At 47.6% G+C, this 576,716-nt stretch overlaps 1 protein-coding gene and 1 pseudogene across 15 annotated transcripts; one reads left to right on the plus strand and one right to left on the minus strand.

Moving 5' to 3' along the window:
• Positions 1-123,303: 123,303 nt before the first annotated feature.
• LOC138557994 (zinc finger protein 84-like) lies at positions 123,304-466,570 on the plus strand. 15 transcript variants are annotated; one of them, XM_069642664.1, is made up of 5 exons: positions 123,304-123,425; positions 124,218-124,279; positions 142,827-142,961; positions 149,082-150,782; positions 463,575-466,570. In XM_069642664.1, exons 4-5 carry the CDS (start codon positions 149,488-149,490, stop codon positions 464,785-464,787), a joined length of 2,508 nt encoding a protein of 835 aa, XP_069498765.1. In that variant the 5' UTR covers positions 123,304-123,425; positions 124,218-124,279; positions 142,827-142,961; positions 149,082-149,487; the 3' UTR covers positions 464,788-466,570. The 15 variants fall into 15 exon arrangements, with proteins under 15 accessions (XP_069498765.1, XP_069498756.1, XP_069498761.1 ...); XM_069642655.1 differs by lacking the exons at positions 123,304-123,425; positions 124,218-124,279; positions 142,827-142,961; positions 149,082-150,782 and adding exons at positions 433,013-433,097; positions 438,416-438,476; positions 444,103-444,230 and having other exon boundaries at positions 463,052-466,570; XM_069642654.1 differs by lacking the exons at positions 123,304-123,425; positions 124,218-124,279; positions 142,827-142,961; positions 149,082-150,782 and adding exons at positions 433,315-433,344; positions 438,416-438,476; positions 444,103-444,230 and having other exon boundaries at positions 463,052-466,570.
• On the minus strand, positions 223,412-369,047 carry LOC138557996 (zinc finger protein 268-like; annotated as a pseudogene).
• Positions 466,571-576,716: the final 110,146 nt, after the last annotated feature.

Here is a 576,716-nt window from a genome sequence, read left to right on the forward strand (position 1 = left end):
CACCATCCCCACCCCCCAGCAGTGCAGGAACAGCCTCCACCAGGCCCCCACTCATGTCTCCCACCACCCCCACCCCCCAGCCACCAGGGGCAGCCTCCACCAGGCCCCCACTCATGTCCCCTATCACCCCCACCCCCCAGCAGTGCAGGGGCACCCTCCACCAGGAGCCCACACATGTCCCCCTGCACCCGCACCCCCCAGTAGTACAGGGGCAGCCTCAACCAGGCCCCCACTCATGTCTCCCACCATCCCCACCCCCCAGCAGTGCAGGGGCAGCCTCCACCAGGCCCCCACTCATGTCTCCCACCACCCCCACCCCCCAGCCACCAGGGGCAGCCTCCACCAGGCCCCCACTCATATCCCCTATCACCCCCACCCCCCAGCAGTGCAGGGACAGCCTCCACCAGGCCCCACTCATGTCTCCCACCATCCCCACCCCCCAGCAGTGCAGGGGCAGCCTCCACCAGGCCCCCACCCATGTCTCCCACCACCCCCACCCCCCAGCCACCAGGGGCAGCCTCCACCAGGCCCCCACTCATGTCCCCTATCACCCCCACCTCCAGCAGTGCAGGGGCAGCCTCCACCAGGCCCACACTCATGTCCAACTCATGTCTCCCTGCACCCCCACCCCCCAGCCACCAGGGGCAGCCTCCACCAGGCCCCCACTCATGTCTCCCTGCACCCCCACCCCCCAGCCACCAGGGGCAGCCTCCACCAGGCCCCCACTCATGTCTCCCATCACCCCCACCCCCCAGCAGTGCAGGGGCACCCTCCACCAGGACCCCACACATGTTCCCCTGCACCCCCACCCCCCCAGCAGTGCAGGGGCAGCCTCCACCAGGCCCCCACTCATGTCTCCCACCACCCCCAGCCACCAGGGGCAGCCTCCACCAGGCCCCCACTCATGTCCCCTATCACCCCCACCCCCCAGCAGTGCAGGGGCAGCCTCCACCAGGCCCCCACTCATGTCTACCATTACCCCCACCCCCCAGCAGTGCGATTTGCCTGGGTACGTGTATTCCTGGGGTGCGCGGGTAGTCTCCCATGCAATACCATCAGGGTACATGTATTATGGGTCCGCGTAAACTTCCACACGCGATACCAGCAGGCTACGTGTTTTACGGGGTTCGCGGGAAGTTCCACTCGCGATTGGCCTGGGTACGTGTGTTTTGGGGTGCGCGGGAAGTTCCACACGCGATTGGCCTGGGTACGTGTACTACGGGGTGCGGGGGAAGTTCCACATGCGATTGCCCTGGGTACGTGTATTTCGGGGTGCGTGGGAAGTTCCACACGCGACTGGGCCTGTGAGAGTGGGCTACGACGCGCCGAAAAATAAATGGTCCAATCCTGAAACACGTACGCCAGCATGAAGCAGGCGTACGTCGACCCGCGCAGCATGAAAGTGCGCGCAAACAACAAACAAGCTCAGATGCCAGGATGAATATACCGTTCCTAGCAGCAGTGGCCGTGGGTTACCAAAGGAGGAGGAGGAGGATAGTAGTGAGGGCCCAAATTTTCAGTCCTAGAACGAGCCTTTTTGGGATGCCTGATGACCAGGTGAATGGGAGGTACAGGTTTCCACCACACATAATACTGGACCTGGTCAGTGAGTGGGAGGATGACCTCACATAACCCACCCTGTGCTCCCAAGCACTCAGCCCCCTGGAGAAGGTCCTCAATGTACTGCACTTCTTGGCCACAGGATCATTTCAGCGGACAAGTGCCATAGTGGGTGGGGTATCACAGACCACGCAGGCACGCTGCCTACACCAGGTTTTGAACATCATCACTGCACGCCCATCAGTCCGTAGGCACATATACCTGCCCAGGACACCTGCAGAAAGGCAGGCTGCCGCCCTCGATTTCTACGGTGTGGCACAATTCCCCAAAGTGCTAGGTGCCATTGACTGCACCCATGTGGCACTACGTCCCCCCAGGGCATCTGAGCACATCTATAGGAACCGCAAGCACTGGCATGCCATCAACGTGCAGGTAGTATGTAATGCCAAGGGAATCATCACCTCAGTATATGCCAACTATCCAGGGTCCACCCACGACAGCTTCATTTACCGAATGTCTACCCTAAACCGGGACCTAGAAGCTGGGCGGCATGGCGATACATGGCTGCTTGGTGAGTATGAATGCCACTGCACATGCATGCATGTCAGATGCAGAGTTATGTCACTACCCCACTAATGATACCCATCACCTCCTGACCAGGGGACAGTGCCTACCCTCTGAGCACCCACATGATGACGCCAGTTCGGAACCCCATCACGCCTCCAGAGGTAAGATACAACACAGCCCATATTGCAACCCGGGGCATAGTGGAGCGCACATTCGGAGTGCTCAAGTCACGCTTTCGCTCCCTTGACCGTTCTGGCGGGCAGCTGTTATATGCGCCCCCAGTAGTGTGCAGGATCATAGTGGCAGCATGTGTCCTGCACAATGTTGCAACACGCCGGGGCCTGGCTGTTGACATGGTGGTGCCCCCACATCCCCAACCACATGCACGCCCGCTGCGCATGGGAGGGGAGAGGGCACGGGGTGAGGGAGCCCATACGCAGCTGGTGGCTAATTACTTCACATAGAAATCACACCCCTGTGGAGTGCACACAGCCCTGGCACATACCATCTGATAAGCAATGATGACTCGACCTGACAATTATGATGAACAAAGGGACAGTCAACTGTCAGAACCATAGCAGCCTGAGATTGTTCATGTGGAAGTGTCACAATGTGTGCATCCCTACCTACACAAACACCACCAATGCAGTGTCATCAAAAGACACACTTCCATGCTGCAGGAATGAATACCCACTTGCAAAATACTACATGAAAACAGTGCCATGTCACCCAACCCCTCCCCGGCACGGCCACACAACACACCATGGAATGTCATGCAATGTGAGAGCAAACAAATTAATCCCCACAACATGCCCTAAGTGTCACCAGCTACAGTGTCCCTAATGGAAACATGGCCACACATGAAATGCTCACAGTAATGCAGGACCTACAACACACATTACCAAATACTTACCAAGTATACCAATCACCTACACAACCTCCAACCTACCTTAAACATGACATTACAGACTTAAAAATTTGCTAACCTCACTAGCTGATGATGCCAGCACTTCAAACACTTCCAAGTATACAGTGTTAGCGCCACGCAAGAGTGTAGGTGCACTGCTTACAACAGGGACTCCAGTTCCAAGGTGGACCGCCTTGTGAAGACATGAGAAATGGACCTGCAAATTAGGAGGATGAGATGGATGCAGAGGCACATATCAATACACCATGCAGTGTACAATACAACAACAATATGCACTATGAATGTATACACAGTATTGACTACAGACTGCCCACACATCGAATGGGAGTCCAATGTCACCATGTACGTCAATGTCACTTGGGCACACCCTTTGCAAGCCCATGGAAACGGGAAGCAGGAGGGGTGTGTGTCACAAAAACCCAAGCATCTGAACCAAATTCATGACAAGCCTGCATGTGCCCAGCCGCAATGCAGCGTATGCCCACGGGAGCCACACAAGGCAACACACTGTCCCAAAAAAATATAAATAAATAAATAAAAATCAAAAATGGCCATTAATGGGCCTGGGGGGTGGGGGAGGCCACGCAGGAGGTCTGAGGACAGGGTGCACACCAAAACCCACCTGTGTGGATCTTGCAAAAAAAAAACACCTCCATGGGCCTACACGGCTACCCTATTGTGGGAGAATCACTGCTGTCTCTCTCCTCACCCTCTGCAGCTGCATCAGGAGGTGGTGGCACTATGGGAGGCAGCCCACGCAAAGCCCTAGTCTGTTCCTCCATGGCTGCAAGCATGCGGGTGTGGTAGGTCTCGTTCTGGAGGATAATTGTGCGGAGGTCCCCATGCAACAACTCACGGGATGCCTGGACCTCCGCCATAGTTGCCTGCATCTCAGCTGAGAGCGTACGTGTGAGATGCTCCAGCTGCTGTTCTATCCTTCTGTTTGTTGAAGCCTCAAACTCAACAAGAGTCGTCCTGAGGTGAAGGAGTTCCACCCCGAGGGCTTCCCTGTGGCCCTGGGACTCTATGGAAATGGCTTCCTGCAGAATCGCCAGTGCCGCCCGCCTGTCCCTGTCGGATGCCAACATGTCCTCCCTGTGTGACTGGCGGATGGAGTCTGTTGCCTGCTGTAGTCGCTCCATCAGCCTTTCGGGGGGGGGGACAATGGAAGTGGCCACCCTATCCATGGCCTGAGCCATCATCTCTGATGATGCTGCCTGTTGGGTTGCCATACCGTATATGGATTTCTCCCATGAGGTATTGCCAGGTTGCTGACGGCCACCACGTCGGCGGGCACCACACCTGTCTGGGGCAAGGTGAACTGCGCCTTGCTGTGCCGGCACTGCCTGAGGCTGCAGGACTGCATTCCCCCTCTGATCTGCTGGCCCAGGAGCAGGAGCAGATGTCGCAGAGTGTGACCCTGCATCCGTAACCACCAAAGGCATACCTGCCAACACTGACATCCCCATTGAGGGTTCTAACCCTGGTGCAGGTGGGTCGGACAGAACAGAATCCCTCCCAGGAACACTCACCTGCGACGGCACATAGGTCTCATCATCCGAATCGACACCTGAATACAGCTCGGGGGAGGTGCAGCCAGAAACACCCCTTGAGAGCACGACCTGCAGCAGTTGTGGGTTCTCACCCACCACCACACCAGGTCCCTCACTGGTGGTCGGTCGGCCCTCAGACCCCTCCTGGGTCTGCACCATCTCCACAACCCCAGCAGTATCAAGTGCGTCATCTCCTGCAAAGACATACAAGAAAACAAATGGAAACAGGCATTAGCACTATGGCACACAATTAGGGCAGAGAGGCTACAGAAACAGTACTTGATTGACACATGTCCCACATGACTAAAACCCTCCCATGCATGCACCATCACTGCGTGTGAATGGTAGGCAGATGGCACACATTGATGACACCAAGATGGAAGATGAACACATTTGCTGCTTGCTGCCTAGCAGTGGAATCACACATTGGCCAGTGATTGGCAGCTCAAATACACATGCCATCACACAGATGGCATGTACCCTAGCCATGAAGTGAAGAGGGAGAGGAGGTCACCAATTGTTCATTCAGTCCAGTTTGCTAATGAAATTGATTTTTTAATTGAAAAGGTTCAAATGATTAACCTGCAGCTGCCAGTCCAAAATGGTCCTATAGCACAGGGACATAGCTAAACAAATCATGTCCAGGAAACAAAGCCAGTCCACTGTACCATAGCCATGTCAGACATGTGACAATAGGACTGAGAAATCCCGAGTAAAAGTGGTGGTATGCAAACAATCTGCCTGAATAAACAGAGGTAAATAAGCAACAATGTTGTGGCAAGATGACACTCCAAGGGCAACTGGCGTGGTGTTGGGCTGGATGTCTAATGTTGTCAGAAGGAATGCTGCTATACCCAAATGCTGGTGCGCAGAATGTATAGGAAGAGGCACATGGGTGACCCAAACCACTCAGGCACACACACCCTCACCTGGCACCCAAACAGAAGCCCTCCCACACACACCATGCACATGCATGACACACACATGCATGTGCACTCACCGGACAATGCCTCGTAATCTGCCAGTTCTCCCACACCGTGGATCTGTTCCTCCGTGACGTAGGTCCCAGCAACCTGCTCATGTGGAGTGAGTTCTATGTCGTCTGCTGGAGACCCACCTCCAGTCACTAGAGTTGTGGCATGACTTGAGGCCAGCTTATTCTTTGCCCTGCGCTTCAGGTCATTCCAGCGCTTGTAGCATTCAGTAGCTGTGCGCCTCACGATTCCAAGGGCACTTATGATGTCCGCAATGGTCTGCCAGTGTGCCTGACGTTGTGCAGGTGTGGTCTTGGATCCTGCAACAATCACCATTTCGCGGTCATGTGCGGACACATACTCTACAAGTGCATTCAGTTCGGCCTCATTGAAGCTGAGCTTCCTTGACGGGCCAGACTGTGTAGCCGTGTCTGGGGCATCAGCCTCTACTGGACGAGCACTCTTCCTCTTCCGCTTGGAAGGTGGTGGGGATCCTGAGTGTCCTATGCCGCTCTGGACACTAGGGGCAGGAGCCCCGGTGGACTCTGTACTAGAAGTGTGGGATTGCACACTCAGCATGGGAGTTGGTGCAGGCATTAGCTCAAGTGTGATGGTGTCAGGGGGAATGTCAGCATGATGGACTTGGACCGACACTGTCCTGGCTGGGTGTGTGAGAGGTGGGATGGATGGAGCTGCAGCTGCCCCTGCAGCCTCCCCAGCCTGCCTACGCGGGGCAGCAGATGACCTAGCTGCCCCTGATCCACGTGGCCTGATGACACCAACGTTCACCGGCGCATGTGGCCTAGACCTGCTGACCTGGAAGTCAGCCATGGAGTCACCCTGTGCCAGGTCTGGTTCCACAGTTGGCTGGTCCAACAAGGGCTGAGCATGGATGGTGTCAGCCACGTTAACCTCAACGAGGGGGGGGGCATGGGTGTCCCTGACTGCTCCTCCACACATGGGGGGCTAGGGGCAACCTGCAAGTCACGGCCACGTCCCCTACTGGATCCACCACGGCCACCACTTGGGGCTCGGCCACCTTTGCCACCCTTACAGCTTGTTCGCCTCCCAGCCATGGCACTGATGTTATTGTGCGTATGGGAGTCGATGTGAACTATTGTCCTGGGCAATTGGGGGTCAAAGGGATTGGGTACCAGATGGTAATCGTGCCCTAGTGCTCTAGCAAGGCTGTATGTCACTCCTGGGGAAAGATGACGGGTCACGCAACGCACAGGCACCCCAAAAAAGGGAAGTAAGGTGCACACAACCCCTCCTAGATCACGTGCGTGGAAAAATAAACCTGCACTACGCTGTGGCACCCAGAAACACAAGAATGAACGTATGCGTGTCACACGCAGCCTAGAATGACCTCTGAAGGGGTATGCGACACACGGGGCAAGCACAGATGTTAAATACGTGCGCGACTCACCGTCTGCCAGGAACAAAAGCGTGAAAAATATGCGCGTGTGTGCGTTGGCAACACCCCCGCCAAAAGAAGAATTGTACGCTGTCTGAGGAGACAGGACAACAGTAGAATGGAATGCTGTTTGAGGAAACAGGCCCAGGAAAAAGAGGAAAAGAGAAAAAGCTGTCAGAGGTAACAGGGAGTACGAACTGGAAACGCAGTGAAGTAAATCGCGTGTGAACCGACAAGAAGTACAGATTTCACCCACTCGCTCTCCACGAAAAGCACGTACAAGGAAATGGTGTTCTACACGTACCTTTTATACACACGTCACAGACGCGCATATTCGATGAAGCCATTTCCACCAATTACACGCTTTGACACTCGGACGTGTATCTCTTTTTTTTTACACGCGCCATTCTCTACGGCCATGCGCCTGATGTCACAGCTGCGCATGGGGACCTTTGGGCCAATGAAATTGCGTATGCGCGCAGATGCGCTTACGCGCTAAGGGCCTTTCCTCGAATTACACGCAGACGTGCAGGACTTTTCACGTGCCAAATCACTCCGTATCAAGCTGGCCACGCGTAAGCACACGGAAGACCACGCTCCTGCCCAGAAAGCCGATTTACTGCCCCCCAGAGCACCGAGCACGCTCCCATCTGCCATCTGCTGCTGCCTAGCTGCCTGCTGCCCACGTGCCCTGCCATTTGCTGCCTGCGCATCAGCCAAGGGTGCTGTTGCTGTGACCACCCCTGCTGGAACCGAAGACTCCCGACTGGGATTCCATCGCTCCACAGTCCAGCCCCAGGACCCAGTTGCCCACCCACTCCTGCCTCTGGGGTTGTCATGTCGGGCACTGCAACATCTGGCACCACTGACAACCCCCGGCCAGAGAGGCAGAGGGGCACCAGCTTCAGTGCCAGGGAAGTTGGTGTCCTGGTGGAGCAAGTCCTGGGGCAGTATGATGCCCTCTACGGAAGTGTGCGCGCCGACAAGGAAGGACAGACTCGGATCTGGACGGACATCGTGACTGCCATCAACGCGGAGGGGGTGGCAGTCCGCGACTTCCAACATATCAAGAAGCGCTGGGAGGACTTCAGGTCCAGGACCCTGAACAAGGCCAGGCGCCTCTTGAAGGCAGCGGATGCTAAGGGGCGCCGGGGCCACTTGTCGGAAGATCAGATGAGGGTCCTGGAAGGCATATCCCTAGCGCTCCACGTCCAGGTCCTTGAGAGGCAGACCCGTCTGGAGTCGAGCGGTAAGTGTACATGCATTATGATTGTAAGCTGGGCGTGTGGTGATGTGCCAGTAGTGTGCCGGTTGCACATCTGTTTGTATGGGGCCGAGTATGGGTGGGGGCGTACAGGACCGTGAGGCTAACACATGCGAGCGCTGTCATGTGTGAGACATGGATGGTGCTTGTGTGTGTAGGCTTGCATGCCAAATGCAGTTGTGTGGGCACACATGTTTGTATGAATGTGTATGTAAGTAGGCATGTTCGTGATGTCACGCACGTATGTTGTTTTCAGCTGCATGTATCAGCACTGTGTACATGTGCATGTGTGTGTATTTGACAAGGGTGCAACAGTGATGCAACATGGATGCATGTGACAGCGGGATGTGGAAGCCTGATTGGCAGATGTGACATGGATGCCCATCGGAACACTGCGACAGTTGGCTGAGGTGTACACATGCATACAAGTGTGGTGGTGTGCGTGCATGTGTAGTGCACTCCCTGTGTTGCATGTGATGTCTGGCTCACCTTTGCCTGCTCATGCTGTTGTATGTGTGTGGATGGTGCTGGCAGTTGCGATTTGGCTGTGGTATGGCTCATGTGTGCATATAGAAATGACATGTGTGTTGCCAATTGTGATGCCATGTCTGAGGTTTGCCAATGCCACTCATGTGCAACTGTCATGTGTGTATGTGTCCATTGTACAGTGCCCTGATGCCTGTGTTTTATTTCTCCCTGTCTGCAGCGTCAACTGATGAGGAGGGCAGAGAAGGTGCTGTGGAGCACAGCGGCGGGGATCGCACCACCAGCAGGAGACGCAAGGCCCGGCTCCCCTCCCAGGTTGTGATCTCGTCGGGGAGTGAGGAGTCCGGTGCCGCGTCCCAGGCCGCAGCTGCCGGGGGGAGGTCCAAGAGGCGGAGGTCGGACTTGGACTCCTCAGCAGCAGAAGGGGCAGCTGGGACCCCACAGGGCCCAACGGGGGAAGATGGCACAGAGTCATCCAGGTTGGTGGGGGGTTTGGTGGAGGAGGAGGCCGTTCAAGCAACAGAGACGGGGTCTGGAGGTGGGGATTACACTGGTGCTAGTGGTGCAGTGCAGGACCAGGGACAGGAGGCAGCACAGGTCACTGCGGAGGTGCCTTTGTGCAATCCTGTCCCTGATCCTGTCACTGCATCATCTTGCACCAGCAGGGATGCCTACGTCCAGACCTGTTTTCAGGCAGGGGATGAGCTCACGACAACTGGCCTTCCTCTGCCTGCAGACGTGGCTATCCGGGTCCGGGTTGAGCCTGTCCTGACTGGTGTGGTGTTGCGTCAATGGGCCATGCGTGGTGACCTGCAGTCTTTTCATGAGGAGACTGCACATCATCTTGAATGGCTTGTTGACCGCGTCGGCCTACTGGGACAGGTCACCCAGGCCGGATTCCTCCGTTTGATGGGGCTTGCTCAGACCCCCTCCTCAACTGAACCCCCTATGCGCCAGTCGTCCTCCGTGCCATCTTCCCACCCATCAGTCACCTGGGTGCCCTGTGGAGCTGCCTCTGACGGTGCGGCCAGGCTGGTGGAGGAGGCATCCCTGCCACAGTCGGGAGTCAGACGTCCAGCAGGGGTGGCCACATCAACGACTGCACCCCAGCCAGCGGAGGATGTGCAGGCAGCAGGAGGCAGTGCATGGGCAGAGGCGCATCAGCAGCAGCAACGTGGTGGGAGCCATGATGGCTCGGGGCCTTCGACATCGGAGGGACAAGCATCGGCCGGAGGGCAGGAGGACCCAGGACGGGAAGTGTCTTCCGTGTGGCAGCGGTTGGGCCACGCCATAGATGCGGAGCGGCAGCGGGCGGAAGAGGCACGGCTCACGATGGTCAGGGCGGAGAACTCCATGCGGAGGGCCCTGAGGCGGGCCGAGTGCCTCGAGGCAATCCGCAGGGAGTTTGGGGGGAACATGTGGACGGCCCTGCGGACCCTCGGGGCCATGGAGGAGGAGCACCTCCTTTTTGGACCTTTTGGACAATGGCCCACATTTTTGTATATATTTTTTTTTAGGTAGTGTTATTAGATAGGTTTCACTTCTGTTGGGATCATGGACCCTGGATTGTTTATCTGTATATAGTTGACTTTTGGATTTTAATTTTTTTTAATGATTTCCCCATGGAGCAATGGTTTTCGATTTTATTTTTCCATTGGATTTACTTTTGTGGACTGACTTTGGACACCTTTCCTTTGGATCATGATTTGTGGTTTTGCATTATTTCACGTACCTGCTTGTTTTTTTAAAAAAATAATTTCCATTATTGTTTGTTTATTTTTGGTTCAATTTATGTTGCGTATAATACATATTTTTCTTCAAACTTCAATGTGTAGTATCATCTCATTGGTTTCATGCATATCATGATACGTGTTTTGACATTCACTGACACCCATTGGGTGTATGTGAGGGACATGTGTTCATTTCCAAACTTGCAATTGTGGTCATATCATGTTTTTGCCATTTCTAAGTGGGTGGATGCAATACTCAGGTGGGTGTTTGGCATTTGGAGGCTGACCATAAGGGCCAGGGATCTAGATTGTGTTGACATGTTGGCTGGGGGACATGAGTGTGGGCCTGGTGGAGGGTGCCCCTGCACTGCTGTGGGGTGGGGGTGATAGGGGACATGAGTGGGGGCCTGGTGGAGGCTGCCCCTGGTGGCTGGGGGGTGGGGGTGATGGGAGACATGAGTGGGGGCCTGGTGGAGGCTGCCCCTGCACTGCTGGGGGGTGGGGGTGATGGGAGACATGAGTGGGGGCCTGGTGGAGGCTGCCCCTGGTGGCTGGGGGGTGGATGTGCAGGGGGACATGTGTGGGGTCCTGGTGGAGGGTGCCCCTGCACTGCTGGGGGGTGGGGGTGGTGGGAGACATGAGTGGGGGCCTGGTGGAGGCTGCCCCTGCACTGCTGGGGGGTGGGGTTGATGGGAGACATGAGTGGGGGCCTGGTGGAGGCTGCCCCTGCACTGCTGGGGGGTGGGGGTGATGGGAGATATGAGTGGGGGCCTGGTGGAGGCTGCCCCTGCACTGCTGGGGGGTGGGGGTGATGGGAGACATGAGTGGGGGCCTGGTGGAGGCTGCCCCTGTACTGCTGGGGATGGGGGTGATAGGGGACATGAGTGGGGGCCTGGTAGAGGCTGCCCCTGCACTGCTGGGGGGGGGGTGATGGGAGACATGAGTGGGGGCCTGGTGGAGGCTGCCCCTGGTGGCTGGGGGGTGGGGGTGCAGGGAGACATGAGTTGGACATGAGTGTGGGCCTGGTGGAGGCTGCCCCTGCACTGCTGGGGGGTGGGGGTGATGGGAGACATGAGTGGGGGCCTGGTGGAGGCTGCCCCTGGTGGCTGTGGGGTGGGGGTGCAGGGAGACATGAGTTGGACATGAGTGTGGGCCTGGTGGAGGCTGCCCCTGCACTGCTGGAGGGTGGGGGTGCAGGGGAACATGGGTGGGGTCCTGGTGGAGGGTGCCCCAGCACTGCTGGGGGTGTGGGTAATGGTAGACATGAGTGGGGGCCCGGTGGAGGCTGCCCCTGCACTGCTGGGGGGTGGGGGTGATAGGGGACATGAGTGGGGGCCTGGTGGAGGCTGCCCCTGGTGGCTGGGAGGTGGGAGTGATAGGGGACATGAGTGGGGGCCTGGTGGAGGCTGCCCCTGCACTGCTGGGGGGTGGGGGTGATAGGGGACATGAGTGGGGGCCTAGTGGAGGCTGCCCCTGCACTGCTGGGGGGTGGGGGTGATAGGGGACATGACTGGGGGCCTGGTGGAGGCTGCCCTGGTGGCTGGGGGGTGGGGGTGGTAGGAGACATGAGTGGGGCCTGGTGGAGGCTGCCCCTGCACTGCTGGGGGGTGGTGGTGATAGGGGACATGAGTGGGGGCCTGGTGGAGGGTGCCCCTGCACTGCTGGGGGGTGGGGGTAATGATAGACATGAGTGGGGGCCTGGTGGAGGCTGCCCCTGCACTGCTGGGGGGTGGGGGTGATAGGGGACATGAGTGGGGGCCTGGTGGAGGCTGCCCCTGGTGGCTGGGGGGTGGGGGTGATAGTGGACATGAGTGGGGGCCTGGTGGAGGCTGCCCCTGCACTGCTGGGGGGTGGGGGTGATAGGGGACATGAGTGGGGGCCTGGTGGAGGCTGCCCCTGGTGGCTGGGGAGTGAAGGTGGTGGGAGACATGAGTGGGGGCCTGGTGAAGGCTGCCCCTGCACTGCTGGGGGGTGGGGGTAATGGTAGATATGAGTGGGGGCCTGGTGGAGGCTGCCCCTGCACTGCTGGGGGGTGGGGGTGATAGGGGACATGAGTGGGGGCCTGGTGGAGGCTGCCCCTGGTGGCTGGGGGGTGGGGGTGACAGGGGACATGAGTGGGGGCCTGGTGGAGGCTGCCCCTGCACTGCTGGGGGGTGGGGGTGATGGGAGACATGAGTGGGGGCCTGGTGGAGGCTGCCCCTGCACTGCTGGGGGGTGGGGGTGATGGGAGACATGCGTGGGGGCCTGGTGGAGGCTGCCACTGGTGGCTGGGGGGTAGGGGTGATAGGGGACATGTGTGGGTGCCTGGTAGAGGCTGCCCCTGCACTGCTGGGGGGTGGGGGTGATGGGAGACATGAGTGGGGGCCTGGTGGAGGCTGCCCCTGTACTGCTGGGGGGTGGGGGTGATGGGAGACATGAGTGGGGGCCTGGTGGAGGCTGCCCCTGGTGGCTGGGGGGTGGGGGTGCAGGGAGACATGAGTTGGACATGAGTGTGGGCCTGGTGGAGGCTGCCCCTGCACTGCTGGAGGGTGGGGGTGCAGGGGAACATGTGTGGGGTCCTGGTGGAGGGTGCCCCTGCACAGCTGGGGGTGTGGGTAATGGTAGAAATGAGTGGGGGCCTGGTGTAGGCTGTCCCTGCACTGCTGGGGGGTGGGGGTGGTGGGAGACATGAGTGGGAGCCTGGTGGAGGCTGCCTCTGGTGGCTGGGGGGTGGGGGTGGTGGGAGACATGAGTTGGACATGAGTGGGGGCCTGGTGGAGGCTGCTCCTGCACTGCTGGGGCGTGGGGGTGATAGGGGACATGAGTGGGGGCCTGGTGGAGGCTCCCCCTGGTGGCTGGGGGGTGGGGGTGGTGGGAGACATGAGTGGGGGCCTGTTGGAGGCTGCCCCAGCACTGCTCTGGGGGGTCGGGGTGATAGGGGACATGAGTGGGGGCCTGGTGGAGGCTGCCCCCTGCACTGCTGGGGGGTGGGGGTGATGGGAGACATGAGTGGGGGCCTGGTGGAGGCTGCCCCTGGTGGCTGGGGGGTGGGGGTGCAGGGGGACATGTGTGGGGTCCTGGTGGAGGGTTCCCCTGCACTGCTGGGGTGTGGGGGTGGTGGGAGACATGAGTGGGGGCCTGGTGGAGGCTGCCCTTGGTGGCTGGGGGGTGGGGGTGATAGGGGACATGAGTGGGGGCCTGGTGGAGGCTGCCCCTGCACTGCTGGGGGTGGGGGTGATGGGAGACATGAGTGGGGGCCTGGTGGAGGCTGCCCCTGGTGGCTGTGGGGTGGGGGTGCAGGGAGACATGAGTTGGACATGAGTGTGGGCCTGGTGGAGGCTGCCACTGCACTGCTGGGGGGTGGGCGTGGTGGGAGACATGAGTGGGGGCCTGGTGGAGGCTGCCCCTGCACTGCTGGTGGGTGGGGGTGCAGGGGGACATATGTGGGGTCCTGGTGGAGGGTCCCCCAGCACTGCTGGGGGGTGGGGGTAATGGTAGACATGAGTGGGGGCCTGGTGGAGGCTGCCCCTGCACTGCTGGGGGGTGGGGGTGATAGGGGACATGAGTGGGGGCCTGGTGGAGGCTGCCCCTGGTGGCTGGGGGTGATAGGGGACATGAGTGGGGGCCTGGTGGAGGCTGCCCCTGCACTGCTGGGGGGTGGGGGTGATGGGAGACATGGATGGGGGCCTGGTGGAGGGTGGGGGTGCAGGGGGACATGCGTTGGTGGGCAGTAGTGCAAGGTGACATGTGGGTTGGCTGGGGGGCATGGCAATGGTGGATGGGGTGCCTGCAGGGCATGTGCAGGGTAGGCCCCTGTGGTGTGGGCCACCTTCCGGGGCCGTGGAGGGTGTAGAGGGAACACCTGGGAGGACCCACACATGCAATTCATGTGTGGTGCTCCCCGCGCACCCCTGTAATACACGTACCCTGATGGAATCACGTGTGATACTTCCTGCGCACCCCTGAAATACACGTACCCTGCTGCTTTTGCGTGTGATACTTCCCGCGCACCCCTGGAATACACGTACCCTGCTGCTTTTGCGTGTGATACTTCCTGCGCACCCCTGGAATATACATACCCTGATGGAATCGCGTGTGATACTTCCCGCTCACCCCTGAAATACACGTACCCTGCTGATTTTGCGTGTGATACTTCCTGCGCACTCCTGAAATACACGTACCCTGCTGCTTTTGCGTGTGATAGTTCCCGTGCACCCCTGGAATACACGTACCCTGCTGCTTTTGCATGTGATACTTCCCGCACACCCCTGGAATACACGTACCCTGCTGTTTTTGTGTGTGTTACTTCCCACGCACCCCTGATGTACACGTACACAGGACAATCGCGTGTGGAACTTCCCGCCAACCACTGAAATACACGTTCCCTGCTTGGCGTTTGCTGTTTGCCAGCCCTGTGAACTGGTCCAGGGTTAGCGCAGCCCTTTGCAATGATTTGGGGATTTTGAAGGCTTTTCCTTACGCGAGGGTGTTCTTGGGGGCGAAACTGGCGCTGCTGCAGGGTCGCTGCGCCACTCTGCGCTACGGCTGGTTTCGGAGGCTAAAATCCATGAATATGCTGTGCGATGAAAAGGATTTTTTCGCATGCGGCTGGCGCAGTGTATCGCACGGGGACACTGTGGGCCAGCCGCGTGCGCCTTTTTTGTGTGAATTTCTATGAATTACCCTGTCAATATTCTCCCATGCATTCCAACACTACCTGTCTTCCGTTGCTCCTTCTGAAATCATACATCGAGGCCAATGCTGACTTTCCATTGTTTCCGTTTATATACATTTCTGCCTGCTCTTGCAATTCACGTTTTCTCTCCTTGCTAATCGCGCTACGAGTCACTCTCGCGCATCCACTTAGTCCGGTCCCGTCTCTTGTTTCAACAAATTCAAGTTCAATTACAGGAGTGGCAGTTGGGACAGAAACAATCTCTAGGGAGGGAGGTGCAGATCGGACAATGGGAACGGGCAGTATCTGTTGCGGTGCAGATTGGCTAACAGGAGGCGCTGAGTGTGCAGTCTGTGGCTGTGCTAGGATTTGAACAGTTGGGAGGGGCTGAGCAACCGGAGGAGGTTGAGTAACAGCTACTGACACGGTCTTTTGAGTTTCTTGCCTTGGGCCTTGCTTTGTGTCAGTCAATATTCTTTCTATCAATTTATCTGATCCATGCAATTCTCTTTGTGGATATATTGTTCTATACTCAACTGATCGCGTCTATTTGACTTTCTCAAACTATCACTCCACTCCTCCTCCTCTTTTTCTTCCGCTCTTTCTGATTTCGATTTATGCCTGCGCGCATGTTTCTCTCTACTTCTATAACGAAGCATAGCTTCCCTTCTCCAGTCCCTAATAATATCCAATGCCCCAGGGCGTTTTCTTTTGTATTAGCACATTTTCCAAATTGTCTATCCTATTCATCTCAAAACTCCCATGATTCAGCCACTGAAGGTCCTCCTGTTTTCTGGTTTGCCTATGCCAAATCTCACAAAACATTATCGCTCCCACACCGTAGTTCACATACATCTTCTACGCCAGTGTTCCCACAGGTGGCGCGACCTGGCCAGTTTCCAAAGATTGTCCGCCGCAGCGGAAAAATCCTGCTAACGTGGACAATACCCAGGCATGTTTTAACCTTTCCCTTGGTTAATTAACCTTACACTGGGTGTTTGATTTTGCAAAATCAACTCTCAACCAATATCAGGACTATTTCGAATCGGGATACAACTCACCTGATTAGTCAACTTGACTTCCAAGACACAATTTGTCCGTATACTGACGCAACCAATGACGTCGTGTCTGCGTATCTTGGCTCACTCTGCCTCGTTTCGGGACCCTCACCTCCTTGTTCTCTGGCTGGGCATGTCGATCAGGGATCAGATGTGTGCAGATCTGCATAGGAGTCTCATCGCTTACGCAGGGGTGCCCCGAACACCTCTTTATCCTTGCTCGATCGTCCCGTCCTCGCCGTTCTCTCTGCCTTCCTTATTTTACAACGTACACGATGGAACAAGTGGGGGAGGGTCCCTATTCGGGCGCCATCTTGAAGGGGCCCCTGGGGGACCCTTGCGTGAGGAAACAAGGCGCAATCGCCACACACAAACTGAAACGCCAGACACAAGGTTGTATTCCCAAAATCTAGAGTTTATTGCAAAGCAAATAGTCTCAGTTGGCCAACTGGGTCCCACGCCCCGCGACGTGTGTGTTACCAGTCCTCGGGGGATGCAAGAGAGAGAAAAACGTACATCAGTTACATATATATAAAACAAACATCTTGCAATCAGTAGTGTCACATCAAATACCGCCCCTTGTACATTTCCTTTGAATTGAGCACGATTATTGACAATGGTGACAAGTATGACACCTTAAACATTTATTTAGCAACTGTTTGCAGTTTTGTGAGACTGCAGACATGAGTCTTTGTTGAAAAGAACATAATGCTTCTGTTCTCGCTAGCAAGCTGCATGTGGGGGGGGAGAGCCACATTCCAGGCCTTCCTATCTCCTAGTTTCTATTTGGATCCTGGGGGTCAACTCGCTCTCCAGGACTCTACAGGGCTTGGGAAAGGGGGGCCGCAAAGAAGAGCACAATTCAAGTCATTTAATGTTAGTTTCTAACATTTCTACTGTGTTTTCGGGACTTGCTGGCACCTGCGGGATGATTAGGATGCCTCGCTGCATTTCTATCTGGGTTACTACGTTATATTTCAACATATCTCCCTTGGCCTTGCATTGTGCACTAGTAAAAGCAGAATATTATTTCAGCGAAGCATTTTAACAGAAAGCAAAAAGCAAATGTTAGAGAAAACAAAATGGCGATTTCAGTCGCTTTAAAATGGCCACACCTTAGTCAAGCTTATGGCTATATATTTCTAATACTAAATGCATGAGACGGTTGGTCTTCAGCCAACATAATGCATAGCCTTACGATCGAGGGGTGTCTGTTTTTCTGGATCGACAAGCCAACCCTGTTCTAGCTCTTATAGAATATGACAGATATAATCTCTCTATATGGTGGAACCCCAAGCTATGCAGGCTTCTGACTGCAAGGATCAATCAGGAACTATGGATTGTAAAAGACCAACAAGGAGCTAACTCTTGCTATGAGGAAGCAGATGCCTGGAACATAGCAGTGATCCAGGATCAGCTGCTTGCCCTGGCAAGGGAAACAAATACATTCAATGAAGGTGTACATCCCAACATATTTGTAAGTGAAATTAAAATGCTTAAACGACAAAAAAATATTGACCTTCGACAATTAAGAAAAGCAGCACATGTCATCAATATGTCTAGCTATAAATCAAGGCTGAAAGCAATTCAATTTGAGAATTATTTAAAGAAAAATCTAAGAATTATTCATGCCCTTGGTAGAAATAAACTAATATTGTAGTCAGCTATTTCAGTGACATGTGGTTCTCTTATTACAAATATCAGCTACCATGTGGTTTTGATTTATATCCTGTGGAGAAGATAACGGATGCAATTTCAGCAGCATGTCCATGGGATTTCATGGATATAATATGGGAATTGAATAAACGTAACTATTCTAAGGCATCGGGGCCGGACGGGATTCCCCCGTGTGTATTAAAGGATGATCCCCATATTTGGGCTAGAATCCTAAAAATGCGCTATGATATTATCTTTCAATCCAAAGTAATCCCGCCCTCATGGTTAACATCATAATTATCCCTTTACATAAGAAGGGATCAATTGAAAGACCTGAGAACTTCCGTCCAATCGCTCTAATCGATATTGCCGCCAAAGTGTTCGCTATATTAGTACTCAAAGATTTAAACACCTTTTTGGCGACACACCAGACTCTATCACGGTATCAAACAGGCTTTAGAAAATTGATGGACACACCCCTAAATGCCACGATTTTGGCGCCCCTACTGGCATCTGTAAAAAAATGATAAAAACAATACCATTTATATGGCTTGTATAGATCTTTCATCAGCGTTTGATAGTGTGGTTAGAGGGTTATTATGGCAAAAAATGCAACGGTACAACATTCCTCTAAACATCATAGCAACTATTGCTCTACTTCATGGCAAAACAAACTATCAAGTACGAATTGATGAATCTGGCCTCCTATCTGACAGAATTCCGGCAGACGTAGGGGTAAAACAGGGCTGCAATCTTTCAGCCGTGCTCTTTAATTTATACCTTGCGGATATTGATGAACTACGGTTACATTTTGACAGTTTTCCGGTCAGATTAGGAGATCTGCAAAAAAACTGGATCGCCTTTGCAGATGATGTGATTTTATTAGATTGCACACCATTTGGTTTGCAAATGAAACTCCAGCTATTCTCTGAATTTTGCAAATTACATAATTTGTCTACGAATACAACTAAATCGAACATCCTTGTATTTTCTAATAGGAAAAAAATGACTGATTTTCAAGGGAGTATAGAGAATAGTCCAATCCACTACACAATGGGAGTGACGTATTTGGGATACAATCTTATAAATACAAACTCGTTAACTATGTGGAAAAATACCATAACCATTAAAACGGCTCAATTTATGGCACAAATGAAGATTATTTGAAACAAATATTGTAAATTCTCCTTAATGCCAATAATTGACTTCTACTTGCTAAAAGTGGAAGCAACCATTTTATATGGTCTGGATCTCTGTCTGGCTGAAATTGTGGCAATTCTTAATAAGATCCAAGGTAATATCTGGAAGACTGTTCTTAGTCTACCTAAATGTTTGCCTAATGTCATCATTCTGCATGAGCTGGGTCTAAACTCACTGGGATCTAAGATGAAATGGAGAAGGCTCAGTAACTTTGGCAACATGTTAAATCCTCCACCAAACTGTCTTTATGAAGATCTAACTTTAATGATAGAAAACATCTTCACCTCCATCTATTTTAGCATTTAAGAATCAAATGCTGGACTTGTTAAAACTCATAGACATGGAACCGGATGATTTAATTTGGCGTCCTAATGTGGTAAAAAAGAAAATCTATCAGAATGGTTGGGCATCAATATCAGATCAGATTGGGACATGCAGTGCTTTCACTGAATACGCAAAATTTAGACATAAACACGGCCTAGATTACCGTATATTATTTGTTTTCCCTGTACCAGGCTAGGAATCTCTACCTGAGATATAGATTGAATTTATATCATACGTATGCCCGAATTAAACTCTGGAAGAATTCCAAGTAGATCATTAATTATGGTTCATGTCGATTTTGCCATAATAATATGGAGTCTGAGACCTTGAAACATCTGATTCTGGTTTGTCCATTTTTCAAAGATCGAAGAAATGTAACCTTGGGAAAGCAATTGGGAGATAGAACATTATGTTCTTCTGAAATGTTATGGTTGAAATGTATGTGGTGAAGGAGTAATAGTTTTGATTATTGGCTCATATCCAGTCCAAACTCAATGAATTAGACTTTTTGAACCGAGTGGAATGGTTATAGTGTGTTACGCTCACCTGGTATCCAAGGGGACGCCACCCAGCCCAGGGTGGATGATTTGCACTCTCGAACTGTCTCCCGGTCACTTGTTAAGGCCTCTGGTTAAAGATGGGTCTGCAATATAGGAGAGCTGGATTCAATACCAGATTGTCTTTATGTTTTCCCACCTCCCTTGGCCTCTACTCCTTCCTCCCCCTTAGGCCCTCTCCTGACCTTAATATTGTAAAAGGTGGATTATCCATCCTGCTCCTCGTGGCAGGGGCGCGTAGATGTGGGGGGCGGGCAGCAACCAAGTTACTTCACTGGTGCAAGCCCCTCTGTGGTAATCCAGGCCTGCTGCGACTCCGTAGATTTGCTTCTTTACAGTCTTTAAATGCAGTTCTTATGTTCCTCTTAGTTTGAATAATAATGTCTTGCTTCTTTCCTTTTAGGTATGGAAAGGTATTTTGGTGTTGTCATGCAGTTTGAAGATGAGCATGGGCTGGTAGGCGAACGCGTGGTGTGCGCGATGCTGTCCGGTGACTAATGTACGATGTGACTAGATGTACGATGATATTCTGCTATCTATAACAAGTCCTTCCAATTTCTTTCCACTTGATGTAACATGCAACGTAAGTATTGTTCGAGGGTTTGGTTTGTTCTATATGTTTGGCCATCTGTTTGAGGATGGTGACTTGTAGATAGTCGAATGTCAATTTGGGCCATTGAACAGAATTTCCTCCAGAAGTCAGATACAAACTGACTACCTTAATCTGAGATCAAGACCGATGGAAAGCCATGTAGCTGTACGATTTCCTCCAGGAATACTTTTGCTAAATTGGATGCATTTGAAAGACCCTTAAAAGGAATAAAGTGTGCCATTTTAGAGAACAAGTCTACAACTACTAAGATGGTGTTGAATCCTTGACTGGGAGGTAGATCTGTAATGAAATCAAGGGACAGTGTGTGCCATGGTGCGGGAGGAATTTCCAATGGTTGGAGAAGACCAGCTGGTTTCTGCTTTTGGGACTTGTTTTGTGCACACACAGTGCAAGATTGGATAAATTGTATGATGTCTTTACGCCATGTGGGCCACCAATAGTTTAGTTTGACTTTAGCTAGAGTTTTGGCAATTCCAGGATGTCCTTCAATCAGGGAGTTGTGATAATCCGAAATAACCTGCTCTTGTAAATCTTTACTTGGCAAGTATAGACGGTTCCTAAAATATGGTAACTGGTCTTTAATGGTGTAATGTTTTCCTTGAGTACACCACTCTTGTGAGAAAGTGGGATCCATTAAGAGTGGATTTTGTTTTGGAGTTCACCCTGTGTCAATGTTGTCGTAAAACCCAGGAGTTTGTCTTTTGGAATGATGGCTACTGGATCTGGAGTTATGTATACCTTCTCATCAACACCCATGCGGGACAAGGCATCAGCCTTTCTGTTTTGGACTCCTGGCCGGTAGGTGATCACATAGTCATATTCAGTGTTAGGGAGAATTCTCTGTTTAGGCTGAATTTCCTAACCTAGTGAGTCCCCCAGCAGCTTTGCTGGATTTTTGGGGTTTATTTTTTCTCCTGCCAAGAGTGAGACTCTTTTACCCTCACTCTTGGACATGACTTGAGAGTGTTTCTGTGACTTGCTATGTGCTTATGGGCTAGGGGGTATTTTTTCCCCATAGGCTATCATTGGTTTTTGAATGTGTGTTACACAGCACCCTCAGTGCAGTAACACTGGGGTGTCATAGAGACCCCCAAACATAGACTCCACACCCCGGGACTGACTACTGTCTCCCTGGGTCTGTAAAGTCACCATTGACTTTACTAGTCTTAACTTAGGAACTTAACCAGTACAAACCATCTTACTGTGGAAGTACTGGTAGGGGCAATTAGATTGCCCCTGGGTCTGTTGTCGAGGGGGTACTGTCCCGTCCCCCCTCGCCGGGTTCTGGCTGGTGGCAGTGGATACCACGGAAATATTCCACCGGAATATTTCCCAATGGGATTTCCCATTGTTTTTAATGCACCACTTTTTGGTGCAATGTTAAAGATACCGCCGGTTTATTTATTTAATATAAATTCACCGGTTGGGATTTTTTGCCAGAACTCGCCGCCAAAATGGCGTCTAGGTTCACTTCAGTAACCCTGAACCCGAGTCGAGCCTTTATTCCACTTTTGGCGGGCTTCTGCACAGAAGCCCTCCACAGTGGTGCCATTCTGTCTGGGTACCACAGGGGGTGTGGGAGGGGGTTTAGGCACCCTGGACTGAGTTGCCTTGCCAACTCATGTCGCACTCTGGTGTGATTGGCCCAAGTGGTGAGCCACCCCGCTCACCACTTAGCATGTTTGAGTGACAGCTAGGCTGTATGAATGGGGGTTTGCTGCATAAAAGCAGGGTTTTTGGGACTGGTTCTTCAGAAGTCGCCACAGGACCTAAGAAGCCGAAGAGGGAGAAGCCGAGCCGACCTGCCAAGACGACACCACCTGTGGAGCCCTGCCGAACCGTCTCACCACTTTTTCCGACGACAGAGGAGATCTTCCGCCGGAGAGTCTCCTTCCCTTAACTGGTGGGGACAACCAGTTGCTGCCTTCTTTTCACCGTCCCGAAGCATCTCGTGGCTGCCTTGCCTGTGCAAAGCACCCCGGCAACCGGGATACCACTTTTTACCTCAACCGCGAAAGAGGGGTAAAATCCTTTGTGACCGGAAAACTCCATGGCTGGTCTCATCCCTGGTAGTGCAACGACCTTCAGCTTTCCTCCACGTCGAGATCACCTCTTCCTCTGGACGACGCCGCAACTTGCACCCACTACCAGGAACAACTACCACCGCTGGAGGATCCTTCCCACTTTTAAAGGTACTGTGTTCCGCCCGATTGTACGGGGTAGATTTAGCCCTTGGCTCTCGCACCTGGGTAAGCCTGGGACACCCTAACTAAACTTTTTCTAAATTCAGTAAAACCTTTTCTACTCACCTGCAAAGACTTGTGACATTGTGTGATCTTGGGCATATTTTCGCCTGGCTCTCTCTAAAGCGGGCCACAAACCAATTCTCCTTGTTCCACAATTGACTGCCTTTTCTAACCTTATGTGAAAAGTGTTTTACCTTGCTGCTTTCATTACTTCTGCTTTTTCCCTCCCTTTTCTAATAACTTGTTAGAGTGCAATCTGACGTTAAGCGCTCACCTCTGTTTGGAAATAAGTGGTGTTAACTTAGACGTGTCCAACAAATGACTAGGGATGTACATATAAGTAATAGTGACTGTGTTTTGACTTACTTACCTTTTTCTGTGCTAGTGTAATTTATGAGTGTGCCTTTAAAATAAATAAGTATATACTTTTACACCTAGCTCTGGTCAGTGTTTGCTTGTACTACTGTGCCTCTGTACCTATCCTGTATCCTCTATATACTGCCTAACTCTTCTTGAGGGAAGTCTGACTGCTCAGCCACAGCTACCACAGTGAATCTGTGTGGTACAGACTGCTACCAAGTGGGTTTACTGCCAACACCTGTAATCTTAAATCTTTTGCAGTGGTCCCAGAGGGAACTGCACAGGTTTCTGCTTAACATTCAGCAAAGAAAAGACCCCACCGCAGTTGACGGGATGATGGAGACTTTGATGTTTTTAGTTATTGCAGGTTTCAATGATCAGTTATGACCGTGACAGTATGTCTAGCACCAAGGAGATAGTGTCGCCATGCCTTGAAAGCTGATTTTATAGCCAAGAGTTCTTTGTCTGTGATAGCATAGTTGAGTTCGGGAGGTGAAACTTTTCATGACCAGAAGGCCACAGGGTGTAACTGGCCAGTTCCTGGGTCCCTTTGTGAGAGAACAGCTCCCATAGCCATGCTAGAGGCATCTGTTCCAACTATTTAAGGGAGATCTGGGTGAGGTTGCCATAGAACTGGAGCAGAAGTGTATTTTTTCTTAAGTTCTTGAAAGGCCTTCTCTGCTTCTTCAGTCCAATGGAACTTTTTATTGTTTTTTTTCTCAATCGTGATGTAATTGGATGCACTATTTGGGGAAAATCTGGGATGAATCGGCGGTAAAAGTTTGCAAAGCCCAACATACTCTGGATTCCTTTAAATGAAGTTGGTGACGGCCAGTTAAGAATGGCATCTACCTTGTGCCTATCCATTCTGATACCTTTTGTTGTGAGGATAAAACTGAGGAACTCCACTTCGGTGACATGAAAAGAGCATTTTTCAAGTTTAGCATACAGTTTATGTTGGCAGAGTTTAGTAAGGACGGAGCGGACATGCCTGACATGGTCTTCTTTTGTAGCAAAATACACTAAGATGTCATCAATGTAAACCAGGGCGCAAACGTCGATTAACTCCCGCAAAACATCATTCATTAACTACTGGAATGCAGCAGGAGCATTGCAAAGTCCAAAAGGCATTACCTGGTATTCATACAAGCTGTATTTGTTACAAAAGGCGGTTTTCCATTTGTCTCCTTTCTTCACTCAAACAAGATGGTACAGCCCCCTAAGGTCCAATTTGGTATAGATTTGGGCGTCTTTGACTTGATCCAATAATTCAGGAATAAGGGGCAGTGGATAACGTTTTTTTACTGTGATCTGGTTTAATGCGCGATAGTCGATGCAAGTCCTCAAATCTCCTTCCTTCTTTGGTAAGAAGAATAAGGGACTGGCTGCCGGTGATTTAGATGGGCGGATAAATTCATTTGCCAGGTACTGATCAAGATAAGATTTCAAATGGAGGTTTTCTGGTTCCGTAAGTGCATAGATTCGACCACAAGGAATTTGCGCACCAGGTATGAGGTTGATCTGACAATCGTAGGGCCTGTGCGGTGGTAGAGTATTGGCTTGTTCTTTCTGGAACACGTCCTGAAAATCTTGGTATTCATTTGGTAGAGTACTAGTCACACCTAGTACAATCGCCACAGTACTGGGAGTAGCAGATGTACATAAGTCTGTTTTCCCCTTTTCTTGGTAATAACAGGTGCGAGCACAATCATCGGAAAAGGCCAACTTCTTGGCAAGCCAATCTATTAGAGTGTTGTGAGCTACCAACCATGGCATCACTAAGATTAGTCGAAACTGAGGAGCTTTGATGAGTTTGAATGCAATAGATTCTCGGTGTCCATCCTGGCACAGTAGGGTTAGTGCTGCTGTGCATTGGGTTACTGGTCCCGAAGCTATTTCTGTCCCATCAACTGTAGTAACTTTGTCAGTAGTCGACTTAGAGCATAAGGGTAGCCCCATCTCTGCTGCCAGATCTTGGTCTACATAATTCGAAACTGCTCCGCTGTCTATGTATGCTTCGACAGCATGCATCTGAGACGGTTGTTGATGATTGATCAAAATTACTGGTAATGCAAAGTGTGAGGTCTGTGGCTCATCCTTCTCGCTCGACAAGCGGACCTCTATGCTGGCCGGGCTTGGTAGTTTTCTGACTCCTTGTTATTATCTTCCTTTACTGTGGCTCCAATAGTTCTCCTTGGTGGTTTCACTGGACATTCTTTGAGGAAGTCGCCTGATGTTCCGCAATATAAGCATAATTGCTGTTGCCTTCTCTTGTCTCTTTCAGTTTTAGTTAAAGGGGGTCATACACCTCCGATTTGCATGGGTTCTACCGTGTTTTCCAATGTACGTGGAACATTATCCTTTGACCAGACATACACAGCTCGAGTGTCTACCCTTATCCGGTCCGCTTTTCGGTCTTGTAATCTGTGATCTAATTGCACTACAAGGTTGATGAATTCTCCACAGTCTTTAGGTGGGTTAACCACTTGAGCAAGTACATCCTTTAGTTCCCCTCGTAGACCCCGATGAAATAGTGTGGTCCTTTTTTCCTCAGGCCACCCAGCTTCAACGACTAGTCTATTAAATGTTGCTATATATGTAAGCAAGTCTTGACTTCCTTGACGGAGTGACAAAAGGTTGTTGTCTAATGCTTGGCCTTGGGTATGACGAGCAAAGAGTTTTTCCATTTCCATCTGGAAACCCAAAAAGTCATGTAATAACAGGTTATCCTGATTTACCAATGGAACCGACCAATCCGCAGCACTGCCACTCAGATATGACAAGACAAAAGCAACCCGCGCTTGGTCGTTAGGAAAAGCCCCAGGTCTGCAAAGGAAATGAAGACGACACTGGTTCAAGAACGTTGCATACTTCTTGGGGTCTCCTGTAAATCGTTCAGGGGGAGCTAAAGGAACTGCCCCAGGAAGGGTTATTTGTACTGGATTGGTGGAAGAAGTTGGTACAGGTGCTGGCGGTATGTTACCAGGCAATGGGGTCTGTCCTGCCTGTGATTGGAGCAATTGTCTACTTATTTCATCGCTACGATCCTTAGTAACAATCAAATCCCTCCTAAGAGCGCTGGTTTCTTGCCTGGCTGAATGCACTTCAGCGCGTAATTGTCCCAACAACTGAACTAACTGGTCAGTCTCTGAAGTCTCCATGACGCCCAGGTGGATAATATTATTGAGGCTTTGCGTTCTGTTACGCTCACCTGGTATCCACGGGGACACCACCCAGCCCTGGTTGGATGATGTGCACTCTCGAACCCTCTCCCGGTCCCTTGGTAAGGCCTCTGGTTAAAGATGGGTCTGCAATATAGGAGAGCTGGATTCAATACCAGATTGTCTTTATGTTTTCCCACCACCCTTGGCCTCTACTCCTTCCTCCCTCTTGGGCCCTCTCCTCACCTTAATATTGTAAAAGGTGGATTCTCCGTCCTGCGCCTCGTGGCAGGGGCGCGTATCTGTGGGGGCGAGCAGCGACCAAGTTACTTCACTGGTGCTAGCCATCCTGTGGGAATCCAGGCCTGCTGCGACTCCGTAGATTTGCTTCTTTACAGTCTTTAAATGCAGTTCTTATGTTCCTCTTAGTTCGAATAATAATGTCTTGCTTCTTTCCTTTTAGGTATGGAAAGGTATTTTGGTGTTGTCATGCAGTTTGAAGATGAGCATTGGCCGGTAGGCGAAAGCACGGTGTGCGCGATGCTGTCCGGTGACTAATGTACGATGCGCAGTGCTGTTTCGCCTTTTATATTGCTAACCTGTGTCTTTTCTCTCCTAGCAGGTTGCAATGTTCCTCGCCGAGTGCCGTAATGTTCCAGCAATGATACTGACCAGGAGATGACTACCCAGGTAATAATTTTGTGGCTTTCTTCATTCGGGAGGAAACATGAGTAAACGCTTACTAATGCTGTCTTTCTTTCTCCTCTTTCCAGGTTATGGTATTCCAGGATGCATGCGGTGCCGGATGATGGAGTTTGTACCTTCAGGTGAGTGGAAATGAAGTCGGCGATGGATTGAAGACAGGATACTGATCCAGGTAAGTTTCGTATTGTTCTTTCTCTCTCTGCACGTCCTTGGTTTCAGGTAAACTGGCATCAAAGAACTGGACAAGGTGAGCGTTACGCTGCCCACAGCAGAATAATGCAAAGCATGTTCTGCTGTTTGGGTGCGGTTTAAATAATCTCAGGTAAAGTAGTCCAGGTAAAATAGTCCCAGGCCTGCCACACCCAAAGTAGTCCAGGTAATGTAGTCCCAGGCCTGCCACACCCAAAAGACTAGACCGCATAGCTCAGTTCCTTGTAACTGAGCTATGTGTGTGCCTCCATGTTGGCTGAACCCCCCCAAGTTAAATAGTCCCAAGTAAATATTCCCATTCTAATGCTGGTCTGAATGATGGTCATGAGCCTGGCGCCAAAAGCGCCAGGACGGACTCCAAGAGAGTCTTGGATGAGGTTTTAAGGCCTTTGACCTGGCCCTAACTGGAAGGCTGACTTGCCAGTGAGGGACAGGGGCAAGGGTCATGACATAGTGCTTTAGAGTGATGAATTTTTTGGAGTGAACTTGAAAAGTGTATGTCATTGCTACCAGTAGGCCAGGACTACCATCTCTATTAGACATTCAGGTAATCCGGATTAGACAAACGTTAAGCAATTCTCATGTTATATAGGCCAACTTTAATAACGAGATCCAATATATGATCGGGGCCTTTGTTGATATGTGAAAAAATAAGTATGCATATCGTTATTTGGCCCTTGTCAATATGTATTGGAAATGTATAACATATGATGAAGATAACATATGATGAAGATACATGATGAAGATACATGAAGCGGAAAGTGATGATCCTTAAGAAATATTGTCAGATTGATGGATATGTTGGACGTATAACCATGAGTTGTGAAATTTGAATGGGGCTTTATCTTGTATATGAAAAAAAACCTCTGTATACTGTCATTTTGTCCTTTGACAATATGAGTTGGAATTGATTACAATATGAAAAGGACACTAACTCTGTTCTATTTTAAGATAGTTGTATGGAGAAAAGAGCTGTATTTTAAGAAACATTGGGCCTCATTATGAGTCTGGCGGTAACAGAGGCGGTAAAACTGCCTGGTTACCGCCAGACTCATATTACCATTCAGCCTCCGTGACTCCCGGAAACACCAGGATATTACGACCCATCGGACTCAATGGGAATGGGGAAGTGGAAACACCGGCACCATCTCGGTCAGACCTGGCGGGAACATCACCTCCCACCTGCAGGAGTCGGAATCGGGCGGTCCGGAATTAACAGTGGCGGCGGGTTTACCGGAGCCATCCTCAAACAAGAATTCAAGAACCACAAAGAACACCCGGTTGCCTTTTTTTCCAAGACCCTCTCAGGGGAGGAGTGCAACTACTCAATATTGGAGAAAGAGCTGATCGCTATTAAATTAGCTTGTGCTGAATAGAGACACCTACTCCTTGGTGCCCGGACACCCACCGAAGTATGGACTGATCATCGGAACCTAATGACATTACAGAACCATGCATGCCAGAATAGCAGGCAGGCACGGTGGGCACATTCCTTCTCACATTATCTCCTGGTGATGACTTACATCCCTGGAACCAGAAATGTAATTGCAGATCTCCTATCCCAGAATGGCTACAACAATACTGAAAGGGTGCCTCATGGGAAGATGTTTCCTACCATATCCTTTGTATGTTTTATTGAGACCTGGTTACAACAATTAAAAAGAGAGACAGTCGGGGAGCCCCTAGCGGCAGAACCCAGGAAGATACTTAACCTCCAAAATGGCTTGTTCGACCACCAATCTGCTGTCTTTGTGCCATCTTGTGCATTTCATCTCAAAATCCTGGAATTAGGTCACAATTCTTTGGTAGCTGGTCATCGAAGCCACAAGGCTACCTTACAACTGATAGGACATTATTTATGGTGGCCTGCTTTCTCCAAAGACGTTAAGGAATATGTCAGAACCTGTGTGACCTGTGCCCAGAACAAGACACCCCACCAGTTGCCCATTGACGACTTTGTTCTCCTTGTCACCAGCTCGTACCTGGCAGAAGATATTGACAGACTTTATTGTGGATCTCCCAGAGTCCCAAGGATGCACTGTGATCATGGTTACGGCGGATACATACACCAAGTTGGCACATTTTTCTGGTTTACAATAGATTCCTATGGCAGAAGGCATGAGTGCTGTTTTTCTCAAAGACATATTTCGTTTGCACTATCTCCCAGAGGTGATACTTTCCGACCGCTGTTTTCAATACACCTCAAAGTTCTGGGCTGACGTGTAAAAAACGAGGTATTTCTAGGGTTATGTCATCAGGTTGTCATCCCTAGATCAACGGCCAAACTGAGCACCTGAACCAAACCCTGGAGCAGTATTTGAGGTGTTTCACCAACCTCTCCCAGGATAACTGGTGTTCGTTGCTGCCCCTTGCAGAATTCTCATACAACGCGGTTCATACTGCTCTTGGCAAATCACCTTTCATTTGCTCCTATGGATACCATCCCACTTGGTTTGCTAGGATCGTTCCAGGGTTCACCCCGTCCCCTCCGTGGAACAGCATTTGGAACACCTCCATGTGGTTCAACAAGGGACCCTTCAGGCCCTACACTATGCCCAAAGCAGCGTGACAAAATTTGCCAACTGTAAAAGAAGAGACATAGGCAGTTACCAAGCAGGGGAACTGGTACAGCTTTCTTCCAATCATCTTCCTAGAAGACTGAAACCCCGAAGTTCTCTCCAAGATATTTCAGTCCCTTCAAGATTCTCAGATGCATTAATCATGTGGCCTACAAACTAAGGTTGTCCTCTACGTGGAGTCGAATACACCCTGTATTCCACATTTCGTTGCTAAAGACATTCCAGGGGAGACTCCACAAGGATATAATTCCTCCTTATGAAGACAAAACCGAGGAATATGAACTGAACAAGATCTGTGACTCCAGGTACTATCATGGAACTTTACAGTATTTGTTTGACTGGAAAGATTATCCCAGTTCTGAACGGTCTTGGGAATCTTCAAAGAATATATATGCCTTGCGATTGGTTCACCGGTTCCATCAGCAAAACCTGTGAAAACCAGGAGAAACCAGGTACAGAAGGGGGCATGATGCCATGAGGCTGATCAGCTGGCGCTTGTGTGACATGGTTTCCTTATCATGGCACTTCCATTTCTTGCCCTGATCCAAGATGGCATCTGGATACCTCAAACACGCTCTTATGTCATCACGTGTGCGTGCAGTGACCGCCCGTTATCCGGAAATAAAACAGTAACAGACACATTGCAGTTGCCCTACATTGCTCTACAATGTGTTGCGCTCTTATCCTCTGTGCTTCTGCCTTTCCTTGAACTCATTTTGTCCTGGTTTCCCGTGCCTCGCGTTTAATCCTGGTTGCGCTTGGCACCTCTTGCGGCCAGGCCCCCACTCTTTCTCCTTTATTCCTGGACTTCATAATGTTTTCCCTTTTTCTTCCCTTCTCCCGCGTACTCTCCTGCCTGCTTTTGTCACACGCCGAAGGAACTGGCGTGTGTGGACCAAGTGGCGCTTGGACGGCCATTATTCTCCCCACCACGTTGTTTCCCACGTTGCATTGTGACGGTCTACAGCCCCGGGCGCGAGACGCCTTTTTCCGTCAGCCGCGACTGGAAGCCTACGCGTTGCAACCCATTCGCGTTAGGCTCCGGGTGAAACGCTGACATTGTTTTCCTCGCTCCGCTGTGTTGTGTCTTCGCTTCAATTTGCTCTCCTTTCCTGGGCATTCTGTGCCTTGCTCTTTTGTGCTCCCTCCTCGCTTTTCTTGGTTATTTTCCTTTTCTCTGTCTATCGCATTTCTGATGCGACTTTTTTTCCTTCCTCTTCCTCTTACTTGTTATTTCTTGTGTTTGTTCAGCTCGGTTCCGCCTCTACTGCAATTTGATTGATCCTTGTATTTCTCCTTACTGTTTCCATTTTTCCTTTCTTTTTTTTATTATTCAGTTTGCTTTTTGGTCCGCAACCTCTGCAGACCTTTTCTTCAGCACGTGTGCTACTTGTATTTGGATTCCTGGCTCCACCTTCAGTTTGAAAAGTAACAGCCTCTGGAACCTTTTCTTGTTTTGCCCAGAGAGGGTTTTTTTGTGCCGTCAGGCTTTTTCCCCCAAATTGTTTGTTCCGGAAGAGGGTCCCCCAGACTTCTCTGTCTTAAGGTCAGAGTGGCTTCCTTTCGGGGCAGACCTTATCTGCTAACCAAAAAAAAGGCTCTGTGGAAAAAAGAAGTTTGTGCGCCCAGTGGACTCCGAGACTTCAGGTGAGGAGGAGGGTGACTGGTGTGACCAGGAATCGGGGACTACTACAGCTGATATGGACTGCTTTTGCTGCTTCCTTCAAGTCCCTGGTAGCTGGTCCTCTTGCTCTGCGCTTCAGAGCCTCGTAGGACCTATTCTGTCACCGCCATTGGAGATTCATTCTTCCCTCCTCATACTTGCGCAGCAGATTCCTTCTGCTAGTTCTGTTACTTGGCCTTCTTTCACATCCTCAAAGACTCTTCCTGGGATTGTGCCACTTGGACTCTCTACTCTGCAACTTGTTTAATTTTTTTCACCCTTCTTTTTTCCCTGGGACCTGGCTCTCGGGGCAGCCACCGTACTTACCTGTATTCTACTAACCAGGTTGCACAGTGGCTACCTGTAAGGACAGGCCTTAGCTCTTCACACCAAAGGATTCCAGAAGCAAAGAGGTGAGGACTGATCAAGGCACCGGGGCATGGATATTTGTTCCAGATGGGCCCACTCACACAGGATCTTGTCCCTAATTTCCGAAATTAAGGGAAGGCCCAGTTTAGGAGAATGTTTGTACTGACGACAGAAGGCCTCTGCAGCCCGTTCCACCACAGATGGCGCCTGAGAACACATGGAGACTTAGATCTGGTCCATTACCAGTTGGACCTCTTCCTGGTCCAAGTATTTCCCAGTGGTCTCCTCGTCCTCAGAGAAAGGGGAGGCAGTAGAGGCAGAAGAACAGGAAGATGAAGCATCCGGGGCAAGCTTAGACACCCCCAGACCTGCATTGGAAACACCAGGGGCATCCACCTTTCTCTTCTTAAAAGGCCTGGACGCAGAAGAAGAAGCCTCCTCAGAATGGTGCCGCTTAGAATTGTGATTCCTCATCTTAGAATGCAGCCGTGGAAAGAAGGAAACACCTCCCGAGGCAAGCAATCCATTTGAAAAAAAGTCTGGGAGGGGTCAGAAGCCCCGCAACTTCCTCCCCGCCCACACTCACTATTGACCCGAGGCAGGGCATGTAACCTCCCCATCCCAGCCCCAGAAGCGATGACACACCGGGAGGCCAACCACAACACCCGGCAGGCGGAGGGCACTGGAGACCTCTGCAGGACCCCACAACCCTGCAGTGGATCCAATGGGCATCCATGCACCCAGTAACACTCCAAGCCCCGCAAAGGAGCAACTGAACTAGGGTTGCCAGCTATTGTGCTCACGAGCCCCACAAGGAGAGGATACACCAGTTCCGGCAGGAACAAAAGAACTGCCTTGGATTGGGTAAGTGGGAGGTTATACCTCCTGGGTGGGAGGGGCCAGAAGAGGCCAGCTTGTAGAAATGAGTTCCAGTGAGCATGGACATACTCAAAGGTAAGTATTGGGACGAGGAAGAGGAACTTGGAGGTAATGCTCTAACAAGAGACACTCATAATACAACTCTTGAGTGGCTTGACCTCAAAGAAAGTATTGCGAACTTGAAGGGAATCATTTCTTTCACATATCTGAAATACATAACAACATTATGAGGCACCTGGCAGGGACATTTTCTCAAAAAAATCAGGAGAATGCTTTTTTCCAATTGGGTATGAATTATTTTAGGAGGGAGAAAGTAAATAATAGCAACATTGTTATTAAAAGAACTGTATGTCTCCCACCTAAATCGGGAGGGTTGGCATGTTTTTTATTTGGTGAAGATATAGTGTAGCTAAGTAACGTACATGCCAACCCTGCTGATGTAGGCACGAGACTACAGATTAAAATATATATATATATATATATATATATATATATATATTTATATTCAGGGAAAAAACTTTGTTAAAGGGACGTTATGGTTAAGTTGCGCTGCTAAAAACCTTTCAAATTCAGTGAAAAAACTTTCTTAAAGGGACGTTATGGTTAAGTTGCGCTGATAAAAACCTATGAAATTCAGTGCAAAAACTTTGTCAAAGGGACGTTATGGTTCCAAGTAAAACCGAAAAACCCTTGAAATTCGCCAGTTATGGTAAGCTAAGCAACCATAACTCACGCCACCACCGTGCACTGCTAAGACTAACACCCAGGACTTCAAAGATGACCTCACAGTGGGGGTGCTGGGAGACGTTAATGACCTCACAGTGGGGAAGGCGTTAATTACGCCACCGTAAATTACGGTGGCGTAATTAACAACAAGGTCCCTTAGCGCCATGGATTTTAACACCTGCTAAAAGCAGGTGTTAAATCCTCCATGGCGCTAAGGGACCTCGGAATCAGGCGGTAAGGATCAGCGCTGTTTACGCCGCCGTAAACCCCTTACCGCCTGGTTCGTAATGAGGCCCAATGTGTTCTATGGGCTATGGGGTCTTTTACTCCATAGGGTCTCATATGTTTTTCTATGTGTGCTACCCCGCACCCTACGTGCCGTAACACTGGGGCGTCCTAGCGGACCTCCATCATAGACTCCATACCCGGGGACTGACTACTGTCTCCCCGGGCATGTAAAGTCACCATTGGCTTTACTAGACCTAAATTTACTAACAGAACTAGTACATACCATCCTATTGTGGACGTACTAGTAGGGGTAATTCCATTACTCCTGGGTCTGTTATTCGAGGGGGCACTGTCCCGTCCCCCCTCGTAGAGTTTTGGCTGGTGGCAGTGGAAACTACTTGTTATATTTGACCCCGAATATAACCCTATGGGATTCTTCCCATTGTTGGAGATTGATACCTTTTTCCTTATCAATCTCTAACATACCACCGGTTTACTTATCTTAAATAAGTCTATCGGATGGTATTTGCTGCCAGAACTTGGTTTTTAAAATGGCGTCTGTGTTCGTCTCTGTGACTCCTAAACCAAAGGTTGAGCCCTTTGTTCCACTTTTGGCGGGCTTCTGTACAGAGACCCTCCAAAGTGGTGCCATTCTGTCTGGGTTACCACAGGGGTGTGGGAGGGGTTTAGGCACCCTAGACCGAGTTGCCTTGCCAACTCCGGTCGCACTCTGGTGTGATTGACCCAAGTGGTGAGCCTCCCCGCTCACCACTTAGCATGTTTTGAGTGACAGCTAGGCTGAATGAATGGAGGTTTTCTGCATAAAAGCAGGGCTTTTGGGACTGGATCTTCAGAAGTCGCCACAGGACCTAAGAATCCGACGAGGGTAAAGCTGAGCCGACCTGCAACGACGACACCTCCGGTGGAGCCCTGCTGAACCGACTCACCACTTCCCGATGACAGAGGAGATCTCCCTGCCGGAGAGTCTCTTCCCCTGACTGGTGGGAACAACCAGTCCCCTTTGCTTTTTCTTCGCTCCAGGCACAGTGGTCGAATTGCCTGGGCAGAGCCCTCGGCGACCGGATAGCCACTACCCCTGTACCGCGACCAAAAGGTGGTGCCTTGTGACGGAGCACTCCGCGGCTGGTCTCTTCCCTGGTGGTGCAACGATCTTCAACTTTCCTTCGACGACGAGATCCTCTCTTCTCTTGGCAAAGACGGACGTGCATCCACCACCAGGAACAACTGCCCCCGCTGGAGCTGTCTCTCCACAAACAAGGTACTGTGTCCGCCTGGCTTCCCTTGTTGCCGGATAGAGTGAGGTGTCTTAATCCTCGCCTCTCCATAGGGTCGCCTCCAAGCTTTCTCTAGCGTGTTGTTCTGAACTGATCCAATCTGCCGATAACATTTTGCTACAAAGATTCGAACGCATTTCCACTAAGATACTTTTTGGGACATATTTCGCCTTGCCTCTCTCCGAGTGGGCCTGGCCTCTGAACTTTTGGAATCTACAGTGGTTCTTGTCTTCTTGCCTTGCACCTTTGTTCTTACAAGTATTGGTATCAAGTTGATTTCTTAACCCGCCTTTTCTCTCCCCTCCTAACGTATACTAGAGTGCCATCTAGGTTAAAGCATACACCTCTGTCTGCAAATAAGTGATGCCGTTGAACCTAGACTTGTCGAACTATTGTTAGGGGGATTGATCTTTTTCTGATAGTAATTGCGATTGAAGTTGTTTGCCATATTAGTGCCAGAGTGTTTTACATAGATGTGTCGTTATAAATAAATACCTTTATATCTTTACACCGAAGGCTTGTTGCGTGTTTGCTTGTCTTACTGTGTAGAATTGCCCTATTTTGTATACTCCACATACTGTCTAACTCTTCTTGAGGGAAGTCTGACAGCTCAGCCACAGCTACCAAGTGAATCTGTGTGGTACGGACTGCTACCAAGTGGGTTTACTGCCAAACACCTGTAGTCCTAAATCTTTTGCAGTGGTCCCAGAGGGAACTGCACAGGTTTCCGCCTAACAACCCCCACCCCCCAGCATCCAGGGGCACCCTCCACCAGGCCCCCACTCCTGTCTCCCAGCACCCCCACCCCCCAGCACTGTGGGGCACCCTCCACCAGGCCCCCACTCATGTCCCCCTGCACCCCCACCCCCCAGCACTGTGGGGCACCTTCCACCAGGCCCCCACTCATGTCTCCCTGCACCCCCACCCCCCTGCATCCAGGAGCACCCTCCACCAGGCCCCCACTCATGTCTCCCAGCACCCCCACCCCCCTGCATCCAGGGGCACCCTCCACCAGGCCCCCACTCATGTCTCCCTGCATCCCCACCCCCCACCAGTCAGGGGCACCCTCCACCAGGCCCCCACTCATGTCTCCCAGCACTCCCACCCCCAGCACTGTAGGGCACCCTCCACCAGGCCCCCACTCATGTCCCCCTGCACCCCCACCCCCCAGCATCCAGGGGCACCCTCCACCAGGCCCCCACTCATGTCTCCCAGCACCCCCACCCCCCAACACTGTGGGTCACCCTCCACCAGGCCCCCACTCATGTCCCCCTGCACCCCCACCCCCCAGCATCCAGGGGCACCCTCCACCAGGCCCCCACTCCTGTCTCCCAGCACCCCCCTGCATCCAGGGGCACCCTCCACCAGGACCCCACTCATGTCTCCCAGCACCCCCACCCCCCAGCCGTGCGATTTGCCTGGGTACGTGTACTCCAGGGGTGCGCGAGTAGTCTCACACGCGATTCCATCAGGGTACGTGTATCATGGGTCTGTGTGAACTTCCACACGCGATACCAGCAGGCTCCGTGTATTTCGGTGTGCGGGGGAAGTTTCATATGCAAATTAGCAGGGTACGTGTATTTCGGTGTGCGCGTGAAGTTCCACACGCAATTTCAGCAGGGTACGTGTACTCCGGGTGCGCGGCAAATTCCACACTCGAATCCAGCAGTCTACATGTATTTTGGGGGTGCCGGGGAGTCCCACACGTGAATTGGCTTTGTGGGTTCTCCCAGCTGTTCCCTCTACACCCTCCACAGCCCCTGCAGGCGGCCCACACCACAGGGGACTACCCTGTACCCCTGCACATGTCCCGCAGGCAGCCCATCCATCATGGCCATGCCCCTCAGCCAACTCACATGTCACCTTGCACTACTGCCCACCAACGCATGTCTCCCAGCACCCCCAAACCCCACCAGTCAGGGGCACCCTCCACCATGCCCCCACTCATGTCTCCCTGCATCCCCACGCCCCAGCACTGTGGGGCACCCTCCACCAGGCCCCCACTCATGTCTCCCTGCACCCCCACCCCCCTGCATCCAGGGGCACCCTCCACCAGGCCCCCACTCGTGTCTCCCTACCTCCCCACCCCCACCAGTCAGGGGCACCCTCCACCAGGCCCCAACTCATGTCTCCCAGCACCCCCCTGCATCCAGGGTCACCCTCCACCAGGCCCCCCCTCATGTTCCCCTGCACCCCCACCCCCCAGCATCCAGGGGCACCCTCCACCAGGCCCCCACTCATGTCCCCCTGCACCCCCACCTCCCACCAGTCAGGGGCACCCTCCACCAGGCCCCCACTCCTGTCTCCCAGCACCCCCACCCCCCAGCACTGTGGGGTACCCTCCACCAGGCACCCACTCATGTCCCCCTGCACCCCCACCCCCCAGCATCCAGGGGCACCCTCCACCAGGCCCCCACTCCTGCCTCCCAGCACCCCCACCCCCAGCACTGTGGGGCACCCTCCACCAGGCCCCCACTCATATCTCTCTGCATCACCAGGCCCCCACCAGTCAGGGGCACCCTCCACCAGGCCCCCACACATGTCTCCCAGCACCCCCACCCCCCTGCATCCAGGGGCACCCTCCACCAGGCCCCCACTCATGTCTCCCAGCACCCCCACCCCCCAGCATCCAGGGGCACCCTCCACCAGGCCCCCACTCATGGACCCTGCACCCCTACCCCCCAGCATCCAGGGGCACCCTCCACCAGGCCCCCACTCATGTCTCCCAGCACCCCCACCCCCAGCACTGTGGGGCACCCTCCAACAGGCCCCCACTGATGTCCCCCTGCACCCCCACCCGTCAGGGGCACCCTCCACCAGGCCCCCACTCATGTTCCCCTGCACCCCCACCCCCCAGCACTGTGGGGCACCCTCCACCAGGCCCCCACTCATGTCTCCCAGCACCCACACCCCCAGCACTGTGGGGCACCCTCCACCAGGCCCCCACTCATGTCCCCCTGCACCCCCACCCCCCAGCATCCAGGGGCACCCTCCACCAGGCCCCCACTCATGTCTCCCAGCACCCCCACCCCCCAGCACTGTGGGGCACCCTCCACCAGGCTCCCACTCATGTCTCCCAGCACCCCCACCCCCCAGCACTGTGGGGCACCCTCCACCAGGCCCCCACTCATGTCCCCCTGCACCCCCACCCCCCACTAGTCAGGGGCACCCTCCACCAGGCCCCCACTCCTGTCTCCCAGCACCCCCACCCCCCAGCACTGTGGGGCACCCTCCACCAAGCCCCCACTCATGTCCCCCTGCACCCCCACCCATCAGCATCCAGGGGCACCCTCCACCAGGCCCCCACGCATGTCTCCCAGCACCCCCACCCCCCAGCACTGTGGGGCACCCTCCACCAGGCCCCCACGCATGTCCCCCTGCACCCCCAGCCCCCAGCATCCAGGGGCACCCTCCACCAGGCCCCCACTCATGTCCCCCTGCACCCCCACCCCCCGCCAGTCAGGGGTACCCTCCACCAGGCCCCCACTCCTGTCTCCCAGCACCCCCACCCCCCAGCACTGTGGGGCACCCTTCACCAGGCCCCCACTCATGTCTCCCTGCATCCCCACACCCACCAGTCAGGGGCACCCTCCACCAGGCCCCCACTCATGTCTCCCAGCACCCCCACCCCCCAGCACTGTGGGCACACTCCACCAGGCCCCCACTCATGTCTCCCAGCACCCCCACCCCCCAGCCGTGCGATTTGCCTGGGTACGTGTACTCCAGGGGTGCGTGGGTAGTCTCACACGCGATTACATCAGGGTATGTGTATCATGGGTCCGCGTGAACTTCCACACGCGATAACAGCAGGGTACGTGTATTTCGGTGTGTGCGCGTGAAGTTCCACACGCGACTGTGCCTGTGAGAGTGGGGTATGTGTATTCCAGGGGTGGGCGGGATTATTTACTCGCGACTGGGCCTGGGAGAGCGTGTTACGTGTATTCCTGGGGTGGGCGGGAAGATTTAACCGCTCGCCTACAACGCGCCAAAAAATAAATGGACCAATCCTGAAACACGTACGCCAACATGAAGCAGGTGCACGTCCCGCGCAGCATAAAAAAGTGCGCAAACAACAAACAAGCTCAGACGCCAGGATGAATATACCGTTCCTAGCAGCAGTGGCTGTGGGATACCGCAAGAGGAGGAGAAGGATAGTCAGGGCCAGAATCTTCACACCCAGAACCAGCCTATTTGGTATGCCAGATGACCAGGTGTATGGGAGGTACAGGTTTCCACCACACATAATACTCGACCTGGTCAGTGAGTGGGAGGATGACCTCACATCACCCACCCTGTGCTCCCAAGCACTCAGCCCCCTGGAGAAGGTCCTCAATGTACTGCACTTCTTGGCTACCGGAACATTTCAGCGGACAAGTGCCATAGTCGGGGGGGGGTGTCACAGGCCATGCAGTCACGGTGCCTACACCAGGTTTTGGCCATCATCACTGCACGCCCATCAGTCCGCAGGCACATATACCTGCCCAGAACACCTGCAGAAAGGCAGGCTGTCAGCCAGGATTTCTACAGGGTGGCACAATTCCCCAAAGTGCTAGGTGCCATTGATTGCACCCATGTGGCTCTACGTCCCCCCAGGGCATCTGAGCACATCTATAGAAACTGCAAGCACTGGCATGTCATCAACGTCCAGGTAGTATGTGATGCCGAGGGAATCATCACCTCAGTATATGCCAACTATCCAGGGTCCACCCACGACAGCTTCATTTACAGAATGTCAACCCTAAACCGGGACATGGAAGCTGGGCGGCATGGCGATGCATGGCTGCTTGGTGAGTAGAAATGCCACAGCACACGCATGCATGACAGATACAGAGTAATGCCAATACCCCACTAATGATCCCCATCACCACCTCCCCAGGGGACAGTGCCTACCCTCTGAGCACACACATGATGACGCCAATTCGGAACCCCATCACGCCTCCCGAGGTAAGATACAACACAGCTCATATTGCAACACGGGGCATAGTGGAGCGCACATTCGGAGTGCTCAAACCACGCTTTCGCTCCCTTGACCGTTCTGGCGGGCAGTTGTTATACGCTCCCCCAGTAGTGTGCAGGATCATAGTGGCAGCATGTGTCCTGCACAATGTTGCAACACGCCGGGGCCTGGCTGTGGACATGGTGGTGCCTCCACATCCCCAACCACATGCAAGCCCGCTGCGCATGGGAGGGGAAAGGGCACGGGGTGAGGCAGCCCGTACGCAGCTGGTGGCTAATTACTTCACATAGAAAGCACACCCCTGTGGAGTGCACACAGCCCTGGCACATACCATCTGACAATCAATGATGACTCAATCTGACAATTACGATGAACAAAGGAACAGTCAACTGTCAGAACCATAGCAGCCTGAGATTGTTTGTCTGGAAGTGTCACAATGTGTGCATCCCTACCTACACAAACACAATCAATGCAGTGTCATCAAAAGACACACTTCCATGCAGCAAAAATGAATACCCACTTGCAAAATACAACATGAGAACAGTGTCATGTCACCCAACCCCTCCCCGGCACGGCCACACAACACACCATGGCATGTCATGCAATGTGAGAGCAAACAAATTAATCCCCACAACATGCCCCAAGTGTCACCAACTACAGTGTCCCTAATGGAAACTGGCCACACATGAAATGCTCACAGTTATGCAGGACCAACAACACACATTACCAAATACTTACCAAGAATACTAATCACCTACACAACCTCCAACCTACCATAAACATGACAGTACGGACTTAAAAAATTGGTAGCCTCACTACCTGATAATGGCAGCACTTCGAACACTTCCAAGTATACAGTGTTAGCGCCACGCAAGAGTGTATGTGCACTGCTTACAACATGGACTCCAGTCCAAAAGTAGACCACCTTGTGAAGACATGAGAAATGGACCTGAAAATTAGGAGGATGAGATGGATGCAGAGGCACATAACAATACACCATGCAGTGTACAATACAACAATATGCACTAGGAATGTATACACAGTATTGACTACAGACTGCCCACACATCAAATGGGAGTCCAACGTCACCGTGTAAGTCAATGTCACTTGGGCACACCCTTTGCAAGCCCATGGAAACGGGAAGCAGGAGGGGTATGTGTCACACAAACCCAAGCATCTGACCCAAATTCAGGACAAGCCTGCATGTGCCCAGCCACAATACAGCGTATGCCCACGGGAGCCACACAAGGCAACACACTGTCCAAAAAATCAAAAATCAAAAATCAAAAAAAAAAAATCAAAAATGGCCATGAATGGGCCCAAGGGGGTGGGGGAGGCCACCCAGGAGGTCCGAGGACAGGGTGCACACCAAAACCCACCTGTGTGGATCTTGCGGGAAAGAAAACACCTCCATGGGCTCATGGCCTGCACGGCTACCCTATTGTGGGAGAATCGCTGCTGTCGCTCTCCTCACCCTCTGCAGCTGCATCAGGAGGTGGTGGCACTATGGGAGGCAGCCCACGCAAAGGCCTAGTCTGGTCCTCCATGGCAGCAAGCATGCGGGTGTGGGAGGTCTGGTTCTGGAGGATAATTGTGCGGAGGTCCCCATGCAACAACTCACGGGATGCCCGGACCTCCGCCCTAGTTGCCTGCATCTCAGCTGAGAGAGTACGTGTGAGCCGCTCCAGCTGCTGTTCTGTCCTCGTGTTAGCTGAAGCCTCAAGCTCAACCAGAGTTGCCCTGAGCTGACGGAGTTCCACCCTCAGGGCTTCCCTATGGCCCTGGGACTCAATGGAAATGGCTTCCCGCAGAGTCTCCAGTGCCGCCTGCCTGTCCCTGTTGGACGCCAACATGTCCTCCCTGTGTGACTGGCTAATGGAGTCTGTTGCCTGCTGTAGTTGTTCAATTAACCTTTCTTGGGGGACAATGGAAGTGGCCACCCTATCCATAGCCTGAGCCATCATCTCAGTTGATGCTGCCTGTTGGTTTGCCATACCGTATATGGATTTCTCCCATGCGGTATTGCCAGGTGGCGTACGGCCACCGCGTCGGCGGGCACCACACCTGTCTGGGGCAAGGCGAACTGCGCCTTGCTGTGCCGGCACTGCCTGAGGCTGCAGGACTGCATTCCCCCTCTGATCTGCTGGCCCAGGAACAGGATCAGATGTAGCAGAGTGTGACCCTGCATCCGTAACCACCAAAGGCTGACCTACCAACACTGACATCCCCATTCAGGGTTTTACCCCTGGTGCAGCTGGGTTGGACAGTACAGAATCCCTCCCAGAGACACTTAACTGCGACGCAACATAGATCTCATCATCCGAATCGACACCTGAATAGAGCTCGGGGGAGGTGCACCCAGAGACACCCCTTGAGATGACAGCCTGCCGCAAGTGTAGGTTCTCACCCACCACCACACCACGTCCCTCACTGGTGCCCGGTCGGGCCTGAGACCCCTCCTGGGTCTGCACCATCTCCACAACCCCAGCAGTATCAAGTGCGTCATCCCCTGCAAAGACATGAAAGAAAAGAAATGGGAACAGGCATTAGCAACATGGAACACAATTAGGGCTGAGAAACAACAGAAACAGTACTTCATTGACACATGTACCACATGACTATAACCCTCCCATGCATGCACTGTCACGGCGTATGAAGGCGAGGAAAATGGCACACATTGATGACACCAAGATGGAAGACCAACAAATTTGCTGCATGCTGCCTAGCAGTGCCATCACACATTGGCCTGTGATTGGCATGTCCAATACACATACATGACACATGTCATCACACAGATGGCATGTACCCTAGCCATGTCACACATGTGACAATAGGACTGAGAAATGCTTGGAAGGTGGAAGGTGGTGATACTGAGTGTCCTACGCCGCTCTGGACACTAGGGGCAGGAGTGTGGGAATGAACACTCACCATGGGACTTGGTGCAGGCATTAGCTGAAGTGTGATGTAGTCAGGGGGAACGTCAGCAGGATGGACTAGGACCAAAACTGTCCTGGCTGGGACACTCAGAGCTGGGGTGGATGGAGCCGCAGCTGCCCCTGCAGCCTCCCCACCCTGCCTACTCGGGGCAGCAGATGACATAGCTGCCCCTGATCCACGTGGGCTGGTGACACCAACGTGCACCGCCACACGTGGCCTAGACCTGCTGACCTGGAAGTTCACCATGGAGTCACCCAGTGCCAGGTCTGGTGTCACAATGGGCTGGTCCAACAAGGGCTGAGCAGGGATGGTGTCAGCCACGTTACCCTCAACCGGGGGGGGCATGGCTGTCCCTGACTGGTCACCCACACATGGGGGCTAGGGTCCCCTACCGTATCCACCACGGCCACCTCTTGTGGCTCACCCACCTTTGCCACCCTTACCACGTGCTCGCCTCCCAACCATGGCACTGATGTAGTTGTGCGTATGGGAGTTGCAGTAAACTATTGTCCTGGGCAATTGGGGGTCAAAGGGGTAGGGTACTAGATGGAATTCATACCCTAGTGCTCTAGCAAGGCTGTATGTGACCCCTGGGGGAAGATGACGGGTCACGCAACGCACAGGCACCCCGAAAAAGGGAGATATTGTGCACGCAACCCCTCCTAGACCACGTGCGTGGAAAAAAAAAACCTGCACTACGCTGTGGCACCCAGAAACACAAAAATGAACGTATGCATGTCACACGCAGCCTAGAGTGACCTCTGAAGGGGTAGGCAACACACGGGGCAAGCACAGATGTCAAATACGTGCGCAACTCACCGTCTGCCAGGAAAAATTGTGCGTAAAATACGCACATGTGCGCGTATGCTACACCCCCCGCCAAAAGAAGAATTGTACGCTGTCTGAGGAGACAGGACAACAGGAGAAGTGAACGCTGTTTGAGGAAACAGGCCCAGGAAAAAGACAAGAAGAGAAAAAGCTGTCAGAGGTAACAGGGAGTACGAACTTGAAACGCCGTGAAGTAAATCGCGTGTGAACCGACAAGAAGTACAGATTTCACCCACTCGCTCTCCACGAAAAGCATGTACAAGGAAATGGAGTTCTACACGTACCTTTTAAACATGCCCACACGTCCAGCGTCACTTCTGCGTGTACGCGCTAAGGCCCCATCCTCCAATTACGCACGCTGACACTCTGACGTGCAGTCATTGGACGTGTAACATGCACCCGTGTACAGGGAAACGCCCGCGCACGCACGTCACAGACGCGCATATGCGCTGTTGGCCTTTGGGCCAATGAATTCGCGTATGTGTGCTGACGCGCTTACGCGCTAAGGCCCTTTCCTCGAATTACACGCAGACGTGCTGGATTTTCACGTGCCAAATCACTCCGTATCAAGCTGGCCACGCGTAAGCACTCGGAAGACCACGCTCCTGCCCAGAAGGCCGAATTACTGCCCCCCAGAGCCCCGAGCACGCTCCCACCTGCCATCTGCTGCTGCCTGATTGCCTGCTGCCCATGTGCCCTGCCATTTGCTGCCTGCACATCAGCCAGGGGTGCTGTTGCTGTGACCACCCCTGCTGGAACTGAAGACTCCCGACTGGGATTCCATCGCTTCACAGCCCAGCCCCAGGACCCAGTTGCCCACCCACTGATGCCTCTGGGGTTGTCATGCCGGGCACTGCAACATATGACACCACTGACAACCCCCGGCCAGAGAGGCAGAGGGGCACCAGCTTCACTGCCACCGAAGTTGATGTCCTGGTGGAGCAAGTCCTGGGGCAGTATGATGCCCTCTTTGGAAGTTTGCGCGCCGACAAGGAAGGATGGACTCGGATCTGGACGGACATCATGACTGCCATCAACGCAGAGGGGGTGGCAGTCCACGACTTCCAACATGTCAAGAAGCGCTGGGAGGACTTCAGGTCCAGGACCCTCAACAAGGCCTGGCGCCTCTTGAAGGCAGCGGATGCTAAGGGGCGCCGGGGCCACTTGTCGGACGATCAGATGAGGGTCCTGGAACCCATATACCCAGCGCTCCACGTCCAGGTCCTTGAGAGGCAGACCCGTCTGGAGTCGAGTGGTAAGTGTACATGCATCATGATTGTAAGCTGTGTGTGTGGTGATGTGCCAGTAGTGTGCAGGTTGCACATCTGTTTGTATGGGGCCGAGTATGGGTGGGGGGGTACAGGGCCGTGAGGCTAATACATGCGAGGGCTGTCATGTGTGAGACATGGATGGTGCTTGTGTGTGTAGGCTTGCATGCCAAATGCAGTTGTGTGGACACACATGTTTGGATGAATGTGTATGTAAGTAGGCATGTTCGTGATGTCACACATGGATGTTGTTTTTAGCTGCATGTATCAGCACTGTGTACATGTGCATGTGTGTGTATTTGACAAGGGTGCAACAGTGATGCAACATGGATGCATGTGACAGCGGGATGTGGAAGCCTGATTGGCAGATGTGACATGGATGCCCATCTGAACACTGCGACAGTTGGAAGAGGTGTACACATGCATGCAAGTGTGGTGGTGTGCGTGCATGTGTAGTGCACTCCCTGTGTTGCATGTGATGTCTGGCTCACCTTTGCCTGCTCATGCTGTTGTATGTGTATGGATGGTGCTGGCAGTTGCGATATGGCTGTGGTATGGCTCATGTGTGCAAGTTGAAATGACATGTGTGTTGGCGATTGTGATGCCGTGTCTGAGGTTTGCCAATGCCACTTATGTCCAACTGTCATGTGTGTATGTGTCCATTGTACAGTGCCCTGATGCCTGTGTTTTATTTTTACCTGTCTGCAGCGTCAACTGATGAAGAGGGCGCAGAAGGTGCTGTGGAGCACAGCGGCGGGGATCGCACCGCCAGCCGGAGACGCAACGCCCGGCTCCCCTCCCAGGTTGTGATCTCGTCGGGGAGTGAGGAGTCCGGTGCTGCATCCCAGCCCACAGCTGCCGGGTTGAGGTCCAAGAGGCGGAGGTCGGAGTTGGACTCCTTGGCAGCAGAAGGGGCAGCTGGGACCCCACAGGGCCCAACGGGGGAAGATGGCACAGAGTCATCCAGGTTGGTGGGGGGTTTGGTGGAGGAGGAGGCCGTTCAAGCAACAGAGACGGGGTCTGGAGGTGGGGATTCCACTGGTGCTAGTGGTGCAGTGCAGGACCAGGGACAGGAGGCAGCATAGGCCGCCGCGGAGGTGCCTGTGTGCAATCCTGTCCCTGATCCTGTCACTGCATCATCTTGCACCAGCAGGGATGCCTACGTCCAGACCCGTTTTCAGGCAGGGGATGAGCTCACAACAACTGGCCTTCCTCTGCCTGCAGACGTGGCTATCCGGGTCCGGGTTGAGCCTGTCCTGACTGGTGTGGCGTTGCGTCAACGGGCCATGCGAGGTGACCTACAGTCTTCTCATGAGGAGACTGCACATCATCTCGAATGGCTCGTTGACCGCGTCGGCCTAGTGTGACAGGTCACCCAGGCCGGATTCCTCCGTTTGATGGGGCTTGCTCAGACCCTCTCCTCAACTGAACCCCCTATGCGCCAGTCGTCCTCCGTGCCATCTTCCCACCCTTTAGTCACCTGGGTGCCCTGTGGAGCTGCCTCTGACGGTGCGGCCAGGCTGGTGGAGGAGGCATCCCTGCCACAGTCGGGAGTCAGACGTCCAGCAGGGGTGGCCACATCAACAACTGCACCCCAGCCAGTGGAGGATGTGCAGGCAGCAGGAGGCAGGGCACAGGCAGAGGCACAGCAGCAGCAGCAACGAGGTGGGAGCCATGATGGCTCGGGGCCATCGACATCGGAGGGGCAGGCATTGGCCGGAGGGCAGGAGGACCCAGGACGGGAAGTGTCTTCCGTGTGGCAGCAGTTGGGCCACGCCATAGATGCGGAGCCGCAGCGGGCGGAAGAGGCACGGCTCATGATGGTCAGGGCAGAGAACTCCATGCGGAGGGCCCTGAGGCGGGCCGAGTGCCTCGAGGCAATCCGCAGGGAATTGGAGGTGAACATGTCGACGGCCCTGCAGACCCTCGGGACCATGGAGGAGGACCGCCTCCGGGACATTGAGCAGGAGTTCGATGATGCCCTGGCCCAGAACATCCCGAAGTGAGCCGTCGGACTAGCCCGCTGCCCATTTTTTTTGGACCTTTTGGACAATGGGCCACATTTTTGTATATAGTTTTTTTTTATTAGGTAGTGTTATTAGATAGGTTTCATTTCTTCTGTTGGGATCATGGACCCTGGATTGTTTATCTGTATATAGTTGACTGTTGGATTTTCATTTTTTTTTTTTATGATTTACCCATGGAGCAATGGTTTTCGATTTTAATTTTCCATTGGATTTACTTTTGTGGACTGTGACTTTGGACAGCTTTCCTTTGGATCATGATTTGTGGTTTTACATTATTTCACGGACATGCTGCTTGTTTTTTTTTAAATTCCCATTTTTGTTTGTTTATTTTTGATTCAATTTATGTTGCTTTTAATACATATTTTTTCTTCAAACTTCAATGTGTAGTATCATCTCATTGGTTCATGCATATCATGATATGGGTTTTGACATTCACTGACACCCATTGTGTGTATGTGAGGGACATGTGTTCATTTACAAACTTGCAATTGGGGTTCTATCATGTAATTGCCATTTCTAAGTGGGTGGATGCAATACTGGGGTGGGTGTTTGGCATTTGGAGGCTGACCATAAGGGCCAGGGATCTAGATTGTGATGACATGTTGGCTGGGGGACATGTGTGGGGGCCTGGTGGAGGGTGCCCCACAGTGCTGGGGGGAGGGGGTGCAGGGAGACATGAGTGGGGGCCTGGTGGAGGGTGCCCCACAGTGCTGAGAGGTGGGGGTGCAGGGGGACATGAGTGGGGGCCTGGTGGAGGATGCCCCTGGATGCTGGGGGGTGGGGGTTCAGGGGGACATGAGTGGGGGCCTGGTGGAGGGTGCCCCACAGTGCTGGGGGGTGGGGGTGCAGAGAGACATGAGTGGGGGCCTGGTGGAGGGTGCCCCTGGATGCAGGGGGGTGGGGGTGCAGGCGGACATGAGTGGGGGCCTGGTGGAGGGTGCCCCACAGTGCTGGGGAGTTGGAGTGCAGGGGGACTTGAGTGGTGGCCTGGTGGAGGGTGCCCCTGGATGCAGAGGGGTGGGGGTGCTGGGAGACATGAGTGGGGGCCTGGTGGAGGGTGCACCTGGATGCAGGGGGGTGGGGGTGCTGGGAGACATGAGTGGGGGCCTGGTGGAGGGTGCCCCTGGATGCAGGGGGGTGGGGGTGCTGGGAGACATGAGTGGGGGCCTGGTGGAGGGTGCCCCTGAATGCAGGGGGGTGGGGGTGCTGGGAGACATGAGTGGGGGCCTGGTGGAGGGAGCCCCTGACTCGTGGGGGGTGGGGGTGCAGGGAGACATGAGTGGGGGCCTGGTAGAGGGTGCCCCTGGATGCTGGGGGGTGGGGTGCAGGGGGACATGAGTGGGGGCCTGGTGGAGGGTGCCCCTGGATGCAGGGGGGCGGGGGTGCTGGGAGACATGAGTGGGGGCCTGGTGGAGGGTGCCCCTGACTGGTGGGGGGTGGGGGTGCAGGGAGACATGAGTGGGGGCCTGGTGGAGGGTGCACCACAGTGCTGGGGGTGGGGGTGCAGGGAGACATGAGTGGGGGTCTGGTGGAGGGTGCCCCTGGATGCAGTGGGGGTGGGGGTGCAGGGGGACATGAGTAGGGGCCTGGTGGAGGGTGCCCCACAGTGCTGGGGGGTGGGGGTGCAGGGAGACATGAGTGGGGGCCTGGTGGAGGGTGCCCCTGGATGCAGGGGGGTGGGGGTGCAGGGGGACATGAGTGGGGGCCTGGTGGAGGGTGCCCCACAGTGCTGGGTGTTGGGGGTGCAGGGAGACATGAGTGGGGGCCTGGTGGAGGGTGCCCCTGGATGCAGGGCGGTAGGGGTGCAGGGGGACATGAGTGGGGGGCTGGTGGAGGGTGCCCCACAGTGCTGGGGGGTGGGGGTGCAGGGAAACATGAGTGGGGGCCTGGAGGAGGGTGCCCCTGGATGCAGGGGGGTGGGGGTGCAGGGGGACATGAGTGGGGGCCTGGTGGAGGGTGCCCCACAGTGCTGCGGGGTGGGGGTGCTGGGAGACATGAGTGGGGGCCTGGTGAAGGGTGCCCCTGGATGCAGGGGGGTGGGGGTGCTGGGAGACATGAGTGGGGGCCTGGTGGAGGGTGCCCCTGGATGCAGAGCGGTGGGGGTGCAGGGGGACATGAGTGGGGGCCTAGTGGAGGGTGCCCCACAGTGCTGGGGCGTGGGGGTGCAGGGAGACATGAGTGGGGGCCTGGTGGAGGGTGCCCCTGGATGCAGGGGGGTGGGGGTGCTGGGAGACATGAGTGGGGGCCTGGTGAAGGGTGCCCCTGGATGCAGGGGGGTGGGGGTGCTGGGAGACATGAGTGGGGGCCTGGTGGAGGGTGCCCCTGGATGCAGGGGGGTGGGGGTGCTGGGAGACATGAGTGGGGGCCTGGTGGAGGGTGCCCCTGGATGCAGGGGGGTGGGGGTGCTGGGAGACATGTGTGGGGTCTGCTGGCAGGTGCCCCACAGTGCTGGGGGGTGGGGGTGCTGGGAGATATGCGTTGGTGGGCAGTAGTGCAAGGTGACATGTGGGTTGGCTGGGGGGCATGGGCATGGTGGATCGGCTGCCTTCGGGACATGTGCAGGGTAGTCCCCTGTGGTGTGGGCCGCCTGCAGGGACCGTGGAGGGTGTCGGTTGAACAGCTGGGAGGACCCACACGGCGGATTCACATGTAGGACGGCTCGGCACCCCCGAATCCACGTAGGCTTCTGGATTCGCGTGTGGAATTTCACTTGCACCTTGGAATACACGTACCCTGCTGAAATCGCGTGTGGAACTTCCCGCGCACCTTGGAATACACATACCCTGCTGAAATCGTGTGTGGAACTTCCCGCGCACCTTGGAATACACGTACCCAGGGCAATCGCGTGTGGAACTTCCCGCGAACCCCGTAATACACGTACCCTGCTGATATCGCGTGTCAGACTACACGTGCAACCCTGATATACAAGTACACAGGCGAATCGCACTGCTGGGGGGTGGGGGGGTGGTAGGGTGCCCCTGACTGGTGGGGGTTGGGGATGCAGGGAGACATGAGTGGGGGCCTGGTGGAGGGTGTCCCTGGATGCTGGGGGGTGGGGGTGCTGGGAGACATGAGTCGGGGCCTGTGGAGGGTGCCACTGGATGCAGGGGGGTGGGGTTGCTGGGAGACATGAGTGGGGGCCTGGTGGAGGGTGCCCCTGGATGCAGGGGGGTGGAGGGGGACATGAGTGGGGGCCTGGGGGAGGGTGCCCCACAGTGCTGGGGGGTGGGGGTGCAGGGAGACATGAGTAGGAGCCTGGTGGACGGTGCCCCTGGATGCAGTGGGGTGGGGGTGCTAGGAGACATGAATGGGGGCTTGGTGGAGGGTGCCCCTGGATGCAGGGGGGTGGGGGTGCAGGGGGACATGAATGGGGGCCTGGTGGAGGGTGCCCCACAGTGCTGGGGGGTAGGGGTGCAGGGAGACATGGTTGGGGGCCTGGTGGAGGGTGCCCCTGGATGCAGGGGGGTGGGGGTGCTGGGAGACATGAGTGGGGGCCTGGTGGAGGGTGCCCCTGGATGCTGGGGGGTGAGGGTGCAGGGAGACATGAATTGAACATGAGTGGGGGCCTGGTGGAGGGTGCACCACAGTTCTGGGGGGTGGAGGTGCAGGGAGACATGAGTTGGACATGAGTGGGGGCCTGGTGGAGGGTGGCCCTGACTGGTGGGGGGTGGGGGTGCAGAGAGACATGAGTGGGGGCCTGGTGGAGGGTGCACCACAGTGCTGGGGGGTGGGGGTGCAGGGAGACATGAGTGGGGGCATGGTGGAGGGTGCCCTGGATGCAGGGGGGTGGGGGTGCTGGGAGACATGAGTGGGGGCCTGGTGGAGGGTGCCCCCGGATGCTGGGGGGTGGGGGTGCAGGGAGACATGAGTTGGACATGAGTGAGGGCCTGGTGGAGGGTGGCCCTGACTGGTGGGGGGTGGGGGTGCGGGGAGACATGAGTGGGGGCCTGGTGGAGGGTGCACCACAGTGCTGGGGGGTGGGGGTGCAGGGAGACATGAGTGGGGGCCTGGTGGAGGGTGCCCCTGGATGCAGGGGGGTGGGGGTGCAAGGGGACATGAGTGGGGGCCTGGTGGAGGGTGCCCCACAGTGCTGGGGGGTGGGGGTGCTGGGAGACATGAGTGGGGGCCTGGTGGAGGGTGCCCCTGGATGCAGGGGGGTGGGGGTGCTGGGAGACATGAGTGGGGGCCTGGTGGAGGGTGCCCCTGGATGCAGGGGGGTGGGGGTGCAGGGGGACATGAGTGGGGGCCTGGTGGAGGGTGCCCCACAGTGCTGGGGCGTGGGGTTGCAGGGAGACATGAGTGGGGGCCTGGTGGAGGGTGCCTCTGGATGCAGGGGGGTGGGGGTGCTGGGAGACATGAATGGGGCCCTGGTGGAGGGTGCCCCTGACTGGTGGGGGGTGGGGGTGCAGGGAGACATGAGTGGCGGCCTGGTGGAGGGTGCCCCTGAATGCTGGAGGGTGGGGATGCTGGGATACATGAGTGTGGGCCTGGTGGAGGGTGCCCCACAGTGCTGGGGGTGGGGGTGCAGGGGGACATGAGTTGGACATGTGTGGGGTCTGCTGGCAGGTACCCCACAGTGCTGGGGGGTGGGGGTGCTGGGAGATAGGCGTTGGTGGGCAGTAGTGCAAGGTGACATGTGGGTTGGCTGGGGGGCATGGGCATGGTGGATCGGCTGCCTTCGGGACATGTGCAGCGTAGTCCCCTGTGGTGTGGGCCGCCTGCAGGGGCCGTGGAGGGTGTCGGTTGAACAGCTGGGAGGACCCACATGGCGGATTCACGTGTAGGACGGCTCGGCACCCTCGAATCCACGTAGGCTGCTGCATTCGCGTGTGGAATTACACTTGCACCTTGGAATACATGTACCCTGCTGAAATCGCGTGTGGAACTTCCCGCGAACCTTGGAATACACGTACCCTGCTGAAATCGTGTGTGGAACTTCCCGCGCACCTTGGAATACACGTACCCTGCTGAAATCACATGTGGAACTTCCCACGCACCCCGAAATACACGTACCCAGGGCAATCACGTGTGGAACTTCCCGCGAACCCCGTAATACACGTACCCTGCTGATATCGCATGTCAGACTACACGCGCAACCCTGATATACACGTACACAGGCGAATCGCACTGCTGGGGGGTGGGGGGTGGTAGGAAGGAGTGGGGGCCTATTGGAGGGTGCCCATGGATGCTGGGGGGTGGGGGTGCTGGGAGACATGAGTGGGGGCCTGGTGGAGGGTGCCACTGGATGCAGGGGGGTGGGGTTGCTGGGAGACATGAGTGGGGGCCTGGTGGAGGGTGCCCCTGGATGCAGGGGGGTGGAGGGGGACATGAGTGGGGGCCTGGGGGAGGGTGCCCCACAGTGCTGGGGGGTGGGGGTGCAGGGAGACATGAGTGGGAGCCTGGTGGACGGTGCCCCTGGATGCAGGGGGGTGGGGGTGCAGGGAGACATGAGTGGGGGCTTGGTGGAGGGTGCCCCTGGATGCAGGGGGGTAGGGGTGCAGGGGGACATGAGTGGGGGCCTGGTGGAGGGGGCCCCACAGTGCTGGGGGCTTGGGGTGCAGGGAGACATGAGTGGGGGCCTGGTGGAGGGTGCCCCTGGATGCAGTGGGGTGGGGGTGCTGGGAGACATGTGTGGGGGCCTGGTGGAGGGTGCCCCTGGATGCTGGGGGGTGAGGGTGCAGGGAGACATGAGTTGGACATGAGTGGGGGCCTGGTGGAGGGTGCACCACAATCCTCGGGGGTGGAGGTGCAGGGAGACATGAGTTGGACATGAGTGGGGGCCTGGTGGAGGGTGGCCCTGACTGGTGGGGGGTGGGGGTGCAGAGAGACATGAGTGGGGGCCTGGTGGAGGGTCCACCACAGTGCTGGGGGGGTGGGGGTGCAGGGAGACATGAGTGGGGGCCTGGTGGAGGGTGCCCCTGGATGATGGGGTGTGGGGGTGCTGGGAGACATGAGTGGGGGCCTGGTGGAGGGTGCCCCTGACTGGTGGGGGGTGGGGGTGCAGGGAGACATGAGTGGGGGCCTGGTGGAAGGTGCCCCTGGATGCTGGGGGGTGGGGGTGCAGGGCGACATGAGTTGGACATGAGTGGGGGCCTGGTGGAGGGTGGCCCTGACTGGTGGGGGGTGGGGGTGCAGGGAGACATGAGTGGGGGCCTGGTGGAGGGTGCACCACATGCTGGGGGCTGGGGGTGCAGGGAGACATGAGTGGGGGCCTGGTGGAGGGTGCCCCTTTATGCAGGGGGGTGGGGGTGCAGGGGGACATGAGTGGGGGCCTGGTGGAGGGTGCCCCACAGTGCTGGGGGGTGGGGGTGCTGGGAAACATGAGTGATGGCCTGGTGGAGGGTGCCCCTGGATGCAGGGGTCTGGGGGTGCAGGGGGACATGAGTGGGGGCCTGGTGGAGGGTGCCCCACAGTGCTGGGGGGTGGGGGTGCAGGGAGACATGAGTGGGGGCCTGGTGGAGGGTGCCCTAGATGCTTGGGGGTGGGGGTGCTGGGAGACATGAGTGGGGGCCTGGTGGAGGGTGCCCCTGGATGCTGGGGGGTGGGGGTGCAGGGAGACATGAGTTGGACATGAGTGGGGGCCTGGTGGAGGGTGGCCCTGACTGGTGGGGGGTGGGGGTGCAGGGAGACATGAGTGGGGGCCTGGTGGAGGGTGCACCACAGTGCTGGGGGGTGGGGGTGCAGGGAGACAGGAGTGGGGGCCTGGTGGAGGGTGCCCCTGGATGCAGGGGGGTGGGGGTGCAGGGGGACATGAGTGGGGGCCTGGTGGAGGGTGTCCCACAGTGCTGGGGGTGGGGGTGCTGGGAGACATGAGTGGGGGCCTGGTGGAGGGTGCCCCTGACTGGTGGGGGGTGGGGGTGCAGGGAGACATGAGTGGGGGCCCGGTGGAGGGTGCCCCTGGATGCTGGGGTGTGGGGGTGCTGGGAGATATGAGTGTGGGCCTGGTGGAGGGTGCCCCACAGTGCTGGGGGGTGGGGGTGCAGGGGGACATGAGTTGGACATGTGTGGGGGCCTGCTGGCAGGTGCCCCACAGTGCTGGGGGGTGAGGGTGCTGGGAGACATGCGTTGTTGATCAGTAGTGCAAGGTGACATGTGGCTTGGCTGGGGGGCATGGCCATGGTGGATGGGCTGCCTGCGGGACATGGGCAGGGGTGCAGGGTGGTCCCCTGTGGTGTGGGCTTGCTGCAGGGTCTGTGGAGGGTGTAGAGGGAACACCTGGGAGGACCCACACGGCCAATTTACGTGTAGTGCTCCCCGCGCACCCCTGAAATACACGTGCCCTGATGGAATCGCGTGTGATACTTCCCGCGCACCCCTGGAATACACGTACCCTGATGGAATCGCGTGTGATACTTCCCGTGCACCCCTGAAATACACGTACCCTGCTGATTTTGCATGTGATCCTTCCCGCGCACCCCTGGAATACACGTGCCCTGATGGAATCGCGTGTGATACTTCCCGCGCACCCCTGGAATACACGTGTCCTGATGGAATCGTGTTTGATACTTCCCGCGCACCCCTGGAATACACGTACCCTGATGGAATTGTGTGTGATACTTCCTGCGCACCCCTGGAATACACGTACCCTGCTGATTTTGTGCGTGATACTTCCCCACGCACCCCTGGAATACATGTGCCCTGATGGAATTGCGTGTGTTACTTCACGCGCACCCCTGATGTACACGTACCCAGGACAATCCCGTGTGATACTTCCCGCGAACCACTGAAATACATGTTCCCCGCTTGGCGTTTGCTGTTTGGCAGCCCTGTGAACTGGTCCAGGGTTAGCGCAGCCCTTTGCGATGATTGGGAATTTTGAAGGCTTTTCCTTGCGCGAGGGCGTTCTTGGGGGTGTAACTGGCACTGCTGCAGGATCGCTGCGCCACTCTGTGCCACGGCTGGTTTTGGAGGCTGGAATCCATGAATACGCTGTGCGATGAAATGGATTTTATCGCACGCGGCTGGCGCAGTGTATCGCACGGGGACACTGTGCGCCAGCCGCGTGCGCCACTTTTGTGCGAAATTCTATGAATTACCCTGTTTGACTTTATATACATATCATATGGAACTGACTGAATCTTTTCCACTGTACTTGATGTCCGCGAACTCATTTAATGTTCGCGGACATGTTCGAAGTACAGTACCACTACCTAAAAACTCTGGGGGGGTATGTTTGATTGTTATATCATAACATAGGAACATTTTTAACAAATTCAAAAAGAAGCACACAAACACATTATCAGGCCGATTCATGGAAATAAATGTGCGCCGAAAATTCCGGCGCAGAGGGGCCTATACGTGCGCTGCGCCGAAAAATAGCGAAAAGCGCAGGGAAACCAGCGCACGTCGATTCATGGAAGTCCGTGCGTAAGAAAAGCATAGGACGTGCGCTGAAAAGTGCGCGGCGCACGCCGGCGCACAGGTCAACCAACGGCGTGCGCCACGGCCACTGCGCTATCACTCCGAGCGCAGCGCACAGCTCTAAAGTAGGCGGAACACAGGGCGGGACACTCGGAATGGGGAATAAAATGGGGCACAACACTCGGAATGGGGAAGAATGTGGCGGCACGGGGAAGTACAGGAGGCAAGTGCGCGGAACGCCCACACGCTCTCCGGCAACACGTATTCATGGATTCGAACAGGGCAAAACAGCGCTCGATCAAACCAGCGCACAGGCCCAAAAACGTACGCCACAAGTAAGCAGGCGGTAGCGTCCCGACGCACTCAACGAAAGTGCGCCAAAACCTGCGCCAACAAATACCACCCACATACAGCAATGGGCCATACCGTGACCCCAAAGGACTAATGATGTGCAAAGGTGTACGCCATTTACACGGACACCCACTGTTCAAAAATTCGCGCGTGTGTGTACAACGGGTTGCGCGAGAAGTCACTCGCGCGATTGCCCTGGGTACGTGTATCCCGGGGTGCGGGGAAGTCCCACACGCGATTGCCCTGGCCACGTCGATACCAGGGGTGCGTGTGAAGTTCCACACGCGAAAAGCCAGGGTACGTCATTTACAGGGGTGCGCAGGAAGTTTCACACGCGAAAAGCTAGGCTACGGGAATTCCAGGGGTGCGCGTGAAATCCTACACGCGAAAAACTAGGGTACGTCATTTACAGGGGGTGCGCGGGAAGTTTCACACGCGAAAAGCTAGGCTACGGGAATTCCAGGGGTGCGCGTGAAATCCTACACGCGAAAAACTAGGGGTACGTCATTTACAGGGGTGCGCGGGAAGTCCCACACGCGATTACAGCAGGGTACGTGTATTTCAGGGGTGCGCGGGAATTTCCACACGCGAATAGCCTGGCCGCGTGTATTCAGGGGTGCGCGGGAAGTTCCACACGCGAATAGCCTGGGCGCGTGTATTTCAGGGGTGCGCGGAATTCCACACGCGAATAGCCTGGCCGCGTGTATTTCAGGGGTGCGCGGGAAGTTCCACACGCGAATAGCCTGGGCGCGTGTATTTCAGGGGTGCGCGGGAATTTCCACACGCGAATAGGCTGGGCGCGTGTATTTCAGGGATGCGCGGGAAGTTCCACACGCGAATAGCCTGGGCGCGTGTATTTCAGGGGTGCGCGGGAAGTTCCACACGCGAATAGCCTGGGCGCGTGTATTTCAGGGGTGCGCGGGAAGTTCCACACGCGAATAGCCTGGGCGCGTGTATTTCAGGGGAGCGCGGGAATTTCCACACGCGAATAGCCTGGGCGCGTGTATTTCAGGGGTGCGCGGGAAGTTCCACACGCGAATAGGCTGGGCGCGTGTATTTCAGGGGTGCGCGGGAATTATCACACGCGATTTGGCTTGGTACGTGTATTACAGGGGTGCGTGCGAAGTTACACACGCGATTAGGCTGGGTGGGTCCTGTCACCCTCGACGGCCCCTGCAGGCAGCCCACAAAACAGGGGACTACCCTGCACACCTGCTCATGTCTCCCACCACCCCCACCCCCCCAATCACCAGGGGTACCCTCCACCAGGCCCCCACCCATGCCTCCCACCACCCCCACCCCCCAGCAGTGCAGGGGCAGCCTCCACCAGGCCCACACTCATGTCTCCCACCACCCCCACCCCCCACCATCCAGGGGCACCCCCACCAGGCCCCCACCCATGCCTCCCACCACCCCCACCCCCCCGCCACCAGGGGCACCCTCCACCAGGCCCCCCACTCATGTCTCCCACCACCCCCACCCCCCAGCAGTGCAGGGGCAGGCTCCACCAGGCCCCCACCCATGCCTCCCACCACCCCCACCCCCCCGCCACCAGGGGCACCCTCCCACCAGGCCCCCACTCATGTCACCCACCACCCCCACCCCCCCGCCACCAGGGGCACCCTCCACCAGGCCCCCACTCATGTCTCCCCACCACCCCCACCCCCCAGCAGTGCAGGGGCAGGCTCCACCAGGCCCCCACCCATGCCTCCCACACCCCCACCCCCCCAGTCACCAGGGGCACCCTCCACCAGGCCCCCACTCATGTCTCCCACCACCCCCACCCCCCAGCAGTGCAGGGGCAGCCTCCACCAGGCCCACACTCATGTCTCCCACCACCCCCACCCCCCCAGTCACCAGGGGCACCCTCCACCAGGCCCCCACCCATGCCTCCCACCACCCCCACCCCCCCGCCACCAGGGGCACCCTCCACCAGGCCCCCACTCATGTCTCCCACCACCCCCACCCCCCACCATCCAGGGGCACCCTCCACCAGGCCCCCACCCATGCCTCACACCACCCCCACCCCCCCGCCACCAGGGGCACCCTCCACCAGGCCCCCACCCATGCCTCCTACCACCCCCACCCCCCCGCCTCCAGGGGCACCCTCCACCAGGCCCACACTCATGTCTCCCACCACCCCCACCCCCCCGCCACCAGGGGCACCCTCCACCAGGCCCCCCACTCATGTCTCCCACCACCCCCACCCCCCAGCAGTGCAGGGGCAGGCTCCACCAGGCCCCCACCCATGCCTCCCACCACCCCCACCCCCCCGCCACCAGGGGCACCCTCCACCAGGCCCCCACTCATGTCACCCACCACCCCCACCCCCCCGCCACCAGGGGCACCCTCCACCAGGCCCCCACTCATGTCTCCCACCACCCCCACCCCCCAGCAGTGCAGGGGCAGGCTCCACCAGGCCCCCACCCATGCCTCCCACCACCCCCACCCCCCCGCCATCAGGGGCACCCTCCACCAGCCCCCACTCATGTCACCCACCACCCCCACCCCCCCGCCACCAGGGGCACCCTCCACCAGGCCCCCACTCATGTCTCCCACCACCCCCACCCCCCAGCAGTGCAGGGGCAGCCTCCACCAGGCCCACACTCATGTCCTCCCACCACCCCCACCCCCCCAGTCACCAGGGGCACCCTCCACCAGGCCCCCACCCATGCCTCCCACCACCCCCACCCCCCCCGCCACCAGGGGCACCCTCCACCAGGCCCCCACTCATGTCTCCCACCACCCCCACCCCCCACCATCCAGGGGCACCCTCCACCAGGCCCCCACTCATGTCTCCCACCACCCCACCCCCCAGCACTGTGGGGAACCTGCCAGCAGGCCCCCACACATGTCCCCCTGGCCCCAGGTCCTGACGATACACAATCATGGCAGTAATGGCCAGCATACCCAGCACAAACACCCAGGCAAGGATTGCATCCACCCACATAGTGAATGCAATCACATGACACAACCCCAATGCCAAGTATGCAAAAGAACACATGTCCGTCACACACACATACACAATGGGTGCAAGTGAATGTCAAAACCCATATCATGACATGTAACAAACCAATGAGAAAATAACACAAGTGTAAGAAAATATAAAAAATGTATTAAATACCAAAAATAAGTGAATTTTCTCAAACATACAACGATGTGGCTAAGTAAATAAATGGTCCATGTCCGAGAACAAAAGTGATAAACAAAAAACAAAGGAAAAAAAAAGAAAATGAATTTGTCCAAAGCAATATCATGTAATAGGAAATTAATGAAAAACCATTACGTCATGGTGAAAACAATAAGAAATTAAAAAAATGTATCTCCCAAAAAAACAAACTATATACAGGAATGTTCCAGGGTCCATGAGCCCAACACCAAAAATGAAACCTACCACTAACTAATGAAAAATATATGTACCAAAAAGTGGCCATTGTCCGAGCGGTCCAAAATAATAAAAATAAATAAAGGAAACCTAGCACTAACTAACTAAATAACTATATACAAAGGCAGCGGGCAAGTCCTGCGGCTCACTTGGTGATGTTGCTGGCCAGGGCATCATCGAACTCCATGTCGATGTCCTGGAGGCGGGACTCTGTCCTGGCCCCGAGGTCTCGCAGGGACAACCCCATGTCCACCTCAAACTCCCTGCGAGCTTCCTCGAGGCACTCAGCCCGCCTCAATGCCCGACGCATGGAGAACTCCGCCCTGACCATGGTGAGCCGCTCCTCTTCCGCCCGCTGCCGCTCCGCACCTATCCGCTGGCCAAACTCCTCCCACACGGAACACACCACCATCCCCAGGGTTGCCCTGCCCTCCGGCCGATGCCTGCCCCTCGGATCTTGATGGCCCCGAGCCATGATGCCTCCCACGTCGAGCCCGCTGCTGCCTCCGACGCCACTGCCTCTGCCAGCACGACGGCATCCAGGCTGATGGAAACCACCGACGCCGTCGTGCACGTGCCCTGCCCGATGATGCCGTCACATCTTCCATCTGCTGGGGTCCACTTGCTGTGTTGTCCACCCCTGCTGGACCTCCGACTCCCAACTGTGGCAGGGATGGGATCCCCACCGAGCTGGCTGCATTGGTCGGGGCAGGTCCACAGGGGGCCCTGGTGGCATCTGGGCCGGAAGACGGCAAGGAGAACGACCGGTGGATAGCCTGCACTGAGGAGGAGAGGGCCGTCAGATTGGCCAACACATGCAGGAAACCCCCGAACATGGCCGATCCCAATTTGGGCCACGTCGGCACGGTGCACTTCGTGATGACGTGCGTGCTCCTCCCGGGAAGCACGCACGTCATCACGAATCACAGCCGTGCGCATCGCGACCCCAATCAGGACCTTCTCCACGCGGCCAGGGGTTACCACGTCCGCAGGTGGAGGGGAGTCAGGTGACATGGACATCCCCTCTACCTGCGGACGGGCCTGGGACGGGGCATCCCTGCTGGTGCATGGTGGTGCACTCACAGGGTCAGGGACAGTGACATGCACAGGCCCCTCCACGGTGACCTGTGCTGCCTCCTGCCCCTGGCCCTGGACTGCACCACTTGCACCAGCAGGGATGCTCCCACCAGGCCCCATGTGTGCACCAGTGTCGGCCTCCTCCTCCTCTGTGCAAACCACCAACCTGGATGGCTCCTCACCGTCTCCCGCCGTAGCAGGCCCCTGTGGGGGCTCACCCACCCCTTCCGCTGCAGCCGTGGGGGGCATCCCCGCCGCCTTGCTCCACAGCGCCGTCTCCGCCCTCTTCTTCACTAGCCGCTGCGTAGAGGGAGACAAAGGACACAAGCATCAGGCTACTGTACAATGGTCCCCTAGACAGGAAGCAATAGCAGATGAGCACCACTGTCAAAGTACACTTCCATCATGTCCCTCCACAACACATGGGTCAGTCCAGGCAAAACACACACAGTAACAGGCATGGTGCATGCCATGGACATTTCCATGCATGTCCAATGGACTCTAGAAACATTCAATGATATGTAACTCACATGCATCATGGCTCATGCATATCACATGCACACACTTCACCTCAGTCACATCCATCTGGCCCCAAACACACCGAACACAGGCGAAACAAGGGTAAGTTGGGTGCGTCACTGAATCTGTGCATTGTCACACACATGTGTCATGCATCCATGGCATGCACAAGTCACAGACACGCAGGTCAGGCACACAGACATGGCTACCATATATGTACCTGGCATCAGCACCCATCCTTCACCCCCATCCATGTCCAGGTACAGAGACTGGCATGCTCTCATGTCCAAAATCTGCATAGGGCTCCCCATGCCGCATTTCAACACATGCAACAACCATGTGGGTCACACATCACTGTTCGCACATGCATTACCATGATGTCCCTGCACACATACATGCATACATGGCCCATGGCACACATACAGGCAAGTATCATAGAACCAGCACACCGCAACATGCCCTGTCTCACACAGTAATGCTTGGACACATACCGCTCAACTCCAGACGGGCCTCCCTCTCAAGGACCTGGGCGTGGAGCGCTGGGCGTACGCGTTCCAGGACCCTCTTCTGGATGGAACTCATGCGGCCCCGGCCACCCTCCACGAGGCGCCGGGCCTTCACAAGGGTCCTGGACCTCAAGTCCTCCCAGCGCTTCTTGATCTTCTGGACGTTGCGGGTTGCCACCCCCTCCGCGTTGATGGCAACCACACAGTCGGCCCAGATCCTCTCCCGTCCTTCCTTGCTGGCGCGGGACGATCCAAAGAGGGCATCATACTGCCCCAGGACATGCTCCACCAGGACACCAACTTCGGTGGCAGTGAAGCTGGTGCCCCTCTGCCCCTCTGGCCTGGGGTTGCCACTGGTGCCAGATGTGGAAGTGCCCGACATGGCAACCCCAGAGGCAGGTGTGGGTGGGCAACTGGGTCCTGGGGCTGGGCTGTGGAGCGATGTAATCCCAGTTGGGAGTCTTCAGTTCCAGCAGGGGTGGACACAGCAACTGGACCCCTGCAGATGGCTGATGTGCAGGCACCAAATGGCAGGGCACGGTGGCAGCAGGCATGCAGGCAGGCAGGCAGCAGCAGATAGCACGTGGGAGGCTGCTCGGGGCACTGGGGGGCAGTAACTCGGCCTTCTGGGCAGGAGCGTGGTGTTCCGTGTGTTTTCGGGTGGCCAGCTTGATACGGAGTGATTTGGCACGTGAAAATCCTGCACGTCAGCGTGAAATCCGAGGAAAGGCCCTTAGCGCGTAAGCGCGTCAGCACGCATACGCGATTCTATTGGACCAGAGTCCCTCAGCGCGTAAGCGCGTCTGACGTGACCCGCACGGGCGTTCCCCACTCAGCACGTGATGACGGAACACACGTGGAAATACTGCACGTCAGAGTGTCATCGCGTGATTGGCCTATGTACGTGTATTTCATTGCGTGTAATTGGACAAAAGTGCGCGTACACGCGATTGGCCTATGTACGTGTATTTAATGGGTGCGCGGCCACTTACACACGCAAGTACGTCAGCGAACCTGTATCCCGTGGTGCGTGTGAATTTCCACACGCTATTGAACTGGGAACTGGATTCCAGGGGTGCGCGGGTCACACGCTGTATCCCGTGGTGCGTGTGAATTTCCACACGCTATTGGACTGGGAACTGGATTCCAGGGGTGCGCGGGTCACACGCTCGCCTAGAACACGCGCAAAGCATAAAATTGCGGACTTTAACAATAACAAGCTCAGACGCCAGGATGAACATACCGTTCCTAGCAGCAGTGGCAGTGGGCTACCAAAGGAGGAGGAGGAGGATAGTCAGGGCCAGAATATTCACACCCAGAACCAGCCTTTTCGGGATGCCTGATGACCAGGTGTATGGGAGGTACAGGTTTCCACCACACATCATACTGGACCTGGTGAGTGAGTGGGAGGATGACCTCACATCACCCACCCTGTGCTCCCAAGCACTCAGCCCCCTGGAGAAGGTCCTCAATGTACTGCACTTCTTAGCCACTGGATCATTTCAGCGGACAAGTGCCATAGTGGGTGGGGTGTCACAGGCCACCCAGTCACGCTGCCTACACCAGGTCTTGAACATCATGACTGCACGCCCATCAGTCCGCAGGCACATATACCTGCCCAGAACACCTGCAGAAAGGCATGCTGCCGCCCTGGATTTTTACGGAGTGGCACGATTCCCCAAAGTGCTAGGTGCCATCGACTGCACCCATGTGGCTCTACGTCCCCCCAGGGCATCAGAGCACATCTATAGGAACCGCAAGCACTGGCATTCCATCAACGTGCAGGTAGTATGTAATGCCAAGGGAATCATCACCTCAGTATATGCCAACTATCCCGGGTCCACCCACGACAGCTTCATTTACCGAATGTCCACCCTATGCCGGGACATAGATGCTGGGCGGCATGGCGATACATGGCTGCTTGGTGAGTATGTATGCCACTGCACATGCATGCATGTTGGATACTGAGCAAGGTCACAACCCCACCAATGATACCAATCACCACCTCCACAGGGGACAGTGCCTACCCTCTCAGCCCCCACATGATGACGCCAATTCGGAACCCCACCACGCCACCCCAGGTAAGATATAACACAGCCCACATTACAACCAGGGGCATAGTGGAGCGCACATTCGGAGTGCTAAAGTCACGCTTTCGCTCCCTTGACCGTTCTGGCGGGCAGCTGTTATACGCTCCCCCAGTAGTGTGCAGGATCATAGTGGCAGCATGTGTCCTGCACAACGTTGCAACACGCCGGGGCCTGGCCGTGGACATGGTGGTGGCCCCACATCCCCAACCACATGCACAGCCGCTGCGTATGGGAGGGGAAAGGGCACGGGGGGAGGCAGCCCGTACACAGCTAGTGGCTAATTACTTCACATAGAAATCACACCCCTGTGGAGTGCACACTGCCCTGGCACATTCCATCTGACAATCAATGATGACTCAACCTGACACTGATCCTGAATGTCTGGAGAATGAACCGGGAATACCATGTCAGCCTGAGATTGTTCACCTGGAAGTGTCACAATGTGTGCATCCCTACCCACACAGACACCACCAATGCAGTTTTGTGAAGTTACACATTGAAGCAGCTAAAATGAATACCCACTTGCAAAATGCAACAAGAGGACAGTGCCATGTCAGCCAACCCAACCCCAGCACCGCCACACGACACACCGTGCCATGTCATGCTAATTGCAGGTAAACAAAGTAATCCCCACAACATGACATCAGTCTCACTATGTACAGTGGCACTATTAGAAACCTGCAACACCTGAAATGCTCACAGCAATGCCGGACCAACAACATACTTGAGCACGTAGTACCATTAACATGACATCACAAATGTTACATATTAGTAGTCTCACCACCTGGAAATGCCTGCACTCCCACCACTACCAACTGTGCAGTGTTGTCGCCATGTAGAGTTGTAGGTGCACTGCTGCCAACATGGTCCCCATCTCCAGACTACAGGTCCTTGTGTGGACATGAGGAAGGGACCTGCAAATTGGGAGGTAGACACAGAAGAAGAGTTACACATCAATGCAACATGCAGTGTACAACACAACAGCAATATGCACTATGAATGTATACACAGTATTGACTACAGACTGGCCACACAGCTCATGGGAGTCCAACGTCACTGTGTAATTCACTGTCACTTGGGCACACCCTTTGCAAGCCCATGGAAACGGGAAGCAGGAGGGGTGTGTGTGACTCAAACCCAAGCATCTGAACCAAATACATTACAAGCCTGCATGTGCCCAGCCACAATGCAGCGTATGCCCACAGGAACCACGGAAGCCAACAGATCGAAGCCAACAGATCGAAGCCAACAGATCGAAGCCAACAGATTGTCCCAAAAAAATTGGGAATAAAAGAAATAAAAATAAAAATAAAAATAAGAAACAATCAAAAATGGCCATTGATGGGCCCGGGGGGTTGGGGAGGCCACCCAGGAGGTCCGAGGACAGGATGCACACCAGAACCCACCTGCGTGGATCCTGGGAAGATAAAACACCTCCATGGGCTCATGGCCCACACGGCTACCCTATTGTGGGAGTATCACTGCTGTCGCTATTATCACCCTGTGCAGCTGCATCCGGAGGTGGTTGCACTATGGGAGGCAGCCCACGCAAGGCCCTAGTCTGCTCCTCCATGGCTGCAAGCATGCGGGTGTGGTAGGTCTGGTTCTGGAGGATGAGTGTGCGGAGGTCCCCATGCAACAACTCACGGGATGGCCGGACCTCCGCCCTCGTTGCCTGCATCTCAGCTGAGAGCGTACGGGTGAGACGCTCCAGCTGCTGTTCTGTCCTTTGGTGTGTTGAAGCCTCAAGCTCAACAAGAGTCGTCCTGAGGTGAAGGAGCTCCTGCCTCAGGGCTTCCCTGTGGCCCTGGGACTCAATGGAGATGGCCTCCTGCAGAGTCGCCAGTGCCGCCCGCCTGTCCCTGTTGGACCCCAACATGTCCTCCCTGTGTGACTGGCAGATGGAGTCAGTTGCCTGCTCTAGTCGCTCCATCAGCCTTTCTGGGGGGACAATGGAAGTGGCCACCCTATCCATGGCCTGAGCCATCATCTCGGATGATGCAGCCTGTTGGGTAGCCATACCGTAAATGGATTGCTCCCATGCGGTATTGCCGGGTGGCGTACGGCCACCACGTCGGCGGGCACCACACCTGTCTGGGGCAAGGCGAACTGCGCCTTGCTGTGCCGGCAATGCCTGAGGCTGCAGGACTGCATTCCCCCTCTGATCTGCTGGCCCAGGAACAGGATCAGATGTCGCGGAGTGTGACCCTGCATCCGTAACCACCGAAGGCGTAGCTGCCAACACTGACATCCCCATGGAGGGTACTGACCCTGGTGCAGGTGGGTGAGACAGAACAGAATCCCTCCCTGGAACACTCACCTGCGACGGCACGTAGGTCTCATCCGAATCAACACCTGAGTACAGCTCGGGGGAGGTGCAGCCAGAGACACCCCTTGAGAGCACGACCTGCAGCACTTGTGGGTTCTCCCCCACCACCACACCACGTCCCTCACTGGTGGTTGGTCGGCCCTGGGACACCTCCTGGGTCTGCACCATCTCCACAACCCCAGCAGTATCAGGTGCGTCTTCCCCTGCAAAGACATGAAAACAAAGAAATGGAAACAGGCATTAGCACCATGGCACACATTGAGGGCTGAGAAGCAAGAGAACCAGTACTTGATTGACACATGTCCCACATGACTAAAACCCTCCCATGCATGCACCCTCACTGCGTATGAAGTGCAGGCAAATGGCACACACTGATGACACCAAGATGGAAGATGAACAAATTTTCTGCATGCTGCCTGGCAGTGGCATCACACATTGGCCTGTGATTGGCAGGTGAAACACACATGCCATCACACAGATGGCATGTACCATTGCTATTGAGTGAAGATGGAGAGGAGGGAAGCACCTATTCATTCAGTCCAGTTCCCGCATGTAATAGCTTTTCTGATTCTAACAGGTCAGATTTTTCACCTGGAGCTGCCAGTCTGAAATGGTCCAATTGCACAGGGACATGTGTGTACAAATGATATCCAGGTAACAAAGTCACTCCACTTTACCATAGCCATGTCAGACATGTGACTAGTGGACAGCGACATGCCTAGTGAAAGTGGTGGAATGCAAACAAACTGACTGAATGAACAGTGAAAAAGAAGCAAATATGTTGTGTCAAGGTGACACTTCAAGGGCAACTGGCGTGCAGTTGTGCTAGATGTCTACTGTTGGCAGAAGGGATACTGCTATGGCCAAATGCAGCTGCGCAGGAAGGATTGCATGAAGCACATGGCTGACCCATACGACTCAGGCGCACACACTCTCACCTGGCACCCGAACAGAAGCCCTCACACACACACCATGCACATGGATGACACACACATGCATGTGCACTCACCGGACAATGCCTCGTAATCAGCCAGATCTCCCACGCCTTGGATCTGTTCCTCCGTGACGTAGGTCCCAGCGACTGACTCATGTGGAGTGAGTTCCATGTCTACTACTGGAGACCCACCTCCAGTCACTGGAGTTGCGGCATGACTTGATTCCAGCTTACTCTTTGCCCTGCGCTTTAGGTCATTCCAGCGCTTATAGCAATCATTGGCTGTGCGCCTCACGATTCCAAGGGCACTTACGATGTCCGCAACGGTCTGCCAGTGTGCCTGGCGTTGTGCAGGTGTGGTCTTGGATCCTGCAACAATGACCATCTCGTTGTCATGTCCGGACACATACTCGACAAGTGCATTCAGTTCGTCATCCGTGAAGCTGGGCTTCCTGGACGGGCCGGACTGTGTAGCCGTGTCTGGGGCATCAGCCTGTGCCGGACGAGCACTCTTCCTCTTCCGCTTGGAAGGTGGTGGTGATCCTGAGTGTCCTGCGCCGCTCTGGACACTAGGGGCAGGAGCCCTGGTGGACTCTGTATCAGGAGTGTGGGATTGCACACTCAGCATGGGAGTTGGTGCAGGCATTGGCTCTAGTGTGATGGTGTCAGGGGGAATGTCAGCAGCATGGACTAGGACCGACACTGTCCTGGCTGGGTTTGTGAGGGCTGGGGTGGATGGAGCCGCAGCTGCCCCTGCAGCCTCTCCGCCCTGCCTCCTTGGTGCAGCAGATGACCTTGCTGCCCCAGATCCACGTGGCATGATGGCATCAACGTGCACCAGCGCACGTGTCGTAGCCCTGCTGACCTGGAAGTCAGCCATGGAGTCAGCCAGGTCTGGTGCCACAATGGGCTGGTCCAACAAGGGCTGAGCATGGATGGTGTCAGCCACTTCAGCCTCAACGGGAGGGGGGGAGGGGGGGAGGGGGGGGGATGATGGGTGCCCTTGACTGGTCCTCCACACATGGGGGGACAGGCTCACCCTGCAAGTTACGACCACGTCCCCTACCGGATCCACCACGGCCACCACTTGTGGCTCTTCCACCTTTGCCACCCTTACGGAATCCTCGCCTCCCAGCCATGGCACTGATATTAATGTGCGTATGGGAGTGGCTGTAGACAATTGTCCTGGCCAATTGGGGGTCAAAGGGGTTGGGTACCAGATGGTAATTGTACCCTAGTGCTCTAGCACGGCTGATTGTAACCCCTGGGGATAGATGACGGGTCACGCAACGCACAGGAGGCCCAAAAAAGGGAGATGACGTGCACGCAACCCCTCCTAGACCACGTGTGCAGAAAGAAAAACCTGCACTACGCTGTGGCACCCAGTAACACAAGAATGAACGTATGCGTGTCACACGCAGCCTAGAATGACCTCTGAAGGGGTAGGCTACACACGGGGCAAGCACAGAAGTTGGATACGTGCGTGACTCACCGTCTGCCAGGTAAAAGAGCGTGAAAAATGAGCGCGTTTGGCTGGCTAAACACCCGCCAAAAGAAGATGTGTACGCTGTCTGAGAAGACAGGACAACAGTAGAAGGGGACACTGTTTGAGGGAACAGGCCCAGGTAAACCAGTAAAAGAGAAAAAAGAGAAAAAGCTGTCAGAGGTAACAGGGAATACGAACTGGAAACGCCGTGAAGTAAATCGCGTGTGAAACGACAAGAAGTACAGAATTCACCCACTCGCTCTCCACGAAAAGCACGTACAAGGAAATGGTGTTCTACATGTACCTTATATACAGGCCCACACGTTCAGCGTCACTTACGCGGCGTGTACGTTCACCAATCACACGCTTTGTCACTCCTGCGTGTAGATCCATTTTCACCAATCACACGCTTTGACACTTCTACGTGTAGATCCATTTTCACCAATCACACGCTTTGACACTGGGACGTGTCACGCAACAATTTCCTGCACGTGCAGGTGACTATAGGCGCGCATATGCTGTTGACAGGTTTACGCGCTAAGGGCCTTTGCTGACGTGTGGGATTTCACTCCCTATCAGGCTGTCCACGCGTTCACACACGAGAGACCACGCTCCTGGCCAGGAGGCCAAATTACTGCCCCCCAGAGCCCTGAGCACGCTCCCACCTGCCATCTGCTGCTGCCTGACTGCCTGCTGGCCACGTGCCCCACAGTGCTGGTGGGTGGGGGTGTTGGGAGACATGGGTGGGGGCCTGGTGGAGGGTGCCCCTGGTGGCGGGGGGGGTGGGGGTGGTGGGAGACATGGGTGGGGGCCTGGTGGAGGCTGCCCCTGCACTGCTGGGGGTTGGGGGTGGTGGGAGGCATGGGTCGGGGCCTGGTGGAGGCTGCCCCTGCACTGCTGGGGGTTGGGGGTGGTGGGAGGCATGGGTGGGGGCCTGGTGGAGGCTGCCCCTGCACTGCTGGGGGTTGGGGGTGGTGGGAGGCATGGGTGGGGGCCTGGTGGAGGCTGCCCCTGGTGGCGGGAGGGTGGGGGTGGTGGGAGACATGGGTGGGGGCCTGGTGGAGGCTGCCCCTGGTGGCGGGGGGTTGGGGGTGGTGGGAGACATGGGTGGGGGCCTGGTGGAGGGTGCCCCTGGTGGCGGGGGGGTGGGGGTGGTGGGAGAAATGGGTGGGGGCCTGGTGGAGGCTGCCCCTGCACTGCTGGGGGTTGGGGGTGGTGGGAGGCATGGGTGGGGGCCTGGTGGAGGCTGCCCCTGCACTGCTGGGGGTTGGGGGTGGTGGGAGGCATGGGTGGGGGCCTGGTGGAGGCTGCCCCTGCACTGCTGGGGGTTGGGGGTGGTGGGAGGCATGGGTGGGGGCCTGGTGGAGGCTGCCCCTGCACTGCTGGGGGTTGGGGGTGGTGGGAGGCATGGGTGGGGGCCTGGTGGAGGCTGCCCCTGCACTGCTGGGGGTTGGGGGTGGTGGGAGGCATGGGTGGGGGCCTGGTGGAGGCTGCCCCTGCACTGCTGGGGGTTGGGGGTGGTGGGAGGCATGGGTGGGGGCCTGGTGGAGGCTGCCCCTGCACTGCTGGGGGATGGGGGTGGTGGGAGGCATGGGTGGGGGCCTGGTGGAGGCTGCCCCTGCACTGCTGGGGGTTGGGGGTGGTGGGAGGCATGGGTGGGGGCCTGGTGGAGGCTGCCCCTGCACTGCTGGGGGTTGGGGGTGGTGGGAGGCATGGGTGGGGGCCTGGTGGAGGCTGCCCCTGCACTGCTGGGGGTTGGGGGTGGTGGGAGGCATGGGTGGGGGCCTGGTGGAGGCTGCCCCTGCACTGCTGGGGGTTGGGGGTGGTGGGAGGCATGGGTGGGGGCCTGGTGGAGGCTGCCCCTGCACTGCTGGGGGTTGGGGGTGGTGGGAGGCATGGGTGGGGGCCTGGTGGAGGCTGCCCCTGGTGGCGGGAGGGTGGGGGTGGTGGGAGACATGGGTGGGGGCCTGGTGGAGGCTGCCCCTGGTGGCGGGGGGGTGGGGGTGGTGGGAGACATGGGTGGGGGCCTGGTGGAGGCTGCCCCTGCACTGCTGGGGGTTGGGGGTGGTGGGAGGCATGGGTGGGGGCCTGGTGGAGGCTGCCCCTGCACTGCTGGGGGTTGGGGGTGGTGGGAGGCATGGGTGGGGGCCTGGTGGAGGCTGCCCCTGCACTGCTGGGGGTTGGGGGGGGTGGGAGGCATGGGTGGGGGCCTGGTGGAGGCTGCCCCTGGTGGCGGGAGGGTGGGGGTGGTGGGAGACATGGGTGGGGGCCTGGTGGAGGCTGCCCCTGGTGGCGGGGGGGGTGGGGGTGGTGGGAGACATGGGTGGGGGCCTGGTGGAGGCTGCCCCTGCACTGCTGGGGGTTGGGGGTGGTGGGAGGCATGGGTGGGGGCCTGGTGGAGGCTGCCCCTGCACTGCTGGGGGTTGGGGGTGGTGGGAGGCATGGGTGGGGGCCTGGTGGAGGCTGCCCCTGCACTGCTGGGGGTTGGGGGTGGTGGGAGGCATGGGTGGGGGCCTGGTGGAGGCTGCCCCTGGTGGCGGGAGGGTGGGGGTGGTGGGAGACATGGGTGGGGGCCTGGTGGAGGCTGCCCCTGGTGGCGGGGGGGGTGGGGGTGGTGGGAGACATGGGTGGGGGCCTGGTGGAGGCTGCCCCTGCACTGCTGGGGGTTGGGGGTGGTGGGAGGCATGGGTGGGGGCCTGGTGGAGGCTGCCCCTGCACTGCTGGGGGTTGGGGGTGGTGGGAGGCATGGGTGGGGGCCTGGTGGAGGCTGCCCCTGCACTGCTGGGGGTTGGGGGTGGTGGGAGGCATGGGTGGGGGCCTGGTGGAGGCTGCCCCTGCACTGCTGGGGGTTGGGGGTGGTGGGAGGCATGGGTGGGGGCCTGGTGGAGGCTGCCCCTGCACTGCTGGGGGTTGGGGGTGGTGGGAGGCATGGGTGGGGGCCTGGTGGAGGCTGCCCCTGCACTGCTGGGGGTTGGGGGTGGTGGGAGGCATGGGTGGGGGCCTGGTGGAGGCTGCCCCTGGTGGCGGGAGGGTGGGGGTGGTGGGAGACATGGGTGGGGGCCTGGTGGAGGCTGCCCCTGGTGGCGGGGGGGGTGGGGGTGGTGGGAGACATGGGTGGGGGCCTGGTGGAGGCTGCCCCTGCACTGCTGGGGGTTGGGGGTGGTGGGAGGCATGGGTGGGGGCCTGGTGGAGGCTGCCCCTGCACTGCTGGGGGTTGGGGGTGGTGGGAGGCATGGGTGGGGGCCTGGTGGAGGCTGCCCCTGCACTGCTGGGGGTTGGGGGTGGTGGGAGGCATGGGTGGGGGGCCTGGTGGAGGCTGCCCCTGGTGGCGGGAGGGTGGGGGTGGTGGGAGACATGGGTGGGGGCCTGGTGGAGGCTGCCCCTGGTGGCGGGGGGGTGGGGGTGGTGGGAGACATGGGTGGGGGCCTGGTGGAGGCTGCCCCTGCACTGCTGGGGGTTGGGGGTGGTGGGAGGCATGGGTGGGGGCCTGGTGGAGGCTGCCCCTGCACTGCTGGGGGTTGGGGGTGGTGGGAGGCATGGGTGGGGGCCTGGTGGAGGCTGCCCCTGCACTGCTGGGGGTTGGGGGTGGTGGGAGGCATGGGTGGGGGCCTGGTGGAGGCTGCCCCTGGTGGCGGGAGGGTGGGGGTGGTGGGAGACATGGGTGGGGGCCTGGTGGAGGCTGCCCGTGCACTGCTGGGGGTTGGGGGTGGTGGGAGACATGGGTGGGGGCCTGGTGGAGGGTGCCCCTGGTGGCGGGGGGGTGGGGGTGGTGGGAGAAATGGGTGGGGGCCTGGTGGAGGCTGCCCCTGAACTGCTGGGGGTTGGGGGTGGTGGGAGGCATGGGTGGGGGCCTGGTGGAGGCTGCCCCTGCACTGCTGGGGGTTGGGGGTGGTGGGAGGCATGGGTGGGGGCCTGGTGGAGGCTGCCCCTGGTGGCGGGGGGGTGGGGGTGGTGGGAGACATGGGTGGGGGCCTGGTGGAGGCTGCCCCTGCACTGCTGGGGGTTGGGGGTGGTGGGAGGCATGGGTGGGGGCCTGGTGGAGGCTGCCCCTGCACTGCTGGGGGTTGGGGGTGGTGGGAGGCATGGGTGGGGGCCTGGTGGAGGCTGCCCCTGCACTGCTGGGGGTTGGGGGTGGTGGGAGGCATGGGTGGGGGCCTGGTGGAGGCTGCCCCTGGTGGCGGGAGGGTGGGGGTGGTGGGAGACATGAGTGGGGGCCTGGTGGAGGGTGCCCCTGGATGGTGGGGGCTGGGGGTGGTGGGAGACATGAGTGGGGGCCTGGTGGAGGCTGCCCCTGGTGGCGGGGGGGGGGTGGGGGTGGTGGGAGACATGGGTGGGGGCCTGGTGGAGGGTGCCCCTGGTGGCGGCGGGGGTGGGGGTGGTGGGAGAAATGGGTGGGGGCCTGGTGGAGGCTGCCCCTGCACTGCTGGGGGTTGGGGGTGGTGGGAGGCATGGGTGGGGGCCTGGTGGAGGCTGCCCCTGCACTGCTGGGGGTTGGGGGTGGTGGGAGGCATGGGTGGGGGCCTGGTGGAGGCTGCCCCTGCACTGCTGGGGGGTGGGGGTGCAGGGGGACATGAGCAGGTGTGCAGGGTAGTCCCCTGTTTTGTAGGCTGCCTGGAGGAGCCGTGGAGGGTGTACAGGGAACACCTGTGAGGACCCACCCAGCCTAATCGCGTGTGACTTCCCACGCACCCCTGTAATACACGTACCCAGCCAAATCGCGTGTGATGATTCCCACGCACCCCTGTAATACACGTACCCAGCCAAATCGCGTGTGATAATTCCTGCGCACCCCTGTAATACACGTACCCTGGCTAATCGCGTGTTAAACTTCCCGCATACCCCTGTAATACACGTACCCTGGCCAATCGCGTGTTAAACTTCCCGCGTACCCCTGTAATACACGTACCCTGGCTAATCGCGTGTTAAACTTCCCGCGTACCCCTGTAATACACGTACCCTGGCTAATCGCATGTTAAACTTCCCGCATACCCCTGTAATACACGTACCCTGGCTAATCGCGTGTTAAACTTCCCGCATACCCCTGTAATACACGTACCCTGGCTAATCGCGTGTTAAACTTCCCGCGTACCCCTGTAATACACGTACCCAGCCAAATCGCGTGTGATGATTCCCACGCACCCCTGTAATACACGTACCCAGCCAAATCGCGTGTGATAATTCCTGCGCACCCCTGTAATACACGTACCCTGGCTAATCGCGTGTTAAACTTCCCGCATACCCCTGTAATACACGTACCCTGGCCAATCGCGTGTTAAACTTCCCGCGTACCCCTGTAATACACGTACCCTGGCTAATCGCGTGTTTAACTTCCCGCGTACCCCTGTAATACACGTACCCTGGCTAATCGCATGTTAAACTTACCGCATACCCCTGTAATACACGTACCCTGGCTAATCGCATGTTAAACTTCCCGCATACCCCTGTAATACACGTACCCTGGCTAATCGCGTGTATAACTTCACGCGTACCCCTGATATGCACGTTACCCGCTTTGCGTTCCTTGTTTGGCAGCCCTGTAAACTGGTCCAGGGTTAGCGCAGCCCTTTGCGATGATTTAGCGATTTTGATGGCTTTTCCTTGCGCGAGGGCGTTCTTGGGGGCGTTACTGGCACTGCTGCAGGGTCGCTGCGATACTCTGCGCCACGGCTGGTTTGGGAGCCTAAAATCCATGAATACGCTGTGCGCCGGATTCGGTTTTGGCGCACGCGGCTGGCGCAGACTATCGCACGCGCACGCTGTGCGCCAGCCGCGTGCGCTACTTGTGCGCTGAATTCTATGAATTACCCTGTATATCTAACTGAAGACATGAGGTTGTTTATTTGACCTGTATTTGTAACTGGTCTAGGGAAACCAAATCGGCATTTGGTGTAGTATTTGCCTTGTTTTTGTATTTGCGACGACAATATTTTCCACATTTGTGTCTTTGAAATTGTAAAATTTGTGCATGAAGATCACTATTTGTGGCTTCTGATGGAATTTCCCAAGTGACATATTTTTCAATAAACTGTAAAACAGTGGCATCACTGTCTTGACCAAATTTAGGAGCATCTTTAATCCATAAAAGCATGTGGATATGTGGTGCTCCTCTGGCTTGGTATTCTTTTCTCCAAAAGAAGTGTTGCACTTCTCCAAGGGGAGGAACAGTTTTATTACAAATAAAATGTAGCATAGCAATGAAGCGATGGTGAAAATATCTTGAAACATTAACAGGATCCAAAGAACAAAGTTCTCTGGGTGTTAGAATATCTATGTTTGTTTTGTTTTTATTTGATATGCGTAGGAAGTCATGTAAATCTTCCCATGCATATTCTGCACAACTTAATGTAAGAAACCAAGTGGGTGGGCCAAGGTTTCTGATCATACAACGTACATCTCCATGACGTCGAAACCAGTACTCTTTAGTACCATGCATATTTGCTAATAGATTTGTAATATTTGATTGTAAAACCTCATCCTTTTGTTGCACTTTCTCTAATAATTGTGTAGCTGTCATATTTTGAAAATGTGATCCTGATTTTAATATGTGTGCAACTCCGTAACATAAAGTTGCTAGTTCACTTTCAAAGAGTAGGTGGAATATGTATTCCACATTTTGTCTAAATCTGGGATCTTCAGAATACATCCGTAATGAGCGGTATTCTGAAGCTGACATTTGAATAGGTCTATCATCATGCCTTCCTCCTTTGCCAGTAGGAAAGAGTAGAGGAAAAGCATGTGCTTCTATACTTTTTTCCCATATACTGATTGGCGATCCTTTTGTTTGACGCATTTGGTAAGTTTCCAGTACATCTTGTACAGTGTCATTACAGTGCAAAGGATGAATTGTATAATGGTCTAAAGTATTTGATATTGTAGCAGGATCTAGTAGCTCAAATTGACCAGCTTCTTGTGTTTCTTGAATTATTTCAGTTGTATCTTTCAGGTTTTCTTCAATATTAATTTCTTTGTAATATTCATTATTCTCTTTAAGATATTGGAAGGATTGTCTAACTTTATATAAATCTACCAGCTGTTGCCATTTTTTTTGTCTTTTGTAGGTACTCCATTTACTAATATAATTAAAGATTGCTGCATTGGACGTTGCACTCCTAGAGTATGCACATTTTCTTTTAGATTTAATAGTAAATAAACAACTTTTCCACGAATGCCTTTTACCAATTCAGAGGGAGGTAATTTTTCTGTTTTTGGTTGAAGGCGTATTATTGCTTGAAATGGGTGTACCGTTTGAATTATGATGCTCTCATATAAATTAAGTTGTTGTAGAGGTTTTCCAAATTATTTGTGATAGAACATGAAGGAGTTTGGTTCCAAATTATTTGTGATAGAACATGAAGGAGTTTGGTTGTTGTCAAGTTTTGTAGTGCAATATCTGCAAAGTATTAAGGGCTCAGTTATTTCATATTTGTTTTCCGCTACAAGGTACAGAGCTAATTCAAACCATTTAGAATCTTCATTGTCTTCTATTTTGTATGATAGGTCCACAGTTTTTGTGTTACTTTTATAAAAAATTCTACGGCAACATACACATACATGGTTTGGTACTTCAGCTGATGTACTTTTAAATTTTAGTATTTCTTTTTTGTATGTGTTTAGCAAAAGGTTGCCATGTGTAGAATTGTTGCTTAATTGGTTTAAAGCTATTTCATTCTGTAAATGGCTTTCACTTCCAAAATATTTTTTCTGGATATAGTGAATTTCTTCAAGTAGGTCTTTTGCTGTACCATGTAGAAGGATGTTATTTAACTTTGCTAGTGCTAAAGCAGGACTTTTAGCATAGTACAGTTTATAGACTAGATTTCTTATAGTTGAATGATGTGTTGATATCCTTTTGATATCATGGAAAGTGGTTTTACAAGTAGGTCCTCTAATGCAGGCCAATGAATGTCCTTGTAGTCCTGTGTACTTGCGCACTGGACAGGTATCTATATTTTGCAGTAATTAAATTTTGATTTTGTCTTTGCTTTTTACATATTTGAGGAATTGGCGTAAACATTTGAAACATTGTTTGGAAATGTTACACATTGACGTGTATGGCCATTTGTACACTAGACGTTCTGATTCAGTTGAATGGAGGGGTAATTCTAAGTTTTCAGGGCATATTTCTGTAAGAAGTACTTCTTGTTCCATTATGGTATTATTCACTTTTTCATAACCTCGACCACTGCTATGTATGGCAGTTGTATTCGTTTGCTTTTGCTTGTACGCTTCTTCATTAAAATATGGTTCTGTGCTCGTAGTGTGATTCCATTCACCTCCGCTGATACTTAAGAAGTTATTTCTGTTGATATTTCGCTTATTGAGAAGTCTTTTTTGTAATATAGTTATTAGTTTTGTTAGTGGTTTCGTTTTGTTTAACAGTAAAATAAATACATTTCTTTTGAGAAGAATTGCACTGTCCATCAATGCTTCTAAGATTAATTTCCTACGATAGGTTTTAAGCTTTGAACCTGATTTCTCTCCTGTTTTTATAAGATTTTGAAGGACTTTGTGACGGTGTATTTTGGCTAAAATACTTTTCTTGGTATGCTTACGTTGCACTTTATTAAAATTTGAAGAAGTAGTTTTATCTGTACTGATAGCTGATTTTCTGTTAATTGTTTTTTGGTTTGTTTTACATTTTGATAGAGGAAGCGAAGTTGTTGTACTTGAAACTTCTTGTGTTTCACTAAATGATTGTATTAGCGGTTTTGTTGCAACTTTTTTTACAAATTCTGCTAGAGATGGATGCTTATGTTGGACACCTTTATTTTCATTTGCTCTACTTTTGCGTTGCTTTCTACGGACTTGACTTTTGGTAGGCATTCTTTAGGGTCTGTTGAAAAAAATAAAGAAGATATGGGTTGGGGTGTTCTGGAATGTACGTGTGCTGTGTGCATGAGTGTGTGAGTAAGATGATAAAGATGTATGTAATGGTGTGTGATTGTGCATTGGGAACTAAAACTAGTAGGGATAGGTATTCTTGAATTTATGTGTTACTAAACTGGGGTTCAGATGACAAAAAAAAGTAAGCTAGTGGTGTGGAAAAGTACAAATAGTAAATCTAATGTATACAATTAAAACAGTTGTTTGTTCTATAATATGAAAATTGTAGTGGTTCAGTTGGGTAATTTGTGTGTCCAAAAATAGAAATTTGTGGGCCATTCTGGCTGTAAATCGCTGTTTAAGACATGGACATTTTTGGACAAAATGGTACAAAATCTCTATTTTTAGAAACCGAAATAGCTTGTATTAAGGTTATAGTATATTTGATTAATAATACAAATATTATGGTGATATTTTACTTACTTTTTTTTTAAATTAACAGGTAACTTCTTAGTTTTTCTTTCTTCTTCGAATTTGGCTGCTTCTTTTCAGGAAACTGTTCTTCACTGCAATTGTAAAAGCTTCAAATTAGTAACTTTGTTTGTATATAGCACTGTTTTTAATTTAGATATTGATCTTTTTAATTGAAATCCTCAGTACCGTCTTTAAAACCATTAAACTAATTTATTTACATAAGATACATTGCATCAGTTCAGTACATATGATATGTTCTTAATGAACAAATTGTATTGAATGACTAACTGTAGCAAAAAAAAAATATCTTTACTATGTCTTGTGAAATTTATAATATATTAGTGAATACCACTATTTCTGTAAGTAAACTGTTCTAGGTAATAGCGCCTCAATGTCATGTCTAATTTAAAGTAATTAAGTAAATAAATAAATAAAAACAAAAATATGAAATTGTATAAGTATTTTTATAAAGGTTTAAACATAGATTGTGTTTGCATGCAATTTTGTTTGAATATATGTAGTCTATATATTTCATATAAAAAATGTTAGTTTAACATGATTTGAGTGTGTGTGTATAAAGAAAGTAAATAGTATAAAGGTTTATAAGTGATAGTTGATTTTAGGAAATTGAAAAAAGTACAGTAAATTCATTTTACAGATTTTACAAGGTAAAAGTCTGTTTGAAAATGTGTTCATCTACTATACAGAAAATATGCATACCTGAAGTTTGTGTTCATGCATATGGATATGCATGGAGCTGCAAGTAGAAATCTTGAAGACTTGTACAGTATTTCTGGTAGATGCTGCTTGCCAATGATATGACACTTGTACTCAGAGAGATTCAGAGTACATTTGCAGTGCTGATCTATGATGATGCAGTTAGATGTAGAGGTCTTGAATGTGATTGGTGCATGGTCATGTGATTCTTGAGGTACATCCAATGAGGAAATGGCAGAGAGAGTGTAGTGGAAATGGTAGAAGGGCTGTTCATGTTACGATATGTCCGCGGACATGGCGGTAGTTCGCGGACATCGGGAGTTACATCCAGGGATTTTTGGGTTCAGAAGTCATGCAAATGAGAATAAGCACTGAAAGGGATTGGTCAGGAAAGTTTGGTGGGTGTGTTGTGCCAGGAGAGATTTTCTCAGATACTCTTTTTGCTGAGAGAACAAAAGATAGCTATGGCTGTGTGTTTCAGAAAACAGATTGTTTGGATTTTAGGAGATTCGTGGATACATTGGTTGAAGGTGCATGCAGAAAGCTGTGGAGTAGCTGTAGATCTTTGATTCCCACATGTGGAAGTACACTGGCATGGAGTACATGGAATGAAGTGGTTGGACTTGCTATCTCTCTGTGCTACTTTGGAGACAGAGCAACATCCAGACATAATTGTAATTCATTGTCATTGTAGAGGGAACAGTTTAGGTCATGTCACTGGAATTTTCTTTGCAATTTGCTATGAAAGAAGGACTTAGGAAGGTTATGGACATGTTTCCTAATTCTCAAGTGATATTTTCACGGATTGCGCAGAGACAAATGTGGCTTTGTTCTTCTTCATTTGGTCCACAAATGGAAAAAGCAAGGCGCAATGTTAATAAGGCTGTTTGTGGCTTTCTAAGAGATTTTGGCATGTCTTCTTTTCACAATGAAAATATTATGTTTTGTAGTACATACATTTTTCGCAGAGATGGAGTCCATCTTATGCTGGCAATCAGATTGGAATTACAACAACGATTTTGAAGTAGATGTTAAGCATTTACAATTTTTGACTTACAAACACCACCCAAAGGCTCTTTTCAGAGCCACCACTTCTTTCCAGAGAAAATTACAATGTTTGTGATGGAGTAGCAACACAATTTTTTTAATGTTCGCGAACTGTCCGCGGACTTCTAAAAAATACAAAGAGCCCTGCTTCATTTATTTTCACTTCTATTTTTTAACTGGGAAAGGCGGCTCTGAAAAGAGCCTTATTTTTTTTTGATTTTTGTAATTTTGTATTTTTTTTGGTTTTTCAGACACGACACACTAGGAGAGGAGGGTAAAGGGGGGGACACCAACCACAGGGATAAGAAAGGGCAAGCTGAGAGAGGAAGATGTAGAGTGGGTTTTATTTGAGTAGTGAGCAGGTCTTCTCGTGCTCCGAGACGATAGTCTCAAAAGCACTCCAAAGTCGCTCCCCCCTGCAGAGTACTGTGTCACAGTACATACATACAACTGTGACCCTCGAAAGGTAAGGGTCATCAGCATTCTGTATGGCCTGTGAGGCAGCTTGAGAAAGACGCTGTCCCACAGAGGTAGTCCTTGTGGTGACAGGATCAGAAACAGAGGATGAAGTAGAGGAAATCAACCTGCTACGTTCTTCGCAAGGTACAACCCTGCGAATAGCCCCAGAGTGAAATGACCTCAGGTGTCGCTTCATAGTAGTGGTCCCAAAGCTGTACTTACCCTGCTTCCCGCGACTGAGTATCATTTTGAAACACCTGTGTATAGGCGCGTTACAAATGCCATATCATATCATATCATATCATTTTGCACTCATTGCAGGTAACACGGTTCGCACGAGCCTTAGGAATATTACCATGAATGGTAAATAACCGCCACACCCAAGACTCACGCCTAGTGCGGGTAGTAGGGTTTTCCTCTACCTCCTTCTCATCATCCTCTTCTTCCTCCTCCGCATCCTCACTCCTGTTCCCCTCTTCAGGCCCTTGGGGAGGTGGTGGTGGGGGTGGTGCTGAAGCAGGTGCAGCACCAAGTGGAAGTTCAGCAGCCAAGGATGCCATCTCGATGATGGTGTAGTCTGCAGGTGGCAGCAAAAATCACTGTGTTCTGAAGAATAGCCAGAAACACAATGGGAATAAGCTCTTGGGCGTGGTCTTTTATAGGGGGGCTTGTGCGCGGTTCGCGGACATGCGCACTCTCCGCGGACAGATCGAACACAAAAAAAGGATCGGAAAGTTTCAAAAGGTATATAGAAACTCAAGATTGCTATGTGGGACTTGTGCCATGGTGAGATTTTATTGAAAAATATTATGGATTAACTGAAAATGTACTTTTGTTCGGGGACACGAACAGTGTCCGCATTTCAGGACACACGATGAGCGTGAGCGCGGTCATATGATCCGTTCGCGAACTAGTCCGCGAAGGAAGCGCCTGTCCGCAGGACACCAAGTGCACAGAGATTGGTTAGCGCATGCGCATTGATGTCCTACGGACACTGTTCGGGTTCTGAAGTAATTAAAAGTGCGTCACACGTGAAACGAACATTTCAGGACACTGCGTGTGTTCTTAGAACAGTTTAAACTTGGTAGCGAACACCCCCACCCTAGCGAAAAACCATAAGACCATGGAAGATTTACAGGACTGAAGTACTCAACCTATGACCCACGATACTTCAGTCGCGTTCCGTGACATCAAGGAGATTTTCAATCAGCTGCAAAACAGCATACAACCTCTTGATGGGAAGATGGAAACTAACATGCAAGGCGGACCACCTGCAGGTCCATCTTGACAAGCATGGAGAGAGAGAGCGAGATTGGACAAAGCTGAAGGGTGAATCTCTACAGTAGAGGATGAATCAGCACTGCCATCTAGAGAAATGACAAGGGTGAGACAGGCAATTAAAGAACTTGCCAAAAAACAGGAGGCTCTTGAATCCAGATCCAGGAGGAACAATCTACGAATAACAGGAGAACCTGAAACGGTGGAGCCAAGATTCATGGAACCACTAGTCGCAAGAGATCCTGAGAGAAGCATTGGGAGGAGATGGATTCTCAGCGGCATTTATAGTGGAAAGAGCCCACCAGATTCCAAGTGGGAAGAAACCAATACCAGGGGACCCTCCACGCCCAATCATAGCCCAGATGGTGCACTACCAGGATAAAGATCTAGCTCCTCGCAAAGCAAGGGAGAAGGGAACCGTGACATACCAAGGGGACACCATCAAAATCTTCCCAGACTTCTCTGATAAGGTGCAAGCATCTTGAAGAATCTACATGGATGTGCAAAATAATAAAAATAAAAATAAAAAATAAAACTGCCGGAGACAGGCATACACTCTGCTATGATGTTTCTGTACAAATTAATAGCCCATGAAGAGCGCACATTATTTTTTCCACACCCGGGAAGAAGCCAACATGTTCCTTGAAAAACTACAATGGAACCCCCAGGCACGGGGGGGTGGGGCGGGATAGGAGAATGGATAACAATGGGTGACACTGCATACAGTATAACCTGTCCTTACTCGTGACCGGTTGGCGCGGGGTAGAGGAGAGAACTCTGATAATAGGTGAAAACGAAAGTTCTAGCTGCCCCTCAAGCGGAAGCACCTGTTGAGGGGCGAAATGGTGATGCTGATTAGTTGGGGTTGTCAGCTGGGGGTGGAGATCAGATTACTGACAGGTTGGGGTTGTCAGTGGGGGCGGGGGAGCAGGAGAGGTGGAGTTCAGCGTTTCTTGCATTTGGTTCACATTCTGGACAGCCTCTGTAAATGACACACGGTCGGGCTACAGCCCAACCAGACGATCCTTGACTCAGAAGAGGGGAAGACTAGGAGAGTCGGAGAGAATAGACTGCTTGGATAAGGGTTCATCCCAAAACTTATGGGGTTAGGGAAACAAAGATGTCAGTTAATATTGTATAGTATAAACTCAAGGAGTATTACATTGTGCAACGCAATGCAAACTGTACAATTCATGGTTGAAATATTGATATGGACATGCAATACCTGGGGCACTTAGAAACATTACATGGATCTTGAGGGTTTTGAACTGCCCATCTAAATGCCGTAGGGTGCTACTTTATATGCAAAGACATCAAGTGGTGGTAGCGTTTCTGCAAGAGACATATTTGACACCAAACAAAGAAGCAGGATTTGGGAACGGCTGGGCATGCCACCACCATTTCTCCCTGTACTCAACTTATTCTCGGGCGGTATGTATCCTAATGCATAATTCTGTTGGGTTCTGTCTGACCACAGTGATCAAGAACCAGGAGGTAAGGGACCCGGTGGTAGAGGTCACCATACAGGGCAGACACTCTCATTTTTATTTATTTTAGTAGTTGTTATAACTTTTCAAATAATGAAACGGATATAAATACAGATCATACTGAACATTGTTAAAAACACATTTCTCGAGTGCATTTTCATTGTTTTCTTGTTATGGAAGAGCATGCTTGCTCATATAGTACAATTTATTACCCCGAGATGTTTAGCCACATTGCATTATGATTTAAAAATTAAAGTTAGGTTTGGCTATATACATAGTGTGACAAAATCATTTGTTCTTTAGTTCATGCTGGACATCTGTACATCATACTGTGCATCAGTGTCACAAGCTTAGTCGTTGAGGGACGTTAATTGTGGCAATGCTTAAAGAGATACGTTGTGCATTCACAGTCATGGACCACATTGCATTAGGGTGCGAAAGTAGCAAAGAAATTCATAGAAAGCTTCTTTCTTTAATATGGATAGCACGTTGCAGTGCACCAGTTTCAGGTTGGGTCTCTAGGTTGCAAAATCTACAAGTAGTTGCACGCTCACGCCCTTTAGAGCTCGTTGCTATTAGCACTCTTGTGGGCCATAGATTAAATCGAAGTCTCATTATTTCCATGCAATATGTTTGGTCAAGAAATATTTGTAGGTATTTAGGGGTTTGATTGAACATTTTTGGGGTGAAGATACCAGATTAAAAATGTTGTATTGATTACATTTTTCCTCTGTGTTAACCAGAACTCGCTTTCCATGCTCAGGGTTCGATATTGTGGTTTTATCAATATCAGCTTTCTCCAAATTTACTACGCAATCTTCCTACCAGGTATGAACAGATTTTTCAGTTTGTTGACAATGGTGTAGGCAATGAAATGTACAACAGTGCAAGCACTTCCTATCAAGTGCTAATGGATTCCATCATACAACCACCCTTAGTGAGATCTGTCCTAACTCATAGTGAACGACAGGGATTGGAAAGCTTTTAGGCAATGGTAGTATGGTTTTCTAGAACAAACCTTCTAGGTAAACCCAGTTCAGCAGATTCTCCAGGAATTTGGATTGGGCGCCATGTGCTTATGCAGGAATTATGTTTTGCTTCTAACAGGTCAGCAGATGGAGACAGGAAAATGTACCATATGTATGATGAAGCATAGGGATTGCAATGTGTATTTCATCTCAGCTTTGTCGGGTGCTCAGATTTATTATCATTGATGTTCAATCCTAAATATTTGTATTCATGTATGATCGCACGTGAGATTGTACTGATAGACCATGTAAAGCTTGAATGTCTATTTTTCACTTTGGTATTCTGGATTTTTAAAGAACACTACAGAAAGAGAGAAGTTACTCTTCCGGCCCCCGCCTTGTACAAGGTCTGTATCAGTCCTTGCTGGCGAATGTGTTCGGAAGCCCCAGGTTGCCATCAGGTCACCACTAACAGGCGTTGGCGTGAGGAGCCATCTAGGAAGCTGGTTTCTGGTCTATTGTTACACACGGAGTTGGGGAAAGTCACGCAGCTGGAAAACTGTTGGAGTTGTTCCTTTGATGCTAGCTGCATTTGAATCCGATGCTGGGGTCGGGACAGAAGCGTATACTTACACAGGATATCTAAACAACCTGGTATAATTTTACCGTTAGGAAGGGGTTTCAATTGTTGCCTCCGTCTGCAACCTTCATTTGTGCTACGTGAACCGAGGACGCCGAGAAGCCTTGGCTACAACTAGGGCAAAAACTGATGTAAGCATTGGGGAAATCCTATCAGCAGAGGGAGCGGACATACATATTACATCATTCGGTGACGGGGAGGCTGATACAAATCAGAAGCTTATAGGCTCGGACTGCACAATTGAGGGAGCACTGTCCTGATACAAATCAGAAGCTTATAGGCTCGGACTGCACAATTGAGGGAACACTGTCGATTGGATGGTCGTTGCACGTAATGGAGGCAGCGATTCCTAATTTACCTATAGTTGTGGAAATATGTTGTTCTACGACCTCTGCCGACAATATAATGCAGTTGGAAAGCAATCTCAACTCGCCCGCAGCTCGACTCCTCTTGAGGAACGAGGAGCCAACTGCCTCTGTAACCCTGAAAAGTGTGCAGGGGCATGTCCAGGTGCGGAGAAGACGTGGAGGGAAGGGGTTTGGGGGCAGAAAACCTTTCAATCATTAGGGGGAGGCACGCAGCCCTCCCACACTAAACCTCACAGTATCTATAGGTTTGGTAAACCACACAATGACTGGTCTACTAAAAAGGCGAATCAACCCCCCCATGAAATCAATCTGGAAGCTCCCATGCCTCACTCAAGCCTCCTTGGTCTCCAAACAAAGGTTGTTTTACTGGAGGCCCGATTATACTATAGAGTCCTTCAGAAGACATGATTGAGAGACGAGAGGCAACTGCTAGGTCAACGGGAAGACCACCGAAAGAGGTTTGGATACCGTTACTAACAACCCCAGTAATTAGATAAAATGGAACTTCTCTCATGTCGGGAGGGCCATGATAATTGTAGACAGAGGATCATATGATAAGAGCCCAAAACAAGAGCAACCAGCGAGCTCGATTTGCCCAAAGAAACGGAAATCTGCGAAATCCAACGATTCCGTCTCTAGTCGATCAGCGAGGAAAAACCCTTAACCGCTGAAGATCTTCTAATGGATATGGCAGCGGCACAAATGGAGGACCAGGCATTGACTAAGGTGCAGGTAGATACTAACTTAACAGCGACTCTTACTCTAACACTTCTGCCATATATGAAATTGCACGTGTCCCTAAACAATCAACCAGGGACCATTCAACGATTCTAGCAATGATCAATTCCAAGATGGTGATTTTAGAAGGCTTTGTAACTGCAATACAATCCAATTTAGATAAAAACACAGAAAACATCACAGAGATTCTTCATAGCATCATAGACCCGATTATCCAAGATGAAGAGACAGGCCGACTTGGAAAAGTTGCGCGATGCGGTAAAGGCGGCAGATGTGGTAACTGGTCGCCTCGCTGATCCCACTATACCGGCAAAGGAGCAATCAAGTACTAAAGAAGCAAGGATCCAAAACGCCCAAGAAAAGAAAGGGCAATTGTCCACAGATGCACAAATAGGGGGAGAAGCTGAACTGCCACTGTACTAGTGTGTAGGTGGGGCACTGCGCACATAAGGATACACCGGTCCTTCCATTATCTGTCTCTAATAACAATTAATTGGTGATGGCTGTGAGTAATAAGGTTATGTGTTCACGTGACCCCTTGAAGAAATATGACATCTTCTCTAAATTAGGCCTGGAGGCAAACAAGGGACATTCACCCCAAACAAGACTTTGACGGAGCACTCTGAGTAACACAAAACAGCTAAACCGCCCTGTAAAAGAGGACAGATTAAAAGTGCAGGTATTCAAAAACGGGCAATTAGAAACATCATGGTTCCAAATACAAGTGGTCTGCTGATGCAAGCTAAAGGTCCAGATAAAGGCCTTCCCGAACAATGCGACACAGAGGAGGTCCTTCAGCCCCAACTCAGACGTGGATAGATCATACCAATGCTGAAGGCGACATACAAGACCTGACTAATCTTTCGAATATAACATTACGGAAAGTGAGGATAGTACTGTGGATGGAACAACTATCATTTCCTGTAAGGTTGAACAAATCGATGTTGCAGGAGAGGAAGAGAACCTAGTGGATGAGGAAGAGCTATCACCAGCCCACGAGGTTGCTCCTAGGAGGGGCACCCCTAATAGGAAAATCATTGAGCTTGATCTCTCTTTGGCAACACAAGGTATTCAATAAAAAAAAAATTAAAAAAGGGGGAGGCACCTCGGCACCTCTCGTCTGCCACGGAAGTAGATGCAGATGAACCACCTTCCCCCTTTATTCCGTTAAAATGCCCTAGATTGACTGAAACATCGTCCCGGTGATTTCAAACAGATTAAAAATGAAATAGCCTAAAAAAGGTATTCATGGAAATCGGGAGACTTGGCCGGCCCAGAAGTGGCCCAGGACAGACGATAGAACAGAAAGACTTAAGGTGGGTGGTGAGTGGGGCCAGAAACTGTATTTTATTTTCAAAAAGGGGGTGGGGAAGGCTCAGTAAGCAAAAGTTTGAAGACCACTGTACTAGAGTGATCGGATTGGGAAAAGGACGCCTAACCTTCCACACTTTTTCTTTCATCACTGGATATTCTTGGAACTTAAGGGCAATGGGTCTACGCACCTTAACATGGAAAGACTAAGATATAGAGGGCTTATTTGTATGATTGGGGGTTTAGGGCTGAGCCACATAAAACGTCTCATAGCCGGCTCCATGCCACTATCAAAAGCCATACGGAGGACTACAAAGATGGCATACACATTAATGATCCTTAAGACGGCGTACTAGTCACATATTATGCACAACCTCAAGCTTTGATCCACAGTGCTTAGGGCAATGCAGAAACCTACCTGACTGACCATAAGATTAGTATCAATAATCCAGGTTCGTCAATACACCTTTATCATATATTAGTCAAACAGATAACGACGGTAGTTCCCTGGTATCAGCACGATCTCTGCCTGCGCTCAAGAGACGGGAACAACATGTGTTTGTACAACTGAGATAAACAGCCTAGTTTATCAAAGCATGGAGTGCCGGTCAGGGGTCCTTGTGTATCCTGGACAAAGGATCTATTCTTGTATAGTTCCATAAAATGATCGACCCACACAGATTCAGGAACACAGCCCTGTTGATTACTACCGGTATTCTCACAGCATAAGCGCATGATTACCCAGAAAACTCAATGTGGCCCCATACGCAGCCTGATCCACCAACTCATTACCTAGGACCCCACAATGACTAAGGGCCCAAGCCAACTCCACCACCGTACCCCCTGCAACACACTCCTCTAATCACTGTCTAATGAGCACAACTATATCCCTCCCATCACAATTCCGCTCCTTAATAGCCAACAACGCACTCATCGAATCCCCAAACACCACCACCATAGCCAACTGTTTCCCCATAATCCGAAGCACTGCCATATTAACAGCCATCAACTGTGCCGTGCAGATGGATACATCATCTGACAACCTAGCCACCCAAAACCCCTCACCCTCATAAAAATAGCAGGCCATACCAAACCCGTTCCTCTCCGGATCCCTGGAACCATCCGTATATACCTGAGCGCCAACTTTCCCCTCCACATACTGCACCGCCAATCTCCGACCACCACCCTTCTTGATCACCGGAATGTACTTGAGATCCAAACTGACACCACTATGTCGCCTGTTAAACAGCATACACACCGTTTTGGAGGATACCTTAAAACCCCCAGCCTGACAACACCGTTCCGTTACCTCCAAAGCCTCCTGCAACCTTCCTTGAATCACTCTACCCACCTTACCCACAACCCAAATCACTCCATCATCTGCACAGAATCCCACCCGATAACCACACTGCCGAACGTTCTCTATAAGGCCATCCACCGCTACAAGAAACAAAATAGAGATGACAACACTACCCTGGGGTGTCACATTTTCCATCAAAAACTCGGGACGACAAATCCCCAACATGCACCCGAAACACCCTATTCATCAGAAAAGCTTTAATCCAAGAAAACATCTTCCCCTTAAAACCTTTCTCGCAGCACAAAAACCATGTCTCCTGCACACACACACACACACACACAGCATCAACATCACCCACCCTCAACAACTCCTTCTTCAACCCCTGCCCATTCGCCAACAAACTCCTCGCATTCCATTGCCACAACCTCAGACCCCTGAACCCTCACAGGGAACGTCACCACCACTCACCAACCTATGAACATCCGTATCTGTGATATTTCCAATCCTTAAATACATCTTTGCTGCCTTCACCACCGCCTGCAACCTGTCCGATTTTGACTGACACTCGGCCATCATATGAATAGTTGCGATAATAAAACACAACAAATCCAGCATTCTGATAGTGACACCCGCGCCAATCACCCCCTCAACCCCCAAAGACTGAACCTCCACCTGCTTCACCACTCCAGCAGGACTATCCAATACAACCAACTGATCCGCCCGCACCTTCTGAACTGCTGCAGAATAACTGATGTTATGGGCCACCTTCATACTCACAAATGTACAGGCCTCTACCTGCACAACACATCCCCCAAAGGAAGCAACATGATCCCCACCACAATTACAAAACTTCGGTATACATACAGAGACACAATCCTTAATATCATGGGGACCACCACACTTACCACACCTTCTCTCCTTCATACAAGATCGCGCCACATGACCAGACTCCTGACACTTATAGCATCGAAGAGGGGCTGGAACATAAGGTTTCAGCCTAAAACGATGAAACCGCAAAAACACGTGCTCTGGCACTTCACTCCGCCTAAACCGAATAGCCATCATTGTAGAAATTAAGCCCCCATCGGGACTTTTCCTACCCAACCGTCACACCTCCAACTCCTGCAAGGATCTCACAATATCCTTGTCATGCACACAGAGGTACCCCACAAATCACCCCCTTAGACACTGCACTGCCCTGTTCCAACACAGACACAGGATGTCTCCCAAGACAACCCAAATCTAATGCCTTGTTCCTGGTCACCTCACCCACACCTTTAACCAACAAACGCCCCCCACTGTTACCTTGAAAGACTGCACAGCACCCGCCCCTTTCCGGACCCACTCGGACACCACAAAAGGGCTAACCCCACTGAGATGCTGATCGGGCTTTGTGAACTTGATAACCACCTGCCAACCCAACTCTGCCTCCATGGGTGCAACCCCAAACTCACACACTGCTGTCCACCACCAGAACCCCCACCGCCATCCACCCTCCGATCCACAGGGGAGGACATGAACACCGGCTCCCACCAAACCCTCCGCCAAATATGATATGATATTGTATTTATATGGCACTCAATACACAAGTGTTTCAGAGCGCGACCAAGCAAAGGGAGGGCAACAGGGGAGAACGAAAATAGCAATCTTACTATGCCCAGTGACATTAAGAGCGCACAAGTCCATGGGAAAGGCAGTGAGGGAAAGTGCGGAACAGAGGCGAGAAATGAATAATAAGTGAAATAAATTTCAGTGAAATAGGTAGTGCAGCCAGCAAGTGCATGATTAGTCAGGGTATATCTGATAATTGCAGAAGAAGAGTGGGGGGCTGTATGGGTACAGACACAGATCCCAGTGCCAGGGGTTGATCAGCGGCAGTTCAGAAGGGAGGCAGGGTGAGCGGTATCTGTGCCCGAAGGACAGAGGGTGGCAAGGTGCACGGTGCCACGAGAGATAAGCAGAACAACAGGGGAGAAGAGGGGCAAAGGCAGAAGCGAAGTAGAAGGTCTTGAGGGGCTCCCGGAACCAGAGATGGTGCACCTCAAGTTTCAAGATGGTCGGGAGGCTGTTCCAAAGGGAGGCCCCAGCCAACAACAGATATGTGCCCCCTGCTCGTTTCTTTGAAAAAGGACCGACCCTGAGGCAGTTAGAAGTAGAGGAGCGAAGGGCTCGAGAGGGGAGGTATTTACAGAGGGATAGTTGAAGGTATTTTGGACCCAGGCCCCAGAGAGCCTTGTGGACAATGCAGAGAGTTTTAAATGTAATACCTGCATCCACTGGGAGGCAACAAAGGGATTTCAAAACTGCAAAGGTGGGTGAGGTGACCAGGGCTTGAGGCCAAGGACAGGCCTTGCAGTTTTGTTCTGGATTAGATGTAGAGGTCGGAGAGTGGAGGCAGGTAGATTTAGGAAGAGGCTGTTACAGTAGCCCACCCTAGAGGGAACCAGATCTTAGGAGAAAGTGAGCTTCTGAGGGAAGGAGAGGAAAGGCAGAGTACCTCTAAGGAGGTGCAGTAGGAAGTTTGACTTTTTAGAGACGTCAGAGATGTGAGCAGAGAAGTAAAGTGTGGAGTCAAAGATGACCCTGAGAGTCTTAGCCTCGCTGGTAGGAGTAGGAGGAGGGCCAAGGGAGGCCAGCCAGAGAGTGAGGGGAAAGGATGGTGAAGGTGTACCAACGAGGAGGATCTCACTCTTATTGGCATTTAGACAAAGATCATTGGCAGCACCACGATTTTGAATGACGATTAGGCAGTCTTAGATAAGGGGTTGGCAGTGGAGGTGCCTGAGGGAAGCCTGAAAATGAGTTGGGTGTCATCAGCATAGCATTGGAAGTTGGAACAGAAAATGGAAATGCAGTAGGCAAGAGTTGCCAAGCATTGGTTGAAAAGCCAGGGCTTGAGGTTAGACCCCTGGGGAACACCAGAGGTAGAGAGAGAGATAGAGGATAGGAAGGACCCAAGTGTTACCTGGGAAGGTCGATCAGAAAGGAAAGAGGTCAGCGAGGCCAGAGCCTGATTGGCGAAACCCAGGTTGTCACAGAGACGATTGCGCAGGATGGTATGGTTGTCAAGAGGAGAGATCAAGTAGGATGAGGATGGAGGGAATGTTAGAGTCAAGATTAGAAAGCAGGTCTTCACAGATGTTCAGGAGAGCGGTTTCTGTGCTTCTGGCAGCTCTGAATCCAGATTGGTGGTCATGGAGAGAGCCAACAGCGTCAGAACGAAGGTTAAGCTGGGAGATGGCCAGCTTTTCCAGGAGCTTCTCCAAAAAGGGAGTAATGGAAATTGGGCGGTAGTTAGCCAGACAGGAGTGATCAGCTGTGGGTTTCTTGAGGAGAGGATGCACAAGGGAGTGCTTCGGAGGGGCCGGTGGGAGATTCAGATGCCGGAGCGAGGGCATCGATGTGGTCCTTAATGGTTTTAGAGGTTTTCATAGATCGGTTTCATTAATCGTTAGGACAGTATCAGAGATGAGTTTCTGGCAGCACTGCTTGAAAACCGAGAAGAAGGCACTGCACATTGCTTTACACTGTGTATGGAAGTTGATGATTTAGTAAGAGAACATAATGACTTATCGTCTTGCTCAGAATTATCCTGAATCAATGGAAAAACAAATGTTATGGTCATAATGATGTTTTATGAGCTCAGGTAGGAGCGATTGTGAATATTGCGGAAAGTTATGCTACATCATTAGTGATGAATTGCTATTTAGTTTCGATGGAAATTACTGTATACATTAGTGATTTGTAGTTTTATGATGAATTGTATTACATATGTTTTGTAACCGTTTTCATATGTGTATGTGTAAAGTGTAATATGAACTGATCACATGAATACATTATTTCATAAGAAGGGTACAATTGTTTACAAACATTCTAAATACAATTGCACAATAAACATGAAGCACAATAAATCTAATGACCAAAGCTGATTAGAGGAAAGAGAAAGAAGAGAAGTTTTTAATTAGGAACGAAAAATATGATAGGTGACCTGAAATGCACGGATAGAATGAGGTACAGGATGCACGGATAGAATGTGGAAGAGCATTCCAATGGTCAGGTGCAAGAAGAAGAAAAGAACAGCATCGAGAAGCACAGGGCGGCCGAGGAACGACAGGACAATGAGATGACAGAAAACCAGCGTCCATTTGAAGCAAAGATCTCAAGATAGCAACATATTTTCCAAAATAAAAAAATGGGTCCTTGGAAGGAGTAGGTTTACCTATATTTGCTGCCCACTTTCATGTAATTTAACACATCATGATTTTACAGTGAGGCGAGTGTGGGTATGAGCAAGAGAGATTATTTCTGAAAACCCCTGCAGGTGGTACCATAACACAAACGTCAGGAGTGATGCGTCCCAGTGTTGTCTGGGAGTCGTTGAAATGTACGATACAGGGCCATTTAATTGGTGTATCGATTGGGCTGAGGAAAAAGAGCGTTGAAAGGGAGGCATTGTTGGAGACTAAACTTACCGAATTGTCAAGGAGGGTGATGGTGGATCCCGTTTGTGGAGAGGCGGTGGGTGAATTTAAAAGGGTAAGGAGAGAATTGAACTCACTCATTGATGAACGTAATGATCGGAGTAACTTCTATTTGAAATGTGCGTATTATAAGTAGGGTGAAAAATGCAACAGGTGGTTGGCTTATAGGCTGAGGAAGCGGGAGGCGGAGCGGTCTATTCCGTCGATTTGTACGCATGACGGCAGTATAATTTATCATCCGGGTGAGATAAACAACATTTTCAGAGACTTTTATGAAGAACTTTACAAGAATGAGCCGGAGGTATCAGGTGAGGGTACAGAATTTCTGGATAAGGTGGGCCTATCTAGGATTAATGTGGATGATTCAGAGTTGTTGGAGGAGGATTTTTTGTTGGATGAGGTTAGGATGGCGATTGGTAAGTTGAATGCTGGGAAGGCCCCAGGACCGGATGGGTTCCCGGCGGAGTTTTATAAGATGCTGCCGGATTCGGCTTTACGATTGTTGCTAGATATGTATGTGGGGTTGATGGATGTTATGGCAGAGTTTCATCATTGTTCTGGATACCAAATTATTTGGATGAAATCAGATATTATGCCTTTGACACATTCTGTTGATAGGAGGTTTGTGGTGGACTTGGGCTTCAGGTGGTGTCCAGATAAATTGCTGTACTTGGGGGTTTGGCTTACTCAGGAGATAGGGGACATGGTTAAGGAAAATGCGCGGGTCATGTGTAGTGGTTTGCGGACGGACCTTGAGAGATGGAGTCTTTTGAATCTTTCTTTGTGGGGTAAGGTGAATGCCTTAAAGATGATATCTACCCCGAGAATTACTTATGTTTTGAGTATGGTCCCTTTGATGTTCCCTGAGACTTTTTGGAGAGAGTTGGACAGGATGCTGCAGGAGTTCCTGTGGGATAGGAAGCCCCCGAGGTTGAAGTTGTGGAAGTTACAATTGCCATTGCATAGGGGTGGTCTTGGGGTGCCGAATTTCAGGGCATACCACCTGGCTTTTTTTTCAGAATTTTTGGTTCCATTTGTGGAGGACTTGCAGGATGTCCAGAGGATGAAACCAGTTTCCATGGGCCTCTTACTCCAAGAGCTGTGTTGACTTCGGTCTCTAGACAGAGTTGTGGACATGATTTGCTGATGGATAACGTGAGGAGCGCCTGGAAGGGCTTGTGTCGTTATTTGAAGGTGGACGCTTTGAGGGAGCCTGATGCCTCGGTGTGGCTAAATCCTGCTATCAAAATAGATGGCAAGGTGGTCTTTTGGGCAGATTGGTTTCTGGGTGGGGTGAGGTGGGTTGCTGATCTGTTTACAAATGGTCGTTGGATGAATGCAAGGCAATTGCAGCAACAAAATACCAAATGTTGTGGGATCGCTATCAAATTGCGTGCGCTATTTTCCACTCTCGAACTTCAAAAAAATATATATAAGAAAGAGGGGGTCGGCAGCAAGTGATATCACTCCCTCAAACTTCCCACAAAGTTTGTACAAAGTAGACAAGAGTATCAGAGTTCGGGAGGATATCTCGCGCTCACACCAACAACTTTTTATGAGACCTATTATCACTGTTGCTAAAATTCCTCAGGATAGGTTCAAAAAATCTTCAAGTTACATAACGCTTGTCAGTTCAATATATTTTAATTTATCTTCCAAAGTAAAGAACAGCCGACACGTGTTTCGACCTTTGGTCGTTATCAAGGCTTCTCTATGTCAATTAGTAATATCTTCCATCCCTGTATTGTAGACCCTGAAAATCTATGTTCTTAGAATACCATATGTTCCAATAGTCTTTACATTCGAAATGTTTTAGGTCCAAAATTGGCTTTCACCTTTACATGGGCTGAATCCCAGAACCTCGTTATGCTAAGCATACATTTCGAATGTAAAGACTATTGGAGTGAGTGTGAGCGCGAGATATCCTCCCGAACTCTGATACTCTTAATTGCAGCAACAATATGGTATTGAAAACTCTAGACCCTCTGATTTTGTGAAGCTTAAACGTGCGATTGGAGTTGTGGATTTGGAGAGGAACATTGCATTGGATCTGTTTGCAAGGAATTTGGTGGGATCGGGTGGGGGACTGGCCAGTCGCCTGTATAAAGCATTTGTGTCGTGTTATCAGGGGAATGATTCTTTAAGAGAGGAATGGGGCAAGAGAATCGGATTGGATATCACAGAGGGCTTATGGCAAAACATGTGTATGAATGTGAAGTTGAGCTCGCTGGGACTCACGGAAAGATCGAGACAGATTAAAATTCTTAATCAAATTTATTGGACGCCTGAGAGAATGTGTAAAAGAGGGTTGTTGGAGAGTGCAGATTGTTGGAGATGTTCATGTGAGATTGGTACGATGGAACATCTGCTATGGGATTGTAGGCTGGTGAGACTGTTTTGGGGTGAGATTGGACGTGTCTGTGATGAAGTGATTGTTGGTCTCCCGGTCTTGGATTTTAGTGTGATCATATTTGGGAGTGATGAGTCTTTGGATGATCTCACTCAAAGTGAGAAGAAGTGGTTGTTCAGAGGGGCAATGACTGGTAAAAGAATTATATTGAGGAACTGGAAAAATGCTTTGACATTGAATGTGGAGACGTGGTTGTCTGAGATGCATGAATTGGCAAATATGGAGAGAGTGATGTATAGGAGACTTGGTAAATTGGCTTTGTTTGAGAAAATATGGGGTAGATTTTTGCAGTTGTTTTAAATTGACATTATAGTTGTTGGTTGGGGGGGTAATTAAGAGATGTATTTGAGATGTTGGGGATTTAGGGTATTGTATATCTCGCTGTGTACATAATACTGTGTAAAATGTTGTGCTTTTTTTCATGTGTTATTTGAAATACGCTGATTGTATTGGGATTTGCTATGGATGTTGTGTAAATAAAGTTTCAAAAAAGAAAATAAAACGTCAGGTTACTTTGGCCTAAAACTACGACTCTTAATGCTATATTTCACATAAAGGCTTTGTCACATCACTGATTGAGGTATTAACGGATGAGCTCCATCCCTCACCCCTCCTGCCAGGATGGTCCAATATCAGGATTTTAGATCCCTCACATAGCACGTCATGCAGAGCTCGGCACGCGTCGTGACTGAATCATGCTGCTGTTTGGAACAGTATCTGCAGGGTGTGAGATGCGAGGACTTGATGAAGACCTAGACCCAGTTGATGGAGCCACATCTTGGAGCTTCCCTCCCAGGTCAATTTGTGGGAAGAGTGCTTCAAAGTGGGTCATCAGGAATGCACACGGGCTGCTAGCGAATAGGGGATCCCAACACCTAACAATGCCAGTTGGTCATTTTATCCCACAACTGGTGACAATAAGTTAATAAATAAGGGATACAGATGATTTCAGGAGCCTGCAATACTTGGGTCACCTGACTTGCTAACAGTTAACAAGCGTGTGCAAGTGGGCATGTCACTGTCCTTTACTCAGCTTCCTTCATTATCATGAGGGCGAAGGTTTCAATCACCTCATGTTGTGACTGCTCTAGCGGGTGGGCAGGCAAGGGGAGTGTGTGTGTGTCTGGGATACTTCCGCACTCCATATAATCCTTTCCATTGACTCTACCGCATGCCCTCAATTCCCCTCCAGAACGCTCACTCATTCATGAATAGCAACATAAAAACACCCACCAAAGTGTAGATCTGGTGTTCCGCTTCATTCAGCCCCTCCCGATAAAGGTTTTACCATCAATCCCTTGCTCCCCAGGTGATCAGCAAAGAGGACAACCAACACTAGGTGTAGCTACCAATGTGCTTATTTAACTCACTTTTACAATTCCACTCCTCCGCCCCCTATAGAAAAGTGCTGAGATACACCATACAGGTCCAAAAGCGAATTACCAATTGAGTTTAATAGAACAGCATAGAGGAAAGGATTAACATGACATGCTATGTGCATTTGTAGAGTGCACCACGCTCCCACCCACACACACACACTGATGTATTTTGGTGTCCTAGGCAAAAGGCAATACATTTTCATTGTTACAAAACTCAGAGGCTCATTCTGTCAATCTTGGATGGATGAAGGGCTGGGTGGACCTGCAGGATTCAAACTAGTGACTATGAGATCACACAACCATGGATCCTACCAGCGAATGCCCTAGTCCACTGAGCCACAGACCTGGATGCTAAACTTGGATCTGGACACCAGTTTTAGGAAGAGGCAGGAATGGATACAAGACAGGAGAGAAGGAGACATGAAGGGTACAGGAACGCAGGGTGGGAGACTGGCTATCTCAGAAGCATAGAACAACCTGTGCAGACAAAATCTACAGAAGTTATTTACCTTTTGGTGCCTGTGCTTCTTACGTTTTGCAGAGTAGGAGGACGCAATATTGTGTTTAGATCTATTAATTGAAGACATTATTACGTTATTAAATATTATAAACACAAGACATCCCATAACGATAAATAATCGAAACATCCAAAGAGGAGCTTTCCGTTCTCTCCCCGCCCAGAAATGCACGCTCGATCACATACACGGAAGACAGGATTAACTGGAGGTTTATGAAGAACAAGCAGGTCAAACGTAAATAACACTTGGCCAAAACAGAAGATCACTTTCTCACTAAAAGAGGAGTGAATAGTCGCTGGTCTCACCCACAGCAAATGATTGCCCAATGATTCCTTAAGACATATTTCACATTTAAAAACATAGCAGTTGAGGTCCCAGGGAGATTAAAAGGAGCCCATCCACCCAAGACAGTTACTAGTCCAGTTGGTGCCCAGGGCGAAACACTACCATGCGCCCCCTGCACTCGGTATGTGCGCCACTCCCAAACTACACCCCACAGATAAGTGACTCCTACCCAATATCAATACATCACTGCTATTCAAATGAAACAGGTTTTATTACATTGCGAGTCAAGAACTTTGCAAAAACTGGAAAATGCTACACATAGATTTGGTGATCAACTGCTTTTGAGGTCAGAGCAGCTTTTGGCTTCTGTCTCATAGCTGTGCTAATAGTGGTTGTTAACTTTAGGAGACCAGCGTCTATAAAAAAAGAGTCGAGTTTGGGAGCCAGAAGAGATGTTGCTGTAGGCTGGCAAGAAAACAGAAGGCTGGAAGAGAAAGCACAGGTCAGGTGGGAGGGGTCAAGGTCCCTCCTAATTCCTGGCTTGATTTTAATGCCACTAAACTGGATTTTTGGCTTTTCTGAGACATTGGAGTCCCCAGAGGACTGTCTATTGACTTTTGAGCAGAACTATTGATTTTGATTGAGCAGTATGGGGAATATGTTGTACTTTTCCACCCAAGGCATGAGAGCTCACACCCTCAATTTTAATTGACTACATGCTGGCACTATGCTCAAACTCAAATTGGCATCAACTCCTTTTGAATCATTTTATCTCTGTTATGCTTTTTTGATGAAGTGGCTAGTGATTTGTATTGATGATTGATATGTTAGGCATATTGCTTGGATTGTGTAAACCATTTCAGGCTTCAAGCTCCTCCAGCTCTCATCTACCTGTTGTGAGGCAGCATGGTATCAAAAGACACAAAGAATCAAGATTAAAAACCTTTAAGCTATGGAATCATCCGAAATTGGGGGTGCTGTGGTCCATTTGGAAAGAGGGGACCCAAACCAACCATTTGACAACATGGCCTTCTCCACTTCACTTTGGGGTCCTCCACTTGGATTGGGCAACAAGGGATTCAAAAATGCTCAGGTTTGGTCGGATATGGGCATGGAATGGGCGGGCCAATTGTTTAAAGAGGGAGTATTTCTAACATAGGAGGAAATGAGGGAGACTCTGAGACAGGGTACAATCTCCATATTTGAAAATATTAGGCTGAAAGGCATTTTGGGCACACAAACCTGGGGGCAAAAGTTCAAGAGATCCCTGACCCCCTTTGAGAAAATGCTGGATTCAGCAGACTTGAGACGAGGGATGGTATCTAAGATATACAAATTATTGAACACCATTAACCTAACGGAAAGGAGAGGGTTTTGTAACTACTGGAATAAATTGGCAGGGGAGGAGCTATCGGAAGAACCATGTAGTAAGATTTTCAAAATAGCCTTCCACAGCAACCTTTTTACATCAGACATGGAGCACAACTTAAAGATCATACAGGGTTGGCATAGGGACCCGCTGAAGTTATCAAAAATGTTCCCGGGGGTCTCTCCCAAATGTCCAAGAGGTTGCGGTTTGGTGGGTACGAGGGCACACCTGTGGTGGCAGTGCCCGCAGGTTCAGACATATTTGGAGAGCATGAGAGGATGGATTACTGAAGTCACCGGGGAACCTCTACCGCAAGACCCACTGACGATCCTCCTGGGCCTTCCCCCAAAAGACTCGGAAGTATACAGATACCCCAGAATATGGGAAAAGATTCTGAGGGTGGGGATGGTTGCCCTGGTGCAAAAGTGGAAGAGCCCGGTACCCCCTTCCAAGGAGGACTGGCAGAGGAAATTAAAGAACATGTTTCTCATGGATAGACTTACTGCTATGGTTAATGATGCCTCCAGCACGTTTCAACTGAACTGGGAGGGAGTGAGGCAAGCGTGGGGATGGGAAGTACACTGAAGCATGAGGGCCGACCAGGTCACGAGAAATGAGGAGGAGAGCCTCAGAGAATGGAATAGAATGGATTGGAATGCAGAGTCTGGGTTGAAAGTACAGCACATGAGGGGTCCACTGTCTGGCATACAGTGATTGATTTACAGACCATGAAACGACCTATTTACGGCCAAGTCCTCATCCGCAGATGAAGAACTTTCTGTGAACATCTTAACACCAGTTCATGTTTGTAGAGCACTCATTCGGGGTTTCAGTTTGAGGAAACTCTAGTGGGGGTCTTGGGTTAGGGTGAGGGGAAGGGGGGTGGGGGAAATGTTGTTGTTTGATAAAAAATGCCAATAGAACCAAAGTTTAAAAAAAAAAAAAACTTTATTAACTTGAGAAGGAGTTTAGACTTTTTAACTGGCCCTATTTCTAAATGTGAGCAGAACTGCCTGCGAGCCGACTCCTAATACAATTGCCATGTCAAATGCCGACCCAATGATTGTAATGTTCCTGCTCCTAATGATTGCAATGCTCCTGCACCAGTTCTCAGTACTGCCTGCGAGCCCACTGCTAATACAACTGCCATGCCAAATGCCTACCCAATGATTGTAATGCTCCTTTGCCTAATGATTCCAAGGCTCCTACGCCAGTTCTCAGTACTGCCTCCGAGCCCACTGCTAGTACAATTGCCATGCCAAAAGCCATACCTAATGATTGTAATGCTCCTGTGCCTAATGATTGCATTGCTCTTGCACCAGTTCTCAGTACTACCTACGAGCCCCCTGCTAGCACAATTGCCATGCCAATTGCCATACCTAATGATTGCAAAGCTCCTGCGCCAGTTCTCAGTACAGCCTGCAAGCCCACTGCTAGTAAACGTGTCATGACAAATGCATACCTAATGATTGTAATGCTCCTGTGCCTAATGATTGAAATGCTACTGCACCAATTCTCAGTAGTGCCTACAAGCCCACTGCTAACACGATTGCCATGCCAAATGCCATACCTAATGATTGCAAAACTCCTGCATCAGTTCTCAATACTGCCTCCGAACTCACTGCTGGTACAACTGCCATGCCAAATGCCATACCTAATGATTATAATGTTCCTGCACCAGTTCTCAGTACTGCCTGCGAGCCCAATGCTAGCACAATTGCCATGCCAAATGGCGTACCTAATTATTTTTTTTTTTTTTTTTTTTTTATTAATAGTTGATTTGGTCGCGATTAATCGAGACCTTTCAACTTTTAAAAGCAAATGATAAAACATGTATGTACAATTTCACAACAGTTTACATAAATACAGTATGTATACAGGAAACAGATAAAAAAAAAAAAAGAGAGATCAGGAATACTACACAATGTGTTTAAACATTGCCATGAGCTCTTGGCTTTGCATACATTGGTATTTTGAGTTGATACAGATAATTTACCACAGCATATCTGACGGCCTTTCTATTGGTGTGGAGTAATAAGACCCATAAGTGCTTGGGGGTCAGGATCTCTTGAGCCAAAAATAGGGGTTTAAAATGAGTACAGCGAATTGATACTAATCTATCACATTCAGTGCATAGATGCTGAAGCGTTTCTGGATGTTGTTCACAAAATCGACAGGGCAAATTGCTGTTAATAATATCCCTGCGATTCAACACTTCATTAGTCAACCATAGATTCAGCCTAAATCTCAAGAAACCATGGCGGTGACTCGGGTTGGGAGACCTCACCAAATAGTCAGCCACTGTATTATAACTTTTGAGTTCAAATGGAAAAACCTCAAAGTTTTTATAGTTAGTACAGGCTAGACGTGTGTGAATCCAGTCGGCCTCCCAAATTTTTGATTTCGCTTTGTCTGGATTCTCTAGTAATAAGGCTGAATCTATCTGTGCTTTTTCTAGAATAGATTGGATTTTTTGCCGCCATGCTTTCGGAAAGGTGTCCATAGATCTTAGTAAGTAGATGGATATGATATTGGTTATCCCTACTGTGGCTTGATTTAGGAGGCATTTGCGGTATAAGGCACATAAATTCCATTTATAAATTGCATATAGTGAGATTAAACCCAACTCATACCTTACAGGTGGCAAAGGTTGTGAGGGTGGTAAATGCAAAATGTGTCTCCAAAACCGACCCTCCCTGATGGCCCAGTAGGTGTATGTCATAATGCAGCGGGTCTCGGCGCCATATAAAATGACTGGAACCACTTTTTGCTTGAAGTACGTGAGGATCGGTAATAGAGAGAATTTACAGTATCTCGCCTTAATGACTTTGGCTTGTGAGATGCACATTTGCAGTTTATGGAGCCCATTTTTATTATACTGATCAGGGGCACACAGATTGGAAATGACCATGCCTAGATACACATAGTCATTAGTAACAATGATCTTACTTTTTTGAAGGGGCCAATATAGCTGAGATGAACTTTGCCTCTTGGTGCCAAATTGAACGACATTTGTTTTAGCAATGTTAATTGTTATGCCATTTGCTTTTGTGTAGACGTCTAGGGAACCTAGTAATTGACGTAAGCCTTTAGGGGTATGTGACATTAGGACCATATCATCAGCATAGAGTAGCCATTGAATCTGAGCTCCCATGAGTCTAGGAGAATCAGATATTACTTTATTGAAACTTTGATGAATGTCAGAGACAAAGAAATTAAACAGGGCTGAAGCTAGTAAACAGCCCTGCTTCAGGCCTCTAGCTGTAACAATTGGTGGTGTTAAGAGGCCATCATTGGTAAGTTTCACTTGAATTGTGGTACTGGTGTATAATTGGATTATCCATTTCAAGATGTACCATGGACAGTTGGCATCAAATAGTTTTTTGTACAAGAGCTCTCTTGGGACTGCATCAAATGCCATTTGAAAGTCGATAAAGGCAAGGTACAGGGGCTGTTTTCTTTGGTAGGCTCGTTGGATAAGACTTGATAGAGTGATGATGTTTATGCCAGTGCCTATCCCTTGTAGAAACCCCGTTTGGAATGGATCTCGTAAATTGCTATTCTCTAGCCATATGGTAAATTGTTTCAAGAGTAATCTGGCAAATAATTTGCCAGGACAGTCTAGTAGAGCAATTGGCCTATATGATTTAGGATTCTCGTGATTACCCTTTTTGTAAATTGGGAGAATGATAGATTTTCTCCAGGTTTCGGGAATGACACCAGAATTCAACACCTGATTGAAGATACGATGAAGGATATCTGCCCATTCATCACTGTGCTTTTTTAACATAGTGTTATGCAGCCCATCAGGGCCTACTGCCCGGGACGAGCTCAGTTTCAAGATGCATGATTTGATGTCGTCAATATCAAAGGTGAGTTCTTTTGTTACCACTGATAAACAGGGATTTAGATGGATGTCAGGAAAGGGAGAAAGATACAGTTTCTGAAAATACGACTGCCATGTCTCGGATGAAATTGAGTTTATTTGGGCTGTATGTAGGGAAATGTCAGATGTACGATTGAGTAGGGCCCAGATGCCAGCTGTAGATTTTGTAATTAATTGTTGCAGCATTGTTTTCCCTTCTAATTCGTACACTTTGGCTCTTTTGATTTGGAGCCATTTTTTATACTTTCGTTTGGCTGTTCTTATTTCTTCAGCCATATTTGTTTTTTGTGAATTCCGCAAATGTCGGATTTCTCGTCTCAAGTCAGATTTGCGATAACGTATTTCCAGGTCATGGGAATGAGTGTGCCGCTGTTCCTGTTGCCCATGGCTTGGAATAATTCGAGTAAATATCTGCATGGCAGCCGTATAATCTTTAACTATCAGATTACTCCGGTACATGGTCTCAAGATGGCAATTAAGAATTCTCAATTTTTTTTTGTCCCAAGACAATCTATTTCTCCCATTATTCACGACAGCCCCACTTACATGTGTGTTAAACCATTGTGTTGCTTGAGCATGGCCAATCTGTAATGACAGTTTGAGTTTATGATGATCACTTAGAAGTGTGTTAAGAACTTCCAGCTTTTGAACTGAGATAAAATTTTTGGCATTAATATAGATGTAATCAATTATAGCATACTGGGCACCTCTTTGCCAGGTTGGCTGGGCGGGGCAGTCACCCCTCACATTTCCATTTAACCTCACAAAGTTGCGTTCGGCCATAATAGATGACCATTTAATTTCATCTTTCGAGAAGGGCACAAGCCCTTTTGAGGTAAGATGTAGATTGAGATCGCCCAGTATAAGAATATGTGTTAAGGCCTTACCAGCTGCCAAGCCATCTAAAATTTCTGTAAGTTGCTGGAAAAATTCATCAGAGGTAAGTGTGTTACTACACCAATAGATATTGACGATTGCTATTCTGTGGCCGGTATTACTTAACTTTACTACCTGGAATGATCCGGAGGGAACCTTGCACATGGTTGCCTCTAGTCCACAGGTTTTTTTTACTGCTAATATGAGCCCTCCTTTGGGTCTGCCATAGGCGCCTTTTTCTGCGGGGGTGAAATGGATAGCATGCGAGTCCCAAATCGGGGACCGGACAAGCCACGTTTCCTGAAGGGCAACAATATCACTATCACATAAGTCCTTGCTTGGTATGGAATTCAAATGGCTAAAACCTCGTGTGTTCCACGAGATTAAAGTTAGAAGCTTCATTTCATGGCATAGTTATGGTTGTCTTGTTTGATTCATCACATCTTGTTGCCAAGAGCCATTAGAGGATGATGTGAATATACGTGACAAGTGGCCCTGTAGTGTGACAGGACTAGGCATTGTTTCTTGAGATAATATAAACCCCAGGTCAAACAATGCCATTCTGGCCTGCCACAAGGTCTCAGCTACCAATCGAGATCGAATATACAGGCGGGCAACAGACAGGTCCGCATGATTTATAAACTCGATCTGTTCAATATCTAGAGATAGGATAGCTGTGAGGGCTGGAATTTCTGCACAGATGTTAAGAATACTCGACCGATTCAGATCATAGGGTTTAAATGGGGCGTCTCGACATTTTATTATGAAATGATGATGAGCTAGGTCTTGTTTCGGTTTGGTCTGCGCCATTCGATCTCTCGACAGCACTGATGGTCTGGCTGGAGAGCGGGATCTTCTGTCTTGGTCGATGGCAGCAATCGCCCTTGGTCCCTGTATAAGGGATTTAAGTGAGGGAAACCCTTTTTCAGCCAGTTCAGATGAATTCATCTCCTTTGATTGATGAATATAAGCTTCAATAGAGGCTTTGATCTCATCTCGTAGCTCCTGTCGAGAGACCGAAGTTTGATTGCAAATAGGGACAGGAGTAGAAAAAGAGGCTTGAGACTGATGTAAAACGTTTATCTGAGGATTAGGATTGGCATTACACTTCAAGTATGCCTCTACTGAGGCTCTAATTTGTCCCTCCGTGTTTATCGGAAAGCTCTCTTCTCTTGGCAGGGCATTATGGGCATCGCGGCTCTGTACCGATTGGCCATTATGGGCGTCTAGGCTCTGTACCAATTGGCCATTAGACTGTGGAGCCCGTCTGATGTCAGATTGTAAGGAGTGGGTCTTGGTCTGATCATCGGGTACGGGTACGGCGTCGCCGGACTCCCGAGTTAAAAACTGGGAGGACTTTGTCTTCGGCAGGGAGTTCAAGTATGAGTCAATGGATTTTTGTACTTGCAGCTGAATCTCCTTCGACATAAGAGCCTTCTGGGGATCAGGTGGTTGGAACACAGACTCCACTGGGGCTGTAACAGCAGCAATTAAGGAAATTGGGAGAATTCTATCAGAACTTCTTAGCTGAGGGTCTTGCTGTTTGCTGTTACATTCGACCATCTGTACCAGATCGTCCAATGGCTTGTGCGAAACAACCGACACCGCTATAAGAGCCGCATCCGGGTTCGAGCAGCCAGGATCAGAGATAGAAATAGTCGACTGATCGATTGGTGACTCTTCCTGATTTTTTCGTTTTTTACTCAGTGTTGATTTTATGGCAGGAGTCTTGGGCTTGACGAATTGAACTTTCCTTCTTTTGATGGACCGTAATGTAGTGGGTTTGGCAACAGATGTACCAAAAACCTCAAACATATTCTTTTGCAGTAGTGGACAGGTGGATTGGTTTGTCTTCGAGCTTTCGGCCGGGGCATGAACGTCCACATGGACTTGTGGCTCTGGTATAGGGGCGAGCACTGGCATGGGAGCATTTGTACAGCCAGTGGATGGTATCATGACAGAAACTGCCGTTGCCTTAGTGGTACTGTCAGAGGAATTGACATTTTCGATCGTAGTAGGAAATAGATCAGTGGTCGGGATCGTAGACAAATTGAGTTGAATTGGCGGCCCTTCTATTTGTGAGGGCAAATTATTATCATGTGTCTGTGTGTAAGCTGCATAGGTGACTTTTGAGCTAAAAAGCTCTCGAGTCTGACTTAATAGATTGAGTTGTGGCACGATTTTTGAGTACTGGGAGAGTAACTGATTAAGACAGGAAGTCTGTTTAGAAACCTTTGCATCCAAGCTTTCGTACAGTTTTGCAATAGCTAATAGAGCTGTGTTCATTGCTGACAACGTATTGTTTAGGGCCGGAGCCTCAGGAAAAGAGTATCTCTCTCTAAGATTCGGGTTGAGAAAGAAATCAGAGACTCGGGGAACTTGATCAAAGCGTGGTTGTCTCGGAGTGGGTGCTATATAGGAATCAACTTCCTCTATTAATTCAGGGGGACGAGACGGGTGTGTGGCAGGCGAGTCCGTTGATTCAACCATTGCCGTGTTATCATGAGGCAACACAGGTGATGGGTTCTCACCATTTGCACCAAAATGGTTATTAATATCTCGTTCTAGCTGAATTAAGTCACCGGTATTTGAACATACATAAAAAACTTCTTCAGAGCGCTCCTCAGTCCGATTGGAGAGATTCATAAAATCAATATCCTCCTCCTCTAGTTCCCCAATCACAGTCATATGAGTGTGTGCTTGTCTCAGTTTGTGTTGGGCCAGAACTGAGCATTGAACAGGTTGGGGCATAGTGTCCCCAGGAAAGAGAGCTGGAGTTATTCGCAAATCGCCTGCAGCACAGGCTGCTATTATTGTGTTATCGGTGGGGGCATTACATGAGCTGGTTTCTCGAGATGGAAAATCAATAGCAGTTATGAGCACGGGGTCAGGAGTACTAGGGCTAGAGGGTTGATCTCGGGTGTTTGGCCCCATAAGACCCAATTGAATTGTTGGAGACGGGGGGCCAGCCTGACCCTCTATCTCAGACATGGGCCCCTCAGTTGGACATAGATGCATGTTATCAGAGACTGAATGTGAGCGTTGAGTTGTAGCACGTCCCACATATGGTAATAGACTTGTGAGTCGTGGTTGCAAAAGAGATTTTTTCGTGGCACTTGCACGCCCCATTTCCATCACTTTTGACCTGGTCTCTGATATAGGCGGCATACTGGTGGTTAACGTATAGGGAATCATGCAATTAGCCACACAGTAAAACAATGACAACAAAAGAATATATGAATCAATAGTAAATAACAAGAAAAGTAATGACGAGAAAGAGAGAAAAAGAAAGAAATATATATATAATGATTATACCCTTAACTAGGACCTCGCGACCCGCGAACAGCAAACAGTACTTATGGTACTTGCCGAGTGCGCGCGCGGGTGCGCTATGACATGGACTGATAAGGGCCAAGCAAAGCAGGCTTGGCGGGGGGCGTGGTCGAGGGCGTAACAGTCCTTGAAGGGAAACCAAAGGAAGAAAAAAGAAAAAACAGAGAACTGTATTAGGGGCCAGCCACGGTGGTTAGAAGTGACACACCAACACAAAGTACACAACGTGGGGGCTAATTAGAGGTGCACAACGTGCACCACGAGCTTCACAGTGGGCTTCACGCACAGTCACCTTTGTTGCTGTTGTTTAGCTCAGGCAGGTCGGGTGTTGCATGAAAAGACGTCCTCCGTCCAAAAGCAAGGCAAGTCCACGAGTGAAACAGCAGCTGCAGAAAAGCGCTCCGACTTCCAGAGTTGAAACGCACAGAGGATCGGCACAGCAAACAGTACTTATGGTACTTGCCGAGTGCGCGCGCGGGTGCGCTATGACATGGACTGATAAGGGCCAAGCAAAGCAGGCTTGGCGGGGGGCGTGGTCGAGGGCGTAACAGTCCTTTGTTGCTGTTGTTTAGCTCAGGCAGGTCGGGTGTTGCATGAAAAGACGTCCTCCGTCCAAAAGCAAGGCAAGTCCACGAGTGAAACAGCAGCTGCAGAAAAGCGCTCCGACTTCCAGATTATTGTAATGTTCCTGCACCAGTTCTCAGTACTGCCTGCGAGCCCACTGCTAGCACAATTGCCATGCCAAATGCCTACCCAATGATTGTAATGCTCCTGTGCCTAATGATTGCAAGGCTTCTGCACCAGTTCTCAGTACTGCCTATGAGCCCACTGCTAGTACAACTCCAATGCCAAATGGCATACCTAATGATTGCAAGGCTTCTGCACCAGTTCTCAGCACTGCCTGCGAGCCCACTGCTAGTACAATTGCCATGCCAAATGCCATACCTAATGATTGGAATGCTTGTGTGCCTAATGATTGCAAGTCTTCTGCACCAGTTCTCAGTACTGCCTGCGAGCCCACTGCTAGTACAAATGCCATGCCAAAAGCCATACCTAATGATTGCAAGGCCCCTGCACCTGGTCAGTACTGCCTCCGAACCCACTGCTAGTACAATTGCCAGGCCAAAGGCCTACCTAATGATTGCAAAGCTCCTGCACCAGTTCTCAGTACTGCCTCTGAGCCCACTGCTTGCACAATTGCCATGCCAAATGCTGTGCCTAATGATTGTAATGCTCCTGCACCAGTTCTCAGTACTGCCTGCAAGCCTACTGCTAGCACAATTGCCATGACAAATGCCTTCCTAATGATTGCAAAGCTCCTGCACCAGTTCCCAGTACTGCCTCTGAGCCCACTGCTTGCACAATTGCCATGCCAAATGCTGTGCCTAATGATTGTAATGCTCCTGCACCAGTTCTCAGTGCTGCCTGCGAGTCCACTGCTAGTACAATTGCCATGCCAAATGCCTTCCTAATGATTGCAAAGCTCCTGCACCAGTTCCCAGTACTGCCTGCGAGCCCACTGCTAGCACAATTGCCATGCCAAATGCCATACCTAACGATTGTAATGCTCCTGTGCCTAATGATTGCAAGGCTCCTGCACCAGTTCTCAGTACTGCCTGCGAGCCCACTGCAAGTACAATTGCCATGCCAAATGCCTACCTAAAGATTGCAAAGCTCCTGCACCAGTTCTCAGTACTGCCTGCGAGCCCACTGCTAGTACAATTGCCATGCCAAATGCCTACCCAATGATTGCCATGCTCCTGTACCAGTTCTCAGTACTGCCTGCGAGCCCACTGCTAGCACAAATGCCATGACAAATGCCTACCTAATGATTGTAATGCTTCTGGTGCCTAATGATTGTAAGGCTCCTGCACCAGTTCTCAGTACTTCCTGCGAGCCCACTGCTAGTACAATTGCCATGCCAAATGCCTACCCAATGACTGCAAGGCTCCTGCACCAGTTCTCAGTACTGCCTCTGAGCCCACTGCTTGCACAATTGCCATGCCAAATGCTGTGCCTAATGATTGTAATGCTCCTGCACCAGTTCTCAGTGCTGCCTGCGAGTCCACTGCTAGTACAATTGCCATGCCAAATGCCTTCCTAATGATTGCAAAGCTCCTGCACCAGTTCCCAGTACTGCCTGCGAGCCTACTGCTAGCACAATTGCCATGCCAAATGCCATACCTAACGATTGTAATGCTCCTGTGCCTAATGATTGCAAGGCTCCTGCACCAGTTCTCAGTACTGCCTGCGAGCCCACTGCAAGTACAATTGCCATGCCAAATGCCTACCTAAAGATTGCAAAGCTCCTGCACCAGTTCTCAGTACTGCCTGCGAGCCCACTGCTAGTACAATTGCCATGCCAAATGCCTACCCAATGATTGCCATGCTCCTGTACCAGTTCTCAGTACTGCCTGCGAGCCCACTGCTAGCACAAATGCCATGACAAATGCCTACCTAATGATTGTAATGCTTCTGGTGCCTAATGATTGTAAGGCTCCTGCACCAGTTCTCAGTACTTCCTGCGAGCCCACTGCTAGTACAATTGCCATGCCAAATGCCTACCCAATGACTGCAAGGCTCCTGCACCAGTTCTCAGTACTGCCTCTGCGCCTACTGCTAGCACAATTGCCATGCCAAATGCCTACCTAATGATTGTAATGCTTCTGGTGCCTAATGATTGCAAGGCTCCTGCACCAGTTCTCAGTACTGCCTCTGAGCCCACTGCTAGCACAATTGCCATGCCAAATGCCATACCTAATGATTGTAATGCTCCTGTGCCTAATGATTGCAATGCTACTGCACCAATTCTCAGTAGTGCCTACAAGCCCACTGCTAACACGATTGCCATGCCAAATGCCATACCTAATGATTGCAAAGCTCCTGCACCAGTTCTCAATACTGCCTCCGAACCCACTGCTAGTACAACTGCCATGCCAAATGCCATACCTAATGATTATAATGTTCCTGCACCAGTTCTCAGTACTGCCTGCGGGCCCACTGCTAGCACAATTGCCATGCCAAATGCCTACCCAATGATTGTAATGCTCCTGTGCCTAATGATTGCAAGGCTCCTGCACCAGTTCCCAGTACTGCCTGCGAGCCCACTGCTAGTACAATTGCCATGCCAAATGCCGAGCTGGTGGAGGATCATTTGCCACGTCCTCCGTTTTAAAGGACCCAAGCTACAGTCAGGGATAAACCTCTCACCTCTCTCATGTCACCACGAGGTCCACAGGCGGGAAAAATTCCAAAACCGAAGAAGAGGTCTCGAGGCAAACAAAAGAGACTGTCAAGTAGGTGAAGAAACACAGTTCGCATGCGCACAGAAACAGTGTTTTAGAAGTGAGCTTGACAAGTAGCCGTGGAAGCACAGTGCGCATGCGCATAAAAGAAGTGTTTTAAAAGTGAGCCTGGCAAGAGCCACAGAAGCACAGTGCGCATGTGGAGAGAATCAGTGTATTAGCATGAGCACAGAAGCAGTAGTTTAGAAATGAGCCTGGCAAGAAGCTATAGAGGCACAGTGCGCACGTGCAGAGAAGCAGTGTTTTAGAAGTGAGCCTGGCGGTAGATTGTTTCGGTCGTGTCTCTGCAGTGAGTGTGTTTATAATCTGTAGGGTTACAGTGCGCATGTGCAAAGAAGCAGTTTGCAGCAGGAAGCCTGGCTGAAGGTACACAATGCACATTACCTTCTCGGAAGATCATGAATGAATGCAGAAAATGAACCTGGATAGTATGATGTGGGTTGCACCGTGCATGTGCAGATAAGTCGTTTCTCTGCATCCGGCCTGGTTAGTTGCTGAAGACACTCTGCGCATGTGCAGAGGATTCTATCTCCACAGAGAGCCTGGCTAGTAATCTGTAGGGTTACAATGCGTATGTCGGTGTGTGCTCAGCCGTGAAGTGCTGCTGTGTATTGTATATACAGGGAGGGGTGCTGTGTTCACGCATGCCCCGGACTGTACACAGGGAGTGAGTGACCCGTGTGTGATGTCGTCACATTCCTCCCCTGTCACGTGTGAGGGAACACGGGGCAACCGGAAGGGGAGGGACGGGATATGACGGGGAGGCAGGCACTCCGGAGATATCGTGTGAATAAACGGTTGTGTTAGAAAAGGCTCCGTGTCCGTGTGATCATTGAAGAGCGTGATAGCTCCTAAGATCTCGACACTGGCGACGAGGAAAAATCCACGCAGCAGTTTTCGTTTCCTGGCGTTTCGGACACGGCGACAGAGTTCGGCGGGTAGGAGTGAATATACTTCCCGCCAACGGTGACAGGAAGACCTGCAGGTGAGAGCGTCGGCTCCCTGCAACTCCACACGTCCGCGTCGTAGGTGAAGCGTGTCGGCTCCCTGCGACTGCGTCACAGATTCCCGGAGGCACACTCGCGTGTGAGTGGAGCACGTCGGCTCCTCACAGCGTTTTGTTTTCCCGCCCACGGCGGGCAGGAAATTCGCGGGTGGAGCGCATCGGCTCCCCGCGACGGCTCCCTACGACAAGGGACTCGCTCGTGAGTAGAGCGCTTCTGCTCCTCAGGCAAAAGTGCGTGAGTGGAGCGCGTCGGCTCCTCACAGCGCTTCCCGCCATAAAGGAAGGCGGCAATATCAGCGGGTGAAGCGCGTCGGCTTCCCGCGACAGACCTCAGGCGAGGGACTTGGTTCTGCGGAAAAAGTGCAGCTGGGGCTCCTCGCAGTGAAGCGCGTGAGTGGAGAGCGTCGGCTCCTCACAGCGTTTCCCGCCGAAAGGACAGGCGGCATCATTCAGTGGGTGGAGCGTGTCGGCTCCCCGCGATCGCAAGGGTGAAGTGCGTGAGTGGAGAGCGTCGGCTCCTCACAGCATTTTCTTTCCAAAAGAAAGTGGCACCAGTGGGTGGAGCGTGTCGGCTCCCCACCACACAGAAGGTACATTAAATTTATATCTTTCACATAACAAAGAGACTCCCCATCACCACCAAGACTAGACACGTGTCTAGTGTCATCCAAGCCTCCACTCCAAATCAGTGCACAGCTGTACATCACCTGTCATGCTTGATGATTCATCTGAGGAATCACTAACTGTACAAATAACCCCTTCCAGATCAACTCGCACAAGCATGACGGACGGCCTAATATCTCAGCTACCCCCCAATTTTGACCTGAGCGACTCCAGCACACTGGGACCAAGGTGGAAAAAGTGGGTGAGGGACTTTGAAGTCTGTCTCAAAGCGGTAGGGCCTTTGGAGGATGAAAGGAAACACAGCTTGCTCACCCATGCTATAGGATCAAATGTGAGAGACATTTTGGATGAAATTCCTGAAGATGACATAGATACCTACAACAAACTGAAAACAACCCTAACCAACTACTTCACGCCGCACACAAATGTGGACTACGAGCGTCACATTTTTCACACCACTAAACAGCTAAAAGGTGAAACAATGGATGCATTTGTAATGAGGCTAAGAATAAAGATGAAGCATTGCGATTTTAACAACTATTCGAATGAAGAAGCCCTTCGCTCGCAGATTATTGTAGGATGTGAAAGCAGTGAGTTCAGAAAAAGGCTTCTACAAAAGGCTCGAAATCTGGAAGAGATTCTACGCCTAGCTCGTTCCGAGGCGGCACTAACAGCACAGGTAGAAGGTCTTGATGACATCACCATCCTCCACGGGAAGCATGAAAGTTTGCACAAACTTGAGAGTAACACCAAAGGAAATACAGACCCATTCTGTTATCGGTGTGGACATGAATATCCTCATGAAGGCATCTGCCCTGCCATGGGTCAAATCTGTTCTGCCTGTGGAGGAGAAAATCATTACAAAGCTGTATGTTTCATTTATCGCAGCAAAACCAGAGGGAGTGGAAGGAATAGACGCCCCTCACCAGAAAAAGAGTTTAGGCGTATGAGTCCCAATCGTGAATCACACTACCAGAATGACACATCACGCCGCCGACAACGAGAAGAACTGTCGGAGAGAAGACAATCAAAACCCACACATGAATGGCGCGACAACAAACCGTCATCTTCCGGGCGGAGAAGACGCCCCCGACGATATGTCAGGTGTCTGGTGGAACAATCACATTCTGACAACATCTCCAGCACATCCTCAGAGGACAAACCCAAGAAGGAATCAAATCCACGTAAAGGAGAACCCAGGACAAAAGGCTACTTGTATGCACTGGGAAACCCCACAGCAAAAGAGAATAGCCCCACTCTCATCATCGATGTCAACCAGGTGGCGGCTGAGTTCCTAGTCGACACAGGAGCCACTGTGAATGTAGTGAGTGAGGAAGTGTACAACAACATGCCAAATGCGCCACGACTTCAACCAGCGAGAGCACTCATCTTCCCATATGGTTCCAAGACGCCACTACCTTGTAAAGGTTTTTTCACGGCATCATGTCGATACAAAGATCACGTAAAAGAAATACCCATGCATGTCCTCGAAGCAGCCACGGAGAGTGGATGCATTCTAAGCTACAAGTCGGCCGTCGACATGGGTCTAATTCATATCTTATACAGACTCATGATGCACAAACACCTGGATCCCACTGCCAACATTGACAAGATTTTCCCTGCACTATTCAAAGGACTGGGAAAATTGAAGGACAGACAAATTGAATTGCACATAGACAACAGTATCCCTCCGGTAGCACAACACTACCGTGGTATTCCCATCAATATACAGAAGCAAGTAGAAAACGAATTAATGAAACTTTTGGAAGCAGACATAATCGAACCTGCTGAAGGCCCCACTCCTTGGGTATCCCCCATTGTACCAGTCCCAAAGAAAGACTCTGCTGACATTCGTATTTGCGTGGACATGAGAAGACCTAATGAAGCAATCTTGAGAGAACGTCATCAATCTCCCAGAATAACAGACATGGTGCACTTGCTTAACGGAGCCACCATATTTTCAAAGTTGGACCTCAATAAAGGGTACCATCAGTTAGAACTCCACAAAAGATCCCGGTACATTACCACTTTTGCCACTCACCTGGGCCTCTACAGATACAAGCGGCTCAGTTTTGGAGTTTCATCAGCAGCCGAGATATTTCAGTCAGAAATTCATAATATAATAAAGCACGTACCGAATTGTCTAAATTACAGTGACGACATCCTTGTGTTTGGACAAACCCAAGAACAGCACGACGACACCCTCATGCGCGTATGCATGGCACTGGAAGAAGCACACCTCACCCTGAATAAGGACAAATGTGAATTTAGAAAACCAACCCTGCGGTTTTTCGGCCACATTTTCTCCAAAAATGGAATGACTCCAGATCCCGAAAAAGTCAACGCACTCACAAACACAACACCACCGACCTCTGTCACCGACTTGCGCTCATTTCTGGGTCTGGCAAGCTATTGCACGAGGTACATTAAAGATTTTGCATCCGTCAGTGCACCCTTGAGAACCCTCACTAAACTGAACGTCGATTTCCGATGGACGGATGAATGCCAACAAGCGTTCCAAATCATCAAGGATCGCATCGCTGATGCCAAAAACATGGCATATTTTGACCCGCAGAAACACACAGAGCTGATAGTGGATGCCAGTCCAGTCGGCCTAGGAGCCATCTTAACTCAACTAGATCACAATGATAACCAAGCCATACACATAGTGTCATACGCCAGTCGCAGCCTCTCAAAAACTGAACGAGCATATTCACAAGCGGAGAAAGAAGGTTTGGCGGTTGTGTGGGCATGCGAACATTTTCATTTGTTCCTATATGGAAAACCTTTCACCATAGTCACTGACCACCAGGCACTACTATTCATTTATGGGAATGCTCAAGCCAAGATGCCTCCCAGAATAGCTCGATGGGCCTTAAGGCTACAGGACTATCAATTCAACATTATTCATCGACCCGGGAAGGAACAGAATCCTGCAGATTTTCTTTCACGTCATCCCAATCAAGACTGCCACTCCGATCCATCCATTGCAGACCAATACATTAAGTATGTGGTCCAAGAATGCACACCACAAGGACTGGACATGGAACACATTGCCAGAGAAACCAACCTAGACCCAGCAATACAGGTCATTTTGAGATGTCTTGAAACAGGACATTGGAAACAAGCAAAACACCTCAAAGAAGGTGCAGAAGAAGAAACCAAGCAAGACATCACCTGTCTACTCACGGTGAAAGAAGAACTTGCAGAAACAGAGGGACTCCTACTGAAAGGGACAAAATTAGTTATTCCTCGCTCATTAAGGAAAAGAGTCCTTGATCTTGCACATGAAGGACACCGGGGAATAATGTCCACAAAAAGGATGTTAAGACAAAGGGTATGGTTTCCTCAGCTAGACACTCAAGTGGAAGAACTACTGAAAACATGTCCCACGTGCGTAGTTCTTAACCCTCAAACCAGACCAGAACCCCTCAGAATGACTGACTTACCCAATGGAACCTGGGAAGAAATTGCCGTAGATCATTTTGGTCCTCTGGAAGGGGGTGAATATGTCTTAGTAGTCATCGATGAATACTCGAGATTCCCTGATGCGCAAGTTGTGTCATCAACAGCAGCACATCACACCATCCCCGCATTGGACAGGATGTTTGCCACATACGGGATCCCAAAGGTAGTAAAATCGGACAATGGACCACCATTCACAGGCCAAGACTTCAAAACCTTTGCCGAGTACATGGGGTTCCACCACAGGAAGGTAACACCGTTGTGGCCTCAAGCGAACGGCACAGTTGAACGGTTCATGGGAAGTATCAAACGAACCACGCAAATAGCTCGCTTGACAGGAGAGCCACTGGAAAAATTATTATGCAAACTAATGAGAGACTATCGAAATACCCCACACAGTACCACTGGCAAGTCACCATCAGAAGTCATGTTTGGCAGGAATGTGCGAACTAGGCTACCGCACATAGAACTCGAGGAAGAACGGTACAAAGGAGATACTGAAATGAGACTACATGACGCGGCCCAGAAAATGAATATGAAAACCATGGCAGATCGGAGAAGGAGAGCCGAGGAGAATAACCTAGAGCCGGGGGACATCGTCGTAGTGCGACAGCCACAACACCGCAAAAACATGGCGTCGTTCAATGCAGAGCCCCTCACCATCACACAGAGGAAAGGCTCTCTCATCACAGCTGAAGGAGCAGCCCACACAATAACAAGAAACAGCTCTCACTTCAAGAAGATGCCTGGAATCATACCACTAGTCGAACCGTGCGTACCAATGGACACTCAGATGCGAGATGCACCCTATGAAGGAGACCAGGATGATTCCGACGCTGATGAGCTCCACTGGACACCTCCAGAGTCGCGTGAGAGAAATAACTGGAGACCCCAGAGATCCCGACGTCGACCACCGCGCCTCATTGAGGAGATGCCCTGATAATGAACTTAATGTTTAGTATCGGGGGGGTGTGATGTCGTCACATTCCTCCCCTGTCACGTGTGAGGGAACACGGGGCAACCGGAAGGGGAGGGACGGGATATGACGGGGAGGCAGGCACTCCGGAGATATCGTGTGAATAAACGGTTGTGTTAGAAAAGGCTCCGTGTCCGTGTGATCATTGAAGAGCGTGATAGCTCCTAAGATCTCGACACCGTGTGCTCACAGATGTGAAGTGCTGCTGTGTACCGTATATACAGGGAGGGGTGCTGTGTTCACGCATGGTCCTCGGACACTACACAGGGAGTGAGTGACCCGTGTGCTCACAGATGCGAAGTGGTGCTGTGTACTGTATTTACAGAGAGGGGTGCTGTGTTCACGCATGGTCCCCGGACTGTACACAGGGAGTGAGTGACCCGTGTGCGCACAGATGCGAAGTGGTGCTGTGTACTGTATTTACAGGGAGGGGTGCTGTGTTCACGCATGGTCCCCGGACTCTACACAGGGAGTGAGTGACCTGTGTGCGCACAGATGTGAAGTGCTGCTCTGTACTGTATATATAGGGAGGGGTGCTGTGTTCACGCATGGCCCTGGACTGTACACAGGGAGTGAGTGACCTGTGTGCACACAGATGCGAAGTGCTGCTGTGTACTGTATTTACAGGGAGGGGTGCTGTGTTCACGCATGGTCCTCGGACTGTACACAGGGAGTGAGTGAAATGTGTGCACACAGATGTGAAGTACTGCTGTGTGCTGTATATACAGGGAGGGGGGCTGTGTTCACGCATGGCCCCGGACTGTAAACAGGGAGTTAGTGACCCGTGTGCGCACAGATGTGAAGTGGTGCTGTGTACTGTATATACAGGGAGGGGTGCTGTGTTCACGCATGGTCCCCGGACTCTACACAGGGAGTGAGTGACCTGTGTGCGCACAGATGTGAAGTGCTGCTCTGTACTGTATATATAGGGAGGGGTGCTGTGTTCACGCATGGCCCTGGACTGTACACAGGGAGTGAGTGACCTGTGTGCACACAGATGCGAAGTGCTGCTGTGTACTGTATATACAGGGAGGGGTGCTGTGTTCACGCATGGCCCCGGACTGTACACAGGGAGTGACTGACCTGTGTGCACACAGATGCGAAGTGGTGCTGTGTACTGTATATACAGGGAGGGGTGCCGTGTTCACGCATGGTCGCCGGACTGTACACAGGGAGTGAGTGACCTGTGTGCACACAGATGCAAAGTGCTGCTGTGTACTGTATATACAGAGAGAGGTGCTGTGTTCACGCATGGTCCCCGGACTCTACACAGGGAGTGAGTGACCTGTGTGCGCACAGATGTGAAGTGCTGCTCTGTACTGTATATACAGGGAGGGGTGCCGTGTTCACGCATGGTCCCCGGACTGTGCACAGTGACCTGTGTGCACACAGATGCAAAGTGGTGCCGTGTACTGTATATACATGGAGGGGTGCTGTGTTCACGCATGGTCCCCGGACTGTACACAGGGAGTGAGTGACCCTTAGTGCACAGATGCGAAGTGGTGCTGTGTACTGTATATACAGGGAGGGGTGACGTGTTCACGCATGGTCCCCGGACTGTACACAGGGAGTGAGTGACCTGTGTGCGCACAGATGCGAAGTGGTGCTGTGTACTGTATATACAGGGAGGGGTGCTGTGTTCACACATGGTCCCCGGACTGTACACAGGGAGTGACTGACCCGTGTGCACACAGATGCGAAGTGGTGCTGTGTACTGTATAGTGCTGTGTTCACGCATGGTTCCCGGACTGAACACAGTGAGTGAGTGACCTATGTGAAGTACTGCTGTGTACTGTATATACAGGGAGGGGTGCTGTGTTCACGCATGGCCGCGGACTGTACCATAGACAACATCGCCAAAGAAAAACCCTTTGCTTCTTCTAATAAACGGTCAATGGCAAAATGGTTCACCCCACTACTTAGCACCATGAAAAGAAAAAAACGAAGACTAGAACTTGATTGGAGAAAACAAAACGACGCGGCGAACAAACTGAAATTCCTACAACACTACCGGGCTTACAAAAAGGAAATACAAAAAGCAAAGCGGAAACACAATGACAACCGAATCTTCGAAGCACCAAACACCCAAAAAGAGCTCTTCAAAATCATAAACGAAATAAAAACCCTCCGGGATGCAACAACACACCAACTCTGTCCACAAAACTCAACGACCTTGCAGACCACTTCAAAAACAAAATCACCAACATCTAACAAACCATACAAAGCAGACCGTCTGATCTGACCACGACCCCAACCTACACCCGGGAGGAGCACCCAAACAAACTACGAAGCTTTCCAGAAATATCATTGGAGACATTTGTCAAACTGGTGAATGAAAGCAATAACTCAGGGTCCCCCAAAGACCCCTGCCCACCAGACATATACAAATTGATCCTCAAACAAGGAAGGCCCATGGAATGCCACAGGAACGTCCGCAACCATTCCATCGCAACGGGCAAAGTGCCACAAGCCTTCAAAACTGCATACATCAGGCCACTACTCAAAGATACAGCGGGAAACGTAGAGGACCTCTCTAACTACAGACCCATCTCCAATATCCCGTATACAGGCAAGCTGCTCGAAACGTACATATACAAAGCAACCCAAGAGCACGGCCTACTAGACCAGGTACAAGTTGGCTTCAGACCATTGAGAAGAACGAAATCAGTTCTACTCTCAATATGGGAAGATCTAAAAATCAATGCAGACTAGGACAACAGCACTGCCTTGATACTCCTAGACCTATCGGCAGCATTTGACACAGTCAACAATGACACTCTCATAACGAGCAGGCCTCCAGATAAGGTGTGTACCAGGCAGTTTTACATATGAAAATCTTGTAAATACGACAGCTTTATTATTTTCTTGTGTACTTTTACACACAAGATTAGAGCAGAGGGCAGTGCAAAGGTCAGGTTACTTGACAGAAACCAGATTGCTTCTTTTGATTTTTATCTGCATGGAGGTAATTGCAAGCCATGTATAAAAGTCTCTGAAACAGAAAGTATTTATCCGAAGCCTTTCAAAAAAAGAAACTGCACACTGTGACAAAAGGAATGGTTTCTTTCCATTCTGCTTCTGCTGTGTTGTTTGTTGCAAATGGAAGCACTGTGCATATTTATTTTCCTAGCATTTTAGTATTGTAAAATTAATCAAATGGAAAACTTGCAATTGAGAGTTAATATTTTTTAACAAATTATGCTTTTTCCAGTGAAAGCAAACCAGTATTGCACACTTGTATTTTTCCGAGTTCCGGTGCTGTGTGCATAATCATGCGGAGGCAGATCATTTTTACTCTTATAATTTAATGAACACTCTAATTATAAAAACAGTGTGTAAAATGATGTCTATGCATGTCTAATTTACATCCATTCAACCTTGCAGTCAATCGGGTACATTACTATAAATGGTCAGTGGCAGCAGAGTCATTGTTCAAGGGTGAGTGATTGTCATTACACCAATCACAGGTGTTCTAACCTTGCAAATCTTCATGACTACAATTAAAACATCCAAAGCCTGACTCTCCAGAAAGTGGAAGCGCTGTTAAAAAAAATAACAAATGAAAATTACATTTCTAATTAAAATAGAAACTCAGCAAACCTGTCCCTGTGATAATCCAGATCGGTATTTAACTTTATACAGCGCTTCATACATGGTTCGTCCAACATCTAGGCACTGTGATTATTATACCTCATTCGATATTCAGTTACCCGACTTCTGAAGGATGTTAGCCAATAAGTTAGCTCAGCTGGTTGAGCACTCGTTGCTGCGATCTGTGCGTGATCTATAGGTTGCAGGTTCGAATCCTGGCTAGGCCAACTCAGCCTTTCATGGTCGATAAAGGAGTACCAACTTAAGTTTGATGATAATTGTGATAAATATGTTCTACGTACAGCGCTTTGCAGAAAGTGCTATATAAATAACCATTTGACCATGAGATTAGATATATGATGTATGTTATTTATAATACACTTAATACCCAGAGGTTTCTAAGCACGGACCCGGGGATCGAACCTGTGTTGGTCCATGTCGTCTTGCTTCCAAGACCCTGCGCTATCCTCCAGGGACAATAAATATAGAATTTAGCATTGAGCCCTTGCCTCTTTGCACTGTTTGTTGTATCATAACATTGGGATACCATTAGGTGGTAATAGCTCCAGGAAACAAGGACTAATTAACCATCAAAAGACAATTCTGTTATCGAACCTCAAAACGCACAATATAATTCATGCTTGCTTTACTATGTAATTGGCCAGGTTTCGGTGTTTTCAACATTTAAATATATACAGGAGAGATCAAATGGCCAGACCTTAGAGAAATAATTAAAGGTCTATTCTTTCACAATGCAGAAAGCTGCTGCATGGTAATGATTTCCATACAGTTTTTGCACACGTCGGCTGTAGGTCACATACATTTTACGCTCTTGCAAGGGAGAAAAGTCATTTTTACTCTCTTGAAATCGCATTTACTCTCAAAGTTTAAAAATAGGGAGTACAATACTCCCACCTAAAAATCTTATCTGGAGCACTGATAACGAGATTAGAAGGACTTGGAATAACAGACACCGCCCTACTATGGATCAAATCTTTCCTAACAAACAGAACGGAAACCATATGGATGAAACCCTTCAAATCCAGCCCGAGAGATTCCACCTGTGGAGTACCACAAGGATCATCCTTCTCCCCGCTACTATTCAACATATACCTTTATCTACTGATCAGAATCATCAAAAGCCACGGCCTCACCTGCTACAACTATGCTGATGATACACAAATAATCTTCAAAATACAAGACAACACGGAAAGAAACTCAACGCTAGAAAACTGCCTCCACAATGTATTCTTCTGGATGAACTCTAACTCCCTCAAAATCAACCCAGGCAAAACTGAAATAATGATTGTCACAAAAAATGGAGGAGAAAACCAATTAATCCCTTGGCCAAGGGAACTCGGGACAACCCCAGCACCCTCACCGATTGTAAAAAACCTGGGGGTTCTGATGGACAGTAATCTCACGCTAGAGCCACAAGTAAACGCTCTCCTCAAGAAATGCTTCTTCCTCCTGCGAGCGGCTAAGAGAATCTTACCGTTTCTATCGTTCACCAACAAAACAACCACCATCATCGCCCTCGTCATGTCCAAAGTAGACTATGCCAATAGCCTATACCTAGGCATGCCTGAACGACTCCTAAAAAAACTACAACGCATTCAAAACGTGGCAGCCAGACTACTTCTGAAACTACCCCGAAGAGAACACACCCCACCAGCACTGAAAACACTACATTGGCTACCAATAAAACAACGAATAAAATTCCAAACAATGTGCATTACACACAGAGCAGTACACAACAAAGGCGCTGAGTTCCTAAGAGACAAATTGCACCTACATCAACCAACAAGAACGCTCAGATCAAGCATGGACATCCGCCTGGAACCGAAGCCCTACAACAAAAGAAAACTAGGAGGATCCTCCTTCTCTCACCTAGCCCCGAAAACATGGAATGACCTTCCAAAGTACATACGTAACACAAGAAACCACCTATTATTCAGGAAATTACTCAAAACATGGTTCTTCATGTCATAACTAGAAAGACTGGCCACAGGGGCACCGAGATAACGAAAAACATCAATGAGTTTAGAGCGACTGCGATACACACCAATCAATCAATGGGAAAAGCCAAGGTAAATATACCAGGACATACCAAAGAACCAAACGGGAGACAGTCGCAATACGACCAAGGATAGCAAACACAGCAAACTAAGACAAAGACTAGAACGAATCATCAAGAGGAACATGACCTTAACTATTACCTACCTCAACAGCCCTAAGGACAAAACATAGAGAGGGAAAGGAAACACTGCATCATGGGCCCCAATGCAATGGGTGAGAAACAGAATGTTTCATCACTACACACGATCCACCAATACAAAGCAGGAAACAATGCCCCACCATGCAAACTACAACTAAAAAACAGTCCTGAGGATGTTCACCCCACGGAAACCAAAGAACCAGTCAGGACAGAAGGATACGAATGTCTGAATACACAAGCTCACCAAGACGGATCCACTAGGACAACACATCAACACAACCCCGACCCTGAACCATTCAAAGCCTCAACCGACCAAGGTCACACTAGATCACCTGAGAATAGATATCACCCACCCGGTCCCACACCTGAAGATCAGGTTCAGACGCACCCACCAATCCAAACTACACTCAATAGGATACAGTTGGATCAGCGCAACTCCACCATAGCGAGTCGGCCCACGAGGAACCAGCAACATCCCAACCAACAGGTATACAACTCTAACGGAACCATAAGTACCTAAATCAGGATACTGATCCCACTAACCCAACCCTCAATCTTCTGCATACTTAAACCCACACAAAACAACACAACCATCTCTCTGCCAGCAATCCGCACGCACTTTACCACACAGCACCAACAACACATAAACTTCACCAACAGCATTCGCCCGACCCGATACTAGCACCAAAGCCCAGCACTCGGTGTATACCGAGCTGATGCTGCCAACAGCACACCACTTATCCCACTCTCCTTCTCCCCTCTTCCTGACTAACCCTACCCACCCTTCCTGTTTACAGATCCGCCAGAGCGCCTGGGAACCAATTCCATTGGTGACGGTGCGCTATACAAGTACCGCTAACATAACATAACATCTCCCCAAGAGTGCTCTCACAACCCTGCTGTGCTCCTAGATCAAGGCAGAGCAAAGAGAGAGAAAAGAAACCCCAGCAAATTTGCAGACTTTGTCATGGAATGACCATCCATCGTTTTCTCATCAAAGGAGGTGTGTGGAGACGTCGCGAGATCTCAGGAGCGTGGTCTTGCGAGATCTTGGGGCCAACGAGATCGCGAGGACCCGCGCTCCGAGTAGAACATTGGCGGAGCACCAGGGAAGCGGTCCGCTCCAGCGCTGCTCCTGATAAGGAGACGTCTAAAAGATCACAAAGGCTATGGAGCCTGGCTTCCAGGAGCGTAAGTCCAATGCCATAGGAGGCCTCATGAGTGCCCTGGAAGCCTACAGCATGCTATCCATGTACACACCCTGCCGCCAGTGAAGTAACTGGGAGGCCCCTGACTGCAACTGTGAGTACTGCTCCTGCCCTATACATGGACAACAATTATCCACCTTTTGTATTCCTTCAATAAATACAGTTACAACCTCTCCAGGCATCCTGTTGTCCTTCAAGGCCACCACACATGTGCTATTGCTGTATAGCTCTCAACCGTTTGTGTCACAAAGGCGGGTGAAAACACACGGTTTTATTTTTGGCGGTTGAGAGGCCAATTGCAACGAATGGGCGTGCTGGTGAACTGGCGGGTGAGTCAGCTGTTACAAGGCGGGTGACACGGCAAAAGCTTGTGATTTGGGAGCTAGGTTCCTTTTCCCGAGCATACAACGCTCTCAGCGCTCAGCACGTGCATGGCTGATCTTTGAGCATGCGCAGTATGTTCCTTTTCCCGAGCATACTTTGGGGATTCTCTCAGCACCCAGCACCTGCTATTGCTATTGCTGTCTCAGCTCGTGGCACGTTTACTCCTCTGCGTGATCCTGATCATGCGCAGTTTGTTCCGCGATGTACGCAGGCACGGCTCTGCGTGCGTTTACTGCGCATGCACAAAAGATCAGTATCTCAGCTCAACGCACGCTCTGAGGATCAGTATCTGACCAGTGCGCATGTCTGTTCTTCGGGTTTGCGGCTCGGCTTGGCCGATGCAGATCTTTATCTCGGCCAATCAGCAGTCACTCCTCGAGGTCCCGAGCGGGGGATGGGCTCCTTTCCGTCTTCCTGGGACATCAAACACTACGTTTTCAAAAGTGAAATATATCCAGCAGTCAAAGCGGGCGGGAACTAAAGGGTACGCCGTTAGCTTTTTTAAAGAATACTTTGTTTATAAATGCATCCCTACTGGAGACTCGAACTTGGGCCTTCCCGGTATCAAGCCAGTGTAGCATTACACTGCTCTATCTCATCTCTCACGTGCTTGAAAGGGATAATTTATTTCGATAGACTGGGATGTAAACCCATTGCCAAACAGCTAAGAAGCCCAGTTTGACAGTGATCTGGATCTGCCTATGAATGATTGTGTGATCCTGTTTGCAGGCAATGGGAAGGGGGGGGGGGGGGTGCTAGGCATGTTCTTAAGAGGTGTGACCGGTGAAGGGGATGCTGCATGAAGGTGCAGGCTGAATGGGATAATGACACACTAATGGTGGTCATTTAAATCCATTTTCTTTCATTTTCCTCACTTTTACTAGAACTGTTGTAAAACACAATGTTGCAGGGTTCAGTGGAGGACAGGAAGGACCCATGAGTATGGAGGAGTTGGCAGAAATGGAGGCAGGGTGAGGGAACATAGTTCCACACACGTTTTAAAAACATTTTGACCACTGAATCCTTCACAATCTTTTAAGGAATAATTGGGGAATAATTTGCTGTAGGTCAGTGACCAGCGACTATTCACTCCGCTTGGTGAGAAAGCAATCATATTTTTTGGCTGCGTGTTAAGTTGTCTCTACTTGTTCTTCATAAACCTCCAGTTAATCCTGTCTTCTGTGTATGTGTTGGAGGATGCATTACTTGTGGGGAGTGGAGATGTCTTGTGTTTGTAGTATTTAATTACTAACGTAAGAATGTCTTCCATTTCTAGATCTAAGCACACTATTGTGTCATCCTACTCTGCACAACGTAAGAATCACAGGCACTGAAAAGGTAAATAACTCCTGTAGTTTGTTTCTCTGCACAGGTTGCTCTATGCTTCTGAGATAGCCTGTCTCCCACCCTGCGTTCCTGGACCCTTCATGTGCCCTTCTCTCCTGTCTTGTCTCTATTTCTCTTTCCTGCCTCATCCTGGAAGTGGTGTCCAGATCCAGGTTTAGGGTCCATATATGTGGCTCAGTGGACTAAGGCATTCTCTAGAAGGATCCATGTGTGTGTCCTCATAGTCACTGGTCCACTCAGCCCTTCATCCATCCAAGATTAACAGAACGAGTACCGCTGAGTTGTGTAACAATGAACATCGGTTAGCATCTGTCTATAACACCAAAATGCACCAGTGGGGGGGGGGCAGGAGGTTGCACTCTACAAATGCACCTATTATTTTATGTTAATACATTCCTATGCTTTCCTGTTAATTAGTAATTCGCTATTGAACCTGTATGGTGGATCACAGCACTTTGCTATAGGGGTGGAGGAGTGGAGCTCTATAAGTGAATTAAATAGGCACATTGGTAGCTACAAGTAGTGTTGGTTGTTCTCCTTCCAGATCACCTGGGGAGCAACGGAACGCCGGATCTGCACTTGGACATCTATTTGGGTGTTGTTTCGTGTCTAGGCATGAATGAGGGAGCATTCTGGAGTGGAATTGAGAGCATGAGGTAGAGTCGATGGAAAGGATGGTATGGAGTGCGGAAGTATGACCAACCCACACTCCCCTTGCCTGTACAGCTTGAGGTGATTGAAAAGGAAGCCGTTTTTCACACTTTCACACTTGTGAAGGGAGGTGTGTCAAGGACAGTGAAATGCACACGTACACGCTATCATATTCAACAATGTCATAATGTTATCATATCCATGTCTGTTGTCCATAAACCCCACTTATGAACCACCAATTAAGTCTCCTGTATATTTTTGTAACCTCTTAGCCATGACTTTTGCTAAAACTTTTACATCTATGTTTAACATAGAAATAGGATGATAATTAGCACATTTTGAAGAATCTTTCCCCTGTTTTGGAATTAATGTAATAATCGCCTCCTGCATCGAGGTACATAACACCCCATCCGAGAGAAACCGATTAAATAAAACACACAACTTGGGCGCTAGAACTGAATCAAAGGACTTATAAAACTCCACGGGCGATCTGTCTGAACCCGGAGACCTACCCAAATTGAGTTGACAAATAGCATCCCCTACTTCCATTTTTGAAATCTGAGCATCAAGTGCCTCCCTACCTTCCTCAGACAAACAAGGAATGTCAATTTTAGCAAAAAACTCTGTCAATGTGTCTTCCTGAACCTGTGACGCATCCGAGTAAAGAGAAACATAGAAAAGTCTGAAGCATTCACAAATATCAACACTTTTAATCTTTAACCCTCCCGTTTCATCCTCAATCTTTTGTATGAACGATTTCTCTGACAAACTCTTCAGCTTTCTAGCCAATAGTCATCCTCCCCTATCCCCCTCCTCCCAAAACATCTGCCGCATAAAATATAACCCTTTCTCAGTTTGTTCATCCAAGGTTTTCTTTAATCTATCCCTAACGCACTCCATCTTTAACCTATCCGCACCTTTACCAGATAAAGCATACAACAGCTGCAATTTCTTTAGGTCAAGTTCCAGATCTTTAACTTTCATCTCACCCTCCCTCCTCGCTCTGGCTGTCCAGTTAATCAATTCTCCACATATAGTTGCTTTAAAGGCATCCCACACCACCAAACAATCAGCATAGTCCACATTATCCTCAAAGAAATGGACAATGGAAGCATTGATTGCATCACGTATTTTCTCCTCTTGTAATATAAACGTTTTAAGCCTCCATTTAATATTAGTAGGTCTGAACATACTCCGATTCATGATCAATTTCACCGATGAATGATCAGAGATGCACCGTTCCCCTATTACCACATCAGTTACCACATCAACCAATCTTTCCGAAATCAATAAGTAATCCAACCTAGAATGGGAGTTATGAACCGAAGATAAAAAGGAGAATCCTTTCTCGGCTGGGTGCAACAATCTCCAACTGTCTACCAAGGCAAAAGTATCAATAAATTCACGAAAAGCACGACTTAACCCATGACCTGTAAACCTGCACAAAGATAGCCTATCTAAAGTGGCATCTAGAATACAATTAAAATCACCTCCAAGACCATTGTGTTCACCACTCATGTTTCTCAGAGAATCCTTCAGCTCCTCAAAAAAACTAATGCCATTAGAGCATGGACTATATATCGACCCCAACGTCAATACTTTCCCTTCATGTTTAACGTCTGATAATAAAAAACGACCATCCGCATCCATAATCACATTCTCAACATCCATACATAGGCCCTCATTACGAGTCGGGCGGTACGGGTCAACCTGTGTGATGATATGACTGTCAAAATACCTGTTAGTGTGCAGAGTGAAGTGCCTGGGAGAGTCCTGGTGGGTAGTGACCTAAAAACTCTTGGAGTTGTGTCAGTACCCCCAGGCCTCCCACTAAAAGGAAACATGAGCTCACTAGGCCTGCTAGGGAGAGGACCTTGAGAGGCTCTCGAGGGGAAGAGATAGAGGAAGCTATCACCCCCACTCCACAGGAGTTGCTCACTGCTATCTCTGGAAAGAAAGAGGAAAAGGGGAAACCAAAGACCTCCAAGAAGAAGACAGATGGCATCCCTGTGCTTCCAACAAGCACATCCCCAAGATTGTCCAAAGTCACACCTGTGACTCCTCCACCTGCTGAGGCAGAGTGTGAGGTACAACCCTGTGTGGTTGATCCAGTTTCTAAAGAGTCAGATCTGGAAGAAGACTTTGGCTTAGTTGGAGATTGTCACAACCCTTACCGCAAACCCACCACTGGCAAGTCCACTTGCCAGGTAGGATCAGGGCTCTGGGCTCCATTAAGGCCTTGAAGGCCTGGCACCCACTCCCAAGACTCTCTTGGAGCCAGTCCTGGCTCCTCAGGGGCCAGGCTCATACTCTTTGAAGAACTTGTGTAAAATGGGACTACTTTTTTCATTTGGGCCTGCAGCTAACATGGAGGGACCCACATAGCTTGGTTCCTAGGAACTAAGCTATGCGGTATATTGTTTTGGGTGTGGCAAACCTGCAGAGGAGACAAAAGGGACATCGTTAGCAGCATCTTACCTGCAATCTCCATCCTGTCAACCCCTCCCAGCTCCAGTGAACAGCTTCTTCTGGACACCGCATAACTTCCGAAAAACCTGAAAGAGAAAAGGAGAAGACAATATTAGAAAAGGCATACTCTGGCATTGCTAAGCTACGAACAGTACAAGAAACTTACCTGGCTGGTCGCCTCCTGGCCGCACCGCTCAGGAGTTCCACACACGCTGAAGAAGCACCGCGACCTGTAGGGAAGAAAGAAAACAGGTTAGCAAAGGCAAGACAAAGCAGTGCCGCGCATTGCACTTACTTACCTCATTACAGCGCTCTTCACACGCCATCATTTATCAGCGAGGCCCAACTTGACCAGTTTGTCACGCTGAAGCTCAGCACACCTAGGGAGAAAGAAAAACATTATTAATCAAAAGAAAGGCATGCAAGTATAACAACGCTATACCGAACTGCTGCAATAAGACCAACCTGAGAGACACTTGAACGGGCACGCGCCAGTGAAGTAACTTGGTCGCCCACGCCCGCTGAAGACAACGCCGGCAGGCGGAAGAGCCGTCCAGCATCAAAGGCCATTCTAAGGCCCTGTTTGCCCCTGTTCGCTGCGTTCGGCGCGTGGCGAGTTGTCTAGGATGCCCACAAACGAACTTTGCATCATCATGGACAAACACCGCTGTGAGTACCATTATGCCATTCTACGATGCATTACAGAGCATCCATATGCGCATTCAAATGTACGCTGCTCCTTAGATTGACATTCGTATCTGCTCTCCCGATTGACTCAGCGCTGGCGTAACTCCTAGCCGCTGCCCAGAAATGTTAGTGATTTGCTGTATTGCATTGCCACTACTGTAAGGTACACCCCTCTGCCCCACACTGCTAGTAAACTGCCGCATTGTGTCTGTGCCCTACACTGCTAGTGAACCGCAGCATTGTGCCCAAACCTCTGTTACCGGATTGCCACACTGTGCCCTAACTGACTGCTCCCACGGATGACTGCTACCCTGTGCTCACCCATCATGGCCAACATCACACCCCCACCATCCGCACTCATCCCCCCTACGCCTTTCCTCCCATCATTTTTCACCAAACCCACAGAACACAAACCCAACCATCTCTCAACACGCCCCAGAACCACGAACTCTAGAAATCTAAAATTAGGCCTCCGCTCCAGACATTCACAGGAAACCCCTCAAAGCAGATTTGAAAACAAAGCTACACCTGAACACAAGAAACTGTCCACTCCCAAGAAAGTAGCCAAAAGGCCCAATACCACTCCCACACCCTGCCCAGACTTACAGTGTGCATTAATTAATGCCAGATCCCTCCCCGCCCACGCCACCGAAATCCATGACCTTCTCACCAACCTTGACCTCGACATTCTCGCCATCACCGAAACCTGGCTACACATCGCCGCCGGCCCAGCAATCTCACTAGCCATCCCACCTGGATACTCCATCCTCAGACAGGACAGAACATCATCCACAGGTGGAGGAGTGGCACTCATAGTGAAAGATCACCTTGAATTAAGACAAAGTCCCTCCAAACTAGGGGACAACATTGAATCGCTATCAGCCAAGATCTCCCAACACCACTATCACTCTTAATCTAGTATATCGCCCACCAGGCCCGTTACTGGACTTCCAGGACAACCTCACACACCTGCTAGGTGAAAACCTTAAAACCACCACCAAAACCATTCTCCTAGGAGACCTTAACCTGGGGCTCCACGACCAGAAAGATAAACCATCCACCAAGCTAGCACAAGCTCTCCAAGAAATGGGCTTTGTACAAAAAGTTCTCCATCCTACCCACAGTAAAGGGCGCACTCTTGACTGGGTAGCTGACCACAACTGCGGCATTGACATCAGCTCCACCACGCCTACCCCATGGTCCGACCACTTTCTCATTCACTTCTTCATCCCCTTACCTAACAACTCGGAAAGAAAACTTACGCCCGCACCCCCAGCCATGGCCAGGAGCGCCAAGAACCTCACCAAAGAAAGCATCTCACCCTATTTAGTCCCTCTCACGAACAACCTCCCTGCTTCATCTGACCCAGCTGCACTGGCAGATATCTACAAAACTACCATTAGCACTGCCATAGACATCATCGCCCCCCTACAAAAGAAAAAATCCAAAAACTCCAAACACTCCAATACCTGGTTCTCAGCAGAACTAAAAGAACTACGAACCAAAAAACGCAAAGCCCTAAACTTATGGCAAAAAGCGCCCAATGCCTCCTCACTATCGTCCTAAAAATCACTGGCCACCCAATACAAAAAAAGCATTATAGCAGCCAAATCTGCATCATATAATGATAGAATCTCCAACGCCACCTCAGAATCCAAAGAGCTCTTCGCTATATTCAAGGAACTCTCCACACCGGCCACCAAGTCCCAAGAGATTATCAAAGAACAAGCCTGGTGTAACACCATACAATCAGCCCTTCTAAAACAAATCAAACTCCTCCAAGCTAAAATCTTAAACCATCACAAAAATCTCACTCAGGAAATCTTAGCTGCATCCCTAAAGGAAACAGTGATTGAGAACAAAAAGATAAGTCACATTACACCCTTCAAATTTATAGAAGTCTCAGATAAAGAGGTAATCGATATCGTCAACAGAATCAAACCCTCCAATTACAAAGGCGACGCCTGCCCCGCCAAACTAGTCAAAGACTGCATTGAAACACTAGCACCATTCCTCAAATCCTTCATCAATGCTTCCTTCAACTCAAACTCAGTCCCTACCAGCCTAAAAGAAGCCTGGGTGCGCCCTCTTCTAAAGAAACCTACTCTAGATCCAGAAAACGCCAACAACTATAGACCCATCACAACAGTTCCCTTCCTGCTCAAGATCCTCGACAAAGTCGCCTACTCACAAATTCAGCACTACCTCAAAAAAAATTGCATCTTAGGCAAAAGGCAATCGGGCTTCCGCCCGGGGCATGGGACCGAATCGGCCCTATTAGACCTTAAAATCCAACTTAACGACATCATGGACAAAGGCAAACCGGCTCTCCTCCTTCTATTAGACCTATCTGCTGCCTTCGACCTGGTCAACCATGACATCCTAGGCACGCAACTCAAAAATGAAGCTCACTTCTCGCCTGAAGCCGTCTCCTGGGTCAAATCCTTCCTCGAGGGTCGACTTATGAAAGTCTTTTCTGATTCGGCAAACGCTACCCCAACCACTATCCATTGTGGCGTCCCACAGGGATCCTGCACTGCACCCACCTTATACAACATTTTCACCCTCCCACTGTTCAATGACCTCGACCATCGCCACATAGCCTACACCAACTATGCTGACGACACACAAGTCCTGCTCCCCCTTACTGGGGTATATGAACAAGACGCCACAGCACTAACAAAAATATACACAGCCATTCAAACCTGGATGGCAGCCAATGGACTTTGCCTTAACGGGGACAAAACAGAGATCCTACTAGTTGGCACCAAAGAAACACTAAACAAACTCCCGCCTCTATACAAATCCTTTAACGTTGATAACTCCACCATCACAGTCTCCACTGCAGTAAAAACACTAGGAGTATGTCTTGACTCCACTCTCTCTATGACACGGCAAGTCAATGCCGTAGCCTCCTCTGCTGCACTCACCACTAAGATAATCAACGCCGTTAAACCCTTCCTATCCTCGAAAAACTGCTTGAATGTAGCCAGAGCCACAGTAGGTACCAAACTGGACTACTGCAACGCCCTCTTCCTGGGCACGTCTGCACAAAACATTAAAAAAATGCAAGTCACACAAAACAATGCCCTAAGAGCAGCCCTAAGCATTCCAAAAAGGGAGCACATCTCCCAAGCCAGAAAAGAAGCACACTGGTTACCTATAAAAGAGCGCATACTATTCAAATCCATGGCCATCACCCACAGATGCCTCTCTGCCAATGCCCCACCCTATCTTTCTGAAAGGATCACCCCCCATACTTCCACTAGACCCACCAGGTCACACATGACCAACCAGACCTATGTACCCACCTTTAAAAGAAGCAAAGCCGGAGGGTCCAGCTTTTAACATCTAGCACCCAAAAACTGGAACGCACTCCCCACCGCCTTAAGGAACGAAAAATCATACCATGCCTTCCGTAGACTACTCAAAACCACGCTGTTCAACTAACCCTGCCTCACCTGTATTCTCACCACTGTATATTTGGAAATAACAGCAAATGTATGAAAATATTCTTCTATGCAAATCTGTCTATTTGTGTGTTCACTATGTATGCCTGTAACAAGTAAGACTTCTTTAGCGCCACGATGCCCCCGGGCAGATGTGCGCTCTACAAATCCAAATAAATAAATAAATAAAATAAATAACGTGCCCCTGCCAAGAAGGCAGGATGGAGAGCATGCCTAATTCCACAACAAAGTGAGGAGAGGGCCCAGAAGGGCTGAAGCCACAAGGGGTGGTGGGAGGATACTTACCTCAGTTGGCCAGTCTTGAACACAGCCCTCCTGTATCTTCAGGCTGAACATCCTCCGTAGACAACATCCAGGGAAACTGGGGAGAAGGTTCCAGCAACCAACCCGGGCTGAGTGGCGTCCCCGTGGATACCAGGTGAGCGTAACAGAACACAAAGCCTGCCATAACTAATCCACCTGGGTGCCATAAAGACATCCGAAATCGACCACTTGGCTCAATTGTTAGGACAACTACGTGCCGAAGTTCATTCTGCCAGGCAAGAGACTAATGCTCTCCGGAGGGACCTAGTAGTAACCAAGGATCGCACTGAAGAGATCGGTAGGCAGTTCTTGCAATCACAGGCAGGGCAGACTCCTCTGCCCGGAAACAACCCATTGGCACAAGATCCCACCTTATCATCCACTCCCACTCCAGTACAAACTACGCTACCCGGAACAGTTCCCCTAGCACCACCAGAACGGTTCTCAGGCGACCCAAGGAAGTATGTGGCATTCATGAATCAGTGTCGCCTTCACTTTCTTTGTAGGCATGGGGCATTTCCAAACGACCAAGCTTGGGTAGCTTTTGTTTTGTCATACCTGAGTGGTAGCGCAGCGGACTGGTCGGTGCCACTGGTAATCCATGATGATCCTTTGTTACATGACTTTGGGGGGTTCCAGAGGGAAATGGAAAAACATTTTGCTCGCCATACCCAAGAACAAGCAGTAGACAACAAACTCTTGTCACTCGAACAGGGGAATCAAGACTTGTTAACGTACATTACCACCTTCAATAGACTGGTTGCTGAAGCTAGGTGGCCTGAAAACAAAAGAACCACGTTATTTCACCGGGGCCTACGAGGTGAATTGAAGGACGTTCTAGCCCAGGTGGTTGACCCACCCAGAGACTGTACCGAATTTATCAATTTGGTTGTGCAACTAGATCACCGATTGCAGGATCGAAAAGCAGATCAGTCTAGGACGGACACTCGGGCCGTGTATGTTCAATGGGCCTAGGGAGTGATGGCAGGTGTGTTTGATCTGTTAAATGGTGTGATATAAAGGGAGGAGAGGGGTTAGGTGTGAGTGTGGTGTGTCCCTGGGGTAGATTGTGTTTAGTAGAGATGTGGTGATGTGAGAGCAGATATTTGTGGCAGAATCTTGAGCCTAATCTGCTATTCCTAAGTGTGAGAGAACATGGTTGGTTAGGTGTTGGCTTGGTGGTGAAGTGTTTCAACCAGAAGGCAGGTGAGTTCAAGTAAGGGCTGGTAAGGGGCAATGTGCAATGCTTTTGAAGAAGTGGGTGCTGTGTGGAGGCAAGTATGGTAAGAACTGGGGTGTGGCTGTAGTTGGCAGTCACATTCGTAGTGTTACGGTGGCGTAACGTGGTATATTGTGTGATGTCTGAGTAAACTAGTGTCACATGCTTATGGCTATTGGATGTGGCCAGTGGGAGAAATATGCTGCAGAATGTCTTAAGTAGCAATACATATTTAGTATTTGGCTAAATGCAGGTTACAGCGAAGGCGCTGGGTATGATAAGGTGAGTGCCAATTCTTTTAGGGTGCAACCGATGCCTACTTTGATCTGAGTAGTGGGTAGAGAATGGCATTAATACACAACGAAGATCACGTTGTGTTTGTTTTGCGAGAGTTGGCTTAGTGTTCTTACAAGGTGCTTGTTAAGCATAGGCTAGGCTAACGTGATGAGCAAAGGCAAAGGGGTGGGTGTTAGATGACGTGCCTATGGTCCGCTAGACAGTGGCAACAGTTAGCAGTAATGTGTGATCAAAGAAGGGCATAGACAATGCAACAATAAATGCAGTTGTCCCGAGATGATAGTTGTAATCACATAGGAAAATCTACACATGAAAGGAAGGAGCACGATACAATGCAGACAGTTGCAATTAATTGACGTAAATATGGGTGTGCCAAGTAATCATGGGCAGATGCGCAGGACTGAGTACTGTGAACGTACGGCACGAGTTACAATGGCAGTGTTAGTGCTCAGCAGTACTAACAAGTATTAGCGGTTTACAAATATAAACTTAAGCTTTCAGTCACTGCAAAAAACTTGGGAGGTGAGCTAGCATGGTCAGTGTAATTACAGCAAATGGAAAGAAGCCAAAGTAAATAACTTCAATGATTGCTCAGTAGGAATCATATTGTGAAAAGCCTGAGGTAGTACATGGCGGTTGGTAGCAAGTAAGTTTGAGAGGCAGTTCGTACCTTAATAGCTGGCTGGTGGCAAAGTCAGTTTTCATGAGCTCATTAGCGAATGTCTTTTGGCGTGCACACCATCGCACAACAGGCGCAAAACAGGGCCTTTTTTCCGTGGACCTTCCCCGGATGGGCCGCAGCCGGCGACTTCCGCCTGCCGGCGTGTAGGCGTGGCAAAGTAGAGATTGGTTGCTAGGCAATGTGGTTGTAAACCATAGGGGCCGCAATTTTGAGATCAGGCCATGCGGGCTGCGTGAAAAGGAAACAAAATGGCAATGATACATGGCTAGCAGGCAGCATCAAAGGCGGATGGCAGGGGTGCTGTGCCACGATCGTGTTGGAGGCACACAGTGGGTGTAGATGTGAGGCAAGTGCTCACCTTCGAAGTGATTGCAGCGGAATGGCAATCAGAGACTGCTGCTGAAGTGGATCAGCTGGTGTGGATGTCTCTGCAGCTGGGGAGTAGGGCTCCTGCCCTCTCCAGGCATCTAGCACGACTGCAGTGGGGGCGCAAAACAGGGCCTTATCCCGAGACCAGAAGTTAGAGCTTTGCTTCTAGCTTCAGCACAAGAGGAGGAGGAGAGTGAACCTCTACCTGACCTTCTCAGAGGCCAACCTTTAGATGAGAACATAGAAGGAGTTAATCTATTTTCTAACTTGACATCTGAACAACAGGATGAGTTCAAGTTTCTGTTAAATCAGTTTGCCTCCCTGTTTTCACTTTCACCAGGCTTGACCCCTTGGGGCCATCATGCTATTCTCACTGGTGACTGTTTACCTGTGAAAAGCAGAGGTTACAGAATTTCAGAACATGTAAGATCCCAAATAAAGGAAGAGGTCAACAAGATGCTTGATCTCGGGGTTATAGAGCCATCTACAAGTCCATGATCTAGTCCAGTTGTTCTAGTACCAAAGGCAGGATCCAAAGAGTTGAGATTCTGTGTGGACTATAGAGCACTAAATGCAGTCACTAAGACGTTCCTTTACCAAGGACAGATGAACTGGTGTTAGGAAGAATTATATGCAGTACTCTTTGGGAACACCACACACAATTAAGACTACAAGTGACAGTACAATTTCACCTTTGGTACAAGCCTGTACTACACAGTTAGAGTGGTAGCAGTAGCAGAGCGGACAGACTTATCTCAAGAGTAAGTGAGCAGTATCAAATAGTTACACAAAGGACAGCAATTACTATGATTCAGGCAAACGCTGACTCAAGGTTTTCAAGCAAAAGAATATACATTTATTTCACTCTTCAGTTGTATAACATTACACTATTATAAGCAGTCTAAAAATCACACTCTTAATACACCACACCACTTCCCTTAAATTCCAGACAAGTTAAGCTCACAAAATGAAGTGGGAGCAAAATGGCACTCCAGCAATTTAAAAGGGAGGGAAAGACAGAAGTTAACAGAAATTGAATCACACCAACAGTAAGTACTCGGGGCAATTGAACAAGAGAGACTGCAATGATAAAATCAGAGAGAAAAGGCTTAGGGCCAAAGTCAATAGGTCAAAAGTCTTTTGCTCAAGATAATACAGTTCAGTGTAGTTCGCGGTAAAGTTCGTGCCACAGATTCCGGACAAGGTTGGTTGGTAGAAAAGTTAGTTCAAAGAGAAGAGAAGGACAAGCCCTCGGATTGGAAAAAGATTTCAAACACTTTCACCGCGGCTGAACAAAACAAACAACCGGATTTGCACAGTACCTTAAAACGGCGAGGGAGCTGTAGCAGAGGCAGACGATCCTGGTAGTTCCTGCAGGCTCACGGTTCCTGAAGCGACTGTCGGACTGATCAGAAGTAGGAAGACTGGAGGGTCCTGCACTACCCAGGGAAGAAACCAGCAGCAGAGCAAAGCAACGAATAAAAGGTGCGCTCTGTAAAACACAAGCAGGGTTCGACCTAACTGGCTATCCGGCCCACTGTAGCTCAGTACAGCGAATTCGACCAGAGGAGGAGTTCTGGCTTGCAGTTTGGGCAAACTGGTTGGTCCCACCAGCTCAAGGGAAGACGTTTCCTGGAGGATCTTCTCTGTCGTAGGATTCTGAAGATTCGGACCTGCAGCAGGGCTTTGTAGGGGTCCTCTTCCATCAGTTCCTCGTAGGTTCTTTCGTTCCAGTGACGACTCTGCCTTTCCAGTCCCAGAGACCTGCTTTTTATGCAGTTTTCCCCCATTCATACAGCCTGGCTGTCAATCACACAGCAGGGTGGCTGTCCTGGCAAGGACAGGCCCCTCACCCAATCAAACAGGAGTGTGACTTGGGTTACCAAGGGAACCCATGGCAGGGGTCCGAAGATCCCTCCCTCACTTCCTGCCTAGACTTTCAGGTGCCTTAAGGAGGGCTTCTGTGCACAAGCCCGCGAAAAGACGGCGAACAAAGGGATCAAACCTGGTTTGGCGTGCAGAGTAAAACACGAGAAAGACATTTACAAAAAGAAATGGCGAAGAAACCCAGCTGGAACCGTAATAAAACATATACGGCTAAGCGGGTTTATGTTTGAGGCTAATATAATAGCCTAAAACAATACCATGGTTATTTAAGATAACCGCGGTATATAAAATAGGGTAGATACGACTGCCATCAGCCAAGTCTTAGTGTAAAGGGAGCGAAACAATGCTCCAAGAGACACTGACAAAAAGGGATAAGAATTAACCCTTTCCAATACTCCATGTAAGCTGGGGTGTACTGGGTCTGTGGTTAAAGTGACTAAATAAAGTTAATGGCAACTTTATCTTTTCTGGGGGACAGTAGTCAGCCCCAGAAAATGGAGTCACGGGGAAGTCTAAAAGAAAAATATGGTGCCATAGAGTAGGTGAGGCTCCAGTGCCCAAGATCACCCATGAAGTAGAAATACGCACAGCAAAATGCATGTAAGAATGGGAAAAAGGCTCACACTCTTACCGGGTGAAACAAATAAACCCTAGAAATCCAGCAAAGCTGCTGAGGGACTCAGTAGGTAAGGGAAATTAGCCAATTTTGAGAATTCTCCCTAACAACTTTTGGATAAGCTTGGTGTAGCCAAGTACCTCAGTACATTTGATCTGACATCAGGCTACTGGCAAATAGCCCTGACAGACCATGCCAAGGAGAAAACTGCAGTTTCAACCCCAGCAAGCCTCTACCAGTTTAAGGTTATGCCTTTTGGATTAAAGAATGCACCTAGTACATTCCAAAGGATGGTCAATCAAGTTCTGAATGGGATGGAGGACTTCTGCATGGCATACTTGGATGACATTGCAGTGTTCAGCCCTACTTGGAAATAACATGTTGATCACTTAGGATATGTTTTGCAGGCTCTTGAGCAGGCCCATCTGACCATAAAGGCAAGCAAATGTCAAATCGATCAGAGTAAAGTGGTCTACCTTGGTCATGAGGTAGGAGGAGGTGAAATAATTGCCTAGCAAAGTACAAGCTGTACAAAGCTGAGCCACCCCTACTACTCAAACCCAAGTGAGAGCCTTCCTAGGCTCACTGGGTACTAAAGGAATTTCATCGAGAACTATGGGACCATAACTTCTCCTTTGAATATAGTCTCCTCTCCAAAATTCCCTAAAAAGGTTAGATGGAAGGAGGAGTGCACTCAAGCCTTTGAAAACCTGAATAAAGCCCTTTGTCAAGCTCCAGTCCTAAGAGCTCCTAATAATCACCAACCCTTCATTGTGCCGACAGATGCATCCAATACAGGTATAGGTGCAGTCCTTAGTCAACTGGATGAGAAAGGTAGGGAGCACCCCATTTGCTTCATCAGCGGGAAACTGAAGGAACCAGAAACAAGGTGGGCAACCATAGAGCGGGAATGTTTTGCCATTGTGTGGTCTCTGAAGAAGTTTAGACCATACTTGCATGGATCTACTTTTGTGATTCAGACTGACCACCAACCCTTGAGATGGTTAATGTAAATGAAAGGGGAGAACCCACAACTCCTAAGATGGTCAATCTGCCTGCAAGGGTTTGATTTCACCATTGAGCACAGGTCATGATGTCACCACCAAAATGCTGATGGTCTCTCTAGGATGTTTATAACCGACTAGAGTGAAGAGATTCATCCAGGAGTGGATTAAATCATCCTGTCCCTTAGTCTGGGGGGGGAGTGTTAGGGAGAATTCTCCAGAATGGCTAATTTCCCTTACCTACTGAGACCCTCAGCAGCTTTGCTGGATTTCTAGGATTTATTTTTTTCACCTCCTAAGAGTGTGAGCCTTTTTTCCCACTCTTACATGTGTTTTTGGCTATGTGTTGTAAATTTGTATGTGTTCATGGACTGTGGAGCATCACCTATTCCATAGGCATCATCATTTTACTGTGTGTCACACAGCACCTTTACTGCAGTGACACATGGTTGTCTTTTTTAGACTTCCGAACTAAGACTCCATTTTCTGGGACTGACTATTATCTCCCAGAACATGTAAAGTTGCCATTGACTTTTTAAATTCACAGACCCAGTACAAACTATCTTACATAGAGTACTGGAAAGGGTTAATAGTTATACCTTTTTGTCTGTCTCTCAAGGAACATTATTTTGTTCCCCTCTCTTTAAGATTTGGCTGGTGGCAGTGGTATCTACCCTATTTTTCCTACTGCTGTCTATTTGAATAGCCTTGGTACTGTTTTAGGCTAAGTTAGTAGCCTCAAACATAAACCCGCTGGACCCCTTTTATTTTATTTTGGTTCCGGCTGGGTTTATTCGCCATTTCTTTTTGTAAAGGTCTTTCCTGTGTTTTACTCTGTGCGCCAAACCAGATTTGGTTCCTTTGTTCACCGTCCTTTGGCAGGCTTCTGCACAGAAGCCCTCCTTAGGCGCCTGAATGTCTGAGGGGGACAGGATGTGAGGGAGGGGTTTGAGACTCCCTGCACATGTTCTCCTTGCAGACCCATGTCGCACTCTGTATGATTGGCTGAGGTGACTGTCCCGCCAGGACAACCACCATGCTGTGTGATTGACAGCCAGGCTATGTGAATGGGGGAAAACTACATAAAAAGCAGGTCTCTGGGGCTTGGAAGGCAGAGTCGCCACTGGATCGTGAGAACCGAAGAGAAGCTGAAAGAAGTGGACCACTGCTACGAATGAACCTCCCGGTGAAGCCCTGCTGCGGTCCGAATCTCCAACCTTCGACCACAGGGAAGATCTGCAAGGAATCTTCTCCCCTTTAGCTGGTGGGACCAACCAGTTCACCAAACTCCAAGCCAGGCCTCCCTCTTCTGGTCGAATTTGCTGTGCACAGCTACAGTGAACCAGATAGCCAGCAGGACTGGAACCTGCTTGCGTTTTAAGGAGCACACATTTTATTTGTCGCTTTGCTCTGCTGCTGGTTTCTTCCCTGGGCAGTGCAGGACTCTCCAGTCTTCCTCCTTCATGTTAGTCAGACAGTCGCTTCAGGAACCATGAGCCTGCAGGATCTGCCAGGAACGTCTGCCTCAGCTACAGCATTCTTCTGCTCTAAAGGTACCTTGATTCAGTGTTTGTTTGAACCATAGTAATTGCTGTCCTTTGTGTAACTACTAGTACTGCTCACTTTACTCTTGAGATAAGTCTGGCTGATCAGCCATCGCTACCACTTTACTGTGTAGTACAGGCTTGTACCAAAGGTGAATTTGTACTGTCACGTAGTAGTCTTAATTGTGTGTGGTGTTCCCAAAGGGCACTGCATATGATTCTGCCTAACACAGAGTGATATTGAAAATGGGTAAAACTATCTCTAATACTCATTACAGTCCACTGATAGTAGGGAGAAGAGAGCTGGAGGCCTGGAGCCTGGGTCCTTGTTGAAGGTGTTGGGATGGTGTTGAATGCACGTACAGAATCCCAGGCAGGCAAAAAGGTTCCGGTTGAGAAAAATATATCAGTGATCCACCTTGTGGGAGCAGAGTGAAGGGTGTGCCATGGACAGAGTATACATTGTCTTAGTTCGGTCCGATACATTTAGATGCCCACATATAGCAACACAGTAAGAGCAACAAATGTATTAATGTTGCAGTTGCAGAGGTTATAGATAGGGCACCTTTATAGGCCGGTGTTTAGTTGTATTATTAGTATGTATTGATGTGCAATATGGGGGAAGAAGCAGACGTAGGTGGAAGATGGAGTCAGTAGGGTAGTGTGGTAGAAACGAGGTCAGTGTGGTAAAAGTGACAGGAGTAACGCCATTTTGGATGTTAATGCCCAGCACACGATGAACAGATGAGAATGCTGGACTTAGTGTGGATCTGCTGCTCGGTAAGTCCAGCTCCAAAAACAAAGCCCTGTTTCCATTCCCCCAGCAGAGAAGCCGAGGTCAGAGGCATTCATTGTACGCAGATAAACACTATTTGTATCCAGCTGCGGAGCCTGGATGTGATGGGAACGGAATGTTAGTTGGTAAAAGAGCAGTCCGGGATGTGCCCTTTGAAGGACAAATTCATGAGACTAGTGCACGTGGCTGTGTAATGCCAACGAGCCAGCCGATGATTCAGAACACTACTGCCCTCACCCTGGGATGGACACCCCATATGAATTGCACCTAGACGCACAACTTAAGCAAACAAATCCTTGAAATTCAGACTGGTGGAGAATGGTGCCCTTGTCATATCATCCATGGGCACCTGGGGTTGTGAGATAAGTGCAGGGAGCTGTGTCTAGAAAGTCTTGTGATTCGGGACAGGGGTCGCAGAGTTGATGCCAATACATTTTGTTCAGATTGGGGCCGCAGCTCACATGCGCCATGGCATCTGGTTTCATGAGGAAGCCTACTGTCTCATCAAAAGCAGAGTTTGGCCTTGCAAAGTTTCTTTGTGCCTGGAACAGGAGAGTGAACATCACGTGATGGACCCAGATTTACGAGCTTATCGATAAGGACACACCAATCACACATTTGGGTTCGTCAGTGACTATGTAGGGGACCAGGTGTCTATGGAAATGGGGGCAGCGTAGATGTGGCCAATCGGTCATGGGACTACAGGGTGGGCGATTAGCATGTTCTATAGATGGTAGCCAATGAGGGTGGTGGGATTATGTTGTACTCATTAAGCATAGTATTGTTAATTTGCGCTTTTTCTTCTATATAAGGTGTAACGTCTTGAGATGAGACCTGTGTCATGTTCGGTTTATAGTCAAAAAATCGAAAACAAAAAGGTTGAAAGTCAAAATATCAAAAAAAAGTGGAAAAAAAGTCACATTTCTTTTTTATTACATTTTTTATTCGAAATGGGGAGGTTCCCCCCAACCTCCCTTTTATTATTATTTTTACGTTTTTTTTTTACATGCGAGAGCCAAAACAAAAAATAAATAAAAAATAAATTATTCAACCTTTTTTTTGTCGTTATGTTTTCGGTTTGTCTTTCGACATTTATTTTCTCGATATTTTGACTGGACACCGTCATGTTCGTTATATGGAACTGTCTGAGACCCTTTTGCATATAATAAACCTTGTTGTTACTTGCAAAGAGGTGTAGTGATTGTATTGGTCATTTGGATTGGTTTTATTCTACGTTTTCTGTCTGCCATCCTTTCAAAGGCATGTGGTTTGTACATACAAACATTCCAAAATATTAAATCCAGTTGGATAAACCGCCTATCCAAACATCATGGTCGCTTTGCAAAATGCATCAAAAAGGTGCCTTAAAAAATGTAGTGTCAATTGGAATAGACCATGATGCAAACATAAGCCAAATATGAATAAAATGGTTCCATGGGTAGTGAGCTGATTACCATAGGTAGGATTACTTCCCTATGCAGCTAAGTCAAATATAGTAGTTCTTGCAAAAAGAAAAGTGTTGAGTCTCTAGAGCCCAAACATCCAGTTCCAAAAGCTTCAACATCCAAGCAGAATAAAGGTGTGCCAATTAATCCCTCCCCTATGGCCATAATGGAGGAAGTTGTCCCTGCTCAATGCTCGTCCTCCAGCTCTGCTCTCCAGTCAAATGGCATTCCTTCAGGATTCACAAACAGCACTGTGTGACTCCTCCTAGAAACGGGCTTTTTATAGCTTTAGCACAGTTGTTTATCAAAAGCCTGAAGATTTTTATCTATAAAAGCCGAAGGTTTTATATGTCTAAAAGCCTGATGCTCTTTTTCTCTCCATGCCCGTCAGTTGTAACACCTTACCTGAGGTCCTGCGGGGTTGTCATGGATTTCCCAGGGAAAGCAGAGGCACAAGTGATGATAGCACACAGACTCCAAAGCGGGACTGGATAGCAGCACTGGAATGAAACAGCCCCTCCACCCAGGTCCCCCAAAAGAAATGGGTTTCTATGTGCTGAACCTTCTTGTGGCGGAATCAACCCGTCATGTAGTCTGTAATCCCTGGTTGTGAATTGCACTGCCTGCATGGTGGAGAGAGAGCGGTAAAAGCAATGAGCGTGTAACCTAGGCTCCAACCCTTGTCTTCCCCTCCTTTCCCTGGTTTCTTTCCCCTCCCATCACTGATCTTTACCTGGTGTTTTTGCAAGGGGCTTACAGCGTGGTTGGATAGGTTATTGATGAAAAGTTCTCTGGTTGCGTACAAACGGGGCTGCCGCGATGTTAGTGCCACTCTTCATTAGCTTTGCTATATCGGCACCCTTCCATAAGCACACTGTTACTTCACACCGAGCATTTTTTAACAGACAAAGTATTAGCGCAATGATCAAATGCACTTCTGGCAGTCAACAGGTCTCCAGCATAGTTTTACAGATAAGAAGGTACTGCCCAAGTGCCCGACATACTACTGCATTCAACAGGTCTTTCAGATATTACAATGGATTCAACTTGCATGCACATGCTGCTCCGTAACACCTAGCTGCTACTTTTCTTCTTTCAGGTCCAGAACCTGTGCAGAGGGCAGGGGTTCATCCTGAAGCCAGATGGTAGCCCAACAAATGAAAAACATCCAGGAAGAAACAAGGAGGCAATGACGTAGGAAGAAAACACGCCACCCCGACCGTGTTGCTAACAGGTAAACATTACTCACTTGAACTGCGAACGCCGAGCATGGATTGCAGAGTGGCATGACCTTTTATAGGCTTTGTTTCCCAAGATGATGGCACGGCTGGACATTCTGGAAAAGGTAGTTTTTTGTCTGCACAGAACGCAGCCTTCCTGGACAAACCAAGCACACAGAGCCCAGGTGTGATATTGCTAAATACATATACAATAGGGCTTCCTTTGTGGGTAAGGAGTGTACTGTGCTTCCCCTTCCTGGTGTTTTTATGTTGGCTTGGGGTCAGTGTTACTGAGAACCTGCCCCTCTTTTGCTGCTCAATCCTGACATCAGTCAACAATCTCCCTCATATCGGGCCTAGCCCAGAAGCCTGGTAGTCCATTGTAGTCTTTCAGGACTTAATTATTGTTATCAGAACATTGGATACTATTAACCAAAACAAAAAGAACTATTGAACTATTGGAACACATCCCAGACCATTGCGTTGCAGCCCAGAAGCTACACTAGCCATAGTGTTCCTGGTTGTTCCAAAACTACTGATTAGCCTGGCACACAACCCAGACTTCCACAGTAAATAATAATGGGTCTCATCACGAGTTGGGCAGTAGCCCTTAAATGGAGTGGTAACGGAATTAGCACAGGCAATACCACTCCGCTGGATCACAAGTCAGAGGTAATTCTTTCAGCCACAAAACAAATTGGTGCTATTGTCACTAGTGCTAATAGCCCTGACAACACAAATCGCAATTACAGCCATATCAAGTCCATGTATGGCGGTATTAGCGCCGGAAACAGCCGAGATTTATTTCCAGCCTCCAGCTGGAGGTAAATGAACACAGGTGCTAGAAATAAAACCACAGGTGCATCCAATGTACTCCAGAGGGCTACATAAGGCACACCCCTACCCCAAACTTTGTTTCCAACACCATGCTTCCATTATTTTCTGCAAGCTGGAACAGCCAGCTGCTTGGTGCTGCGTCTGAATCTTGAGAAGTTTGACAACCAGGCTAGGGCACAGTGAGTGCAGGGTGGCATAGGTGGAGGAGAATTTTTCAAGCTAGGCGAGCACCCATCCCTAGGGGTAAGCCATTACCCTGGGCCCTCACTGACACCCAGTTGGTCACCCTGTACCGCATGAACAGGGAGATCATCACCAAACTGCTGGCCTCAATCCAGGAGGACATTGGGAGCAGTATTAACATCTGCACAGCTGTGCCCCCACTGGTAAAGCTGGTTCCATGGTCCTACACTACAGCACACTGCTGGGATACATGGAGAGGTACAGAGGACAGCAGACTTGGATATTGGGTGAGTCCAATCGGCTCCACATATGCACAGTGAAGCCCCTGACAAAAAACTGGGGGTGGGTTAACTCTGAAACAAAGCATGGCATGGCAAGTGAATGCACTAGCAGCACCCGACAAGCACCCACACCAACAACAGGGGAGAGCAAAGGGTGCATGCACATGTTGGACACACCTGGGCACACAAGCTGACGTACACATACTGCAGCAATTACAACACACATGACCACATGTACCACAACCACACTACAGCACCCAATAGCAGGCTATCCATCCCAGCATGTCCCATGCACGACCCCATCACACAAAGCAGACATTAACCCTCACTGTGCATAGCAGAGTGCATGGAACACAGCAGAACAGGTTAGATGAATTCATAGTAACTCAAAAAAGGAATTGTGTGCACCAAATCCACAACACTGAGATGGGGCCCTTTCTCGTCTTTGTGAAACACCAGACAAGGCACACAGCCACCAGGGACACACCACTGAACAATCGCCACAACGATACAGGGTGCATGTACAGGCAAAGGAATGCATGACACAATTGACAAAGGCTGCACAGACATCACACTTGAACCAGTGTAAGTTGCCTTTATGTGTTGACCACACCCACCTACGGAGGAATGAAACCCATTTCAATTCAGGCCACCTTGCTCTTTTCTTCTGATATTAGTCACATCGTACACCCAGTCATTGATTCTGGTGCCACAGGAAATTACATATACATCTCCCTCACAGCCTCCTTGAACCTGTCCTTACAGAACAAGAGCCGGCCCGAACCAGTTCAGGTAGTTGATGGAACATTGTTAATTTCTGGTCCCATAAAACAACAAACGGCCCCTTTGACACTGTTACTTCAGGACACACACAAAGAGACTATATCCTTCGATTTGATCACAACACCCAATTCGGACTCATCCTTGGTATTCCATGTTTACGGGTTCACAATCCTGTCGTGGACTGGGCCTCCGGTCGCTTGTACTTCGAGTCCACGTATTGACAATCCTCTTGCCTTGCCCAGTCTGCTGTACCTGACTCTCTGTCGCAGTTATTAGGGGCCGTCGCTCAACTCACACCGAATGACACCCTCCCCATGGAGCTTGATCCACCCCGGCACATAGTGGGTTCCATAGCTTCAGGCATTCCTCCGGAATATCAGGACTTCCAGGAAGTGTTTGATAAGGGTTGTGCAGAATCCCTTCGTCCACACAGGCTTTATGATTGTCCCATTGACCTCTTACCTAGTGTTAGCATACCTTCCGGGAGGATGTATTCCTTGTCTCCCTCAGAAGACCTGGCTCTCAAGGAATATATACAGAATGCCTTACGCCTGGGCCATATCCGGCAATCCACGTCATATTTTAGACCATTATACAAATCATCCTTTACACTTTAAAGACAATATAGATGATGCCCTGGAAACGTACTAAATGCGACAAGCCAAAGGATCTCCAATCAGCATATGGGAAAAAAGTATAGAAGCACAGACCTTTCCTCTACTCTTTCCTACTGGAAAAGGAGGACGGTACGATGATAGACCCACACAGATAACAGCATCAGAATATCGCTCTTTACGAATGTATTCAGATGACCCCAGATTCAGACAAAACGTGATATACATATTCCACCTTCTCTCTGAAAGTGAACTAGCAACTCTATGCTACGGAGTTGCACACACATTAAAATCAAGTACCCATTTTCAAAATATGTCAGCTATGCAATTATTACAAAAAGTGCAAGAAAAAGATGAGGTTTTACAGTCAAGTATTACAAATCTTTTAGCAAACATGCGTGGTACAAAAGAATACTGGTTCCGACGTCACAGAGATGTACGCTGTATGATAAGAAACCTTGGCCCACCCACTTGGTTTGTTACATTAAGTTGTGCAGAATATGCATGGGAAGATTTACATGATTTCCTACGCCTAGCAAACAAAAAAAAACATAGATATAAAAACACCAGGAGAACTCTGCTCTCTAGATTCTGTAAATGTATCAAGATATTTCCATCATCGCTTCATTGCTATGCTACACTTTATTTGTAATACGACGGTTCCTCCCCTCGGAGAAGTTCAACACTTCTCCTAAATTTGGTCAGGACAGTGACGCCACTGTTTTGCAGTTCATCCAAAAATATGTCACTTGTGAAATCTCTTCACAAACAACACATAGGGCCTCATTACGACCCAGGCGGTAAGTTACCGCCTGGGCCGTGACTTTACCACCATGGCGTAAACTATGTTTACATACATTTGAGACCAACATTAATAAGATTTGCTTATTGGTTTTTAGTTAACGTTAGTGCTTGCCACTTCTTATATACTATGATAGGTTCCGCATATACACTGTCTCTTAGACTATATGCTTGCCAAAATGGCATCTCGTGTGAGCCTGCGCAGACTCCCACATCTTCGAACACTACCCTGCAGATGAATGTCAGAAAGGGAAGTGGACATGGATCATCTGGACTCGAGAGGAGTATGCCTCGTTCCTCACACATACCCCATGCAGAGGAGGAGGGTGGGTGGAAGGCAACAGCACAATACAACACCTTCAAGGCAGAGGAGAGAACCAAGAAGCAATCCATATCTAGGCTTCCCAGAGTCATCCCACCAACCAGTTGCTTGGGTCTCCTGCAGGTTCAGCCCTACCAATGTTCGATGGTCAGTTGGGCAGACCTCCTGGGAAAGGGAAGCATTGAGGATGATAGCCAGGTACTAGAGTACAGAGAGATGGGCATGGCTGAAGGCAGCAGCAAGGTGTGGTTTAATAGATCAAGCACTGGCAGGCAAAGTCATTCACAGGATCATGGCAGGCTGATGTGATATTAATGATGCAGGGAGGCAGAGGGCCAGGGCCATGCACAGCCTTTAATACTGCTAGAATTACATTGCCAACTTGTGGTAGTGTTCAGCTGTAGGTTCCTGCAAGGATCTGGGAAAACATGTGCATTACATTTTTGGTACATGAAGATGATAAAGATATGTCTCGTGAATGAATCGATGGACTTTGCTATGTCGGGAGGGGTACTGGTCAAGGGCAGGACTCTGGCTCATTCTGTGTCTTAGTAAAGAACCTCAATGATGGAATGTTTTATTCGTTTTGACACAGCGAGTTCAGAAGCACGGATGTAGAGACTAGGATTGTGGGTGTTGAAGTACGGCGGGGCATTCTACTTTTTATTGCAATCGCTTATTGTAGCAAAATAAATGGATAAACTTTCGGGGAGCACGGAAATTGGGTTCAAAGGGGACTCTAGATTGATATGCGCCACACAAGGATATGGTTAGACCAAGATTGTTAAATATTGTGGACCGTGACATCCTAAAAAAGAGTAGTTGCTTCTGGAGGATGGTTAAACTCACACAGCCTAAGGTGGTGGCTGCACAGACGACGCACCTGAGAACAGATGAGGGGGAGGTTGTCTTCTAAGGATTATCCACTGGGAACAAGGAGCACGCCAAAACAAATGTGCTCATTGTGTCACCTAAAACTGGTGTTTGTCCCCCATACTGGACAGCTCAAAGGTTCTCGCATATATTGTTGTGATAGCTACCCACACAATAAATGTAGGACTGACAGACAGGTGGACACTTGCCCATTGTGGGGGGGGGGGCGGAGGGGGAGTATGCATACTATTCACGTGTAAATACATCTTATTCCAGGGTCGCTGCCATATGGGTTGCAAGAGATGCTGGTAATGAAATTCTCACCCTATCATGGATCCGCAGGATTATGCTGAGCGGATTCCCCTGGAGTAGGGCGAGTAGAATCTCCACAGTAGATCAACGGCAATCATGTGTGTAATCACTAAATGGCATCAATTTGTGGATATTGGCAGTGATTGGGCAACATCTCCATTGGTTCCTAGGGATGTGATGGTAACAGCACACAGGTGCGCACTGAGATTCAACCTAAGGTGCATAGATCAGAAACCACAAAAAGGGGTCTTGTTATGGTAGCTTGGTAACAGACCTATTTACACCCACTCCCTAACAGTAAAACCGAGTGTGTACCACCTCATGAAAACGACACTGTGGTATTTTGAACAGGGAAAGAGAAGTGGATCCTTCTGGCCAATTCAATTTAGTACCTGGCAATGGGACATTTATGTGAACAATTAAGAAGGCAAATGGGATGATATTGTGGAGTCTTTCATACACTTTATTCTTTTGGTCTCTGACACAAACTCCAAACCATCCCTCATCTCCAGAAAAACAAGCTTATCTAGGTTTAAAGTCAATGGTTGAATGTAGTGGCAGCCCGGCCTGTGCTGTTCTCACCATGGGAAGAGATTGTTGCTTTCCCTTTAAATCACAATCCCAGTCTCCTCGATGGTGCTGTTGGTTACATTATTCATGTTTTGGCCAATACACAAGTCATCAGTTATTAAACAGTGGACTGGTGAAGCTGGCGTCCGATTGGTGGCAAACTCCTGCCTTTATCATTTGTGTGTAGAAATTGGGAGTTTCCGTGTGATAATGTAGTCATTTCTGAATAAATATATTGTTAGAACATATACATGTTCTTGATAATATGCATTTAAAATGTTTGTTCACCCAGGCTGGTTTTTTCCCCCTAGTGTTTTGGATGCAAAACATTTCTAAATAAAAACACATTATTCCTGCTGCATGTTACATGTTCCACTAAATGTTCCCATTGAAGCACAACTTCTCTGCCACCTGTTGGAGCACCTTTCCCCAATAGATGGCACTTCAAAGTCAAATAAATTACTATGTGAGGAGTTACTACTGAGTAGTTTTATGTGTGCTGCCTGTGATTGTGAACATGTTGAAACTAATAATGTGTGTCTCCTTTTATCTTAATAGGTGAAATGCCCCAGAAATGCACCAGTGATTTTGATTCTCTGGACTATCGCAGGGAAAAGCTTCATTGTTAGAATATGCACTTTCCAAGCATGTTAGAAGAGTGAACGTTTGGGGTCCAGTTGCCTTTTCAGAGTATTCAGGAACTGGGATTGCAAAGTCTGTTGATACACGATGGCTTCAATCCATGCAACCACTTTGTGGTAGCATCCAGTAACCAAGTGTGTTGATTCTGTATATCCTGGGGGAGTGAGGGATATCTAGCACGACCATGACAATGTGTTATGTGCATTAAGAAAAGCATTTCTCATTTGTGCTCTGAATTTGGGAAAAGGTTAATTGAAAAGGCTCCACTTAAGTCAAGGCACCTGAAAAAATAAACTGGCAAGACACTTTACACGTGCACAAAATGTGGGAACAATTGCCATTTCAAGAACATACATATTGCCCACATGAGGACATAGGCGAAAAACCTTATCAGTGCACTGACTATGAGAATAGTGTCCATTTGCATGATACACTTATCAGCCACCACCAAATGAATAAAGGTGACAAACCTTATGAGTGCACTGAGTGTGGGAAAGGGTTTGCTACAAAGCGAGTGCTTACTGTCCACCAGAGAACACATACAGGTGAGAAGCCTTATGAGTGCAGTGAATGTGGGAAAGGGTTTGCTACAAAAGGAGGACTTACTCTCCACCAGAGAAAACATACAGGTGAGAAACCACATGAGTGCACTGAGTGTGGGAATGGGTTTGCTACAACGGGAGAGCTTACTAGCCACCTGAGGACACATACAGGTGAGAAACCGTATGTGTGCACTGAATGTGGGAAAGGGTTTGTTCAGAAGCAACAGCTTATTAGTCACCAGAGAACACATACAGGTGAGAAAGCTTATAGGTGCGCTGAATGTGGGAAAAGGTTTGCCTCAAAGGGAGAGCTTACTGTCCACCAGAGAACACATACAGGTGAGAAACCTTATGAGTGCACTGAATGTGGGAAAGGGTTTGCTACCAAGGGAGAGCTTACTAACCACCAGAGAACACATACAGGTGAGAAACCTTATGAGTGCCCTGAATGTGGGAAAGGGTTTGCTCAGAAGGAACATTTTACTATCCACCAGAGAACACATACAACAGAGAAACCTTATGAGTGCACTGAATGTGGGAATGGGTTTGCTTCAAAGGGACGTCTTACTATCCACAAGAGAACACATACAGGTGAGAAACCTTACAAGTGCATTGAATGTGGAAAAGGGTTTGCTCAGAAGGGACGTCTTACTATCCACAAGAGAACACATACGGGTGTGAAACCTTATGAGTGCACTGAATGTGGGAATTGGTTTGCTCAGAAGGGAGATCTTACTAGCCACCAGAGAACACATACAGGTGAGAAACCTTATGAGTGTATTGAATGTGGGAAAGGGTTTGCTCGGAAGGGACATCTTATTAAACACCATAGAACACATACAGGTGAGAAACCTTATGAGTGCCCTGAATGTGGGAATCGGTTTGCAACAAAGGAAGTTCTTAATACCCACCAGAGTACACATACAGGTGAGAAACCTTATGAGTGCATTGAATGTGGGAAAAAGTTTTCGTATAAGGTAAATCTTGTTGACCACCAGAAAACACATACGGGAGAGAAACCTTATTGGTGCACTGAATGTGGAAAATGCTTCAGTCGGAACAGTCACCTTATTAGGCACCAGACAAAACATGCATGCCTTGGTCCATTTCAGTTTAGTGAATGTGGCGAATACTTCAGTACACAGGATGTTCTTATCTGCCATGAGACAGGACATGGAGGTGGAGACATCTCTTCTGCAACTGAAGCTGCTTCTGATAGAAGGAGATGCTTCTACAATGCTACTGAGTTTGGTATAGCTGTCTAATACTGCGAAGAACCTGCCTCCACAGTGGTTCTCGGTTTCCTTTGGCACACAAATGATGACTGATTATGATTGTTGCATCACTGCTGTTTGAAATGCATCCCTTCTAGAATATTCAGAAGGGAGACTGTACCTTCTGTATTAAGGTAACCATCCTATGGAACACTTTGCCTAAGGACCTCATGCAAATTGATGGGCACCAATGTTTTGGAAAAGCTTAAAGAGTCAGTGGTTGAATCAATAACTATAGACTCTCATAGGATATATGAGGTGCCCCTTGGGACCCCGGCAGCTAGGAAGGGCTCTGATCTTAAGTGGAGGTCTCCCCCTATCTCTTGGCTCAGCTAAGGTCTAGCGCCCTCCACATGCAACAGGGAGGCTCCCATCTACTGAAATGGAACCCAGAGGGCATCTTGTCTTTTTCAGTACTGATAGTATGCTCTTGCTACATAGATTCTAAAAGTGGATTTGGAGGGACTCAGAGTGCATTTCCCTTCCCAACTGCATCGCACAGCTCTATCAACGTACATCTCTTACAACTTACTCCCAGGTTCTGTAACACAACCGCTGCAGTTCCTGTTGCATCTCATGCACATATATAGGGATATAGAAGGTTTTCACAAAACAGAAAGGCTTCCGGGAGAGAGGCATTATATGCATTACATAACAGTGTTCTCAATAAGCAGTTCACTGTACCAACGTCTTAGAGCCAAGAATGTAAAAAGGAAGTATTTATTTACACATATTCAAACCCCCTCATGCTCCCTATTTATGGAATGCCCACCTGCTGTTAGAACCCATTAACCTTTAGGTGAGTAAGTGCCATAGAGAAATATTAAGGCAACTCTTAATGCCAACCCTACAGATAAGCGATGTATTAACCATTTACTCCCCAAGAATTGGCAAACACTCCCTTAAACAAAGTAGCCAAATTCCCTACTGTAACTTTGGAAACAATGGACAAATTGGTGCCAACCTTCCTGCTTTCTCCCACTCGGGTTCATGAATATGTTCATCCCAGTGATGCCAGCCAGGCAGTACCAGTGGATGGTGGTTTACAGGGATTTCTGCTTGATATGTAGAGAAGCTATAAAGTAATGTTTATTTTATTTTACATGAATTGCTAGTCATAAAGAAGTGTGAATTAAAAAGTTGCAATTTCTTTCTACTTAAAAAGAACAAATGACTTGCCTATCTGTAATGTTTTTTCTGATGGATATACCTGCCATAGATTCCTCATCTATGATATCCATGACCTCATGCAGGTGTTTTCCAGAAACTCTTCTGCCGATAGGGGGTGCAGCACAAGCTCTATATCGGTCCAACCCTTTTCACACCTCGCACCAAAATGATGTCTGGGCCAGTATAAGTAGCGTTGCTGTGCCCCAGACCTCAGTTCCACCCTCCTTCCCTAGCACTCTTGATGCTGAGGGACTGTAGAACTGATGGTGTACTAGCTTCCCAGAAGAGGGGCAGGTAGGAAGTGCAATGAGGAATCCGTGGCAGGAACATCCATCAGAAGGAGCATTACTGAAAGGAAAGTCATTTTTTCTACTAATGGATTCCTTCCTGCCATGGATTCCTCATCTATGATGGACTCCCAAAGCAGTACGTAATCTGGAGGAGGGAGAAAAGCAAGCACACCACCTAAACCACAAAACCCGGAATTACTGCCCTATCAAAACGGGCATCCTGACCCGCAAGGGAATCCAAGCAGTAATGCTTAGCGAGCGTGTGCAGAGATGCCCATGTTGCTGCCTGGCAAATGTCCAGGAAAGGCGAACCCCCTCTCTGCAGGGCAGAGGTGGTAGCCCCTCCTGGTAGAATGTGCCCAGATACCCTTACCCCACATCCTTCACACCCAGATCATAGCATTCTGAGATGCAGAGAATGATCCACCTGGACAGGGTCTGTTTGGTCACAGCCCTGCCAGCACGAGCACCAGCGTACCCAACAGAAATCTGGTCATCCTTCCTAGCCTCTCGAGTTTGAGAGACATAGAAATTAAGGACCTGTATTGGGTCCAATCAATGAAATCTTTAATCTGCATTGGAAGGGTGAGGTGGAGGGAAGAACACAGGAAGATGGATCTGAGAGATGGAAATCCGAGATCCTTTTTGGCAGAAAAGAGGGTCTCGCTCCCAGTCACCTTCTCCTTGGGAAATAACAAATGCAGAAGTGAAACGACACATGGAGCTCACTCACTCCTCTCGCAGATGTGATGGCAACCTGAAAAATCACCCATAAGGGTGACCAATCTAATAAGAATTAAAGGTCCTAAATGGAGCTCACATAAGAAAAGTTGAAAATAAATGCAAATCCCACACTGCAACTACAGACTGGCAGGGAGGTAACTGGTTACACCAACCCCACAAAAACTGCATAACAATGTTGATTGTAAAAAACAAGCCCTTTTCTAGGGACCTCTTGAACTCAGAAATAGTGGGAAGGTAACCTTCCAAGTGTCAATCTGCAGGCTTGCTTGGGCCAAGGAAAGTATAAAATCCAACACATGAGGCAGAGGACAGGATAAAGGATCCAGGACCCTCTATGGCATCAAAGTGAAAATGTATGCTGCCTGCAGGCATAAATAGATTTTTAGCCAGTCCAGGGCGATCAGGATCAGTGTGGTTTTGAACAGACTGGATCTCCTGAGGGCCAGCGGGATGACTGGGATCGGTGTGCACTCCATAAAGGGGGTCAAAAGTCCACTCGATGGTCAATGCGCCCCCCCGATAGCTCCCTACTGAGAAAATTCCCTGCAGTGGAACTGCCTTCTGGTTGAAACTGGACGCAAAGAGGTCCACTTCATGAGTCACCCCCGTAAAGAGAGATCTCCACCAGAACTTCTTGACAGAGCTCCCATTTGTGGTAGGCCGAGGTCTGGCTGCTCAATGCATCTGCTGTGATGTTCTCCCGTGTGGCCTGATGACCCGCTGTCGGGGACACCTAGTTCTCCAGAACTACATTCTCCTTGCTTCTCTGCCCTTTGGAGCATTCTCTGCCGCACCGACTACAGCCGACCATAGGCCAAAGGAGAACTTCACCATGGCACAAGGTGCATTCTTGGCTTTCACCACTAGGCTGCCTGACACGAACACTGACTTGCCCCATTAGTCCAGCCTTTTGCTTTACCTGTCCGGTGTAAGGGAGGGAAAAGGTAGAGGTTTTCAGGCTCACTGTAGTGGCCAGTACCACCATGCTTTCAGGTAAGATGTGGGCGGGTCAGAAAGTGCAGGACAGTGCTTCCATCCTAGATCTGTGTCCATTGGGGTCGACGGAGGCAGGTTTCTCCCACGCTTTCAACACTGGTTCCTCTACCACCACGTTGAAGGGCAGCAGTGCCTCTTTGGTGCATCGTCCAGAATTTCGCAGAGTTTGTATTGCACTCTGGACCTGGGCGGCACAGAGGAACCCAGGGTATCGCCCACCTTTGCCATCAGGCACTAAAAAGCAGCTTGAGTTTTACCTGGTGTTGGTGCCGGTAGAATGTCCAACTACAGGGAATTGTCCAGACCGCTTGCCCCTGGCAGATTAACTGCCAGGTCCAGCATGTCGCCACTCTCATAAAACTCCTCGGGAAGTGTCTGCTCTCTAGAATCCATGGGCTCCAAACCCATGGGATCTCGTTGTAAATGTCATACTTTTTCGACATGAAAGTGTCGATGGGAAGTGGGACATATTCCTACAGGGACCATGGTGCAGTGTCATTGAGGCATCAATGCTCTGAAAAAAGGAACTGAGGTCATGGGGCGTGGCACCACTACTTATACTGGCCTCAATGTTGTTACTGGTGCAAAACGCATTGAGGCTTTGGACGGACCCGACACAGAGCTGGGCCGAACCCCCTGACTGCATACATTTTTCTAGAGAACTGCTGTGCTAGGATATGGATATCATAGATTAAGAATCTGTGGAAGGAAGGAATCCATTAGAAATGCCTCTACTGGGAATTATATTTCTACACCCCCATACGGTAATTTTACTTTCAACATCAACTCATAGAGATTCTGGGGCCCTCAGGTATAATAAAAATGGAGAAGTATATATAAACTTGGAACAACAAATGTGCAAAGACTGTTTTGCAACAGTGAAAACATGGAGAGTGGTAGTCATAAAACTGCAATCTACAATATTACTCCAGAAGTCAGTTTCCAAGAAATGCATTCATCACCAGGAGTGCCATCCTCGCTGAATGCTGCAGTGTTTCCACTTTATGTTGCATGTTCTACAGCACTACCGTTTCCTTTTCTCCCCAGGATCCCCTGTACTGTATTACACTATTGCCTTTCTCTATTGGTGCATTTAGGATTAGTAGATGGTTCCCTAGCCTGGGATCGACAGGTGGAGGTGCAATTACACAAGGGTGGGTGCATGCCCACTATTAAAGCACTATATTATGAGAAATTAGTTTGATGTGAAGGGCCCAGAGAAGATGTCAAGTGTTTGTTAAATTATACAGACTTTAGAAAGTGACGTTTTGTGAATAGAGTCGAACGAGCAGGTGGAATAGAAATATCCTCTGTGGTGTGAGACGATAAAAGTCGTGCACATTTGGAAATGAAATGGTGCCTTTCTGTCTGAAATGAGAGTTGTGGGTGTAATGATATCACAGCTGTTCTCTAAATTCCAAGAAGGAATAGTGGACATAAATGTTTACAAAATAAAGCTGGTCTTGCATAAACTGACATGTCTAATGTAAATGTCTTCTAGCGGGATTCATACAATGAATGAAATGCTGATGAAATGAATATTGAGCTTCAGCCATTATGTCACTTTGTTAACATTAAAAATACATTGTTAGTAACTCCATTTGTGTTAAATCTTTTCCCCTGACATTTAGTGTAAACTGTGTCCTGGAACAATTAATTTGTTTTAATTAGTGGGGTGAGCACCTCTATTCCAGTTTTATGCTGGAATTAATGTTATTGTCCACTTTTTAAACTTCCTTGTCCATGGAGGAGGCGTGGCAGGAGGGATGGGAAAGAGGTGAACCTGGAGGGAGCTTGTCATGACCGAGGAGGTTTGGGTAAAGAGAAAGAAGTAGTAATGAGTTCAGTAGATGGGTGAGAAAGGGGTGAACATGGAGGGAGCTTGTCGTGACCGAGGAGGTTTGGGTAAAGAGAAAGAAGTAGTAATGGGTTCAGTAGATGGGTGGGAAAGGGGTGAACATGGTGGGAGGTATTAGTGACGGAGGAGGTGGGGTAAAGAGAAGGAGGTTCTGGGGTTCAAATCTGCAAAGAGTTCCCTCCCATACCTTAACTCTCAGCTAAATGAGATATGGCATTAAAGAAAAAATGGAGGAAATTAAGATGTGTTCACAAATCAATGGATTGATACACAATTGAGGAATCGATCCAGTGAATTAAACCCACCTTCTACATTTCCTGTCTTTGTATAAACATTTGCTAGCATGACCTGTCACTTTTCTTACAACAAATGCGATGGATGAACTTTCTTTTCCATAGGATTGTAATAACTGAGGAGTCAGAAATTATACTGGGACAAAAGTTAGATAGGCTTTGGCTGAAGACTTTTGTTTTAACACCAACTAAGTTGGGAAAAGGCCTCGCTGTCCCTGCACTAGTGGAGTTTTCCCTCCTAAACTCAGAACTAATGATCTGTCTGTGTCAGAAGTCCAAAACCAAACCATCCTGTGTCCAAAGTACTATTCTGACCCTTGCACTCAAAACAAATGAATTCTAAGGTGAAAATGAAAATGTGTTTGGCCTTGAGTGTTTTATAAATGTTCAAAAGAAAGGAAAATGTTTAACTCCCACACAAAAGAAGTATTTCAAGTATGGACATCCTTGCTCCAGAAGGTTCTTCCCTTCCCTGGATTCTTCATCACTTTTTTGGGTTATAGATATAGCTTTTACGCCCTGCCGCTGGTGCGGACATGGCACTTATGGCCCACCAACCCGAGCTTTATAGGCCCAAACAATGGGCCATTAAACCAGGGTACGGATACCATTTTTTTGTTTTTGTTTTTGCCTGACGCGAGATGCACTCTGCGTGAGCGCATCTCCTGAAAGAGAAAATAAAAAATGTCAGCCGGCCTTAAAATCGAAGATAGATTAGGTACATTTTTGGATGACGGCGGCCATTGAAAATATGTTCAAAAATGGCAATGAGGGCAGAATCTCGCCCGGGAAAGGTGGATTCTGATTGGTCAGACAGTCTTTCCCGGGTGCGAAGAACAGTTCTTGGCATTTCCTTGGGTCAACAACAGAGGTTCTCTTCAAACTGGTTGTCTTCCTTTTTATGTGGGATTCGGATACCTGGTGTACTCTCCTGCCAGGGCTTTTCATACGTGAACTCCTGCCCACTCTCCCACCTTTTGATGGTTCCGCTTTTTAGCCTCCTTGGCTAATATCATTGGTTTCTTATTTATGGTCTCCTTGTCTCTGATATGCTTGCAGCATGCATTGACAAACTTGAAAGTCTCTTCTCTTAGAAAACTGCCTCTTCAATCTTTCTCAGGTTTTAGAAACTGTTCCTTTTCTCTCTTTCTTGTTTTTGCTATCAGTAAAGCTTGGAGCGGCTGCCAATACACCCCATTTTTATCTGTCCCTTTATGGACGCACCAGTACTTGATGCCATCTCATTTCTTCTAAGGTCCGCTGTTGATGGTGGTCTGCTGCTTTCTGCTTGCAACCGCAACCGTTTCTCGACTGTTCTCATGCTTCCTGGGGCTTCTGCTGGGCTTGTCTGCTTCGCATGGGATTCTGTAGAGCAAAGCGATGTGCTCCGACGCCAGCAAGTGCCCAGTAGCCCTCCCCTGGCTTTTGGCATTTTTTGCTGTGTTTCATCCACTTCCAGCAGCCTTCTCCCTTCAGGTTCCTCTGAGCAGGTTAGCTTCACCAACTTCCTTCCAGACCTCACTTTGCACGGAGATGAGCAACTCTCTCCTGCCAGCAGCCTGCTTGCATTTCTTGCTTCAGTGATTTAAATGTCCCGGACTAAGAAAATCCTGAAGGTGTCTCACCTGCTAGTCCCTGAGTATCTGTCTTCCACAGCCATTGCTATTGGAACCAGTTCCTGGGGGTGGACCAGTGAGGGAGGATCACCTGTATGGGTGGGGGGTCTTCAGGGAGTGGAAGTGGGTCACTGAGGGTGAGATGCAGTATCCCCTTATTATGACACCTTTTCCCCATCCTACCCCGTAGGATATGTAGAAGCTCTACCCTGCCCCCTCATCCAACACTAACACTTTCAAACCCTGTGAAAGAAAACGGACTAACACCAGAGCCGTTTACCTGACTTGTCCCAACACTAGGGTCAGACAATTGCTAATAACAACACACACCTGACTCCCCTTTCCCTTCCCCACTGGGATAAAAGGCAGAGCATACTTGAGCAAGGTCGAACGCAGCCATTCCGGGACAGCAGTTAGAACTGAGAAGAAAGGCTTACAGATCTGACAAGCAGGAGGGAATTACCCTTGCACTTTTCAACACAGATCGGCGAAGCCTCCGCGAAAGGAAATTTAAGACTGGGAATCACAGCTGGTGAGTGGTGCCTGATGTCAGTCCTAGGTGGAAACCTCCTGCACTGATTGCCACAGCGGGGAGAAGTGGTTGCCATCGTGGTACCGTCCTTGACTCCAGCGGGTAAGGAACTGCCAACGAGTTCAGCACAGCCGGTGAATCAGAAGAAGCTGATAGTAGACAGACTGTGTTCTGAAGATAATAGACATGTCTTTTGTGGGTCCAATTGGTACCAGCAATACGGTGGTCCGGTGCCACGTGGGTGCTCAATCGAAATACTCAAGCTGGTACCCCTCTCCTAAAAGAAAGAGAACGTATTGAACTAAGAACTTTTTGCTTATTGAAACTACAGCGACCAGGTGGCCTAGGGGAGGCCAGCATGAAGTGTCAAAGTGGTCATACGAGGGACACGCCAAATCCCTCGTACAGTCAAAAGTCTTTGACGCGTTTTGAAAACTAAGTGATCTGTTATAATTGGCAAACGTGAACCCGACTTAGGGATGCATGCAAATTGGGGTAAATAGTAATATACCTGTGAACATTGTGATGACAAGCATCAACCCGACTGAGAGATGTGCACAGTGAGTTGATGGTCTGAGCCCTATATAGGGAGGCTAATGTTGAGGACAGGTTTTGAAGCTTGTGTGAGAGGCATCAAAGGGTGAAAAATAATCGTCCCACATGAAGATTAGCAGAAGGAACTTTTGTGTCTATAACTATCAGACCATCTGAAGCAAGAGACTTTGCATGAGCGAGACTTGGGTACAGAAGGCCCTGATATTATGGAAATGAATTGTAAGCTTGTGCCGGAGAAACCCTAAAGGCGGAGAAAAACTGGCATTTCAGTAAGTAGGTACCAATATAGGCTTGGGCACTGCCCTGCAAGCTGTGGTGCAACAGTCAAAAAGGAAGGTGGCAACAGTGCAGAAGGCATCAGAAAGCCGAGGGATGGTGGGAGTGGTGAGGAGCTTTGAAGCATGGCCGAGTGCTGTTTCACTGTGGAATTCAAATGGGATTCGGGTGTTAATGTGTTAAGGTGCTGTAAGTCCATGCATCACAATTTATGACGATGCAGCTGAGCACCTTGTGCTCATGAAATCTGAAATAGTTGAGAAGTGAGACATGACGTGTTGAGCAGAGTTTATGGCATCAGCTGTTATTTACCCTTCCACACACCCCGACCCCCCAAACTAGACCCCCATAAGAAGTATTGACAGAGTAGAACAGCAGGCAACCTATTTTAGGTTAGGAAGATTGCACTGAACTGGAAGATGTTGAACATGTGATAGCAATAGGTGCATGGCAGGGGTGTCGGCACCTTAACCGATCCTGGTTGACAATGGATTGAAGGAAGCATGGGAAGTGTCAGTAGACTAAAGGACGAGTGCTGTTCCTTTAATAGATTAAAGGAAAAATAGATTACTGCTCCAGTTCACTCGTAGGTATTGATAAAACTAGCCAGGATAAACTCTAGGTATGTCAGAATGGAGCTGTCAGAGTAGTGACGGGGCTCAAACGCAGGGACCATCTCACATCGGCCAGATGCTCTCAACACTGGCTACCGATTGAAGCAAGGATCCGTTTCCGAATCCTAACCATTGTTCAGAGGTGTAGATCGGGTAAGATGCATGGATATCTACAACTACTGGTCACAAGATCCTATGACAGCTTTTTAAGATCTAATAATCAGAATCTTCTCACCACTCCCAAATGCTGTACTGTTAACACAGCCTTCTCTGCAATTGCTCCAAAAGTATGGAATAATCTTCCTCCAGAGCTGAGATCCCTGGAATGCACTGAAACGTTTATAAAGAAACTGAAAACTCATCTGTTCACATAGGCAGCCTTTTTCGCCAGCTGAATATAGGATTCCCCAGGGCCTACTTGTTTTTATGTTGTATATGTCTTGTCGCGCCCTCAAGCCCCAGGGTCCATGGAGGCGCATAATAAATCTCTTAAAGTAAAAGTAAAGAAGAAACAGCATGACAAGAGCAAAACACACAAGATGTAGCGCAAGTGTAATGCAATGCCAGAGATGATACTCCCAGAAGACTAACAGCATACTCCTCTCACCCCAGCAGGCACAGCCTCTGACAGCGGTGCGCCTGGCAATCAATGTGCATCTCAGCATGTGCAGGCGGGCCTGGGAAGGCCTCACTGCCAGCACCACTGCCGGATGCCACCAGCATACCACATGTGGTCAGTGGCACCACCGTGCCGCCTGTGCCCTCCACACCACCACGGGTACACTAGCCACCAGGCCATTGTGGAAGATACAGCATGGAGGATGACCACCACACCACCTACCCAATCCAGTCTTTCAGCCTGGCAACACTGCACAGCCCCCTCCTCCACCCATGCCCAGCATCCACGACATGGATGCACGACTATGTGCAATGGAAGACAGGCATGGGGCAATGATTACTCCTGCCCAGCAGCAGCTCACTGAGTTGCGTGAGTGCATCCAGGTCAACAGCCGCAGGAGTGCACAGGCACAAGGCTGTACCACCACTGCCCTAATCATCCTGCCCCAAAGGATCCATGAGGCAAATGAGGGGATTTCAGCTTTGTCTGAGTCCCTCCCTGGAAGTTACTCTTGCACACTTGCAGGCCCACAAGTTTGACCCTCCATTGACAACCACTCACATCGGCTTTCATCGACATCTGGGCCAGCCAAGAACCATGTGCCCAAGTGGCAGCGCAAATGACACTTGGCCGAACACTCAAATTCATATTGTGCCTATGGGGTGTTTGGGGCGGGTGTGTGGGTGAACCTCCGATTTCCTTGCTCAAAATTGACCCACCTCATAAGAAGCAAGTGCACATTTGTCCGTAAAGCAATCTTATTGTATAAATGGCTGGGAGGAGCTAGATGACGCTGTAGTCAAACTAACCCGATTCTCTGTGAACCACACAAAGGTTGCACATTATATACATTTTGCAACATTAACACACGCTCACATATTTTATTACAAAGTCATCCCTCCAAACCTGATTGTTCAAACCTATACAAAGAAATCTAATCCCCCCAAGATCCCATATTCCCATATGATACATTCAACTCTTTTCAATACATATTTGCATGAATTCCTGTTAAAAGCACACCCCTTTTTGGGATCTATCTGTAGTCAGCAGGGACATCATTACATATTTACATATTCACGCACAGCAAATCTAATTTATTACAAGTTTCATCTGGTTGGGGCCCTCTAACTTCGGTCGTAAAGCACACGGCTTGACATGGACACTTCTAAAATATGAGACGGGCAGAGAAAAACCTGTTCCCTTTGAACTGATGGTAGCCATCTTATCTGCCCAGACTTGCTGGCTTCCCTAGGATCTCCTATTTCACACTAATCTATTATGACTACCGTTTCAGTACGCATGGCCTCTGGCCACATCCTAGTAATTTCTGAGAACCTGATTGCCACCTATAAACCATTGACCAACTCTGCCCTTAAGCACCACTTGCACCGGGTTTATTACCTGGCCTCAAGACGACCCTACTAGGTGGCCTGACTTCCAATGTCACTGAACGATAAGATATGATATGGCATTAATAATGCGCCTATACACAAGTGTGTCAAGGCGCGATGAGGCAAGGGAGGGGAACAAAGGGAAGAAAGAGACAACAATCCTACTAGGCCAGGTGACATTGAGATGATGCAAGTGCAGGGGAGGGGAAAAGGGAAAAGTGTGGGTGGGAAGGGCAGGGGGCAGTGCACTGCATAGGATAACAGTAAAAAATAAATACAATAAATAAAAGTGCGGCCAGCTGGTGACAAGTGGAAGTGCAGACATCAGGGGCAAGTGTGGGAGGTGCTGTAAGGATACAGAAACAGTCCCAGAGAGCAAGGGTTGCCTGGGGGGGGGGCAGTGCAGGTGTGCAACTGTCAGGGAGGGGACATGGGCCCGAGTTCAGAGGGTAGCCAGGTAACCAGTGCAATTTCAGAATCAGCCGGGAGATCAACAGGGGAGAGGAGGAGAGAAAGCAGAAGCAAAGAGGAAGGTCTTGAGGTGCTTCCAGATCCGGCGATGGTTCTCCTCAAGTTTCAAAGAGGCTATTCCAGATGGAGGCCCCAACAAAAGAAAGAGATCGACCACCAACTTGCTGCTTCGAGAAGCGACTGACCATGAGGGAGTTGAAGGCGGATGAGCGAAGAGCTCGAGATGGAAGATATTTAGGAAGATCGAGTTGACGGTATTGAGGCCTCAGGCCCCAGAAAGCCTTGTGGACAATCCAGAGGATCTTGAACTTTATCCTCGCCGCCACTGGGAGCCAGTGCAGGGATTTCAGTCCTGAAGAGTATAACAAACTCCAATGTACTCAGGAAGATTACATCTCCTCTCCACAATAGCACCAAGTCATTAACCCTTGCATCGCTGCAAGTGACCATTGTTCTCACAAATGCCTGAATGCAGTTTGCCCCCTCTCCCCAACCTTCGTACTCTATCAACTAGCATCCCAGGTCACACAGAGTTTATCTCGCCACTACAGGTTTCTGTGGCCTACACCAAATCCAATTATGGGGCAGTATACAGATTCATGCATTCCCTATGTGCCCTTTTTCCCCAACGGTCCCAAACTCTTCGCATATGAAGTTCCGTGCTTCTGATCTTTTAGGTTTTGCATTGCACGCCACACAATTACATTATGTTGACATTGTCTCAGTAGACTTGTCATTATGTTGCTATGTGCGGGTGATTCTAAAATGTATCAAGTATACACAAAATAACACTAATAGTAGCACTCCTTTAATTCCCATTTAATACACTAGATATGTGCCGCTAACATCGTGTCTACCCAGTCATCAATATGGCATGCACATCGCAAACCCTTCTTCCCTATTGAAACCTTTATCAACCACCCCAACATTTTCCCCTTTAGTTAATTCATTAACCAACACAACACACCAATCGCTTGCACTTCTAAAACATCTTCTTGGGGGAAACAAGACCCTACAAACATCTCTCATACTAGTCCCCCTATGGACATACTTCTCCACTGACCAAACCCAGCTCATCCCCTCCCCTCTACCAGTTCCATAATCTACACGCTGCTCATGCCAATTTGGTGGAGGACATAAGGCTGCTCCTGGAGTCCCAACCAACCCTGGATCCATCTCTGACTCTGAGTACCCATGTGATATGAATTGGCAGTGGTCCTAGCCTTCCTCCTATCCTTGGACAGTATCACAGTCATCATGGCAGCTGCTGTTGGTATTTTAGCAGAACAGCATTGTAAGAGCATCTAACAGGTATAAAAGATAATCAATAAAATTTCAAAAACTGGCATGAGGATCTTTACAGCTATGCTCATCCATAAAGGCACCCAAGAGAAAAGAGAGTCCAATGAAGGGCAATGTGTGATTTCCCCTTCCTTCTCCATGACCCCCCCTTAGATGCTGTAATGCAGCGATTTTCTATGTCAGTCCTATTTTCTGAATCGTTAGGAGACATGAAGGTGCAGCATGTGCTACCAATATCTGGCACACCCCCCCCCCTCTCCATAGCTGTGAGGAGGTCGTAGGTGTACCTGTTCTACAGAGCCAAGAGCCATGAGCCTCAGGGCACACAGTTCTTCTTTTATTGCACTGAAGCTTATTCCAAAGAATTTACAAACCGTAAAAGCTTGTAGCGGGTCATCTAAAGCCACTTTATATTTGCAATTGCTTGAACACCAAGAAAAGAACAGCTCAGTTCTGCTGAATAGTCGCCTCTTAGATGATACTGCTCGGGAATGTTCATCAGAGCTTCTGTAGATGCTGGGGGATATGTAATTTGATCTCTTGTTTTAGTCAAGCATTTCACTCCTCCACATTCAGGCAAAGTCAACAAAGTGTCCATGTCTGGTGATGCAAGAAGCACAGGGGACAAAACAGGCACAGACGTAGCATTAGTGGTTGGGCGGGCAAGTGACAGATGTTCAGAGGGAACAATAAGGACAGGCACGTGTAATGTAGCGAAACTGCTCATCCCTTACCAGGCTGGAGGTAATTGTTGATATGCAAACTGTACACAAGGCCAAAACACATCAAGGAGTGCTGATGTACCTCGAGCTAGATCAGTGATGCAAAGCGTGTGGCTGCAATTCCCATTTTTAAAACAGATGTTTTTATTGTGCATTAGTCACATGCAAGGACTTTTTACACATTCTTAAAACAAAACCAAGCATAAAACAAAAGATAAAACCTAGACAATTGTCCTGTATAGCAAATGAAATCAAATCCAACTAAATAGGTACACAAAGAAGTTCAAGTTCCAACTTTCAATCACCCAGATATTTTGATCAAATTCTGTTCATTAAGGAATTTGAGTAAAGCAATAGATAATGGAATTTTTTCCCAGATGATATCCTGTACCAAAAAGCTTGGGTAATAAGCCAAGTGGGGTCATGGACAAATAATGCAAAGTATTTTACTCTCAGGGGGTAGGCGGCAGAGCAGGATATTGACAAATGTCCAGAATCCTGTAACAATCCCTCAGAGCAGCGAGTGCATTCTGCAGCAGAAGGATCTATTTTTTGCCAAATACATTGCATTTTGTTATCCGGATTTTCTGACAGTGTCATGGTTACAATCACAGTTGTGAAGAATCATTTTGGCATCATTGCGTAAGGTTGTCCAATAAGAATTCTGATGTGTGAAAAGTTCCCCATGAATATCTGCATACAGAGAGCAGTCTCTGCGAATTAAGATGAGTCTATAAAGAGCGAAAACCTTCCAATGGTAATATGATTGCAGGGAATGAAGACCCAACTCATATCTTAATTTTGCAATTGGTAAAGACATCGGTAGCAATAAAGAGTTCTTCCATATACGGCCTTCTAGCCGATCCCAATTGATTTGATTGGCACAGGGATTACATTCCATGCCGTTTAACATCGTGGGGAGCATCTTGCCATTGTAGAATCTAATAAGAGGCATTAAAGAGAATCTACAGAAAGAATGAAATAATGTCTTCATCTGACAAGTGAATTGGAAAACCTTACTCTCAGGTTCGATAGTGAGGTCCAGCACAGAATGATTAGCTCAAATCTTAAATCCCAAATACTTAATGTGCTTCTCCATCGAGATTGTCTGGTGAATTGATGACCAGGGTAACTTGGGTGTCTTCTTACGAGCTTTGTCAAACACAAGTATGGCAGATTTGTTTGGATTAACACCAAGCTCGTTTTTAGTTGCTTACTCCTCGAGTGCATTAAGAAGATGTTGCAGCCATACAGGAGCATTATCAATGAGGGCAATATCATCAGCATATGCCAAGAAATGGATTTTCCATTTGACTATGATTGGGAACACAAAGGTGAAGTTTTGTAGAAAAGAAGCCAGATCAGATTGGTATAGATTGAAAAGAAGAGCAGCCAAAAGACAGCCTTGCCTTACCCCTATTGCTATGGGGATAGAGGAAGATAAATCGACCCATTTTGATTTAGTCAGATCTTAATTGTGGTGTTCTCATGAAGGGCGCTTATGATTTGCAATAGGTCCTTAGGAATGTCCCAAGATCGTGATTTTTGCCCAAATTTTGACCTATTCACCAGATCAAAGGCTTTCAATAAATCAGTGCGATGTATGTTGGTTGTGCATTTTTCTTTTGGCACTGAGCCTTTAAGGTATTAGTTATTGCACCATTAAGCAGTGTGGAGAGGCCGTTGAGAAAACCGACTTGGTGTTTAGACAATATTCAGGCAATTGGTCGCTAGTTTGCAGGAACTGTTCTAAGGCCTTCTTATAGATAGGGATAATTATAGCTTGTTTCCAAGAAGTCAGGAATTGCTGGGTCTCAACTATCTGTCTAAAAAGATGATTAAGTATGACTGCCCAAATGGTTGGATGGCTCGAAAGATGACATTTGTGAGTCCATTGGGACGCGCAGTGCGGGATTCAGATGAATGAATAATTATGCTCCTTATGTCTTCTTCTACAATCTTTAAGGACCACAGTGTTTTATGCACATGGGTGATTTCAGAGGAGGAATCTGTTTGTGTGATACGTGAAATACGTCTTCCACGTATATGAAGAAATGATTGTTGTTTGGCATGAACGTTGGGGCTCATTTTTAGTATTAATCAGAGCCCAGAAATTTCTTGCATGCATGGGCAAAAGAGAAGTTAACATATGTTGCCCATCTTTGATATTACGTAATATTCTGTGGCCACGTGACCAATGTTTGTAGTAGTTAGAACATTTAGACTGCTCAGAAAAGTACAATAATTTTATCATGCTGTGCAATTTTTAGGTCACACAGATTCTTTTCCAACCTTTTTTCATATGGATCATTTCATCAAATGAAGCCAGAGAATAAAAAATACTATCAGCCTACCAGTCCCATGGTTGGGGCAGTGATAAAGAAGGGGTGTGAGCACTCTGACTCTCAACCTACTCATCCCAGTGGAAAGAACACAATCCAAGAGAGTGGTCAGCATTTCAAACCTCAGGCCACTCATCCTAGTGGAAATATCAGGGTGGTCAACACTCTGGCACTCAGCCTACTCATCCTAGTGGAGAGATCTGGGTGGTCAACACTCTGGGATTCAGCCTACTCGTCCCAATGGAAAGAACAAGTTCCAAGAGAGTGGTCAGCGCTCTGGGACTCAGCCCACATGTCCTAGTGGAAAGATCAGAGTGGTCAATGGGTGGGCAACACTCTGGGACTCAGCCTACTCGTCCCAGTAGAAAGAACAACTTCCAAGAGAGTGGTCAGAGCTCTGGGACTCTGCATACTCGTTCCAGTGAAAGGGTTGAAATTCAGAAAGCCATAAAGACTCTGCGACTCACCCTACTCGTCCCAGTAGAAAGTCTGATAACTGAGAGAGTGATAAATGGTTGGGGAATCAGTCTATTCATCACACTAATAAGAAAGAAAGCCAAGAAAGACATAGGTGTTGGGAATTAAAATAAGAAGAGAAGGAGAGAAAAAGAGAACCCCTTTTATCTACCGTAATAGTCCCAAGCAGAAAAAAAGTGGAGAAAAGAAAATCTAAATGAAATCGGGTCTTCTGTTGTGAACTCAAGAACCAAAAGAATAAAGAGAAGAACGATTCAATATCTGTAAGGACATTGGATACAGAGAGGTTTTCAGAGACACAGTGAAAAGATTGCAAGAAGGATTACAAATACTAAAACCTGGAGGAGAAGAGGTTCATCAACAGACTTAGAAGGGAGCCAACGTTGTGGGGAAATCCCCTAAAGGAACTAAACCGACTGGCTCTAATGATAGCAGAAAATGATCTCAAGATTCTAAACTGAGCCTGGGGAAGCCTGTCCAGAAGAAGCGAGTCATTCTCCAGCACTTTATTTTATTCTATCTTAGTGGTAGGGTCAGGATAGATTAGTTTTCTTGGATGGAGGACAGACTATTTATTTGGTCTTTCACTAGACGACAAGCACACTAGTGAATTTTGGTTAGTTCGGGAAACCCATAGATTTGGTTAGTTAGGGAAACCCATAGATTAGGGATAGGTTTTGAATAAACCCTTGGTATGGATCAAGCATACTAGTCTGCCTCCTTCTTCTGACCTACCACACAAGGCAAGCTCAGCCCTATCAAGGCAACCTTAGCCCTATCAAGACAAGCCCAACCATATTATGGCAGTCTATCCCTATCAAGGCAGTCCCAGCCCAATCAAGGTGAGCCAAGCTCATTCAAGGTGTGTCCACTGCTATTAAGCCAAGCCCAGCATTATCCAGGTGAGCCTAGCATTACTAAGGTAAGCCCAGCCATATCAAGGCAAGCCTAGCCATATAAAGGCGAGCCCAGCCCTGTCAAGGTAGGCCCAGCCATATCAAGGCAAGCCTAGCCATATAAAGGTGAGCCCATCCCTATTAAGGCAAGGTCTGCTCTAGTATGGCATGTCAAGTCATATCAAGGCAAGGCCAACCCTATCAATCTCAGCCAAGCCCTATCAAGGTGAGTCGTCCCCTATTAAGTCAAGCCAATCCGTACATCCCTTCCACAAAAGCACGCCCTATCAAGGGAAGCCCAGCCCTATAAATGGCAGCTCAGACCTATGAAAGCAAGCCCGATCTTATTTATGCAATCCAAGCTCATCCCTTTCAATAGAAGCACAGCCCAATCAGGGCAAGCCCATCCCTCCATCCCTAACAATGCAAGCCCAGCCCCAGTAAGTCGAGCTGAGTCCTATTAAGTCAAGCTTGGTTCTATTAAGTCATGCTCAGCCCTATCAATGAAATCCCAGCCTTATCAAGGCATGTTCAGCCTTACCAAGGCAAGCTTAGCCCTATTAAGGCAAGCTCAGCCCTATAAGGCAAGTCCAGCCCTAACAAGGCACAACCAGTCCTATTAAGTCAAGGGCAGCCCTATTAAGGGAAGTTTAGGCCAGTTAATGCAAGCTAAGACAAATTAAGGCATGCCCAACCCTACCAAGGCAAGCCTTGGCCTACCAATGGCACCTATTTTCCATCCAAAAGTATTTTTTGTGTCCTCCACAAGTGGAAAATGCCGGCCCTTCTTGAAATCTTCAGCACGTCACGTATTCAGCAATTGTGGAAGTTCTTGACGGAGAAGTAAAGTAACTGAAATAATTGATCACATATTGACTGGTCAATTCCTTGGCATTCTCTGTTTCTCTTAAAGATGAAAGGCATTTTCAGGGAAAATAATGAATGTGTTTCCTATCCCAGGAGCGCACAGTATTTAAAAATGCTCTGGGCCAGAGATGGACCCCACTGGAACCATTCCAGTCCACCTGTTCTGGTGAGGGTTCTGGTGAGGCAGAGATGGACCCACTGGAACCATCCCAGTCCACCTGTTCTGGTGAGGCAGAGAAGGACCCACTGGAACCATCCCAGTCCACTTGTTCTGATGAGGCACTGATGGACCCACTGGAACCATCCCAGTCCAACTGTTCTGGTGAGGCAGAGGTGAGGCAGAGATGGACCCACTGGAACCATCCCAGACCACCTGTTCTGGTGAGGCAGAGAAGGACCCACTGGAACCATCCCAGTCCACTTGTTCTGGTGAGGCACTGATGGACCCACTGGAACCATCCCAGTCCACTTGTTCTGGTGAGGCAGAGATGGACCCACTGGACCCATCCCAGTCCGCCTGTTCTGGTGAGGCAGAGATGGACCCACTGGACCCATCCCAGTCCGCCTGTTCTGGTGAGGCAGAGATGGACCCACTGGAACCATCCCAGTCCGCCTGTTCTGGTGAGGCAGAGATGGACCCACTGGAACCAACCCAGTCCGCCTGTTCTGGTGAGGCAGAGATGGACCCACTGGACCCATCCCAGTCCGCCTGTTCTGGTGAGGCAGAGATGGACCCACTGGAACCATCCCAGTCCGCCTGTTCTGGTGAGGCACTGATGGACCCACTGGAACCATCCCAGTCCGCCTGTTCTGGTGAGGCAGAGATGGACCCACTGGAACCATCCCAGTCCGCCTGTTCTGGTGAGGCAGAGATGGACCCACTGGAACCATCCCAGTCCGCCTGTTCTGGTGAGGCACTGATGGACCCACTGGAACCATCCCAGTCCGCCTGTTCTGGTGAGGCAGAGATGGACCCCACTGGAACCATCCCAGTCCACCTGTTCTGCTGAGGCACTGATGGACCCACTGGAACCATCCCAGTCCACCTGTTCTTGTGAAGCACTGATGGACCCACTGGAACCATCCCAGTCCACCTGTTCTGGTGAGGCAGAGATGGACCCACTGGAACCATCCCAGTCCACCTGTCTGGTGAGGCACTGATGGACCCACTGGAGCCATCCCAGTCAGCCTGTTCTGGTGAGGCACTGATGGACCCACTGGAACCATCCTAGTCCGCCTGTTCTGGTGAGGCACTGATGGACCCCACTGGAACCATCCCAGTCCGCCTGTTCTGGTGAGGCAGAGATGGACCCCACTGGAACCATCCCAGTCCACCTGTTCTGGTGAGGCACTGATGGACCCACTGGAACCATCCCAGTCCACCTGTTCTGGTGAGGCACAGATCAACCTGCAAATAACAAGGATCTTAATTCAGGGGATGGGTCACGATCTCAAATAAGGCAACGTACACCAGAGGGGAGTTCTGGTGCCCTTACGGGCTTTCATATAAAACACGCCACTTCCCATCTTTCCTTCCCCATGTGAGTATGTCCGTTTTGTAAGAGGATTCAATTCAACACTACAGCTAAGTCAATGCCTAGTCTGGGATACTGAATGGAAACCCTTATTGATATATCTTTATGTCCAGTTCATGCGTTCTGGATGACTACCCCTATATAACACCCCTCCCTGGGAATCCCCCTGACCCCACTGAGCCAAGAAGTAGTTCTGTTTTGCAAGTTAAAAGGTTTATTTGAGAATTTAAACAATATAGATATATATCACACTTTATAATAAATTAATAATTGGATATCACACTTAATATGAGCAGTAATCAATAATGGATAGTCTGGCACTAGCACACTTGTGAATAGGAACAGAAGAATAAGGTGGTAGGGAATGCTTTATATAAGTTCAGATGGATGTAATGTTGAATGAAAAATGCAATACAGAAAATACTCATTATGATTTCAACAAAACAATGTAATCACTTTTCTCTGGCAATCCCCTTCCCCCTTTATGCAATGCAAGGAAATGGAAGGAAGGCACACAGTTCTCAGAAATGCAATCAAATGTAATCCCGTTCACCCGAGCAAGCTTAGACTACAGAAGTTGGAAACACAGGCCCCAAATGCTTTTATATGTGCTGGCAATGAAGTGAAAAATATGCTAAAATGCTTTTAATTCCCTCTAGAGGTTCAGGGTGAGTGGTATCAAGTTAATATTAGTCCAGGCTCACTTTAGCAAGGATCTAGGAGTAACTAGCAGGTTAAACGAATTTTTGGCAACTGAAAGCAAGAAAACTGCTGTTTTCACACGTTGAGAAATGTTCAAATCGCGGCAAATTCGCGAGTGCGTGTTTCGCGATTACAGAGGAACTACAAGGACTAGCACTATCGTTTTGGGGTCCTAGGACAGCCTAGGATCTCAGCTTCCAGATGAAAGTTACTGCAAGTCTCTAGGACAAACGGTTACAGAGATATGAGCGATTAAATAAAGGTAGTTTTTCGGATTTGGAATGTTAAAATTCAAAGTGACAAGTGCAGCTTGCAACTAGAAAATGACAGGTGACAGCTTTACAAATGACAGGTGACAGTTAGGAGGCAGTTCTACTTAGATTAAAATAGCTTGAATTATATTATTTTAACTAAGAGATTGGTTCTGCACAGTCTGCTAGGTACTCACACTATATTCTTGAATTAAATGGGCCTCGCCACGGATCTGGTCAGGTTTTAGACTGGACTCTGGTCTGGTCTCTGCACTTCACAGTGATCTGGGTCAGCCCTCTGGTTCTGCTAACAGTGGTCTGGGTCAGCTCTGCTCCGCCTCTGGTTCTGGATATTGATAGATTTGAAGTCTGGATCTCTGGATGTGGATAGATTGAAGTCTCTATGTTGGCTCTCTGAAGGTTGATGGAGGTAAAGTATGGATTTTCCCGGCAGAGCGTCCCGCAGCAAATGGATTTGAATGTCCCTATCTGTCCTGTCTGTCTGCTTTTATGTATTTTGAAAGTGGGTGTGTGTGCAGCATCACTAAGCTCTACCCCTCTCCACTTGTCATTGGCCACTTCATCCTCTTCCACTTGATTGGGGAATGAAATGAAGTGTCATCATGATGAGGTCTGTTTATGATACAGAGAACCCACCCCTGTCAACTTACACACAATCTATATTTTGACCCAAAAGACATATTTGCACAGGTACACATTTGTTTAAAATTACATTCACCCATCATGCATTACAGGAGGTATACCATGTCCAAATCTGCTCTTCCTGGGAGCTTGCATTCAGAAATGGCGACATTTGCACTTTTTAACTGGTTTCGCAATATCGGACATTACCCCAAATTTACACACATGTGCGCAAGGAGTATGGACATTAATTGATGAAGTGTCAGATTTTTAACATGCATACATTTTAAGTAATACCCTCTTAACTGCTAGTTTGCCCCCAGATCATGCCACCGGTTCTAAAAACCTCTTAAAATGTGGGCATAAAAATCACAAGAATTCTGGTATCATTTAAATAATTAAGACAAGTCCGTACTATGAGTTATTCATCTTTTTCTAAAACCATATTCTGGCTACAGGGGTGTGGTTTCCCCCCAGCACAAAGTTGCATTTCTGGTTTTTCCAGTTCTGCCAAGCCAGCTTGCTCTCACAGGCAGAGCTCCTCCCCTTTACTTCCAGGAGGAAGCCACTTTTTACGGTCCCCATAATAAAACATTTGCCTGAGTCAGGACAGGGCTTTGTTCAATTTCCTGCAGAGCCCAGGTAATTCAATCAGGGAAGTGTCATATCCCTTTTGGTGGGAGCAGCAAAAGGCAGATAGGCCTGGGAACACAGCTGTTGTGCAAGTCTCAACTCCTGTCGGGGGTAGCTGGTGGGCAGAATTCAGTTCCTTAAGCCAGGCCCCAGCTAATGTCACTTTTGTTCCCCAGTTTAAGTCAAGACCATTTTTTACATATGCAGCTAGGATGCAGATTCTAAGTTTAAAACTATGACATTTAAACAATTGCAACCTATGTGACACTCAAAAGTAGGTCACTCATTCCTTTTAAACATTTAGGTTTTTAGTGTCTTTCAGTCCAAATTTACTTAAACTGCTGAAATCCACAGCTCAGCCAGTCTTGTTATAAACCTTCAAGTCACTTCAGAATATAACTTTAGATTGTATCCACCTCTCAGTAAGTCTTTCTTTGGCTTGCCTTGGGTTCATTTATTCAGTTTTAAACAAAATCTGGTGGTTTTAAAACGCCGGATTTCTGATAGTGGTGAGTACTGGTACTGCACCCCTTTTTGGGATTTAAGAAAATGAATTCCCCACAATTCTAGGTTGCTTTTGGCAATCAGCATTGCCATTCCCAATGGTTTCAGACTACTGTGTGGGTAGTCCAATGGTGGTTTTAGGCAGTGCCCTTCTGTGCCCATAACATCGGCAAAAATGAGTGGCAGCCTATTCTTCATGCATTTCCCTGTGCATTTTCTGGGAAGCTCTGGCCATCATGATGTTTTCCATGTCAGTACTGCACAGTTTTGAGGTAGGGCTTGGATGCATGGATAAAAACATCCCACAGTTTCATTTAACCATTCAACTCGCTAGAAGATAGCATGTGAATCAGCCCTCCAACATATGAATTTTGACCAGGTTCCTATTTATACATACCCTGGTCCTCACACGTCCATGCCAACCCTTCCATTAGCCCCTTGCCAACCTTTCATGCATTTCCCCTCAAACCTGGCAGCGGCAGACTACCATCACTTACATGTAAATCCCAGTCTTTTTCTCAGTCTGTATTAGTCAGTCTCATAACATAACAGCTCAATAGTGCGCAGTACCTTCTTGTGGCAGCATCCGTGCTGCGGTGCCTCTGAGGTTTATCTCCAACCCCCGCTGTGGGACTGTCACGGGGCACTTGTCTGCACTTCCTGGGCTTTGGGACCCCTCTGCCCACATAGCACTTTTGGAGCCCTGAGTCCCAAATAGGCCTCTGGAGCCCTGATTTCCTCCATAGTGGTGGTTGTGTTGCTTCAATGGCTTTGAAAGCCCCTCAGTCTGCTTCCCTCTGTGTTGGTGGCTTTAGACTGTTGCTTCCAGGGCTATGAAAGCCCCTCATTCTGCCTTCCACCGTGGTGGTGGTGTTTGTTCCAGGGCTTTGAAAGCCCCTCATTCTTCTCCCCTCCGTGGTGGTGGTGGTGGTGTTTCTTCTAGGGCTTTGAAAGCCCCTCATTCTACTTTCCTCCATGGTGGTGGTTTCAAACTGTTGTTTCCAGGGGTTTGAAAGCCCCTCATTCTGCATCCCTCTGTGGTGGTGGTTTTAAAACTGAAGGGGCTTGAGGTGCCCCTTCCTTCCTGTGGTGGCACCCTGCCACTTAATGCTGGCAGGGACGTTGCTTTCAGGCTCCTGGCACCCAAGCACGAGCCGTCGGGAGGAAACCATGCTGCCATTTTTTCACTCGGGCCACACAGCACACGTGGCCCAGGGCTTTCCCCTTCTGTGCGCTGGCCTGGCCAGCAGTCCAGCTCTACCCCTTCAGGAGGCCCAGGGGTAGGGGTGCTCAAGGCTTTGATCCCCCAGGGAGTACAGCTCTTTGCTTTCTTTCTGTCCTTTTTACATTCGCCTTTGGTTTCTCTGCCTTTCAACTGTCACCTTCTAACGGTTCTTCCCTCTTCAAGAAATTCTAGTCCATGTCTCTGTCTGTTGGCACGGGAGGCCTGCCCATTGTCCCTCAGCTTCAAGGTTCCATGTGTCTCCCCTGGTGGGGAATGTGGTACAGTCAGGTAAATTCATGTTACGCACATACACGTTTAATAAAAGCTTTAAAACTCCTTCTTGTGGCTTGTCTTTTCTTATATATTTATTTATGTATTTTTCCATAACCCCCTATCTGTAAGGGCCCCATTTGGGCCAGGGGTTACATTTATCTCATTTTTGCATTATTTTTAAATCCTTTTAAAGGAACACAAAATGAAAATGTAATTTGTCAAATTACATACATAGACACTGTTTAATACACTGCAGCACTCGTGCTCCATGTCAGGGGTGGGCCGCTCATCCAGCCCTGGTTTTATTTGCATTCTAATTTTCAGGTTATCTGTACATGTTCTCCTCACTGCTTACTCCATGAGCCACCTGGGAATGTTTACAAGTGGGGTCTGTTTCCCCTCTTGAATGGATCTTCTGATGACGCCCAAAATCCCACCTCAGAGACTTTTCTAATGTTCATACAAGTCACAGCTTGGAGAGGAACTTGTCTTCCATTTCATACGCTATAACAATGTCTGACTAGGAGTGATTGTCTGACAGCGGCATAGAGCAGACCTCTGAGCAGAGTTTTTCTTGCACTTTGTGCTCTGGTTCAGTTGCTCGCCAATGTGGACCATCATTTGATGTTTGTACAGGTCAGAGCCCAGAGTGAAGCTTTGCATGCATGTTGTATGCTGGTTCGCATCAGTATGCAGTATGTTGTGCCTGTACAGATGAGAACAGGGACTGAAGCCTTTCTTGCACTGGTATGGTTTCACCCATGTATACAGCATCTGATGTGATAACAGCCGAGAGCTCGGAGTGCAGCTTCCCTCACCCTTCGTACACTGTGACAGTCAGTCTCCAGTATGCAGCTTTTGAATCCTGGAAAGATTAGAGCTGCAATTGAAGCTTTTCCTGCACTTTGTGTAGTGGTATTGCCTCGCCCCAGTATGGATCCTCTGATGTAATAACAGATTTGAGCTCCGAGTGAAATTGTTCTCACACACTGTGCACTGGTGTGGTTCTCCCTCCCCCTGTGTGCAACATATGAGTCCTGGACAGACAAGAGCTCTGAGTGAAGGTTTATTCGCACTCCTGTTGGGGCAGACCCCTAATTGCCACAGTCAAAACTGGGTTCACCATCTGAGAAACAAGTGCACGTTTTGTGCGTAAAGCAAGGTTTATTGTACAAATATCCAGGGCGCACTTAGATGGTACTGTAGGACCAAACTAACCCAAGTGTGAACAAACTACATCAATTGATGCATTTGTATAGATTTTAGCAACAGTTGAAACACTCCAAGATAATTTATGATCACCCACCCCACAAACATGATTGGACAAGACATTTACAAAGAATTACCATCTTTTGCCCAATTAATTCTTTCTCATCGATCATTGACAATCATTACTTCCATCTTCTGATCGTGTTCAAAGTCTGCCTTTACTGGGGATTAGTCCATGGTAGGTTGTGACATCATGGCACAATGAAACATTCACATACAACATTATTCATTATTTGGTAAGAACAGGCCTAGAGCCCTTTAACCTTAAGTGTGGTTGCACATGGTCCACTCGGATATCTTAGCAATACGAGGAAGGGCTCAACAAATGGGTTCTCTTTGAACTACTGATTGCGATCTCATCTGCCCCATCAACCCTGTTCCTCTTTAGACATTCTAATTTATGCAACTAATACTCCAACATGTACACCCGCTAGTCTCACCCTGAGAAAACAATTGAACACCAGACACCCGGGCCTCAGGCTCTATCTTTATTGCTGGCCCAAACATATGTTCAAACTCCTCTGCATGACTCAATGCAATGGGCAAGATTGCATCTTTTACTTGCGGAACTGTTAAGCCATAAACCATTACGTCCTGCTTGATGGTTGACCTTCTAATGGATTACTTATTCTTCCTCCGTCAACCCCCAAGCAGAAGAAATTCAGCTGTGAGTCTTCATCCGAACTCCCCAGTCCTTCAGGGAACTGGGGACTTCCTTCACACTGACCGCAAGTGTAGTACATTGTAATGCAGTACCAGTTACAGCCGCTGAGAGTTCTAAGAGGAATCACTGCTGCTGCCTAGAAATGCACAAAATGTCTTCATGCAAGACCCGGTCCTGCCCGGGCCTCATAGCAATAATTACCAGCACCTGACACGGCAGGATGGCTCCCTTATGAAACCGAAACCCGGTATGCGCACATGCTGCATGCGCATGTTCTTCTCACAGCATTAAGGGAATTGTAGTTTCTCGCCACCAGAACATTCTGGGCCCCAACTCAAGACACATTCAGGGCTTGTTAGCCTGCGCTTGGTGGCTCTGGCCACAAGAGACCCTAGATGTGGCCCCAAGTGCCCCTATCTGCCTAAAAACTGACCAACATTAGATGTTCCTCAGGGGATATAAGAAAGGGCACATAAAGGGTAGAGGAACTGCGCACACCTCGCCAGGCTGGAGGCAACTGCCTGTATGCGTTTTGTCCACAGGTCTAGAAGTTATTTGGAAGAGCAGCCACATGTCCAGACATATCTGCAATGAACAGCAAGCAGCTGCAGTTCTCATTTGTGCCAACAGGCACTGTGGTATCACCCTTAAAACATGATCCCGTTGGGCTGTGGGTGGTAAATCGAGCACAACCTTTGCTTGATTCCTTTGAGCAAAGTCATTTCTACGAACAAAACATTAAAAAAGTGGGTTCCATTGTTGAATTTGAAGACCTCACAAATTCCCCACTACGGAAACACCTCTCTGACCAGAAATCTCACTGCCGATTTAGCATCAGCATGTACACAGGGACCCACCTCCAGCCTCCAGGAGAATGGACAAGCTACCATGATTAAATATCTGAAATGACTGCACCTCATTATCATGTCCACGATATTGATGTGGAGCTCTTTGAATGGACCGGAGGGCCTGGGCAAGGCCCCCCGTCTTTGACCCCATGGTATTTCTGGGATTGAATTCCTTCCACACTACACAATTCCTTATGAATCTAATTACCAGTTCTTGTAAGTTAGGGATAAACCAGTCCTCCTGGATCGCTACTGTGATTTGTTGTAGAGAAGTATGCAATGGGTAGTGCAGAGCCAAAAGAGGCAGCTCTACAGGCATTACTACCTTCCCTGTCACCTCCTGTTTCCACAGCAAATCTGTGGGTGAGAGAACACATCTTTCCTTTTTCCAGAGCTCCTGTTCTTATATAGGTGCTTTCTCTTACATTTCTATAATCTAAAGCACCAGACTGCAGTATATGGGGCTGATAACCGAATGTGTTGGGACACAGGTTCCATGAACTGGAAAAGGTAAATATGCTGCTTCCTTCGCGGCCTTGTCTGCGGCATCATTCCCAAGAGCTATTGAAGTAGTGTGGTTAGTATGGGCTGTGTATTTAACTAAACCTATCTCTACTGGCAAAGTTATTGCTTCAATTAATCGGGATAGCAGCGCCGCATGCTGGACAGAGAAGGTGTCACGCCTCCTAAATCATCTTCTCTGCAATCTTGATAACCGAGAATGGACAGTGGATGTGACATACTCAGAGTCAGGATAAACTGTGACTGCCTTCCCCTTACTAATTCCTAGTGCTTCTATGATTGCCACTAATTCCGTCGCTTGCATAGAGTATGAGAAGGCAACCAGCTCTTCAATCTGGCCATGTGTTCCCCATCCACAAGACCCATGACAGCTGCACCCGTAAGCCTCTCACCCATCTCCTGATTGATGGGTGAAGACCCAGCAACAAAAATCAACTCAATCCCCTCCAGGGAATCCTCTTTCACATTCACCCTCTCTTCCTCTTCTCCCTCATACATGGCACAACCATGAACAATGTCTTCAGGCTGCAGTGGCTCGGCTACAAATGTTGCAGGATTCAGGATGAATGGCTGCATTTGACAAATGACCTCATATCCTGAAACACGTTAAAGACGTTAACGTGGACTTAGACTTTTCAAAAATCACAAAAACTGCATGTTCCACGTACAATGTCACCAGCAACTATAGTTATGGTTGAAGACATTGAATTGCAAAACCCGCCGCTGCTTCGAGCTTGCTCACAAGCAAACTGTCCCTGCATTACTGGATCTAGGAGCAGTTGTCGAAGTGTACGAAAAGAAGTAGTGGAACTATGTTCCCTACTGGCCTGCATCGCTTCACACAGATCCCATCGCCGTGCCCCCTCCCATGCACAATAAAATAAAGCCAACACCTGTGCCTGCTCTTTAAGGAAACGTCCTGTGCAGTGCACTGAAAGTGCAAGTTTCAACTTCTTCCTACACTTTTATTTTAAAAGGAAACCATTCCGGAATGGTTTCCTTTTAAAATAAAAGTATAGGAACGGTAAAACTTAATTAAAAGAAGTAGAGGAGCACCGCTCCTGACCTCCCGCTCCCGCCCACTTCGACCACTGTCTAGGAGTCCACTGTAGTATGCTAAAGGTTTGTGGCTTAGCAATGTTTGCTGGGCCAGGATCACTGTCATCACCTGCCTGTTCAAATTGAAAAAAAGATGAAATGGCTTCTTGTAATTCAGGGTCACTAAAACCAGAGCATTGCTGATTGCAGCCTTGAGTTCCCACAAAGAAGTCCCTGTTCCTTCAGACCACTCGATCGGACCATTCCTTTTTTTTGTATAATGTATGGTTCATTTCAAACCTTTCATACATTAGCCATACACTTTAAAACTATTTTCATCATCTTCACAACCAAGAATTTCAAAGTTACTATTCTTTAACAGCCACCAAAATAATGATACATCCTTTTTCAAACAAACAATCCATTAAAAAAAAAAGAAGAGGCAAAAACACGGACACAGGGGTGATAACAAAACCAGCCTACGGATATCCTAAAGCAGATGTCGCAGTTCCTTCAGCCAGTCCCTTTCAATGGAGGATCTGCAGCACCTCTTCCACAAATTTCATTACCCAGATTTAGTTGATTTATTCTCCCCTATTAAAAACATAATCCACCATTCCTTAGGTGACAATGGGGGTCATTCCGAGATTGGAGGCAGCCATGGCGCTTTTAGAGCCATGGCTGCCTCCAATACCGGTACTGACTCTGACGTGGTTCGATGCAGACTTACCGGTGTAGTCTGACCTTTGCGGGACCAGTAAGTCCCCATTGAAAAAGCCATTCCCCATTCCCATTTGAGCCCCCATAGGGCTCAATGGGAATGGGGAAGGCGCTAATAACGGTACCGTAAATTACGGTACCGTTATTAGCTCTGAAGTCTCTTTGCGGGACCCGTACTTAATGCCTGGTCAGACCAGGCATTAAGGACGGGACCCGCACAGGGACCTTGGAAAAGGGCACAAAGGGATTACCGGTCTCCTTACCGGTACCGGTAATCCCTTTGCGCCCACCTCGGAATGAGGCCCAATGACTTGCAGCCCTTGGTAATATCGCACACATATTTCATCCTCATCATTTTTAGAGAATTACATTCTATGACCAAATGCTCTAGAGATTTAATCATGGTCACCTGGTCACATAATCTACATTCTGGCCCCAGGTCCCCCGCAACCTTCCAGCGCCAAGAACTTCTCTTGTTGGTAAAATGTTGAATCTAAATTGTAGTGTAGTATTAGGTTCTACTCGTATAGAGAGCGACTTGTCTTGGAAACAAGGTGCTACCAACCTTCTTTCAATTTGGCTTCCATCTTCCATATTTTTATTATTTGGTATTGGCACCAGAGAGAACTTGTTGTTGACCTCACTAAGTCTTCTCTGCACTTCCATTGTGGTTTGGATATCTGAATTATCACGTGAAAGTCTGGCAGCGATAGCAGAGTGTTGCCTCTCCAGGCTACTTCGACTTGCACTTATAGACAACCCTACTCCTTGCGTTAGTGGATTTGCAGGAGAGTACATTCATGCATAATCTGGGGAGGCAGGATGTGTAAACACCTTCTCCAGAAATGTATAATCGTCCTCATAACCAGAAACCTCCTGCCACAGTGGGAAGGCTTGTTCGTTGTCTTCATTGTTTTCTTCATCTTCACGTTCTTTAGAGCCCTCATTGGTGCCCTCGTTATCAGTGCGTTTCTTCGTCTGCTCTGAGGTAGGCGGAAATGACTGAGGATCCCTTGTCATTCCCATGGGAGTTTCTCCAAAAGCCGTTGAGGTATAGCAAACCCTTATCCTCCCACATACCTCAGGTTAATTTGTCTCAAGTTCGAGTCTCCTGTCACTGGGAGAGTTCAAATCAGGATGTAGTGTTGTATCTGTGGCACTCATTGTGTCGGGCGCCTCATGGGGGGGGCATAGGGTTCTGTGGCATTGTTAGTGACCGACTATCGAGTCACTGGGCATATTCCCTGCGCCCTCAAGAACAGTCAAATCAGCCGGCTAGGACGGCTGAGGGCGGGGGATGGGTGAAGTCTGGGGAGTAGGGTTTAAAGCTTTGAGGTAGTAGATGGCGCTTCCTCACGTTTTCTTCCCTGCCTGCGAGTGCACAGACCTTTCGTGACATTTAAGTTTCAAATATTTATGGTAGTGGAATATAGATAAAGGGAGATCGTATCCAGGTCGTACCCAGGGCAACAGAGACACAGATGGAACCAATGAGCTTCCCATTCACACAAATGGGCTTCGGCTCCATTGGGTTTTGCAACCTGGTTAGACAGCTCACCATGGCCCACAGAGAGTACTGGACTTAACACAGATAGTTTTTAGTGTCCTGGGATGTATATCGTCCAAATCCCGCCCTGAATGGAAGATTCTCAAACAGCCACTGCCAGACTGCTCCACTCAGCACCACTCCGCGGCTCACTCCACGAGGGGAATGCTGTTTTGAACACTTGCTCTGCCTCCTGAGGATTAGAAAGAATAGACAGTCTCTCAAACAGCCCCTGCCAGACTGCTCCATTTAGCGCCTTTCACCTTCTGCGCTTCCTTGAGTACTTGCAGTAAGGGCCTCAGAAAACAAGAGTAATTGAAGATCCATGACCGACAATAGTTACAGAGCCACATAAACTGCTGCATCTGTTTCACTGTGACTTGCTGAGGCCTTTTCTGAACTGCAGTGGCCTTCTCTGGCATTGCCTTCCTTCCTGCCGGCGATATTACTTGCCCCAAATATACTACCTTTGTCTATCAGTACTGCAATTTTTCTTTGCCCACTTTGTACCCTTTACCCATGAGCAGGGTGAAGGGCATTATTGAGCGTCCTGGACATTGCTCCTCTGAAGATCTACAGACTAATACATCATCCATGTACTGAATTACGCAACTGCATACATGTAAATTCCCCAAATCCATCTGAACCACCCTGTTAAAGACACTCAGAGATTCGCAGTACCCCTGGAGCAACGTTGTGTGCTCAATTCTCTGACCATGATATGTCATGAATCAGCAATGATTCACCACATAAACCTATCCTGAGACCCGTCTCATGTGGCCAGGGAAGGGCAGACGCTTCCTGATCCCAACCCTGGAGGTGCTGTTCTGCAGGAGGATCACATGGGTGGGGGGAACAGGTCAGGAAGACTGGGAAAAACCCCAGCTTAACTTTCACCGCAACTGCACCCTTTTAAAGGCATATTACCAAGTAGAAGAAATGAGATAACCTCATTTTGTTGTTAGGGACTACATGTCCCATAATCCCTGAGGTACTGGGGTAGCGGGCTCAAGTGCAATGTTGCTGGAGTAGCCAGCTAATTAAGCAAAATGACCCTAACCTGAGGCAAGCAGAGAGGCTTAAAAGGCCCCCTCAGGTGCAGGCCATTAGATGGAGCTGTATCTGGAGTGGTTGCAGAAACAGAGCACAGTGTTGTCAATCCAAGCAGATGTGGGTGAAGACAAGGGATGCCGGGACTTTGACCAAGCTGATTTTAGATTCCTGTTTTTAAGCCCTGAATGAGGCAGGAGGTTAAAACATTTTAGGTATGGGTTCTGTCGGTAGGTGGCGCACCTTCACGAGAAAGCACTGGGATAAGGAACTGCCATATGGAGGTAATGCAGACTCACATGCAAAAAACAGAATTACAATCCTGTGCAAAAAACACCAGAGGAATCACAATCCTGAGCAAAAAACACCAGAGGAATCACAATCCTGTGCAAAAAACACCAGAGGAATTGCAATTCAATGCAAAAAAAACACCAGAGGAAACACAATCCCATGAAAAGAAAAACACCAGAGGACTCACCATCCCACGCACAACAAACACCAGAGGAATCTGGTGACAAAAATCAGCCGGTCATGTGGCACGGCGAGTAGAGTGCTCGCTTTGAATCCGTGCAGAGCTTGCAAATGCAGGTTCGAATCCCGGCAAGGCCAAACTCAGCCTGTCATCCTTCCGGGGTTGATAAATGAGCACCACACACCGTGGATAATAATAAGCAGTGCTCAGATAACTAAGGGTTCATAGCGGTATATAAAATAAAAATGCAAAATGCAAATGCGAATCACAATCCTATGAAAAAAACACCAGAGAACTCATAATCCCATGCAAAAAACACCAGAGGAATCACTATTCCATGCAAACAAAAGACACCAGAGGAATCGCAATCCTGTGCAAAAAACCATCCCATGCAAAAAAACACCAGAGGAATCACCATCCCATGCACAAAAAACACCAGATGAGCAGAGGAATCACAATCCTGTGCAAAAATCAGCAGAGGAATCACAATCCCGTGCAAAAATCAGCAGAGGAATCACAATCCCGTGCAAAAATCAGCAGAGGAATCGCAATCCTGCAGAAAAGTTTATCCATCGCTTTTGTTCAAAGTGTAAGAAAAGAAGCAGGTCATGCTAGCAAATGTTTATACGAAAGACAGGAAATGTAGAATGTGGGTTTAATTCACTGGATTGATTACTCTGTGTGTATCAAATCATTGATTTTTGAGCACTTTTATCTTAATATCCTCCATGTACATTATTTTTTCTTTAATGCCATATCTTTGTTAGCTGAGGGTTAAGGTATGGAAGGGCACACCTTGCAAATTTGACAACCTATTAACATCTGCTTCTCTTTACCCCACCTCCTCTGTCACTACCAGCTCCCTCCAGGTTCACCTCTGTCCCACTTCTCCACTGAACCTATAAACACCTCCATCTCTTTACCCCACCTCCTCTGTCACTACCAGCTCCCTCCAGGCCCACCTCTGTCCCGCTTCTCCACTGAACCCATTACACCTCCTTCTCTTTACCCCACCTCCTCTGTCACTACCAGCTCCCTCCAGGTTCACCTCTGTCCCACTTCTCCACTGAACCCAATACCCTCCTTCTCTTTACCCCACCTCCTCTGTCACTACCAGCTCACTCCAGGTTCACCTCTGTCCCGCTTCTCCACTGAACCCATTACCACCTCCTTCTCTTTACCCCACCTCCTCTGTCACTACCAGCTCTCTCCAGGTTCACCTCTGTCCCACTTCACCACTGAACCTATTAACACCTCCTTCTCTTTACCCCACCTCCTCTGTCACTACCAGCTCCCTCCAGGTTCACCTCTGTCCCACTTCTCCACTGAACCTATTTACACCTCCTTCTCTTTACCCCACCTCCTCTGTCACTACCAGCTCCCTCCAGGTTCACCTCTGTCCCATTTCTCCACTGAACCCATTACCACCTCCTTCTCTTTACTCCACCTCCTCTGTCACTACCATCTCCCTCCAGGTTCACCTCTATCCCACTTCTCCACTGAACATAACACCTCCTTCTCGTTTCCCCACCTCCTCTGTCACTTACTGCTCCCTCCAGGTTCACCTCTGTCCCACTTCTCCACTGAACCTATTAACACCTCCTTCTCATAAACCCACCTCCCCTGTCACTACCAGCTCCCTCCAGGTTCAGCCCTTCCCCACCCATCCACTGATTGGTTTTTGCAGCACAACTGGTTGGGCTCCAAGGTTTGATTGATTCAGTTGACGGCATGAAAGGTGTATTTTGCTATTATTAGGATTAGGCGTGCCACATCCAGCAAGATAGGATTAAGAGGAGGAAATTACCCACTACCACTGTGGCTTGAGCACTTGCTAGATTTAGGTAAGATGGGTTCTGCGATCACTTACACTTTTGTTGATGGCTGTAGATTAGTATTATCCAGTGTGTTACAGTATTATTGCTTAATTTCACATGTTTTCTTTAGTGACTGGAAGTGGGCTTTACTCAGGAGAAATATTTGGCTGCAGTTACTGCTGTACGGATTTGGGTTTTAACCCATACACCGCTGACCCCTCAGTTGATACTACACATTAAGAGAAAGCCTGAATTGCCTCTTCAAGCACCTAGCGAATGAGTGGAGCATGATAATTAAGAGATAAAACAGTTATTCATAATTTTGCTTCTGCACTCTCCTCATATGTCCCTTTCTGCAGAATTTCTATACTCCCCAACCTCGGTGAGTATTCCCTATCTGAGATAGACTAACACTTTTGCATGTCACCCACACAGGGTTTAACTAGGGGTTTCACTAATAAAATCACGTCAAGCCAGTGATCATGTGCTATCACACTTCCGACAGGACAGCTTTAGGGAGCTCACAACAGGCTGAGGATTTCATACATTAGATGGAACTGGCATCACATGCATGGTAGACCACGCATCACTCTTTATGATGCAAGGAATGATGTATGGTCACTATATTATCTGATAGGGGAATCCCTCTGTGGTTATTTATTTATTTATTTATTTGCATAGTAGAGCGCACTTGCAGCCCGGCGGCATCAGGCAATGCTACTGCATGAAGTCCAACATGGGAATATACAACTGTAATTGAGAAGGGACTCATGTATGGGGTCGAAATTCATGAGGAATATGTAATATTCAATCTTGTGTATATATGTTTTCCTCCCTATACCTTCACATCTCTCCTGACCTTGACCAACCTATGGTATGTAATAACCAATGTGGTATTCATATGCGTATTCTTTTGTTCTTGTTATATTATTCAATGTTGATTTGTATGTGGAATATGGCAATATTTGACACACACTGTATTGTGATATTAACAACAGCCTTGAGGACGACCAACTGGTCGAAACACGTGTCGGCTGTGGATTTATTGGGGATTACCAATAAACCCAACTTTGGATAATAACACTTAGATTTTCCATTAAGACTTTGGGCCTCATTACACGGTAGGCGGTAAACCATGGCGCTATTAGCGCCATGGTTCATGCCGGTAATTTACTGGTACCGCCTTGGAGGAAAGGGGAATTACCACCCTATTCCAAGTTCGGGAAGGCGGTAATTCCCTTCCCCATTCCCATAATGGGAATGGGGAAGGTGCTAATTACGGTACCTCAAATAGCGGTACCGTAATTAGCACCAAGGTCCCTTTGCGGGTCCCAACTTTAACGGCTGGTCTGCACCAGCCGTTAATGTCGGGTCCGCAAAGGGACCTCGTAGTAAGGCGGTAAGGGTTTACCGGTACCGCTAAAATACCGGTACCGGTAAACCCTTACCACCTACTGTGTAATGAGGCCCTTTGTGTTGGATTTAGCTTCATCAATATATGGTCCTTGCGCTGACTAACAATTTATTACTCTGTATGTTTCTAATTCCTGACTCTGGGTGACTCCTGCTGTGTGGACCATGCCCAGGGAAGTCCTCGCCAAAATCTTGAATTCCAAGCACTTCTCGCACGTGGGCAGGAAAGCACAAGCTCAATGTTTTGCGGGTAGCGGATATATCTAGCTGTCTGCTCGCTCAAATGTTTCCCCACGAGGCCTTGCACCAATTTACCTGTGCTTTGGTATGCATTACAGTTGTTTGCGTTGTCTTCTGTGCACAGAAAATACTACCAATCACCTGCAGACGTCCCATATAAATGAAGCAACGAGCACTGCTGGTGTCTTCACTGGAACATATGCCACGTGTGACAAGCTCTTACTCCTTTTCCCTGGGGGTTGTGGGGGTGAAAATACTTCCCACACAACCAACAAGCCCTGCCTCCTGAAGCGGGTGGTGGCACCTGACCACACCATGGTCATCCCTCTTGCACCCCAATGTTCAAGCAGGAGACATCTTCACATAAATATACTCCCGCTAGAACAATATGTAAATAGGCAAACACATTGTACAACATCAAGTTCTAAATGGGTGTCAAGGATTACAAGAGTGAACTAGAATGTGTGTGGAATACATTTAGGACAGAAGAAAATTTGGATGAAATAAGTTGCATTAGATGAAAACGATGTGGTGTGATCTTTTCACAAAAAATGGCCCATATGACCAATACCACCTTGCTCCAAATGTTTCTGTTTTGTGATCAATAGATGGGGTCTATATGACCAATGCCACCTGGCTTCAAATGTTTCTGTTTTGTGATCAATAGATGGGGTCTATATGACCAATGCCACCTTGCTTCAAATGTTTCTGTCGTGTGATCAATAGGTGGGTATGCACTACAGTGTGCTCATCACAGGTAACATAAACCAACAACTACAATTAGGATTTGGTCCAATTGAGGCGAGTTGTAACTTGTACAGCACATCTCTGACCATCTTATCTGCTAATCACTGACCTGATACGATCAAGGAAATATTCATTCACTGCCTGCTCTGTTATGTAAAACAGGATAATTTTTTAAAGGTTATGATATGATATGGCATTTATAACGCGCCTTTACACAAGTGTTTCAAGGTGCGACGAGGCACGAAAGGGGGAACAGAGGGAAGACAGAGGCATCAATCCTACTATGCCAGGTGGCATTGAGATTGCGCAAGTGCAGGGGAGATGGGGAGGGGGCAATGCAGTACATGGGATCAACAGTAACAAATAAATAAAACAATAAGTAAAACAATTCGGCCTGCTGGTGGCAAGTGCAAGGGTAAGTGCAGACATCAAGTGTCAAGTGCTGGTAGGGAACTGTAGGGATACAGATACAGCCCCCACAGGGCACGGGTTGCCAGGGAGGCAGTGCAGGTGTGCGACTGTCACGGGAGGAGACCTGGGACCGAGATCGGAGGGTAGCCAGATGACTAGTACAGTTTCAGCTAGGAGTTCAGCCGGGGAGAGGAGGAGAGAAAGCAGAAGCACAGAGGAAGGTCTTGAGGTGCTTCCAGAACAGAAGATGGTTCTCCTCACGTTTCAGGGAAGCAGGGAGGCTATTCCAGAGGGAGGTCCCAGCCGAAGAAAGAGATCTACCACCAACTTATTGCTTGGAGAAGCCACTGACCTTCAGTGAGTTGGAGGCGGGTGAGCGAAGAGCTCGAGAAGGAAGATATTTAGGAAGAGAGAGTTGAAGGTATCGAGGCCCCAGTCCCCAGAAGGACTTGTGGAAAATGCAGTGGGTTTTGAACTTAATGCCTGCAGCCACTGGGAGCCAGTGCAGAGATTTCAGTCCTGGAGAGATAAGATATCTGGGCTAGAGGCCAAGGACAAGTCTCGCATTCCTGTTTTGGATGAGTTGCAGAGGGCAGAGAGTAGAGGCAGGCAGATTTAGAAAGAGGCTGTTGCAGTAGTCCAGCCTAGAGAGAACCAGAGCTCTAGAGACCGTGAGCTTCTGGGGAAGGAGAGGAAAGGAAGAATACCTCTGAGGAGGTGCAGCTGGTAGTGTGACTTCTTAGAGATGTCAGAGATGTGAGTAGAGAAGGAAAGTGTGGAGTCGAAGATGACCATGAGGTTTTTAGCCTTATAGATGGGAGCATGAAGAGGGCGAAGAGAGGCTGGCCAGAGAGCGACAGGCAAGAAGGGAGTGGGTGTGCCGATGAGGAGAATCTCTATCTTACTGGCATTCAGACAGAGACCATTGGTGGCACACCACTCCTGGATAGCAGACAGACAGTCAGAGATGAGAGTAGGAGAAGGGGTGGCCGAAGGGAGCCTGAAAATGAGCTGTCATCTGCATAGCACTGAAAGTTGGGGCAGAGAGTGGCAATGCGGTGGGTGAGAAGTGCCAGGTATTGGTTGAACAGCCAGGGAGAGAGGTTAGACCCCTGGGAACACCACAGGGAGAGATAGAGATAGAGGAAGGACCCAAGTTGGACCTGCGAGGGTCGATCAGAGAGAAAATAGGTCAGCCAAGCCAGGGCCTGACCAGTGATGCCCAGGTTATCACAGAGACGGTTAAGCAGGATGGCATGGTTGACCGTGTCAAAGGCAGAAGAGAGATCAAGTAAGATAAGGACACAGTGGGTGTTGGAATCGTGGTTGGAAAGCAGGTCTTCACGGATGTTCAGGAGAGAAGTTTCCTTGCTTCTGGCAACTCTGAAGCCAGACTGATGGTCATGGAGACAACCAACAGATTCAGCATGAAGATTAAGTTGGGAGATGGTCAGCTTTTCCAGGAGTTTTCCCAGGAAAGGTGTGATGGAGATTGGACGATAGTTAGCTGGCCAAGAGGGGTCAGTTGTGGGTTTCTTAAGAAGAGGGGAGAAGGGAAGACAGCTGTGGCAAAGGGGTGGTTGCAGAAGTCAGCTAGAGCAGGGGGCCAGGCGTCAATGTGGTCCTTGATGGTTTGGGAGGAACAGGGGTGAATCTGTTCTGGCAATACTTTCATGGATCGGACTTGTGTAGAAACCTTGTCTGGGGAGAACAGGGGAAAGGCAGATAAGGAGGTCGGAGAGGTGGAAGAAGAAGGGCCAGAGAAAGAGAGGGGAGTAGATGGAGGAGGAGGAGAGGAAGAGAGCGAGGACAGGATGTTCTGAGTTTTAGAGATGAAATGAGAGGCCAGGGCCATGCAGAGAGCCTGGGAGGAGACAGGAGAGGAAGAGGCTCCAGTAGGATTGGCCATCTCCTTGCAGATTTTAAAGAGTTTGGCCGAGTTGTTGGATGCTGCAGAGATGCAGACTTGGATATGGGCTGTCTTCATGGTGCGGATAGAGCCTTTGGAGCAGGCAGCAGGCCAGTTTGTCAGAGGATGTACCAGAAGCACACCATTTCCTCTTAGCCACCCTGCACTTGCATTTAAGGGTGGTGAGTTCTGAGTCGTAACAGGAGCTGCACTTGGCTTTGGGCTTCAAGTGGATCCTCATGACCGGGGTACAAACATCGAGAGTATCAGATATAGCAGAGTGGAGCATGGAAAGGGCTGTGTTAGGGTGTGAGTCAGCCAAAGGTGGAGGGGGGTGAGAAAGTGGCAGCAAAAGCCTCAACTGACACACGCTTCATGGATCGGATAACCGAGCAGGTATGTGGCAGTGCTGGAGTTGGCTTGGCCTGAGGGGTGGAGAGAGTGAACTGAGAGGAAAGGAGAAAGTGATCACTCCAGGAGAGAGGAGTGGTGAGAGGGATAGAGAGGGGAAGGTTTGCAGAGATAAGAACATCAAGAGTGTGCCCTGCAGAGTGAGTCGGGCCAGAAGGGAGGACAGAGAGAGAGAGAGTCGCAGAGGTTGCGAAAGAGTCCAGAGGAAGGACAGGAAGCATCTAGGTGGATGTGAAAGTCTCCAAGGAGGAGGAGTTGAGTGGTCGATACCAGGAGAGAAGAGGAGAGGTCCGCCCACTCAGAGAGGAAGGAGGAGATCTGACCAGGTGGCCGATAGATGGTAGCCACATTAAGGGAATGGCTAGGAGAGAGATCCTGCATACGAGGCATTCGAAAGAGGAGTAGGCCTGCGTAGGAATGACAGAGGCAGGAATCCACTCTGGGAAGATCAGGGCTACATCCCCTCTGGAACGGTTGGACCCGGGCGCAGAGAGGATCTTGTAGCAATCAGGGAGGAGAGTGTCAAAGCTTGGGACAGAGCTGGCCGTGATCCATGTCTCGTTAAGACCGAGGACATAGAGGTCACGTTCTTTCAGGAGGCGGCAGATGTCAGAGGAGTGTTTGACAGCTGAGCGAGAGTTAATAGTGGCAATATGGAGAAGGTTGCCGTCCTTGAAAGACTTCCAGGGAGTGGTACAAATCAGAGGTATGCCCTGCAGAGGTGTAGAAGAAGAAGCCCGACGGGGGTAGAAGAGGAAGGAGGAGAGGGCAAGGTAGCCAAGGAGGAGGAAGCAGGGGGAGGCAAGGAAGACATGGAGGGAAGAGAGGGGACAGCAGGAGAAGGAAGGAAATTGATGAGGTACGGGAAGCATCTATCAAAGAGGAGAAGATTGGCCTAAGGGCATGGACCAAGACGGTACCATTCATGTAAACATTTATGATGACCTTGGAGGAGTCGAAGGAGGCCAAGAGGGCCTCCCACCAGGTGCCACCATTAATGGGAGAATAAGAGAGAGGAGAAAGCACAGAGACGATATGAAGAGTCCATAGGTCTAGCGAGGGAACGACAAAGAGGATGTCGGTGAGGGTTTGCCTAGAGGAGGTCCTGATATAGGTGTCAATCATAGGGAGGCCTGGTTTGGAGACCAGGATGTCATTTTTAAACGTCTTCCTACCTGATTTAGTGAGAAGAGCAGGATAGCCGATAGAGAAACAGTTAGAAAAGATAGGAGAGACAGATAGCATCATAGTGTGGGTGGTGAGAAGAGAGAAAAGGAAGGGGGGAATGGAGGAGGGGATAGGGGCGGCGCGGACAACACTAAAGAAGGACGCGGGGAGGGGCGCAAGCAGATGAGACAGAGAAAGACAAGACAATAGTAGGCAATTGGACAAGACGACAGGCACTCAGACAATGGAAGAAAGTTTGCTAGGTGAATGCTTTGCTAAGAAGTCAAAACCACAGAATGGCACAACTTTCACAAAGTCGTTTAAATACTGGAGAAAACACACCTAAGTCATAGAGTCACGTATAAGGGGAAAAGGGGCCTAGGTTTCACAATGCAATTTTAAATAAGTACACAATGCAATTTTTAAATACCGGAGAAAACGCACCTATGTCGGAGAGTCCTGTATAAGGGGAAAAAGGACCTAGGTTTCACAAAGCAATTTTAAATAATTACACAATGCAATTTTTAAATACCAGAGAAAACACACCTGTGTCGGAGAGTCCTGTATAAGGGGAAAAGTGCCTAGGTTTCACAATGCAATTTCAAATACTTACACAATGTTTAAATACCGGAGAACAAACATACTTAAGTCTGAGAATCTGCTATGTGGCAGAGTTGTCAGGGTAGAGTGCAGGCTCTATTACTAACCCGGGCCGCTCCTACCTTGCTTAGTCGCTGCTGGTTGATGGCTGGCCACTGGCTTCCCTGCTGACACCGGCAGACACTAACAGGAAGGAACCGCCTCAGTTGAGGCCACCCTTTGCCTTGGGGCCCTTAGCCGCAAGGGCTGCATGGGCAGATGGCTGAAAAGGGAGGGTCAGTGATGACCAGCAGCCACCCAATCAGGGGAGGTGGGCAGGCTGGGAGGAGGGAGGGAAACGGGGACCAGGAAATGGATGCCGAGGAGGGAGGTGGAACAATGGTGCTGAGAGCGCCGCGAGCAGCAGATGGAAAATACAAAATAAGGCCTAAGAAGGTCACTTGGATCGAGGCTCACCTGAAGATCACTGTCAAAGTGGCGAGAAAGGAGCTTAATAGCCCGGTAGGCTCGAAGCACTGCAGGCAATCACACCAATCAGGGGAGGTGGGCAGGCTGGGAGGGAGGAGGGAAACAGGGACCAGGAAATGGATGCCGGGGAGGGAGGGGGAACAACAGCACTGAGAGCGCTGCGGGCAGCAGATGGAAAATACTAAAAAAAAAAGCCCAGGAGGGTCTCTTGGCTCAACTGAAGATCACCGCCATGTCAAGAAACTTGGTTGACCAAGATTGAACAAGGATAACCTTTGGTGAATTAGTCATTCTCTGAAGCACATGATAAATTGAAATACATGTTGGTGTAACTGAGGTCTGCTACTGTGTGTGTTTATACATTTTAAACCTTAATGATTAGCTTCAAAGATATTCAGGAATAAGGCATTATTTAACTATTAAGTTCACTTCTGCTCTGTACAGCCTTAACATGTGATATGATTTGTATTTCTTTCTACCTTACTTGCAGCTGTTGTTTGGTCACTCTTTCCAGCAGTGCTAATGAGAGTCGGGGTGGTTCAGTTTAGTTTGATGTTTACATCAGCAGCTTTCTACTTCCTGTCTGCCAATCAGATTGCAGAGAACAATGGGTGAATCTGCCACAGGTAGCCGCTGAACCCTGCTCTGGTATGTTCCAGCATGTGCCGATGTCTCTCACCAGTCACTTCCACCTCACCTATTACCCTTCCTGTCATTCCTTCAGGAGTGGTGTGATTTTACAGGTGGGCAGAGGGTGCACCGACATCTGGGAGTTATTACAGCATCATCCTCTTCTGTATTTTCAGAGCGCCCACTGTTCATACGTGTCTGAATCATCACAAATCATACTCTAACCATGTTACAGCCTAGCACTTTTTTGAGATTGATATGGACTGATATGTTGTATGAAACATATGTTGACTGAATTCAATAAAATAGGATTCTACGCGTATAGCATTACTCATGTTGTGGTCAGAATTGTGTATCCTCAAGGAAAATACAAAGAAATACAGACATGTTGACAAGAAAGTTTAAAAGAGCACAATAACATTCACTCCAGCATAAAACTGGAATAGAGGTGGTCACCCCACTAATTAAAACAAATGAATCGCCTCTGTTCCAGGACGCAGTTTACACAAAAAGTCAGGGAAAAAGATTTAACACAAATGGAGTTACTAACACTTCATTTTTAATGTTAACACAGTGACATATTGGCTGAAGCTCAATATTCATTTCATCAGCATTTCACTCAGTGTATGAATCCCGGTGGGAGACATTTACATTAGACATGTCAGTTTATCCAAGACCAGCTGTATTTTGTAAACATTTATGTCCACTATTCCTTCTTGGAATTTAGAGAACAGCTGTGATATCATTACACCCACAACTCTCATTTCAGACAGAAAGACACAATTTCATTTCCAGATGTGCACGACTTTTATCGTCTCACACCACAGAGGATATTTCTATTCCACTTGCTCTTTCGACTCTATTCACAAAATGTCACTTTTCTAAAATACATGTCCACATAATTTAACAGAACACTTGACATCTTCTCTGGGCCCCTCACATCAAACCAATTTCTTATAAGATAGTGCTTTAATAGTGGGCCTGCACCCTCCCTTTTGTAATTGCACCTCTACATGTGGATCCCAGTCTAGGGAACCATCTACTGATCCTAAATGCTCCAATAGAGACAGGCAATAGTGTAATACAGTACAGGGGATCCTGGGGAGAAAAGGAAACTGTAGTGCTGTAGAACATGCAACATAAAGAGGAAACACTGCAGCATTCAGCGAGGATGGCACTCCTGGTGAGGCATGCATTTCTTGGAAACTTACTTCTGGAGTAATATTGGAGATTCCAGTTTTATGGATGCCATTCTCCATGCTTTCCCTTTGCAAAACAGTCTTTGCACATGTGTTGCGCCAAGCTTAGTCTAACTGCCATATGAGAATATAGCCTTTTCCATTTCCATTTTTATTATTCAGGAGGGCTCCAAATAATTTAGATTTAGGGTATTTTAATCCCTTTGTGTTGATGTTGAAAGTAAAATTACTTTATGGGGGTGTACAAATGTAATTCCCAGTAGAGGCTTTTCTAATGGATTCCTTCCTGCCACGGATTCTTCATCTATGGTATCCATATCCCAGGGCAGCTGTTCTCCAGAAACATTTCAGCCGTCAGTGTGCTTGGCGCAGCTCTGTGTCGGGTCCGTCCAAGGCCTCTATGCACTTTTCACCAGAAACGACATTGAGGTACATATAAGTAGTGTAGCCACGCCCCATGGCCTCAGTTCCTTTTTTCCACACATTTACGCTTCAACAACGCAGCACCGGGGACTCCGCAGGAATATGTCCCACTTCCCATCAAAACTTTTATATCGAAAAAGTATGACATTTACAACAAGGAAGGCAACAAGATCCGACGGGTTTGGAGCCCATGGGTTCTAGAGAGGAGAGACTTCCCTGAGGAGTTATATGGGAGTGGCAACATGCTGAACCTGGCATCTGACCTGCCAGGACCAAGAGGTCTGGAGTTGGGCATTTTACCAGCACCAACACCAGATAAACCTCATGCTGCTTTTTAGTGCCTGATGGCAAAGGTGGGCGATACCCCGGGTCCCTCTGTGCCGCCCACTTCCAGAGTGCAATACGAACTCTGCAACATTCTGGACGATGCACCAAAGAGGCACTGCTGCCCTGCAACGTGGTGGTAGAGGCACCAGTGTTGGAAGCGTGGGAGAAACCTGTCTTTGATGCCCCCAATGGACAGGGATCTAGCATGGAAGCACTGTCCTGCATATTCTGACCCAGCTTTCCTCTCTGCCCACGCATCCCCTGAAAGCCTGGTGGTATAGACCACTACAGCAAGTCTGAATACCTCTACCATTCCCTCCCTTACCCCGGACAGGGGAAGCAAAAGGCTGGATGTATGGGGCAAGAAAATGTTTGCGTCAGGCAGAAGTGGTACGAGCCATGAATGAATCTTGTGCCATGGTGAAGTTCTCCTTTGGCCTCAGGTCGGCTGTAGTCAGTGCGGCAGACCATGTTCCAGAGGGCAGATAAGCAAGGAGACTGTGGTTCTGGAGATCTGTGTCTCCCAGACGGCGGCTCATCTGGCCACATGGGAGAACATCACATCAGCTGCATTGAGCAGACAGACCTCGGCCAACCACAAATGGGAGCTCCGTCAAGAGGTTCTGGAGGAAATCTCTCTTTAGGGGGTGACTCATCAAGTGGACCCCTTTGCTTCCAGTGTCAACTGGAAGCGTTAGTTCCGCTGCAGGGAATGCTTCATTAGGGAGCTTTGGGGGCCACATTAACCATTGAATGGACTTTTGACCTCCTTTATGAGTGCCCACCAATCCCAGTTATCCCACTGGCACTCAGGAGATTCCGTCTGTTAAAAACCACACTGATCCTGATCGCCCTAGGCTGGGCCAGAGAACGTGGTATCCGGAGTTGTACAGATCCATCTGCCCTTCCTTGCGCCGATGAGTAGACTTGAGAGGGGCGTGTTCGCCACCTGAACCTCAGCATCCTTAACCTTCATGCTGGACTACTGAGGTGCTAAGATACAAGGAGTGGTCCTTTCAGCTATGAGGCCAACTATAAAATCCATGTATGCCCGCAGGTGGCATACATTTTCAATTTGGTGCCTGCAGAGGGCCCTGAATCCTTTATCCTGTCCTCTGCCCCATGCGCTGGATTTTCTGCTTTCCTTGGCCCAAGCGAGCCTGCAGATTGACACTTTGATGGGTTACCTTGCCACTATTTCTGTGTTCAAGAGGTCCCTAGAAAGGGGCTCGTTTTTCACAATCAACACTGTTATACAGTTCTTGTGGGGATTGGTGTAACCAGTTTCCGCCCTGCCAGTTTGTAGTTCAGGTGTGGGATTTGAATTTAGTTTTAAGAATCCAGTTCCATTAGATTGCTCACACTTAAGGTGATTTGACTGGTTGCCATCACATCCGCAAGATGGGTGAGTGAGCTCCAGGATTCGTTTTACCTCTCCATTTGTTTTTTTTCCAAAGAGAAGGTGACTTTGAGAGCGAGACCCTCCTTTCTGCCAAAGGTGGTCTATGATTTCCATCTCTCAGATCCATCCTCCTGTGTTCTTCCCTACACCTCACCCTTCCAATGCAGATTAAAGATTTCATTGATTGGACCCAATACAGGTCCTTAATTTCTATGTCTCTCAAACTCGAGGGGATAGGAAGGATGACCAGATTTCTGTTGGCTGCGCTGGTGCGGGCAGTGCTGGCAGGGCTGTGACCAAACAGACCCTGTCCAGGTGGATCATTCTCTGCATCTAAGAATGCTATGATCTGGGTGTGAAAGATGTGGCTGAGGGTCTCTGGGCTCATTCTACCAGGTGGGTGTGCTGTCCTGGACATTTGCCAGGCAGCAACATGGGCATCTCTGCACACGCTCGCTAAGCATTACTGCTTGGATTCCCTTGCGGGTCCGGATGCCCGTTTTGATAGGGCAGTCCTTCCGAGTTTTGTGGTTTAGGTGGTGTGCTTGCTTTCCTCCCTCCTCCAGATTACGTACTGCTTTGAGAGTCCATCAGATATGAGAAATCTGTGGCAGGAAGGAATCCATTAGTAGAACAAATTACTTTCAACTCAGTATTGTTCCTTCTGATGGATGTTCCTGCCACTGATTCGTCATTGCACTTCCTACCTGCCCCTCTTCTGGGAAGCTTGTACACCATCAGTTCTACAGTCCCTCAGCATCAGGAAAGAAGGGCAGAACTGAGGTCATGGGGCACCGCACCGCTACTAATATTGGGCCAGATATAATTTTGGTGCAAAGAGGAGTTGACCGGCACGGAGCTGTGCAGCACCCCCTAGTGTCAGAAACGTTTCTGGAGAACAGCTGCACGAGGATATGGATATCACAGATGAGGAATCTATGGCAGGTATATCCATCAGGTATATCCATCAGAAAAAAAACATTACAGAGAGGTAAGTCATTTGTTCTTTTTACTTAAGTAGAAAGAAATAGCATTTTTTTTTAATTCACACTTCTTTATGACTAGCAATTAATGTAAAATAAAATATACATTACTTTATAGTTTCTCTACATAGCAAGCAGAAATCCCTGTAAACCGCCATCCACTGGTACTGCCTGGCTGCCATCACTGGGATGAACATATTCATGAACCCGAGTGGGAGAAAGCAGGAAGGTTGGCACCAATTTGTCCATTGCTTCCAAATTTACAATAGTGAATTTGGCTACTTTTTTTAAGGGAGTGTTTGCCAATTCTTGGGGAGTAAATGGTTAATAAACCGCTTATCTGTAGGGTTGGCATTAAGAGTTGCCTTAATATTTCTCTCTGGCACTTATTCACATAAAGGTTAATGGGTTCTAACAGCAGGTGGCCATTCCAGAAATAGGGAGCAAAAGCCACAAAAAAAAAAGAAAAGTACACCAGCACCAGCTCCTCATCTAGAGGGATGGATTTAAAGGTACAGGGAGGACAAGGGTGGAAGGATCCAATGCAGAAAGGGGAGACTTTGCCATAAAAAGGCACAATGAGTTAGACAGAGCACCTTAAACCCAATCTGAGGGGGTCACAGGAAGCCAGTGCAGACTGTAATGAAACAGTGATATGGCCACATGTCTCAATCCCTGAAAGAAGCAGTTTGGCACTTTGTGCTACCTGAAGTTAGTCACACATGCCAAGGAGCACAGGAAATAAAAACAGCACTGCCATAGTCAAATGTGGAAATAATTAGGGTTATAACAACTGACAGAGTATGACGGTTGAGAAGCATCTATGCAAGGGCTGGCTGACTTGCTGAGGCGATGCTACGCTGAGATCTGTCAGAGGGAGCAGGGGGTGCATGCCTTAGGCTGCCCCTCTGAGTCATGATAGGGATAGTATTGCAGTGTGGTTTGCTGAATAATGTACTCCAATTTCTCTATGAATAGAACATTATGATATACATTCAAATGTATTACTTGATATATGGTGATTTGCCATTGCATAGGTTTGACAAGCCTATACAAGCTATTACTTTAGGTTTAAACTTTGTGATTTGCCTTTAGAAATGCAATGACATTTTCTACATATTGATCCAGTGATAGAGTAGGTCTATTGGGACTATGATTTTCCTGAAGCAGAAGGGATGAGGCTGGACAGGACTTTTGTGTCTTTGTCAGTGGAAAGACGATTTAAAACCCAGGTGGAGTTGGACAGGGGTTTATATGCTTGACATGTATTTGAATGTCCTTGACTAAAGAAGTGATATAAATTAATTTGATTACAGAAGATGAGACTTCTTATCAGACAAACAAGTGTGTTTGAATTCTATGTGAACGTGGAAAGTTGGAATATTGTGTTATTCTAGAGGGAAAGTATGAGGGGATTTGTATATGTGGAAATTAATACTTCCTTTTTACATTCTTGGCTCTAAGACGTTGGTTCAGTGAAATGCTGACTGATAACACGGTTATGTAATGCATATTATGCTTCACTCCCGGAAGCCTTTCTGTTTTGTGAAAACCTTCTCTATCCCTATATATGTGCATGAGATGCAACAGGAACTGCTGTGGAGGCGTTTGCCATGCCTGCGCCATGGGCGCATACATTTACGATCAATATGGACCTTATTTCCCATTTGCGAGACTTTGGTGCTTTTCTATTTTTCCCAACAAACTACACTTACCACAATGCACTTGGCTATAACCTTCTTTTCCTGGCCATTCCTATTCGCCATCTTCGGAACTACAATCCCCAGAAGCCCTAGGGATCTCCTCTGCTTCCACCAGCTCAGGAACAGAGAGGGAGGTGGCCGATTGTCTGCAGGTGTGCTTAGCCAGGTGCGACCAATTAGCCTTCCTCTGTGCTGGGCGGTATAAAAGCTGCTGCCTGCAGGACCTCAGTCTCTTGCATTAGGAGTCTTTCCCACACCTTGTTGCTTTGAGCTACGGATCTTGTATGCGGTTCCTCCTTACTCCGGCTTTGGATTCAGTGCCCTGCCGGGCTCTCTACATTGCAGCTGATCACACTCTGCTGCCTTCCAGCCTCCGCTCTTGCCCTGCCGAGCTCTCTACATTGCAGCCGATCTCGCTCTGCTGCCTTCTAGCCTACGCCCTTGCCCTGCCGGGCTCTCTACATTGCAGCTGAACACGCTCTGCTGCTTTCCAGCTCCGCCCTTGCCCTGCCGGGCTCTCTACATTGCAGCCGATCTCGCTCTGCTGCCTTCCAGCCTCCGCCTGTGCCCTTCCGGGTCTCTACATTGCAGCTGATCACGCTCTGCTGCTTTCCAGCCTCAGCCCTGGTCTTCTGGGCTCCCTGCTCTGCGGCCTGCCTCATTCCGGCTGCCTACAGCCCTTGTCCTCTGGGCTCCCTGCGCTGCAGCCTGCCTCACTCCGGCTGCCTACAGCCCTTGTCCTCTGGGCTCCCTGCTCTGCAGCCTGCCTCACTCCGGCTGCCTACAGCCCTTGTCCTCTGGGCTTCCTACCTTGCAGCTGATCACGCTCCGCTGCTTACTACCTACCTTTTTTCCGCTGGGTTCTCAGCCTAGCAGCCCTCTACAGTCCTCTGCAACCTTCTACGGTCAGAGGCCCTGCCCCTCAGGGCTCACATCTTGCTGCCCGGCCCTTCTGGGTTCCTTGCCGTGCAGCCTGCTTTACTCCGCTGCCCTAAGCCCTTTACCTCTAGGCTCTCTACCTTACAGCCTGTTAGGCAGAAACCTGTGCAGTTCCCTTAGGGACCACTGCAAAAGATTTAAGTCTACAGGTGTTGGCAGTAAACCCACTTGGTAGCAGTCGGCACCACCCAGATTTACCTGGTAGCTGTGGCTGAGCAGTCAGACTTCCCTCAAGAAGAGTTAGGCAGTATGCAAAGTATACTCAATAGGCACTCAGATACAATAATACAAGCAAACACTGACCAGAGCTTTGGTATCAAAGTATATAATTATTTATTTAAAAACACACAGTTGAAACACTCCAGCACTCTTATTGTAAAATATTCTAAACACAGTTACTATTATGATATATACACCCCTTTTTCCCTATTAGAAAATCACAGTAAAACACCACTTATTTTCATACAGCGGTGAGCGCTTAACTAGATTGCACTCTAATAAGTTTGTGAAAAAGGGAGGGAAAAAGACAGAATAAGAAGAGGTACACCACTCTACGATTCCAGAACACTATTAGCAAGGCAGAGAGCAAAAAGTCACTGGTGAGCCAAAGTCCAAAGGCTGGGCCCCCTCTTAGAGAGAGCAGAGCACACATGCGCCCAAGATCACACAGTTACGCTAGGCTTAGAAAGTCTTGCAGAGGGTTCAGAAAAGCGTTTAGAGAGGCTTAGAAAAGTTTAGCCAAGGTGTCCCAGGCTAACCCAGGTTCGAAAGACGGGGGCTAAATATACCCCGTACAGTAGTTAGCAAGGGAAGCCAGGCGGGACACGGTACCTTAAGTGGGAAGGATCCTCCAGCGGTGGCAGTTGTTCCTGGTGTTGGGTGCAATTTTGTCGTGTCTTCGTCCAGGGGAAGAGAAGATCTCGACTTGGAGGAAAGATGAAGGTCGTTGCACTACTAGGGCAGAAACCAGCCGCAGAGTTTTCCGGTTAAAGGTGGTACCTTGGTTTCGCGGTTGTGGTAAAACGTGGTATCCCAGTTGCCGGGTTGCTTGGCACGGGCAAGGCGGCCACGAGATACGTCGGGAAAGCAAAAAGACGGTGAAACTGGTTATCCCCACCAGTTAAAGGAAGAAGACTCTCCGGCGGGAGATCTCCTCTGTCGTTGGGAAAAAGTGGTGAGACGGTCCAGCAGGGCTCCACCGGTCGTGGTGTCGTGGCAGGTCGGCTCAGCTTCTCCCTCGTCGGATTCTTAGGTCCTGTGGCGACTTCTGAAGTTCCAGTCCTCAAAGCCCTGCTTTTATGCAGCAAACCCCCAATTCACTCAGCCTAGCTGTCACTCAAACATGCTAAGTGGTGAGCCGGTCGGCTCACCACTTGGGCCAATCAGGATGAAGTGCGACTTGAGTTGCCTAGGCAACTCAGTCCAAGGTGCCTAAATTTCCCTCCACCCCTCCTAAGTACCCCAGACAGAGTGGCACCACTTTGGAGGGCTTCTGTGGAGAAGCCCGCCAAAAAGTGGAACAAAGGGCTCGACTTGGGTTGGAGTCACAGAAGAGAACACAAACGCCATTTTAGAATCAAGTTTTGGCAAAAAATACCAACCGGAGAATTAATATTAATTAAATAAACCAGCGGTATGTTCGAGGCTACCGTAAATAATTAAATAAAGATAGTAGCCTAGAACAATGGGAAATCCCATAGGAAAATATTTGCGGTTGAAAATAAAAAGTAGTATCCACTGCCACCAGCCAAAACTCAATCAGGGGGGACGGAGACGTGTCCCCTCAACTAACAGACCCCGGGGCAATTGAATTGCCCCAGCCAGTACGTCCACAATATGATGGTTTGTACTGGTTCTGTTCAGAATTTAAGACTAGTAAAGTCAATGGTGACTTTACATGCCCTGGGAGACAGTAGTCAGTCCCAGGGTATGGAGTCTATACTGGGGGTCACTATGACACCCCTGTGTCACTGCACTGAGGGTGCTGTGTAACACACATCACAAAAACACATGAAGCCCTATGGAGTAAAAGACCCCATAGCCCATTACACACATCTAGATTCAAAGAAACACACTCAAATCATGCCCAAGAGTGAGGGTAAATGAGTCTCACTCTTGGCAGGAGAAAAAAATAAACCCCAAAAATCCAGCAAAGCTGCTGGGGGACTCACTAGGTTAGGAAATTCAGCCTAAACAGAGAATTCTCCCGAACACAGCCCTGCTCCTGTGGGCTTGTTCATCCTGCTTTACTCCGCTGCCCTAAGCCCTTTCCCTCTGGGCTCTCTACCTTACAGCCCTGCTCCTGTGTGCTTGCTCATTGCTTTCCTGCTCCTCTGAGCGCTCAACATTGTTCCTTACTGTTTTCTGCTATCCAATCCTGTTACACAACTTCCCCTTCATTTCCTTCTGCTAGTTTGCTATCAACTTCCTTTTCCTGGATTTGTCTGTAAGTATCTTCTCTTGTACTGTTCGTAGACCCTTTTGTACAGAGCTTGTCTGTTGGTTTCCTTCAGGCAACCTCTGCCCCTTCCCTTGTCTCATTTCTACGATACAGACACCCATAGCTGTTGTTCCAAGTCATGAGCAAACAGCGTGGGCCTCTGTTATAGCAAACTGTCCAGAAGGCTAGAGTTTTTCCTAAAGTTCGTGGAATACTCTTTTCCTATATCTGCATACACCCCTAGAGGGAATCCATTCTGTTGTACCTTATTCCTTGCTACACTTGACTACTCTTTGTTCTCATTACTTTCAGCTGTGTGTGTACTATTCTGTCCACCTTACTTCGGCACAACCACCCGAAACCCTTCCTGGGTGTCCTGTGCCTCTCCTTTCAGGGTGTCATCTCGTGACAGTGTTAGAGAACCTGGGAGTAAGTTGTAAGGGTTGTACGTTGATAGAGCTGTGCAATGGCGTTGGGAAGGGAAATGCACTCTGAGCTCCTCGAAATCCACTTTTAGAATCTATGTAGCACGAGCATAATATAAGTACTGAAAAAGACAAGATGCCCTCTGGGTTCCATTACAGTAGATGGGTACTTTATGTTGCATGTTGAGGGTGCTAGACCTTAGCTTAGCTGAGAGCTGGGGGTAGACCGCCACTTAAGGACAGAGCCCTTACTAGGTGCTGGGGTCCCAAGGGACACCCCATATATCCTACAAAGGTCTATAGTTATTGATTCAACCACACAGTATATTAAGCTTTTCAAAAATGTTGGTGCCCATTAATTTGCATGAGGTCCTTAGGCAAAGTGTTCCATAGGATGGTTACCTTAATACAGAAGGTACAGTCTCCCTCTGAATATTCCAGAAGGGATGCATTTCAAATGCTAGAGATACAACAATCATAATCAGCCATCATGCATGTGCCAGAGGAAGCCGAGAACAGCTGTGGAGGCAGGTTCTTCACAGTATTAGACAGACATGCCAAACTCAGTAGCATTGTAGAAGCACCTCCTTCTCTCAGTTGCAGAAGAGATTTCACCACCACCATGTCCTGTCTCATGGCAGATAAGAGCATCCTTCATACTGAAGTATTCGCCACATTCACTATGCTGAAATGGACCCAGGCATGCATGTTTTGTCTGGTGCCTAATAAGGTGACTGTTCCGATTGAAGCATTTTCCACATTCAGTGCACCAATAAGGTTTCTCTGCTTTATGTATTCTCCGGTGGCGAATAAGATCACTCCCCCAAAAGAAACTCTTCCTACATTCACTACACGTATGTGGTTTCTCACCTCTAAGGACTGATGGTAAATATGACCTACCTTATGACTAAACGAGCTCCCACACTCAATGCAGTCATGCAGTTTTACACCTGAATGTCTTCTCTGTTGGGTAATAAGACTTCCCTTCCGGGCAAACCCTTTCCCACACTCAGTGCACTCATAAGGCTTCTCTCCTGTATGTGTTCTCTGGGGGATAGTAAGATCTTGCTTTGTAGCAAACCCTTTCCCACATTCAGTGCACTCATAAGGCTTCTCTCCTGTATGTGTTCTCTGGTGGATAGCAAGCTCCCCCTTTGTAGAAAACCCTTTCCCACATTGAATGCACTCATAAGGCTTCTCACCTGTATTCATTTGCTGGTGGCTGATAACTGTATCATGCAAATGGACGTCATTATCAAATTCAGTGCACTGATAAGGTTTTTCACCCATGTCCTCATGTGGGCAATAAGGGTGTTCTTGAGATGGCAATTGTTCCCACATTTTGTGCACGTATGAAGTGTCTTGCCAGTTTATTTTGTCAGGTGCCTTCTCTTAAGAGGAGCCTTTTCAATTAACCTTTTCCAAATTCAGAGCACCAATGAGAAATGCTTTTCTTACTGCACATAACACATTGTCATTTTCATGCTAGATATACCTCTCCCCCAGGATTTACAGAATGAACACGCTTGGTTACTGGATGTTACCACAAAGTGGTTGCATGGAAGGAAGTCATCATGTATCAACAGGCTTTGCAATCCCAGTTCCTGAATACTCTGTGAAGGCAACTGAACCCCAAACTTGCACTCGTCTAAAATGCTTGGAAGTTGCATTCTAACAATGAAGCGTTTCACTGCGTTAGTCCAGAGAATCGAACAATCACTGTTGTTGCATTTCTGGGGCATCAGTCACCTATTAACATAAAAGGAGATGCACATTATTAGTTTCAACACATTCACAATCGCAGGCAGCACATGTAACAAGACTCTACTCAGTAGTAGTGATGTTAACTCCTCACGGAGTAACTTATTTGACTTTGAAGTGCCATCTATTATTGAAAGGCAGCCTAATAGGTGGCAGAGAAGTGGTGCTCCAGTGGGTACATTTAGTGGAACAGAGGTAACATGCAGCAGGAATAATGCAATATATTTTTATTTAGAAATGTTTCTGTTACACTTCAGACTTCCCCGCCGACATCCTTGCAGAATACAACTTCTTTACAGGCTCCTCTATGGTCCAGGTACAAGCTACCATGGCGTCTGTACAAACGTCGACGCACTCCAGGTCACCTGACACGTCTTGTACGTAGAAGACATACAGCAAGCCACGCCCCTCTTACAACTATAAAACCACCATCTTCCAAGGGGCTCGTTGCTGCTAATTAGCGTTACCAGCTACACGCGGTTTCATCCGTTTCCTCTTCGTGTCTCCCTACACGAATCCTGATCTGAACTCCTGGTTTTGATCTTTTGCCTGAATTTTGGATTGCTTCGTCTCCTCCCTTATTCTTGTCGTGATCGTCTGGCTGTTGGACTCGGAACGTTACTGGATACGGCTCTCTTCTGTGTCTTGCGATTCTTCCCTGGTTGCCGCTCTGCACATCAATTTGCTGTCTACATCCGAATCATCTTAACAGCTACTCAACTATACTCATGTACTCAGGTACATATCTATTGTTTTCCATGGACATTGTCTTCTGTTGGATTCTGGGACATTGAGTGACTTTCCTGTGAGATTGCTCTTTAGTGCATATGAACGCTTTCCTGAACTGCACCAACCCGGCACTAGTGCGTCCCTCGTGCCGTTCGGGGTTACTTACCTATACTAACTTCCCTGTTTGTTATTTTCTCCTGTCGTTGTCTTCAGACTCCTGGACTCTTCTTACTCCATTTATCTTTACTCAGGTCAGTTGTTATCAATTCTATAGCTAAAGTGGGAACCAATACTGATTTAGCTCAATTCCACTCATTCGTGATATTCTTTGTAGATTATCCCGGGGAAACGCAATTCCACTCCAATATCCATATAGGTAGTTGTCCAATCATTTTAACGGTTCTAATCACTTGTATAACATCAACACTGTCTAATATCTTGGTATTCTTTTGCAGCATTGGTATTGGCGGTGTGTGTTCTCCCCGCTCTTTTACTCAATTGACACCTCTGTCTGTTCTAACTGAAACAGCAGAGAGGTACATTGTGGAAAAGAGCCCCTCTTTGAGGAAGCCCGAGTCTTGTACTCAGGGGAGCTGGGATGGAAGGCTGAATTCAGAATTCTATACTACCAACACCTCCAAGGTCGTTTTCTCCGCCTCTTCGGCCTATTCGGAGTGGTGAGTAACAGTTTCGCATCGAGAACACTAGGAAAAAACACAGGCTGGGTGAACAATCATCTTAAATGTATATTTTAATCATCAGTAACATGTATATGTTCTACCAATATATTTATTCAGAAATGACTAAATTTGCACATGGAAGCTCCCAATTTCCATACACAAATGATAAAGGCATGCGTTTGCCACTAGTCGGACGCCTGCTTGAACAGTCCATAGTCCAATCACTGATGACTTGTGTATTGGCCCAAACATGAATAATATAACCAATAGCACAATCGAGGAAACAAGGACAGAATTGCGATTTAAAGGGAAAGCGCCAATCTCTTCCCATGGTGAGAATGGCACAGGCTATGCTGCCACTACATTCAAACATTGGGGGTCATTACAAGGTTGGCGGTAGCCGTACCAGTAAATAGTGGCACGGCTGCCACCAGAGTCATGAATTTTCCGGCACCCAGGAATGGGCAATTACCAGGGCATTACAGCCCCGGCAGATCCGGTAAACACCCATTCCCGGGCACCGGAAAAATATTAGTCCCCGTTTCCCATTTGAGTCCCACTGGACACAATGGGAATGGGAAGGAGGGATGCCCCGGCACCATTCATGAATTGCGCCGTTGCATCCGTCAAGGTCTGCGAGCGGGTGCTTTACCATCCGCCTGGTCAGACCTGGCGGCCAAAGGGCACCCGCTCGCAGACTTGTAGTTTGCTGGTCCAGGAACAACGGTGCTGGTAGCTTACTGGCACCGCTGTTACCGGACCGGCAAACTTGTAATGAGGCCCATTGACTTTAAACCTAGATAAGCTTGATTTGTTCTGTCAATCCTGGAGATGAGGGATGGGTTTGGATTTTGTGTCACAAACCAAAACAAAGTGTATGAGAGACTCCACGAACTCCACAATATCACCCCATTGGCCTTCCTAATTGTTTATATAATTGCCCATTGCCAGGTACTACATTTAATTGGCCAGAGGGATCCCACTTCCGTTTCTCTGTTCAAAATACCACAGTGTAGTTTTCAGGAGGTAGTACACACTCTGTTTTACTGTTAAAGAGTGGGTGTAAATTGGTCTGTTACTTACCAGGCTCCCCTAACCAGACCCAGACCCCTTTTTTTGGATTCTGATCCTTGCACCTTAGGTTGAATCTCAGCACGCCCCTGTGCCCTCTGTGCTGTGACCAAGAACTGCTTTCATCCCGTACCTGGTACCCAATGGGGATGGTGCCCATCTCTACAAATATCCACAAATTGATGCCGCCATTTAGTGATTGCACAAATGATTCCCAATGATCTACTGTGGAGATTCTACTCACCCTACTCCAGGGGAATCCGCTCAACATAATCCCACAGATCCATGATCTGAAAGGTGCGAGAATTCCAAAGCCTGCATCTCTTGCAACCCATATGGCAGTGACCCTGGAATAAGATGTATGTACGTGTGAATAGTATGCATAGTCACCCCAACTGTCCACCCATTCGTCTGTCAGCCCTACATTTATTGTGTGTCTAGTGTAGGTAGCGATCACAACAGTATATGCGAGAACCTTTGAGCGCTCCAGTATGGGGGACAAACACCAGTTTGCGGTCACACGATGAAATCATTTTTTGGGAGTGCTCTATGCTCGGAGTGGATAATCCTTAGATGACAAGCTCCCCCTAATCTGCTCTCAGGTGCGTTGTCTGTGCAGCCACCACCTTAGGCTGTGTGAGCTTATCCACATTCCAGAAGCAACGCCTCTTTCTTGTGGGATGTCAAGGCCCACAATATTTAACAATCTTGGCATAACCATATCCCTGTGTGGCACATATCAATCTCGAGTCCCCCTTGAATCCAATTTCCGTGCTCCCAGAATGTTGATCCATTTATCTGACCACAATGTACTATAATAAGAGATTGCAATAAAAAGTAGAATGCCCTGCAGTATCTCAACACGCTCCATCCTAGTCTCTACACGCGTGCTTCCGAACTCGCCGAGTGAAAACTAATTAAAAACTCCATCACTGAGGTTCTTTACCAAGAAGCAGAATGAGCCAGATTCCTGCCCTTGACCCAGTCCCCTCCCGACATAGCAAAGTCCCCTGATCCATTCATGAGACACATATCTTTATCATCTTCCTCTACCACAAACGTAATGCACAGGTTTTCCCAGATCCTTGCATTGTTTCACAAGTTGGTGAACTGCTTTCAGCTGGGCGGTCAGGAACCTACAGCTGAACACTACCACAAGTTGGCAATGTAATTCTAGCAGGAGTAAAGGCTGTGCATGGCCCAGGCCCTTTGCCTCCCTGCATCATTAATATTGCATCAGCCGGCCATGATATTGTGAATGACTTTGCCTGTCAGTGCTTGGTCTATTACACCACGCCTTCCTGCTGCCTTCAGCCATGCCCATCTATCTGTACTCTAGTGCCTGGCTATCATCGTCAATGCTTCCCTTTCCCAGGAGGTCTGACCAATGGACCATCCCACCATGGTAGGGCTGAACCTGCAGGAAGCCTGAGCAACTGGTTGGTGGGAGGACTCTGGGAAGCCTAGATATGGATTGCTCATTCGTTCTCTCCTCGGCCTCACAGGTGTTGTATTGTGCTGTTGCCTTCCACTGCCCTCCTCCTCTGCATTGGGTATGCATGAAGAACGAGGCATACTCCTCCAGACCAGATGATCCATGTCCACTTGCCTTTCTGACATTCCCCTGCTGGGTAGTGTTGGAAGGTTTGGGGTCTAGGTGTGGGAGTCTGTGAGATGCCATTTTGACAAGCATATAGTTTAAGAGACAGTGTATATGAAGAACCTATCGTAGCATACAATAAGTGGAGACCACTAACGTTACTTGAGAAACTAAAAACCAAAGTGGGGTGACATCTGGGAAGCAAATCTCATTAATGTTGGTCTCCAATTAATGTATTTGTATGCACATTATATGGACCCTATTGAATATTCAAAGAGGATCGTTGCACGAGACGTGACGGAGGCGTGCTATAAAAGGGCAAAGTGACATTCTTGGTGTGCCAACCACATAGGGAGAAGTACAGAAAAGCCAACAGCTTTTGCTTTTGGGTAGTACAATTCTTTTTCCCGGTATTGGTTGTCATGGTGCAGGTTCCGGGGCCCCTGAAGCCGTTAGGCCCAACCCAGTCCCCACCACCCAGAAGAGCTTGTCAGGCACCAAGGAAACACCCCAGAGCCTCATGGACTCATTGGCTCATTAAATGGGCTGAACTCAGGGAACTATTTACCTGCCTAGTGAGGCTGAGCCTTGGTAAAATCCAGGGAGGGTCAGAGGGACTATTTTTTTCTTGGGAAGACAGGGTGTGGCAAAGGGACTACTTTACCTGGAACTACTTACAAGGCTATATAAGCCACACCCTGCAAGCAGAACACGCTTTGTGTTATTCTGCACTCCTGCAGCGTAACGCTCACTGTGTCTGCTCTGTCCTCAAGCTTCCACAGCCACGCCCGTCGGTGCTTCCCTCCATCGGAATCTGGAAATAGAAAAAGAGAAGAAACAGGTGTTACTTCAGCGACCAAACACTTACCTGCAACCCGGTCCATCGGTCGCATCTCCAGCTGTTTTCCTGATCGCCGCCTCTGTGAAAGGACGTCCACGCAGGTGCCGATACTCACCCAGTATTCCGCGTTCCTCCTGGTTTCAGTGGAGCGGTTCTTTCATTCTTCATCTTGGGACCGCGCCGCGCCTGCAAAAGGAAACAGAAAAAGAAACAGCAGATTAGCCACCCACAAAACTGAATGAACATTTATTCAGCCGCTCAGCGCCTTTCATCCGTGCTATACTCACCTGTATGCAACCAGTCCATTCTTCATCTTGGGAGCTCGCCACACCTGCAAAAGGGAACAGGAAAAGAACAGCAGGTAAGTCACGCTCAGTACTGAACGAACATTTATTTCAGTCACTCAGCGCCACCCATCCGCGCTATACTCACCTGGAGGCAACCTTTTAGCATCCTGGGAGAGCCGAATCCTTTACTTGATTTCCACACCAAAACTGCATCTGCAAGAGAAAACAAATACATTATAACAGTGGGACAATAAGACTTTGAGCATCTATACCAAGCTGCTATTGAGGTAGATAATCACCCGATAATCCCAGCATTCCGAAAACGAACAGTAACTGCACTCTGGAACAGTGAGGTAACTGCGCCCAGAAAAAGACTGTGCCTGCCACGCCCCTGCTGAAGGTTAAGCAGGACGGAGAGCCAGCCTCAATAAACTCAGAGGTGAGGAAGAGAGGAGTCGGGCATCAGGTGGTGGCGAGTAGTGGGACCAATCCAACCCACTTTTAGCTAACATCTTGTTTCGCCATTGCAGGCTAACGCTTCCTGGGGAGGTTAAAAGGGAAAAGACGCCAACATACCATCGAGGCTGCGCCAGTGCAGATATCGGTCATACGACTACCTGCTACACCCCTGTGGAGACCAGCTGAGCATGAAAGAACGCAAAGCCTTCTACAAATTCTCTCCCTGGGCGTTATGGAGACTTCAGAGACTGACTAACTGACCCAGCTTTTGGGGGAACTCAGGGCCGAGGTGCATTCTGCCCGGCAGGAGACTAATGCTTTAAGGAGGGAATTGATTGTGGCTAAAGATCGTACCGATGAGCTTGCTAAACAATTGCTACAATCCCAGGCGGGACAAACACTGCTACCTGGACTGGGATCAACGGTTCCGCCTGCACCCAGCAATCCAGTTCAAGTGGCCCTATCAGGAGCCGTACGTTTGGCACCTCCAGAACGTTTTGCAGGAGACCCAAAAAGGTATGAGGTTTTCATGAACCAGTGCCGACTTTATTTTCTATGCAGTCCAGGGGCCTTTCCAAACTACCAGTCATGGGTAGCCTTTGTATTTTCTTACCTCAGTGGCAGCACGGCAGACTGGTCACTGCCTTTAGTCAATCGGGATGATCCCATCTTGCGAGACTTCCAGGGGTTTCAAATGAACATGGAAAAGTTGTTTGACCGCCACTCTCAGGGTCAGGCATTGGATAATGAACTCTTTTCCCTGCGCCAAGGTAATCAGGATCTGTTCACGTACATTGCAATCTTTAATAGGCTGATAGTAGAAACTGATTGGCCCGACGATAAGAGAACAACTCTGTTTTACCGGGGCTTAAGAGGGGAGTTGAAAGACGTTTTAGCTAAAGTGGTCAACCTGCCTAGTGATTGTGCGGAATACTTTGATCTGGTGGTCCAGCTTGATCATAGACTATAAAACCGTAAGGCAGATCGAGCTAGGATGGACACTCGGATGTTTGTACGCCCAAAGGAAAATGCATCCAAGACTTCCGACTTGGCCAAACCCATGCAAATTGGGGGGAGTGCGAGGGCCATTAACTAAGGCCGAAAGAGACAGAAGAAAACAACAGCATCTATGCTTGTACTGCGGCTCCGCCGGTCACTTCCTTCCAGACTGCCCTGTTAAGCCTCCTAAAAAGGCAGTTGGAGTTGCCGGCAAGGTGGAAACGGAGCCGGAATCAGAAAACTTCCTCGCCTGACAAGCGTAGAGGTCCACTTGTCGAGTGAAAAGAAGGACTCTCAGACCTCGCACCTCGTCTTGCCAATGATCCTCATAAAATAAAAGCAGCCTTTCCAAATGCATGCAGTCAGGGCATATATCGATAGCGGCGCCATTGGAAATTATATGGATCACGATTTGGCTACAAGGATGAACCTTCCCCTGTGTGAAAAGGCAACTACAGATTTAGTCACTACTGTTGATGGAACTGAAATCGCTTTGGGCCCAGTTTCCAATCAGACCCAGGTTCAGGCATGGGCAATCAGGGCAGTCGCACCGCATCAAAACTCCAACCCAACACGACAGATTGGAGTGGTGTTACAAGGGCACCCCCTTGCTGGTGTGGTGAAGGCATCCAATTGCAATGGAGAGCACCCAGATTCCGTGCTGGAGCGGGGAGTTGATTATTTCAATTGAGCACCTCTGCCATACCAGCATGGGGGTAGGCTTCTGGTACTACAGTGGTGCTCAGTTGAAATCATTAACTTCCCGCTCCAGCACGGGAGCTGGGTGTTTTCCACTGGAATATGGCACTCAAGCTATACCAGCACGAGTCTGCTAGGCTGCCCTATGCCATTGTGGCACAGCAACCATAACACAAATATTTTTCCCGAGGCGGCACCAGGGCTAATGCTGGCACTGTAGCCAGGCATGGGTGGGCAACTGTGCACGTACCAATGCACAGCAGTATGAATGTGCATGGGAGGTCAACTGTGCACGTGCCAATGCACAGCAGTATGAATGTGCATGGGAAGTCAACTGTGCACGCGCCAATGCACAGCAGTATGAATGTGCATGGGTGGGCAACTGTGCACGTGCCAATGCACAGCAGTATGAATGTGCATGGGAGGTCAACTGTGCACGTACCAATGCACAGCAGTATGAATGTGCATGGGAGGTCAACTGTGCACGTACCAATGCACAGCAGTATGAATGTTCATGGGAGGTCAACTGTGCACGTACCAATGCACAGCAGTATGAATGTGCATGGGGGCAACTGTGCACGTACCAATGCACAGCAGTATGACTGTGCATGGGATGTCAACTGTGCACGTATCAATGCACAGCAGTATGAATGTGCATGGGAGGTCAACTGTGCACGTGCCAATGCACAGCAGTATGAATGTGCATGGGGGCAACTGTGCAGGTAACAATGCACAGCATTATCAATGTGCATGGGTGGGCAACTGTGCACGTACCAATCCACAGCAGTATGAATGTGCATGGGGGCAACTGTGCACATACCAATGCACAGCAGTATGAATGTGCATGGGTGGTCAACTGTGCACATACCAATGCACAGCAGTATGAATGTGCATGGGAGGGCAACTGTGCACATACCAATGCACAGCAGTATGAATGTGCATGGGAGGGCAACTGTGCACGTGCCAATGCACAGTAGTATGAATGTGAAACAGACATCCCACTCCTTACACCGCTCATCAAACCCAACATGAAATGCATTATCCTTGGAGATCGTAACCTAGGATTCAATGATCACCAAGACTCTAAAGCTGCATCCCTTCACGCAGCACTCAAGGACATGAACTTTACCCAGCTAGTGAATGCTCCCACACATGTCAAGGGTAGAATCCTGGACTGGATATTGTCACTTAACACCAATCCAACCATAGAGGCCATCACACCTCTCAGGTGGACAGACCATTTCTGTATAGAGTTCACTCTCATGAGTGATGAACCACGCCCTCCCGTGATTAAAACAACAGACACTTTCGAAGCCTGAAATCCCAGCAAGCTCACGGCAGAGGAATTCAGCCCCACCCTCAACAAACTTCTCGAAACCAATGTAGTCATTAGTAACGACCCAAGTATCATTGTTGACTACTGCCACAAATGCCACACACTTACTATTGACAAAGTAGCAACTATCACTACCAAAACACATCGCACAGACAAAAAAAACTATTTCTGGTTTAATGAAGAACTAGTGTCCCTGAGAAGAATTAAACGTTCCCTTGAACATGCCCATAGCAAACATCCCACCCCTGACAATGCTAAAGCTTTCAATGAAGCAAACAAAACCTATAAAACAGCCATCATCTCCCACAAAGCAAATGCTTACAACACACATATCAACAACGTCTCATCTGATTCGAAAGTAGTCTTTGCTGTTCTTAGAGAATTAGAAAATCCCATTCCAATCATGACTCCCGCCAACGCTAGTAAGGAATGGTGCACTACCATTCAAGACGCACTCTCTGCTAAAATTGCTCTGCTACAAAACAACATTTCTACCAAAATACGGTTACTCGCAAATAAAAACACCACTATCCCCAGCCCCCCTCCTACAGACTCTGAAATACCTAACCCCCTATTCCACTTCACTCCCGTCACCCAAGAACTGGTGCTCAACACCATGTCCAAATTAAAAGCCTCCGACTGTAAAGGAGATAGCGTCCCAGCTAAACAAGTGAACGAATGCCCATCCACCCTCGCCCCCACCATTACCAACTTTATCAACTACTCCTTCAACACAGACTCAGTCCCAGCGGGTCACCCCATTGGACCCCACAGTACCTACTAATTATCGAACTATGACAACGGTCCCTTTCTTACTTAAACTCATAGACAAAATAGCATATACACAAATACAATCACATCTTGAGCAGAACCAACTCCTAGGAACTAGACAATCAGGCTTCAGGCCGAATCACAGTACAGAAACGGCCCTCCTGGATTTCAAGATCCACATGGACACTATCAGAGATTCAGGGAAGCTCTGTATTCTCCTGCTGCTAGATCTATCTGCAGCATTCGACCTCGTGGATCATGATAAACTGTGCACATCACTAGCCAATGATTTCAACTTCTCCAATGATGCCACTATGTGGGTGAAATCATTTCTTGCTGAACGTACATCTAGAGTGGCTATAGGTAGGGAAACGGCTGATCCCCTACCAGTACCCACTGGAGTACCTCAGGGCTCATGCCTATCCCCAACACTCTACAATGACTACATTAAGCTCCTCTTCTCTACCCGTGACGATATGGGTGTCATCTACACCAATTTTGCTGATGACACCCAGATCCTCATACCCATCTCAGGGGACTATGACCATCAATAAAATCTACTCCATCATCCAAAACTGGAGAGCGCTAAAAAGCCTCTGTCTCAACGATGAGAAGACTGAAGCACTCATCATGGGATAACCAACTAAAATAGCGCCCTTCACTCAGACTACTGCACTATCAACATTGATGGCACCCTGATCCCTGTGCTCAGGCAAGTTAAAACACTAGGCGTATACCCAGACGCCAACCTCTTGATGACCAAAAATATCAGCACACTTGCAACCTCCATGGCCTACACCGCCAAACTTATAGCGCTAAGCCGTCAATTCCTGACCCCGACCAATTGCCTCACATTGGCCAGCGCCTTGGCATTATCCAAATTGGACTATTGCAATGTGTTACTACTAGGGATCTCCAACACTAACATCAGTAAAGTGCAACGCATGCAAAATAAAGTGCTAAGCGCAGCACTAGGAATAAAAAAACGGGATCACATCTCTAAGATCAGGAAGGCTACCCATTGGCTACCCGTCAAAGCCAGAATTATCTTTAAAACCCTCTGCATCACGCATAAATGTATTGCTAAAAAAGCTCCAGTGAATCTTAACGCCATACAGAAAAAAGAAATTGTCAGATCAGGGAGATCAAATGACAATCAAAATATAGTGGCACCCCGGTACAACAATACCAAAGCAGGGGGTAGCAGCTTCCATGTTTTAGCCCCCAAACATTGGAACTCCCTCCCAACTTACCTCAAAAAAGAGACCTCCTTCCCCGGCTTCAAACGGTAGCTGAAAATCTGGTTGTTCAACCAATACTAGTACACTACTGAATCTATTCTAGTGCAACCTGTTTAAACTTTAAATCACAGTGCATTCCCTTTTGTTTGTTTTGATGATTGTAAAAATCTGTACGCTCTATATGTAAACAACTTCTGTAAATAAGATTTCTTTTTTCTTTCAAATGTATAACCAACTACTAAGATGTCTGTAACCACTCTGTGATACCCCAGGGTCTGGGCATGTAGCAAATGAATAAATAAATAAATAAATGTGTGTGGGAGCACATGCAATTATATGCAGCACCCATGTTCTCTGAGAAAGGACAAGTGCCAAAGTGGACCCCCCCCACCCCAGAACAGCCGTGCATACAGACCATGTTGGCAGCACAAGAGGCAAAGAGCACATTGTTAAGGATTTCAATCGGGTGACACACACCTTGGTCTCAGCCTAGTATGTAGCGCACTACTGTGATGCCTTTGTCTTTATTTTATGTGGATTCAATTTGAGATGGTACACAACTTGTCTCACACCCCCTTTTTTAAAATACCCCGGGTCACAATGGACCATGAACCAGGCTGGTTGGTGAAAATGCAATATTTTATTTACTTTAAGATTAAAAGGAAATCATGTAGGACTCCATGGGAATGGGGAAGTGGAAACACCGGCACCATGCTGTAATGGTGCCAGTGTTGCCACGTCCGCCTGCAGGCGGGTGGTGTTAAACCCGCCAGGTCAGACCTAGCGGGAGTGACACCTCGTGCCTGCAGGCCTCGGAATCAGCCGGTCCGGAAAGAACGGTGGTGGCGGATTTACCACCACTGTTCTTTCCGGACCGGCTGACTCGTAATGAGGCCCTATGTGTTTCTCTGTGATGGGGAGATATTCACATTCCACGCTAAGGTTTGGAATTATGTAACAGCCAACTGGGTCTGTTCACCACACGGTGGGCGCGCCTTACAGCAAAAAGGTGGGCAATTCTGGTCACCGGATGGCAAGGACAGCTGGATGCCAGGGTTGCAGCAGGCATGCAAGTAGTGGGCAGCAAGCTCGTCTGATTTCAGGATGCAAAATGTACCACAGCTTTTCCCTTTTTTAATGGGATTTTAGTGTTTTTTTTTTGGATCAATGGCCTTGCTGGGACAGGATCAGCAATGCTTTGGCCTTGCTGGAGTAGGGTCAGCAATGCTTTGGCCTTGTAGTGAAATCTGGAAACAGCAAGATGAATGGAGCAGATCGGGAACGCCGGCGTAGGAAATTCACGAGAGAGTGTGTCTCTGGAGCTCTGTCAACCACTCTTATTTATAGGGCATGGTGACATCGCAGAATTATTGGTGGGCAGAACTGAGCTAGACCTACCTCCAAGAAGCGGATGGTTGCCTCCTCGAGGAGGAGTCCCAGTTTTTGAGGTTGCATTTTATGAGGTAAAAAGTCATCCCACAGTCCTTTTTACTAAAAATCAGTCATAACATAATTTACACATTTATACATTTGTGGCACTTCAACAAATCACATGGGCAGATTACATATTGTATGTAGAGCATAGCAGTCCACTCCTCACTGTTGTGGGACCTTGTTTCGTCCTTCTACCAGTTTTTTGTGCTTTTCAGTGAGAATTATATTACTTAAAATTCTATAACTTTACACATGTGTATAGATTATTATTAGGTGTATCAGTGTCAAATTTGACAGTGGCATCCTATACACTTTCCGTGGAATACCCAATTCTCTGCCATTTCTATTCCCCATGTATCAGTGAAGTCGATGACATTTTAAATCAAAGCCCATAAAATCACATTAAACTTTTCACATTGTTGCGAAGTCCTGCTGCAGTGATAAAAGTCTTTAACATTTTTATTAATGCTGCAGTGATAAAAGTCTTTAACATTTTTATTAATAAATAATCCTTGGGGGAAAACATCAGTATGCATTCCCATATATGGCCATGCCTTTCCAACACTACCCCCTCAATCCCTCAAGTCGCATCTGGGCGCATATCTTAGGTTACATAGACATTGTGCATTAACAGTTGCATTGGATACAGGTACAGAACAGGTGCATATCTTAGGTTACATAAACATTGCGCATTAACAGTTGCATAGGAGGCAGGTACAGAACAGGTGCATATCTAAGGTTACATAAACATTGCGCATTAACAGTTGCATAGGAGGCAGGTACAGAACAGGTGCATATCTAAGGTTACATAGACATTGTGCATTAACAGTTGCAAAGGAGGCAGGTACAGAAACAGGTGGTTACAGGCAGAATTTACAGATCATATTTACATTTAGACTCAACGCCTGACCACGAGTCACTGGTGCATAGCATACATAAACAGCATCAGTATACAGTTACAATTGCAGAACAGGGTATACAATGGCAGGTGCAAAGGCGACTCAATGGGAGTGGCAGTGGATGAGGGTAGCTCAGAGAAGAATTAAGGTTGATGTGAAGGGCAGTGTGTATCTTGAGCCATGAGTCACAGTTTGGCTTTGCTCTTGAAGGCCTGGAAGGAGGGTTATGATCGAAGTGCAGTGGGCAGTGAGTTCCAGAGTTTGGAGGCAAGGACCGGGAAGCTGATACCCCCAGATTTCTGTAGGTTGAATCTGGGTATGAATAGGCAGTGAACTTGGGCTGCTCTCTTTGGTCGGCTGGAGGTATGTGGAATGAACCGGCTGGCCAGGTATTGAGGTGCCTTGTTAGACAAACTCTTTGTGCTATAGAGAGCCAGCGCAGATTGCGCCGAGAGTCCGATATGTGTTGATTTCTCGGGATGTTCAAAGCAGCCCTATTGGCATTATTTTGGGTGACCTGAAGTTTACATAGGTTACGTTGCCTAGTCCCTAAATATAGGGCATTGCAGTAGTCTAATTTAGCCATAATTAGGGTTCTGGCCAAGATAATGCAGTTCGCTGTGGTGAGGAAAGGGTGGCAAGCTGTGATAAGTTTGCACGAATAGGCAGATGCAGAGATCGCAGCATTAGTTTGTCTTGTGAGGGATAAGGTAGAGTCAAGGTAGATACCTAGAGTTTGGGTGTCATTGGAAACCTTTATAAGATTACCATCAATGATAAAAGGATTTGAAGGTGTGGTGTAGTCGACTAAGTCGGTTGGGTGAGCCCAGGATGAGGAGCTCTGTCTTATCATCGTTAAGACAGAGCTCGTGTTGAGCTATCCATGCCTGGATGACTGGATAAACATTGTTAAAGGCTTTGGAGTCCACTATGTGATCACCCGTGATAGGGATGAGTATCTGGGTGTCATCCGCATAGTTTGTGTAGGTGACACCCAGATAGTCAAGAATATCAAATAAGGGTTTTGTGGACACATTGTAGAGTGTGGGTGGCACGCAAGAACCTTGGGGGACCCCGCATAATACTGGTGATGGTACAGCGGAGGCCGCAGAAGAGAAGACCCTCATTGATCTGTTTGCCAATAATGATCTGATCCAAATAGTGGCTTTATCTGAGAAGTGGGCAAACGCTTTGAGGTGTTGACACAAGATTTGGTGGTTCACCAAATCGAACGCGGCCGAAGAAGTAAGAGGAGGGCTATCTTGACTCTGTCTTTAAGATCCTCAAATTTGTGTTTTGAGGTCAATGAGGGCAGTTTTGGTTCCGTGCTTGGGACGGAAGCCTGATTGCCTGAGGCCAAGGAGATTGTTACATTCCAAGTAGTCCTGGATCTGTAGGTATGCTGCTCGTTCAAGGATATTCAAGAGGAATGGCATGGTTGTGATGGGTCTATAGTTGGTAGGTATATTAGGGTCCAGTGTCCGTTTTTTCAGGAGTGGGATAACCCATGCGTCCTTAAGGTTATCTGGTAAGGTGCCTGTGCTGAAGGATGTGTATTAGAGCTGTAATGAAGGTTGCTAGTTCATGGACCGACTCCTTTATTATGGGAGCTGGGCATGTATCACCCTGGCAATTAGATGGTTTGAGTTTATTTATGATGTTTTCAACCTCGGGACCGTTAGCGGTGAAAAGCTAAACGGTTTAAAGGTGTGTAAGGCGTGATTAGTTTCGGTAGAGTGGGAGTTAAATTGGAGGTTGGACTGGAGACTACTTTTTTTGGCATTGATTTTGGACCGTAATGTAGTGATTTTGTCAAGGAGCGCTTTCTGTATGTTCGAGCACCATGTGTTGTCTTTACTGCATGTATCAGGAGTTGGGGTAGGAGTTTCAAGTACTTTGAGGACATTGAAGAACTCTTTGGTATTGGATTCAGCTCGCAAGATACGTGTGTTATAAGTGTCTTTTTTGCAAGAAAGATTGCTTCTTTATAGTTAAGGGAGGCTATGATGAGGCTATCCTTGTTGGTAGGGGTAGAGTGCCTTTTCCAGCGGGCTTCGCTAGTTTTTCTTTGCGTAGTAATTTCAACTGTGGTGCGAACCATGAATTGAGGTGTAAGATGGATCAGCCCAGACCAAAGTCTGATGAGTATGTGAAGTGTCTTTGTCTTGGTCAGTCAAAGTTTTCCAACCTAGTGATTATCAGCCAGGTGTCCTGGAAGTTTATGGTGGTTCCCTTTTGGGGGAAGCCTTAGCTTTGACCACCTGGAATAACCTGTTTTGGGAGCTTACAAAATCCAGCCAATGCAGTTTAACAAGTTTTATTTTCTTTTATTTTGTCCTGAATCAAAACAAGCCTGTTGAATAAAACAGCCCATATATGTTTCCCCAGCAACAAACCCCTTTACATTGCTAGGCACGGACAAGCTTTCATTCAACATTGTACTTTTTCAAACAGGCATGTTTTGTTCTCTGCTTTGTAAAAGCCATTTTGGCACGTGGTGACTGCTGCTGGGATTTATCATCCATCTACTTCCCAATATTGTTCTGTAGCTGTAGTCAGCTTGTTTTACACAATAGTCTGTACAAGGCCGCAAACGTCTTCATGAAATTGACATGTGCACAGAAAGCTAGGATTCTCTTTTCAAGCAGTGATTTTTTTACATTTTGTAGCAACATTTAAGCATTTCCCGTGTAGCTGAAGAAAAGCTTTTGCGGATTTTCTCAGATTTGGCTGGTACAGCCTGTTATTCAGGAATAAGGCTCTTTTCTGATGGAGCACAATGTGAATATGCCTGGGCATGACAGTGTAGTTTTGATAAAGGTACTGTGATGGAGAACATGGACAAATAGCATCAGAGCGGCATCATTTTAAAGGTGAAATATTCCCTTTTTCAATAGCAATTTTGGGCTTGCAGCAAAACAACGCTGCTTTTTCACTCCATTTGTTTAAGACAAACAAGAACACACCCTAGTGGCCTTTCTCGGGGTGCTCCCTGTTCCATCTTGCCCAATGGCACTTCGCAAAACAGTGCAGCCATACTTTTGTTGCTGTTTGAGTGCAATGGTACTCACAGGAGCCAGCACAGCCATTTTGCTGGTCCTGCTGAAGTGCAGCTTGGTGATGTGGGGAAGTACTGCTGTTAAGACTGATTTCCTATACTCTGGCCTGGTGGACAGATGTATAGAAGGCCATCCTATATTGTGCCAGGGACAACTCTGGGAAGCTGTAGCCAAACCAGTTTAAGGTAGCAGTGACAGGCGGTCTAGTCTAAGATCTTCAGAGGGGTGAGAGTGTAAAGGGTCCACAATGAGGTCACATAATGGGAGTCACAAATTACCCTTAGACAGGATGTATAAAAATACAGTTATTTAATTATGACCAAATACACTATAAGAAAAATTAAAACAAGCAAGTAGACTTATCAACCAATACCATCAAACTATAATACATATATACAATCACAGGTTTAAGTGCATAATACAACTCAAGATACTCCTGCAAGGGAATGAACAGGTGAGTATTACACACAAAAAGGTCCACAGAAAGTTAACCCCTAACTAATATTGTCCAACCCTAAGTTGCCTGGGGCCTTGTGCCCTGTTGTTCAGGATACAAAGATACAGCACTCAGGAGGCAGGGGCAAATGTAGGTAGGGTCGCTGGGGTCCAGTGATTGATTCTTAGAGCCAGGGTTCAAGATAGACAGTGTCCAAAATTCCCCCCAACAGTTAGAAGTCTTGCCAAGGCAAGTATTAGCAAAGCCAATAGGTTTAAGATAAAGAATATTATAAGTCCATTGACTTACAATGGGAGTGTAGGGGTATGGTAAAAGCTCAGTAACTTACCCCCCTCACTCCAAATCTTCCCAAGACTTTCCAGAACAAAGGAAGTGTGTACTGGCTTGCTTTTCCGGCCAAATTCCACGGTCCTCGATTTTCACGGGTTGCAGGTTCGGGTGATTCACCGGTTAGGATCTTTTGTTGGCGCAAGGACCCTTGATGAAGAAATGCAGACACAAAACGATGCAGCACCCTTCTCGGGACTGGAGGCGGGTCAGAAAAGCAGGTTTCGGACTGTGCACGCCACGCACAGCGATGCAGCAGGACTCAGTAGCCGCGGTCATACTTTCCGGTCTTGCTCGGGTTCCCTTAGAGCTAGGGCGATGAAATGTCACAGAGTGCGTCGTTGCAGTGGCAGCTGAGGGTGTGCCAAGTTTCAGGCGGAAACTTGGAACGGCAACAAAGATAACCCTGTAGCCCAAAAACAAAGCTGGTCAGCCACAGGACGATTCCCAGGCACTTCCGAAGGCGGTTTTTGCGCTGGGCACCGAGTAGGTTTCGGGAATGGATGGTCCCTCCACTCCTGGGGTCGTAGCACCTTCGCAGGCCTACTGGAGATCAAGAGACAGACAGGGCTCCACCGGGACTGCAGCAGAAGTTGGTTGCCAGGCCTCCTTCAGACAGGTTACAGGTTTCTTTGCGGGTCTTCTCACCAGGACGGATTCTTGGCTCCTTCAGGTTCTTCCAGGATCTCTGAGAATTGCATGCAGGGGCCCTCTTCTTATCCTAAAAGCCAGGTAGGAGTCGAAACTCCCACTAGCCAATGGCAGAACTAGCCCACACCCACACCCCACAGTGGTCCAATCAGGACCACTGGCAGGAACACTCATCCATACCACTCAGACACACAGAAACTAGGATGTGTATTAGGGGCAGAATGACCCAGCCCACATCCTGCCTGAAAAAACACGAAAGCCCTCCAGTAGCCCGCCAAAAGCTCCTGCTTTCCTGGGCACTGGAAGTCCTTATAAGGATCTTTCTGGCCTCTGAGGCCAGGAAGAAGGCTAAACAACAAGATGCAAAAAGAAGGGGCGAAAAACCTTGTGGCAAAGCCATGTTTGACTAGTAGCCACAGTAAGTAGCCAAATGCGGTAAACGCGGTTAAGCTAAAACGAAATTCCCCAAAAAGTGGGGAAAAGTCACTGCTGTCACCAGACCATCTTTTATGCACCTCCGAATAACCAAAAAATCCTTTGAGTGTTAGTCTAGGGCAAAACACACAAGTAGCAACATAGGCACAAGACTAAGGGAAACACTGTTCCCCAGTACTGATAGCCTTAAGGACATATCAGTTTCCACAAAACATGTGAGCAAAGGCCAGTAGAGTGAAGCTTAAGGCTTCACTGTGCAGGAAAAAGTACAGGTCAGATTGAAAAATCAAAGCAAAAAGTTTGGGGGTTCCATAAAGATGGAAGGAAAGGTGCAGTAAAGAGAATCTTTCCTAACACGCCCTCCCAGAATAAGGGATAGGGGGAACTAATGCACCCCTGGATGGGTCTTCTGTTCCTAGTTGGTTAACCCTGTTGGGCAACCCATCAACATTGCTATATTTGGGATCTGGTGCTATGCCCAATAGTTCAAGGCTTGAAGACTGTTAAGAAGGATTTCTGAACTCTGACCTGGAGGGGCAGAGGTTCAGAAGGCCAACCTAGTTTCTTGGAACAGGGTAACCTCTGGACAAGCCAGACCAATCAGGGTAGCTATGGCAGGCGGTCAAGACTAATGGCCTCATTACATGGTAGGCGGTGGAGCAAGGTGCTATTAGCACCTTGCTCCATGCCGGTAAAATACCGGCACCGCCTTGGTGAAAAGGGGAATTACCGCCCTATTCCAAGGTTGGCGGGGCGGGAATTCCCCCTTCCACCATTGCCCTTCCAGATTCCCATTTTTGCCCCATAGGGCATAATGGGAATGGGGAAGGTGCTAATTACGGTACCGCAAATTGCAGTACCGTAATTAGCACCCTGGTCCCTTTGCGGGTTGGGTTTTAACGCCTGCTAAAGAGCAGGCGTTAAAGTACCACCCCGAAAAGGGACCTCGTAGTAAGGCGGTAAGGGTTAACGGTCACCGGTACCATTACCGGTGAACATTAACCCTTACCGCCTACCGTGTAATGAGGCCCTAAGTCTCAAGAGGGGTGAGGGTGACTGAAAGACCTCAATGAGCACACAAAAAAAGGACACTTACAAATTACTCCAGACAGGTGTTATATTAAAAATATAGACACATTTATTACAAGGCCTTTGTAACATAGACCATAGCAAAGAATCACAGTAACACTAGATTAAACCAATACATCACAACCAGTACAATGTATATACAAGACCAAAGGCGTATAAGGGGTTAAGAGCACAAAATATGTAGACCACCTAGATGGGGAGGAAAACAGGCAGTGCAAGTAATCTTTAGACCCAGTTTGACATCAAGAATACACCTAACTAAGAGGCAGTCCAAGCCCTACGAAGAGAGGAGCCTTATGCTCAATAGTACATGCACACGCTTGTGCCAATGGACAAAATAGGGTCTCTTCGAGGGTCTCTAGCAGCTCAGGAAGGTGGATTAGGCGATGAAGAACAAGTTTCCACTATTCCAGCAGGGCCTCCACTTGAGGCCAGAGGCAGTTGGAGATTGCGGGATGGAGTCGCTATTTCGCAATAGCTGTGGAAAGGAAAGGGGCCCTCAGGGGCCACTTTGTGCGTAAAAGTGGGCTCCTGTGCCACCGGTTGGTGTAAGGACTACTCACTGGTCCCTGACGCAGGCAGACCCAAACTTCGCCAGTACAGTCCACTTCACTGGCAGGTTCGAATGGATGTCTCGACACTGTGTAGTTCCCGAGATGCAGCGAGGATTCCCAAACGGACAGTGGCGATCTCTCCGCTCCGGGTGGAGGAATCAGACCAATTCCACTGCGGCAGGCTTCGGGGGTGAGGGGTTCACAAATGCAGCGAACCTGCACAGGTCGTTGCCACAGCAGGGCAACACGGTAACCGCGTTTACTCCGGTCCGGGCGCACTCGTCTCCCTTCAGACCTGGGAATGCCAAGTGTACGAAATTCGGTGTGAGGGTGCCGTGGACACAGAGCAAGCAGTATACCAAGTTTTGTGGGCCTCCTCGAAACAGCGGTGGTAACAGAGCAAATGTTCCGTGTAAGCTGGTCAGCCCACTGGTTGGCCCAGGGACACTTCCGAAGAGGCTTACTGGCAGGGTTTGTTGAAGGTGCCGAGAATAGTTGATCCCACTATTCCAATGGGTCGAAGCGTCTTCGCAGACCTTCTAGGACGATCAGATGCAGATGGGATAAGGCTGGACAGGACTTGTGTCTGTCAGTGGAAAGGAGATTTAAACCCCAGGTGGAGTTGGACAGGGCTTTATATGCTTGACATGTTTTGGAATGTCCTTGACTAAAGACATCAAGTAGATTGAATTGATTTTAGAAGAGAGTTGATGCTTAACAGCCAAGCAAATGTGCTTGAATTCTATGTGAACTTGGAGAGTTGGAATATCGTGTTATTCTAGAAAGAATGTATGAGGGATTTTTATGTGTGTAAATAAATACATGCTTTTTTAAAATGGTAGTCATTCTTGGCTCTAAGACGTTGGTACAGTGAAATGATAATTGATAACTCCATGTTATGTAATGCATATTATGCCCCTCTCCTGTGAAAACCTTCTCTATCCCTATACATTTGCATTAGTTGTGATAGTAACTGTCGTGATGTGTTGCAGAACCTCTGAGTATAGTATGTTGTAAGGGTTGTACATTGATAGAGCTGTGCAATGGAGTGGAGAAGGGAAATGCACTCTGTGCCTAAATCCTTTTTTAAGAATCTATGTAGCAAGAGCATAATATGAGTACAGAAAAAGACAAGATGCCCTCTGGGTTCCATTTTAGTAGTTGGGAGCATACCTGTAAAATAGGAGGGGCGGGGACACCCCATATATCCAATGAGGGTCTATAGTTATTAATTCAACCACTGGGTCTTTTTCCAAAATGTTGGTGCCCATTAATTTGCATGAGGTCCTTAGGCAATGCGTTCCATAGGCTGGTTACCTTAATACAGAAGGTACAGTCTCCCTTCTGAACATTCCAGAAGGGATGCATTTCAAACAGCAGTGATTCAACAATCATAATCAGCCATCATTTGTGTGCCAAAGGAAACCGAGAACCACTGTGGAGGCAGGTTCGTCACAGTATTAGACAGCCATGCCAAACTCAGTAGCATTGTAGAAGCACCTCCTTCTCTCTGAAGCATCTTCAATTGCAGAAGAGATTTCACCACCTACATGTCCTCTCTCTCATGGTAGATGAGAACATCCTGTTCACTAAAGTATTTCCCACATTCACTAAACTGAAACCCTGGCTGCATGTTTTGTCTGGTGCCTAATAAGGGAACTGTTTTGACTGAAACATTTCCCAAATTCAGTGCATTTATGAGGTTTCACACCTGTATGTGTTCTCTGGTGGCGAATAAAATGTCTCTTCTGAGCAAACCCTTTCCCACATTCACTGCACTCATGTGGTTTCTCACCTGTATGTGTTCTCTGGTGGCTAGTAAGCTCACCCTTTGTAACAAACCCTTTCCCACATTCAGTGCACTCATAAGGTTTCTCACCTGTATGTGTTCTTCTCTGATGGGAAGTAAGATCTTTTTTTCTAGCAAACCCTTTTCCACATTCAATGCACGCATAAGGTTTCTCGCCTGTATGTGTTCTCTGGTGGCTAATCAGATGTCCCTTCTGAGCAAACCCTTTCCCACATTCACTACACTCATGTGGTTTCTCACCTGTATGTGTTCTCTGGTGGAGTGCAAGATGTTCCTTCCGAGCAAACCCTTTACCACATTCAGTACACTCATAATGCTTCACTCCTGTATGTGTTCTCTGGTGGATAGTAAGCGTGCCCTTTGTAGCAAACCCTTTCCCACATTCAGTGCACTCATAAGGTTTCTCACCGGTATGTGTTCTTCTCTGGTGGAAAGTAAGCTCTAACTTTCTAGCAAACCCTTTTCCACATTCAATGCACTCATAAGGTTTCTCGCCTGTATGTGTTCTCTGGTGGCTAATCAGATAATCCTTCTGAGCAAACCCTTTCCCACATTCACTGCACCCATAAGGTTTCACACCTGTATGTGATCTCTGGTGGTTAATAAGCAATTGCTTTGACGCAAAACCTTTCCCACATTCACTGCACTCATGAGGTTTCTCACCTGTATGTGTTCTCTGGTGGCTAATCAGATGTCCCTTCTGAGCAAACCCTTTCCCACATGCAATGCACCCATAAGGTTTCGCACCTGTATGTGTTCTCTGATGGCGAATAAGAGATCCCTTCTGAGCAAACCCTTTCCCACATGCAATGCACCCATAAGGTTTCTCACCTGTATGTGTTCTCTGGTGGTTAATAAGCCATTGCTTCCACGCAAAACCTTCCCACATTCACTGTACTCATGAGGTTTCTCACCTCCATGTGTTCGCTGGTGGATAGTACGGTTTCTCTTTGTAACAAACCCTTTCCCACATTCAGTGCACTCATAAGGTTTCTCACCTGTATGTGTTCTTCTCTGATGGAAAGAAAGATCTTTTTTTCTAGCAAACCCTTTTCCACATTCAATGCACGCATAAGGTTTCTCGCCTGTATGTGTTCTCTAGTGGCTAATCAGATGTCCCTTCTGAGCAAACCCTTTCCCACATTCACTGCAGACATGTTGTTTCTCACTGTTATGCATTTGATGGTGGCAGATAAGTGTATCATGCAAATGGAGGCTAGTCTCAAATTCAGTGCACTGATAAGGTTTTTCACCTATGTCTTCATGAGGGCAAAAAGTATGTTCTTGAGATGGCAATTGCTCCGACATTCTGTGCATCTGTAAAGTTTATTTGCAATTTGTTTTGTCAGGTGTGGACCTTTTTCACTGACCCGTTTCCCTAATTCAGAGCACAAATGAGAAGTGATTTTCTTATTGCACATATCACATTGTCATTTTCTTGCTAGATATCCCTCTCCCCAAGGATTTACAGACTGAACAAGCTTCGTTACTGGATGTTACCAGGAAGGGGTTGCATGGACGGAAGCCATCATGTTCATGTATCCAACAGGATTCTCAATCTGAGTTCCTGAATACTCTGAAAAGACAACTGGACCCCAAACTTGCACTGTTCTAAGATGTTTGGAAATTGCATATTCTAACAATGAAACTTTTCACTGCGTTAGTCCAGAGAATCTAACAATCACTGTTGTTGCATTTTTGGGGCATCAGTCACCTATTAATATAAAAGGAGATGCACATTATTAGTTTCAACACGTTCACAATCGCAGGCAGCACATGTAATAAGACGACTCTACTCGGTAGCAGTGATATGATCTCACAGAGTAACTTATACGACTTTGAAGTGCTGAATTGCTATTGGGGAAAGGCACCCTGCTGGGTGGCAGAATAGTGGTGCTCCATTGAAAACATTTAATGGGACAGAGGTAACATGCAACAGGAATAGTGCGATATATTTTTCTTTAGAAAGTTTTAGCATCCAAAACATTAGGAAACAAAATACAGCTCGATGTACAAACCTTTTAAATGGATAGTTTAATCATCAGGAACATGTATATATGTTCTATCATTTTATTTGTTCAGCAATTATTACATGGAATCTCCCAATTTCCATATACAAATGATAAAGGCAGGCGTTTGACACTAAGTCAGTAGCAGCTTGTCACCAATCGGCCATGTGTCCGACCAGTCTATTATGTAATCACTGATGACTCCATTACATTTGGGCAAATGTGTATTGGCCCAAATATGAATAATACAACCAACAGCACCATTGAGGAAATAAAGAATGCATTGTGAATTAAAGGAAAATGGCCAATCTCTTCCCACAGTGAGAATGGCACAGGCCACGCTGGCACTACATTCAAACATGGACTTTAAACCTAGATAACCTCCGAACCCATCCCTCTAACCCAGGAGTGACAGAAAGAACAAGCTTGTGTCAGAGACCAATAGAATGACATTTCTGGCAATGAGGTAAAGTTTATGAGAGACTCCCCGAACTCCCCAAAACACCCCAGTTGCCTTCCTAATTATTTATACAAATGCCTCATTGCTAGGTACTGAATGAATTAAAAACTCCATCAATGAGGTTCCTCACTAGGAAGCAGAATGAGCCAGATTCCGGTCCTTGACCCAGTACCCCTCCCAACAGAGCCAAGTCCATTGGTTCATTCAAGAGGCACTTATATCTTTGCCATTATCTTCCTCTAGCAAAAATGTAATGCACATGTTTCCCCAGATCCTTGCATTGTTCCACAAGTTGGTGAACTGCTTTCAGCTGGACTGTCAGGAACCTACGGCTGAATATTCTCCCACAAGTTGGCAATGTAATTCTAGCCCGAGTAATAGCTGTGGATGGGCCAGGCCCTTTGCCTCCCTGCATCATTAATATTGCATCAGCCTGGTGTGATACTGTGAATGACTTTGCCTGCCAGTGCTTGGTCTATTAAACCACACCTTGCTGACTTTATCCATGCCCACCTCTCTGTACTCTAGATCCTGGCTACCATTGTCAATACTGCCCTTTCCCAGGAGGGATGTCTAGCGGATGATCCCACCATGGTAGGCCTGAACCTCCAGGAGGCCTGAGCAACGGGTTGGTGGGAGGAGGACTTTGGGAAGCCTAGATATGGATTGCTCCTCCTCAGCCTCGCAGGTGTTGTATTGTGCAGTTGCCTTCCACACACCCTCTTCCTCTGCATGGGGTATGCGTGAGGAATGAGGCATACTCCTCTCCAGTGCAGATGATCCACATCCACTTACCCTTCCGCCATTCAAGGGTATGGGGTGCAATCAGCAGAGACCCGACCTGGGGCAGCACCTCTAAGGACAAGGGTGAAAGCTACAGAGTGCCACACTGTGGGTCTGGGTATGAGCGGGTCCCCTGCAAAGCTGATGACTACAGCTCCCAGAGGTCCTTGCAGCAGGATCCTCACTGAATGGCAACACCGGCACTGGCTGTGAGCTGCAAGCAAAGACCTCCTCCTACCAATCTCAGTGCTCGGGGAGGCAAACACCAGTGGCTGAGTAGGGGTGAATATTGGTCGGATCTGGCTCAGTCAGCGACATAGCTGCAAGCATTAGCACTTTATTGTTCATAATTGTTTGCTATGCATTCTTGCATTTCATCTCTGATTGCTGCTATCTGCGTATGCACTATAGACCCTGCTGTTTACAGACTCAGTGACATCCCTGGCTCGATCAGGCAGCACTGTGAACCTTGGATGCATTTTATATTTTACTGCCTGTTTTACTTTGGTATAGACAGGCAGATTCTTGGACATGTCAGGTGCTTTTTATCCCGGAATGCAAGGGGCTACAACTCTGGAAAAACAAATAAGGGTAAGGGTCCTATGGGAAGGCAGATCGCTTTAAATAAGTAGTGTGACAAGGAAGAGTTGGACTATGAGTAATGATGACTGACACTAAGTAATCAGAGTATAAGTGCAAGAATTGCAATAAAAGACCCGGGGGCTAGACCTTACAAATGACTTCTGGCCAAACCACTGTGTATGTTGGCATTTGAACATTGCTAAAAGTGAAATATACCCAATTTCTGCCATAAATGGTTTCAAGAGCTACTCCTTTGCCCCCTCCTTTGTAGCTTCCACAAAAGATGGAAACATATCAGTTTATCTATTATTTATGACCCCTTATGCTTTAAATAGCATATACATGTCATAATGTTTATTTATAGATTGTCCCAAATTCACATAGGTGTGCTTGTGTGGCACTTCTTGGTCTGGGTGTCAAATGTAGCTCCTGGCGACTGTTGGGTGTCAAGCTAGCCAGACTCGTCTATGCTACAAGCAGGAACTAAACAGATCCCAGCTCCCCTGAATTTCCCGCCCTGTATTATATGTTTCATCATATTTTGGCCCAATTTTCTGATGCTTATTTATTTAAATATAACATTAGGTTTATTAACACCACTTACACTTGGCTTTTGTTAAAAATGTAGGTTTTGTTAGGCCTCTACACATTTAAAACAGTTATTGCATTTACCTACTGAGTACAGTATTATCACTTTATTTATTTGCTCGTCTTCACCTACAGACATGTTGTTTGTTTTAAGAACTATTAAATTATTCCTAATATTCCTAAAGAAGTACAAGTTTTGTGATCTAATAAATTGTTAACCAGGTTTTATGCAGTTCTAAAAATCCAAAGTGAATGGTGATTTACATTGTCGTTATTGGTATGTTTGAAGAGGAAAATGTATGTTGGTGAGGAAGAAACAGGTCACATTATGCACACTTTACTCATTTCCTACATTTCGTCATCATTATGCATCAGAGGATATGGGGTAGAACACACCAGGCAGTCCGCTCCTGTGATCTCTTCATGGCCATATGGCAACTGAGGTCATTTCCTGTGATGTCATAAGGTCAAAGTTCATGTGACTTAATGTCCTGTGATGTCATTGCCTGTCATTTCATCGGGTCAAGTTGATGTGACATAATTTTCCATGATGTGATCATTATGCTAATTACTATTTTTGAAACGTTAAGATTCCTATAGATTGTTGGTCAAAGAATGTTGGCATGTATGCTTTGGGACGACTGTCTGCTGGACACGTTTTGGGCTGACTGTGTTGTGCGCATGGGTATACTATGCACACTGTTGCCAAATTTCTACAGACTACTAGTGCGCCACACGTGCACCGAATATTTTGGGAGACGCTGCCTATTTATAGGGTACAGCAGGTGGGATGTTTATCTGCATAGCTATCTGCAGGACGTGAGTGGACGCCACAAGCAAATTAACGTTCCTTCGCATATGCTGCGCAGTGGTGATGTCACCAGGACACAGAGGAACAGATACACATGAGTGTACTTGCAGTACGCACAAACATCCGCTACCACATGCATTGATAGGTGGTGGACAACATGCAGACATGCGGAGCCTGCTGGCATTGTACGGTTCCCTCCCTGTCATTGTGGATAGTTCATAGGACACCTACCTTTTTCTTAATTGTGAGCATTGCAACGAGGACTGTGTGCCGCTGAGTGAGAACGCCATTTCAGGAAAAAAAACACACCTCCCAAACACTTAGCAACATTTTCCTTATTAACGTTCACTTGTGCACATTCCTACAAGCCATTAGGCAAGGGAAGGGGTAGCACAAGTGGATACTTACTGTGGGGAAATGCAGATTTGCAGAACTCGGTTGTTAGGGAAGCAAGAGATTACTGTGTCACCGTAACGTCTCCCATGACACGATCTTTGAGGGGATGGCGACCTCCGACATGGGAAAGGACTACACGTGCAAGTGTGCCATTTTGTCCAAAACATATCCTTGTACGCAACCTTTAAGGCGGCACAATTGTTCCCCAATTTCTGCACTTTGACTTCCAGCCTGTCCATTTTGGTATCTACAGTGTTTCTTTCCTTTGCTATGCATACATGCTGTTGTGGAAGGGTTGCGGCTTGCAATGCCATGCTTTCCTTTCCAATATGTTTTCTTACAGATAAACAGAATGTGTTTGCGGTACATGCAGGAATATATTGTACATCATTTACGGTACACACTACTGTGCGTACCAATGGGGTTACTATACAAAGTCATTCCATCATGAGGGACATTTCTTTCCTGCCACGCTAAGGTGCTTGGCATTGCTGCGCTACAAAATGACACGTTATACTTATGTACTATTGCATACTGCAGCACCTGTGCAATCATTACAGAAAGTTGCTTCCTTAGTACATTGTAGTGATGTTTTGCTTTTATTATTTTGTCATTATTTTCATCCATGTAGAAATGTTATGTAATTACGCTCCTATTTTATTTCGCAATGTGTACTCAGCCATTATTACTACGAGCTCACGTAGAGTGTACACCTCAGACATGTAATACTCGGGATACACACAAGCAGCCTTTCCAACATGGCCGCCGGCCTTTCTCAGTACTTGCGGCTCCATGTGTTGCTTGGCAACGTGACACAAACACAACATTTAGCACTATGGCTACCGCGAACACGTCTTAGTGGCGTCTTCGCATGGCTCGCCTTCTTTCTACTGTCAGGTAAGAAGCAAGATTGAGCGTTATGGTGCTCGTAGGCATCTGAACCCTTCTAATGGAATGGAACTCTGACACGGCGCGTCTCGCGCTACATGTCAACTTTAGAGCCTTTGTTATAAGATGAAATAATGACACGCCGGGTGCCGCGCTGCATGGCTCTCTTATGAGCGACTATGCTCGTAGGCGTCCGTGCCTCTTTAGTTAAATGGTAACTCTGACACACTGCTAATCGCGTTGCATGTCTCTTCCAGGCAAGAGTCTGCACGCAAAGTAAAACGCCGGCACACGCATAGAAACGCCAGTCAAGCACGTTTTCTTTGGAAGTGTTGGTGTGAAATTCAAGTCCATGCTGTATCTTGACAAGGTCAGTGTTGAAATAGTCACGTCATTACTTGGTGCCTATTAGATAAAACGATATATTTGGTGGTCATTTTTCTACCTTTTTCTTTTCTTCCTTCTTTGCTGTAATTCCACGGTTTATCATCACGCACATAAAATGGGATTTCACGTATGTATTTTTTACATTATTTTTACTTTTTTACTATTGGTATCCGTTTGTAATCTTATGGTTCATGACATGTATGGACTCTTTATTACATGTAACCTTTCTCCTGGTATGTGTTGAAATCGTGTTGTTCATTGCGGTTATTGTCATTGAACATGTGCATCCATATGGCCACTTTGGGCATAATGTATCCACACCCGGCATGCTTGAAAAACTCCTAAATCATGATGATGATGATGTATACATTGATGACTTTATTTTCTTGCCATGTTATGATCCCTGTGGATTTGCTTTATAATTACTGTATGTTCAATTAATTAATGTTGCTGACATATTGTGGGTTATCCAACAGATTTGTTTGCTCAATTTTTAGCACTCAAATCTGATTAGTTTGTGAATGAGCTGGCCCTGACGAAGGAACAGTGTTCCGAAATGCATTGGCCAATTGTTTGAGCTCGCCCTGCACATCTGCTTTTTCTAAGATGTACAATTACTTAAATTGATGACGAAAATCAAGTATTAAACTATCATTTTTTGCAGTAAACTGACAGAAGTTAATTATTTTGTGCTTTGAACCACATTGAATCTATACACCACAAGTGGTGTTTGGGAGTGCAGCCCGTACCGCTGGCTTAACGGCCTTGGTCCTTACCCCTTGCTTTTAGCACTTGTCAGTCATTACTCTGGCCGTTAGTTCTTTGTTCCCATGTACAGTAGTAGTGCAGTATGATTGGTGAAGGTAGACGTTACTTCTGTTGTTCATGCATTCCCTTATGGTGTCCTCCCTATGACTTTCTTCTGTTTGCTTTTTATTTTCCCTTGCCATTCTTCGACATGGTGCTCTTTGTATATATTTTTTGTGTTTAGTGATAGGTACCACCATGTAACAAAGCAGCTGCCTTCCTCAGCAGGATGGATGCCACCCGGTGTACGCAAAGAGACGCATAGTCGGTGACTGCTTTGTGCATTAACATGCTTCCAGCAGTTTCACTATGGTGCACAGTTCTTCTTTACAAACTAAGGGTATCCTGCTAAAAACCAATGAAATTCACTGGCAAAAAACGTTGCTAAAGGAACGTTATGGTTACGTTGCACTAGTAAAAACCTATGCAATTCAACCGACAAGCGTTGTTACATGGACGTTATGGTTACAGGGACGTTATGGTTACAGGTAAAACCGAAAACCCCCTAAAATTCGCCAGTTATGGTAAGCTAAGCAACCCTAACTCGCGCCACGACTGTGCACTGCTATGACTCACACTCATGGCATACTCGACTGGATAGCACAGCACAACTGCCCACTCATCATCACAGGAAACAATCCCACCCCATGGTCTAACCACCACATCATCACCTTTAGCATCCTCACCAGTAGCTCCCCTGCTGCCCCCTCACCTCAACTGCTCCCACCCTGCCTCGCCAGAAGCTCCCGCCAGCTCACGAAGGAAAGGCTACTGCCCTTCCTCCAAGGCCCAGCCTTCAGACCACCTTTTTCATCAGACCCAGAAACACTCGCAACAACCTATGATGTTGCCATTAAAGCAGCTATCAACTCCATTGCCCCTCTCAAACCTCGCAAATCCAAACCCACTACCCACTCCAACTCTTGGTTCACCCCTGACCTCCTCACACTCCGAAATGAGAAAAAAGCCGCACTCACACAGTGGCAAACGTCCCACTCTGAAAAAGACAAGATGATCTTTAAAGCCCTATCCACCAAACACAAAAAGGCAATCACCCAAGCAAAGGCCAAATCCTTTGAATACAGAATCTCGGAAGCCCAATCTAGCACAAAAGACATCTTCGCCATTTTCAGGGAGCTCGAGACACCCACTCCCGCCCCCCAGAATTTCATCAAAGACAAAGACTGGTGTGATGAAATACAAACGGCCATGCTAACCAAATTAAGCCTCCTCAAAAACAAAATACTAGCCACTAAACAAGCCTTACCCAATAAGCATATCCCCATCCCACCACCTGCCCCGGATCCCCCCCTACCCTTCTCCTTCAAACCCATTCAGGAAAAAGACATCATCAACATAATGAGGAACATCAAACCCTCTAACTGCAAAGGTGATGCTTGCCCAGCCTCCATTATCAAAGACTGCACGGAAGCGCTAGCTCTCTTCCTAACAGCCTTTGTGAATGCCTCCTTTACCACAGGGAAAGTCCCCGCCTCCCTCAAGGAAGCTTGGGTACACCCTCTTTTGAAAAAGCCAACTCTCGATCCAACCTCCCCCAACAACTACAGACCCATCACCACTGTCCCATTCCTCCTCAAAATATTGGACAAAGCAGCCTACCTGCAGGTCCAGCACTTCATTGAAGAGAACAAACTCCTTGGACTCCACCAATCTGGCTTCCGCCCCAGACACAGGACCGAAACCGCCCTACTTGACCTGAAAAAACAGATGGACGATGCTAGAGACTTGGGTAAACCAGCACTTCTCCTACTCCTTGACCTATCCGCGTCCTTCGACCTCGTGGATCATAGTGTCTTATGCCACCACCTTTCCTCCACTGCCAAATTCTCACCAGAGGCCACAGCCTGGATCACCTCTTTCTTACAAGACAGAACCATGCAAGTATTCTCTGACCTAGCCGCCGCATCACCAACCATTATACTTTGTGGTGTACCCCAAGGCTCCTGTCTCTCCCCCACCCTGTACAACATCTTCACACAACCCCTCTTCCTCATCCTCGACGCTAAGGGCATCTCATACACCAACTACGCCGACGACACCCAGATCCTCCTCACTCTCACAGGGAACTATGACACTGACTCCCTGACCCTCAACAACCTCTACAACACCATCCAAGCCTGGATGGCAGACAACGGTCTATGCCTCAACTCTGACAAGACAGAACTCCTCCTGGTAGGTTCTAAAAAATCTAGATGCCCAATTCAGCCACTTCACCATTGACTCCATTAAAATTCTGGTCTCCGACTCTGTCAAAACTCTGGGAGTCTACCTGGACTCCAGCCTATCCATGGATAGACAAGTCAGCGCAATAGCCTCAGCAGCTGCATATCATGCCAAACTTATCAACGCAGTCAGACCCTTTCTCTCCAAAGAGAACTGCACCAACATAGCCAGAGCCATCACCGGCTCTAGACTAGACTACTGCAACATACTCTTTCTAGGAACCTCCAACAAAAACTTAGAGAGACTACAAGTAATACAGAACAATGCTCTCCGGGCAGCCCAAGGCATTGCTAAAAGAGAACACATCTCTGAAGCCAGAAAATTAGCCCACTGGCTCCCAATAAAGGAAAGGATCGTATTCAAAGCCCTGACACTGACCCACAAGTGCATTCACCTCACTGCTCCAGCATACCTCTCTCAAAGGATCCACCCCGTCTCCACTACCAGGCCAACCAGATTACCGTACACCAACATGCTCTCGGTGCCACTAGTAAAAAGAGTAAAAGCAGGCGGATCCAGCTTCCCCTATCTAGCGCCCACTCACTGGAATGCCCTACCTCCCACTATCCGAGGGAGGCCTCCCTCACCACCTTCCGCAAAACTCTGAAAACTACCCTCTTCACATAAGACCCGACACACCAGCACGAATACTTATCATATATGTTGTAATATACGTTCCAATGCAATATCTGTAACAACAGTATGATATCTTGTAGTATTCATAATGTGTTATCAATCGCTTTCATGCCTGTACCATGTAACTAAGTTATTGCAAGTAACAGCGCCTCAAGGCCCCTGGGCTTCTTGCGCGCTATATAAATATAAATAAAAATAAAAGATGACATCACAAATGCCATTGATGACATCAGTGATGACATACTCTCAATATCAAAGGAATCCCGGTTAACACTATACGAACATACGTTTGGCATGTATACTCTATCTAGGTCCGGGATGGATAAGCAATAATTATAAATAAGAGAGATATAGGTAACAAGTTGTACTTACGGAAGTGGCAATTAGTAGCAAACTTTCATAAAAATCAACAGTATTTTATTAAATGTAAACAATGGCAAAAAAATGATGAAATCGCTAAACATTCAATTGTACAAGTGCTAATGACAAAAAACATATCTAAAAACAATTCTCATAGGAGTATGTCAAAATCAATAAATGATTCTTGTTACAGAAGAAAATATGTGTATCAAAGCATTATGTCATTGCATACACATATCAAATCATTGACATTTGTGATAGTTACTATCTCTGTTACAATCCAGAGAATTAGGGTCTCAATTAGGGCGATGACATCACATGTGTGGCTACCTCTTTTGTGTGCACTGACATATGCAGGCCAGGTGGTTTTCCGCACTGACAGTCAGCAACTACACAGTGAGAAGGTACTGTATTTGTAAAGGCTACTCTTCTCATATGGCCTTGCACTACTTTCCTGACGGTTCAGTGACATCATTTCATATGTATAATAATAATAATTTGGCATTTATATAGCGCTATGAACCCTCAGGTATCTGAGCGCTGCTCATTATTACCCACAGTGTGTGGTACTCAGGGGAAGGAGCAAGGCTGAAACACAGCAATTATTTGTGTGCATGAAGATAATCAGTTAGGTTATGACCACTTCCTAGTAATAGTGCTGCTTTTTTCCTGCCTTCACTTTCCCTGTGTTCTCATATTCGTGTGCATTGTGGTCTGTTTATGGTATGTATGCAGTAGTACAAATATGTATATGTACAACATAAGTGTTTGCAGGGCATAAGCCTAACACTGGGCGGATAGATCTTTTTTTGGAACAAGGAAGTAGGTTGAATAAATACCCTTGTTTACCTCGTTGGACGACACAATCTCTACTGCGTCCTTGACTCCTTCGAGAAGGATGAGCTGCTCTTCCATTGTTGTCTTCCTTTGGTGCAGGGGATGGTTTGATGGTTTTTGAAGAAGCTCCACACAACCTCTCGCTACTGTAGATATCACCAGCTTGTCTGTGGTTATTCCCTCCCATGCATGGGGGAAGAGTGAAATCCGCCCACCTACTGGGGAGGCATGGGAGGGGACCTGTAGCGGGCTGTCATTGCTTAGGTGGTGTTCCTCCTTCTCTAGTTGTGGAGGATCTCCTGGCCGCGGGATCTGCACAGCCTCTCTGGTAACCCTGTAACGCCTGTTCTTGGTTGTAATTCCAGGAAGAATTTTGATTTTGTCCGTACCTGGAGCCTTTATTGGAACTTTGGCCACGAAAGTGGTGAAGATTGTTCCTGCCGCTTTGGCCAGAAGGTTTATCAGTTAGTTACCCGAGTAACTTGAGGGGATCGTATTCTTCCTTTGTGGACTTTAGGGCGTCCTCTACCGCTTTGCCAAATAAGACTGTTGGTTCCACTGACATGTTAAGTAACGGCGCCTGGGTCTCTAGCTTAAAGCCAGACTGGCAAAGCCTTGAGTGGCGCTTGATTATGGTCCCTACTTCGATTATTCGGCCTGCATTATCTGCAGCGCCAAGGTTATTCTTGAGGACGAGACTGGCAGTAGCTTTGCTAATGGTTCAGGAGCTGGAAGTACATTGGAAGTAGTCTCTCTCGTCAAAGTATCCCCATCCACGCTACTGGCATTAAAGGATTGAAGAGTACATTGGGAGTAGTCTCCCTCGTCAAAGTATCCCCATCCACGCTACTGGCATTAAAGGATTGAAGAGTACATTGGGCGTAGTCTCCCTCATCACAGTAGCTCCATCAAAGCTGCCGACTGTGAGAAGTAGAGCAGGAGTCATCTCCCTCAGAACGATTGTGAAAAACAACAAAAGCCCAAGGCTAAACCCCCCCCCCGACCCCCTGAGATGGGGTGGAAAAGATCAAGTCAGGAGTGGCCTTCCTGATTTCAGTGGATTAACTAAAAGTTGCTGCTGTTGTTGTTTGAAAGATAGTGAACTGTCAAACGAGAAAGTGATTCAATCTTCTAAAAGGGTTACAAGAAGGGAAGAGAAGTTCAAGTTCACCCTGAGAGATGTTTGGAAAGAGCCACAGGTGCTCCTAAGAAGTGTTGTGTGATCTCGGAGTAAAACTACTTGGACCAGGAGAAGGGAGACATTCTCCTGGTTAGTGAATCAAACTCTAAAGTAACAGAACAAAGTTCTGAAATAAGAAGGACTAAAAGAAGAAAAATCTGGTTGAATTCAAGTTTGTCAAAAGTGAAATGAATACCGTTATCCTTAGTGGAAATGGTGGTACCAGAAAAAGTGAGTCATTCTCATGGCCCCTCCCTCTTTATGAACTTGAACTGTTAATTTATTCAGCATTTGTATGGCACCTATAAAGCAAATGTTTTCCAGGTGCTATACAACACAAACAGGGTGAGAGGGGGACACAGGAGAAAAACAACAACGGTCCTACTAGGACTTGTGATGTTTGGATCATCCAAGTGCAGTAACAGGAATTGCAAGGGGAGGAGGCAAGTCAGGGAGGCAGGATGGGATAAGGGAAGGGGGAGAGGGTGGAAAGCCCAAAGGACTGGCAAAGTGCTAAAGGGAGCCAAAGATGGCAAGTGCCAGGGAATGAGGGGTGAGAGGCAACTAGCGCGAGATGGGGGTGGATAGGCTAGTCCAGCAAGGGTGCCCGAGGGCAAGTGCTGATTTTAGAGGGCCTGGTGGAGACTGGTCATGGGGGGACAAGGCCCCTGTAAGACTCATAAGGGAGATCAGGAACCAGTCACAGGCACCTGGGGGGAATTAGCAAGGAAGTGGGAGAGGGCAGGAGATGGAGAAAAGGAAAGTAATGAGAAGCTTCCGAAACTTAAGAGGATCCGGCTTTAGTCTGAGAGGGGCAGGGAGGCCATTCCAGAGGGAGACTCCAGCTGAAGAAAGATCTATCTCCCACTCTCTGCTTGGAGAAACGTCTGGTCTGCAGCGAGTTGGAGCTAGATGACCAAAGGACTCTAGAAGGGAGGTGTTTAGGGAAAGAGTTGGTTGTAGTGAGGTCCCATGCCCCAGAAAGCCTTGTGGATGATGCAGAGGGTCTTGAATTCGATTGGTGCAGCCAATGAAGAGAGAGGTGTGGTCCCTGGGCTTGAGGCCAAGGATAAGTCTCACAGTCCTATACTGGATTAGTTGAAGAGAGCAAAGGGAGGAAGAAGGTAGATTGAGGAAGAGGCTGTTGCAGTGGTCCAGTCTGGAGAGAACCAGAGCTCTGGAGACATTGAGTTTCTGGGGCAAGGGAGAAAGCCTCCCAGGACGTGAAGCTGAAAGTGGGCTTTCTTGGCAAAGTCAGCAATATGAGGTGAGAAGGAGAGAGAGGAGTTGAAGATGAAACCCAGGTTTTTCGCCTCACACAAGGGCAACATGAGCCCCTCCCCCACCCCTAGGAGGGTAGCCAGAGAGGAGGAGGAGGGAAGGAAGGGGCAGGAGTCCCAATGAGGAGGATCTCAGTCTTACTAGCATTAAGGCAGAGATCATTAGCAACACACCATGCCTGAAAAGAAGTCAGACAGTCGGGAATGAGAGAGGAAGGAGAGGAGAGAAGCTAAAAAGGAGAGCCCGGGTTCATCAGTATAACACTGGAAACAAGGAGAGAAGGTGGAGATCAAGTGGGCGAGAGGGGCAAGGTAAATATTGAAGCCATGGTGACTGGATAGAGACTAGAAGCACGCCGCAAATGGAGAGTGAGGTGGAGGAGTCAAAAGGACCAAGTTGAACCTGGGAGGGCTGGTCAGAAAGGAAATAGGTCAACCAGCCCAATGTCTGGTCAGTGATGCCGAGGGTATGACAAATCAGATTTATGAGAGTGGCATGATCGACAGTGTCAAAGGCAGAGGACAGAATAAGGAGGATGAGAACAGAAGGAGAGTTGGAGTCGAGGTTTGAGAGCAAATCTTCACGGGTGTTCAGAAGAGCAGTTTGTGCCTCTACCTGCTCTGAAGCCAGACTGGTGGTCGTGGAGACAGCCAACAGATTCAGTGTGATTGATTAGTTGGGAGATGACCAACTTCTCCAGGAGTGTGCCCAAGAAGGGGGTAGTGGAGATAGGGCAGCAGTTTGCCAGGCAGGAAGGGTCCGCAGAAAGGTTTTTAGTAGGGGGTGCACAAGGGAGTGCTTGAGAGGTAGTGGGACGGAGCCAGTTGCAAAGAAGAGGTTGCAGAACTCAGACAAGGAGGGAGCGAAGGAGGCAATGTTGTCCTTGATAGTTCTGGAGGAGCAGGGAAACACCTGTTTGGAGGAGACTTTCATAGAGCAGACTGTCGTCGAGAACTTTTCCGGTGCTATGGGTAAGGAAGAGAGTAGGATGGAAAGAGAGCGGGGACCCAAGGGAGGCCTGAGAGCAGGTGGGGGGAGGGAGGGAAGGAGGAAGGGAGGACAGGATGTCCTGAGGCTAATTGTGAAATGGGAGGCTAAAGCCATGCAGAGGGCCTGGGAAGGAGAAGCAGAAGTGGAGACTGCAGTAGGATTGGCGAGTTCCTTACAGATTGAAAAGTTCTGCTGTGTTGTTGGGGGCACCAGAGACACACGCTTGGATATGGGCCCACTTCTTGGAGCAGATGCAGAAACTGTATTCCCTTTGGATCAGGCAACAGGCCAGTTCGCCAGAGGACGTACAAGAAGCCAACCACTTCCGCAACTCTGCACTTGCTTTTCAACAAGGCAAGGTCAGAATCATACCAACTATTGCACTTGGAAGCAGGCTTCATGCAGATTCTAATGGCAGGGGCAAGGGTGTCAAGAGTGTTGGCAATGGAAAGGTGAGAGGTGAAGGTTAGCAAGGGCAGAGTCAGTGGGAGAGTTAATAGCAGCTACTGAAACTTGCGTCATCTGGTGATTGACGGTAAAGGAGACTGGCAGAGGCTTAGCCAGGGAGTCCAGGGGCTCAAGATGAGAGGAGAGCATGATCAGACCAAGAGAGGTGTAGCGAGAGGGTTAGCGAAAGGGACGTCTATAAAGATGAGCATATCCAGGGTGTGCCTGGCTGAGAGCGACTGACTGGATGGAGGAATGGTGAGGGAAAGTCAGAGGTCACGGAAGAGTTACGTGGTTGCATCATGAGAATCAAGAAGAATATTGAAGTCTGAGTAAGAGGTCGTCCCACTTTGAGAGGAAGAGCAAGACCAGCCCTGGGGTCCTGTAAATGGTGGTGTAAGAGAGAGTAGAAGAGTCACAAAGCTTGCAGACAAGGCATTCAAAGGAAGAGTAGGATTGAGTGGGTATGACAGAAGCAGGGCCCAATCAGGGAAAACTCTGCCGTCTGACCAGTTAAGCCTGGGCTTGGAGAGGATCTTGTAGCCCTCAGGAAGGAGAGTGTCAAAAGCAGTGACAGAGCTGGCATTGAAGCACGTCTCATTGAGAGCGAGGACATCAAGGTCAAAGTCTTCAAGGAGTTGACAGAGGTCAGAGGAGTGTTTAATAGCAGAGCAAGAGTTTAGGGTAGCTAAGTGAAGCTGGTTCCCACCTTTGAAAGTCATCCGATGAGGGTAACAGGGAGGTGTTTTAATAAGGCCCCTCTAAAATGCTTGGTTTTACTTGGAACAAGGCTTGATTTTTCTTTGTTGATGGGAAAGCCCAGTTGCTTTCCTGCATTTGTGGCATATTGATGGATTCTCTCCTGTTATTAGCCAGTTGTCCAGATATGGGTATAATGTTATGGTTGGGGCACAGATGAGCACCCACCACTGAGATTTACTTGGTGAAGACAAGGCGCCGATGGAATCCCAAAAGGAAGCCCATTGGACTGAAAATGATGGTTTGCTACATTGAGCTGTAGATATTTGCAGTGACCTGGAAACATTAAAACAGGAAAGTCTGCATCATGTTACCATGACAAGGGGGGGTCATTACGACCCAGGCGGTAAGTACGCCAACTTTACCACCATGGTGTAAACTATGTTTACACCATGGTGGATGGCGGATTTACCGCCCCATTCCAAGGTGAGTGGGGCGGTAAATCCCCATTTCCCATTTTACCCTTCCCCAATCCCATTTTTGCCCCATAGGGCATAATGGGAGTGGGGAAGGCGCTAATTACGCCACCGTAAATTACGGTGGCGTAATTAGCACCAAAGCGGTTTAGCGCCATGGATTTTAACGGCTGCTAAAAGCAGCCGTTAAAATCGGAATTAGGCGTTAAGGGTTAACGACGGCGTTAACCCTTAACGCCTGAGTTGTAATGAGGCCCAATGTCCTTCTTTTGCAGAGGGATATATTTGAGGGTAACCATCCTGAATTTCTGGGATTTTACACGTTTTCTTGCTGGCTGTTGGTTCAATACTGGCCTTTTGGTTTGTCTATATTGGGTAAAAGGAAACCGTAAGAAAAATAACGCCTATTCACCAAGTGGTTGGCACTGGCTCTATTGCTTGTTTTTGTAACAGCGCCTGGACCTCTTATTGGAGCCGTGAGAAAGGATTGTGTGGAGGCAGGTCCAACTTATTCACTGTACGCACTTAACACCCACTTGTCTGACATAATCCCCTCCCAAGCATTGCTGATAATCAGTCCTAGGAACTGCCACTTAGCCGGACCCAATCCAGAGACTGAAAGTGACAACAGCATCTGCGGCCCTGGGGCCCTCTGCAAACGAATTAAGCAATCCCAGTGAATTTAGGAACCCTAGTGGTGGTGCTTAGCTTAATTGGAACAAGCGGGACAAGCTTGCATACAAATTTTACTGCACACACCCCACAACATGGCTTAAGGGGTGGATGGTAATCACTCTACCACTTCCTTGACTGATCATGCTTGGTGTAGTTCTGGCCAAGGCTACTTCACTGGGCTTTAGAGCAGTGGTCTTCAATCTGGTGGGGGGGGGACTTCCCCCCGGGGGATGGGAGGGGCAAGGATGTCCAAGGGGGGTGCCACACTCTTTTAAAAAGGGATTAAGATGACTGCTTATAATTGAAACTTTAAACAGTAGAACATCTGTTTATATTTTTCAAGAGCCTGCTGCCCCCTAGACATCCTTTGCCCCGCTCGCTGGGGGTGGGGGGGGGGTCAACCTCTATGTGGGGAACAATATTTTGACTCAAAGGGGTTGGGGGATTCAGTATGAAAACATTTGAAGACCACTGTACTAGAGTGATGGGATTGGGAAAGGACGCCTAATCTTTCACACTTAACTTGTTCTTTCATCACTGGAACAGTTTACTCATCTGTTGGCTTTTCAACTACTTTAAAGACTCTTGACTCACTACAAAACATATTCTTGGAACTTAAGGGCACTGGGTCTACTTATGCTAGAGGGCTTATTTCTTAAGTAGGGTAAAATTGTTGATATTTTTTTTAAAGGCATATGTATTTAATTTATTGAGCACTTTCGCCAAAGTTCTTTACAAAAACTCGAAATACAATGGTACAATAAAAATTAAGCATGATAACCAAATCAATGATCATAGCTGATTAGAGGAAAGAGAACCAATACGAGTTGTTAAATGGGAACAAAAGATATGATAGGTAGAGGATGCAGAGGTAGAAGGTGGAAGAGCATTCCAATGCTTAGGTGCAAGAAGAGGAAAAGAACTGAATCGAGAAACACAGGGTGGCCAAGAGGGACAATGAGAGGACAGAAATCTGGCAGGTCATTGTAAGCAAAGCACACAAGATAGGAACACATTTTCCAAAATAAAAATCTGGATTTCCCCTCCTTGGAACAAGTAGGTTTACCTATCTTTGCTGCTTACTTTCACATGTAATTGACTACATTATAATTTACAGTGAGGAGAGTGTCGGTATGTGTAAGAGAGATTATTCCTAAAAACAAAATATATTGGTTCTAAAATATCCACATTCCTCCCCGGCAGGTGGTACCATAACACCAAGGTCTGGTTACTCTGGCATAAAACCAAGACTCCTAATGCTATACTTTCACATAAAGGCTTTATCACATCAGTGATTGAGACTTTAATGGAAAAGGCCCATCCCTCACCCCTCCTGCCAGGGTGGTCCAATATCAGGATTTTAGAGATGATATATGGCATTTATAACATGCCTGTACGGGTAAGTGATTCCTCCCGAACTGCTTGAGCGATGCTCCAAGAAAAGGTCAGCCCTTGCAACATGGATGGCTAAACCAAGTGACACCACCAAGCTTGCCTTCAAAAACATTGCTAAAGAATATAAAGCCCCCCCATTATCTCAGCCAAAACCAATTCCTTCAACACCAGGATAGTCAACGCTAAATCAAGATCCAGAGAAATGTTCGCTATCTTCAGGGACCTGGAATCTCCCGCGCCCATCCCGCCCTCCCTAACCAAAGACAAGGACTGGTGTAACAAGATTCAGGATGCCATGCTCGACAAACTGAACACCCTACAAGACAAAATCACCAGTCACCAAAACAACAACTATCCAACCTACACCTGGATCCCGCTTGCGAAATCCCAGCCTTCTCATTCGAAAAGATGAAGAACAGGACGTACTGGCAATCCTCAACTCTATCAAGCCATCAAACTGTAAGGGTGAATCCTGAGCAGCACAGCTCATTAAAGACAGTGCACCCACCCTGGCACCCTTTATCACAGCGTTTATTAACACCTCCTTCAAAACCAACTGTGTCCCATCATGCCTCAAAGAAGCCTGGGTGTGTCCACTGCCGAAAAAACCTACACTGGACCCTAAACTCCCGGGAAACTACAGACCTATTACAACGGTCCCTTTCCTGCTGAAGATTCTGGATAAGGCAGCCTACCTACAGGTCCACAAATACTTGGAGACTCACCACCTACTAGGCTTCCGTCCGAAACACGGAAAGGAAACGGCATTATTGGACTTAAAAAAAAAAAAAAAGAACAGATTGAAGACCTCAGAGATAAAGGCAAACCCGCCCTCCTGCTACTCCTCGGCTTATCCGCAGCCTTTGACCTTGTCAACCATGTTACTCTTTGCCACCAACTCTCCACAGCCGCCAACTTTTCGCCAAATGCCACTGCCTGGATTTCATCCTTCCTCAAGGAAAGAGCAATGAAGGTCTTCTCAGACCAAGCCAGTGCAAGGCCCAAACTAATCAAATGCGGAGTACCACAAGGATCTTGTATCTCGTCCACTCTTTACAACCTTCATGAGATCGCTATTTAATTATCTGGACTCCCTAGGCATCACATATACTAATTATGCAGATGATACTCAGGTCCTCATACCCCTGACAGGAGACTATGAGGCTGACCAGAAATCCCTTGACTCTATCCACGTCACTATCCAAACCTGGATGGCCATAAAATTGGCTGTGCCTCAACAGTGAAAAAACAGAACTCTTACTCATTCGCTCAATGGAAACACTGAAGAAACTGGATGCAAAATACAACTCCTTCCAGATCAACAACACCCCCACATCCTTGTATCGCAGGCAGTAAAAACTCTGGAAGTCTACTTAGATTCGAACCTCACGATGGTCAGGCAGGTTAACGCCAACTCTTCAGCATCGGCCTATCTCACAAAACTAATCACAGCAGCCAGACCATTCCTGATGCAACAAAACTGCCTCACCATCTCCAGAGCAATAATTGGGTCCCAACTGGACTATTGTAACGTACTGCTGCTAGGTACCTCTGCGAAAAACATCAGGAAACTCCAAACGGTACAAAACAATGCCCTCAGAGCAGCCACTGGCATCTCAAGAAGAGACCACATCTCGGCCACTAGAAAATCTGTTCACTGGCTCCCCGTCAAGGAGCGTATTATTTTTAGGACTCTGGCACTCACCCACAAATGTCTGCATAACGCAGCACCCCTCTACCTCGCCCAGAGATTCACCCCTCCACACACCCAGAAGAACAGCCTACACTAACTGTTTGGCCATCCCCAAAAGCATCAGGGCACGGGCAGGGGGGGTTCAAGTTTTCCAGTCATTGTGGCCACCAACTGAAACCTTCTACCCCCCCCCTCACTCAGGAACATCGAGTTTCACACAGCGTTCAGGAAAGCAATCAAAACACTCTTGTTTGTGTAGGCTCCTAAACACCTGCGGTCTTATATGTATAATATATGTAGAACTGTACTCCTTAAGACAGCGGCTCTTCACACAACTAAGACATTCCTTGTATGTATCATATGAATATGACTGTATTCTCCAATGCACTTGCTCCCTGTAACCTTTGCAATGCCACTTGTTCACGCAACTAAGACATCTTCTTGAAACAGCGCCTTAATGCCACTGGGCTGCAGGCGCTTTACAAATACAAAAAATAAATTAATAAATAGGCGCGATAAGACAAAGAGGGGGAACAAGGGAGGACAAAATAACAATCTTACTAGGCCTTGTGTCATTCAACTTGCGCAAGTGCGGGTAAGGGGAGAAGTGCCTGGGAAGGGGGAAGTGCAGTTAACTTAGAAGTGCAGCCAGTGGGTGGCTCATAAGTGTAGACAGAAGGGACTGTAGAGTTGCAGATACAGACCCTTAAGTGCTGTGGAGCCCTGAGGCAGTGCAAGGGCAACTGGACATGGAGGAGCCTGGGCCAGAGTTCAGGGGGTGACCAGGTGACCAGTGCACGGAACAGTCAGGTGCACCAGCAGGGGAGAGGAAGAGAAAGCGGAAGTGAAAAGGAATGTCTGGAGTTGGTTCCGGAACCGGATGTGGTTCCGCTCAAGTTTGAGAGAGGCAGGGAGGCTGTTCCAGAGGGAGGCCACAGCGGAGGAGATAGATCTACCCCCAACTCTCTGCTTGAAGAAGTGTCTGCCCCTCAGAGAGTTGGAGGTGGATGAGCGGTGAGCTTGAGAAGGAAGTTATTTTGGAAGAAATATTTGCAGGTAGAGGGGTCCCAGGCCCCAGAAAGCCTTGTGGACAATGCAGAGGGTCTTGAAGTTGATCCTTGCAGCCACAGTGAGCAAGCGAAGAGATTCTAAAGCTGGAGAGATACAATCCCTGGGCTTGAGGCCAAGGACAAGTCTCACAGTCCTGTTCTGGATCCTTTGTAAAGGTCGAATAGTAGAGGCAGGAAGATTTAGAAAGAGAGGACCAGAGCTCTGGAGACAGTGAGCATCTGGGGAAAAGTGAGAAAAGGAAGAATACCTCTGAGGAGGTACAATTGATAGTTTGACTTCTTAGAGACGTCAGAGATGTGAGGAGAGAAGCAGAGAGTGGAGTCGAAGATGACACCAAGGTTCTTAACCTCACAGGAAGAAGCAGGTAGAAGGCCCAGAGTGGGCGGTCAGAGAGAGGGGAAAGGAGGGAGCAGGTGTCCCAGTGAAGAGGATCTCAGTCTTACTGGCATTAAGGCAGAGATCATTGGCAGCACACCATTCCTGAACTGCGGCCAGACAGTCTGGTATGAGAGAAGAAATAGAGGTGGCTGAGGGGAGCCTGAAAGAAAGCGTAGTGTCATCCATATAACATTGAAAATTGGAGCAGAAAGTAGCGATGCAGTGGGTAAGAGGTACCAGGTAGTGGTTGAAGAGCCAGGGAGAGAGGTTAGACCCCTGGGGAATACGAGAGAGAGAGATAGAGAGAGAGAGAGAAAAGACCCCAGTTGGACCACCCGAGAGGGTTGTGAGATAGGAGGTCAACCAGGCCAGGGCCTGATCAGTAATATCAAGGTTGTCCCAGAGACAATTGAGCAGGATGGCACTGTTTACTGTGTCAAAATCAAAGGACAGATCAAGGAGAATGAGGACAGAAGGGAGATTAGTGTCAAGATTGGAGAACAGTTTCTGTGCTTCTGGCAGCTCTGAAGCCAGACTGGTGGTCATGGAGGCAACCAACAGATTCAGCATGCAGGTTAAGCTGGGAGATAGCCAGCTTTTCCAAGAGTTTGCCCAGAGTGATGGAGATCGGGCGATGGTTAGCCGGAGAGGAAGGATCAGCCGAGGGTTTCTTTAAAGGGGGGGGGCCTAAGAGAGTGCTTAAGGGGGCAGGGGAAAGTGCCATTGGCAAAGGAGTGATTGCAGAAATCGGCCAAGGCTGGAGCAAGGGTGTCGATGTGGTCCTTGATAGTCCTGGATGAGCAGGGGAGAACCTGCTTCGATTAGACTTTCATAGGTCGGACATGTCTAGAATCATCATCAGGGGTGAACAGGTGACAGGAGGAGGAGAGACTGCCTCAGAAAGGCCAGGAGTGGTAGAGGAGGAGGAAAAGGAGGAAGAGAGAGTGGGCAGATCCCTCACATAGCACATCTTGCAGAGTTCGAGAGGTGTTATGACCGAATCATGCTGCTGTTAGCAACAGTATCTGCAGGGTGCGAGCTGCGAGGACTTGATGGAAGACCTAGGCCAAGTTGATGGAGCCACATCTTGGAGATTCCCTCCCAAGGCAATGTATGAGAGAGTGCTTCAAAGTGGTTCTTCATCAGGAATGTGCATGGGGGGCTAGCCAATAGGGGGCCTTACCACCTAACAATGGCAATTGGTCTTTATTTCCCATAACTGGAGACAAGAAGTTAATAAATAAGGGATACAGATGATTTCCGGAGCCTGTAATACTCTGATCAACTGAATTGCTAACCGTTCACGAACGGGTGCAAGCGGGCACGTCACTGTCCTTCACAAGCATGAGAAAGGGGCTTCCTTTTAAATCACCTCATGTTGTGCCCCTCTAGCGGGTGGGCAGGCAAGGGGAGTGTGGGTCTGTCATACTTATGCACTCCACATCCGATAGTTAGGGGAAAGTATGTTTTTAAAGATTTGATTACAATTTACTGGAGTAGTTTTAATAATAATGGAATGCAAGGTAGATTAAACGTATTTTTACCCTTTTCTTTTATTATTTCAAAGCAATGTAAGCTATTGATATAATGTTTTAAGAAATTAGCGTTTCTTGTTTAACTCAGTGCATTTAGGAATCATGTTTATTCATAGTAATGTAATGTAATGAAATGCTTCCTCTTTTTCCCCACTTTATGTATTGTTGTTGGTGCAATTGGGTGAATCTTTTTTTAACCAATAATAAACCTAAATAATTGTTTTAAACGTCAACACCCCATACCATCCTTTCCATCTCATGCTCTCAATTCCCCTCCAGACCACTCACGCGTTCATGTCTACATACATAACACCAAGATGGATAAGATGCTGTAATCACCCGCCAAAGTGCAGATATGGTGCTCTGTTTCATTCAGCCCCTCCTCAATCCCTTGCGCCCCAGGTGATCTGGAAGGAGAACAACCAATACTACTTGTAGCTACCAATGTGCCCATTTAATTCACTTGTAGAACTCCAGTCCTCCACCCCCTATAGCAGAGTACTGTGATCCACCATAGAGGTCCAATAGCGAATTACCAATTGTGTTTAATAGGACGGCACAGAGGAAGATAGTCACATAACATAACAGGTGTATTTTGGTTTTATAGACAGAATGTACCAGATGTTCATTGTTACACAACTCAGTGGTACTCATTCAGTTAATCTTGGGTGGATGAAGTGCTGTGTGGTCCTGCAGGGATTCAAACCAGTGACTATGAGGTCACACGCATGGATCCTTCCAGAGAATGCACTAGTCCACTGGGGCACAGACCTAGACCTGGACACCATTTCCAGGAAGAGGCAGGAATGGAGACAGGAGAGAAGGAGACATGAAGGGTACAGGAACCCAGGGAGCGAGACCAGCTATCTCAGAAGCATAGAACAACCTGTGCAGACAAAAACTACAGCAGTTATTTACCTTTTGGTGCCTGTGCTTCTTATGTTTTGCAGAGTAGGGTGACGCAATATTGTGTTTGGATCTAGAAATGGAAGACATTATGTTATTAAATACTACAAATGCAAGACATCCTATACCGATATATAATCGAAACATCCAAAGAGGAGCTGCCGTTCCCCTATCCCCGCCCAGGAATGCACCCTCCATCACATACACAGAAGACAGGAATAACTGGAGGTTTATGAAGAACTTTACACTTGGCCAAAACAGATGTTCACTTTCTCGCCAGTCAGTCACTTACAGCAAATGATTCCCCAATGATTCCTTAGAATATTGTGATGTATTCCACATTTTAAATGGCAGCATTTGAGGTCCCAGACAATGAAAACACAGCGCATCCCTCGCTCGGGACCTCGGTGAGTGACTGCAGATTGGCCGGACTGAACATCTGCATCAGCAAAGCCGAAGAACGGACATGCGCAGTGCTGAGACACTAATAAACAGAGCATGCGCAGTAAAAGGATGCCGAGTCAGGCACGAGTATTCACAAACACACACAGCGCATGCTCAGTGATTCGCGTCTGCGCAGCGTGATGAACAGTCGGGGCACTGAGACATGGATCACATGGATCACCCGAGCATGCGCAGGATCAGAATGAGGAGCGGCGTACATTTTGGAACTTAGTGCGCATGCTCAGCGATCCTGCGAGAACACAACGGGGCAGGCATAGAAATTACGAACCCGAAGGGCAGGACATGCTAGAAGGAAAGGCAAGCCCGGATTATTTACCGGTAATCTTCATTGCTCCTAGCTGTACTCTTCCTCGTCTTGGTACTTACCTTTAGGTATGTCCATGCTCACTGGAACTCTTTTTTACAAGCTGGCTCATTCTGGCCCCTCCTAACCCAGGAGGTATAACCTCCTGTTAAATTCATACGTGCAGGAACCAGTGATCAAAACAATCATGTTGATGTCTAAATAATGCGCAGCGCTAAAGATGTAGCTTCTTTATTCATTGGCTTGTAACTGCCAACTTGGCAGTAACTCCGCCCACACCACGTGATCGGCTGACACCCGATCTAGATAGTAAAATGGGGCAAGCTAAACGCTTGTCCCCATAGACATAAACATAGGACATTACACCTCCCACTTAATCCAAGACAGTAAATCCAAAGCAATAAATGGGCAACTTCCTCCAAGGGGCGGGCGGGAAGAGTAGTGCGTACTGGGATGAGTAAGAGTAGGACTAGGAGTAATAAAGAAAGTAATCCGGCTTTACCTCTGTGTCCCTCTTCCTTGGTCAGTACTTACCTTTGAGTCGCACCAAAGCAAAACAGGAAGGATGCCCATGCACACCAGTAAAGACACAAACACCAAGGGTAATGAAAAAGCAACCCAACACCTATTTATTCAAGGAAGAAAAAACAGCAGGAAGACAAAGTCCCCTGCCCCCTCCTAAACCAGACACAGCTCCAAGAACCCCCACGCCAAAGGAAGTGCACCGGTGCCCCCTCAACGTTGAGCTGGCAATAAATGTCCAGTAAGGGCACCCCCGCAAATTAGCCCAGGAGGCCCACCCCCCTTGTGCACTGGCCCTGGCCCGCCGGGCAGATTCCAGAAAAATCATAGGCAAGGAGAATCAAGGACTTAATCCACCGGCTGATAGTAGGATTGGAGGCCCTGCGGCCACATTCCCCCGCCCCAAAGGTAACCAAGAGATGGTCAGAGAGATGAAAGGACTTGGTCCAGGAAAGACAGTGCAGAATGACCATCTTGACATCCAGGCAATGCCAAGCCTCCTCAGGAGAGGACGGATCAGGGAAAAAGGCAGGAAGGACAACCTCCTGACACCGATGGAACCAAGAGGAGACCTTAGATACAAAAGAAGCTTCACATTGCAGTAACAAGGTCTCCTCCCGGACCACCAAAAACCGAGGACGACATATGAGAGCCCTGATCTCCCCCAGACGGTGAGCCGAAGTGACAGCCACCAAAAGGTAGTCTTGAGAGTCAACCACTTCAGCTCGACATCCTCCAGCAGTTCAAAGGGAGGCTTCTGTAAATAGCCAGGACCTTAAGGACAGGTCCCAAGGAGGATCCCTAACCGGGCCCAAAGAACGAGAGTTCGCCCACCCCCTTCAAGAGCCTCGAGACCAGAGCCTCACCTCCAGTTGGAGGAGACCAGGAAACGCAAAAGGCCCGAATGGCCACCCACTGAGAATGGAGAGTAGAAACAGCCAACCCTTTTTCAGCACCCTCCTGGAGAAACGGCAAAATGTCAGGAAGCCCACAGACCAGAGCCTGAACACACCTCGGGGAACACCAGGGCAGAAAATTGGTCCAATAACGGATGTAAGAATTAAGGGTAGAGGACCGATGCGCCCTCTGGACCATCCCAGCAACATCCGCAGAAAGGCCTAACGCTGGCAGACCCCTCCTCTCAGTTTCCAGACGCCCAACGGATGAGAGAAAAGAGGGAACCGCCCACCCTCATGAGAGATGGCCAACTGCACAAGATCCACGGAGTAGCCAATTGCCACTCCAGAAGACAACATAACCACCCCCACCAAGCCCGGTAAGGGACCACCAGGATAAATATTCCCTGACACATCTTGATCCTGCTGATGACCCTCGGAACCAGAGAGATAGGAGGAAAGGCACAAAGAAGGCCCGGATGCTAGGCCAAGGAAAGAGCATCCACCCCTCAGGCCCCATGTGAACGGAGTACGGGAACAAAACCGGAGAAGCTTTTTTTCCCTGGGACCTGGCTCTCAGGGCAGGCACAGTGCTTACCTGTTTAAAAATTGGTAAGGCAGGCGCTCTGTTACCAGTCATTGGCTTCTCCTCCAAACGCACGTTTTCATGACTCCATCAATCTTCAGGGAGGCTGAGTTTCTTTCCTGTTTCAGGCGTGTCTTCATTTCTTTTTCAGGTGTGGCAAGTTAATTGACTCTGAGGATTCTGGTACTTGTATTTTTCGCACTTGATTTTACTGGCAGGTGACTGGAAACAACTCCCTCCATAGCACACATTTCCACTTGATGGAGGAGGGGGAAAGCCATGGTTTTGGCTCTCCACTGTAAGGCATGATGGCCCTGCTGCTGCTGCTGCCTTTGATCCCGGTACTCCTGGAACAATGTTTAAAAATTGGTAAGGCAGGCGCTCTGTTACCAGTCATTAGCTTCTCCTCCAAATGCACGTTTTCATGACTCCATCAATCTTCAGGGCGGCTGAGTTTCTTTGCTGTTTCAGGCGTGTCTTCATTTCTTTTTCAGGTGTGGCAAGTTAATTGACTCTGAGGATTCTGCTACTTGTATTTATCGCACTTGATTTTACTGGCAGGTGACTGGAAACAACTCTCTCCATAGCACAAATTTCCACTTGATGGGGGGAGGGGGAAAGCCATGGTTGTGGCTCTCCACTGTAAGGCATGATGGCCCTGCTGCTGCTGCCTTTGAGCCCGATCCAATGAAGAAAGACAAATGAGGAGAGAAAAACACTGATGCATGTATTGCGCCTCGGATGAACTTTTGGTCAGAGTATGCCCATTGGCTCCTCCTCTCAGGTCTAGAAACGACAGCTCGCACTCGTAGTTGGGACCTACGTTCGGGAGGCTTTACCGAGTCCTAGGAGTGTAACCTCTGAACAGACACCTGAAGCAGAACTTTTGATCCTGCGAATCAGCTTGTCCTTACTCAGGCAAGGCATAATGTCCACCTTGGTCATGGTGGACTCGGGAGCCAAAGGTCTTTTTATGGAGCAGGTTTGGGCTAATTGGATGAAGATCCCTGTGGAGATCAAAGACTCTGCTGTACCTGTCGGAGTTGATGGCTTCCCCTTGTCCAGCGGACCTATTTTGCACCACACTGTTCCCCTCCCCATGGCCATACAACAACATAAGGAAGTGCTCCGTTGTGATTTGTTCCATACTGCTCATTAACCAGTAATCCTGGGCATACTGTGGTTGTCGAAGCACAATCGGTACACAAATTGGACAGCTAAATCCCTCTTTCTAGGGTCGGAACAATGTATGCGATCCTGTGTGTCCTCAGCATTATTTTAGGCGGGAGAATGTTAAAAATAGCAATATTTTGCAATATGTTTTATTTCAAAATCGCGAGTCTCCTGTCTAAATCGGGAGGGATGGCATGTCTGATACACCCGTGTCTTCCATTTCCACGGTATTACCTGCCAAATACAAGCAGTACCAGGAGTTGTTCAGTCAAGAGGAACAGAAGGTCTTGCCACCACATAGGGAAGATGATTGCGCCATAGATCTCATCCCTGGCTCCAGTGTACCTTTTAGTAGGATGTTTCTTCTCTCGCTGGTGGAAAAAGAAGCCTGCCGGAGGACCTTTAATCTTTTGTTTTGGAAGTGCCCAGAAAGGGCCTGTTGGAGCCTGTTAGAGGTCTGTTGGCTCGTGGCTTTAAATTAATTTAAGGTGCACATTATACTTCCAGAGAAGGTAGGCTGCCTGCTAATAATGAATAGCAGCCAACTCCTGTGAAGTGCGTCTTTGCTTTCCATGTGCGTATTTTGATGTCTGTGTTAGCTAGCGGGTATACATTTGATACGTATGTATGCTACTGCTGTTTAAGCGACAATTGATTTGCCTTTACATTTTTCCCGGCTGCTGCTGCTTTAAGGCAATATAAGACAGCGGATAGTTCTGCTGTCTTTAATACCTTGAATGTGTTCCTCTGAACCATCTGGCGCATTACGTTATTGCAGGGAAATACCGTTGTTATTATTCTGAGAGTGCTCCTCTGAAATTTTGGGGGAGTGTGATAGTACAGGGAATTATCGCACTTAATATTCTGACAGGGATTCTCTGAAAGCTATGGTTCAGTGTGTTATTGAAAGGAACCATTGCCTTTAGTTTTGGGAGTATCACTTTGAAATGTACGGCGCATTGTGATTTTGCAGGGAACTATCACAGTTACTATTCTAAGAGTGTTCCTTTGAAATTTAGGGTGCAGTGTGTCATTGGAAGGAATTATTGCCTTTAATTCTGAGAGTCTTACTTTGAAATATACGGCACATTGTAAAATTGCAGGGAACTCACGTTCTTAATATTCTGAGAGTGTTCTTCTGTGATATACTGCACAGTGTGATATTTTAGGAAACTACTGTCTCTAATACTCAGGGATTGGTTATCTGCAACACACGGCGCATACTGCAGGAACTAGTACACAGTCAAAAGTTGCATAGTAGACAAAGCCCCACGCTGCTTAAACTGAGCCGCGAAGATCCCGAAATGGAAATGAATTTAAGAAGCGGGAAACGCTTGTACGATAAGTCACAAAAAATGTTGCAACCAATACCAGCTCCTAGCAATGTTCCGCCTAAGGCGCCTGATAAAGTGGAAAATACTCTGTTGATTATGGATTAATTGTGTGAAGGGAACACACAACTAGAAATATGAATGAGTGGCAGCCCTTGTGTTGGCGATATTAAGGCATACTCTAGTAAAAAATGTTATTGTCCCTATGGGTTGGCCATGTTTTTTTAAGGCTAAGTGGGTCGATTTTAGAAAACTTTCCTATGGACCTTACCCGAGTTTTCGTCCATTAAACGCACGCGAAAACAAGCACCTGGGAGCCGCCATTTTCTGATAATCCTATCATTTCCCCCCATCGCCCTGGCTCACCTGCTTTTGCGGCACTAAATCATATCCCCCGCCCCTGAGCCTGACATCAGCAGACTCGTACCGCCCATTTCCCAACGCCAAAGCACGTCTCGTGTCAACATTCGCTGCGCTTCAGCTAATGACATGTCGCCATGGAAATGGCAGGACACCTCTTTCCTCAATAAGTATAAACAGACCGTTTCACAACACACAGCAGCCGATTTTCTATTCCATTCCTCTCTCTGTGTTACTTTGAGTATTCTGTGACTCGTTTCAGTGCTCTGGTCAGCTACCTTCGCCGCTTGTAGCCCGTGTGAACACCTGTACCATCTCGGTAAATTATTTTACTCTGTTTACCACACAATGGCTACAATAATGCCCTACATGTACGAGCCCGAGTATACCGAGGAGGAACTACTGGAAAGGGAAGCATGCGAAAACGATGGGTATTCGGACGGCAGTTGGGAGGACGATTCAACAGATGAAGAGCCTGGGCCTAGTCGCATGGACGGCGTCTCCACCTGGTGCACATGCAATCGGTGCGAGCTAATGCCAACCGAGGACGAGAACTGCTGCTGCCGAGAAAACTCGGGATGCCTGGCCTACATTTCGGAAGGCGAGCCACGACCGCAATGCATCACCGAGCTGTCAGACTTCAGGGCAGCCTGCCTCACACGGGCCGTGTTGAGAATCTTGATGGTGCTTATGCACGAACTTCGAGCAACTGTTCGTCCTCGTAATCCGAGTAACGAATAAGTATACTCTGCTTGTCATGCCACTCCTATTTCATGTTCTTCTACTATATCCAAAATTACATCTACATATCATTGTAACGCATGTAAGGCGTTGAATAGTGTGCATTGTCTAGATAGCATTTGTCCGTGTAAAATGCCATTAGTTACAAGAATTGTCATTGACAACAAACGTTTATTAAACTTATCTGGGTCATTTAAAAACAGTTTGTTTCATTCCTTTTCACAGGTGGTGCAGGATGGTGGCCTATCGTTCCTATACATGGTGGCTTCACGGGAGGCTTGGACACCGCGTTCGAAGAGTGATACCCGCCTGTGCCGTTCGTGCCATTAGAGACACGTTCCCGAGCTACAGCGGTCAGTACAGGGGATTTTCTCTCGCTGTGCTGCAACCTGACCTGTATAACCTTTAAAGTCTTCTAATTTTTTTTTTTTTCATGAAAATAAGATACAAAATAAAACACCACATTTATTTTAACAACATTTGTCTCGATTTTTTAAATGAATCACATATATCTATACTATCAATTACCATTGGATTATACAGGCCTTCGGGTCTTGGCCACTATAATACACTGGTTGAAGTGTGGGTCTGTGCTCACAAGAATCTGCGGTATGTGGCATTTGTTATTGATAAGCAACGATATACTATCATTCATATAAAGGCGATATACTGTATATTGATATAAAGGCGGTTTGCGCCGGTGTATGCTCGCTGGCATGGGGGGGCTGTCCGGGGCGCGAAAGGCCAAGGTGCCAAAGTACATGTCCACTTCAAAAGGTGTCCCACACCAAGGGGCCATCGGTCACATGGTCTCCTCAGACCCCGTGTCTCCAGGCAGGCCTCCCCTTGAAGCAGGCCGCCCCCCTGCAATCCACATAAGTGTGTCTCCATTCAACAGTCTTCCTGTGCCTTATCTGCACTCCCCAGGCCCATCCATCCCACCCCCCTGTATCAAAGGTGGTTCGCGCCGCTGGATGCTCGCTGGCATGGGGCGCTGTCCGGGGCGCAAACGGCCAAGGTGCCAAACTACATGTACACTTCAAAAGGTGTCCCACGCCAAGGGGCCATTGTTCACATGGTCTCCTCAGACCCCGTGTCTCCAGGCAGGCCTCCCCTTGAAGCAGGCCGCCCCCCCTGCAATTCACATAAGTGTGTCTCCATTCAGCAGTCTTCCTGTGCCTTATCTGCACGCCCCAGACCCATCCATCCCACCCCCCTGTATCAAAGGCGGTTCGCGCCGGTGGATGCTCGCTGGCATGGGGGGCTGTCCAGGGCGCAAACGGCCAAGGTGCCAAACTACATGTACACTTCAAAAGGTGTCCCACGCCAAGGGGCCATTGTTCACATGGTCTCCTCAGACCCTGTGTCTCCAGGCAGGCCTCCCCTTGAAGCAGGCCGCCCCCCTGCAATCCACATAAGTGTGTCTCCATTCAACAGTCTTCCTGTGCCTTATCTGCACTCCCCAGGCCCATCCATCCCACCCCCCTGTATCAAAGGCGGTTCGTGCCGGTGGATGCTCGCTGGCATGGGGGGCTGTCCGGGGCGCGAAAGGCCAAGGTGCCAAAGTACATGTCCACTTCAAAAGGTGTCCCACGCCAAGGGGCCATCGTTCACATGGTCTCCTCAGACCACGTGTCTCCAGGCAGGCCTCCCCTTGAAGCAGGCCGCCCCCCTAAGACCACGACATACATACGTCATTCATTCACAAACACACCCCTGTTCCAAATACTTTATAAACCACTTGATATGTCTCATGAGAACATCTTTGTGCTTTGCAAGTCAACTCCTGAACGTGTTACCTGGCAACCACAGAGATCTACGCTAATCTGGTCGTCGTCGTGCTATCCGTGAACTTCTGTGACCGCTTAGAGCAAACCCATCAGTGTGCTACCTGTGGCCACCCACCTATTCTCCTGCAACATACTGCTCTGCTTGCTGAATCCGACTGTTTGTTGGTCAAGGTAAGGCCATGTATCCTAGTCATATTTTGCAGATTTTAAAATTTCTATCTATTTGCGAGTAGAGTACACAATAGTGCTATGTTCATTGGTCTCATTGCTATTGACTAGAGTTTCCATTGCTATGCTATCAATAGATATATTTATTTTCATCTGTGTCTATTGTCATCGAATTGCATCCTTCGGGGGTCCAGTCTATAATGTAAGCATGTTTCCTTCTCGTGCAATACAGAACATCCAAGGGATGAGTCCCATGTTCAGATTTTAGTCAGATTTTAGATTTTAGATTTTGTATCAAATCTTTATTCTTGAAGATTGTATAATAATGTCGATATTTACTTTTCAGATTTATCAACAATGCCTGCCTGTTCGATTAGCGGTTGCCCTTCGAAGACCCATGCAAAATCTGAAGGAACTACAATGCATGTATTCCCGAAAACGGTTGATCGAATAAGAGAATGGGTCAGACATTGCAGATATCCACTGGATGAGCTGGAAAGTAGAGTCCAACACGTCTTAGAGGACAAGAGGGGCGATCGATACCGCATCTGCAGCCGGCACTTTTCCTTGGACATGTACACAACTGTAACGCTCACCTGATTCCCGTAGAGGCGCCGGTCTTGACTGGGCGTATACCGTATCTTCAAAGGTGATGTGTAACACACGGCTGGCTCTTTGGGCTGGACCTCTGTGCACTGTATGTCTGACTCGAAGGGTAAGATGTCTTAGGTAAGTGAACGCCGTGCTCTCCATCTGCCTCGGGGCAGGGTGCTGTAACCAGTTTCTTCACTGGATAAGGGGAGCAGGCCTCTTGACTTCAGAGGACTGCTGTCCGTCGTTTACTGCACGCACGGTAAGTTTCGAGTAATTCTAATGTCTTTAAAGTCTTTAGTAATGATGTCTCTTGTTTTGCAGGGTTCCGGCGATGGCGGATGACGGGCTGAAGTGAGTTGAAGATGGAGCCCGTGTGATGAATAGAAGCGCCTGGAAGCACGTAAGTAAGCGCTTGTTGCCTGCTTCACGATGCGCTCTAACTGTCTTTTTATTTTGCAGGTACAAGTTCGGAGTGGCTGCAGGGTGCCGGAATACCCACTGGGTTAGATGTGGAAAGGAGTAATGGCACGTGAGTATTAAAGTTCCCCAATGTCTTTAAACGCACCTTGTTTTGTCTTTCAGATGCGGGATGCAGCGCCGAAGGCCTCCGGAGCGTGCGAAGAGTTGGTAAGCTTTTGTCTTTCAGATGCCGGAATGCAGTGCGAAGACCTCCGGGGCGCACGAAGAGTAGGTAAGCCTTTGTCTTTCAGATGCCGGAATGCAGCGCGAGGCGTTGGTGACAGCCGATGGACCAGGTAAGTGAAGCGCTGTCACTGAAGACCGTAATGCTAACCTGTTCTTTCTTGTCTTTATAGGTGTTGCTGAAGACTGGATTCCGGATGGTAAGCCTTTTTACTTAGGCCCAGGATCAGATGCAGAAGACACGATGAGCGTTCTGCTGCAGAGGATGCAGAATAACGCAAAGCAAGATTCATCCATCGGGTGTGGTTTAAATAGCCTCCTGTAGTGCTTAGATGTCTCCTTCCACAGCCACGCCTAGGTAAGAAAAGAGTTCCTGCTTTCCAGAAGAGTTCCAGTGTTCTGAACCTAGGAAGTGGCTCCTGCCCCACCCAACAGGAAAAGTATTTCCAAACAGAAGAGGATCAGAGGCTCAACTGGCAGGCAAGTAAGCAGCATGGTCTGCTGCAGGTAAGTCCACCCAAGCATTATGAGCCCGGCGCTTCCAGCGCTGGGACTGGGCATATTTATGAGCCTGGTGCCACTGGCGCCAGGACTGGGTCCAAAAGGTCCCAATTGGGACTGGTTGGCACTCGGAACCTGGGTTATGGATCTGCTTCCAAGGGAGTTGGGAAAACCCTGACCTTTTGGAAGCAGAGATCATGACAACAACTTCTTGGGTAACAAAGAAGAATAAACGGCGAACTACACGGAAATTGCTCGAAAACGCTATTCCCACTCTATTCGTCGACATTCCGCCACCGGTGAGTCAAGTGTCCGGATTTAGCTTTAGGCCTTGCGGTAGTGTGTAGTCGAATTAACTTATATATATTGCAGGTGTTCTATCCCTTGTAATAATTTCGATATTGATATGAGTGTATAGTTTTTTGAATAATGACATTTATCAATATATTCTTTTTCGATTTCATAACCCACAAACGCAATGTATATATATGGGAACAGGGAACTGTGCTGTATTGAGCATTTTTCAAGTATTCTGTCGGCTTACGTGGCTATTTTTTATATTGGCATTTCACTATCAATCATTAATTGACCTTTACAACTTCTTGACTATCCCTTGAATCTGAAGCAAGAACATTCTACATCCTTGACGTGGTCACAGTTATCAACCACTTCTAGCGTGTATCAGGTAATCTTACTAGGCTAATCCGCTACATACTTGTTTTATGCATGTCAAGTAATAGTTTTATTCTATCGTGTAATTATTTTACCGAATGTTTGGTTACTGCTTTCCAATTAATATACACCTTAGTTATCGTCCACTGGTGTTTGTTTTCAGTTATAATTAGTGTTATCCATACTAATGCAAGTACTGTCTTTCAGAGAGATGCTGAAGCGTCCGCCACATCTACAACGTTTCTAGATTTTCCTCACCAGCAGGAGGTATGGATACTGACAGCTCCATCGAGCGTCATCATCAGAGCCGGAATTCCTGTCGTTTGATTGTTCTACACAATGTTTCATTCATGGTTAGCCGTTGATATGTACCTGTGCTGCCGACCCCAGGTGTATGTTATGTTTTCACAATTGTAATCCTCACTAATGCAAGTACTATGTTTCAGGCAGTCGATGGAGCGTCAACCCCTACACTTGATGCAGAGCCTGACATTCAAGTATACGAATCGGCGCAACAGCTTTCGGAAGTGCGCACTACATTTGCAACATCCATAGATATTCTTCAGCGTCAGGAGGTATGGATACTGACAGCTCCATCGAGCGTCATCATCAGAGCCGGAATTCCTGTCGTTTGATTGTTCTACACAATGTTTCATTCGTGGTTAGCCGTTGATATGTACCTGTGCTGTCGACCCCAGGTGTATGTTATGTTTTCACAATTGTAATCCTCACTAATGCAAGTACTATGTTTCAGGCAGTCGATGGAGCGTCAACCCCTACACTTGATGCAGAGCCTGACATTCAAGTATACAAATCGGCGCAACAGCTTTCGGAAGTGCGCACTACATTTGCAACATCCATAGATATTCTTCAGCGTCAGGAGGTATGGATACTGACAGCTCCATCGAGCGTCATCATCAGAGCCGGAATTCCTGTCGTTTGATTGTTCTACACAATGTTTCATTCGTGGTTAGCCGTTGATATGTACCTGTGCTGTCGACCCCAGGTGTATGTTATGTTTTCACAATTGTAATCCTCACTAATGCAAGTACTATGTTTCAGGCAGTCGATGGAGCGTCAACCCCTACACTTGATGGAGAGCCTGACATTCAAGTATACGAATCGGCGCAACAGCTTTCGGAAGTGCGCACTACATTTGCAACATCCATAGATATTCTTCAGCAGCAGGAGGTATGGATACTGACAGCTCCATCGAGCGTCATCATCAGAGCCGGAATTCCTGTCGTTTGATTGTTCTACACAATGTTTCATTCGTGGTTAGCCGTTGATATGTACCTGTGCTGTCGACCCCAGGTGTATGTTATGTTTTCACAATTGTAATCCTCACTAATGCAAGTACTATGTTTCAGGCAGTCGATGGAGCGTCAACCCCTACACTTGATGCAGAGCCTGACATTCAAGTATACGAATCGGCGCAACATCTTCGGAAGTGCGCACTACATTTGCAACATCCATAGATATTCTTCAGCAGCAGGAGGTATGGATACTGACAGCTCCATCGAGCGTCATCATCAGAGCCGGAATTCCTGTCGTTTGATTGTTCTACACAATGTTTCATTCGTGGTTAGCCGTTGATATGTACCTGTGCTGTCGACCCCAGGTGTATGTTATGTTTTCACAATTGTAATCCTCACTAATGCAAGTACTATGTTTCAGGCAGTCGATGGAGCATCAACCCCTACACTTGATGCAGAGCCTGACATTCAAGTATACGAATCGGCGCAACAGCTTTCGGAAGTGCGCACTAAATTTGCAACATCCATAGATATTCTTCAGCAGCAGGAGGTATGGATACTGACAGCTCCATCGAGCGTCATCATCAGAGCCGGAATTCCTGTCGTTTGATTGTTCTACACAATGTTTCATTCGTGGTTAGCCGTTGATATGTACCTGTGCTGTCGACCCCAGGTGTATGTTATGTTTTCACAATTGTAATCCTCACTAATGCAAGTACTATGTTTCAGGCAGTCGATGGAGCGTCAACCCCTACACTTGATGCAGAGCCCGACATTCAAGTATACGAATCGGCGCAACAGCTTTCGGAAGTGCGCACTACATTTGCAACATCCATAGATATTCTTCAGCAGCACGAGGTATGGATACTGACAGCTCCATCATGCGTGATCATATAACGTGATTCCATTTGCTATACTTTCTTCCCTATTAACGCAAGTGCTGTGTTTCAGGGAGACGACGGAGCTTCCACCCCAATCACAACATCTCATTTAGATGATGCAGATGTAAAGGAATCGTTGAAATAAGTCGATGAAATGTGATCATATTTGGATTTTCCTTGATTCTTTTGGACAATGCATCTTTCGCGGTTATCTCTTTATATGTACCTGTGCGTTCGATCCCAAGTGTGTGTTATGTTTCCAATATTGAAAAGCATACTAATGCAAGTATTGTGTTTCAGGGAGATGCGGATGCCTCCTCTCCAATACAACCATTCATGGCAGTCCATGCAGAGCCAGAGGTATGGATACTGACAGTTCCATCGAAATAGATCATCACTGGTCGAATACTGGTCGTTTGATTGTTGCACACAATGTTTAAATCGTATTTGGCTATTGAGATGTACCTGTGTGTTCGTCCTCACGTGTTTTATGCTAACAATATGTTGATACATAGTAATGAAAGTACTATGTTTCAGGGAGACGATGGAGCCTCATTCCTTGCTGTCTATGCGGATACAGAAAATATAGTCCTTGCAGCGCAAGAGGAAGGGAGGACAAGCGGAAACGAATCGGAGCTACAGCGTGCAGATGTTGAAGGTCGAGTCAAAAAAGTTGCAAAGAAAAAAAAACAAAAAAAGGTTAGTTACAAACAGTTAATAACTTTAAAACAATTTTTGTGGTGGGGACTATTTTATGTTTTTTTCTAGTCAATTCTACTACACTCCATCTTGTGTTTAAACTGAACATCCCTTTTCCAATCTCTCCTCCAGTTACCCGTGGGCGTCAGAACTATACACACACAGACAGTGAAGCGAATGAGAGATGTGGCTTGCCAGACCATGTACACTATGGAGGAACTATTAATTGAGGCGAGGCGTGTTCAGGCTTGAGATGCTCATGTCCAATGGCCAGAACATGAATTTGCTCTGTTTGGAGACTACATCAAAGTTGCATTGGACCATAGCTACTGTGCGACCGGACCACCACAAGAAGATGTTATTGAATGTATTGGAGATAGCTCTGAAGTAGTTGCAGATCAATTTACACAATCTACACCAGCCAAAAAATTGCCACCAAAAAACATGTCAACATTGTTGTGTTCTCCCATCAATGTTGAATTAGCAGATGTTGAAATGAGAGAGAATGAACCAGCCGCAGCATCCATAGACGCAACAATACTTGATAGCAGCGATATTACTTTCCAATGTGTTGACATCTCCACAACGTCAAAGGCCGAAACAACGTTGACGCAGGATGACAGTCTAATGAAAGAGAGCAAATACATTGTATTCGACAGTTGCTTGATGGAAATTATAAGTATGCTGAAATGTGTGCATTCCGTTAGAGGGAAAGTATGTGGGAAGCCATTGATTAATGTGACTCGTAAAATGAAAGGCAGTAACGTCAAAATAAATGCGGCCTGTAGATTAAATCATAGGTTCTCATGGTCTGCTCAACCGATGCTGGGGAAACTGCCAGCAGGCAATCTACTGTGTGCAGCTGCATCACTTTTTAGTGGCTCCAGTTTTAGAAAGTTAGAGGCTTTCTTTCAGTTTGTGGGACTCCATTTCATTTCTAGTGCGCTGTACTACACATACCAACGTGATTATCTGTTTCCGGCCATTAGTGATGCTTGGAGAATTGAACAATTGTCTCTAGCAAGTACATTCGAAGGCAAACGATTCAGGCTAGCCGGCGATGGACAGTGCGATAGCCCTGGATTTTCTGCCAAGTACTGCACCTACCACTTTCAGGACATGGATAGTAAGAAAATTGTGAGTTCGGAGGTCGTGCAGGTAACACAATGTACATCCTCAGTGGCCATGGAGAAACTAGGATTTATAAAATCAGTGGAAGATCTACAATCGAGGGGGATGGACATCAACCTCATAGCCACGGATAGACACGTTTCAATTGCCAAGACAATGAGAGAGCAGTTCCCACATATTAAACATCAATTTGACGTATGGCATCTTGCTAAATCAATCAATAAGAAAATCTCGGCTGCAGGAAAAAAAAAGGTTTTGAAAGTATTTTGCAGTGGTCACATTCTATCACCAACCATTTTTGGTGGAGCTCAAAAACTTGCGAGGGGTCAGTGGAAATACTACTTGAAAAATGGCGGTCACTGATGCACCACTGTACCAACGTTCACCGCTGGACAGCAAATGAACATTTCCACCAATGTGAACATGGCCCTTTGTCCCCAGAGGAGGCACGGAAGAAGAAGTGGTTGATTCCATCATCACCGACACACAAAGCCATTGAGAAGATTGTTTTCGACAAAACTCTATGAAGAGATTTGAGAGGACTGACAGAATTCTGTCACACAGGAGATTTGGAGGTGTTCCACAATATGTGCCTAAAGTACAGGCCAAAGCGCTTGCATTTTAGCTTTCGGGGCATGAAACATCGCACTCTACTAGCGGTCTTGGCCCATAACAGCAATGTCGGACGTGAACAATCTAGGACTAGGGGTAAAGTAAGGATGCCTCGCTACACAAGGTGTTTTCAAAACGAAGTAAGCAATGGGTGATCAAACCAGACTATGATGAAATGCAGTTCGACTTTGTGAAAGGCCTTATTGTTGCTGTGTTAGAGAAGCACAGATATGGAATTTTGGACGTTTCTGTACAGAGCAGTGATCCATTGCCACCAAACATTGCGACTGTGCCATGCCCACCCGATGCACATGCTGATTGTAAAGTACAAATCGCGGTTTAAATAATTGCAATAGGATTGTATTTTTGTAAATAAATGTTATTGTACAGTGTACCAGTAAACCTAACCCCCAACTTCACCATCATGGGTGGCGAAGAAGCTGGGTGTCATCTTTGAATTCTATATATTCACCTCACATATGTGTATGTATATATTTTTCTCATGTCTCATCTCATGTAAATGTAAATGCTGCGCACTGTTAACGGAGGGGAGGCTTGCGTATTGCAAAAAATAAAACAAACAAACAAACAATAAATCTCACTTTTAACTCAACTCCTGTGGTACTTTATACTTTCCCGGACCTTACGCAAAAAATTAAATGTCTCAATTTGGGCTGCAAAGCTCACAGACAACGGGGACAAAATTGGGGCACTTAGAACGCGCCAGCCTAGCAGGCCGTGGCATTTGGGAGAGAAGCCAGTTCGCATTTGCACATTGAGGCGCACTACATAGATGGGTTCTAAACTTCAAGTTCTCATGGATGCCTATACTACGTGATGTTGCAAATAAAGAATGCGAAGGACAGTGCACAGATGAGGCCCACAAGTCACACTGGAAGTATAAGGGTCTATTGTTTTTTGACCTTGAGACAGGGACCATGCAGAAAGAACTACATTTGAAGGGAGTGCGCAATAACGTAAGAGATGATAAGGCAGAATATTCAGAAACTAGACCGAGTTTCAGTTTTAGGTCAGTATACGAAAAATCATTGTCAAGAGCACGGTCCGTTTTACAGACTGCATTACGAAGAGACACAATGGAAATTTCAAATATAATGTAAGTTAATCTTTACACGCTTTTATACCGGAATGAAGATTTAATGAATGGATGCATGAATAAATGAATGAATGAAGACTGTAAAAGATGTTAAAACTGTTCATAGTGGACACATGGGCATGCAGGTTCACTGGTGTCACCGATCTCGCTCCTTGGCCCAGCCACTTTTCCCTGCACCACGGGACTGTCTCTGTATCCTCCAGCCCCTTGTCCCGGCATTTACCTTGCACTTGCCACCAGCTGGCCCAATTATTTAATTTGTATTCAACTATCCTTGTGCAGCCCATCCCCATGCGTGATCAGAAAGACACCTGGCCTAGTAGGATCGTTGTCTGTCTGCCCTTGTTCCCCACCTGCCTCGTCACGCCTAGAAACACTTGAGTATGCGCGCGTTACAAATGCCATATCATATATCATATCATTGCTCATGCATGTAGAGTGTCGTTTATCATTGTGTGTTGCCCTCGATTTATCTCGTTACTTTTCGCATTTATGTTAGAGAAGAACATACTCCATTGAACTACCCTTGCAAGCAAATAGTTTCTGATCGGCCATAATGAATGAAATGAGTAATATTAATGAAGTTTGCTAGCGAGACTTATTATCATTTATTTGTTTTCTTAACAGGTATTTGATCCCGTTCTGCAACTGCCACCTGTTTGAGACACCGGCGGACGGATTCTTCAGCAGACACCTGCAGCTTCGTGTCAACAACTGGAGCACGATCACCATATTATGGGACGATCGCCAAGGGCCCACATGCCCTTAGGCTGGACTAGTGCCTAGTTGATGGAACAGCCTTGCGGTTCACCGTGCTTCCAAAGTGATTCTTTTTACGAAAATGAACACCCTGTGTGCCATAATGGAACAGCGCGTCACTCAAGATGAAACGGAACAGTTATTGCGGATACAGATAAAAGAAAATAAATGGCTTCCGGAGTTCATATGAATATTCTCTAAACATTTGATGCCAAATAAATGTACTTTACCAAATGTACCGTGTTGCTGTTTCATTGTAAAGTACAGTTTCATATTCCGAATTGTGGCGCGCTGTGTTGTGAGTTGATCTGTGTTGGTTTCCGGGTTCTGTGTGGAGTCGCGCAGAAGACGACTGGGCGCGTTTGCCTACGCAGCACAGTAACGTCACGGGGAGAGGCGGGGAATATGAATGTTTTGATAATGTCAGGCTCAGGGGCGGGGGAATTGATTTAGTGCCGCAAAAGCAGGTCAGCCAGGGCGATCGGGGAAAAGATAGGATTATCAGAAAATGGCGGCTCCCAGGTGCTTGTTTTCGCGTGCGTTTAATGGATGAAAACTCGGGTAAGGTCCATAGGAAAGTTTTCTAAAATCGACCCACTTAGCCTTAAAAAACATGGCCGACCCATAGGGACAATAACATTTTTTACTAGAGTATGCCTTTAGGATGAATAGCTCATGAAGATCCTCCTCTCACACACGTAAAGGGGCTTACATATGCTCACCATCAAAGAGCAATATCATATCATTGTGTTAACCCATTACCAACATACCGTTTTAAGATAACTCAATACTGGGTACTTCTAATGAAGAGGTATTTATTCCAGTTTCTGATATATCATTGGTAGCACCAGTGGTAATGAATGAGCTCCACAAAACAGTCTGGCTCTCACTGGGGCCTTCAACCCCAGTATCAAATACATTTGGTGCTACAGATCAAGTTCATTTCTTCAGCACTCAAACTAATCAACAAGAAAGACTATCTTTTGCGGGGATGCTGAGGCATTGAATTTGCACAAAGAGATAAAATTACAGGTCCGTTCGGCACTGGCAGAGGAGGCATCCTTAAATGGGAGATCTTCCCCATTCGCAATCTTCGCTACTTGCCCTGAGTAACAATTCATCAGCTCGACAATGAATCAATCTGCTTTCTCACTGTTCCCCCTGGAAGAATCCCTCATTGATCTCAATGAGCAAGAGTTGCAAAATTTTCCAGTGCTTTCAAGAATATTAAATTTGCTGGACAAGGGTCACGAGCACACACATTTTGCAATAAATGAGATAAAAACCTCAACAAAGGATGATAGACCATACTTTAATACTCTCAAAACTTTATGCGCAAGTGGTCCAGCATCAGCCTGCTGAGAGAACAGGTTTTGATACAGCCACATACATTGACATTATTGATATGGCCAAACTGCAACATGAAAGAATTCTGGCAATTGAGGATATCCTGTTTAAAGCAAATTTGGTTCCTCAAGATTTAATGGGACCCTACCTACTCTGAATGATACCACGGAGTATAACCAAACTAGCTATGCCACACCTGATAGCCCAGCGGCATTGACTGATATTATTGACCAAAATGGTAAATTGATGGCTCAAGAAATTGGTAATGTTGATGAGGGCACAGAACAGGCCGAAACTCAACAAACAATGCATTTCTCTTCACGCAAAGCAAAAAGACTTCACATAAGGGCCCAAAAAAGAAGACAAAAGTCCAAGAATTCAGTAATTACTACAAACCTACCAACTTGTCAACAAACAAAATCTAAGAATTTACCCAATAAAAAAATTTGTAAAATTGCTGAGGACGATATTCTTTTAGATTTAAACCATCTAAGTACCGAAAGTAAAATTTTGCTCCAGCTGAAAGATGCAGATCTCGTCATGGCTGAAAACTCCATGTCTAATGTAGATTTTGAGAATGGGTATACCCATCCTGAGTTACATAGCAATCAGATCACTCCTGATATTGACACAGACCAACTAGTCAATTTGGTACAAACACAGATGTCAAATTTATTTAATAAGATTCAAAATAAAAAGACATCTGGCTTGATACCTTCAATTAATGCAAATAGAGACATCAACTTACAAACAACGGTAAGCACATTGATGCCTAGTGGATCTGCTCAAACACATGGAGCCTCATTACGACTGAGGCGGAACGGGTTAACGGGCTCCTCTAAAGGAGGCGGACCCGTTAAACCCATCCTTCTGTCACAACTGAACTTAAGGGAGGAGGATTTCAATCCTCTCTCCCGAACCACAGAAGCCGAATGGATCGACCCCTCCCACCGTGGTTGGCACCTTCGCCTGAATGTTCGAATTACAGGTAGCCACGTGACAGCCAATGGGGCGAAGAAGGAGTTAGGGAAAGGGGATGGACAAATAAAGGGAAGGAAGGGAAGACAACAAGACATAAACAGCAAAAGACCCCTACAATTCCAGACTAGATAGCGTAATACTCCTGCAACCTGACCTGACTCTATCTTCAGTAATTAGTAGAACATAACATAACCTTCATACCATACATAACTCATTATACATGACCTCCTGTATGTTAGCAATCATGACGTAAAGCCACAATACACAGATCGTAAGCAAACATGGATTAACATAACATACTGCACATAGAAAGCCGCTTTTCTCCATGTGGAAAAGCCAAATAACTGGAAATGCGGATTAGTAGGGATGTTAGCTCTCATGACCTAAAGCCACAATACACAGATTGTGAGCAGAGAACATTGAGACATACACATGCCTCACAAACATGGATTAACATAACACACTGCACATAGAAAGGCGCTTTTGTAGAAAAGCCAAATAACTGGAAATGCAGATTAGTAGGGTTGTTTTTTCCCTGGTATTTAGAACGTGAAGAAAACAATGTGCCTGCAACCAGACTGGCGTTTATCTTGCCTAAAACCTCGTTATCACATTAGACCAATGATTTATGAGAGTTCACTTAACTCATGGTCCGGACGTTTTCCTTGTTACGTCTGGACATAAATGCTTGAAGCAACTGTTTCACTCCATATCACCGCCGCAACCCGGCAAAACAAACAAACACAGAAACACTTAACTGATGGTCCGGGCGCCTCCTGCGGCTGACCCGGACCTGTAGCACTGGAGCAGGTTAAGGAGTGTGCACCGCCGCAACCCGGGGAATAAAGATGCCTGAAGGCATAGCCGGCGTGACTCATTCACGCCGCCCGCTTACACCTCTAGCGTTGCTGCTTCACTCCTGCCGCCTCCGCTGCCGCCGCCCGTGCTCTCCAACATTAATCAACAGCAACTGAGCACGGGCGGCCGTTAAGAGCCCAATCCCTAATTGCAAAGTGCCGGCAGCTGAGTACCGGCAGGCCCAAGGAACTACACATTCCCCATGCCTGCCGGGAATTGTAGTTTTTAGATATGCCGTACCAGCTTCCTCCTGCACCACAGGCCCTTATTCCTGACATTACCTCCCCTTCCAGGGCTCTTCCCAGGACCTGCTTTTTCTGGATATTTTGCATGAAACATTCTTACCAGACGAGGTGCATGAACTGCACTAGCAGGTTCCCAGGAGCAGTCTTCCAGTCCATATCCAGCCCACCGGATCAGATACCACAACACTTGTCTCCTCCTTTTTGAGTCCAAAATCTATTTTACTTCATATTCCACATGACCCTCTTTGTGGATAGCTGGAGGTCTCTGCACGCGTGTTCCAGGCGCTGCGGGTTTAAGCAGACGCACATGGAATACCGGGTGGATTCTCAGGGACTTAGGCAAACACAATTTCACAGCAAATTCTGACACGATTTTTACTATTTCATAGGGTCCAATACATTTAGGAGCACATTTTAGAGATCCTATTAGAGGCAAATTGCGTGTGGATAGCCACACCTTATCACCCACCTTGTACTGAGGAGCCTCCCATCTTTTTTTGTCTGCATACATCTTATATTGAGTTTTTGCATATTCAAGATTATCTTGCGCCTTCTGTCTGATGGTTAGAAGCAATTGTTTTCTGTTTTGGAGTATTGGAACGTTTTCAACATTTGGTAGCTGCTCCGGCAACATTTCCTGTACCTGCCCATACAAGCACTCATTGGGAGCCATTCCCAGGGAAGCATGTTCAGCATTATTATAGGTGAATTCAGCTAACCATAATGCTTGAACCCACGACTCCATTCCTTCATGTAAATAACAGCGCAAGTATTGCTCCAGCGTCTGGTTAACTCTTTCAGTTTGTCTATCGGTCTGGGGATGATAACTAGTGGACAGGGCACAATTGATTCCTAACATCTGACAGAAAGCACACCAAAACCTTGATGTAAACTGCGGTCCCCTATCAGACACAATAGTACGTGGTAGTCCATGAAGGCGAACCACATGCTGCAAAAACAATTCTGCCAATTCCCCTGTTCCTGGAATGCCTCTACAAGGCACAAAGTGGGCCTGTTTAGATAAGTAATCCACTATCACCCATATCGTATCATACTGATCATCCGGTGGTAAGTCTGTGATAAAGTCCATTGATATGTGTGTCCATATTTTGGTGGGAGTGGGCAATGGTTTTAGTAAACCTGACTTCTTGGTGTGATCAGCTTTACTTCGTACGCATGTTTCACATTCCTGCACGTACCTGGTTACTTCTTGTCTCGAATTGGGCCACCAAAAGTATCTTTCCACTAGAGTCTGTGTCTTTTTACTCCCTGAATGTCCAGCCAAAGGGGAATTATGGCACCAATGCATAGCCTTCGTTTGGAGTTCCAAAGTAGGCAAATATAGTCTTCCATCATAATAAGGGAGATTCTCTTTAAATGTTTCCAAAGGGTTATTCACTCCCCGACTCTGATTCTTTTGATTCCTCATTGCCTGTTTCACCTGCTTTATCAACTTAGAGACTACGGCCCCTACAACCCTCTCTTCCGGATTATAGATTTTGTTTCAGATACCATGTTGTCCATGTTTTGTTGGCATGATAAGGCATCTGCCTTTCCATTTCTTTTTCCCGGGCGGAAGGTCATCACAAAATCAAACTCGTTGAAGAACTGAGACCACCGTAGTTGTCTAGGACTCAATGTGTGAGCCGTCTTAAAGTACTGTAGGTTTTTATGGTCTGTCACTACCAACACCTGATGTTTAGCCCCCAGTAAATAATGTCTCCATTCCAAGAAGGCTGCCCTGATAGCTAACAATTCTTTATCAGTGATGGAATAATTTTGTTCACATGGAGTGAGCTTTCGTGAATAGTAGGCTACTGGATGCCAACTTCCTTCTGGATCCTTCTGAGATAACACCGCCCCTATGGCCACATTGGACGCATCAGTTTCTACTTGAAACATCCTATCCAAATCTGGATGTCGTAATACTGGAGCTGAGGTAAATGCCATTTTTAATTCTTGAAAAGCTTTTTCCGCCCCCACATCCCAACAAAAACTTGTTGCCTTTCTTAATAATCTTGTTATAGGTGCCACAATCTGAGAAAAATTAGTAATGAATCGTCTATAGAAATTGGCGAAACCCAAAAAAGATTGAATATCTTTAACACACTGGGGTTTGGGCCAATCCAGGACTGCTTGCACCTTGCTTTTGTCCATAATTATCCCTTCCGGGGTCAATATGAAGCCCAAAAACTCCACTCTTTTCACATGAAAGGCACATTTTTCCAATTTCACATATAGCTGATGTTCTTGTAATTTCTTTAACACTGCCCTTACATGGCTCACATGCTGTTCTTGTGAATTGGAATAAATTAGAATGTCATCAATATACACAATAACAAAGATGTCCAAAAACTCACTCAAAACCTCCTGCATAAAAAATTGAAATGCCGCAGGAGCATTACATAAACCAAAAGGCATAACCAAATATTCAAATAATACAAACTTAGTTCTAAATGCAGTTTTCCACTCATCAACTTCCTTGACACGAATCAAATGATAAGCTCCCCGTAAATCAAGTTTTGTGTACACCACTGCGGTTTTCACTTGATGCAGCAGTCCAGAAATTAAAGGGAGTGGATATCTGTTTTTTACTGTCACCTTGTTCAATGCACGATAATCAATACATGTCCTCAACGTACCTTCTTTTTTAGGCACAAAAAACAATGGGGATGAGACTGGTGATGTGGAATGTCGAATTAATCCTTTTGTTAACATATCATCCAAATACTCTCTCAGATGTTGGTTTTCAGTTTCCGTTAATGCATAGATTCTGCTACATGGCAGTTTAGCCCCGGGTTCTAACTCTATAACACAGTCATATGGTCTATGGGGAGGCAATTGTTCCACTCCTCCTTTGTCAAACACATTTACAAACTCTTGATATTGAGCCGGAACCTGTAACCCCACAACCCCACCACTTGCACTGCCTGTGGCTGATCTGCCAAAAGCAATGCAGGGCTCACCTCCTCCTCAATGTGACCAATGCATTCTGGATTCTCAAAAAAAATCTCTCTAGCTACCCAATCAATTCTTGGATTATGCTGAGTCAACCAAGGAATTCCTAAAATAAGACCAATATGGGGAGCTGCGATTAGATCCAGTACAATGTCCTCCACATGTCCAGACTGACACCTCATTTCTATAGGTTGAGTTTGCTGACAAATGGGTCCTGAAATTAAAGGCAACCCATCCACCGACTGCACCCCTTCCACCTGAGTCTTTTCTCTCAATGGCAACCCCAGTCCTTTGGCCAAATCAATGTAAAAAAAGTTTCCAGTTGCCCCTGAATCAATCATGGCTGACACCATCTGTTTTGTACAAGCAAAAAATAAAGTTACCAGAATATACAAATGAGAATTACCTTTTCGTGAAGTATTTGCTACCCAAGTGGGGAACTTTTCAACCACTGAGCCTGACACCTGTGTTCCCCCTAAGGCCGGCCCAATCCTTTTCCCGACTCGCCTTTGCTCTTATCTCCACCACCTATCTTCTTGGGAGTATTTGGACAAGTACGAATATAATGTCCAGGTTGACCACAGTACAAGCACAAATTGTTAACCTTCCTCTGCTCCTTTTCTGTAGCCGATAAAGGTCCCCTCACCCCTCCAATCTGCATAGGTTCACCTTCACCGTTTCTCTTCACCCTTCCTCTATCCGATCGTACAAAAGGTACCACCTCTGGTTTTTTCCTATCTCCCTTTCGTTCATTCATCCGATGATCCAACCTTAATGCCAAATCAATCATAGCTGTACACGTGTTGGGCTGAGGCTCCACCTGTGCCATAGCGTCTTTTAATTCCTCTTTCAATCCCTGATAGAATAAAACTGTCTGTTTATTCTCTGGCCAATCTGTTTCAATTACCAGTCTATTGAAGTGTGTCACATAAGAAACCAAATCTCTGGTACCCTGTTTTAGTGCCAATAACTCCTTGTCTTGTGCCAATGACACTTCCCTTCGGTCAAACAATCAACCAAATTCTGCCAGAAAATTATCCCAATTATACAATAATGGATCATCTTTCTGTACCAATGGCATCGCCTAAGCGGCCGCATCTCCTGTTAGGTATGAAATTACAAAGGCAGTTCTTGCTTGATTAGTCTCAAAGGCTGATGGTTTACACAGAAAATGTAACCTACACTGGTTCAAGAACGTCATGTATTTTTTTGGGTCCCCAGAAAACCTTTAGGGCGCGGCCAAGGGCACACTACTGGTAGCTTGAACCACAACAGTGGGCGTTCTTGTTCCTGTTCTACCGGTAGAAGGCCCTGCTTCCTCCAAGGGAGTCCCTTGTGCTACCAATCCTTGCACTTGATTCTTCAAAGTGCTAGATTCCTGTCTGACATGTATCAATTCCACCTGAATATCCTGTAGTGCCTTTAGCACTTCCGCTAATGAGGGAGGGTTATCCATTTGGCCTGGGTGGTTCAGTAATCCCGAAATTGGGGGCTGTTGATTCTGTCACAACTGAATTTAAGGGAGGAGGATTTCAATCCCCTCTCCCGAACCACAGAAGCCGAATGGATCGACACCTCCCACCGTGGTTGGCACGGGCGCCTGGATGTTCGAATTACAGGTAGCCACATGGCAGCCAATGGGGGGAAGAAGGAGTTAGGGAAAGGGGATGGACAAATAAAGGGAAGGAAGGGAAGACAACAAGACATAAACAGCAAAAGACCCCAACAATTCCTGACTAGATACCGTAATACTCCTGCAACCTGACCTGACTCTATCTTCAGTAATTAGTAGAACATAACATAACCTTCATACCATACATAACTCATTATACATGACCTCCTGTATGTTAGCAATCATGAGGTAAAGCCACAATACACAGATTGTGAGCAAACATGGATTAACATAACATACTGCACATAGAAAGGCGCTTTTCTCCATGTGGAAAAGCCAAATAACTGGAAATGCGGATTAGTAGGGATGTTAGCACTCATGACTTAAAGCCACAATACACAGATCGTGAGCAGAGAACATTGAGACATACACATGCATGGATTAACATAACACACTGCACATAGAAAGGCGCTTTTCTCCATGTGGAAAAGCCAAATAACTGGAAATGCGGATTAGTAGGGATGTTAGCACTCATGACTTAAAGCCACAATACACAGATCGTGAGCAGAGAACATTGAGACATACACATGCATGGATTAACATAACACACTGCACATAGAAAGGCGCTTTTGTAGAAAAGCCAAATAACTGGAAATGCAGATTAGTAGGGTTGTTTTTTCCCTGGTATTTAGAACGTGAAGAAAACAATGTGCCTGCAACCAGACCGGCGTTTATCTTGCCCAAAACCTTGTTATCACATTAGACCAATGATTTATGAGAGTTCACTTAACTCATGGTCCGGACGTTTTCCTTGTTACGTCCGGACATAAATGCTTGAAGCATCTGTTTCACTCCATATCACCGCCGCAACCCGCCAAAACAAACAAACACAGAAACACTTAACTGATGGTCCGGGAGCCTCCTGCAGCTGACCCGGACCTGTAGCACTGGAGCAGGTTAAGGAGTGTGCACCGCCGCAACCCGGGGAATAAAGATGCCTGGAGGCATAGCCAGCGTGACTCCTTCACGCCGCCCGCTTACACCTCTAGCGTTGCTGCTTCGCTCCTGCCGCCGCCGCCGCCCGTGCTCTCCAACATTAATCAACAGCAACTGAGCACGGGCGGGCGGCCGTTAAGAGCCCAATCCCTAATTACAAAGTGCCGGCAGCTGAGTACCGGCAGGCCCGAGGAACTACACATTCCCCATGCCTGCTGGGAATTGTAGTTTTTAGATATGCCGTACCTGCTTCCTCCTGCACCACAGGCCCTTATTCCTGACACCCACGAGGGGAAGAGGGAACAAAGAACGGGCCGCTCACAATCGGCCCGTTGTTTGCTCCCTCTCCCATTCCCATTCAGCCCTATGGGGGATGAATGGGAATGGGGAAGGTCCGGGCTCGGGTTCCTGGAGGGAGGAATTACCGGGCCTCTGAACTCGGAATGGCCCGGTAATTCCCCATTCTGGGAACCCGGACCCGATTTTGGCCAAAGTCGTAATCAGGCCCATAATGTCTCCTCTGATTCTGCAGTGATGCGTAAATTGACAAACCCTTTATCCTCAGCTCCAGGCCCAAATATTCTAAAAAAAAATGCGGGACAAATATTAAAGACCACAGAATTGCACATAGGCCCTAATGCTGCTGTATTGTGTACAGATCTTTCAAAAGTGATACCTTCAGAACAGAAAGACGGTAACTTAGGAACTCAGATTAACCAGAATTTAGAAAATGCTTTTAAAAATGATATCAACGACGATCACCAAATACCTTCCTTTTCTGGGGTTACCCCTGAAATGAAACTCTTTTTAGGGTGGGAGAGTGTCTCATTGCGAAATGAAAATCTTTCAATTCATTCCGGCATTACGAAATTTGGTATCTGATGATGTCGAATGGATTAAACTATCTAGATATAATAACCACAGGATGATTTGTAAACTTCAGTCCCAGATAATAGCAAAGCTGTTATGGGAACATCAAGCAGATTTTGCTGCCCTCGGTTTTATGCTATTTGCCTTCTGGACGAAGGAAGATACTAACGCTTTCATTGAATTCAACCCTTCTATGGTACCTGTGAATAATGAATTAGATATATTGGTTACTCAATCTACATCTCTGAATGATACTATGGTGGGTCAACTGGAATCTTTTTCAAACATACTAAAAGGACTTGCATGTTTGGAACCACTCATTAAATCCCTCACACTGGTTCCCACTCCAGTACAAAATTCAAAAAACACTACAATCTCCATATTTTCCTGGAATTGTGGTTTTTTGAGTTTCTTTTCATGGCTGAAGCAAGTAAAGATACAGCAGATACCCATGATAATAATGTTGCAAGGGACAATGGCTGTGCTGGATATCCACTTAGATGGATACACATCGTACTGTTATCGTGCAAAAAAAGGAGACATTGGACGCCCCTCAGGCTGTCTTGCTGTCCTAATTTCAAACTAATTGAGATTCACTTCAAAACTGATACATTCATCCAATGAATTTATTATGGTGGAAGTGATTTACGAAGAAGCAAGCACCACTAAGTTTTCAATGGTATCCATTTATTGGAATACTTATACGTCTCAGATTGAGACTGTGCTTCAGAATCTCAATCTAGCATTATGTGAAGCTGGTATGCTTGAACCCGCATATGAAATTATCATCAGTGGAGATTTTAATTCAGTTTTGAGGTATCAGATGGGTGGATCACCTGAAAAAGAGAGTTGTCTGGGAGATGTGGCCCGACCATTTAGATTGACTCTAAACTAAGTGACCACATGATTCTGAGGTGTAATGTATCGATCGCGGTCAAACTCTATCAAGCCTGAAGGGGCCCCTGGGGGACCCTCACATGAGGAAACAAGGCACAATCACCACACACAAACTGATATGCCGGACACGAGGTTGTATTCCCAAAATCTAGGGTTTATTGCAGAGCAAATAGTCTCAGTTGGCCAACTGGGGTTCCACGCACGCGACGTGTGTGTTACCAGACCTCGGGGGACGCAAGGGAGATAAAAACGGACATCAGTTACATATATATAAAACAAGCATATTGCAATCAGTAGTGTCACATCAAATACCGCCACTTGTACATTTCCTTTGAATTGAGCACAATGATTGACAATGGTGACGAGTATGACACCGTAAACATTTATTTAGCAACTGTTTGCAGTTTTGTGAGACTGCAGACATGAGTCTTTGTTGAAAAGAACATAATGCTTCTGTTCTCGCTAGCAAGCTGCGTGTGGGGGGGAGAGACACATTCCAGGCCTTCCTATCTCCTAGTTTCTATTTGGATCCTGGGGGTCAACTCGCTCTCCAGGACTCTACAGGGCTCGGGAAAGGGGGGCCGCAAAGAAGAGCATAATTCAAGTCATTTAATCTTCGTTTCTAACATTTCTACTGTGTTTTCGAGACTTGCTGGCACCTGCGGGCTGATTAGGATGCCTCGTTGCTCTCTTTCAAGGATAGCGCGCTGGAGGAGACCGGGCATTTCTATCTGGGTTGCTACGTTATGTTTCAACATATCTCCCTTGTCCTTGCATTGTGCAGTAGTAAAGCAGAATATTATTTCAGCGAAGCATTTTAACAGAAAGCAAAAAGCAAACGTTAGAGAAAACAAAATGGCGATTTCAGTCGCTTTAAAATGGCCGCACCTTAATCCAGCTTATGGCTATATATTTCTAATACTAAATGCATGAGACGGTTGGTCTTCGGCCAACATAATACATAGCCTTACGATCGAGGGGTGTCTGTATTTCTGGCTCGACAAACCCTCATTTCGGCCGTATGCCAAACGTCTCATCCGTATATTGCATCCTCTTCTGACCAAGTATCTGATTCTGATTCTGAATCTGATTCCGAATCTTGTGCATTATTAATTTTCTCTTTATTGTCATCTATATTGATTGACATGAATTGCGTAACTGTTTTTGTTTCCTCATCACCATGGGTACTTGTTTTAATAGTGCTCTTTTTTTCTATCATCTGTACGCACCCTTCACTCATTTTGGTGCATATTAGAGGTAGGCAATGTATGCAGCAACAGCATGTCATGAATATTCCTAGTACTGCTACTAAGACAGCAAATAGTTTCCATCCCCATGAATATAATAACTCCCAGAACCAGGAACTTATATCCCAGCCCCCTTCTTGGGTATGGAGTTCAGAGCTCAAAACATGTCATTTTCTTATCGCTTTGAAAATCATAGGAGAGGAGTCGTTTACGAAAACACAGCACGCTGATCCCACGATTTTGCAAACACTTCCACGATCAACCAGGATTACATCAAGAGCCATTCTGTTTTGAAGTGTCATTAATCTAATCCCTTTCTCCTCTAATGTCATGTTGTATAGTATATCTATTGTTCCATTTATTGTTTTTCTAAGATTCTGGATAGTCGTCGTATATTGTAGGAGTTTAATGCTTGGGCCAAAAATGGTATAAATGATTTTGCTACATCTACTGCCATTAATCCTCCTTCATTACTTCTTCGTGGCATAGCTCTAGATAGTTTGGCTATGTCTGCTGTTTCTAAGAAAAACACTTCTGGAAACAGAAGTCCTAAATAGCATGTACCTCCTCAGTTTCTAGGTAACCAGGGATACGCTTTATCTCCACATATAAAGTACACAGGGTCACCTACATACATTGGTTCTACTTCCCTATTAAGAATCGCTGTATTCATGCATCTAGTGAATGTCCCTACTAAATAGGAGCCCTTCTTTTTTAAGCAAAAAGGAACATAACGTGGGCTGTAGTTTACTGTGTAAGAGGGAGGCACTGCATCTTTATTTCCTTCTGATCTCATGCGAAATACGATCACAGATTATTTTTCTGGCACGGACAATCTATCTTGTGGCATTGGTTTAGGCGTAGCTTTTAGTGTTATCATTCGTGCTTTATGAAATATAGAGCAACCTATGGGTCTCATGATCATTTCCTCAAATTCATTCATGTTCGTGCTATCTAACTGACCCGTTTCACTCTTATTCCATTTTCCATAATATAATGTACAGAGATGCACTGCATGCGGAACTTAATGTTAGTGGCTGCACGTACCAACCTATTCCTTTGCCACCATGCTGTGGCAAATGAGCACACACCGAACAGTTATTCAAAAAAAAAAAAATGGAATGGGCCATATTCATTATTTGCAATAATGTGTTATTTCCATAACCTTCTCTATGGGCCTCATTACACGGACGGCGGTAAGGGTTAACGGTCACCGTTAATGGTAACGGACACCGTTACCCCTTACCATCATACTACGAGGTCCCTTTGCAGATTGGGGAATTTAACGCCTGCTTTTTGCAGGTGTTAAAACCCAACCCGCAAAGGGACTTTGGTGCTAATTACGGCACCGCAAATTTGCGGTAACGTAATTAGCACCTTCCCCATTCCCATTATGCCCTATGGGGCAAAAATGGGAATGGGGAAGGGCAATGGTGGAAGGGGGAATTACCGCCCCACCAACCTTGGAGTAGGGCGGTAATTCCCCGTCCGCCAAGGCGGTGCCGGTAATTTACCGGCATGGACCAAGGTGCTAATAGCACCTTGTTCCACCGCCTACCGTGTAATGAGGCCCTACGTCTTTCTGTCATTGGGGACAGAGTGTAAGTAATTACATGAACAGGGCTTTCAGTGATGGAGATGTTTCTTACAGGAAAGAGAATTTTTAAGCAGTGCTTTTCTTCCAGGTACCATAATATCAGTGCTGTCGTTACTGGAGCTATTATACTCATTACGCACATAATTATTGTTAAAATCAGCATACAATTTTTTCGATAACCCTTTTTGTGCAATTTTTCAGTTTCTCTGTTTAATTCATTATTAACATTATCAGCAGTGGTACAGGAGGGGGCAAAAGCTGGTTCTGGCATCTTCTCCCACGAGTCTTCCTCTTCAGCGATGTTCGTAGTGAATATCTCTCCTTGTGGCACTCGTCTGAATGTCAATGAGTTCGATAAATGTCAACAGTCTATTCTGCCAGTTCTCAGCTGTGTGGATTGCTTATACGTTGGGCAAGATCTCTATGCATTTGCACATTGCTCAAAGAACTCCAGAGCAGTTATCAATTGCCTTTGTACCATGTGCGCCCCGCTTGTTCACTCGGGTTCCGGACACATGGATTTTATGTTAGCACCGAGGAGTCTCGCTGTTGGGCTGTCCGATTTGCACAACCCTCACACCGCTCTCCTCTAGGCCTCCAGTTCCTACTTCATCCGAGAATAGGAACCAGAGGCAACAAAAGATCAACAAAATGAAGATTTGATCACTCCTTCTTTCGATGTCGTAGATTGTACCGCCTTGCTCCTGGTACCGTGTGATCAATGAACAGTGCTGGTGCACTTCCAGAGTCAAACTCGGAGTCAGCTGTGGCGCAGTGGCAGATGATGGTGGTTGCCACAGTGATTATGCAAATTTCGTTTCAGGCTGCGGCACAATGGCAGATGCTGGTGGTCGCCAAAGTGGTACACGTTTTGTGTCGGCCAACAGTGAAGCAGATTCTGCTGGATAACGTTGGGGCACTCTTTGCCCTTCCTCTTTTACAGCAATCTTTTCAGGCTTTCTTTCAGGATCAGGCAGATTGTGAGGCAAAGAACTGGCAACCGTGTCTTTTGTTTCTGGAACTGCTGTTTCTTTCTGGTCGCCTCGGTCAGGCAATTTTTCAGATGGTGATGGCACCTTCTCGGCATGGGTTGCGTGAATCCACGCTTTTTGTCCATCCACACGAATGGCCGTCTGCGTTGTCAGGAGTATCAAATAGGGACCACGCCACCTGGGTGCTAACAATGTCTTTCACTCAAAGTTTTTAATTAGCACCAGTCTCCTGGTGTCATGCCTGTGCCACAGGCGCACTCATTTGCAACCATCATGGACTAATTGTTATTCATTCATCTTCATAATACTCTTTGAACAACCCCTATTCACACTTTAGTTCTTAATTCCCATTGGCGCAACATTGGTACTTTCCTATTTAATTCAACTAACTACATGTACCATAATGCACCTTGCTACAGCTATCAATTCCTGGCCATTCCCATTCATCAGTATTGGAACCACAATCCCCAGAAGCCCTAGCGATCAGTGCTGCTTCCACCATCTCCGGACCAGAGAGGGAGGAGGCAGATTATCTTCAGGAGTGCTGCTCCAGGTGCTGCCAATTAGCCTGCCTCAGTCCAGGGCAGGGCTGTATTTAAGCAGCTGCCTGCAGGAGCTCAGTCTCTTGCATCAAGAGTCTCCCAGCCCCTTTTTGCCTTTTGCCACGATTTTGTATGCTGTTCCTGCTTTATCCTGCTTTTGATCCAGTGTCCTTTCCGCTGCCTTCTACCTACAGCCCTTGTCCTCTGGGCTTCCTGCCTTGCAGCCTGCTTCCCTCCGCTGCCGACATCCCTTGTCCTCTGGGCTCCCTGCCTTGCAGCCTGCTTCCCTCCGCTGCCTACAGCCCTTGTCCTCTGGGCTCCCTGCCTTGCAGTCTGCTTCACTCCGCTGCCAACAGCCCTTGTCCTCTGGGCTCCCTGCTTCGCAGCCCTGCTCCTCCGGGTTCGCTCCTTGCTGCCCTGCTCCTCTGGGCTCCCTGCCTTGCAGCCTGCTTCACTCCGCTGCATACAGCCCTTGTCCTCTGGGCCCCCTGCCTTGCAGCTTGCTACATTCCTCTGCCTTCAGCCCTTGTCCTCTGGGCTCCTTGCCTACAGCCCTTGTCCTCTGGGCTCCCTGCCTTGCAGCCCTGCTCCTTTGGGCTCGCTCCTTGCTGCCCTGCTCCTCTGGGCTCCCTGTCTGCCATCTACTACAGCTCTATGCCCTGCTCCTCTGGGCTCTCTGCCTTGCAGCCTACTACAGTCCTCTGCAGTCCACAACAGTTTATCTGCACCTTGTGCCATCCGTTACTGCAGCCCTGCTTCCCTGTTTGCAGCCCCTCTGTTTCCTGGCTGCTGCTCCCTTGCTCTCTTCCTTGTTTGCAACCCCCTGTTCTTGATCCCTGTCCTTCTCTTCCTTGAGTCCTCTGTCCTTCCCTTAGGTTACCCATTTCAGTTATACTGCTTTCCCTTTATTTCCTTCTGCTAGATTGCTCATTGACTTCCTTTTCCCTGGATATTTCTGTTCTTGTCTTCTCTTGTATCGTATGTAGATCCCTTTGTACAGAGCTTGACTGTTGGTTTCTGGCAGGCAACCTCGGCCCCTTCCCTTGTCACGTTTTAGTGTTAGAGAAACCCACTCTTGTTGTTCCCAGCCATGAGCATACAGCGTGGGCCCCTGTAATAGCAATCTGTGCAGAAGGCTGGAGTTTCATAAGGTCCGTGGAACACTCTTTCCCATTTCTACATACACCCCAAGAGGGAATCCAGTTAGTTTGTACCTTTGTATTTCCTGCTACAATTGCCTACTCTTCGTTCTTGTCGAGCTTCCTGCTGTGTGTGTGCTTATCGGTCACCTTACATCAGCACAGCCACCCAAACCTTACCTGGGTGCCCTGTGGCACTCTTGACAGAATGCCATCCTTGACACCTGGCTCCAGTGCGTGTCCCGGGCCAGCGTATCTGATCAGTAATGCCTCCTGCACCTGCTGATGAATCAAACGCAATTTTTGAATCAGGAGATTATAATAAATGCTGAGCACAGGGTATTCAATTTCCCTCAGCTTCTTCAGCTGAGGTGTACACCAAACATTCGCCTGTCTCCCCATGACTATTTCATATGGGGAGAGCCCAGTTATTGCCTGTACAGATGTTCGCATGCACAGTAGCACTATTGGTAATGCATCTACCCAGCTTAACTTGCTTCCTGCGCATATCTTGCTAATCTTAGATTTCAAGATATCATTGTGGCGTTCAATAAGACCGGCCGACATCGGATGTCTCGAACAATGGAATCGCTTATCGATATGGAGACCTGTGCAAATCTGTAATATTACTGCACCCACAAAATGCGGACCATTGTCCGACCATATGACAAGGGGCAGGCCAAAACGGGAGAAATACTCCTTCAACATTACTTTTGCTGTGCTCCTGGCAGTGCAGTCTTTTAATGGATATGCTTCCACCCATTTGCTAAATGCACATATGACCACTAGGACATACTTCACGTTTTGGTATCTCTCCTTCTCTATGAAATCAAAATGGATTACCTCAAAAGGCATAGAGGGAGGGCCGAAACCAGCTGTAGGAGTCACTGTTCCCTTCCCAACATTGTGTTGTAGACACGTGATACAATTTTGGGCCAACCACTCGGCATTTTTCTTTATGTGTGCATTCTCCCATACTGTGGCTAGATGCTGAACTATCTTTCTGGCACAAATATGAGTAGGACTGTGGACCATCGTGACCATTGCAGTTACATAGGAATTGGGCAGCATCAGTTTCTATTCTCCTTGTCCACCCAGCAACCCTCCAGATCTAATTCAGCAGAGCCCTCAGCCCACCCTTGTATTTCATCTGCAGTGGCTTCCGCCTGCATTTCTTTGACAGTGGCAATTCCATTCCCTATCATGCAGGGCACTTCCTCTGACTGTACTGTTAACATTTTGACATTCAAGTCAGTGGCAGTTTGCTTCGCAATCCTGTCTGTAAATGCGTTTCCCTCTCCCACTTTGTAGGTTACCTTTTAATGCGCCTCGCATTTCACTACTGCTAGGTGCTTTGGGAACGTAAGTGCAGACAGCAATCGTACAATCAAAGGGCCTTGTTGGATCCTGGCCCCATGTGATGTTAGGAAACCCCTCTCAGCCCAGAGTCGCCCAAAGTTATGAACCATGCCAAAGGGGTACTGACTGTCAGTATATATGTTTACACTCAGATTCTCAGAAGTCTCACAAGCTCTGGTTAATGCTATTATCTCTGCTGCTTGTGCAGAGTTGTAAGGGATTCTTTTACTCTCCACAATACTTTTTAATGTGGTAATGGCATAGGCAACAGTTGATGTGCCATCGGGTAGTTTAAAACAGGAGCCGTCACAAAATAACTCTCCATCTGGCTCTTTGTGTGGGGTATCTGTTAATTCAATTCTTTCCTTCGTCTCTTCCTCAGTAATCATTAAACAATCATGGGTAAGTGATTCGTTGTCACCAAGTTCTTCCGTGGGTAGTGGGATTAATTCTGCAGGATTCAAAGCGCTACACCTCATAATTTGGATGTGTGGCGCGAATAGGACAATTTCGTATCTAGTTTATCTGGCAGATGTGAGTTGTTGCGTCTGTGTTCTATAAAATAGAACATCTATGGCATGTGGCACCATCAAAATTGAGGTGTGCCCCAATACCATCCCTTCCATTTGTTTCACTGATGCAGCAGCCGCTGCAACAGCTCGCAAATATTGCGGTAATGCGCATGCTACAGGGTCCAGCACAGAAGAAAAATAGCTGCACGGCCTATTTCTTCCACCTGGCTCATGTGTTAAAACTGCCAACTCGCAGCCGTCATTCTCATGCATGAACAATCTGAAAATGTTTTCATAATTTGGTGTCCCCAAAACTGGAGCAGAACACAATGCAGTTTTGAGCAAGTCAAATGCTTTCTGACATTCTTCATTCCACTGCAAAGGCATCACAGCATCCTTCTTTGTCAACTCCACCATTGGCTTCACAATTAGGGCAAAATTCACAATCCATTGCCGACAATAAGAAGCCATGCCTATTATGGCTCTGACTCCCTTTTGTGTTTTTGGAATAGGCATACCAGAAATGCTTTCTATTCTTTCTGGCGTTAGTCTTCTCCCTTCTTTCGAAAGTAAGTAACCCAAATAAGCCACTTCCTTTCGGCAATACTGTAACTTCTTTAAACTGGCTTTGTGGCCATGTGCTGCTAAGTGTGTTAATAGTAAAATGGTACTCTCTTTACAAGTCTCCTCTGTATCTGCGGCAATCAACAAATCAGCTATATATTGTAACAATACACAACCTGTTGGTAACTCTAGCATATCTAGTTGTTCTTTCAATGCTCTGCTGTAGATGCTTGGACTTTCTGTGTAGCCTTGAGGAATGCGTGTGAAGGTGAACGATCGCCCTCCTAATGTGAAGGCAAACAGATATCTACTTTCTTGGTGTACTGGAATACTGAAGAAAGCATTCTTCAAATCAATAATACTAAAGTATTCTGCCGAAGCTGGAATCATTGTCAAAATTGTGGTAACATCTGGGACCAATGGAAATTGAGGATCTACTACCTTGTTTAGTGCACGCAGATCAATTATGAAACGATATGGTACCTCATTACATCCTTTCTTATACACCAGAAGAATGGGACTGTTACACATGCTGCCTGTAATCTCTTCAATCACCCCCAATTTTACCAAATCAGGCACAATACTTTTCAATCCTTTTTCTCCTTCTGCTGAGATTTTGTACTGTGGAATACGGGGCAATGTTACTCCCTCTTTTAGTGTCATTTTCACTGGCTCTGTCTTCAAGCAACCCACATCGTCATCATTTACCGCCCATATACAAGTTGGTACTTCACTTAATTCCCCTGGCAAAGGTTTGGACAAAAACTCAGACACTGGTACATTCTGTGGTGAAATAGTCAAAAATACTCCATCTGGTGTACAGTGAATAACTGCACTCAGTTTTTACAACAGGTTTAAACCTAACAAATTTTCCCTGCAGTTTTCTGTTAAGAGAAATGGACAGTACTCAGTGAATGGTACTGGTTGGGACACTGGATTTATTACTGGGGTACCTGCGAACCCTACTGAAATATTTTTATGCCCTGACAGTTTTATTTCTGGAACCAAGTGATGGTCTATTGAACACTTCTGTGCCCCCGTATCCACAAGGAAGCTGTGCTCACTATTCCCGACTTTCATTTCTACATAGGGTCCGTTCTGATTCACGGGAATAGACACTGGTTCCAACCCCTGTCTTGGGCTGTCCTATTGGGTAAACAACACATCATCCGATGTATAGTCGCTGCTGTTATTATAATACGCATTCGAATGAGTATCAAAAATGTTGCCGCTCCTTCCTCTATTCCCATTTTGCATGTTCTGCTGGCTCTGATTCTGAGTAGTGGTATGATTCTGGACTTGGTTCTGATTTTGGGCACCATTCCCTTGACTATTTTGGTGCTGCTGCATATTATTTCTATTATGCCCATTCGCTCCTGGATGCCCCCTATGATGCCTTCTCTGGCCATTCCCATTTCTATTTTGTAAGTGCGGACATTGCGCTCGCCAGTGACCTTCCTCTCTGCAATACGCACATTGATTTATTCCCAGAGGCCCTCCATGCATATTCGAATTACCTCTGCCTTGTGCATTCCCTCTCCCTCTATTGTGTCCCGCTACTTGCTGGAGTGGCACCCTTGTTTTCAAATCCACCCTATCGTTCACGTCTTTCTCTTTCTCCGTATTTACTCTATTCTCATAGTATTGGGCCATATGTAATACTTCGCCCAACGTTTTTGCTTGCCATGCGCTTTCTGATGTCATTATTACATTTTGAATTGGAAGTATTAACCCTTTCACATACTTGTCAACAAATAATCTTTTCCCTGCTTCCGTGCTTACATCCTGTCCACTAAAGTCTGTGAATACTTCCTCAAATGTATTAAAATAATCTGTAGCTAACTCGTCCTTGCCCTGCACACATGCAGTCAACTTGTCCCTTTGAATGCTCTTCTCCGGAACAATTTCTTTCAATTTCTGTATTATTCGTGCTGGTAATGCTACCATATTTGTCTCCGGCTTTCCCCCTACCTCTTTATTCCTATTCTCCAGTATTAAATCCGCCCACGTGCCACCATAAGCCGTTATATCATCTACCTTTCTTATCTGTTTCCATATGTCTGTTGGCAGGATTACTGGGAATATTAAATCTATGTCACCCATAGTAAGCACGGATGATTGCAGGCAGGACTCTACTTCTTTATAAAATCCCGCGGGATTCTTTCTTATATCGGGAATCGTCTGTTTTATGTTATTCACTTCCTGTCTGGAAAAGGGGACATGTACATATTGGGCGGTATAATGGGATGGTGTTACCTGCACTGCGCCCCCATTAACACCAGCAACACCAGCAATCTCTACTTTTGGCACAAAGGTAGGTGGGACTTCTCTCATTGGAAATACTGCACTCACTGTTCCTCCCCCTTCTCTCATATGTAAGAGTATCCCCAAGTCAAGTGATAAGGCTGTTTCCCCCGTCCCACTTTCTAGTGCTCTCTTATATACTGCCATTATTTGGGGGGGGGGCTGGCTTTCTTGTCATTTATATCTTTATCTATTAAATGTTCAGGCATCACCTGCAATGCTTTTCTTTTCATGGGTACGGGGTATTCATCAAATATTTCATGTATTTCCATTGTGTGAATACTAGGAATGCCATCCATTTTAGCGCTTCTCGTATACGAAACTTTAGTTTATCGCCTGTCTGTGTTGAGGGCGGTAAATATCGCCACTGTATATATGGCTCTACCGCTTCCTTCCTGTCTCCTCTAATATCTCTACTCCTATACCCAGGCGTGGCAAACATTTCAGCATATTCATTATCTAGGTCATTCTTCAGCTCAAATAATCTGTTCACATGTTCCCTTATTTCTTCATCTCCATCTCTACAACGTGCTAATGCATTCAAGTCTAACAATCTTTGGGGCGGTAACTTCCCAATTAACTGTTTCCATCTAGACACTAAATATTCTCCCATGCATTCCAACACTACCTGTCTTTCGTTGCTCCTTTTGAAATCATACATCGAGGCCAATGCTGACGTTCCATCGTTTCCGTTTATATACATTTCTGCCTGCTCTTGCAATTCCTGTTTTCTCTCCTTGCTAATCGCGCTACGAGTCACTCTCGCGCATCCACTTTTTTCCAGTCCCTTCTCTTGTTTCAACAAATTCAAGTTCAATTACAGGAGTGGCAGTTGGGACAGAAACAATCTCTAGGGAGGGAGGTGCAGATGGGGCAATGGGAACGGGCAGTATCTGTTGCGGTGCGGATTGGCTAACAGGAGGTGCTGAGTGTGCAGTCTGTGCCTGTGCTAGGATTTGAACAGTTGGGAGGGGCTGAGCAACCGCAGGAGGTTGAGTAACAGCTACTGACGCGGTCTTTTGAGTTTCTTGCCTTGGGCCTTGCTTTGTGTCAGTCAATATTCTTTCTATCAATTCATCTGATCCATGCAATTCTCTTTGTGGATATATTTTTTCTATACTCAACTGATCGCGTCTATTTGACTTTCTCAAACTATCACTCCACTCCTCCTCCTCTTTTTCTTCCGCTCTTTCTGATTTCGATTTATGCCTGCGCGCATGTTTCTCTCTGCTTCTATAATGAAGCATAGCTTCCCTTCTCCAGTCCCTAATAATATTCAATGCCCCAGGGCGTTTTCTTTTGTATTAACACATTTTCCAAATTGTCTATCCTATTCATCTAAAAAATCCCATGATTCGGCCACTGAAGGTCCTCCTGTTTTCTGGTTTGCTTATGCCAAATCTCACAAAATATTATCGCTCCCACACCATATTTCACATACATCTTCTACGCCAGTGTTCCTACCGCTGGCGCGATGTGGCCAGTTTACAATGATTGTCTGCCGCAGCGGAAAAATCCTGCTAACGTGGACAATACCCCAGGCATGTTTTAACCTTTCCCTTGGCTAATTAACCTTACACTGCGTGTTTGATTTTGCAAAATCAACTCTCAACCAATATCAGGACTATTTTGAATCGGGGTACGACTCACCTGATTAGTCAAGTTGACTTCCAAGACACAATTTGTCTGTATACTGACGCAACCAATGAGGTCGTGTCTGCGTATCTTGGCTCACTCTGCCTCGTTTCGGGACCCTCGCCTCCTTGTTCTCTGGCTGGGCACGTCGATCAGGGATCAGATGTGTGGAGATCTGCATAGGAGTCTCATCGCTTACGCAGGGGCGCCCCAAACACCTCTTTATCCTGGCTCGATCGTCCCGTCCTCGCCGTTCTCTCTGCCTTCCTTATTTTACAACATACACGATGGAACAAGTGGGGGAGGGTCCCTATTCGGGCACCATCTTGAAGGGGCCCCTGGGGGACTCTCGCGTAAGGAAACAAGGCACAATCACCACACGAACTGATACGCCAGACACAAGGTTGTATTCCCAAAATCTAGGGTTTATTGCAAAGCAAATAGTCTCAGTTGGCCAACTGAGTCCCACGCCCCGCGACGTGTGTGTTACCAGACCTCGGGGGATGCAAGAGAGAGGAAAACGTACATCAGCTACATATATATAAAACAAGCATCTTGCAATCAGTAGTGTCACATCAAATACCGTCCCTTGTACATTTCCTTTGAATTGAGCACGATGATTGACAATGATGACAAGTATGACACCTTAAACATTTATTTAGCAACTGTTTGCAGTTTTGTGAGACTGCAGACATGAGTCTTTGTTGAAAAGAACATCATGCTTCTGTTCTCGCTAGCAAGCTGCGTGTGGGGGGGGAGAGCCACATTCCAGGCCTTCCTATCTCCTAGTTTCTATTTGGATCCTGGGGGTCAACTCGCTCTGCAGGACTCTACAGGGCTTGGGAAAGGGGGGGCTGCAAAGAAGAGCATAATTCAAGTCATTTAATGTTAGTGTCTAACATTTCTACTGTGTGTTCGAGACTTGCTGGCACCTGCGGACTGATTAGGATGACTCGCTGCATTTCTATCTGGGTTGCTACGTTATGTTTCAGCAAATCTCCCTTGGCCTTGCTTTGTGCACTAGTAAAGCAGAATATTATTTCAGCGAAGCATTTTAACAGAAAGCAAAAAGCAAACGTTAGAGAAAACAAAATGGTGATTTCAGTCGCTTTAAAATGGCCACACCTTATTCAAGCTTATGGCTATATATTTCTAATACTAAATGCATGAGACGGTTGGTCTTCGGCCAACATAATGCATAGCCTTACGATCGAGGGGTGTCTGTTTTTCTGGATCGACAAGCCAACCCTGTTCTAGCTCTTATAGAATATGACAGATATAATCTCTCTATATGGTGGAACCCCAAGCTATGCAGGCTTCTAACAGCAAGGATCAATCGGGAACTATGGATTGTAAAAGACCAACAAGGAGCTAACTCTTGCTATGAGGAAGCAGATGCCTGGAACATAGCAGTGATCCAGGATCAGCCGCTTGCCCTGGCAAGGGAAACAAATACATTCAATGAAGGGTTTACATCCAAACATATTTGTAAGTGAAATTAAAATGCTTAAACGACAAAAAACTAATGACCTTCGACAATTAAGAAACGCACATGTCACCAATATGAATTACTTTCTTGTAAAAAAAGATTATTGGCCTCATTACGAGTCCGGCGGTAACCGCGGCGGTAAAACCGCCTGGTTACCACCGGACTCGTATTACCATTCCGCCTCCGTGATTCCCGGAATTACCGGGGCATTACAACCCCGGTTTTCCGGGAATCACGGAGGCGGAATGGTGTAAATCCCCATTCCCATTGAGTCCTATGGGACTCAATGGGAATCGGGATCATGGAAACACCGGCAGCATCTTGTAATGCTGCCGGTGTTTCCTCGTCCGCCTGCATGCGGGAGGTGTTAAACCCGCCAGGTCAGACCTGGCGGGAACATCACCTCCCGCCTCCAGGGGTCGGGATCAGGCGGTCCGGAAACAACGGTGGCGGCGGGTTTACCGCCACCATTATTTCCGGACCGCCAGGGTCGTCATGAGGCCCTATGTCTAGCTATAAATCAAGGCTGAAAGCAATTCAATTTGAGAATTATTTAAAGAAAAATCTAAGAATTATTAATTTACTCTGTAAAAAAAATCAAAGGGAAGTTTGGAACATCCTTAGAAATCTCCCTTGGTAGAGATAAACTAATATTGTACTCAGCTATTTCAGGTGACATGTGGTTCTCTTATTACAAAAAAAAAATATCAGCTACCATGTGGTTTTGATTTATATCCTGTGGAGAAGATAACAGATGCAATTTCAGCGGCATGTCCATGGGATTTCATGGATATAATATGGGAACTGAATAAACGTAACTATTCTAAGGCATCGGGGCTGGACGGGATTCCCCTGTGTGTAATAAAGGATGATCCCCATATTTGGGCTAGAATCCTAAATATGCGCTATGATATTATCTTTCAATCCAAAGTAATCCCGCCGTCATGGTTAACATCCATAATTATCCCTCTACATAAGAAGGGATCAATTGAAAGATCTGAGAACTTCCGTCCAATCGCTCTGATCGATATTGCCGCCAAAGTGTTCGCTATATTAGTACTCAAAGATTTAAACACCTTTTTGGCGACACACCATACTCTATCACGGTATCAAACAGGCTTTAGAAAATTGATGGGCACACCCCTAAATGCCACTATTTTGGCGCCCCTACTGGCATCTGTAAAAAAAAAATAAAAACAATACCATTTATATGGCTTGTATAGATCTTTCATCAGTGTTTGATAGTGTGATTAGAGGGTTATTATGGCAAAAAATGCAACGGTACAACATTCCTCTAAACATCATAGCAACTATTGCTCTACTTCATGGCAAAACAAATTATCAAGTACGAATTGATGAATCTGGCCTCCTATCTGACAGAATTCCGACAGACGTAGGGGTAAAACAGGGCTGCAATATTGCAGCCATGCTCTTTAATTTATACCTTGCGGATATTGATGAACTACGGTTGCATTTTGACAGTTTTCTGGTCAGATTAGGTGATCTGCAAAAAAACTGGATCGCCTTTGCAGATGATGTGATTTTATTAGATTGCACACCATTTGGTTTTCAAATGAAACTTTCAAATTACATAATTTGTCTCCGAATACAACTAAATCGAACATCCTTGTATTTTCTAATAGGAAAAAAATGACTTATTTTCAATGGAGTATAGAGAATAGTCCAATCCACTACACAATGGGAGTGACGTATTTGGGATACAATCCTATAAATACAAACTCGTTAACTATGTGGAAAAATACCATAACCATTAAAACGGCTCCATTTATGGCACAAATGAAGATTATTTATCCGGTCAAGTGGCACAGCGAGTAGAGCGCTCGCTTTGACATCAGTGCAGAGCCTGCGAACGCAGGTTCGAATCCCGGCAGCGCCAAACTCAGCGTTTCATCCTTCCGAGGTCGATAAATGAGCACCACACACCGTGGGTAATAATAAGCAGCGCTCAGATACCTGAGGGTTCGTAGCGCTATATAAATGCCAAATTATTATTATTATTATTATTATTTAAAACAAATATTGTAAATTCTCCTTAATGCCAATAATTGACTTCTAAAATCTGACTTGCTAAAAGTGGGAATAACCATTTTATATGGTCTGGATCTCTGTCTGGCTGAAATTGTGGCAATTCTTAATAAGATCCAAGGTAATGGGCCTCATTACATGGATGGCGGAGGACCATGGCGCTATTAGCGCCATGGTTCATGCCGGTAAAATACCGGCACCGCCTTGGCGGAAAGGGGAATTACTGCCCCATTCCAAGGTTGGCGGGGCGGTAATTCCCCCTTCCACCATTACCCTTCCCCATTCCTATTTTTGCTCCATAGGGCTCAATGGGAATGGGGAAGGCGCTAATTACGGTACCGCAAATTGCGGTACCGTAATTAGCTCCCTGGGTCCCTTTGTGGGTTGGTTTTTAACGCCTGCAAAAAGCAGGCGTTAAATCCCCCAACCCGCAAAGGGACCTCGTAGTAAGGTGGTAAGGATTTACCGGTACCGGTATTTTACCGGTACCGGTAAATCCTTACCGCCATCCGTGTAATGAGGCCCAATATCTGGAAGACTGTTCTTAGTCTACTTAAACGTTTGCCTAATGTCATCATTCTGCATGAGCTGGGTATGAACTCACTGGGATCTAAGATGCAATGGAGAAGGCTCAGTAACTTTGGCAACATGTTAAATCCTCCACCAAACTGTCTTTATGAAGATCTAATTTTAATGATAGAAAAATCTTCACCTCCATCTATTTTAGCATTTAAGAATCAAATGCTGGACTTGTTAAAACTCATAGCCATGGAACCGGATGATTTAATTTGGCGTCCTAATGTGGTAAAAAAGAAAATGTATCAGTATTATTGGGCATCGATATCAGATCAGATTGGGACATGCAGTGCTTTCAGTGAATACGCAAAATTTAGACACAAACACGGCCTAGATTACCGTATATTATTTGTTTTCCCTGTACCAGGCTAGGAATCTCTACCTGAGATATAGATTGAATTTATATCATACGTATGCCCGAATTAATCTCTGGAAGAATTCCAAATAGAACATTAATTATGGTTCATGTCGATTTTGCCATAATAATATTGAGTCTGAGACCTTGAAACATCTGATTCTGGTTTGTCCATTTTTCAAAGATCGAAGAAATGTAACCTTGGGAAAGCAATTGGGAGATGGAACATTATGTTCTTCTGAAATGTTGTGGTTGAAATGTATGTGGTGAAGGAGTAATAGTTTCACGCTTGCCCTAACTCAAATAATTGGCTCATATCCAGTCCAAACTCAATGAATTTGACATTTTGAACCAAGCGGAATGGTTATAGTGCTTTAGAGTGATTAATTATTTGGAGTGACCTTGAAAATTGTACGTCATTGCTACCAGTAGGCCAGGACTACCATCTCTATTAGACATTCAGGTAATCCGGATTAGACAAATGTTAAGCAATTCTCATGTTTTATAGGGCAAATTTAATTACGAGATCCGATATATGAACTGGACCTTTGTTGATATGTGAAAAATTAAGTATGCATATCGTTATTTGGCCCTTGTCAATATGAATTGGAAATGTAAAATATATGATGAAGATATATACTTTGATCCAATTGGGATAGATGTGAAGCGGAAAGTGATGATCCTTAAGAAATATTGTCAGATTGATGGATATGTTGGACGTATAACCATGAGTTGTGAAATTTGAATGGGGCTTTATCTTGTATATGAAGAACAACCTCTGTATATTGTCATTTGTTCCTTTGACAATATGAGTTGGAATTGATTACAATATGAAAAGGACACTAACTCTGTTCTATTTTAAGATAGTCGTATGGAGAAAAGAGCTGTATTTTAAGAAACATTGTTAGAATTATGTATACAATGGATTTATTAGAGACGCACTTTTAGTTGATCACAGGATATTAGAAATGTTTATTTAGTTATGATGATTTTTATACTTTATATTTTCATGTAAATATGGCAAGGCTTGTACACATTTGTAAAGTTTTCTTTTATTGTTTGTAAAGGTGAAATAAGCGCCAAACAAAAAAAGAAGCCTTGTGGCAGTATCTCGATGAGCATTTACAGAACGGACTCATTACACCTTCCAAATCCCCATGAGGGGCATCTTTGTTTTTTGTGCCTAAAAAGGAGTCAGCTGAACTAAGACTGTGGCCCTCATTACGACCCAGGCGGAATCCGCGGTGCTAAATGCACCGCGGAGCATGGCGGAAAGCCGCCGATAGCGCCATGGGGGTTGGCGGATTTACCACCCCATGCCGACCTTGGCGGAGCGGTAAATCCCCAATCCCCATTTTACCCTTCCCCATTCCCATTCTTGCCCCATAGGGTATAATGGGAGTGGGGAAGGAGTTAATTACGCCGCCGAAAAGTACGGCGGCGTAATTAACAACGAGGTCCCTTAGCGCCATGGTTTTCTCCGCCCGGTAAAACCAGGCGGAGAAAACCTCCATGGCGCTAAGGGAACTCGTAGTACGGCGGACGGGTCCGCCGCGATTAGCGCTGGCGGAAACCCACTCCGCCAGGGTCCTAATGAGGGCCTGTGTCTTGACTACTGTGGTTTGAATAAAATCACAAAGAAAGACAAGTACCTCCTGCCACTCATCCCAGACATCCTGGAGGCCGTCTGTGGTGCCAAGATATTCACCAAGCTGGACCTTTGTGGCACCTATCATCCAATCTGGAATAAGAGCGGGGAGGAGTGGAAGACCACTTTCTGAACACCTTTTGGCCATTTCCAGTATCACGTGGTGCCAATCGGCCTGGCCATTGCTCGGGCAGTCTTCCAGAGATACATGGACCACATCTTGGCCGATTTACTGATGCATTCAGTCGTGGTTTAGTTAGATGATATCCTTGTGTTTTCTAAATCCCCAGAAGAATACGAAAATCATGTCCGTCAGGTCCTGGAGAGACTACAGGCCAAGCGACTGAAGGTGAAACTTGAGAAATGCCAATTTGACGTACCTTTTGTACTTTACTTGGGGTACATCCTTTCCAGGGATGGTGTTTCCATGGATCAACGGAAAGTACTGGCAATCTTGCAGATGCCTTCCCCTAGTTCAATCAAGGAGCTTCCGAGATTTCTTGGCATGGGAAATTTCTATAGGAAGTTTATTCAGAACTTCTCAAGTTCTGTGCTCCCCTTGACATCTCTACTCAAGAAGAATGTCAGATTAATTTGGCCGTCTTCAGCCCAAAAGGCCTTTGAGGAACTTAAGCATTTATTCACATCAGTGCCCTTGTTGAAACAGCCTGATTACCAGCACTCTTTCATACTCAAGTCTGATGCTTCTGACTTGGCTGTTGGAGCCGCCCTCAAACATGAATTCAAGAACCACAAAGAACACCCAGTTACCTTTTTTTCCAAGACCTTCTCAGGGGCTGAGTGCAACTACTCAGTATTGGAGAAAGAGCTGCTCGCTATTAAATTAGCTTGTTCTGAATGGAGACACCTCCTAGTTGGTGCCCGGACACCCACCGAAGTATGGACTGATCATCGGAACCTAATGACATTACAGAACTATGCATGCCAGAACAGCAGGCAGGCACGGTGGGCGCATTCCTTCTCACATTATCTCCTGGTGATGACTTACATCCCTGGAACCAGAAATGTCATTGCAGATCTCCTATCCCAGAATGGCTACAACAATACTGAAAGGGACCCTCATGGGAAGATGTTTCCAATTAGAACCTTTGTATGTTCAATTGAGACTTGGTTACAACAATTAAAAAGAGAGACAGTCGGGGAGCCTCCAGCGGCAGAACTCAGGAAGATACTTAACCTCCAAAATGGCTTGTTCTACCACCAATCTGCTGTCTTTGTGCCATCTTGTGCATTTCATCTCAAAATCCTGGAATTAGGTCACAATTCTTTGGTAGCCGGTCATCGAAGCCACAAGGCCACCTTACAACTGATAGGACATTATTTATGGTGGCCTGCTTTGCCCAAAGACGTTAAGGAATATGTCAGAACCTGTGTGACCTGTGCCCAGAACAAGACACCCCACCAGTTGCCCATTGACGACTTTGTTCTCCTTGTCACCAGCTCGTACCTGGCAGAAGATATTGACAGACTTTATTGTGGATCTCCCAGAGTCCCAAGGATGCACTGTGATCATGGTTACGGCGGATACATACACCAAGTTGGCACACTTTTCTGGTTTACAATAGATTCCTACGGCAGAAGGCATGAGTGCTGTTTTTCTAAAAGACATATTTCATTTGCACTGTCTCCCACCAGAGGTGATAATTTCCGACCGCTGTTTTCAATACACCTCAAAGTTCTGGGCTGACGTGTAAAAAAGAGGTATTTCTAGAGTTATGTCATCAGGTTGTCATCCCTAGACCAACGGCCAAACTGAGCACCTGAACCAAACCCTGGAGCAGTATTTGAGGTGTTTCACCAATCTCTCCCAGGGTAACTGGTGTTCGTTGCTGCCCCTTGCAGAATTCTCATACAACGCAGTTCATACTGCTCTTGGCAAATCACCTTTCTTTTGCTACTATGGATACCATCCCACTTGGTTTGCTAGGATCGTTCCAGGTTTCACTCCGTCCCCTCCGTGGAACAGCATTTGGAACACCTCCATGTGGTTCAACAAGGGACCCTTCAGGCCCTACACTATGCCCAAAGCAGCGTGACAAAATTTGCCAACTGTAAAAGAAGAGACATAGGCAGTTATCAAGCAGGGGAACTGGAACAGCTTTCTTCCAATCATCTTCCCAGAAGACTGAAACCCGGAAGTTCTCTCCAAGATATTTCAGTCCCTTCAAGATTCTTAGATGCATTAATCACATGGCCTACAAACTAAGGTTGTCCCCTACGTGGAGTCGAATACACCCTGTATTCCACATTTCGTTTCTAAAGAAATTCCAGGGGAGACTCCACAAGGACATAATTCCTCCTTATGAAGACAAAACCGAGGAATTTGAAGTGAACAAGATCTGTGACTCCAGGTGCTATCATGGAACTTTACATTATGTTTTTCACTGGAAAGATTATCCCAGATCTGAACGGTCTTGGGAATCTTCAAAGAATGTACATGCCTTGCGATTGGGTCACCAGTTCCATCAGCAAAACTTCTGAGAACCAGGAGAAACCAGGTACAGAAGGGGGCATGATGTCATGCAGCCGATCAGCTGGCGCTTGTGTGACATGGGTTCCTTATCATGGTGCTTCCATTTCTTGCCCTGCTCCAAGATGGCGTCTGGATGCCTCAGACACTCTCTTATGTCATCACGTGTGCGTGCTGTGACTGCACGTCATCTGGAAATAAAACAGTAACGGACGGTAAGAGCCGCGCGTTACAGTTGCCCTACATTGCTCTATGCTGTGTTGTGCTCTTATCTTCTGTGCTTCTGCCTTTCCTTGTACTCATTTTGTCCTGGTTTCCTGGTGCCTCGCATTTAATCCTGTTTGCGCTTGGCTCCTCTTGCGGCCAGGCCGCCACTCTTTCTCCTTTATTCCCGGACTCCCTACTGTTTTCCCTTTCACTTCCCTCCTCCCGCGGCCTCTACCGCTTGCTTTTGCTGCTTCCTTCCAGTTCCTGGTAGCTGGTCCTCTTGCTCTGCGCTTCAGAGCCTCGTAGGACCTATTCTGTCACCGCTATTGGAGATTCATTCTTCCCTCCTCATACTTGCGCAGCAGATTCCTTCTGCTAGTTCTGTTACTTGGCCTTCTTTCACTTCCCTCCTCCCGCGGCCTCTACCGCTTGCTTTTGCTGCTTCCTTCCAGTTCCTGGTAGCTGGTCCTCTTGCTCTGTGCTTCAGAGCCTCGTAGGACCTATTCTGTCACCGCTATTGGAGATTCATTCTTCCCTCCTCATACTTGCGCAGCAGATTCCTTCTGCTAGTTCTGTTACTTGGCCTTCTTTCACATCCTCGAAGACTCTTCCTGGGATTGTGCCACTTGGATTCTCCACTTTGCAACTTGTTTAATTTTTCTCCCCCTTCTGATTTTTTTTCTCCCTGGGACCTGGCTCTCGGGGCAGCCGCCGTACTTACCTGTATTCTACTAACCGGGTTGCACAGTGGCTACCTGTAAGGACAGGCCTTAGCTCTTCACACCGAAGGATTCCAGAAGCAAAGAGGTGAGGACTGATCCTGACACCAGGGCATGGATATTTGATCCAGGCGGGCCCACTCACACAGGATCTTGTCCCTAATTTCCGAAATTAAGGGAAGGCCCAGTTTAGGAGAATGTTTGTACTGACGACAGAAGGCCTCTGCAGCCCGTTCCACCACAGATGGCGCCTGAGAACCCATGGAGACTTAGATCTGGTCCATTACCAGTTGGACCTCTTCCTGGTCCAAATATTTCCCAGTGGTCTCCTCGTCCTCAGAGGAAGGGGAGGCAGTAGAGACAAAAGAACAGGAAGATGAAGCATCCAGGGCAAGCTTAGACCCCTCCAGACCTGCATTGGAAACACCAGGGGCATCCACCTTTCTCCTCTTAAAAGGCCTGGACGCAGAAGAAGAAGCCTCCTCAGAATGGTGCTGCTTAGAAGTGTGCTTCCCCATCTTAGAATGCAGCCGTGGAAAGAAGGAAACACCTCCCGAGGCAAGCAATCCATTTGAAGAAAAAAGCCTGGGAAATGAGAGCACCCAGAGAGACGCGTTGCCTGGGTGGCACAGGAGACCTATCTTAGTGAGGCCCAGCCACATCTGGGAGCCGACGCGGCAACAGGAAGAGGCAGGCCCACAAAGCCGAGCCTACACCCCTAGGAGCAGCCAGGAGGAAGAGCCGCCCCTGGCAGCTGGAGGCACTGGGCACAACCATGGCTGAGCCGCCGCACCGAATCCCTGGGGGTGGCATGGCCAGATGTTGCACAATGACCCAGGCATCAAACTAGAGAGGGGCCAGAAGCCCCACAACTGCCCCTCCACCCACACTCACTATTGACCCGAGGCGGGGTATGTAACCCCCCGTCCCAGGCCCAGAAGCGACAACACACTGGGAGGCCAACCACCACACCCCGGCAGGCGTAGGCCACTGGAGACCTCTGCAGGACCCCGCAGCCCTGCAGTGGATGCAATGGGCATCCATGCACCCAGTAACACTCCAAGGGCCTAATTCCGAGTTTGGAGGTAACCACACCGCTATTTGCAGCATGGTTGCCTCCAAACTCCTCCAAACTCCGGCCTGGTGAATGGAGTAATTACCGGTCCATTCCGAGGTCGGCGGGACCGGTAATTCCCCATTCATCAGGGCCATTCCCCATTCCCATTTGAGCCCCGATAGGGCTCAATGGGAAGGGGGAAGGCGCCAATAACGGTACCGTAAATTACGGTACCGTTATTGACCCCGGAGTCCCTTTGCGTGTTCCGTCCTTAACGCAAGCTAAAAGCAGGCGTTAAGGAAGGACCCACAAAGGGAACTCGTAGTAGGGCGGTAAGGGTTTAACGGTACCGTCTCATTACCGGTGACCGTTAACCCTTACCGCCCTACTCGGAATGACCCCCCAAGCCCTGCAAAAGAGCAACTGAACTAGAGTCGCGAGCTATTGCGCCCACGAACCCCACAAGGAGAGGATACACCAGTTCCGGCAGGAATAAAAGAACTGCCTTGGATTGGGTAAGTGGGAGGTTATACCTCCTGGGGTGGGAGGGGCCAGAAGAGGCCAGCTTGTAAAAATGAGTTCCAGTGAGCATGGACATACTCAAAGGTAAGTACTGAGACGAGGAAGAGGGACGTGGAGGTAATGCTCTAACAAGAGACACTCATAATGCAACTCTTGAGTGGCATGAATGGAAAGAAAGTATTGCAAACCTGAAGGGAATCATTTCTTTCACATATCTGAAATACATACCAACATTTTGAGGCACCTGGCAGGGACATTTTCTCCAAAAAATCAGCAGAATTAATTGTTCCAATTGTTTTGTATTGGGGTATGAATTATTTTAGGAGGGAGTCAGTAAATAATAGGAACATTGTTATTAAAGGAATTGTATGTCTCCCACCTAAATCGGGAGGGTTGGCTTGTTTTTTATTTGGTGAAGATATAGTTTAGCTAAGTGACGTACGTGCCAACCCTCCTGATATAGGGTCTCTTATAATGAGACTACAGAGTAAAATATATCTATATATATATTGCTCTACTTCCCTTTCTCCTGCCTAATATCATTCTTAACCCTAATGCAAGTCTATGGGGAAACGCATTTCTGCAACTCTCCATGGCAACATCGTCCCTCCCATGCTTCAGAATGTTGGCGTGTATGGAGTAAGGATCGGGTCTGATTCAGTCTGTGGGCATAGAGTCTTACCATCTGCATACTCCACCATTTCAGAGCCCTGGTGGGTGAAATCCGATTTGGAGGAAGACGGCCCATTGAAATCTATGGACAGGTACGAGACTTGCGTAGGATTGACCACCGTCTGGTATTTTGTGAGACTGTCCTGATGTGTTGGGGTGTGTCCCGCTTCCTGCACTCCATCTGTGTGGGACAGTAAAAAGTCTCAACCTTGCGTCTCTGCGCCTTATCAGCAGTGCAAAGCCTTCCTGGCTCAGAGTTCACATGTTTCGTGTGATTGTTTGAAGCACAGCGCTTCCTCTGCGGCCTTGCTTCATGCATGCATGCCAACCCACCCGGTTTAGGCTGGTATAAAGTGCTATTTTTTACTTTCTCCCGCCTATAATTACACTCTCCCGATTTATGTGGTGACATCTCTGTTTCAGTGGCTCCAGAATGTTGACATGTCTGGCTCTGTGTTGGCAGAACATTACAATAAGATCAACTACAGATTGATGAGGAAGGGTTAACGCATTGCTCTCAACATTGTGTGGCCCCCAGGCGGGTGAAAACAAACAATTTTATTTTGGGCGCGTGAAAACCCACTGACTCATAAAGGTGAGAGAGGGCTTGGTGGAGAGCTGCTTACGAAGCACGTGACAACCGCCAAAAGCGCGTGAGGTGAGATGTCTGGTTAACAGATGTGAATGGTTGTTGAATGAATGGAAGGAGAGCATAAGACTGCATAGTGTGTGAAATAATCACTCTAGCGATTGACCCATATTGTGTTGCATTTGCTTTCACTTAGGTGAGATGTGTTCAGGTTTATGTATGTATTCAGGCTGTGACCATCATTTCCCTTTCAGGATAGGGGCAGGTCATCTAGAAACATATTCATTGGGCTCGACATGTGCATGTGTTTGCAGGATGTTACCATACATTCTCTTTCAGGATAGGTCCAGTACATTGTAAGAATCTCTGGAGAAAAGGGCAATGTCCAAACATTCAATGAATGGAGAAGAGCCAATCACAATTCATGTCTCCTGTTGGATGGCCCATCTAACTAGATGCCTTGATGAAAAGGCATGCCCCTGTAAGATGCAAGGTGCAAGTAACGAAGTGAATTTCAAAAGACTGCACCATTCCTAAGGCCTGTTAATTGAATTTAGAGACTAGCTTAAAAATGCTGAGAATTGCAATTACATAGAGCTGGGCGAGACCGCCAGGGCTCGGGCCGGCTAGGTTCAAAGCTTGGACTCTGGCCTGACCCTCCTCTAGCATCAGTGCCAGTCGGCTGCACCCCCCTCCAGAAGAAACATGTTTCCTTTTAAATAAACATGCTCCTTGTCGCGGGTGCCTAACTACCTGTCCTGCCCCAGCCACTCATTGATTGGCTAGGACAGGGCAGGAGTGCTTCACGGCACGACGGTTCAGCAGCTGGTGGTGAATTTAAAGGTAAGTGGGCACAAAGAGTTGGGAGGCGGTGCTTACCAACTCTTCATGTTCCTCCGGCACTCTGCCCCACTGCCATTTCCCATGTTCTACCCTCCCCCCAATGTTCCAAAAACACTGGCTCTGCCCCCTCAAACCGTCACCATCTTTTTTACCCAGTCCCAGCTCCCATCCCAAAAACGCAAGCGCTTTCCACCCAGCAAAATGCCACTATTCCCTTTTTCCTGCCCCAGACCCGATGCCCTCCATAAAACACCAGTATTGCCCCCTTCACACCATTTCCCACAATTGTTTCCTGCCCCAGCACCTTTTAGCACCCTTTCTTGCTTCCCCAGCCGGGTTTTACTCCCTTTCTTGCGTCCAGTCCTGTTAAATCCCTTTATTGCTCCAGTCCCTTTTGTTGCCCCTTTTCTTACACTAGCCCCTTTTAGCCCCTTTATCCCCACCTAGTCCCTTTTAGCCTCTTTTCATGATCCTTTTAGACCTTTTTGTTGTCGCAGTCCCTTTTCATCCCCTCAGCCCCTGACACAGGTCCCTCTCCCATTTTGAGTGGCCTTTTCCCGGCTCAGCTTGTGCTTGGCCCTAAGAGCCAGGCCAGATGCCCAGGCTCAGCCTTGCCTCAGCGCTACCCCTGAATTCCCTGGCTCTTCCAGGTCTATAATTACTTGGGAATTCTCCACCTGACACTGCAAAAGGCCTTATTTCATACTTTAAAGACTTGCATGTAAATCAAGTATTCCCTCAACTATTGCCTCATCGATGCTAAGGACATGCACAGAAATGCACGGAAGTGGGAACTCTGCCCCGTGGAAAAGGCACTGCCTTGACCACTGGAGTGTTTTCCACCAAATGAACCCAGCAGGTTTCAGAACATTGATTGGAGAACATATCAAAAATGGAGTCTGGGATTTCTTTACAGTTTTGTCACAGGGTCCCAAGCACTTAGCAAGATGCACTTGTGTATGATGGAATAGGGTATTCATTTTTAATGACTGTACTTGCTATTTATTTTGTTTAATGTTATGTTATCTTATGTTATAGTGCATTTGTATAGTGCTTTATGTATCATTTGTATGATCTCAAAGCACTGTTGGTTGAACGCCCTCAGAGATCGCAGTCCATTTCAGTTGAAAGAGTATTGTAGCATATAGTGCTTGGGTGCACTTGGTATGTGAGCAACCAGAGTGGTTTTCGCAGGATGGCTGCATTCTAATGCTAAGTGTGGTGCAGTGGATGTGAGAGATCAGTGTATGTGTGCAGCAAGGAGCATTGTTTCCGAGTCTGCATTCTCACTGCCGTGAGGCATGTGTGGGAGAATATGAGTGCCGCTAAGACAATTTTCTCATGCGGTGTAGCTGTGTTTTACCAGGCTGTTGAGGTGTTTTATGAGCGATGTAGGTTATGTGTGCAGCTAGGCTGAATTGATCAAGGGGTATAGCTGCATTCTATTATTTGTTGATGTAAAGAGGAGAGTGAGCATAATGGTATGAATGACTGTCTGTGTTTATCAGTGGATGGTTCCTGGCCGGTGAGGGTATGATCATTAATTTTGGATGGGCAGTCCTTTCTGAGATGCTCTGTGGTTGGAATTGGAGGCCCATTTTCAGGGTCCTTGCATGGATTTTGGGGTGGGTTGTTGGCTGCTTCTTGGGATCTTCTGCAGTGATGGTTTGTTTCAGGTTAACCAAAATAATGTGAAATGTAAGGTACAACAAAGTTTCCAGTGTCTTTTTCCATGTTTTCACTTCACTTTGAATAAGGCTGTGAATTAACTCATTTGAAATAAAACATCCCCAAACCAATTTGGATGTGTCTTGTTGATTTGAACTGTCTGAAAATTCACCTTCATAAAAGCCCAATCCCCACTTCAGGAATTCACATTACAAGATGGTCCTGGACCTGTGAACTTCAAAGTGGCCTGCCACATTTAACATTCCAGTCTCCTCATAAAATGCATTAGCGAAAAGTCACAGGACGGTTATCTGATATTCTGTGCCCAGTCTTTAGTCGGCATTTCTTAATGTACAAACTTAATAAGAAAGCTAATGGATTTTGTTTTTAAATTAGAAATGTAATAGTATGAAATGTCATTTTTTTTTAAAGGAATCTTCTATCAATTCAAAATAAACCACTGTGCATAGCTGCACATTTTAGCACCCAACCCATATGACATTCACCTGCTATTGTGAGGAGCCAGGAATGAGACACGGACACAGAGGACACATGTTTCTGGATATAGACTTGGGGTTGGACAATGCCTCACTATCCCTAATCTAAGAGGCATTTCCCGACCTCAACCAAAACTAAGGGTCAATCCTATGTCAAGATGCCCAAAGTAAATATTTCCTGTGTCCGAAATCCATCCTAGACCTCACATCCTAAAATTAACTCTAAGGTGTAAAGGATATGGGCCTCATTACGAGTTTGGTGGTAGCTGTGCCGGTAAAACCGTGAAAATACTGGCACCCGGCAATGGGCAATTACTGGGGTATTCCAGCCCTGCCGGACCCGTTAATTACCCATTGCTGGGTGCCGGTACTCATTACTCCCCATTCCCATTTGAGCCCCACAGGGCTCAAATGGGAATGAGGAGGTCGGATGCACCGGCACAATTCATGAATGGTGCTGGTGCATCGGACGAGTTGTGCTCGCGGGTTCCGTTCTGCCTGCCAGGTTAGACCTGCTGGACAGAAAGGCGCCCCATGAGCACAACTCGTAGTTTGCCGGTCCGGTAGCAATGGTGCCGGTAGCTTACCAGCACTATTACTACCAGACCGGCAAACTTATAATGAGGCCCATTGTCTTTGGCTTTGAAATTGCACAAAATGTTTAAATCCTACAAAAAGGTATAAATCCAACAAAACTCTCAATTGGTTAATATTCACAGTTCCAGTGAATAAATCCCTTCCCCAGGTTTGGCTCCACCAAAACAACAGTTAACAAAATCATCAAGTTCTTTGTAGGCCAAAAGGTGTCACAATCCACTCCCAGGGAAACCACTCACTTCCCCAGGATTCCTCCCACCTTAAATGTAATTCACAATCCTAAAGGCATGTATCTTCCTTGTGATTTTATCTTCACTTTACAACAACTTGGGTGCAGGTCCCAGCCTTGCAGAACACATGGTATACTCCACTGCCAGGTTCTCTTCCACATTCAATGTATTTTAAAATCCTCAGGTTAGGACTCTTCCTTGGGATTTCCTTATGCAATTAACTTCACACACTTGGGTTTGCCTGGTATACTCTCCTGCCAGGACTTTCTTATGCAGTTCACTTTGCACACTTGGCTTTGCCTGGTATTCTGGTCTGCAAGAATTTTCTCAATGCACAATGTCCCTCTGTGTTTCCCTTCTTGGCCTACCCTGAGTTTGTACCGTGGGTCTCAGACCCCAGTCTCATTGTCTAGGGCTTCTGATACCTTGCCCGACAGTGCTTCAGTGTCCCAACCCTTTCCTTGGGCCCACTCGTTCCTTTCCTGCAGTTTGTTTGTGTTCTGACTCCGAATCAGATGCTTCTCCACCTCTCGCAGCTCTCCCTGATCCTGCAGGCACCTCCAGCAGGTGTTTGGTCCTCAGTCGGCATCCCAGCTCCCTCGGCTGTCAGGAAGCATAGCATGCTTCCTCCTGCTTTGTGATAGCCTCCGTGGAGCTTCCCTGAGCACGTCACTCACTGTGCTGCCTTCTTGCTCTGTCTTGCCGCCCCATCTTCTGTACCGCCACCGGTTGTCGCACTCCCGGTTTCCCTGCTCGCCTGTCAACATGACAGCTTAGGTTTCCCAGCAGCACCTAGCCAGTTGGATCTCCCGTTCTCGCAATGTCCTCAATCTGCACTAGGATGAAGAAGAAGACGAATTCCATACTTCTCTTCTCGGTGTGGTTTTAAACTGTGTCGGGCCAATCATATTCTTCCAGCTACTAGACTGCTGGTGTTGGTTCTCATTGGGAGTAATCATCATTGCTCCTTGCCTCTTCATCATCTCAGTTTTTGTCACCTTGTTTGTTATCTGATATTGAAGAGTACTGTCAGTAGACTTGACAAGTTGTCAAAGGGGTTTATGGTAGTATGCCATCCAGGCATGAGGAATGGAGGGAATATCCCTATAAGGGAAAAGGGGGATACCATGTCTCACCAGATGATGTCATGTCACCCTCCCGAGGGTCGCCTCTCCCCATGTGGTCCTCCTTCAAAAAGATGCTTGCAGTATCAGGATCAGGTAGCGGCTGCCGTCCCCTGGCCACATGAGGAAAGGGTATCTCATGGAAAGGAGTGATTCCATCATCAGATTCATCACACTATGTAATGGAAACATCTGGAGTTAAATAGACAAATTAATGGCAATTTGCATTGCATAGGGAAAGGCAGCACATGCTATTGTACACACTGTCCCACAGAATCTGATTTGATTAATATTGCACGTGCACATCCAGAGTTATGTGGCTTAAACCTAATTGCCATTTTACATTAATAATGAGTTTACCCCTCCTCACAGTCATGAAACTGGTGTTAGCCGCATCCCAGTCAGAAGCTCAAGAGACGAGTCAAAGATATTTAATAACATTCATACAGAATAGAAGGATGATGAACTAATATGGGGAGATAAACATTCAAGACTTTCTGGATACAACTGGAGAGAGGTGGCCAGGGAGAGCAGAACTGAGCCCATCTGGATGTCTGATCCTCATGCAGGCTGTAGACAGAAGCCATTGATAGAGGGATAAGCCAAGGTTAGGAATTGGTTTCCAGGCAGCCAGTTGAAAAGAAAGCTTGCTGATGGAGTAATTCTAGACTGACTAAGTGCTTGTTGATTTTTCAAAAATAAAAAACTGCATTTCAAAAGTCAGTAGAGCTGTGATATAACAAAATGTCCCTGTATTATCCAGAGACGATTCCCAGGAATAAAAAGGGCAGGGAATTAAAGGGAAATCCTGATTTGACAAAGATGCAGGTGTAGTGTTTAATATAATGCTCTGTGTCTCACATTAATACTGAGCATAAAGTGAAATGTAATTTTCTTAACATCCAATGAATTTGTTTTCGTATTGAGATGCAAAGTTCACAACTGACAGTATTGTGTGCATTGGAATTCAGACTGTTTTTGTAGAACTAAGCACCATTAAATAGAATCCTTTGCGCCGGTCAGTGTAGAATCACACATGTCCATAGTGTAAGTCATGACACACTATTGTATAATGTGATATCATGTGAAAAGAAGCCATTGTGAGTCTTAAATTAGATATTTGCGCAACCAAAATTATCACAGAGAGGTCATTCTGTTCATAGATAATCGTGCACTGTGTTAAACCACCTCAGTCCCTTGTGTTGAAATTCACAAGCAGATCTATGTGAAATGTGACAGGGCAAGATTGTGGTAAAATTGTACTTTTACTGGAGAATATTACATGCCTAAACCAACATTTATAGCGCTGTAGGCAAATGAATAGGAGTAGATTAAAGCAGCACACACACATGTAGATTAAAGCTGCACATACACATGTAGATTAAAGCTGCACATACACATGTAGATTAAAGCTGCACATACACATGTAGATTAAAGCAGCACATACACGTGTAGATTGAAGCAGCACATACACATGTAGATTAAAGCTGCACATACACATGTAGATTAAAGCAGCACATACACATGTAGATTAAAGCTGCACATACACATGTAGATTAAAGCAGCACATACACATGTAGATTAAAGCAGCACATACACATGTAGATTAAAGCAGCACACACACATGTAGATTAAAGCTGCACATACACATGTAGATTAAAGCAGCACACACACATTTAGATTGAAGCAGCACATACACATGTAGATTAAAGCAGCACATACACATGTAGATTAAAGCAGCACATACACATGTAGATTGAAGCAGCACATACACATGTAGATTAAAGCTGCACATACACATGTAGATTAAAGCTGCACATACATGTAGATTAAAGCAGCACATACACATGTAGATTAAAGCTGCACATACACATGCAGATTAAAGCTGCACATACACATGTAGATTAAAGCAGCACACACACATGTAGATTAAAGCTGCACATACACATGTAGATTAAAGCAGCACACACACATTTAGATTGAAGCAGCACATACACATGTAGATTAAAGCAGCACATACACATGTAGATTAAAGCAGCACATACACATGTAGATTGAAGCAGCACATACACATGTAGATTAAAGCTGCACATACACATGTAGATTAAAGCTGCACATACATGTAGATTAAAGCAGCACATACACATGTAGATTAAAGCAGCACATACACATGTAGATTAAAGCTGCACATACACATGTAGATTAAAGCAGCACATACACGTGTAGATTGAAGCAGCACATACACATGTAGATTAAAGCTGCACATACACATGTAGATTAAAGCAGCACATACACATGTAGATTAAAGCTGCACATACACATGTAGATTAAAGCTGCACATACACATGTAGATTAAAGCAGCACATACACATGTAGATTAAAGCAGCACACACATATGTAGATTAAAGCTGCACATACACATGTAGATTAAAGCAGCACATACACATGTAGATTAAAGCTGCACATACACATGTAGATTAAAGCAGCACATACACATGTAGATTAAAGCTGCACATACACATGTAGATTAAAGCAGCACATACACATGTAGATTAAAGCAGCACACACACGTGTAGATTAAAGCTGCACATACACATGTAGATTAAAGCAGCACACACACATTTAGATTGAAGCAGCACATACACATGTAGATTAAAGCAGCACATACACATGTAGATTAAAGCAGCACATACACATGTAGATTGAAGCAGCACATACACATGTAGATTAAAGCTGCACATACACATGTAGATTAAAGATGCACATACATGTAGATTAAAGCAGCACATACACATGTAGATTAAAGCTGCACATACACATGTAGATTAAAGCAGCACATACACATGTAGATTAAAGCAGCACACACACATGTAGATTAAAGCAGCACATACACATGTAGATTAAAGCTGCACACACACATGTAGATAAAGCAGCACACACACATTAATTTAACGTTATCTATACATGTCCAGTGAAAGCTGTGCACATGTTCAGAGAAGAGAGTACTATTCTGAGAACATTATTCTCTGAATCAAAACTTGTAGGAGTCCTATGCAAGCTGGACATTGCCTGTATTTCAATGACCTGCACATAGCAAACACATCTGCAAGCCCACTCTTATGCAGGGGTGCTAAGCTGAATGAATGTATTATATTTTAAATGGTATTTGTTCAAGTAAACTTTCTCCGATACCATACTTGTCTTGATATTGGAGGAGAACAAGTATTCTGAAGCGTTTCTGAAATTGCTTTATATCAATAAATGCATTTAGCTATAAAGTGACAATGCTATCATTGAAGTAAACTGTGTTGCCTAGAAAGAAGCATTCATAGAAGGAGTCCATTAGAATGCCTGGTACTAGAAAACCTATTGCCAAACCTTACACTATAAAACAAAAGTGTGTGGGTTCATGAAGTACATAAAGAAATAGTGTATAACAACAAAAAGGGTCCAAGGGTTTTGGTATGACAAGGCAGAACAAGACATGAGCTTGGAGTACACTCAGAGGTTTCTGGCACACGGAAGCAGTCTGTTAGGCAGGGGTGAATCTTGCAGAATAGAATTATCTGTAGCACCAACAGTCTCTTGGTTGCAAAGTATCCTGCTATGCCCCTTTTCATACAGTTCAGTTCCATTAAGCTAAACACTTTAGGTGCCCCACAGCAGGGCTGAGACCTTCTGTTTTTCACTCAGGTGGACTCGCCTCCGTCGAGCGCAAGTCCACGTTTATTCCTTTTAACATTTCACAAATACAGGCTTCTCCCAGTCGGACATGGGCCTGCATGCACTATCTCAATGTCTTGGATCACCGAAGACTTTTGACGTGTAATGGTTTTGGCTCTGACCTTTACATGACCACTTAAATCTCGTTTCGTGTTTTTACTTTCACTTCTTCTCAAAAAGGCAGCTGTCAGAGACCTTTGACTGGGCATACTGAGGTGCCGGACCACTCTAACATAGCTCATCTTCCAGACTTTTAGCTTTACTTCAGACAGCAACTCCCTCTCTCTGTTTTCCCTTCACTCACGTCTTTCAATTTTGACGATTCACAAAGTCGTTCAACTTGCAAAAATCTTGCCTTTCATAGCCTTCACTTCAATTGCAAACCGGTATCATACATCTGCCTCTGACTTACCAGTTTGCTGAAGTTTCTTTATCGGCAGCTTTGGTTTTCAAGCCAAGGATGATACTACGGCAGCAGCAGCAGCCCCTCTCTGCCTCGATCAGACGTGCAGGGGGCTCCAGCTATCGTGCACGACCTTCGAAGCTTGATTTAGCCTTCCTTCTTGCCTGTGCTGTTCGCCCACCAACAATAGTTAATTGATCGTCATATAACGGGGTCAAGGGGTTTCCTCGACTCACGGCCCCATTCTGATCTGCCATCTCTCCTTCGGGATTCAGCTGCCACACCGGAAGTCAGACTCCTTCATGCCATTTGCCTTGCTCTCTGTAGACTCTCCTGCTCCGCCTTGTATCCCAGTGGGGAAGGGTACGGGATTCAGGTGTGAGTTGTTACAGGCAAGTGCCTGGTTCTGCCTGACTCTGATTTTGGGACATGGAAAACAGAATGGCTCGGTGTGAGTCTGTCTTCTGTGAGAAAACTGAGGGTATTCTCCCAAGTAGATCCCAGAAATCCCTTAGTCAGGTGGCCAGGGAAGAACTGGCCCTCTTATTCAAACCCTAAAGGCAGACGAGCAGGGAAAGATCACCTGGGTATGGGAGCACAGGGTTGTGCTTGGGGAAATAACCAAGGGGAGACGCAGTATTATCCGAGGAAGAAGGTGAGGAGGGTGAAGTCCATGAAGCTTTTGTAGGCTGCTCCAGATCTACCCCCTTCCTCCCAATGAATCTCCCTTAGCCAAAGCCAACAAACCATCCCTCTATGATAAACCAACTAGGAACACGAACCCTGTTACCCTAAAAAACCACAACTCCCAGAATCCTTGTTTTCCTGTTTTCCACCCGAATACTCACAGCCATTCTTTTTCACGTCTCTCTAATTGTACGCTCCCGAAATCCCAGTATACCACATTGACACCACACTACCATTCCCACAATCCCCCCTGTTCAGATCGTGATACAAATCTGGTCATTTTTATTCATTCCACAACCCCTACCAATCTCACTCTTCCGAACTTACCCAAACCCCTAGCATGAGGAATATACTCCTGTACAACAACTTTTCTCCATCCTACCCTGTAGGATACTCAAAAATCCTACCACCCTCTTTTTCCAATACAAACACTTGCTTTCCCAGTGAACGACAATGGGTTAATGTTAAAACTGTTTACCAAACATGTCCCGATACAAGGGTCAGGCAGAGTCAGGCAACTGACCAGAATCACACACACCTGACAACCATTTCCTTTCCCCTCAGGGATAAAAGGTGGAGCATGAGAGTGCAGTATGAGCAAGGTAGATCGCACGACGAGACAGCTATCCAGGCACAGCAGTTTAAGAGGAGAAGAAAGGTGGCAAATATTGAAAGGCTGACAAGGAGAGAAGCAACCTTACCCTGTCTGACCCAGACCTGCAAGACCTCTGCAGAAGGAATCTTAAGACCACAGACAATAGCTCAAGTGTGTTGCAGCAGATGTCAACGGTACGTGGAGCGTACCTATGCTGATAAGCAGGATGCAGGAAGACACCTGCTACCGTGGTACCGGCCTTGACTCCAGAAACGAAGAAAGCCAAGCGGTTCATCACAGCGAGTGAGTCGAGGAGGGAACTGATAAAGAAACCAAACTTTGTTGAATGAAAGTCGCAAAGTGGCACATTGAGGGAAGTTCAAAGAACTGTACATTGTTAAGGGAAGCTAGCTGCAGATGAGCCAGGCACCACGTGGGTGTTCACTCGAGTAACTCTGGGCGATTACCCAATTATTGAAACTATCAGAACCAGATGAACTTGGGAAAGGCAAAAGAGGCTCAAAGTGGTCATACAGGACCTAGTAAAATCCTCTGTACAGTTGAAAGTCTGTGACCGACAAGTAAAGGAAAGCTAAGGGTAACGAATCCCACATGGTGAAAGAAAAGATTGGCAAATAGTGAACCCGGAAGAGGGATGCCGAAGAAAAGGGGCGAAGTCTAATGCCTCAAGGAACATTTTGTGTTAACAAGAGTGAACCCATGAAAGAGAGGTTCACAGGGATTTTTTAAAACGACATTAAGAACTATGAATGTGAGGAAAGCCATAGTAAACCGACACGTGAAGGGAAACCAAGTTGGATGAAGCAGTCAGTGAACCTGATCGAGGGATGCCGACAAAGGAGGGCGAAGTCTGAGTCCTGAAATACAGTGTGTTGACAAGAGTGAACCTGGCAGAGGGATGACCACAGTGAACTGTAGAAAAAGACATGATGCATGCTGTGGGGGGACAGCAATGAGAGGCACACACAAAGTTGTAATTTTATCAACATTAGCCATATTTATTAAAGGAAAATGGGTTTGGAAAAAGGCCTATCTTGCCCTAACCAAACGAGAATGTCCCTACCTATAAAACCAAAACTAAAGCAAAGTGACCTTGTGTCCCAAAATACATCTAACCCTCACACTAACATACACAATAAGAAGAAAAGGTACAATAGAATTTCTGTTTAAACACCTGGGCACCATGATAAGCACAGATTGGGGGGAGAAACCTTGGATTCTAAATCTGGAACTCAAAATGGAGCAACTAATAGCACAAGCCCTACTACTGAAAAAGAGATTTGGCAAATTCTTGCTGCAACCAGCGGTAGATTTCTATAAACATAAAGTAATCCCAGTGATAACCTACGTAATAACCTATGCTGGTGATACATGTCTGAGAATTCCTTGTGGAATATGGGACAAACTAGAAGCTAGATATTGGAGAAGAATCCTAAATCTAGCCAATTCAGTGCCAATGGGCGTGATTCGTCACAAACTGAGTTTACATTCAATCCATGTACATGTCACTTGGAAAGTTCTAACAACCTATAGAAAAGTGGAACTAATGGAGTGCCCTCTTCAATACAAAATTATGAAGCATGAAAATGACGCCCTTGACTACTGGCCCTTAAAGCTGTGGAGAGAGAAGTGTACTGAAATCCTGGAAAACCTGTGTATCAATGTTGAAACACTTTGTAACCACCCCAAGAGAGTCAAAACATTGCTCCTATCAGTAGATTGGGCTCAAACTGAGGCAACTCGCTCAGGTTCCAAGTCACACACACTGTCAAGAACCTTGGTTAACTTCCCCAATCTCCTGCCTAACTACTTGAGGGTGAACCCTAAACATAAGGACCTGATCTCACGATTCAGGTTAAACGTTCTACGAACGAAACAAAACCTAAAGAACTATGGACTGGAAAGAAATGACACATGCAGACTATGCAAGGAAAAAGAAGAATCCCTACAACACCTGCTAATGTTCTGTGGCGATTTAAACGAAGAAAGAGAAAAACACTTACAGAACACTCTGGCTGTGACGTGTGGACAGGATTCTGATTTATGGTGGGAAGCCATATATGTGAACAGCAAGAGGACTAGGTATTGTTTGGGAAAAAAATGTAACAAAGCTTACATGCTTAGCAGACAAAAGTCTCTGTGGAACTTGGAAACCCTTAGTACCCAGCCGAAGCAATGTCATACAAAAACCTAAGCTAGGTGGACACTGAAGGTGAAAGGACTAATGGACAATACTATTCTCCTTCAAAGGTTCTGCTAGGCGGGAGCGCAAACAAATGCATGAGCAAAGCAAAATGTATTAATTTACACTATATGCTTAATAAATAAAAAAATAAAAATAAAATAGAATTTCTGTTTCTCTTACACCAAATTCTGCAAAACCATATTGTGGTGCCGGAAATGCATTGGAGGGACAGGGCCTCCCTGTCCTTGTCCTGTACTCCCTTATCATTTGTGTTCTGTGTTATTTTCTGCACAGGAGTCCAGTTGGGACCCCTGGCAGTGCAGCTATTCCTCTTTTTGGTTGTGGTGAACAGTGACCCTTGGGATACCCTTATGGCACCCATGGGTGGGGGTACAAAACTGTACCCCTAGTATTGTTTTTCGACACTTGTGTGTTGCCCCCAGAGCAGGTTATGGGCTGGTGGCAGCTTCATGCTGATGTGACAGGAGCTCTGAGTATCTGCCATTTTTGGATACCCAGGCCCTGCCATTGGTATCAGTGGATTCCTGATAGAAGGCAAGATGGCCCCTGTGGCCTCTTGGTTGCTATTGCATGTTAGCTTGTTTTCCCAAAGTCCTGGGAAGCCCTGACTCTGTCCCTTACCCTGACTGGCTGTTGAGTGGAAGACCCATATATGGTATTGTGGCGAAGTCCAGGCCAAGCTGGCTGGAGCCTACCCAGTGATTGTATGTTGTGGGTATACCCTTGGGGTGGGACCTGTGTGAATAGAGTGTGTACCAGTATGCATTATATGTTATGGGTTTCTGGTTTCTATGTGTGTGACACAATGAATGAGACAGCCCTGACTGAAACTGACATGAATGCAGTGAAGTGTGCTGAAAGGCTGGGTGCTTGCCCCAATCCACATTCCTTGTTATGGGTATCTGGGTGGAAGTGAATGGCCTGAATTCCTGTGAGCCTGATTGGCTGCCTACCCGCATGAATGCCCTTCTGTGTGATTGCTGACTGATGCTGGCTCAGCCAGAGTGAATGCGGGACAGATGTGTATATCTGGGGACCTCTCACTTACCAATTTGTTCAGAAGCTGAAGTTGAAACTTGAAGCGCATGCTTCAAGCCCAGCTGGAAGAAAAATCTTGCTGCTGCATTTCCTTTGAAGTAATCTAAAATCTGTTGAGTCTTGCGAGGACTGATCCGAGAGAGAGGACCTGGCTAAGAGACCTCTTCCTGAGCTACGAGAGACCATCATACAAAAGCTGCTGTTCTTCATTGAGGAACCATGGAAGCCAGCTCTGTGAGTGTGAGGTCCAGACAAGGGGTCCGCCGAGAATCTTGAAGAGAGCGTCTGGACATCAAGGCCATTGAAGTCCATTGCCATCGACCGGGTTCGGAAGATTTCTGAGACCGCTAGAAGCCAGTCAAATTGTGTTGCCCATAAGGATGGTGTAAGGCCTAACTGTCCTGGGAGGATAGCTCAGCGTCAACGTGTTCGCCTTGGAAGCAAGACGACATGAAGCAACACAGGTTCGATCCCCGGGTCCGTGCTTAGAAACCTGTGGGTATTTAAGCGTGTTATAAATACGCAACTAAGACAAAAAAAATAAAACAATTAGGCAACTAACAAACAATTCCTGTAACAGCGCCTCGATGCCCGCGGGCTGTGTGAGCGCTTTAAAAATGCAAATTAATAAATGGTAAGGTGGGGGTTTCTCTACCTAAAGAAACTAAGGATAGTCCATGTCAGAAAGTGCAACTTAAAAGTCTGTCTGTGTCCAAAACCTATGCTTTCCCTCATAACTAAAACAAAACAATCTGTAGGGATGTCAACCATAAACTAAACAGTGTTCCAAAAGTAGAGTTCTGAGCCATTTCCAGCTCTGGCCTATTCTTCAGCTCTTTCACCTCAAGTATAAACAAGTTCACCACAATGTTCAAGTTACCTTCTCTTGGATTTAAGGCAATACAGTTACACACCTCTCTCGGAATTCCCTTCCCCAAGATCAATACAGTTTCATTGTAGCAAGTCTCAGGGTTCCTTTCCCCAAGTTCAATATAACAGTTATCACAAAAAAAGGAGTATCTTGTTAACTGCAGTCAGCGTGAGGCTACCTAGCCTCTCCACTCACACAGGGCTTGTTCCTGTGGTGAGTCTATCTTTCATTTCTTTCCCTCACGCACGCATTGGCTGGCAGCTCCCCTCCTTCCCACTTGGCTTGGAAAGCGGATTGGCTCCTGCCAATTAGAATGTGCATTTTTAATCCGCATATTACCCAGAAGTGCAGTGGACGGGCGCCGCAGAAGTGCCTCCGCCTGGCTGAAGTCCGGCCCAAGTCAGCCCCATCTGTGCCCATCCATGCAGCAGACAGGCTGTGGGTGGCTGTTGGAAACAACGTGCACTGCTACACACGCTCTCGGCTGATTAGTCTGGCTCCTTGGAATACTAGGTTTCCCCTGGGGTGCGACACTGCCTCATCCAATGAGGAGATTTACACTATCTCAGCTTGGAGTATGTTGAAGTGCCTTTTTAACGCCGGTCACTTACCGCGCATGTGGCTGACTGTTTTACCTTTCTACAGGATCATTATCCTGATCTTGTTTTTATTACTGAGACCTGGCTCAAAGAATCATCCAATCCTTCCTTGGTTTATGCCTTGCCCTCTGACTACCGGATCTTTATCTGAACAGCCTCTCCCCCAACAGCTGGAGTGGTGATTGCCATGATTTATCACTCCAGAATTCAGTGCCAGATCCTGCCCTTTGATCAGCAGGCCATTATGGAAGCTCAGCTGCTCATCGTCATTATCTCCCCTTCTAGCACTCTCCACTTTTTATTGGTTTACCGGCCACCTGACCCAACCCACTCTTCCTTTCACTGTAGACTCTCCTTCTGTCCTCTGCCGTTTCGTACTGCCCCGCCCTCCCAAGAGGTTCTGGGATAAAGTTAAACATGCTGATGTTGCCTAAGCTATTGCTCTTCTTCATCCAGCTGATGGCTGCTGCAACTTTAAGACTTCGATCTCAATGCTAACTGACGTTGCTGACTCCTTGGCACCTCTTAAGGCCTGTAGACCTTGTACTCGCCCTTCTGAACCCTGGTTCTCTACTACTGCCTGGCCCGTATACAAATGGAGTGCAAATGGCGTGTGTCATACTGTGAAAACAAAAATAAGTTCCTAATAGAGGAACTCCCGTCCCCTGCACACTTTCACTAGCTCAAAAACAGAGCCAAACAGTTTGGAGTATGGTTTACCTTCTCCAATTATTCAATTTTTCAATAATCAATAAAAAAGATTCTGTTATTTCAAATTATACAACAAAAATAGAGATGATTCCTTAAGATTTTTCATTGTGCTTTAATATTCATGGGGCCCAATGCATTTCATTTCTTTTCATATGTTTTACAACCCATATGCCAGGGTTGACTGTTATCTCCCATGCACCTTAAATTCCTACAAAGCATACTTGCCACAGACTACATCGAATTTCCTCTTTAAATATCACCACTAAAGATAGGAGTGCACATTGAGTAACATTGTGTGTCTTACTGTGCTCAATCTCATCTTGCCCTTCGCCAGGCAACTGCTGCTTGCCAGTTGGCGATTGCGCAAGCAAAATGCGTGTTCTTTACCAGCAAGGTCATGCCGCTACAAACTCTTCAAAGGAACTGTTTAGTGTAGTTCGCTCTGTCGCTTCACTCTCTTCTGTGCACGGTTTGGCTCCTTCTCAGAGGCCAGCATTTCTCCATGGACTTAGGGAATTAAATCATAGGACCAATCCCCAAAGAATGCTAGGACTGTGACGATGACATTCCGCCAGAAAGGATCTTCACCCAGCAAGGGGAACATTTCTTGGTATACTCTTCCGGCCCTTATGGGGGGGAAGAGGTGGCCTGTGACATCAGGAAGGATGAGGTGATATTTCAGGTCCACAAGGACTGACTCTCCTACCTGAAACCTCCTGTCCTGGTCAACACCCTCACCAGGGATCTCTCCACGCAGCTGGAGGTTGCCGCTGCGATTGCAAAACCCGAGGTCTTTCTAGGCTTCAGACAGATGGTTGAGGAACGGGTCAACCTCGCTGATGCCTGTGAGACAGAGGAACAAAAGCAAAAGCTGAAGCATGTGTTTTTAGATTTTCAAGAAATATTTGCTGTGGACCCGTACGACTGTGGTGGCACCGAGATATATTCTACCTCAATTCCCACAGATCCTGGAATGACTACAGTACTCTGCTCTCATCTATCGAGTCCCTTACAGAAATCATAAAGAACCTAGAGTCCAATGGGATAATTCCTCCAGTCCACAGTACCTTTAACAAACTGGTACTGGGGATTTTAAAACTTAATGGCCAATGGAGAATCTGCACAGACCTTAGGGAGCTGAACAAATGGGTCCATATGTCCCGATGGCCTCTTCCCTACATTGACCAGGGACTGGCCCAGATCCAGGGGTCAAAGGTGTACACCACCATTGACCTGACCAATGGATACTGGACAGTACCCGTAAGTAAGGAAGACCAGTGCAAGCTGGCCTTCATCTTCAGGGGGGCAGCAGTACACATGGACCCGAACCCCCTTCGGATATATAGACTCTGGCAATTAATTTAACATCTTTCTGCATAAGGCCATGCCCGACTTGGGTGAAAGGGGTAACCTGGGCAATGTGGATGATGTTCTAATTAAAAGCTCAACTCTGGAGGAACACATAGCGGAGAGCCGCTATGTTCTGACCCAGCTAAAGGTTGCCAGAGCAAAACTGTCCTTTCAGAAGGCACATTGGTTTAGGACCCGTATGAATTTCTTAGGGCATGAAATCACCCCTGAGGGTCTCTGTCCCCAGCTGAAAAAAGTGGAAGCGCTACTAAAACTGAAAGACCCCACAACTCTGTGTGAACTAAGGAGCCTTCTTGGACTGACTAATTACAGTAGGAAGTTCATTGAGGATTATGCAGAGGTCACGAGACCCCTGGTCCATTTTTTAAAGGGAAAGGTCAAGTGGGAGTGAGGTCCAGAACAGGCCGAGGCTAAAGAGAAGCCTCTCACAAGCGCCTTGTCTAGCTTACCCCATCAAAAACAAGGAGTTCTTCTTGGAGACGGGGTTCTCGAATACGTGCTTAACAGCAGTATTATACCAAAAGCATGACACAGTCAATAAAGTCAACTCCTATGCGAGTAAGACTTTTTCCTCTGTGGAGGAAAAATTCAACAATTGTGAAAAGGCAGTCCTGGCAACGGTGTAGGCATTGAAAAATTACTGCCCGTTCGTCCAGGGGAGCAAATCATAGTCGAGACTCCTCAAAGCCTTTACAATATCTACAAAGTGACAGAATCCGGACAGCGAATGTAAGTAATTCCAGAATTACTTCCTGTATTCTGTCCATGCAAGGCTTTCCTGTGGAGGTCAGATATGGCCAAAACAAGAACAGTGCCACTGCACAAGGTTTGGCTGACTTGCATGATTGTGCCAGAGAAAACCGTCTCGAGAACGAAAGTCTCAAAACCCAAGACAACATGGAGGCATACCTCAATTCCCCACCCAAAGTCTATGAAGAAGACATGTGCAAGGGGATGCACACAGTTTTTGTGGAGGGGGGCTCCTACCATGTTGATAAAAACGGGGAAAAGGAACTGGTGGCCAGCGTTGGGGATTCCTGGGTGAATGATGCCCCGGAGCCCTCCGCTGGGTACAAGATCGCTCCCCGCAGTAGTCAGGTGGCGGAGTTGATGGCAGTTCACCAGCCCATTCTCACTGCCATGCAACACCGACTCCACAAACTGGTCATAATCACTGATTCAGATTATGGGCCTCATCACAAGTCTGGCGGTAACCCTTAAATCCGGCGGTAGCGCTATTACCGCCGGATTTAAGGGCCCGCCAAATCACAGGTTTGGCAGATTTCCCCCCAGCTATTAGCTGGGGGGAAATCCGCTGAATGTTTGCGATCTTACCGCCGGCGGGAAATCCGCCGGCGGTAAGAGTATGAAAATTCCCCATTGAGCCCAATGGGGAATGGGGAATTCCCGAATGGGCTCAGTGGGGAATGGGCAATACCCGTTAGGCCAAACCCATGATCCGGTGCTATTAGCACCGGGGGGGTTTGGCGGTAGGGCTATTAACGCTTGCGCTAAAAGTGACGGAGAGTGCCGGCGTTACCGCCCAACTCGTGATGAGGCCCTATGTCTGGAACGGGTTTGTGGAGCACCTGATTAATAGGAAAACCAGAGCCATGCTGTGTGCAAACAATAAACCACACAAGCATGGCAAACTAAAACAAAACACTGATAATCTAGTCACCTCTAATGGGATGACCATCTATTGGAGAAAGATTAAGGGTCATTCCAGAATAGAGGGACCAGACAAAACTGGAAATGACTTGGCTGATCAGTTGGCCAAAACCCGAGCCATCCAGGGGGATCGCCTTGAGATTGAGTCCCTATTGGGGGAAATCCAGGTCGCTGCCATCACCTGGTCCCAAACACTTGCCCAAAATGAACTCTCAATTTCACAGTGGAGTAAGGAGACACCAGATGCTGATTTGATCACGGCACAAAAAGGGGATCCGATTATTGGGAAATTTTACCAACACATTGAGGACCCCGTGAACTTTCCTCTGACGGAAACCGATTACATCGGGAAAGAGGATCTCCGGGTGTTGATGAAGTTTCTCAAAATGTTCCAAACTCAAGAAAGTTTGTTGGTAAGGAGATCATCTCTGGATGTGACCAGTGGGTGGTACCTACCTAATTCCAAAGCCTGATGCTAAGTCATGCCCATGCCGCGGCCACAGCCAGTCATCAGGGGTTTCATACTACTTTAGAAATCTTGCAAGAGGTTGCATACTGGCCACACATGGGCCAGTACCTGCACGAATATTTGAAATGGTGTCTTGTGTGTGCACAATTTCAGCCAAGTTCACTCACACACCGAGCTCCCCTCCAAATGAGGGGGATGACACTGCCTTGGTCAGATTTACAAGTAGATTTCATTGGGCCTGTGATTCGCTCCTCTAAGGGGAACAAGTACATGTTAACAGTAACATGCTTGTTTACCAAATGGGTGGAATGTCTCCCGGACCCAAATTGCAAGGCAGAAACAGCAGCTGCCATGATGATCAACCACATCTTCTTGCGTTTCGGCATTGCCCAAAGGATTGAGTCGGACCGAGGAAGTCATTTCACTAGCGAGGTGATGAAAAAGATGTCGGAGATACTTAGGGTAAAGAGAAAACTCCATATTGCATATCGGCAAGCCTCTAGTGGGGGAGTTGAGAGGTACAATAAAAATATTGTGAGCATTCTTAAGAATTTTGTGGCAGATTCTGGGCATAGTTGGGACATCCAACTACCGCCTGTCCTGATGGCCATCAGGTCTACACCATCTTCTGCGACCAAAATGTCTCAATTTCAGCTAATGACTGGATGAAAAAAGGTGCTACCCCAGCATCTGCTCTATAGAATGCAAGGGCAGACACTAAATAATGCATCCACAACACATGAATATATTGAGAATCTGAGAAAACACCTTCAGCATGCTTTTGCGTATGCTCAGCAGAATCCAGAGAAATAGGCAGAGGGGATGAAAACCCACTACGATTTGAAGACAACAAAAGGAGAATATCAAGTAGGAGACAGGGGGCCTCATTACGACCCTGGCGCTAAGTGACAAACGATGGCGGTAAATGCTTACCGCCATCGTTTTCCGCCAGGTCCGATCATGACTCCTGACCGTAAACTACGATGCCAATAGCGGCATCGTAGTTAACGCTGCCGCTAACTGCGCTAAGGGTGCGCGCACGCGACCGCCCACACCGTACTTAGCGCCATGGCGGAAAGGCACGCAAATGCCGACCCAAGCGGACATGCACCTAACGCCATCACCGAGGCCGCAAAGTACCTTACCGCCATGGTGCAAATAACGCCATCGCGAACCAACCGTAAAGGGCCAATTCAAGTGAATGCAGCTGCCACAGGTGCACAGAAACAGCACAGGTGAAGGCAATACAGACTCAGGGGAGTACAAAAAGAGCACACCCCACCCCTACCCACACCCAGTCACACTCCACAATGATGCCAATACGACTAGCAATGTTGGGGCTGGAGGACCTGATAGCAATGCATGTGCTACTACAACAGCAACAACAACAACAACAACAGGCAGCACAGAGGAGACGCAGGAGGAGAAGGAGGGCAAGGCAGGCCCAGCAAGCCCCACCAGCACAGCCAGTGCCACCACGCAGGCAGCCCCCAATCCCACGCATCAGAGCCAATCCAAACAACCTCACTGCTGAGCAGATCCACACCCTGTACCGTTTGGACCGGGACACCATCACCGCCATCGTAGACATGATACACGATGACATCGTCAGCATGATAGAAAGTCCAACCGCCATCCCCCCCCTACTGAAGGTAGTGGCTGTACTCCACTTCCTGGCCACAGGCACCTACCAGCACACAGTGGGGCACCTGCATGGCATTTCACAACCATTATTCTCACGAACACTCATCCAAGTGCTCGATGCCCTCCTCAAGCACACAGACGACCACATCTCATTACCACGGACTGCCCAGGAGATTGCAAACACCAAAGTGGGTTTCCATGCACTAGCCAGCATACCCGGTTGCATTGGTGCCATCGACTGCACCCATGTGGAATTGGTGGTTCCACGTGCCATGGAGGTACCGTACCGCAACCGGAAACAGTTCCACTCTATCAACGTGCAAATGGTCTGTGACTCCAACAAGATCATCACACATTGTTGTGCCCGATTCCCCGGATCAACCCATGATTCCATGATCCTGAGGAACTCCACAATACCACGCTACATGGAGCGACATGCAGGCCCAAGATCCTGGCTACTCGGTGAGTGCTATGTCATGGAAGTGGGCATGGGAATGACGTACCAGTGCATACTCCACCTGGCAGAAGGGGGGGGGGGTGATGCATACTCCACTGGCCTGTGAGTAACACAGAGAACGGATACAGAGGAAGGGCACTCACAATGCACAAAACCCCTCTGCATACATAGGGTGATGGCATGCAAAACAGGCCATGGCAGCAATGAGCATATACTGGTTGCATAGTGTGAATCAATTAGTGCATGTAGAAGTGAGCCAAGGTAACAGTTCCATGCCAGCCATGGTGGAACATCATGTTCCTGATCAGACAACATGACTGACACATACATTCTCGTCTACATACAGGTGATGCAGGCTACCCCCTGAAGAGGTGGCTCCTCACGCCAGTCCGGAACCCGCAGAACCAGCACGAGGAGGACTTCAACCGTGCACATACACGTACTCGTGTGGTCATAGAGCAGACATTCGGCCTCCTGAAGGCACGGTTCCGAAGCCTCAGCAGGTCTGGTGGGGCACTCCTGTATGGCCATGAGAAGGTGTCAAAGATCGTCATGGCATGTGTCATGCTGCACAATATGTGCGTCAGACGGAATGTGCCCCTGCCCCCTGACGCAGAACTGCAACCACCTGACGATGAGGATGAGGATGAGGAGGGTGCAGATGGGGCGCCACCACATGGAGGAGGCGATGTACAGGAGGGGCGTGCCATGCGCCAAAGTATCATCAACCACTGCTTCTAGCACACACGGCTGGTGTTCATCGCATGGAGACTGCACTTGGGGCACTGTGTGTCTCTGGGGCATGCACACTGTGGACTGTACACCAATAAAGCACACATACGCAATGAAAATGTCCACACATCTCCTTTTTTTGAAAGAAAAAAGTGTATTGGAACCATGAACTGTCGTGTCACACCCCCTCCCACCTCCCCCCTCCCCCCTGCACACCCCAACACACCCCCTCCCACCTCCCCCCTCCCCCCTGCACACCCCAACACACCCCCTCCCACCTCCCCCCTCCCCCCTGCACACCCCAACACACCCCAAGTAGCTGTCAACAGATGCCTGTGACAGTGTCCACAGGCCGTCACAAGCCCCCTCTCCCGGCACCCGGGGCACCCCTGGCTGTGGAGCGCAGGTTGCGTCCGGAACGGCGCACGGGGCTGCTCTGCGCAGAACTGGCAGTGGAGGATGTCCCTGGCTGCTCCTGTGCATGCACGTCCTGTCGTGTGTGGGTGAGGCCAATGACCGCACGACGCAAGGCCGCAAGTTCTGCACAGATGTCCCTGGACATGGCCTGCATGGCATCCCTCAGGGTGGCAGTGCTCTGCGCCACTTCCGCCCTTAGTGTCTCCGTGGCCTGTTCAATGCTAAACCTAGCCCCCACACATTCCGCTGCATGCTCATCCAGCATTGCGGACAGTTGATGCTGCCGTTGTGTGATGTCCTCGAGGGACGGCTGGCCGTGCTGGCCCATGGGCAGTGCAGGTGGAGTGATGGAGGGGCTGGTCCCCTCCTGTGGAGTGTGGACAGGGCATGGGGTGGAAGGCCACTCCTCTGCCTCAGTGTGCCCCTGTGTGTCGCCCTCATGGGGGCTGGCGTCTGAGAAACAGGGGGAATGTAGTTGGTCAGTGGGGTTTCTGACCTCCTGCTCCATGTCCGAGTCAGAACATGCAGCTGTTGCAGCTGTCTCCCCGATGTTGCTGCTGGCCGCTGACCCCCTGCCTTCTGTGGCAGGCAATGTCGGTGGAGGTGGAGCAGCAGCTGCTGGCCTGCTGCCAACAGGGGTGCTTGCCGGTGGGACCTCCGGTATGCCTGCAGTGGGACCTGCTTGTCGTGGGGTCTGCCTCACTGCAGCTGAGGTTGAGGGTGCAGGGAGGTTGTTGGTGGACTTCGCCCTCTTCGGCGCAGGGGTCTCCTGGTCCTCTGGGTGTGATTCTGTGCCTGTGGTGGAGCAAAGGTGGGAGGGCGTTATTGATGGGTATACGGACTTTTGAATGACAATGGTTGACATTATTTTGGCCAGTGGATGAGGCAGATTTCAGGCAGTGCCATGCAGGTTGTCTCCTTTTGGTGTGGCATGTGGATGCAGGTATGCGGGTGCCAGCAGTGTATGCAGGGTGGTGCTCGCATGTGGCTATGGGCAGTATTGATTTGTGTTGCATTTACACTCTAGGGCAACCTTGTGCTACACATGATTGGACTGCTGTGTCTATGGCATGTCTTGTATGAGGCACCTACCTTCATCGCCTGATGTCGGGGCTCCCCTTTCCATCCCTCCAACGCCTTCGATGGATTCCATGCCGATGGTGGCAGCACAGATCTCCTCCCACGGTTGGAGTTTCAGGGGGGATTCTGACCCTCCACCGGTTCCCTGGGAAAGGTTGCGGTTTGCCGAGATGACGGCTCTGACCCGTATGCGCAGGTCATCCCAGCGTTTCCGGCACTGCTGTGGGGTGCGGGGTACGGTCCCCACCGCGCTGACGCGCTCAGCCACCAGGGCCCAGATGGCCTTCTTCTTCCCAATTGCTGTCCGGCTCATTTCAGGGGAGAAAACAACACCTGCGTTGTCCTGCAGGGTCTCTGCTAGCATGCAGAGTTCCTCCCGGCTGAATCGCTCCTGGCGCTGGCGGTCACAGGCCTTTTTCACGCATTTCGGCATTTTCGGGAACTTGGGTGGGTGGGTGTTTTGTCGGGACAGGTGTCAGGGTTGGGTCTGGTGTTGTTTGGTAGGATGGCGATGGATTGTGTTTTTAAAGATGGCCGACGGGCTGCTTCCCGTTCCGGCGCGATGACGCTATTTCCGGTTTGGCCTTTTACGGCCACCGTAGATTACGGTGGCCGTAATTTACGCTGGCCGTAAATTACGGTGGCCGTAAATTACGGTGGTCGCTACTTACGCTGGCGGATGGGCACCTTGCTCGCTTAGCGATGGCGGTAGGGGCCTTTTCCGCCATGGCGTTATTAGCATTACCGCCATGGCGTAATGCTCGTGCGCGATGGGTCGTGATGTGGCGCTCTTTACGCCATCGTCCCACGGCGTAAACGCTCATTACGCCATGGCGTTAATGACGGGCGCTTACCGCCAGGGTCGTAATGAGGCCCAGGGTCTCAGAGGAACCAGACCAAGGAGCAGAAATTCCTCCCCTGGCGTGGTCCCTTTGCAATTGTAGAAAACATTTCATCTGTCGCCTATAAGATCTGCATCCCCAAAGGAAAAATGTCAGAAGAAAAATGGGTCCACAGTTGAAAAGATGTCACCCCAGACACGCTTGGCAGCTGATTGATGAGCCAACAGAAAGTCAAGCAGGGGAACCATCTGAAGAATGAGAAAAAGGAGGAAAAAAAAGCAGAGGGATGTATTTAGATGCATAGGTATATCTATATAACAGGGAGTATTTTACTTGGTGTTATGGTAAAAATGAGAATAAAGATGTTATAAATGTCAAGTTGTGTCCTTGTTCTGTTGAGTAATTTACTTGGTGTGATTGTAAAAATGAGAAAAGACCAATATCCTTAAAATTGTAAACTGTAATCATTGTTCCACTGTTGTAAATCTTCCGGGAATAATGTCAGTAAAAAGTACTAAAACGAGTTTTTTCTATCTTCTATTAGACAATAAACATCCTTACCTTCTAGCCTGGCGAAGATCACCGTGGGAACCTGGAAGGGAAGGAAGGAAGGAAGGAAGGAAGGAAGGAAGGAAGGAAGGAAGGAAGGAAGGAAGGAAGGAAGGAAGGAAGGAAGGAAGGAAGGAAGGAAGGAAGGAAGGAAGGAAGGAAGGAAGGAAAGAGGGTGCTGCACCATACCCTCCAATTTAAAGACGGAAGGGGATCCTGGAGTGCTGCTCCCTGATGAAGGAGAATTCCACCGAATGTACCCCACCCTGCTCTACTCTTCCCCAACAAAAAGTCACAGAAGAGTGGGGAAGAGGTGGGAATTTGTGGGGTGCATTTAAGGCCCTAAGCAGAAATCCCCTTCACCTAAAACCGCATTCAAACAGTGCCACCAAAACGGCTGTGCTTTTGGCTTCCTGGCACATGGGTTCTGATATCCTCCAGTCAATTGAAGGGTTTGAAATGACTTGTGCAATTCATGATGTTGATAAGAAAGATTGGGCTACGTGTTTGTTAAGCAGAGTGCCTCAGACTGGGTATGACTGTATTCTGAAACTGACTGTGGAAGAAAGGGGTCAGTATGAGTGTTTGAAGTCTGCTTTGATTGCCAAGTTTGGCAAGACACCCACCCAATACCTTAAAAGGTTCAGGGATTTTAAGAAAAGAGAGAATGTATCTTGGGTTGACTGGGTAACTGCTGCACATATGAACATGATGGGGTGGATTGATGGATACAAATTGAAAATTTGTGTTGAATTGTCCGACCTTTTTAGTTTTTGAGCATTTTTCTGAAGCCCCTTCACCAGAGCTGCGTCAGTATGTTGCTGACCAGAACCTTTTGGATCCCTTTAAGCTGGCCAGGCTAGCTGACAAGTGGGTCTCCCACCCGGTGTCCCTTAAGGACTCCAGTGTGAAGGACAATGGCAAAGAAAAGGGGACCTCTCAGAAAGCTGAGGAGTCCCAAAAGCAATCACAGTCGGGTAAACCAAAACCTTCCTCTCCTAAGACCCAACAATCTAGTGGGGATAAGTCATCTGTGGGTGGTAATAAGAGTAGTGGTCCACCTGCTGCAAAGCAGGCTCCCAGTTGTTCCAGTACCGTAGCCCACACTCCTGGCACTTGTTGGGAATGTGGGGCTCTGGATAACAAGAAGGGTGACTCCAAGTGTAAAGGTAAGGCACTTGTAGTCCAGGCTGTCAGCCTGAGCTACCCTTACCCCATGCCTGAGGTGGAGGCCACAGTCCTCCTATCCTCTTCAGGGATCACATTTGGTGCTCCCGTAGAGATTTTCCTAGTGTCTCTTGGGGCCTGGGACCAGTACGCAGAAGTACTGGTGACAATCCCACAGAACACCCGTAGGTTTTTGAGAAGTGTCCTCTTGATTGGCCAGCCTTCTACTGGTTTGAGAGACACTGGGGCAAGTATGTCAGTGGTGGACAGGACCCTGCTCAAGCCAGAGGGCTATGTAGGTGCTCCTCTGAGAACCACCAGGTTAGCTGGTGGGCCTCCCAAATTATTGCCTGTAGCCTTAGTCACACTCATGATTGGAGACAAGACAGCAAAGCTTCCTGTCCTGGTTCAGGACAATGTCCCTGCTAACATTCTGTTAGGAAATTATCTGGTAGAGTTGGGGTTGATCTCTGATGGTCTACCCATGACTGCTGCTGTAGTCACTAGGTCACAAGTGACACAGGGTCTGGCTGTGAGTCAGGTACCCGCGCCAAAGGCGAGGCCCAAGGCAAGAAGACAGAAGTACATGAAGGCCACCTCTGTGAAGGGGGCTACTTCTCTTCCTGCTGTTCATACAGCACCCATTGGGATCCATGCTCCGGACGGGCTGGATCCAGTGTAAAACCCAAACTCAACTCCTGAGGGAGAAGAGGCAGAAGACCCTCCTGCGGGAGAAGTGCTCAACCCGGAGGACCACCCTGACCTTCAATGCCTGTTGACTGAAGGGGGACCCTCCCGGGCGGACTTCTGTAAGGGACAGAGAGAGTGCCACTCTCTCGAGGATCTGAGAAAACCGGCCCTGTCCCAGGCAAAAGGACAAGTGTCGAGGACATTCCGGATCTATTGGGAGGGTGAGCTCCTTGTTAGTGAGCCCACTAAGCCTCAACCTGGTGCCCTCAAGAGGTTGGTGGTACCCCAGGTTTACAGGACCTTCCTGCTGCAGTTGGCACATGAGGTGCCCTTAGCTGGTCATCTTGGTACCAAGAAGACTAAGCAGAGGCTCTCTGCCCTTTTCTACTGGCCCTGGATGGAAGTAGAAGTGGAGCCCCACTGCAGGACCTGCTCAACTTGTCAGTTGTCTGGCAAGACTGGAGGCAGTGTCATTGCCCCACTGCAGCTGTTGCCAGTGGTTGGCACACCATTTGAGAGGGTGGGCATCAACATTGTCGGTCCCCTTGACCCTCCCACTGCAGGTGGACATTGGTTCATCCTGATCTTGGTTGATCATGCTACCAGGTACTCTGAGGCTATACCCCTTCGGAATGTTACTGCCAAGGTGGTTTCCAGGGCTCTCCTAGGCATTTTCACCCCTGTTGGATTCCCTAAGGAGGTTGTCTCTGACAGAGGATCCAACTTAATGTCGAGTTACATGAAAACCATGTGGAAAGAGTGCGGGGTTACCTACATGCTCTCCACCTCTTACCATCCCCAGACCAATGGTCTGATCAAGAGATTTAATAAAACTATCAAGGGCATGCTGGGTGCTTTGGAAGAGTCCCTAAGGAGGAAATGGGACCTCCTCCTGCCATGCCTGCTGTTTGCTTACAGAGACGTGCCTCAAGAGGGTGTTGGTTTCAGCCCCTTTGAGTTACTCTTTGGACATCCTGTCAGGGGGCCCCTTGCCTTGATCAGAAAAGGTTTGGAAGCCACACCTCCAGGTCCTACCAAGCAAGTGGGGCACTATGTGTTAGGCCTCAGATGGAGGATGACACAGATGATGGATCAGGCGACAGCAAATCTCAAGGCCAGCCAGGAATTGAATAAGTACTGGCATGACCGTAAAGCCTTGCAAGTGGATTGGACTCCAGGCCAGGAGATCCTTGTGATGGAGCCTACTAAGCCTCGAGCTTTGGCAGACAAATGGACTGGACCCTTCAGGATAATCTCCAAGATGAGTGAAGTTTGGTTGACATGGGAGTCTCTGGGGTCGGCCCTCAAGTATTCCACATCAACAGGCTCAAGCCTTTCCACAGGCAAGTGGAGGTCTCATGTTTCTTGCTAGCTTCAGAGCAAGAAGAGGATGAGAGTTAGCCCCTTCCTGATTTGCTGCATAGCAACCCTCAGGATGGCTCAGTGGAGGGAGTACATCTCTCTCCAGATCTGACGACAGAGCAGCAGAGGGCCTGCAGGGCTTTGCTCTGGCAGTATGCCTCTCTGTTCTCACTGACACCAGGCCTTACACCATGGTGTAGGCACAAAATTGACACTGGTGACAGTGTGCCTGTCAAAAGCAGGTGCTACCATATGACAGATACAGTTAAGAACCACATCCAGGCTGAGGTCACCAAGACGTTGGATCTGGGTCTTATAGAACCCTCAACCAGTCCCTAGTTCAGTCCCGTGGTCCTTGGCCCCAAGGCAAGTTCCCAGCCAGGTACCAAGAATTGGAGGTTCTGTGTGGACTACCGAGGAGTCAATGCCGTCACCAAAACTGACGCGCACCCATTGCCCAGGGCTGATGAACTCATGGACACCATAGTTTCTGCCAAGTTTGTGGGCACCTTTGACCTTACCTCAGGCTATTGGCAAATAGCTCTGACGGACTATGCCAAGGAAAAGACGGCATTCTCAACACCTGAGGGACTGTACCAGTTTAGGGTCATGCCTTTTGGGTTGAAGAATGCCCCTTCCACCTTCCAGAGATTGGTCAATCATGCGCTCAGTGGGCTGGAGGCCTTTTGTGTGTCCTACTTAGATGACATTGCTGTCTACAGTTCCACCTGGGAAGAGCATTTGACACATCTGGATAAGGTGTTGCAGGCCTTGAAAGGGGCTAACCTCGCTATCAAGGTCACCAAGTGCCAGATAGCCCAGGGGAAAGTCACGTATCTTGGTCATGAGGTAGGAGGGGGTAAAATCCAACCTCTCCCCAGTAAAGTACAGGATGTACATGACTGGGAGACTCACACTACTCAAACACAGGTCAGAGCCTTTTTGGGCCTCATTGGATATTATTGCAATTTCATGGCGGACTTTGGAACCATAGCGCACCTCTGACAGCTCTGACTTCACCCAAACAACCTAGGGAAGGTTAATTGCACTGAAGACTGTCAGAGGCCTTTGATGGCTTGAAATAAAGTCTGTGTAGGGCACCTGTGTTGTGTGTGCCTGACTACAGCAGACCCTTTATCATGCAGACGGATGCCTGCGACTCCGGAATTGGAGCTGTCTTGTCCCAGTTAGATGACACAGGTAGGGAACATCCGATCATATTCATCAGTAGACAAATCAAGGGTAGAGAACTTAGGTGGGTGTCATGGTGCAGGCTCCCAAACATCTGGAGCTGGTGGGCCTAACCCAGTCACTGGCACCCATAAGGGCTTATAAAGCCCCAAAGGGTTGTCCTAGGACTTCCTGGACTCAGTCCTGGTGCCGTTGGCGCCAGGCTCATAATATTCCATCTGGTGGTAAACTGCATGGGACCACATACAGCCCAGCCTAATGGGCTGAGCCATCCAGCCTACCCTGGGTGTGGCTGGGGGACTACTTTACCTAAGATTGCAGGATGAGGCTGGAGGGACTATTTTAGTTGGAACTACTTACAAGGCTATTTAAACCACACCCTACAGACAGAACACGCTTCGCGTTATTCTGCACTCCTGCAGCATAATGCTCACTGTGACTGCTTAGCTCCAGTACCCGAACTTCAACAGCCACGACTGTCCTGGAATCACGATCCATCGGCAAGAAGAGAAAGAAATGAACAGAAATTAGTACAGCAGTTGAGGCCTTACCTGAAGCATTCCATCCGAGCGGCCGCGCCTTCAGCTGCTCTCCGGCTCGTCTTGCAGAAAAGAAAGCATCTGCAAGAATAGTCGATACTCACCCGGAGACTGCTTCCTTCTGGGATTTCTTTGAAGCGGTCTGCACCTACATTTCAGAAAAAGAAATGAAAACAGCAGGTTAGTTGCGCACGGGAAAGAAACCATTAAAGACATTCAGCGCCACGCACTCACTCTATACTCACCCGCAGGAAATCGCTCAGCGTTGTAGGAAGAGGCAAATCTTCATCTGAAAACCGTGCAAGGCAGCGCCTGAAAGAAAAGAGAAACAAAAGTCAAAACTTGGGCAATAAAGACATCAAGCAACTATACCAAGCATCTATTGGCATAGAGACTTACCTGCTGAGTCAAGCTATTCAAGACTCCGCTACAGCCCCGCACGATAAGTGAATGAACTGGATCCAGGGAAAGACTGAACATATTGCGCTCCTGCTAGAGATCACAGGACAGAGGGTCCACCATTAAAAAACCAAAGGTGAGGCTGAAGCAGAGAGTGGGCATTGGGAGGTTACAGGAGGTGGGAACCAAGCCTGCTCCTCACGGCTGGCTAATGTGCTATTTCGACATTTTAGGCAAACACTTCCTGGGAAGTGACAGTGAAGGAGAAGTCGCGTGCAAGCCTCATCACTCAGCCCGTTTAACGCCAGTGCAGACATCATTCGTGCAGCTTTGTGCGACACCCCCGTTGTGACCAGGTGAACGTGACAGTTGGCTACTGTTGAAAAGGAATGTTTTAGCATAGTTTGGAGCCTTGGGTATTTTATGCCCTACCTTACGGGGTCTATCTTCAAGGTCCAAACCGATCATAAGCCCCTGAAGTGGCTTATGCAGATGAAGGGTGAGAACCCGAAATTGCTCAGGTGGTCCATTAGCCTGCAAGGGCTAGACTTCACCATAGAGCATAGACCAGGGAAGAGTCACGATAATTCAGATGGCCTTTCCAGAAGGTATGTTGACCGTCTGGATGAAGGTGTCTATCTCGTGGGAGATTAGACACCCTAACCTCAGTCTGGGAGGGCGACTGTGATGCTGGAAATGCATCGGAGGGACAGTACTTCCGTATCCTTGTCCGTGACTGTTTTGTATTGTGTGTTCTGTCGTGTTTTCCGCGTAGGAGTTCATGTGGGACTCCTGGCAGTGCAGCTCTCTCTTTTGGTTTGGTGTACAGACCCCTGTGATACCCTTATGGCACCCATGGGTGGGGGTACAACCCTGTGCCCATAGTGTATGTTTTTGGACACCTATGTGTGGCCCACAGAGCAGGGTACGGGCTGGTGGCAGCTTCATGCTGAATTTGACAGGGTGCTCTGAGTATCCTCCATTTTGGGATGCCCAGGCACTGTCATTGGAATCAGTAGATTCCAGGTGGAAACAAGATGGCCCCCGTGGCCTCTTGCCTTCCATTGCCTATTACCTTGGTTTTCCTGAAGTCCTGGGAAGCCCTGACTCTGTCCCTTCCTCCTGACTGGCTGTTTGGTGGAGGTTCCATATATAGTAGTGTGGGGAAGTGCTGACCAGACTGGCTAGAGCCAACCCAACGACTGTATGTTGCAGGTACGTCTGTGGGTGGGACCTAGGTGAATGGAGTGTGTGACGAATACGCATTCTATGTTGTGGATGTCTAGTATCTGGGGTTTGACACAATGACTGAGACAGCCCTTCCCGAAACTGGTATGAATGCAGTGTGTAGTGTTGAATGGCGTGGTACTTGTCTGAATCCACATTCTGTGTTGTGAGTGCCTGGATGGAGAAGAATGGCCTGAATGCACTGTGTGTCAGATTGGCTGACTGACAGCCTGAATGCCCTTCTGAGTGATTGGTTGCCTGAGTATGACCCAGGAGAGTGAATGGGAGATCAACAGTATATCTGGGGGGCCTCTCACTGCTAGAATTCGTTCAGAAGCTGGAGTTTAAACTGACATTGAAACTGAAGCTTAACCTTGAAGTCCTGCTGGAAGAGAAGTGTTGCTGTTGCTCTACTTCGTCGATGTGAAAGCTGCTGTGTCTTCAAGAAGTGATCCAGAGAGGACATGGTTTGGCGGTGTCTTCCCGAGCTACGAGGGACCATCGTGCACCACTAACCTTCCCTGAAGTGCCCTGGAAGTCAGCCTACGAAAGACTGTCAGACGGAGACAGTGACCGGCGAAGGGAAACGAAGAGAAGCACCGGACAGCCGTCCACTGTCGTCGACCAGAGGTCACAGGTTTGCTATAACTTCTGAAGGCCTGGTTGCCCAGAAGCGGGGACTGCTTGACGCTGTGCCGTTGACTACTGGAGCTGCAGCGCTCCTTTGCCTAAGACATTTGATTCACGGACGTGCTCGTCCGCACCGCCGACTGCCTTATCCCGCCGGAGAAGGCCAGGCCGCCGAGATGCCGAGGAGCATTCGCCGGTGGGTTTCCCACCACCTAAAGACTGTAGAGACGCTGGACGACTCAACGCCCTTGCTGGGCCACAGTTCTTCACAAACTATTTGCGGTCCTGAACCTTTGACATCGAGGTGCCCCGCACGCCTCATCGTTGCAGAACGTCTTAGACTTGTCGTCGACGAGCACTGTCAGGATCGAAGCTGCTGCCTCGACACCACCAAACTTTCCATCGACGCAAAGTTCCCTTTCTTCAAGGCCCGCCGACAATCCGTGGCTCATGCTTTAAAGGGAGTCACTCAAGAAGGATCCATCGACGCCTCCTCGAGGAAATCTGCTATTCCAAGTACATTGGGGTGGTAGAAACACTTTATAAGGAAATAATACTAACTGAACAATATATGGACTGGGCTTGTGGTATATCTTTATTTTACAGGTTGCCTAGGAGTGGGAATCTCTACACAGAACTGTGTCTAGCGGTAGGGGCCCAGTATTCTGCCAATTGTTCTAACCAACTGCTTTCCTCCTATATCTATTGTTGGTCACCTTTATTAATTGATTTGTGTGACATTTAACCAGAGTACAGTTGATGCACTTTAATGAAATCTGATAATAATTGTGGTACCACTTAGAACTGTATATATTTGTCATTGTAGATTTACTGAGCACAACATGATTTATTGTGATTGTGTATGTAACCCTGAATCTTAATTATATAAAGACTATGTTTTAACCAATACAGTGTGCCGACATTCTTTTGTGGGTGCTTGGGGACTACACTGTACTTAAGAACCAGCCCACACCACCTCCTGAGAAGCTAGGCCTTGATTGTTCGTCCATTGCTACCAACAATAGAGAATCTTGGCTGGGGTGCTCTGTGCCTCTCCTCTACCATATAGAGAACATAAGTACAGACACCCCTGCAGTCTTTACACTCCTCAATGACATTAAAGGACTTCATAATTTTAAGATATTTTTCCCACCACCCTGAATAAGTAGTAATTTTGTATCATGCTAGTTTTCCATGTGAATTATAGACAAATGTATAGAGACCAAGTGCACGTTTCTAGCACTTGGTGACTGAAATGGCCAGGAAAGATGCATTTCTGGCTGAATTATACATGGGACAAATAGTGAACTTGGGGGAAAGATGCAAAATGTAATTTTGAACATGTGCAATCATTGGCAGAAATGTTATGATTATGCATTTCATGGAAAGGGCCAAAACGTGCCAAAGGGTGATGCTACCTCGCACATAGCCGGCGATCGGATTGTCCAACTCCCTGTGACCCATTGAATCCGCATATCTACTTCTTATGGCGGTGGCTAGTATAAGTTTGAAGTTTTGATCCATAACTCATTGTTGTTAAAAAGTAGACTGGGAGACAAAGAAAGGTCATAAATACAAACAGACAAATGATGCCCTTTTCACCTGAACCAATAGGCCCAGGGGGAGGGGAGACGAGTGGTAGACTGTCCTATCACAGGATAGGGGTAATTTCAGAGTACTTCCCCCCCTACATTGTAAAATAGATTATGTCATTTTGGCTATATAAGGGGGACACAGAGAGACACAAGGGATCGATCAATCCATCCTGCCATCCATCCATCTACAGCAAGATACACAGATTCCAGATACAGGCAGCTAATCCCATCCAAGAGAGTGCAGAGACTAGAACTTGCCTAGGTGACCCCACCAAGCTGTCCAGAAGTGACCAGACCTTAGCCTAGCTGTCCAGAATCCCATCCAGGAGAGTACAGTGACCAGATCCCTTGGCCTAGCTATCCAGAGTGACCAGATCTCTTGGCCTAACTGTCCAGAGTGACCAGAGACCTCACTGGATTTCCAGAATCCAAACTATAGTTTACATTGTAAGTAGCAAATGACCCCAGTCCCAAACTGCATATCCTACTCTTTTGACTATTGTATCCCATTGAAAATCCCATTCAAAGCCCCAAATTACCAGTATAATACATTCACCTTTCTATAGACTAATTTGTATTTGCCTGTGTATGTTAGTGTATTCCTTTTATAAGTCATTCAGTTGTCTGTATAAGTCTGTAGTATCATTTTGAAGTAAATCATTAAATTCCCCTATAAAGAAATTGACAGTGTGAGTTGGTTGAAATTCGAAATTAATCACCTCGTGTTAAGTTCCTTTCATTAATAATTATAACCATTAAAGTATAGCCTCAACAGAATTAGGGGGTCATTCCGAGTTGGGCGGTAAGGGATACCAGGCACCGGTGCTGGTAATCCCTTACCACCCAATTCCGAGGTCCCTTAGCGGGAACCGTAAAGGACGTGTGGTCAGACCACACGTCCTTTATGGGTCCTGCTAAGCGACCAGGGCGCTAATTCACGGGCCTGTTATTAGCACCTTCCCCATTCCCATTGAGCCGTATGGGGGCTCAAATGGGAATGGGGAATGGTTGGTTGAATGGGGACTTATCGGGTCCTCCAGGGTCAGAATGACCCGGTAAATCCCCATTCAACCACACCGGACCCGATATTGGAGGTGCCATGGCTGCCTCCAATATCGGAATGAGGTCCACAGTCTTTATGTAACAAAAAACGAATTTGCCCATGTATTGTGTGCCTTCCCACAAATTCCTAATTTTCATCTGTCCCATAGAAAACCCCAAATCATAGTCCCATTGAGAATATCTTTCTGTCAGATTCCTATGCATTATGTGCCTTTGTCATTCTCTTTGAACCCGATTTCTGATTTTTAACAGCTAAGCCCTTTTCTTGGCTGCCTGTCATCACCCATCTCGTGTGAAAATGAATTTCCATTCTGCGCGTGTGTTTTCCTTTTGCATTGTTTTCTGTCCCGAAATCGATGTTCTTACCTTGTGTTCATGTTGCCTTGGTGCCCTGCTTAGTAGTCTGTAAGCTTTCATATCTCTCAAGTGTAGCAACGCAAGTTTCTTTTCTAGCTGTCCCACCGCAGTTGTACGCTGCTGTGAGAGTAACAAGTGAAATCTGATTATGCCATTTTGCTCATAAATCGGGTTTTCATTTTCCTTTCTGGATTTCTATCTTGGGGTGGTGGGCTGAATTATAAAATATTTCCCTCTTTTTCCTGACTCCTTGCCACTGCCTTCCATGCAACAAGAATTAAGTTAGATGTTTGGGGGTGAGTGTTGCAGAGGGAGTGCTTAACCTTAAGTACCATCACATGCTGTGAAATAATTTTTTCCGGTTTTGCCATTAAAGATTCTTGTACATTGTGGGGATTTTGAACTAACTGTGTTGTAGGAATCTTTGCATCTGTATTGCCACAACATTGGTGGCTGCTGTCCAGTTGTTTGATTTTGCTTTTACTTTCATTGAACCATAACATTAATAAATATCATATTGATACACACCGGTCTGTTGCCTCGTCGACTGTGACACGGGGTGTTTGTGAAGGTTGGGTGTGAGAGGGGTTGGGGGCCTACTCAAATAAAAGAACCTGTGGTTGATTAAAGATAGAAAGAGTTGTATTTTGCCCCACATTCATTGTCAGGGAAAGGAGCCCCTGGCTGGAGTGTGCCATGTTATAAAACCATTACAATTTCCACCCCTAGATATTTGAAAGCTTGAACTACTTCCATTAATTATAGTAAAGTCCCAAGATTTAAGTTCAGATCTTATTAACCTCCCTCTTCTCCTCACCATTTGGGAAGCCCCCCACCTGGACACATCAGAATACCACCTTGGGTCCAGACATTCACTATTGAAGTCGCCTAATACAATTATTTTGGTATCCTCTTTTTTCCAGGGCAGTTGCAACGAGGGCTGAAAGCGCTTCCAAAAACGATTCATTCGATACAGATTTTGGGTTGCAATATACGTTACAAACATAGCAGCGTCGGTTTGACACTTTTAATATTTTTATGTCCCTTCTATGTGTCTCTATATTAACAATTTTTAGACCTATGCCATTTTTCACAGCACACAAGAGGCCCCCTGCTGGGCGACCCTGTGCTCCCTGAGAGCGTCTACTGTTAAAACAACATAGTCATCTATTAAGGGGCATACAGTCGACCATGACTCCTGTAGACATAACAAGGCACATTCTAGTAGTGAGGAAAAATATGGCCTCTACAGTTCCACAAGTCTAAACTGAGGACCACCCATCATCTACAGAAGGGCTGGGGATTTTCACCTCCATGTAACACAGATAAGACCGTGGAACAATCATACTCAGGCGATGGTCTGCCTGGATGTTCCTCAATTGTTCTTCTCTTCTCATGTGTGTGCATGGTTATGACTACTGAGAGTGGATTTAAGGCAGTCAATTCTTGAATGAACATTGAGGGTCAGAGGGTTGAGATAGCACAAGTTCATTGGGGGCTGGTTTTGGGTCCATCAAGGACTGCCCCACATCATATCCCAAGGATAAAAACAATTCTAGTTCTGACAAAACTAGTGCCCTGTCATTTCTGATGACAAGTGGAGTTTAGCCAAATTTAAACTGCCTCTTACTGGAAATTGGACCTGTGCTATGTTGCAGGGGGCGATCCGTCTCAGGCTAGGAATCTCCTGAAACAAGGCCAGGATTTGAGGTCGATTTAATGGCAGCTAAGTCTCCATTAGGGAACACCTCGGAGAGGATTAAGGTGTGCTCTTCCCGCAGATTTTCCCTAGGCACTTAGTCTCTTTTTTTGCCTTTTTCTAAGAGATCTAGTTAAGGTGCCAACCCTGATCGTATCTGTTGGTATTCGTTTTTGCCTTTCTCTTTTGCTCCTTTTTGTTTGGGGTTTACAGAACCCAAACAGCTCAGGAGCTCAAGGGGGCAATGCAGAGAAGCTACAGAAGCCAAATTCCCCTTCGGAGCTGACTCCGGCATAGTCTGCCCCGTATCCAGGGATATAGGACACATTTAGTCCTTGTTATTATGGCACGATTTGAGCCTCGTCTCTTCTAAAGTCAAGAAGGGGCTCTGTTTTTGATTTATTTGAGAGCCCATTCGTTTCCCCAAGTAGGCCGGTGTGCTCATTTGATTTCCAGGGCATCGCGATTCCGCTCTTTGCATATCTGAGTGCCTGGGTTGAGGAGACTGACAGTCGTTTGTAGGCTTGGTTCCAGTGGGAAATGTGTCCGCAGTTGCTGTATTTGGAAAATTGGCACCAGTTGCTGAGCCCTCTTATGTAATCTGTTCTGGCTTTTCACTGGCAGTTCCAATTGCTGCTACTCTGCCTTGGTCCAGACGTTTACCAATGAAGAGGTTGGCGGAAAATCTTCCATATAAGCCAAGCTTAAGTCAGCTGGTTCACTCACACACTCTCCATGTCCGAATACACTTCCACGATGCTGTGATCCGAACTTTTTTCACAGATTTTCAGGTGGGTTTTACAAACTTGTCAATTAGGCCCTTTAGCCCTTCTGCTGAGCCCTGTGTTTGCTTATTTGACTTCTTCTTTGCCTTCTTTGCTGGCTTTTTGCTTGCGTGTTTAGCAGGGGTTAGATTTGGCGGGTTGGTAGTTACGACCTCCTCAATTGTAAGGGACTGGCTTTGGTTTTGTCTGCAAACATCCTCCTCTATTGTATGGGGGAGACTGACTACACCATTGGTTCCTCATGAAACTTTGCGAGCCGTTTCACCCTCGTTTTGGGAGAATCGTCTGATTTTTTAGATGCTTTGATTTTAAACTGACCCATTTTGTTTCCATGCCTGCTGTATTTACTGCCTTGTTCTCTGTTTTCCGCTGCTCGGTTCTGTCGGTTTCCTTCTTTTTTGGGAGAGGGGCTCAAGGCCAGAACTAGTACAGGCTTCTTGATCCTCACTCCTCCTGACTTTGGGACCCCTACTTTGCCAGAATGTTCATCTTGGCATTGAACCCTTACATGGATGAAACCCTCCAGAAATGCCAATTTGGAGGACATTTTAGTTAGGAGGGCACGTTGTTTGTGATATACCTCAGAGATTGAATCTTATGAATTCCCCATCCGGGAAAGGGTAAAGTTCAGAGCATGAAGGACAGAGCCCGACTTGTTGGGTACGTCGTGTATGGTAGTATGCATGTGGATGGATCCCTCTTCATTTTTAGAGGAATCCTACAGTGCAAGGTCCAGAGGTGAAGGCATTTGCTTAGGGTCCAAGGACTCTAAGGTAAACAACATTGGGGATTGGGGACACGTTGGGGACACGTTTTTATCCATCACAAATTGAGGCCCTGGAGAAAAAGAAATATGCTGTGTTTCCAAGATTGGCTCAATTTGTTGTGGCAAAGCATTATTTTCTGGATGATCACTTCTTGCACTGACTCTGCGGGGGTCTCTATCATATTTTTGTTCGTAAAATTACAAGATAGTTCTAGGAACGCAGTGTCTGTCAAAGGGGGAAGCACTAGAAACGCAGGAGGGCTTTGTTTCTGAAAGTCTGCCTCCGGATCAGTTATCCCAATGTGTGTCACCAGGTTTTCTTACTTAGGAGCTGGATGTAAAGAGTAACTTGTAGAGATCAAAGAACAGACACTTGAGGAACTCATCTGATAGAGGGGTTCAAGAGGATGTTGTGGCATGCCAGGAGGAGAAAAACTGACATTTCAGTAAGTAGGTAGCAATACACGCTTGGGCACTGCCCTGCAAGCCGTGGTCCACCAGTCAAAAAGGAAGAAGTTGGCAACAGTGCAGAAGGCATCAGAAATCCGAGAGACTGGTGGGAGTGGTGAGGAGGTTTGAAGCATGGGCGAGTGCTGTTTCACTGTGGAATTCAAATGGGATTTGGGTGTTAATGTGTTAAGGTGAGGGTGCTGCTGAGTCCATGCATCCCAATTTATGATGATGCAGAGGAGCACCATGTGCTTATGAAATCTGAAATAGCTGAGAAGTGGGACATGATGTGTTAAGCAGAGTTTATGGCATCAGCTGTTATGTATTTACCATTATCCCCCCAGCCTCCGCTGTGGGAGATCTTTGCACCACTCCTTAAAGGGTATATACTCATTTGTGACAGGCTGGGCGGATTGAGCAAGTCAGTACGGCGGAAGAAAATACAAATAAACGCTCACTTCTGTTTACAACCTTCATATCGATGCAAGGAGCGCTAGCTACGCTAAGAGTACAAGAACCGTTTAGCAGGCACAGCGTACCCGTGTGACTCACTTTACTCACCAGCAAGTGCTCCCTTCTCTCCCCTGGCTGCCGTACATTGCCTCTTTGACAACACCAGCTCAAGCTGTCCCCGGGGTGATGTAACTTTTGTTTCGTAGAGCAGTGCTGGGAACCAGCAGGAAACACAGTAAACACACTTGCAGCAATCTGCTTTGCTGTGACTCCAGGTTTTAGCATGGTTGCTCTGCCTTCACACAGATGGAAGTTGTAGAAATACTCAGTTTTGGACTGTCAGTGTAGCGCTCCAGTAACAGTAAACACAGTCGAAGCACTCCCTGGTCTAACTGTTTTAAATTGTTGTCTCCATTGATCATTTTGTTACTTAAGTTCCTATTTTCAGAGCCTTGATTGACATTCTTTTATTTTGACACCACTGTACTATTGTCTGCGTTGTATCTTTTTCAGCTCACACCCCTCCTGAAGATAAAGCCCATTCTCAGGCCACATCAGCAAACGAGGTGAAGGTGCAGGACCTATAAGGCTCTACCCGTTTCACCTTTAGGATTTGGATCACTGCTGGTTTAGTAGCAATGTCGGGCCAAGTAGACGGTTTAGCTGGTACTCATACCTGTACTCATGCAGAGCAGGAGTAATTTCTTCATAGCCATGATGAGCCATGGTACAGTCGGTATCATAAATGCAGCTTGTATGTTAGTTACTGCCACATACCATGAAATGATATATATATATAGGTCATTTGTAACACACCTGTACACAAGTGTTTCTATAAATAACTCCCTCAACTCTCAGCCTTTCAAGTTATCAAGGTCCCCCAGTCCATTCTTGCCACCCCAATTTCCAGTCTTCTACTGCTCTACTAAAGATCAGTGGCACTCTCCCCAACACACTTACACACCCACTTCTTATTTTCGTCAATCTCTTTTTGACCCCCAATACCGTAGTAGGAACAGCACTCGTCCTTTGGTCTGCTGACAATTCCCAGGCTTCTTTCGACCCATTGTCACCCAGGATCGCTTAAGGTGCCGACACCCCTGCCTTGCATCTACTGCTCTCACATGTTCAACATCTTCCGGTTCACTGCAATCTTCCTAACCTACAATAGGTTGCCTGCTGTTCTACTCTGTCAATACTTCTGATGTGGGGGGTGGTATAAGGGTAAATACATAACAGCTGATGTATAAACTCTGCTTAACACATCATGTCTCACTTCTCCCTATTTCAGATTTCATGAGCACAAGGTGCTCAGCTTCATCGTCATAAATTGGGATGCATGGACTCAGCAGCACCCTCACCCTAACACATTAACACCCGAATCCCATTTGAATTCCACAGTGAAACAGCACTAGCCCATGCTTCAAACCTCCTCACCACTCCCACAGTGTCTCTCGGATTTCTGATGCCTTCTGCACTGTTGCCAACGTCTTCCTTTTTTACTTTAGCACCTCGGCTTGCAGGGCAGTGCCCAAGAGTGTATTGCTACCTACTTACTGAAATGCCCGTTCTTCTCTTTCCTAGCATGCCACAACATCCCCTTGATCCCCTCTATCAGATGAGCTCCTCAAGTCTCTATTCTTTGAGCTCTACAAGTTCCTCTTTACATCCAGCTCCTAAGCAAGCATATCTCCTGCTGTGGGTTTCCTTACCAGCTCTTCTCCAAATACTTTTCTTGTTCCCTCCTTTACCCAGAACTTCCCACAGCACTGATTACCTGTGTAAAATTCACCATTGCATGACGATTTACCACCTGATACTCAATTTCTCCAAAACTCAGGTCATCCCCGCCAGCGCCTTTGCTCAAATTCTCATCTCTTTCCCTCCACCATGACAGGTTCACATTCCCCATGACGGGGAACCCAGAGTGACCTTTCTGACTCCAATAGGAAAACAGGTGGATTCTGGGTGGGCACAATGTTTTATGCCCTGAATGAGGCAGGAGGTTGAAACATGTTTAGGTACGAGTTCTGTCAGCAGGTGGAGCACCTTGATGAGAAAGCACTGGGACAAGGAACTGCTACTTTATTTTATTTTATTGTTTGCTTGTTAGGCGCTCATACAGCAAATTATGTCTGTTTAAAAGCACCCACAGGGCAACAGAGGGGGTGGGGGGATATGGGATTGAAGTACATTAAAAACACAAATATAAATATAGTGGGGAAGGAACGGTCGAACCTACGATGCCTTGTGAATATTCAGACCGTGCAAGTGCAGGAAGAGGGCAGCGGAGTAGGTGCTGGGGTGTCCGTGCTCATGGGTGTCTATATGGAGGTAATGCAGACTCCCGTGCATAACAGCAGTAGAGGAAACATTACCCTGTGCAAAAAACAACACCAGAGGAATCACTATCCCGTGCAAAAAGCACAAGTTATGTGATTCATCTGATGGTACCATCACTCCTTTACCGGCGGTGACCTCCTCCCATGTGGCCAGGGGACGGCTGTCGCTACCTGAACCTGACCCTGGGGGTGGTTATATGAGGGAGGATCACATGGGGGGAGATAGCCTCCAGGAGAGGGTTATAGTATCATCGGGTGAGACATGGTATCCCCTTTCCATTCTAAAGCTACATCTCCAATTCCCCATAGCCTATTGTAACACCTTCCCTCTTTGCCCCATGGAGAGTAGTACAAATCATGTTACACCCCAAAGGCCAACTCTCACAATCTAAAGGGCCTTGTAAAATTACAAAACACTTTTTCCAACTCCACCTACTCTTCTTCCAAACGTAGTTTGCCTTTAAAGCTCATTGCAAACATTCCTACAGTGCATTCAGGAAGGCACCACTATTCCCACAACACTGGGATGAGGAAGAGGAGCAGAGTAATGCAGAGCACAGGTATCCACGTGCACAGGCAGCGCTCTAGTGGCAGCAAGCGCACACCTGAGTCCTGTAAGGAAGGCATGGCTTCAAAGTAAGACAGACACAAGTGATCACAGTTCAAGTTTGTTTATTAAACTGTACAAAATGTGTGAGATAAATGCTTAATCTAAACCTAAATCAAAGATGGGAGCAAGCTACAACCATCAAACAATAATAATACAGTCCTAGTGGAGTCTAGTCAAATAAAAAGGGCCTATACTAAAATTATAAAAAACTATTGCCAATCATTACCGCTATGCTACAAAATAGTATGGGATAATGTTCACAAGAAAAGTAAGAGTGTTCACAAAATGATAAGTTAGCATGCCAAAGCCGGGTTCTCCCTTCCCCACGTTTTTAGCACAGGACAAGGTGGGACTCTTGAGCACAGCACACTTTAGGGTCTTTCCAGTAGGAGCTTACAATTCCTTTCCACAATATCAGGGCTTTCTGTACCCAAGTCTAGCACAGGCAAAGTCTCTTGCTTCAAAGGGCTTGATAGTTAATCACAAAATAAAAGTTCCTTCTGTTAATCTTCACGTCAGGCGATTATTCTTCACCCTTGGATCTCCCTCAGCCGGGAACTGATCCTTTTCTCAACGTTAGCCTCCCTTGATCAGGCTCAGACCATCAAATCACTGTGGCATCCCTCAATCGGGTTCATGCTTGTCATCACAATGTTCACGGGTATCTTACTACTTACCCCAATTTGCGGGCATCCCACAGTCGGGTTCATGTTTTCCAATTATAACAGTTCACTTCATTTTCACAACGTGTCAAAGACTTTCGACTGTACGAGGGATTTGGCTTGACCCTTGTATCACCACTTTGACACTTCACCCTGGCCTCTTGGTCTCTGTAGTTTCACTAACCAAAAGGTTCTTAGTTCAATACGTTCTCTTTCTTTCAGGAGAGGGGTACCAGCTAGAGTCTTTTGAACGAGCCCCCACGTGGCACCGGATCACTCTATTGCTGGTACCGATTTCACTCACAAAAGACCTCTGTCTATTATCTTCACGTACAATGTTACCAATGCAACCTTGAGTCGAACAGAGTCTGGCCTACGTCTCACTGGCTGTGCTATAACAGTTGGCTTTTCCTTCGGTGCTGGAGTCAAGGACGGTACCACGATGGCAACCACTTCTCCCCACCCTGGCAATTAGTGCGAAAGGTTTCCATGTACCGCTGACATCCGACACTACTTGCCAGCTGTGATTCCCAGTCTCATGTCTCCTTTCACGGAGGCTTTGCAGGTCTGGGTTGAAAAGGGCAAGGATAATTCCCTCCTGGTCATCCTTTCAGATCTCTAAGCCTTTCCCCTCTGTTTTAAATGCCGTCCTGGAATGTCTGCTTCCTCGTGCATTCGGCCTTCCTCAAGTGTGCTCTCATGCTCCGCCATTTATCCCAGTGGGGAAGGGAAAGGGCAGTCAGGTGTGTATATTGCCTGACTCTGCCTGACCCTTGTGTTGGGACAGGTCAGGTAAACAGCTCAGGTGTTAGTCCATTGTCTTTCGCAGTGTGAGAAATTGTTCGGGTTGGAAAAGGGGGCAGGGTAGAGTTTCTACGTATCCTATGGGGTAGGATGGGGAAAAGGTGTCATAAGGAAGGTGATCCCGCATCTCACCCTTCAGTGTCTCACTTTCACACCCCGAAACCCCTCCCCAACCCCATCCAGGTGATCCTCCCGCAATGGTCCACCCCCAGGAACTGGATCCAATAGCGATGGCCGTGTCCTGGCCACATGGAAGACAGATACTTGGGGCCTAGCAGGCGAGACACCTTTAGGTTTCTCACAGTCCTGGACATTTAAATCACTGAAGCAAGAAACACAAGCAGGCTGCAGGCAGGAGGGAGTTGCTTGTCTCAGTGCAAAGTGAGATCTGGAAGGAAGTTGGTGAAGCAAACCTATTCAGGAACCTGATGGCAGAAGGTTTCTGAAAGCAGATGACACAGCTAGAATGCCAAAAGCCAGTGGAGGGCTCCTGGACACTTGGTGGGGTTGGAGCACAGCTCACTGGAATCCCAAGCGAAGCAGACAAGCCCAGCAGAAGCTTCAGGAAGCATGCCACAAGCAGAAAGCAGCAGGAGACCATCAACAACAGACCGTAGAAGAAACGAGATGCCATCAAGAACCGGCGTATCCATAAAGGGACAGAGAAAACCAGGGTGCATTGGCGGCTGCACCAAACTTAAATTACTTATAGCGAAACCAAGAAAGAGAGAAAAGGAACGGTTTCTAAAACCAGAGAAAGACTGAAGGAGCAGTTTTCTAAGAGATACTTTCAAGTTCGTCAATGGATACTGCAAGCATATAAGAGACAAAGAGACCATATATAAGAAACCAATTATGTTAGCCAAGGAGGCTAAAAAGCGGAACCATCAAAAGGTGGAAGAGTGGGCAGGAGTTCACATATGAAATGCCCTGGCAGGAGAATATACCAGGTATCCGAATCACACATAAGAAGGAAGACAACCAGTTTGAAGAGAACTTTTGTTGTTGACCCAAAGGAACGCCAAGAACTGTTCTTCGCACCTGGGAAAGACGGTCTGACCGATCAGAATCCACCTTTCCTGGGCGAGATTCTGCCTTCACCGCCCGCAGATTCGGTCCCATATCATTTAATGGCGCCGTCATCCCACCTAGTCCATCTTCCATTTTCAGGGTGGCCGCCATTTTTTATGTAATTTGTTTTCTTGGTCAGGAGATGCGCTCACACAGAGTGCATCCCCAATCAGGCACAAAAAAACACAAAAAAAGCTATCCGTACGCTGGTTTAGCAGGCTACAGCTCGGGTCTACAAAGCTCAGGCTGGTGGGCTGTTAAACACCACGTCCGCCCCAGCGGCACAGTGTGAAAAATATATGAGTAACCCAAAATAAAGTGATGAAGAATACAGGGGAAGGGAAGAACGCTCTCGAGCAAGGATGCCCATACTTGAAAGACTACTTTTTGAGGGAGTTATACATTTTTCCTTTTTTTGAACATTTATAAACCACTCAATGCCAAAGACATCCTTTTCACCTTAGAATTCATTTGTGAGTATGAGGTAGAGTGTGAGGGTCAGAATAATACTTTGGACAAAGGATGGGTTTTTTTGGAACTTCTGACACTGACAGAGACTTAGTTTTGAGTTTAGGTCGGGAAACTCTGCTAGTGCAGGGACAGCAAGGCCTTTTCCAAACTTAGTTGGTATTATAACAAAAGTCTTCAACCAAACTCCTGTCTAACTTGTGTTCCAGTATCATTCCTGACTCCTCAGTTATCACAATCCTATGGAAAAGAAAGTTCATCCATCTCTTTTGTCATAAGAAAAGCGACAGGTCATGCTATCAAATGTTTATACAAAGACAGGAAATGTAGAATGTGGGCTTAATTCACTGGATTGATTACTCAATATTGTATCAATCTGTTGATTTGTAAACACATTTATCATAATTTCCTCAATTTTTTCTTTAATGCCATATCTCATTTAGCTGAGGGTTTAAGGTATGGAAGGGCACACCCTGCAGACTTTACCACCACCACAACCTTCTCTTTACCCCACCTCCTCTGTCACAACAAGCTCCTTCCATGTTCAGCTCTTTGACACCCCTCCACAGAGCCCATTACCACACCTTCTCTTTACCCCACCTCCTCGGTCTCGACCAGCTCCCTCCATGTTCACCTCTTTCCCACCCCTCTTACTTCACCTCCTCTGTCACTACCCACTCCCGCAATGGTCATGACAAGAACATTTAAAAAGTGGACAATAACATTCATTCCAGCATAAAACTGGAATAGAGGTGTTCACCCCACTAATTAATCACCTCTGTTCCAGGACGCAGTTTACACAAAAAGTCAGGGAAAAAGATTTAACACATTTGGAGTTACTAACAATTTATTTTTACAGTGAACACAGTGACATATTGGCTGAAGCTCAATATTCATTTCATCAGCATTTCACTTAGTGTATGAATCCCGGTGGGAGACCTTTACATTAGACATGTCAGTTTATCAAAGACCAGCTTTATTCTGTAGACATGTATGTCCACTGTTTCTTCTTGGAATTTAGAGAACAGCAGTGATATCATTAAACCCACAACTCTCATTTCAGACAGAAAGGCACCATTTCATTTCCAAATTTGCATGACTTTTATTGTCTCACAACACAGCGGATATTTCTACAATTGCTCTTTCGATTCTATTCACAAAATGTCCGTTTTCTACAATACATGTCCACATAATTTAACAGAACACTTGACATCTTCTCTGGGCCCTTCACATCAAACCAATTTCTTATAAGATAGTGCTTTAATAGTCGGCATGTACCCTCCTTTGTGTAATTGCACCTCCACATGTCGATCCCAGGCTAGGGAACCATCTACTAATCCTAAATGCTCCAATAGAGATTGCCAATAGTGTAATACAGTACAGGGAATCCTGAGGAGAAAAGGAAACTAGTGTTGTAGAATTAGCTACACAAAGTGGAAACACTGCAGCATTCAGCAAGGATGGCACTCCTGGCAAGGCATGCATATCTTGGAAACTGACTTCTGGAGTAATATTGACGATTCCAGTTTTATGGATGCCATTATCCATGTTTTCCCTTTGCAAAACAGTCTTTGCACGAGTTGTGCCAAGCTTAGTCTAATTCCCATGTGAGAATATAGCCTTCTCCATTTTTATTATTCAGGAAGCTCCAGATGATTTAAATTTTGGGTATTTTAATCAGTTGAAGTTAAAAGTAAAACAAATGTATGGGGGTGTACAAATGTAATTCCCAGTAGAGGCATTTCTAATGGATTCCTTCCTGCCACGGATTCCTCATCTATGATATCCATATCCTAGCACAGCTGTTCTCTAGAAACATTTCTGCCGTCAGGGAGCTCGGCACAGCTTTGTCGGGTCTGTCCAAAGCCTCTATGCGCTTTACACCAGAAACAACATTGATATATAATATAAGCAGTGGAGCCACGCCCCAGGACCTCTGTTCCTTTTTTCCTCGCGCTTCAACGGCACCACACCATGGACTCTGCAGGAATATGTTGCACTTCCCATTGACACTTTTATTTTGCAAAAGTATGACATTTACAACGAGGAAGGCAACGAGATCCCATGGGTTCTAGAGAGGAGCGACTTCCCTGAGAAGTTCTATTGGAATGGCGATATGCTGAACCTGGCAGCTGACCTGTCTGGGGGAAGCGGTCTGGAGTTGGACATTCTATTTGGACTTTGATTTTCCTGAAGCAGAAGGGATAAGGCTGGACAGGACTTTTGTGACTTTGTCAATGGAAAGGCGATTTAAAACCCAGGTGGAGTTGGACAGGGGTTTATATGCTTGACATGTATTTGAATGTCCTTGACTAAAGAAGCAATGTAGATTGATTTGATTACAGCCGATGAGACTTGATGCTTATCAGACAAATGTGTTTGAATTCTATGTGAACGTGGAGAGTTGGAATATTGTGTTATTCTAGAGAGAAAGTATGAGGGATTTGTATATGTTTAAATAAATACTTCCTTTTTACAAAGTTAGTCATTCTTGGCTCTAAAACGTTGGTACAGTGAAATGCTAATTGATAACAGTTAAGTAATGCATATTATGCCTCTCTCCCGCAAGCCTTTCTGTTTTGTGAAAACCTTCTATATCCCTATATATGTGCATGAGATGCAACAGGAACTTCCGTGGATGCGTTACAGAACCTGGGAGTAGGTTGAAAGGGTTGTACATTGAGAGAGCTGTGCAATGGAGTTGGGAAGGGAAATGCAGGCCAAGTGTTCCATAGGATGGTTACCGTAATACAGATGGTACAGTCTCCCTTCTGAATATTCCAGAAGGGATACATTCCAAACAGCAGTGATTCAACAATCATATTCAGCCATCATTCGTAACTGAAAACAGCTAGGGAGGCAGGTTCTTCACAGTATTAGTCAACAGCCATGCCAAACTCAGTAGCATTTTAGAAGCACCTCCTTCTCTCAGAAGCACCTTCAGTTGCAGATTTCACCACCTACATGTCCTGTCTCATGGCAGATAAGAACATCCTGTGTACTGAAATAGACCCAGGCATGCGCATTTTGTCTGGTGCCTAATAGGCTGACTGTTCAGACTGAAGCATTTTACACATTCAGTGCACCAATAAGGTTTCTCACCTGTATGTATCCTCCGGTGGCAAAGGCAAATACGATCACTCTCCCAAAACAAGCTCTTCCTACATTCATTACAATTACGAGGTTGCTCACCTGTATGTAAGGACTGAGGGTAAATAATACCTACCTTATTACAAAACCAGTTCCCACACTCAAGGCAGTTATGCGCTTTTTCACCTGTATGTGTTCTCTGGTGGATAATAATATACCCTTTCCGAGAAAACCCTTTCCCACATTCAGTGCACTCCTAAGGCTTCTCACCTGTATGTGTTTTCTGGTGGATTGTAAGGTTTCCCTTCCAAGCAAACCCTTTCCCACATTCAGTGCACTCATAAGGTTTCTCACCTGTATGTGTTCTGTGGTGACTAATAAGATGTTGCTTCCGGGCAAAACCTTTCCCACATTCAATGCACCCATAAGGTTTCACACCTGTATGTGTTCTCTGGTGGAGATTAAGCTCTCCCTTTGTAGCAAACCCTTTCCCACATTCAGTGCACTCATAAGGTTTACCTGTATGTGTTCTTTGGTGTATAGTAAGCTTTCCCCTCCAAGCAAACCCTTTCCCACATTCAGTGCACTCATAAGGTTTCTCACCTGTATGTGTTCTCTGGTGGCTAGTAAGCTCTCCATTTGTAGCAAACCTGTTCCCACATTCAGTGCACTCATAAGGTTTATCACCTGTATGTGTTCTCTGGTGGACAGTAAGCTCTCCCTTTGTAGCAAACCCTTTCCCACATTCAGTGCACTCGTAAGGTTTCTCACCTGTATGTGTTCTCCTGTGGATAGTAAGCACTACCTTTGTAGCAAACCCTTTCCCACATTCAGTGCACTCATAAGGTTTATCACCTGTATGTGTTCTCTGGTGGACAGTAAGCTCTCCCTTTGTAGCAAACCCTTTCCCACATTCAGTGCACTCATAAGGTTTCTCACCTGTATGTGTTCTCTGGTGGTTAATAAGATTTCCTTTCAGAGCAAACCCTTTCCCACATTCAATGCACTCATAAGGTTTCTCTCCTGTATGTGTTCTCTGGTGGTCAATAAGATTTCCTTTCTGAGCAAACCCTTTCCCACATTCAATGCACTTGTATGGTTTCTCACCTGTATGTGTTCTCTGGTGGCGAATAAGAAGACCCTTCTCAGTAAACCCTTTCCCACATTCAGTGCACTCATAAGGTTTCTCTCCCGTATGTGTTCTCTGGTGGTTAATAAGATGTCCTTTCTCAGCAAACCCTTTTCCACATTCAGTACACTCATAAGGTTTCTCTCCCGTATGTGTTCTCTGGTGAATACTAAGAACTCCCTTTGTAGCAAACCCTTTCCCACATTGAATGCACTCATAAGGTTTCTCACCTGTATGCATTTCCTGGAGGCTGATAACTGTATCATTCAAATGGACACCATTATCAAATTCAGTGCACTGATCAGAGTTTTCACCCATGTCCTCATGTGGGCAATAAGTATGTTCTTGAGATGGCAATTGTTCCCACATTTTGTCCACGTGTAAAGCGTCTTGCCAGTTTATTTTGTCAGGTGCCTTGACTTAAGAGGAGCCTTTTCAATTAAAATGTTTGCAAATTCAGAGCACAAATGAGAAATGCTTTTCTTACTGCACATAACACATTGTCATTTTAGTGCTAGATATACCTCTCCCCCAGGATTGTAGTATGATCAAGCTTGGTTACTGGATGTTACCACAAAGGTGGTGCATGGGCGGAAGCCATCATGTATCCAACACTCTTCTCAATCTCAGTTCCTGAATATTCTGAAAAGGCAACTGGACCTCAAACTTGCACTCTTCTAAGATGCTTGGAAATTGCATATTCTAACAATGAAGCTTTTCACTGCGATGGTCCAGAGAATCCAAATCACTGTTGCATTTCTGGGGCATCAGTCACCTATTAAGATAAAAGGAGACGCACATTATTAGTTGCAACACGTTCACAATCACAGGCAGCACACGTAATAAGACTACTCAGTAGTAACTCCTCACATAGTAACTTATTTGACTTTGAAGTGTCATCTATTGGGGAAAGGCACCCTGATAGGTGGCAGAGAAGTGGTGCTCCAATGGGAACAACTAGTGGAACATAGGTAACATGCAGCATGAATAATGCGATTCATTTTTATTTAAAAATATTTTGCATCCAAAAGACTAGGAAAAAACGCAGGCTGGGTGAACATTTTAAATGCATATTTTAATCATCAGGAACATGTATATATGTTCTACCAATATATCTATTCTGAAATGACTAAATTCACACATGGAAGCTCCCAATTTCCACACACAAATGATAAAGGCAGGTGTTTGCCATCAATCGGATGCCTGCTTGTCCAGTCCATGATGTAATAACTGATGACTTGTGTATTGGTCCAAACATGAATAATATAACCAACAGCACCATCGAGGAGACAAGGACAGAGCTGTGATTTAAAGGTAAAGCACCAATCTCTTCCCATGGTGAGAATGTCACAGGCCATGCTGGCACTACATTCAAACATGGACTTTAATTCTAGATAATCTTGTATTTCTGTCAAATCTGGAGATGAGAGATGGGTTTGGAGTTTGTGGCAGAGACCAAAATAAAGTGTATGAGAGACTACATAAACTCCACACTATCACCCCATTTGCCTTCCTAATTCTTTATATAAATGCCCTATTGCCAGGTACTAAATGTAATTGGCCAGAGGGATCCCACTTCCGTTTCCCTGTTCAAAATACCACAGTGCAGTTTTCAGGAGGTGATACAGACTCCGTTTTACTGTTAAGGAGTGGGTGTAAATGGGTCTGTTACCAGGATCCCATAATCCGACCCAGACCCCTTTTTTAGGTTGAATCTCAGCATGCCCCTGTGCCCTCACAACCCTAGTAACCAATGGGGATGTTGCCCCATCACTGCCAATATTCACAAATTGATGCACAAATTCAGTGGTTCAGGCAGCAATTAATGAGTAAACCTCTTTTGGACAGTCTTATACCTCTGGCCTTTTCATGAAGGCATACAAACGTTTGAAAACCAATTCAGATTTTGGGCTACATGTCTGATGGAACGTTGTGTGAAGATTTGATGAATGACACCAAAGTCATAAATCATGCAAAGTTGTTTTCCTATGTCATATCAGACTTGAGCTTAACGAGTGTTATGACTATACTAACGTTACATTTAACTACATAGGGACATATGGTACTAGACATGGGTAAGGCCCCCCGCCCCCGCCACTACCTGCACTGCCAGCCTTCTTCGCCTTTATTTCAAAGCGAGTGTCAGTCGCTGCGCTTGCTGCCACCTTCACTCCCCTCCTACTCCTGCCTCTGACTCTCACCCTGACACAGCCCTCACCTTCATCTCTCCATTTCCAACACTCTGGACATCCTTGTCCATGCCATGAGGATCTGCATGAAGCCAGCCTCTAAGTGCAACTTCACGTACGACTCCTGCCTGGCTGCTCTGAAATGCAAGTGCAGAGCGGTTGAGCAGAAATGGCAGGCTTCTAGCACATCCTCTGACCAACTGGCCTGCCGCCTGCACCAAAGGCAATACCGACTCTCCAGTTGCTCTAAGAAGAGAACCTTTACCCAAGCCTGCATCTCCGCTGCCTCACATCTCGGCAGAGCTTTTCTCTCTTGCGCGCTCTCTCACTCTTTCTCACTCTCTCTCATATCTCGGTTACAGCTCTCCTTCCGTTCTCATCCTTCTTGATCTTTCCTCTCCCTTGAAGATGGTCAATCATGCCACCCTGATAAATAGATTCCATGACACACTTGGCATCACAGACTTGGTTCTGGGCTGTTGACCTCATTCCTCTCTGATCGACCTTCCCAAGGTCACCTGGGCCCCTTTTTCTCCTCCCTCTCAGTCTCCACCTGTGGTGTCCCACGGGGCTCTATCCTCTCTCATGGCTTCTCTAGCCGATTTGATCTGCACCTTCTCTCCTGACATGCAGTGTTCTGCAGATGACACACAGCTCTCCTTCAAACAACCCTCACCTGCCCCCTTCCCTCACTCATTCCTGAATACCTCCCTGCTATTCAGGCTTGGTGCACTACCAATGATCTCTGCCTTAGTGCCAGTAAGACAGAGATCCTGCTCATTGGGAGCCCTAAACCCTCTTTATCCTAGACTCTGGCCACCATCCATGGGCCCCCTCACATCACCCTCCTGTGAAGCTTAAAACCTTGGTGTCATCTTCAACTCCTCCCTTTCCATCTCCATCTCCGACTTTGCCAAGAAGGCTCACTTTCAACAGTGCCTTTTCAGAGGCATTCTCCCTTTCCTCACCTTCCCACAGAAACTCAATGTCTCCAGACCTCTGGTTCTTTCCAGACTTGACTACTGTAACAGCCTCTTTCTCAGTCTGCCTAACTCCGCCCTCCGCCCTATTCAACTAATCCAGAATAGGACTGCACGACTTATCCATGGGTTCAAGTCGATGGACTGCATCTCTCCAGCCCTAAACTTTCTCCACAGGCTCCCGGTTGCTGCAAGGATTAAATTCAAGACCTTCTGCATCAACCACAAGGCTTTCTGGGGCGTGGGACCACGCAAATCTAACATCCTCCCCCGAAATAACTCCCCGCAAGAGCCCTTCGGTCACTGAGCTCCAACTCTCAGCAGATCATATGTTTCTCCAAGCCAAGAGTACAAGGGGTAGAGCTCTCCTCCGCAGGTGCCTTACTCTGGAATGCTCCTTGCCCCTCAGGTGTGAGCCGGATCTCCTTAAGTTCCGGAAGCTTCTCAAGACCCTCCTTTTCTTCTTCCCTCCCGCTCCCAATCCCCTGCCACAGTGACTCAAGACCTTCAATTTACTCCTCTTCCATCCCTCTGCCCAGCCAATTTTACCCCTCTGCCCTGGACTGGCAGCCTGGTTCCTTCAGAGTCATACAGGGCAGCAGTCACCCCTCCCCCCTTGTCTAGTCTACCCCTACACTTGGTTTCCACTGATCCACCCCTCATCTGCACTTGCACTCACGGCCCCCCCCTGCCTGCTCATGACTGGATGGCCTTGAGCCATTCCAGCCCTCTCGATTGCACTTATCCTTGTTGCCCCTTCCCCTTCTCTTCCCCGGCCCTGTCCTCCTGGCCTCCTCAGAGGCCTAGCACTGTTCTAGCACTTCGCCTCCTCCTGCTGCACTTCCGGTTACTGCACTTGCAAGATCTCAATGTCACAAGGCCTAGTAAGATCACTTTTTGTCTCTCCTGTTTCTCCCCGTCTTCCCCCCAGCCTTATTGCACCTTGAAACACTTGTGTATAGGCGCATTACAAATAAACAATATCCAGAACTACTGATTTGCTACCGCTATACTTACAGTTACATGAAACTACACAGGGAAATATGGTTCCCCGACGTCACCAGAACAGCCAGGTCTGTGGCTCAGTGGACTAATGCATCCACTACAGGGGCCTTTGTTTAACCTCATGGTCACAGGTTCAAATCCCTGCAGGTTCACTCAGCACTTCTTCCTTCCGAGGTCAATTAAAGGAGTACTATTAAGTTGGGTAACAATAAACATCTGTTATTAGCGTCAAGATGCCCCTTTGTGGGTGAACGTGCGCTTTATAAATGCACCAGTTACGTTACAAAGTTGCTAGCGCTATACTTAGGGTTACTCGGCACTACATAGTGAAGTACGGTACCCAGCATAACCATAACTACTGAGTTGTGTGGCGGGTAGGAAGAAGGAGTCGGACCTGCTGAGGACATTTTTTATGAAATTATAAATAAAAGGTCTATCTTTCCCTATTGCTAGAGGGAATACTCTACCCATCTAAAGGAACGTGCTAGTCAGTTGTCAGGAAGTCCAAAGTAAATGTGTCCTCCTTCCAAACTAACTATCTGACCCTACCACTATAGCCAAAGAAATTAAATAGTCCAGGAGAGTTTCTTCTATTTGCCTGGTCTTCTCTTCGGATAGTCTCTTTATTTATAACTTTTCTCTGTGGTACAGATATTTCTTTACATGGGGCCACCTTCCGAAGGTAGGAGGTAACCATGCCGCTATTTGCGGCATGGCTACCCCCTTACCGGCTACCGGGTCTGGGTTCCTTGAATGAGGAATTACCGGGCCATTCCGACCTTGGGGCCCCATCCCCATTCCCATTCGAGCCCCCATAGGACAGGGGAGGGTGCTAACAATGGACCCATTAATAACAGGCCCATTATTAGCACTCTGGTCTGCTAGCGGGACCCGCTAAGGGCGCCTGGTTTTACCAGGCACCCTTTGCAGGTCCCACGAGCAGACTCGTAATGTGGCGGTAAGGGGTTGGCAGCTCCGGCACCTTTACCGGCGCCGCTAACCCCTTACTGCCAACCTCGGAATGAGGCCCATAGCCTCCTTGAATAGTCTCTGAGGCCAGTTCTTTTGGTTCTTCAAAGACCCTCTTGGTTTTCGTGCTTTCTGTGGTCCTACATTTAGAATGTTTTCTCTGGCAGTGGTTCCTCACATTCTCGTCGTCCCTTGTAGACACTTACCAGTCTTTAATTTCAGGCTTTCACGAGTTGGGGTATCTTGACTGCTTTTCAGACTTTCCTAGTTATGAATTGACTGTCTAAAACTCCCTCCTCTTTTATACCGTTCATACAGGATCTTCCCTACCTCCAAGGGGACTTGTTTCTACTCTCTGTGTGTTCCCTACCTGGTTTGGGTAATGCCCTTTTATATATTCTTTTCGCTTCTCTTGTTAACTGGCTTCTTTTTAGTATTTTGTCCTCAGAACTGGGACACGTTTCTCTCTTATGATAACAACCCTCTAGTTTTAAAATAATTGATGAGCAGAGCAGGCTTTTCTAATATGATAATTCATTTATGACGCGCCAGTACATAAGTGTTTCTAGGTAGAAAAAAAGACAAGGAAGGGAGGACAAAACAACAATCTTACTAGGCCTTGTGCCATTCAGAATACCCAAGTGCAGGGGGAAGGGAGTGGGAGAAATACCAAGGGGGGTTGGGGGAGCAAGCGGGGGGGGGGGTGCAAGTAACTAGTAAGTGCTGCCTGGAAGTGGCTCATATGTGCAGGAGTCAGGGGAATGTAGGGTTGCAGATAAAGTCCCTTAAGTGGCCAGGAAGCCGGGGGCAGTGCAGGGGCAACTGGTCATGCTGGACCTGTAATTTCAGAGGGTGACCAGGTAGCCAGTATGCGCAGCAGTCAGGGACATCAGCAAGGGAGAGGTAGAGAGAAAGCGTAAGTGAAAAGGAAAGTCTTGACTTGCTGACGGAACCTTAGGTAGTCATGCTTAAGTTTGAGAGAGGCAGGCAGGCTGTACCAGAGGGAGGCCCTGCCGAGGACAGAGATCTACCCCCAACTCTCTGCTTGGAGAAGCGTCTGACCCTCAGAGTTGGAGGTGGATGAGCATAGGGCTCAAGAGGAAGATGTTTAGGAAGAGAACGTTGGATGCAGTGTGGTCCCTGGCCCCAGAAAGCCTTGTGGATGATGTCGAGAGTCTTGAACTTGATGCTTCCCGCCATAGAGAGACAGTGGAGAGATTTCAGGGCTGGAGAGATATGATCCCTGGGCTTGAGGCCAAGGACAAGTCTTGCCGTCTTTTTCTGGATAAGCCCTAGACGCCCTCAAAGGATTTTTGGTGAATATACAAGTATGCCCAGGATAGAACTGGTGGCAGCAGTTACTTTTAAAGCATTTTTGACTCTTTTCTATGGTCCAAACTGCGTTTGGCCCATGACAGTGGCCAAATTGGCCATGCCACAAGGTCCTTTGTTCTGTCCTTTGGCCATCTTGTCCCTTTGCCTTCCCCAGGTCAAGCCGACCGGGGAAATTCCTTATTTGGTCACGCAGACCCCCACGCAAACCGAACCTTTGCGGGCTTCGGTATGACTTGTGTGTGTGTGACCAGGATGTGGGCTGGAGCTGTCTAGTTCCAACACACATCCTGTGTGCCAGGATGTCTGATATGACTGGGACCACCGTGGTCTGTGATTGGTCCATGTCTGGGATGGCTCAATGTGAGCAGATCTCTTATTGGTTTCTCTTCGTTTTGGCATGAAGGAGACTGTGGATAAGACAAGGCACTCTACACCCATTCCAGGTCAATCTTCTGAGTTTACACCAAACTTAGTAAAGGAGCCAAGTATCATGAACCGAAGAAGCAGATCCAGGGAACCGCTGGTGACCCCCCTGGAAGGTTTGGCACCCTGACCCTGCTGTTGTTCCATCAGAGCCCCTGTTTCTCATCAATCATAGCAGGGCTGGAAGGGTGTTTCGACCCTTTGGAGTAGTGGGACTAACTACTCTTGGCACCTCCTGCTTAACCTATAAGTAAGCCTTTTCGGAAGTGTTCATGGACCGGCCAGTGAACTGACCAGCTCGTATGAGACCTTTTCCCTGGAACCGCTGCTGTCTCAATTTTCCACTCGAGTCTTTGGGGACCGTAAAATAATGGTAGAAGGCACTCTCCTGCAGAGTTTCATACACCTAGCATTCCTAGGTCTGGAATTAGGAGAGTCCACCTGAACCCAAGCATACGCAGTTCCCATGTCTCCCCGCTGTGGTAACGATCTTTGTGGGTGCCTTGCTTCTGTGCCCCAAGACGAGCTGCCAGTGGAACTGGCCCGATCCCTTCACCAGAAGCGGAGAAATCACCACTGTAGCCGCCGCAGTCTGAGGTCCCGGAACGCAGCCCCTGAAAGCCACAGAGATGTTCAACTGCAGGTTTCGTGCCTGTGAACGAACATTGATTTGACTTGTGAAGTTTGGCCCAGAGTGCGCCGAGGATCAGTAAGTACTTGCAACCCTTACCGGTGGCCCCTGGTGCATGCATACTGCAAGATGTCCCCCAAGGGCCACTCTCCTTTGTGTAGGTAGCCTGTGCTACTAAACTATTCCTGATTCTTGGAAATCGCTCTGCCCTCTTGTGGAAACCCTCTTCAAATAGTGGGACTTTCTTTTTCATCACCTCACCTATCTTCCTGAGTCACTACAGCCCCTTGAAGAGACCCGTTTTGAACTTAACCGCACGATTGAGTGCTCCAGCACTGAATGTGCTTTTGAGTGAAAGACCCCACTCATCGTAGGGACTTAGACTGCTGTTAGGCAGAATCCTGTGCAGTTCCCTTAGGGAGCACTGCAAAAAGATTAAGACTACAGGTGTTGGCAGTAAACCCAATTGGTAGCAGTCCGCACCACCCAGATTTACCTGTTAGCTGTGGCTGAGCAGTCAGACTTCTCTCAAGATGAGTTAGGCAGTATATAGAGCATACACAATAGGTACAGAGATACAGTAGCACAAGCAAACACTGACCAGAGCTTTGATATAAAAGTATATAATTATTTATTTAAAAACACACTTGTAGAATACACTGGCACTAATATGGCAAGCAAGTTCAAAACACAGTCACTATTAGTGTATATACATCCCTAATTACTTGTTGAACAAGTCTTAGTTAAAACACCACTTATTTTCAGACAGAGGTGAGCGCTTAACTCAAGATGGCACTCCAACAAGTTATTTAAAAAGGGAGGGAAAAAGGCAGAATTATGAAAGCACAGACTATCAACACTTTTAACAGAACCACAGTAAGTCAGGAAAGGCAGAGTCTACTGGAGAGCAAGAAAGTTCATATGCCCGGCCCACTCTTAGAGAGAGCAAGACAAAATGCGCCCAAGATCACACAGTTGAGTGATGCTTTAAAAGACTTTGTAGATAGTTCAGAAATAGTTGGATCAGTTCAGAAAAAGTTAGTTAACAGGCCCCAGGCCAACCCATGTTAGAAAGGCCACGATTTACCGGTCACCTCGAACAGTCTGTTGCAAGGGAAGCCAGGCGGGACACAGTACCTGAAATGGTGAGAAGGCTCCAGCGGGGGCAGTTGTTCCTGGCAGCGGGTGCAAGTCGGTGTTTCGTCCAGAGGAAGAGAAGGTCTCGACGTAGAGGAAAGCTGGAGGTCGTTGCACTGCCAAGGAAGAAACCAGCCGCGGAGTTTCTCGGTTAAAAGGTAAAACCCTTTTATTGGCGGTAGTGGTAAAACGTGGTTATCCGGCTGCCGGGGTGCTTGGCACAGGCGAGTTGACCATGAGATGATCCGGGAAGGCGAAAAGAGGGTAAACTGGTTATCCCCACAAGTTCAAAGGAAGAAGACTCTCCGGAATGAAGATCTCCTCTGTCGTCGGGAAGTGGTGAGGCGGTTCAGCAGGGCTCCACCGGTGGTGTCGTCGTTGCAGGTCGGCTAAGCTTCTCCCTCTTCGGATTCTTTTGATCCTGTGGTGACTTCTGAAGTTCCAGTCCCCAAAGCCCTGCTTTTATGCAGAAAACCCCCATTCATTCAGCCTAGCTGTCAATCAAACATGCTAAGTGGTGAGCCGGGCGGCTCACCACTGGGCCAATCACACAAGAGTGCGACTTGAGTTGCCGAAGCAACACAGTCCAGGGTGCCTAAACCCCCCTCCCACACACCCTGTAGACCCAGACAGAGTGGCACCACTTTGGAGGGCTTCTGTGCAGAAGCCCGCCAAAAAGTGGAACAAAGGGCTCGACTTGGGTTGGAGTCACAGAAGTGAACACAAAGGCCATTATGGAACCAAGTTCTGGCAAAAAATACCGACCGGTGAATTCATATTAAATAAATAAACCGGCGGTATGTTCGAGGCTATACTAAATAGTGGTAGCCTCGAACAATGGGAAAATCCCATAGGAATATATTCGCGGTCGAATATAAAAAGTAGTATCCACTGCCACCAGCCAAAACTCGATCAGGGGGGACTGGACAGTGCCCCCTCGAACGACAGACCCAGGGGCAATCAAATTGCCCCTACCAGTACGTCCACAATATGATGGTTTGTACTGGTTCTGTTCACAATTTAGGACTAGAAAAGCAAATGGTGACTTTACATGCCCTGAGAGACAGTAGTCAGTCCCAGGGTATGGAGTCTATGTTTGGGGGTCACTATGACACCCCTGTGTTACTGTACGGAGGGTGCTGTGTAACACACATTCCAAAAACACATGAAGCCCTATGGAGAAAATACCCCATAGCCTATAAAACACATACAAAGTCATAGGAACACCTCAAATCATGTCTAAGAGTGGGAGTAAAAGAGTCTCATTCTTAGCAGGAGAAAAAAAAAATAAACCCCAAAAATCCAGCAAAGCTGCTGGGGGACTCAATAGGTTTGGGAAATTAGCCTTAACAGAGAATTCTCCCTAACAACTGCCTATTAGTTAGGGTTTGTGTTGTTGAAGGACTGCCTAAAGCATATTTACCCTGTATGACCCCTTTCTGTTGCATGTTGTGGATCTCTACGTGTGTAATATTCATTTAGGCCAATAGTTACTGTGTATTTGTTTCCGAATTTGTGTTTTGTTAATATTGCTGAGTTTTACTTAGGCCAATGGCGTTGAGGAGGGGATAAATGGGCTCCTTAAAAGTAAGATATCCAAACTGTGTACCACGTTGAAGAAAAGCTGGGTGCATGGTTTGCCGCTGGCACTCTTCAGTTCACGCACGCAGCCAAGCAAAGACCACAATTTGTCACCTCATGAAGAGGTTACTGGCCGACGTATGCATACTCCCATATCCCTGTAATAAGGGCTTCAGATGCACGTAGGGCAGCAGCGGTGCTAGGCGATGAGTTCAAGTAGTATTTGACCACACTAGCGCCATTAAATGTCTCCTGACAGATTGCACCCCCCAGGATTGTGACGACAGACACTGGATGTCTAGACTACTACAGTGACAGATCCCGAGCATATGACCACACAACCACTGCTGCCTGGGGACCTCCTATTCGTCCACTATCTTGTGCGCAGGTGGAATAACCCTTGGTTTCCAGGGCCCTTACGAGGTAGTGTTTTGTAATCCCGTTGCTGTGAAAGTCAAGGGATTGTGCTACTAGGTCCGCCTCTCTGACGTTCATAGGGCACCTTTAGAGAGTTCACTGTTACATCAGTTATCTTAAAACGAGGGGCAGCAGCACCTGTACTCAGTCTAACTTACCAGCCTGTCCAGGGGCGATACGTATGACGTTTCTAAGAAGTCTCACTACCAGCTGCACCTCCTCAAAGGTATTCTTCTTTTCCTCTCCTTCCCCCAGAAGCTCACTGTCTCCAGAACTCTGGTACTCTCCAGGCTGGGCTGCTGCAACAGCCTCTTTCTAAATCTGCCTGCCTCTACTCTCCGCCCTCTGCAACTTGTCCAGAACAGGACTGAGAGACTTATCCTTGGCCTCAATCCCAGGGATCGTATCTTTCCAGGACTGAAATCTCTGCACTGGCTCCCATTAGCTGCGAGGATTACGTTCAAAACGCTCTGCATTGTGCACAAGGCCGCCTGGGGCCTCAATACCTTCAACTCTCTCTTCCTAAATATCTTCCTTCTCGAGCTCTTCACTCATCCGCCTCCAACTCCCTCAGGGTCAGTCGCTTCTCCAAGCAACGAGTTGGTGGTAGATATCTTTCTTCGGCTGGGGCCTCCCTCTGGAACAGCCTCCATGCCTCACTGAAACTTGAGGAGAACCATCTCCAGTTTCCGGAAGCACCTCAAAACCTTTTTCTTTGCTTCTGCTTTTTCTCCCCCTCTCCCCTGGTGAATCCCTGGCTTAACTGCACTGGTTACCTGGCCACCCTCTGATCTCGGGCCCAGGTCCCCTCCACCGCCAGTCGCACACCTGCACTGCCTTCCTGGCAACCCCGCACTCGGCACGGTCTCTGTATCCCTACTGTCCCACTACCAGCACTTGACACCAGATGTCTGCACTTACCCTTGCACTTGCCACCAGCTGGCCATACTTACTTATTGTTATTCTATTATCCCCTCTACTGCACTTTTCCCTCCTACTCTCCCCTGCACTTTCCCCCTTTCCCCTTCCCATGCACTTGCGCGATCTGAATGACACTTGGCCTAGTAGGATCGCTGTCTGTCTTCCCTCTGCTCTCCCTCCCTTGCCTCGTCGCGTCTTGAAACAATTGTGTATAGGCGAGACAAGACATGAAAAGGATATATCTTTTGGGTTAGCCTTTTGTACTAGGAAAATATCACTTTTTCCTCAATGCTGTTGACCTAAGTGAACTCTAATGTCATTTCACTGACTAGTGATTAGCGCCATGCAATTATTTTGTACTTTGTGTCTTAGCAGAATACATAGCATATTTTTTGCTCCGAACTTTCTGTTCTTTTCTTATACATGAAAAATTGGATGCTACATCGTTGGACTTTGGCTGGTGAGCACCCCATTTACCATGGTAACATTTTATTTTTGACAAATTGGTATCACCATGTGTTCTCAATATTCAATACCAATATGCATTTTTGTGTGTTTTGTTCTGATGGGTCCTGGCCCCATCCCCCTTTTCCTCTCTTCAAACATGCTTTAAAATACTTCTCTATTTTCTTTTAATTTCTGTTTTATACGCATTTTGTGTTCATTATACTATGTGATTTTGGAATAATATTATCAACAGCTTTGTCTTGAATAGGACCCGTTGTAAAGGGTCGAAACACGTGTCAGCATTTCTGTTTCAGTGTTTCTTTATAAACTTTTGGACAAAGCACTCCGGCTGATGACTCTGTTGTTTAGTTCTAATTTGACCTTTGTCTCTCAGCAACGTCATTAATCAGATATATTTGTGTATCCACTAACTTGTAGTAAGGTTGCTCAACAAACTTAGGGTGACACTCTTCCTTGTGTTAGCATTATAAATGCCATATCATATCATATCAAGGTATGTCAGGAGGGTGTAGAACCTGCATCTTGGAGGAAATCGGCATTCGAGCCGGTCTTCAAAAAACGTACATTTACAGAACCCTCAAAGTACAGGCTGCTATCAATGCTCGACATAACAAGCAAAATGTTTACTTCCTTTTTACTCAACGAAACACAGAAATGGGCAGACTATCTACATAGCTGTTAGATACATTCCAAGCAGGGTTTAGACCTGGTTCTGGGGAGGTCCAGAACATAAGACTCATGGACAAGCTTTCAGTGCAAGCAACAAAGAAAGGCAGTCCTGGTGTGTAGGCAACTCTGGTAGATTTGAGCAGCATTTCACACCATAGACAAACTGTGGAGTAAGACGAGTGCTTAGGTTGCAATACTCGTATCACCTGACTTGCGAACCGTTCACAAACGGGTAAAAGCGGGCATGTGACGGTCCTTGATTCACCTTCCTTCAGAAGGGTGAGGGCTTCCTTTTCAATCACCTCATGTTGTGGCCACTCTAGTGGGTGGGCACGCAAGGGGAGTTTGGGTGTCATACTTCTGCACTCTATTCCATCCTTTCCAGATCTGGTGGTCCGTTCATTCAGCCCCTCCTGATTAAGGCTTTACCATCAATTACCTTGCTCCCCAGGTGATATGGAAAGAGAACAACCAACACTAGGTGTAACTAACAAGGTGTCTATTTAATTCACGTGTAGAACTCCACCCAACCACCCCCCATAGCAAAGGGTTGTGATCCACCATACAGGTCCAATAGTGACTTACCAATTGAGTTTAATAAGAAGGCACAGAGGAAGGGATTGACATCACATAATAGGTGTAGTTGTAGAGTGCACCCACACACTCACATGGATGTATTTTGGTGTTATAGACAGAAGGTAACAGATGTTCATTGTTACACAACTCAGTGGTACTCATTCAATTAATCTTGGGTGGATGAAGTGCTGGGTGGACCTGCAGGGATTCAAACCAGTGACTATGAGGTCACCCGCATGGACCCTTCTAGAGAATGCACTAGTGCACTGGGCCACAGACCTGGTCCCTAAACATGGATCTGGACACCACTTCCAGGAAGAGGCAGGAAGGAGGAATGGAGACAAGACAGGAGAGAAGGAGATATAAAGGGTCCAGGAAGAAAGGGTGGGAGACAGGTTATCTCAGAAGCATAGAACAACCTATGCAGAGAAACAAACTACAGCAGTTATTTACCTTTTGGCGCCTGTGCTTCTTACGCTTTGCAGAGTAGGGTGACACAATAATGTGTTTAGATCTAGAAACAGAAGACATTATGTTATTAAATACTACAAACCCAAGACATAATATAATGATATATAAACTAAACGTCCAAAGAGGAGCTGCTGTTCCACTCTCCCCACCCAGTAATGCATCCTCCACCCCATACACAAGACAGGATTAACTGGAGGTTTATGAAGAACAAGCAGAGACAACGTAACATTTGGCCAAAACAGATGATCACTTTCTCACCAAAAGAAGAGGTCGCCTGTCACTCACCTGCAGCCAATTATTCCCCAAAAGACATATTTCACATTTTAAAACGTAGCATTTGAGGTCCCAGGGAGACAAAAAGGAGCCCATCCACCCATGGCAGTTTCTAGTCCATGTGGTGCCCAGGGCGAAACACTACAATGCGCCCCCACGCTCGGCATACGTGCCACTCCCAAACTACACCCCACAGTTAAGTAACTCGCACCAAATGTCAATAAATCACTGCTATACAAATGAAACAGGTTTTATTACATTGCGAGTCAAGAACTTTGCAAAAACGCTAAATGCTAGTGTGGGGCCGTTTTTTTGCCCAAAGTGGGTCACTTACGTGAGTTACTTCACTATGCAACAGTAGTAGATTTGACCATTGTTGCTGAATAAATATTAAATCACAACGAGTCATTTGCAACTACGGGCCACGTTTTTATTGGTGCCCGAGCCAATTTTATGCCCCAGTCCGACCCTGGCGGCTGTCAAAAGTGAGCCATTGAGGTTGTATTCCCAGGGCAGGTCCGGGTGATGGGGAGCACCGTGTGCAAAAAAGTCATCATAGAAAAAGGATTGGGGGTAGGAGAGGGCGGGGCAGTAGCCTGGCCGGGCCCAGGCACCATTCAGCCGTCCCGGGGACCTCACAGGTGGGTGCTGCAAATGCCCATCTCTCAGCCCCTCGTACAGATGCACACTGCACAGCCCCATGTAGAGCTGCCCACTGCCTAACCCCCATTTACAGACACCCACTGCACAGCAACCGAACAAATGCACACTGCAGAGCCCCCATACAGATGCCCAGTGCACAGCACCCATGGAGATGCACACTGCATATTGCCTCCTTGCAGATGTCCACTTCATAAACCCTTTGCAGACATCCACTGCACAGAACCTGTACAGATGCACACTGCATAGCCCCCCCTTGCAGACGCCCACTGTGCAGACCCCTGTACAGATGCCCACTGCACAGATGCCCACTGCAAATTGCCCCCTCGCAGACACTGCAAATTGCCCCCTCGCAGACACCCACATGTAGAGCTGCCCACTGCATACCCCCCCTTGCAGAGGCCAACACCACAGTCCTCTGCACAGGTGCCCACTACACAGACCCCTGTACAGGCACCCACAGCACAGCCCGCTGTGTGAATGCCCATTTCACAGCACCAGTGGTGGAGAGGCTTACGGGAAACTCTGCGATTTCCCGGTGGGCCTCTGTACCATGGGCGACTTTTGAGTGGGATAAAGTCATAGGTTAACATAGGGCCACTTGGAAACACATTTCCGGGGCCACATTTGGTTCCATTGCACAGCACCCTGCACTGATGCCCACTACACGGTTCTTGTGTAGATGCCCATTACACCCCCACCCGTGCAGATGCCCACTACACGGCCCATGTGTAGAGGCACATTACACCCCCACCCCGTGCAGATGCCCATTGCACCCCCACCCCATGCAGATGCCCACTACATGGCCCTTGTGCAGATACCCATTGCACCCTCACCCTGTGCAGATGCCCACTACACGGCCCTTGTGTAGATGCCCATTACACCCCCACCCCGTGCAGATGCCCTTTACACCCCGCACTGTGCAGATGCCCACTACACGGCCCTTGTGCATATGCCCATTACACCCCGACCCCATGCAGATGCCCATTACAACCCCACCCCGTGCAGATGGCCAGTACACCCCCACCCCTGAAGATGCCCATTACACTTCCACCCAATGCAGATGCCCATTAAACCCCCACCCCGTGCAGATGGCCATTACACCCTCACCCCGTGCAGATGGCCTTTCTCAGTGCTTAAAGTGGGCCGGGGCCTGCTGGGGCCAGGCCCCGGCAGTCTCCAAAAAGTGGGACTGAGCCGGGGACCTGCCGGGGCCCCCCATCCCACACAACATTAGCGGGATGCGCCCGCCAGTTTAATTTCAGGCGAGCTGACAGAAGTGCCAGCCAGGCACAGCGTCGCTGAGGCTGGCTGCCACTTCTGTCAGTCTCTGTAACTTCCCTGATGACCCCTCATCTGAGGGGTCATCAGGGGAGTTACAGTTCCTTTGTTTGCCCTCGCCACGTCACTGACCCTCAGCGAACCTGCGGGCTCCATGATCTAATATGCAGATTAGATCACGTCACGGAGCCCGCGGGTTTGCAGAGGGTGAAAGGCGCCTCGGGCTCAGTGATCTATCTGCTCTGAGCAGAGATCACAGAGCCCGAAGCGCCTTTCTCCGTCGGCAAAGCTTTATAAAAGATGCCTTGAATTGTTTACGTTTCAAGCTGTCTTTTATAAACATAGAAATATTACTACGTTTATAAAAGGTGGCTTGAAAAGTGCACAAACCATAGTAAGGTAAGCACACAAGTGTGCGTAAATTACTATGGTTTGTGCACTTTTCAAGCCACCTTTTTATAAACATAGAAATACGTAACATTGGTATGTTTACAAGGCTTGAAAGGTACACACCCATAGTAGTATGCATACAAATATATAAATGCTCACATACATTTATATATTTGTTTGCGCACCTTACAATGATGTGTGCACGTTTTAGGCCACGCCCACAATGGAAGTCACGCCCCCAAATGAGATCCCCCCCCCCCTCTCAATTTCTTACCCAACTTAAAGCACTGGCCTTTTTAACACCCAGTGAGTGGGATCTGATGCTTGCATCGGGGAGTGGGAGGGGAACCCACAGATCGGTGCGTTGCTAGAGAATGACCCGTTATTAATTATACCTGCATGATGTATAGCGCTGCGACACAGCCGTGGCGCTCAAAGGCGCTGTAGAACCCTATGTAAGGTTACAGGGTCCCGCCCGGGCTGCACGTGTGTAAGAGGCAGCACCTCAGGGCAATATGAGCTCCGGCAAAACGGGGAATGACTGCAGATTGCCCAGAGCCCGGCCCCAAAACCAAAGAACAGATTGAGACACCGCTCACCAGAGCATGCGCAGTAGCGCACGCCTCCACTAGGGAACACACTACGCATGTTCAAAGGCCGAGAGCCAAGACACCCTTAACTCGTGCAGAGCACCGGGACAGATATCACAAAAGTATGCGCAGGGCAAGTGTGATGAACTGCGCATACGCACAACATGGAACACTTTGCGCGTGCTCTGGAACACTTTGCGCATGCTCAGTGATCGCGTGTTGTGGGAGACGCCCGGAAGACTTCACTAGAGCATGCGCAGCCATACCTGCCTAACCTCCAGCCGATTGGCTGCCAAAGACTGTTGCCGCTAGCCAATCGGGTGGAGGTGTGGGCGGGACCGGAAACGGTCCCTCAGGCATAATTTTCAATTGCCCCCTTACTTCTTCAGTCGGCTGTGGCCCCTGGGCGTGATGGAGCCACAGTGGAAAGGGGGGCGGGGGATGCACTAGTCACCCCCTGGGGGGGGGGGCTGCACTAGTCACCCCCTCACCCCACACAGGAAGACACAATGGCTGTGGCCACTGGGCGTGATGGAGCCACAGTGGAAAGGGGGGAGAAGGGGGATGCACTAGTCACCCCCTCCTAGGGTGACCAGACGTCCGGGTTTTCCCGGGACAGTCCGGGGAAATCACCCGACGTCCTGGGGTCCCGGGAGTTTTTTTAGTTTATAAACCCCGTCCGGGGTTTTGATTACGGACCTTTTTTTGCCGTTTTTTCTTGCCGGGACCCGATTTCGAAATCCCGAAATCGGGTCCGGTGCAACTTTTCCTGTGAGAATGGGGACGTGAAATGCTTTTCACGCCCCCATTTCCTCCCCCTTCCCCTCCCCGGCGCTCTCCTCCAATGAGAGGAGTTTGTCTCTTAGCACACCCCCTCCTTGACCCCTGCAACGGGCTGACGAAACAGAAGTAGGACTAAAGTCGAATGTGTATTTTCTTTAGTCCTACGTCTATTTCCATAGCCCGTCCGGGTTTTTTTTAAAGAAAATCTGGTCACCCTACCCTCACCCCACACAGGCAGGCACAATGGCTGTGGCCCCTGGGCGTGATGGAGCCACAGTGGAAATGGGGGCGGGGGATGCACTAGTCACCCCCTCGCCCCACACAGGCAGACACAATGGCTGTGGCCACTGGGCGTGATGGAGCCACAGTGGAAAGGGGGGCGGGGGATGCACTAGTCACCCCCTCACCCCACACAGGCAGGCACAATGACTGTGGCCACTGGGCGTGATGGAGCCACAGTGGAAAGGGGGGGCGGGGGAGTGCACTAGTCACCCCCTCGCCCCACACAGGCAGGCACAATGGCTGTGGCCACTGGGCGTGAGGAAGCCACAGTGGAAAGAGGGGTGGGGGGTGCACTAGTCACCCCCTCACCCCACACAGGCAGGCACAATGGCTGTGGCCCCTGGGCGTGATGGAGCCACAGTGGAAAGGGGGGAGAGGGGGGATGCACTAGTCACCCCCTCGCCCCACACAGGCAGGGCGCAGAAGGTTGTGCACATGATTAACGCCCCACAGAGTGCGACAGCAACTCCTGTTACCAGCTGGATCTGTACTCCGTTCTCCATGAAAACTACAGATGTACTAAGAGAATCCCCGAAAATGTCAGACGCTTCTAAAAACACATCTGCCCCGTTTCATAATTAGATTGTATTGCACAGCAACAGAGACTTCATCGTTTCTAAGGCCGTGCAAGTAATAGTTAATGAACTGTTCAGGATTTAGCTCAATGGCCATTTGAATTTCGTATTTGATGAACGTGCTGATGATTACTGATGATGCTGAGGACCAGAAGGTGTTAAGCTCACTATCGCCTCGCAAGTAGTGTAGCCACTTTTGGCTCCTTCTGAGACCAGAGCCACTGATGTCCATGTATCACGTGGGATCGTGCAGCTAGCAATAGCAAAGGCCACGGAGGGGTTGAGTGGGATATGATATGGCATTTATAACGCGCCTATACACAAGTGTTTCAATGTGCGACGAGGCAGGGAGGGGAAACAGAGGGAAGACAGACAACAATCTTAATAGGCCAAGCAGGGCCGGCCTTAAGGGCAGCAGCGCCCTGGGAGAATTAGCGCCCACCGCGCCCCCCTGGTTAACAGGGGGCGGGGTCAGGATGGGCAACTTTTTTTTTTTAACTTCCTCGCTCGGCGAGGACTTTAAATAGGTGCCGTTAGCACCCCATTGTCATTGAATGAGCCCGCTGCCATGGGTTCATTCAATGACAATGAGGCACCTGCCACACCTTCTACCACCACGCCAGCCCGGGGGAGCCCCTGAAAAACTCCCCCGAGCTGGCGTGGTGTGGGGCTAATGGTGCCTTTTCTTATAAAAAGTGCCCGCGTCGGAGGCGCGCATTTCAATGCACCCACCGCCGCGGGTAAATTTTACAGTAATAGGCCACCTGCCACGCCTTCTCCCACAACGCCCGAGCTGGTGTGGCGGGGGCAAAAGGCGCCCTGGGGGCCGTGGCGCCCCGGGCGGTCGCCCGGCGCGTCCCCCCCAGGGCCGGCTCTAAGGCCAAGTGACAATGAGATAGTGCAGGGGAGGGGGGAAAGTGGAAACTGCGGGGGGAGAGGACAGTGCAGTACATAGCATAGAATAATAAAATATGCAACACGTCTGTACCTCAGAAACCCAGGATTAAGTAACCATTTCAGAAAAAAGAATGCAGTATTAATGTGGTACATCATTAATTGTATTTATTGCATTCCACAGTCAAGGGAAAACTGGAAAAATGTTTCTAATGACAGCTGCAACAACCGAGTTTACATTTTTGACAGGTGGGCGGAGCTGTGTGCAAATGGGCGGAGTCTTGTGTGGCTGTGGGCGGGGCATAAACCTCAGGATTTTAGATTTTCAAATGTAGGCAGGTATGTGCGCAGCATAGGGCGAGAGGCATGCTCCGGGATACCAGCAGAGAGGGCCCAACGAATCAGCGAAGCATGCGCAGTAAAAGTATACTCAATATTCATGTTTTACGCAGATGCAATAAACACGCATTACCTCCACGTCCACTCTTCCTCGGCCCAGTACTTACCTCATGAGGCTCCTGCCTCCGGCACAGGACCTTCTTCTATTTCTTTAAATCCCTATAACTCCTCCCCCACAACCACGTCCCTCAGTTTAATTTCTCCTGCCTCCGGGAGGTTCAACTTTTTCTTACTGGTGCGGGGCACTGGGGAGCACTTATTGCTGGCCCCATGCGGGGCAGTGTGGTGCGGCCTTCAGCTCCCTCGGGTGCGGCGCTGCTCCTGGGTTCCCTGCAGGGCTTTGGGTCCCAGTTGAGCGGGATTGCCTCGCTCAGTTCTTTGCTGGGCTCCGGACCGCAGCGTGGGCATTGTGTCCCGGGTCCTGCTAGGCCCGGGGGAAGGTAAGGAGAGGGGAGAGGGCTCTGTGCTTGCTCTTTTTCCCCCTCTCCTGCTGGTATGGCTATCTTGGCATCCCATTCATGCCGGCTCCTTAGTGTGCCTTACGGAGGCTGGTGCCTCGCCCGGTTGTGTTTTGCAAGGTTGTAGGCTGGCACGAGGACATCACGGCTTGGGTCTTGCAAGGCCTGGGATGCGGTAAGGAGTTGGGGGCTTTGTGAATGTTTGTGCCCTGATTCTCCTGCCGTTGCGGCTGTGCAACGACATGCCTCCTGTTTGATGCAGCGTTGCCTAGGGATTGTTTTTTTTTTTTTCCCTCTTGGTTGGTGCCTTCTGGAGGGGTGCCCATTAGCTCGACAGGCCGTTTCCTCGTGCTCTGTGGACACATCTTTTCTGGGTGCATCTTTGAAGACGCTCTGACTGAGAAGTGGGGACGTTAAGAAATGATGGCAAGCACTTGGCAGTATGGGCTAGCCTTCCCTTTGTTGTGAGGCCTCTCTGCTTCTTGTCATGGGGTGATGGTGGCAGAGAGTCTTTGAAAGTGCGGGGGCTCTGTTCTGTCGCAGGCATGTCACATGCCGCCCACTCCTCAGACACACACATGACAAGGATGCATCGGATGTTAGCTGCATTCTCTGCGTGCAGCCTGTGAAAACGGCACAGATTTTGACACGTCTGCAAGCAAGAACCATTTAGAGCATGGGGCTACCAGCTACTTGATGCAGGGCTCAAGCCACCTCTCAGTCATGTGCTGTGTATACAGGTGGCGAGTTAGTGCTGTAGTTGGGTCTGTGCTAGCCATGGACACAGGCTCCTTGTCCTCTCCTCTGAACTGCGTGAGGGACGGACGAAGGAGATGAATTTCTTTTCCCTTGTCCGGCATGGAGTTATAGAAACTGCTAATGCATCATGGAAGTAACAGCCATGCAGGGGGTTCCCAGTGTCTCTTCTTTTGGGCCTAGGTCCTCCGGTGCTGACGTGTTGCTTTCACGCCTCCTCTCAGTCGCATGGAAGTAATATGGCAGATGGTGGCACATGTCTGTGCTTAAAGGGGTTCTGAGAGCCCCTGGTGCCGGTGGAGGGAGCTGTCCCTTCAGTGAGTTTTCCGGTATAGGCATACCCCAGGAATGGGGTTGTCTTTGGTGTCTGCTATCCGGGATGGATTGCATTGTCCTACTTTGTGACAGTATTCTGCCCATTGATGCCAGCCTGGTGGCTCCTCTGTCGGCTGAGGGGGGCATGGTCTGCTGGACTACTGGGCTGTCCTGTATCTTCCTTTTGATAGATCAGATCTTTTTGTGGGCTGACAAGCATGCTGTTATATTCAACATCCTGTGATTTTCCTCTGGTGCAAGTGCAGTGACTGGCAGTTTTCCCTGGCTCCTCATCTCTATCTGTGTGGCTTCTGGCCTGCCTGTGCCTGCGCACGATCAGGGGCGGTCCACCAGGGGTTTGGCAGCTTCCTGGGCCGATGCAAGGAGGGTTTCTCAGTAAGAGATTTGTATGGCTGCCGCCTGGGCTGGTCTAAGCACTTTCATCAACCGCTATGGGTTGAGTTTCTCCCACTCGGGGTTTGGTTCCTTTGGGGTTGGAGTTTTGTCTATGGGGATGTGAATTAAGAGTTATTGTGGGTGTGTGTTTTGCTGCAGTTTTTGGTTCTGTGTCTCATTGGGACCTTTTCCCCGTTGCGGCTTTGGTATACCTCATGAGGTAAGTACTGGGACGAGGAAGAGTGGACGTGGAGGTAATGCGCTGACTACTTACTGGTAATCTTCATTACTCCTAGTCATACTCTTCCCCGTCACAGTACTGATGACCCTCGTCACCCTCCCTGCGGGGAAGGTCACATGCTCTGGCTTGGTAATATGAAACTGAGTGACGTGGATGTGGGGAAGGAGTTATACGGATTTAAAGAAATAGAAGAAGGTCCTGTGTCGGTGACGCGGAAGAGTAGGATTAGGAGTAATGAAGATTACCCGTAAGTAATCAGAGCAGTGCCAAAACACTAGTCACTATAGCATGCGTAGAAAAGGGTGAGAGGAATGCTCCGGGATAACACTGGCACAGACGGCAGTGCACAAAACTGCATCAAATGTACCTGTGACCTCAAAAAACGCATTTACCATTATTTACAGGGCCCTTTTGCATTTGGAAGCATTACACCAATCGAGATAAAGGCATTTTTGGTAACATGTTTAGACAGGTCTTCTCAGCTGCAGGCAAGAGGACCTCCAAACATCATGCACACCCACACACCATTCCATTCGGAGACCGGCTTCCAGCCTCTTTAAGTTGATTCTGGGAATATACTCCTGGTTTCTCCGTTATAACTACAAGACTACGAGTCCCAGAATGCAGTTCAGTCATTTCACACTGGCATGCATATTGTTATGCGGACGTAAATAAAATGTGCAATGCCTCATATGATATGATGTGGCATTTATAACACACCTGTACACAAGTGTTTCTAGACACGACAAGACAAGGAGGTGGAAAGGGAGAACAAAATAACGATCTTACTAGCCCTTGTGTCATTCAGATCGCGCAAGTGCAGGGAAAAGCGAAGGGGAGAAGTGCCAAAGGAAGGGGCGAAGTGCCAGGGGAAGGGGAGAAGTGCAGATAACTCACAAGTGCAGCCAGCAGGTGGCTCATAATTGCAGAGAGGGTAAAGGGCAAAAACATTGTTGTCAAGTCAACCAAGCAGACATGGCACAGACTAGTATGCATTGTTAGTCTGGTATTTACTTTAGCGTAGATGCAGATTATGGGGCTTTTTAAAAAAAACCTCTTTATTTATAATTTTCAACATAGATTAACAAAAACAATTGAACTATACATAACACCAAAATTAGAACAAAATTCCGAGCAAATAACAACTGTTGCTATACAATCTACAAAATGACCTAGACCTAATTCCAAACATGAACCTGCGCACTAATTTGACATCAACAAACAATGAGGACATGACAAAACAAAGAACATGACAGACACCAGCACCCGCCCACCTTCATTAGTATTTGACAACAAAACAACTCCACTACACAATTCAATCTTTGGTCATCCATAAAGTTCAGTGAAACTTCCCCACAGTTCATCATAAAATGCTTCCTTATGTTGTTTATAATACATTGGGCCTCATTCCGAGGTTGGCGGTGAGGGGTTAACGGTGTCGGTGCCGTTAAACCTTACCATCGCATTACAAGGTCCTTTAGCGGGTCCCGCAAAGGGTGGCTGGTTTTACCAGGCGCCCTTAGTGGGAGCCGCTAAAGGACCAGCATGCTAACAACGGGCCCGTTGTTAGCATGGTCCCCATTCCCATTGAGCCCTATGGGGGCTTGAATGGGAATGGGGATGGGTTCCCTGAATGGGGAAATACTGAATCCCCCAAGGTTGGAATGGCCCGGTAATTCCCCATTCAGGGAACCCGGACCCGGCATGCAGTAAAGGGGTAGCCATGGTGCTAATACCACCATGGCTACTTCCAACCTCGTAATGACCCCATAGTCTTTTCATATCTTGATAAAACTTGTACATCTAAAATCCACTCTTCCACTGTGGGCTTCTTCCTGGTCTTCCAAACCTTTAATATCTGCTTAGTCGCCACCAACAAAGTTTTGCTAAATCCAACAAGATGTTACCCAACCAATATTATGACCACTTCTTGATAGTTGCAGGATGATTGCCAAGGGATTACGCGGATAAGTAATGTTCCAGATGTGGTAAATCCTATCAACAACATCTTTCCAAAAACTCAGCACTCTTTCACAACTCCACAACATATGCAGCAGACTACCCCTCTCCTTCCCACAACCCCAACACATGTCATTATTGATCATCCCCAGAGCACACATACGTGCAGGGCTCCAATATATTTTACCCAATATTCTTCGATGAATATAACGCAGTTGTAGATCCGCCTTAGCATTTATTGAGACTTTCCACACCCTTTCCCACTCTTCTAGTGTAAGATCTCTACCTAACTCTTCCGACCATGACAGCCGCAACTTTTCCCATGAATCCAACCATTTAGCATCATATTGCATAACTTTCAAGATATTTGACACTTTCTGAGATCCACTGGTCAGTACCTTGAAAACATCTGGTTTCTGTAAAAGTGCTGCATCCATCATCTCCCTCCTTCCAGTGATTAAATCAATCAATTGACTATGGGACTCATTACACGGAAGGCGGTAGGGTTTATCGGTACCGGTAAGGTTTTTTACCGGTAAGGTTTTACCAGCTGTTAAAGTAGGGTGCCGCAAAGGGACCTCAGTGCTAATTACGGTACCGCAATTTGCGGTACCGTAATTACCACCTTCCCCATTCCCATTATGCCCTATGGGGGCAAAATTGGGAATGGAGAAGGGCCTTGGTGAATGGGGAATTACCGGCCCCGCTCACCTTGGAGTAGGCCGTTAATTCCGCCATCCACCAAGGCAGACACGTTAAAATACCGGCGGCAGCCATGGCGCTAATAGCGCCATGGTTACCGCACAACGTGTAATGAGGCCCTATATCTTCTTAACTCTCTACGTTTCAACCCAAACCTCTCTACTAGACTCTCAAAGGCTATCTCCCCTTCATCTCTCCAGACATCCCCAATTGTCAAAATGCCTCTCCTTATCCAACTCCTCCAATGTAGTACTTTATTATTCATCAGTAGACCAGGATTATGCCAAAGAGAAGCTTCTTTATAAATGAATAATCCTTCCCCATTTCCTACAATCAACGAAGTCAATGCGTTTCTCGTTGCCAAGACTGTTTTTAAACCATGCACGTTCCCAGGTAACTGCCCAAAAGAAAACAGGCACTTAATGTCATATGGTGAAAATGGCTGCATCTCAATTTGCACCCACCACGGCACCTGATTCCGATCCCCACTGGAGTAGCTAGACAACTTTTTAAACAAGAACCCGTTATTATAATTCTGTAGTATCGGATACCCAAAACCTCAATTTTTGACACTCCTGATCATAATATATCGTGGTATTCTGGCCCTCTTCCCTAATCCACATAAAAAGTCTTGAAATAGCCTATCTATACGCCCAAGTGCACTTTTTGTAAAGAGTAGGGGCAACGATTGAATAATATACAAAATCTTGCAGCAGAAGCATTTTTATTGCATTGATTTTACTCCAAATGGTCAAATTTAGACACCCCCATTTCACAATATCCCTTCAAAGGACCTCAATGACCTTATCCACATTATAAGTCACTATCCTTTTAACATCTCAGACAATGGGGTCATTCCGAGTGTGGCGGTTAACGGTGCCAGTACAGGTGCTGGAGCTGTCAACCTCTTACCGCCACATTACGAGTTCTGCTCGCGGGACCTGCTAAGGCTGCCTGGTAAAGCCAGGCGTCCTTAGCGGGTCCCGCGAGCAGACCAGGGTGCTAACAACGGGCCCCTTATTAACGGGCCTGTTGTTAGCACCCTCCCCATTCCCATTGAGCCCTATGTGGGCTTGAATGGGAATGGGGATGGGTTCCTTGAATGAGGAATTACCGGGCCTCCAAGGTCAGAATGGCCCGGTAATTCCTCATTCAAGGAACCCGGACGAGGTATCCGGTATGGGAGTAGCCATGCTGCTAATAGCGGCATGCTTACCTCCATACTCGGAATGACCCCAATATAAATACCCAAGTACTTGACACACTCATTCTCCCACGTACATCTCCATCCTAACAATTGTTTGCATCCCGGTGAGATCTTCGTCGGGAATACTCTTGTGTTTTCCCTATTGATCATGTAACCCGATAACCTTCCTACCTCTTCAAAAACACTTCTCAAAATACATCCCCGTCTACAGGGTTATTCAAGATAACCACCACATCACCCACATATGCCAATACCTTGACTTCTCCATCTTCTACACTTAAGCCTCAAACACCCCCATGTTGTCATATATATGCTAACAGCGGTTCTAATACCAAATTAACCAACAAGGGTGACAAAGGACAGCCTTGCCGTGTACCTCTATTTAAAGAGAACACAGCTGAAAACCCCTCATTCACCCATACCTTTGCCGTTATGTCTGTTTGTAGTGCTTGAATGGCTTTAATGAAAAAGGGACCAAATCCCAATTTTGACAATGTGTAGTTTAAGAATCTCCAATTGACCCTATAAAAGGCCTTTTCGGCGTCTAAAAAAATCAATAAAATATCCTTAATCTCCGAATCTGGTAAACAAATTATATCTAATAGCGTTATTATATTATCATATCCATATCACCGTTTCATAAATCCTATCTGGGATCGCTCCACCAACCCTCTCATATATTTTTCCAATCTTATAGTAAGAAATTTGGTAAATATCTTTATGTCTACATTGAGCAAGGAAATAGGTCGGTAATTACAGCACTTAGTTGTATCCCTTCCAGGTGTCCGAAATACTGTAATGACTGCCTCCTTCATTGAATTGCATAACCTCCCCTCTTCTAGAATACGATTATATAATCTACACAATACCGGTGCTAACACTTCATCATACTCTTGATAAAACTCTACTGTTAAACCATCTATCCCTGGTGACTTTCCTTTTTTTAGTCCCTCAATTTCCGACATAACCTCCAAAATGGTGATTGGTGCTTCCATGAAATTTCTACCTTCTTCCGAAATTGTGGGGAGGGTAATTTTCTCGAAGAAGCTATCCAGTTCATCCATTTGTGGAGTAAGATCCTCAGCATACAAGTCAGCATAGAATGAACGGAAACATTCACCTATTATATCCTTCTTAACCACCATATTTCCATGTTCATCCTCAACCTTTTGAACATACATTCTTTCTGAATAATTTTTCAGCCTATTTGCCAACAGTTTACCTGCATGGTCCCCTCCTTCCCAATATCTTTGCATCGCGTAATGCATTCCTCTCTCAACACGCAAATTCACCTCCCTTTTCAAGGTTTCCTTAGTACTTACTATCTTAACCTTTACACTCTCATCTTTAGTCAACACATATTCTTTTTGAAGGTCCCCTAGTTCTTTTTCAAGTGGCCCTAATCTAGCCTCTCCTTCTTTCCGTACCCTGGCAGTCCAATTCATAAGTTCCCCTCTAACAGAAGCCTTAAAGGAGTCCCACACTATCACGCTGTCTGCCGTTCTACCATTCACCTTAAAGTAATCAGGTATACATTTTGTTAATGCCTTAGAGGCATCCCTATTTTCCAGCACAAATGATTTCAGCCACCATCTATAAGCTCCTCGCCTCTCTGAGAATAAAGCCAATTTAGTCTGTACCATTGAATGGTCTGAAATGTGCCGTTCCCCTATACTCACAGCCTGTACTTTCTCAATCAGTTTATCTGACATTAATATATAGTCAAGTCTAGAATACGAATTGTGTACTGGTGAGTAGAATGAAAACAACTTTTCTCCCCAGTGAAGATTCCTCCATACATCAACTAAATCATATACTTCCATACATTCTTTGAATTCTCTACTTGCTTTCTGCCCTGTAAAATGACAAGTTGAGCACCTATCCATTTTGGGGTCTATCACACAATTAAAATCACCACCTAAAATGACCAATTCACCTCCCATATCCCATAGCATCGCCTTCAGTGAATTGAAGAAACTCTCCCCTCCCGCACATGGACTGCCTACTGCCTTGTGACATACACTGGATTGGTGGTTAGGTTACCCAAGAGCCTAGGGCTTGGGCACAGCCTTGCTTTAGGGAGGTAAGGTAGACATTGGCAGATAGAAGGAATTTGTATGCAGGTACTCACAGATAGTTAATTGGTGGGCAGTTGTGGAGGCGACTATAATTTTTTGGTGAGTGCAGGCAGACTCCATTGGGGATGGTGGGGTGCATTGGAGAGAATATGAGGATATTTGCAGTCTTAGTGGTATGTTGTATTGTGCTTGCAAAATCTATACTGCCTTGTGTGCATGGGCGGGGCCCTTGGACATAAGAAGGAGGGCAGTGGTTGGAAGTAGGTAACAGAGCGTTGACTTGATTGGGTGCATTACTGAACCAATATGTGCCTATGGACAGAAAGGGTAAGTGCTGACAAGTTTCCATGAATGGGTGTATTGCTTTGAAGTGGGTGTGGCAAAGGAGTTGGCTTTTGCTAAGAAACCTGCAACGCAATGCTGCTATGTATGGGAGTACTGTGATACTGGTATGTGGATTGAAGACATATGTACTTTCACTTTGCCTTAGGTCATTTGCATACGTTATTATACGCTTACCTTGTGCCATACAATACATTTGTAAATATGTAAGTGCCGTAAGATCTGCACCTTTGCAGAATCAATGTGGAGGACATGGTTCAGGCCGTTAAGGGGAATTGGTGAGATAAGACATCATTTGTGTTAGGAGGGGTGTGGACGTGAACAGAGCTTCGGTTTAGGGAGTGCAGTAAGAAAGTGGGAAATGCAAGGATTGTTTTACTGCATAATGTTTGTGACATGTGGCACATGTACGCAGATACTAACACATACACCATTGTGGGGATGGGGAGTGTATTGCAGATGGTATGGGGATTGTTGTAATCAGTGTACCATGTTGTTTTGGCAGTGGCAAGCGCGTACTGCCATGTATGGATGGCTACGGGCGTTTGACGTAACAATGTGGACATTGTTCGGAAGTAGGTTGAAGACTGTTCACTTCTTTGGGTCAGTTATTACAATGATATGTAAGTCCAGTGTACACGGCTGGAAATAAGTATGTATCCTGTGGGTGCTCACTGTCACAGCATGGTTGTGGAGGAAATTTTGCAGGTGCCATACTAGTAGAGGTGGTCTGAAGTGACAGCACGTGAATATGGTGACCGTTATTGGCCTTGTTGCCATTCACATACTGAGATGACACAATTAATGTACAGTATGTTACACCTCTCATAATACCTTGTACGTTCAAAGAGAAGGAAGGCAGTGCGACATGACACGAGTTAATAAGTATTACACATGAAAACTATGGAGAATGTACAGTCCAACACACACACATTTGCAGCCGGCAACATTATGAACGCTGTTAAGTGGAGCTATATACAGGATGGCGGGCCTTCTGACTGTTACCTTTGTTTGGCATATTTGTTCAGATGGCGAAAGGAAGCCGGTGGAGCTTTAAGTGTATGCAGTTGTAATGTGTGCATCGCTTACGTTAGATATTTATGTGTGCCGCCTACACCATTGCAGCAGTCACTGGTTTTGGTGACTTCACTTGTGTATAGTCGTTCCTCACGGCGTGCACTCCAGGTATTTATTTTATGTGCGTGCCAAGCGTAGCACACTCTGTCATGTGAGCACCTAGCTCTGGAAAGGAACAACATAAACAAAAGCAAAAGCGGACATGCGCAGACAGAGTTCACGGTTCCAGATCATTCCATACTTTACTAACAATACAGTGAGTGGTTGGAAGTGCTTTATTTAGTAATACAGTGATTGTACGGGTTCACAGAAGAAAATGTGTTGGAACCGTTGGGACAAGATGATGTTTTAATGTATTGCGTTTTTACAAAAGTTGACAGTGGTAGCAAGTCTAGTTGGACACACGGCACAATATGTCAGTGAGTGTACAAAGAAAGTAATGCAATAAGAAACGTAATGGGGGTCACATCAGATTGCTTGGGAATGGAGGAGCTACTTTGGTAAGAAGCGCGTGAATGAAATGTGAGCTGTACATATCTGTGTGCAGGTTGACCGGTGCATGCACCTGTGTCCGTTGTAACGTATAGTACACTGAGGGTGCGTAGATGTAGTAATTGTGTGAAAGGGCATACAAAGGGGAGAACAGGGAATGTAGCATTGTACAAGTGCGTAGAAGGTGAGGTGCTTTAGTGTACGACTAGCGTTCCATGTTCATCGAGCCTTGTATGTCTGCATTTGGAGGGGGTGGGGAAGAATGGAAGCAAAGGTAAGTACAATGACTGCTGCAATTTACTGGGAATGGTGGAGACATGGCAGTGTATTAGTGTTTTTTTACTGCCATCACAAAGGTCCGTGCAATGTACGGAGAGAAAGTGAGCGGTAGAGCAAGTTTATAAATATGCATACTGAGGAGCACGTAAATAACTGTTAATCGTAATACACTTGTGATGTAAAGGTACATCATTTCGGCAAATTCCATGCTTCTATTGGGAGGGCGTGAAATTGCAGTGTACGGCGTATGAGATCATTGCAGAGTACCTTTGGGCACATGGAGAGAGGAACTGCAGTGCAAGTTATGACATTTCTTTTGCTAGACTTCTATACAATATCTGACCTTGAAGCTAAACATGCTTCCCCCTCCAGGCTGTTTTACAAAGGACATGTGTCCTGTTTAAGGAGAGGTATGATAGGTTTTGATTTCCGGAGATGATGCAGGAAAAAAAAGGAAGATATTAGCCGGGAACGTGTTTCGAGTGCAGCATTTATTTACGAATGTTGGTAGTGTCATTACGGTGAAGGTAGTGCAACGTACAAATAGATGTGATGGTGCTGTACAAATGGTCAAATGAATGCACAGATGGCAAAATACATTAAAGGTGCTTTTACGTTGGGTAAGGACTAGTTAGATGTGCACTGTGTTATGAGGCAACGGTGGGTAATGTGAGACTGTTTGCTGGTTGAGAACACGTGGGTGGGTTGTCAATAGTACACAGTTTGGTGTCGTACTGCATGACCTTTTTTGGGGCTACTGTTTAGGAAAGGAAAGCAGTTAGTGTGAACGTTTGTCTAACATTGTAAGGCTGTTATGGGCTGTAAATGGTGTTTTCTTTACACAAGAAAAAAGGGTAACAGAAGTTTAAAAAGTCAAGAAGGAAGGCAGTGGTTGCAATGTGGCTGGGGAGCTATGATGTATGCGCTGTAGTGAAATACATATCAATGACCTAATGGCCTACATGGTGGCAGTGTAAAGCAAGGAGGCACATGTTGCAGAAGTTAGGAGATTTACGGAAGATGTGTTGATGCATGCATGAAGTGGTATTGTTGTAATTGTGCAGATTGTAGGGTAGGTTACTGAGTGTTGTTATTCAGTGTGTGCACTTATGATAGGGTTAGGTGACCAGTGTACATAGGAAACAGGTTAGTATTTTGTGGAAGAAATAGTAGGCAATGTAAACTGCAGTGGCTAAGGAGTAGGTTGCTGTGTTATGTGTGTGGTTAGTCGTACGTGGATAGATGTTTGCATGTATAGTTCTGCAGTGTAGCAGCAATAGTCGGCAGGGTGTAGGATAACAGTGAAAGTGCAAAAGGATGAAAAGCCAAGTAAGCGGTCAATGTACAGTCAGGGTTACACATTTACAGAGGAATACAAGGTGCAATAACACTGAGGAGTGAAATACTTAGCATGAAATAGACTAGATGAAGCAATGGAGTATGTACAATGAAGGTTGCAGAATTAAAAGCAGGTAACATACAGTAAGGCAGTAACAGTACATTTGTGGCAAAGATAGTATCAGGGTGTTCAGTCTTAGGAAGCATGATTGTCTTGAGCAGCAAGCCACAATTTGACTATGCTCTTGAAGGCTTGAATGGAGGGTTCAGCTCTAAGCAGGTTGGGCAAGGTATTCCACAATTTGGTAGCTAGGACCGGGAAACTCACCCCTCCAGCTTCTTGAAGTTTGTACCTGGGGATGGAGAGGCAATGGGCATGGGCAGCTCTCTGCGGTCGGGTAGTGATGTGGGGTGTGGCAAGGTATATGGGTCCTGGTTGGCTAGACATTTGTGGTTGATGGCAAGGGTTTTCAATGAGATTCTCTGTGCTGCCGAGAGCCAGTGAAGATTACGTCTATGGTCAGAGATATGGTGATTTCTAGGAATGTTAAGTGCGGCCCTGATAGCATTATTCTGTGTGATTTGAAGTTTATTTAGGTTGCGTTGACTAGTCCCTAGGTAGAGGGCGTTACAGTAGTCAATCTTTGACATGATAAGTGTTCTAGCAAGAGTGGTGCAATTAGCAGTAGTCAAGAAGGGTCTACAAGCTGTGATACGTTTGCACGTATAGGCAGAATCTGAACTAACAGCGTTAGTTTGTCTGGACAGCGATAGTGTGGAGTTAAGGTAGATGACCAGAGTTTTGGTGTCATTGGACACCTTCATGATATTGCCGTCAATGGTGAAGGACTTGAAAGAGGGATCTAATTTATTAAGACATTGCTGAGATCCAAGATGAGGAGTTTGTCTTATCATCATTGAGACAGAGTTCGTGTTGTGCCATCCACGCTTGAACGACCAGATATACGTCGTTCAGGGATTTACTGTCAGCAACGTGATCACCTGTGATAGGGATGAGTATCTGGGTGTCATCGGCGTAATTAGTGTAGGTGACACCCAGATAGTCAAGAATAACAAAAAGTGTTTGGTGAACACGTTGTAGAGAGTGGGAGACACACAAGATCCCTGAGGGACAACACAGTGAATGGGTGAAGGCTCAGCTGATGCTGCTGGGGAGAATACCCGCATAGATCTGTTATCAAGGAAAGATCTAATCCATGAGGTGGCAGAATCAGAGAAGTGCGCAGATGATTTAAGATGCCGACAGAGGATTTGGTGGTTAACCAAATCAAACGCTGCGGACAGATCTAGTAGTAGTAACAAAGCCAGTTTCCCGTTATCTTTCAACTTCTCAATCTGATTTTTTAATTCAATGAGGGCAGTTTCGGTGCCGTTCCTTGGCCGGAAGCCAGATTGCCGGAGGCCAAGGAGTTTGTTAGTTTCCAGCTAATCCTGGATCTGCAGATAGGCAGCTCGGTCTAGTACTTTGAGCATGAATGGGACCGTGGTAATGGGCCTGTAATTCGTGGGGATGCTGCAATCTAGGGTAGATTTTTTTAGCAAGGGAATGACCCACGCGTCTTTCAAATTGTCTGGGGCGATGTCGGTTTTGAAGGACGAATTTATGAAGGCAGTGATAAAAGGGGATAGATCATGTGTGGCCTCCTTGATAATGGGAGCTGGGCAGCTATCGCCCTGGCAGTTGGACGGTTTCAGCTTATTCATGATACATTCAACCTCAGCAATGGTAAGAGGGAAGAAGCTGAAGGGTTTATAGGTCGGTACGGTGAGGGTGTTTGTGCTATTGGGGAGGTTGATCTGCTGGTTTGTCTGAAGGCAGTTTTGTTTAGTCTTGATTTTGCATTGAAGAGTGGCAATCTTGTCTAGTAGTGCTTTTTGTATGTTCGCACACCATGTGCTATATTTGGTGCAGGAGTTAGGGGGAGTTGCAGGGGTTTCAAGTTCTTTCAGAATCTTGAACAACTCTTTGGTGTTAGAGTCCGCTTGCATAATACGCTTGTTGTATGTGTCTTTTTTTGCTTGGAAAATAGCCTCTTTGTAGTGCAGGGATGCTATGAAAAGGCTGTCCTTGTTAGCATCAGTCAAATGGCTTTTCCAGCGAGCTTCATCATTTTGTTTTTCTTTTCTTAGAGCTCTCAAGTGTGGCGTCACCCAGGAGTTGAGATGTGCACATGGTTTTGGTTTCCTAAGTTTGATTGGGGCGATGAAGTTCAAAGCTTTGAGCTTAGCATGCTTGTAGGTATCAATTAGTACTGTTGAGTCAGTGCAGGATGAAGAAGCTATGTTTAAAGTAGGAATGATAAGTGGGAGTAGTTTATCAGTTGTAATATCCTTTTTGTTTCTGGAGCACAAAGCAGGGGCAATATCGTGTTTAGGGCCTTGAATATTAGCTTTGATATTGAAGGTAATTATGTGATGGTCTGACCAAGCGCAAGGCGAGTTGGACTGTAAATTGATACTGCAGTTCGAGTCAACTAGCCAGTCAAGAGTTCTCCCCTTGATGTGCTCGATGTCCACAGCATTAGGGTCGTTAGGGTCTTGGAAGCCCAGGTTAAGATCACAGAGTAGGATAATTTGAGATTTAGTCTTAGATTTATCTACTAGTAAGGTCATAATGTCGCCAGCAAAGGTGGTGACAGGTCCTGGCGGCTTGTAGATGAGGTGTAGGGTGGCAGTTTGGGTGGGAGAAATGGGGAGATTGACTGAGAGTAACTCTGCAGATGGAAACTGAGGATTAAGAATAGCTCTGAGGCCGAGTGAACATTTGTGGATAATGGCGACACCCCCGCCTTTTGATTGATTGGTGTTGCGGTCGCATCTAATGATAGAGTAGCCTGTAAGTATGCCGAGGGAAAGTAGTGGTCCAGAGGCTGCATGTAGCCATGTCTCTGATATGGCCAAGATGTACTGTGTAGACCTACTGTTTGCGTGACTGTACTCCTTGGGTTTATTGGGGATACAATTGTCCATCACACACTGTAGTGCATTTCGTCAATGCTTCCAGTATGGTACATTGCTTTAGATCAATAGTGTGGAAGGAAAAATATTTTTTGGCCACTTATGAAGGTAGTGGTTTGTGCTGGGGAATAAGGTATAGTAGGTTTGTACATCAATGAGTAAAGTTTGGCTTTCAGAATATTAAGTAGGCATTTCCAAGATTTGCAGGTAATATGTGCTTTGGACTGAAGAAAGTTTCATTGCATTCCCACTGTGACCACTATTCTGTAAATGTATGCAGTATAGTGGACTCCATTGGTGGAGTCCCTGCTAGTGCAGAATTTAGATGTAGTTACGTACCTGTTGGTGTACTTTAACTGCTGATACTTTGGAAGTGTTTGATGCTATGTTTGTAGCAAAGTAGTTGTTGAAGGTATAGTTGGGTAGTTGTGATGCTGCAAATAACATTGCCGTATTCAGGTTGCAGTTAGATATGAGGTGGCGTATTCTAACTGTTTACAGTGCATTCCTTTGGTTACTTGGACATCGGTGTACATTTGGAAGTGGTACTGTCCATTTGCGGATTTACGTGGTGATACATCGATATGTGTTGGAGTTGTAAGATCATTCTCGAAGAGCTATTGACTGATTTGCATTGGTGGTGATTTTAGAGGTTACAGAGGACAACGTTGAACCCTCACACTTAGCACTTTCCGTTCCACGTATCCAGCGGAAAATATTGGTACTGTGTTTTGTGTACACGTACTGTTTGTGTGACTGTACTCCTTGGAATCATTGGGGATGAAATTGTCAAACACACACTGTAGTGCATTTCACAATGCTTCATGTATGGTACATTGCTTTAGGTCGAAAGTGTGGAAGGAAATTTGTTTTGTGCACTTACAAAGGTACTGGTTGGTGCTGGGGAGTAAGGTATAGTAGGTTTGTACATCAATGAGTAAATATTGGCTTCAAGAATATTAAGAAGGCATTTTCAAGATGTACAGGTAGTCTGTGCTTTGGACTGATGGAAGCATCATTGCATTCCCACCATGACAATTGCTTTCTAATGTCTTCAGTATAGTGGCCTCCATTGGTGGAGTCCCCTGTGTGGTAGATTATGGGTACAGTTGTAAAGGTTTTCCTGCCAAGTGATATCTGTCTGTGTGTGAAGGCAGTACGTTTGCAGTTGTTTTTGGTACCGTCGGCATTGTATCTTAAGAGCATTAATATCACATATTGATTATGTGAGAGTATATGTAGCGTCAAACGATTATCAGAATTGCACGACGTACAGAACCTCCTATGGTTTGCATTTTGCACCAGTTGCTGAAATGGAATGGAGTCACAGATGGGTATTGGTACATAAACAAAGGTTTCATTAGGTACTTGCTCCTGAATGGCATGGTTGCAAAGAGTGCATGTATGTCTCCACATGCAGGAAATGTGAAAGATTTCTAATATAAGTATGTTTTTTCTTTCCAGTATTTGTAGTAAGTATATTAGAAATTCCTGTGGATCTTCTTGTCGGTTTTAGCTGAATTTCACCATTCCAGCACTGCAGTCTAATTCCTGCCTTATTCCAGAGACACTGTAAATGGTGTCAGGATTACTTACTGCATTTCTGTGACGGATGAGCATTTGCAAAAACAACTGGTCTGCGCCATTTAAATAAATATTTTCAACAACTTCTGGTATTTGGAATAGAACATTTAATGTTACATTTGCATAGCAATTAACACCTGTTGTATTGGAAAATTTGAATGGGCCAGGTCCTTCTGTGTCTGAGCCCTTTGATGAAAGGGTATGTGGTTTCTTAGTTGAGGCTTTTTTTTAGTGGGTGGAGTTGGGTTTGGTTTGTCTATTTTACTCCTTTTGTATGTGCTTTTGGTAGTTGCAGTAGTATGACTTTCTTTGAATTTCTTTTACGGTACTGTGGCCCAATCAATTAGTACTTCTAATGGAATGAGCATTATTTTCAAAGCTTTTGGTTTTTGAGGAATAGGGTACATTTTTAGATGGGGTGTGTACAGTGCACCTAGTCTATTGTACTCTATGATGCAAGGAATGTCTACACTGACTGCAGTTGCATCAAAATGAACTAATACAGTCCTTTCAACAGTCCTTCCAGTGTACGTAGCCATGACAGTGCTACGTAACTCATGCCTTCTTTGAAGACTGTGTTGCCAATATCAATCAATGCTTGATCTAAGGTGAGACCTTGCGATTTATGAATAGTTACTGCATAAGCTAGCCACAGAGAAAACTGTTCTCTACGTACATACATGTCTTTGAAAAGAAGGAATTGTGCCATTGTGCGTCCTATATTTTTGACTTCTGAAAGTTTGTCAAACTTGATGTTTGCAAACCGAATGCTGCTGTCCCGTGGGCATGTCTGGAAGGCAAAAACTGTACCAAGGGCTCCATTAAATAAACCTTGCTCTACCTCACTGTTACGCTTTAGCATAACTCTACAGTTGACACATAATGTTAAAATTGTCTCCAAACCAGCTGTGTTGGAGATGGAGTTCTCTAAGGCTTGTAGTCGTGCTATGCCTAACTGACACATAAGTATTGTCATACCGTGTACGTCCAGTTTGTCTGTGCTATGAATTTCTACTAGTGCTTGTTTCTATTTTTGCAGCATTGTTCCATTCAATTGTGCACAGCTTGCTAAAGTTGGCATTAAGGCCATACAGCTGACATTTTTCAGAGCTAATTGTTCCATGACATCAGTAGCACATGTGTTACGCCCGTACAGCTCATGGATGCGTCTACTATTGAGGGTAGACTGCGCCTCCTTTGAAAGTACACCAATACGTATGTGTTTTAAAATGTTGGCATATGTGAGGTCTGCGGACTGACGCATGTTTTGAGTTAGTTCTCTGTATTGGAAATGTTGCCATAGATTTACATTGCTGATGCTTCCTTTTACGGCATTGTTTGTGCCCTAAGGTTTTGAAGATAGGTTCACCTTTGACTGATGTCAATTGAAGGAGATCTCCAAAAACAATGACATGTTTTCCTCCAAAGAGTTCTTCATAGTCTGTTTTGAGGACCTCTTGCAATCTGAGGTGAATCAAAGCCAGCATTAGGTTGGAGACCATGCTGACCTCATCTATTAGGAGCATTTTCATTTCTTTCAAAACTCTGCGTAGCTCAATAGCAGATTGTGCTGAAAGTTTATAGAACTCTAATTTGTTTTAATGTTCCACTGGAAGGAGTAGCAATCAATATAGAGTGACTCCACCTATGTTGTACCCAGCCAAACCTGTAGGGGCAGTTATAACCGCAAAAAGGTTGTTGTTTGTTATTTGTTGGAGATATTTACTGATAATTTTTAATAAGAATGTTTTACCTGATACAGCTTCACCCCTTACATACAGTAGTATAGGTTTGTAGTTCTCACAGTTGCAAGTTGTACTTTCGTGCTGTATACCATGCTCAATGGTTTTACTTACTTCTTCAAAAATGGTACACTGTTCATTGTTTAGTGGGGATTTCAGTATTGCAAACTCTTCTGCTGAGTGCTCATACTGAAGCATAGTGGTGGTTACCTCCGTCATGGCTAAGTCTGCCTCATTTGCTATGAGTGGCTCTCCAAGTAGTTCTTGGCTGTCTGTTTGCGAAGGTTCACTGCTTTCAGAAGTGTCTATATTTAGTTGTACTTGAAGTTCTTCTTCTTGTTGGCGTTCACTGTCCAATATGGTTTTGTACAGTGTAAAGTTTTCATCAGTAATGGTACTTTCAGTGGCTTTGAAAGCATCGTTATAGCACGTGTAGTTGGCTAATAAAGCTTCTTCTTTTCTCCATGGTTTAAAAAGTTGCAGTAGAGCCATGTAGTACACTTCACTGTGTTGAGGAGTTTTTAAGGACAACTTGATATGATTAATTAGGCTGCATTTGGTTAGTCTCACAAGGCTGCCTTCACAACTGTCCACTCTGTATATATCTTTTTCCTGATTTGGTTTAATGTTGTTTTTGTATGAGAGTTTGTGGGCTACCTGCTACAAGCACAATGCTTCTAAAGTACTACTCATGTTTGGGTAGTATCTGTCCAATAAGTTGTTCTTTAAAATGTCCTGGCTGTTGGGATCGCTTTTGGCTATTGTTTGTATTCCTTCGTACGATTTAAGTACTCTATTTCTGAATGCAGCAGGCCCAAGGCTTAGCCCCACTATTTTGTCTGATTTCCCATATAAGGCTGTGCCTGTTAAACGGTCAGCTGCTTCGTAGCTTCCACATTCTCTATGGGAGAGCATTTTTTTCCTAAGCTGTACAATTTATGTGATAGTGTTTTGTCAGAGGATATGTCATCCCAGAGCTCTTTGAGCTCTGCTTTCTCTGCTTTGGTTAAGGAGGCGGTGACATATCAGGCAACAGTAGTGGAATTGTCTACAATGTACTGTACATCAACATTGGCATGCCATACGAGGGCAATAATTGCATGGTAATCATTTATGTACTTGGATGATTCACTCCTTTTTATGTAGTATGTGTTTGTAGGAGATTTTCCTTTGACACTGTGACAAACCAAAGACATGAAGCTGTTTAATTGGCCTGTTGTTGAAACTGGTCTAGGGAAACCAAAGCAGCATTTGGTGTAGTATTTGCCTCTGTTCTTGTATTTGCGTTGACAATACTTGCCACACTTGTGTCTTTGGAATTGCAAACTTTGTGCTCGTAGGTCACTATGTGTACTTTCCGGAGGGATTTCTCAAGTGACATATTTGTGAATGAACTGCAAAACTGTTTCATCACTCTCTTCGCCAAATTTATCAGCATTTTTAATCCACAAAAGCATGTGAATGTGTGGTGCTCCTCTGGCTTGATGTTCTTTTCTCCAAAATAAGTGTTCTACTTCTCCGAGGGGAGGAAGTCTTTTATTGCAAATGAAGTGCTGCATCACAAGGAAGCAATGATAAACGTAGCGTGAAACATTTACTGGATCGAAAGAGCACAGCTCTTCTGGTGTTTTCATGTCTATACCTGTTTTGTTCTTTTGTTTGCTATGCGTAGGAAAGTGTGCAAGTCTTCCCATGCATACTCAGCACAACTTAAATTGGCAAACCATGTGGGTGGGCCAAAGTTGCATAGAATACACCGTACAGCTGCGTGCCGTCGGAACCAGTACTCTTTCGTGCCACGCATGTTTGCCAAGATATTTGTAACACTACTTTGTAATACTTTGTCCTTTTCTTGCACCTTTTGAAGTAGTTGTGTAGTAGACATGTTTTGGAAATGGGGACCTGTTTTAATGTGTGGGCAACTCCATAACATAGGGTTGCTAGTTCACTTTCAAAGAGCAGGTGGAATATGTACTCCACGTTCTGTCTATATCTTGGGTCTTCAGAATACATTGGTAAACAGCAGTATTCGGATGCTGTTAATTGTGTGCTTCTTTCATCATATCTTCCCCCTTTTCCAGTGGGGAAGAGTAGAGGAAAGGCTGGTGCTTCCACACTTTTTTCCCATATACTTATTGGGGCTCCTTTGGCTTGCCGCATTTGATATGTTTCTAGTGCATCGTCTATGGTGTCTCTGGAATGCAGAGGGTGAATTGTATAGTGGTCTAAAATACTGGAGGCTGCACTAGGATCTAGGCGTTCAAATTGGCCACTTGTTGATGAGTCCTGAATTATTTTGGTTGTTTCTCTCAGGTTTTCTTGAATGTTTATTTCCTTGTAATATTCATTATTTTCTTTAAGGAACTGCAACGCCTCTCTAACTGTAGTTATGTCCACTAGGTCTTGCCATATAATTTTGTCTTTTTTAGGCACACCATTTACCAGGATAATCAAAGATTTGTGTATTGGCCTTTGCACTCGTAGAGTGTCTACATTTTCTTTCAGATCTAACGGTAAATAAACTACTTTACCACAAATGCCTTTCAGTAATTTGGTGGGAGGTAATATTGCAGTTTTTGGTTAAAGACGTATTATTGCTTGAAATGGGTGCACTGTTTGTACTATAATGCTCTCATACAAATTAATCTGCTGCAGTGCGTTTGGCAGTGGAAACTGTTCCAAATTATTATTAATTGCCTGTGAAGGCCTTTGGTTATTGTCAAGTTTTGCAGTGCAGTTGTGTACAATGTGGAGGTGTTGGCAATGTCATACTTGTTTTCTGCTAGAAGGTACAGAGCTAATTGAAACCATTGGGATTCTTAATTTCCTTCTATTTTCTGAATTATATCAACAGTTTTGGTGCTCTTTTTATAGAAAGTTCTACGACAACACACACATACTTGGTTTGGCATTTCAGCAGCGGTGCTTTTGAACTTTTGTGTTTCTTTTGTGTATGAGTGATGTAAAAAGTTGATAGCTGCACTGTTGTCAGTATTGTTGGCAGACAATGTTGGAGTGGGTAAGTGCTCTTCAGTTTCACAGTATTTCCTTACAATGTGCTAAATTTCATCGTGCACTTGTTTGGCTGCACCGTGTAGGAGAATATCATTTAAATGTTGGAGTGCTAAAGCTGGAGTTTTTGCATAGTACAGTTTGTACACTAGATTTCTGATTGTTGAATGGTGGGTTGCTAACATTTTAATACGGTGCAAGGTGCTTTTTCAAGCTGCTCCAGAAGTGCAGGCTCAGGAATGTCCTCGTATTGCAGTGTACTTGCGCACTGGACAGGAGTCCATTCTTTGTAGTATTTTCATTTTTCTTATGTTGGTGCCTTTGACATACTGATTGAGGAACTGCTGCACATTTTTGATTAGGCATGGGCGAACGTTGCACATTGATGTGCAAGGCCATTTGTAGGTGAGGCGTGTTGGTTTGGTGGATTGGACAGTGCCATCTAAGTTTGATGGGGATATTTGTGAAAGAAGTGTTTCTTCTTCCATTATGGTATTGGCTATCCTTTCGTATCCTCGTCCACTCTGATGTGAGGCAATGTGAATAGTTAGTTGTTATTTGTAGGATTTTTAATTGAAGTATGGCTCTGTGTTGGTGGTGTGACTCCATTCACCTGTACATATGTGACCAAAGGTATCTATGGTGACATTGCATTTGTTTCGAAGTAGTGCTTGCAATTTACCAATTAATCTTTTAGTGGTTTCATTCTCTTCAAAGTTACTATAAACAATGTCTGCTTCACACTTATAGCACTGTCTAAAAGAGCTTCTAGGAAGACTTTTCTGCGGTAGATTTTGAGGGTTGAGCATGATTTCTGTCCTCTACTTATAAGGTTCTGAAGGACTGTGTGGTGGAACATTTTATGTAAAATTGAGTTTTTTTGAATGCTTGCTTGTGATTACACTACCATTTGTACGTGCTCTTTTAGGAGTAGTCTGCGTTGGACTGTATTTTGTGGTTTCCTGTACATTCTCACATTTTGCCAGATCACCTACACTGTCTTTACTGGTAGATGACTTTGTTTTCCATAATGACTGAATTAACTCTTCTCCTGCACCTTTCTGTTTAGGTTGAAATCGCAGTGGATGGCCACTTTCTGTGTGTGTAGGTTGCGTGGCTCTCTTTCTGCGTTGCTTTCTACTGAATTGCCATTTGGTAGGCATTGCGTAGTAGTTGTTGGCGAAGAAAGGAAAGTGTGGATGTGCACATTTTGCCATGCATATGTGTGCAATGTGCATCAGTGGGTGAATGGGAGGGTAGGCAGCTATTTAAGTGCAAGTCAGTGGCTGTGCAGTGGTGTGTAAGGATAGGTTGGGGACACTATGTTAGTATGTGGGTATTATTGTATTGGTGGCGACATAAGAAACACTTTGCACTTAGCACTTGTAGAGATGTGATAAGTAACAATGAAGTACATACTGCTGGATGGGCACACATGTACAAGCTACAGTACAACATTAGTGCACTGGTTTAGTAAGACATACAAGAGTATGCTGGTATTGGACTTACTTTGTTGATTGCAGAGAGTAGGTGTCTTCTAGGCTGTATTTTGAAGTGTACACTCCTGTAGCTTCCCAGAGAAAGGTGGGTACTGCTCCTGTATAAGAAGACGGTAAGAAAATATGTTGGCTAATGACATAGCGCTTACATTTGTAAATTACATTCTTGAGAACTGTAGGGGAATGTCTTGGCAGGAAGACAAAGTGTGTTTGTATAAATGAAAGGTGTACAATATGAAGGGCGGTTGGGAGTATAAGTATGTTTGTTAAGGGAGTAGGTGGGTTACTTGGGACTTTAGTGTATCACAGGTTATGAAAAACGTGTTAATATTAGTGTAGGCCTAGTTACTTGACAAATGCAGTATTGTGCAGTGTGGGAGGATGAGACAAAGGTGCGGAAAGATGTACAGAGTGGAAAGTACAATGTTTTTGGGCGTCCATTTGCATGCAGTTCTGTGCATATGTATGCTTAGTACCTGAGCTCAGGCATTGCTTAGGGGTTTTCATTTCATTATGCACATTTACGTATGTTACTGTTTTGAACGTGGCAATAACTTTTTTTATTGCTTAACTGCTGTTGTTATGTATGACGTACGGGTGGAAACTGTTGTTATGCTTGAAATGTATGCACTTTGCCTAGTTTGGTCGGAAAGGCTGCCTGATAGTTGTGTTTGCGATTTGTAAAAATTTGCTAGAAGGTGGTGTAATGGGAAAACAATTGTAAAAAAGACGGAACAAAAGAACACAGTATCCTTTCTTGTCTACCAATGCGTGTTGTGGCCAAACGGAACCTTTGCCACCACCTACCACTGTAGGAGTAATTTAATGGTATGTGATGGGAGGCACAACAGTACAAATTTTGAGTATGTTATGGAGATTTACACCTAGGTACTCTGTTGCTATGCATCATGCATAGTTCTCAACCTTTCATGGCCCTTGGGCAGGTGAAAACATCTGATTTAGTAATTGGCGTGTGAAAGCCCATTGACTGTTATGGGCATTTAGGGAGCTTGGCGGGTGAGACAGCTGCATAAGTGGTGGGTGACACCCGCCAAAAGCGTGTGATTTGAGAGGTATGCAGATGTATAACACAGTTGGCACTGTACTGTAGAAAAAATAGTAATACCTACTGGGTGTACCTACTGGTGTGTGCTGATGAGTAGTGATGTTGATGTTTGTGGGTGCAGAACGTGTAGATCGTTGACCCGTACTTTCTCGTGGAGGTGCTTTTGATTTATAAGATATGTCACCTCTGCGTGAGTAACGGCTGTTATGCACTGTTCATTAGATGTGATAGCATTAAATGCACAGTTCTTGGTTGTAATTGGTGTATGCGTATGTAATACTTTACAAGTAGCCAGTCAGGGAGTGCTGCTGAAAGACTACTTGAACGGGAAGAAGGACTGGCCCTGCTCTACTGGGCCGTGGCCCTTGCGGTAGTAGGGGAAATCGCATGTGCTAAATGCTGTTCTTTGTAATGTGCTTAGTATGGACCATGGTTGAGCGATTCACGTGTATGTATGTTTTTGTGTTCCATGGTAGGATGTTGTTTTGTGGCCATGATAATGTTAGTGCTTGTAGTGTGACGTTTGTTATTGGCAGTGAATTTTTGTTTCCTCTATTGCAATTAGAAATCTGTTGCTGTATATACTATGTACGCTGCAGACACACATGTAGTAATATACGGAGCACAAGCCGAGAGCAACCCATAACAAGGAGCACAGAAGAAGGTGTTTCTTGACATGTCCCTTTAGCAAAATTAGAAATAAACACTTTCCATAACTTCTACGAAGACGCTGATCTTTTATTATGCTTAAAATGTGTTTGTGTAGCCGCGTAAACAGGGCAATTTGTTGGGAAAAGCCGCGCCTTTTGGGGGAGCGCACACGCTACATCCGGGTATTGTGAGGGTGGCTGCAATGGAAATGGGACTATGCAGGAGTTGGGATTGGTCAATATGAATTTGTGGGTGTGGTGTGTAGGAACAGATTGTGCCAGAACGTTTGTTTGCCAATAGGAATGGACATGGCTACGGGGACGGGTGCACCGTTAAGTAGGCAGACTATATGGCTGTTGGGCGACTCGTGGATACATTGGGTACAACTTTATACGGAGCGTTGTGCACTAGCAGCACACCTTGGTTTCAATAATGTTGCTGTGCAATGGGCGGGAATACGTGGAATGCAGCGGGTCCATGTGGGTCCTTTTTGTGCTAGATTGGTGACGCTTCCTCATCCAGACATTATTATTGTTCATTGTGGATGGAACAGTTTAGGGCATGCTACCAGCATTTCACTGCAGATTGCAATGACATTTTGGCAACTAATGGGAATGTTTCCAAATTCACATATAATCTTTTCTCACATTGCCCAGAGGCAGATGTGGCTGCATTCTTCCTTCTGTGGCCCACAAATGGAGAAAGCGCGGCGCAATGTGAACAAGGCTGTGTGCGCTTTGCTGCGCGACATTGGCGTGTTCTCCTTCCACAATGAAAACATTACCTTTCACAGTAGGAACATTTTTCGTTCAGATGGAGTTTATCTGACTGATGCTGGCAATGAGATCTTTCTGCGTAATATCCAAAATGCCGTACATCGCTTCTTGCAAGTGTAAGATGCATTTTCCCAGTGCTCGTTCACCAAGTGTAATGTTTAAAATAAAAATAGTACCAAAAAGGCTCTTTTCAGAGACACTACATTTTTTGTGGAAATGCGTACAATGCTTTTGATAGCCTTCCGGTGCTAATTGTTGCCATTTCTGTATGCAGCGCTTGTAGGCAGCGTCACTGCCTGCATGCTTCAATTGACGTTCTATTTTTGAACAGTGCAAGGTAGCTCTGAAAAAAGCCTTTTTGTTCCGCCCACTTTCTGGCTGTGTAGCATGTTTCCTGTTGTTATAAGAGACACCAGAAAAGACAGCAGTGGAAGGGAGATTTGACAAAGCGTACCAACAACAGGGATAAGAAATTGTACGTGGAGAGCAGAAGATGTAAGGTGCACCTTACTTGGGTAGGGGGCAGTGTTTGCCATGGTCCCGGACCGCAGTCTCAAAAGCACTTTGCAAATGTTCTCCCCTAGACAGTACCGCATCGCAGTATATGCACAATACAGTGACCTTTGAAAGGTAGGGGTCTGTTGTATTGCGTATGTCCTCCAAGGTTGCTTGTGGGACGCGTTGGCCCACTAGAGTGTCCATAGTGGTGGTAGGAGCAGATTCAGAGGATGCTGTAGTGGACAATAACCTACTGCCTGCTTTGAAGGGGACAACCCTCCAAATAGCTGCCTGGTGGTTCGTTTTAAGGTGTCGCCGTATGCAAGTGGTGCCATAGCTGTACAAGCCAGGTTTCCCGCGTCAGTGCACTGAACCTAGTTAGCATGAGATTTTGGCACATTTCCAATGGTCTAAATAGTTTCCACACCCAGGATTGCTGCTGGCTGTAGGCAATGGGAATTCCTTCGACTTTACTCTTGTTTCCTTTTTCGATGTCCCTCCCCATTATGATGCCTGTCCACCCGCTCAGGACTTTTAGAAGGAGGTGTTGGTGTTGAGGGTGTGGGTCCTTCTGAGTCAGAGGTAGTAGCAGAAGCTCTGGTGGCCATTACTTGGAGAAGTAGTTTTCAGGCACAGAATTGGTGAGAAAGCAAATTCTGCCGCAAACAATGTGCACTGGTGCTCTTCTATTCTTCTATAGAAAGCCAAACGGAGGAAATGTAGGATGTGCTCTTTTATAGAGCTGGTGTGGAGCTCATGACATCGCAAAGTGGCATTAACTCATTCCCTACAATATTCCCTTGCAACAGCCTCTATCTAAATCTGCCTGCCTCTAGTCTCCACCCTCTGCAACTTATCCAAAACAGGACTGCAAGACTTGTCCTTGGCCTCAAGCCCAGGGATCGTATCTCTCCAGGACTGAAATCTCTGCACTGGCTCCCAGTGGCTGCAAGGATTAAGTTCAAAACCCTCTGCATTATCCACAAGGCCTTCTGGGGCCGCATTACCTTCAACTCTCTCTTCCTAAATACCTTTCTTCTCAGGCTCTTCGCTCATCTGTCTCCAACTCCCTCAGGGTAAGCCGCTTCTCCAAGCAACGAGTTGGTGGTCGATCTCTCTCCTCGGCAGGGGCCTCCCTCTGGAACAGGCTTCCTGCCTCCCTGAAACTTGAGGAGAACCATCTCAGGTTCCGGAAACACCTCAAAACCCTCCTCTTTGCTTCTGCTTTCTCTGCCTCTATCCCCTGCTGAAATTCCCTGCCGAATCTTGAATCTGAAGCAATGGTTCCCTGGCCACCCTTTCTGATCCTGGGGCCAGGTCCCGCCTTTTGCACACCTGCCCAGCCTCCCTGGCAACCCCCTGCACTTAGGGACTGGTTCTGTATCCCTACAGTCCCCTTACCAGCACTTATGTCTGCTCTTACCTTGCACTTGCCACCATCAGGCCGTTTTATTTATTGTATTTATTCTTCTTGCCCATGTACTGCAATTTCCCCTTTACCTTCCCCCTGGCACTCTTCCCTTTCCCCCTACCCTCGCACTTGTGCAATCTGAATGACACCTGGCCTAGTAGGATCATTGCCTGTCTCCCACTGTTCTTCCCCTCCCTTGCCTCATCGCGCCTTGAAACACTTGTGTATAGGCGCGTTATAAATGCCATATCATATCATATCATATATCATATCATATCATATCATGTACATGTGAAAGGAAGAGTGGAGGATCGCTTTAATGGTGCACTATCACTGTAACACTCCATACATTGCAGAGAAATGTCCTCTTCTGATATGTACGGATCTGGCTCGTGTTCGCCAAGTAAGGGACAACGCACACCGTTGATACGTTACCATGGTGATGTCGCCATTGTTATCCGTTTGCAAGCTTGTCAGCCGGACGTATATTGCACGTTACACTTTGTGACACGTGCATAGTTCTACTACCGATACGTTTGCGCCACCCCCGGCCTACTAAAACATATGGTTCACGTACATTGCACATTTCTACCTATGCTTGCTGTGAGCACTATAAAGTAGGTGGAATGTTTACATGGAAAAATACTCGCAGAACGTGGGTGCACGCTTCCAGCTAGCACAACTATACCACACGTTTATTCAGTTATGTCCACCAGGGAAAGTGTTACCAGGTGTCACAGAACTATATACGTATGTGCACAGTTGTGCCACAGATAAACGGACGCTCCTGTCACTATTTCCAGACGGATGTGTGCATTCAAATATGCGGCCCGTAGTGGCGTCCTATGGATGATTGTATTGTGATTGTGCATAGTGCAGCCAGGTGCGGCGGTCATCGCCTCCTCCATTTTTCTCACTTGCAATCATCCCCACTACTGCTGTGCCCTTCTCACTTACAATGGCCTTGTTAAACGAAAAAGAAAAGGGACATACACAATCTGTACAAATTAACATTGCAATCTTTATTAGCGCATATTTATAGCGACTATTCATAAAGGGAAGGTGGACAGGAAACAGATACATATATCGGGGATGTTTCCATTTCAACAAGCTGCTGCTGAGGGGAAGAAGGGATTGAGCTCTCATTGAAGTGTCTTTCATGACACTGATTTTGCGGGGAAGGGGGCTGGGCATTGGGGAAGGCGGACATGTGCAAGTTGGGCAGTGATATCTTATTTGGCCCCTTATATGTTCTTCTGCAAACGTTCTCAAGGCAGCAACTGCTCGATTTTGGCATTCAGGCGGTCAACTTTCATATGCCCAGCATTCAGTTCAGTTTCGGTGGCAGTATGTTCCTGTGGAAAAGGTCCTGCTTCTGGTGTACAGCTTTGCATTCCGGTATGTTCTGTTAAAAGACAACAAATGTGGTTAATTGAAATTAAGTTTTCATTGCGATTGTGTTCTTTTTGCCTCCTCGTTCCCTACCTATGGGGTTACTATGCTCCCTCATTTGGTCATTCGGAGGGTGCTTGCCCTTCCAGTAACTCTTTCCCTTTTCACAGTGCGCCGGGTAACAGCGCCGGGTAACAATGGGCCTTTCGTCATCACTCATTTCTTCATGCAGAAAATTCTCCTCCAGCCATTCCAGGGTGCTTGCCCTTCCAGTAACTCTTTCCCTTTTCACAGTGCACTGGGTAACAGCGCCGGGTAACAATGGGCCTTTCGTCATCACTCATTTCTTCATGCAGAAAATTCTCCTCCAGCCATTCCAGGGTGCTTGCCCTTCCAGTAACTCTTTCCCTTTTCACAGTGCGCCGGGTAACAGCGCCGGATAACAATGGGCCTTTCGTCATCACTCATTTCTTCATGCAGAAAATTCTCTTCCAGCCATTTCAGGGTGCTTGCCCTTCCAGTAACTCTTTCCCTTTTCACAGTGCGCCGGGTAACAGCACCGGGTAACAATGGGCCTTTCGTCATCACTCATTTCTTCATGCATAAAATTCTCCTCCAGCCATTCCAGGGTGCTTGCCTTTCCAGTAACTCTTTCCCTTTTCAAAGAGCGCCGGGTAACAGTGCCGGGTAACAATGGGCCTTTCGTCATCACTCATTTCTTCATGCAGGAAATTCTCCTCCAGCCATTCCAGGGTGCTTGCCCTTCCAGTAACTCTTTCCCTTTTCACAGTGCGCCGGGTAACAGCGCCGGGTAACAATGGGCCTTTCGTCATCACTCATTTCTTCATGCAGAAAATTCTCCTCCAGCCACTCTAGAGTGGAAGCCATTGCTGCGCACATACAGAACACATCATGCTTTCCTACTATTGTACACTAACGGACCTGTGCCATTACAACAAAAACTTTTGTGTACTTACCACGTTGCTCTGACATTCTGTTCTCGATAGTAGCCATTTGCTCATCTGCCTCTTCCTTCCTTGTTTGATTGTGCAGCAGGTGTGCGGTAAGAGTGCTGAAGGCAGACGTCACTTATCTTAGTGGTGCTCTCCTTTATGCTGCATACATTATGCCTTTGTGCACTTTGTTGCGAAAGTACAGATTTTTTATAGGTATGACATTTTCCCTTCTAATTGACACACTTGAAGCTAATTGTATATGTTTTTTGTCTTTGCTGAATGTTACAACTTTTTATGATATCCCCTCCCTTTCTGGGCACGTTGGACTCAAACCAATCTCTGCAAAAAGACGCGGTGTTCCCAACCTTTTTGCCTATTACTATACAGCCTCCGGCTTCAGTATTTTGCACAGTACATCTCTACAAACTAAGCATATCCTGTACACATCTAATGCAATTCAGTAAAAGACACATTATTACAGGGACACTATGGTTCACTTGTGCATCTTAAACCGTATCATCTTTCCTGCAAAAACTATAACATACCAAGATTATGGTTAAAGTGCCCTACTAAAAACCTATGAAATTAACTAACCAAAACATTTTTAAAGGGACGTTATGGTTAAGTTGCGCTACTACAACCATTCCCGCTTTATTGAGAAAATTAGCCTAAAGCATCATTATGGTTACAGTGCACTATTAAAAACCTATGCAATTCACTAACAAAAAACGATGTTAAAGGGACGTTATGGTTAAATTGCACCACTACAAAACCTATGAAATTCAATGGAAAAACGTTGCTACAGGGACGTTATGGTTACAGGTAAAACCTAAAACCCCCAGAAAAGTGCAAGTTATGGTATGATATGGAACCATAACTTGCGCTACCACTGTGCACTGCAAGGACTAACATCCATGACATCAAAGATGACATCACAAATGTCATTGATGACATCACTGATGACATCACAAGTCTGGCTCCCTCTTTTTTAGTTTACTGAGATATGTACACTAGGTGATTTTCTTCACTACCAGTGAGAAATTGCAAAGTGAGAAGGTACTACATTTGTACACCTTACCGTTCTCATATGTTATTACACTGCTTTCCTTAGGGTTCAGTGACATCATATGCATGCCGGTAATTAGCACTTGTAACCCACCAGCATGGTTCTTATGCACACAAGAGTTACTGACAATCTTTCCTGAGCCTTTCACACCATACCTGGTTCCCCACATGCACTTAACTGAGGCCTGGGTGGGTGACGGCACCTCCCCAGGCAATGCTAATCCAGCATTGAGCAGTCACACTGACATCAGTCTGCTTCATTCATCCGTGAGGGATGAGGCTCCCCGGAGAGCCCATCAACTCGCCAGCCATGTCCTGCCACCTCCTCAACACCGGGGCCCGGGTTCCTGATTTCCATCACCCGCTCCCCTCCGGCCTGTGCCCACCAAGCCAACAATCAGCACAGGTCGGGAAGGGGTTTAAGTAGTATGCACGAGCGTGCGCATGCGCCGGTCCATGAAAACCCATGTCCTCATGGGTAATGGAGTCCTCGGGCCATCTTAGCCCGCAAACAACCCCTTTAACTAGCAGGTACATAGTGAATACATAAATCTATATACTGCAGGTCCCTCATAACTGGGTTTGGTGTAGGCTGCAGAAACCTGGAGTGGCAAGGTAAACTCTGTGTGAACCTGGGATGCTGGATGATTGAGTAGAAAGGATGGGGGAAAGCAGAAAACTGCATTCAGGCATCTGCGATAACATTAAATGGTCATTTGCGAACAGGCAAGGGTTTCTGACTTAGTGCTATTGCGGAAAGGAGGTGTAATCTTCCACAGTACATTGGAGTTGGTTATTCAGTGACCATGGATGCGTGGCCACCTGATAGGGTCAACTCGAGGCCAGCTAATAAACCTGGTTCAAGGGGTGCTTAAGGGCAGAGCTGGTCAATGGTTTGTGGGTGGCAATCAGGTTCTCAGAAATGACCAGGATGTGGCCAGAGGACATGCGTGCTGAGATGGTAGTCATAATAGATTAGGATGAGATGGGAGATCCCAGGGAAGCCTGCAAGTCTGGGCTGAAACGATGGCTATCATCAGTTCAAAGGGAATGTGTTCGTCTCTCCCAAGCCATGTGCATCAAGAACGGGGTTAGAGGTCCCAGACCAGATGGAACTTTAATAAATTAGGTTTCCTGTACATGGATATGTAACTATCTAATGATGTCACTGCAGACTACAGAACAATCCTGAAAGGGGTGTGCTGTTAACATGAGTTCATGGAAATATGTGTTGAAAGGAGTTGAATGCATCAAATGGGAGCTTGGGGGATTAGATTTCTTAATTTCTTAGTATAGGTTTGACCAAGCATATTTGGGGGGATGACTTTGTAATAAAATATGTGGGAGTGTGTTAAATGTTGCAAAATGTATATAATGTGCAACCTTTGTGTGGTTCAGAGAGAATAATGTTAGTTTGACTACAGCGTAATCTAGCCCCTCCTAGCAGTTTGTACAATAAACTTGCTTTACGGACAAACATGCACTTGCTTCGTATGAGGCAGGTCTATTTTGAGCAAGGAGATCTGAGGTCCACCCAAACACCCCACAAGCACAATGCGAATTTGAGGGTACGGCTAAGTGTAGTTTGCGCTGCCTCTTCAGCACGTGGCTCTTGGCTGGCCAAGGTGCCAATGAAAGCCATTGGGAGCAGCACCTTGGGCTGCCCTGCTGCGAGCTCCCGGGAGAGTGGTGGTCAATTCCTGGTCAAACCCCTGGGCCCGCAAGTGTAACTTGCAGAGAGTGCATGAGGGACATAGTTGACATCCCCCAATTTCCCTCACACACCCTTTGGGGCAGGATGATTATGGCAGAGGTGGTAAGGCCTTGTGTCTGTGCACTCCTGTGGCTGCTGGCCTGCATAGATTCATGCAGCAGCCTCAACTCAGTTAGCTGCTGCTGGGCAAGAGTGGTCAATTCCCCATGCCCGTCTTCCATTGCACATAGCACATTCATGTCCCAGATGCTGGGCATGGGCAGAGGAGGGTGCTGTGCAGCGTTTCCCGGGCTGAAAGACTGGGTCAGGTAGGGGGTGTGTTCGTCATCATCCTCCTCCATGCTGTACTTGGCACGATAACCTGGTGGCTGGTGTGCCCATGGTGGTGTGGAGGGCACATGAGGTACGGTGGAGTCACTGACCACAGGTGTTCTGCTGGTGGCAGCTGGCTGTGCTGCTGGCACAACAGAAGGTGGTAGTGCAGCCTTTCCAGGCCTGCCTGCACATGCCAAGTCTAACATCGACTGTCAGGTGCACTGCTGTCAGGGGATGTGCCTGTTGGGGTGAGATGAGTATGCTGTTAGTCTTCTGGGAGTCACATCTGTGGGTTTGCATTACACTTATGCTGTTTGTGTCCTGTCCTTGTCGTGCTGTTTCTTCAGTCCTTTTGCTCCGATGTGTGCTTCTACATGTGGGTGGCAGGAGAACACATTGACGGTCTTCCAAAATGGCTTCTTGTTGAGTGCGTAATGTGCCTATGATTCCCATCCTGTTCTTCCTTGGCACACATGGGCGCTTGTCATGTGTCCATGTGTGGGGCTGTACATTTTGGCTATGGTGCTTGTGCATGGCTAAATCTGCCGGCATCCCATGGCATGTGTGTGAGATTGCGCCCTTTGCTGTGACTGACACATGTTGGACCTGTTCCCTTGCCCATTTGGTGTTTCTGTGCCTGGGGATGCATGTATTTGGACTCAACATTTGCATTTACATGGTTGTACTTGCCACCATCACCTTAGGTCCATGATGGAGCTACATGTCTCCTCCCAAGGCATGTGGATCAGGGGTGCCACTTTTCCTCCTCCTGTGCCAGTAGATTTCCTCCTGTGGGTGGCCAGGAGGTTTCTGAACCTCTGCCGCAAGTCGTCCCACCGCTTATGGCAGTCCCATGGTGTGCGTGGGTCAGTCCCCACGGCCGTGACCTTGTCTGCCAGTGCCTGCCAGATGTCCATCTTCCTCCTGTGGCTGATCCTCTGGATGCAAGCCCCACAGAGGGCCTCGGCATGCATCACGGATGTGTCCGTGAGATCAGTCAGCTCCAGCTCAGCATACTTTGGCTTCCTTATCCGGACCTCAGGGACTCACAATTTGCCACTCCCTGGCATGTCTGCACTTCCAGTTCTGGTGGATGGCAGCACGAAGTGGGGGATTTAAAGTGGATTGAGTTTTCAAAATGACCACCGGCGAGGTTCCCGTTCCTGCACTGATGCTATTTCCAGTGCTGGAAATACCAGCACCAGTGATTCTGGCAATTTGGGTGCCAGTATCACTTTTTCTGGCACATTTCTGCTGGAAACACCAGCATGTTGCTGTCGACTGTGGTGTTTCCAGCGTGCAGGTATTAGCTTCCAGCAGGGCTGTGTGTGTGCATGCCCAAGGACCTGGAATGTACTAGAAGGAAAGTTGAAATGAGGACCATAGTTTCCAAATTAATAATAAGAATAGTAAGATCGCTAAAGAGCACATGATCTAAACAGTTGCTTTGTAGATGTGATGGTTAAATTGATAAACTATTAAGCCATTCTAGGGCACATATCTTAGGTTATCTTTCACCAGGGCACACACTTCCGGCACCCCGTCCCCCCACTGTCCATCTACCCATAGACGAAAGCTGGCCTGTCACCATGAATGCTTCTCTACCACAGTGCCAGACCGTCCCACCATGGTAAGCCTGACGGTTTGAGGTTGTTTGTTCACCTAATGGTTTGCGGTGAACTGTCGGCAAGAAAACTGCTCACATGCAAACAATTATCAGAGGAACAAACTGTTACCAAAATGTGCCCACCCCGACCTCCCCTCCCCTACTTACCCATTTGCTTGCCACCGCGTCCTCTTCACCCATGTCGCATCAGATCTGTCCCTCTAACGTGGGTCGGATCCAACGCTGCAGGGTCCGTTTTTCAGTCGCCCGCCTCCCATGTTGAAGATGCGGGGGACACCCCTGCAACTCCTCACAAGGCTTATACATAACGAAAATGAGGAGCGGGGGAAAACCCCACAACCCCTGCTCCACATGTTCAGTATGCATTAGCCTAATTGTGTGTTTTTAATCGATCAAATGGTACTGGCCGAATTCAGTCAAATGTATCATTTGATCAATTAAAAACAAACAATTAGGCTAATACCAGCATGACCAGGCAGGGAACCTGAGCAACTGGTTGGCGGGAGGACTCAGGATGGCCAGTTATTGATTGCTCCAGAGTTCTCCCATCAGCATCACTGGCCTTCCACTGCGCTGGCCTAGTAATAGAGGAGGCACATGTATGCCAATTGCTGAACCCTCAGCCATTCCAGGCTCAGCTGTGAAATAAATGGGGTATAGAGCGTCCAACTGTGTGTCACATGTGCTTATGTGCTTTGTAATAATTGTTTGGAAATGTAAACCAATATCTAAAGGCTCCTTACAACACACACCTGGACACTTCCGGAAAGCACTGAGGTAGGAAGGCAGCACCCGTTAATAAAGCTTCTGCTGTCTTCCGTTTAGTAAAATGTGTAACAAAGATATTGCACCAGTAGTACTCAAAGTGAGATCATCAATTAAGGGAGATCTTAATTAATCTTGAGGGAAGATTGTTTTCTTAAAATAAAATGAAATGAAATTGGCAGCCTACTGCTTTATCTCGGTTGAGAGAACTACCTTAAACCTCTAATAGCATTCATCATGTGCACACCACCAGCAACTTGACATTTTGCACATAGGTCCAATCTGCTAGGAAAAACACTGCTCCATAATCCTTGATGCTGAAAAAGCCTTCCTTAGTCTTTTCTGGAGGTGATGATCAAAAACATGACTTTCTTCCCTCCTTTCCTGCCACTCTCTGGCAGGCCTCTCTTGGCCCTCCTCCTGCTCCTAACTGCAAGGCTAAAAACCTCGGGGTCATCTTCGACTCCACACTCTCCTTCTCTCCACACATCTCAGACGTCTCTAAGAAGTCACACTACCAGTTGCACCTCCTCAGAGGAATTCTACCTTTCCTCTCCTTCCCCCAGAAGGTCACTGTCTCCAGAGCTCTGGTTCTCTCTAGACTGGACTACTGCAACAGCCTCTTTCTAAATCTGCCTGCCTCCACTCTCCGCCATCTGCAACTCATCCAGAACAGGACTGCGAGACTTGTCATTGGCCTCAATCCCAGGGATCGTATCTCTCCAGGACTGAAATCACTGCACTGGCTCCCAGTGGCTGCAAGGATCAAGATAAAAACCATCTACATTGTCCACAAGGCCTTCTGGTGCCTGAGGCCCCTATACCTTCAACTCTCTCTTCCTAAATATCTTCCCTCTCGAGCTCTTCGCTCATCCACCTCCAACTGCCTAAGGGTCAGTCGCTTCTCCAAGCAACACGTTGGTGGTAGATCTCTTTCTTCAGCTGGGGCCTCCCTCTGGAACAGCCTCCCTGCCTCCCTGAAACTTGAGGAGAACCACCTCTGGTTCCGGAAGCATCTCAAAAAACCTTTCTCTTTGCTTCTGCCTTTTCCCTCCCCTGCTGACATGGCTGAAACTGAATCTGTACTGGTTACCTGGCCACCCTGTGTTCTCGGGCCCAGGTCCCTCCACCTCCTGTCACACACACCTGCACTGCCTGCCTGGCAACCCCCACTCTTGGGGACTGTTTCTGTATCCCTACAGTCCCACTACCAGCACTTACCCCTGAATAACGCACTTACCTCTGCACTTGCCACCTGCTGGCTGTTACCTTTACTTTTGTTTTATTCTATACTCATGTTCTACACTGTCCCACCCACCTTCCCCCGCACTTTCTCCCTTCCCCGTTCCCATGCACTTGTGCGATCTGAATGACACCTGGCCTAGTAGGATCGTTGTCCGTCCTCCCTTTGTTCCCCCTCCCTTGCCTCGTCGCGCCTTGAAACACTTGTGTATAGGCGCGTTATAAATGCCATATCATATAATATCATATCCCCAAGAACCTTGTGTTAGAGAGACTTCCCTTGCAGCCCATGGGGCCAGGGTTTCTAGGGGCATCTTTCTGACTTGGGGACTACTGCCGACTCCCTCAAGCTCTCTAAGTGGGAGTGGTGACAGAGAAGCCCAGGATTGGCTCTCAGGAGGTGAGTGGGTGGTTCACAAGCACAGTGCATACTCTTCAAAATGACCACCATGAGAGAGAGTTTCCACACACTATTATTAAAAATATGATCTTTATCTAAAAACACACCACACTTGCAGGTAAGTAAACCATTAAACATAAAGTGTCACAATGTGTCAAGCACATAGATAAATTCAAGAAGAGCGATTCAGTTAGAGAAAAATCTATTTCCTGGAAGGAAAAATGTGGTAATACATAAAACAAAGGCCTACCCAGGTCAGCATTTTTAAGGGAGGACAAAGGGGGGGGGGGGTCACTTGCATGAATAGAGACAGTCTTTGGCAAGACAGGGCTACCTTTAGCAAAATTCTTTCAATAGAGCATTTCCGGAATGCTAGTGAGCAGTGGTGAGGGAGGTGTTTTGACCATGCAAGACATAGGAACCCATTGATTATGAATATGAGGCTAAGATTTAAGAAAGAAAGCACAGTAAGTGTGTGCCAGTAAAGCCAGAGTCAGTAGAGCAATAGACTGGGACTAAAAAGCAGTTCTGTGGATGGTGTTTCCCGGGGGCTGTTGCTGTGCACGTTGTTTGGTGACGTCCTTAGGCTCCAGCGAAGAAACACTGGTCCAGGGTGGATCCCAGGCCCTAAGAAGAGGGATTACTGAATACTGTGATACCCAGGTCCAGGGTCCCGGCCACAGGAGTGGAAATGCAGAACAGCTGTGATCATTCTCTGGCACAGGAGGTGGCTTCTAATGCTGGGGGTTGTGGAGAAGAGACCCCGGGAAGAAAGAATATTGAAAACTTGCTGGTACAGTCACAGGAGAGAAATGCAAGCCACATAAGAAAGACCGAGAGGAGAGCTCACAGAAGACACACAGAGTCAAAGGTAGCACAGGACATTGCAGCTTCCCACAAAGGTCAGATGGAACCAGGGTGCTTACGTCCTGGGATGAAGATTCTCAGGTCAGTTCAGCAAGTCAACAGATACCTGGCACCCCCATCTGGTTCAAGCGATGCATGCATGGTGAAGAGATCGAGGGAGACAATGGCTTTGAGCAGGATGTCACCTGGTTCAGACCAGGAGGATCCAGGGCTCGACTCCCTGCTCAGACAGCAGGTAAGCATGCACCAACATGTGTTACCCCCTCTGTCCCCATAGGCCATCCCCACCCCCTCTGATCCCCCTGTGCTGTTCCCTTGTGCCCCCCCACTTCTCGCAAACAGGTGGTGCATGTTTTGCTTGATTCTTCTACCATGCTCCCACTCAACCTCCTCCAGCCTACTTCTGCAGAAATCTGTCCTGATACATTTTGGTTTCACCATCACCATCTTGTGGCCAATGCTGGATTTGACTTTTATGGACTTTATTCATTCACGGTGCGTCCCACTTTCTCAACTCTCATGCTGGACTTCCTTTGCATCTTGTACTCATGGTGGCCGTGAATCATTCTGTTCCCATCTTCATCTTGTGTCCTGGCTTGCAATATTATGTGTTACTACTGACTTCTGCAATTGTATTCGCTCTCCACTCTTGCTTCTCCACTCTTTTTTACTGCTTACTCTCTGTTCTCTCCTCCTTTCCCTTCTCCCTTTTCCTATCTCCTCCCCTTACTTTCTTCTATGCACTTACTCTAGCATAATTGTCTCTGGAACTAATATGATAGCAACCTCGTCTGTGTCCTCCACCCTCCCATTACTGTTTTTTTCCTCCCTACCGCCCCTCCAGCACTATCTGAAATGTCGTCAGGCCTAGTACGATCGTCGCTTGTTGTGTTCCTCCCCTCCCTTTATGCACCCCTCTCCCTCACCTTTTGTTTTTCTCCATCTCTGCCAGAAATTTCATCAGGCCTAGTATGGTAGTCGCCTGTCTGTTTCCATTTTCTTCCCACTCTCTCCCTTTCTTCCTTATCTATGTCTTAGCTCTTGCAATATCTGAAATGTCGTCAGGCCGAGTACAATAGTTAATTTCACATCCTTACTGTTCATGGCCTGCAAGAATGTCATTGTATTTTCCCTTGTTCTCTCCCTTGCCTTGAAGCGCTTTGAAACACATTGTGTATAGGCGCTAAATAAATAAACTATTATATCCTATCATGCATCACTCGATCTTAAGGAACGGAGCTCTAATGTGGGTTTCTTCTGGTCGTCCGAAGTAGAGCTGCAATAGAATGCAGGTGCAGAGCTTTGGTCCTTCTTCGAGCAGCAGGCCTCCCAGAGTGCAGGTAGAGCTCCGGCTATAGACAAGGTGATAGGTAATGAGGACAGCTTCTATCCTCCCTCGAGAGGCAATGAGAAAGCACAGCACCCCGTCACACACCAAGCATACATTCAAAAACTGCATGTCTTAGGTATTTTTCCACAAAAACAAGGGAGGTTCTGGGAGTCCCTCTGCAGGCCAATAAGTCCAAGTTTTGAGAGTCTTTCCCAGATTCTTTAGGTCACTATCTCTTTCACAGAGGAGAACTATCCTAAACATATCAGTCTTTTTTCCTGCCCTGGGGCAATCCGGCACCAAACTACCAGGAAATTGGCCTCTGAACAAGAGTACTGACAGCAACCCCAGACATGTGTATCGGACTCGTTGGGCCTCGTTAGTAGGGTGGAGCTGTGCCTCTCTAAGTGCAGTGAGCAAAGGGTCCACGTCTGGATTACCCAAGTAATTAGGGCAGGACAAAATCCACACTTTGCCCAGACAGAGTTCTGCAAATAACAACCAGAACTGGTTTCAGGCCAACTACAGCCCCCAATTATGGAATAAAAGGATCCAGTAGCCAAAGGGGCTATTGTTTGTTGTTTTAAAACAAATCAAAAAGGAAAGAGCTATAACCCACATTTTCTGGGTTTGGTGACTTGGAGCAATGTTGTGGCGATATTATGGACATGTCTGTGGGTTTAGGGAAGAGGTCAGATTTTTTTCTTTCCATTCATTTTATTTACTTATTTATATACAGGAGGAGCAATGCTCTTTTGATCACAAAATAACATACAATGGATGAGAAATCAGATTTGACTGGAAGCAGTGAGCTTCTTCCAATGGGGTGAGTTTTAGGGGCATTCCGACTAGGTTGGGGAGGGGAGTAAATGGAGCAGTCACTGGGGACAATGCATGTCTATACTTACATAGATTAAGGTCAACCAACATTGGACATTTATAAGTTATGTTCGATAAACGCCTCACTATCCCTAACCTGACGAGGATTTCCCTGTCAAAAAAAACTAAAGGAAACCCTCTAACAAAACGATTCTGTCCCTCACACTTGAGCGTGCGTAAGTTAACAAGGCAATAAATGGCAGTTCAACAGCAAAAAATAAAACTGTTAAATTCACATCATAACAAATGTTTCTCCCTCTAATCTGGGTGAATTGGTTGGTTCACAACAGAAGGATGCTTTACATTATTGCAGTATTCAAAATTATTCTTCCTATTTAATGCTACTGTGTTTATCTCATTTCTGGGGTTCAAATCCCTGGACTTGGCCAGCAGCCTGTTACAGAGTGCTCTGGGGTCACAATGTAACAGTGAACTCACTGGGTCTGGTGTGCACATCTGTTCTCCTCACTACCTCCAGGTCTTCTGCTTTGGTTTCCCTGCGCGGCCCAGCAATCTCCCCTTTGTGGCTTCCTGCAGCCCGCATCTGCCATCCTCAAAGTTCTCCTGGCTCCCACAGCATACCAGCGCTCGTCTGCCACCGGTGCTCATCTGACAGAGGGAAAAACTGCCAAATGGTGCACTTTCAACTGCACAATCTCTGCAGTTGAAAACTTGAGCATAGGAGACCCTCTCAGGACCAGCATTCAAATTACACACCACGGTGGCCCTGGCATCTCGACTCACATACAACGGCAGCTACATGGAGGTGGGAGAACTATCCCACCTTCTGCTACTGCACTTCTCACCTTCTTCCTTATGGCCTGCACCTGAGGGGGGTTTTTATGCCTCCCAGTCTCTCTCACTCAGGTGTCTGGGCCATTTTCCTAATTGACTGCAACTTGCAATCTTGCTTCTGCAGTCCTCTTCTTCATACCAGTATTTTGTGAATTATGAGACTTGAAGTCGAGAATGTCAAATTCAGCTTTTTCAATGAATTCATGATCAACAGGTTCATTACTCTCCTTATGTATACTCCCCAAAGGAGTACCATGAGGATTGCGTGAAGTATTTGGCTTTACAGAAAAATTGGGTTTCTCAGAGTATGCATTTCTAAAATGTAAAGAGTCCTCTTCCTTATTTCTCTGGGACTCATAGGGCTTTTCATTTCAATGAATGCCAGTAACTTTAAAAGGGTTGTTCTTCCTCATAACACATGATGGATCATAACTGTCTCCATTCCCAATCTGATAGTCCATTTGAGAAAATAAAAGCTCTCCGACAGCAAGCCATCACATATTTTGCCATCAGGGAAATTATCTTCCTTGAGGAAGACTAATCCCGCAAAGTCCTCCTGTTTCCCTGGATCCCTTCTCCTCCCAGTGGTCCGTCGGCTAATACTGCCCCTAGGGTCAGGAAGCATCTGCCTTTCCCTGCCCACCCGGGAGGAGATTTTAGGTGGGGTTTTGTGAGGACTCTGCAGGATTCATCACATGAGGAGGTCGGCTTTTAGTTTGCTTTTGAACAAACCCACGTGGACAGCTTCTCAGATGTCCTGGGGAAGAGAATTTCATGCAATTGGAGGAAGAAAAGAGAGCGGAAGCAAAAGGGTGGGCATGGAGCCACAAGGGTATTGAAGGATGCAGAACAGAAATCATAAGAAGGTTTGTAGAGTTGGATAGATACAGTGTTGTTTTACTGTGGATAGATTTGTGAACCAGGAGAAGAAATGTAAATCTGGTCCTGTTTTGCATCAGCAGCCATACAGCCTGGTGTTGGTATGAGGATGTAGGTGTGAAGTAAAGGAGTTGAAAGAGAGTCCTGGTAGCAACATTAATGATCTTGTCGAGTGGACGGAAAGCTTAGTTGGGGAGACCCAAGAGGATGCTGGCACAGTTGTCCACTTTAGAGACAGCAAGAGTGGTTAAGGGATGCTTGGCAGGGTTGAAAGGTAGGAGGTGACTGATTTTCCAACTTTTTACGAAGTTGAGGCACACTGCTGTTCCAGTTTTAGAGATGAAAGAAGAGAAGTTGTGAGAAGGGTCATATATGACGCAGAGGTTTCTAGCTCAAGAAGTGTAGGGGAGAGTGTCAGGTGGGAAAAAGAGATATGAGAGAGCTTTTAGCAGGGAAGAAGAGTGCCTCTGTTTTGGCAGAGTTTATTATCAAACAGTGCAAAGCCATCCAATATTTTATGGCAGAGAGACATGAAATGTTGGTAGAGAGACCAGAGGAGAGTTCAGGAAAAGAGAAGAAGATTTGGGTGTCGTCTGCAAAGAGTTGGTACGAGAACCCAAAGGAGCATATAAGTGTCCGAAGAGACGAGGTGTAGAGTGTAAAGAGGAGAGGACCCAAGAAAGAGCCTTGTGGAACACCAACAGTTAGAGGAGTGAGTTGAGAGGTGTTGTTGCTCCAGGACACAGAATTGGTGAGGTGCAAGGTAGGGTTCAATCAAAGGCAAGCACTCAATTGCAAATCCCAAGAAAGAGAATCAAGGAGATCCAACTGATCGGCGATGTCAAAGGCAGCAGACAGGTCATGGAGAATTAGGATAGATGATAGGTTGGCATGCCTAGCAGAGACGAAGAAGTTGGACACATACACAAAAGCAGTTTCTGTGGAGAGACAGGAGTGGAAACCTGATTGTAGGGGGTATCAAAGGTTGTATGTCTGAGGAATTGGTAAGACGGTTGATGATAACACTTACAAGCACTTTAGAGTAATGCGGAAGAGTAGACACAGGGAGAAAGTTAGCCAGTAGGTTCAGGTTAGCCCCTTGCTTTTTAGGAGAGGGTTGACCGTGGCCGTTTTGAAAACACAAGGAAAGCAAGCAGAGTCGAAGGCCAGATTTCAGGGAGGTGAGAGGTCACTGGAGGGGCAGTAGGCTTGACTAGCTGAGGAGCAAGAGGGTCTGATGAGACACAAGAAGGGTTAGCCTACATTAGTAGAGAGTACTTTGTCAGTATTAGTGTGCCTACTCTCCCACGATCCTCTGCCTCCATGTATGTGATATGGAAGCAGTGGCAGCTACCCTAGATCACGAGAGAAAGGAGGAGGTGGCGGAAGGGATCAGCCGGGTGCCAATGCTGGCCTTTAAGGGAAAGGAAAACAGGAAAATGAATACAGGGCCCAGGCTGCCCCACGGCATGCCGCATCAGGGAGGAGGCACGCTAATGGGAAAAGAAAGGAAAATAAGGAAAGGGAAAACCGGGTTTCCTTATCATCTAAGACCCACCAGAACAGACACGACGTACAAGGTTAACCCACAGCTGGCGGAGCAGGGAGGAGGTGGGAAATCAGGGAAAGGTGTGACAAAACCGTTGCTGGGAATACCAGGGGCTGATTACGGGGGAGGAGCGGAGCAAGGGTTTAAAGCAACTCCAAAGGACTCAGACAGGGTCTTCTTCTCTTGCAGGAACAGCGCGTAGCAATGGCCGCCACACCCGATTAGAGTGAGACCAGCAGAGAGTACAAGTGGGCTTACTAGGAAGAAGCGGAAAACCCACAGATTGACGCCGTACTTTGTCCGAGGCTCAAGACAGCATTCCAGAGAAGAAAAACGGCCACCGGAGGAAAAGCATTGTGAGGGGTGAATTGTGGACAATTGCTATTCTTTTGTTCTTATTTCGTTTGCCGGCCGGCGAGCAGGTTGAGGGGTGAAAACCTGTACACGCCGGGGTGATGTAAGAGACTAATTGGGACTTGTAAAAGCATAACCGCTGAAGGTGCGAGTAAAACCAGTTGTTACACCCGGATCGGCGAGGTGAAAGGAACCGTCATCAGTTGTTTGAAGTGTTAGTTGTGAATAAACAATTTTGAAAGAAAACCTTGTTTGTCTCTGGCTGACTACTTAACAGTGGTGGCAGCGGTGGGATACAAGAGGAACGCAAACCCCCATCAGCATGGAAGCCATGTTTCATGAATCTTCGCCTACGTCCCTTTTTTGACCTCGTGGTCCCTGACCCATAGAGCACTGAATGCAGTAACCCTCTCAACATGGCCGTCAACTTCGAAATGCAGCTTGCCAGCCTTTACATTCCACGCTCGGAGCACTACTAAACAGACACACCCCTGCGGCTCTGTGCGTCTCAGTGCTACTGTTCGCCGTAGCTGGACGTGTGCTGTCGGAGTTCGCTCTGGGCTATTTTCCTGATCTCTCTATTCCCGGTTCCTTGATTCCTCCTCCTTTCCTTTCATCCCTCAAACTTACCGAATTTTCCTGGATTTTCGCCCGTGCTCGAGCCACGGTTTCCGTGCCTCCGCACGCGGACATTGTTCCTTCCTGGTTCCATCCTGGACAATCTGAACGAAGGACGCTGGAAACCAAAGACCCGCGTGCAGGCTTATATAAATCCCGGACCGTGAGGAAGAAGTCACAAAAGAAGGTCGCAAGCAAACAGGAAAGACAGGTGACAAGGGGAGAGACTTGTGACAGATTGAGATGCCCAAAAATCGATTTGGATACAGGGATGGAAGCTGCGGTTCAAGACCTCATGTGAGGCATGCAGGAACTCACCACAGAAGTTCAAAACCTTAAAGCTGAGAACGCTGCCTTAAAGCAGCTGGTATTTTCTCATGATTCTGCTACCAAGGAAAGTGTGTTATTGGGAGGAGTGGTGGACAAATATGATGGCTCTCCAAAGACCCGTTGTGCCTTCCTAGATTCATGCTTGGTGCATTTCACCTTCAAGCCCTACTACTTTTCCACCCCTAGAGCATAAGTAGGGTTTATGATATCACACCTCACCGGCAAGGCATTAACCTGGGCAACTCCCCTAGTCAATTCGAGTGACGCCCTCCTGGATGATTACAATGGATTTGTGGAAGCCCTGAAGCCCTAAAGGCCATTTTTGATCTTTCTGAGCAGGTTTACAGCGCTCAAGGACGTCTACTTGATTTTCGACAAGCATCCCAGGATATGCTTTTCTACGTCACCCGTTTCAAACAACTTATGAAGGAAGCTGATTGGTCCCTAGAGGCTAGTTTCACTCTCTTTCGCAGAGGGTTGAATGAAAAAATAAAGGACGAGCTAGCCAGGGTAGCTCGCCCTAATTCCTTCCAGACCCTCTTGGATCTTTCCTTGCAAATTGATTTTTGAATCCAGGAAAGAAAGGCGGAGAAAAAGAAGTCAAAATCATCATTCCCACAGGCTGACATAGACCAACCTTCTAGTCCAGAACCCGCAGTTTCTCTGACCTCAGATCCAGAACCCTTGCAACTGGTGGCATTCTGTGAACCCATTACCCCACAAGAAAGGATGCGCCATATTCACACTGGTCTCTGCATGGATTGCGCCTCTGATAAACATCTTGTCAGAGAGTGCCCTATTGCTCCTCCACGGCGTTCCGGAAACGCCAGCTCCCGATCCTAGATGGGCACAGTTTCGGGAGAATGATGTCTGCTCTGCATCAATTCCTTTCTTGAACTCTCCTGGACAAAATAACCTTGTGATTCTACAGGCCTTTCTATCGCCTTCCAAGAAAGAATCCTACCCCATCCTGGCATTAGTGGATTGCGGAGCCATGGGCATAGATCATGATTGGGTCACAACTCATCACATTCCATGCGAAACACGAGAGACTATGCAACCTGTTGAAGCTATCGATGGAAGACCCCTGTCTTCAGCACCCATAACCCTTCAAACCAAGGAGCTTCTTCTCTCCATAAACCACCATCAAGAGAGGATTTGATATTATAAGATCTGCCCACTATCCAATGGTTTTAGGCACGCCCTGGTTACAGAAGCACAATCCTTATATCAATTGGGCAGCAGGCTCTCTATTTCTTGGTTCGGAACATTGTATGTCCCACTGTTTGTCCCTGAACACCTTACCAAGAGCCTCTGAAGACTTCCAAAAAAATCAACAAATACCAGTCACCGTCTCAAACGTCGTCCAGATTCCCCGGACCTATCAGGCGTACACAGATGTGTTCTCAACAGCCATAGTTCAAGCTCTACCACCCCACAGACCTGAAGATTATGCCATTGATACCGAACCTTCAGCAGTAATTCCTTTTGGAAGAATGTTTATCTTGTCAGAACCTGAAAAGAGGGCCCTCCAGGAATACCTGGGTACCAATCTGGAAAACGGAACTATTTGACCATCCAAGTCCCCGGCGGGCGCCTCCCTATTTTTTGTTTCCAAGAAGGATTCCAAGGAGCTTAGGCCATGTCTCAATTACTGTGGTCTTACTCAATGCACTCTTAAGGACCGTTATCTATTGCCTCTCATATCAGACATCCTGGCAGCTGTCAGAGGTGCTGTCATCTTAAAAAAACTAGACCTCAGGGGTGCCTACCATCTTATTCATATAAAGGAAGGTGACGAATGGAAGACAGCCTTTAGAACAGCCTTCGGCCATTTTGAATATCTAGTTATGCCCTTTGGACTTGCTAATGCCCCAGCAGTCTTCCAACGCTTTATGGATCAGGCATTTTCTGATATGCTGTTCCTCTTCGTCATTGTATATCTAGACGACATACTGATCTACTCCAAGGGCCATCAAAAACATGAAGAACACGTAAGGGCAGTCTTACAACGTCTACGGGAACATAAACTCCTGGCCAAACTTGAGAAATGCCTTTTGCACGTATCTACTGTTCACTGTCTCGGATTTGTTCTTAGCCAAAAGGGGATTGGAATGGACTCTTCGAAGGTTTACTCCATTCTATCTTGGCCTGTTCCCACTAGCGTAAAGCAAATTCAATCCTTCCTCGGGCTTGCTAACTTCTACAGAAAGTTTATTACAGCATTTTCGGAAATTGTTCATCCTATTGTTACATTGTTAACAAAGGTCACCCCCTTTCAGTGGACCTCAGTCCAAGATTCAGCGTTTCAACGATTAAAGTCGGAGTTTACACAAGCTCCCATCCTTGCTCAACCTGACACAGACAGACCCTTCATTGTCGCAACTGATGCTTCCAACTACGCCATTGAGACAGCCTTGAAACAGGAACTTGGAGACAAACTGGAACACCCCATCGCCTATCTCTCCCGCACCTTGACTCCCAGTGAAACCCATTATTCCGTCCTGGAGAAGGAATTGTTGCCTATCCGTCAGGCCTTCACGGATTGGCATCATCTCCTTCTGGGAGCTAAACACCCGGTTCAAGTTCGCACAGACCATCGGAATATCCAAGTCCTACAATCCCTAGAATGTAGAAACAGTCGCCAAGCCCGATGGGCTTTCTTTTTTGCCCAATACCAATTCCAAATCCATCACTTCCCTGGAACACATAACGTTATAGTCGATGCTTTATCCAGGCGTCCTGACTTGGAACCCCTTGAGAATCGGACCTTTCCTAAAATGTTTCCCCATACAATATTTGTTGCCCAAGCAATTACTATCCTGGAGGATATTCAAATTCAAACCCAGTCCTCTGAATCTTGGAAGGAGTTTAAGAGAAACAATCGATGGAATCTTAAAACAAAGGATGGATACCTGTTCAAGGACAATCGCTTGGTCATTCCCACTCCTGGACTGAGACAAAAGATCACAAGTCTATGTCATGCTACTTTCCATTCAGGACACCGTGGCATCACCAACACTCTCCATCTAATACAAAGACAGTTTTGGTGGACAAAGATGAAGGATGATATCAAGATTCATATCCAGACATGGGCAGTTTGCAATCAGAACAAACATGATAACAAAAGACCAGCAGGTCTCCTGCTCCAACCGGCGATCCCAACAAGACCCTGGGAAATCATTGCCACAAATTTCATTGTGGAACTATCCTCTTCCAGGGGCTACACAACTATAATGGTTACCATTGATTTGTTAACTCATATGGATTATTTTACGCCTTTATGCAAACTGCCATCCTCATCCGAACTTGCTGGAATTTTCCTGGAAGACATATTTGTCATGATGCCTAGCCCCGGGCATCAGGACCAAGCCCATCAGCTCCGGGAGCAGGCATCCAGATACCTATTAAAACCCCAAGAGCCCCGGCTGGGGGCTGTTTGGGTTCAGTCCTGGCGCCAGGCTCATCATAGAAATCAGTCCTGGCGCCATAGGCGCCAGGCTCATAGACTTTACTCAACTGATGCAGACCTTGCTGCAAACAAGTCCAAGCCAACATGAGGCCTGGATGGGACTATTTTGTTACAGGGACTATTTTTTACTCGGGCGTGGTGCTGGGGAACTTCTTACCTGGAACTACTTTGAAAGCTATTTAAACCACGCCCGAACAGCAGCACATGATTCGCGTTATTCTGCATCCAGCAGCGTAACGCTCACCGTGCCTGCAGTCAGCATCCAGTCTTCTGCCACGCCCGCCTTGAATCCAGAGCTCCTAAAACAAAGAGGAAAGAAAAGGACAATGTTAGAAAACAAACTTTTTTCGAATTCCTCACCTGATTTTGGATCAATCTCGTATCCGGACCTGGAAGGAACATCATGTCTGTATGCATCGCATCTCCAGCTGCAGCACCGCGCCATACTCACCAGTCCTCACAGCATCTTTTGATTCGGCGCTACCTCCATCATTTCTTCGCCGAACTCCGGTACCTGGAGGACAAAAGAAAACAACAAGGTGAGCCGAGAAAACCAACAAATATAACTCTTACCACCATAGACTTACCTGATTTACCACCGGCGGAATTAATCTATAACTTTCCACATCTTCATGTGCCGCACCTGTAAAGAAAGTGAAAACAACACGTTAGACTTGCACAACATTTACCGGACAGCGTCGGGTAATACAGACTCTTACCTGAGCGCCACCAGCTGCCACAAGAGCAGCTTCTCACAAACTCAGCTGCAAGACAAGGAAGGAAGGGGGGACAAGAGTGAACATCGGACATATTGAACTCTATGAACTTGATACTTACCTCGTCAGGAACCTCAGAGTCAATACTCTCCGGAACTCTCCCAAGCCTTCAAACCAGTGAAGTAACTGGCATCAACGCGCCCTTGCAATCCACGCAGGATGGAGAGCTCGTCCTTCAAGATGAGATTGCTGAGAGGGCACTTCGGAGGTGATTAGTGGGGAGGACTGTGGGGGTGCCATCACTTGAATCCACGGGTGGCTAAATACATCTCTCCACTTGCAGGAGAATACTTCTACGAGTCAAGCAGACAAGATTAGGAGGGCCAGTCCAGTCAGTCATCTCTGCACTACGCATCACGTTGGCGTAGACCACAGCCATCCGGGCCCAACCGACGCCCCTGTGGGAGCCAGGTCAGCGTAACAGAACGCGAAGCCTTTATACAAATCCCCATCCAGGCGTTATGGAAACCTCAGAAACCGACCAATTGGCCCAATTGTTGGTAGAATTTAGGGCGGAGGTGCATGCCGCTCGGCAACAGACTAATGCCCTCAGAAGAGAAATGATTGTCTCAAAGGAAAGAACTGATGATCTGGCTAGGCAACTGCTGCAAAACCAAGCTGGGCAAACATCTCTGCCTGGAGTCGGGGGTAATCCAACTCCTGTTTCACCAAGGAATCCTGTGCAAGTGGTTTTACCAGGGGCTTTTCCTTTGGCTCCACCTGAACGCTTTGCTGGGGACCCAAAAAGGTTTGCCGTGTTTATGAACCAATGCCGCTTGCACTTTTTATGCAGACCTGGAGCTTTTCCAAATGATCAAGCCAAAGTAGCCTTTGTATTATCATATTTGAGTGGCAGTGCAGCTGATTGGTCGATTCCACTAGTCAAGTTGATCCTCTTCTTCGGGACTTTCAGGGTTTTCAAATGAGCATGGAAAGACTATTCGCCAGACATTCCCAGTGACAGGCCCTGGATAACAAACTTTTATCCCTACGACAAGGTAACCAGGGCCTGTTAACCTATATCGCAACCTTCAATAGGTTGGGGGTGGAAACCGGATGGCCTGAGGTCAAACGAATTACACTATTTCATCGTGGACTTCGGGGAGAACTTAAAGATGTTTTGGCCCAAGTTGTGAACCCACCTCAGGATTGCGCAGAATATATAGACTTAGTGGTCCAGTTAGACCACCGACTTCAAAATAGAAAGGCTGACCGAGCTAAGTTCGAGAATCGGGTGTTTGTTAAACCCAACGTCACCCCCAAAGGAACAGATGCAGCAGAACCTATGCAGATCGGGGGGTTAAAGGACCTTTAACTCAAAAGGGAAGAGAAAAGAGACAGCAGATGCAATTGTGTTTGTATTGTGGAACCTTGGGACATTTTCTGCGGGATTGCCCTATAAAACCACCCAAGAAGGTGGTCGGAGTCGCTGACAAAAGCCAAAAAGAGTCTGATTCGGGAAACGACCATGCCCGACAAGCGTAGAGGTCCGCTTGCCGAGCTTAAAGAAGGACACTCAAACCTCACATCTAATCATACCAATGGTCCTAATTGATCCAAGGCAGCCATCACATATGCACGCAGTAAGGGCATACATCGATAGCGGGGCCATAAGAAACTATATGGACCACGAATTGGCTTCAAGGATGAATCTACCTCTTTGCAAAAAGTCCACTTCGGATGTCATCACCACAGTCGATGGAACTAAAATTGCCTCTGGGCCTGTAACTCATTCCACTACAGAGATGACACTGTTGGGTCAAGATGGACATCGAGAGACTATTGTGTTTGATTTAATCAATGCCCCGCAGTTCCAAATATTACTGGGGATGCCAAGGTTGGAAACACATAATCCTTGTATTGAATGGCGAGAGAAGAGAATAACCTTCCCGGATTCTGCACACACCTGTTACCCGGAAAAAAACCTTGAACAAAGTCCTGGCCACAATCACTAATTCAATCGGGCTGTTACCTCAGGAATACCAAGAATTTCAGGATGTTTTTCAAAAAGAACAGGCCAACCCATTACCGCCTCACAGATCATCCGATTGTCAGATCGACCTCATACCCGGTGTGCAACCCCCTTTCAGTAGGATCTACGCCCTTACGGAACCCGAAAACCTTCACCTACGACAATACTTTGACCAATACCTTGCTAATGGCTTCATTCGGCCATCTGAGTCTCCTGCATCCTCAGCTTTATTCTTCTTGCCTAAAAAGGAAGGTGACCTTAGAACGTGCATAGATTACCGCGCATTAAATCAGATTACGGTAAATAACCGATACCCATTGTCTCCGAATTACTAGACCAAGTAAAGGATGCTTGCATCTACACTAAGTTAGATCTTCGAGGGGCATATCATCTGGTGCGTGTTAAGAAAGGCGATGAATGGAAGACTGCCTTTCGCACCAAGTACGGATTATTCGAGTATCAAGTGATGCCCTTCGGGTTGTGCAATGCACCAGCAGCCTTCCAGTATTTTATGAACAATGTCCTTCGTGAACTTATTAACGTCTGTGTTGTCATATACATAGACAATATTCTAGTGTACTCTTCCTCAGAATCCAACCATGTTAAGCACGTTCGTGCAGTCCTTGAGAAACTACGCCAGCACCAGTTAAATGCAGAATTGGAAAAAAGTCTTTTCATGCTACAGAAGTTGAATTCCTTGGATTTATCCTGACTCCAAAAGGAGTCCGAATGGACTCTCGAAAAGCACTGGCCGGCTTGCGTGGGCTCCTCAACATGAGCGACAATATTTTAGTGTTTGCGTCGTCGGAAATGGAACAGATGAAGAGGCTAGAACTGACCCTGCAGAGATTGGGCAAACTTGGTCTGACGTTACACCGAAGTAAATGCGAATTCTTCAGAGACCGCATAGAATTTTTCGGATTTGTCTTTCACGCAGGGGGAATATCGCCCGACCCGGAAAAGGTTTGCGGCATTCGCGAGGCCGCAGCACCAGAATCACCAGCAGAAGTCCGCAGCTTCCTTCGAATGGTGAATTATTGCGGCCGATTCATCAAGGGACTAGCGTCGCTCTCAGAACCCCTCCGAGCCCTGACAAAGATTGACGTGCCATGGACATGGGACAAAAGGGAACAAAAAGCGTTCCAGGACATCAAACTGAACTGTCAGACCAAGACACCATGGCATACTTTGATCCAGCGATTGAATCGGAAATTGTGGTGGATGCCAACCCCGTAGGCTTGGGGGCTGTACTGCTGCAGGCAGGCGCACAAGGGAACATGTGTCCAATCGCATACGCGAGCAAGGCGCTATCTGAGACAGAGAAAAGATACTCTCAAATTGAGAGAGAAGCGCTAGCAATTTTATGGGGCTGCCGACACTTTCGCCTCTAGATCCTTGGGAAGCCTGTGGTCGTGGTCACAGACCACAAACTCCTGATCCCCATCATGGCCGGGGCGCCCTCGAAACCTCTCCCACACATTGAACGCTGGATGCTGTCACTCATAGAATATGGGGTGAAACTTCAGTACAGGCCAGGGACAAACAACCCTGCTGACTACCTGTCCCGCCATCCTAACAGCAGACAGGAGCAAGGCCAGGGAGAGGTCGTGGCATGGCAGGAATTAATTTACAATGTCGTGGAGGTGGCCATGCCAGTTGCACTGTCGAGAGAAAGTGGCAATAGAGCGTCAGACGAAGACGAAATATTCAAGGTCATCCAGTCAGCCATCAGGAGCAGGGAGTGGAAGGAGATCCTGAACAACAATGCAAGGCGAGAGGTGAGAGCGCAACGGGATTTGCAAGCGCTGTGGAAGGTGAGGCACGAACTGTCGATTTCAGAGGAAGGCCTGCTCCTGCGCGGCCGACAGATAGTGATCCCATGTGCACTCGTGCCTAAGGTGCTTGAAATTGCGCATACAGGCCACCTGGGGTCCACCAAAACCAAAGCAAGGCTGAGGCCGAAAGTGTGGTTTCCAGACCTAGAAGAGAGAGTGGATGAACATGTGCAGAGAAGCCTGCCATGTCAGGCCGCAAGTCCAGCAGAAAGGGCACCCCCCATAAATTCCATGGACCGGAGCAAACACCCGTGGGGGAAAGTACACACAGATTTTGGCTCAACAGGCAGAGGAATGTACTTCTTGGCTGTCATAGACCAGTGGTCAAGATATCCCGAAGTAAAGCTGGTAGAATCCACTGCGTGTGACAACACAATCTTAGCCCTAGAGAAAATGTTTGCGACCCACAGGTTTCCGACCGTCCTATGCTCAGACAATGGGCCACCATTTATGGGGAGTCAGTTTGCAAAGTATATGGAGGCGAGGGCAATACAACACAGAAAGGTGACACCCTTATGGCCCAGGGTGAATGGAGAATTGGAGAGATTCATGAGGACTTTAAACAAGACATTTCGGATCTCTGCAAATGGAGGGGGGAACTAAGGAGAAACTTGAGTTCTTGCGGGAGTACAGAACAACCCCCCATGAGTCCACTGGGGTTTCCCCAGCGGAGGCCCTGTTCAGGCGATGCCCAAGAGGTCTCCTCCCTGAACTTGAGGGGAGAGCACCAGGAGTGATCGATGACACAAGGGTCAGACAAGAAAGAATGGCCAGGAATGAGGAGAGCGAGAGGAGACACCTACAGGAGAAGGAAGTGTTGGTGGGCGATACCGTGCTGGTGAAGAACTGCCATCCCGAGGAGACACTGTCGTTCACATACGAGCCGCAACCCTGGAGAGTGACACACGTGAGAGGTTCAATGGTAACTGCTGCCAATGGGAGAGGGACGGTAACCAGGAACAAGTCGTTCTTCAAACAGGTGGACTCTCGTCAGGAGGAAAGGCCGCCGGAAGAGGCACCTGAGCCGGGAGCAAGGGAAGAGTCGCCAGAGGCAGAGAGTGCAGAGGAACCTGGACCCAGTGAGGACCACCGCCGCTGCCGACCTTGGGGAGTAGCAGTCGGTAGCCGGCCAGACATGGTCGACAACCTCCAGCTCCATTCAAAGACTACATCATGGACTCAGGGGACTGAGCCGGCCCCAGCCAGAGTTAGGCGACTCACGTTGCGTCTGTATTGTTTGGTTTCTGTTTAAAGAAAAGGAGGGATGTTACGGAGTAATGAGCATGTGCGCATGCGCGAGCCTCGTTTGGGCTCACGCATGCGCATTTATAATAAATGCGTCCGGAACGACAGTTGCTGCCGGGACCTTGCAAACCCCAGACGTGTCTCTGAGTCTCCTTATCGGTAGGCGTGTGTGTGATTGCGAGACAGCCCAAAGTGCTCCTACTGGTTAACAAGCATGTGCCATGCTGCTGATCATTAAGTATGAGCAGTTTGTTGCCTTTCCTGCCTATACTTTAGGGATTCTATCTCAGTCCCAGCATGTGCCATGGAAGATCATTGAGCATGCGCAGTGTGTTCCTTTTCATGAGCATACTTTGGTGCTTCTCTCTCAGCGCTCAGCACGTGGTTTTGCTGTCTCAGAGCCCGGCATGTTGACACCTCTGCGTAAGACTTTGATCCTTGAGAATGCGCAGTTTGATCCACGAGTCACGTGTGCCCGGCTCATCGTGCTTTTACTGCGCTTGCTTTAGGGATCGTATCTCGGCAGTGCGCATGCTCCGGGAATCAGTATCTGAGCAGTGCGCATGTTTGTTCTTCGGCTTTGCCGATGTAGATCTTTATCTCGGCCAATCAGCAGTCGCTCTCCGAGGTGGTCCCGAGCGGGGGATGGGCTTCATTTCGTCTTCCTGGGACATCAAATACTACGTTTTCAATGTGAAATACATCCAGCAGTGGAAGTGGGCTGGAACCAAAGAGTACGACGTTCCTTTTTTTTTTTAAAGAGTAATTTCTTTTCAAATTCATCCCTACTGGCGACTCGAACTTGGGCCTTCCCGATATCAAGCCAGTGTAGCCTTGCACTGCTTTATAATCTCTCACGTGTTTGAAAGGGATAATTTATTTCAATAGACTGCGATGTAAAGCCCGGTTTGACAGGGATCTGGGTCTGCCTATGAATGCTTGTAGGATCCTGTTTGCAGGCAATGGGGGAGTGAGGGGGTGTGCATGCATGTGGCTAGGCATGTTGTTTAAGAGGTGTGACCAGTGAAGGGGAGGCTGCATGAAGGTGCATGCTGAATGGGATAATGACACACTAATGGTGGTCATTTAAATCCATTTTCTTCAATTTTACTAGAACTGTTGTAAAACATGTTGCAGGATGCAGTGGAGGACAGGAAGGACCCATGAGTATTGGAGTATAGGTGGTTTCACTTCATAATGAGATGCAATGTACCGCAGTGCGGGCAGGGGGTTCCAGTTCATAATGATGAGATGAAATGTACCCCAGTGCGGGCAGGGGGTTCCAGTTCATAATGATGAGATGAAATGTACCCCAGTGCGGGCAGGGGGTTCCAGTAATGTACCCCAATGCGGGCAGGGGATTCCAGTTCATAATGAGATGCAATGTACCGCAGTGCGGGCAGGGGGTTCCAGATCATAATGATGAGATGAAATGTACCCCAGTGCGGGCAGGGGGTTCCAGTTCATAATGATGAGATGAAATGTACCCCAGTGCGGGCAGGGGGTTCCAGTAATGTACCCCAATGCGGGCAGGGGGTTCCAGTTCATAATGATGAAATGTACCGCAGTGCGAGCAGGGGGTTCCAGTTCATAATGATGAGATGAAATGTACCCCAGTGTGGGCAGGGGGTTCCAGTTCATAATGATTAAATGAAATATACCGCAGTGCGGGCAGGGGGTTCCAGTAAAGTACCCCAGTGCGGGCGGGGGGTTCCAGTTCATAATGAGATGCAATGTACCGCAGTGTGGGCAGGTGGTTCCAGTTCATAATGATGAGATGAAATGTACCGCAGTGCGGGGTAGGGGTGGGAGTATGGTTTGAGTCGGGGGCGGTGCAGGCGACGTGTGTACGATTCTATCCACTATGGATCACGTGTGGTTTCAGTGGGTTTCAATTGTAATTTACTTTCATGGCGTTGTCGGTTACAGTTAATAATGGTTAGAAAAATAAATAAATAAAAAAACGCGGGGGATGGGCTGCAACTATGGTTTATTTACATATCGTTGGGGTCTTTCAATCATGGTCTTATAAAATAAGCCATAGCAAAGTGTGATGTGCACTCTGGATCTCGGAGTGCTTCAGATCGCACGGGCACGTGCGGTAGAAAGTAGTTTAAAGAGTTTGAAGTTTATAACGATGCTGGCATTAGACCAAAAAGGAAGCACCATTGTTATAGAGGGAACTTACAAATGGACAAAATATTAGTAGAGTATCATTCTGAACAATTCATCAATTTCACAACGTTCACAGGAGTCACCTACTAAAAGCCATAACTACCTAGAGGTCCACCGAGGGGACAGAGCCAATTCACCATGGGCCTTGCACGTTCAAACCTCAGCGCTGCTTACAATGATACCAATGCGTACTGCCCATTTTGTAGCCAACTCCCTGTTAAACCCTTTCCCTCAGTTCTTGTGCGTATCCTGGACCTCGAGCGGTTTGTAGCCCCCCTATGCCACCCCCCGCACTACGATGGACTATAGCCAGGTGCCCTCATTGCATGCCTGCAAAATGGCCTTTAGCATTTTTGCGCAACCAGGACGCCATTTGCACAGATAACACCGTATTAAATTTACTGAGTTGCAGGTGCAAGCCTAGAGGGCAGGTTTCTGGTGCTTTAGTTGGGAAGTGTGGGAGAGGACGTGAATATGTCGCCTGAAGAGGCAGCAATTGGCAGCATTTTAACATTGGTGCCAGATGGGAGGTTAACACACTCACATAACAAACAAGCAAATAAATAAATAAAAAAAACTGCTGGACCATTACAGATGCAGGGGGTGCAACGTTGTAATGGGACGACGGTATGTTTTACATTTTGTATAGGTTGAGACCTGGGGCAGCGCGTGGGGGGGAGGCCCAAGGCTGGAATTAGAATATTGGTGCTTTGAACAGGGGCAACGGCGGGCGGTGCGTTGAGGGGGCTCCAGTTTGAACTAAAACACAGCATGTTTACATTCAGGAAAGGAAAAGTACTGCGGGCCGCGTGTTGGGTGGCATGATGGCTCGTGGTTTGGACCCGCTGGGCAGTGCAGGCAATAGGTTTAATGCATTGCCTGGTTAGAATGGTAGCAAACACGGTGGGGGAGGTGGCAGGTGGGCTCACGGGAGGCGCGCGCCACTTTATTATCAGATCTCATAAAAGTGCATCAACTATACTCTGGTCAAATGTCACACAGATCAAGGAATAAAATTAACCAACAATAGATAGAGGCGGAGAGCATTTGGTTAGAACAACTGGCAGAATATGGTACGCCTACAGATGCCCATGAGAGCGTACAAGAGTCAAATGCCATCAGTTAGGTTCTTGCATGCTTAGCTTTGGCTAAACAGAACATTTCGGGTTTGGGCGCAAGGGCAAACACCCCCGTTCTGGAAGGGGAACGATACGGAGCGTCACAGGTGCTATCTCCGGCCCAGGCTTTAGAAGCGGTATGGGCAATAGCGCGGAGCAAGCTATGGGGAAGGTAGAGTGCGCAGGCCGGATCCCCCTCTCCCTGTTGCGGGGGGAGGGGTGCTCTGGCGAGCATGTAAAGGAGGGGCAAAGGGGGGGACGCTAGGAGGGGCAGATTCCGCGCAAGGAAAGGAGTGGGTTTAAGGTAAGAGCGTACACGGGAGGGGGAGGATGGAAGAATTTGACAGGATCCCCAGCAAGAAGAAAGGATAAGATAAAGGTAAAATATGAAATTAAAATAATAGTCAGTAAGCCATTGCTTAAATAAATTAAAGAAATAATATAAATGCTTACAATTGAGGGCTCTCGTGGAGGGATCACAACGGCCAAGAAAGGCCCAACACGCCCCCCACCACCCCTGGCGGACGGGGGGGCCTCCTACAAAATAACCACACGGTCAAGGGAAGACCTTTTTTCCAATACGCCGCCGTCAGGACAGTTGGCCCTCCTGCAATGGAGTACAAACGAATGGATCGGTAACCGGCAAGGAACGCCGTCACGCAAGGGTGACGGTCAGGGGCGGCGATCCCCAGCACAAATCATCACGCCACCGGTGGAATCCGGAGGGCATGCTTGCTGGTTGGAAATGGAACGAATGAGGGTAGAAGAACATTGTGCTGGGTCTATAGCGGGGGTCTTGGGCAGCACAGGCGCACAAGTGCCTGAGGGGGAATTCACTGCTGCCGGTTGCCCGCAGTGAGTCATGGCAGAGCCACCAGTCGCGTGAATAGGTGTCTGTTGGACACGCCCAGCGGATGTTACATGGTCTTCCCGTTAGAAAGTACTGGCGGATACCATAAGGGGAACTGCACATCCATCAGCTTAGAATGAACGGCACCCAGGAGTATTAGACTCAGGGGAGGCCCCTATAAAAGGGGAGGGATAGGGGGCTTGGAAGACTTTCCAACTCCAAACACCGATCGGAAAAGAAAAAGGAGAGTAACAACAAATGCAAGGGGAGGGGAAGGAATGAAAGAATTTTAGTTCAAACAGGGTCGGAAGGAGGATGAAAAAGTAGGGAGGGGGACTGGGAACGATGGGTCAGCTGGGGGGGGTAGGAGAACTGGGGCAGTTACAAGGGACCGTTTAGGGAGAACTCTGGGTAATGCCTGGGGGGGGGATTTAGCAGCTTGGGGGTAGTGGCCTAAGAGGAGCAGGAGGGGAGAGCTGGCGAGGACATTTCAAGCGTGGATATGGGGAATAGGATGGGGAAGGAATGACTCTGGGCTCTGGGGGGTATGTAGCAATGCTAGGGGGGGCTCTTGGGAACAGGAGGGCATTTAGGGGAAGGAGGGGCCTGCGGGGGGGCAAAAGCGGTCAGAAAGAGAGACCTCCAAGGAAATGGGGAAGAGAGGGAAGCTTGGAAAAGGGAAGCATGAGGAGGGGAAAGGGGAAGTATTGGAAGGATCCTAAGAAAGAAGAACATGAAACAAGGGAAAAGGAAAATGCACTTAAATAGAAAAATGGGAAAGAAATGAAAAATAAAAATAAAAGAAAAATGGCCAAAGGGTAGCGAGGGATGGATAAGGAGGGACGGGGCCCGTAAGGGGCAGGGGGGGGTTAGGCTGCTATTCCTCAGCGCAGAATTCTGAGGGTAGCGGCGAAACGGAACACCTGTCAGTTAACTCCTAACTTCATGTATGTTAATAAAGTTTGCTGCAGCAATTTTACTTCCACTCAGACAACTGGTCATGCCTCTCATTTGGGGGCTGCAAGGGGGGGGGTTCACAGGGAGGAGGGTAGCGGGTAGGTAATGGGGGGACATAAAAGGGGGTGTGTGTGAACTGCTGGTGTAGCCGTGCCCCCACTGAGGGTGTCAGCGCTAAGAAAAACCAAAGCTGTACGCCCCCAAGCGCAGGCAGCAGTGTCAATTGCACAGAAAAGGTGTACAGATTATGCATAAGCAACGCACATTTCCAACTCAAAAACAGAGAAAAACAAATGCGCAGCATGTTCAAACAAATACAGGAAGCGCAGGATTTCATGTAGAAGTGTTAGAACTAGGCTCGGCTTTGTGTGTAATGAGAATGATGAATCAGTGAACAGCGCGACTAAAAGAGAAAACCAGAAACTTTACCTTTCCGTTTTCAGGGTTCCATGTGATATTTTCGCGGCAAAAATATTGCGATGCAAAAATATCGCCGCATTTTTGCCGCAAAAATAACACATGGTCCCTGCGTGGGACACCCCCGCATAATTTTTTTATGTGCAGGGGACACCCCCGCAGGCGATATTTTCGCCACCAAAAATATCGCCTATGGCCGTTCCCGACGACCATATGTACGGCGATATTTTTGGTGGCGAAAATATTACCTGATACCGTTTTCAGTAGGAACGTCACAAAAAAAGGGCTGAGTTTAAGTCCTCGAGCGTGATTGCCCAGACGAACTAGCACTCAAAAAAGAAAAACCTACAGTGTTTATCAGGGCATGGACAAAAAAGGAAATTATCACAAAGCCTGTGCACCCCGTACACCCAAACAGCACAACAGCACACTTAGGTGCACTGTGGCTGTGCGTGCAGAGAGTTGAAGTAGGGTTTCTGTGAGTGGGTGGGCAGAGCAGCAGACAGCACGGAAATTAAAGAAGCAGTGAAGTTAGGGGTTGGAAAAACAACAAAGTTCACGTAAGAGTGAACAAAGTAAGAACAAAGAATCACCTCAGAGCAACAAAGTCCATATGCTGCTGTTTATAGTCCACATTACGGCAGCCTGGGAGTCTTCCTTTTAGGCATGCAGCGTGGAGCCAGGTCCAAAGCAGGCAAGAGAGAGCTAATCCAGCAGCATGTCCAGCACAACAGCACACTTAGGTGCACTTAGGGTGCGCATGCAAGGGTGCGCATGCACAGAGTTGAAGTAGGGTTTCTGGGAGTGGGTGGGCAGAGCAGCAGGCGGCATTGAGTGCAACAAAGTCCATATGCTGCTGTTTATAGTCCACGTTACGGCAGCCTGGGAGTCTTCCTCTTAGGCATGCAGCGTGGAGCCAGGTCCAAAGCAGGCAAGAGAGAGCTAATCCAGGAGCTTGTCCAGCACAACAGCACACTTAGGTACACAAGCATTTAACAATGGGTGAACATGCCCGGGCTTTGTCTAGCAGAAAAGTCAACAATAGAATAGAGAGCCACATGTTGGAAACCATTTAGTGTGCAGACCATTCCTGCACGGATCTGAAATATGTTGGAGCAGCAGAACTATGTTTTGTGGTCTGTGGATATGTTTGTAGTCTGGGAAAAGTGGTGGGTGAGTTGAATGGGTGATTATGGGAGAGCGGTGTTGTGTGTTTATGGGTATAAGAAGATAAGTGAGGTGTGAGTGTTGAAGGGACAACATAGATCTGGAGGTAAGCATTGATAGGTTGAGCTGCGGGGTGCAATAGGGTGAGTGTGATGGATGAGCATGTGGTTGAAGGATGAGCTGGTCATTAGCGTGCGTGCACTGCAATGTGAAGATCCTAAATACAAGACATGATGCACAAACAGCTGCATTTTACAATATCTGCGCATTTGGAGCAATAGAAGCGGTACAAGCAATTATCATAAGGAGAAGAGGCTCTGGGATTAACTATCATGAGGCTTCTGGCATTAAGTAGCAAGAGGCTTCTGGCATTAACTAGCAAGAGGCTTCTGGCATTAAGTAGCGAGAGGCTTCTGGCATTAAGTAGCGAGAGGCTTCTGGCATTAACTAGCAAGTAAAGGTAACACAGCAGTAAAGAGCTGGAGGCTGTAACATGACGTGAGAGGCCCAGCAGGGGCAACGTGGGATGCACAGGAGCAATAGTGCATGATGCATGCACGCCCTGCAACATGAAGGAACTGAGCTGAATAGCTGACACATGAATACCTTGTAAAGTCGGCCTGCAGATGCAGGTATAGGGACTATAATTACATCAAGATGACAAGAGGGAGATAGTGCCCTCCCTCGCCCATGTTATCCTTTTCTCTGCGCATGCGCTAGTGACTCGTGTCTCAACGCTCTGCATGTTTAACATCTGTGCGCAGGAAATATCATTGAATATGTTCTGAAATGTCCGCATGCGTGTCTCATGATGCTTTTCCTGCACATACTTTGGTGATTCTCTCTCATCGCTCAGCATGTGTTATTGCTGTCTCAGCGCTCGGCATGTTTACACCTCAGCAGTAGATTCGTACCCTTGAGCATGCGCAGTGTGTTCCATGGTCTACATATGCCCAGGTCATCATGCGTTTACTACGCATGCGTCGGGGATCAGTATCTCATCAATACGCATGCTCTGAGGATCAGTATCTCAGCTCTGCGCATGTCTGTTCTTCGGGTTTGCAGATCATTAGTCCGTGCAATTTTCTCCGAGGTCCCGAGCGGTGCACAGGGTCCATTTTGTTTTTCTGGCAACTCAAATACTACGCTTTCAAATGTGAAATACATCCAGCGTTGAAAGTGGGCAGGAACTAAAGAGTACGACGTTCCCTTACATTGTGGGCTAACCTGTCATCCTTCCCTTATGGTAGTGGGTAGTTCCCATCCGAGAAACGGACCATAGCAACGGCCCGCTCACTATTCTCCACGTGACTTAATACGGTGGTGGCTGGTTCCCATTAGAGAAACGGACCTTAGCAATGGCCCGCCTGCTCTTCTTCACGTGACCCTTGCGTCGTCGTTGTGCTTTTCCAGGACCAAAGAAGGAAGCGCTTCCGGGGCAGAGGTTGGATCCACTTAGGGACGTGGTGCCGAATTCATGTTGCAGGCGGCGGGGGCGGCGCGCGCGTTCGCACGTCATCATACAGGCGCAGGGAGAGGAGCCGCGTGCAGGCAGCGGGGGCGGCGCGCGCGTTTGCACGTCATCAGGTGCGGGGAGGGGAGCCGCGCGGAGCAGGCGGCGGATGCTGACATGATGCATTGCCGGGGGCGGAACTAGCTACTGAGACTCTCAGCACCCGGAGCGGCTCCTGCGGCGGTGCAGATCTGGAGGAAGTAGGTAGGGGCGCAGGTGCGACGCGTTGAGGGGGCTACGGGAGTGGCGGCCGTTCTTGCACAGGCGCCATGTGTTGTTGCTGGCGGGGGCTGTGTGTCCGTTGCTGGGGCCGATATGAGTGGGCAGGGGTATACTCCGGAGGGGGTAGGGGTGCAAGATGGGGTAAGGCCTGCTCCTGGGAGGGCGGAAGCAAGCGGGCCCTGGGGTCTGCAGGGGTTCCTACTGGTGGGGGTGCAAGATGGCCTAAGGCCTGCTCCTGGAAGGGTGATGCAAGGGGACCCTGGGCTCTGCAGGGGTTGCTGCGCCTAGGAGGGGTGATACATTGGGAGGCCAGGGTACCCTGGGGTCAGCAGGGGTTCCTACTGGTGGGGGTGCAAGATGGCCTAAGGCCTGCTCCTGGGAGGGTGATGCAAGGGGACCCTGGGCTCTGCAGGGGTTGCTGCGCCTAGGAGGGGTGATACATTGGGAGGCCATGGTACCCTGGGGTCTGCAGGGGTTCCTGCTGGTGGGGGTGCAAGATGGCCTAAGGCCTGCACCTGGGAGGGTGATGCATTGGGAGGCCAGGGTACCCTGGGCTCTGCAGGGGTTACTGCTCCTGGGAGGGGGATGCATTGGGAGGCCAGGGTACCCTGGGGTTTGCAGGGGTTCCTGCTGGTGGGGGTGCAAGATGGCCTAAGGCCTGCTCCTGGGAGGGTGATGCAAGGGGACCCTGGGCTCTGCAGGGGTTGCTGCGCCTAGGAGGGGTGATACATTGGGAGGCCAGGGTACCCTGGGGTCAGCAGGGGTTCCTACTGGTGGGGGTGCAAGATGGCCTATGGCCTGCTCCTGGGAGGGTGATGCAAGGGGACCCTGGGCTCTGCAGGGGTTGCTGCGCCTAGGAGGGGTGATACATTGGGAGGCCATGGTACCCTGGGGTCTGCAGGGGTTCCTGCTGGTGGGGGTGCAAGAAGGCCTAAGGCCTGCACCTGGGAGGGTGATGCATTGGGAGGCCAGGGTACCCTGGGCTCTGCAGGGGTTACTGCTCCTGGGAGGGGGATGCATTGGGAGGCCAGGGTACCCTGGGGTTTGCAGGGGTTCCTGCTGGTGGGGGTGCAAGATGGCCTAAGGCCTGCTCCTGGGAGGGTGATGCAAGGGGACCCTGGGCTCTGCAGGGGTTGCTGCGCCTAGGAGGGGTGATACATTGGGAGGGCATGGTACCCTGGGGTCTGCAGGGGTTCCTGCTGGTGGGGGTGCAAGATGGCCTAAGGCCTGCACCTGGGAGGGTGATGCATTTGGAGGCCAGGGTACCCTGGGATCTGCAGGGGTTACTGCTCCTGGGAGGGGGATGCATTGGGAGGCCAGGGTACCCTGGGGTTTGCAGGGGTTCCTGCTGGTGGGGGTGCAAGATGGCCTAAGGCCTGCTCCTGGGAGGGTGATGCAAGGGGACCCTGGGCTCTGCGGGGGTTGCTGTGCCTAGGAGGGGTGATACATTGGGAGGCCAGGGTACCCTGGGCTCTGCAGGGGTTTCTGGCGGTGCAAGATGGTGTAAGGCCTGCGCCTGGGAGGGTGATGCATTGGGTAGTAAGGGTACCCTTGGGTCTGCAGGGGTTCCTGGTGGTGGGGGTGCAAGATGGCCTAAGGCCTGCATCTGGGAGGGTGATGCATTGGGAGGCAAGGGTACCCTGGGGTCTGCAGGGGTTCCTGGTGGTGGGGGTGCAAGATGGCCTAAGGCCTGCATCTGGGAGGGTGATGCATTGGGAGGCCAGGGTACCCTGGGCTCTGCAGGGGTTGCTACGCCTGGGAGGGGTGATGCATTGGGAGGCCAGGGGTAAGCTGGGGTCTGCAGGGTTTCTTGGGGGTGGGGGTGCAAGATGGCCTAAGGCCTGCATCTGGGAGGGTGATGCATTGGGAGGCAAGGGTACCCTTGGGTCTGCAGGGGTTCCTGGTGGTGGGGGTGCAAGATGGCCTAAGGCCTGCATCTGGGAGGGTGATGCATTGGGAGGCCAGGGTACCCTGGGATCTGCAGGGGTTGCTACGCCTGGGAGGGGTGATGCATTTGGAGGCCAGGGTACCCTGGGATCTGCAGGGGTTCCTGGTGGTGGGGGTGCAAGATGGCATAAGGCCTGCGTCTGGAAGGGTGATGCATTGGGCGGCCAGGGTACCCTGGGCTCTGCAGGGGTTGCTGCGCCTGGTAGGGGTGATGCATTGGAAGGCCAGGGTACCCTGGACTCTGCAGGGGTTCCTGGGGTGGGGGTGCAAGATGGTCTAAGGCCTTCTCCTGGGAGAGCGGAGGCAAGGGTACCCTGGGCTCTGCAGGGGTTCCTGGGGGTGCAAGATGGCGTAAGGCCTGCTCCTGGGAGGGTGATGCATTGGGAGGCAAGGGGACCCTGGGGGCGGGGGTGCAAGATGGCGTAAGGCCTGCGCCTGGGAGGGTAATGCAGTGGGAGGCAAGGGTACCCGCGGGTCTGCAGGGGTGATGCATTGGGAGACAAGGGTACCCTGAGGTCTGCAGGGGTGATGCATTGTGAGGCAAGGGTACACTGGGGTCTGCAGGAGCTGCTGTGCCTGGGAGGGTGATGCATTGGGAGGCAAGGGTACCCAGGGGGCTGCTGTGCCTGGGAGGGGTGACACATTGGGTAGTAAGGGTACCCTGGGGTCTGCAGAGGTGATGCATTGTGAGGCAAGGGTACACTGGGGTCTGCAGGAGCTGCTGTGCCTGGGAGGGTGATGCATTGGGAGGCAAGGGTACCCTGGGGGCTGCTGTGCCTGTGAGGGTTGACACATTGGGTAGTAAGGGTGCCCTTGAGTTTTCAGGGGTTGGTGGTGGTGTATCTGACAAGGGGTCCCTTAGGACTGGAGGGGGGAGCCCAAGTGGGAAGAAAAGTGGCAAGGGTGATGGTGGGAAAGGAAAATGTGCTGCGGGTGGTGGTTGCCAGTCTCTAGTGAGGGTTTGGTGGGAGCTGGTGTTGATGGTGGGAGGAGAAAGGGGGGGTTGCATGAGGATGTCAGGGGGGTGCTGCTTTGTAGTAGACCCCCATCCTCCCCTGTGGATCGGAGGGTGGAGGGCAGTGTGTGGGTGGGTGTGAGGCTGCAGTTGAATCCATGGGGGCAGAGTTGGCCCTTTTGTGATGTCAGAGTGGGTCTGGAAAGGGATTGGTGCTGTGCAGTCTGTCCAGGTCATCAGTGGGGGGCGTTTGTTGGTTAAGGGTGTGGGTGAGCTGACCAGGAACAAGGCATTGGATTTGGGAAGTCTTGGGAGACATCCTGTTTCTGTGTTGGAACAGGGTGGTGCAGTGTGTAAGGGAGTGATTTATGGTGTACCTCCTTTGTGTGCATGACAGGGACATGGAGTTTGTTGCAGGAGTTGGGGGTTTTGGAGGTGTGACGGTTGGGCAGGAAAGATCCTGATGTGGGTATCATTTCTACGACTGTGGCTATTCGGTTGAGGGGGAGTGAGGTGCCGGAGCATGTGTTTTTGGGGTTTCAGCGGTTTCGGGTGAAGCCTTCTGTCCCCGCCCCACCTTAGGTGCTATAAGTGTCAGGAGTATGGTCCCGTGGTGCGATCTTGTTGGACGGAGAGGTGTGGTAAGTGTGGTGGTCCCCATGATATTAAGGATTGTGTCTCTGTATGTACACCAAAGTGTTGCAATTGTGGTAGGGATCATGTTGCTTATTATAGGGTGTGTGTTGCACAGGTGGAGGCCTGTAAGGTTGTGAGCACTAAGGTGAGTCATAACATCAGCTGTAGCAGTTCAGAAGATGTGGGCGGAGCAGGTGGTTGTGGTGTGCAGTGGTGAAGCGACTGGAGGTGGGGGAGGTTCAGTCTTTGGCGGTTGAGGGGGTGTCACTATCAGAATGGCGGATTTGTTGTGTTTTATTATCGTAACAATTAATGATGGCTGAGTGTCAGTCGATCGGACGGGTTATAAGCGGTGGTGAAGGCAGCGAAGATACGTTTAAGGATGTACATAGGATGATGAGTGGTGGTGTTTTTGTTCTCCCTTGTCGCGCTCTGGAACACTTGTGTATGTGTAAATAAATATTGTGTAAATAAAATATCAATATAAAAGTGGACCATAGTTGCAAAATGCAAGTAATTCCTTTTGCGGCAGGCTGTTTGAATAGTACGCAATTCGGTGGGGGGGAGGGGTTGTTGATCAAATGTAATGCAAATTGGGTGCAATTTAAGGAATATTTATTCAGCAACAATGTTAAAAACTACCAGTTGCACAGTGAAGCAACTCATCAAAGTGGCGCGCTTGGACTGAAAAAACTCCCACACTAGCATTTTGCGTTTTTGCAAAGTTCTTGACTCGCTATGTTATAAAACCGGTTTCATTTGTATAGCAGTGATATTGGGTAGGAGTTACTTATCTGTGGGGTGTAGTTTGGGAGTGGCGCGCATGCAGAGCGCAGGGGGCGCATAGTAGTGTTTCGCCCTGGGCACCAACTGGACTAGTACATGTCCTGGGTGGATGGGCTCCTTTTAATCTCCCTGGGACCTCAAATGCTACGTTTTTAAATGTGAAATATGTCTTATGGAATCTTTGGGGAATCATTTGCTGTGGGTGAGAGACCAGCGACTATTCACTCCTCTTTTAGTGAGAAAGTGATCATCTGTTTTGGCCAAGTGTTATTTACGTTGTCTCTGCTTGTTCTTCATAAACCTCCAGTTAATCCTGTCTTCTGTGTTTGTGATGGACGGTGCATTCCTGGGCGGGGAGAGAACAGAAACTCCTCATTGGATGTTTCGATTATATATCGTTATAGGATGTCTTTCGTTTGTAGTCTTTAATAACGTAATAATGTCTTCCATTTCTAGATCTAAACACAATATTGCGTTATCCTACTCTGCAAAACGTAAGACGCACAGGCACCAAAAGGTAAATAGCTGCTGTAGTTTTTATCTGCACAGGTTGTCCTATGCTTCTGAGATAGCCGGTCTCCCACCCTGCGTTCCTGTACCCTTCATGTCTCCTTCTCTCCTGTCTTGTCTCCATTCCTGCCTCTTCCTGAAACTGGTGTCCAGATCCAAGTTGAGCATCCAGGTCTGTGGCTCAGTGGACTAGTGCATTCTCTGGTAGGATCTATGGTTGTGTGATCTCATAGTCACTAGTTTGAATCCTGCAGGTCCACCCAGCCCTTCATCCATCCAAGATTGACAGAATGAGCCTCTGAGTTTTGTAACAATGAAAATCTGTTACCTTCTGTCTAGGACACCAAAATACATTAGTGTGTGTGGGGGAGCTGGGTACACTCTACAAATACACATAGTATGTTATGTTAATCCTTTCCTCTGTGCCGTCCTATTAAACTCAATTGGTAATTCGCTATTGGACCTGTATGGTGGATCTCAGCACCTTTCTATAGGGGGTGGAGGAGTGGAATTATAAAAGTGAGTTAAATAAGCACATTGGTAGCTACACCTAGTGTTGGTTGTCCTCTTTGTTGATCACCTGGGGAGCAAAGGATTGATGGTAAAGCCTTAATCGAGAGGGGCTGAATGAAGCAGACCACCAGATCGGCACTTTGGTGGGTGTTTTTTTTGTTTCTAGGAATGAATGAGTGAGCGTTCTGGAGGGGAATTGAGGGCATGCGGTAGAGTCAATGGAAAGGATGGTATGAAGTGCAGAAGTATCACAGACACACACACTCCCCTTGCCTGCCCACCCGCTAGAGCAGTCACAACATGAGGTGATTGAAACGGTCGCCCTCGTGATTGTTAAGGAAGGTGAGTCAAGGACAGTGACATGCCCACTTGCACACGTTCGTGAACGGTTAGCAAGTCGGGTGACCCGAGTATTGCAGGCTCCTCAAATCATCTGCATCCCTTATTTATTCACTTATTGTCGCCAGTTGTGGGATAAAATGACCAACTGGCATTGTTAGGTTTTGGGATCCCCTATTGGCTAGCAGCCCGTGTGCATTCCTGATGACCCACTTTGAAGTACTCTCCCACAAATTAATCTGGGAGGAAAGCTCCAAGATGTGGCTCCATCAACTGGACCTAGGACTTCATCAAGTCCTCGCAGCTCACACCCTGCAGATACTGTTCCAAACAGTAGCACGATTCAGTCATGACACGTGCATAGCTCTGCATGACGTGCTATGTGAGGGATCTAACATCCTGATATTGCACCATCATGGCAGGAGGGGTGCGGGATGGACCTCATCCGTAAGGCCTCAATCACAGATGTGACAAAGCCTTTATGTGAAATATAGCATTAAGAGTCGTGGTTTTAGGCCAGAGTAACCTGACGTATGTGTTATATGGTACCACCTGCGGGGGTTTTCAGAAATAATCTCTCTTGCTCATACCCACACTCGCCTCACTGTAAAATCTTGATGTAGTAAATTACATGAAAGTGGGCAGCGTAAACCGTAATAATGAAAAAAAATCAGGGTGGGAGATCAAAACAGCAAGATTTTGTATTAATTTATTTAATCTCAAAAAAATAGCATACTGATAAATATTTACTTTTTTTCACAAAAAGACAGCGAACAGACAGGTTTTGCACTTTATCAATGGGGGGTACTTCTGAGTACCAACCTCTTCAATATTGAGGTTATTTTCCTCGTATTAGTGCACATTCTCTAGCGAACAAATGGACATTTCAATACAAACATGAGTAGGTGCTGCCCAGGACTACTAGTGGGCCATGGGGTTTGAAAAACATAACACACAACAATATGTACAAACAGAAAAATGAGACAAGGCGTGTCACAGATCGACACTGTAGTGTTTCGGCCAACTGTATCGGTTGATTCAGGATACGGGTGAAGGGTGACTCTGTCCGTATGGTATCTGTCAGAGTATAATAAAGATGTGAAAAGGCTGTTATGATCTCTGTGATGTGTAATTTATACTTTTTAATACTTGTTAGTGGCTGGTTGGTGCCGAACAAATACACTAGATCGTGTATTCATGTAGAGCTCACCGTCAAGCAAAGGTGCAGCGGTAGAGCTTCTACAAATGGTCCCTCAGTGTTTCATGGTGGAGACTGGTGTAGCAGTGTACTGAATACACTGCTTTAGAGAAACAAGAGTGTAAGAATCACTCTGGAAATCCTGGGCACAATAAGTTGGCCAGGATGTGGCAGTGCCTGTGAGTGGCAAGCAGAATCCCCAGGTCTGAGAGAGAAAGGATTGAAAAATAACATGTACTCCGTCAATTTAAAATAAATGAAACATGTCAAAACAAGGGTGATGCTGAGTGTTGGAGCATGCGTGATGACAGGGAAATACAATGTGCCGGGAGGCATGCCTCAAGTAATAAACTGCGTGTAGTTATCACATAGGATTGGGTGACCCATCAGGCGGTGGGATTGGGGCACAGTACCGGGTTATTTGTGCGCAGCGGATATGGGCAGTGCATGCGTTCATGTCTGTGCCCGTGATGTAGTGGGGACGTGGACGTTAAAAACAACTTTTCAAGCATCTGAAACTCACTAGGTGATACCTACGAGATTGAACGTGCATGGCATTTGGAGGACATGCTCAATGGGGTGTATGCAGCAGATGGATCGTGCATAAATCCGTGTCCATACCCGTGGGGTAATAAGGGCGTGAAGAGACCTCTGTGATTAAACTTACTTGTAAGATCCATGAGCGTCTGACTCTCACTGCATATGCGGCAGTGTGTACTGAGAGTTGCCCTGGAGATAAGTCCCGATGCTGTATGGTATGCCCCGCCCCCAGGCCGACGCCGCCAATAGTGGTGGGCCAATGGGGACAGGGGTGTGCGCGTGACGTGGCGCACAGCTCAAGAGAAAGGGAAAGTGAGTCTGATTGGCTAAAAGGTACATGCAGCTTGGCCAATAATCAATGGACTCAAGATGGGGATTGTCCCGACTTAATTATGTTGGAAAAATGTGGTCGCATGGATACGAGCAAGGTGCACAAAAAACGGCGCCTAATGCCTGAAGCATGATGGGAATTGTAGTCTTGCACGAGCGAGCAAGCATCCATGTCAGGATTTGTGCAAAAAGTCTGTTATTAGAGCCGCTGGGAGGCAGCAGATGAATGCCCAGACGTGAGCTCTGTTTCTATGTGAGTCTATGTGTATAACTCTCGGTACTGGAAAAGGTGGCATGATTTGCAAGATACAATAAATGACTGGTAAGAACAGTTCGATGATGTACTGAATGCAACTGCGGAAAATATATCTATTATGTTGCACAACTGAGTTAAAAATGTAACAGCAATGATCATATCCATGTGCATAACATCCAACGGAATTAAACCCAAGCAACATTTGATCCATGAGAAGTAATGACGTAGTCTAAGTCGAATGTGTAAGGCACCAGATGCATTTTACAGAGAGAACTTTTTCAGACATTGTGTTGGATGCTATTGTTTGTGGAATACAATATAGTACTGTTTCATAATTTCATGCAGGTGCAATGGGTGGCTGGTTTTGACAATTCGATTAAGTACTAGATACAAGTTTCATCAAAGGGGTGTGTCTGTACACAACTAAATTAATTGTGTGGTATCAATGATAAAATCCATGTGCAATAAATCCAACAAAATAAGACCCACGCAGCATTTGTTCTGTGAAACGTAATTACGTGGTCTGTCACAGATCTCGAGCACCAGATGCATTTTTACAAACAAAAACAATACTGTCGCATAATTTCATACAGGTATATACATGGCATGGTACTGATTTGTGTACATCAAAGAAAGATGTGTTCCAGGTTTTCAGTAGAATAGACTATGGGTTACAAAGGCGAGATATGTTTGGGCAAGGTCATGACCTATGACTGAAGCTACAAAAGTCTATGCTGCTGTGTACTTGCTAATATAAAATGATGGTGGGGCGTTGGTAAAGGTGAGAAATGCCCGTGTGGTATGGTACCTGGCAAACAATCTCATGTGCCAGGTGTGGTGGGTTAATTCCAAAAGTGCTTCCATTCGACTGTGATATTCAGTCCATTTTTCGCACTGTCTAATCTATGTACCCATTTTTGTTCCAATTTTGTTAGGGATAGATTGATATCTCCACCTCGTTTTTGTGGGGTCAGTTGCTGTACAATTGCCCATGTAAATTGCTCATTGGTGTGTCCTTTCTTGGTGAAGGGTTTCACAAGTGGTTTATCAGCCACCGTATTTTTGATGCATGATCTGTGTTCATTAATCCGTTGTTTGATGGGCCTGATTGTTTTGCCGATGTAGATTAGGTCACACGGACAACTGATGACCTAGATGACGAATTTGCTTTCGCAGTTGGTGTGATTTGTTTAGAGTCCAGTGAAAATCCTTATAGGTGAATGTTTTGCTGGATTTTGTGTATCTACAGGCCACACATCGACCGCAGCTGAAGTGTCCAACCACAGGTGGTTAATCCCATAATGGTTGCATTTCTTTTTCCGGTTTGAAGGTGTGTATCCGTGTGCCTCGTAGGTTTTTGTTCTTTTTGAACGCAAATTTTTTTTTTTTTTTGCCAGGGTCCCCTAATTTTTGATGAGATACCAATGTTTATTGATGGAGGCTTTGGTGAGATTACTGATGGGATTGAAGGTGGTGACACAGACTGTCCTGTCGATGGGATTCTTATCATTGGGGGTAACACAGATGGTGCGGTCTGTGTTTGCTGTTCTCATTTTAGCCATTCTTATCGATTTTTCTTGGGTACCCTCTCTCTGTGAGACGTATTTGTAGCTGTTTGGCATGGTACTCAAATCTCTCTTTTTCGGTGCAGTTTCTGCGTATGCAAAGGAATTGGCCGTACGACAAGTTGTATTTAAGTCCTTCTGGATGGTAGCTTGTAAAATGCAGGAGGCTGTTCCTGTCTGTAGTTTTCCTGAAAAGTTCGGTCTTGAGGTTGTTTCCAGAGCGATATGTGTGTAGGTCCAAGAAATTGATTGTCTGAAAGTCCCATTCCAGGGTACATTTTTATATGTTGGTTCCGTAGATTGAGCCATTGATGGAAGGCTACAAGTTGTTCCTCGCTGCCTTGCCAGATGAGGAGGGCATCATCTATACCATACAGCATCGGGGCTTATCTCCAGGGCAACTCTCAGTACACACTGCCGCATACGCAAAATATATGCTGAAGTAGTATTGAGCCGCCTGGATTAGTGATAACCGTCAGGTTTCTGCAGTACCCTAAGCACTGTGGATCAAAGCTTGAGGTTACGCTTAATATGTGACAAGTATGCTGTATGAAGGAACATCAATGTGTATTCCATCTTTGTAGTCCTTCGTACAGCTTTTCATACTGTGCCAAGGAGCAGCCTGGGGAAGTTTTACGTAGTTTAGACAGCCCATCGCATTTGCTTGCGGCCTTTCAGATACTTTATTCAGGTAACGCGGCTATGGTGTGCTGGGGCACTGATGGGAGCACACCGCAACCCTCTTGCATTGAGAAGGGAGTCCGCCAGGGTTGTGTGCTGGGTCACAAGCTCTTGTGCATTTTCATCAATGGGATTATTGCTTATTTGGTGTCTGCATGTAATGATGCCCCAAAACTGACTGCTGATAACAGTCCTTCTCTCTCTTAAACAGATAGGCGCCAAGAAACAATTTGAGCTATTCAGGGATTTCCGTGGGGGAAATGGCCTAGCCATCAATGCCGCACAAACTAGGAGCATGGTCTTCAGTGTTGGGGAAAAGAAGAAACCGAGACCCCTAAGGTTAGTACTGGGAGAGTGTTGCATAGATCGGGTTGACCACTATGATTATCTCGGCTTGAAGGTGGCGTTGTCCTGCTGTTGGGATCTGCACATGGCCACGGCGAGGGGCTCATTGCCTACATACAGTGGGGTCCTCCAGAGCTTCTCGAGCAACTTTGGCAATGTTGCTGTCCTACAAAGCCAAAGCAAGGCAGGCGCGATCTATGGAGCGGAGCAGTGGTGGCAGACAAACTGTTCACTACTAACTACAATTGAAAATAAATATCTGACGAACATGCTGGGTTTCCATTTGGCTACCCTGAATATACCGGTTTGGTTTGAAACAGGGATCCAAAGTCTACATGCCGACAGCGGCCAATTTATTACTGAGTTTGCTTGTGGTCAAATGAACTGTTAGTTAAGTATAGGGAGGCCGTGAAAGATGTTTTGATGCAGGCTGGGGTTGCGGCTCTGCCGTGGGTCGTACATATTAAGGTAGAAATGAGAGTACCGGGCTTGAGTGAGCTTTGGTGCTTTCCCTCAGCTATGACTGGTGCAGTCCAGAGAGGTGAAATCAGCGATGTGGAGGAATTTTGAATGCAACTTAGTTGCTGAAGCCGAAGGTTCAACTGCTTTGCTGCGCTACTGTAATATGAAGCAGAAAATGGGTTATGCGGGCCTTTCTGTGCTACTGTAATATGAAGCACAATATGGGTTATGCAGGCCTTTCTGCGCTACTGTAATATGAAGCAGAATATGGGTTATGCAGGCCTTGCTGCGCTACTGTAATATGGAGCACAATATGGGTTATGCAGGCCTTGCTGCGCTACTGTAATATGGAGCAGAATATGGGTTATGCAGGCCTTGCTCCGATACTGTAATATGAAGAAGCACAATATGGGTTATGAAGTGTATTTGGGTTTTGTAAACGCCAAATATGAAAGATCATTGTATGCTACATTTCTAATGGGGCCTCAACCAATCCAATCGCTAGCCTCTAATAAGTGGGACCATTCTGTGTGTTTGCATTTGTGATTTCTGCTCTGATTCTAGCGATGTGCCTGTAGTTTTCTCAACATGTAAATATCTTGTGTGGGCGTTGAGACTGAGAAGGAAAAGACCATGTTGATTATATCTGGGGACAATTTACTGTACTAATGATCACCATTGCCAGAGGTGTTTTCCTCTGTGTGTTTTTGATCTGCACTATTGGCGGTTTCATGCCTTGGTATGAATGGGTATGCATACATCTAAAGAGTACTTCTTGAATTTTTGACATGATTCACTACATTTTATATTCACTATATGTCCGCCATCAAACACTCCACTGACATTTGCCTCCTTCTTGAAGACATTGACCTCGACATTCTTGTACTTACTGAAACATGGTTCAATGCCAGCTTGGTCACTGCTTTTGACTCTTCTCCCTGATGGCTACGAGATCATTTCCAAGCCATGACGTACCCGTGCTGGCGGTGGGGTTGCCCCTTTCCCTGAGTGGGTTCCTTCCTCCCTCCTACCCACTCAGCTCTACTCTTCCTTTGAAAGCTTGGTTTGCAAGTCATCTTTCCCCCCTCCTCTCTGACCATTTCCACGGTCTACGGGCCTCCTGGTGCTACCACCCTGTGCCTCCTCTGAATGGGCTGATTTCTGCTCCTCTCTCCTCTAAGCTCCATTCTTCAGCAACTTCAACATCCACTTGTACTCTGCTTTCACAGTGTCCACTCTCTTCCTTGACCTCTTCACCTCGCTCTCCCTCTTTATTTTCCCTTCGGGTCCAAACCACACAGCAGGACACTCATCCACTCTGATCTTTCCCGCACCACTGATCGCACCTCTTTCCTTGTCAGACCACTCTCTCCTCCCTTCTTACCTGGGTCCCCTCGGCCCTTTAACCGCACCTCCTCCAGCCCTGCCAATATCATTCACAAACATCTATCCGTTTAAACAAGTGTCAGGTGCTGTCTTCACATCCAACTTCATCCCCCTCTGCCCCCACCCAGACTCTACCTCTGACTCTGCTCTCAGCATCCTCCATCTGGCCATTACTAACACTCTGGACATTCTTGCCCCAGTCATGAGGATCCGCCTGAAACCTGCTTCCCAAGCGCAATACCTGGTATGACTCCGAACTTGCAGCCCTGAAACGTAAGTGCAGAGCTGCGGAACTGAAGTGGCAAACTTCGGGTTCACCCTCTGACAAACTGTCTTGTCGCCTGCTCCAAAGACGATAAAGACTACCTGTGCCAAGAAAAGGACCCACATCCAGGCATGGGTATCTGGTGCATCCAACAACACGGCTGAACTCTTTAAAATCTGCAGGGAACTAGCCAAGCCTTCTGCAGTCTCCTCCTTCTCTCTTTCGTCCCAAGGACCTCTGCAATGCACTGGTCACACACTTCACCACTAAAACTCTGGACATCCTGAGCACCCTTGCTACCCTCTCCTCCAGCCTCTCTCACTCTTGCTACTGGTAATTTCCCCTCCTCCCTTGTGCACCCCCTCCTGAAAACAAACTTCAGCAGATCCCTACCTGTCCAGCCAACTACCACCCATTTCTGTCACCCCTTGCTTGGGAAACTCCTTGAGAAGCTGGCCTTCCCCTAACTTACCTCACATACACAACTTGTTGGCGGTCTCCACAACCATCAATCTGGATTCCGAGCATCCAGAAACTGCTCTTCTTAACACCTGTGAAGAGCTGCTCCCATCTCTGGACACTCTCTCCTCTGCCTTTGACACAGTCGACCACTCCATCCTCATAAAACTGCTCCATGAAACCCTTCATATCTTGGAGCAGGCACTGGACAGGCTGACCTCCTTCCTAACTGATTGTTCGTCCAAGTTAATCTGGGCACCTTCTCTTCACCTATCTCCACCTGTGGTGTCCCCCAGGGCTCCAGTCTCTCCCCCCCCCCCCCTGGCTTTTTTTTAGCATTTAACTTTCTCAGCTGGCACTCCGCATTGCCTACTTCTCCCCCAGATTCCAGTATTACACCGATGGCGCACAATTCTTTTTCCAACTTCCTGCTGACCCTCTTGCAGACTGCCTATCTGCCACCCAGTCCTGGTGCACTTCCAACAATCTCTGCCTCAATGACAGCAAGACTGGCCATCCTTTATGGGCTCTCCCCCTTCTTCATCTGAAGCCGCAAACCTTGGAGTTCTCTTTCCTTCCTCCCGCACATTCAGGACATTGCGAAGAAGTTCAACTTTCAACTCGTCCTTCTCAAAGGAATTCTCCCATTTCTCACTTTCCCACAAAAGCTCAATGTTACCAAAGCTCTGGTTCTCTCTAGGCTAGACTACTGCAACAGCCTTTTCTTGAATCTACCCTCATCATCTCTATGACCCCTGCAGCTAATCCAGAATAGGGCAGCAAGGTTTATCCTTGGCCTCAAGCCCAGGGGCCGCATCGCTCCTTCCCTAAAAACTTCACTGGCTAGGAGTTGCTGCAAAGATCAAGTCCAAATCCCTCTGTATCATCCAATACGGATGTCTGGGGCCACGCTATCTACAACTTGCTCTTACTAAATACTCACCCTCTAGACCTCTACATTCCTCTGGTACTAACTATCTGCGTGTCACGCGTTTCGCTAAACGGAGGGCCGGAGGCAAATCTCTTTCCTCAGTTGGCTCCCTCTTATTTAATAGCCCCCCCCCTTCTTCTTGAGCCGGATCTCCTCAAATTCCGGAAGCTCCTCAAGACTTTCCTTTTCACCTCGTCCATCCCTTCTTCCCTCCTCTGCTAATCTCAGTCGCTGTGATTGGTGTTCGGGGCCCTGGCCTTCCACACCCATTCGCCTCCGCCAATGCCTGCATGCTGCACTTGCCTTGACACTTACCGGCCTTCGCCACTGTAGGCTTGCACTTTTACACCTGCTGCTCATTCACAAGAACTTCAGCATTTACCCCCCCCCCCCCCCCCCACTCTACCCCTCTCCTCTCTGCACTTGCACGCTCTGAATGCTCACAAGGCTTAGTAGGTTTGTCTTTATCTTCCAGTGTATTGTTTTCTATCCCATGTTACCTCCCTGGTGCCGTGTGGGCGGTTAGAAACACAATTTACTTGTAGTACAAGCACCTAACAAATGCACAATGAATACAAAATAAACCAATGCTGTGCAATAGGGTTTAATATTTATGAATGTTGAAATGCATTGTATTTTTATTATATTCTTTTTACAATGTGTATTGTATGTATGTGCTTTTATGACATTGTATGTCAAAATAAAGCTTTTATGGTGCTGATTTAATCAATCTCCTATACCTGCTTTTATTCAACCTGATCGACTTGATCTCTGTGTACTTTATAGGAGTATTGCGCTTAAGTACTTTATAGGAGTATTGCGCTTAATGCCCCGATTGGCCTTTCCCATCTCCCTCTTTGCGTCTCTGACTTCCTTATGTAAGTAGTACTGAGTAGTGACTTTGGATGATATTATAAAGCTACCCTTTTGTATTGCTGCCACTGTTTCTCTTAACCGATCTTCCGTCACGTCCACCGATAGGCTGCCAAACTGATCCCCAGTCAGTGGTGCTAAGATTGCTGACAAGATTGTGTACTTTCTGCAAGTTTCTGTGCGACCAGCTAATCCTATTTCCACCACTATGTATGTCGAGGCCACTGTTAGGAGTGATTTTCTATACTCTGGCCTGGTTGATGGATGTATAGAATGCCAACCTATATTGTGACAGACAACTCTGGGGATCTGTAGCCAAACCAGTTCAGGTAGCACATGCTAAGTTATTCCAAGGTGGTGAGCTTGTAAACGGTCCACAAGGAGTTCACACAATGGGAATCACAAATACACTTAGGCAGGATGTATAAAAATACAATTATTTATTGGCCAAAACACGCTATAGAAAAATGACTACTAGCAAAATAGATGCATATATACATTGACTTATCAGAGGGCATAATATGCATAACCCCTGCAAAGGAAAGGAAAGGTAAGGTTATATTTATGCACTCAAGGTCCACAGAGAATGTTCCTTAACTAAAAATGTCCAGCCCTAAATTGTCTGGGGTCTTTTGCCCAATAGTTCAGGTCAAGTTCCACAGCATCTTTGAGGCAGGAGAAAATGCAGATAGGGTCTCTGGGGTCCAGTGAAGGTTTCTAATTGTCAGAGTACAAGTTAAACTAGCTAACAGAAGTAGCCCCAACTTTCAGAAGTCTTGCGCAAGCAATGGCAACGCCAATAGTGTTAGAAAAAAGGTTTATTATTAGTTCATAGTCTTATAAAGGGAGTATAGGGGTAGGTAAGAAGCTCTGTAACTTACCCTCGTACTCCCGATTCTTCCCCAGACTTGGCAGGACAAAGGAAGAGGGCCTGAGGTTGCTTTTCCCACCGAAGTCGCAGTCCTCGATTTGCAGGGGTTGCAGGTTCTAGCTGATCTCTGGTTGGTGTCTTTCACTGTTGCAAGGACTCTTGAATGAAGAATGTATTTAAACACAATGTGGGACCCCTCTCAGGACTGGTCTCGAGTCAGGTAAGTGATTTCGGGCGGTGGTCAGCACAGCGACACAAATGGACTCCCCTTGATGCTAGGACGCCAAGATTACGCAAAGGCGGGTCTTGTAGGGCCAGCTGATGAACCCCAAAGTTCCAAGTCGAAACACAGAACAGTGACAGCGGGAGCACAGTAGCCCAAACTCTGAGCTGGTCAGCTACATGATGGTTCAGGGGCACCTCCGGAGACTTTTCTCTGCAGGGCACTAAACAGACATCATGAATGAATGTTCCCTCCACTCCCAGGGTCGCAGCTCCTTCGCAGGACTGCTGAAGATCTTCAGCATGACAGCGCTCCTCCGGGACAGCAGCATAAGTTGGTAGACAGGCCTCCTTCCGACGGGTCTCCGGTTTCTTCGCAGGTCTCAGTTGGATAGAAGTCTTGCCTCCTTCAGGTTTCTCCGGGATCTCTGTAGAGTTGATGCAGGAGTTTCATTCTTATCCTAAAAGCCAGGTAAGAGCAGCTGCCCTCACTAGCCAAAGACGGAAGTAGCCCACACACCCTTCCAGTGGTCCAATCAGGACCACTGGCTGCAACACTCATGCATATGACTCGGACACAGTGAAACCAGTTTGTGGATTGGGGCCATACAGTCATACAGTCCCAGCCCACGTCCTGCCAGCAAACCAGTAGCCCGCCAAAAGCTTCTGCTTCCCGGGCACTGGAAGTGCTTAGGATTTCCCTGGCCTCACAGACCAGGAAGAAGGCTAAAGAACTAGATGGCCAAAGGACAAGCGAAAAACCATGTGGCACGGCCATGTTTGTACACAGCCACAGTTAGTAGCCAAACGTGGTAAGGCTAAAACGAAAAGTCCAACAAAGTGGGGGAAAAGTCACTGCTGCCACCATTCCTTTTAGCACACCTAGAGTAACCAAAAATCCTCTGAGTGTTAGTTTAGGGCAAAACCAAAAAGTGTACCCCATTGCACTGCAGTGTAATCTGAATTGTACAAAAGTTAACCACAAGTGATAAAGTAACCAAAAGTAGTAACACTGTAACACAACTATGGGAAACAATGGGCCTCATTACGAGGAAGGAGGTAACCACGCCGCTTTTTGCGGCATCGTCTACCTCCATTCCGGGTACCGGGTCCAGGTTCCCTGAATGGGGAAGTACTGGGCCATTCCACCCTTGGAGGGCCTGGTATTTCCCCAGTCAGGGAACTCGGACCTGGTACATCCCCCCCCCCATTCCCATTTGAGCCCCCAAAGGGCTCAATGGGAATGGGGATCATGCTAACAACGGGGCCGTTAATGACAGGCCCATTGTTAGCATGCTGAGCGGCGTCCTTAGCGGGTTTCGTGAGCAGTCCTCCTAATAGGGCGGTAAGGGGTTAACGGCTCCGGCACCTACACCAGCGCCGCTAACCCCTTACCGCCCTCCTCCTAATGAGGCACAACGTTTTCCAGTACCAACAGCCTGAAGGGCAAAAAGAATATATAAAAGGGCATTGCCCAAACCAGTTGGGGGAACACACAGAGAATGGAAACGAGTCCCCCTAGGAGGAACAGGATAAAAGAGGAGGGAGTGTTAGACCGTCAATTCATAACTAGGAAAGCCTGATAAGGGGTCAAGATACCCCTCTTAGGCAGAAACCTGTGCAGTTCCCTTGGGGACCACTGCAAAAGATTTAAGACTACAGGTGGTTGGCAGTAAACCCAATTGGTAGCAGTCTGTACTACCCAGATTTACCTGGTAGCTGTGGCTGAGCAGCCAGACTTCTCTCAAGATGAGTTAGGCAGTATACAGAGCATACACAATAGGGCGAATGAACACAATAGTACAAGCAAACACTGACCAGAGCTTGGTGTAAAAGAGAGATAATTATTTATTTAAGTCACATCTAGTAAAACACACTGGCACTAATATCAAGCAGTTCAAAAACAAAGTCACTAAAGAATATACACTCCCTTAAACGGGTATTAGACAAGTCTTAAGAAAAGCACCACTTATTTTCAGACAGCGGTGAGCGCTTAACGCAGATGGCACCCTAATACTTCAGTTTTAAAAGGGAGAGAAAGGCAAAGCATAGAATGAAACAAGTCCCAACACTTTCAGGCGAACACAGTACAAGGAAAAGGCAGGATTAAACCGTGAAGTTAAAGTTCAAAAGCAGGACCCACTTTAGGAGGGTCAGTGCGAAATGTGTCCAAGATCATACGGTTAATAAGTGCACAAAAGTCTCGAGAAAAGTTCAGAAAGGAGTTGGACCAAAGAAAGGGGACCAGTTAGATGGTCAAGCGGCCAGCACAGTCCAGAAGGTTAAGGATTTACTGACACATTGTAGCAATCTATAGAAAGGGCGGCCTGGCGGACACGGTACCTTAAAATGGTGAGAACGCTCCAGCGGCGGAAGTTGTTCCTGGCAGTGGATGCCAGTCGGGGCTTCGTCCGTGGGGAGAGAGGATCTCGACGTGGAGGAGAGCCGGAGTCTGTTGCACTGCCAGTGAAGAAACCAGCCGCGGAGTTCCCAAGCAAAAAGGACCGGTCCTGCAATTCGCGGGTCAGAGGTAAGTGGCTATCCAGTTGCCGGGGTGCAGAGCACAGGCAATTCGACCACTCGACGTCCTGTGTTGCAAAAAAGGAGTGGAAACTGGTTGTGCCCACCAGTCAAGGGAAGAAGACTCTCCAGCAGGGAGATCAGTGGTGAGTCTGTTCAACAGGGTTCCACCGGTGGTGTCGTCGTTGCAGGTCGGCTCAGCTTCTCCCTCTTCGGATTTTCAGGTCCCGTGGCGGCTTCTGAAGTTCCAGTCCCCAAAGCCCTGGTTTTATGCAGCATACCCCCATTCACGCAGCCTAGCTGTCAATCAAACATGCTAAGTGGTGAGCCGGGCGGCTCACCACTTGGGCCAATCACACAAGAGTGCGACTTGAGTTGCCGAGGCTACTCAGTCCAGGGTGCCTAAACCCCTTCCCACACCCCCTGTGGTACCCAGATAGAGTGGCACCACTTTGGAGGGCTTCTGTGGAGAAGCCCGCCAAAAGTGGAACACAGAGCTCAACCTTGGTTTCAGGATTACAGCGGCGAACACTATCGCCATTTTAGAATCGAGTTCTGGCAAAAAATACCAACCGGTGAATTAATATTAATTAAATAAACCAGCGGTATTTTCGAGGCTGTATTAATTATATATTAAAAAGTGGTAGCCTCGAACAATGGGAAAATCCCATAGGAATATATTTGCGGTCGAATATAAAAAGTAGTATCCACTGCCACCAGCCAAAACTCTCTCAGGGGGACGGGACAGTACCCCCTCGAACAACAGATGCAGGGGCAATCAAATTGCCCCTACCAGTACGTCCACTATAAGATGGTTTGTACTGGTTATGTTAATAATTTGGGTCTAGTAAAGCCAATGGTGACTTTACATGCCCTGGGAGACAGTAGTCAGTCCCAGGGTATGGAGTCTGTTTGGGGGTCGCTACGACACCCCTGTGTTACTGCACGGAAGGTGCTGTGTAACACATATCACAAAAACACATGAGACCCTATGGAGTAAAAGACCCCGTAGCCCATAAAACACATACAAAGTCAAAGGAATACCTCAAATCATGTCCAAGAGTGGGAAGAAAAGAGTCTCACTCTTGGCAGGAGAAAAAAAAAAACTCCAGAAATCCAGCAAAGCTGCTGGGGGACTTACTAGGTTAGGAAATTCAGCCTAAACAGAGAATTCTCCCTAACAACCTCAACTCGCAAAAGCCTGATATTAGAGACTGGGAAGTGTCTACAAGGGAGACAAGAATGTGAGGAACCACTGCCAGAGAAAACATTCTAAATATAGGACCACAGAAAGCACAAAAACTAAGAACTGATCTCTGAGACGATTCAAGGAGACTATGTCAAGAAATATCTGTACCACAGAGAAAAGGTATAAATAAAGAGACCATCTGAAGAGAAGACCAGGCAAATATAAGAAACTCTCCTGGCCTATTTAAATTCATTGGATATAGTGGTAGGGTCAGATAGTTTGGTAGGAGGACACGTTTACTTTGGACTTCGGACAACTGACTAGCACGTTCCTTTAGATGGGTAGAGTGTTCCCTCTAGCAATAGGGAAAGATATTTATTAATGTCCTCCGTGTGTCCGACTCCTTCTTCCGAACCACCGCACAACTCAGTAGTTATGGTTATGCTGGGTATCATATTTCACTATGTAGTGCCAATTAACCTTAAGTATAGCGCTAGCAACTCTGTAACATAACCGGTGTATTTATAAAGCTCACGTTCACCCCCGTATGGGCATCTTGGCGCTAATAGCAGTTGCTTGTTTCCCAACTTAATGGTACTCCTATCGACCTCGGAAGGAAGAAGGACAGAGGGAACCTGCCAGGATTCGAACCTGTGACCATGAGGTCAAACAAAGGCCCCTGTAGTGGATGCATTAGTCCACTGAGCCACAGGCCTGGCTGTTCTGGTTATGTCGGGGTATCATATTTCCCTGTGTAGTTTCATGTAACTGTAAGTATAGCGGCAGCAAATCAGTAGCTCTGGATATTGTTTATTTGTAATGCGCCTATACACAAGTGTCTCGAGGTGCAACAAGGCTGGGGGGTGGGGTGGAAACAGGGGAGACGAAAAGTGATCTTACTAGGCCATGTGACATTGAGATCATGCAAGTGCAGTAACCAGAAGTGCAGGAGGAGGGACAAAGTGCTGGAACAGGGCAGTTGGGCCCGTGACGAGGACAGGGGAAGAGGAGGGGAACAAAGCTAAGTGCAATGGAGAGGGAAGGAATGGCCATCCAGTCATGTGCAGATGCAGGCGGACGCGGGGGGGACCAGGGAGGGAAGGTGTGGTGGGTCCGGGGAGAACAAGGGCATGGTTGGACTGGACAAGGGGGAGGGGGGTGCTAGTGCCCTGTAAGACTCTGAAGTAACCAGGGCAGAGGGGTAAAATTGGCAGGGGAGAGGAGAAATGGGAAGGACTTGAGTCACTGTGGTAGGGGAGTAGGAGAGGGAGGGAAGAAAAGGAGGGTCTTGAGAAGCTTCCGGAACTTAAGGAGATCCAGCTCATGAGGCCATTCCAGCGTAAGCCACCTGTGGAGGAGAGATCTTTCCCCTTACTCTCTGCTTGGAGAAACATCTGATCTGCGGATAGTTGGAGCTCAGTGACCGAAGGGCTCTAGCAGGTAGGTATTTCAAGAGAGAGTGTTGGATGTAGTGGGGTCACAGGCCCCAGAAAGCCTTGTGGAACATGCAGGGTTCCATGTGATATTTTCGCGGCAAAAATATCGCAATGCTAAAATATCGCCGCATTTTTGCCGTGAAAATAACACATGGACCCTGCGGGGGGCACCCCCGCAACCCCCGCTGGCGATATTTTCGCCACCAAAAATATCGCCTATGGCCTTTCCCGACGACCATATGTACGGCGATATTTTTGGTGGCGAAAATGTTACCTGATACCACATGCAGAGGGTCTTGAATTTAATCCTTGCAGCAACTGGGAGCCAGTGGAAATGCTTCGGTTCGCGCGAGAAAAAATGGCTTATTCCTGACCCCTCAAGGCCATCCCTTTTCTCGCATCGTCCCCCGCCTCTCAGCAATGGCAACCATGACTAGTTAAGGGTGAGAGGCGTCCAAACGTGGGAAGGAGTGTCAAGGCTCCAGCAAGGAAAACTCGTGCCAAATTGTGCAATACCTGATAATGATTTGAGTGCCTTCCATTTGAATTGACCGCCTGTTGTCTTTAACTTTCCATTGGATACCAATACCTGTAAAAAGAATTGTACTACCCAAAAGCTGTTGGCTTTTCTGTACTTCTCCCGATGCGGTTGGAACACCAAGAAGGTCACCTTGCCCTTTTATAGCACGCCCTCCGTCGCGTCTCGTGCAACGATCATCTTTGACTATTCAATAGTTGTACAACTGAAGAAAACCTTAAAGGTTTAGCACCTCATTAGCAAACTATGCATACCACTTTAATTATTGACTAGTTCTCTCCTCTAAGAAAAATAACTTCTCTTTCTTTACCTATATTGAACAATCATTTTGTGAAAACCGACCATCTTATTTCCCTTTTATTACTAAAGGAGGGTGACAAGATGATTGCATGTTATCTGTACACCCCTTCTTAGTTTTGGGTATTAGCTGGTGCTAGAAGCCAAATGTTTTGCCTTAGAAGATCGATAAGAGGGAGATCAGATAGGAGTGAAGGACACACAGCTTGTCTGTGTTTGGCATTTTAATGACTCAATTGACTGCCTATTGCCAGGCCAATCTCTATGGCCATTCCCACTCACTACCTACCCTTCCCCTCCCAAAACACATCCTTCTGAAACCTTTTTGAATTAGCTCTGTCTAGCAGCAACATCAAACGTTATGCTGTGAATGTAGGGCCTGCCATTGTTATTTTGTATCTGAGAATGGTTCAATTGCAGCTGTAAAGGAACCTTTGGTGTAATAAAGATACCATCACTGCGTGTGCCTTCAGCTGCTCGATTTTATAAGCAATATGTCTCCTCACATCTGTTCCTTGCATTGAAGTTTTATTAAAAAAGCACTGGCAAAGCCAACACTTTTGGCTTGTGTATAGGATAGACATTTGGCGCACACACTGACATTATATGGCCAGGTACTCGCGCCATTTTCTAGCCATTATCATCTTATTCCCAGCTACTGGTAAATGCTGAGCCCTTGTCCATACAAAAGCCATAACGAATGGTTTTGCCAATGCTTGTTTTTGTCCTGATGAAGGTCCATTGATTTGCAGTGAAGTCTATTATTTGTATTTATAAGGTTTATATAGCGCTTTAATCCAAAGTGCTTTACATTATTAAAACAGGATTACAAAAAAGAATGAAATAGAAGCATATTTACAAACGTGAAACAAACCAAGGAAACAATATGTAGAACAATTTACCTGGGTAGTAGAAAGGTGAAGGGAGGGGTGAGGAGTAAGGGAAGAGAAGAGGGAGTCAACATGGGGAATATAGATGAAGTTTGAAGGGGGATAGGAGGAGACATAGGAGGGAAAGGAGAGGGTGGGAAAGGTGGGTAGGAGGGAGAATAGGGATCCAAGAGAGAAGTGAAGGAGGTCAGGGCGGGGGATGGAGAAGAGATTTCGGGCAGGCACGGATTTAATCGTGCCAAGAGATTTCCAACTGTTTATGCTAAACAGTTGGCACGATGATGCACACATGGGTTCCTTTGGTATTTGAATGATATGAAGTGTTGAGATTTTGTTTACATCGTTTTGTTGTAAAATAAAATATGTAATTTTGTAATAGAGGTTTGCTGACATATTGGGCATTATTTGATTAACCTTAAGTTTGTGTGTTTTTGAGAAAGTTAGGGTTGATCCAGCTCATCCTAGAATGATGGATTAAAGGAGGCTTCCGGGCCCTCTCTGTTAAAGAAAGATCATTGAATCATTCAGGATAAATGCAGGTGTCTTGACTTTGTGTTTTACAAGTGGTTGGTGGACCTGTGGCGTCGAGGTACGTCGATCTTTGTTCTGAGTTTACCTTTTGTAGTGCGTATCAATTAAAATGGATGATTTTAACAAAAAACGGAGGTAATGTGGGGTTTTAGGTTATAGGAAATGTGTATTATCTTGCGTATTTCTAACATAAACACACAACAGTAATAGATTGTGTAATAACCAGACAATTTGGGCTTAGCTAACAATTAGCCAACTGAGAAAGATTTGCTTATAACAAATTTATGGAGTCCATTTGCATAGAATACATTAATTTGAGACCAACATTAATGTGATTTGCTTTACAGATGTCACCCCAGTTTGTTTTTTAGTTTTTCAAGTAACGTTGGTGCTCGCCACTTATTGTATACTATGATAGCTTTGCATATACACTGTCTTAGACTATATGCTTGCCAAAATGGCATCTCATGTGAGCCTACACAGACTCCTAAACCTTCCAACACTACCCGGCAGGGGAATGTCAGAAAGGCAAGTGGACATGGATCATCTGGTCTGGAGAGGTGTATGCCTCGTTCCTCATGCATGCAGAGTAGAAGGGCTGTGGAAGGCAACAGCACAATACAACACCTGTGAGGCCGAGGAGAGAACAAATGAGCAATCCATAATCTAGGCTTTCCAGAGATCTCCCACCAACCCGTTGCTCAGGCTTCCTGCAGGATTGCCCCTACCATGGTGGGATGGTCCAATGGGCAGACGTCCTGGGAAAAGGAAGCATTGACGATCAGGCACTAGAGTACAGAGAGATGGGCATCGCTGAAGGCAGCAGCAAGGTGCTGTTTAATAGACCAAGCACTGGCGGGCAAAGTTATCCACGGTATCACAGCAGGCTGGTGCCATATTAATGATGCAGGGAGGCAAATGGCCCGGGCCATGCGCAGCCTTTACTCCTGCTAGAATTACATTGCCAACTTGTGGTAGTGTTCAGCTGTAGATTCCTGACAGTCCAGCTGAGAGCAGTTCACCAACTTGTTAAACAATGCAAGCATCTGGGAAAACCTGTGCTCTACATTTGTGGTAGAGGAAGATGATAAAGATATGTCTCATGAATGGATCAATGGTCTTTGCTATGTTGGGAGGGGACTGGGTCAAGGGCAGGACTCTGGCTCATTCTGCTTCTTAGTAAAGAACCTGAATAATGGAGTTTTTAATTAGTATTCACTAGGCGAGTTCAGCAGCACGCATGTAGAGACTAGGATTGGGGGTGTTGAGGTACAGCAGGGCATTCTACTTTTTATTGCAATCGCTTATTATAGTACATTGTGGCCAGATAAATGGATCAACATTCGGGGAGCCCAGAAATTGGATTTTAAGGGTACTCAAGATTGATATGCGCCACACAAGGATATGGTTAGGCCAAGATTGTTAAATATTGTGGGCCTTGACAGCCTAAAAAAAGGGTGTTGCTTCTGGAGGGTGGGTAAACTCGCACAGCCTAAGGTGGTGGCTACACAGATGACGCACCTGAGAACAGATTAGGGAGAGCTTGTCGTCTAAGGATTATCCACTCAAAACATGGAGCATTCCCAAAAAATGATTTCATCGTGTCATCTCAAACTGGTGTTTGTCTCCCATACTGGAACGCTCAAAGGTTCTCGCATATACTGTGGTGGTAGTGTTAATGACTCCAATCAAGCAGTCCCACTAAGTCAGTGCCTTGTCTGGGATTGCTCAAGGGAAGCCCTTAATTATATATTTTATAGCAAGTTATACCCTGGATGATAAACCCTTGTATAACACCCCTCTCTTAGAACCCCCCTGACCCAAGAAGTAGGTTTGTTTTGCAGTTTAAAAGATTTATTGGAAAATTAAATATCTATATATCGCACTTTTAGAAATTAATATTTGATAGCACACTTGTGAATATGATGTTGATCAACAATGGGTAATGTTACAATTAGACACTCTTTCCAATCAGTGAGGAGTCAGTATAGGAAGGATAAGATGGCGGAAAAATACTTTTATGGTTCCAAGGAAAACAATGAGGGAAAAATGCAGTACATAAATAAACTGATATGGTTTCCCAAGAGATATGTTCACTTTTCCCCTTGTGGCGATTCACTCCCCCCCCCCCCCCCCCAATGCAAAGTAAGGAGATGGAAGTAACACACACAGTCTTCAGGTCTTCAGGAATACAATCACAGTACAATACGAATTCAGCCCCCCCCCCACCCCCCCCTAGCAAGCTTTATAGCACCAGGGATGATTTTGAAACACAGGCAAAATACTTTCAGGTGATTTGCAAGGAAGTGAAATATGCTAAATATTTTAATTCCCTGTAGAGGTTCAGGGTGAGTGAGAGATGCTTTGAAGGAGTTCAGGTCCACACTACAATGATTAATGAGGGATTATCAGGTTGGAAATGGATTTCAGGGAAGGAAGCAAAAAGACGGCTGTTTTGACAGGAGCTAATTTTTCAATTCGCAGCAAAATGTCAAATCGCGGCAAATTTAGTTGCATGCGTCAAGCGTAATTACGGAGAAAGTATAAGGAGTAGAAAGAGGTTCTAGGCTCGTTGGAAAGCTTAGAATCTTAGCTTTACGATGAAAGTTTAATCACGCTCCTACGATGAACGGATCAAAAGTTATAGAGATTTTTGTGGAGGTAGTTTCTCGAAATGAAAGTAAGATTCAAATGACACTTTTGCAGGTTTGAGATCAGAGAAGGGAACACAAGATTTCTATGCAGTTTGGACAGGTTAAAATAGTTTGAATTAGATTATTTTAACTAAGAGATGGGTTCTACACAGTTCTGGCTGAGTACTCGCACTATAATTTAAAATAGGAATGGGCCTCGTCACGGATCTGGTCAACAGGTTTTTTCACTCGCCACGGACGGTCTCTGCCTGGTTTTGCTCACAGCTCTCTGGCTCAGCTCTGCTCTGCACTCTGGTCTGGGTCTCTGGTTCTGATCAGGTCTGTGGGTCCGGATACAGCTCTGCTTCCAGGTTCAGATATGATTCTGGCCAGAATCAAACAGCTCACCCGGCTGCTTGAATAATTTGCAAAAGATTTTGAGGTCTGCTGAAAATGGATTCAACTGATGGTTGAGGCCTCAATGCTACAAGTTCTGAAGTCTGGATTCTAAGTTCTAGATATGGTCCTTTCGGATATTGTCTGGTCCGGCAGAGCGCTTCATAAGGAAGTTGAGAGTGAGTCCCTTGCCTGTCCAAAGCAGTCTCTTTTTATGTGTTTTGAAAATGGGTGTGTGCGTGGCCCTTTGCAACTTATCATTGGCCAGTTCTCCCCTCTCCCTTGATTGGGGGAACTGAGTTGTGAGTCAGAGTGATGAGGTAGGTTTATGGTCAGAGAATCCTCCCCTTGTCAAATTGCACACAAATCTATTTTTGATCCAAATACACATTTATCTATGTACCATTTTTCCAATATTATATGTCCAGTTAACATATTTTCTGTAGCACCAAACCATCCAATCCCTGTCTTTGTAAGATGTTGTGTCCACTTTTGACAGAATTCTGCCCTTTTCATCCAGATAACGACCTCTAAACTTTTCCAGATTTTACACAAATGTGCACAAGGGATATGGGTTTCAGATGCTAAAGTGTCAGATTTTTAACATTCATACATTTGGAGTAACAACCTTATTTCTGCTACTACTCGCTAGAACATACCACAGGGTCCCAACACCTTTTAAAATGTGCACAGAAAAATCACAAGAATAATGGTATTAATTATATAATTTTGACAAGTCCGTAATATGAATTATCCATCTTTTTAAAATTATGCCCTGGCCCAGAGGGGTGTGGTTTGGTTCTCAAAGCACATGGGGAAGCTTCTGTCTGTCCCCGCCTCCAGCTCAGGTGGCTCCCAGAGGCACTGCCCCTCCCATTTCCTTCCAGGAGGAAGCCGTTTACGACCCCCCCTAATATAAAATTTGCCTGAGCCCAGGACAGTGCATTGTTTAGTTTCCTGCAGTCCCCAAGTGCCACTCCCCTAATTCAATCAGAGAGGTGTCATCTCCTTTTGGCAGGGGCAGCAGAATGCAGCCAGGCCTGGGAACACAGCTGCTGATCAAGTTTCAACTCCTGTCGGGGGTAGTTGTCAGGCACAATTCAATCTCTTTGAACTATAAGACTCTTTTTAATCAAGGCACAGTTCTGCAAGACAGCTCTCCTGTCGGAGTTTAGACCACTAGTGCTGGCTTGTGGAAATTGTCGGTACTGCAACTATTTTTTTAGGAGTTGTCTTGAATTTGACAGAATTTTGCTATTGTTTTGATGGGCATCCTTACAGTAGAGTGGTGATGTGGAACACCCCACAAGAGGTTGAATCTTGAGAGTGGTCTTGTGCCCATGATTTTAGCAACTTTTTGACATCAATAAAAACAGATTTTTGAACAAAAGTCTCCCGTATTAGCTATCTTGCAATGTTCGAAATGGACATTTTGAGCTTGCACTTCAGAAAAACAGGTGATTTCAAGGCGCTTTTGATCTAACAGGCCCTGCTAGTCTTTTGATTTAGTTTTGTTTTGGGATAGAATGATGGGCGGCGACAGCTCATCCCCACATCTATCCAGTCCAATAATTCGACATGGGTCAAAACCCTTGACAATAGCTACCTACACATGACACACACTACCTGCACCAGACACACACTACCTGCAGGTCTGACAAACGGGTGGACAGTTGGGGTGACTATGCATACTATTCACACGTACATACATCTTATTCCAGGGTTGCTGCCACATGGGTTGCAAGAGATGCAGGCTTTGGAATTATCATCCCTTTTAGGTCATGGATCTGTGGGATTATGTTGAGCAGATTCCCCTGGAGTAGGTAGAGTAGAATTTCCACAGTAGATCAACGGGAATAATGTGTGTAATCCCTAAATGGTGTCATCAATTTGTGGATATCAATGGTGATGGGGCAACATCCCCATTAGTTACCAGGGATGTGATGGAAGCAGTTTTTGGTCACAGCACAGAGGGTACAAGGGCATGCTGAGATTGGACCTAAGGTGACAAAAAGGGGTCTGGGTCAGGTTAGGGGAGCCTGGTAAGTAACAGACCGATTTACACCCACTCCTTAACAGTAAAACAGAGTGTGTACGACCTCCTGAAAATGGCACTGTTGTATTTTGAACAGGGAAACGGAAGTGGGATCCCTCTGGCCAATTAAATTAAGTACTTGGCAAGGGGGCATTTATATTAAATAAATTAGGAAGGCAAATGGGGTGATATTGTGGAGTTCAGAGTCTTTTTCATACACTTTTTATTCTTTTGGTCTCGGACACAAACTCCAAATCCATCCCTCATCTCCAGTTTATCTAGGTTTCAAGTCAATGTTTTGAATGTAGTTGCAGCATGGCCCGTGCCATTCTCACCATGGGAAGAGATTGGCGCTTTCCCTTTTAAATCACGATTCTGTCCTTGTTTCCTCGATTGTGCTGTTGGGTTATATTATTCATGTTTGGGCCAATACACAAGTCATCAGTGATTACGTAATGGACTGGTCAAGCAGGCGTCCGATTGGTGGCAAACGCCTGCTTTTTATCATTTGTTTATGGAAAATGGGAGCTTCCATGTATTAATTTAGTCATTTCTGAATAAATATATAAAATATGCATTTAAAATGTTTGTTCACCAAGCCTGTTTTTCCCTAGTGTTTTGGATGCAAAACATTTCTAAATAAAAATGAATTTTATTTTCCTGCTGCATGTTACCTCTGTTCCACTAAATGTTCCCATGGGAGCACCACTTCTCTGCCACCTATTAGGGTGCCTTTCCCCAATAGATTGCACTTGAAAGTCCAATAAGTTACTACGTGAGGTGTTCACATCACTACTACTGAGTAGAGTCTTATTAAATATGCTCCCTGCGATTGTGAAAGTATTGAAACTAATAATGTGCTTCTCCTTTTATGTTAATAGGTGACTGCCCCAGAAAAGCAAAAACAGTGATTGTTCGATTCTCTGGACTATCGCGGTGAAAAGCCTCATTCTTGGAATATGCAATTTCCAAGCATCTTAGAAGTGCGCACATTTGTGGTCAAGTTGCCTTTTCAGAGTATTTAGGAACTGGGCTGCGAAGCCTGTTGATACATGATGGCTTCCGTCCATGCAAACCCTTCGTGGTAACATCCAGTGACCAAGCGTGTTCATTCTGTAAATCCTGGGAAGAGGGATATCTAGCATGAAAATGACTGTGTGATGTGCAGTAAGAAAAGTATTTTTCATTTGAGCTCTGAATTTGGAAAAGGTTAATTGAAAAGGCTTCTCTTAAGGAGAAGGCACCTGACAAAATAAACTGGCAAGACACGTTACACGTGCACAAAATGTGGGAACAATTGCCATCTCAAGAGCATACTTACTGCCCACATGAGGACATAGGTATAAAACATTATCAGTGCACTGAATTTGATAACTGTATCATGCAAATGGACGTCATTATCAGCCACCAGCAAATGAATAAAGGTGAGATACCTTATGAGTGCATTCAATGTCAGAAATGGTTTGCTACAAAGGGAAATCTTACTATCCACCAGAGAACACATACAGGTGAGAAGCCTTATGAGTGCACTGAATGTGGAAAAGGGTTTGCTGAGAAAGGAACACTTATTAGGCACCATAGAACACATACAGGTGAGAAACCTTATGAGTGCATTGAATGTCAGAAAGGGTTTGCTACAAAGGGAAATCTTACTATCCACCAGAGAACACATACAGGTGAGAAGCCTTATGAGTGCACTGAATGTGGAAAAGGGTTTGCTGAGAAAGGACAACTTATTAGGCACCATAGAACACATACAGGTGAGAAGCCTTATGAGTGCATTGAATGTGGGAAACGGTTTGCTACAAAGGGATATTTTACTCGCCACCAGAGAACACATACAGGTGAGAATCCTTATGAGTGCACTGAATGTGGACATGGGTTTGCTCAGAAAGTAAATCTTATTAATCACCAGATAACACATACAGGTGAGAATCCTTATGAGTGCACTGAATGTGGAAAAGGCTTTGCTCAGAAAGGAAAACTTATTTGCCACCAGAGAACACATACAGGTGAGAAGCCTTATGAGTGCACTGAATGTGGACATGGGTTTGCTCGGAAAGAAAATCTTATTAATCACCAGATAAAACATACAGGTGAGAAACCTTATGAGTGCACTGAATGTGGAAAAGGGTTTGCTGAGAAACGACATCTTATTTGGCACCAGAGAACACATACAGGTGAGAAGCCTTATGGGTGCACTGAATGTGGGAAAGGGTTTGCTACAAAGGGAGTGCTTACTATCCACCAGAGAACACATACAGGTGAGAAGCCTTATGGGTGCACTGAATGTGGGAAAGGGTTTGCTACAAAGGGATATCTTACTATCCACCAGAGAACACATACAGGTGAGAAGCCTTATGGGTGCACTGAATGTGGGAAAGGGTTTGCTTCAAAGCAAGACCTTACTGTCCACCAGAGAACGCATACAGGTGAGAAGCCTTATGGGTGCACTGAATGTGGGAAAGGGTTTGCTACAAATGGAGTTCTTAGTAAGCACCAGAGAACACATACAGGTGAGAAGCCTTATGAGTGCATTGAATGTGGGAAAGGGTTTGCTTGGAAGGCACATCTTATTAGCCACCAGAGAACACATGCAGGTAAAAAAAATGCATAACTGCGTTGAGTGTGGGAACTGGTTTAGTCCTAAGGTACGTCTTATTTACCAGCACTGAATCAAAAATTGTCAAATTTGTATACTCTCTTTTTGCAGCGATTTCTTAATGGCCCCTCTTCAACTTTTCTCTTTCATGCAAATGCTTGGTAACTCTGCTGTGTAGTAGAATAGGGCCTCATTACGAGGTTGGCGGTAGCCGTGCCTGTATGGCAGGCACGGCTACCGCCAACCTCGCATCCGGCACCGCCACCCGCGAATAGGCAATTACCGGCCCATTACGAGTTGAATGGGCCGGTAATTGCCATTCGCGGGTGGCAGTGTTACCGCACTCCCCATTCCCATTCTGCCCCAAAGGGCAGAATGGAGATGGGGATCATGGATGCACCGGCACCGTTAATAACAGGGCCGGTGCAGCTGCAGGTTTTGCTCGTGGGTGGCGCACAGCCCGCCAGGTCAGACCTGGTGGGGTGTCAGGCACCCGCGAGTAAAACTCATACTTTGGTGGTACGGTGTGAACGGTGCCGGTGCCATACCGGCACTGTTCACACTGTACCGCCAAAGTTATAATGAGGCCCATAGTCTTGGGTGTGTCTCTAATTTATAACATTGTTCATGTGCTTACCAATACATACTAATGACTATGAATGGAGCTGGATATCTGGTCTCTGGTGTGCTCACGTTTAATCATGAATGAGGAAAAAGGAACAGAGGTCATGGGGGTGTGGTGTGGCTCCACTACTTACACTGGCCTCAATGTATTTTCTGGTGCAAAATGCATAGAGGCACAGAGCCGTGCCAAGCTCCCTGATGGCAGAAATGTTTCTAGAGAACAGCTGCACTGGGATATGGATATCATAAATGAGTAAACTGTGGCAGGAAGGAATCCATTAGAAATGCCTCTACTGGGAATTACATTTGTACACCCCCATAAAGTAATTTTACTAGCAACATCAACACATAGGGATTAAAATACTGCAAATTTCAATTATTTGGAGCCCTCCTGACTAATAAAAATGGAGAAGGCTATATTCTCACATGGCAATTAGACTAAGCTTGGCACAACACATGTGCGCAAAGACTGTTTTGCAAAGGGAAAACATGGATAATGGCATTCATAAAACTGGACTCTACAATATTACTCAAACCCATTTCCAAGAAATGCATGCCTCACCAGGAGTGCCATCCTTGCTGAATGCTGCAGTGTTTCCACTGTTTGTAGCATGGTCTACAGTTTTCTATTCTCCTCAGGATCCCCTGTACTGTATTACACTATTGCCTATCTCTGTTGGAGCATTTAGGATTAGTAGATGATTCCCTAGCCTGGGATCACCATGTGGGGGTGTGATTACACAAGGGAGGGTGCATGCCCACTATTAAAGCCCTATCTCATAAGAAATTGGTTTGGTGTAAAGGGCCCGGAGAAGATGTCAAATTATGTGGACATGTATTTTAGAAAAGTGTCATTTTGTGAATAGAGTAGAAAGGGCAAATGTAATAGAAATATGCACTGTGTTGTGAGACAATAAAAGTCATGCAAATTTGGAAATGAAATGGTGCCTTTCTGTCTGAAATGAGAGTTTTGGGTTTAATGATATCACAGCTGTTCTCTAAATTCCAAGCAGAAATAGTGTTTATAAAATAAAGCTGGTCTTGGATAAACTGACATGTCTAATGTAAAAGTCTCCCTCCCAGTCTCACGGAGTGAAATGCTGATGAAATGAATATTGAGATTCAGCCAATATGTCACTGTGTTCATATTAAAAATAAATTGTTAGGAACTCAATTTGTGTTAAATCTTTTTCCCTGACTTTTTGTGTAAACTGCCTTCTGAAACGGAGGCGATTCATTTGTTTTAATTAGTGGGACCACCTCTATTCCAGATTTATGCTGGAATGTATTTTTTTTTGGGGATTTGTAGAGTGCGCTACAGCCCACAGGAATTGAGGCGCTATAAGGACATGTAAGAGAGCTTGCTTGAGGCTTACAGGGGTGCAGCCCGTGGAGAAATGAGTAATACAATTTGCTTTGCTACAGGCTAATACTTTACAGAACAAACTGTAAATGAGCGACAGGAAGAACACAGATTAAAGAATGCATAGCATGATGGGATGGGCCATTCAGACAAATAGCCTGGTTTTGAAGCTGCATGAAAATCAATCATCCTGATTGGGGCTGGGAGGGTGTTCCAAAATGTTGCGGCCATGGTTGGGAAACTGGATCCCCCAGCACATGCTCTACGTGTGGGAGGTGCAGTGATACGATTGGCATAGGCAGAACTAGATGCTCTGGAGGAGGTCTGTTTGGTGATCCTGTGTGCTAAGTACGGGGGCGCCAGGCCATGAAGTCATTTATGTGTGAGGGCCAGTGTTTTGAAGACCATCCTTTCCTTGACAGGTAGCCAGTGTACCTGCCTCCTGACCTCAGAAATGTGATCCCTGCTTGAGATGCCTGTTGCGGCCCTTAAGGCATTGTTCTGAGCTATTTGGAGTTTAGCCAGATTCTTCTGGGATGTCCCAACAAAGAGGGCATTGCAATAGTCCAGCCTTGAACCAATGATGGCCCTTGCGATGGTCATGCAGTTCTGTTGGGAGAGGAAGGGCCAAATTGCATTGATCAGTTTAGAGTGCTAGGCTGCGGAGGATGCAATGGCATTGACCTGCCTATCCATGGGCAGGCTAGGTTCGAGATACATGCCCAGAGTCTTGATTACTTGAGACACTGTGATGGGAATGTTTGTCTTAAACTTTCTTGTCATTACCATGGAGGGAGTGAGTAGTGACAGATGAGGTGGGGTAAGGGGGTGGGAAAGAGGTGATCAAGTAGGGAGCTGCTCGTGACTGAGGGGGTGGGGTAACATGAAGGAGGTGGTAATGGTTTCAGTGGATGGGTGGGAAAGAGGTGAACGTGGTGGGAGGTGGTAGTGATGGAGGATGTGGGGTAGGGAGGAGGTGGTGCTTGTGTTCAAATCTGCAGGGTGTGCCCTTCCACACCTTACCCTTTATCGGCATTAAAGAAAACATGGAGGAAATTAAGATAAGTGTTTACAAATCAATGGATTGATACAAAATTGTGAATTAAACCCACATTCTACATTTCCTGTTCTTGTATAAACATTTGCTAGCATGACCTGCCACTTTTCTTACAACAAATGTGATGGATGAACTTTCTTTTGCATAGAATTGTGATAACTGCGGAGTATACTGCGACACAAGTTAGCATAGCTCTCAACCATTTGTGTTGCAAAGGCGGGTGAACATCACCCGATTTTGTTTTTTGGTGGGTGAGATGCCCATTGGAATTAATGGGCGTACAAGAGGCTTGGCGGGTGAGTCAGCCCTTTTCAAGGCGGGTGACACCTGCCAAAAGTGTGAGAGTTGAGAGCTGAGTTGGACAGGATTTTGGCTGAAGACTTTTTGTGTTGGGGAAAGGCCTCGCTGTCCCTGCACTAGTAGAGTTTCCCTACCTAAACTCAAAAATAAGGATCTGTCGGTGCCAGAAGTCCAAAACAAAACCATCCTGTGTGGAAGTAATATTCTGTCCCTCGCACTCTAAACAAATGAATTCTAAGGTGAAAAGGATGAATTCTGAGGTGAAAAAGATAATGTGCCTCAATATGACTCTGGCGGTAGCCGGCTGGCGCCGGAGCCATTTTTTTTCTGCCCGGAAAAAAAATATTCCCCATTACCATCGGGTCCCATAGGACTCAATGGGAATGGGGAGGACGGTAGCACCAGCACCATTAATAACGGAGGGACAGCCAGGGCTGTAATGCCCCAGTGATTCCCCATTGCCAGGCGCCCGAAAAAAAATATGGCATAGGGGAGGCCAACGTGAAGTTTCAAAGTGGTCATACGAGGGTCAAGCTAAATCCCTTATACAGTCGAAAGTCTTTGACACGTTGTGAAAACTAAGTGAACAGTGATAATTGGCAAACGTGAACCTGACTGAGGGATGCCTGCGAATTGGGGTAAATGGTAATATACCCGTGAACATTGTGATGACAAGTATGATCCCGACTGAGGGATGCCCACAGTGAGTTAATGGTCTGAGCCTGATCGAGGGGGTGGCTAATGTTGATTAAAGGATCAGAGCCCGGCTGAGGGGGATCCAAGGTGAAGAATAGTCGCACGATGTGAAGATTAACAGAAGGAACCTTTGTTTTGTGTCTATAACTATCAGGCCCTCTAAAGCAAGAGACTTTGCATGAACGAGACTTTGGTACAGAAGGCCCTTATATTGTGGAAAGGAATTGTAAGCTTGTGCCGGAGAACCCCTAAAGTGTGCTGTGCTCAAGGGTCCCGCCTTGTCCCATGCTAAAAACGTGGGGAAGGGAGACCCCAGCTTTAGCATCCTGACTTATAATTTTGTGAACACACTTTTTTTTCTTGTGAACATTATCCAACACTATTTTGTAGCATAGCGGTAAGGATGGGCAATATTTTAATTTAGTATAGGACCTTTTTATGTGACTAGGCTCCACTAGGACTGTATTGTTAATGTTTGATGGTTGTAGTTTGCTCCCAACTTAGATTTAGGTTTAGTTTAGGGGTTTATTTCACCCATTTTTGCAGTTTAATAAACACCCTTGAACTGTGATCACTTGTGTCTGTCTTACTTTGAACCCATTCCTTCCTTACAGGACACAGGTGTGCGCTTGCTGCCACTAGAGCGCTGCCTGTGCTCATGGATACCTCTGCTCTGCATTACTCCGCTCCTCTTCGTCATCCCAGTGTTGTGGGAATAGTGCTGCTTTCCTGAATGCACTGTATGAATGTTTGCAATGGATTTTAAAGGAAACTAGGTTTGGAAGAAGAGTAGGTGGAGTTGGAAAAAGTGTTTTGTAATTTTACAAGGCCATTTAGAGTTTGAGAGTTGGCCTTCTGGGTGTAACAAGATTTGTACTATCCATGGCGCAAAGAGGGAAGGTGTTACAATAGGCTATGGGGAATTGGAGATGTATCTTCAGAAAGGAAATGGGGATACCATGTCTCACCCGATGACACCATAACCATCTCCTGGAGGCTATCTCTGCCATGTGATCCTCCCTCATATAACCGCCCCCAGGGTCAGGTTCAGGTAGTGACAGCTGTCCCCTGGCCACATGGGAGGAGGTCACAGCCGGTAGAGGAGCTCATTTTCAGGCTACCCTCGGCCTCCTCTTCCCCTTCCCTCATCTCTGTCTTTCTGCTATCCATGAATGGTGTGCCGCCAACGACATCTGCCTTAATGCCAGTAAGACTGAGATTCTACTCATCAGCACACCCACTCACTCCTTCCCTGCAGCTCTCTGGCCGGCCTCTCTTGGCCCTCTTCCTGCTCCTACCTGCAAGGCAAAAAAAACTCTGGGTCATCTTCGACTCCACACTCTCTTTCTCTCCTCACATATCTGACGTCTCTAAGAAGTCACACTAGCAGCTACACCTCCTCAGAGGTATCCTTCCTTTCCTCTCCTTCCCCCAGAAGCTCACTGTCTCTAGAACCCTGGTTCTCTCGAAGCTGGACTACTGTAACAGCCTCTATCTAAATCTGCCTGCCTCTACTCTCCGCCCTCTGCAACTCATCCAGAACAGGACTGCGAGACTTGTCCTTGGCCTCAAGCCCAGGGACCGTATCTCTCCAGGACTGAAATCACTACACTGGCTCCCAGTGGCTGCGAGGATTAAGTTCAAAACCCTCTGCATTGTCCACAAGGCCTTCTGGGCCTTGGGCCAAAATACCTCCAACTCTCTCGTCCTAAATATCTTCCTTCTCGAGCTCTTCGCTCATCTGCCTCCAACTCCCTCAGGGTCAGCTGCTTCTCCAAGCAACGAGTTGGGGGTAGATCTCTCTGCAGCAGGGGCCTCCCTCTGGAACAGCCTTCCTGCTTCCCTGAAACTTGAGGAGAACCATCTCCGGTTCCGGAAGCACCTCAAAACCTTCCTCTTTGCTTCTGCTTTCTCTCCCCCTCTCCCCTGCTAACATCACTGAATCTGCACCAAATCTGCAACTGGGCCACTCACCGATCTCGGACCTTGGCCCAGCCACTCTTCCCTGCACTGCCTCCCTGGCAACCCCTGCACTGCGGGACTGTCTCTGTATCCCTTCAGCCCCTCCTCCCGGCACTTACCTTGCACTTGCCACCAGCTGACCCTTATTATTTATCTTGTATTCTACTAACCCTGTACTGCACTTTCCCCTCTCCCTTTCCCCTTGCACTTTTTCCCTTCCCCTCTACCCTTGCACGATCTGAATGACACCTGGCCTAGTAGGATTGTTGTCTTGTCTCCCCTTGTTACCCCCACCCCCTTGCCTCGTCGCGCCTTGAAACACTTGTGTATAGGCCCGTTACAAATGCCATATCATATCATGATACCATCCGATAATCACAATCCCATGCTTTTTTGCATGGCATTGTGATTCCTTTGCTTTTTTTGCACGGGATTGTGATTCCTCTGGTGTTTTTTGCACAGGAGTCTGCATTACCTCCATATAGACACCCAAGAGCATGTACACCCCAGCACCTACTCCACTGCCCTCTTCCTTCCTGCACTTGCACGGTCTGAATATTCACAAGGCATCTTAGGTTCGACCGTTCCTTCCCCACTATATTTATATTTATAATGTACTTCAATCCCATGTCCCCTGCCCCTCTTGCTGCGTTTAATACACAGACTTAATTTTCTGTATAAGCACCTAACAAACAAACAATAAATAAAATGAAATAGCAGTTCCTTGTCCCAGTGCTTTCTCATGAAAGGTGCTCCACATGCTGACAGAACTCATACCAAGAAAATGTTTCAACCTCCTGTCTCATTCAGGGCATAAAAACATTGCGCCCAGCCAGAATCCACCTGTTGTCCTATTGGAGTCAGAAAGGTCACTCTGGGTTCCGAGTCATGGGTAATGTGAACCTGTTATGGTGGAAGGAAAGAGGCGAGAATTTGAGGAAAGGTGCTGGTGGTGATGACATGAGTTTTGGAGAAATTGAGTATCGGGTGGTAAATTGTCGCACACTTGGGAATTTTAGACAGATAATCAGTGCTGTGGGAAGAACGCTCTGGTTAAAGGAGGGAAAGAGAAAAGTATTTGGATAAGAGCTGGTAAGGGATCCCACAGCAGGAGATGTGCTTGCTTAGGAGCTGGATGTAAAGAGGAAATTGTAGAGGTCAAAGAACACACACACTTGAGGAACTCCTCTGATAGAGGGGGTTAAGAGGATGTTGTGGCATGCAAGGAGGAGAAAAACGGGCATTTCAGTAAGAAGGTAGCAATACAGGCTTGGGCACTGCCCTGCAAGATGTGGTGCAACAGTCAAAAAGGACGAAGTTGGCAACAGTACAGTACAGATGGCATCAGAGAGACATGGTGGGAGTGGCGAGGAGGTTTGAAGCATGGGCGAGTGCTGTTTCACTGTGAAATTCAAATGGGATTTGGGTGTTAAGGTGAGGGTGCATGCGTCCCAATTTATGACGATGCAGCTGAGCACCATGTGCTCATGAAATCTTAAATAGTTCAGAAGTGAGACATGACGTGTTAAGCAGCGTTGATGGCATCAGCTGTTCTGTATTTACTCTTATACCCTGCCACCCCCCAGCCAACTCCCCATCAGAAGTAGTGACAGAGTAGAACAGCAGGCAACCTATTGTAGGTTAGGAAGATTGCAGTGAACTGGAAGATGTTGAACATGTGAGAGCAGTAGGTGCAAGGCAGGGGTGTCGGCACCTTAACTGTTCCTGGGTGATAATGGATTGAAAGAATCATGGGAAGTGTCAACAGACCAAATGACGTGTGCTGTTCCAGCTAAGGTAGTGGGGTTAAAAAAGAGACTGGCAAAAATTGGAAGGGTGTGTGTAAGTGTGTTGGGGAGAGTGTCACTGATTTTTTAATAGAGTAGTAGAAGTAGTAGATGACAGTCACGAGGAGATGGGAGTAGAGCACAGCCAATTGGGGTGGCAAGAATGGACTGGGGGACCTTGATAAGTTGCAAGTCTGGGAGCAGAGGGCGTAACATTTCATAATATGTGGCAGTACCTAACATACAAGCTGCATTTATCATACCGACCGTACCATGGCTCTTCATAGCTGTGAACAAATTACTCGTGATCTGCATGAGTACAGGGATGAGTACCGGCTAAACTGTCTACCCGGACCGACATTGCTACTAAACCAGCAGTGATCCAAATCCTCAAGTTGAAATGGGCAGAGTCTTATAGGTATATCACCTTCACCTCTTTTGCTAACATGGCCTATAGATGGGCTTTATCTTCAGGAGCGGTGTGAGCTGATAAAGTTGCAACACAAACAATAGTACGATGGTGTCAAAATAAAAGAATGTCAATCAAGGCTCTGAAAATAGGAACTTTAGTAACAATGATCAATGGACACAACCAATTAAACCAGTTAGGCCAGGGAGTGCTGCTAGTGTGTTTACTGTTACTGGAGCTCTACCCTGACAGTCTAAACAGAAGTCTTTCTACAGTCTCCATCTGTGTGAAGGCAGAGCAACCACGCTAAAACCTGCAACTACAGTGAAGCGGATTAGTGCAAGTGTGTTTACTGTGTTTCCTGCTGGTTGCTTGATGTTCCAAGCCCTGCTCTATGGAAAAGTTACATCACCCCAGGGGACATTTGAGCCAGTGTTTTCAAAGAGGCAATGGACGGGAGCCTGGGGAGGGGAGTGCTTGCTGGTGAGTAAAGTGAGTCACCCAGGTATGCTGTGCCTGCTAAACGGTTCTTGTACTCTTAGCATAGCGAGCGCTCCTTGCATTGATATGAAGGTTGTAAACCAGAAGGGGCATTTATTTCTATTTTCTCCCACTATACAGACTTGCTCAATCCGCCCAGCCTGTCACAAATGAGTATATACTCTTTAAGGAGTGGTGCAAAGATCTCCCACACCGAAAACCTGGTGGCACACATTGGGATAACCGATTAGGAGGCAGACTTTCAGAAACCAAGCCCCACTGCGTCTCCAGTGCTTCCCCCTTTGATACACTGCGTTCTTACAACTATCTTGTATTATTACAAACAAAAAATGATCGAGATCCCCGCCGAGCCAGTGCGAGAAGTGATCATCCAAATAAAAAATGCTTTGCCACAACAGATTGAGCCAATCTTGGAAACACAGCGTGTTTCTTTTTCTCCACGCCCTCAATTTGTGACAGATGAAAACTTGTCCCAATACCCAAAGTTTACCTCAGAGTCCTTGGACCCTAAGCAGATGCCTTCAACTCTGGACCTTCCACTGCAGGATTCCTCTCAAAACGAAGAGGGATCCATCCACATGCATACTACCATACACGACGTACCCAACACGCTGGGCTCTGCCCTTCATGCTCTGATCTTTACCCTTTCCCGGATGGGGAATCCATACGACTCAATCTCTGAGGAATTTTGCAAACAGCACGCCCCCCTAACTACAATGTCCTCCCAATTGGTGTTTCTGGAGGGTTTCATACATGGAAGGGTTCAATGCCAAGATGAACGTGCCGGCAAAGTAGGGGTACCACAGTCAGGAGGGAGGGGGGTCAAGAAGCCAGTACTAGTTCTGGCCTTGAGCCGCTCTCTCCAAAAAAGAAAGGGAACCAAGCAGCGAAAACAGAGAACATTAAACACAGTGGGGAAGGAAACAAAATGCGTCAGTTTAAAATAAAAGAAACCCAAAAATCAGACTATTCTTCCAAAACGAGGGTGAAGAGGATCACAGAGTTTCATGAGGAGCCTATGGCGTAGTCAGTCTCCCCCCCTACAATCGAGGAGGTTGCAACTACCAACCACCACCAAATCTAACCCCTGCAAAACACACAAGCAAAAAGCCAGCATGTGCCCCCTAGGAAGGCAAGGAAGAAGTAAAATAAGCAAACAAAGGGCTCCGCGGAAGGGCTAAAGGGCCTAATTGACAGGTTTGTAAAACGCACCGGAAAATCTGTAAAGTTCGGATCACAGCATCCTGGAAGTGTATTCGAACATGGAGAGTCTGGGTGAACCAGCTGACCTAAGCTTGGCTCATATGGATGATTTTTTGGCAACCTCTGCATTGGTAAATGCCTTGACCACGGCGGAGCAGCAGCAATTGGAACACCCAGTGGAAAGCCAGAACAGACTACAGGAGAGGGCTCTGCAACTGGTGCCATTTTCCAAATACAGGCCCTGGGGCCCAAATATCCACTAGAACCAAGCCCTGGTAAGTTGAGAAAGCCTACAAACGACTGTCAGGGCCTCATTACGACCTCGGCGGAGGACCATGGTGCAATTAGCACCATGGTCCTTGGCGGAGTTGTGAAAATTCCGCCATGGGGGTTGGCGGACTTACCGCCCCATTCCGACCTTGGCGGGGCGGTAAGTCCCCAATCCCCATTTTACCCTTCCCCATTCCCATTCTTGCCCCATAGGGCATAATGGGAGTGGGGAAGGCGTTAATTACGCCACCGTAAATTACGGTGGCGTAATTAACACCAAGTTCCCTTACCGCCATGGTTTTTAACGCCTGCAAAAAGCAGGCGTTAAAATCACCATGGCGGAAAGGGAACTCGTAATTGGCGGAAAGGGGTCGGCGCAGCTAACGCTGGCGTAAACCCCTTTCCGCCAGGGTCGTAATGAGGCCCTCAGTCTCCTAAACCCAAGTGCTCTGATGTGCAAAGACCGGAATCGTGATGCCAGGGAAATCAATTGAGCACAGCAGCCTATTTGGGGAAGTGAAGTGAGGGATAGACCACGATCGCTAAGCATCCGCTTTGAACGACGACTAACCCATATCTGGGAGAGACAAGACCATATTCCTACCATATGAGGCACATCCTGGGGCAACAACCCACCCCCCAATCTTTTTTCTTCAATTATTCTTGCCTTGCTAAGGACCCCTTTGGGTCGAAACACGTGTCAACTGACCACCATTTAGACCAAGTGTCTACACCACAATAAAAAAATAATCTCACTGAGAAATACTGCATCCTACCATGAGAATCATTTTATGCATAAGATTCACTAAAACCAAAAACTGCAAGGTAACCAGGACTGTCTATAATTTCCTTACTAGAGGCGTGGGTTTGGTTCTTCCAACCTGTGACCTTGCCTAGATATATCCGGAGCATTAGACTAAATGACTAGCTCAGCACAGGAGTGTTCATATCTAGATCCAGCCTCCTCTCTACCCTAGCATTGTACTACCTGGGACCTTGTCTAGATATATCCGGAACATTAGACTAAATGACTAGCTCAGCACAGGAGTGTTCATATCTAGAGCCAGCCTTCTCTCTACCCTAGCATTGTACTACCTGGGACCTTGCCTAGATATATCCGGAGCATTAGACTAAATGACTAGCTCAGCACAGGACTGTTCATATCTAGAGCCCAGCCTTCTCTCTACCCTAGCATTGTACTACCTGGGACCTTGCATAGATATATCCGGAGCATTAGACTAAATGACTAGCTCAGCACAGGAGTGTTCATATCTAGAACCCAGCCTTCTCTCTACCCTAGCATTGTACTACCTGGGACCTTTCATAGATATATGCGGAGCATTAGACTAAATGACTAGCTCAGCACAGGAGTGTTCATATCTAGAGCCCAGCCTTCTCTCTACCCTAGCATTGTACTACCTGGGACCTTGCATAGATATATCCAGAGCATTAGACTAAATGACTAGCTCAGCACAGGAGTGTTCATATCTAGAGCCCCGCCTTCTCTCTACCCTAGCATTGTACTACCTGGGACCTTGCATAGATCCATCCGGAGCATTAGACTAAATGACTAGCTCAGCACAGGAGTGTTCATATCTAGAGCCCAGCCTTCTCTCTACCCTAGCATTGTACTACCTGGGACCTTGCCTAGATATATCCGGAGCATTAGACTAAATGACTAGCTCAGCACAGGAGTGTTCATATCTAGAGCCAGCCTTCTCTCTACCCTAGCATTGTACTACCTGGGACCTTGCCTAGATATATCCGGAGCATTAGACTAAATGACTAGCTCGGCACAGGACTGTTCATATCTAGAGCCCCGCCTTCTCTCTACCCTAGCATTGTACTACCTGGGACCTTGCCTAGATATATCCGGAGCATTAGACTAAATGACTAGCTCAGCACAGGAGTGTTCATATCTAGAGCCCCGCCTTCTCTCTACCCTAGCATTGTACTACCTGGGACCTTGCCTAGATATATCCGGAGCATTAGACTAAATGACTAGCTCAGCACAGGAGTGTTCATATCTAGAGCCCCGCCTTCTCTCTACCCTAGCATTGTACTACCTGGGACCTTGCATAGATACATCCGGAGCATTAGACTAAATGACTAGCTCAGCACAGGAGTGTTCATATCTAGAGCCCCGCCTTCTCTCTACCCTAGCATTGTACTACCTGGGACCTTGCATAGATATATCCGGAGCATTAGACTAAATGACTAGCTCAGCACAGGAGTGTTCATATCTAGAGCCCCGCCTTCTCTCTACCCTAGCATTGTACTACCTGGGACCTTGCATAGATATATCCGGAGCATTAGACTAAATGACTAGCTCAGCACAGGAGTGTTCATAAGGAGAGCCCAGCCTTCTCTCTACCCTAGCATTGTACTACCTGGGACCTTGCATAGATATATCCGGAGCATTAGACTAAATGACTAGCTCAGCACAGGAGTGTTCATATCTAGAGCCCCGCCTTCTCTCTACCCTAGCATTGTACTACCTGGGACCTTGCATAGATATATCCGGAGCATTAGACTAAATGACTAGCTCAGCACAGGAGTGTTCATATCTAGAGCCCCGCTTTCTGTCTACCCTAGCATTGTACTACCTGGGACCTTGCCTAGATATATCCGGAGCATTAGACTAAATGACTAGCTCAGCACAGGAGTGTTCATATCTAGAACCCAGCCTTCTCTCTACCCTAGCATTATACTACCTGGGACCTTGCATAGATATATCCGGAGCATTAGACTAAATGACTAGCTCAGCACAGGAGTGTTCATATCTACAGCCCAGCCTTCTCTCTACCCTAGCATTGTACTACCTGGGACCTTGCATAGATATATCCGGAGCATTAGACTAAATGACTAGCTCAGCACAGGAGTGTTCATGTCTAGAGCCCCGCCTTCTCTCTACCCTAGCATTGTACTACCTGGGACCTTGCATAGATATATCCGGAGCATTAGACTAAATGACTAGCTCAGCACAGGAGTGTTCATATCTAGAGCCAGCCTTCTCTCTACCCTAGCATTGTACTACCTGGGACCTTGCCTAGATATATCCGGAGCATTAGACTAAATGACTAGCTCAGCACAGGAGTGTTCATATCTAGAGCCCCGCCTTCTCTCTACCCTAGCATTGTACTACCTGGGACCTTGCCTAGATATATCCAGAGCATTAGACTAAATGACTAGCTCAGCACAGGAGTGTTCATATCTAGAGCCCCGCCTTCTCTCTACCCTAGCATTGTACTACCTGGGACCTTGCATAGATATATTACCGGAGCATTAGACTAAATGACTAGCTCAGCACAGGAGTGTTCATATCTAGAGCCCCGCCTTCTCTCTACCCTAGCATTGTACTACCTGGGACCTTGCATAGATATATCCGGAGCATTAGACTAAATGACTAGCTCAGCACAGGAGTGTTCATATCTAGAGCCCCGCCTTCTCTCTACCCTAGCATTGTACTACCTGGGACCTTGCATAGATATATCCGGAGCATTAGACTAAATGACTAGCTCAGCACAGGAGTGTTCATATATAGAGCCCCGCCTTCTCTCTACCCTAGCATTGTACTACCTGGGACCTTGCCTAGATATATCCGGAGCATTAGACTAAATGACTAGCTCAGCACAGGAGTGTTCATATCTAGAGCCCAGCCTTCTCTCTACCCTAGCATTGTACTACCTGGGACCTTGCATAGATATATCCGGAGCATTAGACTAAATGACTAGCTCAGCACAGGAGTGTTCATATCTAGAGCCCCGCCTTCTCTCTACCCTAGCATTGTACTACCTGGGACCTTGCCTAGATATATCCGGAGCATTAGACTAAATGACTAGCTCAGCACAGGAGTGTTCATATCTAGAGCCCAGCCTTCTCTCTACCCTAGCATTCTACTACCTGGGACCTTGCATAGATATATCCGGAGCATTAGACTAAATGACCAGCTGAGCACAGGAGTGTTCATATCTAGAGCCCCGCCTTCTCTCTACGCTAGCATTGTACTACCTGGGACCTTGCCTAGATATATCCGGAGCATTAGACTAAATGACTAGCTCAGCACAGGAGTGTTCATATCTAGAGCCCAGCCTTCTCTCTACCCTAGCATTGTACTACCTGGGACCTTGCATAGATATATCCGGAGCATTAGACTAAATGACTAGCTCAGCACAGGAGTGTTCATATCTAGAGCCCCGCCTTCTCTCTACCCTAGCATTGTACTACCTGGGACTTTGCATAGATATATCCGGAGCATTAGACTAAATGACTAGCTCAGCACAGGAGTGTTCATATCTAGAGCCCAGCCTTCTCTCTACCCTAGCATTGTACTACCTAGGACCTTGCATAGATATATCCGGAGCATTAGACTAAATGACTAGCTCAGCACAGGAGTGTTCATATCTAGAGCCCCGCCTTCTCTCTGCCCTAGCATTGTACTACCTGGGACCTTGCATAGATATATCCGGAGCATTAGACTAAATGCTAAATGACTAGCTCAGCACAGGAGTGTTCATATCTAGAACCCAGCCTTCTCTCTACCCTAGCATTGTACTACCTGGGACCTTGCATAGATATATCCGGAGCATTAGAATAAATGACTAGCTCAGCACAGGAGTGTTCATATCTAGAGCCAGCCTTCTCTCTCCCCTAGCATTGTACTACCTGGGACCTTGCATAGATATATCCGGAGCATTAGACTAAATGACTAGCTCAGCACAGGAGTGTTCATATCTAGAGCCCAGCCTTCTCTCTACCCTAGCATTGTACTACCTGGGACCTTGCCTAGATATATCCGGAGCATTAGACTAAATGACTAGCTCAGCACAGGAGTGTTCATATCTAGAGCCCAGCCTTCTCTCTACCCTAGCATTGTACTACCTGGGACCTTGCATAGATATATCCGGAGCATTAGACTAAATGACCAGCTCAGCACAGGAGTGTTCATATCTAGAGCCCCGCCTTCTCTCTACCCTAGCATTGTACTACCTGGGACCTTGCATAGATATATCCGGAGTATTAGACTAAATGACTAGCTCAGCACAGGAGTGTTCATATCTAGAGCCCCGCCTTCTCTCTACCCTAGCATTGTACTACCTGGGACCTTGCCTAGATATATCCGGAGCATTAGACTAAATGACTAGCTCAGCACAGGAGTGTTCATATCTAGAGCCCCGCCTTCTCTCTACCCTAGCATTGTACTACCTGGGACCTTGCCTAGATATATCCGGAGCATTAGACTAAATGACTAGCTCAGCACAGGAGTGTTCATATCTAGAGCCCCGCCTTCTCTCTACCCTAGCATTGTACTACCTGGGACCTTGCCTAGATATATCCAGAGCATTAGACTAAATGACTAGCTCAGCACAGGAGTGTTCATATCTAGAGCCCCGCCTTCTCTCTACCCTAGCATTGTACTACCTGGGACCTTGCATAGATATATTACCGGAGCATTAGACTAAATGACTAGCTCAGCACAGGGGTGTTCATATCTAGAGCCCCGCCTTCTCTCTACCCTAGCATTGTACTACCTGGGAACTTGCCTAGATATATCCGGAGCATTAGACTAAATGACTAGCTCAGCACAGGAGTGTTCATATCTAGAGCCCCGCCTTCTCTCTACCCTAGCATTGTACTACCTGGGACCTTGCCTAGATATATCCGGAGCATTAGACTAAATGACTAGCTCAGCACAGGAGTGTTCATATCTAGAGCCCTGCCTTCTCTCTACCCTAGCATTGTACTACCTGGGACCTTGCATAGATATATCCGGAGCATTAGACTAAATGACTAGCTCAGAACAGGAGTGTTCATATCTAGAGCCCAGCCTTCTCTCTACCCTAGCATTGTACTACCTGGGACCTTGCATAGATATATCCGGAGCATTAGACTAAATGACTAGCTCAGCACAGGAGTGTTCATATCTAGAGCCCAGCCTTCTCTCTACCCTAGCATTGTACTACCTGGGACCTTGCCTAGATATATCCGGAGCATTAGACTAAATGACTAGCTCAGCACAGGAGTGTTCATATCTAGAGCCCAGCCTTCTCTCTACCCTAGCATTGTACTACCTGGGACCTTGCATAGATATATCCGGAGCATTAGACTAAATGACCAGCTCAGCACAGGAGTGTTCATATCTAGAGCCCCGCCTTCTCTCTACCCTAGCATTGTACTACCTGGGACCTTGCATAGATATATCCGGAGCATTAGACTAAATGACTAGCTCAGCACAGGAGTGTTCATATCTAGAGCCCCGCCTTCTCTCTACCCTAGCATTGTACTACCTGGGACCTTGCCTAGATATATCCGGAGCATTAGACTAAATGACTAGCTCAGCACAGGAGTGTTCATATCTAGAGCCCCGCCTTCTCTCTACCCTAGCATTGTACTACCTGGGACCTTGCCTAGATATATCCGGAGCATTAGACTAAATGACTAGCTCAGCACAGGAGTGTTCATATCTAGAGCCCCGCCTTCTCTCTACCCTAGCATTGTACTACCTGGGACCTTGCCTAGATATATCCAGAGCATTAGACTAAATGACTAGCTCAGCACAGGAGTGTTCATATCTAGAGCCCCGCCTTCTCTCTACCCTAGCATTGTACTACCTGGGACCTTGCATAGATATATTACCGGAGCATTAGACTAAATGACTAGCTCAGCACAGGAGTGTTCATATCTAGAGCCCCGCCTTCTCTCTACCCTAGCATTGTACTACCTGGGACCTTGCATAGATATATCCGGAGCATTAGACTAAATGACTAGCTCAGCACAGGAGTGTTCATATCTAGAGCCCCGCCTTCTCTCTACCCTAGCATTGTACTACCTGGGACCTTGCATAGATATATCCGGAGCATTAGACTAAATGACTAGCTCAGCACAGGAGTGTTCATATATAGAGCCCCGCCTTCTCTCTACCCTAGCATTGTACTACCTGGGACCTTGCCTAGATATATCCGGAGCATTAGACTAAATGACTGGGTCAGCACAGGAGTGTTCATATCTAGAGCCCAGCCTTCTCTCTACCCTAGCATTGTACTACTTGGGACCTTGCATAGATATATCTGGAGCATTAGATTAAATGACTAGCTCAGCACAGGAGTGTTCATATCTAGAGCCCCGCCTTCTCTCTACCCTAGCATTGTACTACCTGGGACCTTGCATAGATATATCCGGAGCATTAGACTAAATGACTAGCTCAGCACAGGAGTGTTCATATCTAGAGCCCCGCCTTCTCTCTACCCTAGCATTGTACTACCTGGGACCTTGCCTAGATATATCCGGAGCATTAGACTAAATGACTAGCTCAGCACAGGAGTGTTCATATCTAGAGCCCAGCCTTCTCTCTACCCTAGCATTCTACTACCTGGGACCTTGCATAGATATATCCGGTGCATTAGACTAAATGACCAGCTGAGCACAGGAGTGTTCATATCTAGAGCCCCGCCTTCTCTCTACGCTAGCATTGTACTACCTGGGACCTTGCCTAGATATATCCGGAGCATTAGACTAAATGACTAGCTCAGCACAGGAGTGTTCATATCTAGAGCCCAGCCTTCTCTCTACCCTAGCATTGTACTACCTGGGACCTTGCATAGATATATCCGGAGCATTAGACTAAATGACTAGCTCAGCACAGGAGTGTTCATATCTAGAGCCCCGCCTTCTCTCTACCCTAGCATTGTACTACCTGGGACTTTGCATAGATATATCCGGAGCATTAGACTAAATGACTAGCTCAGCACAGGAGTGTTCATATCTAGAGCCCAGCCTTCTCTCTACCCTAGCATTGTACTACCTGGGACCTTGCATAGATATATCCGGAGCATTAGACTAAATGACTAGCTCAGCACAGGAGTGTTCATATCTAGAGCCCCGCCTTCTCTCTGCCCTAGCATTGTACTACCTGGGACCTTGCATAGATATATCCGGAGCATTAGACTAAATGCTAAATGACTAGCTCAGCACAGGAGTGTTCATATCTAGAACCCAGCCTTCTCTCTACCCTAGCATTGTACTACCTGGGACCTTGCATAGATATATCCGGAGCATTAGAATAAATGACTAGCTCAGCACAGGAGTGTTCATATCTAGAGCCAGCCTTCTCTCTACCCTAGCATTGTACTACCTGGGACCTTGCATAGATATATCCGGAGCATTAGACTAAATGACTAGCTCAGCACAGGAGTGTTCATATCTAGAGCCCAGCCTTCTCTCTACCCTAGCATTGTACTACCTGGGACCTTGCCTAGATATATCCGGAGCATTAGACTAAATGACTAGCTCAGCACAGGAGTGTTCATATCTAGAGCCCAGCCTTCTCTCTACCCTAGCATTGTACTACCTGGGACCTTGCATAGATATATCCGGAGCATTAGACTAAATGACCAGCTCAGCACAGGAGTGTTCATATCTAGAGCCCCGCCTTCTCTCTACCCTAGCATTGTACTACCTGGGACCTTGCATAGATATATCCGGAGCATTAGACTAAATGACTAGCTCAGCACAGGAGTGTTCATATCTAGAGCCCCGCCTTCTCTCTACCCTAGCATTGTACTACCTGGGACCTTGCCTAGATATATCCGGAGCATTAGACTAAATGACTAGCTCAGCACAGGAGTGTTCATATCTAGAGCCCCGCCTTCTCTCTACCCTAGCATTGTACTACCTGGGACCTTGCCTAGATATATCCGGAGCATTAGACTAAATGACTAGCTCAGCACAGGAGTGTTCATATCTAGAGCCCTGCCTTCTCTCTACCCTAGCATTGTACTACCTGGGACCTTGCATAGATATATCCGGAGCATTAGACTAAATGACTAGCTCAGAACAGGAGTGTTCATATCTAGAGCCCAGCCTTCTCTCTACCCTAGCATTGTACTACCTGGGACCTTGCATAGATATATCCGGAGCATTAGACTAAATGACTAGCTCAGCACAGGAGTGTTCATATCTAGAACCCAGCCTTCTCTCTGCCCTAGCATTGTGCTACCTGGGACCTTGCATAGATATATCCGGAGCATTAGACTAAATGACTAGCTCAGCACAGGAGTGTTCATATCTAGAGCCCAGCCTTCTCTCTACCCTAGCATTGTACTACCTGGGACCTTGCCTAGATATATCCGGAGCATTAAACTAAATGACTAGCTCAGCACAGGAGTGTTCATATCTAGAGCCCAGCCTTCTCTCTACCCTAGCATTGTACTACCTGGGACCTTGCATAGATATATCCGGAGCATTAGACTAAATGACTAGCTCAGCACAGGAGTGTTCATATCTAGAGCCCCGCCTTCTCTCTACCCTAGCATTGTACTACCTGGGACCTTGCATAGATATATCCGGAGCATTAGACTAAATGACTAGCTCAGCACAGGAGTGTTCATATCTAGAGCCCCGCCTTCTCTCTACCCTAGCATTGTACTACCTGGGACCTTGCATAGATATATCCGGAGCATTAGACTAAATGACTAGCTCAGCACAGGAGTGTTCATATCTAGAGCCCCGCCTTCTCTCTACCCTAGCATTGTACTACCTGGGACCTTGCATAGATATATCCGGAGCATTAGACTAAATGACTAGCTCAGCACAGGAGTGTTCATATCTAGAGCCCCGCCTTCTCTCTACTCTAGCATTGTACTACCTGGGACCTTGCATAGATATATCTGGAGCATTAGACTAAATGACTAGCTCAGCACAGGAGTGTTCATATCTAGAGCCCAGCCTTCTCTCTACCCTAGCATTGTACTACCTGGGACCTTGCCTAGATATATCCGGAGCATTAGACTAAATGACTAGCTCAGCACAGGAGTGTTCATATCTAGAGCCCAGCCTTCTCTCTACCCTAGCATTGTACTACCTGGGACCTTGCATAGATATATCCGGAGCATTAGACTAAATGACTAGCTCAGCACAGGCCTGTTCATATCTAGAGCCCCGCCTTCTCTCTACCCTAGCATTGTACTACCTGGGACCTTGCATAGATATATCCGGAGCATTAGACTAAATGACTAGCTCAGCACAGGAGTGTTCATATCTAGAGCCCCGCCTTCTCTCTACCCTAGCATTGTACTACCTGGGACCTTGCCTAGATATATCCGGAGCATTAGACTAAATGACTAGCTCAGCACAGGAGTGTTCATATCTAGAGCCCATCCTTCTCTCTACCCTAGCATTGTACTACCTGGGACCTTGCATAGATATATCCGGAGCATTAGACTAAATGACCAGCTCAGCACAGGAGTATTCATATCTAGAGCCCCGCCTTCTCTCTACGCTAGCATTGTACTACCTGGGACCTTGACTAGATATATCCGGAGCATTAGACTAAATGACTAGCTCAGCACAGGAGTGTTCATATCTAGAGCCCAGCCTTCTCTCTACCCTAGCATTGTACTACCTGGGACCTTGCATAGATATATCCGGAGCATTAGACTAAATGACTAGCTCAGCACAGGAGTGTTCATATCTAGAGCCCCGCCTTCTCTCTACCCTAGCATTGTACTACCTGGGACCTTGCATAGATATATCCGGAGCATTAGACTAAATGACTAGCTCAGCACAGGAGTGTTCATATCTAGAGCCCAGCCTTCTCTCTACCCTAGCATTGTACTACCTGGGACCTTGCATAGATATATCCGGAGCATTAGACTAAATGACTAGCTCAGCACAGGAGTGTTCATATCTAGAGCCCCGCCTTCTCTCTGCCCTAGCATTGTACTACCTGGGACCTTGCATAGATATATCCGGAGCATTAGACTAAATGCTAAATGACTAGCTCAGCACAGGAGTGTTCATATCTAGAACCCAGCCTTCTCTCTGCCCTAGCATTGTACTACTTGGGACCTTGCATAGATATATCCGGAGCATTAGACTAAATGACTAGCTCAGCACAGGAGTGTTCATATCTAGAGCCAGCCTTCTCTCTACCCTAGCATTGTACTACCTGGGACCTTGCATAGATATATACGGAGCATTAGACTAAATGACTAGCTCAGCACAGGAGTGTTCATATCTAGAGCCCAGCCTTCTCTCTACCCTAGCATTGTACTACCTGGGACCTTGCCTAGATATATCCAGAGCATTAGACTAAATGACTAGCTCAGCACAGGAGTGTTCATATCTAGAGCCCAGCCTTCTCTCTACCCTAGCATTGTACTACCTGGGACCTTGCCTAGATATATCCGGAGCATTAGACTAAATGACTAGCTCAGCACAGGAGTGTTCATATCTAGAGCCCAGCCTTCTCTCTACCCTAGCATTGTACTACCTGGGACCTTGCCTAGATATATCCGGAGCATTAGACTAAATGACTAGCTCAGCACAGGAGTGTTCATATCTAGAGCCCCGCCTTCTCTCTGCCCTAGCATTGTACTACCTGGGACCTTGCATAGATATATCCGGAGCATTAGACTAAATGCTAAATGACTAGCTCAGCACAGGAGTGTTCATATCTAGAGCCCAGCCTTCTCTCTACCCTAGCATTGTACTACCTGGGACCTTGCATAGATATATCCGGAGCATTAGATTAAATGACTAGCTCAGCACAGGAGTGTTCATATCTAGAGCCCCGCCTTCTCTCTACCCTAGCATTGTACTACCTGGGAACTTGCCTAGATATATCCTGAGCATTAGACTAAATGACTAGCTCAGCACAGGAGTGTTCATATCTAGAGCCCAGCCTTCTCTCTACCCTAGCATTGTACTACCTGGGACCTTGCATAGATATATCCGGAGCATTAGATTAAATGACCAGCTGAGCACAGGAGTGTTCATATCTAGAGCCCCGCCTTCTCTCTACGCTAGCATTGTACTACCTGGGACCTTGCCTAGATATATCCGGAGCATTAGACTAAATGACTAGCTCAGCACAGGAGTGTTCATATCTAGAGCCCAGCCTTCTCTCTACCCTAGCATTGTACTACCTGGGACCTTGCATAGATATATCCGGAGCATTAGACTAAATGACTAGCTCAGCACAGGAGTGTTCATATCTAGAGCCCAGCCTTCTCTCTACCCTAGCATTGTACTACCTGGGACCTTGCATAGATATATCCGGAGCATTAGACTAAATGACTAGCTCAGCACAGGAGTGTTCATATCTAGAGCCCCGCCTTCTCTCTGCCCTAGCATTGTACTACCTGGGACCTTGCATAGATATATCCGGAGCATTAGACTAAATGCTAAATGACTAGCTCAGCACAGGAGTGTTCATATCTAGAACCCAGCCTTCTCTCTACCCTAGCATTGTACTACCTGGGACCTTGCATAGATATATCCGGAGCATTAGAATAAATGACTAGCTCAGCACAGGAGTGTTCATATCTAGAGCCAGCCTTCTCTCTACCCTAGCATTGTACTACCTGGGACCTTGCATAGATATATCCGGAGCATTAGACTAAATGACTAGCTCAGCACAGGAGTGTTCATATCTAGAGCCCAGCCTTCTCTCTACCCTAGCATTGTACTACCTGGGACCTTGCCTAGATATATCCGGAGCATTAGACTAAATGACTAGCTCAGCACAGGAGTGTTCATATCTAGAGCCCAGCCTTCTCTCTACCCTAGCATTGTACTACCTGGGACCTTGCATAGATATATCCGGAGCATTAGACTAAATGACCAGCTCAGCACAGGAGTGTTCATATCTAGAGCCCCGCCTTCTCTCTACCCTAGCATTGTACTACCTGGGACCTTGCATAGATATATCCGGAGCATTAGACTAAATGACTAGCTCAGCACAGGAGTGTTCATATCTAGAGCCCCGCCTTCTCTCTACCCTAGCATTGTACTACCTGGGACCTTGCCTAGATATATCCGGAGCATTAGACTAAATGACTAGCTCAGCACAGGAGTGTTCATATCTAGAGCCCCGCCTTCTCTCTACCCTAGCATTGTACTACCTGGGACCTTGCCTAGATATATCCGGAGCATTAGACTAAATGACTAGCTCAGCACAGGAGTGTTCATATCTAGAGCCCTGCCTTCTCTCTACCCTAGCATTGTACTACCTGGGACCTTGCATAGATATATCCGGAGCATTAGACTAAATGACTAGCTCAGCACAGGAGTGTTCATATCTAGAGCCCCGCCTTCTCTCTACCCTAGCATTGTACTACCTGGGACCTTGCATAGATATATCCGGAGCATTAGACTAAATGACTAGCTCAGCACAGGAGTGTTCATATCTAGAGCCCCGCCTTCTCTCTACCCTAGCATTGTACAACCTGGGACCTTGCATAGATATATCCGGAGCATTAGACTAAATGACTAGCTCAGCACAGGAGTGTTCATATCTAGAGCCCTGCCTTCTCTCTACTCTAGCATTGTACTACCTGGGACCTTGCACAGATATATCTGGAGCATTAGACTAAATGACTAGCTCAGCACAGGAGTGTTCATATCTAGAGCCCAGCCTTCTCTCTACCCTAGCATTGTACTACCTGGGACCTTGCCTAGATATATCCGGAGCATTAGACTAAATGACTAGCTCAGCACAGGAGTGTTCATATCTAGAGCCCAGCCTTCTCTCTACCCTAGCATTGTACTACCTGGGACCTTGCATAGATATATTCGGAGCATTAGACTAAATGACTAGCTCAGCACAGGAGTGTTCATATCTAGAGCCCCGCCTTCTCTCTACCCTAGCATTGTACTACCTGGGACCTTGCATAGATATATCCGGAGCATTAGACTAAATGACTAGCTCAGCACAGGAGTGTTCATATCTAGAGCCCCGCCTTCTCTCTACCCTAGCATTGTACTACCTGGGACCTTGCCTAGATATATCCGGAGCATTAGACTAAATGACTAGCTCAGCACAGGAGTGTTCATATCTAGAGCCCATCCTTCTCTCTACCCTAGCATTGTACTACCTGGGACCTTGCATAGATATATCCGGAGCATTAGACTAAATGACCAGCTCAGCACAGGAGTGTTCATATCTAGAGCCCCGCCTTCTCTCTACGCTAGCATTGTACTACCTGGGACCTTGACTAGATATATCCGGAGCATTAGACTAAATGACTAGCTCAGCACAGGAGTGTTCATATCTAGAGCCCAGCCTTCTCTCTACCCTAGCATTGTACTACCTGGGACCTTGCATAGATATATCCGGAGCATTAGACTAAATGACTAGCTCAGCACAGGAGTGTTCATATCTAGAGCCCCGCCTTCTCTCTACCCTAGCATTGTACTACCTGGGACCTTGCATAGATATATCCGGAGCATTAGACTAAATGACTAGCTCAGCACAGGAGTGTTCATATCTAGAGCCCAGCCTTCTCTCTACCCTAGCATTGTACTACCTGGGACCTTGCATAGATATATCCGGAGCATTAGACTAAATGACTAGCTCAGCACAGGAGTGTTCATATCTAGAGCCCCGCCTTCTCTCTGCCCTAGCATTGTACTACCTGGGACCTTGCATAGATATATCCGGAGCATTAGACTAAATGCTAAATGACTAGCTCAGCACAGGAGTGTTCATATCTAGAACCCAGCCTTCTCTCTGTCCTAGCATTGTACTACCTGGGACCTTGCATAGATATATCCGGAGCATTAGACTAAATGACTAGCTCAGCACAGGAGTGTTCATATCTAGAGCCAGCCTTCTCTCTACCCTAGCATTGTACTACCTGGGACCTTGCATAGATATATCCGGAGCATTAGACTAAATGACTAGCTCAGCACAGGAGTGTTCATATCTAGAGCCCAGCCTTCTCTCTACCCTAGCATTGTACTACCTGGGACCTTGCCTAGATATATCCAGAGCATTAGACTAAATGACTAGCTCAGCACAGGAGTGTTCATATCTAGAGCCCAGCCTTCTCTCTACCCTAGCATTGTACTACCTGGGACCTTGCCTAGATATATCCGGAGCATTAGACTAAATGACTAGCTCAGCACAGGAGTGTTCATATCTAGAGCCCAGCCTTCTCTCTACCCTAGCATTGTACTACCTGGGACCTTGCCTAGATATATCCGGAGCATTAGACTAAATGACTAGCTCAGCACAGGAGTGTTCATATCTAGAGCCCCGCCTTCTCTCTACCCTAGCATTGTACTACCTGGGACCTTGCATAGATATATCCGGAGCATTAGACTAAATGACTAGCTCAGCACAGGAGTGTTCATATCTAGAGCCCAGCCTTCTCTCTACCCTAGCATTGTGTTACCTGGGACATTGCATAGATATATCCGGAGCATTAGACTAAATGACTAGCTCAGAACAGGAGTGTTCATATCTAGAACCCAGCCTTCTCTCTGCCCTAGCATTGTGCTACCTGGGACCTTGCATAGATATATCCGCAGCATTAGACTAAATGACTAGCTCAGCACAGGAGTGTTCATATCTAGAGCCCAGCCTTCTCTCTACCCTAGCATTGTACTACCTGGGACCTTGCCTAGATATATCCGGAGCATTAGACTAAATGACTAGCTCAGCACAGGAGTGTTCATATCTAGAGCCCAGCCTTCTCTCTACCCTAGCATTGTACTACCTGGGACCTTGCCTAGATATATCCGGAGCATTAGACTAAATGACTAGCACAGCACAGGAGTGTTCATATCTAGAGCCCAGCCTTCTCTCTACCCTAGCATTGTACTACCTGGGACCTTGCATAGATATATCCGGAGCATTAGACTAAATGACTAGCTCAGCACAGGAGTGTTCATATCTAGAGCCCCGCCTTCTCTCTACCCTAGCATTGTACTACCTGGGACCTTGCATAGATATATCCGGAGCATTAGACTAAATGACTAGCTCAGCACAGGAGTGTTCATATCTAGAGCCCCGCCTTCTCTCTACCCTAGCATTGTACTACCTGGGACTTTGCATAGATATATCCGGAGCATTGGACTAAATGACTAGCTCAGCACAGGAGTGTTCATATCTAGAGCCCCACCTTCTCTCTACCCTAGCATTGTACTACCTGGGACCTTGCATAGATATATCCGGAGCATTAGACTAAATGACTAGCTCAGCACAGGAGTGTTCATATCTAGAGCCCCGCCTTCTCTCTACCCTAGCATTGTACTACCTGGGACCTTGCATAGATATATCCGGAGCATTAGACTAAATGACTAGCTCAGCACAGGAGTGTTCATATCTAGAGCCCCGCCTTCTCTCTACCCTAGCATTGTACTACCTGGGACCTTGCCTAGATATATCCGGAGCATTAGACTAAATGACTAGCTCAGCACAGGAGTGTTCATATCTAGAGCCCATCCTTCTCTCTACCCTAGCATTGTACTACCTGGGACCTTGCCTAGATATATCCGGAGCATTAGACTAAATGACTAGCTCAGCACAGGAGTGTTCATATCTAGAGCCCAGCCTTCTCTCTACCCTAGCATTGTACTACCTGGGACCTTGCCTAGATATATCCGGAGCATTAGACTAAATGACTAGCTCAGCACAGGAGTGTTCATATCTAGAGCCCTGCCTTCTCTCTACCCTAGCATTGTACTACCTGGGACCTTGCATAGATATATCCGGAGCATTAGACTAAATGACTAGCTCAGCACAGGAGTGTTCATATCTAGAGCCCAGCCTTCTCTCTACCCTAGCATTGTACTACCTGGGACCTTGCATAGATATATCCGGAGCATTAGACTAAATCAATAGCTCAGCACAGGAGTGTTCATATCTAGAGCCCCGCCTTCTCTCTACCCTAGCATTGTACTACCTGGGACCTTGCCTAGATATATCCGGAGCATTAGACTAAATGACTAGCTCAGAACAGGAGTGTTCATATCTAGAGCCCAGCCTTCTCTCTACCCTAGCATTGTACTACCTGGGACCTTGCATAGATATATCCGGAGCATTAGACTAAATGACTAGCTCAGCACAGGAGTGTTCATATCTAGAACCCAGCCTTCTCTCTGCCCTAGCATTGTGCTACCTGGGACCTTGCATAGATATATCCGGAGCATTAGACTAAATGACTAGCTCAGCACAGGAGTGTTCATATCTAGAGCCCAGCCTTCTCTCTGCCCTACCATTGTGCTACCTGGGACCTTGCATAGATATATCCGGAGCATTAGACTAAATGACTAGCTCAGCACAGGAGTGTTCATATCTAGAGCCCAGCCTTCTCTCTACCCTAGCATTGTACTACCTGGGACCTTGCCTAGATATATCCGGAGCATTAAACTAAATGACTAGCTCAGCACAGGAGTGTTCATATCTAGAGCCCCGTCTTCTCTCTACCCTAGCATTGTACTACCTGGGACCTTGCATAGATATATCCGGAGCATTAGACTAAATGACTAGCTCAGCACAGGAGTGTTCATATCTAGAGCCCCGCCTTCTCTCTACCCTAGCATTGTACTACCTGGGACCTTGCATAGATATATCCGCAGCATTAGACTAAATGACTAGCTCAGCACAGGAGTGTTCATATCTAGAGCCCCGCCTTCTCTCTACCCTAGCATTGTACTACCTGGGACCTTGCCTAGATATATCCGGAGCATTAGACTAAATGACTAGCTCAGCACAGGAGTGTTCATATCTAGAGCCCAGCCTTCTCTCTACCCTAGCATTGTACTACCTGGGACCTTGCATAGATATATCCGGAGCATTAGACTAAATGACTAGCTCATCACATGAGTGTTCATATCTAGAGCCCAGCCTTCTCTCTACCCTAGCATTGTACTACCTGGGACCTTGCCTAGATATATCCGGAGCATTAGACTAAATGACTAGCTCAGCACAGGAGTGTTCATATCTAGAGCCCCGCCTTCTCTCTACCCTAGCATTGTACTACCTGGGACCTTGCATAGATATATCCGGAGCATTAGACTAAATGACTAGCTCAGCACAGGAGTGTTCATATCTAGAGCCCCGCCTTCTCTCTACCCTAGCATTGTACTACCTGGGACCTTGCATAGATATATCCGGAGCATTAGACTGAATGACTAGCTCAGCACAGGAGTGTTCATATCTAGAGCCCCGCCTTCTCTCTACCCTAGCATTGTACTACCTGGGACCTTGCATAGATATATCCGGAGCATTAGACTAAATGACTAGCTCAGCACAGGAGTGTTCATATCTAGAGCCCCGCCTTCTCTCTACCCTAGCATTGTACTACCTGGGACCTTGCCTAGATATATCCGGAGCATTAGACTACATGACTAGCTCAGCACAGGAGTGTTCATATCTAGAGCCCAGCCTTCTCTCTACCCTAGCATTGTACTACCTGGGACCTTGCCTAGATATATCCGGAGCATTAGACTACATGACTAGCTCAGCACAGGAGTGTTCATATCTAGAGCCCAGCCTTCTCTCTACCCTAGCATTGTACTACCTGGGACCTTGCCTAGATATATCCGGAGCATTAGACTAAATGACTAGCTCAGCACAGGAGTGTTCATATCTAGAGCCCAGCCTTCTCTCTACCCTAGCATTGTACTACCTGGGACCTTGCCTAGATATATCCGGAGCATTAGACTAAATGACTAGCTCAGCACAGGAGTGTTCATATCTAGGGACCAGCCTTCTCTCTACCCTAGCATTGTACTACCTGGGACCTTGCCTAGATATATCCGGAACATTAGACTAAATGACTAGCTCAGCACAGGAGTGTTCATATCTAGAGCCCAGCCTTCTCTCTACCCTAGCATTGTACTACCTGGGACCTTGGATAGATATATCCGGAGCATTAGACTAAATGACTAGCTCAGCACAGGAGTGTTCAAATATAGAGCCCCGCCTTCTCTCTACCCTAGCATTGTACTACCTGGGACCTTGCCTAGATATATCCGGAGCATTAGACTAAATGACTAGCTCAGCACAGGAGTGTTCATATCTAGAGCCCAGCCTTCTCTCTACCCTAGCATTGTACTACCTGGGACCTTGCATAGAATTATCCGGAGCATTAGACTAAATGACTAGCTCAGCACAGGAGTGTTCATATCTAGAGCCCCGCCTTCTCTCTACCCTAGCATTGTACTACCTGGGACCTTGCATAGATATATCCGGAGCATTAGACTAAATGACTAGCTCAGCACAGGAGTGTTCATATCTAGAGCCCCGCCTTCTCTCTACCCTAGCATTGTACTACCTGGGACCTTGCCTAGATATATCCGGAGCATTAGACTAAATGACTAGCTCAGCACAGGAGTGTTCATATCTAGAGCCCAGCCTTCTCTCTACCCTAGCATTGTACTACCTGGGACCTTGCATAGATATATCCGGAGCATTAGACTAAATGACCAGCTCAGCACAGGAGTGTTCATATCTAGAGCCCCGCCTTCTCTCTACGCTAGCATTGTACTACCTGGGACCTTGCCTAGATATATCCGGAGCATTAGACTAAATGACCAGCTCAGCACAGGAGTGTTCATATCTAGAGCCCAGCCTTCTCTCTACCCTAGCATTGTACTACCTGGGACCTTGCATAGATATATCCGGAGCATTAGACTAAATGACCAGCTCAGCACAGGAGTGTTCATATCTAGAGCCCCGCCTTCTCTCTACCCTAGCATTGTACTACCTGGGACTTTGCATAGATATATCCGGAGCATTAGACTAAATGCTAAATGACTAGCTCAGCACAGGAGTGTTCATATCTAGAACCCAGCCTTCTCTCTGCCCTAGCATTGTACTACCTGGGACCTTGCATAGATATATCCGGAGCATTAGACTAAATGACTAGCTCAGCACAGGAGTGTTCATATCTAGAGCCCAGCCTGCTCTCTACCCTAGCATTGTACTACCTGGGACCTTGCATAGATATATCCGGAGCATTAGAATAAATGACTAGCTCAGCACAGGAGTGTTCATATCTAGAGCCAGCCTTCTCTCTACCCTAGCATTGTACTACCTGGGACCTTGCATAGATATATCCGGAGCATTAGACTAAATGACTAGCTCAGCACAGGAGTGTTCATATCTAGAGCCCAGCCTTCTCTCTACCCTAGCATTGTACTACCTGGGACCTTGCCTAGATATATCCGGAGCATTAGACTAAATGACTAGCTCAGCACAGGAGTGTTCATATCTAGAGCCCAGCCTTCTCTCTACCCTAGCATTGTACTACCTGGGACCTTGCATAGATATATCCGGAGCATTAGACTAAATGACTAGCTCAGCACAGGAGTGTTCATATCTAGAGCCCAGCCTTCTCTCTACCCTAGCATTGTGCTACCTGGGACCTTGCATAGATATATCCGGAGCATTAGACTAAATGACTAGCTCAGCACAGGAGTGTTCATATCTAGAACCCAGCCTTCTCTCTGCCCTAGCATTGTGCTACCTGGGACCTTGCATAGATATATCCGGAGCATTAGACTAAATGACTAGCTCAGCACAGGAGTGTTCATATCTAGAGCCCAGCCTTCTCTCTACCCTAGCATTGTACTACCTGGGACCTTGCCTAGATATATCCGGAGCATTAGACTAAATGACTAGCTCAGCACAGGAGTGTTCATATCTAGAGCCCAGCCTTCTCTCTACCCTAGCATTGTACTACCTGGGACCTTGCATAGATATATCCGGAGCATTAGACTAAATGACTAGCTCAGCACAGGAGTGTTCATATCTAGAGCCCCGCCTTCTCTCTACCCTAGCATTGTACTACCTGGGACCTTGCCTAGATATATCCGGAGCATTAGACTAAATGACTAGCTCAGCACAGGAGTGTTCATATCTAGAGCCCCGCCTTCTCTCTACCCTAGCATTGTACTACCTGGGACCTTGCATAGATATATCCGGAGCATTATACTAAATGACTAGCTCAGCACAGGAGTGTTCATATCTAGAGCCCTGCCTTCTCTCTACCCTAGCATTGTACTACCTGGGACCTTGCATAGATATATCCGGAGCATTAGACTAAATGACTAGCTCAGCACAGGAGTGTTCATATCTAGAGCCCAGCCTTCTCTCTACCCTAGCATTGTACTACCTGGGACCTTGCCTAGATATATCCGGAGCATTAGACTACATGACTAGCTCAGCACAGGAGTGTTCATATCTAGAGCCCTGCCTTCTCTCTACCCTAGCATTGTACTACCTGGGACCTTGCCTAGATATATCCGGAGCATTAGACTAAATGACTAGCTCAGCACAGGAGTGTTCATATCTAGAGCCCAGCCTTCTCTCTACCCTAGCATTGTACTACCTGGGACCTTGCCTAGATATATCCGGAGCATTAGACTAAATGACTAGCTCAGCACAGGAGTGTTCATATCTAGAGCCCAGCCTTAACTCTACCCTAGCATTGTACTACCTGGGACCTTGGATAGATATATCCGGAGCATTAGACTAAATGACTAGCTCAGCACAGGAGTGTTCATATCTAGAGCCCAGCCTTCTCTCTACCCTAGCATTGTACTACCTGGGACCTTGCATAGATATATCCGGAGCATTAGACTAAATGACTAGCTCAGAACAGGAGTGTTCATATCTAGAGCCCCACCTTCTCTCTAGCCTAGCATTGTACTACCTGGGACCTTGCATAGATATATCCGGAGCATTAGACTAAATGACTAGCTCAGCACAGGAGTGTTCATATCTAGAGCCCGCCCTTCTCTCTACCCTAGCATTGTACTACCTGGGACCTTGCATAGATATATCCGGAGCATTAGACTAAATGACTAGCTCAGCACAGGAGTGTTCATATCTAGAGCCCAGCCTTCTCTCTACCCTAGCATTGTACTACCTGGGACCTTGCCTAGATATATCCGGAGCATTAGACTAAATGACTAGCTCAGCACAGGAGTGTTCATATCTAGAGCCCATCCTTCTCTCTACCCTAGCATTGTACTACCTGGGACCTTGCCTAGATATATCCGGAGCATTAGACTAAATGACTAGCTCAGCACAGGAGTGTTCATATCTAGAGCCCCGCCTTCTCTCTACCCTAGCATTGTACTACCTGGGACCTTGCATAGATATATCCGGAGCGTTAGACTAAATGACTAGCTCAGCACAGGAGTGTTCATATCTAGAGCCCCGCCTTCTCTCTACCCTAGCATTGTACTACCTGGGACCTTGCATAGATATATCCGGAGCATTAGACTAAATGACTAGCTCAGCACAGGAGTGTTCATATCTAGAGCCCGCCCTTCTCTCTACCCTAGCATTGTACTACCTGGGACCTTGCATAGATATATCTGGAGCATTAGACTAAATGACTAGCTCAGCACAGGAGTGTTCATATCTAGAGCCCCGCCTTCTCTCTACCCTAGCATTGTACTACCTGGGACCTTGCATAGATATGTACAGAGCATTAGACTAAATGACTAGCTCAGCACAGGAGTGTTCATATCTAGAGCCCAGCCTTCTCTCTACCCTAGCATTGTACTACCTGGGACCTTGCCTAGATTTATCCGGAGCATTAGACTAAATGACTAGCTCAGCACAGGAGTGTTCATATCTAGAGCCCAGCCTTCTCTCTACCCTAGCATTGTACTACCTGGGACCTTGCATAGATATATCCGGAGCATTAGACTAAATGACTAGCTCATCACAGGAGTGTTCATATCTAGAGCCCCGCCTTCTCTCTACCCTAGCATTGTACTACCTGGGACCTTGCATAGATATGTACAGAGCATTAGACTAAATGACTAGCTCAGCACAGGAGTGTTCATATCTAGAGCCCAGCCTTCTCTCTACCCTAGCATTGTACTACCTGGGACCTTGCCTAGATATATCCGGAGGATTAGACTAAATGACTAGCTCAGCACAGGAGTGTTCATATCTAGAGCCCAGCCTTCTCTCTACCCTAGCATTGTACTACCTGGGACCTTGCATAGATATATCCGGAGCATTAGACTAAATGACTAGCTCAGCACAGGAGTGTTCATATCTAGAGCCCTGCCTTCTCTCTACCCTAGCATTGTACTACCTGGGACCTTGCATAGATATATCCGGAGCATTAGACTAAATGACTAGCTCAGCACAGGAGTGTTCATATCTAGAGCCCAGCCTTCTCTCTACCCTAGCATTGTACTACCTGGGACCTTGCATAGATATATCCGGAGCATTAGACTAAATGAATAGCTCAGCACAGGAGTGTTCATATCTAGAGCCCCGCCTTCTCTCTACCCTAGCATTGTACTACCTGGGACCTTGCCTAGATATATCCGGAGCATTAGACTAAATGACTAGCTCAGAACAGGAGTGTTCATATCTAGAGCCCAGCCTTCTCTCTACCCTAGCATTGTACTACCTGGGACCTTGCATAGATATATCCGGAGCATTAGACTAAATGACTAGCTCAGCACAGGAGTGTTCATATCTAGAACCCAGCCTTCTCTCTGCCCTAGCATTGTGCTACCTGGGACCTTGCATAGATATATCCGGAGCATTAGACTAAATGACTAGCTCAGCACAGGAGTGTTCATATCTAGAGACCAGCCTTCTCTCTGCCCTACCATTGTGCTACTTGGGACCTTGCATAGATATATCCGGAGCATTAGACTAAATGACTAGCTCAGCACAGGAGTGTTCATATCTAGAGCCCAGCCTTCTCTCTACCCTAGCATTGTACTACCTGGGACCTTGCCTAGATATATCCGGAGCATTAAACTAAATGACTAGCTCAGCACAGGAGTGTTCATATCTAGAGCCCCGTCTTCTCTCTACCCTAGCATTGTACTACCTGGGACCTTGCATAGATATATCCGGAGCATTAGACTAAATGACTAGCTCAGCACAGGAGTGTTCATATCTAGAGCCCCGCCTTCTCTCTACCCTAGCATTGTACTACCTGGGACCTTGCATAGATATATCCGCAGCATTAGACTAAATGACTAGCTCAGCACAGGAGTGTTCATATCTAGAGCCCCGCCTTCTCTCTACCCTAGCATTGTACTACCTGGGACCTTGCCTAGATATATCCGGAGCATTAGACTAAATGACTAGCTCAGCACAGGAGTGTTCATATCTAGAGCCCCGCCTTCTCTCTACCCTAGCATTGTAATACCTGGGACCTTGCATAGATATATCCGGAGCATTAGACTAAATGACTAGCTCAGCACAGGAGTGTTCATATCTAGAGCCTCGCCTTCTCTCTACCCTAGCATTGTACTACCTGGGACCTTGCATAGATATATCCGGAGCATTAGACTAAATGACTAGCTCAGCACAGGAGTGTTCATATCTAGAGCCCCGCCTTCTCTCTACCCTAGCATTGTACTACCTGGGACCTTGCCTAGATATATCCGGAGCATTAGACTAAATGACTAGCTCAGCACAGGAGTGTTCATATCTAGAGCCCATCCTTCTCTCTACCCTAGCATTGTACTACCTGGGACCTTGCATAGATATATCCGGAGCATTAGACTAAATGACCAGCTCAGCACAGGAGTGTTCCTATCTAGATCCCCGCCTTCTCTCTACGCTAGCATTGTACTACCTGGGACCTTGACTAGATATATCCGGAGCATTAGACTAAATGACCAGCTCAGCACAGGAGTGTTCATATCTAGAGCCCAGCCTTCTCTCTACCCTAGCATTGTACTACCTGGGACCTTGCATAGATATATCCGGAGCATTAGACTAAATGACCAGCTCAGCACAGGAGTGTTCATATCTAGAGCCCCGCCTTCTCTCTACCCTAGCATTGTACTACCTGGGACCTTGCATAGATATATCCGGAGCATTAGACTAAATGACCAGCTCATCACATGAGTGTTCATATCTAGAGCCCAGCCTTCTCTCTACCCTAGCATTGTACTACCTGGGACCTTGCCTAGATATATCCGGAGCATTAGACTAAATGACTAGCTCAGCACAGGAGTGTTCATATCTAGAGCCCCGCCTTCTCTCTACCCTAGCATTGTACTACCTGGGACCTTGCATAGATATATCCGGAGCATTAGACTAAATGACTAGCTCAGCACAGGAGTGTTCATATCTAGAGCCCCGCCTTCTCTCTACCCTAGCATTGTACTACCTGGGACCTTGCATAGATATATCCGGAGCATTAGACTAAATGACTAGCTCAGCACAGGAGTGTTCATATCTAGAGCCCCGCCTTCTCTCTACCCTAGCATTGTACTACCTGGGACCTTGCATAGATATATCCGGAGCATTAAACTAAATGACTAGCTCAGCACAGGAGTGTTCATATCTAGAGCCCCACCTTCTCTCTACCCTAGCATTGTACTACCTGGGACCTTGCCTAGATATATCCAGAGCATTAGACTACATGACTAGCTCAGCACAGGAGTGTTCATATCTAGAGCCCAGCCTTCTCTCTACCCTAGCATTGTACTACCTGGGACCTTGCCTAGATATATCCGGAGCATTAGACTACATGACTAGCTCAGCACAGGAGTGTTCATATCTAGAGCCCAGCCTTCTCTCTACCCTAGCATTGTACTACCTGGGACCTTGCCTAGATATATCCGGAGCATTAGACTAAATGACTAGCTCAGCACAGGAGTGTTCATATCTAGAGCCCAGCCTTCTCTCTACCCTAGCATTGTACTACCTGGGACCTTGCATAGATATATCCGGAGCATTAGACTAAATGACCAGCTCAGCACAGGAGTGTTCATATCTAGAGCCCCGCCTTCTCTCTACGCTAGCATTGTACTACCTGGAACCTTGCCTAGATATATCCGGAGCATTAGACTAAATGACCAGCTCAGCACAGGAGTGTTCATATCTAGAGCCCAGCCTTCTCTCTACCCTAGCATTGTACTACCTGGGACCTTGCATAGATATATCCGGAGCATTAGACTAAATGACCAGCTCAGCACAGGAGTGTTCATATCTAGAGCCCCGCCTTCTCTCTACCCTAGCATTGTACTACCTGGGACTTTGCATAGATATATCCGGAGCATTAGACTAAATGCTAAATGACTAGCTCAGCACAGGAGTGTTCATATCTAGAACCCAGCCTTCTCTCTGCCCTAGCATTGTACTACCTGGGACCTTGCATAGATATATCCGGAGCATTAGACTAAATGACTAGCTCAGCACAGGAGTGTTCATATCTAGAGCCCAGCCTTCTCTCTACCCTAGCATTGTACTACCTGGGACCTTGCATAGATATATCCGGAGCATTAGAATAAATGACTAGCTCAGCACAGGAGTGTTCATATCTAGAGCCAGCCTTCTCTCTACCCTAGCATTGTACTACCTGGGACCTTGCATAGATATATCCGGAGCATTAGACTAAATGACTAGCTCAGCACAGGAGTGTTCATATCTAGAGCCCAGCCTTCTCTCTACCCTAGCATTGTACTACCTGGGACCTTGCCTAGATATATCCGGAGCATTAGACTAAATGACTAGCTCAGCACAGGAGTGTTCATATCTAGAGCCCAGCCTTCTCTCTACCCTAGCATTGTACTACCTGGGACCTTGCATAGATATATCCGGAGCATTAGACTAAATGACTAGCTCAGCACAGGAGTGTTCATATCTAGAGCCCAGCCTTCTCTCTACCCTAGCATTGTGCTACCTGGGACCTTGCATAGATATATCCGGAGCATTAGACTAAATGACTAGCTCAGCACAGGAGTGTTCATATCTAGAACCCAGCCTTCTCTCTGCCCTAGCATTGTGCTACCTGGGACCTTGCATAGATATATCCGGAGCATTAGACTAAATGACTAGCTCAGCACAGGAGTGTTCATATCTAGAGCCCAGCCTTCTCTCTACCCTAGCATTGTACTACCTGGGACCTTGCCTAGATATATCCGGAGCATTAGACTAAATGACTAGCTCAGCACAGGAGTGTTCATATCTAGAGCCCAGCCTTCTCTCTACCCTAGCATTGTACTACCTGGGACCTTGCATAGATATATCCGGAGCATTAGACTAAATGACTAGCTCAGCACAGGAGTGTTCATATCTAGAGCCCCGCCTTCTCTCTACCCTAGCATTGTACTACCTGGGACCTTGCATAGATATATCCGGAGCATTAGACTAAATGACTAGCTCAGCACAGGAGTGTTCATATCTAGAGCCCCGCCTTCTCTCTACCCTAGCATTGTACTACCTGGGACCTTGCATAGATATATCCGGAGCATTAGACTAAATGACCAGCTCAGCACAGGAGTGTTCCTATCTAGATCCCCGCCTTCTCTCTACGCTAGCATTGTACTACCTGGGACCTTGACTAGATATATCCGGAGCATTAGACTAAATGACCAGCTCAGCACAGGAGTGTTCATATCTAGAGCCCAGCCTTCTCTCTACCCTAGCATTGTACTACCTGGGACCTTGCATAGATATATCCGGAGCATTAGACTAAATGACTAGCTCAGCACAGGAGTGTTCATATCTAGAGCCCCGCCTTCTCTCTACCCTAGCATTGTACTTCCTGGGACCTTGCATAGATATATCCGGAGCATTAGACTAAATGACTAGCTCATCACATGAGTGTTCATATCTAGAGCCCAGCCTTCTCTCTACCCTAGCATTGTACTACCTGGGACCTTGCCTAGATATATCCGGAGCATTAGACTAAATGACTAGCTCAGCACAGGAGTGTTCATATCTAGAGCCCCGCCTTCTCTCTACCCTAGCATTGTACTACCTGGGACCTTGCATAGATATATCCGGAGCATTAGACTAAATGACTAGCTCAGCACAGGAGTGTTCATATCTAGAGCCCCGCCTTCTCTCTACCCTAGCATTGTACTACCTGGGACCTTGCCTAGATATATCCGGAGCATTAGACTACATGACTAGCTCAGAACAGGAGTGTTCATATCTAGAGCCCAGCCTTCTCTCTACCCTAGCATTGTACTACCTGGGACCTTGCCTAGATATATCCGGAGCATTAGACTACATGACTAGCTCAGCACAGGAGTGTTCATATCTAGAGCCCAGCCTTCTCTCTACCCTAGCATTGTACTACCTGGGACCTTGCCTAGATATATCCGGAGCATTAGACTAAATGACTAGCTCAGCACAGGAGTGTTCATATCTAGAGCCCAGCCTTCTCTCTACCCTAGCATTGTACTACCTGGGACCTTGCCTAGATATATCCGGAGCATTAGACTAAATGACTAGCTCAGCACAGGAGTGTTCATATCTAGAGACCAGCCTTCTCTCTACCCTAGCATTGTACTACCTGGGACCTTGCCTAGATATATCCGGAACATTAGACTAAATGACTAGCTCAGCACAGGAGTGTTCATATCTAGAGCCCAGCCTTCTCTCTACCCTAGCATTGTACTACCTGGGACCTTGGATAGATATATCCGGAGCATTAGACTAAATGACTAGCTCAGCACAGGAGTGTTCAAATATAGAGCCCCGCCTTCTCTCTACCCTAGCATTGTACTACCTGGGACCTTGCCTAGATATATCCGGAGCATTAGACTAAATGACTAGCTCAGCACAGGAGTGTTCATATCTAGAGCCCAGCCTTCTCTCTACCCTAGCATTGTACTACCTGGGACCTTGCATAGATATATCCGGAGCATTAGACTAAATGACTAGCTCAGCACAGGAGTGTTCATATCTAGAGCCCCGCCTTCTCTCTACCCTAGCATTGTACTACCTGGGACCTTGCATAGATATATCCGGAGCATTAGACTAAATGACTAGCTCAGCACAGGAGTGTTCATATCTAGAGCCCCGCCTTCTCTCTACCCTAGCATTGTACTACCTGGGACCTTGCCTAGATATATCCGGAGCATTAGACTAAATGACTAGCTCAGCACAGGAGTGTTCATATCTAGAGCCCAGCCTTCTCTCTACCCTAGCATTGTACTACCTGGGACCTTGCATAGATATATCCGGAGCATTAGACTAAATGACCAGCTCAGCACAGGAGTGTTCATATCTAGAGCCCCGCCTTCTCTCTACGCTAGCATTGTACTACCTGGGACCTTGCCTAGATATATCCGGAGCATTAGACTAAATGACCAGCTCAGCACAGGAGTGTTCATATCTAGAGCCCAGCCTTCTCTCTACCCTAGCATTGTACTACCTGGGACCTTGCATAGATATATCCGGAGCATTAGACTAAATGACCAGCTCAGCACAGGAGTGTTCATATCTAGAGCCCCGCCTTCTCTCTACCCTAGCATTGTACTACCTGGGACTTTGCATAGATATATCCGGAGCATTAGACTAAATGCTAAATGACTAGCTCAGCACAGGAGTGTTCATATCTAGAACCCAGCCTTCTCTCTGCCCTAGCATTGTACTACCTGGGACCTTGCATAGATATATCCGGAGCATTAGACTAAATGACTAGCTCAGCACAGGAGTGTTCATATCTAGAGCCCAGCCTTCTCTCTACCCTAGCATTGTACTACCTGGGACCTTGCATAGATATATCCGGAGCATTAGAATAAATGACTAGCTCAGCACAGGAGTGTTCATATCTAGAGCCAGCCTTCTCTCTACCCTAGCATTGTACTACCTGGGACCTTGCATAGATATATCCGGAGCATTAGACTAAATGACTAGCTCAGCACAGGAGTGTTCATATCTAGAGCCCAGCCTTCTCTCTACCCTAGCATTGTACTACCTGGGACCTTGCCTAGATATATCCGGAGCATTAGACTAAATGACTAGCTCAGCACAGGAGTGTTCATATCTAGAGCCCAGCCTTCTCTCTACCCTAGCATTCTACTACCTGGGACCTTGCATAGATATATCCGGAGCATTAGACTAAATGACTAGCTCAGCACAGGAGTGTTCATATCTAGAGCCCAGCCTTCTCTCTACCCTAGCATTGTGCTACCTGGGACCTTGCATAGATATATCCGGAGCATTAGACTAAATGCTAAATGACTAGCTCAGCACAGGAGTGTTCATATCTAGAACCCAGCCTTCTCTCTGCCCTAGCATTGTACTACCTGGGACCTTGCATAGATATATCCGGAGCATTAGACTAAATGACTAGCTCAGCACAGGAGTGTTCATATCTAGAGCCCAGCCTTCTCTCTACCCTAGCATTGTACTACCTGGGACCTTGCATAGATATATCCGGAGCATTAGAATAAATGACTAGCTCAGCACAGGAGTGTTCATATCTAGAGCCAGCCTTCTCTCTACCCTAGCATTGTACTACCTGGGACCTTGCATAGATATATCCGGAGCATTAGACTAAATGACTAGCTCAGCACAGGAGTGTTCATATCTAGAGCCCAGCCTTCTCTCTACCCTAGCATTGTACTACCTGGGACCTTGCCTAGATATATCCGGAGCATTAGACTAAATGACTAGCTCAGCACAGGAGTGTTCATATCTAGATCCCCGCCTTCTCTCTACGCTAGCATTGTACTACCTGGGACCTTGACTAGATATATCCGGAGCATTAGACTAAATGACCAGCTCAGCACAGGAGTGTTCATATCTAGAGCCCAGCCTTCTCTCTACCCTAGCATTGTACTACCTGGGACCTTGCATAGATATATCCGGAGCATTAGACTAAATGACTAGCTCAGCACAGGAGTGTTCATATCTAGAGCCCCGCCTTCTCTCTACCCTAGCATTGTACTTCCTGGGACCTTGCATAGATATATCCGGAGCATTAGACTAAATGACTAGCTCATCACATGAGTGTTCATATCTAGAGCCCAGCCTTCTCTCTACCCTAGCATTGTACTACCTGGGACCTTGCCTAGATATATCCGGAGCATTAGACTAAATGACTAGCTCAGCACAGGAGTGTTCATATCTAGAGCCCCGCCTTCTCTCTACCCTAGCATTGTACTACCTGGGACCTTGCATAGATATATCCGGAGCATTAGACTAAATGACTAGCTCAGCACAGGAGTGTTCATATCTAGAGCCCCGCCTTCTCTCTACCCTAGCATTGTACTACCTGGGACCTTGCCTAGATATATCCGGAGCATTAGACTACATGACTAGCTCAGAACAGGAGTGTTCATATCTAGAGCCCAGCCTTCTCTCTACCCTAGCATTGTACTACCTGGGACCTTGCCTAGATATATCCGGAGCATTAGACTACATGACTAGCTCAGCACAGGAGTGTTCATATCTAGAGCCCAGCCTTCTCTCTACCCTAGCATTGTACTACCTGGGACCTTGCCTAGATATATCCGGAGCATTAGACTAAATGACTAGCTCAGCACAGGAGTGTTCATATCTAGAGCCCAGCCTTCTCTCTACCCTAGCATTGTACTACCTGGGACCTTGCCTAGATATATCCGGAGCATTAGACTAAATGACTAGCTCAGCACAGGAGTGTTCATATCTAGAGACCAGCCTTCTCTCTACCCTAGCATTGTACTACCTGGGACCTTGCCTAGATATATCCGGAACATTAGACTAAATGACTAGCTCAGCACAGGAGTGTTCATATCTAGAGCCCAGCCTTCTCTCTACCCTAGCATTGTACTACCTGGGACCTTGGATAGATATATCCGGAGCATTAGACTAAATGACTAGCTCAGCACAGGAGTGTTCAAATATAGAGCCCCGCCTTCTCTCTACCCTAGCATTGTACTACCTGGGACCTTGCCTAGATATATCCGGAGCATTAGACTAAATGACTAGCTCAGCACAGGAGTGTTCATATCTAGAGCCCAGCCTTCTCTCTACCCTAGCATTGTACTACCTGGGACCTTGCATAGATATATCCGGAGCATTAGACTAAATGACTAGCTCAGCACAGGAGTGTTCATATCTAGAGCCCCGCCTTCTCTCTACCCTAGCATTGTACTACCTGGGACCTTGCATAGATATATCCGGAGCATTAGACTAAATGACTAGCTCAGCACAGGAGTGTTCATATCTAGAGCCCCGCCTTCTCTCTACCCTAGCATTGTACTACCTGGGACCTTGCCTAGATATATCCGGAGCATTAGACTAAATGACTAGCTCAGCACAGGAGTGTTCATATCTAGAGCCCAGCCTTCTCTCTACCCTAGCATTGTACTACCTGGGACCTTGCATAGATATATCCGGAGCATTAGACTAAATGACCAGCTCAGCACAGGAGTGTTCATATCTAGAGCCCCGCCTTCTCTCTACGCTAGCATTGTACTACCTGGGACCTTGCCTAGATATATCCGGAGCATTAGACTAAATGACCAGCTCAGCACAGGAGTGTTCATATCTAGAGCCCAGCCTTCTCTCTACCCTAGCATTGTACTACCTGGGACCTTGCATAGATATATCCGGAGCATTAGACTAAATGACCAGCTCAGCACAGGAGTGTTCATATCTAGAGCCCCGCCTTCTCTCTACCCTAGCATTGTACTACCTGGGACTTTGCATAGATATATCCGGAGCATTAGACTAAATGCTAAATGACTAGCTCAGCACAGGAGTGTTCATATCTAGAACCCAGCCTTCTCTCTGCCCTAGCATTGTACTACCTGGGACCTTGCATAGATATATCCGGAGCATTAGACTAAATGACTAGCTCAGCACAGGAGTGTTCATATCTAGAGCCCAGCCTTCTCTCTACCCTAGCATTGTACTACCTGGGACCTTGCATAGATATATCCGGAGCATTAGAATAAATGACTAGCTCAGCACAGGAGTGTTCATATCTAGAGCCAGCCTTCTCTCTACCCTAGCATTGTACTACCTGGGACCTTGCATAGATATATCCGGAGCATTAGACTAAATGACTAGCTCAGCACAGGAGTGTTCATATCTAGAGCCCAGCCTTCTCTCTACCCTAGCATTGTACTACCTGGGACCTTGCCTAGATATATCCGGAGCATTAGACTAAATGACTAGCTCAGCACAGGAGTGTTCATATCTAGAGCCCAGCCTTCTCTCTACCCTAGCATTCTACTACCTGGGACCTTGCATAGATATATCCGGAGCATTAGACTAAATGACTAGCTCAGCACAGGAGTGTTCATATCTAGAGCCCAGCCTTCTCTCTACCCTAGCATTGTGCTACCTGGGACCTTGCATAGATATATCCGGAGCATTAGACTAAATGCTAAATGACTAGCTCAGCACAGGAGTGTTCATATCTAGAACCCAGCCTTCTCTCTGCCCTAGCATTGTACTACCTGGGACCTTGCATAGATATATCCGGAGCATTAGACTAAATGACTAGCTCAGCACAGGAGTGTTCATATCTAGAGCCCAGCCTTCTCTCTACCCTAGCATTGTACTACCTGGGACCTTGCATAGATATATCCGGAGATTTAGAATAAATGACTAGCTCAGCACAGGAGTGTTCATATCTAGAGCCAGCCTTCTCTCTACCCTAGCATTGTACTACCTGGGACCTTGCATAGATATATCCGGAGCATTAGACTAAATGACTAGCTCAGCACAGGAGTGTTCATATCTAGAGCCCAGCCTTCTCTCTACCCTAGCATTGTACTACCTGGGACCTTGCCTAGATATATCCGGAGCATTAGACTAAATGACTAGCTCAGCACAGGAGTGTTCATATCTAGAGCCCAGCCTTCTCTCTACCCTAGCATTGTACTACCTGGGACCTTGCATAGATATATCCGGAGCATTAGACTAAATGACTAGCTCAGCACAGGAGTGTTCATATCTAGAGCCCAGCCTTCTCTCTACCCTAGCATTGTGCTACCTGGGACCTTGCATAGATATATCCGGAGCATTAGACTAAATGACTAGCTCAGCACAGGAGTGTTCATATCTAGAACCCAGCCTTCTCTCTGCCCTAGCATTGTGCTACCTGGGACCTTGCATAGATATATCCGGAGCATTAGACTAAATGACTAGCTCAGCACAGGAGTGTTCATATCTAGAGCCCAGCCTTCTCTCTACCCTAGCATTGTACTACCTGGGACCTTGCCTAGATATATCCGGAGCATTAGACTAAATGACTAGCTCAGCACAGAAGTGTTCATATCTAGAGCCCCGCCTTCTCTCTACCCTAGCATTGTACTACCTGGGACCTTGCATAGATATATCCGGAGCATTAGACTAAATGACTAGCTCAGCACAGGAGTGTTCATATCTAGAGCCCCGCCTTCTCTCTACCCTAGCATTGTACTACCTGGGACCTTGCATAGATATATCCGGAACATTATACTAAATGACTAGCTCAGCACAGCAGTGTTCATATCTAGAGCCCTGCCTTCTCTCTACCCTAGCATTGTACTACCTGGGACCTTGCATAGATATATCCGGAGCATTAGACTAAATGACTAGCTCAGCACAGGAGTGTTCATATCTAGAGCCCAGCCTTCTCTCTACCCTAGCATTGTACTACCTGGGACCTTGCCTAGATATATCCGGAGCATTAGACTACATGACTAGCTCAGCACAGGAGTGTTCATATCTAGAGCCCTGCCTTCTCTCTACCCTAGCATTGTACTACCTGGGACCTTGCCTAGATATATCCGGAGCATTAGACTAAATGACTAGCTCAGCACAGGAGTGTTCATATCTAGAGCCCAGCCTTCTCTCTACCCTAGCATTGTACTACCTGGGACCTTGCCTAGATATATCCGGAGCATTAGACTAAATGACTAGCTCAGCACAGGAGTGTTCATATCTAGAGCCCAGCCTTAACTCTACCCTAGCATTGTACTACCTGGGACCTTGGATAGATATATCCGGAGCATTAGACTAAATGACTAGCTCAGCACAGGAGTGTTCATATCTAGAGCCCAGCCTTCTCTCTACCCTAGCATTGTACTACCTGGGACCTTGCATAGATATATCCGGAGCATTAGACTAAATGACTAGCTCAGAACAGGAGTGTTCATATCTAGAGCCCCACCTTCTCTCTAGCCTAGCATTGTACTACCTGGGACCTTGCATAGATATATCCGGAGCATTAGACTAAATGACTAGCTCAGCACAGGAGTGTTCATATCTAGAGCCCGCCCTTCTCTCTACCCTAGCATTGTACTACCTGGGACCTTGCATAGATATATCCGGAGCATTAGACTAAATGACTAGCTCAGCACAGGAGTGTTCATATCTAGAGCCCAGCCTTCTCTCTACCCTAGCATTGTACTACCTGGGACCTTGCCTAGATATATCCGGAGCATTAGACTAAATGACTAGCTCAGCACAGGAGTGTTCATATCTAGAGCCCATCCTTCTCTCTACCCTAGCATTGTACTACCTGGGACCTTGCCTAGATATATCCGGAGCATTAGACTAAATGACTAGCTCAGCACAGGAGTGTTCATATCTAGAGCCCCGCCTTCTCTCTACCCTAGCATTGTACTACCTGGGACCTTGCATAGATATATCCGGAGCGTTAGACTAAATGACTAGCTCAGCACAGGAGTGTTCATATCTAGAGCCCCGCCTTCTCTCTACCCTAGCATTGTACTACCTGGGACCTTGCATAGATATATCCGGAGCATTAGACTAAATGACTAGCTCAGCACAGGATTGTTCATATCTAGAGCCCGCCCTTCTCTCTACCCTAGCATTGTACTACCTGGGACCTTGCATAGATATATCTGGAGCATTAGACTAAATGACTAGCTCAGCACAGGAGTGTTCATATCTAGAGCCCCGCCTTCTCTCTACCCTAGCATTGTACTACCTGGGACCTTGCATAGATATGTACAGAGCATTAGACTAAATGACTAGCTCAGCACAGGAGTGTTCATATCTAGAGCCCAGCCTTCTCTCTACCCTAGCATTGTACTACCTGGGACCTTGCCTAGATTTATCCGGAGCATTAGACTAAATGACTAGCTCAGCACAGGAGTGTTCATATCTAGAGCCCAGCCTTCTCTCTACCCTAGCATTGTACTACCTGGGACCTTGCATAGATATATCCGGAGCATTAGACTAAATGACTAGCTCAGCACAGGAGTGTTCATATCTAGAGCCCCGCCTTCTCTCTACCCTAGCATTGTACTACCTGGGACCTTGCATAGATATATCCGGAGCATTAGACTAAATGACTAGCTCAGCACAGGAGTGTTCATATCCAGAGCCCCGCCTTCTCTCTACCCTAGCATTGTACTACCTGGGACCTTGCATAGATATATCCAGAGCATTAGACTAAATGACTAGCTCAGCACAGGAGTGTTCATATCTAGAGCCCCGCCTTCTCTCTACCCTAGCTTTGTACTACCTGGGACCTTGCATAGATATATCCGGAGCATTAGACTAAATGACTAGCTCAGCACAGGAGTGTTCATATCTAGATCCCAGCCTTCTCTCTACCCTAGCATTGTACTACCTGGGACCTTGCATAGATATATCCGGAGCATTAGACTAAATGACTAGCTCAGCACAGGAGTGTTCATATCTAGAGCCCAGCCTTCTCTCTACCCTAGCATTGTACTACCTGGGACCTTGCCTAGATATATCCGGAGCATTAGACTAAATGACTAGCTCAGCACAGGAGTGTTCATATCTAGAGCCCCGCCTTCTCTCTACCCTAGCATTGTACTACCTGGGACCTTGCCTAGATATATCCGGAGCATTAGACTACATGACTAGCTCAGCACAGGAGTGTTCATATCTAGAGCCCAGCCTTCTCTCTACCCTAGCATTGTACTACCTGGGACCTTGCCTAGATATATCCGGAGCATTAGACTAAATGACTAGCTCAGCACAGGAGTGTTCATATCTAGAGCCCAGCCTTCTCTCTACCCTAGCATTGTACTACCTGGTACCTTGCCTAGATATATCCGGAGCATTAGACTAAATGACTAGCTCAGCACAGGAGTGTTCATATCTAGAGCCCAGCCTTAACTCTACCCTAGCATTGTACTACCTGGGACCTTGGATAGATATATCCGGAGCATTAGACTAAATGACTAGCTCAGCACAGGAGTGTTCATATCTAGAGCCCAGCCTTCTCTCTACCCTAGCATTGTACTACCTGGGACCTTGCCTAGATATATCCGGAGCATTAGACTAAATGACTAGCTCAGCACAGGAGTGTTCATATCTAGAGCCCAGCCTTCTCTCTGCCCTAGCATTGTGCTACCTGGGACCTTGCATAGATATATCCGGAGCATTAGACTAAATGACTAGCTCAGCACAGGAGTGTTCATATCTAGAGCCCAGCCTTCTCTCTACCCTAGCATTGTACTACCTGGGACCTTGCCTAGATATATCCGGAGCATTAAACTAAATGACTAGCTCAGCACAGGAGTGTTCATATCTAGAGCCCGCCCTTCTCTCTACCCTAGCATTGTACTACCTGGGACCTTGCATAGATATATCCGGAGCATTAGACTAAATGACTAGCTCAGCACAGGAGTGTTCATATCTAGAGCCCAGCCTTCTCTCTGCCCTAGCATTGTGCTACCTGGGACCTTGCATAGATATATCCGGAGCATTAGACTAAATGACTAGCTCAGCACAGGAGTGTTCATATCTAGAGCCCAGCCTTCTCTCTACCCTAGCATTGTACTACCTGGGACCTTGCCTAGATATATCCGGAGCATTAAACTAAATGACTAGCTCAGCACAGGAGTGTTCATATCTAGAGCCCCGCCTTCTCTCTACCCTAGCTTTGTACTACCTGGGACCTTGCATAGATATATCCGGAGCATTAGACTAAATGACTAGCTCAGCACAGGAGTGTTCATATCTAGATCCCAGCCTTCTCTCTACCCTAGCATTGTACTACCTGGGACCTTGCATAGATATATCCGGAGCATTAGACTAAATGACTAGCTCAGCACAGGAGTGTTCATATCTAGAGCCCAGCCTTCTCTCTACCCTAGCATTGTACTACCTGGGACCTTGCCTAGATATATCCGGAGCATTAGACTAAATGACTAGCTCAGCACAGGAGTGTTCATATCTAGAGCCCCGCCTTCTCTCTACCCTAGCATTGTACTACCTGGGACCTTGCCTAGATATATCCGGAGCATTAGACTACATGACTAGCTCAGCACAGGAGTGTTCATATCTAGAGCCCAGCCTTCTCTCTACCCTAGCATTGTACTACCTGGGACCTTGCCTAGATATATCCGGAGCATTAGACTAAATGACTAGCTCAGCACAGGAGTGTTCATATCTAGAGCCCAGCCTTCTCTCTACCCTAGCATTGTACTACCTAGGACCTTGCCTAGATATATCCGGAGCATTAGACTAAATGACTAGCTCAGCACAGGAGTGTTCATATCTAGAGTCCAGCCTTAACTCTACCCTAGCATTGTACTACCTGGGACCTTGGATAGATATATCCGGAGCATTAGACTAAATGACTAGCTCAGCACAGGAGTGTTCATATCTAGAGCCCAGCCTTCTCTCTACCCTAGCATTGTACTACCTGGGACCTTGCCTAGATATATCCGGAGCATTAGACTAAATGACTAGCTCAGCACAGGAGTGTTCATATCTAGAGCCCAGCCTTCTCTCTGCCCTAGCATTGTGCTACCTGGGACCTTGCATAGATATATCCGGAGCATTAGACTAAATGACTAGCTCAGCACAGGAGTGTTCATATCTAGAGCCCAGCCTTCTCTCTACCCTAGCATTGTACTACCTGGGACCTTGCCTAGATATATCCGGAGCATTAAACTAAATGACTAGCTCAGCACAGGAGTGTTCATATCTAGAGCCCGCCCTTCTCTCTACCCTAGCATTGTACTACCTGGGACCTTGCATAGATATATCCGGAGCATTAGACTAAATGACTAGCTCAGCACAGGAGTGTTCATATCTAGAGCCCAGCCTTCTCTCTGCCCTAGCATTGTGCTACCTGGGACCTTGCATAGATATATCCGGAGCATTAGACTAAATGACTAGCTCAGCACAGGAGTGTTCATATCTAGAGCCCAGCCTTCTCTCTACCCTAGCATTGTACTACCTGGGACCTTGCCTAGATATATCCGGAGCATTAAACTAAATGACTAGCTCAGCACAGGAGTGTTCATATCTAGAGCCCGCCCTTCTCTCTACCCTAGCATTGTACTACCTGGGACCTTGCATAGATATATCTGGAGCATTAGACTAAATGACTAGCTCAGCACAGGAGTGTTCATATCTAGAGCCCAGCCTTCTCTCTACCCTAGCATTGTACTACCTGGGACCTTGCCTAGATATATCCGGAGCATTAGACTAAATGACTAGCTCAGCACAGGAGTGTTCATATCTAGAGCCCATCCTTCTCTCTACCCTAGCATTGTACTACCTGGGACCTTGCCTAGATATATCCGGAGCGTTAGACTAAATGACTAGCTCAGCACAGGAGTGTTCATATCTAGAGCCCCGCCTTCTCTCTACCCTAGCATTGTACTACCTGGGACCTTGCATAGATATATCCGGAGCGTTAGACTAAATGACTGGCTCAGCACAGGAGTGTTCATATCTAGAGCCCCGCCTTCTCTCTACCCTAGCATTGTACTACCTGGGACCTTGCATAGATATATCCGGAGCATTAGACTAAATGACTGGCTCAGCACAGGAGTGTTCATATCTAGAACCCGCCCTTCTCTCTACCCTAGCATTGTACTACCTGGGACCTTGCATAGATATATCTGGAGCATTAGACTAAATGACTAGCTCATCACAGGAGTGTTCATATCTAGAGCCCCGCCTTCTCTCTACCCTAGCATTGTACTACCTGGGACCTTGCATAGATATGTACAGAGCATTAGACTAAATGACTAGCTCAGCACAGGAGTGTTCATATCTAGAGCCCAGCCTTCTCTCTACCCTAGCATTGTACTACCTGGGACCTTGCCTAGATATATCCGGAGGATTAGACTAAATGACTAGCTCAGCACAGGAGTGTTCATATCTAGAGCCCAGCCTTCTCTCTACCCTAGCATTGTACTACCTGGGACCTTGCATAGATATATCCGGAGCATTAGACTAAATGACTAGCTCAGCACAGGAGTGTTCATATCTAGAGCCCTGCCTTCTCTCTACCCTAGCATTGTACTACCTGGGACCTTGCATAGATATATCCGGAGCATTAGACTAAATGACTAGCTCAGCACAGGAGTGTTCATATCTAGAGCCCAGCCTTCTCTCTACCCTAGCATTGTACTACCTGGGACCTTGCATAGATATATCCGGAGCATTAGACTAAATGAATATCTCAGCACAGGAGTGTTCATATCTAGAGCCCCGCCTTCTCTCTACCCTAGCATTGTACTACCTGGGACCTTGCCTAGATATATCCGGAGCATTAGACTAAATGACTAGCTCAGAACAGGAGTGTTCATATCTAGAGCCCAGCCTTCTCTCTACCCTAGCATTGTACTACCTGGGACCTTGCATAGATATATCCGGAGCATTAGACTAAATGACTAGCTCAGCACAGGAGTGTTCATATCTAGAACCCAGCCTTCTCTCTGCCCTAGCATTGTGCTACCTGGGACCTTGCATAGATATATCCGGAGCATTAGACTAAATGACTAGCTCAGCACAGGAGTGTTCATATCTAGAGCCCAGCCTTCTCTCTGCCCTACCATTGTGCTACCTGGGACCTTGCATAGATATATCCGGAGCATTAGACTAAATGACTAGCTCAGCACAGGAGTGTTCATATCTAGAGCCCAGCCTTCTCTCTACCCTAGCATTGTACTACCTGGGACCTTGCCTAGATATATCCGGAGCATTAAACTAAATGACTAGCTCAGCACAGGAGTGTTCATATCTAGAGCCCCGTCTTCTCTCTACCCTAGCATTGTACTACCTGGGACCTTGCATAGATATATCCGGAGCATTAGACTAAATGACTAGCTCAGCACAGGAGTGTTCATATCTAGAGCCCCGCCTTCTCTCTACCCTAGCATTGTACTACCTGGGACCTTGCATAGATATATCCGCAGCATTAGACTAAATGACTAGCTCAGCACAGGAGTGTTCATATCTAGAGCCCCGCCTTCTCTCTACCCTAGCATTGTACTACCTGGGACCTTGCCTAGATATATCCGGAGCATTAGACTAAATGACTAGCTCAGCACAGGAGTGTTCATATCTAGAGCCCCGCCTTCTCTCTACCCTAGCATTGTAATACCTGGGTCCTTGCATAGATATATCCGGAGCATTAGACTAAATGACTAGCTCAGCACAGGAGTGTTCATATCTAGAGCCTCGCCTTCTCTCTACCCTAGCATTGTACTACCTGGGACCTTGCATAGATATATCCGGAGCATTAGACTAAATGACTAGCTCAGCACAGGAGTGTTCATATCTAGAGCCCCGCCTTCTCTCTACCCTAGCATTGTACTACCTGGGACCTTGCCTAGATATATCCGGAGCATTAGACTAAATGACTAGCTCAGCACAGGAGTGTTCATATCTAGAGCCCATCCTTCTCTCTACCCTAGCATTGTACTACCTGGGACCTTGCATAGATATATCCGGAGCATTAGACTAAATGACCAGCTCAGCACAGGAGTGTTCCTATCTAGATCCCCGCCTTCTCTCTACGCTAGCATTGTACTACCTGGGACCTTGACTAGATATATCCGGAGCATTAGACTAAATGACCAGCTCAGCACAGGAGTGTTCATATCTAGAGCCCAGCCTTCTCTCTACCCTAGCATTGTACTACCTGGGACCTTGCATAGATATATCCGGAGCATTAGACTAAATGACTAGCTCAGCACAGGAGTGTTCATATCTAGAGCCCCGCCTTCTCTCTACCCTAGCATTGTACTACCTGGGACCTTGCATAGATATATCCGGAGCATTAGACTAAATGACTAGCTCATCACATGAGTGTTCATATCTAGAGCCCAGCCTTCTCTCTACCCTAGCATTGTACTACCTGGGACCTTGCCTAGATATATCCGGAGCATTAGACTAAATGACTAGCTCAGCACAGGAGTGTTCATATCTAGAGCCCCGCCTTCTCTCTACCCTAGCATTGTACTACCTGGGACCTTGCATAGATATATCCGGAGCATTAGACTAAATGACTAGCTCAGCACAGGAGTGTTCATATCTAGAGCCCCGCCTTCTCTCTACCCTAGCATTGTACTACCTGGGACCTTGCATAGATATATCCGGAGCATTAGACTAAATGACTAGCTCAGCACAGGAGTGTTCATATCTAGAGCCCCGCCTTCTCTCTACCCTAGCATTGTACTACCTGGGACCTTGCATAGATATATCCGGAGCATTAGACTAAATGACTAGCTCAGCACAGGAGTGTTCATATCTAGAGCCCCGCCTTCTCTCTACCCTAGCATTGTACTACCTGGGACCTTGCCTAGATATATCCAGAGCATTAGACTACATGACTAGCTCAGCACAGGAGTGTTCATATCTAGAGCCCAGCCTTCTCTCTACCCTAGCATTGTACTACCTGGGACCTTGCCTAGATATATCCGGAGCATTAGACTACATGACTAGCTCAGCACAGGAGTGTTCATATCTAGAGCCCAGCCTTCTCTCTACCCTAGCATTGTACTACCTGGGACCTTGCCTAGATATATCCGGAGCATTAGACTAAATGACTAGCTCAGCACAGGAGTGTTCATATCTAGAGCCCAGCCTTCTCTCTACCCTAGCATTGTACTACCTGGGACCTTGCCTAGATATATCCGGAGCATTAGACTAAATGACTAGCTCAGCACAGGAGTGTTCATATCTAGTGACCAGCCTTCTCTCTACCCTAGCATTGTACTACCTGGGACCTTGCCTAGATATATCCGGAACATTAGACTAAATGACTAGCTCAGCACAGGAGTGTTCATATCTAGAGCCCAGCCTTCTCTCTACCCTAGCATTGTACTACCTGGGACCTTGGATAGATATATCCGGAGCATTAGACTAAATGACTAGCTCAGCACAGGAGTGTTCAAATATAGAGCCCCGCCTTCTCTCTACCCTAGCATTGTACTACCTGGGACCTTGCCTAGATATATCCGGAGCATTAGACTAAATGACTAGCTCAGCACAGGAGTGTTCATATCTAGAGCCCAGCCTTCTCTCTACCCTAGCATTGTACTACCTGGGACCTTGCATAGATACATCCGGAGCATTAGACTAAATGACTAGCTCAGCACAGGAGTGTTCATATCTAGAGCCCCGCCTTCTCTCTACCCTAGCATTGTACTACCTGGGACCTTGCATAGATATATCCGGAGCATTAGACTAAATGACTAGCTCAGCACAGGAGTGTTCATATCTAGAGCCCCGCCTTCTCTCTACCCTAGCATTGTACTACCTGGGACCTTGCCTAGATATATCCGGAGCATTAGACTAAATGACTAGCTCAGCACAGGAGTGTTCATATCTAGAGCCCAGCCTTCTCTCTACCCTAGCATTGTACTACCTGGGACCTTGCATAGATATATCCGGAGCATTAGACTAAATGACCAGCTCAGCACAGGAGTGTTCATATCTAGAGCCCCGCCTTCTCTCTACGCTAGCATTGTACTACCTGGAACCTTGCCTAGATATATCCGGAGCATTAGACTAAATGACCAGCTCAGCACAGGAGTGTTCATATCTAGAGCCCAGCCTTCTCTCTACCCTAGCATTGTACTACCTGGGACCTTGCATAGATATATCCAGAGCATTAGACTAAATGACCAGCTCAGCACAGGAGTGTTCATATCTAGAGCCCCGCCTTCTCTCTACCCTAGCATTGTACTACCTGGGACTTTGCATAGATATATCCGGAGCATTAGACTAAATGCTAAATGACTAGCTCAGCACAGGAGTGTTCATATCTAGAACCCAGCCTTCTCTCTGCCCTAGCATTGTACTACCTGGGACCTTGCATAGATATATCCGGAGCATTAGACTAAATGACTAGCTCAGCACAGGAGTGTTCATATCTAGAGCCCAGCCTTCTCTCTACCCTAGCATTGTACTACCTGGGACCTTGCCTAGATATATCCGGAGCATTAGACTACATGACTAGCTCAGCACAGGAGTGTTCATATCTAGAGCCCTGCCTTCTCTCTACCCTAGCATTGTACTACCTGGGACCTTGCCTAGATATATCCGGAGCATTAGACTAAATGACTAGCTCAGCACAGGAGTGTTCATATCTAGAGCCCAGCCTTCTCTCTACCCTAGCATTGTACTACCTGGGACCTTGCCTAGATATATCCGGAGCATTAGACTAAATGACTAGCTCAGCACAGGAGTGTTCATATCTAGAGCCCAGCCTTAACTCTACCCTAGCATTGTACTACCTGGGACCTTGGATAGATATATCCGGAGCATTAGACTAAATGACTAGCTCAGCACAGGAGTGTTCATATCTAGAGCCCAGCCTTCTCTCTACCCTAGCATTGTACTACCTGGGACCTTGCATAGATATATCCGGAGCATTAGACTAAATGACTAGCTCAGAACAGGAGTGTTCATATCTAGAGCCCCACCTTCTCTCTAGCCTAGCATTGTACTACCTGGGACCTTGCATAGATATATCCGGAGCATTAGACTAAATGACTAGCTCAGCACAGGAGTGTTCATATCTAGAGCCCGCCCTTCTCTCTACCCTAGCATTGTACTACCTGGGACCTTGCATAGATATATCCGGAGCATTAGACTAAATGACTAGCTCAGCACAGGAGTGTTCATATCTAGAGCCCAGCCTTCTCTCTACCCTAGCATTGTACTACCTGGGACCTTGCCTAGATATATCCGGAGCATTAGACTAAATGACTAGCTCAGCACAGGAGTGTTCATATCTAGAGCCCATCCTTCTCTCTACCCTAGCATTGTACTACCTGGGACCTTGCCTAGATATATCCGGAGCATTAGACTAAATGACTAGCTCAGCACAGGAGTGTTCATATCTAGAGCCCCGCCTTCTCTCTACCCTAGCATTGTACTACCTGGGACCTTGCATAGATATATCCGGAGCGTTAGACTAAATGACTAGCTCAGCACAGGAGTGTTCATATCTAGAGCCCCGCCTTCTCTCTACCCTAGCATTGTACTACCTGGGACCTTGCATAGATATATCCGGAGCATTAGACTAAATGACTAGCTCAGCACAGGAGTGTTCATATCTAGAGCCCGCCCTTCTCTCTACCCTAGCATTGTACTACCTGGGACCTTGCATAGATATATCTGGAGCATTAGACTAAATGACTAGCTCAGCACAGGAGTGTTCATATCTAGAGCCCCGCCTTCTCTCTACCCTAGCATTGTACTACCTGGGACCTTGCATAGATATGTACAGAGCATTAGACTAAATGACTAGCTCAGCACAGGAGTGTTCATATCTAGAGCCCAGCCTTCTCTCTACCCTAGCATTGTACTACCTGGGACCTTGCCTAGATTTATCCGGAGCATTAGACTAAATGACTAGCTCAGCACAGGAGTGTTCATATCTAGAGCCCAGCCTTCTCTCTACCCTAGCATTGTACTACCTGGGACCTTGCATAGATATATCCGGAGCATTAGACTAAATGACTAGCTCAGCACAGGAGTGTTCATATCTAGAGCCCCGCCTTCTCTCTACCCTAGCATTGTACTACCTGGGACCTTGCATAGATATATCCGGAGCATTAGACTAAATGACTAGCTCAGCACAGGAGTGTTCATATCCAGAGCCCCGCCTTCTCTCTACCCTAGCATTGTACTACCTGGGACCTTGCATAGATATATCCGGAGCATTAGACTAAATGACTAGCTCAGCACAGGAGTGTTCATATCTAGAGCCCCGCCTTCTCTCTACCCTAGCATTGTACTACCTGGGACCTTGCATAGATATATCCGGAGCATTAGACTAAATGACTAGCTCAGCACAGGAGTGTTCATATCTAGATCCCAGCCTTCTCTCTACCCTAGCATTGTACTACCTGGGACCTTGCATAGATATATCCGGAGCATTAGACTAAATGACTAGCTCAGCACAGGAGTGTTCATATCTAGAGCCCAGCCTTCTCTCTACCCTAGCATTGTACTACCTGGGACCTTGCCTAGATATATCCGGAGCATTAGACTAAATGACTAGCTCAGCACAGGAGTGTTCATATCTAGAGCCCCGCCTTCTCTCTACCCTAGCATTGTACTACCTGGGACCTTGCCTAGATATATCCGGAGCATTAGACTACATGACTAGCTCAGCACAGGAGTGTTCATATCTAGAGCCCAGCCTTCTCTCTACCCTAGCATTGTACTACCTGGGACCTTGCCTAGATATATCCGGAGCATTAGACTAAATGACTAGCTCAGCACAGGAGTGTTCATATCTAGAGCCCAGCCTTCTCTCTACCCTAGCATTGTACTACCTGGGACCTTGCCTAGATATATCCGGAGCATTAGACTAAATGACTAGCTCAGCACAGGAGTGTTCATATCTAGAGCCCAGCCTTAACTCTACCCTAGCATTGTACTACCTGGGACCTTGGATAGATATATCCGGAGCATTAGACTAAATGACTAGCTCAGCACAGGAGTGTTCATATCTAGAGCCCAGCCTTCTCTCTACCCTAGCATTGTACTACCTGGGACCTTGCATAGATATATCCGGAGCATTAGACTAAATGACTAGCTCAGAACAGGAGTGTTCATATCTAGAGCCCCGCCTTCTCTCTAGCCTAGCATTGTACTACCTGGGACCTTGCATAGATATATCCGGAGCATTAGACTAAATGACTAGCTCAGCACAGGAGTGTTCATATCTAGAGCCCGCCCTTCTCTCTACCCTAGCATTGTACTACCTGGGACCTTGCATAGATATATCTGGAGCATTAGACTAAATGACTAGCTCAGCACAGGAGTGTTCATATCTAGAGCCCAGCCTTCTCTCTACCCTAGCATTGTACTACCTGGGACCTTGCCTAGATATATCCGGAGCATTAGACTAAATGACTAGCTCAGCACAGGAGTGTTCATATCTAGAGCCCATCCTTCTCTCTACCCTAGCATTGTACTACCTGGGACCTTGCCTAGATATATCCGGAGCGTTAGACTAAATGACTAGCTCAGCACAGGAGTGTTCATATCTAGAGCCCCGCCTTCTCTCTACCCTAGCATTGTACTACCTGGGACCTTGCATAGGTATATCCGGAGCGTTAGACTAAATGACTAGCTCAGCACAGGAGTGTTCATATCTAGAGCCCCGCCTTCTCTCTACCCTAGCATTGTACTACCTGGGACCTTGCATAGATATATCCGGAGCATTAGACTAAATGACTGGCTCAGCACAGGAGTGTTCATATCTAGAACCCGCCCTTCTCTCTACCCTAGCATTGTACTACCTGGGACCTTGCATAGATATATCTGGAGCATTAGACTAAATGACTAGCTCAGCACAGGAGTGTTCATATCTAGAGCCCCGCCTTCTCTCTACCCTAGCATTGTACTACCTGGGACCTTGCATAGATATGTACAGAGCATTAGACTAAATGACTAGCTCAGCACAGGAGTGTTCATATCTAGAGCCCAGCCTTCTCTCTACCCTAGCATTGTACTACCTGGGACCTTGCCTAGATATATCCGGAGGATTAGACTAAATGACTAGCTCAGCACAGGAGTGTTCATATCTAGAGCCCAGCCTTCTCTCTACCCTAGCATTGTACTACCTGGGACCTTGCATAGATATATCCGGAGCATTAGACTAAATGACTAGCTCAGCACAGGAGTGTTCATATCTAGAGCCCCGCCTTCTCTCTACCCTAGCATTGTACTACCTGGGACCTTGCATAGATATATCCGGAGCATTAGACTAAATGACTAGCTCAGCACAGGAGTGTTCATATCCAGAGCCCCGCCTTCTCTCTACCCTAGCATTGTACTACCTGGGACCTTGCATAGATATATCCGGAGCATTAGACTAAATGACTAGCTCAGCACAGGAGTGTTCATATCTAGAGCCCCGCCTTCTCTCTACCCTAGCATTGTACTACCTGGGACCTTGCATAGATATATCCGGAGCATTAGACTAAATGACTAGCTCAGCACAGGAGTGTTCATATCTAGATCCCAGCCTTCTCTCTACCCTAGCATTGTACTACCTGGGACCTTGCATAGATATATCCGGAGCATTAGACTAAATGACTAGCTCAGCACAGGAGTGTTCATATCTAGAGCCCAGCCTTCTCTCTACCCTAGCATTGTACTACCTGGGACCTTGCCTAGATATATCCGGAGCATTAGACTAAATGACTAGCTCAGCACAGGAGTGTTCATATCTAGAGCCCCGCCTTCTCTCTACCCTAGCATTGTACTACCTGGGACCTTGCATAGATATATCCGGAGCATTAGACTAAATGACTAGATCAGAACAGGAGTGTTCATATCTAGAGCCCCGCCTTCTCTCTAGCCTAGCATTGTACTACATGGGACCTTGCATAGATATATCCGGAGCATTAGACTAAATGACTAGCTCAGCACAGGAGTGTTCATATCTAGAGCCCGCCCTTCTCTCTACCCTAGCATTGTACTACCTGGGACCTTGCATAGATATATCTGGAGCATTAGACTAAATGACTAGCTCAGCACAGGAGTGTTCATATCTAGAGCCCAGCCTTCTCTCTACCCTAGCATTGTACTACCTGGGACCTTGCCTAGATATATCCGGAGCATTAGACTAAATGACTAGCTCAGCACAGGAGTGTTCATATCTAGAGCCCAGCCATCTCTCTACCCTAGCATTGTACTACCTGGGACCTTGCCTAGATATATCCGGAGCGTTAGACTAAATGACTAGCTCAGCACAGGAGTGTTCATATCTAGAGCCCCGCCTTCTCTCTACCCTAGCATTGTACTACCTGGGACCTTGCATAGATATATCCGGAGCGTTAGACTATATGACTAGCTCAGCACAGGAGTGTTCATATCTAGAGCCCCGCCTTCTCTCTACCCTAGCATTGTACTACCTGGGACCTTGCATAGATATATCCGGAGCATTAGACTAAATGACTAGCTCAGCACAGGAGTGTTCATATCTAGAGCCCGCCCTTCTCTCTACCCTAGCATTGTACTACCTGGGACCTTGCATAGATATATCTGGAGCATTAGACTAAATGACTAGCTCAGCACAGGAGTGTTCATATCTAGAGCCCCGCCTTCTCTCTACCCTAGCATTGTACTACCTGGGACCTTGCATAGATATGTACAGAGCATTAGACTAAATGACTAGCTCAGCACAGGAGTGTTCATATCTAGAGCCCAGCCTTCTCTCTACCCTAGCATTGTACTACCTGGGACCTTGCCTAGATATATCCGGAGCATTAGACTAAATGACTAGCTCAGCACAGGAGTGTTCATATCTAGAGCCCAGCCTTCTCTCTACCCTAGCATTGTACTACCTGGGACCTTGCATAGATATATCCGGAGCATTAGACTAAATGACTAGCTCAGCACAGGAGTGTTCATATCTAGAGCCCTGCCTTCTCTCTACCCTAGCATTGTACTACCTGGGACCTTGCATAGATATATCCGGAGCATTAGACTAAATGACTAGCTCAGCACAGGAGTGTTTATATCTAGAGCCCCGCCTTCTCTCTACCCTAGCATTGTACTACCTGGGACCTTGCATAGATATATCCGGAGCATTAGACTAAATGACTAGCTCAGCACAGGAGTGTTCATATCTAGAGCCCCGCCTTCTCTCTACCCTAGCATAGATATATCCGGAGCATTAGACTAAATGACTAGCTCAGCACAGGAGTGTTCATATCTAGATCCCAGCCTTCTCTCTACCCTAGCATTGTACTACCTGGGACCTTGCATAGATATATCCGGAGCATTAGACTAAATGACTAGCTCAGCACAGGAGTGTTCATATCTAGAGCCCAGCCTTCTCTCTACCCTAGCATTGTACTACCTGGGACCTTGCCTAGATATATCCGGAGCATTAGAATAAATGACTAGCTCAGCACAGGAGTGTTCATATCTAGAGCCCCGCCTTCTCTCTACCCTAGCATTGTACTACCTGGGACCTTGCCTAGATATATCTGGAGCATTAGACTAAATGACTAGCTCAGCACAGGAGTGTTCATATCTAGAGCCCCGCCTTCTCTCTACCCTAGCATTGTACTACCTGGGACCTTGCATAGATATATCCGGAGCGTTAGACTAAATGACTAGCTCAGCACAGGAGTGTTCATATCTAGAGCCCAGCCTTCTCTCTACCCTAGCATTGTACTACCTGGGACCTTGCCTAGATATATCCGGAGCGTTAGACTAAATGACTAGCTCAGCACAGGAGTGTTCATATCTAGAGCCCCGCCTTCTCTCTACCCTAGCATTGTACTACCTGGGACCTTGCCTAGATATATCCGGAGCATTAGACTAAATGACTAGCTCAGCACAGGAGTGTTCATATCTAGAGCCCAGCCTTCTCTCTACCCTAGCATTGTACTACCTGGGACCTTGCCTAGATATATCCAGAGCATTAGACTAAATGACTAGCTCAGCACAGGAGTGTTCATATCTAGAGCCCAGCCTTCTCTCTACCCTAGCATTGTACTACCTGGGACCTTGCATAGATATGTACAGAGCATTAGACTAAATGACTAGCTCAGCACAGGAGTGTTCATATCTAGAGCCCAGCCTTCTCTCTACCCTAGCATTGTACTACCTGGGACCTTGCATAGATATATCTGGAGCATTAGACTAAATGACTAGCTCAGCACAGGAGTGTTCATATCTAGAGCCCCGCCTTCTCTCTACCCTAGCATTGTACTACCTGGGACCTTGCATAGATATGTACAGAGCATTAGACTAAATGACTAGCTCAGCACAGGAGTGTTCATATCTAGAGCCCAGCCTTCTCTCTACCCTAGCATTGTACTACCTGGGACCTTGCCTAGATTTATCCGGAGCATTAGACTAAATGACTAGCTCAGCACAGGAGTGTTCATATCTAGAGCCCAGCCTTCTCTCTACCCTAGCATTGTACTACCTGGGACCTTGCATAGATATATCCGGAGCATTAGACTAAATGACTAGCTCAGCACAGGAGTGTTCATATCTAGAGCCCCGCCTTCTCTCTACCCTAGCATTGTACTACCTGGGACCTTGCATAGATATATCCGGAGCATTAGACTAAATGACTAGCTCAGCACAGGAGTGTTCATATCCAGAGCCCCGCCTTCTCTCTACCCTAGCATTGTACTACCTGGGACCTTGCATAGATATATCCGGAGCATTATTCTAAATGACTAGCTCAGCACAGGAGTGTTCATATCTAGAGCCCCGCCTTCTCTCTACCCTAGCATTGTACTACCTGGGACCTTGCATAGATATATCCGGAGCATTAGACTAAATGACTAGCTCAGCACAGGAGTGTTCATATCTAGATCCCAGCCTTCTCTCTACCCTAGCATTGTACTACCTGGGACCTTGCATAGATATATCCGGAGCATTAGACTAAATGACTAGCTCAGCACAGGAGTGTTCATATCTAGAGCCCAGCCTTCTCTCTACCCTAGCATTGTACTACCTGGGACCTTGCCTAGATATATCCGGAGCATTAGACTAAATGACTAGCTCAGCACAGGAGTGTTCATATCTAGAGCCCCGCCTTCTCTCTACCCTAGCATTGTACTACCTGCGACCTTGCCTAGATATATCCGGAGCATTAGACTACATGACTAGCTCAGCACAGGAGTGTTCATATCTAGAGCCCAGCCTTCTCTCTACCCTAGCATTGTACTACCTGGGACCTTGCCTAGATATATCCGGAGCATTGGACTAAATGACTAGCTCAGCACAGGAGTGTTCATATCTAGAGCCCAGCCTTCTCTCTACCCTAGCATTGTACTACCTGGGACCTTGCCTAGATATATCCGGAGCATTAGACTAAATGACTAGCTCAGCACAGGAGTGTTCATATCTAGAGCCCAGCCTTAACTCTACCCTAGCATTGTACTACCTGGGACCTTGGATAGATATATCCGGAGCATTAGACTAAATGACTAGCTCAGCACAGGAGTGTTCATATCTAGAGCCCAGCCTTCTCTCTACCCTAGCATTGTACTACCTGGGACCTTGCATAGATATATCCGGAGCATTAGACTAAATGACTAGCTCAGAACAGGAGTGTTCATATCTAGAGCCCCGCCTTCTCTCTAGCCTAGCATTGTACTACCTGGGACCTTGCATAGATATATCCGGAGCATTAGACTAAATGACTAGCTCAGCACAGGAGTGTTCATATCTAGAGCCCGCCCTTCTCTCTACCCTAGCATTGTACTACCTGGGACCTTGCATAGATATATCTGGAGCATTGGACTAAATGACTAGCTCAGCACAGGAGTGTTCATATCTAGAGCCCAGCCTTCTCTCTACCCTAGCATTGTACTACCTGGGACCTTGCCTAGATATATCCGGAGCGTTAGACTAAATGACTAGCTCAGCACAGGAGTGTTCATATCTAGAGCCCATCCTTCTCTCTACCCTAGCATTGTACTACCTGGGACCTTGCCTAGATATATCCGGAGCGTTAGACTAAATGACTAGCTCAGCACAGGAGTGTTCATATCTAGAGCCCCGCCTTCTCTCTACCCTAGCATTGTACTACCTGGGACCTTGCCTAGATATATCTGGAGCATTAGACTAAATGACTAGCTCAGCACAGGAGTGTTCATATCTAGAGCCCCGCCTTCTCTCTACCCTAGCATTGTACTACCTGGGACCTTGCATAGATATATCCGGAGCGTTAGACTAAATGACTAGCTCAGCACAGGAGTGTTCATATCTAGAGCCCAGCCTTCTCTCTACCCTAGCATTGTACTACCTGGGACCTTGCCTAGATATATCCGGAGCGTTAGACTAAATGACTAGCTCAGCACAGGAGTGTTCATATCTAGAGCCCCGCCTTCTCTCTACCCTAGCATTGTACTACCTGGGACCTTGCCTAGATATATCCGGAGCATTAGACTAAATGACTAGCTCAGCACAGGAGTGTTCATATCTAGAGCCCAGCCTTCTCTCTACCCTAGCATTGTACTACCTGGGACCTTGCCTAGATATATCCAGAGCATTAGACTAAATGACTAGCTCAGCACAGGAGTGTTCATATCTAGAGCCCAGCCTTCTCTCTACCCTAGCATTGTACTACCTGGGACCTTGCATAGATATGTACAGAGCATTAGACTAAATGACTAGCTCAGCACAGGAGTGTTCATATCTAGAGCCCAGCCTTCTCTCTACCCTAGCATTGTACTACCTGGGACCTTGCATAGATATATCTGGAGCATTAGACTAAATGACTAGCTCAGCACAGGAGTGTTCATATCTAGAGCCCCGCCTTCTCTCTACCCTAGCATTGTACTACCTGGGACCTGGCATAGATATGTACAGAGCATTAGACTAAATGACTAGCTCAGCACAGGAGTGTTCATATCTAGAGCCCAGCCTTCTCTCTACCCTAGCATTGTACTACCTGGGACCTTGCCTAGATTTATCCGGAGCATTAGACTAAATGACTAGCTCAGCACAGGAGTGTTCATATCTAGAGCCCAGCCTTCTCTCTACCCTAGCATTGTACTACCTGGGACCTTGCATAGATATATCCGGAGCATTAGACTAAATGACTAGCTCAGCACAGGAGTGTTCATATCTAGAGCCCCGCCTTCTCTCTACCCTAGCATTGTACTACCTGGGACCTTGCATAGATATATCCGGAGCATTAGACTAAATGACTAGCTCAGCACAGGAGTGTTCATATCCAGAGCCCCGCCTTCTCTCTACCCTAGCATTGTACTACCTGGGACCTTGCATAGATATATCCGGAGCATTATTCTAAATGACTAGCTCAGCACAGGAGTGTTCATATCTAGAGCCCCGCCTTCTCTCTACCCTAGCATTGTACTACCTGGGACCTTGCATAGATATATCCGGAGCATTAGACTAAATGACTAGCTCAGCACAGGAGTGTTTATATCTAGAGCCCCGCCTTCTCTCTACCCTAGCATTGTACTACCTGGGACCTTGCATAGATATATCCGGAGCATTAGACTAAATGACTAGCTCAGCACAGGAGTGTTCATATCTAGAGCCCCGCCTTCTCTCTACCCTAGCATAGATATATCCGGAGCATTAGACTAAATGACTAGCTCAGCACAGGAGTGTTCATATCTAGATCCCAGCCTTCTCTCTACCCTAGCATTGTACTACCTGGGACCTTGCATAGATATATCCGGAGCATTAGACTAAATGACTAGCTCAGCACAGGAGTGTTCATATCTAGAGCCCAGCCTTCTCTCTACCCTAGCATTGTACTACCTGGGACCTTGCCTAGATATATCCGGAGCATTAGAATAAATGACTAGCTCAGCACAGGAGTGTTCATATCTAGAGCCCCGCCTTCTCTCTACCCTAGCATTGTACTACCTGGGACCTTGCCTAGATATATCTGGAGCATTAGACTAAATGACTAGCTCAGCACAGGAGTGTTCATATCTAGAGCCCCGCCTTCTCTCTACCCTAGCATTGTACTACCTGGGACCTTGCATAGATATATCCGGAGCGTTAGACTAAATGACTAGCTCAGCACAGGAGTGTTCATATCTAGAGCCCAGCCTTCTCTCTACCCTAGCATTGTACTACCTGGGACCTTGCCTAGATATATCCGGAGCGTTAGACTAAATGACTAGCTCAGCACAGGAGTGTTCATATCTAGAGCCCCGCCTTCTCTCTACCCTAGCATTGTACTACCTGGGACCTTGCCTAGATATATCCGGAGCATTAGACTAAATGACTAGCTCAGCACAGGAGTGTTCATATCTAGAGCCCAGCCTTCTCTCTACCCTAGCATTGTACTACCTGGGACCTTGCCTAGATATATCCAGAGCATTAGACTAAATGACTAGCTCAGCACAGGAGTGTTCATATCTAGAGCCCAGCCTTCTCTCTACCCTAGCATTGTACTACCTGGGACCTTGCATAGATATGTACAGAGCATTAGACTAAATGACTAGCTCAGCACAGGAGTGTTCATATCTAGAGCCCAGCCTTCTCTCTACCCTAGCATTGTACTACCTGGGACCTTGCATAGATATACCTGGAGCATTAGATTAAATGACTAGCTCAGCACAGGAGTGTTCATATCTAGAGCCCCGCCTTATCTCTACCCTAGCATTGTACTACCTGGGACCTTGCATAGATATGTACAGAGCATTAGACTAAATGACTAGCTCAGCACAGGAGTGTTCATATCTAGAGCCCAGCCTTCTCTCTACCCTAGCATTGTACTACCTGGGACCTTGCCTAGATTTATCCGGAGCATTAGACTAAATGACTAGCTCAGCACAGGAGTGTTCATATCTAGAGCCCAGCCTTCTCTCTACCCTAGCATTGTACTACCTGGGACCTTGCATAGATATATCCGGAGCATTAGACTAAATGACTAGCTCAGCACAGGAGTGTTCATATCTAGAGCCCCGCCTTCTCTCTACCCTAGCATTGTACTACCTGGGACCTTGCATAGATATATCCGGAGCATTAGACTAAATGACTAGCTCAGCACAGGAGTGTTCATATCCAGAGCCCCGCCTTCTCTCTACCCTAGCATTGTACTACCTGGGACCTTGCATAGATATATCCGGAGCATTATTCTAAATGACTAGCTCAGCACAGGAGTGTTCATATCTAGAGCCCCGCCTTCTCTCTACCCTAGCATTGTACTACCTGGGACCTTGAATAGATATATCCGGAGCATTAGACTAAATGACTAGCTCAGCACAGGAGTGTTCATATCTAGATCCCAGCCTTCTCTCTACCCTAGCATTGTACTACCTGGGACCTTGCATAGATATATCCGGAGCATTAGACTAAATGACTAGCTCAGCACAGGAGTGTTCATATCTAGAGCCCAGCCTTCTCTCTACCCTAGCATTGTACTACCTGGGACCTTGCCTAGATATATCCGGAGCATTAGACTAAATGACTAGCTCAGCACAGGAGTGTTCATATCTAGAGCCCCGCCTTCTCTCTACCCTAGCATTGTACTACCTGCGACCTTGCCTAGATATATCCGGAGCATTAGACTACATGACTAGCTCAGCACAGGAGTGTTCATATCTAGAGCCCAGCCTTCTCTCTACCCTAGCATTGTACTACCTGGGACCTTGCCTAGATATATCCGGAGCATTAGACTAAATGACTAGCTCAGCACAGGAGTGTTCATATCTAGAGCCCAGCCTTCTCTCTACCCTAGCATTGTACTACCTGGGACCTTGCCTAGATATATCCGGAGCATTAGACTAAATGACTAGCTCAGCACAGGAGTGTTCATATCTAGAGCCCAGCCTTAACTCTACCCTAGCATTGTACTACCTGGGACCTTGGATAGATATATCCGGAGCATTAGACTAAATGACTAGCTCAGCACAGGAGTGTTCATATCTAGAGCCCAGCCTTCTCTCTACCCTAGCATTGTACTACCTGGGACCTTGCATAGATATATCCGGAGCATTAGACTAAATGACTAGCTCAGAACAGGAGTGTTCATATCTAGAGCCCGCCCTTCTCTCTACCCTAGCATTGTACTACCTGGGACCTTGCATAGATATATCTGGAGCATTGGACTAAATGACTAGCTCAGCACAGGAGTGTTCATATCTAGAGCCCAGCCTTCTCTCTACCCTAGCATTGTACTACCTGGGACCTTGCCTAGATATATCCGGAGCGTTAGACTAAATGACTAGCTCAGCACAGGAGTGTTCATATCTAGAGCCCATCCTTCTCTCTACCCTAGCATTGTACTACCTGGGACCTTGCCTAGATATATCTGGAGCGTTAGACTAAATGACTAGCTCAGCACAGGAGTGTTCATATCTAGAGCCCCGCCTTCTCTCTACCCTAGCATTGTACTACCTGGGACCTTGCCTAGATATATCTGGAGCATTAGACTAAATGACTAGCTCAGCACAGGAGTGTTCATATCTAGAGCCCCGCCTTCTCTCTACCCTAGCATTGTACTACCTGGGACCTTGCCTAGATATATCCGGAGCATTAGACTAAATGACTAGCTCAGCACAGGAGTGTTTATATCTAGAGCCCCGCCTTCTCTCTACCCTAGCATTGTACTACCTGGGACCTTGCATAGATATATCCGGAGCATTAGACTAAATGACTAGCTCAGCACAGGAGTGTTCATATCTAGAGCCCCGCCTTCTCTCTACCCTAGCATAGATATATCCGGAGCATTAGACTAAATGACTAGCTCAGCACAGGAGTGTTCATATCTAGATCCCAGCCTTCTCTCTACCCTAGCATTGTACTACCTGGGACCTTGCATAGATATATCCGGAGCATTAGACTAAATGACTAGCTCAGCACAGGAGTGTTCATATCTAGAGCCCAGCCTTCTCTCTACCCTAGCATTGTACTACCTGGGACCTTGCCTAGATATATCCGGAGCATTAGAATAAATGACTAGCTCAGCACAGGAGTGTTCATATCTAGAGCCCCGCCTTCTCTCTACCCTAGCATTGTACTACCTGGGACCTTGCCTAGATATATCTGGAGCATTAGACTAAATGACTAGCTCAGCACAGGAGTGTTCATATCTAGAGCCCCGCCTTCTCTCTACCCTAGCATTGTACTACCTGGGACCTTGCATAGATATATCCGGAGCGTTAGACTAAATGACTAGCTCAGCACAGGAGTGTTCATATCTAGAGCCCAGCCTTCTCTCTACCCTAGCATTGTACTACCTGGGACCTTGCCTAGATATATCCGGAGCGTTAGACTAAATGACTAGCTCAGCACAGGAGTGTTCATATCTAGAGCCCCGCCTTCTCTCTACCCTAGCATTGTACTACCTGGGACCTTGCCTAGATATATCCGGAGCATTAGACTAAATGACTAGCTCAGCACAGGAGTGTTCATATCTAGAGCCCAGCCTTCTCTCTACCCTAGCATTGTACTACCTGGGACCTTGCCTAGATATATCCAGAGCATTAGACTAAATGACTAGCTCAGCACAGGAGTGTTCATATCTAGAGCCCAGCCTTCTCTCTACCCTAGCATTGTACTACCTGGGACCTTGCATAGATATGTACAGAGCATTAGACTAAATGACTAGCTCAGCACAGGAGTGTTCATATCTAGAGCCCAGCCTTCTCTCTACCCTAGCATTGTACTACCTGGGACCTTGCATAGATATATCTGGAGCATTAGATTAAATGACTAGCTCAGCACAGGAGTGTTCATATCTAGAGCCCCGCCTTCTCTCTACCCTAGCATTGTACTACCTGGGACCTTGCATAGATATGTACAGAGCATTAGACTAAATGACTAGCTCAGCACAGGAGTGTTCATATCTAGAGCCCAGCCTTCTCTCTACCCTAGCATTGTACTACCTGGGACCTTGCCTAGATTTATCCGGAGCATTAGACTAAATGACTAGCTCAGCACAGGAGTGTTCATATCTAGAGCCCAGCCTTCTCTCTACCCTAGCATTGTACTACCTGGGACCTTGCATAGATATATCTGGAGCATTAGACTAAATGACTAGCTCAGCACAGGAGTGTTCATATCTAGAGCCCCGCCTTCTCTCTACCCTAGCATTGTACTACCTGGGACCTTGCATAGATATATCCGGAGCATTAGACTAAATGACTAGCTCAGCACAGGAGTGTTCATATCCAGAGCCCCGCCTTCTCTCTACCCTAGCATTGTACTACCTGGGACCTTGCATAGATATATCCGGAGCATTATTCTAAATGACTAGCTCAGCACAGGAGTGTTCATATCTAGAGCCCCGCCTTCTCTCTACCCTAGCATTGTACTACCTGGGACCTTGAATAGATATATCCGGAGCATTAGACTAAATGACTAGCTCAGCACAGGAGTGTTCATATCTAGATCCCAGCCTTCTCTCTACCCTAGCATTGTACTACCTGGGACCTTGCATAGATATATCCGGAGCATTAGACTAAATGACTAGCTCAGCACAGGAGTGTTCATATCTAGAGCCCAGCCTTCTCTCTACCCTAGCATTGTACTACCTGGGACCTTGCCTAGATATATCCGGAGCATTAGACTAAATGACTAGCTCAGCACAGGAGTGTTCATATCTAGAGCCCCGCCTTCTCTCTACCCTAGCATTGTACTACCTGCGACCTTGCCTAGATATATCCGGAGCATTAGACTACATGACTAGCTCAGCACAGGAGTGTTCATATCTAGAGCCCAGCCTTCTCTCTACCCTAGCATTGTACTACCTGGGACCTTGCCTAGATATATCCGGAGCATTAGACTAAATGACTAGCTCAGCACAGGAGTGTTCATATCTAGAGCCCAGCCTTCTCTCTACCCTAGCATTGTACTACCTGGGACCTTGCCTAGATATATCCGGAGCATTAGACTAAATGACTAGCTCAGCACAGGAGTGTTCATATCTAGAGCCCAGCCTTAACTCTACCCTAGCATTGTACTACCTGGGACCTTGGATAGATATATCCGGAGCATTAGACTAAATGACTAGCTCAGCACAGGAGTGTTCATATCTAGAGCCCAGCCTTCTCTCTACCCTAGCATTGTACTACCTGGGACCTTGCATAGATATATCCGGAGCATTAGACTAAATGACTAGCTCAGAACAGGAGTGTTCATATCTAGAGCCCGCCCTTCTCTCTACCCTAGCATTGTACTACCTGGGACCTTGCATAGATATATCTGGAGCATTGGACTAAATGACTAGCTCAGCACAGGAGTGTTCATATCTAGAGCCCAGCCTTCTCTCTACCCTAGCATTGTACTACCTGGGACCTTGCCTAGATATATCCGGAGCGTTAGACTAAATGACTAGCTCAGCACAGGAGTGTTCATATCTAGAGCCCATCCTTCTCTCTACCCTAGCATTGTACTACCTGGGACCTTGCCTAGATATATCTGGAGCGTTAGACTAAATGACTAGCTCAGCACAGGAGTGTTCATATCTAGAGCCCCGCCTTCTCTCTACCCTAGCATTGTACTACCTGGGACCTTGCCTAGATATATCTGGAGCATTAGACTAAATGACTAGCTCAGCACAGGAGTGTTCATATCTAGAGCCCCGCCTTCTCTCTACCCTAGCATTGTACTACCTGGGACCTTGCATAGATATATCCGGAGCGTTAGACTAAATGACTAGCTCAGCACAGGAGTGTTCATATCTAGAGCCCAGCCTTCTCTCTACCCTAGCATTGTACTACCTGGGACCTTGCCTAGATATATCCGGAGCGTTAGACTAAATGACTAGCTCAGCACAGGAGTGTTCATATCTAGAGCCCCGCCTTCTCTCTACCCTAGCATTGTACTACCTGGGACCTTGCCTAGATATATCCGGAGCATTAGACTAAATGACTAGCTCAGCACAGGAGTGTTCATATCTAGAGCCCAGCCTTCTCTCTACCCTAGCATTGTACTACCTGGGACCTTGCCTAGATATATCCAGAGCATTAGACTAAATGACTAGCTCAGCACAGGAGTGTTCATATCTAGAGCCCCGCCTTCTCTCTACCCTAGCATTGTACTACCTGGGACCTTGCATAGATATGTACAGAGCATTAGACTAAATGACTAGCTCAGCACAGGAGTGTTCATATCTAGAGCCCAGCCTTCTCTCTACCCTAGCATTGTACTACCTGGGACCTTGCATAGATATATCTGGAGCATTAGACTAAATGACTAGCTCAGCACAGGAGTGTTCATATCTAGAGCCCCGCCTTCTCTCTACCCTAGCATTGTACTACCTGGGACCTTGCATAGATATGTACAGAGCATTAGACTAAATGACTAGCTCAGCACAGGAGTGTTCATATCTAGAGCCCAGCCTTCTCTCTACCCTAGCATTGTACTACCTGGGACCTTGCCTAGATTTATCCGGAGCATTAGACTAAATGACTAGCTCAGCACAGGAGTGTTCATATCTAGAGCCCAGCCTTCTCTCTACCCTAGCATTGTACTACCTGGGACCTTGCATAGATATATCCGGAGCATTAGACTAAATGACTAGCTCAGCACAGGAGTGTTCATATCTAGAGCCCCGCCTTCTCTCTACCCTAGCATTGTACTACCTGGGACCTTGCATAGATATATCCGGAGCATTAGACTAAATGACTAGCTCAGCACAGGAGTGTTCATATCCAGAGCCCCGCCTTCTCTCTACCCTAGCATTGTACTACCTGGGACCTTGCATAGATATATCCGGAGCATTATTCTAAATGACTAGCTCAGCACAGGAGTGTTCATATCTAGAGCCCCGCCTTCTCTCTACCCTAGCATTGTACTACCTGGGACCTTGCATAGATATATCCGGAGCATTAGACTAAATGACTAGCTCAGCACAGGAGTGTTCATATCTAGATCCCAGCCTTCTCTCTACCCTAGCATTGTACTACCTGGGACCTTGCATAGATATATCCGGAGCATTAGACTAAATGACTAGCTCAGCACAGGAGTGTTCATATCTAGAGCCCAGCCTTCTCTCTACCCTAGCATTGTACTACCTGGGACCTTGCCTAGATATATCCGGAGCATTAGACTAAATGACTAGCTCAGCACAGGAGTGTTCATATCTAGAGCCCGCCTTCTCTCTACCCTAGCATTGTACTACCTGCGACCTTGCCTAGATATATCCGGAGCATTAGACTACATGACTAGCTCAGCACAGGAGTGTTCATATCTAGAGCCCAGCCTTCTCTCTACCCTAGCATTGTACTACCTGGGACCTTGCCTAGATATATCCGGAGCATTAGACTAAATGACTAGCTCAGCACAGGAGTGTTCATATCTAGAGCCCAGCCTTCTCTCTACCCTAGCATTGTACTACCTGGGACCTTGCCTAGATATATCCGGAGCATTAGACTAAATGACTAGCTCAGCACAGGAGTGTTCATATCTAGAGCCCAGCCTTAACTCTACCCTAGCATTGTACTACCTGGGACCTTGGATAGATATATCCGGAGCATTAGACTAAATGACTAGCTCAGCACAGGAGTGTTCATATCTAGAGCCCAGCCTTCTCTCTACCCTAGCATTGTACTACCTGGGACCTTGCATAGATATATCCGGAGCATTAGACTAAATGACTAGCTCAGCACAGGAGTGTTCATATCTAGAGCCTGCCCTTCTCTCTACCCTAGCATTGTACTACCTGGGACCTTGCATAGATATATCTGGAGCATTGGACTAAATGACTAGCTCAGCACAGGAGTGTTCATATCTAGAGCCCAGCCTTCTCTCTACCCTAGCATTGTACTACCTGGGACCTTGCCTAGATATATCCGGAGCGTTAGACTAAATGACTAGCTCAGCACAGGAGTGTTCATATCTAGAGCCCATCCTTCTCTCTACCCTAGCATTGTACTACCTGGGACCTTGCCTAGATATATCTGGAGCATTGGACTAAATGACTAGCTCAGCACAGGAGTGTTCATATCTAGAGCCCATCCTTCTCTCTACCCTAGCATTGTACTACCTGGGACCTTGCCTAGATATATCCGGAGCGTTAGACTAAATGACTAGCTCAGCACAGGAGTGTTCATATCTAGAGCCCCGCCTTCTCTCTACCCTAGCATTGTACTACCTGGGACCTTGCATAGATATATCCGGAGCGTTAGACTAAATGACTAGCTCAGCACAGGAGTGTTCATATCTAGAGCCCCGCCTTCTCTCTACCCTAGCATTGTACTACCTGGGACCTTGCATAGATATATCCGGAGCATTAGACTAAATGACTAGCTCAGCACAGGAGTGTTCATATCTAGAACCCGCCCTTCTCTCTACCCTAGCATTGTACTACCTGGGACCTTGCATAGATATATCTGGAGCATTAGACTAAATGACTAGCTCAGCACAGGAGTGTTCATATCTAGAGCCCCGCCTTCTCTCTACCCTAGCATTGTACTACCTGGGACCTTGCATAGATATGTACAGAGCATTAGACTAAATGACTAGCTCAGCACAAGAGTGTTCATATCTAGAGCCCAGCCTTCTCTCTACCCTAGCATTGTACTACCTGGGACCTTGCCTAGATATATCCGGAGGATTAGACTAAATGACTAGCTCAGCACAGGAGTGTTCATATCTAGAGCCCAGCCTTCTCTCTACCCTAGCATTGTACTACCTGGGACCTTGCATAGATATATCCGGAGCATTAGACTAAATGACTAGCTCAGCACAGGAGTGTTCATATCTAGAGCCCCGCCTTCTCTCTACCCTAGCATTGTACTACCTGGGACCTTGCATAGATATATCCGGAGCATTAGACTAAATGACTAGCTCAGCACAGGAGTGTTCATATCCAGAGCCCCGCCTTCTCTCTACCCTAGCATTGTACTACCTGGGACCTTGCATAGATATATCCAGAGCATTAGACTAAATGACTAGCTCAGCACAGGAGTGTTCATATCTAGAGCCCCGCCTTCTCTCTACCCTAGCATTGTACTACCTGGGACCTTGCATAGATATATCCGGAGCATTAGACTAAATGATTAGCTCAGCACAGGAGTGTTCATATCTAGATCCCAGCCTTCTCTCTACCCTAGCATTGTACTACCTGGGACCTTGCATAGATATATCCGGAGCATTAGACTAAATGACTAGCTCAGCACAGGAGTGTTCATATCTAGAGCCCAGCCTTCTCTCTACCCTAGCATTGTACTACCTGGGACCTTGCCTAGATATATCCGGAGCATTAGACTAAATGACTAGCTCAGCACAGGAGTGTTCATATCTAGAGCCCTGCCTTCTCTCTACCCTAGCATTGTACTACCTGGGACCTTGCCTAGATATATCCGGAGCATTAGACTAAATGACTAGCTCAGCACAGGAGTGTTCATATCTAGAGCCCCGCCTTCTCTCTACCCTAGCATTGTACTACCTAGGACCTTGCCTAGATATATCCGGAGCATTAGACTAAATGACTAGCTCAGCACAGGAGTGTTCATATCTAGAGCCCCGCCTTCTCTCTACCCTAGCATTGTACTACCTGGGACCTTGCATAGATATATCCGGAGCATTAGACTAAATGACTAGCTCAGAACAGGAGTGTTCATATCTAGAGCCCCGCCTTCTCTCTAGCCTAGCATTGTACTACATGGGACCTTGCATAGATATATCCGGAGCATTAGACTAAATGACTAGCTCAGCACAGGAGTGTTCATATCTAGAGCCCGCCCTTCTCTCTACCCTAGCATTGTACTACCTGGGACCTTGCATAGATATATCCGGAGCATTAGACTAAATGACTAGCTCAGCACAGGAGTGTTCATATCTAGAGCCCAGCCTTCTCTCTACCCTAGCATTGTACTACCTGGGACCTTGCCTAGATATATCCGGAGCATTAGACTAAATGACTAGCTCAGCACAGGAGTGTTCATATCTAGAGCCCCGCCTTCTCTCTACCCTAGCATTGTACTACCTGCGACCTTGCCTAGATATATCCGGAGCATTAGACTACATGACTAGCTCAGCACAGGAGTGTTCATATCTAGAGCCCAGCCTTCTCTCTACCCTAGCATTGTACTACCTGGGACCTTGCCTAGATATATCCGGAGCATTAGACTAAATGACTAGCTCAGCACAGGAGTGTTCATATCTAGAGCCCAGCCTTCTCTCTACCCTAGCATTGTACTACCTGGGACCTTGCCTAGATATATCCGGAGCATTAGACTAAATGACTAGCTCAGCACAGGAGTGTTCATATCTAGAGCCCAGCCTTAACTCTACCCTAGCATTGTACTACCTGGGACCTTGGATAGATATATCCGGAGCATTAGACTAAATGACTAGCTCAGCACAGGAGTGTTCATATCTAGAGCCCAGCCTTCTCTCTACCCTAGCATTGTACTACCTGGGACCTTGCATAGATATATCCGGAGCATTAGACTAAATGACTAGCTCAGAACAGGAGTGTTCATATCTAGAGCCCCGCCTTCTCTCTAGCCTAGCATTGTACTACCTGGGACCTTGCATAGATATATCCGGAGCATTAGACTAAATGACTAGCTCAGCACAGGAGTGTTCATATCTAGAGCCCGCCCTTCTCTCTACCCTAGCATTGTACTACCTGGGACCTTGCATAGATATATCCGGAGCATTGGACTAAATGACTAGCTCAGCACAGGAGTGTTCATATCTAGAGCCCAGCCTTCTCTCTACCCTAGCATTGTACTACCTGGGACCTTGCCTAGATATATCCGGAGCGTTAGACTAAATGACTAGCTCAGCACAGGAGTGTTCATATCTAGAGCCCATCCTTCTCTCTACCCTAGCATTGTACTACCTGGGACCTTGCCTAGATATATCCGGAGCGTTAGACTAAATGACTAGCTCAGCACAGGAGTGTTCATATCTAGAGCCCCGCCTTCTCTCTACCCTAGCATTGTACTACCTGGGACCTTGCATAGATATATCCGGAGCGTTAGACTAAATGACTAGCTCAGCACAGGAGTGTTCATATCTAGAGCCCCGCCTTCTCTCTACCCTAGCATTGTACTACCTGGGACCTTGCATAGATATATCCGGAGCATTAGACTAAATGACTAGCTCAGCACAGGAGTGTTCATATCTAGAACCCGCCCTTCTCTCTACCCTAGCATTGTACTACCTGGGACCTTGCATAGATATATCTGGAGCATTAGACTAAATGACTAGCTCAGCACAGGAGTGTTCATATCTAGAGCCCCGCCTTCTCTCTACCCTAGCATTGTACTACCTGGGACCTTGCATAGATATGTACAGAGCATTAGACTAAATGACTAGCTCAGCACAAGAGTGTTCATATCTAGAGCCCAGCCTTCTCTCTACCCTAGCATTGTACTACCTGGGACCTTGCCTAGATATATCCGGAGGATTAGACTAAATGACTAGCTCAGCACAGGAGTGTTCATATCTAGAGCCCAGCCTTCTCTCTACCCTAGCATTGTACTACCTGGGACCTTGCATAGATATATCCGGAGCATTAGACTAAATGACTAGCTCAGCACAGGAGTGTTCATATCTAGAGCCCCGCCTTCTCTCTACCCTAGCATTGTACTACCTGGGACCTTGCATAGATATATCCGGAGCATTAGACTAAATGACTATCTCAGCACAGGAGTGTTCATATCCAGAGCCCCGCCTTCTCTCTACCCTAGCATTGTACTACCTGGGACCTTGCATAGATATATCCAGAGCATTAGACTAAATGACTAGCTCAGCACAGGAGTGTTCATATCTAGAGCCCCGCCTTCTCTCTACCCTAGCATTGTACTACCTGGGACCTTGCATAGATATATCCGGAGCATTAGACTAAATGATTAGCTCAGCACAGGAGTGTTCATATCTAGATCCCAGCCTTCTCTCTACCCTAGCATTGTACTACCTGGGACCTTGCATAGATATATCCGGAGCATTAGACTAAATGACTAGCTCAGCACAGGAGTGTTCATATCTAGAGCCCAGCCTTCTCTCTACCCTAGCATTGTACTACCTGGGACCTTGCCTAGATATATCCGGAGCATTAGACTAAATGACTAGCTCAGCACAGGAGTGTTCATATCTAGAGCCCTGCCTTCTCTCTACCCTAGCATTGTACTACCTGGGACCTTGCCTAGATATATCCGGAGCATTAGACTAAATGACTAGCTCAGCACAGGAGTGTTCATATCTAGAGCCCCGCCTTCTCTCTACCCTAGCATTGTACTACCTAGGACCTTGCCTAGATATATCCGGAGCATTAGACTAAATGACTAGCTCAGCACAGGAGTGTTCATATCTAGAGCCCCGCCTTCTCTCTACCCTAGCATTGTACTACCTGGGACCTTGCATAGATATATCCGGAGCATTAGACTAAATGACTAGCTCAGAACAGGAGTGTTCATATCTAGAGCCCCGCCTTCTCTCTAGCCTAGCATTGTACTACATGGGACCTTGCATAGATATATCCGGAGCATTAGACTAAATGACTAGCTCAGCACAGGAGTGTTCATATCTAGAGCCCGCCCTTCTCTCTACCCTAGCATTGTACTACCTGGGACCTTGCATAGATATATCTGGAGCATTAGACTAAATGACTAGCTCAGCACAGGAGTGTTCATATCTAGAGCCCAGCCTTCTCTCTACCCTAGCATTGTACTACCTGGGACCTTGCCTAGATATATCCGGAGCATTAGACTAAATGACTAGCTCAGCACAGGAGTGTTCATATCTAGAGCCCAGCCTTCTCTCTACCCTAGCATTGTACTACCTGGGACCTTGCCTAGATATATCCGGAGCATTAGACTAAATGACTAGCTCAGCACAGGAGTGTTCATATCTAGAGCCCCGCCTTCTCTCTACCCTAGCATTGTACTACCTGGGACCTTGCATAGATATATCCAGAGCATTAGACTAAATGACTAGCTCAGCACAGGAGTGTTCATATCTAGAGCCCCGCCTTCTCTCTACCCTAGCATTGTACTACCTGGGACCTTGCATAGATATATCCGGAGCATTAGACTAAATGACTAGCTCAGCACAGGAGTGTTCATATCTAGAGCCCGCCCTTCTCTCTACCCTAGCATTGTACTACCTGGGACCTTGCATAGATATATCTGGAGCATTAGACTAAATGACTAGCTCAGCACAGGAGTGTTCATATCTCGAGCCCCGCCTTCTCTCTACCCTAGCATTGTACTACCTGGGACCTTGCATAGATATGTACAGAGATTAGACTAAATGACTAGCTCAGCACAGGAGTGTTCATATCTAGAGCCCAGCCTTCTCTCTACCCTAGCATTGTACTACCTGGGACCTTGCATAGATATATCCGGAGCATTAGACTAAATGACTAGCTCAGCACAGGAGTGTTCATATCTAGAGCCCCGCCTTCTCTCTACCCTAGCATTGTACTACCTGGGACCTTGCATAGATATATCCGGAGCATTATACTAAATGACTAGCTCAGCACAGGAGTGTTCATATCTAGAGCCCCGCCTTCTCTCTACCCTAGCATTGTACTACCTGGGACCTTGCATAGATATATCCGGAGCATTAGACTAAATGACTAGCTCAGCACAGGAGTGTTCATATCTAGAGCCCCGCCTTCTCTCTACCCTAGCATAGATATATCCGGAGCATTAGACTAAATGACTAGCTCAGCACAGGAGTGTTCATATCTAGATCCCAGCCTTCTCTCTACCCTAGCATTGTACTACCTGGGACCTTGCATAGATATATCCGGAGCATTAGACTAAATGACTAGCTCAGCACAGGAGTGTTCATATCTAGAGCCCAGCCTTCTCTCTACCCTAGCATTGTACTACCTGGGACCTTGCCTAGATATATCCGGAGCATTAGACTAAATGACTAGCTCAGCACAGGAGTGTTCATATCTAGAGCCCCGCCTTCTCTCTACCCTAGCATTGTACTACCTGGGACCTTGCCTAGATATATCCAGAGCATTAGACTAAATGACTAGCTCAGCACAGGAGTGTTCATATCTAGAGCCCCGCCTTCTCTCTACCCTAGCATTGTACTACCTGGGACCTTGCATAGATATATCCGGAGCGTTAGACTAAATGACTAGCTCAGCACAGGAGTGTTCATATCTAGAGCCCAGCCTTCTCTCTACCCTAGCATTGTACTACCTGGGACCTTGCCTAGATATATCCGGAGCGTTAGACTAAATGACTAGCTCAGCACAGGAGTGTTCATATCTAGAGCCCCGCCTTCTCTCTACCCTAGCATTGTACTACCTTGGACCTTGCCTAGATATATCCGGAGCATTAGACTAAATGACTAGCTCAGCACAGGAGTGTTCATATCTAGAGCCCAGCCTTCTCTCTACCCTAGCATTGTACTACCGGGGACCTTGCCTAGATATATCCGGAGCATTAGACTAAATGACTAGCTCAGCACAGGAGTGTTCATATCTAGAGCCCCGCCTTCTCTCTACCCTAGCATTGTACTACCTGGGACCTTGCATAGATATATCCGGAGCATTAGACTAAATGACTAGCTCAGCACAGGAGTGTTCATATCTAGAGCCCAGCCTTCTCTCTACCCTAGCATTGTACTACCTGGGACCTTGCCTAGATATATCCAGAGCATTAGACTAAATGACTAGCTCAGCACAGGAGTGTTCATATCTAGAGCCCAGCCTTCTCTCTACCCTAGCATTGTACTACCTGGGACCTTGCATAGATATATCCGGAGCATTAGACTAAATGACTAGCTCAGCACAGGAGTGTTCATATCTAGAGCCCCGCCTTCTCTCTACCCTAGCATTGTACTACCTGGGACCTTGCATAGATATATCCGGAGCATTAGACTAAATGACTAGCTCAGCACAGGAGTGTTCATATCTAGAGCCCCGCCTTCTCTCTACCCTAGCATTGTACTACCTGGGACCTTGCCTAGATATATCCGGAGCATTAGACTAAATGACTAGCTCAGCACAGGAGTGTTCATATCTAGAGGCCAGCCTTCTCTCTAACCTAGCATTGTACTACCTGGGACCTTGCCTATATATATCCGGAGCATTAGACTAAATGACTAGCTCAGCACAGGAGTGTTCATATCTAGAGCCCCGCCTTCTCTCTACCCTAGCATTGTACTACCTGGGACCTTGCCTAGATATATCCGGAGCATTAGACTAAATGACTAGCTCAGCACAGGAGTGTTCATATCTAGAGGCCAGCCTTCTCTCTAACCTAGCATTGTACTACCTGGGACCTTGCCTATATATATCCGGAGCATTAGACTAAATGACTAGCTCAGCACAGGAGTGTTCATATCTAGAGCCCAGCCTTCTCTCTACCCTAGCATTGTACTACATGGGACCTTGCATAGATATATCCGGAGCATTAGACTAAATGACTAGCTCAGCACAGGAGTGTTCATATCTAGATCCCAGCCTTCTCTCTACCCTAGCATTGTACTACCTGGGACCTTGCATAGATATATCCAGAGCATTAGACTAAATGACTAGCTCAGCACAGGAGTGTTCATATCTAGAGCCCAGCCTTCTCTCTACCCTAGCATTGTACTACCTGGGACCTTGCCTAGATATATCCGGAGCATTAGACTAAATGACTAGCTCAGCACAGGAGTGTTCATATCTAGAGCCAAGCCTTCTCTCTACCCTAGCATTGTACTACCTGCGACCTTGCCTAGATATATCCGGAGCATTAGACTACATGACTAGCTCAGCACAGGAGTGTTCATATCTAGAGCCCAGCCTTCTCTCTACCCTAGCATTGTACTACCTGGGACCTTGCCTAGATATATCCGGAGCATTAGACTAAATGACTAGCTCAGCACAGGAGTGTTCATATCTAGAGCCCAGCCTTCTCTCTACCCTAGCATTGTACTACCTGGGACCTTGCCTAGATATATCCGGAGCATTAGACTAAATGACTAGCTCAGCACAGGAGTGTTCATATCTAGAGCCCAGCCTTAACTCTACCCTAGCATTGTACTACCTGGGACCTTGGATAGATATATCCGGAGCATTAGACTAAATGACTAGCTCAGCACAGGAGTGTTCATATCTAGAGCCCAGCCTTCTCTCTACCCTAGCATTGTACTACCTGGGACCTTGCATAGATATATCCAGAGCATTAGACTAAATGACTAGCTCAGAACAGGAGTGTTCATATCTAGAGCCCCGCCTTCTCTCTAGCCTAGCATTGTACTACCTGGGACCTTGCATAGATATATCCGGAGCATTAGACTAAATGACTAGCTCAGCACAGGAGTGTTCATATCTAGAGCCCGCCCTTCTCTCTACCCTAGCATTGTACTACCTGGGACCTTGCATAGATATATCTGGAGCATTGGACTAAATGACTAGCTCAGCACTGGAGTGTTCATATCTAGAGCCCAGCCTTCTCTCTACCCTAGCATTGTACTACCTGGGACCTTGCCTAGATATATCCGGAGCGTTAGACTAAATGACTAGCTCAGCACAGGAGTGTTCATATCTAGAGCCCATCCTTCTCTCTACCCTAGCATTGTACTACCTGGGACCTTGCCTAGATATATCCGGAGCATTAGACTAAATGACTAGCTCAGCACAGGAGTGTTCATATCTAGAGCCCCGCCTTCTCTCTACCCTAGCATTGTACTACCTGGGACCTTGCCTAGATATATCCAGAGCATTAGACTAAATGACTAGCTCAGCACAGGAGTGTTCATATCTACAGCCCCGCCTTCTCTCTACCCTAGCATTGTACTACCTGGGACCTTGCATAGATATATCCGGAGCGTTAGACTAAATGACTAGCTCAGCACAGGAGTGTTCATATCTAGAGCCCAGCCTTCTCTCTACCCTAGCATTGTACTACCTGGGACCTTGCCTAGATATATCCGGAGCGTTAGACTAAATGACTAGCTCAGCACAGGAGTGTTCATATCTAGAGCCCAGCCTTCTCTCTACCCTAGCATTGTACTACCGGGGACCTTGCCTAGATATATCCGGAGCATTAGACTAAATGACTAGCTCAGCACAGGAGTGTTCATATCTAGAGCCCCGCCTTCTCTCTACCCTAGCATTGTACTACCTGGGACCTTGCATAGATATATCCGGAGCATTAGACTAAATGACTAGCTCAGCACAGGAGTGTTCATATCTAGAGCCCCGCCTTCTCTCTACCCTAGCATTGTACTACCTGGGACCTTGCCTAGATATATCCGGAGCATTAGACTAAATGACTAGCTCAGCACAGGAGTGTTCATATCTAGAGGCCAGCCTTCTCTCTAACCTAGCATTGTACTACCTGGGACCTTGCCTATATATATCCGGAGCATTAGACTAAATGACTAGCTCAGCACAGGAGTGTTCATATCTAGAGCCCTGCCTTCTCTCTACCCTAGCATTGTACTACCTGGGACCTTGCATAGATATATCCAGAGCATTAGACTAAATGACTAGCTCAGCACAGGAGTGTTCATATCTAGAGCCCAGCCTTCTCTCTACCCTAGCATTGTACTACATGGGACCTTGCATAGATATATCCGGAGCATTAGACTAAATGACTAGCTCAGCACAGGAGTGTTCATATCTAGATCCCAGCCTTCTCTCTACCCTAGCATTGTACTACCTGGGACCTTGCATAGATATATCCAGAGCATTAGACTAAATGACTAGCTCAGCACAGGAGTGTTCATATCTAGAGCCCAGCCTTCTCTCTACCCTAGCATTGTACTACCTGGGACCTTGCCTAGATATATCCGGAGCATTAGACTAAATGACTAGCTCAGCACAGGAGTGTTCATATCTAGAGCCAAGCCTTCTCTCTACCCTAGCATTGTACTACCTGCGACCTTGCCTAGATATATCCGGAGCATTAGACTACATGACTAGCTCAGCACAGGAGTGTTCATATCTAGAGCCCAGCCTTCTCTCTACCCTAGCATTGTACTACCTGGGACCTTGCCTAGATATATCCGGAGCATTAGACTAAATGACTAGCTCAGCACAGGAGTGTTCATATCTAGAGCCCAGCCTTCTCTCTACCCTAGCATTGTACTACCTGGGACCTTGCCTAGATATATCCGGAGCATTAGACTAAATGACTAGCTCAGCACAGGAGTGTTCATATCTAGAGCCCAGCCTTAACTCTACCCTAGCATTGTACTACCTGGGACCTTGCATAGATATATCCGGAGCATTAGACTAAATAACTAGCTCAGCACAGGAGTGTTCATATCCAGAGCCCCGCCTTCTCTCTACCCTAGCATTGTACTACCTGGGACCTTGCATAGATATATCCGGAGCATTATTCTAAATGACTAGCTCAGCACAGGAGTGTTCATATCTAGAGCCCCGCCTTCTCTCTACCCTAGCATTGTACTACCTGGGACCTTGCATAGATATATCCGGAGCATTAGACTAAATGACTAGCTCAGCACAGGAGTGTTTATATCTAGAGCCCCGCCTTCTCTCTACCCTAGCATTGTACTACCTGGGACCTTGCATAGATATATCCGGAGCATTAGACTAAATGACTAGCTCAGCACAGGAGTGTTCATATCTAGAGCCCCGCCTTCTCTCTACCCTAGCATAGATATATCCGGAGCATTAGACTAAATGACTAGCTCAGCACAGGAGTGTTCATATCTAGATCCCAGCCTTCTCTCTACCCTAGCATTGTACTACCTGGGACCTTGCATAGATATATCCGGAGCATTAGACTAAATGACTAGCTCAGCACAGGAGTGTTCATATCTAGAGCCCAGCCTTCTCTCTACCCTAGCATTGTACTACCTGGGACCTTGCCTAGATATATCCGGAGCATTAGAATAAATGACTAGCTCAGCACAGGAGTGTTCATATCTAGAGCCCCGCCTTCTCTCTACCCTAGCATTGTACTACCTGGGACCTTGCCTAGATATATCTGGAGCATTAGACTAAATGACTAGCTCAGCACAGGAGTGTTCATATCTAGAGCCCCGCCTTCTCTCTACCCTAGCATTGTACTACCTGGGACCTTGCATAGATATATCCGGAGCGTTAGACTAAATGACTAGCTCAGCACAGGAGTGTTCATATCTAGAGCCCAGCCTTCTCTCTACCCTAGCATTGTACTACCTGGGACCTTGCCTAGATATATCCGGAGCGTTAGACTAAATGACTAGCTCAGCACAGGAGTGTTCATATCTAGAGCCCCGCCTTCTCTCTACCCTAGCATTGTACTACCTGGGACCTTGCCTAGATATATCCGGAGCATTAGACTAAATGACTAGCTCAGCACAGGAGTGTTCATATCTAGAGCCCAGCCTTCTCTCTACCCTAGCATTGTACTACCTGGGACCTTGCCTAGATATATCCAGAGCATTAGACTAAATGACTAGCTCAGCACAGGAGTGTTCATATCTAGAGCCCAGCCTTCTCTCTACCCTAGCATTGTACTACCTGGGACCTTGCATAGATATGTACAGAGCATTAGACTAAATGACTAGCTCAGCACAGGAGTGTTCATATCTAGAGCCCAGCCTTCTCTCTACCCTAGCATTGTACTACCTGGGACCTTGCATAGATATATCTGGAGCATTAGATTAAATGACTAGCTCAGCACAGGAGTGTTCATATCTAGAGCCCCGCCTTTTCTCTACCCTAGCATTGTACTACCTGGGACCTTGCATAGATATGTACAGAGCATTAGACTAAATGACTAGCTCAGCACAGGAGTGTTCATATCTAGAGCCCAGCCTTCTCTCTACCCTAGCATTGTACTACCTGGGACCTTGCCTAGATTTATCCGGAGCATTAGACTAAATGACTAGCTCAGCACAGGAGTGTTCATATCTAGAGCCCAGCCTTCTCTCTACCCTAGCATTGTACTACCTGGGACCTTGCATAGATATATCCGGAGCATTAGACTAAATGACTAGCTCAGCACAGGAGTGTTCATATCTAGAGCCCCGCCTTCTCTCTACCCTAGCATTGTACTACCTGGGACCTTGCATAGATATATCCGGAGCATTAGACTAAATGACTAGCTCAGCACAGGAGTGTTCATATCCAGAGCCCCGCCTTCTCTCTACCCTAGCATTGTACTACCTGGGACCTTGCATAGATATATCCGGAGCATTATTCTAAATGACTAGCTCAGCACAGGAGTGTTCATATCTAGAGCCCCGCCTTCTCTCTACCCTAGCATTGTACTACCTGGGACCTTGAATAGATATATCCGGAGCATTAGACTAAATGACTAGCTCAGCACAGGAGTGTTCATATCTAGATCCCAGCCTTCTCTCTACCCTAGCATTGTACTACCTGGGACCTTGCATAGATATATCCGGAGCATTAGACTAAATGACTAGCTCAGCACAGGAGTGTTCATATCTAGAGCCCAGCCTTCTCTCTACCCTAGCATTGTACTACCTGGGACCTTGCCTAGATATATCCGGAGCATTAGACTAAATGACTAGCTCAGCACAGGAGTGTTCATATCTAGAGCCCCGCCTTCTCTCTACCCTAGCATTGTACTACCTGCGACCTTGCCTAGATATATCCGGAGCATTAGACTACATGACTAGCTCAGCACAGGAGTGTTCATATCTAGAGCCCAGCCTTCTCTCTACCCTAGCATTGTACTACCTGGGACCTTGCCTAGATATATCCGGAGCATTAGACTAAATGACTAGCTCAGCACAGGAGTGTTCATATCTAGAGCCCAGCCTTCTCTCTACCCTAGCATTGTACTACCTGGGACCTTGCCTAGATATATCCGGAGCATTAGACTAAATGACTAGCTCAGCACAGGAGTGTTCATATCTAGAGCCCAGCCTTAACTCTACCCTAGCATTGTATTACCTGGGACCTTGGATAGATATATCCGGAGCATTAGACTAAATGACTAGCTCAGCACAGGAGTGTTCATATCTAGAGCCCAGCCTTCTCTCTACCCTAGCATTGTACTACCTGGGACCTTGCATAGATATATCCGGAGCATTAGACTAAATGACTAGCTCAGAACAGGAGTGTTCATATCTAGAGCCCGCCCTTCTCTCTACCCTAGCATTGTACTACCTGGGACCTTGCATAGATATATCTGGAGCATTGGACTAAATGACTAGCTCAGCACAGGAGTGTTCATATCTAGAGCCCAGCCTTCTCTCTACCCTAGCATTGTACTACCTGGGACCTTGCCTAGATATATCCGGAGCGTTAGACTAAATGACTAGCTCAGCACAGGAGTGTTCATATCTAGAGCCCATCCTTCTCTCTACCCTAGCATTGTACTACCTGGGACCTTGCCTAGATATATCTGGAGCGTTAGACTAAATGACTAGCTCAGCACAGGAGTGTTCATATCTAGAGCCCCGCCTTCTCTCTACCCTAGCATTGTACTACCTGGGACCTTGCCTAGATATATCTGGAGCATTAGACTAAATGACTAGCTCAGCACAGGAGTGTTCATATCTAGAGCCCCGCCTTCTCTCTACCCTAGCATTGTACTACCTGGGACCTTGCATAGATATATCCGGAGCGTTAGACTAAATGACTAGCTCAGCACAGGAGTGTTCATATCTAGAGCCCAGCCTTCTCTCTACCCTAGCATTGTACTACCTGGGACCTTGCCTAGATATATCCGGAGCGTTAGACTAAATGACTAGCTCAGCACAGGAGTGTTCATATCTAGAGCCCCGCCTTCTCTCTACCCTAGCATTGTACTACCTGGGACCTTGCCTAGATATATCCGGAGCATTAGACTAAATGACTAGCTCAGCACAGGAGTGTTCATATCTAGAGCCCAGCCTTCTCTCTACCCTAGCATTGTACTACCTGGGACCTTGCCTAGATATATCCAGAGCATTAGACTAAATGACTAGCTCAGCACAGGAGTGTTCATATCTAGAGCCCAGCCTTCTCTCTACCCTAGCATTGTACTACCTGGGACCTTGCATAGATATGTACAGAGCATTAGACTAAATGACTAGCTCAGCACAGGAGTGTTCATATCTAGAGCCCAGCCTTCTCTCTACCCTAGCATTGTACTACCTGGGACCTTGCATAGATATATCTGGAGCATTAGACTAAATGACTAGCTCAGCACAGGAGTGTTCATATCTAGAGCCCCGCCTTCTCTCTACCCTAGCATTGTACTACCTGGGACCTTGCATAGATATGTACAGAGCATTAGACTAAATGACTAGCTCAGCACAGGAGTGTTCATATCTAGAGCCCAGCCTTCTCTCTACCCTAGCATTGTACTACCTGGGACCTTGCCTAGATTTATCCGGAGCATTAGACTAAATGACTAGCTCAGCACAGGAGTGTTCATATCTAGAGCCCAGCCTTCTCTCTACCCTAGCATTGTACTACCTGGGACCTTGCATAGATATATCCGGAGCATTAGACTAAATGACTAGCTCAGCACAGGAGTGTTCATATCTAGAGCCCCGCCTTCTCTCTACCCTAGCATTGTACTACCTGGGACCTTGCATAGATATATCCGGAGCATTAGACTAAATGACTAGCTCAGCACAGGAGTGTTCATATCCAGAGCCCCGCCTTCTCTCTACCCTAGCATTGTACTACCTGGGACCTTGCATAGATATATCCGGAGCATTATTCTAAATGACTAGCTCAGCACAGGAGTGTTCATATCTAGAGCCCCGCCTTCTCTCTACCCTAGCATTGTACTACCTGGGACCTTGCATAGATATATCCGGAGCATTAGACTAAATGACTAGCTCAGCACAGGAGTGTTCATATCTAGATCCCAGCCTTCTCTCTACCCTAGCATTGTACTACCTGGGACCTTGCATAGATATATCCGGAGCATTAGACTAAATGACTAGCTCAGCACAGGAGTGTTCATATCTAGAGCCCAGCCTTCTCTCTACCCTAGCATTGTACTACCTGGGACCTTGCCTAGATATATCCGGAGCATTAGACTAAATGACTAGCTCAGCACAGGAGTGTTCATATCTAGAGCCCGCCTTCTCTCTACCCTAGCATTGTACTACCTGCGACCTTGCCTAGATATATCCGGAGCATTAGACTACATGACTAGCTCAGCACAGGAGTGTTCATATCTAGAGCCCAGCCTTCTCTCTACCCTAGCATTGTACTACCTGGGACCTTGCCTAGATATATCCGGAGCATTAGACTAAATGACTAGCTCAGCACAGGAGTGTTCATATCTAGAGCCCAGCCTTCTCTCTACCCTAGCATTGTACTACCTGGGACCTTGCCTAGATATATCCGGAGCATTAGACTAAATGACTAGCTCAGCACAGGAGTGTTCATATCTAGAGCCCAGCCTTAACTCTACCCTAGCATTGTACTACCTGGGACCTTGGATAGATATATCCGGAGCATTAGACTAAATGACTAGCTCAGCACAGGAGTGTTCATATCTAGAGCCCAGCCTTCTCTCTACCCTAGCATTGTACTACCTGGGACCTTGCATAGATATATCCGGAGCATTAGACTAAATGACTAGCTCAGAACAGGAGTGTTCATATCTAGAGCCCCGCCTTCTCTCTAGCCTAGCATTGTACTACCTGGGACCTTGCATAGATATATCCGGAGCATTAGACTAAATGACTAGCTCAGCACAGGAGTGTTCATATCTAGAGCCCGCCCTTCTCTCTACCCTAGCATTGTACTACCTGGGACCTTGCATAGATATATCTGGAGCATTGGACTAAATGACTAGCTCAGCACAGGAGTGTTCATATCTAGAGCCCAGCCTTCTCTCTACCCTAGCATTGTACTACCTGGGACCTTGCCTAGATATATCCGGAGCGTTAGACTAAATGACTAGCTCAGCACAGGAGTGTTCATATCTAGAGCCCATCCTTCTCTCTACCCTAGCATTGTACTACCTGGGACCTTGCCTAGATATATCCGGAGCGTTAGACTAAATGACTAGCTCAGCACAGGAGTGTTCATATCTAGAGCCCCGCCTTCTCTCTACCCTAGCATTGTACTACCTGGGACCTTGCATAGATATATCCGGAGCGTTAGACTAAATGACTAGCTCAGCACAGGAGTGTTCATATCTAGAGCCCCGCCTTCTCTCTACCCTAGCATTGTACTACCTGGGACCTTGCATAGATATATCCGGAGCATTAGACTAAATGACTAGCTCAGCACAGGAGTGTTCATATCTAGAACCCGCCCTTCTCTCTACCCTAGCATTGTACTACCAGGGACCTTGCATAGATATATCTGGAGCATTAGACTAAATGACTAGCTCAGCACAGGAGTGTTCATATCTAGAGCCCCGCCTTCTCTCTACCCTAGCATTGTACTACCTGGGACCTTGCATAGATATGTACAGAGCATTAGACTAAATGACTAGCTCAGCACAAGAGTGTTCATATCTAGAGCCCAGCCTTCTCTCTACCCTAGCATTGTACTACCTGGGACCTTGCCTAGATATATCCGGAGGATTAGACTAAATGACTAGCTCAGCACAGGAGTGTTCATATCTAGAGCCCAGCCTTCTCTCTACCCTAGCATTGTACTACCTGGGACCTTGCATAGATATATCCGGAGCATTAGACTAAATGACTAGCTCAGCACAGGAGTGTTCATATCTAGAGCCCCGCCTTCTCTCTACCCTAGCATTGTACTACCTGGGACCTTGCATAGATATATCCGGAGCATTAGACTAAATGACTAGCTCAGCACAGGAGTGTTCATATCCAGAGCCCCGCCTTCTCTCTACCCTAGCATTGTACTACCTGGGACCTTGCATAGATATATCCGGAGCATTAGACTAAATGACTAGCTCAGCACAGGAGTGTTCATATCTAGAGCCCCGCCTTCTCTCTACCCTAGCATTGTACTACCTGGGACCTTGCATAGATATATCCGGAGCATTAGACTAAATGATTAGCTCAGCACAGGAGTGTTCATATCTAGATCCCAGCCTTCTCTCTACCCTAGCATTGTACTACCTGGGACCTTGCCTAGATATATCCGGAGCATTAGACTAAATGACTAGCTCAGCACAGGAGTGTTCATATCTAGAGCCCAGCCTTCTCTCTACCCTAGCATTGTACTACCTGGGACCTTGCCTAGATATATCCGGAGCATTAGACTAAATGACTAGCTCAGCACAGGAGTGTTCATATCTAGAGCCCTGCCTTCTCTCTACCCTAGCATTGTACTACCTGGGACCTTGCCTAGATATATCCGGAGCATTAGACTAAATGACTAGCTCAGCACAGGAGTGTTCATATCTAGAGCCCCGCCTTCTCTCTACCCTAGCATTGTACTACCTAGGACCTTGCCTAGATATATCCGGAGCATTAGACTAAATGACTAGCTCAGCACAGGAGTGTTCATATCTAGAGCCCCGCCTTCTCTCTACCCTAGCATTGTACTACCTGGGACCTTGCATAGATATATCCGGAGCATTAGACTAAATGACTAGCTCAGAACAGGAGTGTTCATATCTAGAGCCCCGCCTTCTCTCTAGCCTAGCATTGTACTACATGGGACCTTGCATAGATATATCCGGAGCATTAGACTAAATGACTAGCTCAGCACAGGAGTGTTCATATCTAGAGCCCGCCCTTCTCTCTACCCTAGCATTGTACTACCTGGGACCTTGCATAGATATATCCGGAGCATTAGACTAAATGACTAGCTCAGCACAGGAGTGTTCATATCTAGAGCCCAGCCTTCTCTCTACCCTAGCATTGTACTACCTGGGACCTTGCCTAGATATATCCGGAGCATTAGACTAAATGACTAGCTCAGCACAGGAGTGTTCATATCTAGAGCCCCGCCTTCTCTCTACCCTAGCATTGTACTACCTGCGACCTTGCCTAGATATATCCGGAGCATTAGACTACATGACTAGCTCAGCACACGAGTGTTCATATCTAGAGCCCAGCCTTCTCTCTACCCTAGCATTGTACTACCTGGGACCTTGCCTAGATATATCCGGAGCATTAGACTAAATGACTAGCTCAGCACAGGAGTGTTCATATCTAGAGCCCAGCCTTCTCTCTACCCTAGCATTGTACTACCTGGGACCTTGCCTAGATATATCCGGAGCATTAGACTAAATGACTAGCTCAGCACAGGAGTGTTCATATCTAGAGCCCAGCCTTAACTCTACCCTAGCATTGTACTACCTGGGACCTTGGATAGATATATCCGGAGCATTAGACTAAATGACTAGCTCAGCACAGGAGTGTTCATATCTAGAGCCCAGCCTTCTCTCTACCCTAGCATTGTACTACCTGGGACCTTGCATAGATATATCCGGAGCATTAGACTAAATGACTAGCTCAGAACAGGAGTGTTCATATCTAGAGCCCCGCCTTCTCTCTAGCCTAGCATTGTACTACCTGGGACCTTGCATAGATATATCCGGAGCATTAGACTAAATGACTAGCTCAGCACAGGAGTGTTCATATCTAGAGCCCGCCCTTCTCTCTACCCTAGCATTGTACTACCTGGGACCTTGCATAGATATATCTGGAGCATTGGACTAAATGACTAGCTCAGCACAGGAGTGTTCATATCTAGAGCCCAGCCTTCTCTCTACCCTAGCATTGTACTACCTGGGACCTTGCCTAGATATATCCGGAGCGTTAGACTAAATGACTAGCTCAGCACAGGAGTGTTCATATCTAGAGCCCATCCTTCTCTCTACCCTAGCATTGTACTACCTGGGACCTTGCCTAGATATATCCGGAGCGTTAGACTAAATGACTAGCTCAGCACAGGAGTGTTCATATCTAGAGCCCCGCCTTCTCTCTACCCTAGCATTGTACTACCTGGGACCTTGCATAGATATATCCGGAGCGTTAGACTAAATGACTAGCTCAGCACAGGAGTGTTCATATCTAGAGCCCCGCCTTCTCTCTACCCTAGCATTGTACTACCTGGGACCTTGCATAGATATATCCGGAGCATTAGACTAAATGACTAGCTCAGCACAGGAGTGTTCATATCTAGAACCCGCCCTTCTCTCTACCCTAGCATTGTACTACCTGGGACCTTGCATAGATATATCTGGAGCATTAGACTAAATGACTAGCTCAGCACAGGAGTGTTCATATCTAGAGCCCCGCCTTCTCTCTACCCTAGCATTGTACTACCTGGGACCTTGCATAGATATGTACAGAGCATTAGACTAAATGACTAGCTCAGCACAAGAGTGTTCATATCTAGAGCCCAGCCTTCTCTCTACCCTAGCATTGTACTACCTGGGACCTTGCCCAGATATATCCGGAGGATTAGACTAAATGACTAGCTCAGCACAGGAGTGTTCATATCTAGAGCCCAGCCTTCTCTCTACCCTAGCATTGTACTACCTGGGACCTTGCATAGATATATCCGGAGCATTAGACTAAATGACTAGCTCAGCACAGGAGTGTTCATATCTAGAGCCCCGCCTTCTCTCTACCCTAGCATTGTACTACCTGGGACCTTGCATAGATATATCCGGAGCATTAGACTAAATGACTAGCTCAGCACAGGAGTGTTCATATCCAGAGCCCCGCCTTCTCTCTACCCTAGCATTGTACTACCTGGGACCTTGCATAGATATATCCAGAGCATTAGACTAAATGACTAGCTCAGCACAGGAGTGTTCATATCTAGAGCCCCGCCTTCTCTCTACCCTAGCATTGTACTACCTGGGACCTTGCATAGATATATCCGGAGCATTAGACTAAATGATTAGCTCAGCACAGGAGTGTTCATATCTAGATCCCAGCCTTCTCTCTACCCTAGCATTGTACTACCTGGGACCTTGCATAGATATATCCGGAGCATTAGACTAAATGACTAGCTCAGCACAGGAGTGTTCATATCTAGAGCCCAGCCTTCTCTCTACCCTAGCATTGTACTACCTGGGACCTTGCCTAGATATATCCGGAGCATTAGACTAAATGACTAGCTCAGCACAGGAGTGTTCATATCTAGAGCCCTGCCTTCTCTCTACCCTAGCATTGTACTACCTGGGACCTTGCCTAGATATATCCGGAGCATTAGACTAAATGACTAGCTCAGCACAGGAGTGTTCATATCTAGAGCCCCGCCTTCTCTCTACCGTAGCATTGTACTACCTAGGACCTTGCCTAGATATATCCGGAGCATTAGACTAAATGACTAGCTCAGCACAGGAGTGTTCATATCTAGAGCCCCGCCTTCTCTCTACCCTAGCATTGTACTACCTGGGACCTTGCATAGATATATCCGGAGCATTAGACTAAATGACTAGCTCAGAACAGGAGTGTTCATATCTAGAGCCCCGCCTTCTCTCTAGCCTAGCATTGTACTACATGGGACCTTGCATAGATATATCCGGAGCATTAGACTAAATGACTAGCTCAGCACAGGAGTGTTCATATCTAGAGCCCGCCCTTCTCTCTACCCTAGCATTGTACTACCTGGGACCTTGCATAGATATATCTGGAGCATTAGACTAAATGACTAGCTCAGCACAGGAGTGTTCATATCTAGAGCCCAGCCTTCTCTCTACCCTAGCATTGTACTACCTGGGACCTTGCCTAGATATATCCGGAGCATTAGACTAAATGACTAGCTCAGCACAGGAGTGTTCATATCTAGAGCCCAGCCTTCTCTCTACCCTAGCATTGTACTACCTGGGACCTTGCCTAGATATATCCGGAGCATTAGACTAAATGACTAGCTCAGCACAGGAGTGTTCATATCTAGAGCCCCGCCTTCTCTCTACCCTAGCATTGTACTACCTGGGACCTTGCATAGATATATCCAGAGCGTTAGACTAAATGACTAGCTCAGCACAGGAGTGTTCATATCTAGAGCCCCGCCTTCTCTCTACCCTAGCATTGTACTACCTGGGACCTTGCATAGATATATCCGGAGCATTAGACTAAATGACTAGCTCAGCACAGGAGTGTTCATATCTAGAGCCCGCCCTTCTCTCTACCCTAGCATTGTACTACCTGGGACCTTGCATAGATATATCTGGAGCATTAGACTAAATGACTAGCTCAGCACAGGAGTGTTCATATCTAGAGCCCCGCCTTCTCTCTACCCTAGCATTGTACTACCTGGGACCTTGCCTAGATATGTACAGAGATTAGACTAAATGACTAGCTCAGCACAGGAGTGTTCATATCTAGAGCCCAGCCTTCTCTCTACCCTAGCATTGTACTACCTGGGACCTTGCATAGATATATCCGGAGCATTAGACTAAATGACTAGCTCAGCACAGGAGTGTTCATATCTAGAGCCCCGCCTTCTCTCTACCCTAGCATTGTACTACCTGGGACCTTGCATAGATATATCCGGAGCATTAGACTAAATGACTAGCTCAGCACAGGAGTGTTCATATCTAGAGCCCCGCCTTCTCTCTACCCTAGCATTGTACTACCTGGGACCTTGCATAGATATATCCGGAGCATTAGACTAAATGACTAGCTCAGCACAGGAGTGTTCATATCTAGAGCCCCGCCTTCTCTCTACCCTAGCATAGATATATCCGGAGCATTAGACTAAATGACTAGCTCAGCACAGGAGTGTTCATATCTAGATCCCAGCCTTCTCTCTACCCTAGCATTGTACTACCTGGGACCTTGCATAGATATATCCGGAGCATTAGACTAAATGACTAGCTCAGCACAGGAGTGTTCATATCTAGAGCCCAGCCTTCTCTCTACCCTAGCATTGTACTACCTGGGACCTTGCCTAGATATATCCGGAGCATTAGACTAAATGACTAGCTCAGCACAGGAGTGTTCATATCTAGAGCCCCGCCTTCTCTCTACCCTAGCATTGTACTACCTGGGACCTTGCCTAGATATATCCAGAGCATTAGACTAAATGACTAGCTCAGCACAGGAGTGTTCATATCTAGAGCCCCGCCTTCTCTCTACCCTAGCATTGTACTACCTGGGACCTTGCATAGATATATCCGGAGCGTTAGACTAAATGACTAGCTCAGCACAGGAGTGTTCATATCTAGAGCCCAGCCTTCTCTCTACCCTAGCATTGTACTACCTGGGACCTTGCCTAGATATATCCGGAGCGTTAGACTAAATGACTAGCTCAGCACAGGAGTGTTCATATCTAGAGCCCCGCCTTCTCTCTACCCTAGCATTGTACTACCTTGGACCTTGCCTAGATATATCCGGAGCATTAGACTAAATGACTAGCTCAGCACAGGAGTGTTCATATCTAGAGCCCAGCCTTCTCTCTACCCTAGCATTGTACTACCGGGGACCTTGCCTAGATATATCCGGAGCATTAGACTAAATGACTAGCTCAGCACAGGAGTGTTCATATCTAGAGCCCCGCCTTCTCTCTACCCTAGCATTGTACTACCTGGGACCTTGCATAGATATATCCGGAGCATTAGACTAAATGACTAGCTCAGCACAGGAGTGTTCATATCTAGAGCCCAGCCTTCTCTCTACCCTAGCATTGTACTACCTGGGACCTTGCCTAGATATATCCAGAGCATTAGACTAAATGACTAGCTCAGCACAGGAGTGTTCATATCTAGAGCCCAGCCTTCTCTCTACCCTAGCATTGTACTACCTGGGACCTTGCATAGATATATCCGGAGCATTAGACTAAATGACTAGCTCAGCACAGGAGTGTTCATATCTAGAGCCCCGCCTTCTCTCTACCCTAGCATTGTACTACCTGGGACCTTGCATAGATATATCCGGAGCATTAGACTAAATGACTAGCTCAGCACAGGAGTGTTCATATCTAGAGCCCCGCCTTCTCTCTACCCTAGCATTGTACTACCTGGGACCTTGCCTAGATATATCCGGAGCATTAGACTAAATGACTAGCTCAGCACAGGAGTGTTCATATCTAGAGGCCAGCCTTCTCTCTAACCTAGCATTGTACTACCTGGGACCTTGCCTATATATATCCGGAGCATTAGACTAAATGACTAGCTCAGCACAGGAGTGTTCATATCTAGAGCCCTGCCTTCTCTCTACCCTAGCATTGTACTACCTGGGACCTTGCATAGATATATCCAGAGCATTAGACTAAATGACTAGCTCAGCACAGGAGTGTTCATATCTAGAGCCCAGCCTTCTCTCTACCCTAGCATTGTACTACATGGGACCTTGCATAGATATATCCGGAGCATTAGACTAAATGACTAGCTCAGCACAGGAGTGTTCATATCTAGATCCCAGCCTTCTCTCTACCCTAGCATTGTACTACCTGGGACCTTGCATAGATATATCCAGAGCATTAGACTAAATGACTAGCTCAGCACAGGAGTGTTCATATCTAGAGCCCAGCCTTCTCTCTACCCTAGCATTGTACTACCTGGGACCTTGCCTAGATATATCCGGAGCATTAGACTAAATGACTAGCTCAGCACAGGAGTGTTCATATCTAGAGCCAAGCCTTCTCTCTACCCTAGCATTGTACTACCTGCGACCTTGCCTAGATATATCCGGAGCATTAGACTACATGACTAGCTCAGCACAGGAGTGTTCATATCTAGAGCCCAGCCTTCTCTCTACCCTAGCATTGTACTACCTGGGACCTTGCCTAGATATATCCGGAGCATTAGACTAAATGACTAGCTCAGCACAGGAGTGTTCATATCTAGAGCCCAGCCTTCTCTCTACCCTAGCATTGTACTACCTGGGACCTTGCCTAGATATATCCGGAGCATTAGACTAAATGACTAGCTCAGCACAGGAGTGTTCATATCTAGAGCCCAGCCTTAACTCTACCCTAGCATTGTACTACCTGGGACCTTGGATAGATATATCCGGAGCATTAGACTAAATGACTAGCTCAGCACAGGAGTGTTCATATCTAGAGCCCAGCCTTCTCTCTACCCTAGCATTGTACTACCTGGGACCTTGCATAGATATATCCGGAGCATTAGACTAAATGACTAGCTCAGAACAGGAGTGTTCATATCTAGAGCCCCGCCTTCTCTCTAGCCTAGCATTGTACTACCTGGGACCTTGCATAGATATATCCGGAGCATTAGACTAAATGACTAGCTCAGCACAGGAGTGTTCATATCTAGAGCCCGCCCTTCTCTCTACCCTAGCATTGTACTACCTGGGACCTTGCATAGATATATCTGGAGCATTGGACTAAATGACTAGCTCAGCACAGGAGTGTTCATATCTAGAGCCCAGCCTTCTCTCTACCCTAGCATTGTACTACCTGGGACCTTGCCTAGATATATCCGGAGCGTTAGACTAAATGACTAGCTCAGCACAGGAGTGTTCATATCTAGAGCCCATCCTTCTCTCTACCCTAGCATTGTACTACCTGGGACCTTGCCTAGATATATCCGGAGCATTAGACTAAATGACTAGCTCAGCACAGGAGTGTTCATATCTAGAGCCCCGCCTTCTCTCTACCCTAGCATTGTACTACCTGGGACCTTGCCTAGATATATCCAGAGCATTAGACTAAATGACTAGCTCAGCACAGGAGTGTTCATATCTACAGCCCCGCCTTCTCTCTACCCTAGCATTGTACTACCTGGGACCTTGCATAGATATATCCGGAGCGTTAGACTAAATGACTAGCTCAGCACAGGAGTGTTCATATCTAGAGCCCAGCCTTCTCTCTACCCTAGCATTGTACTACCTGGGACCTTGCCTAGATATATCCGGAGCGTTAGACTAAATGACTAGCTCAGCACAGGAGTGTTCATATCTAGAGCCCAGCCTTCTCTCTACCCTAGCATTGTACTACCGGGGACCTTGCCTAGATATATCCGGAGCTTTAGACTAAATGACTAGCTCAGCACAGGAGTGTTCATATCTAGAGCCCCGCCTTCTCTCTACCCTAGCATTGTACTACCTGGGACCTTGCATAGATATATCCGGAGCATTAGACTAAATGACTAGCTCAGCACAGGAGTGTTCATATCTAGAGCCCCGCCTTCTCTCTACCCTAGCATTGTACTACCTGGGACCTTGCCTAGATATATCCGGAGCATTAGACTAAATGACTAGCTCAGCACAGGAGTGTTCATATCTAGAGGCCAGCCTTCTCTCTAACCTAGCATTGTACTACCTGGGACCTTGCCTATATATATCCGGAGCATTAGACTAAATGACTAGCTCAGCACAGGAGTGTTCATATCTAGAGCCCTGCCTTCTCTCTACCCTAGCATTGTACTACCTGGGACCTTGCATAGATATATCCAGAGCATTAGACTAAATGACTAGCTCAGCACAGGAGTGTTCATATCTAGAGCCCAGCCTTCTCTCTACCCTAGCATTGTACTACATGGGACCTTGCATAGATATATCCGGAGCATTAGACTAAATGACTAGCTCAGCACAGGAGTGTTCATATCTAGATCCCAGCCTTCTCTCTACCCTAGCATTGTACTACCTGGGACCTTGCATAGATATATCCAGAGCATTAGACTAAATGACTAGCTCAGCACAGGAGTGTTCATATCTAGAGCCCAGCCTTCTCTCTACCCTAGCATTGTACTACCTGGGACCTTGCCTAGATATATCCGGAGCATTAGACTAAATGACTAGCTCAGCACAGGAGTGTTCATATCTAGAGCCAAGCCTTCTCTCTACCCTAGCATTGTACTACCTGCGACCTTGCCTAGATATATCCGGAGCATTAGACTACATGACTAGCTCAGCACAGGAGTGTTCATATCTAGAGCCCAGCCTTCTCTCTACCCTAGCATTGTACTACCTGGGACCTTGCCTAGATATATCCGGAGCATTAGACTAAATGACTAGCTCAGCACAGGAGTGTTCATATCTAGAGCCCAGCCTTCTCTCTACCCTAGCATTGTACTACCTGGGACCTTGCCTAGATATATCCGGAGCATTAGACTAAATGACTAGCTCAGCACAGGAGTGTTCATATCTAGAGCCCAGCCTTAACTCTACCCTAGCATTGTACTACCTGGGACCTTGGATAGATATATCCGGAGCATTAGACTAAATGACTAGCTCAGCACAGGAGTGTTCATATCTAGAGCCCAGCCTTCTCTCTACCCTAGCATTGTACTACCTGGGACCTTGCATAGATATATCCGGAGCATTAGACTAAATGACTAGCTCAGAACAGGAGTGTTCATATCTAGAGCCCCGCCTTCTCTCTAGCCTAGCATTGTACTACCTGGGACCTTGCATAGATATATCCGGAGCATTAGACTAAATGACTAGCTCAGCACAGGAGTGTTCATATCTAGAGCCCGCCCTTCTCTCTACCCTAGCATTGTACTACCTGGGACCTTGCATAGATATATCTGGAGCATTGGACTAAATGACTAGCTCAGCACAGGAGTGTTCATATCTAGAGCCCAGCCTTCTCTCTACCCTAGCATTGTACTACCTGGGACCTTGCCTAGATATATCCGGAGCGTTAGACTAAATGACTAGCTCAGCACAGGAGTGTTCATATCTAGAGCCCATCCTTCTCTCTACCCTAGCATTGTACTACCTGGGACCTTGCCTAGATATATCCGGAGCGTTAGACTAAATGACTAGCTCAGCACAGGAGTGTTCATATCTAGAGCCCCGCCTTCTCTCTACCCTAGCATTGTACTACCTGGGACCTTGCATAGATATATCCGGAGCGTTAGACTAAATGACTAGCTCAGCACAGGAGTGTTCATATCTAGAGCCCCGCCTTCTCTCTACCCTAGCATTGTACTACCTGGGACCTTGCATAGATATATCCGGAGCATTAGACTAAATGACTAGCTCAGCACAGTAGTGTTCATATCTAGAACCCGCCCTTCTCTCTACCCTAGCATTGTACTACCTGGGACCTTGCATAGATATATCTGGAGCATTAGACTAAATGACTAGCTCAGCACAGGAGTGTTCATATCTAGAGCCCCGCCTTCTCTCTACCCTAGCATTGTACTACCTGGGACCTTGCATAGATATGTACAGAGCATTAGACTAAATGACTAGCTCAGCACAAGAGTGTTCATATCTAGAGCCCAGCCTTCTCTCTACCCTAGCATTGTACTACCTGGGACCTTGCCTAGATATATCCGGAGGATTAGACTAAATGACTAGCTCAGCACAGGAATGTTCATATCTAGAGCCCAGCCTTCTCTCTACCCTAGCATTGTACTACCTGGGACCTTGCATAGATATATCCGGAGCATTAGACTAAATGACTAGCTCAGCACAGGAGTGTTCATATCTAGAGCCCCGCCTTCTCTCTACCCTAGCATTGTACTACCTGGGACCTTGCATAGATATATCCGGAGCATTAGACTAAATGACTAGCTCAGCACAGGAGTGTTCATATCCAGAGCCCCGCCTTCTCTCTACCCTAGCATTGTACTACCTGGGACCTTGCATAGATATATCCAGAGCATTAGACTAAATGACTAGCTCAGCACAGGAGTGTTCATATCTAGAGCCCCGCCTTCTCTCTACCCTAGCATTGTACTACCTGGGACCTTGCATAGATATATCCGGAGCATTAGACTAAATGATTAGCTCAGCACAGGAGTGTTCATATCTAGATCCCAGCCTTCTCTCTACCCTAGCATTGTACTACCTGGGACCTTGCATAGATATACCCGGAGCATTAGACTAAATGACTAGCTCAGCACAGGAGTGTTCATATCTAGAGCCCAGCCTTCTCTCTACCCTAGCATTGTACTACCTGGGACCTTGCCTAGATATATCCGGAGCATTAGACTAAATGACTAGCTCAGCACAGGAGTGTTCATATCTAGAGCCCTGCCTTCTCTCTACCCTAGCATTGTACTACCTGGGACCTTGCCTAGATATATCCGGAGCATTAGACTAAATGACTAGCTCAGCACAGGAGTGTTCATATCTAGAGCCCCGCCTTCTCTCTACCCTAGCATTGTACTACCTAGGACCTTGCCTAGATATATCCGGAGCATTAGACTAAATGACTAGCTCAGCACAGGAGTGTTCATATCTAGAGCCCCGCCTTCTCTCTACCCTAGCATTGTACTACCTGGGACCTTGCATAGATATATCCGGAGCATTAGACTAAATGACTAGCTCAGAACAGGAGTGTTCATATCTAGATCCCCGCCTTCTCTCTAGCCTAGCATTGTACTACATGGGACCTTGCATAGATATATCCGGAGCATTAGACTAAATGACTAGCTCAGCACAGGAGTGTTCATATCTAGAGCCCGCCCTTCTCTCTACCCTAGCATTGTACTACCTGGGACCTTGCATAGATATATCTGGAGCATTAGACTAAATGACTAGCTCAGCACAGGAGTGTTCATATCTAGAGCCCAGCCTTCTCTCTACCCTAGCATTGTACTACCTGGGACCTTGCCTAGATATATCCGGAGCATTAGACTAAATGACTAGCTCAGCACAGGAGTGTTCATATCTAGAGCCCAGCCTTCTCTCTACCCTAGCATTGTACTACCTGGGACCTTGCCTAGATATATCCGGAGCATTAGACTAAATGACTAGCTCAGCACAGGAGTGTTCATATCTAGAGCCCCGCCTTCTCTCTACCCTAGCATTGTACTACCTGGGACCTTGCATAGATATATCCAGAGCGTTAGACTAAATGACTAGCTCAGCACAGGAGTGTTCATATCTAGAGCCCCGCCTTCTCTCTACCCTAGCATTGTACTACCTGGGACCTTGCATAGATATATCCGGAGCATTAGACTAAATGACTAGCTCAGCACAGGAGTGTTCATATCTAGAGCCCGCCCTTCTCTCTACCCTAGCATTGTACTACCTGGGACCTTGCATAGATATATCTGGAGCATTAGACTAAATGACTAGCTCAACACAGGAGTGTTCATATCTAGAGCCCCGCCTTCTCTCTACCCTAGCATTGTACTACCTGGGACCTTGCATAGATATGTACAGAGATTAGACTAAATGACTAGCTCAGCACAGGAGTGTTCATATCTAGAGCCCAGCCTTCTCTCTACCCTAGCATTGTACTACCTGGGACCTTGCATAGATATATCCAGAGCATTAGACTAAATGACTAGCTCAGCACAGGAGTGTTCATATCTAGAGCCCCGCCTTCTCTCTACCCTAGCATTGTACTACCTGGGACCTTGCATAGATATATCCGGAGCATTAGACTAAATGACTAGCTCAGCACAGGAGTGTTCATATCTAGAGCCCCGCCTTCTCTCTACCCTAGCATAGATATATCCGGAGCATTAGACTAAATGACTAGCTCAGCACAGGAGTGTTCATATCTAGATCCCAGCCTTCTCTCTACCCTAGCATTGTACTACCTGGGACCTTGCATAGATATATCCGGAGCATTAGACTAAATGACTAGCTCAGCACAGGAGTGTTCATATCTAGAGCCCAGCCTTCTCTCTACCCTAGCATTGTACTACCTGGGACCTTGCCTAGATATATCCGGAGCATTAGACTAAATGACTAGCTCAGCACAGGAGTGTTCATATCTAGAGCCCCGCCTTCTCTCTACCCTAGCATTGTACTACCTGGGACCTTGCCTAGATATATCCGGAGCATTAGACTAAATGACTAGCTCAGCACAGGAGTGTTCATATCTAGAGCCCCGCCTTCTCTCTACCCTAGCATTGTACTACCTGGGACCTTGCATAGATATATCCGGAGCGTTAGACTAAATGACTAGCTCAGCACAGGAGTGTTCATATCTAGAGCCCAGCCTTCTCTCTACCCTAGCATTGTACTACCTGGGACCTTGCCTAGATATATCCGGAGCGTTAGACTAAATGACTAGCTCAGCACAGGAGTGTTCATATCTAGAGCCCCGCCTTCTCTCTACCCTAGCATTGTACTACCTGGGACCTTGCCTAGATATATCCGGAGCATTAGACTAAATGACTAGCTCAGCACAGGAGTGTTCATATCTAGAGCCCAGCCTTCTCTCTACCCTAGCATTGTACTACCGGGGACCTTGCCTAGATATATCCGGAGCATTAGACTAAATGACTAGCTCAGCACAGGAGTGTTCATATCTAGAGCCCCGCCTTCTCTCTACCCTAGCATTGTACTACCTGGGACCTTGCATAGATATATCCGGAGCATTAGACTAAATGACTAGCTCAGCACAGGAGTGTTCATATCTAGAGCCCAGCCTTCTCTCTACCCTAGCATTGTACTACCTGGGACCTTGCCTAGATATATCCAGAGCATTAGACTAAATGACTAGCTCAGCACAGGAGTGTTCATATCTAGAGCCCAGCCTTCTCTCTACCCTAGCATTGTACTACCTGGGACCTTGCATAGATATATCCGGAGCATTAGACTAAATGACTAGCTCAGCACAGGAGTGTTCATATCTAGAGCCCCGCCTTCTCTCTACCCTAGCATTGTACTACCTGGGACCTTGTATAGATATATCCGGAGCATTAGACTAAATGACTAGCTCAGCACAGGAGTGTTCATATCTAGAGCCCCGCCTTCTCTCTACCCTAGCATTGTACTACCTGGGACCTTGCCTAGATATATCCGGAGCATTAGACTAAATGACTAGCTCAGCACAGGAGTGTTCATATCTAGAGGCCAGCCTTCTCTCTAACCTAGCATTGTACTACCTGGGACCTTGCCTATATATATCCGGAGCATTAGACTAAATGACTAGCTCAGCACAGGAGTGTTCATATCTAGAGCCCTGCCTTCTCTCTACCCTAGCATTGTACTACCTGGGACCTTGCATAGATATATCCGGAGCATTAGACTAAATGACTAGCTCAGCACAGGAGTGTTCATATCTAGAGCCCAGCCTTCTCTCTACCCTAGCATTGTACTACATGGGACCTTGCATAGATATATCCAGAGCATTAGACTAAATGAATAGCTCAGCACAGGAGTGTTCATATCTAGAGCCCCGCCTTCTCTCTACCCTAGCATTGTACTACCTGGGACCTTGCCTAGATATATCCGGAGCATTAGACTAAATGACTAGCTCAGAACAGGAGTGTTCATATCTAGAGCCCAGCCTTCTCTCTACCCTAGCATTGTACTACCTGGGACCTTGCATAGATATATCCGGAGCATTAGACTAAATGACTAGCTCAGCACAGGAGTGTTCATATCTAGAACCCAGCCTTCTCTCTGCCCTAGCATTGTGCTACCTGGGACCTTGCATAGATATATCCGGAGCATTAGACTAAATGACTAGCTCAGCACAGGAGTGTTCATATCTAGAGCCCAGCCTTCTCTCTACCCTAGCATTGTACTACCTGGGACCTTGCCTAGATATATCCGGAGCATTAAACTAAATGACTAGCTCAGCACAGGAGTGTTCATATCTAGAGCCCAGCCTTCTCTCTACCCTAGCATTGTTCTACCTGGGACCTTGCATAGATATATCCGGAGCATTAGACTAAATGACTAGCTCAGCACAGGAGTGTTCATATCTAGAGCCCCGCCTTCTCTCTACCCTAGCATTGTACTACCTGGGACCTTGCATAGATATATCCGGAGCATTAGACTAAATGACTAGCTCAGCACAGGAGTGTTCATATCTAGAGCCCCGCCTTCTCTCTACCCTAGCATTGTATTACCTGGGACCTTGCATAGATATATCCGGAGCATTAGACTAAATGACTAGCTCAGCACAGGAGTGTTCATATCTAGAGCCCCGCCTTCTCTCTACCCTAGCATTGTACTACCTGGGACCTTGCATAGATATATCCGGAGCATTAGACTAAATGACTAGCTCAGCACAGGAGTGTTCATATCTAGAGCCCCGCCTTCTCTCTACCCTAGCATTGTACTACCTGGGACCTTGCATAGATATATCCGGAGCATTAGACTAAATGACTAGCTCAGCACAGGAGTGTTCATATCTAGAGCCCTGCCTTCTCTCTACCCTAGCATTGTACTACCTGGGACCTTGCCTAGATATATCCGGAGCGTTAGACTAAATGACTAGCTCAGCACAGGAGTGTTCATATCTAGAGCCCCGCCTTCTCTCTACCCTAGCATTGTACTACCTGGGACCTTGCATAGATATATCCGGAGCGTTAGACTAAATGACTAGCTCAGCACAGGAGTGTTCATATCTAGAGCCCCGCCTTCTCTCTACCCTAGCATTGTACTACCTGGGACCTTGCATAGATATATCCGGAGCATTAGACTAAATGACTAGCTCAGCACAGGAGTGTTCATATCTAGAACCCGCCCTTCTCTCTACCCTAGCATTGTACTACCTGGGACCTTGCATAGATATATCTGGAGCATTAGACTAAATGACTAGCTCAGCACAGGAGTGTTCATATCTAGAGCCCCGCCTTCTCTCTACCCTAGCATTGTACTACCTGGGACCTTGCATAGATATGTACAGAGCATTAGACTAAATGACTAGCTCAGCACAAGAGTGTTCATATCTAGAGCCCAGCCTTCTCTCTACCCTAGCATTGTACTACCTGGGACCTTGCCTAGATATATCCGGAGGATTAGACTAAATGACTAGCTCAGCACAGGAGTGTTCATATCTAGAGCCCAGCCTTCTCTCTACCCTAGCATTGTACTACCTGGGACCTTGCATAGATATATCCGGAGCATTAGACTAAATGACTAGCTCAGCACAGGAGTGTTCATATCTAGAGCCCCGCCTTCTCTCTACCCTAGCATTGTACTACCTGGGACCTTGCATAGATATATCCGGAGCATTAGACTAAATGACTAGCTCAGCACAGGAGTGTTCATATCCAGAGCCCCGCCTTCTCTCTACCCTAGCATTGTACTACCTGGGACCTTGCATAGATATATCCGGAGCATTAGACTAAATGACTAGCTCAGCACAGGAGTGTTCATATCTAGAGCCCCGCCTTCTCTCTACCCTAGCATTGTACTACCTGGGACCTTGCATAGATATATCCGGAGCATTAGACTAAATGATTAGCTCAGCACAGGAGTGTTCATATCTAGATCCCAGCCTTCTCTCTACCCTAGCATTGTACTACCTGGGACCTTGCATAGATATATCCGGAGCATTAGACTAAATGACTAGCTCAGCACAGGAGTGTTCATATCTAGAGCCCAGCCTTCTCTCTACCCTAGCATTGTACTACCTGGGACCTTGCCTAGATATATCCGGAGCATTAGACTAAATGACTAGCTCAGCACAGGAGTGTTCATATCTAGAGCCCTGCCTTCTCTCTACCCTAGCATTGTACTACCTGGGACCTTGCCTAGATATATCCGGAGCATTAGACTAAATGACTAGCTAAGCACAGGAGTGTTCATATCTAGAGCCCCGCCTTCTCTCTACCCTAGCATTGTACTACCTAGGACCTTGCCTAGATATATCCGGAGCATTAGACTAAATGACTAGCTCAGCACAGGAGTGTTCATATCTAGAGCCCCGCCTTCTCTCTACCCTAGCATTGTACTACCTGGGACCTTGCATAGATATATCCGGAGCATTAGACTAAATGACTAGCTCAGAACAGGAGTGTTCATATCTAGAGCCCCGCCTTCTCTCTAGCCTAGCATTGTACTACATGGGACCTTGCATAGATATATCCGGAGCATTAGACTAAATGACTAGCTCAGCACAGGAGTGTTCATATCTAGAGCCCGCCCTTCTCTCTACCCTAGCATTGTACTACCTGGGACCTTGCATAGATATATCTGGAGCATTAGACTAAATGACTAGCTCAGCACAGGAGTGTTCATATCTAGAGCCCAGCCTTCTCTCTACCCTAGCATTGTACTACCTGGGACCTTGCCTAGATATATCCGGAGCATTAGACTAAATGACTAGCTCAGCACAGGAGTGTTCATATCTAGAGCCCAGCCTTCTCTCTACCCTAGCATTGTACTACCTGGGACCTTGCCTAGATATATCCGGAGCATTAGACTAAATGACTAGCTCAGCACAGGAGTGTTCATATCTAGAGCCCCGCCTTCTCTCTACCCTAGCATTGTACTACCTTGGACCTTGCATAGATATATCCAGAGCGTTAGACTAAATGACTAGCTCAGCACAGGAGTGTTCATATCTAGAGCCCCGCCTTCTCTCTACCCTAGCATTGTACTACCTGGGACCTTGCATAGATATATCCGGAGCATTAGACTAAATGACTAGCTCAGCACAGGAGTGTTCATATCTAGAGCCCGCCCTTCTCTCTACCCTAGCATTGTACTACCTGGGACCTTGCATAGATATATCTGGAGCATTAGACTAAATGACTAGCTCAGCACAGGAGTGTTCATATCTAGAGCCCCGCCTTCTCTCTACCCTAGCATTGTACTACCTGGGACCTTGCATAGATATGTACAGAGATTAGACTAAATGACTAGCTCAGCACAGGAGTGTTCATATCTAGAGCCCAGCCTTCTCTCTACCCTAGCATTGTACTACCTGGGACCTTGCATAGATATATCCGGAGCATTAGACTAAATGACTAGCTCAGCACAGGAGTGTTCATATCTAGAGCCCCGCCTTCTCTCTACCCTAGCATTGTACTACCTGGGACCTTGCATAGATATATCCGGAGCATTAGACTAAATGACTAGCTCAGCACAGGAGTGTTCATATCTAGAGCCCCACCTTCTCTCTACCCTAGCATTGTACTACCTGGGACCTTGCATAGATATATCCGGAGCATTAGACTAAATGACTAGCTCAGCACAGGAGTGTTCATATCTAGAGCCCCGCCTTCTCTCTACCCTAGCATAGATATATCCGGAGCATTAGACTAAATGACTAGCTCAGCACAGGAGTGTTCATATCTAGATCCCAGCCTTCTCTCTACCCTAGCATTGTACTACCTGGGACCTTGCATAGATATATCCGGAGCATTAGACTAAATGACTATCTCAGCACAGGAGTGTTCATATCTAGAGCCCAGCCTTCTCTCTACCCTAGCATTGTACTACCTGGGACCTTGCCTAGATATATCCGGAGCATTAGACTAAATGACTAGCTCAGCACAGGAGTGTTCATATCTAGAGCCCCGCCTTCTCTCTACCCTAGCATTGTACTACCTGGGACCTTGCCTAGATATATCCGGAGCATTAGACTAAATGACTAGCTCAGCACAGGAGTGTTCATATCTAGAGCCCCGCCTTCTCTCTACCCTAGCATTGTACTACCTGGGACCTTGCATAGATATATCCGGAGCGTTAGACTAAATGACTAGCTCAGCACAGGAGTGTTCATATCTAGAGCCCAGCCTTCTCTCTACCCTAGCATTGTACTACCTGGGACCTTGCCTAGATATATCCGGAGCGTTAGACTAAATGACTAGCTCAGCACAGGAGTGTTCATATCTAGAGCCCCGCCTTCTCTCTACCCTAGCATTGTACTACCTGGGACCTTGCCTAGATATATCCGGAGCATTAGACTAAATGACTAGCTCAGCACAGGAGTGTTCATATCTAGAGCCCAGCCTTCTCTCTACCCTAGCATTGTACTACCGGGGACCTTGCCTAGATATATCCGGAGCATTAGACTAAATGACTAGCTCAGCACAGGAGTGTTCATATCTAGAGCCCCGCCTTCTCTCTACCCTAGCATTGTACTACCTGGGACCTTGCATAGATATATCCGGAGCATTAGACTAAATGACTAGCTCAGCACAGGAGTGTTCATATCTAGAGCCCAGCCTTCTCTCTACCCTAGCATTGTACTACCTGGGACCTTGCCTAGATATATCCAGAGCATTAGACTAAATGACTAGCTCAGCACAGGAGTGTTCATATCTAGAGCCCAGCCTTCTCTCTACCCTAGCATTGTACTACCTGGGACCTTGCATAGATATATCCGGAGCATTAGACTAAATGACTATCTCAGCACAGGAGTGTTCATATCTAGAGCCCCGCCTTCTCTCTACCCTAGCATTGTACTACCTGGGACCTTGCATAGATATATCCGGAGCATTAGACTAAATGACTAGCTCAGCACAGGAGTGTTCATATCTAGAGCCCCGCCTTCTCTCTACCCTAGCATTGTACTACCTGGGACCTTGCCTAGATATATCCGGAGCATTAGACTAAATGACTAGCTCAGCACAGGAGTGTTCATATCTAGAGGCCAGCCTTCTCTCTAACCTAGCATTGTACTACCTGGGACCTTGCCTATATATATCCGGAGCATTAGACTAAATGACTAGCTCAGCACAGGAGTGTTCATATCTAGAGCCCTGCCTTCTCTCTACCCTAGCATTGTACTACCTGGGACCTTGCATAGATATATCCGGAGCATTAGACTAAATGACTAGCTCAGCACAGGAGTGTTCATATCTAGAGCCCCGCCTTCTCTCTACCCTAGCATTGTACTACATGGGACCTTGCATAGATATATCCAGAGCATTAGACTAAATGAATAGCTCAGCACAGGAGTGTTCATATCTAGAGCCCCGCCTTCTCTCTACCCTAGCATTGTACTACCTGGGACCTTGCCTAGATATATCCGGAGCATTAGACTAAATGACTAGCTCAGAACAGGAGTGTTCATATCTAGAGCCCAGCCTTCTCTCTACCCTAGCATTGTACTACCTGGGACCTTGCATAGATATATCCGGAGCATTAGACTAAATGACTAGCTCAGCACAGGAGTGTTCATATCTAGAACCCAGCCTTCTCTCTGCCCTAGCATTGTGCTACCTGGGACCTTGCATAGATATATCCGGAGCATTAGACTAAATGACTAGCTCAGCACAGGAGTGTTCATATCTAGAGCCCAGCCTTCTCTCTACCCTAGCATTGTACTACCTGGGACCTTGCCTAGATATATCCGGAGCATTAAACTAAATGACTAGCTCAGCACAGGAGTGTTCATATCTAGAGCCCAGCCTTCTCTCTACCCTAGCATTGTACTACCTGGGACCTTGCATAGATATATCCGGAGCATTAGACTAAATGACTAGCTCAGCACAGGAGTGTTCATATCTAGAGCCCCGCCTTCTCTCTACCCTAGCATTGTACTACCTGGGACCTTGCATAGATATATCCGGAGCATTAGACTAAATGACTAGCTCAGCACAGGAGTGTTCATATCCAGAGCCCCGCCTTCTCTCTACCCTAGCATTGTACTACCTGGGACCTTGCATAGATATATCCAGAGCATTAGACTAAATGACTAGCTCAGCACAGGAGTGTTCATATCTAGAGCCCCGCCTTCTCTCTACCCTAGCATTGTACTACCTGGGACCTTGCATAGATATATCCGGAGCATTAGACTAAATGATTAGCTCAGCACAGGAGTGTTCATATCTAGATCCCAGCCTTCTCCCTACCCTAGCATTGTACTACCTGGGACCTTGCATAGATATATCCGGAGCATTAGACTAAATGACTAGCTCAGCACAGGAGTGTTCATATCTAGAGCCCAGCCTTCTCTCTACCCTAGCATTGTACTACCTGGGACCTTGCCTAGATATATCCGGAGCATTAGACTAAATGACTAGCTCAGCACAGGAGTGTTCATATCTAGAGCCCTGCCTTCTCTCTACCCTAGCATTGTACTACCTGGGACCTTGCCTAGATATATCCGGAGCATTAGACTAAATGACTAGCTCAGCACAGGAGTGTTCATATCTAGAGCCCCGCCTTCTCTCTACCCTAGCATTGTACTACCTAGGACCTTGCCTAGATATATCCGGAGCATTAGACTAAATGACTAGCTCAGCACAGGAGTGTTCATATCTAGAGCCCCGCCTTCTCTCTACCCTAGCATTGTACTACCTGGGACCTTGCATAGATATATCCGGAGCATTAGACTAAATGACTAGCTCAGCACAGGAGTGTTCATATCTAGAGCCCGCCCTTCTCTCTACCCTAGCATTGTACTACCTGGGACCTTGCATAGATATATCTGGAGCATTAGACTAAATGACTAGCTCAGCACAGGAGTGTTCATATCTAGAGCCCAGCCTTCTCTCTACCCTAGCATTGTACTACCTGGGACCTTGCCTAGATATATCCGGAGCATTAGACTAAATGACTAGCTCAGCACAGGAGTGTTCATATCTAGAGCCCAGCCTTCTCTCTACCCTAGCATTGTACTACCTGGGACCTTGCCTAGATATATCCGGAGCATTAGACTAAATGACTAGCTCAGCACAGGAGTGTTCATATCTAGAGCCCCGCCTTCTCTCTACCCTAGCATTGTACTACCTTGGACCTTGCATAGATATATCCAGAGCGTTAGACTAAATGACTAGCTCAGCACAGGAGTGTTCATATCTAGAGCCCCGCCTTCTCTCTACCCTAGCATTGTACTACCTGGGACCTTGCATAGATATATCCGGAGCATTAGACTAAATGACTAGCTCAGCACAGGAGTGTTCATATCTAGAGCCCGCCCTTCTCTCTACCCTAGCATTGTACTACCTGGGACCTTGCATAGATATATCTGGAGCATTAGACTAAATGACTAGCTCAGCACAGGAGTGTTCATATCTAGAGCCCCGCCTTCTCTCTACCCTAGCATTGTACTACCTGGGACCTTGCATAGATATGTACAGAGATTAGACTAAATGACTAGCTCAGCACAGGAGTGTTCATATCTAGAGCCCAGCCTTCTCTCTACCCTAGCATTGTACTACCTGGGACCTTGCATAGATATATCCGGAGCATTAGACTAAATGACTAGCTCAGCACAGGAGTGTTCATATCTAGAGCCCCGCCTTCTCTCTACCCTAGCATTGTACTACCTGGGACCTTGCATAGATATATCCGGAGCATTAGACTAAATGACTAGCTCAGCACAGGAGTGTTCATATCTAGAGCCCCGCCTTCTCTCTACCCTAGCATTGTACTACCTGGGACCTTGCATAGATATATCCGGAGCATTAGACTAAATGACTAGCTCAGCACAGGAGTGTTCATATCTAGAGCCCCGCCTTCTCTCTACCCTAGCATTGTACTACCTGGGACCTTGCATAGATATGTACAGAGATTAGACTAAATGACTAGCTCAGCACAGGAGTGTTCATATCTAGAGCCCAGCCTTCTCTCTACCCTAGCATTGTACTACCTGGGACCTTGCATAGATATATCCGGAGCATTAGACTAAATGACTAGCTCAGCACAGGAGTGTTCATATCTAGAGCCCCGCCTTCTCTCTACCCTAGCATTGTACTACCTGGGACCTTGCATAGATATATCCGGAGCATTAGACTAAATGACTAGCTCAGCACAGGAGTGTTCATATCTAGAACCCAGCCTTCTCTCTGCCCTAGCATTGTGCTACCTGGGACCTTGCATAGATATATCCGGAGCATTAGACTAAATGACTAGCTCAGCACAGGAGTGTTCATATCTAGAGCCCAGCCTTCTCTCTACCCTAGCATTGTACTACCTGGGACCTTGCCTAGATATATCCGGAGCATTAAACTAAATGACTAGCTCAGCACAGGAGTGTTCATATCTAGAGCCCAGCCTTCTCTCTACCCTAGCATTGTACTACCTGGGACCTTGCATAGATATATCCGGAGCATTAGACTAAATGACTAGCTCAGCACAGGAGTGTTCATATCTAGAGCCCCGCCTTCTCTCTACCCTAGCATTGTACTACCTGGGACCTTGCATAGATATATCCGGAGCATTAGACTAAATGACTAGCTCAGCACAGGAGTGTTCATATCCAGAGCCCCGCCTTCTCTCTACCCTAGCATTGTACTACCTGGGACCTTGCATAGATATATCCAGAGCATTAGACTAAATGACTAGCTCAGCACAGGAGTGTTCATATCTAGAGCCCCGCCTTCTCTCTACCCTAGCATTGTACTACCTGGGACCTTGCA

Source organism: Ambystoma mexicanum, unplaced genomic scaffold, assembly GCF_040938575.1.
Source record: "Ambystoma mexicanum isolate Mex_15411 unplaced genomic scaffold, UKY_AmexF1_1 Mex_scaf31, whole genome shotgun sequence".
Taxonomy (NCBI): Eukaryota; Metazoa; Chordata; class Amphibia; order Caudata; family Ambystomatidae; genus Ambystoma; species Ambystoma mexicanum.

Bases quoted from the DNA above. Each gene is read 5' to 3' on its own strand.
- LOC138557994 (XM_069642664.1), top strand. From the start codon at position 149,488: ATGTGGGAACAATTGCCATTTCAAGAACATACATATTGCCCACATGAG. The intron at 150,783-463,574 runs GCACCAGACAAA...CGTCATTATCAG, and splicing joins CGGAACAGTCACCTTATTAG to CCACCAGCAAATGAATAAAG.